Here is a 473,097-nt window from a genome sequence, read left to right on the forward strand (position 1 = left end):
GATGCACCTGTATTTTACGGTTCACCACTATATAAATTACTAAATTATTTAAACTTGATATACTAACCTTCTGGAACTATGAATGTCTGCTTTTCACTTTAAAATGTATCATTAATTACCATAGTAACTACAGAAGGGCACATGATGACATGAAGTTCATCAAGAGTGATAATATAACCTTCTAGGCACAATGAGGCAGGTTTATAAATTAAAGCAAGATCTGCTAGAATACGGTAAAAGAAGCACAATGCGTATTGAATGTCTTCACAAACAAAGATAGTCAGCCAAAAAGCGGTTTGCGTCATGCCACGTGACCAAGTGAATGCACCACATTTGCTGACATCACAGAGCACAGTAAACAAGATCACCTGAAAAATTGCTATTTTATTACAAAATAATTCTATTAGAACACATTGGATTCACTCCGAGCATCTCATTTAATATTTATGCTGGAATGCAACAGAGATACAAGCCTGCAGTATTTTAAAACTGGGCCCACCAACATAAACAGTAGTGATCCGTTTGAACATTAAAAATGAACAAGATATTGAAATGATGTCAATTAAACAGACTAATCAGAACAGCCAGAGAAATGTTTTCTCAAGAATGAATATCTTCATGCTGATTCAAATGAATGAGGAAGACTGGGAAATTTGAGGTTAGGTTTGTGCTGATCTGACCATTTAAAAAAAAAAAAAAATTGAACTAGAGGTAGACCGATATCTCAGTTTTACCAATTAATCGGTGCCGGTTATCGACAAAAATCTATGCTGATAGGTGCCGAAAGTTTTTTTTATTCCTCCGTGTTCCTCTGATAATGTTTTTTAAAGTGAAGCGAGGGCATGCAAAGAAAAATGCGACTATATGGAAACGTCCCTCGTCACCACATACATCCCGTCTCCAACTTCATATATTGTGAATAATAATAATAATGAATATATAGGCTATAAAAAGCTTTATTTGATAAATATTAAATATAAAGCATTGAAACAGAGCTAAATCTCAATCACTTCAAAATAAGAGTCCCTGGTGTGTTTCAGGCGTGTTTCGTGTTAAAATTTCCATGTTATGCACCTAATCTTCACTGTAAAAAATCCAACTTCAATTTTGTCAGATAAGCTCAATTTTAAAAGTTGATTGAACTATCGGAAAAAAGTGAGTTTACTTAAAACAATCAATAAAGTCAGCTTTTATGCCATTTAATTCAGAAAAACTTACATTTTTAAACACTGAGCACATACAATGTCAAGTTTGGTGGTATATATATATAAGTAAATTTTTCATCAGATATTGAACTGTATATTATTATATATTGACCTTACCATACTAATTGACTAAATGTTTTTTGCAAAATAACTGCATGATTGTCCATTTAGTGCATTTTCTGTGGAAATGGAAGTTTACATTTTAAGTCTTATAAAGCCAGGCTCTACCATGGAAAATCAGGAAATTGGGAATTTAAATCTTTGATATCTAAGGATGTTATTTATTTGTTAAAGTCCTGGAAAGGGCTTGAAAATGAATGGGTCAAAATCTGTGGGAGACTTGTAAGGCTGAGCACTGAACTTCACATTGTTGCATCTGCTACTGAGCATGTACACTGGAGAAGCATTGTGGCTGAAGACATTACCCACAATCCCCCGCACTTGAATTTATTTTAGTGTGTTTGGTCAAAGCGTGCCGACTTATAAGGACATGTAAATAATCTGTTTTGAATAAATAGATGTTTTAGCTCTTTATGTGTTTTTAATTTTGTTTTGCTGTAAAAAGTCGTGTTTTGTTTAGTCACCATCAGGGTGATTTGTGTTTGCTTTGAAGAAGTTTATATATTTATGAAGTTTACAAGTTTGAAGTACTTGCACCCTACACCATCTTTTAAGTTGAACCGACTATTTGGTCTGTTGATGTGGCTGATACATGATCTTATGTTGAAATATGGATCTGCTGGAAAAGAATGTTTTTATATAATTTTCAAGAATATTGAAATTATGGTCAAAATGGTTAAAAATGTAAGTTTATTAACCTTAATATAATCATTGATATTTCTGAGTTCGCTGAACTTATTGTATTAAACTCATGGAACTTACGATCCAACTTGAATTGTTAAGTTGGTCAAACTAATTTGCCTGAAGTTGAGTAAACTCAAAAATGCTTTCAGCTGGTTGCCTTATTTTTTATTTTTTACAGTGTTCCTTTTTTTCTGATTATTATTGGGATTGTATTTGTTTCGGACTCTGCCCTGTATGTCTGTACCGACTAAGAAAATGTTGTAACATATGAATCGATTTTAAAAATGATCATCCGATTAATCTGTTATCAGCTTTTTCCATCACCTTAGTTATAGTTATTGGCAAAATCCACTATCGGTGGACCTCTAGTTTGAACTAGTCTCCGATCATCTGAGATAATCAATAACTTTACAGAGTTCCTAGATCAATCCAGCATGGACAATTATAAAAACAGTCAGCAAGGCTGTTCTCTACGGTTTACTCAAGACTACTCATTTCCTTTCTATCAATTACCGTGATGATGTAACTAGTGATACCTGGTTCTCTGGATCCTGCAACAATGGGATGGCTCTGAACAGGAGCATCATTCAGCATCAGAGCTTTTAACCTTAAAAATATAATTTACAATACACTTATTAACACCATCCATCTCTACTTTAATTTTAAAACAAAATTAGAAATCATTCTCCCCTACAAACAACTTAGGCAAACAGATATGCAAAATGATGGAAAGCCTGGCCAAGTCTAGCTATTCTGAAAGTCGTCAATGGAATTTACCTAAAAAAAAATCAAAAATAACACACACACACATTTGTCATTCGTGGTCCACACACATTAATGTCCATCTAAAGGGCAGGAAATGGAAATGCAACAGGATTGAGGTTTATTCTGCTTCAATTCAGCCAATTTGCATGATGTAGTAGTTCTATTGAGCATCTGTGGCATAAAGTCGATTTCCACAGGTAATAATTTCAACTCGTACATCAGTTTGTAAAGAAAACAAAAAGTGCATGTCTGAAATGTGTTTGTCTTTTTCTGATGTCCAGTAGAGTTCATCTTTGTTTTTGACCTGGAATATTCCTTAAATGTATCAAATATTCTGGAACTGGACTATAAATGAAGTGCTTTCCCTGAACTGGCCGAAATAAAACTGAATAACTGACCCCTCACTGAGTTTTTGAATATCTGTCCGGTACGGTTCAGGAACGGAATAAGTTCAAATGGAATACATTCTTCATCCATTCTGAGATCTTTACCTCTTAAATACATTTTTAATACATTTCAAATACAATTCAAACAAGCATATATCAAATCACTTACTAATATCGCTCCTTAATCCTCCTGTGCTCAAAACATTAGCTTTGAGCTCAATTTGGAAAAATGTTTCCTGGGGTCAACCATGTAGGTCATTAAGTAAGGTCAGGACCTTCATAATAAAAGCAAACCCATAAATCTCTCGTTAATTTATGCGCATGTGTTTGTATGTGGAACACATTTAGTCCAACTTAAAAAAACAAACATCTGCTTTTCAGGGTTCAAGCCCCGGTTCTGCCAAAAATGACTCCGTAAGGCCGAGACAGACAGCAGGAAATGAGTGTGAGTGTGTTTATGTTTGTATTGCGAGTGAATGCGTGCATTATTTGTGTCGGCTAAAGGCTCTGTAGAGAGCGAAGCCCAGCATGGCTGCTATTGTGGCGCCCAGAGTCACACGCAGCCAGAAAGATGTGCTGCTCATGTCTGATCCATTCAAGTGCCTGCAGACAAAAATTGACAAAGAAACATTCAAATACATTCAATGACCTTCTGTGACCTTGATAACACACGTCCACCCATTTAAGAAGGCTTATTTTAGTCTGGCATCTGAAAATCTTTGAAGTCAACATGAAACGATGTTCGCAACCCATTTTACTTCCATAATCTGACGTATTTAACGATGAAAAAAATACATGAGGCGGCGCAAGATATTATATGTCGATGAACAATTAAGACAAACTTGTTGTTTTCTTTGGAATAATGAAATGTGCACTATAAGACCCCACCCCCGAATAATAAAAGACTCCAATTATTCATAAGTAATATTGTATAAGTTTACAATCTTTTGATGAATAGATTTTTTTAAATCTTTTTTGTTGTTGTCCTTCATTTGTAAGCATGTAATTCTGGTTCTGTTCACTATTTTTTTATTCCACTAGATAGCAGCAAGTACTAGATTTCTTTTCCTCTATGACCTTACATCACAAAATGCCGATCTAAATGTAGGTGGCGCTCTAACGCATTTAAGCCTTCAGTCTAATTTTCACCTCATGCACCACCCTCATTGTTCATTTTGAATATCTCGGCCTCTGAGTGGACTAGAAGCTCAATCTAGGTATCATTAGAAAGCTGAGATTCTCCCCCTTTGCGATGATGTATAACATTTTATCATCAACAGTCGATATCAGATGATTTGTTTAACATGCTTTTTCTGCTGGACCGCATATTTTGTTCTGGACATCTAAGATATAACATTGGATTATTCACACAAGCAAGCTCACAGACAAGCAAAAATGGGTAGTTTTTAGAAAACTACAAGCAGATATAAAGTTTTGCTATTTGTGGCTTACAGCAGCGCATAAGTGACGTTTGTATTTGATATCTTACAGAAATCATATTTTACTTTGAGATTCTTTTGAAAATCTTTCAAAGTGTGGTATTAGGGCAACAAAATAAAAAAAAAATTGTCTATTTAAATGCTATATGAAAAACCTTTATTTTCATATTAATATTTCTATCACATGACCACTAGGTGGCGCTGATATGTGATGCGAATGTTTTCAGGCCTTATTTTGTTATTTTAAGTAACATAAATGCAGAAGTGATGAAAAGTTCAGATTCTAAGCTTTCAAACGATACCCCATATGCCCGACTTATGTATTCGGAGACTTGAACATTTTAAGCGTAAACCTTTTTTGCGACATAGCGCCCCCTTTTGGAGTTGGAGGTTAAGAAAATAAATAAGTAATACATTTTGATGCTTAAACAGCAGTTAAACTAAACAGTTAAATTATTATTTTAATTATTAATCATTTGTCCATTGCAAAATGGAAATAAATTAAAAAGATAAGTCTTGGCACGATTTCATCAGAAACCAAAAACAATGCATTAGTTAACCTGCTTTCGTATGATTTAAATAGGAAGATGTGCATAATCTTAAAATAATTTATCCAATTTTTATTTACTTTGCATAGTTTATACAATTTGAAAGTTAAAATCACAAAATGTGGAATTCAGTAAACTACTGCTCTATATATTTTGTCACAGATTTTTGTCTCTATTCACTGTCAATAACAATCTATTAAATTTTCAAAACATTCTCCATAGTTATACTAAAACTATTCTGAAGGTACATTTTGGCATGTTTTCATAAGTATCGCAAATTTTGGATTCCACTAAAATACATGCTTTGGATAACCTGTTTTGTATGGTTTATACATACAAATTTATTTGTAAGCGTTTGAAAGATGTCAGGGTGTTTGTGTGTAATACTTACGGGTACATGGCGGCCCAGGTCAGCTTGCTGTAGATGTGTGTGTGAGTGTTTGTGAGCAGTGCGGAGAAATGGAGAGGGGAAGGCAGCCGGTGTTTGTAACAAAACTCAGATGGGCTCATACCATGATGCTGTTTAACTTCTATAAGATCAGCTTTAGAGCCCACCACTACACACGGGATCCCACTGTCCATATAGTGCTGCTACAGACGACAAAAACAAAAACAAAAAAAAGCAGACTGATTTAAATGATGAAGGGTTTCCGACAGTGGAACACGTGCCATGCATTTAATTATGTGTGTGTCAGAGTGTGTTTGTAAAGTATTACTACAGAGCTAAAGCATCTTGTGTATGTGCAGTCATTTATTACCTTATATATACTAGCACAGTAATTAAATGAGTCTGGATCGCTGACATCATACATGAGACATGCCACATCACACGCCGCATCTGCTGCTTTTAGAAACTCAGTTTCCACATCAACCTCTTCCAGCTACATGAAATAACACACATGTCAGTCAGGAAAAGACCAACTACAGTTTGTGTAAACACTTGGCTCAAAGACGTGATGTTATTTTTTTTATTTAATTATTCAAAAATACATTAAAAGTGCTTAAAGTAAAAAAATGTCTCAGTGGTGAAACCGCCCGGAGACAAAAATAAAAGAAATAAATTATACATTATTATAAAATAAACTAATTAAAACCTGAAATTTAGAAATAAATAAATGTTGGTAATTTGGAATAAACATTTAATATTATTTCTTAAGAGTAAGAAGCAGTAAAACAATTTTGTTTAAAATATTATCAATATTTGAAAAATGTTTGTCCACCAAATTAATGTCAGACGGTGTAACCAACATGTTTTGTCATGTGACAATAAACTCATAAAACAGAGAGGACCGCCTCATGACGGTGTGTTTTTACAAAAATAACAGATATCTTTTAATTTTTATTAAAAATTCACATTTTGTTCAGGTCAGACGGAGCAACCTTAAGAAAACGTGATAATCGTGACACAAAAATTCATATTTCGAACTAATATACCCCCCCCCCCAAATGTATGAAAACTAAATGTTTTTTTAAGCTGTGTACACTCAACGTGTATTCGAAGTGCAAGGAAAGTATTTTAATAGCTTTATTTGATGGGTTGCACCACTTGACATTTAAGTCATTTAAAAAAAATAGAACTATAGAAAATGCTATAAATGTTTTTCAAAATGTATGACACCAACATGGACACAAATATTACACTTCTACGAACTTGGTACATGTGTTTTAAACTAGATTTATACAAGATTTCACATTTTTATCATCTCGGACAACCTTGTATGTCAGTGACCAACTTACTATGAGATACTTCTCCTGATTGGCTACTGAGACACTGTTGATGGCGTATACGGCGGGGGTACCAAGGTTGCATCCGTTTTTCTAAAAACACACAAAATTCAGCGTCATCATCACCTCTGTAAATATTTGGTCGATTTTAAACACTACAACTAGCAGCAAATTAGATAAATACTTCCAAGACAGACAACAAAGTAAAACAACAGAAGTAGAACAAGAAAACAGTTTGAAACACAAATACTACTATCTGCTTGATGAATAAATAAATAAATAAATAAATAAATGAACAGAAAAAAATCCAATCTCTTTCATGTTAAACGGTGATGTACAACAAGGTAACTAGTACGTGTTCAACTAGTGTTGGTCACTTGGTTTCTATTTTTGTTGCATCACCCTGGAAATCTCATTAGTCCTCCACACAGCTGTATATTAAACATGGTCGCTTTCAGTCAGTTCAGTAAAATGAGCTCAAACTGAAGTTTTGCTTTCGAGATATTCTTTCACCTCAGCGCTCCGCTGCAGAAAAGCTCGAAGGAAGTCTGTCTTTCCCGTTCCGCGAGGGCCGATCACTTTACAGAGGAACACAGTTCGATGGGTCTGTCTCTTCTCCAAATCTAACGGCTTTTCCCTCGTTACTGAAACACACATGCAGAAAAAGACAGACATGCTCTTAAATCTCAGTCAGATCAAACAAACCGGTGTACCCGAGTTTAAAGCAGGACTGGGTGTGAATCAGATTACCTATGATGGCAGACGTCTGGGAGTCTTGCTCCATAAGAATCGGGTAGCCGAGGTAACCCAGATGCTCCAAACACCGGTGGACATCCAGATATGCAGACAACCTGAAGTCAGGTCAGTGAGATTACGTATTTGGTTTAAAAGCTGAGTTCACAAACTCTGGATTGTGAACTGATGCTACTGTCTATATTTGAAATCTACAGCTTCTGACATTCATTTTGGTGCCCAATCACTGGCCATTGATCTCTTATTTTCAAAAACTTTCAAACTCAGACTAAACTTTAAGTTTTTTTTATAAACTTATTCTCATATATTATATGGGTGTTTCTTCAACTTTGGCCAATAATCTTACTATCTAAAAAAAAAAAAAAAAAAATCATACTCTCACTAGATTATTTAAATTGTCTTCGCTCAATGTCCAACTACGGGTTTTTTTTTTTCAGGTGTCTTTAGGCCTGAGTCTATGTCAAAAATAAAAAGTCTCTCGAAAAAAAATGTTCTCTTGAAAAATATGTTTGTTTCCTCTCCAAACATTTTTGGAGGAAAAAAAAATTGAGAGAATAAAAAAAATTTATTTTTTGTAGGACATAGGCTCAGGAAGGCACTAAACACCTAAAAACAAAATATATATATTTCACCTACAAACATTTTTTTTCCACAGTTCGGTTCAGGGCTTCATAACTAAAAGTTTATGTATCCTAAATACAAACAATTAAATATTATTTTCGCTGTAATTTTGAAACATGCCACATTTGTGTATATCGTGTTCAAGGTGCGTTTACTTTTCCTTTCTTGTACTCACATCCACTGACAGAAGTAGCCGTGTTGTGAGATGTAGTTCTCTTCTGTTATGGGGACGTTACAGTACACTGACGAGCCCCAGGGCATGTAGGGTAAAACACTAAAGAGATTTCTCAACTCTGCAGGGGAGAGAGCCGAGTCCTTATCCTACAGGAGAGAGACAGACTATCATTACACCAATGAAACTCTACCCTGACAAGATTTACAAAGTTCGTTAGAAGGTGAAATCCATTAGTGTGATTGCTCACCTCATCATACTTATCAAAGAGCTTCTGCAGGAACTGCTGACCCACATGATTCAACTCTGTCGTACAACCGACAGGTACTCGCAATCTAAAAACACACGCATACACTCATTTAAAATCTGATTTCCTGAAGCAATCAAAAACAAGTATGTATTTGAAAGAAAGGATCAAAGAAACTAACATTCTACATAACATCTCCCTTTATGTTCCGCATAAGAGATAAAGTCATACGGGCTTGGAACAACATGAGGGTGAGTAAATGATGACATAAGTGTAATTTTTTGGAGAACTATCTCTTTAAATATGCAGACAGACAGACATACTGTGGGTAGAGGTAGTCGTCTGTCAGTTCCAGTGTGTCATCGTAGCCAAATTTGCGCAGGATGGTCCAGGTGGTCTCATGACGTCCTCTTTGGATAAAGAGTGTGTTTAAAAACAGGAACCCTACAGAACACACACACACACACACACACAAGGATGTGGAACAGAGTGTGACAATAATAAAAAATGACCAAGATAATAGCGCAAAAAATAAATAAAATTAAATTAAAATAAAAACCAAATATACAAAAAACTAAACTGAAAATAGATAAATGAAAAAATGAAACAAGCCTAATAACTGTGTGAAAAGTAACAAAAATGAAACCAATTTAAAATGGCAAAAATAAAACATTCAAAACTAAAATAACCTTACAGCATTCCTGAAGCGTCTTTTTATCTAACACTGTATAAACCTAAACCTGCTTGCGTAAGGAATTTTAATATTTGTTATACGAGTCACCTGTTTACTGTAGCAATGTCAGGAATATGTTAACAATGTGTTTGTGTGTTATTCACTCCCTCCAGGTAAATTCAGCCACTATCTGCATTATTTGCAGTAGCTTGCAATTTTGTATAATTTACGCAACTTTTTCACACAAACCGTGAATCTGAGGTAATCCGATCGCTTTTCTCCATGTTTGACAGTGGCAAAAAAAAAAGGCTCGAAAAGCTTGACACCCCCTTTGTGTCACTGCGTTTATGAACCCTCAATGACCAAGAACATTTGCCATTACACAAATATAAAAGTAAAAATGGAGTGCTTTGCATTCACATTCAAAATCCTTGTTTAACTTTCGTGGGACAGCGGACGACACGCATACTTCACAGCTAACATTTTATCTTCTGGAGCTGCTCTGAGTGTGGTCCGAGGTGCGGGTCGGTGACAGTCCGAGTTCATTTGGAGTGCTCACATAATGTACTGTAAAATGACAGACAAATCGCAGCATTTAAAATTGAAGTTTTCATTCTGGGCCGGAATTTCTGTTTATGTTTTGGCCTGTGTGATCCCGCCCACTGCCCACTCACCAATAGTATTTCGACACCATATTTCGTTGCCAGATTTGAACAAGTTTGCAGGCAAAAAACACTGAGTGCTGCAGCCATGGAAGCCAGCAAACGAACTGGATCAGAGATAACAGATTCCACCCGACCTAAAAAGCCTCGCCATCCATCTAAAACCACCATGACCAGAGGTGTAGTAAAACAAGGATAAATATTGGAGATGCCTTTGGAAGATGGAGACAGCTTAAAGCCCAGAAATCCTTTAAAACGGATGCTGAGTTGGCTAATTTGCGTCAACATTCTGGCAACTCGCATGAGCTTCGAGTCTGGGGCGGGGCAGACAACTCTCCAATATTTTGAATTTGGACTGCAGTACCCATTTCAAACGCTTGTTGTCAATCTTACACATAATCACGATAATCTCAAATGAATCGCAGTTAAAGAGACAAATAAGGGTCTTCCATTTCACGGGTTTGTATTGTATTGTAAATGTATTGTATTCCTGTGTGTATTTATAATTTTTTGCTTGATGCATATTCAGTTATTATGCACTAAAATATTAACAGATAATTGCACTTGTACATCAATGACACAAGTTACACAAGTATACTGTGATTATTTGTGAGTTTCAATTGCAAAACAACACAAAAACACTGCAAATGGGATACATTTTTTTGAGAAAAGCCACAGCGAATTCACTCATTTTGGGGCGCAATAATCAAGAAAAAGTACAGAGAAAACTTGGTGGGACTGGTTAATGTCGAATGATTGTGTGTGTGTGTGTTACCGTTGAGTGTGAGTCCGTTGTCCTGCACTCCATCACTGGTGTTCTTCCACACAACTGTTTTCACATCCTCTAAAGCTTGAGGAGCCAGTGGATTCCCAAAACATAATTTCTACACAGACAAATTCAGATCTCATCATGCCATACAAATCAATGGTAGATTCATATTTTATTTTAGTTAGTTAATTAAATTATTATTTAGCTAAGCTACAGCACATTTGTTAAAATGAACATGAAATCAAAATAGACCCTATTTACAGTACTATGAAAAAGTATTTGCCCCCTTCCTGATTTCTTCTATTTTTGTGTATTTTTCATACTTATTATTTTAGATCTTCAAACGAGATATAACATTAAAACAAAGGCAACCTGAGTAAACACAAAATTCAGTTTTCAAATATATATTTTTTATTGAAGCAAAAAAGTTATCCAACACCTATATCACCCATGTGAATAACTAACTGCCCCCTTAAACTTAATAGCTGGTTGTGCCACCTTTAACAGCAACAACTGCAACCAAACGCTTCTGATAACTGGAGATCAATCTTTCACAACACTGTGGTGGAATTTTGGCCCACTCTTCTTTGCAGAACTGCTTTAGTTCAACCACATTGGAGGGTTTAAGGTCCTGCCACAGCATCTCGACTGGTTTCAAGTTAGGACTTCGACTAGGCCACTCCAAAACTTTAATTTAGCTTCTTTTGAGCCATTCAGAGGTGGACTTACTCCTTTGCTTTGGATCATTGTCTTGCTGGATAATCCAGTTGCACTTGAGCTTCAACTCACGGACTGATGACCGGACGTTCTCTTTTAGGATTTTCTGGTAGAGAGCAGAATTCATGTTTCCCTCAATAAGTCGCTCTGAAGCAGCAAAGCATCCCCACACCATCACACTACCACCACCATGCTTGACCGTAGGTATGATGTTCTTTTTGTGGAATTCTGTGTTTGATTCACGCCAGATGTAACAGGACCCCTGTCTTCCAAACAGTTCCACTTTCGACTCATCAGTCCACAGAACATTCTCCCCAAAGGTTTGACGATCATCAAGGTGTGTTTTGGCAAAATTCAGACGAGCCTTAATGTTCTTCTGGGTTAGCGGTGGTTTTTGCCTTGCCACTCTTCCATGGATGCCATTTTTGACCAGTGTCTTTCTGATAGGGGAGTCATGAACCGTGACCTTTACTGATGCAAGAGAGGCCTGCAGTTCCTTGGATGTTGTCCTTGGCTTTTTTGTTGTCGCTGTGCTCTTGGAGGAATTTTGGAAGGTCGACCACTTCTGGGAAGGTTCACTACTGTGTCAAGCTTTCTCCATTTTGAGATAATGGCTCTCACTGTGGTTCTTTGGAGTCCCAGAGCCTTTGAAATAGCATTGCAACCCTTTACAAATCACCTTTTCCTCATCATTTCTGGAATTTCTTTCGACCTTGGCATAGTGTGCTGCTGGGTGAGACCTTTTAGCCAACTTCATGCTGCTGAAAAAGTTCTATTTAGGTGTTGATTTGATTTAACAGGGCTGGCAGTAATCAGGTCTGACTGTGTCTAGTCCAACTGAACCCCATTATGAATGCAGTTTCATAAATTTGGGGATTTAGTAACCAAGGGGGCAAATACTTTTTCCACATAGGCCCAGTTGGTATTGGATAACTTTTTTGCTTCAATAAATAACATTATCATTTAAAAACTGTATTTTGTGTTTGCATTTTTGAAACAATTTAGTATGAGATATACACAAAAACAGAAGAAATCAGGACTGTAATTCTTAAGTAAATGTTCCTGGTCTTATTAGGTATTTTCACACTGCGCTTAAACCTGGGTTATCCTCTTTAAAACCCAGCGTTTAACCCCAGGTTAAGCAACGTTTCAACACTTGTAAAGTAACTTTAAAGAGAGTTAGCAGCTCTTCTAACCCTGGGTTATAAAACCCCGCTCAACACATTTGTGGGGTTAACCAAAGGTATACAGTGTGAAACAATGTGGTGTTAGAATGTTTCAGAAAGCTGTTAAGCAACAGACAATCAATCATATAATGCTCGAGAGCTTACCTCATTTAATATTCACACACTTTGTTCAGTCGTAGAAATGTTCACGTAGGGTATTTTTTCGATTTTATAGATTATTTCAATGTACTTTTTGACAGGATTTGTTAATTGAAATCGAGGTTTCACATAAAAATATTAGCAAACGCTATAGTTAGATAGGTTTTCCATCCACCAAAGGCTGAATAGGGAAGAGAAAAAAAATGTCATAGCGCTTGTTTTGATGCCGCCACTGATCTGATCAGCTGCACATGTGTGCGCTCTCCAAATGAATGTAATATAGGTTAACAACATGGAGACTGATATAAATGACACTTATATTAGTAGCTTGACTTCGTCCATCGTGCATGTATACACCGGCTTAAAACCATAACTGGCCTTGGCGTTGTGCAAATATTGATGAATTGTCTCCTTTCTTTTCTTTAAATACCCATAATAAAGTGTTAGTTACATGACAGTCAAATCATATGGATTGCCTATAAATGAGAGAATCAAACATCCACCACCACTCCTTCTTTTACCATGATGATTCAGATATATTGCAAATTATTGCTTTGTTCTGTGACGTGTTTCAAGAATATTGCATCTACAGCCAACATTTGGGAAGTGATCATTTTGACAAACTTTGCAAGTTGAATTGTAATGATAATCATTTATCATTTCATAATGCTGCACTGCTCAGCTTGTACCGCACATGCCCGTTAGAGGGTGCCGCATGCTCACACAGCGCTGACTGCAGTGGTGAATGTAGACTGTCAGATTTTAAAACGCAGCTGTTTTACTTTTGGTAAATCCCGCAAGGCCATATTGCAATTTTAAATGTTAATTCAATCAATCGTGCAGCCTTAATGGATTCTATACCGATGTCTCCGAAGTCAAAGTCTGCTCTGTCTGCAGGATTTTATGATTATACTTGTAAATTGTTTGATATACAATGAGCACTTTCTAGATAAACTCAATGATTTCTACATATTGATTTCAAGTTAACTTCCTAGATGATTTTAAATAATTAGATTTTAATTGATTTTAAATTAACACTATGCTGACAACTTCCTGTGTGGTGCACTTTCATTTTGTTTTGTGCATTATTCTTGAAAACCCATGTTGTCTTTAATGAAAAAATACTTTGATTTCTCTAACCAGGTTGCTTTGCATTCTGATAAAGAACACGTTATCTGAATCATGTTCAAGTTACTTTTTAGTTGAGTACATTTAAAAGTTGAAAAATCGACGTGAATCGTCCGATTTAATTTTTTTGCCATATCACCCAGCCCTATTTTCGCATGCTTTTTACATTCTCCGTCTAAGGGTAAAATGTCGAACAGAGATGGCAAACGCGTTACCTGACTTTATTCCTTTAGCATGCATGTTCATAGTATGTTTCAGAAGCCAAAAGACAACAGAGCATATCTGCTTGGCAATGTTTCCACTGATACACAGTTTCATTGATAAGCATTTAATGGATAAGGATGGCCTTGAATTAACGTGTGAAAAGCCCTTTTGTGAATGATTCATCAATGCATGTTATTCTAATTAAAATAAACATTGTTTTCATAATCAATCATCAAAATGTAATAACTTTCTCCAGCTCATCAAGAACTTTTCTTTTCTGTTTACAACAACAAACCGCAGGGGCGGGTACAATTATAACTTACAAATAATATCATAGCCTAGCATCCATGATTCAGTAAAATCCCAAAGAATAAAATCAAGTCTCATTTTGCATCAGATAACTTACATGTGTTGCAGATGCTGCTTCTAATTATATTTCTATTGTAAAAGCGGATACTGGGGAAACCCACACTGCTGTTTGTGTGCTCACCTGAAAGCAGTTAAGTTCAGCATCACTAAGAATGTGATCGTTATCCTGATCAGAGATACTGAAGATACGACTCAGAGCACGCACACACTGCGGCTTGAGCTATACAAACACACAGAAGAAATACTGAGACAATCATAATGCTCCCAAACATGAGTGTATGTCTGTGAGAAGACATGCAGAAGAGTTTGCATGTACCTGTTTGTCTTCAGGGTCGTAGAGGGGAGCAGTCGGGTGTAAAACGGCTTTTTGAGCATAGTAGAAAAGCTCCGAAATATTCTTCAGATTCTTAGCAGAGCACTGCGGACACAGACACACACACCATCTTATAATCATCCCACACTAGAATTTTTTTGTGAGTTATTTGAATGTTTTTGGACTGGCCCCATTCACTTCTATTGTAAGTTCCTTGCTATTCCCTATGCTAAAAATTATATAGTTTAGAGTGTTGGAGTGGGATTTTGGTGTATTAGTGTTCTGGTCAGACCACACCAACACCAACATTCAAACTCCTGACTAACACACATATGATTTGCCTGTATATGTAGTACGTCCCTTAACAATGCTGAGACTATAAGGGAAAGTGGTGTTTGTGTAGTGGTTCTGACCTCCACACAGGTCTCAATCTCAGAAAACTGGTTCATGATAGGCAGGATGGTTTCCATGGAGCTGCCAGAGCGAAGATCAGACTTGTTGCCTACTAGGATAATAGGAATCCTAGTAAAAAAACAAGAGAATTATTTTACATTAGACATTTTTAAAATGCAGATATATTCACTAAGGATGCACTGACGTAGTAGCCGCCGATATTTATCGGCCAATTATTGACCAAATTAAAACCATCGGCAAATTGGTTTTAAGCATGAAAACGGCAAAATGAAAAAAACAAACAAACAAAAAAATGATAGTTTATTTACACTGCTTGGCCAAAAAAAGTTGCATACTCTAAAATGTTTAGTTGGACCACCTTTAGCTTTGATTACGCCACACATTCGTCTTGGAATTGTTTCAACAATATTATGAAACGTCACAACATTTATTTCCGTCCAGAGTTGCATTCATTTTTGGCCGAGATCTTGTATCGATGACGGGAGAGTCGAACCACTCCGTAAGTCTTCTCCAGCACATCCCAAAGACTTTCAATGGGGTTAAGGTCAGGACTCTGTGGTGATCAATTCATGTGTGAAAATGATTCCTCATGCTCCCTGCACCACTCTTTCACAACTTGAGCCCGATGAATCTTGGCATTGTCGTCCTGGAATATGCCCGTGCGTCAGGGAAGAAAAAATCCATTATCCCACAATAGAACTTAATAGGGCGTTTTGTTCCTTTGGTAACTTTAAATTTTTCCATGATGTGATTGACATTTCCGTGGAATTGCCCAACAAATATGTACATAATATGAATCTGTGATGTTCTATTATATACAGAACAAACATGTAAAATGTGAGTTTTGTTGTTTTCAACTGCAAAAACAGAAGTGAAAAAAATATGTTAGGAGTACAAAATAAACTTAGCAAAATAATCAATCATCATGCTTTGATATTTAGAAAAAAAAAATTTTTTATCTTCCATTGCGGCTCTCTTTAAAATGTATTGCCTGTCATGTGTTCAACAGATCCAATCAGTGGAAATTATTTATTTTTTAGAACAACAAAAAGCTTTTGTACCTATTTGTACATTTTTTAAAACATAATATCCGAGCAAAACAGTAATCTGATGACAAAATAAGGCAAGTGCCAAAATATCGATATTGGTATCAGCCAATAATCTTTTTGTTAAAATCGGTATCTGCCACTACCACATCTGGAGTCGTGAGTTCGAATCCAGGGTGTGCTGAGTGACTCCAGCCAGGTCTCCTAAGCAACCAAATTGGCCCGGTTGCCAGGGAGGTTAGAGTCACATGGGGTAACCTCCTCGTGGTCTCGATTAGTGGTTCTCGCTCTCAATGGGGCACGTGGTAAGTTGTGCGTGGATTGCGGAGAGTAGCATGAGCCTCCACATGCTGTGAGTTTCCGCAGTTTCATGCACAGCGAGCCACGTGATAAGATGCGCAGATTGACAGTCTCAGAAGCGGAAGCAACTACCACCTGGATTGAGGTGAGTAACCGCGCCACCATGAGGACTTACTAAGTAGTGGGAATTGGGCATTCCAAATTGGGAGAAAAGGGGATAATATATATATATATATATATATTAGTTAATTTCATATCGGTGCATCCCTAGAATCCAAACAGTCAGCAGAGAAGAATTCAAAAACATACTTGCTTCCTTTTTCAGCTCCTCCATTCACCAGCGGGATCCATTTAGTTCTGATCTGAGAGAAAGAAAAAAACAAGAAAAAAAACTAAAAAAGAATGAAAAGATCAGTTTAAAGAAAACAAGAGAAAATGTGAGGGAAAAATATAGAAATAAGAGTCAAGGACACACTGAGATGGTTTGGCACTGAGATTGATACCTTGTCAATGGTTTCCTCTTGTGTGACATCATAAACCACACACACCACATTGGCCTACAGAGAAGAAGACATAATCATATTCACAATGGGCTTATAGTAGAGGGAATTTGCTAAATAAAATTACGTTTGAATGAAAATGTATGATTTTTATTATGTAGTAACTGTTTTATAAAAGCAATAAGGCTGTGCTATATAGAGTGCAACTGCCCACTTTTATAGCCAGAAATATTTTTCCCATTCATTTTTTCCATTGGGATTTTATAAAATCATTCATAAGAGTTGTAAGCTATGAACCAAACCAACCATTACAAACTTTGATCTGAAGCAAAAAAGTAGACAAAATCGACATTATTGAAAGAAAAACGATGGGAATGTATAAAAATATTTTATAAGTACAAAAACTATTGAAAAAAATGTCAGATATATACGAAAAAATAAGTAATTTGAGAGTATAGGGAGACCAACTTAATTAAATAATTTGCAGTGTGTCACTGAAGTGGGCGGTCGCTGCAGAGCTCTTTTGGCGCACTTTGTTTGCCGTGATTCTCTGATTGGTGGATCTTTCTCTTCGGGATCATGGGTAGTGTAGTTCTTTACCAGGAATTCCACTTTTATAAACGATTTATAAAAAATAATGTTGAAATAACATGGACTGATGGCTTCAATAGAAGCATATAACATCGATTAACAACCTCAGAGCTCACGGTAGGTCTGTCTTACAAGTTTTATAAGTTATCATTAATAATAAATTCCCCTATGGAGAAAATAAATGGGATTTTGACTTCTGGAACCAGACAGTTGCTCTCTATTGTTAATATAGTCACGCCAGATAAGGTCTCAACAAACAACACCCTTTGGCTGTGACTATATATTTACAACATTAATTGACCTCTCTTAACTTATAGCGTATTCATGTAAAACTCAAAGACAATGTCTCACCTTTACGATTTCTTCTCTCAACACTTCCTCAGTTTGCTCATTTTCTGTAGTGAAACAAAGAGTATTAGTAAAATATTGCAAGGCAAATATTACAAGTTACTTATCGCACATGCACAGACACAAACCTGAATAGTCGACTATATGTGTGGGCACTTTCTCAGGTGTGACGTCTGCAGGTATTGTGATCTCCTCTGCTCGGAGAGGAACCTGACGGCAAAAACAAATCAACTTCCTCTAGCTGCATCAAGAACACACAGCTGCCATTCTGTATTAACGAAGAGTATTATAGAACAACCTGTCAAACTCACCTGCTCTGGAAACTCCTCTCCAACCAGAGACATGATGAGCGAGGTCTTCCCCACTTTGGCTGGAGGAAAAAAAGAATATAAGACATTCACTTCATATATAGATTTATGACCAACAGCTCATTTGACTTCATGATAATATCAAGGTCAAATTTGTGACATGATTAATGACTGCACAGCAATCACAAACTCTGTTGCCCTGATTTCTTGCAAATCTCTGAGGCGTGTACTACATGCTTTGAGTGGCAGTGGCTAAGAACTTAATTTGATTTATTTCCAGTTTTATGATAATATTTCCTCTCCTTCACCAGAGCTATTTATACATTATATAGTCAGGGTTGGGAGGGTTACTTTTGAAATGTATTCCACTACAGATTACAGAATACATGCTGTAAAATGTAATTTGTAACGTATTCCGTTAGATTACTCAAGGTCAGTAATGTATTCTAAATACTCTGGATTACTTCTTCAGCACTGGTAGATTTTTTCACTTGTTTTGACTATAAAAACTCTGCCAGTACAGTAAGACAAAATACACGTTAAAAATATATTCTCTGAAAAACCGAAATATCTTATGCAGTGTTGTTTCTAAAACAGGATAAATCAAAAGGATCTTAATAGAGAAAAAAGATTATGATCTAACGTGGATTTTCTTAAAAAAAAAAACAAAAAAAAAAAAAAAATTTATATATATATATCGGATCATTTATATGTATAAATGTTTTCCAACTCAAAAGACTAAATATTAAATGAAACAAATGACAAATATATATATATACATAAACACAGTTGTGCTCAAAAGTTTGCATACCCTGGCAGAAATTGTGAAATTTTGGCATTGATTTTGAAAATATGGCTGATCATGCAAAAAAACTGTCTTTTATTTAAGGATAGTGATCATATGAAGCCATTTATTATCACATAGTTGTTTGGCTCATTTTTAAATCATAATGATAACAGAAATCACCCAAATGGCCCTGATCAAAAGTTTACATACCCTTGAATGTTTGGCCTTGTTACAGACACACAAGGTGACACACACAGGTTTAAATGGCAATTAAAGGTTAATTTCCCACACCTGTGGCTTTTTAAATTGCAATTAGTGTCTGTGTATAAATAGTCAATGAGTTTGTTAGCTCTCACGTGGATGCACTGAGCAGGCTAGATACTGAGCCATGGGGAGCAGAAAAGAACTGTCAAAAGACCTGCGTAACAAGGTAATGGAACTTTATAAAGATGGAAAAGGATATAAAAAGATATCCAAAGCCTTGAAAATGCCAATCAGTACTGTTACAATCACTTATTAAGAAGTGGAAAATTCAGGGATCTCTTGATACCAAGCCAAGGTCAGGTAGACCAAGAAAGATTTCAGCCACAACTGCCAGAAGAATTGTTCGGGATACAAAGAAAAACCCACAGGTAACCTCAGGAGAAATACAGGCTGCTCTGGAAAAAGACGGTGTGGTTGTTTCAAGGAGCACAATACGACGATACTTGAACAAAAATGAGCTGCATGGTCGAGTTGCCAGAAAGAAGCCTTTACTGTGCAAATGCCACAAAAAAGCCCGGTTACTATATACCCGACAACACCTTGACACGCCTCACAGCTTCTGGCACACTGTAATTTGGAGTGACGAGACCAAAATAGAGCTTTATGGTCACAGCCATAAGTGCTATGTTTGGAGACGGGTCAACAAGTATTGTGCTCCTTGAAACAACCACACAGTCTTTTTCCAGAGCAGCCTGTATTTCTCCTGAGGTTACCTGTGGGTTTTTGTTTGTATCCCGAACAATTCTTCTGGCAGTTTTGGCTGAAATCTTTCCTGGTCTACCTGATCTTGGCTTGGTATCAAGAGATCCCCGAATTTTCCACTTCTTAGTAAGTGATTGAACAGTACTGACTGGCATTTTCAAGGCTTTGGATATCTTTTTATATCCTTTTCCATCTTTATAAAGGTCCATTACCTTGTTACGCAGGTCTTTTGACAGTTCTTTTCTGCTCCCTATGGCTCAGTATCTAGCCTGCTCAGTGCATCCACGTGAGAGCTAACAAACTCATTGACTATTTATACACAGACACTAATCGCAATTTAAAAAGCCACAGGTGTGGGAAATTAACCTTTAATTGCCATTTAAACCTGTGTGTGTCACCTTGTGTGTCTGTAACAAGGCCAAACATTCAAGGGTATGTAAACTTTTGATCAGGGCCATTTGGGTGATTTCTGTTATCATTATGATATAAAAAGGAGCCAAACAACTATGTGATAATAAATGGCTTCATATGATCACTATCCTTAAATAAAAGACAATTTTCTTTTGCATGATCAGTCATATTTTCAAAATCAATCGCCAAAATTTCACAATTTCTGCCAGGGTATGCAAACTTTTGAGTACAACTGTATATAATATATATAATACATAGGTCATTGACAAATAAGGTTGTCCGAGGTGATAAAAAATAGAAATATTTTAAAAATCTCATTTAAATCACGTCAAGTTAGTAGACATGTAATCGTAGAGTTCATGTTGTTTTTAGTATTTTCTACAAAAAATTATTTATTGACTTATAAAATGTCATGTGGTGTAACCATCAAGTAAAACATATTAAAATAATTTCCTGTTTCAAGATGAAAAATATATATATATATATATTTTTTTTACAAATATCGTGAATTTTTAAGTCAAGAAGTTCTCATGGTTACACCAAATGACCTGAACAGAATATGCCTTTTCATAAAAATGTCAACATATTGATAATGACATGACAAAAAAAATAAAAAAAATAAATAATAATAATTATTCTTTTTTTTTTTGGTTTTCTCTGTTTTATGAATTTTGTTACATGAGAACAAAATCGCTACCTTTGATTTTTGTGGACAAAAGTTGTTCAAATATTAATCATATTTTAAAATAAAATGGTTTCACTGCTTTTTTTTATTTATTTTTTTATATTTTTTTTAAGAAATAATACTAAAAAAGATTATTCAGCACAACTCATGCCAACTCATTTCTTTTTTTCTCAAGAATTTCAGCTTTTAATAATATTTTTTTTTTTACTGTCTCTGGATGGTTACACCACATGACATTTTTGACTTTAAGCCTCAGAAAAAATATAAAAATGACTTTTCAATGACTCAGCAATTGAAAATATTTTCATCATAGAAGAGGTGTAGTCAAGTAATTGTTTTGTGTGAATTGCATTTCTAATGTATTTTTTAATTAATTTATTAAACATGGACAAAAATAAATAAATCAGCGTCCGTCATTGACCCACATACTGTATATATGTGACATCTGTCAACTGTCTAAATTTGCTCTAATGAATAAGAAGTTAACAGGAAGTTAATAAGCAGCCCTTTATAATAATCACATGCGTTCTACTTGACAAACATGCACCTATAAACACAACACATGTGCTGGTGAACTTTCTACAGGAATACATGCATTATGTTTATGTCACATGTGCTGGTGTGATTTGTTTTCAACTCACGTTCATTTGATGTTTAACTAAGCACAAACCCCTCGCCCTAATGATAGTCACCATAGCAACACATTCATTATCAATTCACAACATTCAACACACACTTCAATTTGTTAATTCGAGTTTATATGAGGAGGTTTGAGAAATTAATGCGAAAATGAAGCTGTCTAATAAACTAACACAAATATATTCCTGTTACACGAATATACGATGAACCAAAATGACCGAAAAGGTGTTAACAATTAATATGTATGAGTATTTATCAAATCCAAATGCATATTCAATAAAAACATGTGTTAGTTAGCACTCTAAACCCATGCTAATTTTCATTTAACTGTCACATTTAGTTGCTTTGACATTTTAAGAGTATCTTACGTTCCCCCAGCAGCAGTATCCGGACATCGCGTTTCATTTCACTCCGCTCTCGGTGCAACTCTCCGACAGGTTGCGTTAATCTTGAGCTTAACTTCGAATCAATTCAAAACTCAGTGCTAGTTTCTTGCTAGCTCCATTCCAGTCAAAGAAACTGGCAGCTCTGCGGACTTCCGGTTAGAGCCAAAATGGAGCGCCCTCTGCTGATATAAGCGTTTCATTTTACCCTTATTGTTATTTTCTTTTCTTTTCTTTCTTGTCTATTTTAGTACCTGTAAGTATTTTATACGCTTTGGCAATATTGTAAATAATAATGCCAATACAGAATCTGGCTCTAGATGAATCAAATAATAGTTTTACTTTGTATAAATTATTCCATATTGGTACTTAAAGGAATATTTCGGATTCAATACAAGTTAAGCTCAATCAACAGCATTTGTGGCATAATATTGATTAACACAAAAATGTATTGCATCTCATCCCTCCTTTTCTTTAAAAAAAAGAGCAACAATGTGGGTTACTGTGAGGCACTTACAATGGAAGTGAATGGGGCCAATCAGTAAACGTTAAAATACTCACAGAGGCGTAAACAATATGTGCGTTAAGATTTTTGTGTGATAAAATCGCTTACTAACCTTTTCTGTGTATCCTTATAGCCTTTATCCTTATAAACTTTGTTGCCATGACGATGTAATGTCAACAAACCCTAAAATGACTGTAAAAATTATAATTTAAACAACTTTACAGCTCAAATAATACATACGTTTCAAAAGAAGAATTAATGCAAGTGTTTTATAAATTATAAGCTTCACATTTCTGCCTTTAAATCTTTCAAAATGTGGCCACATTCACTTCCATTGTAAGTGCCTCCATTTTTGCTCTTTTTAAAGAAAAGGAGGGACCGGTGGGGGGGGCCTGGGTAGCTCAGCGAGTATTGACACTGACTACCACCCCTGGAGTCACAAGTTCAAATCCCAGGGCATGGTGAATGACTCCAGTCAGGTCTCTTAAGCAACCAAATTGGCCTGGTTGCCAGGGAGGTGTGATGAGGAGGAGGAGGAGGAGGAGGGCGGGGCACATGGCTGACCCCCAATCGGACTAATCAGCTGAGGAGAGGGATAAGGCCGTGTTGGATACGGCAGTTCAGGAGAGAGAGAACCACACACAGCTGACGTGTGTATTTGTGTTAGTGTCTTTTTGTTTAAGTTCTTATTAAAATATTACTTTGACTGTTCAGCCAGTTCCCACCACCTCCTTTCACATGAAGCTAGTAACCTTGTTACAGGAGGGTAGAGACACATGGGGTAACCTCCTCATGGTCACTATAATGTGGTTCGGTCTCGGTGGGACGTGTGGTGAGTTGTGCGTGGATGCCGCAAAGAATAGCGTGAACCCTCCACACGCTATGTCTCCGCGGTAATGCGCTCAACAAGCCACATGATAAGATGCGCAGATTGACGGTCTCAGACGTGAAGGCAACTGAGATTCGTCCTCCACCTTGAGGCGATTCATTACAACACCACAAGGACTTAGAGCACACTTGGAATTGGGCATTCCAAATTGGGGAGAAAAAGGGGAGACGAGTCGAAATTAATTTTTGTGGTAATCAACTTTATGCCACAAATGCTGTCGATTGAGCTTAACTTGTATTGAACCCGGAAAATTCCTTTATGTAATTTAGATATGACAATGTATAATACATTTCATTATAAGCATAAACGCTTTTTAGTTTCACTTAAAAAATACGTCACATTACTGAAGTAAAATGGGTAACAAATGGCGTTTCACATTGACTTTAACATACTGTATTTTACCTTTTATATTGCTGTATAAACTGTAAAGATCAGTGCATGAAAATTTCAGAGTATTCTTACAAGCAAAATGACTTTGAACAATAAAAAGAATTTATAAAAAAACTCAAAGTGCCAACTTTTACAAATTTATTTAAAAAGTTATTAAAAACAAGATGAGAAAAACTCTAGTTGATTACTTAGAAGTTCAAGTCATGCACAGAGAACTGGAAGGCAACTCATGAACCTATTCTGCTACACTAGTGCAACATTTCTACTGTCAAACAGAAAAACATCTAACTGACTTCAGAATAACCTCAGAAACTTTAAACCTAGAGTGGTCAAACTATTCAACCTAAAAGTATGAACTTTTGGGATTCAGCAGTATTAATGTTCTTCTAACAGGTTTATGTGCTGTGTCAATGTTATAAGCCGTGTACAGTCCACAGTAAGAGCTCATTGTGAGCAGCAGTGAACAGCTGTGATCCAGACCAGCTGAAACTGCACACATCAACAGAGTCACTGTGAGATGAGAAATCCTGAAATTGGCCGCTGGAGGAGTGAATCAGCTTCAGGACTCGCACTGAAACACAACAACAGTTAGATGTCTAAATAACGCACAAATACAACATTTGAAGATAATGTTTCAGGGGCTGTATCATATATTTTGTATGGACAATGTGCTATGCGGTAGTGAAAGACTGATACATTGGCCAGGCCGATATTTTGCCATTTTGCACCCAATTGGCCAATAAACAAATGTGGTAATTCTGCCCAATACATTAGTATATTATCTGTTTTCAAATATTTCTAGCGAATGTTCAGTAAATACTGTGAAAGATTAGTGTTACTTTAAATTCAGCAATTTTGTGTGCATCTGAGGTACTATTAAATTGTATTAAGTGTTTTAGCTAAATAATATATATATATATATATATATATATATATATATATATACACACACACACACACACACTGGTGGCCAAAAGTTTGGAATAATGTACAGATTTTGCTCTTATGGAAAGAAATTGGTACTTTTATTCACCAAAGTGGCATTCAGCTGATCACAATGTTTAGTCAGGACATTAATAACATGAAAAATTACTATTACAATTTGAAAATTTTTTTTAAAAATGTTCAGAAGTTCTTAAACTACTTCAAAGAGTACTCATAAAAAAATCCTCCACGTGCAGCAATGACAGCTTTGCAGATCCTTGTTATTCTAGCTGTCAGTTTGTCCAGATATTCAGGTGACATTTCACCCCACACTTCCTGTAGCACTTGCCATAGATGTGACTGTCTTGTCGGGCACTTCTCACGCACCTTACAGTCTAGCTGATCCCACAAAAGCTCAATGGGGTTAAGATCCATAACACTCTTTTCCAATTATCTGTTGTCCAATGTCTGTGTTTCTTTGCCCACTCTAACCTTTTGTTTTTGATTTTCTGTTACAAAAGTGGCTTTTTCTTTGAGTCTTCTCTTTACTGTTGTACATGAAACTGGTGTTGAGCGGGTAGAATTCAATGAAGCTGTCAGCTGAGGACATGTGAGGCGTCTATTTCTCAAACTAGAGACTCTGATGTACGTATCCTCTTGTTTAGTTGTACATCTGGTCTTCCACATCTCTTTCTGTCCTTGTTAGAGCCAGTTGTCCTTTGAAGACTGTAGTGTACACCTTTGTATGAAATCTTCAGTTTTTTGGCAATTTCAAGCATTGTATAGCCTTCATTCCTCAAAACAATGATTGACTGACGAGTTTCTAGAGAAATCTGTTTCTTTTCTGCCATTTTTGACCTAATATTGACCTTAAGACATGCCAGTCTATTGCATACTGTGGCAACTCAAAAACAAACACAAAGACAATGTTAAGCTTCATTTAATGAACAAAATCGCTTTCAGCTGTGTTTGATATAATGGCAAGTGATTTTCTAGTACCAAATGATCAATTTAGCATGATTACTCAAGGATAAGGTGTTGTGAGTGATGGCTGCTGTCTAGATTTGATCAAAAATGACTTTTTTCAAATAGTGATGGTGCTGTTTTTTCACATCAGTAATGTCCTGACTATACATTGTGATCAGATCAAATTTTAATTGAATAATACCTCCCCCCCCCCCAAAAAAAACAACAATATATAATGATTAACAATTATATGTAAATAGTTTTAAATATGATGCATAAACATAATATTTGAGATCATTAAAATATTTTACATTATTGTGGCAGATGAGTAATGCATTGATTAGGCGAAACAAAAAGTGGACGGAAATATATTGTTTATTTCCATCTCATTGAACATAAGCCTATCAATGGCCTGCAATCCATTTTAAAATTAAATTAGTCAAACTGTCGAGGTAGACTTATTCTAAGGGCTTTTCTAAGGATGCGTCTAAAAGTGTGGTTTATTATCTGTTCAGCTGCGAGTTGCCTGGAAATCAACATTGTTACATTGGCCACTTTAGATATTAGTATTAGCATCAACATACTGGTTTACTATTTATGTTGACATATTATTTTGAAAATGGTCATGAAAAACTAAATTATAACTAGTTTTGGTGCAAGAAACTTTGATTAGCGGTATCTGTGGTACACTCACTATTTGATCCAACAGCAAGCAGTCTTCCTGTAGAGCAGAGACTGAGGCACAGTGCCCAGTCAGACAGAGAAACTGTCCTCACAACCTAAAAAACACACACATACACATTCATAATCTTTCCTTTCATGTTTATTATCTCACAGTTTCTCTGAATAGCATTAATTGCTCAATAAAATATTCTTGCGAGGAGATGAGACCCAAAAACTCAAGGTAATGTGTGTTTCATTTTCACATGGATTCCTCCATAAAAGTACAGTTGGGGTAAACAATGTGTATGTGTGAGTACCTGTTTTTTGTAAAGACTGTAAAAGATGATTTCTTTTTCCACAGCGTAGCCAGTGTAAACCACCACTCCTCTCTCACTCTGGCTGAACGCTGCCAGACTGGGTGGCAAAGTGACTGTATTCTGATTTAAAAAGACAGTGTGATGCCAAAAACGTTATTTGCTGGACTCAAGACAAAAGGCATATTGCAACCATATTGTTTTAGCTGCCTACAATAAAACATTCAAACAACCGGATGGAAAAAAGTAAGTAGTTGAAAATGAAACTTCAGTTTGTCATGTTAATACTTCAGTAACACTTTACTAAAAGGTTTGCTAATATTAGTTTATGCATTACTGGTATCATGAACTAACAAATGACAATCATTTTACAGTATTTATTCATCTTTGAATATTATAATATACAGTGTACAATTTACCAAGTAGTTTACTATATTAATATAAATATACAATTTATGTATTATAAATATATTTTTAGTCATTTGTAGTTCATAATGCATTAACTACTATATATAAATCTTAATGTTAAAAATCAATTAACAAGATGAAGAAGGTTAGTTAACATTCATTAATGCATTTTGTATCACAAAGGACAACAATTTGTTACAGCATTTATTAAACTTGTATCTATACTTGAGACCAAGTAGTTTACTATATTAATATAAAATATACATTTTATGTACTATAAATATACTATTGGTCATTTTTCGTTCATAATGCATTAACTTCTGTTTACATACCGTATATAAATCTTAATGTTAAAAATAAATAAGTAAGATTAATACGATTATTTAACATTAGTTAATGCATTAGGTATCATGAACAAACAAACAATAATTTTTACAGCATTTATTAGTCTTTGTAAATATACTATATTCCAAACAATATATTCCCTTAAATTAATATAATTTATGTACTATTGGTCATAACTCATGTTAACAGATAATTTGTAATGTTAAGGTTTAATAAGATTAATAAATCAGGATTAAATAAACACTGTCAAATTATAGTTCACTGTTAGTTCATTGCAGTTAATAATGTTAATGTAAACATCCTCACTGTAAAGTGTTACCAATACGTCATCTCATAATATGAATATTCAGTGCATTAATCACCTTTGGGGGGCTGGGGGCGGGGAATGTCAGCCAATCAAGCAGCTCACATTTATCCTTTGTCCAATCAGCAGCCCAGATGCTGACACGCCTGTCTGCACTCACGGCCAACCACAGCTCATTTCCTTCTAGACCAAACTCCTTATACTATAAGACATTTAAATGCGCACACACACACAAAATCACTCATTACGGTAATTGTATAGATGTGTATCGCCGTCAAATATGCATATATAAATGTGAAGAAAACTTTGCATTACAAAACAGAAAACCACTAAACAAGGACAACCTGTTTGCTGGTGCACTGCACTGTAGTTATGGGCGCCCCCTTGTGGTCACTGATGGTGCGTACAGTGACTCCATTAACAGGACTGCTGACTGTAATGAGACCATCACGACCACCAGACAACAGCACATGACCTACAAACACACACATGCATATAGTAAACATAAACATAAACACGAACAATCAGACACAGGACACTGGGTCACACACTCACCGTAGTTTGAGTACTGCAGGGCACACACAGCTACAAGATGAGGTTGAAGTTTTAGGTCCATCTCGGCTGACTCTAGACTGAAGATCCTCACTGTACCGTCACTGTAACCTCCCGCAACACACTCATACACACCCCTCGGAGGGCTCCAACACACACACTCACAGCTCTACAATACAGAGAGAGGAACAGATCACACATACTGTATAAAGAAATGAAAACTCAGTTTTCATTAGTCCATGCATATATTCAAACATAACATATTTTAAGACGCCAAATTTGAAAATGCATGAGTATGACTGAAATCTGATACCTATTGTGGAGAGGAAGATTATCAGTGTATAACGACTTTCAAATTTGAGTGAACCAAGCCACCGGATTGCTTAAAGGAATAGTTCGCTCAAAAATGAAGATTCTCTCATCATTTACTCACCCTCACGCCATCCCAGATGTGTATGACTTTGTTTATTAGAAGAATATCTCCGTTCTGTAGGTCCATACAATGCAAGTGAACTGTGACCAAAACTTTGAAGCTCCAAAAAGCACAAAGGCAGAATAAAAGTAATCCATACTACTCCAGTGGTTTAATCCATGTCTTCTGAAGAGATATGATAGGTTTGGGTAAGAAACCGATCAATATTTTAGTCCTTTTTTACTATAAATTCTCCTCCCTCCACCCAGTAGGTGGTAGTATGTGCAAAGAATGCGAATCACCAAAAACAAAAGAGCCCTTAGAAGAGAAGAACGTATAGGAGGGATGTTTGAAAGTGGAAATTTATAGTAAAAGTAGGGACTTAAATATTTATCTGTTTTTCACACCTACCATATCGCTTCTGAAGACATGGATTTAACCACTGGAGTCATATGGATTACTTTTATTCTGCCTTTATGTGCTTTTTGGAGCTTCAAAGTTTTGGACCTTGTTGACTTGCATTGTATGGACCTACAGAGCTGAGATATTCTTCTAAAAATCTTCATTTGTGTTCTGCAGAAGAACGAAAGTCATACACATCTGGAATGGAATGAGGGATTTTTCAGTTTTTGGGTGAACTATTCTTTTAAGAAGACTTGGAATACAGCACACCAGTTATATGGACTACTTTTATAATGCTTTTATGCTTCCTTTTGTCATTTTTGGAGCGTGACAGGCCCTGGTCACTATATGCTCGCACTGTATGGAAAAGATCAGCTTAAACATTCATCCTTTTTGGTCATCATTAGAAAGAAAGTCATATGGGTTTGGAAAAACATGAGGGTGAGAGTGTAACTCACCTGGTTGAGCACCTGAAACTGCACCAGCAGCTCGTGGCTTTGCAGCGAACAAACTCTCACACTACCGTCCTGCCCACAGGTTACAAAATGACGCTCATCTGGACTACAGACCACACCGTTCACCTACAACACAAAACATACATAAATGTACTGTATCACTTTAACTCTTTAAAAGGAAGTTTAAACTTTGTGTCACATGGTAGTATCTGTAACAATGTAACTTATGAGCAGGGCTAAACTTTGTCATTGCTTTTAAAGGGCTAGTTCACCCAAAAATGAAAATTCTGTCATTATTTACTCACCCTCATGTCGCTACAAACCTATATGGTTTTCTTTCATGTGTGGAACACAAAGGGAACAATTTGATAAATCTCGGTTTTTTCCTCACATAAAGTGATCGTACGGCTTCAAAAGTCTTCAGAAAAAATAGTTTACGAATTGTATAGACTACTTTTACTGCGGTTTCATGGTGGGTTTTTATTTTTTTGTCCTTTCTGGTCACTATTCACTTTCATTACAGATTACTGTATGACAAAAATCTGTGTGAAGATTCTTGAATTTTTTTTCTTTTGTTTTCCATGCAAGAAAGAAAATCATACGGGTTTGAGGGTAATCAAATAGCTATGTTTCCATCCAAGTTGCGAATTAAATTTATGCGGGTGGAAAAGACAAAAGAAAATTGCAAAAACAGTTTGTAAACAAAGAAAATTTGGATTTTGACGTTTAATTGAATCAAGGTGATTTTTTGAGTTGACAACTTAATTTTACAGCCAATTTAACATGCAAGTACTTAAGCTGCATAAACAAGCATATTTGTCATCTCAACTTGCTTGTCTACAAAGTTGTCTGAACAATCAAAGATTTGCCAGCTTCCAGCATGCATTGCAGCATGAAATAATAATGTTATAGGCAAATTTTTTTGTTGCTATATGCTGACTTTTTTTTTATTTATTTTTTTGCTGTTGTTTTTGTCATCACTGTTAGTTAATAGTTGTGTGGTGACGTTAAGAGCTTATCTTTTACTTGATGATGTTTGTTGAGTGTCACCATTACTGAGTTTTGTATGTCAATCAACCAACCAAACTATAGCAGGTGCAGCCCTGTCTCTCAAGAAGAGATCATCCTGCAATGCAAAGAATGCAGGGCTAACATGACATGAAAGTTAGCATTACTGAATAAAAACAATACAGTAAATACAGTAATACAGTTAAAGTTCAGTGAAAGTGAAGTTTTCATACCTACATCCAAATTAAGTTCAACTAAGTTCAATCAGTTCAGACTATGTTTTAATTTGTGAGAAAACTTTTCAAATTAAGTCAGTAAAACCCCAAAAAAAGGCACTTAATTTAATGAGTTGAATCAACAATTTTGTTTTTTACAGTGCATGTGTTCAAGAGAACAAAATCGTCACTTCTGGGGAAATTTGTGCAAAATGGAAACCAAAAATGGAAGATGAAGCCACAGTGGCTCTTTTATTAAATGAAAGAAATTATTTGTCGTTTTTAGCGTGCAGACAAAACGCCCTGACACACTTCGTGTTTGCTAGCCTTCAGCGGCAGATGCCTTATGTCTATGGAGTTATATATGTGCCAAAATTCTCCACACGCAAAATTGGATTTTGTTTACTCAAAATGAATTCATGCGTGTACAAAATACCTTTTAGTGTACTCAAAATATCATTGTGCGTGCGCAGAAAATGTTTGTGCGCTCAAAACAAAATCTTGCACGCTCAAAATACAATTTTGCGCACGCAGGATTGTGGCACATGTATAACTCCATATATGTCTGGGAGTAAAAGCGTGTCAGACGGTTCTGGGAGGTAATCGTAATGTGTTTCCATCATAGTTTATAGAGGTGGGTAAAAATATTGATCTTCCAATGCATCACGATCTTCATTTGAACGATCTTAATATCGATTCTTAAATCCCAAGATCGATCTTTTACTCTTTGTGCAACCCTCCACTACAATGAGAGGAAATCACTCGAGTTCACAAGCAAATTTTGCGTTTTGCGACTTAAATGCATATATTTGGCTGGTAAATGTTTAGTTTTTGCTCAACAGTAATTGTGTAGTATAGTGTAGGGCTGGGCGATATGTAAAAAATATTTTAGCGATAATTGCCTTAAAAAACATCGCAATATCCAATTACATCGTCAACCCACCTCCCGAGGGTCAGTTATTTTTTTTTTGCTTTATTGATTTTGCTTTAAAAATTTAATTAATTTATTGAAACACAAAAAACGTATTGATCAAAAAATCTTATTTAACCACCTCTCCAAATCCAAACATTTACCGTCTCCAACGGCCCCATTTGCCATCACACAAGCATCTGTCAACAACAACAGGTGGAAAATTACGAAGAGTCTACAGATGAAGAACTAAAGACAATTATAAATGTAAAGACAATGATAATCAAAATAAATAAGGCTAATAAATTCCCTCGTGTTCCCAAAATAATGCTGCCAAATGTGTGTTCTTATCAAATTTGTGTTTGTATTGCGTTTTGGTAATACAGTTAATGCTGCCTAAAGAAAATAAAACTCCACTTTAGGTTCAAGGTGAACATGTCTTGTATTACTCTGATTTATTCACTTTCGCCTTTGTTTCTTTAATACAAAGATATTTATTACTGAAACCTGCAGAGTTGCGTTCACAATGCATGCTAACTGTGTGGAAATAAAGTGAACTAAAGACACAGCACCTCCTGAGATGATCAGAGATCATTTGCAGCATTTTCACAGACGACAGTATTCTTTCAAACAATCAGATGAATGAAGCTCTTTACATGCGCTTGTTCCATGAGACCTGTTTCAGCTCGCGCTGCACGCCTCTGAACAAACAGTGAATCAGACACAAGCAGCAGCTGTGTTTCCATCCAAGTTGTGAATTTTATTTATGCGGAAAATCAGAATATCGCAAAAAAAATGTGCAGATAAAGCCGCGTTTCCATCCCTTGCGTTCAAAAGAACAAAACTGTCACTTCCAGGGAAATTGTAGCAACTGTGTGACTCTTTTATTAATAAAATACTTGCGGTTTAGGATGCACAGACAAAACACTTTAATAACTTGCTTCACGACTAGAAATGACAGCGCGTCACGCAGTTCTGGAGAATAGTGTGAGCCTCCACATGCGCTATGTCTCCGCGGTAACGCGCTCAACAAGGCACGTGATAAGATGCGTGGATTGACGGTCTCAGACGCGGAGGCAACTGAGATTCGTCCTCCGCCACCCGGATTGAGGCGAGTCACTACGTCACCACGAGGACTTAGAGCGCATGGGGAATTGGGCATTCCAAATTGGGGAGAATATATATAAATAAATACAATAAAAAAATAAAGTGTGTTTCTTCAAGCGCATGTCTTTGTGACTAACAGCACTTCTTGTCATGTGTCACTCCGAGATGTCTTGCAGCAGGTCGCCCACCTGGAGGAGCTTGTGAACTGAATTCAACCTCGTCGCATTTTGCGGGTGGCGGGTGCTAGTTTCCCACCCTGGCCACTGTTTAATATATTTGCCGACTTCCCAGATCCACAGTTTTGGCATTTCCTGATATTGTCGATCATGTCTGTTCGGAATCGGCATCGGGATCTTTGTAAGACATCGTCAATATCTGATTACATCGTCCTATCGCCCAGCCCTTTCACTGCGTGTTGAGAGTAAAAGTTGTTCCGTTTCATGCGTGTCCAAAGACGAGATCCACTCAACCCATTTGTCATTTAATAATGTCTCTTTGAACAGCCTTTCTGTTCTTTACAGTCAGTTGATGATCAAAAACAACAAAAACATATCATTCTAATCATGCATAGCACAGATGAGATAAAACCCATCAAGTCTCTCGTTAACATGCGCTCATTTACAGACGCTCTTTACAGAAAAGCTGGTTTTGTTAAAGAGACAGTATCAGTTTTTGGACGTGTTCAACAAATCAATTTAAATACTTGTAAATAGTACAAACTATGCAATTAAACAATAAACATTACGAAATATAATATCTTATTTATTGATTGAATACATGGATTTGTTCATTTTTAAAAAGCCAAAATGTGACCAAAATAGTGAAAAAAAATTAAAATAAATAAATAATAATAATACATGTATATATATATATATATATATATATATATATATATATATATATATATATATATATATATATATACATACACACACACACACACACACACAATATAATTTGTCAAATTAATATTTTTATAATGTACCTAGTAAGAATGCCCCTGTATAATTAACAGCATTAGCTGGGAAAGACTTAATTTAATGTGTAAGCAAAAGGGACACTGTAACCGAAATATACAAATATGAATCAATATTGAATTGAAATAAACTTTGGAATCAAATCGGGAAATCTGTATCAATACCCAGCCCTAGTAATTTATGCGCATGTCTTCTTACCAAATAAAAAACCTCAAGCGAGTGGATATGTTTTTTAATGTGCATTTTGGAAACTTGATTTGCATCTTGCCATTTCCATCCAGCATTTTTTTTATGCGATATCTGAAAATTTGCATATAAATTCATGAATAGAAACCCAGCTATTGACAGAATTTAAATTTTTCTGTGAACTATTCCATTAATATATATATATATATATATATATATATATATATATATATATATATATATATATATAAAATTATTATTATTATTATTTTTAATCAAGAGAATTTTTTAACTGAAAAGTATCTTCTATGGATGGACCCCACAGCTTTACACTGCTAATAAAATCTGTGAAAAACGTCAGATGAGGCATAAAAATATCAGTTTTTGCAGTGTACCTTGCTCTTGTGTCCACTGATCAGCCGTATACTGCTGTTGTCTGCCCAGTTGATGTACCACAGAGTTCCAGTTATCGTACCCACAATCCCCATGTCCATGACATCATCAAACGCTGCACTGACCACTGTACCGTCCAGCAGCAGTTCCTGTTCTAACTGCACCTGAGCATTTCTGCAGGATGCAACAGAGCATCTAACGCCTTGTTATTTGTTAATAAAGGGATAGTTCACCCAAAAATGTACTCTTCTTTATGTTGTTCCAAACTTCTATGACTTTTTCATTTTTTAACTTTCCCTTTAAGTTTAGGGAGACATAATGTGTGTGCTTGCATACCTGTCTTCGTGTGGACTTGTTCTCTTGTTGTTTGAGTTATTGAGATTCTGGACAGAAGCTACAGACCACAGTCTCAATTTTTTGGCATTACTGCCAGTGACCAGCTTATTTCCACGGCAGAGTAACACACCTACACACACATGTCTCTTAGTAACACCATTACAAGCAATACCATTATTTCCTAGAAACACAATTCCACCCAGTGACCCAATAACAAACATAAACACACACCTATCTCTCCCCCATCTGCTTCCCAAGTCACAAAGCAGCGATGTGAGTTACAGTCCCATGCACACACATGGCCGTTGTTTGTACCCGTGTAAAGGATACGGTGAGAGTTATAGCACAGTGATGTCACCTCTGCCTGCCCCACCTCAATAGGTAAACCCACCCTTTGTACCTGTGGGAGGAGAATGTTATGAAAAACAATCTGTCACAGTTACAGCATGGATTTTTTCATTTACAAAGTCGGTGGAGCATCTGTGTTACATGAAACATATATGACATGTATCATGTTTTGTATGAATGTGTATGTTCCATTTGGATACATGAATGTCAATAAACTAGGGCTGTCAATTGATTAAATATTTAATCGAACTAAATGATATGCCGACTAATTATCGTAACCGAATAATATTTATAATAATAACATAATATCAGATAATTTAAAGACATTACATTATTGTGTCAGATGTATTAATTAGACAATACAAAAAAATGGCTTAATAAGTCAATGTGTTGTTTGGTTTAAATAGACACCATATTTAATTCTTTCGAGAAAAAGTTTTCCTCGTCAAGTCTTACTTTCACAACACGTTTTTTTGGTCCACTGGCAGTGTTTGTGACATATTTTAAATGTTTCATCAACTGAATGACCAAAACCCAGGTAGAAAACTGTACGACATAATGGACAGACTGTATTTATGTCCTTCAGAGTCTTGTTTTCATTAGTGGCGATTAAACATGCCGTGTAACCTCAGAGAATTGACTCGATTGAAATACTGATATAATACTATTTTGTTGCGGAAAGTGGAGTTTTGGCTATTCAGGGCAAGACAGTCATACTTTAAGTCAGGGGATAAAGCAGGAATACTTTTGGCTAGATATATAAAGCAGAGTCTTTTTCTATCATTCCCTCAGTGAAATCTGCTGGTGGTAAAATCTTTACCTCAGCCACTGATATTAATAATGCTTATAAAGAATTCTATTTTGATCTTTACAGTTCCACGTCTTCGTCTACTGACTGAACAAAAAAACTCTGATTCTGAGATAACCCTGGAGGAGCTTGGCGAGGTTATTAAGGCCTTATCTACAGGCAAGGCTCCGGGGCCTGACGGCTTTGCTGCTGAGTTTTTCAAATCTTATGCTACAGAACTGGCTCCACTTTTGTTAGAAGTTTATACTGAATCATTAAAGAATGGAAAGCCGTCGCCATCCATGACACAAGCCCGGATCAGTCTGATTCTTAAAAAGGACAAAGATCCAAGCGAGTGTAAAAGTTACCGTCCAATTTCCCTGATCCAGTTAGATGTAAAAATGTTGTTAAAAATTCTGGCTAAGCGATTAAGTAAAGTTATGACATCTCTTACACATATAGATCAGGTGGGGTTTATTCAGGGCCATAGCTCTTCTGATAACATTAGGCGTCTCATCAATATCATATGGTCAGTAGCAAATGAACAATCTCCGGTCGCTGAAAAGGCATTTGATATGGTAGAATGGGAAATATACAGGTTCGGAAGTACGTTTATTGGATGGATTAAGTTACTTTATAGACACCCAGTAGCGGCGGTACAAACAAATGGATTAATTTCAGATTATTTTACTCTGGATAGGGGCACCCGGCAGGGTTGCCCTCTTTCCCCATTATTGTTCTGTCTTGCCCTAAAACCATTAGCAGCTGTGATAAGGAGGGAAGATGATTTTCCAGGGGTGATGGCGGGAGGTATGGCGCATAAACTCTTGCTTTATGCAGATGATATTTTATTATTTGTCTCTGACCCCACTAGATCTATGCCTTGTCTCCAGAGAATTATTAATTCCTTTTCTAAGTTTTCAGAATATAGAGTCAATTGGTGTAAATCCGATGCTTTGGCTCTGACAGCGTACTGTCCAGTAACGGCTTTCCAGCAGCCCAAACAGGGCATTAAGTATTTGGGTATTTTATTTCCAGCAAATTTGTGTGATTTAGTTAGAGTTAATTTTGACCCTTTAATAAAAAGGTTTGAGCGATGTGGGCAGGTGGGCTTCATTACATTTATCGATGATTGGGAAGGTTAATGTTATTAAAATGAATTGTATTCCAAAATTCAATTACTTACTGCAGTCTCTCCCTGTAGATGTACCCCTCTCTTATTTCAAGCAATTTGATAGCATAGCGAAGTCCTTCATTTGGAATGGTAAGCATCCCATATTACATTTCAATAAGTTACATAGAACGATTGACAAAGGTGGACTAGGCCTACCCAAGATTTTATTTTATTATTATGCATTCGGTCTCAGACATTTGGCTCATTGGTCACTTCCACCTGAGAGAGCCCCTCCCTGTTTCTGTATAGAACAGGAAGCTCTTGCCCCTATTTCGCCACTGCAGAGCCTTCCTATCAAATTAACCGGAGAAGTTAAGTTACATCCTGTTATCTCGCACTTGAACTCGGTATGGACTAAAGTGTCCAGACTGTTTAATTCTGACATTTTTTTAAATGTTGCCTCGAGCACATGGCTGAACCCCAAATTATGCATCAACAAGTCCCCTTTTTGCTGGTCAGAGTGGGTTGGGAGGGGGGTTACTACACTCGGTGACCTATATGAGAATGGATTGTTGAGATCCTTTCAAAATTTGGTTCAACTTTTTGGGATTCCTTGATCTCAGTTCTATAAGTATTTACGCTGCGCCACCTGCTCTGTACTGTTTTTGGGAGTAGTTTACACCCTCCTAAAGCAGCAGATACTCTGGGAGTGGTGATTACTGCTTTTGGAAAAGGTCATGAGGCATCAGTGTATTACTCCCTAATAATTCAGAGTCTGGGGGATGGAACTTCAACTTCTCTTAAGAGATTATGTGAGAAAGATCTAAATTTGGTATTGGAGGAGGGGAGAGTGGGCTGGGATTCTAAAAAACATCAAATCTGCATTGGGGCGCAAGGGTTTGCCTCATGCAATTTAAGATTTTACATAGAGTCTATTGGACCCCCTCCAGATTGTGTAGGCTTGGTCTTAAAGACACACCCACCTGCTGGCAATGTCAATCAGAAGATGGAGACACAACCCATATCTTTTGGGGATGTGTTAAGATGCAAGAATTTTGGATGAGGATTCAGAGTTTTATGTGCGAGGTTTTGGCCTCTCAAATTTTATTTTGCCCCAGACTCTGTATCTTAGGAGATGGGGCAGTCATTAATTTGGAGAATAAGCACATGAAAAACTGGGTCCTAACTAGTATTATGATTGCCAGACAGATCACTTGTTGGAAGTCGGCTGGAGCACCCCCGTCTCAGGAGTGGTGTTCAGAGATGGCCAGAGTGGCAGCTCTTGAGGAGGGGGTATCCAGAAGACTGGGGAGTCTAGACATGTTTTGTCGCAAAAAAAACATGCCGTGTAAGATCTATTGTCCATGTATAAAGGAATAGTTCACCCAAAATTAAATTCTCTAATTTACTCACCCTCATGCCATCCCAGATGTGTATGACATTCTTCTGCAGAACACAAAGATTTTTAGACGATTATTACAGCTCTGAAGGTCCATTCAATGAAAGTGAATGGTGACCAAAACTTTGAAGCTCAAAAAAGCAGCATAAAGTAATCCATACGACTCCTGTGGTTAAATCCATGTTTTCTTTTTTCTTTTTCTCCCCTTTCCTCCCAATTTGGAATACCCAATTCCCACTACCGGGCAGAGAGGAGAAATTATAGTAAAAAAATTACTTAAATACTGACATGCTTTTCACCCACATCTATCATATCACTTCTGAAGACATGGATTTTACCACTGGAGTCGTATGGATTACTTTTATGCTGCCTATATGTCGTTTTTGGAGCTTTTCTGGCCACCATTCATTTGCATTGTATGGACCAACAGAGCAGAGATATTCTTCTAAAAATCTTGGTTTGTGATCAGCAGAAGAACAAACGTCTGGGATTGCATGAGTGAGAATATGATAAGAGAATTGTCCTTTTTGGGCGAACTATTCGTTTAAGTACATTTGAATGTTGTTCTAGGTTGTATGTACCTGAAGTTCTGTGCCTTGATCAGTTGTTTGTATGAGAGTAAAGAAAACAGCATTGCTGCCGATGAATGCTAGTTCATTAGCAGTAAACGGACAGAAAGCAGCATCATGCACTGGGACCGACATCTGAACAGTACAAAGCATCTCAAATGACCGAGTACTCCACAGCGCCACCATTGGCTCAGAGAAATCACCTGCAGGCAAATACATCATGACATAAAATAAAACTGGGGAAAGTTCTCAAACATGCAATGTACAAAAGATACAATATTTATTATACTGCAGATATGCATTACTGTATGTTGCTCTTTAAGTGCTAATACTGACAGGTCACTAGATGAGATTTTCCACAGCAGGTGACTTTAACAGTACATTCATAAACACAATACCAATGTGGATGTCTTTGTACCATCATATAAGCAATTATGATAACCCAATTACACAAGACATTACTTCAAACACTGACCCACTGAGAGGAAGTACAAGTCATCCCTGGAAAAAGCCAGGCTCTGCACCGTCCCCTTGTGGTATGAGAGGCGTTGTCTACACGACCCATCTGAAACATTCCAGATGCAGATAACGCTTTTTTGTGAAGCTCCGCCCCCTGATGCCGACGCAACTGTCTGCCAAATAAATCAGACAAATGTTTTATTCTGAGGAATCACTTGATTTATGCTAACAATCAATTTGTGTTCCTTATATATTGTTCGATGTGAAGTATTTATTGGTAACAATGCTAATTGAGGGATAATGTGTGCTAAAGTGTATGGTTGATGTAGTTTATAGCTGTGTATAGAATAGAGTAAATCAGGTGTGTGTACTACTGTACCTGTGCATCATGGGTGACAGCGAGTGTTGAGATCTCCTCGGTGTGGCCGAACCAGTGTCTCTGTGATCCTGTGTGAAGATCCTCAACGACAACAACACACCCACAGGAGTACACAAACAAACCTACAAACACACATAAGATTACACTAAAATAGAGTCAAATGTTTGTACACACACAAGAGATCTATTTTTTGCCTTTTTTAATGAGGTGGAGAATTGACAGGAAATATTAGGGTATGAGGTTGGGATCGGGAAACAACATGAGAGGGATATTTTTTTGCTGAGTAGTTTGACTGACTACAAAAGAGCTCATAGTCTGCAGTATTTACCTGTGTCTGGATTCCAAACCATGTTGTTACGCCCATTTCCATTGTAGCCAATCACAGCCTTCAGAGTAAGCCCCGTCTGTCCTGAGGGCGGAGCTAATACAGTCTAAAATAATAATGGGGAAGAAAAGGAAAACTTATATACAAAAGGGATTGGGGTTTGCGCAACATTAAATTTACAATGGAACACGAAATGTCTTGATTTTCATTTATGCAAGCTATAATGGCATGTTGACTTTTGATAACCACTGTATGTCATAAATTATGGATAAAAAATGTACCTGGTCTAGTGTAGAAATCTTAAAACGTGGAGTGAAGTGTTTATAACAGTCAGGACGGATTGGCGATCGACCCTCCCTTATTGTCTCTGCCCTCGTCTGGTTGGCTGGGAGTGTGGGCGTGTCCTCGTCCCTCACCCATTCAGTGACTCTGAGGAAGGAGGCGTGTTTTGGAGGAGAGGAGTGGGCGTGGTCTGCCGTGGGACTCCGGTGCAATTCAGCAGTGTAATCTAGTGACATTTGGAAAATAACGTTTTTAAGAAATAATTCAAACACATGCAGAAACTCAAACACACTTAAACACACCTCCACTGTCCTTTCTCTCATCGAAGTGAATATTCATAACAGGTGGAGAGGAGGGAAAAGGTGATGTCTTTCGAGGCTGCTCATTGGACAGCATCACCTCGTTTAGCTCCACCCTACTGCGGGCTGAACAGAAAGAGCTCATTAAAAGTAATCAGAATGCATTATTAGTAAAAGGTAATGGGGTAAATCACGAAACCATGAAAATCACGCAAAAAAACACAATTTTTAACATGCAAAATATTATTTATTATTCTTCCTTTTGGTTTTGGGGTGAGATATGATCTGGACATTTATTTGTGCTATTCATCCAATTATTTATAATAATATTATAGTTATATTACTATAGTAATATTGTAGTAACTATGAAATTTAATTTAAGAAAAAATGCTTTTTGGCGGAAACCATGCTTTAATACAGTATACTGTATCCATATAGTAACCATGGTTTAATTATATGTTTACCATGGTAATTCATGTGGTTACTATGGTTTTACTACAAAATGTATAGTAAAACTATAATAACCACAACATTATGATTTTTATTACCATAATTTCATTTTCCTGTATTATTATGGTTTTACTAAGAATATCAAGGTTAAAATATAGTTACTATAGTAAAACATTGGTAAATGTATTGCAAGGGAATGCAAAACTATTGCGAGTGCACATAACCATTTCAGAAAAAAAAAAAAAAAAACAAAATCACGCCCTGTCCTCCAAGGGGCTCCGTAGAAATAAGTAGGAATAAGCTAGCTGACTATTATCTTAAAACAAAAATTGTAACTTAACTTTCAACATCTTTTCAAATTAGTTTAATAGTTTAATGTTTACTCAAACAAGGTCAACCCCAAAATATAATGAATGTCAACAATAAATGCTGCACTATCATTTAAGAACTTAATCAAACTTTGATTAACATAATTGACAAAATGAGTATAAGTATATCACACCTGATGTACCAGGTGAGACCTGAATGACTGGAGATCTGGGAGGAACAGAGAGAGACTGAGCAGCCTCCCGTGGATGAGCCAAGAAGTCCCAGAAGAAGAGGGCATCGCCCACAGTGACCACACCCATCTGATCAGGTGTGAACCTCACCTGTCTGATAGGTTCAGAGTGGCCGATGAAAACCTAAAGGATTAATCGGAGACATGCTTAACCATATTTAAAGCCTAAACAAAATCCAGCATTTAAGTCAAAACAAACATACCTGTGAATTGATTTCCAAGTGCATGTTATAGTCCCACACTTTCACCGAGTTCTGACCGGCCGTGAGCAAATACCGGCCATCTTCACTGACAGCCAGAGACAAACACTGATGCTTATGCACATCAGATACCTGTAATGATTTTAGAAATTATTCCAAAATCTGTTATAAATATGATTCATTGTGTCCCAACAAACAGAACATTATTTCACATTTATGGAGTGCAAGACCTCGGCCAAACAGTATAAATTCACCCTAAAAGCACACTCTCACTCGTTCACCTGTCTAAGCAGTTGTCCAGTGTGTGTGTTGATCCAAACGATCTTATTGGCTGATGTGGTGACGAGCAGGTGAGAGAGTGATGTTGGGGAGAAACACACATTCAGGGCGGAGTCCAGTGTTGTGCTCTCAACATCGAGAATACTGACATCAACCCGGAGTAACTACAAGACACAGAAACACAGACAATTAATTTGACACATACTGAATAGGGTTTTTAAGCCTACTGTTTGATGTAATATTTTGAAACAAGTGTCAAGAACAATGTCTATTTTTTACATTTATGTCCTAGGTCCAAAAGAGCTCTGTACAAAAATAATGATATCATAAAACAATTATTTTGATATACCTCGTTAAGTGAATGTGCCTCCATAATAGTGACGGTGTATTCGGTTGGTCCAACTAATGCTAGACAGTGACTGTCAGAACTAACAGCCAAAGCATCTGGCCCACAATTCACTCCCCGAGCAACCACATTACCTTAACAAAACACATCAACTGAGAGTGTTATTTACAATTCTTCAGGTAAACTTGGTTTATATAAAATATGCTGACTCAAACCTGTGATTTGTAAAGGGCAGGGGCTTTGTTAAATTAATAGTTCACACAAAAATGTAAATTCTCTGATCACTTACTCACCCTCATGTCATCCCAGTATGGCATACACAATTCGACAAATGTTTTTAATGATAATACAATAATTGATAATGGTAAATCACTGAATAATGATTATCAGTTAATCAAACATATAACCATTACTTCTGTTATTCATCAAATAATGATTATCAATTACACAAAGTATAACCATTACCCTCAAGTTTTTCCCTTTAGATAATCATTCACTCACACTGAACCATCAAGCTGTTGTCCCGTCTCTGTTATCATCACTTGGTGTACTATCACCTTGTGGTTATGCAAATTAGATGGGCGTACTTCAGTGTGGCACATTCAATTTCACTGGTTTGCTGGCTGTTGAATGCTACAACGTACATGCAGTAAACATGACTGTGAATGTGAACATGATGTGAGCAAACAATGAACGAACAACCGAGAAATCGAACGATACATTAATGCATTTCTACACACTTGGAGGAGTTCGTTCCAGTTCATTTGCTGCACTATTCTGTTGTTAGCCATGTCCTTTCTCCAAGCCCATTGAATTCAAATACTTGGGAGGGATTCGCGCTCTCACATGTTCAAGACTGACAAGACAAGGCAACAGCAACATCTGTTGTCTTTGCAAAATAATGAAATCTAATAGAGCATTTATATTATTCATGTAGCAACCAATGAAATGTAATGTGTCACACCGAAGAACGTCCAACTAATTTGCATAACCACAAGGTGATAATACAACGAGTGATAATTCAGAGGCTGATGATAATAGAGACGGGACAACGGCGGCCTCCTTGGCGTTCATGATATAAACTTGATCATATTTCCTACCGCCATCTAGCGTCAAGCACTGGAAAGTGTACTTGAGCTTGATATCGTGATTGTTCTGATTGTTCCTAGAGACTGAAATGGCAAGTTGTACAAAGAAAAATGAGTTAAATTTTAGTCTGTTCTCAGCCAAAAACGATTGGATTGCTTCAGAAGTCTGATGGATTACTTTTATGCTGCCTTTATGTGCTTTTTTGAGCTTCAAAGTTTTGTCAAATTCACTTGCATTGTACAGACCTAAAGAGCTGAGATATTCTTCTAAAAATCTTCGTTTGTGTTCGGCTGAAGAAAGAAAGTCATACACATCTGGGATGGCATGAGGGTGAATAAATGATATTGAGAATTTGTATTTTTGGGTGAACTATTTCTTTAAGGACTGTTTATTCACCCAGAACACGGACCACATGATGGTCCAGTTGAGAAGCTCGGTACAGGGCCAAGTATCCAAGAGAACCAGCGCTGAACAGACACTGACCATCAGGAGAATAGGTCACACATTCTACTGACCCACTGTGCTGCCTGCAATTACACACAAACATGAAATAATTCAACATTTAAATGGAATATGATTTAAGTGTGTGTGCTGTTATGCAGTTAAAGGATATTTGATTAAAATATACCATTTGGATCACAAAAGAGGCAAATATTAAAATCTGCATTGAGTGCTATGTTATAATGGAGTAAAACACAAAATGCGTTGGTTTACCAGGGTAAATGAGTGCATCTCTAAATACCTGTGCTGGGCAATTAAGCTTGACGTTTGGATATCAAACACTCTCACAGTTCCAGAGCTTGAACCACAGGCGAAGAGAGGCATGCTGGGATGGAACGCAACTGAACAGGGACTCTCATTATCATCCGACATAAAATCATAAAGCTACAAGACAAGACAGAAGATGAAATAAGCATAAAATCAAACAAACAAGCAGTCAGGACGGATCAACAGATTTGTCAATTTTGTGTCTTTTGAACCATGGGTTCCCTGGGTTTTTTCAAATGGCTTTTCAGAATACTGGTTTTCAACAATGTACTAATTAAATGTGAATTTTAAAGCCGGCAAGCCGCTGTGTTTTTTAAAAGTGTAGTTGCTGAAAAGAATGTGAGTTTAAGTGCCAGATGAATCAGTGCAGTCATTATGGAGTAACTTAAAAAAGAAAAAAACAGCGGCTTTCAAATTCCTGTTTGAGTTACAGTATGACTAACTGTGTATAATTTATGTCAAAGAACAAAACCTGAAAGTCACTGTACATAACGTTAAACACAGAACGTATTTTACTCATAAATCAAAACTGCTGTTCTAAAAACCCACTGGAATTTCCCAAGGAAACCCATGGCGAATTAGCCCTTTGGGTTGACCTTTCAAATTGACGTCATGACTGAACATCTCTATTCCTTCTATTATTAATACCAATATTTGTGTGTGTCGGGTCTCTATGAATGGCTATTAGGAGTGTAAAAGCATGCATTCTTCTAAATGTATGCTTTAATGACAAACATTTTCTGTAACCAACCTGCTGCAGTGTGTCCATGTCCCACACCCGTACTGTGCTGTCTTTGGACACTGTGGTCACACGCCGTCTAATTCCATCCACGCTGAAGCCCAGAACACTTGCTGTGTGTGACCTCATCAGTGTACGGTAACCACGGCTACCCACATCCAGATAGCCAAGATTCCCTGCGGACGTGGCGGCTAGAACTCTCGAGCCGTTGGAGGACACACACACCAAACTGACGGGACCCTCGTGCTCTACAGATACACACACAAACATTCGTTGATTCCTAGTGTTTATGTAAAGTGAGATGATTGGTTGGGAGAGTGATTGACAGGGCAGTACTGACCCGCCTCTAAGAAAACAGAAGAGAAATCGAGAGGCCAAAGACGCATGAATCCGTCCTCTGAGCCAGTCACACAGAACTCAGCACACAGACTGATGCTGTTCACTGCAATACCAGCACCTGAAAACACACACATACAGTATAATACATAAAAATGCACTGATTCTAGTGATGCACCAGTATAGAAACTTTGACCGATACTGACAATTATTTTTGTGCTACAGGGTCATTGACAAATAAGGTTGTCTGAGGTGACAGAAATTAGAAACACTTTAAAATTCTAGATTAAAACACATGTGTCAAGTTCGTAGACATGTAATCTTAGAGTTCATATTGTTTTTACTCATTTTTGAGTTTCTAAAAAAAATAAAAAATAAATGTATTTAATTACTTTAAATATGTCATGAGGTGTAGCCATCAAGTAAAAGGTATTAAAATAGTTTATTTGCATCTTGAATACATGAGTGTGTATGCAACTTAATCATTAATTTCAAAAAAGTTTTCAAACAAATATTTCAAGGTGAATAATTATATATTTACAAATGTCATGAATTTTTAAGTCAAGAATAGGTGTGCAGAGTGCCTCCAGCCAGTCTCCTAAGCAACCAAATTGGCCGGTTGCTAGGGAGGGTAGAGTCACATGGGGTAACCTCCTCATGGTCACGATTAGTGGTTCTCGCTCTCAATGGGGCACGTGGTAAGTTGTGCGTGGATCGCGGAGAGTAGCATGTGCCTCCGCATGCTGTGAGTCTCCGCAGTGTCATGCACAACGAGCCACGTGATAAGATGCATGAATTGACGGTCTCAGAAGCGGAGGCAACTGAGACTTGTCCTCCACCACCCGGATTGAGGTGAGTAACCACGCCACCACAAGGACTTCTGCACTGGGAATTGGGCATTCCAAATTGGGGAGAAAAGGGGAGGAGAATTTTTTTTTTTTTTTAATCACACATTCTCGTGGGTCTAAAGAGATCATCTCTGGTATGATTTTTGTCACATGATAACAAAATTGCTACCTACATGTTAGTTACACCACATGACTTTGATTTGATGGACAAAAGTTTTTAAAATATCAAATTGTTTCTCTACTTATTTTCTTAAGAAATAATAATAAAAGATTATTCAGCACAACTCATGCTAACATCTATTTGTTTTTTCAAGAATTTCAGAAAATGATTTGAGAAAATATTTAATTTTTAATCAAAATGACTTTGAACTCAGTAATTGTAAATATGTTAATAATAGAAGAGGCGTATTCAAGTAATTGTTTACTTGCATCCTTGACCCTATGGAAGATTACACAAATATTGTTTTGCCAGTTTTTTTAAACAGTATTATACTAGAATAAGCCACTGAAACTCTATAATAAAGAGTAAAAACATGGATAGCTCTTTATTATTTTTGTAGCCTGACATAGAAAAAAGGGTTTAATCTTTCAAATGGTGATATTGTCTGCTATAAAAACGTGGATACTGGCAGATATGCCTGAATACAACTCACAGCTCTTAATATGTGCCAATAACAGGATATGCTTTCCATTTAAACAATTTTCTCACCTGTGCTAAAAGTCTGTTTCTCTCTGTGGTGGGCGTGGCTTTCCTGAGCTGGGAGTAGCCTCCTAATATTTTTTATTCCCATGGCAACATAGTCGATTTCCAGGATGTGACCACTCCTACTGCTGACAAACCTGATCCAATCACATTTTGTTAAACATCAAAATAAAATGACATTAATTTGAGCAGGTGCTAATTTAAGCCAAATGCATTATAGATTCCTGTCCCTTGTCATGTGTCATTAATATGTGTGTACTCACAGTGTGCGGTCATCCACTGGCCGATCTTGTGTGTGTCCCTGCTCAAAGGCGAGGTCAGTAAACTCCAGACTGTGATACTGCCCCAGATTCACTGGACAAGAGCGCAGAGAACTGCCACGTACACGCCACAGACGTATGTTACCTAAACCACATGACACCATACTACACACACAAACAAACACATAGTCACATAACAATTTTATACACTTACATAAGCTACCTTTATGAAAAAAACTCACCACTATGGTATAGCTAGCAACTCTGTTAATTATATTAAGGTTTTTTTACATTTCACATTTTGTCCAGATGCAATTTCATTGGTGCAAAAATACTGCTCATCATCACCTGTAATTTAAACATCAAATATGTTCTGATAAACTATGATTTTGTAGGACACAATAGAATACAAGTGTGTGCACCGTGTATCATCAAAGAAGGCTATCTTCATCATCTGGATGTCCACATCCGTGTGCGCTTTAGCCAAGACAGGGACCACGCCTCCTTCTGACACACGCCGAGTGTTCCACAGCACCACCGTCTAAACAAACAAATAAACTAATTAACACAAATATGAACACACACTTAATGGTTCTTCACTGCTGAAATACTCACAGTTTTTTTGTGACTGTCTTTCCCGACTCCACACAGTGCTGACCCAGTATGAGAAACACTAAAACAACAATGCACAACGTAACACTGAAAAATCCAACTAAACATCATATATTTGATCGTGATAGAGCCATGTTGGAGAGCTTGTGTGTATATGTGTGTACTACCTCAGCCGATTAAGAGCGTGCATGTGTGTTGGAATAATAGTTTGACACACTCCTTTGCTGTAACTCCAAAGGCGAATGAGACTGTTTGTGCCCATCTGAGCTGATGCCAGCAGAGTAGAGCTGGCATTGAGTGCCAGAGCTGAGACCTGACAAACACACAGTTCAGTTTATAGTAATGTGTATAAAGTAATGTCCTGTATTGTAATTCTGTCTGCATGACACATTATTAGTAATAAATGTAACTATTTAACATCTCAACATTGGTGACTTTTATCAAATGCCATATTGTTCTTTTACTGCACTTTACGTTATGTTTAAGAACACCCCTTAACCATGGTGAAATCACTTTTATAATGCATTTCTAATGTGACATTAACATCTGAATGTCTATTGAAAGTGCGACCAACAAACAACAATCTACAAAATCTATCAATTGCTGTATAATATATTTCAAAGACATAAATTTAAGTGTGTCCGACTTTATCTGTGTGTCCGATGAAGAATCTCTGATGTCCCGAGGAAACTGTCATGCTGATAATAATAGCGTGACAGGGATACACAACTTCCTCTCCATCTGAGCTCCACACAGCCTTGAGAAAGATATAACATGTAAGAGTGTGAACAAAAGGGAATACATTTTAATTCATGTGTGCATTTCACTCACGCATCTCATTGTAGCTCCTCCGAAGCCAATAATTCTGTTCAGTTTCAGAATGGGGTCTGGATACAGCTTCTGAAAGATACACAAAATCAACTCCAAATCAGTGTTTCCCAATCTATTTTGCTGTAAGTACTTCTACAGCACCATCTCAGTAAGGCTCAAGTACCCCTTCATCGACACAAAACCAAATATGTGTATTATTAAGGCTAAATATCATCTAACGTTATCATTAATACCCCTGATGTACAAAATGAAAAGATGAAGTTGCCGGTTATGACGGTTATTCATCAACAACAAAAGCAAAAATGGGTAATATGAGCCGTGGAACTAGTGATAAGAACAGACTTTATACAGTTAATCATACAGGTGACCTTTTAACTCGCAACATTTCAAAATATTAATTTTACAAATTTTATTTTATAATTGGCTTTTCATCATTGTGGTAGACAGGACAGGACAGACAGATAGACAGACAGATAAGCAGATAGATAGACATACAGACAGATAGATAGACAGGCAGATAGATAGACAGACAGATTGTTAGTCCTACATGTTTATTGTTTACATGCATTATTTGTACTATTCACAAGTATTTACATCAATAACAAGTTCTAAAACGGTCCCGTCTCTTCTGGCAGTTCAGCGTTTTGTTTTGGTTGAGCACATAATGACTGGAGCCGCACGGTTTCATCATTAGAATTAAATGTTTATTTTTTGTTGCTTTTGATCAACATCTGACTGTAAAGAACAAAGTATATAACTTTAAAAGAGACATTTAATAATAAAAAAAATGGATTGCATGGATCTTGTCTTTGGACACACATTACACGGAACGAGCCAAACCATACTTTTCCTCTTACGATGCAGTGAAAGGGGGCCTGGGTAGCTCAGCGAGTACTGACGCTGACTACCACACCTGGAGTCACAAGTTTGAATCCAGGGCGTGCTGAGTGACTCCAGCCAGGTCTCCTAAGCAACCAAATTGGCCCGGTTGCTAGGGAGAGTAGAGTCACATGGGGTAAACACCTCGTGGTCGCTATAATGTGGTTCTCGCTCTCGGTGGGGCGTGTGGTGAGTTGTGCGTGGATGCCGCGGAGAATAGCGTGAAGCTTCCACACACGTTACGTCTCCGCGGTAACGCGCTCAACAAGCCACGTGATAAGATGCGCGGATTGACGGTCTCAGACGTGGAGGCAACTGAGATTCGTCCTCCGCCACCCGGATTGAGGCGAGTCACTACACCACCACAAGGATTTAGAGCATATTGGGAATTCCAAATTGGGGAGAAAAAAAAAAAGATGCAGTGAAAGGATCTTGGTGCTTAACATTGTATATTAAAAAGATCAATCTTGGGATGTAAAGAATTAATATCAAGCTAGTTCGAATGAACTTTGCGATTAATCAAAAAATTGATATTTTTACCCAGCCCTAATCCCTATTATTTTGTTTTATAGGTTAAAAAAATCAAATTCTTTTTGGGTAGTCACTGGAACTTGCTTATGTACCCCCTGGGGTATGCTTACCCCCAGTTGGAAATCACTGCCCCAAATGACCACAGTACACAGATTATATGCAAACACAGGCCTTATCAAGGTCCCTTTCAGGGCACGCTGGTCAAGATTACGATCAAAGAACATACTTAAAAACAGCAGTAAAATCTGACAACAATATCATAAATTGTGCTTCTTCAGCTCAGATCACACAAAAAAGGCTATTTTATCTAGGCTTGTTCAGTTAATGTGCATGTGCATTCTCGAGCTGACTGAGGGCGATGTCTGTGTCTAAAAGGTGTTTGGCTCTTTTACCTTTTCGACATCTGTAGACCGTTCCAATTTCTCCTATTCATTTTAATAGCAATGGCCCATCTCAGGCTAAATAGTATCTGACCTTATCATGTAAACCTTGCTTTAGCATGCATTTATGCTAAAAGTATATGTATTTATGTGTGATTAACCTGCGCTTGCTTTGCTGGTTTGACAGAAGGCAGAGAGACTGGTCGAGGAGACGCTGCATTAATGACCTGAAACAGAAAGTTAAAATACATTCAAATAATTATAAATTTGATAAAAGTTTCATTAATATCTTTTTTTATACAGTCCTGTTTACATGTTTATGAACTACCGATCAGTTAAGGGAATATTCAGGGTTAATTATTAGGTAAGCTCAATCGACAGCATTTGTGGCACAATATATTGTTTACCACAAAAAATATTTTCAACTCGTTCCTCTTTTCTTTTTTTTTTTTTATTTGAAAAATTGTGGTTACAGTGAGACACTTACAATGGAATTGAAAAGGGCAGCCCACAAACATTCAAATACACATTGTTTCTAAAGTATAAGGCCACAAGACGTAAACATTATATGTGTTTATATGACTCTAGTGTGGTAAAATCTCTGTTCTACATGTTTTTAGTGTGATAAAATTGCTTATAATATTTACCGGCTTTGTGTAATTATGGCAACAAAGTTGTAATATTGGATATAACTTTACTCTGATAAGGTAAGAAAGTGATTTATCACGCTAAAATCATGTTAACACATCTAATGCTTACATCTTGTGGCTTTTCTTTTTCCATTGTAATTTCCTCACTGTAACCTCAATTTTTGCTTCTTTTTTTTTTAAAAGAAAAGGATGAAGAAGTCGAAATAATTTTTTTTTATCATTAAAATTATTCTACAAATGCTGTCAACTGAGGTTCACGTGAAATTGCTCCTGATATTGTTACGATCTGAACCAAGAAAACTGACCTTCCAAGCGGCTCCATCTTTCTACTCAGATATAGTACAAATTAGTCTCTGATCTACTTACTGCAATTTCTTCCTCACTGTCTGTCACATGTGTGTAGACGTCATCCTCACAGCGAGCGTATACGTGTACACCATCATCATCGGCACACACTACTCTGAACTCTTCACCTGCCTGTGACATTTGACCTGGTGACTCCGGGCTCTCTGAGCCTCCAGATGGCGTATAAATCAACTCAGGCATACTGGTTGTCTGGATCGCTGATTGTTGTTTAGTGCTCTAGACAAAGAGAAAGAAACAATGAAAGAAATGGAAGGCGAGAGACGTCGTTTGGGACATTGGAATTAAGGTCAACTGAAGTTCACTGACACGCACACTCATTCTTACAGGTTTTGGTGTGGTTATCTGCTGGATGAGGGAGATGCGGTCTTGTACAGGTTTACTGACGCTTACAATGCGACTCTCTTCTCTTTGAGGACTCTTTTCAGCTGGCGTCTCCGCTGTAGAAACAGATGAGTGAGCTTTCAGTTTGATCTACGCTAAATGTACATTGTAATTGTGTGTGTTTAGATAAGGCTCACGATTAACTGCGCTGTTGGATCCTTTCTGTATGGAATCGAAGGGTAGCTTTGATCCATCTGAGGGAAACCTGTCAATCACACACAAGATGTGATATATTTATTATATTCATGCTGCAACAATGAAATAACATTGATATGTGAAGTCATAGTTGAAAATCAAAGTGAAATTGAGCAGGGTCAAGCAAAAATGTTTGATATTGACCGTGTTGTTTAAGGAATAGTTCAGACAAATATGACAATCCTGACCTAAGGCAATCACCCTCATGTCACTACAAACCTGTATTACAATTGTTGGTTTTCCGTGGAGCACAAAAGGATTTTTGAAGAAAGTTCAAAGTGCTCTTTTCCATACAATGAAAGTGGATGGTAAATGGTGTTGGGTAAGCTACTTTAAAAAAAGTAATCCACTACAAATTACTAACTACTTCTCTAAAAATTATAATCAGATTACTTTACTGATTACTTACTAGAATAAGTAATCATATTACTAGTGATGTCATCAAATATCGATATATACCAATTATTGATCAGCACATTATATTATCGATGTATTTTTGAGTCATCAATATATTAAAATTAGCCAACATTTAAATTAGAAGCCCAATTTGTATGCTTTTCCATTCACTCAGTTGGCCATCTGTTTAACAGTCTGGTGTAATAGCGTTGGGAGACCACAAGAGGGCAATATACCATTTACTGAAGCTGGTTGCGGTCACACACGCACACACACGCACACACACACACACACACACACGCACGCACGCACGCACGCACGCACGCACGCACACACACAGGACAAGGTGATGCGGCGTTTTTGTACTTCTTCAAGAATGAACAAAGTGACGTTGCTTTTGCAGGTTAGTGAAACTGGAGTAACTGCACAAACTGAATGATTAGAAATGGCGACGTTTATTATGCAGTTTCTCTGTATGTAGCATTGAATAGGTCTTTCATTCAAGCAGTCAAACCACAAAATGACGTACTTGTAACTGAAAACACATTGTGTAGGCTCTATGAAAGATACATGTTCACAATAGATCATCCAGTGATGGCTAGAATAAATAATTTTTGTCCTTTTGATAATGATTTGGGTCTAATTTAACAGAAAACTATGTGAGTTGAGCTCCATGGCGCTGCAGAATTTTGATGCTGAGCATTGCCAGTGTGTTTGTAACTTTGTAGAAATAAACAATTGTTTTGAATTTTAGAACACCCCATGTTGTCCGTCAGACGTGTCGGTGTGTGACCCCCTTTAATTTACCCTGCTGCTGACACTTTACCAAAGTTGTGTTGAGAAATATGTCTGAAGAGATAAAGACTATTGTGCAAGGAGCAGTCCTATTTATATCTGAAAAAATCCCGATGTGTATCGATAATCATCGGGAAAATCTTCAAATTATCAATGTGTAAAAAAGGCATCGATCCCAAGCCTACATATTACTAATTACTTGACTTAAGTAACTTTCTAAAACACTTGTCACAAACATTTTTTTTTTACGTTTGTTTTTCCGCTCAACAAATTCAAAATAATGTCAATTTTCTTCATGTTCATTGTCGCACACCCTTCAGCTGTCACAGAAACGCAAACAGACATACATATGAACATATGAATTCACATTTTAATTGTATTACACATGAATAATATTTTTGTTTTTATATTTGTAACCCAAGTAATGTACTTAAAAGTAAATAACTGTAAAAGTCAGTAACTGTAATCTTATTACAAGAATTTAAAAAAGTAATGTTACATAACATTTTGTGCCTAAAATTATTTAAATTACAGTAACTAATTACTTTGTAATCCAATTACACCCAACACTGATGGTGACTAAAGGGGGTTGCACACCGGACGCGTCTGGCGGACGAAAGGGTGCATTCCAAAATTCGAACAATTGTTTTCTATGAATGTACACACACCGCTGCCTCCACTCGGTGCCCACCTACAACTCCGGAGGCTGCTCAAATTTCTGCCATGCCACAGAGCGCAACTCAAATATTTTCCATTAAATTAAACCCAAATCAGTGGACATATATTATTTACTCTAGCCTTGTTCATTCTTTAAAAAGGGAAAAACCTGGCTAACTTTTGTGTGTACTGTCTGCCATGTGAACCGCATCGACGTGCCCAGTGTTTGATAACTGTGCCGTGTCCTAGCCGCGATGCGGCGCTTCTCGTCCGGTGTTCAACTGCCTTAAGTCTGCTAAGCTCCAAAAAGGTGGTCCAAACGACTCTTGTGCTATATTCCAAGAATATTCCAACCTTTCGATAACCTGTGTGTGAAGATCCGAACGAAAAACTGAAATTTAAGTTGTTATTCTCTGAAAACCTTAATGTGCATAGTATGAATATAAACAAATGCATGACTAGGCTTGTCGCAATTTTTAAATAATTGTCTGATGTCGGTTATTTTATCAAACCACGGTTATTTAAAATAATTGCGATTATTGTGCACTTATAATTCCAATCATATTCTACTGTCCAAATAAGAGAATTTTAAGTGAATATATAAATGCTATGAACGTTTGTGTGTCTCATTCAAATGAACTCCGACCATCTCACTGAGCGTGAAGATTAACCACTTCTGGCGCTGATGGTAAAGCACTCCGGTTTCACTTTAATATAACGATCATGTAACGGCAAATGTTCTTGGTTATTGTGGGTTCATACAGACAGTATTAATGACACAGTGACACAGGAGACATATGTTAACTCTATTTCTGTGGAGATGACAGAATAAAGAAACAGAATCTTAGCAGGTCTTCATGCGAAATAAGGTCTCGTGGGTTTAATCAGAGAACCTTAAAATAATGTGTGAGAGAAAAGAATTTAGGACAGAAATATTATGCTATTGCATATATATAATATAATCTAATAATAATACAGTTTTAATTAGTGCTGTTGGAATTAACGCATTTACCGTTAATACAGCATAAACACTTGTTGGGAGGGCGGAACCTTTGTAATGTGTCCACCTGGAGTCATTACAGTGACGGACACACCACAACAGCGCTTCACTGTCAGTGATAAAATGATGGAGAAAGGAGCTCTTAGCGCTATTATTTGATGTACAAAACAAGTCCAGTATTTTCAGCCTATGTAAGGAGCATTTTAATTACCACACAAGCACGTCAAGTCTTAACTATCACTTCACTTTTCGGACACCCGTGGAGTCCCAAGTGACACTTGGTGTTGCCGCCCTGACGCGAATCATGAGTGTAGCTTCACAGGAAAGTGGACAGCCACAGTCTACTGGCAGATTAATATTGTGGAGGATTTAAGAGATTTAATCCCCATTGCAATGAATAACAAACCTATGGGGACTAAAGCTATCTTTACACAGTAAAGGTGGCACATAAGCTGCATCTGAAGATGCAATTAGATGTATTCTCACAGAGCAGAAATAAATGCATTTACACAGCAGTTGCAAATGCATAAATAATGCTATAAGATGAATATTTTAAATTAGAGCTGTCAGAATTAATGCGTTAACACATGTGATTAATTTAAAACATTTAACGTGTTAATTTTTCTTAATCGCAATCAACGCATTTAACGTTAATACAGCATAAACACTGGTGTGAAGGGCGGAACCTTTGTAATGTGTCTGCCCGGAGTCATTACACTGATGCACACGCCACAGCCCTTCTACCGAGGGGAGCCTACAAGTTTAGCATACGTGGTGGTCCCATAGACATTCTATGGGCGGAACTGTCTAAACACGCTAAAACAGACCGTTATGCTCCCTCCTATGATAGAGCTGCGGAGGTTGTTATCTCGTAAATAAAATAATCTCTGACAGCGCTTTACTGTCAGTGATAAAATGATGGAGAAAGGAGCTCTTAGCGCTATGCAATGTACAAAACAAGCCAAGATGGGACTTGTGATAGTATTTTTCAGCCTATGTAAGGCGCATGGTGAGTTCAAAGAGGCGCTGGTGTTGACGCTCTGACGCGAATCATGAACGCAGCTTCATGATTGCTGTAACAAAGCGGATAGCCACAGTTTACCGGCAGATTACTATTGTGGTGGATGAGAGTTTAAGAGATTTAATGCATATTGCAATGAATATGCAACCTATGTGTGGACTAGTTCTTTCAATTTGTCAAACTCCCTCTCAGTAGACTTTGGGAAACGTTTGATGTTACTTGAATTGGTGCTATTTTAGTGCATTATGTTAATAAAGCATTATATTGCTAGAAATTTTGTTTTGTTTTCTTCTAAAATGAAAATAAATAAATTATGACAAGAAAATAAGTATATATAGTGTCAAATTTCAGCACATTCAAAATATGCGATTAACTACAAAAAAAAAACCTGCGATTAATCGCAATTAAAAAATGTAATCGCCTGACAGCACTACTTTAAATGTGCAATTATGAGATATATAGAGAAATATGAAATGAATGAAAATATGAATGAATACTCAACCTATGGGGACTAATTCTTTCAAGTCAACCTCCCAATTAGACTTTGGGAAAAGTTGAAATTTAGATGAATTGGTGCTATTTTAGTGCATTCCTTTCATTATACTGTGGAAGGCTTTGTTTGGAAAATATTCGTAAAGCATTTTATTGTTACATATTGGGCTTTTTTTTCTTTCCTAAGATGGAAATAAATGCATTTTGACAGGAAAATAATTATATATGGTCACAAATTTCAGCATTATCTAAATCTGCGATTAATTGCGATTAACTACAATTTTAACTACAATTAACTGTGATTAAAGATTTTAATCGACTGACAGCACTACTGTAATTATAAAATTAACCAAGACAAAAGTTGACCAAAAAAAAAAGAAAGACAGGTATTTTAAGTATTCTCCAATATTTTAATATTTAAAATATTATTTTTCATGTCATTCATACATTATTAAAGCCATTAAAGAAAATCATATATCCCAATTGTATATGTTTCCAAGTTAAATATGAATAAATGACTTGGTGTATGAAGCACACATACAGTACACCTTAAGAAGTTTAATTATTATTTGTATGACAATTAATCTTGAAAGCCCTAAAGCAGACAATGAATCGTAATTAATTGCAATTATTTGTTTAACAATTAATCGTCAGCCAAATTTCATAATCGTGACAGCCCTAGGCATGACTAAGATTTGAGAGCTACAAAGAAGGGCTTTTTTTTTTTCCTCAAAGAAATATATTGTATGTCTTCAGAAGACTTGGAATAAAGCACATGAGTTGTATAGACTACTTTTACAATGCTTTTTCTCCTTTTTGGAGTAAACATCCTCTGGTCACATCTACATTTGCTCTATGGATAAAATCAGCTTAGATATTATGCAAGTTATTATGTGTTCCATGCAAGAAATAAAGTCATTTGGGTTTGGAATGACATTAGGGTCAATAAATGATGACAGAATTTCCATTTTTAACTCTAGACAAGTGCATAGTTATCCTACATTCTCTGCAACAGGTGGCACTCACCTAATGTAATCATACAACTGGTGCCAGCTCTGGCCTTTCAGTACAGGGAAACACATTTCTCTGGGCATCGGGGCAGTGCCATCTGGCAATTTCAACCCAGCTTGCCTGAACTCAGTGTATGACAGACCTACAAAAAAAGACAACGATAAAGAGGGATTGTGAGAGCTTTGTGTGAGCATTTGTGTGTACCAATAAGCATCTGTACGATTGTGTGTACCGGGGTCAAACAGCAGGTCGCTAGTGATGATGTTTTTGACAGACATATTGGCACAAAGTTTAATGCTCTTCAGGTGACTGTGTGTTTTGTTCAGATAAACTGAGAGCAAGTAATGGAGATCCATCATAAGACACGTCCAACGCGTACATGGTGGCGCAGGACCCACAAAACCTGAAACACAAAAGTTACCCATTAGTATTGACAAATTCTTCCAATATGTACCACATTGAAAACATATTTGACAGTATAAGATGCTTGATGTTTGCTGAATGTTTACCTTGTTTTGCAGCACTGGCTGTATTCTCATACACTGAACCATGAGCAGCTCCACACAGAAAAGGGAACTGCAGCCACGTTGCTGTGGACTTGAACTCTTTGAACATGTTGGAAAAAGACACACGGATAACCTGGCCCTCCTGAAAGAAAAAACAACAGATCTGATTCAACAAAAACATAGACAGACCTAGAGACTGACAGACAGACAGGAAGAATACATTATTATATACAGTAATTATGCACACAAATTTACACTTCTCACCTCAGCAGCAATGTCCAGGTGCACAATGAAGTGTTTATTTGGGCTGGGTCTGAATAGCAGATAAAAGTACCAGCCGGTGAGACCTAGAGACTGGCTGCTGGTTTTGGGCAGTAGAATGAAGTTACTGGCCGGTATAGAGCCACGGATCCGGAACACAGAACACTTCAGGGTTTTATCCTGCCATCACATCACAATGGAAACAATACAGCATGATTATATACATTATATCATATAGTCTTATTCATTGGAGTGATTAGAAGTGAACTTAAACATTACAACCTTTTAATATCCAAAATCATTGGAAATAAAGAGTGATATCCCTTTACAGGCTAGACTAGACTAGACTAGACAGATAGGATCGACAGACAGATATGGGAACAAAAGACGTTTAAAAGGTCTGAATTTACAGACATGCTCTGGCACACATTTTTGCGAAGGACATGCTTAATGCATTCCTGGGAGGAATTTGAAAAAAAAAATGTTATAATAATAATAATTAATATATATATATACACACACACACATATACACATACACACACACACAGTACTGTGCAAAAGTTTTAGGCACTTGTGAAAAATGTTGCATAGTGAGGATGTCTTCAAAAATAATGACATAAATAGTTTTCATTTATCACTAATGTCACACAAAGTCCAGTAAACTTAAAAAAGCTAAATCAATATTCGATGTGACCACCTTTGCCTTTAAAACAGCACCAATTCTCCTAGTTACACATGCACACAGTTTTTCTTGGTTGTTGGCAGATAGGATGTTCCAAGCTTCTTGGAGAATTCGCCACAGTTCTTCTATCTGTTTAGTCTGTCTCAATTGCTTCTGTCTCTTTATGTAATCCCAGACTGACACGATGTTCAGTGGGGGGTTTTGTGGGGGACAAGACATCTGTTGCAGGGCTCCCTGTTATTCTGTTCTATTCTATTTGCTAAAGAAATGTTTGGGAGTCTAACATTTATATTTCCTATTGATACACTAAAGATGAAAATATAAATAACCATCTTAAGACAAATGTTTTTGTGAAACATCTTATGTGCCTAAAACTTTTGCACAGTACTGTATATATCCTTTTCATAATAAACATCCCTAAACATTATTCTTATGACAAGGGACTATTAAAGATATATAGGGTCAGTATAGGGATGGAATCCCAGACTTAAAATTGATAATATCAGAAAAAAGGGGTAAGGTTAAAATGAGCCAGATGCATTACCAAAATCATTCTAGAACTATATCCTATTAATATCTTTGGTTTAAACCTTTTGGTTGTATTGTTCTTAATTTTTTTATCCAGTACACCTCCTTATTCTTTCACTGTTGGGTTAACCACAGTCGATTACATTCTAGGCCTGAAATCTTAAGGTTTGCAACTGAATGTTCTCTAAAATGAGAGTATAATATTTTGTCTGGCTCCTGGCAACCCTCCTGATATATATGTTGTTTTAAACGAACTGCTTGGGTATGTTTTGTTTCACCTATATATCATTTCCCACACTTTGTACACGCTATAACATAAATCACACTGCAACTTTGAAATGTAAAAGCTTGTAAAATGGGACTACCCAAGTAGGAAAATTTGTTAAAAACTAAATTTCTGGATTTAAAATGAAGATGCCAAGATAGAAACTTAGGTTTATAAGCAGAATGTTGTATAAATCGAGCATGCACTAACATATCTTTCAAATTTTGATTTCTTCTAAATGCTGCTATAACCTTAAAGGGTCTCAAAACATTGTGTCTGTCCTGTGACAGCTGAAAATGAGTCTTTACAACAGAATTCAATTTCTCAGCCATTGGTGAAAATAAACTAATCAATAGAATCAAAGATGTTCCCTTATTCATATCCTTTGGGACAAAACTCCCTACAAACCTCCGCTTTAATACCCCACAGAAACCTCTAGGTGTGAGGGCTTTAAAAGGTACAAATGTTGCCTCTTCAACATCATCTTGTTGGGAACAAATTCTATAAAATAGGATCACTTGAGATTTAATAATCCCCTTCAACGTATGTTTAGGGTGAAAACTCTTTACGTGCAAAAATGCATGTGTGTCAGATAGACTTAAAAAACACCTTTGTACCCAAACCATACATTCTCCCAACTGGGATTATGTGTATTTAAAATATCTACAAATGTATAAAACTCCCCCTCTGAATGAGTCCAAAGCCCAAATATGTCATCCAAATATCTACAATACCTGACAGGAAAAACAGGGCATTTCTGAAAGACAGTTTGCTCCCAGTCTGCCATATAAATATTCGCATAAACTGGGGCAAATATCTATCCCATAGCTGTGCCATGTATTTGTAAATAGTGTTTAGAATTAAATAAAAAATAATTTCTAGTTAGACCCATTTCCAGCAGTGACAGAATGATCTCATCACATCTTCTTGGATCAGGATATCTCAAAAATATGTTCTTTACTGCCTTGAGTCCTAAGGCTGTATCAATATTTGTATAGAGGCAATCAATATCAATAGAAAACAAAAACGTATTTTCAGTTACTAGTATATTTCTAAGTCTCTGCACAAAATTATATGTGTCCTTTATGTAACTGGGATGCATCTTTGCATAGAGGATTTAAAAAATAATCAATTTATTCTGCCACTCGACATGATTCTGACAGTCCGATACTATGGGTTGGCTGGCAGATTGATAGATAGCTCATAGACAGAAAGACAGATAGATAGACAGACAGATAGACAGGATCAAATAAAATGTTCTAACTAGATAGATAGCTGTCAGACAGACAGACAGACAGATAGATAGATAGATATGCAGAATCAAATCAAATGTTCTACCTAGATAGATAGCTGACAGACAGACAGATAGACAGATAAACAGGATCAAATCAAATGTTCTACCTAGATAGATAGCTGACAGACAGACAGACAGGATCAAATAAAATGTTCTACCTAGATAGACAGCTGACAGACAGACAGACAGATAGATAGATAGATAGATAGATAGATAGATAGATAGATAGCTGACAGACAGACAGATAGACAGATATGCAGGATCAAATCAAATGTTCTACCATGTATGTGGTGACATCTCCCTCTTTGCTGACTTTCTTCCATTCCTCTATCTTCATGTGTTTGAAGATGTTGACATATGGCTGCTGCCACAAAGCTGATGGACAGAAACACAGTCAATTCATTTAATGCTTTAATGCATGTGTGTTTGTTTATTCGAATTGTACTGTAATGCATATTGTTGTATAGAATATACTGTGCTATCTTTTATTTAGCGTGTAAACTGTACTATGCTGTATATTCAATATTTTAATAAGTTCAGCGCAGAACTAACTTCATTAGTTATGCGTTTCGTTTTTTACGTTTTAAAAGTAATCTTACCTCTGGAAGGCATTGTTGAGTTCACAGATCTGATTCACCTGTTGACAGCTAACGGACTACAGTTCACAAACTATCAGAAATTAATTCACTTCCGTCTCCAACATGTCCACACTGACTTTTTACATGATGACAATGTGGGTCAATGTCGTACAGAGTTTTATGTTTCAATTTTAGTCGCTGTTTTGTGTGGTTGGCGGGTCTGTGTTTTGTTTCTGTTGATGAATCGCACCGCTCGCGCTGCAGAGACCGCCACGTTCGAACGGCATGACGTCAGAGCGACGTATTTGTCCCATAAGCGTAAACATGAGGAATTTTTCTAATAATTGTTATATTCTTCACAAAAGTATTCTCTTGAAAAAAAAAAAAAAAAAAAAAAAAAAATTATAAAATATCCTACTTTTGTGACCCATAAATAATATTAACGACGTTCGCACTTGTCTACTGGACTGCAGAATAGAGTGAACTACGGAAGCTCTGAACCGCAAGGTGGAAAAATAAAAAATAACGGTGAAAAAAAAAAAAAAAAAATAGTGTCTCAGTTCCTTCTTGAGCCTAAGTCTTAACATTTTTTCTCTCTTCAAAAAAAATTTTTTTTCTCTCTTCAAACATTTTTTTTTTTTCTCTTCAATAAATGTTTTTTTCTCTCTTCAAAAAATTTTTTTTCTCTCTTCCACCTTGCGGTTCAGAGCTTCCGTAGTGAACAGCCTCTCGGGCAAGTTAAGCCAGAGATTATTTAGCAGAGATGGGACACTTCTATTCAAATGAATGGGATAAAGTGGAACGCCCAACCAAGAAGCTCTTGCGCCTAACATTCAGCAGATAGAAAGAAAGTCCCGCCTTACAGGTAAAAGAGCCAATCACCTTTTAGATACAGACATCGCCTGTCAATCATGCGCATTAGTTTTACAAGCCGGGAAAATTGCTTGTTTTAGAGTAATATGAGATAAAGAAGCAAAATTTATGATACCAATATTATCAAATTTAATTGTTGATTTGAAGTATGTCCTTTGATCGTAATCTTAACCAGCCGTTTTTGAGATTACAGTGTTTCCCCATTCAAACTGAAAGGAGCTTCACTTTCATGACTGGAAATATCCTCCAGAGAGCGTTCCAAAGATGGCCGACAGTGGACTGACTTGCTAGAGACACTTTGGTCAAACTCAATCGACAGCATTTTTGGCATAATGATTACCACAAAAATGAATTTTGACGTACCCCTCCTTTTCTGTAAAAACAGCAAAATCTGGGTTACAGTGAGGCACTTACAGTTGAAGCGAATGGGGGCAAATTTTGAAACTTTAAAATACTAACTTTTTCAAAAGCATAGCGTGTTAACGTGGTTTTAGTGTGATAAAATCACTTACTAACCTTTTCTGTGTAAAGCTATAGCCAATTTTACAACTTCGTTCCCATGACGATGTTATGTCTACAAACCCTAAAACCTTAAAATAACGATTTAAACAACTTTACAGCTCAAATAACACATGAGTTCTAACAGAAGAATTAATGTAAGTGCTTTTATAAAATTATAAGCTTCAAATTCTGCTTTTAAACCCTCCAAAAATTGGCCCCATTCACTTCCATTGTAAGTAACTCGCAGTAACCTCGATTTTTGCTTTTTTTTTTTTTTTCTAAAAAGTATAAGTATAAAAAAATATTTTTTTGTGGTAATCAACATTATGCCACAATTGCTGTTGATTGAGCTTAAAGGTGCACTCAGTCATTTTTTCCTCATTAAAAAAGCTGAAATCCTAAAAACACAAGTTGTGATTTTGCAGTATATGTAGGAAATCATGACCACTCACATTAAAATGAAGACTCCAGTTATATCAGTAACCTTATAAAAGCTGTTTTATTCTACATGGAGAGGGTCCGCACATGTGGGCGGCCATGTTAGGATCACATGACCAGCCAAATACCACTCGCTTAATCTCAGTAACCGTCCTGTTATTTGAGACTTTTTTCACTCATTTATTAAAGTAATCATGGCTGTCTGTGAATAGTAAATTTCTACAATGGCATCTGAAAATGAAAATTATTGATTTTAAATGATGCTGCATCCAAGCCGCTAGGTGTCAGTGCATGTCCAAGATGACACAAAAACAAAAGTTACTGAGTACACCTTTAACTTGTATTGAACCCTGAATATTCCTTTAAGGATATTTTCTAATGTTCAGATTGACAAATTCAAAATCAACTGCTTTTCATTTATATCCATAATATATAGTAGTAATACTATATCCGTTTGCTGTCAAGATTCACTTACGGAGTATTAAAAATGCGTTTATGATTTTGTTTGTCCACTTCGCGCTCCCGTAGGTCCGTTTTGCTGCCATAGTGACGAAAACCGCAACAGAGGTTTGTGCAATTCCAGCGTGCTCATCTTCCATCTTATTTGATATGATTTATGAGTATCACGGTGAAATATTCATTTATCCGTGAAGTTGGCCTTGTAGATGCAGTATGATGATTTTCATTCATATTTATTAGGCTAGCTTAATGCTCCATTCTAATGTGCGTTGTTTTCATTGGTAATTTTACAATATTATAAATATTGATGTATATTTTGAAAATATACGGAGGCAGGTGTTAGACCAAGTAGTTTCCAATCTATATGTATTTTTAAGTATATTAACAAGCACATTTTATTGATTTAGTTAGATGTCTGATGCATTTTTGTCTTGTAGGTGACAGCAGCTACTGTTTACTGGATTAAAAGGAGGGCAGCAGTGATGTATTTTAGAGATCTGAGGAGTTAGTAAAGCAACATTTTAATTTTATACATCAGTAACTATTGTTTGTAAAGGCTAGTTACTTAAAATAAGATGTAGTCAAAGTGCTTTTAAAGGGATAGTTCACCCAAAAATGAAAATTAAGTCATTGTTTACTCACTCCTGTGTTGTTATAACTCTATATGACTTTCTTTTTCTTAACACAAAGGGAGAAATTGTGAAATAATGTTGTGCTCAGTGATGTCATACAATGGCAGTTTATGGTGACCACCTCTTCAAGCTTCAAAAGAACACAAAATACAATTCAGAAGTCTAATAAATTACTCCATGAGACTCATGATTATTATGAAAGCATACGATAAGGTTTAGTGAGAAACAAACTGGTAATGTATTATTTAGTGAAAATGTTCACTGGCCATTGATCTCCGGTGAGCGTTCATGATAGGGCACGAGAGCAACAGTTCACGCAACCCTCTCGCGACATTGGGGCATTCAAGCAAAACTTGTTTATCTAAAAACAGGTCCTCCACAGTGATAGTGACAACAGAACACAACACAGCTGCACACAAAACAGAAAACAGAACTTACTAAATATGTCTGAAGAGTTTGAAGTCAAAGAATTGATGCATTTCTATGCCCAGCCTTATTTTTTGAAACCGAGTACTCGAAAATCAAAGAGAAACATAGAGGAGGCTACAGGCAGCCACAGTCACACTGTGTCCTAACCTGATGGAAAACGACACACGATATAAGGTATAATCAGAGTTTATCAGAGTTTTTATCCTAACCAGCAGTGACGAGAGACGGTACATTCTATTGATCGCTTGTTTTCTATTTTCAACATTGTGTGGGTAACTCCATCCACTGTGAAATGGCACCGGTCCAAAAATGTTCAAAAAAATAAGGCTGGGCATAGAAATGTATAAATTCTTCGACTTCAAACTCTTCAGACATATTTTGTAAGTTCTGTTCTCTGTTTTGTTTGCTTTCGCTGTGGAGGACCTGTTTTTAGACAAACAAAACAGGTTTTCACTTGAACGCCCTAATGTCGCGGGGGCGCTGCGTGAACTGTTGCCCTTGTGCCCTATCATGAACACACACAGGAGATCAACGGTCAGTGAAAATTTTCACTAAATAATAGATTCGATTTCGGTTTGTTTCTCACCAAACCTTATCGTATGCTTTCATAACAATCATGAGTCTCATGGAATAATTTATTAAAACTTCTGAATTATACTTTTGTGTTCTTTTGAAGCTTGAAGAGGTGGTCACCATAAACTGCCATTGTATGACATCACTGAGCACACTATTATTTCATAATTTCTCCTTTTGTGTTAAAAAAGGAAGTCATATAGAGTTATAACAACACAGACAATGACTGAATTTTCATGGTGAACTATCCCTTTAATATTTCTACTGTTTCAATATGTGTTTAACTACCGTATTGACTGTATAAATGTGTCCGTATGTGCTTATAAAGCATCTTAGAACTGTTTTGTAATAATATGTTATGGTTTGGATCTGTAGATTTTACAGAGATGATGCGAGCGCTCGGCTACCCATGCCTCATTTCTATGGAGAACTTCAGATCTCCAAACTTCCCTTTAGTGGTAGAGATTCTCATCTGATTTGTCCAGAGGTGATAAATATTAGCCTTTTAAATTATGCTTTTAATTTATGCCCATAATAATTATGAAAACTACCATACATTTATTTAAAAATTATTATAATTTTTTGTATATTCCAATTTATATGAACCTCAGATGGAAATTCCTAGTGATTTGGACATGGAGTCAGACAGAGTGTTTTCATCAGATCATTAATATTTCATAATATATGTTCATTCAAATTTAGTCCTAACACAGCATCAGGGGAAAAACGGGTTTCATACAGTATTATTAGTAGCATTTTTCCAAACATAACATAGAAGTTATTGAGGCATTAGACATCAGAAGATATACCAAAATCCCTTATGTGATGCTAATAAAGTAATTTTCCATAATGTTATTACCAAATGAATGCTAATTATGTTCATGTGTTGTGTTTGTGCATCATGAATGTACTGTCTATTTATGTATGTTTCTCTAGGTGACAAAGGCTCATGTGCTATTGAATCTCAAGCGTTTATATCAGGCAGATGGTTATGCTGTGAAAGACATGCTGAAAATCACCAGCATCCTCTACAATGCCATGAAGACCAAAGAGAACACCACTGGTGACCTGAACCCTGATGAAAACAGCAAGTTCATGTTTGACCTGGGGTCAAAGGTAAAGGTCAAGTGTAGGATAGATTAGACTAATACCATGAAATGATGTCATGTTCCTTCTACAAGAGTTTTTCAGGATAAGTTAGTATCAACTTAAGCAATAATTTACATTGTTGATACTCAAGAGTATGTATACTTTTGGCTGTTTTTTCACATATCCGTCCAGATAGCAGATTTAAAAGTGGCAGGACAGCTGGGATCTGAGATAACAGCAAAGAGAGCAGCTCTGTATGACCTGCTTGGGCCTGAGAGAGAACAGGACGGCAGCGATTGCCTGACCACTGGAGATCACTGAGACAGAGAGAGCTCTCAGAGCAGCAGTGAAAGACGTTATGGTAAATCACAGATCCACATTCAATGACAACTGTAATGGTCATGTTTTTTTGCATTGAATACATTTGCATTGCAGTTTTTAGTGTCTATTATTAGTCTGTGTAGACAGGAAGCCTCATGAATCTTAGAGTATGTCTGCATTAAACAACATGACAAACTTTTTTATTTTTATTTCAAAATCTCCAGTTATTTATGATTGGATCACTTTAAGCATTATAGAACTACAGTATTAGAACCTTATAAGAACTGTTAGTACCTAGAAATATAAAGTGTACCACAAATGTTCTTTGTAAGTGCTATACAAGTCTCTAGAGGGCAGCGAGAACTCAAAATACCTTTCTGTGTCAGGTCAGTTCTTGAAAGGCATGATTTTAGTACAAACAGTGAACAGTGTACATTATTTATTTATTAAAAGAACATGCAGTTCTTTGGAGAATTTGGATCTAGTGGGCAAGTGATGTTATTTTGGAGTTGCAATGATATCTAACCTTGTGTACTAATACATTGTGCATGTTTTACTGTGTTCAGGAGAGCATCTAAATGACTAAGGATCTGCTCAAGGCCTGGAGGCCAAAATTGAGAAAAAGAAACAGGATCTGGAGAGAAACCAAAAACGTTTACAAACCCTACGGTGCATACGGTGAGCCGCAGGCACAGAAATTCAGTACTGTCTGACACTGTTTTGTTGTGTAGTCCAGCATTTATGGATGAATACGAGAAGATTGAAGAGGACTTGCAGAAGCAGTACCAGACGTATCTCGAGAAATGTCATAACCTGAGTTTCCTGGAGCAACAGCTGGATGACTATCACAGAGCAGAGCAGGAATGGTTTGAGGTACAATTACACACTCTTGTTTTACACCCCATTTCCACCTGGTATTAAGATGCGTTTCGGGTGATCCAATCACGTGTTCAGTGCTAAAAACAGGTCTAAACGGGGTCTAAACCATTTTTTTTGAGGGGATCGGATCACAGAACCACATACGAATGTGGTCAAAAACGCATGTGACCAGATCGCATTTGAGGTGTAAACGCTCATCCGTCCTGTATGCGTCCCGGCAGCAGTGAAACTCCAGCCATCACCTGTCAGTCAACCGCTGTGCTAAAACAAGGGTTTAAACTTTGCAGATTACGAGCGGCTTTAAAAGGAAATAACCATTCAATCAGAACATTTTAAAAAGCGGATACATACACAATCATTAGAGCTTCACACAGATCTTCTTTAGTGTGTCTGATATCAACACAGACGAGAAGCACAAACACCTGAAGCTCCTTTAATACAGGTAATCCACTAAAATAATGGATAATTCTGCTTGACATGTTGAGTTTGTTCTTAGATTAAATTTCAACCGCATCTGGGAGAAACAGCGCACCATTTTTTTTCTTCAGGCTTTCTTTGTCTTTTCTGACTATGTTGCGCTTTAATATCATGCAGTAACACACTGACATAGTGATTGATGCATGTCGTCATAAATCAGAGACCCTCCCCTCCAAATCCGAACACAAGTGGTCACAGGAGACGCATTTACAGGTATAAACAGCGATGTGTCTCACCTGACCACATGTGATCGGATCACCCGAGACGCATCGTATGAGGCCAGTACAGTTTTCATGAAGATTTAAGGATAATGAATTAATGGGAAATGTAATCACTATACTTTTTTTTTTTAGGAAGCTGAAATTACAATGAGAATGATACAAAACAAATTAAAAGAGGAAGAAAAGAGACTCATGAGGAGTAGAGGTAACACACACACGGATTTGCCAAGCTACTTCTGATGTTTTTAAATAAATCTAAATAGAATTATGACAAACAAACCCAAATAAACTTTTTTTAGAATGAAAATACACATTTTTACAATTAAAACAAAAAATACCTCTGAGTATGTACCCAAAAAGAGCTTTTGTCAGATTTAGCTCACCTATGGGGACAATTTTGTTATAGCCAAGTAAATCCACACACACACGCACACACACACACACACACATTTGAACATAAACAGTGTTGTGTGTAATCTGATAACAAGGTAATTAGTTACAATAATCGAATTACACTATATTGCCAAAAGTATTCGCTCATCTGCCTTTAGACACATATGAACTTGAGTGACATCCCATTCTTAATCCATAGGGTTTAATATGACGTCGGCCCACCCTTTGCAGCTATAACAGCTTCAACTCTTCTGGGAAGGCTTTCCACAAGGTTTAGGAGTGTGTTTATGGGAATTTTTGTCCATTCTTCCAGAAGCGCATTTGTGAGGTCAGACACTGATGTTGGACGAGAAGGCCTGGCTCGCAGTCTTCGCTCTAATTCATCCCAAAGGTGTTCTATCGGGTTGAGGTCAGGACTCTGTGCAGGCCAGTCAAGTTCTTCCACACCAGACTCGCTCATCCATGTCTTTATGGACCTTGCTTTGTGCACTGGTGCGCAGTCATGTTGGAACAGGAAGGGGCCATCCCCAAACTGTTCCCACAAAGTTGGGAGCATGGAGTTGTCCAAAATCTCTTGGTATGCTGAAGCATTCAGAGTTCCTTTCACTGGAACTAAGGGGCCAAGCCCAGCTCCTGAAATACAACCCCACACCATAATCCCCCCTCCACCAAACTTCACAGTTGGCACAATGCAGTCAGACAAGTACCGTTCTCCTGGCAACCGCCAAACCCAGACTCGTCCATCAGATTGCCAGATGGAGAAGCGTGATTCGTCACTCCAGAGAACGCGTCTCCACTGCTCTAGAGTCCAGTGGCGGCGTGCTTTACACCACTGCATCCGACACTTTGCATTGCACTTGATGATGTATGGCTTGGATGCAGCTGCTCGGCCATGGAAACCCATTCCATGAAGCTCTCTACGCACTGTTCTTGAGCTAATCTGAAGGCCACATGAACTTTGGAGGTCTGTAGCGATTGACTCTGCAGAAAGTTGGCGACCTCTGCGCACTATGCGCCTCAGCATCCGCTGAACCCGCTCTGTCGTTTTAGTTGCTGTCATTCCCAATCGCTTCCACTTTGTTATAATACCACTGACAGTTGACTGTGGAATATTTAGTAGCGAGGAAATTTCACGACTGGACTTGTTGCACAGATGGCATCCTATCACAGTACCACGCTGGAATTCACTGAGCTCCTGAGAGCGGCCCATTCTTTCGCAAATGTTTGTAGAAGCAGTCTGCCTAGGTGCTTCATTTTATACACCTGTGGCCATGGAAGTGATTGGAACACCTGAATTCAATTATTTGGATGGGTGAGCGAATACTTTTGGCAATATAGTGTATTTTTAGCCAAAAGTAGTGTAATTCCTTACATTTTAAATTCTTGTAATCAGATTACAGTTACTGACTTTCATCAGTAATAATTTTAACTACATTACTTAGGTTACACATATTTGTAAAATTATATTATTTATAGGGTTGTGATTTTTTTTTAAATACCGTAACCGTAGGATTTTCATGACTTTTGGTTCCATTAACGGTTCTGACGTGTGCAATTTTCTGCCGATGCGGACGGAACACAACTAAAATACTCTGACAGTGTTTTGTGCAGCGCATTTCCACAGCAACGCTGACCCCTACTGAATCTACAGCGTAAAACGCAGCACGCCCAGTGTTTTTAGAATCCCGAACAAATGTCTCTAATGAGCCGTTTCTTTTGAATTTACAGCGTGAAGCATCTGCCACTTCCAATGTAGTTAAAGATACACATGACTTTTGATGTTATTAGTGGAATTTTATAAAATAATAAATTAATGAATGAAATATGTTATCACATTTCTTCTTTGTTTAGTTTTTTAATGTAATATATAGTTAGGATCAATTATTGGATTGCATTTATGCTTCTAAAAAGTATGCAAACGTCGTTTTCAAGAATTGTATTAAAGAGGTCATGACATGCAGAATTTCCTTGATCTTTTGACATATAAAAACAGAGTTCATAAAAACATACTGTAAGTTTCAGAACTCAAAACTTCCTTCTCACTGCAAAAAGAGCATTTGTTGAAGCCAAGCTGCCAAAATGACTCGTTCTCTACTTGCTCTACATTGTGATGTCACATTGTAGGGAGGCACTGCAATTCTCTTGATTAGTGGATCCTTTCTATGTAGGATCATGGGTAGTGTAGTTCTTTACCAGGAATTCCACTATTAATCTTAACTTTGAAGTTTAAGTTGAAATAACAGACTCCAACAGAGGCATAAACCACCAATTAACAACCTTGGAGCTTACGGTAGGTCTGTCTTTAAAGGTTTATAAGTTATCATAAATAATAAATTCCCCTATGGAAAAAATTAATGGGATTTTTACTTCCAGATCCAGACTGTTGTGCTCTGTTGTTACTTATAGGCTTACCATAATGGTAAGGCAAGAACATGGTTTCGAACACTTTTTTGTTTATGTAATGCCTAAAAAAATTGCATTTTGTGGGGGGCCTGGGTAGCTCAGCGAGTATTGATGCTGACTACCACACCTGGAGTCGTGAGTTCGAATCCAGGGCGTGCTGAGTTACTCCAGCCAGGTCTCCTAAGCAACCAAATTGGCCCGATTGCTACGGAGGGTAGAGTCACATGGGGTAATGTGGTTCTCGCTCTCGGTGGGACGCGTGGTGTGTTGTGCGTGGATGCCACGGAGAATAGTTTGAAGCCTCCACACGCACTATGTCTCCGCGGTAACGCGCTCAACAAGCCACGTGATAAAATGTGCGGATTGACGGTCTCAGACGTGGAGGCAACTGAGATTCGTCCTCCATCAACCAGATTGAGGCGAGTCACTACACCACCACAAGGACTTAGAGCGCATTGGGAATTGGGCATTCCAAACTGGGGAGAAAATAAAAAAACAAAAAAAACTGTATTTTAATCATGCTATATAAGTGGTGATTAGTTTTTGTTTGCAGTCAAACAGTGAGATCGATGTTGACAAAGATGATGAAGATGAGGAGGATGAGGAAGAGGAGGAAAACGAGGATTTACATGATAATGGCTAATGACAGTCTCGAGGGCTCTTCTGTCAAACCCGGATGATCAAACCGATCATTGCACCCGCAAATCCTCAAGGAGAGCGATAATGATTTTTAACATACATGCAGACACAACTGACATGCATTAAATGATTATATAATGGCGTACATACATGAATCATATGCAACTACATGGAAAAATATGCTCAAAAGGCTTCATTCATGAAACATTTCATTAATCCATTCTTACATAAATTGTCGCATAGAATTGAATAGAATTAAATCGGTAAATCGGATAAAATAAATTTAATTGCAAGTCAAATTGTTGTAATTGTCTTTAAGGTAATATCTCTGTCAGTACTGTAAAATCAAATAAACTTATATTATTACATGGAATAAATATATACATTAATTTACATTATACAATGTTTGCTTTGTTGAGAGTATGTGTGCATGCTAGATATCCACCACACACTCTGGCGCACCAGCTTTGATGGCATCAGAGACGACCTTTGCCCCTGACTCACCGATGCCATTACCCTGAAGACTGAATGAGAAATAGAAAATTTAGACAGATGCAAATCACAGACAAACCACACACAAAAAATCAATTACACCGATTAGAGATCACATCAAAATATGAAAGATATTCTCTCAAAATAAATTATAACTTTTTGGAATCACACCCTGTATGTAAATGTAAGATATTTACCACATATTCCAGACAACAAATGTTGTAACACATTGTGGTTTAACATTTCACACATAGATGGTGGTTCACACATATACCAACATACATACACACACACTGACTTAATGTAAGTGAGTTGATGGTTTCCTCTCAACGCTGTGGCAATGAAGATCGCTCCATCCATCCCCAGAGAATTCTCCTGTAGACTACAAACATGCAAACGCACTCTTATAAGACTTTATACTTTAGATTGCTCATAGATCTGTTAGAGAGGTCTGGTGTCTATAGACTTACTTGAGACTTCTCAAATTCCTGTTAATCTTCAGAGCGCTGGAAAACGCTTTCGCTCCCTCCATCCCAATGGAGTTGCCACGGAGACTATGACAAAAATTATGGAAGATTATAGAGATTATATAAAGAGCTGATTGTCAACTGCGGCAAATTATTTATTTTGTTAGTCTCAATAAGCAGGGGGCAATAAGTGCAACTAGAGCTAAAGGCAAAATACAGCTGTACACAAGGGCGTAGATTCCCCCAATAATCAAAACAAGCAAGTACAACCCCGCAATATTTATACCATGATCAATAGAAACATGTAAATGCTTAACGCTGCAACCTCCCCAATGTTCAAGACAAATCTACCCATATAAATTATATTTATAATTATTTAATAATTATATATTTAATTATTTTTATTTGGGGGCCTTTTTTTCTACAAATATAAATGATAATTGCAATAAATTTGATTGATTAATTGGCATATGATGTTATTATTTCAATGACAAATTTAATCAATTGACAGCCCTTATTTCAACTTATTCATTTTTTAAATGAAAAGTTGTTAACATGTATGTTAACAACAGTTAATGCATTTTGACAAACTATGAACATGGACTAACAGTAAACAATTGTATTATCATATTTAACCACGTTAACCAAGATTAATAAAAGCTGTAATAAAATATTGTCCATTGTTAGTTCATGAAATAGAACCTTGTTGTAAAGTGTTTCCAAAATAACATTAATGTATCGTCTAGAAGGGTGCCCAAACTTTTGCACCTTTATTTTTTTCAGTTCCATTAAATTTAGCATTTAAAGGTGCACTCAGTAATTTTTTCCTCATTAAAAAAGTTGAACCCCTAAAGACACGAGCTGTGATTTTGCAATATATGTAGAGCACATTAAAATGAAGACTCAAGTCATATCAGTAACCTTATAAAAGCTGTTTTATTCTACATGGAGAGGGTCCGCACATGTGGGCGGCCATGTTAGAATCACATGACCAGCCAAATGCCACTCGCTTAATCTCAGTAACCGTCCTGATATTTGAGACTTTTTCACTCATTGATTAAAGTAATCATGGCTGTCTGTGAATAGTAAATTTCGACAATAGCATCTGAAACTGAAAACTATTGATTTTAAATTATGCTGCATCCAAGCTACTAGGTGTCAGTGTAAGTCCAAGATGACACAAAGACAAACGTTACTGAGTGCACCTTTAACTTGGTAACTGTGTAATTAAAATTGGTATTGACTGTGCATTTAAATAAAAATATAAATTCTATATAATGTGGGTTTGATTATTTTTTACTTCAAGAGCAGTTAATTTCATTGGAGTGTCAAAGCTTTGTCATTCATCTCTATTTATTATAGATAGAACATACAGTATATTAACTTACTCTAGTGTATGAAGGGTTTCATTGACCACCAGAGCTTCAGCCAGTGCCACAGCCCCTGCTTTACCTGCAGATACACCCTGAAGACTACAAACACACACACAGATCAGAGTGTCAGACATCAACAGCCTCATACTGTGAATGGACCAAATGGCCAAAACCTAAGCGAATAGAGTCAGACTTACTAGAGGACATTGAGAGAGGAGTTTGTCTTCAGTGCACTGGCCAGTGAAATGACACCATTATCACCCAGAGTGTTCTCCTGCAGACTGATGAGGGAAATATATGAGTGAAAATAAATAATTTTACAAATACATATGCAATGACACATTTGAGCCAATACATTACAATAAAGTTGAGACATACACTCTAAAAATAAAGTTTTATTCCAATAAGAACCAAAAAGGCCTGATCCATTAGGAGAGACATTTTATGTTCCACCAAGAACTTTTGATACTCTTGTTGTTTAGTTTGTGCTGATGCTTTAAGAATCCAGAATTGACAATGATCTGTCTGTATAATGATACTCAGGAACAGCTTGATAGGTTCATAAGTCATGATGTAAATGGTCTTACTCCAGCAGCTGAATGCAGGTGTTGCTCATGAGAGACTGTGAAAGGGCTTTAGCTGCTCCAGCCTTCATAAAGTTCCACTGGAGACTGAAACAAACACATATTCACTATATTACTGAACACAACTCATAGCAATGTTTTTTTCTACAGTGGTAATGGAATTTTCTATAGCCTAACACATAGAAAGTGATTTGACCTTCTTATGAGTATTTTATTTAGCTGAAAACGTCCTCACAACACTCAAAAAAATATTTTAGCCTATTTCTAAGATTTACGCATTTCAATTTATAACAAAATGCCATCAGATTGAACTGTGCAATGTTTAACAAACATTTAACGAACCTGAAATATTTTTTTATTTATTTTTTTTATTTTTTAATTAAAGATTACTCAAATAAATTTGATGGAATTTTGTTATGAAATTGAAGTGGGTAAATCTTTTTTAAAATTTTTTTATATATTATATTTACAATTATTTAATCATTATATTTTAAATAATTTTTATTTGTGGGCCTTTCTCTGCAAATACTGATTATATGCGATTAATTGTGATTAATTGCGATTAATTGCGATTAATTAATCTGCATATGCTGTCATTCATTTGATTTAACATTTTAATACATTGACAGCCCTAATTTCAACATACACATTTTTAAAAGAAAAGTTGTTTATGTTAACATTGTTAACATATTTTTTGAGTAAAGATGGTTATCAACACATTTCACTATTTTAGTGCGGACATTTTCAAAACACACACAAACAGCAGCATTTCTTCAGTCATTTACGCGAGAGATGGTCCTGGTATGAACAATAAGCATCATTTGTTCCATTGAGAAAGTGAATTATGAACATCTGCTCAATCAGTTTGATGGACAAGATTACATCCTGTCACAGCTACAAATTCTTTCAATCTTCAAAATCTGAAAGACCATTTCTGGACTAATTCTGGACTGGTTTGTTTGTTAACAAACTGAACCAGGACTAACTGAATTCATGAGGAAGACTTAATACCTTTAGTAACACCAAGAGAAAACTATAGAAAAATGGTTTTAGTATTTTGGTGTAAAGTGTGTGTTTTACTCACTGTAATGAAGTGATCGCTCTGTTGACCCTAATGGCTTCAGCAATAGCTGTCACCCCCTCATCATGAAGAAGATTAGCTGTCAGACTTACACACACACACACATCCAATGATTTAGAATAACGGTCAATTCATTTTAACAAGGTTTGTGAAACAGACACTGCAATTTTGTGTTGAGACCATTTGACAGCAAAAAGTGTGTGTGCACTCACTCAAGTTCTCTGAGACAGGTGTTGACTTTTAAGGCTTTGGCGATATCTTTGGCACCTGCAACTCCTATGGAATTCTCCCTTAGACTGCCACAAAAAATATACAAACAAATAAGCATTATTTATTTACCAGGAGATAGACCCCTATATAAATAAGGCATAATGCCAGAATGACCAGAATCAAGTATTCCAGAAAGCCGTTGGTTAGAATATATTATATATATATGCATTGTATTCAACATACAGTGGCAAGAAAAATTATGTGAACCCTTTGGAATTAGCTGGTTTTCTGACATTAATTGGTCATAAAATATGATCTCATCTTCATCAAAGTCACAAGTATAGACAAACACAATGTAATAAAATATCATGTCTTTATTGAACACATCCCATTAAACATTCACAGTGCTGTGGAAAAAGTAAGTGAACCCTTGGATTTATTAACTGGTTGATCCTCCTTTGGCAGCAATAACCTCAACCAAACGTTTCTGTTAGCTGCAGATCAGACCTGCACAACGTTCAGAAGGAATTTTGGACCATTCTTCCTTACAGAACTGCTTCAGCTCAGCCATATTCTTAGGATGTCTGGTGTGAACAGCTCTCTTGAGGTCATTCCACAGCATCTGGGCTGGGCTCTGACTGGGCCACTCCAAAAGATGGATTTTCTTTTTCTGAAGTCATTCTGTTGTGGATTTACTTCGATGTTTAGGGTCATTGTCCTGCTGCATCACCCAACTTCTACTGAGCTTCACCTGGCGCACAGCCACCCTGACATTATCACGTAGTCCTGATAAACTTGGGAATTCATTTTTCCCTCGATGATGGTAAGCAGTCCAGGCCCTGAAGCAGCAAAGCAGCCCCAAATCATGATGCTCCCTCCACCGTACTTCACTGTTGGGATGATGTTTTCATGTTGGTATGTGGTGCCCTCTTTACGTCAAACGTAGTGCTGCGTGTTCTTCCCAAACAATTCAACCTAAGTTTCATCAGTCCACAAAACATTTTCCCAGTAGCGTTGAGGAGTGTCAAGGTGGTATTTGGCAAACTTCAGGCAAGCAGCAATGTTTTTGTTGGAAAGCAGCGGTTTCCTTCGGCAGGACACCATGCCCGTTTCATGTTTTCTGTATAGTAGACTCATGAACAGAGATGTTAACAAGTTCCAATGATTCCTTCAAGTCTTTATATGTCACTCTTGGGTTCTTTTTCACCTCACTGAGTATTCAGCGGTGTGCCCTTTGAGTCATCTTGGCTGGACGGCCACTTCTAGTGAGAGTAGCTACAGTACTAAATTATCTCCATTTATAGACAATTTGTCTAACTGTGGACAGATGAATATCTAAGCTCTTTGAGATAACTTTGTAACCCTTTCCAGCTTTTATGCAAAGCAACCATTCTTGATCATAGATCTCTTTTTTGCGCCACGTCAGCAGATACTTCTTGTAAATAGAAAAACTCAAAATGTTTGAGTGCTTTTTATAAGTCAAAGTAGCTCTAACCCACACCTCCAATCTCGTTTCATTAATTGGATCCCAGGTCTGCCAACACCGGACTCCAATTAGCTTTTGTTGACGTCATTACCCTCGGGGATCACATACTTTTTCCAACCTACACTTTGAATGTTTGAATAAAGTATTCAATATGTAGAAGAATATTACAATAATGTGTGTGTTATTAGTTAAAACAGATTGTGTTTGTTCATTTTTGTAACTTAGATGAAGGTCAAACCAGATTTGAAGACAAATTTATAGAAATGCAGGTCATTTCAAAGGGTTCACATACTTTTTATTGCCACTGTAAATAACACAGCCCACATTTATTGACATACTTCAGAATGCTGAGTCCTCGGTTTGATTGAAGAGCGTGTGAGAGAGTTTTAATTCCTCTGTCGCTAACAGAGTTACTTTGAAGACTGAAATACAGACACAGAGCAGAAGATCACTAACATTCAAATTCTTACTCTGGAGTGGATTGCTTTAAATGAAACTGTTTTACCTGAGTGTGTGGACTGTGTGGTTGTCCATAAGAGCTTGAGCCAGAGCCACTGTCCCCAAATCACCTAAATGATTGCTGGAAACACTGTAAACACACACACAAATTCAAAGAACAACCATTATGGCACCACATTAAAGGTTGATGTTTAATAGAAAATTTGAAAGCCATACATTATTTGAAAAAAATAATTCTTAGCATTATTAGAAAATTTATTAGAAATGTATTAGGAAATAAATCTTACTCAATATTTTGTCTTTTTTTCTAACATCCTAAAAACAAGACATATTTACTTCTATATTAGAAGAAAAATGTTAAGATGTTAAAACTTACTTTCAGAGAAATCTAACAAAAACTTGTAGTGTTGTTTATGCTTAAAAACTAAAATAATAATAATAATAAAGCCTTACCCCATTTGCAATTAGTTTTTCTTTTTTTAAGCATACATCTTACAATTTTTTGCTAGATTTCTCTAAAAAAAAAAAAAAAAATGTTTTGATATCTTTTCTGGAAAACAAGACTAAAATTCTGACTATACATTGCTGTATATAGTCAGCATAAACCTTTCTATATGCACACAAACACACTGCTCTTACTTTAGGTCCTGTAGAGTCTGATTCTTCCTGAGCGCATCTGCGATTTTTTTCACTCCGTCTGGTCCAATGTTGTTCTTCTGAATGCTGAAATGCATGAAGATTCATGTTTATGATGGTTCAGTTAAAGTACTCTACCACACATTTAAACACAGACTCACTTCAATGTGGTGAGCTTTCGGTTTGACTGAAGAACCTCGGCCAGCGCACGGGCACCATCATCCTCAATTTGATTACTCTGCAGACTACACACAAACATATGCTGTACATATAATGTAACACACAAGCAGCACATACAATATAAACAGGACATAAAATAATGTATTGATTAAATGAAGACTTTTTTATTTTTTCACTTTTTTCTTTATAAATTATTTATCATTCATTTTCTAATTTTGATTACTAAAGTATTTTATATTAAAATATTTAATATTAATAATTTTTATTATTATTTTCACTTTTCTTTATCAATTATTTATCATCAGTTTAAATGGAAAATGATCTTTAATTCTATTTAAAAATATTTTTTATTAACATATCTATTATTATTATTATTATTATGCAACTATTTTTGCAATAAAACATTTATTTTATTAACTTTTTATAAATATTATATTTTTATATGTTTTATCTTCATTTTTATTTTTCATATATTTTTTGTTATTTTATATTTATTAATTAGCTTTGACATTCTGTAAATTACATCTTGTTTACTGGAACTCACTTGACTGAGACAAGGACCTGGTTCATTTTTAGGGCCTCGCACAATGTCTTTGCTCCCTTGGCACCGATGTTGTTACCACGGAGACTAACAGAAAAGATATACATTCTGTTAAAGACTCACAATTTTCCTTGAATACAAATTCCAAAAACTCGTACAAAGTTAATGGTAATAAAAAAAAAAAAAGTGACTGACTCGAGAGCTGTGAGGGTTCGGTTGACTAGAAGAGCTCGACTGAGTGGTTTGACGCCTTTACTGCTTATTGAGTTATCAGCTAGACTAGAAAGAGAGAGAGAGAAAGAATGTTAAATGTGCTTAAATGTAATTAAACAGGTGTGTGTGTGTATGTAAGTATGTGTGTGTGTGTGTGTGTACCTGAGGGTCTGAATATGACACTCCTTGGCACTCAGCAAACTTCCCAACAATTCCATTGCACCTTCCTTAAATTCATTGTTTTCCATTCTGCAAATCACACACACACAGTAAATGTATCATTTGTTGCACTAGCTTTTCTTAGTTTGTGTTTACTTTTTCAGAAACTGTGTGTATAACCTAATACAATGTTTTATTATATAAAAATTGTTGTATATTTTTAGGGATTTCTGTTAAAGAATGTGTTAGAATGTGTGTTTTACCTTAGCTTACTACAGTACAGGAGCTGTGGGAGAAGACTTTTCAAGGAGGAGGAGTCTAGGCAATTGGACAGTTGCACCTCATCAGTACATGCATCTGATACCTGCAACAAGTATGCTAGCACAGAACAAACTCCACCTTTTAACTTTCCCCGCAGGCTGCAGTTAATTAGATCCTCCTCCACTGACCTTAGCCACTCCCCCTGCTGCAACTCTGCCAGACACGTAACCATGGTGACACTGCGCATACTGACGGCGTCGCCTCCTGACCCGGTCACTGCATTCTGAAGCAAGCTTGTCGCCATGGTGCGCTGGGTCACCTGCTCCTCGCGTCCAACACCCAGCGGACCACCCATCAAAGCACTTGTTGTTGGCGACAACAGTCCTGACAGAAATCGCATGAAAAGGTCGAGGTTGCCTTGGGCGGAGACGTCTGACTGGTTGGTTTTCTGCAGCGCAGCACGGTAGTGGCTATTGAAACCAATACGTGGCCATGAGACGCCACTTTCCGAGAACAGATCGAACATTCCACGCCTCGAAGAAACGTAGTAAAACAGCGCTCCCAGGAATTCCTGCACGGAAGTGTGCATGAACTGCCACGCGACGTTATCAGACAACCAGCTTCGCTTACGCCGGAGAATTCGGTAGCCAAGAGTCCCTACCTGAGGTGGTGCATCAAACCCGTAAGTTCGCAATTCAGTCTCGCTGAACGTATGCCGTCGACGTAACACACTATAGAATGCCAAACGACCCAACGTGCTCAGTGGCTTTCTGATAATGCCACTGGATCCCGAATCAGGTCTGGAGAAGTGTGGCCAACAGAAGTGGGCGTAGACCTCTGTTAGGGTCCTAGGAAGGAAAGTTGCATCTGTTTCCCCCTTCTGAAGGCGAGACAGTGTTGTTACGATAATATGGCAGACAGCGGGCACGGTACACAAAATGAGCAATGGTTTCTGGGAATTCAGGTATGTCCACACCTGGGAGGAGACATCATCGGGTATGTAGGTGTGAGAATCGCTAAGACTTGATGTTCTTGACTTTGAGTTCTCTTCCGGTAAAGAGTACACATCCAGTGTGTTAGTAATACAATGATTAACGTAATCCTTTATTTGCGTTTGTGATAGAGGCGAGACTTCCGTTACACGATCAACCAGTCCTGCCGGCACTTTCGCCCCAATGCCAGGCCTTGACAAAAGCCAAAGCGTCGCCCCTGGCAAGAGGTTACCACGAACGATATTTGTAATGAGGTCCGAGATGGGAATTTCCCGCCGAGGGTCGCTAGTGGGCGGTGCATCTGCGAAATCAAGAGGCTGACGGAATTCTTCCAATCCGTCAAAGATGAGTAGCACTTTGCAGGCTTCGTTAAAAACAATTACATCCACGTTATCATACGGAATAAACAATCGCAGCAAACGCTCAACCGATAAGCGATCGAAACTGCTCAACTCCCAGCAAGCGATAGGGATTACGAGACTCAGGTCTGGATAGATCTGCCCGCCGCTCCAGATGCGGACAAAACGGCGGACCAATCGGCTCTTCCCGCTACCAGCCACGCCCACTGTCAATGTCACTCGTGGGGCGGTGCTAACCCTCGTCAAAGGTGCAATTAGTTTGTCCAATCCCAGCGCTCGACCGTGAAGAGGTCCCGCCCCTCTGTTTACAGACACTTGTACGAGGTCATGCTCTCGTTGTTGTAGGTCAGAAACACTCTCTATGAGTAGGAGCGTAGAGCTATATGAGTTACTAATGCCTTGGTACGAAGAATTTTCGTTTTCTTCTTTAAGTCGCTGAAGGAGCGCATCTTTATGCTGATGAACCACAGAGTCTGTGGGGAAAAATAGAGGGGGAATTACTATTGGAAATGACGAACACATTAACGCTGATATATAAACACTCACACACTCAAGGTGTGTTCACACGGACAGCGAATAAATCGCTTATGGTCGCCAAGTAGATGTACAACATACCTTTTAAATTCTAATTTAATTCTTGAGAAACAGAATGCAGAATTTTAATTTAGTTTTGAATTTAAGTCGAATTAGAAATAGAATGAGATTAAAAGAAATGTTGCAAATGAACAATAGTTTTAGTACCAATATAGAAAATACTTTTACACAATTAAAAGACTATTACGTTTTTCCGATACATAAAAAATGTACTATTAGTTAAATTGTGTGGTTACACGTCAATATATTATATCAAAATATTAAATAGTCAATTGATTCAAATTGTATATAATTTTTATAAAGTTATCAAAAATACGTATTTAGTAAATTCCTCTTCTTGTCATTCAAATTCCAATTCAACATCTTGTGGAGTCTGGACAAATAAATTTAAATCCAACTTATGAATTTAAAGCCAATTCTTAAAGCTAAGTGTGTACTTTCTGTGCCACTGGAGTCACAGAATTGAACAGCAAAAATAATCATCGTTTTCAAATAGCTTTCCGAAAATGCCCCAAAGTCCCGATCCCAACTTACGCCATTGGTTCAGTGTTGTTGTGCCAGGCTGGACGGGTCTCTCAAAACAAACATAGGAATTTTTACAGTGCCACAGAAGCCACTTTTCCACCATCAGAAAGGTTCTGAGAAGAGTACGGAAAGGTTATTGTAGCATTTCCACTTGAGCTCGGTTCGGCACGGCACGATTATAAACCGTTCTCGGCACGGATAGCTAACCATACTCAAACATTCTCAAACGTGCTGGTGGAATGGCTTTAGTACGTGGTGACTCACAACTGTCAGTGCTTTAATTGTTTTTAGCTTGCCAAGTTGGTTAATATTTGGCTGAAGTTAATAAAATTAATAAAAAATAGTGTATGTTTAGAGTATTGGCCCGGAACGGTACGGTTTTGCGATGAGAACTGTTTGGCCCGATGGTGGAAAAGCGGCTAGAGACTCAGTGTTTACAGTTTTCGAGAAAACTTACCTTAAAATGTCTTACTTATAGCTGTCTTTACATATATAGCTCAGAAAGGTGAAACTATTTCTGCACCAATAAAGTTACACACTTCAGTTTTAACTTCTGAACTTCGTTCAACCTTGTTATTCAACTATATCAAGAAGCGGAACACATGAGCTCCATGGTCTTCATGCTGATTGGTAGTTACTGCTCATTTGCATAAATCTGAACTTTGTGATTCTTTTGAAAATGTTTCAAACTGTGGTATAAGGCAACAAAATAAACTGCAAAGGCACATTCCTGAGAATGAAAGTTTATATTTGATACAGTATATGACTTGTTTATTTAAGTGCTATGTGAAATACTTTTATATTCATATATTTTTGTTTCTCCCCAATTTGGAATGCCCAATTCCCAATGCACTCTAAGTTCTCGTGGTGGCATAGTGACTCGCCTCAATCTGGGTGGTGGAGGACAAATCTCACTTGCCTCCATGTCTGAGACCATCAACCCATGCATCTTATCACGTGGCTTGTTGAGTGCGTTACCGCAGAGACATAGCACGTGTGGAGGCTTCACGCCATCAACTGCAGCATCCATGCACAACTCACCATGTGCCCCACTGAGAGCGAACATTATAACGACCACGAGGAGGTTACCCCATGTGACTCTACCCTCCCTAGCAACCGGGCCAATTTGGTTGCTTAGGAGAGCTGGCTGGAGTCACTCAACACACCCTGGATTCGAACTCGTGACTCCAGGGCTGATAGCCAGCATCTTTACTCACTGAGCTACCCAGGCCCCCTTTTATATTCATATTAATATCTCTACCACATTACCTCTAGGTAGCGCTTAGTTGCGATATAGATATTTTCTGGCTTTATTTTGTTATATAATGTAACATAGATGCAAAAGTTATGGTGTTCTATGAAAAGATGGTGTTCAGATTCTAAGCTTTCACAGGATACCACATACGCCTGGCTTATATAACTGGTGACTTTAACGTTTTAAGCGTAAACTTACTTCGCAATATAGTGCCCCTCCTCTGGACCCACCGGCGGGATCGTAGTGTTTAAGGGGTTTTAATTTAGTTGCACTGGCAACTGCCACTGTCACTTTTGTCACTCTCATTAAAAACAAATTACTTCCAGTCACTTTGCCAATGTGCTATTACATACCATGTACAGTTATGAGGTTATACTCGATAGGGTGAGAATTTTTAAGGTATGCCTGAAGGGTGGCGCCTTGTGGATCTGTGACAGACAGGAACTCGACCAATGAATGCACTTTATCCTTCAAAGAGCCCATTTCCTGGATAAGCCCTTCCTCTTGTGCGCTGAGTTTGTCTGTTTTTCTCATGTGATGGACCACATTCACTAAGATGGATGTAGACAAAAAACGTTGCAGCAACGTCTTGTGCTTGTATAACCAACTGGGATCTAGAAGTAAACATATGTACACAAACACACACATTTAAAATAAAGACTGCATAAACTTTTAGGAGTGCAAAATTATGCAAATGCAATGTGTTTGGTGGACGCTTATCGGTACCCTCCATCCTTTTGTTAGTCTCTTGTTTTTTTGCATTGGACTTCAGATCCAGGTAGCGGCACTCCTGCCATGGAATTTGAGAGTGTCTATCCATCCCAGAATGTGCTGGGAAAGTGTGTCCAGGTGTCCTCAGCGCAATTCAGTCACTGGATTCATTTTCCTGTAACAGGTCGGCATCAAAAGGATATCAAAAGTCAGATTAACCACATTTTGTGAATTAGGGTTTTCTAGGCAGACAGATAATACTGTCTTGTTTTATGTCAGCATTGTGTTTCGGTAACACTTTATAATGTACTTAAAAGTAATTCATTAAAAGTCAGTAACTAATCTGAGTACAAGAATTTAAAATAAAATGTGTTCCACTACTTTTTAACTTAAAAGTAATTAGATTACGTAATTTATTACTTTGTAATCGGATACACACTACACTGTTTATAATAATATATAAATATCTATTATAATATTAGATAAAGGTGCTGTATACAAAAAATTGTCTCCCTGAAAGATATTCATGAAATAAGTGTCCTGAGATATCTCACCGGTCTCTGTGACAACTCTAGACTCTGTAAACAGCAAACAAAAATCTGTCCGTGGTCTGCGTACAATGACGCTTTCTGTCTGTCAATCATTTTGCACAATTATTGGATAAGGGTATAGCTGCAGGCATAGCCCCAAAAGGGGCGTGAGCTCCAAATCGCTTTTAAAGATATAGGGAGCCCCTAACCTAACCCTTTCCCCAACGATTTTGGAGTTGGCACAACCACCTTTTGGAGTAACCCTGCCCCCTTTTGGACATACCCCGCCCTATTTTGGAGATTCCGCCCCCATTTGGAGGTCTATGGCCTGCAGCTATACCTACTTGAATTTTTTTGACAATTTTATGCCATGTTGCTCATAACCGTTGTCAGTTGAGGGCGCTATTTTACTATTGTTGTTTTTGACAACTGTTTCTGCTCCTATTGGTCTCAATAAAGCTCATCTGGTATCTCTGGAGTGCAGAGTTTGTAAAAAAAAAAAAAAAAAAAAAAAAAAAGCGTGGCTAATCCAATAGCTCAATTTGTGGAAATTCTAGAACGGCTAAAATCGCTTACAGCACCTTTAACATTAGTTAACTGCATTAGTAAACATGAACTAACAATGAACAATACTTTTACAGCATTTATTAATCTTGGTCAGTGTTAATTTCAAAATATACTAATACACATTTTAATTAAAAGTTGTATACATTAACATTTGCTAATATATTAACGTGAATTAATGTTAACTAACAATTAACAATTGTATTTTTATTAATTAACATCGATTAAGATTAATACATTCTGTAAATAATATTGTTTATTGTTAACTCATGATGTCCCATGCATTTCCCAATGCTAACAAATAAAACCTTATAGTAAAGTGTTACATGTGTTTCTTTAAAGTAGGAATTATGCTTTAAAAATCTTCATAGCATTGATTTTTAAAGTATAATTGACATTTTGCAGGGACCCCTAAATAAGACATTTATATAAAAATATTAATTTAATTAAAATTTAGAATTAATTTGTTATATTTTGCATTGTACTTCTATATATACAGTCATGTGAAAAAGAAAGTACACCCTCCTTGAATTCTATGGTTTTACGTATCAGGACATAACAAAAATCATCTGGTCTTTAGCAGGTCTTAAAATTAGGTAAATACAACCTCAGATGAACAACAACACATGACATATTACACCGTGTCATGATTTATTTAACATAAATAAAGCAAAATGGAGAATCCATGTGTGAAAAACTAAGTACACCCTTACTGCTTCCATAGGAATTAAGAGGCTAAGAAGTAGCCAGGTGCTGCTAATCAAATGCCCTTGATTAATTGATCATCAGCGAGTGTGACCACCTCTAAAAAAGCCAAAGTTTTAACAGTTTGCTGGTCTGGAGCATTTAGGTGTGTGTTAATACAATGCCAAGGAGGAAAGACATCAGCAATGATCTTAGAGAAGCAATTGTTGCTGCCCATCAATCTGGGAAGGTTTATAAGGCCATTTCCAAACAATTTAAAGTCCATCATTCTACAGTGAGAAAGATTATTCACAAGTGGAAAACATTCAAGACAGTTGCCAATCTTCCCAGGAGTGGACGTCCCAGCAAATTCACCCCAAGGTCAGACCGTACAATGCTCAGAGAAATTGCAAAAAACCCAAGAGTTGCATCTCAGACTCTACAGGCCTCAGTTAGCATGTTAAATATTAAAGTTCATGACCGTACAATTAGAAAAAGACTGAAGTATGGTTTGTTTGGAAAGGTTGCCAGGAGAAAGCCTCTTCTCTCTAAAAAGAACATGGCAGCACGGCTTAGGTTTGTGAAGTTGCATCTGAACAAACCACAAGACTTCTGGAACAATGTCTTTTGGACAGACGAGACCAAAGTGGAGATGTTTGGCCATAATGCACACAGCACCACGTTTGGTGAAAACCAAACACAGCATATCACCACAAACACCTTATACCAACTGTCAAGCACGGTGGTGGAGGGGTGATGATTTGGGCTTGTTTTGCAGCCACAGGACCTGGGCACCTTGCAGTCATTGAGTTGACCATGAACTCCTCTGTATACCAAAGTATTCTAGAGTCAAATGTAAGGCCATCTGTCTGACAGCTAAAGCGTGGCTGAAATTGGGTCACGCAACAGCACAATGATCCCAAGCACACCAGCAAATCTACAACAGAATGGCTGAAAAAGACAAGAATCAAGGTGTTGCAATGGCCCAGTCAAAGTCCAGACCTCAACCCGATTGAAATGCTGTGGCGGGACCTTAAGAGAGCTGTGCATAAACAAATGCCCGCAAACCTCAATGAACTGAAGCAACGTTGTAAAGAAGAGTGGGCCGAAATTCCTCCACAACGATGTGAGAGACTGATAAAGTCATACAGAAAACGATTATTTGAAGTTATTGCTGCTAAAGGTGTTTCTACAAGCTATTGAATCATAAGGTGTACTTAGTTTTTCACACATGGCTTTTCCGTTTTGGCTTTATTTTTGTTAAATAAATCATGACACGGTGTAATATGTCATATGCTGTTGTTCATCTGAGGTTGTGTTTACCTAATTTTAAGACCTGCTAAGGACTAGATGATTTTTATTATGTCTTGATCCGTAAAACCATAGAATTCAAAGAGGGTGTACTTTATTTTTCCCATGACTGTAATGTAATATTATTTAATTAATAATAAGACATAAGCCTGATATCCCAGCCTGACCAGCTGAAAAGTGTCCCAATTTTTTGGGCTAGTCTGGCTAGGCTGGGAGACTGGTTTAAGGCTGGTTTAAGCAGGTTTTTATCAGCGACGTAAATGAAAGCTTAAAAGAGTAAAAAGGGGAGAATAAATAAAAATAAAAATCCAATGTTTTTGCATAAAATATTTCAAGACAAGTCATTGATTTGTCTCTTATCACACATTTCCCTGTACACTTTGTATGCAGTTGGTTTTCGCTCTAATATGGAAGGATGCCAGCGCACATCAGTTCAGTGGAAACAGATTAGACCACACAGTCTGAGACTCACGACATCATTGAACCTCATAACCCACATACACCAACAAACACCGTGTTACCATGGCAGAAACATGACAGCTGTAACAAACAGCTGTACATAAATGTCTGATAACAAAAATATATAATTTCTATCCCTGACAAGTGCAGTCTCCATCCTATGATGGGCCTAAAACCTGACCGAAGCTCTTCGTAAATACAGTTTCTCTGCTAAATAAATAGCACATTTGGGAAGATACCGCTTTTTTAATATTTTTGGCATAAATGGGAGACATGAGATGGATTTTTAATTAACCAATTCACCATTTTGATAACTGCCAGCTTGGAAGTTCCTGGGACAATTCCTAAAGATTAAGGATGAGTTTGAAGAAGTTCCTACAGGAAACTACAGGAAACTCATTTTTCAGTAGTTTAGTGGATATAGGGTCTAACATACATGTTGTTTATTATGATGGTCTAACAATGAATAAAAAACCACTTGATTAAAGCACAACAGGGACGTACCAAAAACAGTACTACTTTGGTACAAGTATTATACTAAAAATTAAAATTCCCAATCAAATTTTATGTAGAAAACATATTTGAAATTACTTTTTAAAATACTTAAGTTAGAAAACAATTTGCACAGTACAAGCACATTCACTAGTGGTCTCAGACTTTTGGACCCCACTGTATATTATATACAATAAGACACATGTATATAGTTACTATTATTATTTGTGACGTTCAGACAGACAGCACAGGACAGCTGATAAGGAAACCAAACACACACAGAGATCACTTACAGTTGATTCTGTTCCTTTTAGCAGGGCTCGTTGGTCTTTAGAGTTGAATTGTCCAATCACAGGACCAGGACCATGCATGTATGAAGAGCAACTTCTCGACTGCAGGAAGTTATACTGCCGTTCAATCGCTTCAGCTACTCTGTACCCTCTTTCTCACAGACTCCATCCTCTGTTCTACACTTTCTCTGTTTGAGTGTCTCTGACACGCTCTGTCTTTCCCTCTCTTTCTATCCTTCCTGTTGCACCTCCGTCTCTTCCTGTGCAGCAGGCCACATATGCACTTTTGACATGTAGCATCGTCTCTGACATGCTGTCACTTAAGTGCACAAAACCACACACACATGCACGAACATACACATGTTTGCTTTACATAAAGCTTTGGACTGTGCAGATGTGTAGTCAAACACAAGTATGTACAGACAAAAGTGTTTACAGTTGTGTGGAATTAATAAAATGGACACACTAAAGGAAAGATATATTGCAATATATGCAAACCAGGTAAATAAGACGTCAAACTAGGACAATATGTGTGTGTCTATGTGTATCTTAAAAAGATGTGACTTATACAGACAGGACAGGAAGTCTTGATGAAAGAACAGGAAGTGACAGAGGAAGAGAATGAAAGAGTGTGCTTTTCTTAGAGCAGCTGTTAAACAAAGTAAAATTATACTTCTAACCAATATTTAAATTTGCACTAATCAAACATAAGACTTTCTTTCACTAGTGGTCTCAGACTTTTGGACCCCACTATATAGTATTATAGACAGGGAGGTCATCCACGGCAAATATTAACAAACAAGCCTTTATTTTAAATTGCATTATTTTACAAAATTGCATAAGAGTCATCATTAATAATCAATGAGAATAGACAATCAACGAAAAAAAAAAATCTACAAGACACCAGCCAAAAACCAAATACCACACGTCTTTAGATTCAAGACAAGATTGTAAAATGTAAAAAAAACAAAAAAACAATCACAGAATGGAGCATATTGCAATTGCACAGTATTCGTAACATTAAACCTGAAACCTCTATTTCCTGTATGTGTATTGTCTGTTCTACCTAGACCTCACGAAAGCAGAGCTGGCAGGAACATATAACTGCAGCTAGTCCTTTAAACCTTGTGCGACCTTCGGGACATTTTTGTCTTTTTCATTTTTGTTTCTTCGATCATTTTGGCTGTGTTAATGCCAACCGCATAAATTTTGCCAAAGGTGTGTATTTTGGGGGGAATTCTGATATTTCAACCTCAGTTCCTATAATACATTTTCTTAATAAGACTTTTAAAAAAGTATAGGCTAACAAAATATTCTCTATATTAAGACAGACAGCCCTATAAAAAAATGAAGCTTAAGTGTCAAAATGAAGACAAACTGATAATCCATAGGTGCAATTAAACTTAATGTGACATTTTTGGTTATTGATTCATTGTCATTATTTCATATTATTATTATTATTCCTATTGCATTATATTTAATACATTATATTATGGTATCTTAATATTGTATAAAGAATTATTATATTTATAAATTCCTTCCCTGCCTTTTCATTTAGTTGGATGATTGTATTAATAGTTAATTTTTCACTTGTTACTGCTTGAACTTTAATGAGGGGAACACGCGCTCTCTCATGAGGGCAAGAGATGAAAGGACAGCGGAGAAACAGCGCATGTTTCTGGACTCTATGGGTGCAACTATTGTTAATGCCGTTTAATCGGGCGATATGTGTGAATTACACCATATCTTGTAACTTGTGTTATTACTGAGATGCCTATGTCCGCCAGAGACCGAGAAGCTGCCGCCACGAACGATAATAAGGACCGAATTATTGCCATTATTCCATTATTTTGTTTTGTTCATTTCTGTTCGTCATTTCAAAGGTTTTCTCAGTTAGAAAACAGTTTTTCAAAGATTCTTCAACTTCAGCAGAATTTGAGGAACATTGTGCATTTTGTATCTTTGAGATCTTTGCATCCCATGGTGAAACCGTCACATATCACAACAAGCTAAAGTTTGTCGTCAAAGTTAGTAGTTATCGTAAACTAGACGCAGCACATTTGCCTACCGATGAGTACACACTTCCAATTAATGTTCAAATTGTACAAAAATATGATGTGTAATTTGTTTGATGTTAAAATTATATCTTGTTCTCCAGCTTAATATGTAGAGTCAACTAAAGGTAAACCATTTTTTAGGCTGATTTCACTGAAAAGTGTAGCGTTGTGAGTTTGTGGTGCAGTCAAAACATTCCTCTGTTTGTTTGAGTGACCCGTCCAGCACGGCACAGCAACACTGACTACCACTGGAAGATGAAGGGAGTTTTTTTGAAAACAGCGGTTATTTTTGCAATTGGTGACCCTGGTAGCGCAGAAATTACGCATTTGGATGGATATAATAAAATAAAGTTCTTTAGGACGTCGGTTTAAACATTCAACAAGTTAAACAACGTTAAACAAATGAAACAATCGTTGGAATGTTTCTATTGCAGGATCAGTAATATGGCTTTAAAACATGACAAAACTTGAAATCTTTGTGCCTACATTTCTAGCACAAATAAAAATACTTTTAAAAACACTGTACCTCATAAACATTCACAGACATGTATGATCCTGCAAGCATTCACCAACACAGAAACTCACACACACACCCATGCAAACACACTAAAGTTGAAGTGGCGTATCGGCCTGTTCATTCAGCTGCATTGAGAGGTAGTCAGCAGGCCGCCTGTGAACAGACAGTCACACAAAAACACATGAACTGGTGTTAAAGGAATATTCCGGGTTTAATACAAGTTAAGCTCAATCGACAGAATTTGTTGCATATGTTGGTTAGCAGAAAAAATATATATTTATATAAAAAGCAACAATTTAGGTTACAGTGAGGCACTTACAATGGAAGTGAATGGGGCCAGTCTATAAACACTTAAATACACACGGTTTCAGAAGTATAGCCACAAGACGTAAATATTTTATGTTCTAACATGATTTTAGTGTTTTAACATCAGGGATTTACCTGCGTTACAGCATTTTACCAGATTACAGCGTTTACCTATGTTTTATCGTCATGACAACGAAGCTGTAATGTAATATTGGAGATAACTTTACACAAATAAGTTTAGTTAGCAATTGAATCACACCAAAATCATGTTAAAAGTATGTTTATGTCTTGTATTGTAGTATTTTAATGTTTACGAACTGGAAACCATTCACTTCCATTTGTGCCTTTCTGTAACCACAATTTCTGCTTTTTTAAATAAATGAAGGTCAAGTCCAAAACATTTTTATTTTGGTGGTAATCCACACTATGCCACATTGAGCTTAACTGGGACATTTCTTTAAAGGGATAGTTCACCCAAAAATGAAAATACTCACCCTCATGCCATACCAGATGTGTATGACTTTCTTTCTTCTGCAGAACACAAATGCATATTTTTAGAAGAATATTTCAGCTCTGTTGGTCCATGCAATGCAAGTGAATGGTGGCCAGAACTTTGAAGATCCAAAAAGCACATAAAGGCAGCATAAAAGTAATCCGTAATACTCCAGTGGTTTAATTAAAGTGGTTAACTATGAAGTGTAATTGAGCTTGAAATCATGTTTGTGCCTAGAGACTGCAATGACATGATGTACAGTGAAAAAAGGAGTTATATTTTGGTCTGTTCTCACCCAAAACTGACAAGATCGCTTCAGAAGACATGGATTAAACCACTGGATTACTTTAATGCTGCCTTTATATGCTTTTTGGACCTTCAAAGTTCTGGCCACCATTCACTTGGATTGTATGGACCTACAAAGCTGAAATATTCTTCTAAAAATCTTCATTTGTGTTCTGCAGAAGAAAGAAAGTCATGCACATCTGGGATGGCAAGAATTTGAATTTTTGGGTGAACTATCCCTTTAAGTTGGAACATATTTTAAGTAACTTCAAAGACTGAAAAGCAGTTAAAATAGGCAGAGTCTAAACATAGTGCCTCGAGGATCAATAGCATTGTCTTTTTTTTAAGAGTTAAAGATGCATGGGATTTTTCCATGGCCTTTCCAGTTGTTTGCAAAAACTGAAAATGGATTTGTAAAAATAATTATGATTCAAACCAATCTGCTAATGAATCATTCACACCGATTTGTGAACCGGTTCAAATGATTAACTGAAAAGAATCAATTCAAAAGAACAGTTTTACTCTTTACGACATAGCCAGTTTAACACTTTAGAGCAAAAACTATAAGACGTAAATTCACTACAGAAATCTCAATGACTTTTAAGATGTTCATTATTTCCAAGCTTGGAAAGCTCACTTTTTAAAAAGGGTTTCCCATCATCCTAGGAACTCCTGAACCACCTTGAAGCATTTTGAAGCATCAATGCAAAACACACACACTCAAAACTCATCTGAACTCACCTTTTTTTGTACAGGTAAACAAACAAGGCAGCACCCAATCCAAACAACAGAACCGCTGTGAGCACAAGCCCCACCTGCAGGCCAACAGATGCCCCTTCTGGAGATACAGATGGACACTTTCTTATTTGACCAATCCAAGCCCACAAAAGCAAAGAGTTATGTGGCATTAACAGCTGTGTGTTTGTGTGCGTATGGCCCGTACCTCCATGAACCTGTTGTTCCTGTGGTGCTGAACACAGGAGTTTATTGTCGTCCAGTCCTGAAGTGAGACTCACCCTCTGCTGGTCAGACACAGTAAAGACAGACCCTACGGCATACACTCTACCCGGTACACAGGATACATTCACACCTATAACACATGAAGGTTAGTCTGTAGTTATTATAATTGTGTATCAATGTATACAGTATAAACACCAATAGAAGTGCATGGCATTTCCCTGTTTTGCCAAGTAAACGTGTGTGTGTGTGATGTCTTACCCTTAAGATGTACGCTTCTGATGCCGCAGTTACAAATTTGTTCTAATAAATCAGAAAATCCCTCCATGGCACAATCTATAAAAAATAGATTTATATGAATTTTAAGAGGAATAATTCTAACATTAACAGGTCTCAATATAATACAGGCTATGCCGAGGCTGTTATTGAAGGACACAAGCAAGCACTGTTGCTCATTTTACATGTGAAGAGGTAAGCCAATCGATGTAGAAGGGATTTTTACACACAAGTCTTAAAGGTACAGTACAGTTAAAGAGCCCGTCCACTTTTTCAGCCGTCTTATTTTTTTCCCATTCATTTTTTTTCATAGGGATTTCATAAAATCCTTCATAAAAGAGTTGTAAGCCATGAACCAAACCAGCTAGCTCCGAGGTGAATTACAACATCACAAACTTTGATTTGAAGCAAAAAAGTGTTTAAAAATTGGACAGTAAGACAAAACTACCTTTTTTTTTCTTTTTTTTTTAAATAGATAAAAAACTGTGTACTTTAACGTCTTTAATGAGGGGGGGGTTCTCCCCCTTTCTTCCCAATTTGGAATGCCCAATTCCCAATGCACTCTAGGTCCTCGTGGTGGCGTAGTGACTCACCTCAATCCGGGAGGTGGAGGACGAATCTCAGTTGCCTCCGCATCCGAGACCATCACTCTGCGCATCTTATCACGTGGCTTGTTGAGCGCGTTACCGCAGAGACATAGCACGTGTGGAGGCTTCACACTATTCTCCGCAGCATCCATGCACAACTCACCACATGCCTCACCGAGAGCGAGAACCACATTATAGCGACCACAAGGAGGTTACCCCAACGTGACTCTATCCTCCCTAGCAACCGGGCCAATTTGGTTGCTTAGGAAGCCTGACTGGAGTCACTCAGCACACCCTGGATTCAAACTTGCGACTCCAGGTGTGGTAGTCAGCGTCTTTACTTGTTTTTTTGGTTTGGGTAGTTGTATGAGCAGTTGTGACTCATGAAGAACATCCCATCATGTGAAAGAATGTGTATTAAAAAAACAACAATACATGCACAAACATGTCCAGAATTCACACCCAAGGAATTAAAGACATTATGGGAAAAGGATACAATAAATCATTGTGAACTTTTCATTTAAAGGTATAGTTCACCCAAAATTTAAATTCTGTGATTATTTGCTCACCTTCATGTTGTTCTAAATTTATATGATCATCTTTATTTTTCAGAACACAAAATTTGAAAAATGTCTTGCTCGCTGTTGACCTTACAATGGCAGTGGATAGTGTCCATCTTTTCAAGCTTTAAAAGGATGCAAAAGTAGTATATTATAAAAAAGTCTAATATCTAATTCAAAGCGACTCCTGTCATGTTCTGAAGGCATATGATAGGGATTGGTAAAAATAAATTTTTGCTGTCATTTACACACAAAACTTTCATTGTATTGATCTTTTTGGAGCTTGACAGATGTTGTCATAATGAATTTAAACTCTATGAACTATGAGTGTATGGAAAAGACCTGTGGGAAAACTTTTGTGTTCCATGTAAAACAAATAACACCATACAGGTTTGGAATGACATGAATGTGAGAAAATGATGAGAGTATTTGTATTTTTGCGTGAACTGTTCCTTTACAAAAATACTTCTGCATACTTCCTGATTTTCCCTGCCAATCATTATTTTCCGGCTGCAGGCACAGGTCCACCGAGACGGAATGGGCAGGACTTGGACAGAGGTTCTGTAGACGAGGAGTCGTCTGAGAAATAATCCACTTTATGGGCCCATCTGACGCGCAGCGAGATACAGAATTCATACTATAGACACAAAGACACAGGTATACACATGAACACAGCAGGTATGCTTACAAAACTGAATTGCAATAACCTTCTGAAACTGACAACAAAACTGATTTACAAACACACAGCACCCATACAAACCCGGGCGCTGGGACTCCAATGTCTGGGGGTCTGATGTCTGATGTGTTGTACTGGAGAATACTCTCCAACCACGAATTATTGGAACTGATGAACCGGTCCAAATAACTTGAGTTAGTCCCACAAACACCGGATCCTGATGGCTCAAAACACAAGACCACTGCACTGAAATCAGTCAGATCTGGCAAACCCTGATCTGCAGAGACAGAGATGAACAAACAAACAGATGAATGAAAAAGCAAATGAAACAACTGAAATTTTCTACTTAAGGTTTTTAGAATTCAAACACTGTTACGTGGTATTTTATTTATTATTGAAATATCAACTGGTGACCGAAGATGTAAATGAGTTTAAAGGAATAGCTCACTAAAAAAAATGATTTTTTTCTGTGGAACACAAAGAGAGAATTTATGAAGAATCTTCAAGCAGCTCTTTACCATACAACAACAGTTCATAGTGACCATGTCTGCAAAGCACCAAAAAGGACATAAACGCACCATAAAAGTGGTCCGACCAATCAAAATTTAAATCATAATTCACTGATAATCTTCAAATCCAGATATGGTCATTATAAACTATCTGGAACATTAGTTTTTTTAGTTTAGTTCATTTTATTGTCCAGCCATGGCTGAAAATTGTTTTTTGGTCTTGACAAAAAACACAAACAGTTACATTTACTACACACCACAACAATACATTTCTAAAAACGATACATACAGTACACACACACACACACACACACACACACACACACACACACACACAAAACAATCAATTAATATAATTAAGATTAAGCCAATAATGTGCCCTTGAAAACTCTTGCCTTCTACTTTGTTTTACTAAATAGCCCTATTACACATGAAACAAAGGATTTTTTATAAATTAACTTTGTCCTATAACGCTGTCCTGATGGAAGAAGCTGAAATTCATTATTAAGAGGATGAGTTATGTCATTTGTGATTGACAAGGCTTTTCTGTGTACCATCATATTGTATCGGTCATCTGCACCCACAGTTTTCCCAGCTATTTTAACAATCCTACCCAGTTTTGTTTTATGTGCCAAAGTTAGTTATCCGTACCATACTGTTATGTTGAACACTAGAATACTTTCAACTAGGCTGGTTGAAAGTATGCCGTTACTTTTTCCTTTTGTTTTCCAAGGAAAAAGTAACAGCATTCGGGGCGGAACCACATGAGGGTGAGTAAATGATGACAGAATTTATTTTTGGGGTGAACTATCCCTTTAAATTAATATTCCAGGTTCAATACAAGTTAAGGTCAATCGACAGCATTTGTGGCATAATAATGGTTACCACAAAAATGGATTTAGACTCGTCCCTCCTTTTATTTAAAAAAAGCAAAAATTTGGGTTAAAGTGAAACACTTACAATGAAAGTCAATGGGGCCAATCCGTAAACGTTAGAATACTCACTGCTTCAAAAGTATAGCCACATGACATAAACAATATATGTGTTAACATGATTTTAGTGTGATAAAATCACTTACTAACCTTTTCTGTGTAAAGTTACAGTATATGCAATTTTACAACTTCGTTGCCTTGACGACGTTATGCTGTAAACACTGCAGTCCAGCAAAAACAATAAAATGACCTTTTTTTTTAAACTACAGCTCAAATAATACACGAGTTTTAACAGAAGAATTAATGTTAGTGCTTTAATAAAATTATTAGCTTCATATTTCTGCCTTTAAACCCTCCACAAATTGGCCTCATTCACTTCCATTGTAAGTTCCTCACTGTAACCTCAATTTTTGCTTTTTCTTTTTAAAGAAAAGGAGGAACGAGTCAAAATTATATTTTATTTGTGGTAATCAACATTATGCCATAATTAATAATTAATAATGCTGTCAATTGAGCTTAACTTGTATTGAACCCGGAATATTCATTTAAGACAGATCAGCCTATTTATTGACAAAAATAAATAAATTTAAAAATAATAGCACTGCCTCTCAAAAAAGGCATTATATATATATATTTTTAAAACACACCCACCTGCACTAGAGCTGTTCTTGAGAAAATAGAACCCATCACTTCCTGTGCTGCCAGTTAGCGGGTAGTTTAGTTTTTTATCTTCATCAACAAAAAATACCAAAATAATTCCAAGCAATGAAGTCAATGGTGGACCAACCAGCTCCACAAAAGGATTCAGTGTGTCGTCCAGGCCGAACTCATTAAAAACGACACCCCCAGGGGGTGGGGCTATATTGGGTGTGGCTGGGCAGTCATTCATCTTCCTTGGTGTTGGAGAAGCGACCTGTAGACACAGTAAATGGTTGATATTAGACAATTCATAAAATATCGATATATCGTTTATTTATCAGCACGTTATTTTATCAATATATTTTGAGGCATCGATATATTAATATTAGCTGATATTTAAATTAGAAGCCTAATTTGCATGCTTTCCAATTCACTCAGTTGGGCTTCTGTTGAATGTCTGGCGTAATAGCGTTGGGAAACCACATGGGGGTGAAATACCATTTACTAAGGCAGGTTGCAAGGCATCACAACATAGGACGGGTATTTTAGAGCTCTTTGAACAGGATGCATACACACAAAAGTTACGAAGGTTTTTCTACTGCAAGAATGAAAGTGATGTTCATGAGTGTGCAGGTTAGTATATGAAACTGGTTTAATTGCGCAGACTGAATGATTAGAAATTATTATGCAATTTCTCTGTTTGTATCTGTGAAGAGGTTTCATTCAAGCTGTCAAACCACAAAAAGACATAATTGTAACTGAAAATACATTGTCTAGGCTCTATGAAAGATACTTATACACAATATATCATCCAGTGATCGCTAGAGTAAATAATCTTTGTCCTTTGATAATGATTGGGGTCGAATTTAGAGAGGCGGGCGAGACCGCACTGTGTAAGAACCTTCATAGAAAATAATTATTTCGAATTTTAGAACGCGCCATTTGGTCAGCCAGACACGTCCGGTGTGCAACCACCTTTAATTTACCCTGACGCTAACACTTTACCAAAGTTGTGTTGAGAAATACGTATGTTTGAAAACAAAGACAGTTGAGCAATGGGTAGCTCAATTTATATCTGAAAAAATCCCAATATATATCGATAATCATCGGGAAAATCTTCCGATTATCGATGCGCTCAATAAGCCTCGATTCCAAGCCTAGTTAATATGGCTTTTTCATGTCTAGTACGGTCTTAAAATAGACGGTTATATTCTTACAGTTACATCACATAAAATGAACACATGATCAGAAAAAGATCTCACCCTGTAAGAACTGAGGTTGATTCTTCCAGCTCCACATCGGGTGAGTGTCTCGTCGCCAGGTAATGCATTACTGTCCTCCAGCAGGGGGAGCTGTCCAGGTGTAAGTGCTTCTGTTAGCTCCAAAGACTTTTTGTCAGATCCACGAGTACGGTAAACCACTGCATCCAGCAAACCGTCCGTAGGAATACTCTGACTCCCCATAGAGGGCGGTGACTCGCTGCGATATAAAGCTATGGCATCTGGTCCATTCTGAATAGTGTTGACTGTGATGTTAACGTCTGCAGCGAGCTTAGCACTGCCAATCTGGGAAGAATGGATTCAAAAAGATGGTAATATTACAAAATGCACTTTATGCACAAGACAAAACACACAAAAAAATGACTTGCAAACATGATTCTTTATCCAGAATTCACTGGAAGCAGTTTTAGGGAAGCTACTTTGAAACTACAGCTCCCTAAGTTACATACAACTCAAAATTTTAGTAGTTAAGTAGTTAAACTAAAGGTAAATGTAACTTTGGAAAAACTAGTAAGCTACACACACAAACGCAAAAAGGAGGGCAAGATTATCAGTGAATAATTACTTAAATTTCAGTCTGTCGCTCACACGAAGTTTGTAATTTTAATGCAACTTTAAGTGTCCCGATCACCTGACACAGCACAACTGACTCGGGCGGGACTATCTATTTATTCGACCAATAACAAATGGTGAGAATTTGTGAAAGCTATTTGAAAACAATCTGTATTTTTGCAATTCCGTTTGGTGACGCTAGTGTCGCAGTACTCCTTTTTTTCATGCATTCAATTTTGTCCAGCTCACTGTTGCCTTTGTAGTGGCTCACCAGGAAGTATCCGTCATCGTCAGTGTAATGTCCACTGAGCTCCAGTTCAAAGTAAGGTTTGCCAGTCTGTCCATTGATCATCACCAACCAGATGAAATCAAGGGACATACGGTAGCCAGACGGATGCCACAACTCGATGAACTCCTCGTCTTCTGCTGCTCCAGGTGAATCAGAGTTGATCTCGTTAAGCAAAAAATCATAATTGCTATGAAAGGGGGGCTGGAGCCGTCCTGTCGGTGATGTGTAAGATGCTGAAATAACAGGGCAGATGTATATAAATATTCATACTTTTCTACTTTTTGGTTATCTGCTCCTATTCCTAAATCTTGTTCAATTGACTTATATCAATGGTAAAACTGATATTGTTTAAAAAAAATTTTTTAAATAAAATTCATTTATCCTAGTGAACAAAAAAGCCTCCATGTGCCCAAAAGCCTAATTTTACAATTAAATTAATTGTACATAAGAACTAATTACACATGCAAACACAACAATGACTAAAGGTTTGCATAGCATGCAGACATGATTTTATTAATGAGATTTCACAGAATGAGTCTCATTTGATTCAATGAGTCTGCATCAAGTTTGTGTTATTTACATGGCGCCATCTCCTGGTAGCCATATGTAACATCGTGCTTCATGTGGATTATCTCATGATCTATGGATTTGTTACCTTGTGTGTGGACTTGTTTGAAAGATAATCACCTCCTCTAAGTAATGGTATGTGATATTTTATGTTCCATTTATTTTTCGTGATGTTATAAGCGAAAACGCAACATATAAGCAACACCAACATAACTGTCAAATACATATACTTAGCTATTACTCGCTATATTTTTATCCACGAGTAAAACAAATAGGCTGGGTGAGAGCTTTCCAACAACATATGACGCATGGCTATTTGATCAGTTTGATGCTTTTACTGATTGCAATAATATGTACATTGCAATTTAAAAAAAAATAAAAAATTGTCAAGAGTAATTTTTTGGTCCACACTGAAAGCAAAAATACTGTGCCAGACAGCAATTTCACAACCGTTCGTAACATATACAGCTATGTTGAGTGTGATTTTGGACCAATGAGTTTTCATAATGGAATTATTTATGCATTTAATTAAATTAATGATATGATATTCTGATTAATTAATCGAATTAATCGCATATGTAAATATTTGCCGAGAAAGGCCCTGAAATAACAATATTTAAATATACAGTATAATGATTAAAGAATGAAATAGTTATATTTACATAATTATACATATAATATCTATTATAAATAACACTAGATAGTAAAGTTTGAAGACAAACTTTATGTTGGCTTGACAAAGCCTTGTCTGAAAGTTTAAAATAGTATGAAGAGTTGGAAGTTTGAAGGTCTTACACTCAGACAGACAGAAGGAACATCATACAGATAGACAGCCAGCTGCAAGAAGTCCTATGCAACCTTACCCCTTGCTTGTTTTTCTGAATGGCAAAATGGTTGCTAGGGTAACCCCATCTGGTTGCTAGGCAGTTACCAAGGTGATACTTACAATGCTCCTTGCTACCCTGAGTCAAATGAAAGAAACCCAAAGTCTCTATGATGATCTGGTTCAGAGATATGTGATTTGTTACTTGGTTGCTAGGGTAACCCATCTGGTTGCTAGGCAGTTACCAAGGTGATACTAACAATGCTCTTTGCTAGCCTGAGTCAAATGAACAAAACCAGAAGTCTCAGGAGATATCCATCTAAGACATTTTGAATGGCAGTCAATGGGTTTTGGTTGCTAGGTTGCACTAAATGGTTGCTAGAATGTGGCTAAGCATTGTCCAGCATGATATTTAAAGGCTCATTGCTGGTCTGAGTTAAATAAGCCAAAGTTGAAGTCTCTACAATGTTGTGGTGCAGAGATATGTTTTTTGCTATACAGTTGCTAGGGTAAGTCTATCTGGTTGCTAGGAAGTTGTCAGAGTGATCCTAAAAAGGCTGCTTGCTGGACTGTGTGTATTGAGTCAAACCTGAAGACTCTATGACATTCTGATCAGGAGATATCCATCTAAGCCATTTTGAATGGAAGTCAATGGATTTTGGTTGCTAGGGTGCACTAAATGGTTGCTAAGTTGTATGCAGTTGCTAGGATGTTAAAATGATGGAGTGAAAGAAAGAATAAAAAGAGTGGAGTGAAAGATAGAAAAGAGAGTGATGGAGTGATAGATAGAATGTATGAGTAGTGGAGTGATAGGAAGTATATTGAATCCTCTAAAGGAGTTATTACAGGGAAAGGTTTTCACACCTTGAATGGGAGTCAATTTAAAATCAGTCCTGTTCGGAAGTCCTATACGGGAATAACGGAAGTACGATCAGTTAGAAAAGAGACAGCAACCAGAGTCAGACCAGTCTGAAGGTCTGTGGCGAGTTTGGTGTTTGTAGCTTGAAAGCTCTAGGAGAAGATACTGTTTAAATTTTGGCTCAGAAGAAGAAGAAGAAGAAGAACTAGATAAAAAAAGTTAGTCAAGGCAAACTTTGATGTGGGCTTGAGAAAGCCTGAAAGTTTGAAGTAGTTGTAAAAGCTTGAAGGTTTTACGTTTGAAGTAGTTACAAGTTTAAGTAGTAGTTTTAAAAGTTCAAAGTTTAAAGATTATAAGTCCATTCAGTCTATCAGATAGATAGATAGATAGATAGATAGACAGATCGATCATCTGATTGATAGGCAGTTACCAATGTGATACTCAATAGGCTCCTTGCTACTCTGAGTCCAATGAACGAAACCAGAAATCTTTACGTTGTTCTGGTGCACAGATATCCGATTTGTTACTTGTTTGCTAGGGTAACCCCATCTGGTTGCTAGGCAGTTACAAAGGTGATACTCAAAAGGCTTCTTGCTACCCTGAGTCCAGTGAACGAACCTGGAAGTGTCTATGATGTTCTGGTACAGAAGTATGTGATTTGTTACTTGGTTGCAAGGGTAACCCCATCTGGTTGCTAAGCAGTTACCAAGGTGATACCCAAAAGGCTCCTTGCTACCCTGAGTCCATTGAACGAAACCGGAAGTGTCTACGATTTTCTGCTGCAGAGATATGTGATTTGTTACTTGGTTGCTAAGGTAACCCCATCTGGTTGCTAGGCAGTTACCAAGGTGATACTTATCAAGGCTCCTTGCCATCCTGAGTGAAATAAGTCAACCCGGAAATCTCTACGATGTTCTGGTGCAGAGATATGTGATTTGTTACTTGGTTGCTAGGGTAAGCCCATGTGGTTGCTAGGCAGTTGCCAGTGTGATACCAAGAAGGCTGCTTGCTGTTCGGAGTCATACAAGCCAACAATGAAGTCTCTATAACATTCTGATCCTGAGATACCCATCTAAGTGATTTTAAATGGAAGTCAATGGGATTTGGTTGCTAGGGTGTGCCTAAGTAGTTTCCATGATGATACTTGAAGACTGATTGCTCACCCAATTCAAACAAGCCAACTCTCATGTCTGTATGACATTCTGATCAGGTGATATCCATCTAAGCCATTTTGAATGGTAGTCAATGGGTTTTGGTTGCTAGGGTACACTAAATGGTTGCTAGGTTGTATGCAGTTGCTAGGGTGTTAAAGTGATGGAGTGAAAGAAAGAATAAAAAAGAGTGATGGAAAGATAGAAAAGAGAGTGATGGAGTGATCGATAGAAAGTATGAGTGGTGGAGTGATAGGAAGTAGATTGAATCCTCTAAAGGAGTTATTTCAGGGAAAAGTTTTCACACCTTGAATTCGGAAGTCCGATACGGGAATACCGGAAGTCCGATCAGTTAGAAAAGATAGAGCAACAAACTTCATAACAGTCCCAAGGTCTGTGGCGAGTTTGGTGGTTGTAGCTTTAAAGCTCTAGGAGGAGATACTGTTAGAAATTTGGCTCAGAAGAAGAAGAAGAAGCAGCAGCTTATATAGTAGATCAGTATGTTGGCTTTGTCAAGCCAACATAATAATTCAGATAATTAAAACGCATTACATTATCGTGGCAGATGCGTAAAGCATTCATGAGACAATAAAAAAAGTGGCTTTAGAATGCATTATATTGTTTATTTGCCTTATTGGCCTACGGTCCACAGCAATCATTTTGCAATTGAATTCGTCAATCTGTCCGAGATAGATTTACTATAAGGGCTTTTCTAAGGATGCATTAATGTACATATGCATCAGACGGATGCTTTTGGAGCATTTCACTTTGTTTGAGTTGCATCATAAACACAGCATTTTTACAACGCTGTGTCAAGTTAAACGTAATTTAAAACTTAAAACAGCACGTCTCAAGATCCCTGCATTTGGAATTGCGCTCTTTCCTGCTGTGTTCTCATTTTGTGTTGTTGCTGTTTTCCAGCAAGCCTGAGTGTGGTTTGTTGTCTGTACCACTGCGTGTTTCCTATACAGCTGGAGTTTCACTTACTGCCCCCTGCTGAGAACAGGTAGTACTTCAACTAGCTTGAACTCCTTATTACAGTCCAAGGACATGATTAATTGTGTTCATTTTTTAACCAGTTATTTTTTTAATAAAATTAATCGCACTGAATTAATGTCTTAAATTGACAGCCCTAATATTTATACATACACAAATCATGCAACTAACAAATTGTTGCTTGTAAATTGGTATCAGACACAAGTATCCAAATAAATGTTGTTCATATAAAAATGTTCTGTTCTGCTATATTCCATATAAGACAAGAACACAGGAGACCTACTGATGTTACGTGGGCAGGACTGAAACCAAACGCAGTCATTTGCTTTTCCGGGACTTCGCGGCCTCGTTACAAACAGTCCCGGATCTCTCGTCCATTCAGCAACACCGCAGCGACTGCCATAAAGACCTACTGTGTGAAAACTGGTGGGCAAACAAAAATAACATTTGCACTTGGCTAAACACATCCAAACACAAAATCCAGATAAAGGCATCATGCATTATTGTATATGCAGATTACCTTTCTGTGAGTATGAATGGTTTTCTCCCAGGTATGAGCGTCTCTGTGAGGTTATCGCTGGGCATGTGCATTGAATCACTATAAACAAAGGCATCGATTGGCTGCTGGTGGCTGAGGGGGCTGCCCTTGGGGAAGTCTGAAGCCGGGCCTTTATACACTGCCAAAGCCGCACTTTTTGACACTGAAATATCAAATATTGCATTAAAAGGGTTGGCTGACGTCTTAACTGTGGAAGTGTTAGTGTAAGAGTTTTCAAATTGTGTTTTATAATATTTTACCTCAAAATTAAAAAGGAAAAAAACTAAGAAATTTGTCAATATAATTAAATTATAAATAAATTCAAGCCTATTTTTATGAACGCTATTCATTGCATTGTGACATCACCATTTTTAAGATAATTAAGCACATTTAATGTAATGTGTGTGATGTTCTGGTACAGAAGTATGTGATTTGTTACTTGGTTGCAAGGGTAACCCCATCTGGTTGCTAAGCAGTTACCAAGGTGATACCCAAAAGGCTCCTTTTGGGTATCACCTGTGTGTGTGTGTGTGTGTGTGTGTGTGTGTGTGTGTGTGTGTGTGTGTGTGTGTGTGTGTGTGTGTGTGTGTGTGTGAGAGAGAGAGAGAGAGAGAGAGCACGCTTAATTATCATAAAAAATAATGGTGTGGCGTAGTGGGCTAAATCATGTAACTGGTAATCAGAAGGTTGCTGGTTTGATCCCCACAGCCACCACCATTTGTTTCCTTGAGCAAGGCCCTTAACTCCAGGTTGCTCTAGGAGCATTGTCCCTGTAATAAGTGCACTGTAAGTTGCTTTGGATAAAATGCATAAATGTAAAGAAAAAATCCTTAATGGTCCTAAAAATAGGCTTAATTTTCTTTATGTAAAATATTTTCAATTTTTTTTTTCCTTTTAATTTTGGGGTGAAATATAACCCATACATTGAATAAATATGAAAAAATAAACAACAAAAATGGTTTGAGCTAGTGTCCGTTAAATGAGTTTATCGGTGAGTCTGTACCCTGTACAAGCAAGATTACCTGACAAAATCCCAGTATCCAAATGTAGGGTAACGAATCCAGCACCTGTTGCACTGAACTCCACACTTGAGCTAATCAAATCCGTGGTGACATCATAAAGAACCACAGAAAACGATCCGGTTACCATGCCAACATTGAGCTCCACAAGGCCCTTTTGATCTGGCCCACCGAGATCCACTTCATTGATCCAAACATGGCCGGGGGTTGGCGGCGGGCAGTGATTGACCCATCCAGGAGTGGGCGGGCCTGTATGGAACGTCCAGAGGTTTTCAGACTGCCAGCAGCGTTGAATTGACTCATCCCCTAACAAAGCCAGCTCATCCTCAACGTATGGAACCGAGCCTGGCGTCAGAACCGATGCAAGCCCATCAGCACCTTCTGCAGATTTACGAGAAGTGTACACCACAGCGTCTATCAAACCAACTCTGGAAACATGTCCATTTACTAGAACCGGAGTCCAATTGGGCCCGTAGAGCGCAATGGCATCAGGTCCATTCTGAACGGAGTTGGGTGGGAGAATGATTGTGGGACGGGGAATCAGTTCAGAAGATCCAACTAAGAAGTAGCCTCGCTGGTCCGTCTGGTGTCCACTTAGATCAATGACACGGTACGCTTGGTCTCCATTGCCGTTGTAAAACACAAGCGTATAGCCATCCAGAGAAGCAGGATTCGAACCTTCATTGTACAACTCCACAAATTCCTGAGTGTCCAGTTTGGGATTGTCACAGTTTATCTCACTGATCATTAGACAGGGGGTCGCAACATCAAAAATACCCAAAAACACCACGCACACCAAGTTCAGCAAAAGTTCCACACGCATGGCTACTGACCTAAAAATTCTCAGCATACCATAATAAACAGGACTGGCAGATGGAGTGCTCGAATGACCTGTGGACAAAACAGAAAATTCTTTCCAGATGAAAGCTTTCATAACATCATATAGTGGCTCCAAAAAGTTTTGAAATGCTTAAAGGGATAGGTAACCCAAAAATAAAAAATTCTGTCATCATTTACTCACCGTTGTGTCATTTCAAACCAGTATCACTTTCTTCCGTGGACTACAAAGAGAGATGTTATGCAGACCGACAGCCTCGGTCACTAGTCACTTTCATTGAATGGAAAAAGATGCAATGAAAGTGAATGGTGACTGAGGCTGTCAGTCTGCATAACATCTACTGATGACAGATTTTTCATAATTAAGTGCACTATTTCTTTAAATGTTGTTTATTTATAGTAGTTGTAAAAGGAAGTGTGGTTCTGCAAATGTAAACCCAATAAACAAAAGTGATACTGATTGGTATTTTGATTTGAAGTTGATTGTTATCAGATGATTTAATCTAAGAGACAATCAGCTTGAAAAGCCTTTATCAATGAAACAAGTATGTTTCATAGTATGTCAAACAGTATGCAGCAAGTTGCATCCTACTCCTTTAAGAGTCTCTTAAGTATCATTTGTCCAAAATTGTGAGTCAAGAAAGAGAATGGTAAAAATTGTGGAAGGTATTGCTTTCGGTTCATTCATCACACTGGAAACAGAAAGTCCAGTGTATCGCATTGAACACTGGAAAACAGTATGCCAATGGAGTAGTATGTCCAAATCCTCAGTATTGAAAAAACAGTACGCGAGAAATACCCGGATGACCTAATATTTCAGGCAAGACACTTTACGATCCTATAATCGCTTGGGAGCTGAGGAGACGTCACGTTTGAAACGTTTGGTGCTTGTTTAACAAAACCAGAGTATTTTCGCTGTTGTTGTTATTACATCATAAATTCGGTTCACAGGTCAAAGGTCACATTCCCGGAATCTAAGCATATTACTTGCATGCATATCTAAATAACATACTGTTTTACTGGCCGAGAAGTGTGTCCTTCATCAAATACAGTACATAATCCAACAGTATGCCATTTCGGACGCAGGGATGCTGTGCATACTATATACTGCAGAAATAGTAGTATGGTCATTTGTTACCACATAGAATCCCACAATGCATGTTAGGGTTTAGTGTAACATAATATCGTCAAGGAATTCACAACTGAGTAACTTCTAAAAAGTAGCTAATATGTTTAATATCTCTCAGACATGGGGGCCTGGGTAGCTCAGCGAGTATTGATGCTGACTATCACACCTTGGAGTCACGAGTGCGAATCCAGGGCGTGCTGAGTGACTCCAGCCAGGTCTCCTAAGAAACCAAATTGACCCGGTTGCTATTGAGGGTAGAGTCACATGAGGTAACCTCCTCATGGTCGCGATTAGTGGTTCTCGCTCTCAATGGGGCGCGTGGTAATTTGTGCGTGGATCGTGGAGAGTAGCATGAGCCTCCACATGCTGTGAGTCTCCGCGGAGTCATGCACAACGAGCCACGTGATAAGATGCACGAATTGACGGTCTCAGAAGCGGAGGCAACTGAGACTTGTCCTCCGCCACCCGGACTGAGGTGAGTAACTGCGCCACCACGAGGACCTACTAAGTAGTGGGAATTGGGCATTCCAAACTGGGAAAAAAGGGGATACAAAAATTAATTAAAATATATATATATATATATATATATATATATATATATATATATATATATTTCAGACATGTTCAAATAATTGTAAGTAGTTTATAATTTTTTTTAAATATTTGAATATTTGGCTAAAGTTCGATCTGTTACAGTTTGATCCATGTTTTTGTCACTTTGCACATTATCATCAACTAAAAAATTCTATTTTTGTCGACTAAAATTATATGCCATTTTAGTACGTTAAATTGACTCAAATGAATAAAGGACTAAATTTAAAGTTTACTTTCGTTAAAAGACCAAAAAAATTTTTTTATCAGTAGTCAGTATGCAGTAGCCAATGTATCATGTGTCCAATCACAGCCACTATCATTGTGATGGCATACATGTAAAGTATCATTTCCAGTTGGATTCCTGAACATCACGTTGATGGATACAGTAACTTCTGTTGTTTTCTTACACACTTTAGCAGTAAACCAATTCAGATAATGAAAAACGAAGCCATTAGACATCATAAAGACAAAAGTGACCAATGAAGAGAACATCACAACTTTTACTATTATAGTAGGCTCCTATCTCACAGTATAAAAGGTGACTGTTTTTTGCTAACAAAAGCGATGCAATCAACGGGTTCCTACAAGAAACAGTCGGTTTCGTAACAGTGCACAGTAAAAAAACAAACCAAAAGTACAAGCGGACTCGGTTAACTCTATAGTGTCGATAAGAAAACGACAAAGAAGACAACAGCGAGAATCCGAGCCGCGACTACCGCATTTTGTCTGGTTTAATGAGGTAATATTGCTTACCGTAACGGCTCACGTCTGATAGAACTCGTTAAAAGTGTTTTCTAAACTCTCGGTGACTTTCGAGCTGCGATAGAACTGATTTTATCCTTTCGGTCTCTTCTGCAAGTACGCGTGTGCGGGCGAACGAACGGGCGGGGTGACGGGTGGGGGTGAATCTGGATGAGTTTACGCACATTCCCGGAGACACCCAGATGCCCCATTCCCTAGAAAAAAGTTATTGCTATACACATTGTTTCACTGTGAATGTACTCTTGCTTTATTATAATTGGCTGCCAAATCTGTTTTGGGATTTGGACATTTAAGCCACACTTAAAGTAGGAATGTTAGGATTAGATAACAAAATATCAAAACAAGTGGCATTTATTTTATAGAAAGATAACACAAGCACACTTTTAAACAAAAATACACATAGTGCTCAAACTGAAGCCAAACGGGTATATGGAAACTTTATGGTTGTCAAACGTTAGTGGAACATGTCCATGAATTTATGGCAAGCTGATTTGACTTTTAATGCTCCCAGCGTTACTGGTTGTATTTGCATTTTTACAATTACAGAGCTCTCTGTTTGGATTTTTACTAGTAAGAATGCAATTGCAGAGCTCTGCAGTTAAATAAATAAATAAATAAATAAATAAATCTTTAATGTGATTTTTTACTATTTAAAATTTTATTGTAGAGCTTTGTGATTGTAGTTCTTTCTAGTAAAAAAATAAATTAGAGAGGTCTTTAATTGGAATTCTTAATAGTATAAATTTAATTGTAGAGATCAGTAATTAAAAATGAATGGGAGTCAATGGAAACACAAGTAAATATTCAATTGTAGAGCTCTGTAATTGGGATTTTTACTAGTAAAATTTCAGTTAGAGAGCTCTCTAATTGAAATATTTGTAGTAAAAATATATTGTAGAGCTCAGTAATTAAAAATGAATGGGAGTCAATGGAAACATATTACAAGCAAATGTTCAATTGTAGATATCTGTAATTGGAATTTTAAAAGTAAAAATGCATTTATAGAGCTCTCTAATTGAAATTCCTACTAGTAAAAATTAAAATGTAGAGCTCAGTAATTAAAAATGAATGGGAGTCAGTGGAGACATATGACAAGTAAATATTTAATTGTAGAGCTCTGTAAAAAATGCAATTGAAATCACTAATTGGAATTCTCACTAGTAAAAATTAGCAAGCTCTCTAACTGAAATATTTATTAGTGAAAATTCAATTAGAGAGCTCTCTAACTGAAATATTTATTAGTAAGAATTCAATTGCAGTGCTTTCAAATTGGAATTCTTACTAGTAAAAATTAAATTGTAGAGTAAAAATGAATGGGAGTCAATGGAGACATATGACAAGTAAATATTTAGTTGTAGAGCTCTGAAATTGGACTTTTTAAAGGAAAAATGCATTGGTAGAGCTCTGCCATTTAATTTCTTACTAGTAAAAATTTAATTGTAGAGCTCTGTAAATGGAATTTTAACTAGTAGAAAATGCAATTGTAGAGCTCTCTAATTGGAATTCTTACTAGTTAAAATTCAGCAAGAAAGCTCTGTAATTATGATGAGTAACGCTGGGAACATTAAAAGATAAGTTGGCCTTCCATATGTACTTCACCTGCAGCTACTCTGCCAGGACACCTGTGTGAACGTGGAACTAACTTCATACATTTACTAAAAATCGCCATGAGACCTGCAGTGGGTTAAAATAAAATAAAAATAAATTTTAAAAAAAAAGGTAATTGCAAAAAAAATTTGTTCTGATAACAGCCAGTTAGTTTGATATTTTGTTATTTGTGCAATGACATTCATACATTTAAAGTGTGACTTAAGTGTGCAAATATTTTTGCAGGCCACTGTACAAGCCAGCAAAAACATAGCCATTTAAGGGATAGTGTACAGAAAGCTGGTTGTTCATGTATGGCAGTTTTTCAGTAATAAGAAAAGGGGGTGTATTACCTGTGCAGTGTACATAGAGTGCAGTTTTGGAACAGTAAATATTTCCTGATTTTTCAGGTCTGATCTGTCACTTGAAACTGTAAACTGTGTGATGCATGGTAGCTATAGTCTTTTAATCCATTCTGAAAATCCTCTCTTAAAGACATTGCTGTTTTGGCATTCACACATGGCAGAATATTCTTTTTTGATGTTGTTGTTGAAGAAATTGCTGATAAAAGAATCCATGCATAAAAAGAAGCAAATATTCTTTTTTTGTGAAATTCATAAATAATCAAACAAATGGGCAATTATGGGTGGTGCATATATGTGAGTGGTGCTTGTGATGCAAAAACTTGTTGCAAGGCTGTTGTGGGTGATTGCCAGGGCATTGCTATGCAGTTGCTAAATTATTCTGGCTGAGTGTTTGCAAACTGGACCAACTCTTAAGTCTTTAGATATGGCTTGGGTCTCTCAATGTAAGTCTATATATTTTCCCCATTGTTTTCACTATTTTTTCATCCATTTTATTGTCCACCTGGCAAAAATCTCAAGACTGATCACTTAAAAAAGTAATGCTGAAATTTTATATTTAAGGTTAGGGGTATGTTCAAATCCCTAAGCATGCATTATCAACAGTAAAACAGTGATGCTTGCTTCAGATATTGAAACCACCTATGGCTGTAAATTCTCACTTATAACACCAGAGGCCGCTGTCTAAACAATATTGTACGCTGTTTTAGTTAAAGGTTACACCTGTTTTCCAAATCCTCAATCCCCCACTGAACATTTATTAATCTAACATGCCCAGTTTGGAACATGGAGCACTTTGCTAATGAGCTGATGAGTTGTATCTGGTGTGTTAAATAAGGAAGACTGCCAAAATCCAGTGTTGGTGGACCTAAAGAGCAGGTTTGAGAAAGACTGGTTTAATAAAAAATCTGTCACATATCCTGTTCTGTCTCCATGCTCTCTGGGTACATTGGGTAGTCTTGTAGAACAGATGGTTTGACCGCATTACTTTCTTGTTCTATCTAAAATTGCTTCACCATGAATGTACCCTTGCCTATTTTCAATGTTCTACCGAACCTGCTAAAAGCTGTTTTTGACATACATATCACACCCAAACCAGCCCACACACAGCTACAAGTAAATATGGTCCATCGTTGTGGTGGCACAGTTTCTGTCCTGACACTAACTGAGTTTAAAGGTTTTTTTAAGGTCTTTGCTGGAAGGAACATGAGGGTTACCTGATGTGCCCTACTGGAGAAGATTAAAAACAGGAGATCTGTGATTATTAGTGTCCCAGACATATGTCATTGAGACTAAAAAGTAGTTAAATAATAGTAACTAATTACTTTGTAATTGGATTACACCCAACACTGTCCATAGCACACATTCTTACCTGGTTCATTACATGTATCGCGGCAGATCTGTGGTGAAATATCCACTGTGTGGTGATAAAAGTGACTGAAATTGTCTCCCAAACAAATCAAGTTTTGAAGGCTAATGCTCTATTCAGTTTAAAAGCAACAAGACTGACCTCCCTACCCTAAACCTTAACCTGAACATAACCGATAGTGTCCCAAAAAGCAAATGTGAAATGAAAGATTCAATTGCTGAAACAACCACTTTCGGCTCAAGTGTCAACTCGCATGCTCTTCAGGACTTGTAATCTGGTCCTTTGCATTGCAAGTGCAATGCTTTATCAGTTGGGCTACCATGCAATTTGATCACCCTCGAATAAGCTTGTAAATGTAGTTGGTTATGCAATGCAAACATTCAAATGTATTGCATTCGCATGTCATGCATGCACTATAGTTAAAGTGTTTAAATGTCATAAGACAGCATTGTGTGTTTATGAACTGATAATCTGCCGTTTTACTTTTGTGTGAAAGAGAATAAAATTAATTGTTGTTGTAGCTCCTCTAGTGTTCATTTCACCAGGAAACTGCCGCAATGTGCACGGCAAGAAGGTATAGTAATGTGATTCAATGAGACCAGGCTCCAGGTTGCCAGCATCCTATGTCCAAAACACATCATATGCTTGTCTTTTCAACATGGCTATCATCCTGGGTTTTGGATCATGTTTGCATGGACAGCATTGTAGCTGCATAGCTGTAACTCTTGTTTTTGTTTTATACCTGTCAGGGGGACACCTAAAGCTTTATTAGTTATAGAGCTGTTGATCCAGGTGATGTTTGAAGAATCTGACTGGAAGATCTCTTTCTCCCAATCCTCAACAGAATTTCTCCATATGGCATCTTGAGTCAATCTCAAGACACCTGGGGAGCGTTTGACAGGCTGATTAAAGGAAAGTGATGCAGTTGTCATGTAGAGTTGAAACAGTGTGAGTAAATCAGGTATTTCAGGATGTGTTTGGCTCATTCAAAAGCAGCGTGCGTATGCAAGCATCTGTTCACTTATTTGTCAATGAGTCAATGTTGACTCACTCTGGCAGACAGGAAGTCTGAATTACAGACTTGTAAGACTTGTAACACATAACAGACTGTTTTAGTAATACACACACACACACACACACACACACACACACACTCACTCACTCACTCACTCACACAAACACACACACAGTTTGTTGGTCTAATCACAAAATGTTCTGCAAATTAATCGGCTGTAGTATGTTCGCATATGCATGTGACATTATATATAAGGATTGTGCCTGTTTTCTTAAAAACAACAAACTGCAATCATTAAAACTATACTGAAAAATTATAGATATTTAATTATATATTTGCATATAACTTATTTAACAGATGTTTAATTACAGACATCTTCTGAAGATTCTATTGACCGGAAGTAATGCTGACAGCTATTTGTATAATATTAATAAATAAATTTTATTTGCATAGCACCTTTCATACATAAAATGACGCTCAAAGTGCTTGTGTAAAAAGGACAGTACAGAATATAAAAACACAAAAACCAAACATTAAGAAAAATTAAAGCATAAAAACTAATGATGTCGATAAATAAAAAGACAAAGCATAAAATTAATGCATTCACTACAATTAAAAAAGAATAGACAATGGACAAAAATGGAATGCAATTACTAAAGAGGCTTAGAATATTAATACAAATATGAAAAATATATTATAAAATTATATAAAAATATATATAATATAATTTTTTAAAATCTAATATAAAAAATATATAATTAAAAAAAAAATATATATATATATATATATATATATATATATATATATATATATATTAAAATATAATAAATAAAAAATACACTAAACCAAAGGTCTGAGGCCAATAGAGAAAATAAATCCATTTTAATTTTTATAATTTAATAAAATTTGCATCAGCATAATTTGAGTGAAGAGTTTTTTAGCGGATTTAGTATGCTCAATTTAACACAATTCCTAACGTTTGAACAGTGATCAAGAAATAGTGCAGAATCTTTTATATATATTTTTCATTGTACGTCACAACTTTTCTTTGACATGATTTTTTCAAAATCCTAAAACATTCTGTTTATTTCCAGGTTTATATGAAAATAAAAAAGACTGTATATGAATGTTATGCAATTGAACAGTTGATCTCTTTGTTGAAATACATGAAAGAGTGTTTTTGTGCCAGTATTGGCACATGTCTGGGCAGACAGCTAAATTTAATGTGTTTGTCACGTCTATTTTTAGTGAGAAGTAGGAAACAGTGTGAGACTGAAATGTGTGTGTATAAAACATGTGACAGTGTGTTGTGGGGGGTATGTTTGAATGCAGTCCTATTAGCAGATGGTCATAGGGTTTTCATACGGAACATATGTAGGTCAGGTGCATCATGGGTCATCAAACAAGTCATTTTCTTATATTTTATGACTCGAATAAATGTAAATGATTTCATTATATCCAGTGCAGTTGAAAATTCTGTCATCATTAATCACCTTTATGTCATTTCAAACCCACATGATTCTCTTTCTTTCTTGGAACACTTTTTAAAAAGTTTGATTTAAAAAAAAAAAAAAAAAAGAATATACTGGTTGCTCTTTTCCATGGAATTTAAATAAATGAGGACTGGAGCTTTCAAAAAGGATGTAAAAGCATCATAAAAATAGTTCATACTTATTGAAAAGATCCAACTGAAACAGACAAACAAACAAACAAAAAATGTGTTCATAAATCAGGCATCACTACTTCAAGTAGTAAAAATGTAAATATTTTAATTGAATAATGACCCCAAAGCTATTGATTGACTTAGGAAGACATGAAATTAAGAGTGAGTCATGTGGACCACTTTTTGTGTGATTAACATGTTTATTGATTCCACAGAAGACACAAAAAACAAAACATATATACATGGAATCAACATTTAACATTTAATCCCCACCACTATCCCTCCCAATCCCCAACCCCACCCCAACCCCCAGCAAACACTCCTGTGGTCACATGAACATATTCACACAGAAATAAATAAAATAAAAAATACAAAAATTATAAAGAAATAAAAAAAATATAATAATCACACACATCCACAGCTAATCCTCTCTCTCCGCTACCTCTCCCCGAGAACCCTCCAAGAACGTCAACCACTTGCCCCACTTCAAAACAAAAAAAATCCATATCCAAACAAATCCAAATGACCCAATCTACTAAATATCATCTCCTCATATGCTGCCACCCTTCCAATCTCCACGCTCCACTTCTGAAATGGGGGTGCTCCAGCTGACTTCCATCCCCTCAAAACAATCTGTCTGGCAACCATCACTCTTGTCAGGACCCAGTTCTTTATGTTTTTGTTCCCCATATCGATGACCTCCCCATCGCCCAACAGAGTCTGGGGCAAAACAAAATCCGAGTGCCCAACACGTCACCCACAACACTCTGAACCTTCATCCAAAACCCCTGGATCTCAACACACCACCAAAAAACTTGTGCCGTATCTCCATCCTCCGATTGGTATCACCAGCAGGTGGGTGTGTCTTTAAGACCAAGCCTATAAAATCTAGAGGGGGTATAACAGAATCGATGTAAAATCTTGAATCGCATAAGGCACACTCTTGCATCTCTAGATGCAGACTTGATGTTTTTAAGAATCCTAGCCCACACTCCCTCCTCCAATACCAAGCTTAAATATTTCTCCCATAATCTCTTGAGAAAAGTTAAAGCTCCATCCCCCAGACTCTGAATTAGCAGGGAGTAATACACTGATGCCTCATGACCTTTTCCAAAATCAGTAATCACCTCTCCCAGAGTATCTGCCACCTTGGGGGGTGGGGGGTGCTACTCCCAAAAATAGTACAGAGCAGTTGGCACAGCTGTAAATACCTAAAAAACTGAGATCTAGGAATCCCAAAATATTGAACCAAATCTTCAAAAGATCTCAACCATGTGGACCACTTTTTAATAATTTCATGGTGCTTTTGTGTCCTATTTTAAGATATAAAGCTCCATTCATTGTAAATGCATGGAAAAAAGCGACTAATACATTCTTCAGAATTTCTCCTTTTGAGTGAACTATTCCTTTAATACTGATTTAACAGGACACAGCCTAAGAACTACAAAACCTCTTCTCATCTTTACCTGTTCTCCTCTCGTACCCTTCGCTCCCATTTTCTTCTGGACATTCTACCATCTAAATTAAGCACACCTCACTGCTCTATCCATCATTCAGATACCAGCGCAGGTAATACATCTTCTGTCTGGCTCAGAAGGCTCATGGGAAGACTGTTCTATTTTCCTTCCAAGAGAGAACTAAATAAAAAATAGCAAAAGCAAAGGAATCTCTGGTGTGGGTAGAGTGCTAGTTATCCACTTCATCATTTCAATAACAATTCAAACAAAAACAGTTTTGATGAGCAAGTTAAATGATCATTATGATGTTTAGACGTACCTGCCAGGGGTGTAACAGTCATTTTAAAAGTGTGTGGGGGGGGACACACAGCTAATAGTAGGTGGCTCGTACAGACCCAACACTTATAGTCCAGTATTTATATATTACAGTATATATTAATATACAAGTATGAGTGTTATATTAATATATAAATATTATATACTTGTAGGATTCAAGTATTGTAAATTAAGAGCAAAATTTAGCCAACTTAGCTGCAAAAATAAAGGGCATCTTGTGGAGCACTTGCTTCTGTTTCACACATGACAATAAAAGACCATTTTATTTTTTTACTCTGTGCTTGTGCATTGTGGGATTTAAATCACCAAATTTCATTCAGATCCATTTAATGATTCGTTCAGTGATCATTTCTGGTGATGCCACCTGGTGATGTCTTGTGTGAAGTAAGTCAGTCAGTCACTGAATCAACAATCAAAAGAAAATTTTTATCTTTTAAAATCTATATGTCTTCAGACCTACATAGAGACTTTAGAAGAGGTTTTATGCATTATAAGAACAAAGCAAATCTATAATTTCCCTATGGTTTGTGAGCTATTGAGCATGACTTTTATCAAAAGACAACAATAATAGTCTTCTATTATTATGAGTTTCAATAACGTCTGTACGTTTTTATGTATATAAAAGCATATCTACATATCTATTGACTTCAGTAAAATGCATAAGTGTTCCAAGAACACAGCAGATCTATCTTATATCTTACAGTGTGTTGACTGCACACCAACATAGAGTTACAAAACAGGAGCTGATATTAAAAATAGCTTTACATATTTAACGCAGATCTAGTAAATTGCTTAAATTGGCAAAAAGAACCAATCAAACTATTACCTCACAAACATAATGTAAAAAAGCATAACTTAATGAAGACTCTGGCACTGATATAAACTCCACTTCCAATGAGTGCTTAAAAGAAGGATTGTCCTTTTGTTTTTGTTTTCTGAAGTGCATCTGCCGATAAATGACTCAAGTTTGTGTTCCTCATCTCTAGATTATTAATTTAGATCAGCATCAATGCATAGAATACTGTAGACAAATCCACCATTTGGGTTTAGCTTGGAAAAGTGTAGGGGACCGAATCACCTTTTTTAAAGAGTGCCTGGGACATCCCCCCACATCCCCCCCATGGCTGCTACGCCCTTGGTACCAGCCACAAATTATTTGCAAACAAACGCAAATTCACGCAAGTTGAATAGGTGTAAGTGAAATGTCACTCATGTAAGGCTGTATGTATTACATATTTGTGTTCTGTTTGATGAAATATTGCATATTTTATATCTAAATGTCATCTGCTCATGAAAAATGTGGTGTAGTGTGTCTATTTAAATGCACACAATCACTAAGATTTGAAAGCAATGATGGAGGGGAAGTTTTTCAGAGAATAAATATTTAAAGCTCTCGTATATGCAAACCTGGTCTCACAGAATCACATTTTTGCAATAGGATTTTTACATTGCTCATTGTCAAATTGCGGCAGATTCCTGGTGAAATTATTACAGGAGGTACTGAAAAAAACAATGACTTCGTGAAATGAAAGATTATCAGTTAATAAACACCTGTTTTCCTCACACAATGCTATCTTATGACATCTAAACACTTTTACTATAGCGCATGACTTGTAAGGTGATACATCTGAACATTTGTATTACATAACCAACTAAATTTCCAGCTTGTTTGAACACAATAAAAAGCACTGCACTTGTGGAGTATGAGTCCTGAAGAGCACGCGGTTCGACACGTGAGCCGAAAGTGTCATAGAAACACCACAAAATGACGTGGTTGCTTCAGCAATTGCGTTTTTCAACTCACATTTGATTTTTATGACACTGTCGGTTAGGTTTAGGTTTAGGGTTTAGGGTAAGGAGGTCGGTCATGTAATTTTCACGAGATCAGGCTCAACGTATGGCTTAACTAGCACCCAAGTCATGTGGACTTCTGTTATGATACTTTTTATGGAGTTTTATATTATTATAATTATAATTTTTTTTTGTTTGATTGTTTTTGTTTGACACCCACTCAGAATATTCCGGTTCAATACAAGTTAAGCACAATCAACAGCATTTGTGGCATAATTTTGATTACCACAAAAAAAATATTTGACTCATCCCTCCTTTTCTTTAAAAAAGCAAAAATCTGGGTACTTACAATGGAAGTATGGGACCAATTAGTAAACGTTAAAATACACTCTGTTTCAAAAGTATAGCCACAAGACGTAAACAATATACATGTTAACATGATTTCAGTGTGAAAAAATCACTTACTAACCTTTTCTGTGTTAAGTTATAGCCAATTTTACTTCCTTGCCATGACGATGTAACATCAACAACCCCTAAAACCATAAAATAACTGTAAAAATGATTTAAAGAACTTTACACTCAAATAATACGAGTTTTAACAAAATAATTAATGTAAGTGCTTTTATAAAATTATAAGCTTTACATTTCTGTCTTTAAACCCTCTAAAAGTTGGCCCCATTCACTCGCATTGGAAGTTCCTCACTGTAACCTCATTTTTTGCATTTTTTTTTTTTTTAAGAAAAGGAGGGACACGTAGAAATAAAATTTTGTGGTAATCAACATTATGCCAAAAAGGCTGTCGATTGAGCTTAACTTGTATTGAACCTGGAATATTCCTTTAAAGCCTATCACTTGTGTAATGCCAAGTTTAGACATGCATGAAGGCATTATCAACAAACAAGACTTAATGGTTGTTGTTTATTCAAAGAAATGACAAACAAATGTTACAGATGGCATATGGCACAATTTGCATTTTAACATCAGCGCTGACTTGAAATGGTGACGTCAACATCATCAGCATGCTTTTAGAAGAGGGACATACTGTTGGGTTGGGGAATCTAAAAACAGGCCAGATATCTGGGGTAACCCACTTTGGGAATAACTGCAAAAATTAGTTCTTATTAGAAATTAGTTTATCTGAATTCTTGTTTTGGCTAAAAGAAAATGGAAAGGGAGGCTTTGCCCACTTTAAATAACACTGTGACCCTCTTTTTATAGTTTCTTTTTAGGTAATAAAGCTATGAAACCATTTAAAATGTTTGAAATATCCTTTTCATGTCAAAGAGTTTCATAATGAAGTAAAAGGTCTTTATGACAATGACTGTGTGTGTGAGCAGGCAGAACAAATGTGCTCCCGTCCCAGACTCTCTCTCTCTCTCTCTCTCACTCTCTCTCTCTCTCTTCCTTCATCCCTTGGGGTCTCACTAACTATAGCCATGCCTTGGTTTCTTGAAGGATGCTAAATAACAATGGTAAGGCAAAGTGAGGCTGAGATAAGAGGAAATGGGAAAAGTAAAGCAAAACCACTTAGCTTACCGCTATGGAAGGGCTCCATCATACTTTATCACACAGACATTTTTCTGCCAGACATAACTAAACTTTCCGACATGATGCTAGAGCATTGTAAGTGGTTGCTGTGGTATTACTTTTTAGCTGCTAAGGTCTTCTACGTGTTTTTGAGCCCGCTTACTGGCCCGAGTCAAAAGATCCCACCCCCAAGTCTTTCTGAGATTCTGGACTTTAGATATGGCTTGGGTCCCACCTTCAATATAAATCTGTGGGATTTTTTTACCTTTGTAATCTCAATCTAATAATTATATTTGTAATCAATTGCATCTGCGTTTGTAAAGGTTTTGAACCAAATGGCCCATACTATAAGAACTGCAAAGAGATAGTTTTAAGAAAACCAATTGGCTGGTTTCTCCTATTTGCTCTTATTTTATATAGTGTGGCTCTCTACGTACTGTATAAATATTTTTGTGATATTGTTTTCATGTTTTAATATTGTTTGTGGCACATTTGTTAAAGGTGTTATGCACTACCACTTTCAACAAATTCTTTAAGTTAAGGCTGAAACATACTCTACGTACACAAACTCAGACAGTAAGTGCGTTCCAAAATGTTTCAAGCCAAAAACATACTTTACGTAAATACGCAGATGCAGATGTGAGTGCTTGGCCAACGCATTGGCCAACATGCGGTCCAGTTGAATTTGCTTATCGTGCGTTCTTGTGTAAGTGTGGCGGGTACCAACCTCAGTCCTCAAGGGGGCGATAGAGTTATCTTTAAAAGTTAGAGCCATAGGGGGCCTGGGTAGCTCAGCGAGTACTGACGCTGACTACCACCCCTGGAGTTGCGAGTTCGAATCCAGGGTGTACTGAGTGACTCCCGTCAGGTCTACTAAGCAACCAAATTGGCCCGGTTGCTAGGGAGGGTATAGTCACATGGGGTAACCTCCTCGTGGTCGCGATTAAGTGGTTCTCGTTTTCAGTGGGGCACATGGTAAGTTGTGCGTGGATCACGGAGAGTAGCATGAGCCTCCACGTGCTGCGGGTCTCCGTGGTTCTCGCTCACAGTGAGCCACGTAATAAGATGCACGGACTGACAGTCTCAGAAGCGGAGGCAACTGAGACTTGTCCTCCGCCACCCGGATTGAGGTGCGTAACATGTGCCACCACGAGGACCTAGTAAGTAGTGGGAATTGGACATTCCAAAATTGGGGAGAAAAGGGGATAATATATATATATATAAATAGATGGTTCAAGCCATAAAAATGGAGGTGTCATTATTATAGTAAATTGCTATGAATATATTGACTTTAACTTATTTAACTCTATCGCCCCCTTGAGTACTGAGGTTACCACCACAGCAATGCAAGAACGCATGTTAATCCTTAAATGCGTGGGAATTTTACCAAACATTCTTATATATTTGGGTCTTTAGAGACTCGGCACGTATAGCTATAAAAAATTTATCTACAAAATACCCATTTAGTGTCAAATTTTCTAAATATTTTTAAGACAATTAGAAAATAATAAAAGACATTTTTATATATTTTGATGTTTTATTTTTCATATATCAAAAAGAAAATGCAACAAATCAGGACAAAATAGTCCAGGATTCATTACTTTCACACTGAAATTTCATGAGACGCAACTGGATATCATATTGATCTACACATACCCTACACATGAGTATTTTCTCAGGCACTTATTGAGTTTAAATAGATGCACAACTTACTTAATGTCAGAGTACACCCAAATGATAATATTCATATCATACTGTTTATGTGTTACACTTGCTATAGTTTACTTCCATGTTGTTTCTTCATCAAATAACAATGTCAAATGTAAATCGTCAATCACTAAAACATCAACGCCACCTTGAGTAAAAAATAGCATGTATAATATGTACAGTATGTGTACATGCATATTGGATACTGATAATTCACCATTGTTGCACAGATAATCAACATAATATATAGTCAATTTAATGAATATAGTGCTAATTTCTCTTGTAATAAACATATAAATAGATATCATGTCATAGTAAACTTATACAGATATGAAATAATCATAAAAAATATAATTAATGGAAGTGCAAACATTTTTGGCAATTTTGGCATTTTGGCATTTTCGTGTTACACTATTTATAAGAGATAGATTGAGTAATACTAAAGAGGTGTGGGCAGGGCCGTTTGGGCCCCTAGAATTGTTACCATCTTGGGTGTGGGCACAACTACAAAAAATGGATGAGGTGCAGGGGGTGAAATGATCTCCCGGGTCTCTAAAGACCAGAGGTATGCATTTAAGGGTTAAGCATGTTCAACCAGACCGGATGTTGGCAATGCATTCAAGCACTCGCATCTGCGTACACGTACTTACATTAAAGTGTGGCCTAAGTCTAATAGTAATAGTGATTTTTGCATTTACAAGTACCACTAATTAAAAAAAAAGAGAGATTTTCAGTTGTGTGTGTGCATATCAGGTTGTATTGACCTGTGTTGTGCACAGGATAATCAGTGTTTACTCTGAAAATACGAGATTCTTCTCAGTCCACCGAGACAGCACAGCCGAGAATGAGAAATAAGAAGGAAACTGGAGAGTGAGATTATTATTTAATACATCTGTGAACCAAAACTGAAAGTTGCCTGCAGTGGTTGCCATGGAAATTAGACCTTTTAAGTATGTGTGGTCAGAGTCAGGCATGCCATGTGTGCTCATAATAAAAAAGTAAAAATATCAGACTCTATTGCATTATTGTGTGCCGTTCAACAATCCGGTGGTAGCATATATTTCAGTAATGGGATCAGACCATGGTACTTTGATATATACCATGGTACTGAAAAGTTACTTCAAAGAATACCATATACCATCATGGTAGTATCCAAAAAGCATGGCATTACTGTGGTACCATGTCCAAAAAGCTATGGTATTTCCATATCAAACTTTTTTGCAAGGAAGGAAAATGCCAAATAAGATGTCCTTAATATCTCAACTGTTTCTTCTAGACAGCAACGAGATTTTATGCAGACTTCTGCTTTTCAGATATTTCTCCTGAGAAGAAGACCCTAGTAATTACACTCTGACTCTTTTAGAATTTCTGAAAAGATCTCAACAATATCTTAAACTGTGATCTGAATTGCTAAGAGAGAATGCAATTAAAATGACTCAAACATTTCTTAAATTCTTTGAAGTCTTAATTACCTGAGCTAAACTATCCACATTACTTGTATGGCTCTACATCTCTTTTTATTTCGCCTTACGAATTCTAAGAGAAACATCTGACAAATTAAGTTTTAATGAGCTATGAAAGAGTAACCTCTGAGCCATAAAATTATTAGCACAAAAACACAACATTGTAGAATCAAAGTTGTGTTTGGTCAAGTCTAGATTGCTTGAGTATGACTCTGATTTTTAAAAGACCACAGCTCTTTGAATAGTATCCAAGGGCGTAGATTTAGCTTGAACATTGGGGGGGGTTACAGTGTAAAGAATTTACATGTTTCCATTGATAATGGTATAAATATTGGGGGTTGTACTTGCTTGACTTTATTAAATAAAATCTACACCCCTGGTAGTATCTACAGTGAGATGGAATATCAGATATTACAAAGAAGCAAAATTTAGATAAACAACTTTTCCATTAGCCGTGTGGTAATGTGTGACCGGTTGTGTGTGTCTGTTTTGGTCTCTGGTGAATGCAGCATAAGCAGAAAACATCAGCAGACTTTTAATTACTTTCATTAAACTGCATAATAAGTCTTTGTGTAATGAATGTCTGTGTTGAGTTGAAAAGTTAATTAACCACACAGATAGCTGTGAATGATGAACACTAAATATCTTTGAACAAAAATCTCGGAAAGGTCACAGAAAGGTTGTGTGTGTGATTGTTAATGTGTAAGACACAACAATCATTTGCACCCTTTGTCTTAATTTTTGCAATCAATCAATAGCAACAATGTTTTTTAAGAAAACCTGTTCAGAAATGATCGCATGGCATTTTTGCATTTCCCCAACCATTTATTTATATTTAATATTGTATTATTTTTGCATTAATGGGCGCATTTATTTGTATATTTATGCATTTATTTAATTATTTGTGCTGTAAATATTTACATTACTTCCCTGTGATGCTGTAAATATTAACATTACCTTACAGCGATACTTTAAATATTTAAATTACCTAATATAACTGCCATAATTGTTTATATAACTTCTCTGTGATTCTGTAAATATTTACATTACCTTATAGTGATGCTTTTATTATTTATATTACTTAACTGTGATACTGTAAATATTTACATTACTCTAGCGATGCTGTAAATATTTAAATGTTTACAGTGTTTTTACTTAAACATTTACAGTGTTTTACTGGAGAAAATGAGCTTCCTAATGTCACAATTTACTTCTGATTTTGTGGTAACATTTGACTGTTGCCATAAGAGTCGCCCTAGTTAATAAGCCAGTCAGATTTGCAGGCAAAGACTAGAAACTAGAGGGTGAAAAAAAGACATTCAGGATTAGAAAGGACATCTCCAGGACAAAATGGTTTAAGCTGACAGAAAGTACATGGTAAATTGTTCTGACTAGATATAGAATACCCCCCAAAGAGATGAAAAAATCCCTCCCTGCTGCTTCATTCCCCATTTGTATGCATTTCATTACTGTGGTGTATTTGAAGGATTTGAAACGGTCTACTTGCCTTATCTTCATTTTGTCCTCTTTTTGTTCGCTTCAATAATTTTCTTCGTTCTTTCATTCTTTTTTCTGTTGAACTCCCTTGTGACTGAATCAGAACATCCCTTATCACCGCAACTTAATGAGCTCCCGAGCATTAAACACACACACACACTTTAAACAACACTTTCTCACTTTGTCTAACTGGCTGCATCTACTTAGGTTTCTAGCTCCCCTCAAAACTCCCTGCAGTCTAATTGTCCATTTATTCATTTACTCTCTGAAACAACTCATTAGCGTTTTATATCAGAGAGAGAGACCCAGTTTTAATGACCTGCAGATAAACAGCAAAAGATGATGTACAGCAAAGTAGGATAAAAAGATGAATTAAGTAACGCGGAGAAAAGACCAGAGAAAGAGTGCAAGAGTGTGGGAGGCAGCTATCCATACATATCACATATTACATCTTTAATGATGTGTGACTCTAGTCAGATGATTACAAATACACTCAAATCACCTTATGAAGATCATCTCTAAGCCTGAAAGAATTCAATGCATTTTGGAGTAATAAAGACATACACACATATACATATTCAAGCAGGTGATAGATTGACACAAACAGGTTGAAATGTTATAATGTCATGTGGTGTCATTCTCTCCAAAAATAAATTATGCTATTGAAGCTTTTATGGATATTTGTGTCTACAGTACGCACGGAAAGATCACATCTTCATTAGTTTGGTTCTGAGCTTCTCATCCAGCTGGTAGACAATCAGTATCCTATAAACAGACATGGATCAGGGAATTCTGAATTGAGTGGAAGGGAACAAAGCCCCGTAATTACTGTAAATAAACTTTGTAAATGTACAAGCTAGAAATATTTATTTGATCTTCCTTTAATGCTGTAAATATTTTACATGATCTCCCTGTAATCCTGAAAATATTCACATTATATCAGTGTCGTACTGTAAAAATATACATTACCTCCCTGCAATTATGTAAATATTTACATTACCACACTGTAACACTGTAAATATTAGCATTACTGTAACACTGTAAATATTTACATTAAAGAAACACTGTAAATATTTGCATTAATGTAACACTGTAAATATTTAGCATTACTGTAACACTGTAAATATTTACATTAAATGAAACACTGTAAATATTTGCATTAATGTAACACTGTAAATATTTGCATTACTGTAACACTGTAAATAATTGTATTACTGTACTTCCTTGTAATGCTGTTTAATATTTTACATTAACTATAATCATGTACGTAAACATTTAACATTATCTCTCTTTAATCCTGTAAATATTTACATGAGATCAATGTCATGCTATAAATATTTACTTACATCTATGTGATGCTGTAAATATTTAAATAATCACTTACTTTAAAGCAATAAATATTTCTTTCACCTCCCTTTAATGGTTTAAATATTTATATTACTGCACTGTAACACTATAAATATTTAAAATTATCTCCCGATAATCCTGTAAATAGTTATATACATTAAATCAGTGTGTTGCTCTAAATATTTACAGTACCTCACTGTAACACTGTCAATATTTACATTATCTCCCGATAATCCTGTAAATAGCTATATACATTAAATCAGTGTGATTCTGTAAATATTTACAGTACCTCACTGTCAATATTTACATTATCTCCCGATAATCCTGTAAATAGCTATATACATTAAATCAGTGTGTTGCTCTAAATATTTACAGTACCTCACTGTAACACTGTCAATATTTACATTATCTCCCGATAATCCTGTAAATAGCTATATACATTAAATCAGTGTGATGCTGTAAATATTTATATTACCTCACTGTAACACTATAAATATTTAAAATTATCTCCCGATAATCCTGTAAATAGTTATATTCATTAAATCAGTGTGTTGCTGTAAATATTTACAGTACCTCACTGTAACACTGTCAATATTTACATTATCTCCCGATAATCCTGTAAATAGTTATATTCATTAAATCAGTGTGTTGCTGTAAATATTTACAGTACCTCACTGTAACACTGTCAATATTTACATTATCTCCCGATAATCCTGTAAATAGCTATATACATTAAATCAGTGTGATGCTGTAAATATTTATATTACCTCACTGTAACACTGTCAATATTTACATTATCTCCCGATAATCCTGTAAATAGCTATATACATTAAATCAGTGTGATGCTGTAAATATTTACAGTACCTCACTGTAACACTGTAAATATTTACATTATCTCCCGATAATCCTGTAAATAGCTATATACATTAAATCAGTGTGTTGCTCTAAATATTTACAGTACCTCACTGTAACACTGTCAATATTTACATTATCTCCCGATAATCCTGTAAATAGCTATATATATTAAATCAGTGTGTTGCTGTAAATATTTACAGTACCTCACTGTAACACTGTCAATATTTACATTATCTCCCGATAATCCTGTAAATAGCTATATACATTAAATCAGTGTGATGCTGTAAATATTTACAGTACCTCACTGTAACACTGTAAATATTTACATTATCTCCCGATAATCCTGTAAATAGCTATATACATTAAATCAGTGTGATGCTGTAAATATTTATATTACCTCATTGTAACACTGTAAATATTTACATTATCTCCAGATAATCCTGTAAATAGCTATATACATTAAATCAGTGATGCTGTAAATATTTACAGTACCTCACTGTAACACTGTCAATATTTACATTATCTCCCGATAATCCTGTAAATAGCTATATACATTAAATCAGTGTGATGCTGTAAATATTTACAGTACCTCACTGTAACACTGTCAATATTTACATTATCTCCCGATAATCCTGTAAATAGCTATATACATTAAATCAGTGTGATGCTGTAAATATTTACAGTACCTCACTGTAACACTGTCAATATTTACATTATCTCCCGATAATCCTGTAAATAGCTATATACATTAAATCAGTGTGATGCTGTAAATATTTACAGTACCTCACTGTAACACTGTCAATATTTACATTATCTCCCGATAATCCTGTAAATAGCTATATACATTAAATCAGTGTGTTGCTGTAAATATTTACAGTACCTCACTGTAACACTGTCAATATTTACATTATCTCCCGATAATCCTGTAAATAGCTATATACATTAAATCAGTGTGATGCTGTAAATATTTACAGTACCTCACTGTAACACTGTCAGTATTTACATTATCTCCCGATAATCCTGTAAATAGCTATATACATTACATCAGTGTGATTCTGTAAATATTTATATTACCTCATTGTAACACTGTAAATATTTACATTATCTCCAGATAATCCTGTAAATAGCTATATACATTACATCAGTGTGATTCTGTAAATATTTATATTACCTCATTGTAACACTGTAAATATTTACATTATCTCCCGATAATCCTGTAAATAGCTATATACATTACATCAGTGTGATTCTGTAAATATTTATAGTACCTCACTGTAACACTGTAAATATTTAACATTATCTCCCATTAATCCTGTATATAGCTAACATTTGCTGTAAATATTTAAATAGTCTCTCACTTTAAAGCAATAAATATTCACTTCACCTCCCTGTGAAGCTTTAAATATTTTAGATTACCTGTCTGTAATCCTGTAAATATTTACATTATCGTTGTAACGGCATGCACAAATAATGCACTATGCACTCATTATAACGCTTAGCACCATATAAGGGACAAAGTGCTTTAAAAGCAAGTCAGTTCACTTTATGGCAAAATTCATAATACCTACGGACAGCTACAGTATTTCAACTCATACAAATACAGCCCCTATCTACTTAAATGGAGAAAGTGGGTAAATCTTCAAGATTATGTTCAAATAACATATTTCAAATGAGGAATAAAATCTGACAATGGTCTCATAAAACTCACAAACACAAATCAGATCAAGCTAAATTAAAGTTTTTTTTTTTTAAAGGCAAATCTAGCTACTATACATTTGTATTCTAACAAACAGATGGTTGGCCTGTTTGAGTAGTTACATTCTGAAAGCATGTTATGGATAAATGGTTGGTGGTTAAAAAAACATTAGGTGATATGCTGACAAGTAGAGCTAACAGAGCTGGAACTTAACTACAATTTATTTTTATAAAGCCTAAATTTAGTAGTGGACATGTTTATAATTTGAACATAGTATTGATATATTTCATCATTTCTAACCCTTTTTAAAAGGACTGGTCAAATGGATAATAAAAAACAGGAAAGGCAATTTGCAGTGCATTTAAGATGTTTAATTAGCTGATTATCAGTCAGAACAATCTATGACAATTCCTACTCACAGCAGCTAAATAACATCCAGTTTTATGTATATTTATTAATTTTATATTTATAAACACCAGCTGTTTCTTTGAGTTGATATTCCAAGGTAATTTTCAACTATATTCTTTTTACAAAAGTCAGTGACTAACAAGAACAAAATCCATAACTATTAAACTATTGTATGATTGTTATTGTTTCATAACATCAACTAGTCGTTTGCATGTATGACAGAGCACCATATTGTTTGTAGCACTTCTTATAGTCTGTCCTATGAGCATGTTGTTAATGAGAAAATTACTTGTGCTACTTTGCAAAGTATCCTCAAATATGTTAAGACTTTAACAGTTCTCTACTGCCACAATCAATATCTAATATTCTTCTATATCTATATTTAAACATACACTTTAACTAAAGGAAGAGTACATAAAATAATTACAAATAACCCCTTATTATTTACTCACCCTCATGTTGTTCCAAAATAATCCAGATGTTTTTTTTTGTTTTGTTTTTTTTTTGGGGGGGGGTGAGACATTAGTTTAAGACTAAAAGTAATCTCTGTTTAAATTAAGTGATAGTTTATTCTTCCTTTCTCTACAAATTAGCACTATACCTGACAAAGCACTGTAACAATGTCCTAGAGAGCAGATGTTCTTTTGTTTTTGAGCAATCCCTTGAGGCTTTTCTCGCTTAATTGACCCATTATATAAAAACACAGAAAATTGGTTTCACTTGAGCTGTTAAGATCAGAACAGTTAAAAAAACTCCCACAAAAATTAACAGCTCCTGAAGGATTTCTTCAAAGATTTCATGGAAAGTTAGTGCTTGAATATACACATCAGCTACAAACACACATAATAAAATCCCTGTAATCTACAGAGACTGTGCTGTTATTCTTAAAAACTCTAAACGTACAGCAGAGGAAGCTTTAAAGAATGTCTTTCTGTGTATTTGTGTCTTTCAAAAGTTCATGAAATAGGCAGTAATGTCTCCAAGTCAACATGGCATCGAGTTCTGTTTTAATTTTTGTCTCTTAGTCCAGTATAAAATAAATCTTATTCTTCTATTGGTGCAGATGGATGATTCTGTCATAGGCTGGTTTAAAAGTCACATGATGATGAGCCTCCACAATGAAAAGATTGTGTGGGAAATATCTTCCCTTCTTCAGGGAACTTTTGGGTTTTTAATGCACTAAAAGTGAAGTAATGGAAGCCACATTACATTAAAGGGATAGTTCACCCAGAAATGAAAATTCTCTCATCATTTATTCACACTCATGCCATCCCGGATGTGTTTGACTTTCTTTCTTCTGCTGAACACAAACAAAGATTTTTAGAAGAATATTTAAGCAAATGAATGGTGGCCAGACCTCTCAAGCTCAAAATATCATATAAAGGCAGCATAAAAGTAATCTATAGGACTCCAGTGGTTTGAAGCGATGCAGTCACTTTGGGTCAGAAACACATCAATATTTCATATTATTTGATATATCTTTTTTTTTTTTTTTTTTTTTTACCATAAATCTCCACTTTCACTTTCATTTTCAGAGTTTGAAAGTGAAAGTGGAGATTTATAGTAAAAAAGGACATAAATATTGATCTGTTTCTCACCCGCACCTTTCATATTTCTTCTGAAGACATGGATTAAACCACTGGAGTTGTATGGATTACTTTTATGTTGCCATTATGTGCTTTTTGGAGCTTCAAAGTTTTGGCACCCATTCACTTGCATTGTGAGGACCTACAGAGCTGAAATATTCTTCTAAAAATCTTCATATGTGCTCTGCAGAAGAAAAAATATCATACACATCCGGAATGGCATGAGGGTAAGTAAATGATGAAACAATTTTCATTTTTGAATGAACTATCCCTTTAAAGGGTTAGTTCACTCAAAAATGAAAATTCTGCCATCTTTTCTCACTCTCATGTAATTTAGAAAATGTCATTGAAAAAGCTCCAAAAATGACAAAGAAAGCACCTTAAAACTAGTCTATACTATATAGTGCACTTTATTTCAAGTCTTTTGGAGCCATATAATAGCTTTGTGTGAAGTAAAGGCCCAGATTTGAATTTCAAAACCTCATTTAACTCAAGTGTTGTCAACAATTTGACATAGTTGATATTTAAATTGATGCAACATATCCTTATGTGAAGAAAAGATGAGATCATCATCGACTTTTTTTTGTATGTCTTTTTCTCCCACTAAACTATCATATGCCTTCAGAAAAATATAGCTCACAAGTTGTATGGACTACTTTAAAGATGCTTTTTTGTCACTTTTGGAGATTGTCGTCCCCTGTAACCAATATGGAAAAAACCGAGGGTGAGTACATGATGACAGACTTTTCGTTTTTGGGTGAACTCTTCCTTTAAAATTAAAGCGATTATGTTTAATTCAGTACTTAAGTGACAAATCTACAAAGATTGCTTGAATTTCCTATCATTTTTTAATCCTAAACCAGGAGAGTTTCAGAGTTACCAGGTTTAGAGTTTTTAGGACCAACATTTATGGTAGTGTGTGCTGTAGACTCCTATCATGAAATATGGAGTCTGCTGTCGTTCTTGCCTTCTAGTAAACATGGGAAGGACTATTTTTCCCAGTTAAAGTAATATTAATTGAAAAACTTCAGGTCGTCCAGTAAAAACCATACTTTGAGACCTGCGGTATTGGCTTCATACACAAATTTCAATTGGAGTGGTCATCATCATTTTACTCTTGTCTTGACGGTTCGGAGATGGACTTTTGGATGTATCCTCTCTAGAAGAATGTGGCTCGGACAGGATGCTACGTTTGAGGGGGGTGGGGCGTAGACAAGAAGTGCCAGAAGGAGGGGAAGGCTCTGCATGTCGGTGGGTGGAGCAACGTGTGGAACTTCTCTTTGACGCCCGACAGGAAGCTCTATGGCGATGATGATTCAGCAGGTCATATTTCAGGAAGTAAAACACTTCTTTAACACCGCAGCGCCGCTCTGGCTCCAGCGCCAACAACCGGCCAAACATGCGTAGCGCATCATCAGAAAAACGCCGCCACTGGGACGGTACGGCGCCAGGCGGACACGCCCCCCGCTGCCAGCGCTGAAACTCTGAAAAGAATGCATCGCTAGGCAATGCAACTTCCCAAGGAAAGTTTCCCGTAAGCATGCAGAACAGCAGAACTCCAAATGCCCAAACATCCTGGGTCGTTGCCACAACGATACCCTCTGATACCGAGGCCTGGCACACCTCGGCCGCTGTGTAGGGGATGGTACCGCTGATTCGTTTGATTCTGCTGCCCGCCCGACGAGTCATTCCTAAATCAGCCAATTTGACACGTCGACACTCGTGGTCGAAAAGGAGAACGTTTTCTGGCTTCACATCTCGATGAACGAAACTTTTACTGTGCATGAAGTCTAAAGCTAAACCCAGCTGCTGAACGCAACGTTTGACCATTTCCTCCGGCAAACCGGCCTGAGATGAGAAAGAGAAAAACAAACATAAGGACAAATTCACATATGATAATGGTGAGGGGATAGTGAGAGTATATAATATAATTACAAGTACACTCTTGGAAGAAAAGGTTCCATATAGAACCTAAAAGTGTTTTATCACTCGTTTCATATTTGGAACTTTTTAAGGGTTCTATCAAAAGAACCCTAAAGGGTTCTTTGAGCCATGTGGAAAGGTTCTATTTAGAACCTTTTAGGGGTTCCCAACATGGAATTTAAAAAAAGAAAATTTGTTTAGTTTTTAAATGTAGTTTTTGTTTCATTACCAGAAGAATGTTTAATGGAAATGTGAGTTAATTGGCTCATACAGTATATACTATATCACTAAAAATAACAATATAATTCACATTTAAAGGTGCTGTAAGTGATTTCAGCCATTCTACTTCCACGAGACTGAGCCGTTGAATTAGCTACGCCCCCTCTTTCCAAAACCACAAACTCCAAAGTTACTTAAATGAGCTTTATTGAGAGCAGCAAAGGTTGTTAAAAACAACAATAGTAAAATAGCGTCCTCAACTGACAACTGTTATAAGCAACATGGCATAAAAAATGCATTATGCCTCAATAATTCGCTGCAACTACAATACTATGAGAATGTGCAACCACAGACAGCAGACACATTTTTATTTGCTGTTTACAGAGTCTAGTGCTATCACATAGACAGGTGAGATATCTCAGGACACTTATTTCCTTAATATCTTTCATGGAATAGGTTTTCTTTCTTTTTTTTTTTTCTTTTTTTGCATAGCTTCCCATGAAAAAATCACTTACAGCTTGAGTATTATTTAGTAAAGCATTTTTAATAGTTTGTATTTCCAACAACACAAGCAATAAAGAACACAATTCATAATGCAATAGTTATAAGAATTGACTTAATATATCCACAGGTTTGTATTAATAAGCTAAAAGTCTAATTAGTAGTAATATTATTTATGTATTATCTATAAATCATAAACATTATGACCCTATTGGGCAGGGCGATATGTTAAATATTCAAGATATAATTGCGATTTTGTTGGCAATATTAATTAAACAATATCATGAATATCCTGATGATTTAATGCCCATTTTATTTGGCCACTACGTTTCCTAAAGAGCGCATTATTAGACTAGTTACACGACCCTTCAAGGTCCGTGTGTGCTTCAGAGTGAATGGGTGGCGCGCTGTTCTGTGTGCAAGTACAGGGCTCATGAAGCACTGTTTTCAGTGTTCCCAGTGCGGTATGCATGTGTTGTGAAAGCAACGTGCTGCAGGTTCACACATCCTTGCAATTCCAAACTGTTGCTTTCGTGCCCTATCATGAAGGCGCACAGGAGACCAACAGTCAGCACATTTTGAATGTACATCGCTACAATAACTGTTTAGTTGTTATGTTGGTTCATCTGATTTAAAAAAAAATTTTAAGCCATTTCTGAGCAAATACATAATTATACAGATATATATTAGAATATCATCAATAGGCTGAATAAATATCGAGAATTTTTTGTAGCCTTATCGCCCAGCCCTTAAAACAAGGTACTCAAGCTCATCTATAAGGGATTAACTAGCAGCTTGCTAACCTTGGTTGACCATAAAGTACCACACAGATGGATCTCACAAAAAATGTCCAGGTTATATTTCACCCCAAAATTAAAATAAGCAGTTATTGCATAAAGAAAAGGAAGCCTATTTTTATGAGCATTAATTGATCATGAAAATAATGGCACAGTGTGAAAGATCTTAAAGGGATAGTTTGCCCAAATATAAATGTAATTTACTAACAATCATGTCTTTCCAAACCTGTATGACTGACTTCTGTGGAACACAAAAGGAGAATGTTAGCCTCAGTAACCATTCACTTTCATTGCATCTTCTTTCCAGCGAATGAAAGTGAATGGTGACTGAGGCTATATACTGATACTTGAATAGGTCAAAAGTGTATATATGCTGTGAAGTCATGGTTATGACATCATACCTGAGGTGGGATAATGTCAAACAGGTCTCCCGCAGGTGCATACTCCTGACCAAACACATAGCTGTCCTCTGTCTCAAACAGAATGTTCAGAACTTTGATGATGAACGGACTGCAGCCCAGCGCGACAGTCAGGCTGTATTCACGCAAAAAACTACGCAACTTTGTCTTGTTCTTACTCACATACTTCAGAGCGAGTTTAGTGCCTGCAAAACACACACGCATATGCAAATGCATGAATCTAAATGATGAGTCACCTGAGGGTCCTTTAAATGAGTATGTTTTGATATTTCATTTATAATACAAATACAAAATTACATTTTCTTCATACAGCAGATTTATTAAATATTTTTTCTTAAACAAAGTGACTTACTAGCATTATTGGATATGTGTACTGTGCACTGAGTGCAAATCTGCAATTATGTGATCATTTACTAACCCTCTTGTCATCCTAAACCTATAAGACTATCTTTCTTACGTGCAAAAACGCAAAAAGGAGATGTTAGGCAGAATGCTAGGGTGTCACCATGCACCCCACAACCTTTCAGCCACCATTCCAGATCTTCATCCATTAAGCCACATAACACTTGTACATACTCACCCTGTGTCCGGTGCACCACCAGATCAACTTTTCCATAGGTGCCCTTCCCAAGAGGACCAATCAGCTCATACTGCTGTTCTACTTCAGAGTTGGAGAGAGAGGTGATTGACAGTGCCTGCATGTCCTCCACCGGGACTCCGCCCGTACTGCTGCCCCGCCCCGCTGGAAGTACCCCAACCTGGGCACTGGGACATGCAAACACACACACACACACATTATATTACACACAAATTTTTTGAACAGGAATAAATCTTGAAATTAAAGGAATATTCCGGGTTCAATACAAGTTGAGCTCAATCAACAACATTTGTGGCATAATGTTGATTACCACAAAAATTTATTTTGAATTAACCCTCCTTTCCTTTAAAAAAAAGCAAAAATCAATGTTACAGTGAGGCACTTACAATGGAAGTGAATGGGCCAATTTTTGAACGTTAAAAAACTCAAAAGTATTTTAAAAGTTTCAAAAGTATAGCCACAATACGTAAACAATATGCATGTAAACATGATGTTAGTGTGATAAAATTGCTTACTAATCTTTTCTGTGTAAAGTTATATCCAATTTTACAACCTTGTTGACATGACGATGTAATCCCCCAAACCCAAATACACTAAAAAGACTGTAAAAATGACGCTTTGAAGAATTAAAGTGCGTTTATAAAATTATAAGCTTCACCTTCCTGCCTTTAAACTCTCAAAAAATTGGTCCCATTGACTTCCATTGTAAGTGCCTCAATGTAACCTCCATTTTTGCTTTTTTAAAGAAAACGAGGAACGAGTCTAAATTATTTTTATGATAATCAACATTATGCCACAAACGCTGTCGATTGAGCTTAACTTGTATTGAACCCGGAATATTCCTTTAAATGCAGTTACAGGTATCAAAAACATACGTTTTTATATCAATAATTAACGTTTTACTATTGCAAATGTATTTACTGATATCAAGAATTAGCATTTTATTTAGTAAAACTGAATTGTAGATATGTATAATTTGTCAGAGTTCTGCCCTTAGCTTTGGGTTTTTTCTCCTTTGTGGCAGAGCCCTGACATGTACGTGTTCTATGTCTGTTTTATGTCTTGTGTCTGGATTCAGCCACTTCGGTTGGTTTGATTTATTTACTCTTGTGACTGAATCCAGGCACTCATTCCCTTGTGCATTCATGTCTGTCTTCAGTGATAACCCCGCCCTCTCATTTGCCTTGTTATCTGTCTGATTATTAGTTGATTGTTTTCACTTGCCCTCCTCGTTATCTCCTTGTTTTCTTCCCTATTTAACCCCATTGTGTTTTTTTTGTCTTGTGCCAATTCGTTGCGGATGTTTCCCGGTTAGGTGCCTCTCCTGTCCTCTCCTCTCCTGTCCTCTCCTGTCCTCTCCTGTCCTCTCCTGTCCTCTCCTGTCCTCTCCTGTCCTCTCCTGTCCTCTCCTGTCTGTCATCTGGTTTGTCACCCTGGGCTGTGTTTGTTTGTTATTTTATTTTTTTGTATTAAAAAATGCTCATGTCACTACTCTGTGTTTGAGTCCTGCCATTTTCTCCACAAAACCTGACATAATTCATATGATTAAATGTTGAGAGGGCTTGCGATACAAAGGTGTATCCTGGCAAATCTGAGCAGTTTGAGATGTTGTTGAGATCTCTTCAGAAACTCAAGGTTTATTTGGGTCCTTTTCTTAGGAGCAAATCACCAAAAAGTCTTGAGTTACTGTTCATTTGATATATTTGCTCTCTAAGAGTCAGTATGAAACATTGTCAAAAGGAGACACATGAGATTACTGAGAAAAACCAGCATTGAGACTTAAGTCTCTTTATTTGATCTCCATTCTATATATTTTCTGTCTGTAAGAAATAGATATGAAAGAGCTCTCATTTTTTTTCCTATGGGTCTGCATGTCTTTTTCTCTGTCAAACTCTATGTATTTTCAGTGTCCTCCTTTTCGATTCCTGTTGTTGTCAGAACTCTACACTTTACCCACACTCTACCCTGCTGTTCTGTCATATAACTGACTGCATGCTCACAGATTAAGCAGTCAAGCCTTCATAAATATTTCAGTAAACAACAAGAAAGGCCACCAACAAAATCACAGTTCTGAAGTCTAGAACAGCTCATGGGAATAAAACTGTGACCTAGAATGAGGACTCATGATATCAGCATCATGCATAGTGACAGCAAGCCGTGCTCAGGCTAAACAAGATCCTTTTCTAAACAACTGGACTATGTAAGCAACAACAAAAACAGCGGCTGTCTCGGATTAGGATGCCAGGGTTCCGATGACCTTAAGGTGACCTTCCAGAGGTTCTGGGTTCTGGACACAGGGGACCTCCTGTCCAGTTTAGCCTTGGACTGAGAAACTGATGAGAAATTGGTTTGGTAGTATTCCTATTTTCACTCCGCTATAGATATCTTTTTCCCTGTTTCCTCTCCAAGCTTTTTAATCACACAGCTGGAGAAAAATTGAGTGTAAATTTCATGCTGTGAATGAAAACGTCTGGGTAAATCTCACGAAAACAAGTCAGGGTCTTATTTTGCCGCAAAAAAAAAGAAATAAATATTATACTTGAAGAAAATTAAGAATTTTTGTATTGGTAATGTTATTTGTTTTTATAATGTTATTTTCATGACAAATTCTAATTATTCCTAACGATGTTTCTCAATATATTTTCATTACTGTTCTACAATAATTTGCATTGAGATTAACATACATTAAAGGCAGTAGTACAACAAATAATTCCATGATTGCAGTACAGTTTTGCGTTTTTGAACCCTTGTGTTGTTTTCTTTGTGCTAACACTTTTTTGTTCCCGGTCAAAAATGACCGGCCCACTAAGATTGTTAATAAATCTCTCATATTGCATATATTATCCCAAGATATTGCATTAGATCTTTCCATCAACTTCCTTTTTAGTAATTATGACAGGTTTTGTATTTCTTTTTTGAACATATTTGTAAAAAAGATTTTTTTTTTTATTGACAGAAGGATTCACTGAACTGAGCTCGTACAGGGCTAGTGGGGGGCACTCCCTGCAGAAAATAATATTAATAATTATTATTATTTAATAAATGAATAACCACTTGCTTGATCTAAACAAAACAGGTGTCATTTTAAAGCTTAGAATCTGGACTTTACAATGCATATAGTTGATCCTACCAGTTCTCACTGTAAAAAGTTTCCAGGATTTTACAAGATTTAACAGTAATTTCTTACATACTGTTTTCAATATTTTACTGTAAAATCAATGCAGGCTAGGTCATTTTCTGTCACAACACAACAAATTAGTGTTTTGTTTGAAATCACCATTATGGTGTTTAGTGTTCCCTTTGGATAGGACCTTATCTTTTTTATTTCTAATTACATTTCTCCCAGTTGGTGCAACTGTGTTTAAGAACACAATTTATAAGGAGCCTGGGTAGCTTAGTGGTAAAATACGTTGGCTATCACCCCTGGAGTTCGCTAATTCACTAGTTCAAATCCCAGGGCGTGCTGAGTGACTCTAGCCAGGTCTTCTAAGCAACCAAATTGGCCCAGTTGCTAGGGAGGGTAGAGTCACATGGGGTAACCTCTTCGTGATCGCTATAATGTGGTTCGTTCTTGGTGGGGCACATGGTGAGTTGAGCATGGTTGCTGCGGTGGATGGCATGATAGCCTCCACACACGCTATGTCTCTGTGGCGATGCGCTCAACAAGCCACATGATAAGATGCGTGGGTTGACGGTCTCAGACACAGAGGCAGCTGAGATTTGTCCTCTGCCACCCAGACTGAGGCGAATCACTATGCAACCATAAGGACTTAGAGCGCATTAGGAATTGAAAAAAAAAAAAAAGGACACAATTTATTTTTTATACTGTAATTTATGGAGAAAATAGTCAATTTAGTGGTTGACTTTATGTCGGCCCATGATGTATAAACTATACCATATGATGCATTTAAAACTAAAGAAATAGTATCTTTATAAATGAACAATGAGGAAGGGATGTTTGCAAAGCTCAGCTATAATATGGTTGGTTTTATCACTCATTAACTTTTTATCATGAGTTGTCAATCAGGCACGCAAGATATCAACACTCAGCATACAAATATGGTGACAATTAACAAACACTGTTTATTAAAAAATATATATATATATAGATGATCATGATGATTCTACAATACAGCATTGCTACATTACAGTAATATATTGGTCCTGTTCACTGTTAAGTATTTGTAATACATTGTAGAAATATTACTGTAAAATATACTGTGAAAGTCATGCAACTAGTAGCCAGGAATTTACTGAATACTCACACTAATTTGTTTTTACAGTGCTTAAATAATGGTTTTTAATTTTCTGACAAATTAGAACTGTTTTGTTCTCATAATTTACAAATGTGTTATCTCAACAATTGGTAAAAAAATAAAAAGGATGGCATAGGTGGAAAGGTCTCAATTTGTAGAATGCAATGAGCAAATTTGTTTCACTCAGGGGTCAAACTGCAGTGAGTATTAGTGTATGAAATTCCCACTGACACAAGTAAATATAATAAACAGGAGTGTCTTTTTGTCATGTTTTACCTTGTTACTTCCCGAAACATACATATAGACAATGACATATCGTAACTTACAGCAGACTGTCCCGATTCAAACAAGCCTAAACACAACATACTTTGATGAGTAGATCTTGAAATATTCCTCAAAGAGTGTACATGGAAAGACAAAGCGCAAAAGGGTGCTCAACACACATTGTGTGTGTGTTTGTGTGTATGTGTGTGTGTGTGTATGTGTGTACATGTTTATGCTACATTGTGGGGACCAAATGTCCCCACAAGGATAGTAAAACCTGAGATCACCTACTTTGTGGGGCCCAGCCAGTGGTCCCCAAGAGGGAAATGGCTTATTAAACATACTAAACGATATTTTTTTGAAAATGTAAAAATGCAAAAAGGTGTGCAAACACACATCCACATACAGTATGTGCTCATCAAAGGATTGGGATGCTCCTGAACACTTCATATTTCTGTATTTTGTAGTCTAATCCATTCATATCCAATGGCCGGTCATTTTTGACCGGGAACACAACAAGTGTAACAAAGTGAAATAAAACCAAGAAATGTAAAGGAAATGGTCCAAATGTTTTGTGTTTTCAGATACCATATGTGAACAAAGTCAAGGAATTTTATTCCAATTGGATTAAGTAAAATGATAATTTGTACAAAATAAAAAAAGTAATCTGGGTCAAAATTACCAGAACACAAAATAAGGGTTAAGATCACAATAATGACAATTAGACTTTTTATGCATTACAGTAATGGGAATGGATATAGTGCATTCAGAAAGTATTCCTTCACTTTTTTCACATTTTGTTGTGCCTTATGAGCCTAAAATTGTTTAAATTAAGCAAAATTTCAAGTGTCGTAGCAAAGGGTCTGAATACTTATATAAATGTGATATTTCAGTTTTTTACTATTTATATATTTGCACACAAAATAAATAAATCTAAAAATCCTGTTTTGCTTTATCATAATGGGGTACTAAGTGTAGACTAATGAGGGGGGAAAATTAATTACATTTTTTTTTTATTTAATTTTTTTGCCTAAGGCTGTGAAATGTGAAAAAGGTAAAGCATTCTGAATACTTTCTGAATGCACTGTATATGTAATAATATACAGTGTAAAGGCAATGTAATTCCCCTTCTAACACTCATAACAATGTTTTCTTTACTGACCCGAAATTCACCCTTGTTCAGGTCAAGCCCTGATGGTGACCTTTGACCTACCGTACTTCACTGGTCACATTACTTAATTTCACACATGATAAATAAAACGTTTTACACCCACTTGTTTGCATTGTACAACTCTTATATGGCTACATAGCTATAAGCATTGCACACATATTAGGCTAATTATATTTTTTTTATCAAAATAATCCCCATTTTAATTTTTATTCTTTTTATTGTATTTCTTATTTTATTCTTTAACATTATTTTCCCTACAGCCCATTTATTTTACTATAAGTACTGTGTATTGTAAATGTAATATGGTAAATGTTAAGAAACATGCCAGTACAGCTTTGCTGACTCTGAAAAAAATCAACATCATTTATAATTCATAAATAAATGATGTGGCACCAACAGTGCAAAACAAAACAGTTCAGTACAGCAAATTCCTTTCCTCCGTGCCAGGTCAAAATGAAGCATCTTCAAACAAAAGAAACCAATTCACTTGTCAGGATTCAATTTCACACTGCGATGAGCTGGATTAATGAGAAGCATCAAAGACTCTTGAACTCACCTGCTGGTGCCCCGCTGCGTGTCCTCATGTTCCTGCATCCAAACGCTGCGTCCAGATCTCTCCACTGAATCAGGATGTAGTAGCTACGAAATTATTCCTTGTCCATTGAGATTCCAAAAATGCATGCCTCCATTATAAGACAAAACAACAACTGTCATGAACACTCAGGATGGGTCAGGTCACTGTTGGAGATATGTAAATCAGTGCTCCTTTAAACAAAACACACTGTGCATTGTTCTACTTGCTCTATTTTCTTAGCTTTTAAACCTTTTAAATTCTGTGCTCATGTGTAAAAGGACAGTCCTGGTTTCCTTCTGCTGGTTTTGTGTTGTTGTCTGGTGTCCTTTGTGCTCCTGAAGGATGCTGCGGTCTAAGAGTGCTGTGAGCACGCTGTGAGATGGTGCTGTTGTGTGTATGTTCACTCATCAGTGATGTACAGTGAGTGAGTGTTTATGTGTGTGTGTGAAAGAGAGAGAGCTGGGTGCATGCGTAGGTATCTATGCGTGAATGACCTACTTCGTTGCATTTTTCCGCTTCTGGATGTTGGGAGAATGGCGGTGGTCCTCGTCGCGTCCCGTCTGTGTCTCGCAGCATCCAGGGTTCCTTTGGGGATGTCAGATGCGCTCATCCAATGGCCATTCTCTCATTTCTGTGCTCATGTCATCACAAAGACCCTCCAGAGCCAGGAGCATCCCATAGTTTAGGCAGGTGCGGGATTGGATGGGTTCAGATAAGGACGATGGGTGTGTGTGCACGCGCATGGAGCGGGCAGGAGTTTATATCGGGTGCTTTTTACGCGCACCAGACTTCAAATTGTATCCTAAAATTCTTTGCATTGTGACATCATTATAATTAACGGCTAAGCGGCTTTGATGCAGAATTTCATTTACGGGTCGCTGACAAATAAGGTTGTCCGAGGTGATCAAAATGAGAAATATTATTGTAGGCTATTCTTCGTTTCCACGTTGGTGTCATAAAATAAATAAATAAATAAATAAATAAATAAATAAATAATAATAAAAGCCACGAATATCAAAAAGTTTTCTTATACTCCATTTGACCTGAACAAAATGTTCCTTGTGTTTTATTAAAAATGTCAAAACAGTATTATTATTAACAGGCTATTATTATTATTATTTCTGAATAATGTCACACACAGTTATGAGGGTCTAACTTGTTTATTTGTTTGTTTGTTTTTTCACATGGCAACAAAATGTCTACCATGTCGGTTACACCACCTGACTGATTTAATCAACAAAGTTTTCTCAAATATTAATAATATTTTAAAACAAAATTGTTTCACTGCTTACTTTTTTTAAAGAAATAAAAATAAAATATTATTCTAAACTACTTATGGCAAAAAAAAAAAACAAAAAAAAATGTTTTTTGTGTTTTTTTAGAATTTCTGCTTTTTTTTTCCCAGTAAACACCACATAGATATTTTTTCTTTTAAAAGAATATTTCGGGATCAATACAAGATAAGCTCAATCGACAGCATTTGTAGCAGATAACTGATTACCACAAAAATTAATTTTAACTTGCCTCTTCCTTTTCTTTAAAAAAAAAAAAAGCAAAAATCTGGGCTCCAGTGAGGCACTTACAATGGAAGTCAATGGGGCCAATCCGTAAACATTAAAATCTCACTGCTTTAAAAGTGTAGCCACAAGACGAAAACAATATGCATGTTAACATGATTTTAGTGTGATAAAATTGCTTACTAACCTTTTCTGTGTAAAGTTATATCCAATTTTACAACTTCGTTCTCATGACGATGTAATGCCAACAAACCGTAAAACGACTGTAAAAATGAGGATTTAAACTTTACAGCTCAAATAATACATGAGTTTTTACAGAATAATGAATGTAAGTGCTTTTATAAAATTATAAGATGTATATTTCTGCCTTTAAACCCTCCAAAAAAATTGGCCCCATTCACTTCCATTGTGAGTGCCTCACTGTAACCTCCATTTTTGCTTTTTTTAAAGAAAAGTACGGACGAGGCGAAAGTATGTTTTGTGGAAATAAACATTATGCCACAAATGCTGTTGGTTGAGCTTAAGTTGTATTGAAACCGGAATATTCCTTTAAGCCCCAGAGAAAATATCAAAATGACTTTGGAAATTGACAAGTTAATCACAGTTGTGTATTCAAGTTATTGTTTTGTGTGAATTGCATTTTTTGGTGTATTTTTTAATAAATAGCCAGACAAAAAAAGCACTTGAATACTATTCTTTTGCTGCTCTCATTAAAAAATAATCTCATTTATCCTTTCTATTACACCTCTGTCTCCCCTTTCTTTTCATGTTTTCTCTGATCTTACTTGCACACATTTTGTCCTAGTTTAACTTGCTGTCTCCTCACTTTATTCAGGTCAGCGTATTTTTGCTCCGGTAACACCCTCTGTCGGCAAAACTTGCTGCAAATATCTGATCAGTATGACACAATTACTGCACAATAATAGTAATTCATTCACTGATTGATTACAACATGACATAACAAAGTGAGAAATAATGTACTGTACAATAATAGTTGTATTAATCGTATTAAAAATAAAATTCTGTGACAATACATACTGTGTGCAATTTACACTGAAAAAAAATGCCTTGAATTTACATGATTTAATCAAGTACATCTGTTCTACATGAATCAATTAAGGTACATCAACATATTTTTCCCTCTTGGGATATCTCATTAATTCTTTGTCAGAATTCTTTGTCTTTTTCACATAATTTCAACTCAGTGGAATAAATTTGTTTTTACAAGACCCAATTAAGTAGCCTCAAAGTGATTTTATATGTGTCCCTAACAATTTTTTCCATAATATTTCTGTTTCAAATGGCTGATTTTTGTTAGTTATGCTAGTACGCTAACTACTAGTTAGCAATAGCATAGATTAACTTGCTAAATGCTACGTAGTTTTTGCTATTTGAGTAAAGCAACATCCTCTGCTCAAATCTCCTTGCCCTTGTACTTGATTGGTTCACATTCACCCTACATAATGTAATCTAGTATAGTGCACAATTTAGGGAATTACATTAATCAAAAGCAAAGAAAACAAGTTTATAAGAGAAACACAATTTTGATGTGTAGATCACAAATAATATGATTTAGTAAATTGGACAACCTGCATTTTTTTCAGCTTTTTCAGTGGGCTAGGCTAGTGATAGTAAGATGTTGGTATGCTAATCCAAACATTGCAATTGTCAATTATGACACCGACACCTTTGTTGTATTTTTGATCCATCAGTGATTTTCTGAAATGAATATAAGACAACCTTGAACTTTAATCTTGTTATAATTACCGGATTCTCAGATTTCATGGTGAATGCCGCTGTCATGTTTGCTGTTTAGATTTAATTAGACGAAAAGCCTGATTACCCACCTGAGGTTTGAGTGACAGGCCCTGAAGTTCACCAAATACATCTGTCATGGCTGCCAGGTCCTTAACAAACACAGTACTGACCTTTCTGTGTTCTTCAAGCGTTTGTCATCTTCTGACATTTACCTCATTTTCTGAGTCAAATCAGGGAAATTGATTTAAACATTTTGCACAGTACTAAACAACTGCGAATATCAGCATATGGGATTGGAACGGCATGAGGGTGAGTAAATAATGACAGCCTTTTACATTTTTTGTAAACCAGGGAGGTCAAATGTGAGTCATCTGCAATTCTTAAGTGACTGTTGATCTGATGCATATGACTCTGATATAAATAGCTCAAACTGGTTGCACTGTGTGACTGATTCTAGTGCGTCATTGTGAGGCAGGAGTACTCCCTTGAGTTTTGAAATAAGGCCACTCTTTCTCTCCCAGTGATCACAAACGCCCTACAGCATGTGTAGTTTTGCATATCAGGTGGGACTTAAAATAGTTGTCATGCAGGTCGGCTTCCAATAGACTCTTCTTAAGAGCTTTTGATCTTGGGCCATTAAGCAACCACCTAGTAATGCCATAGGAACCACTTAGTACACCTTAGCACATAGCAATGCCCTGGCAACAACCCACTACACCTAAAACCACTCATATTTTCAGAAAACTAAAAAAATACATTTGCTCTCAGGTGGGCAATGCATGTCTCTATGTAATTGGATTTTCTTTCTCATAGTCTGGTCATTTTCAGCGGTGATCTCCCTCAAGATCTTCTCCTCTGCTCGTTGTGGCTTCTAACAAGCTGTTTGGGATCTCGGCAGACAGAACAACCCAAGTTATTACCTATTGTTTACAGCATAGGTGAATACTGCTCCCTTCAATGCTTCAAATTGCTTGAGGGTCTCGTCTATCTGCTCTAGTATTTCTGCTGGATGTTTCTGTGCTGAATGTGGCTTGTTTGTTCTGCTGTCTAGTTTTAGTTAAGGGGAAGATTGAAAAGGGGGGAATGAGAGAGTATTGGGAGGGTATTTTGTTGTTTTTATGGTATGTTTTAATGGCCAAGATACTTGATTTGTTTACACAAAGCAGACAGAGAGCACTCGAAATGAATGATGAAGTTTAGGATGCTGCCATCTAGTGGTTCAGAAAGATGATTTCAAATCGGTTCTCTGGATCATACCATTCGATTCATTTTGCGAATCGGTTCGTTCTGACTGTTCAAGAAAATAGTAAACCGATTCCTCAACGTACGTAGCATTTTTCGCAGAATTCTTTTTTTTTTTTTGCAAAATAAAATATATGAATATTAACATATTTAGATTATATGATGCTGCTGTTTATCATTTTGTTTTATATTAGCCTGTAGATTACATACATACACACACACACACATACACACACACACATATATATATATATATATATATATATATATATATATATATATATATATATATATATATATATATATATATATACCTTTAAATAATGTTAAATAATGGTTCTGACAGGTCACACCTCACGTCAGCAAATTTAAGTCCAAAAGTTATCCTGCGAAATTAATATTGGACGATAAATACAGCTAATTTAAAAAAATTAAGAGACCACTGCAAAATTATCAGTTTATCTGGTCATTTAGAGCATTTATTTGCAGAAAATGACAACTGGTCAAAATAATAAAAAATATAACACAATACTGTTCTAACTTAGGAAGAGTTCAGAAATCAATATTTGGTGGAATGACGCTGATTTTTAATCACAGCTTTCATGTGTCTTGGCATGCTCTCTAACAGTCTTTCACATTGCTGTTGAGTGACTTTATGCCACTCCTGATGCAAAAATTCAAGCATCTCGACTTTGTTTGATGGCTTGTGGCCATCCATCTTCCTCTTGATCACATTCCAGAGGTTTTCAATGGGGTTCAGGTCTGGAGATTGGGCTGGTCATGACAGGGTCTTGATCCGGTGGTCCTCCATCCACACCTTGATTGACCTGGCTGTGTGGCATGGAGCATTGTCCTGCTGGAAAAAACAATCCTCAGAGTTGGGGAACATTGTCAGGGCAGAAGGAAGCAAGTTTTCTTCCATGGTAACCTTGTACGTGGCTTGATTCGTGCGTCCTTCACAAAGACGATTCTGCCCGATTGCTGCCTTGCTGAAGCACCCCCAGATCATCACCGATCCTCCACCTGGTCATGTAATGGTTAGACGGAGACCTGAAGAGGCCTTCATGCCACAGAGTGTCGCACCCACTGTGAAATTTGATGGAGGATCGGTGATGATCATGGGGTGCTTCCAACTTTATGGCAACAGTTTGGGGAGAGCCCTTTTCTATTTCAGCATGAAAATGCCCCTGTGCACAAAGCAAAGTCCATAAAGAAATGGTTTACTGTGTCTGATGTGGAAGAAATTGACTGGCCTGCACAAATCCCAGACCTGAACCCCACTGAACACCTTTGGGGTGAATTGGAATGCCAACTGAAAGACAGGCCCCATCGCCCAACATCAGTGCCGGACCTCAGTGATGCACTTGTGTCTGAATGGGAACAAATCCCTGCAGCCTTCCCAGAAGAGTGGAAGTTGTTATTGCACCAAAGGGGGAAATTGATGCCTATGGTTTTGAAATTGAAGGTTCATAAGCACATATGGTGTCCACAAACTTTTGGCCATATAGTGTATTTTGGTATTGCGATGATTAGGATTGAAGGGTAAAATGTGCATAACAATCATGAAAATACTGCAAAAATGTAAAACATCTTAATGGCCCTAAAACTAGGCCTTATTGAAACCTCACAATGATGACTTAAAGACATTATAGCTTAATTTTCTGTTAAAGCATGATTTTCTGTAAAGCTGCTTTGAAACAATGTGTGTTGTGAGCAATGCTATAAAAATAAAAATGACTTGACTTGGCTTAATTTTTTTAATGCAAAATATAATTTTTTTGTTTGTTTCTTATAATTTTGGAGTAAAAATGCACCAGGACATTTTCATGAGAATCACCCACAAATTCTCTTTGACAGAGAGAATAATTGTTGTTATGTAACATATTGGGTACAAGCAAGGTGTTTACAAGCACGTTAATATAGCACTGATCCCTGAGACTGTTTGTTTACTTGTACAGACGCCATTTACTTTGTTACATTTAGGAACAGACCGATGACACAACATTTCAAGCAAACTGTCATGCCATAAATCCTTTATTTTTCACAATACAACTGAGACTGAATCAAGTCCGCTTAAAAACTATTAAATGCCTTATTTCACAGTAATTTATTTTCATGATTGTTCAGAATAGTTTTGACTGTTGTATATGTTGTCACATATTGTGATCCCTGGGAATAAGGTTTCTGGAATTCTGCGGGGCATCTTAGTTCAGATCAGCGATGAAGCCAGTGTCACCCCGGAGGTGCTGCTCTTGGAGGGGTGAAGGATCTGGATTTCCCTGATCCTGTGTCCTGTCTGAGAGAGGGAGAAACTTTTGAGTTAACTTGTTATTACTAGACTGAAGTTTTATTATAATAATATAGCTGGCAGAAATCTGATACAAGTAAAAACCCTGTATGAACACATTTCATATATCTGTTTTCCATATAATTGGCATATATCAGATTTCTGTATGGAGGGTATCAAAACGGGTTTCCCATTTTAATTTGATTAAGATTCACAAGCTCTCGATTCGATTCTGACACGATTTTATTCTGATTTATGTGGGTATATTTCAGTTATAATGTCAATTAACAACAAGACCAAAACTATTTTGTCTAATCATAAGCGCTGTTTTTAGCTTGCTTTGTCAAGTTAATATAGTACAGCTGGAGCGCTGACTGCCCCCTACTGCCACAAATTTGTAAAAACATTAGGTGATACCAGGGGCATTTCAATGGTTAGTGGATATTCAGGGCTTAGTCCAGACTAAGCTGTCTGCTTCTTCATCATTTTTCTCATCTGACGGATTATGTGGTGTGTTTTTTTTTATCACAAAACTGTCAGATATCCATTTCAGATCACCTTTTTTCTCTAATACACTCCGATTTCAGTATCTCACTCAAATACACGAGAGCGATGCGCATGGACAGTGTCCCTTTCCTGTTTGGAATAGCATACTACTCTACTATTTCATCAGTATCTATATATTAAGAAACAGTAAGAGTAATATGGTTGTATGCTAAGCCACTAAGGGCCCAAACATGCTTCAAGCAAGTACGCAAATGCAGACGTGAGTGCTTCACCAACACATGGCCAACGCATGGTCCCGTTGTACATACAGTACGTTGCTCTGGCGGTTAAAAACCTTGGACCACAAGGGGGCGAAAGTGTTTTTTAGGCCCCACAAAACCGGATGCGGTGGAGTCAACATGCTGACAGTTGAGTGCGCTTTTGTATTTGCTAAAAAGACAACAGAAAAATATGATTGTATAATCTAACTTGTTCGGCAAGACTCTTCTCATATTGCTGTGCCGCATGACAGTTGTTGATTGAAAAAAGAAAATCCACTGTAGCGCCCTGTAGGCAATGCTGAGAGTACAGCGTGTCCTTGCGTAAGGTTATGAATTGCGCTCTGACACATTTCACAACGCAACAACGTGTGAAATCGAGCTTGCGTAGCAAGATGCGTCTGCGTTCCCGTACTTACAGTACGTAGATTATTTTTGGGCCTTTCGTTGTGCGTATTAAAGCGGGGGAGGGGCGATGTCACAAAATATAGACGCCCAGTACGGCAATGAGGGAGAAAGTGTTTAGGGCTAGAGAAAAATTATTCTCACCCCCAGATCATCACCGATCCTCCACCTGGTCATCTAATGGTTAGTCGGAGACCTGGAGAGGCCTTCAAGCCACAGATTCTTGCACCCACTATGAAATTTGGAGGGTCGGTGATGATCTGGGGGTGCTTCAGCAAGGCTGGAATCGGGCAGATTTGTCTTTGTGAAAGATGCATGAATCAAGCCACGTACAAGGTTATCCTGGAAGAAAACATGCTTCCTTCTGCCCTGACAATTTTCCCCAACTCTGAGGAATGGTTTTCCCAGCAGGACAATGCTCCATGCCACACAGCCAGGTCAATCAAGGTGTAGATGGAGGACCACCGGATCAAGACTCTGTCATGGCCAGCCCAATCTCCAGACCTGAACCCCATTGAAAACCTCTGGAATGTGATCAAGAGGAAGATGGATGGCCACAAGCCATCAAACAAAGTCGAGCTGCTTGAATTTTTGCACCAGGAGTGGCATAAAGTCACCCAACAGCAATGTACCAAGCAAAGCCAAGACGCATGAAAGATGTGATTGAAAATTACGGTTATTCCACCAAGTATTGATTTCTGAACTCTTCCTAAGTTAAAACATTAGTATTGTGTTGTTTAAAAATGAATATGAACTTGTTTTCTTTGCATTATTCGAGGTCTGAAAACACTGCATCTTTTTTGTTATTTTGACCAGTCGTCATTTTCTGCAAATAAATGCTCTAAATGATAATATTTTTTTGGAATTTGGGAGAAATGTTGTCAGTACTTTATAGAATAAAACTGATAATTTTGCAGTGGTCTTTTAATTTTTTTCAGAGCTGTATGTCATGTTTCATATTATTAAACTGTAGATATAAATGGTCAAATTAAACATTTCTCTCAGGGTTCATACAGCTTTTTAAAAGTGAAATTCAAGCACTTTTCAAGCATTTTCAAGGTACCTTAATCATCTTTTTCAAGCACCTCGAAGCTTTAAATACATTATTATTCAATTCTAAATGTTAATTTACAAAAATGCAACGATAAAAAAGTATCTTCTGTGATTTCAAACATTGCCCAATCTATGCAAATTAAAGTTTCAAGAATTCCTTTAAACCCACAGACAGCTAAGACTGGAAACCTTAATATGATTACAACCAAATTCTTGCATTAACACACAGATACAGTCGGAAATACCAGTTATCTATAGGGTGTGAATTACCATGGGGGAAAACAAATCCTGGTTACTGTAGTTACTTACTCAATATCATGTGAAACATCATAGATTAGGCTATTTTTTAAAGAAAGTTTGTGTTTGTGTGTGTGTGTGTTTACTCTAAATAAAAGCAAAAGTTGTACAACTGAAATCTGGTCCCCAGCTATTTAAATAAAGGCTAAAAGAAGACTCTTTTGAAAAATACAAGCTATTCAGTGACAAGATATAAGATGCATGTGGAATCAGACCTCATCTGCAGCAGAAATACATTTAGTGTGATAGGATTGTTTTCCTCCACACCATAAGATGTGACTGCAAATATCAGACCGATTTGAAGAATAGTATGTTATTATTCATATTTTGAGTAATTTCAGCTGTTCTCACAGCTAAATTATGTAGGGATAATTGTACAGCCAGGCTGGAGCACACATTCAACAAGACCTTAGAACATGTAACACTGCTTATGCTGTTCATGGAAGAATAATATTCATCATAAATATACATTTGTGTTAATCATATTAAAATTGGTAAATGTACCAACATATCAATACATAGCTGATGAATAAACAACAATATATACCAACAAATGATACTAAATTATTTAACGTAAAGCATCATACATGGAAGTCAATTTCAAAAGCAAACTGTAATATTATATTACTGTAATGCAATATTGAATGATTATCATTTAATGTTAATTTCATTGTAGTACAACAGTAATATTTCTGTCGTTATTTCATTACATTCACACAGCATTTATCCTATTACACACTCAAGCCTTTCTTTACGGTAAACTGAAGACATTTGTATTTCTTGCATTGTTTTGCTTTTTTAAACATGCTCCTCATTTACAATGTGGTGAAATGCCACATCCTATTATGTGCCCCAGTGTCACATTATTACAAGAATGTTTTGAATTACGTGAAAATAAAGTGATTTCGTAGCACTTTGTGTTCTCAGTGCATATTATAAGAAAAAAAGCATTGCGCACCGATAGCAAACCAAACTCAGAACACGGATGGAGTTTGTTTGCGCTGTTTGCACAGTGTCTGTGCTTGGACCATCTTAATCCAGACTATAAGCAGGGAAGGAGCTAGGGGGTGGCCAGGGCCACCCCACTCGCAGTTGCCGTTTTGGTCATTTTTAGTAAAAGATTACTAGAGTGTTTTGGTTATTTTGGCTCTTATGCGCAGCCACTAGAAAAGAGTTATAGAGAGGGGAAGAGAATGTATGTGTGTGTCTCACCTGCTGTGGTGTCACAGGAGATGTTATGTTGTGTTAGGATTGACCGTAGTCGTTTGATCTCAGCTTTCTGCTTATCAAAGTCCTGTACAAATAAACACACAAGCAAACAGTACATCTAATGAAGAGCTAAAGCCGAGCACACACAGATTACAGTGCACATGTCTTGCAGGTGTTTATCAGACCTGTGTACACTGATCCAGACTGTGATGTGTGAGTGATGTTGTGCTCTGCTCTGATTTCTGCTGTTGAGATCTTCTCAGGAGACCAGCCTCTTCAAACAGCTCCTTCAGCAGCTTATTATAACCCTAAACACACACAAACACATATTATTTTTTGTTTAGATGCATTAGTGGGATTGTGATTCGGTGCATCTGTGTGTGTCACCTGATCAGTGATGAGCTCTTCATATCGAGCTTGCTCAATCTCATCCCACTCCTTCTGCAACTTTTCACTCAAAACTGGATACACTGCAAACACACATATACACCAAGGCTTATTACTGAGCCTGTCCTCATATTGCCACCAAAATATAGAACATGTATGTGATTTTATAGATGGTAAAGTGATCTTCAGTTTATGGAAAGGTGTTATATGAACATTATTATTATTATTATTATGTCTTGTAACTCACCCAAGAGGGAGTGCGAGTGGCAAACTAGTGGAGTCTCAAATGTAAGTGAGTAAACACACGTCTGTGGTTCTGAAACGCTCGATAGTTTACTGCTGCTCCCACAGACCAGGAGCACCTCAAATACAACAAGACATCAAATCTAAACACCTACATCACATTTCAGACTAGGAAGAAGTCATCATTCCACTGCCGGAAAATGGAAACTCTACAACCATAAACATACAAACAGATGTTACATTCCAGATACTCATGTTATGGAAAATGAACCCAATTACTGGAGTTACAATCTAACAAAAATATAAATACAAACATGTATGAATTAAACAGTACCTTGGTCTGTCTGTTCTTGTTTCCACATGAATCTCCCTCTCTCATCCACATGCCAGTGAATGTGTTATTCTGTATCTCCCATTCATGCCAAATACTACACAATCACACCACAATCAAACAACACATTTGTTTTGTTTTTTTAATGCAGTCTTTTGATCTATTTACCTCTTAAATGCATGGGTTTACTGCATGTACATCTATCACAAATGGATCTACAAAATAGTGTCAAATTTTAAAAAACATTAAGACAATTAGAAAATAATAGAAAAGAAAATATATTCTGATATACTTTGATGTTTCGTTTTTCATATATCAAAGTGATGATGCAACAAATATAGAACAAAAATTTCATGAGATGCAACTGGCTGTCAAACACACACTGAGCTACACATAACATCCAGTTGAAGTCAGATGTTTACATACACTTAGGTTGAAGTCATTAAAACACATTTTTTAACCACTCCACGGATTTAATATTAGCAATCTATAGTTCCGGCAAGTCGTTTAGGACATCTACTTTGTGCATGACACAAGTAATTTTTCCAACAACTGTTTACAGACAGATTGTTTCACTTTTAATTGACTATATCATAATTTCAGTTATTAATTATGTCAAGCCTTTAGACAATTAGCTTCTGATAGGAGATGTACTGAATTGGAGGTGTAACTGTGTATGTATTTTAAGGCCTACCTTCAAACTCAGTGCCTCTTTGCTTGACATCATGGGAAAATCAAAAGAAATCAGCCAAGACCTCAGAAAACAAATGGTGGACCTCCACAAGTCTGCTTCATCCTTGGGAGCAATTTACAAATCCCTGAATGTACCACATTCATCTGTACAAACAATAGAACGCAAGTAAAACCATGGGACCACGCAGCCACCATACCGTTCAGGAAAGAGACACATTCTGTCTCCTAGAGATGAACGTAGTTTTGGTGCGAAAAGTGCAAATCAATCCCAGAACGGCAGCAAAGGTCCGTGTGAAGATGCTGGAGGAAACAGGTAGACAAGTATCTATATCCACAGTAAAACGAGTCCTATATCGACATAACCTGAAAGGCTGCTCAGCAAGGAAGAAGCCACTACTCCAAAACCTCCATAAAAAAGCCAGACTACAGTTTGCAAGTGCACATGGGGACAAAGATCTTACTCTTTGGAGAAATGTCCTCTGGTCTAATGAAACAAAAACTGAACTGTTTGGCCATAATGACCACCGTTATGTTTGGAGGAAAAAGGGTGAGGCTTGCAAGCCGAAGAACACCATCCCAACCATGAAGCATGGGGGTGGCAGCATCATGTTGTGGGGGTGCTTTGCTGCAGGAGGGACTGGTGCACTTCACAAAATAGATGGCATCATGAGAAAGGATAATTATGTGGATATATTGAAGCAACTTCTCAAGACTTCAGCCATGAAGTTAAAGCTCGGTCGCAAATGGGTCTTCCAAATGGACAATGACCCCAAGCATACCTCCAAAGTTGTGGCAAAATGGATTAAGGACAACAAAGTCAAGGTATTGGAGTGGCCATCACAAAGCCCTGACCTCAATCTGATAGAAAATTTGTGGGAAGAACTGAAAAAGCATGTGCGAGCAAGGAGGACTACAAACCTGTCTCAGCTACACCAGTTCTGTCTGGAGGAATGGGCCAAAATTCCAGCAACTTATTGTGAGAAACTTGTGGAAGGCTACCCAAAACATTTGTCCTAAGTTAAACAATTTAAAGGCAATGCTACCAAATAATAACAAAGTGTATGTAAACTTCTGACCCACTGGGAATGTGATGAAAGAAATAAAAGCTGAAATAAATCATTCTCTCTACTATTATTCTGACATTTCACATTCTTAAAATAGTGATCCTAACTGACCTAAGATAGGGAATGTTTTCTACGGAAGTGCAAAAAATAGTGACACTATTACATATCTTGGGTCTTTAACCCTATAAAGCCTGACATATGAAAGAATTGTCAGAAAATTCAATTTTTTTGACAATAAACTGTTTTTAGTACCATTTGAAAAAATATAAAAAGAAATCCAAAAAAAAACAAAAACATTTAAATGTTTATTTTCTGCCACATTAGTTAATCAAATCTCTTTTTCCTGTCCTTTTGACTAAATTTATATATATATATATATATATATATATATATACAGGTGCATCTCAATAAATTAGAATGTCGTGGAAAAGTTCATTTATTTCAGTAATTCAACTCAAATTGTGAAACTCGTGTATTAAATAAATTCAATGCACACAGACTGAAGTAGTTTAAGTCTTTGGTTCTTTTAATTGTGATGATTTTGGCTCACATTTAACAAAAACCCACCAATTCACTATCTCAAAAAATTAGAATATTTTGACATGCCAATCTGCTAATCAACTCAAAACACCTGCAAAGGTTTCCTGAGCCTTCAAAATGGTCTCTCAGTTTGGTTCACTAGGCTACACAATCATGGGGAAGACTGCTGATCTGACAGTTGTCCAGAAGACAATCATTGACACCCTTCACAAGGAGGGTAAGCCACAAACATTCATTGCCAAAGAAGCTGGCTGTTCACAGAGTGCTGTATCCAAGCATGTTAACAGAGAGTTGAGTGGAAGGAAAAAGTGTGGAAGAAAAAGATGCAAAACCAACCGAGAGAACCGCAGCCTTATGAGGATTGTCAAGCAAAATTGATTCAAGAATTTGGGTGAACTTCACAAGGAATGGACTGAGGCTGGGGTCAAGGCATCAAGAGCCACCACACACAGACGTGTCAAGGAATTTGGCTACAGTTGTCGTATTCCTCTTGTTAAGCCACTCCTGAACCACAGACAACGTCAGAGGCGTCTTACTTGGGCTAAGGAGAAGAACTGGACTGTTGCTCAGTGGTCCAAAGTCCTCTTTTCAGATGAGAGCAAGTTTTGTATTTCATTTGGAAACCAAGGTCCTAGAGTCTGGAGGAAGGGTGGAGAAGCTCATAGCCCAAGTTGCTTGAAGTACAGTGTTAAGTTTCCACAGTCTGTGATGATTTGGGGTGCAATGTCATCTGCTGGTGTTGGTCCATTGTGTTTTTTGAAAACCAAAGTCACTGCACCCGTTTACCAAGAAATTTTGAAGCACTTCATGCTTCCTTCTGCTGACCAGCTTTTTAAAGATGCTGATTTCATTTTCCAGCAGGATTTGGCACCTGCCCACACTGCCAAAAGCACCAAAAGTTGGTTAAATGACCATGGTGTTGGTGTGCTTGACTGGCCAGCAAACTCACCAGACCTGAACCCCATAGAGAATCTATGGGGTATTGTCAAGAGGAAAATGAGAAACAAGAGACCAAAAAATGCAGATGAGCTGAAGGCCACTGTCAAAGAAACCTGGGCTTCCATACCACCTCAGCAGTGCCACAAACTGATCACCTCCATGCCACGCCGAATTGAGGCAGTAATTAAAGCAAAAGGAGCCCCTACCAAGTATTGAGTACATATACAGTAAATGAACATACTTTCCAGAAGGCCAACAATTCACTAAAAATGTTTTTTTTATTGGTCTTATGATGTATTCTAATTTTTTGAGATAGTGAATTGGTGGGTTTTTGTTAAATGTGAGTCAAAATCATCACAATTAAAAGAACCAAAGACTTAAACTACTTCAGTCTGTGTGCATTGAATTTATTTAATACACGAGTTTCACAATTTGAGTTGAATTACTGAAATAAATGAACTTTTCCACGACATTCTAATTTATTGAGATGCACCTTTATATATATATTGAAATCACGGCACCACGTTTTATTTCAGTAATCTTCCTTATAATATTTTGACTGTCCCGATTCTTTTTCTACATAGATTAAAGGATGTAGAGGCATGCTTGTCATATACATTCATATTTTATTTCATATCTATTATTTATATAATTTATTTGTCTATTACAGCATGTCATATTTCAAATTTGTCATATTTGAAATCTGAGATACCTTTTTGCCCTCTAAAAGCAAATATAATAATTTTCTTATAGATTTTAAAATTATAACAAAGTTTACTATTTAGTCTTTCGAGAGGAAACAACAACAATATTATAAATATAACACTTTGTGAAGTTTCTGTCAGATACATAACAGAGTGCTAATGGCCCATATAATTTCAATATAGTAATTTATTAACTTAAACTTGGTGCTTTGAAAAAACAATAGGCTAGTTTTATAAAGCAAACATTTATTGTCAAAAAACTGTCAATAACTTTAATTATAATGTTACCTTGAACTTTTAAAATAAGCTGTCAATTATTCCAACATTGCGCAAGTCCGCTGCCATTTTTTAACGTCTGTTTGACTCATCGGCTTGAAAAGAGAGTGAAACAGGAGGCATCAAACGTTGTGTATCATATTAGATACACACAGCGTTATAGGGTTAATTACCCTATACACCTTAGGTAATAAAGCAGTTATAAAAATATATATATATATTTTTCACAATTTTGCCTTTATTTTTTGTTACACTATTCAAAAGAGAAATGTTGAGAAATAGTAAAGCGGTGTGGACAAAACGTAAAAAAATAGGTATAGTGGGTGGAATAAAGTCCCGGTTCACTAAAGACCCGAGGTATGCATTAAAGGGTTAATCAAGAAAAAATAAAACACATAAGGGAAAAAAATTATTGGTTTTGATATTTTTAGTAATGCATAAAAAACAATTACCCCAATATACCACTGTAGGCATTCCATCTGAAAGTCTGCTCACGCTGGGTCACATTATGAAATGGACAGAACACGTATTTATATCTGAAAACAGACACAGAAAAAGGTTTATTGACACACACAAACAGTATATAGTATTACAGATAAAGAATGTTAAAGGGGTCAAGACATGCCTTTTTTCATTTTAATATGTTCCTTACGGTTCACTTAGAATATTAATATATAAATAAAGTTTTTTGTACAAAACAAAAACAAAAAAACAGTTGTATATTTGTAAACATGATAATTTTCGGACTCTCTGTCAGAAACACCTTCTTCTGGTGCCGCTTCTCCTTTAAGACAGTAAACGCCCACAGTTATGACCTGCTCTCTATTTGGCATCTCACTGCTCACCACTGGGGGCGGGCTCCGGAAGTGATTAAAGGTAAGGCGTTGATGCGTTGTTGTGGAAACGGTCAGATGCAAATGTCTACCAAAGTGTGACATCATAATGTGGAAGTAGAGAACAAGTCGTTTTGGCAGCTTGGTTTCAACAAATGCATTTTTTGCAATGAGAAGTTTTGAGTTCTGAAACTTACAGTATGTTTTTGTAGTGAACTCTTATATGTCCACATTTTTAAGGACATTTTGATTCCTTATGTCATGACATCTTTAAGCAAACACACTCTTGTGTATACAGATTTACTCTTAGCTTATAAACAACCCATTTGCTATTACTTTTCAACAGTTTTTGAGGATGAACAGATGTGTTACTTACGTGGCCTCAATGTAGTTGTAGCATTTCCCTGCCAGTCTGTGCAGATGTGGCGGTCCAGACACTGGAGATGGGCTGATTTTTGCCTGCAGTCGATCACTTTGAGCAGCAAACTGATTATTCAACCTTATAACAATAAGAGAGGAGTAGAAAGAGGACCATTTAGTATTTGCTGTGCATACATATAATCTTTGAAACTTCAGAGGGTTTGCTGGAGGTCTCACCCAAATGTATTTGGTTCCTCCACAATCTTCATCTTCCTTCCTGATGAGACCACAACTGAAACATTTCAAGAAGATATTTACATTACTGCTTTCATATTAACTAAATATCCTAAAGACAGCACAAAATCTAAATGTAAAGCCTGAAAGAGCTTTTTATTGTGCAAGAACAAATAAATCACTAAGTTCGACATACAAAACTGCACTACACACTGTACGACACAAATTATCTTTTCATTTAATAACACAAGACTCAATCTGTTGTAGAGGTCAACCGACAGTGGATTTTGTTGATGCCGATAACTAAGACGGTGAGAAAGGCCGATAACCGATTATTCGGCCGATAGTTTTTTAAATTGATTTGAATTGTCAAAAAATAAAAAAACAATTCTTGTTATTTCCTTACTATGACAGGCACAGACAAAAAGTCTTAAATTAATAATATCCCAGATGCAACAGTGGATTTTGCCGATACCGATAACTAAGATGGTGGGAAAGGCCAATAACCGATTATTCGGCCGATAGTTTTTAAAACTGATTTGAATTGTCAAAAAAAATATAATAAATAAATACAAAAAGTCTTGTTCTTTCCTTACTATGACAGGCACAGACAAAGAGTCTTAAATGAATAATATCCCAGATGCAATTTATTGTTCAACCAAAATCCCAAACATAACCAGAAAGTTTGGTGCATAACATGGGACTTTAAGTATAAACAAGCCTGAAAAACAATGAGGACTCTTATTTTGAAATGACGAAATTATGAAAAAAACTATCGGCAACTATCGCCATAGCTTTTTGCCAATAACAATAGTTGCAAAAAGCATCTATCGGCACCGATTAATCAGTAAACCTGATATATTGGTATACCTCAAATCTGTTGCACTTACCCAATGCGGTCAGACATAACAGGCACCATTTCAAATATTCACACTTCATAACTCTTCATATAGAGGATTTTCTAAAACTAAAAACTACATTTCTCTTTATCTCTCCATCTGTTCATGCGACAAAACAGGACACACAAATATGACAGGAAGCTCTCAGTTGATGGCGATTTTTTGTTTTGTGAAATGTAACGATTAACAAAACAAAAAGAGCAAAAAATCTAATATTTTAGAAATATGTACTGTTAGTTACATTAATTCGACATAAATTGTTCATGTTCACTGCATAATTTAATTACACAAAGCCGTAATATTCATATAACATGAAAACATTTTCGAAATGCGGCGATGACAGTAAACAAATAATGGATGTGTTCCATTTCCGGGGTCTATGTGTGCCAAAATAAAAGTCCTCTTCCGTTGTCGTAAATGTTATTATTCGGTGTTTGTTTTAAACAACCCGTTCACAAAATGGGTCTGCAAATATACTTGTGATATAATCTAAATATTAATAATCTTAATATCATTATTTCTATAGTATAAAAAATGCTTTTCGTCTTTTATTACCAGAAGCCATGTTGCATTACGTCACTATGTTTTGGCCTCACGTGTACTGGAGCGGCGTAGAACACAGACTTTAAACTGAAAAGCAAAGAAACATTAAAATGTATACCATGACCAGCCTAAAGTAGACAAACCATGAGTGCGTTTTAAGTCGTTACGTGGTCAGATAGTTTATATTACAAGCTTCCCCCCCCCCCAAAAAAAGTTTATACTTGGTTTGATTTTAAGTTTTTATTAATTACAACGTGAAAAAGGTGTATTTCAGACATGGGACGGAAAAAACAGGGTAAAAGTGACCGACCTGTTCACAAGGGCAAAGACACTCGACACAGGATGAAGGGGAAATCGTTAGAAACTTTCACAGAGGAGATGCACGAGGCTCTGCAAGGTCTGTTATGGTTTGACAGGTCTCTCCAGCTGCAAGTGTCATGTCAAATTTGAATAAATTGATCATAAAGAAGTCTATGTAATGATATCTGTTTGAAATATGTTGCCTTGGACTAAATTGCTCTCTCTAATTATTTCAAATCACATTATATAATTATATTGACACACTTGAGGTAATATACTGTATATGATGTCTGTGTGTGTTTTCAGCCAGTGAGGATGCAGATTCAGAGGCTGCAGGAGGTGTGAAGTTGCCCTGTCCATTGGCCATGTGGGATCTGGGTCACTGTGACCCTAAACGCTGTACAGGACGGAAGCTGGCCAGGAAGGGTTTTGTACGCTGCCTACGGCTCAACCAACGCTTCAATGGCCTGATACTCAGCCCAATGGGCACCAAATATGTCACACCTGCAGACAGGTGAGCTACGGGAAGTATTTCCTCAAAATCATTTATTCGCACATTACCGTAGAAAGATCATACATATCAATTTGTACATATCTCAGTCACAAGTAAGCCTGCATCTGTCTGATTTTTATAGAAATGTTCAATGGTGATGGGGGATCAATGATGTGACGATATATACAAAACGATATATATATATTATAGTCTGGATCTGTTATTAAAAAGTTATTCAAAAATACATTACAAATGCAATTCACACAAACCAATTACTTGAATACACCTCTACTATGAAGAACATGTTTTCAATTACTGTGGTCAAATAAATTGTAATATTTTTTTCTAGGGCCTAAAGTCATAAAAGTTTGTGTGCATTTAACATAACATTAGATCATATGAAACTAATGATGGCGAGCAAGAGGAGCACTGCAGCTCACGCCTGACTGAGAGGAAGAAAACACATGTCCAGATGCACTCTAAACTTTCCAAACAGCTTAAGTTGATGTACATCGCAAAGTATCAGGAAATTATACAAAAGTACAAAATAAGTAAATACAGAAGCACTCTCGTTGTGAAATAAAGCGGAGCTGGAGCTGCCGTTCCGCTTAAGCAAAACTTGCACTTTGAGCGTCTTTATAGGAAAAACCCTGGTGTTATATCTTTAATGCATCCTTTTTTAAAGTCCAAATAATAAGGAATCAGGTCATGTAATTAAGTAAAAACTCCAAAACTGACATTTCTGTGTGCTGTCAGCGCCTCTTCTATGAGTTGCGTGAATGTCCCAATCTAAGGGGGAGAGATTGAAACTGCACATCATGGGACGCTCATCCCTCGAGCGCGCACGCTTAATGCAGCTAGATTATAACGTGATGACTCATTACTTATTGTATCATAATATATATGTGTTGCAGTGTTTAGAAAATTAGCAATACGCAGCTTTATTAATAAGAGGGAGTTTGTTTTTTTGTGAGTTAAAGATGGATTGAAGTGAACAGAAAGGTGAGAGATGGTGGTCTTCACTCCATTATACACTGAAACAAAATACCTTTTTGATTTGTTTTTGTTTTGGCTTCTTTTCCAATATAAATATCTAAAACTCCTTTAAAACATCATACATTTTCTTTAGCAGCTATACTGCAGAAGAACAATTGTTACCTGAGAATGTTGAATATAATATTAAAAATACAAATATATTAAAATATCTAAAAATCCTCTAAAAAAGATGCATTCATCTGAGAAGCAGCATATGAGATATTTAGACTTGCTTTTAGAGAATAGATCTTGAATATAAGTGTATTTTGTCTTTACTGCACAAAATACACTTATATTTAAGATACATTCTCTTAAAGCAAGTCTAAATATCTCATATGTTGCTTCTCAAGTAAATGTATCTTGTTTTAAGGATTTTTAGACCATTTTAAATGGAAAACAAGACAAAAACACTTGATAACAATAGAATGTTTGCAGTGAATTTCTTTACTGAATTAAACTTAATAAAAAAGTATTTAATTCAGTGAATGTCATTAAAAGGTATTTTTTAAAGATAATTTTGTCCTCTTTATTGTTAGTAAGCACGTTTAATACAACATGCTTACTTTTAAGTCAGGGCACAAGCCGAATAATCGGTTAAGAGCAAATGATTAATTGTTGCAATAATCGCCGAATAATCGTTCAGATAATCGTTAGATTTGTTGATTATCGAAGTAATCGTTAGTTGCAGCCAGTGTTGGGTGTAGTGCATTATTAAGTAATTAATTACTGTAATTAAATTACTTTTTCATTGAAAAAGTAAAGTAAGGGATTACTCTTAATTTTTCAGTAATTTAATTACAGTTACTTCTGATGTAATTGCGTTAAATACTGTATAGACTATAGAACAATTCTATATAAAACAATAATGAATTTAAAATCGAGATTTAACATCTAATGTTAAAATATATGTTTTCTAATTTAACGCTGCCCCTTTAAATTCTTTTGCCAGTTCATTAATAATTTATTTGATTTTATATGATTTATTTGAAAGAATTAAAAGAACAGTTTCATGTCTATCCTTGTATTTTTCATCTGGTCGAGGTTGATGAGGGTTTTAGAAAGTAATTAGTAATAAGGTATGCAATTACTTTTCAGACAGTAATTAGTACTGTAGTCTAATTATACTGTAGAAGATGTAATTAGTAGTTAGTAATTAATTACTTTTTTACAGTAACTTACCCAACACTGTTTGCAGCCCTATTCCAAGGAAATATAAATCAAAAATAATGTTATTAATTTACACTAAATAATTTACAATTTGCAAATATAAAAACATTTGCTATATTTATGCTGCTAAATAAGGCGAAAACGCGTCATCGCAGTCTGGGAAAAGGGTCCATATTTGGAAAACTTTTGTCCACCAGATCAAAGTCAGACAGTGTAGCGAACATGTAGGTTGGCATTGTGGAAAAAATAGGACCCCTTTAAGTAAAAAAAAACAAAAAAATCTGATATTTTTATGAAAAGGCACATTTTGTTCAGGTCATATGATGTAGCCTTGAGAAAACAACTTCATATTCTTGACTCAAAAATTCATGATATTTGTAAAAAAAAAATACAAAAATAAAAGAATTACCTTTTAAATATGTTTGAAAACCTTTTTAAATTTGAAATTGAAAGTTGTGTACACTCATGTATTCAAGGTGGATTTTTATAGCCATTCAATATATATATATATATATATATATATATATTATTTATTATTTGTTTATTTTTTATTTATTTTTTTTGGTAGAAAATGCTTTAAATGTTTTCCAAAAATGTATAAAACCAACGTGGACACAGAAAGATTACCTTTCTACAAATTTGACGTGTGTGTTTTAAACTAGATTTTTTCCCCCTCATTTTTATCACCTCGGACAACCTTATTTGTTAATGTGCCTTTCAAAATTATTTTAGAAAATGAGAAATCACAAATAGTGTCTCAGATATTAATATTTAAGATTATTTTCAGGGAGATTGTGGCACATGGTGGGTTAGCCGTGATTGACTGTTCGTGGGCACGACTTGAAGACACGCCATTTAGCAAGATGATTGGCTCACATCCCAGGCTTTTACCGTACTTGGTCGCAGCCAATCCTGTAAACTACGGCAAACCGTGCAAGCTGTCCTGCGTCGAGGCGTATGCCGCCACCTTCTGTATTGTGGGTAAGCAGCTTTCAGAAATAGATACCTTTCTCTTAATGTATGTTTCAAGGGCTTTGTGTGCCTGTATGTACAAAAGCATGGACCTTTATGTGAATTTATGTGATCACACATCAGGATTTCGTGACCTCGCTGTGCTCCTGCTGAGGAAGTTTAAGTGGGGTTTGGGATTTTTGGAGTTGAATAAGACACTTCTAGAGCGTTACGCTTCCAGTCAATCAGAAGAGGAACTGCTGGCCGTGGAGAAAGATTTCCTGACCTCCACCCCTCAAGAAGAGGATATAGGTGTGTTGCAAACAGCTGGTGAAATGACTTGAAATGTAAAAAGTTAACAGTAAGTGTTATGAAAATATTAACTTTGGTGTGTGTGCATGTTTGGTTATTTATTTTTTCAGATCCTTTCGATGTGGACTCAGGCCGAGACTTTGTTAACCTCAACAGACCAGTCCAGTTAGAATAATCTTTTTTTTCTACCATGAATTTTTGTTTCATTCCTATAGAATATAACATTTTCTGTAAAAACTTATCACCTGAGAAGGTAATCTGGTGTTCATTTTTGGGTTAACTGTTTCTTTAAAGTAACCTGTATGTGTGTACACTCAGGGCTGAGGATGACAGTGACGAGACATCAGAGGATGAAGAAGATGAAGTGGAGGAAAAACAGAAGAGTAATGAGGAAGAAGATGATGATGATGAAAGTAAACAGGAAGCTTAACTTATGTAATCGAATGAAACATTTGAGGAAAGACTTGGGAAAGAAAGACTGTCATTGACTGATTTAGCAGGCAGTTAGACATTGCAAACTTAACATAAGCAAACTTCTGAATTTTTGCAAATGTTCAGATATGGAACTAGTGAGTAAACTAGGCCTGAGTAATTAGAGGCTGCAGGCTGCTACTTTACCTTAAAATGTAATACATAAAATGTAAAATACATTTTATTCCAAATGTATATAGAGATGTTTAGGTTGTAGTCAAAAAACCCAGAAGACTATTTGCATTTTAGAGCCATGGGTTCTCTCGAAAATTTCCAAATGGGTTTTTATAAGGGCAGTTTTAGATTTATGAGTAAAATAAAGCCTGTGGTTAAAATGACTTAGAGACTTTTACATTTTGTTCTAGAACATAAATTACACACAGTCATACTTGTGTACTTTTAAAATGCATGTTGCTATCACAATGCTAATTAAGAACTACAACTACCATCAGCATGTGAGCTATGTGCTTTACGAAATGGACAACTGTTGTAGTCCTTATTTACCAAAGTGCATTTTTAAAAGACACAACAGCTTCAAAATCCACGATTGAGGTATGACTGTGAAGTTTATGTTCTAGAACAAAACCTGAAAGTCTCTTCAAGTAATTTTCACAACAGATTCAATTTTACTCGTAACAACTAAACCCATAGGAAATTCCAGATGGAATCCATAACGAATTAGCCTTCTGGGTTTGACTACAAATTGACGTCATGGCTGTACAACTCTATAAGGAACTTCTCATACTGTTATTACATTTTGTCATAGCACAAATAAATATATGATGTTGACTTGTTCATACACAGGATGAAATGAATAAATATTGAAATGGTGTTTGTAACGTTTTTTGCGAGGTCTTTTCAAAGAAGTCATAAAGAATGCCTTTAAGTTTCACTTAAATCCAGTGTTAGCTAGTGAACACCTAATTGATTGTTTTCAACAAGAAAAATCACTTCTGTAATAATAAGTAATGTTCCGGGTTCAATACAGGTTAAGCTCAATTCACAGCATTTGTGGCATAATATTTATTGCCACAAAAATTCATTTCAACTCGTCCCTCATTTTCTTTAAAAAAAAAAAAAAAAAAAAAGAAGCAGCAAAAATCGAGGTTCCAGTGAGGCACTTACAATGGAAGTGAATGGGGGCCAATCTGTTAATGTTAAAATACTCACTGTTTCAAAAGTATAGCCACAAGACGTAAATTATATGCATGATAACGTGATTTTAGTGTGATAAAATCGCTTAATAATCTTTTCTGTGTAAAGTTATATCCAATTTTACAACTTTGTTGCTGTGATGACAAAACAACGTAAACTCTTAAACCGTTAAATGACAATTTAACAACTTTACAGCTCAAATAATACACAGGTTTTAACAGAGGAATTTATGTAAGTGCTTTTATAAAATTATAAGCTTCACATTTCTGCATTTAAACCCTCCAAAAATTGGCCCCATTCACTTCCATTGTAAGTGTCTCAATGTAACCTTGATTTTTCCTTTTTTTTTTTTTTTTAAAGAAAAGGAGGGACGAGTCTATTTTTCTTTTCTTTTTTTTTTGTGGTCATTCATCTAGCTATCATCTATCTATCTATCTATCTATCTATCTATCTATCAGTCATCTGTCTATCATCTATCTATTTATCTATCAGCCATCTGTCTATCTATCATTATCTATCTATCTAGCTATCATCTATCTATCAGTCATCTGTCTATCTATCATCTATCTATTTATCTATCAGTCATCTATCTATCTATCAGTCATCTGTCTATCATCTATCTATTTATCTATCAGTCATCTATCTATCTATCAGTCATCTGTCTATCTATCATCTATCTATTTATCTATCAGTCATCTGTCTATCTATCATCTATCTATTTATCTATCAGTCATCTATCTATCTATCAGTCATCTGTCTATCTATCATCTATCTATTTATCTATCAGTCATCTGTCTATCTATCATCTATCTATTTATCTATCAGTCATCTGTCTATCTATCTTTGAGCAGTATTCTATACTGATTGCATACATTGCATACTCCAAATTGAGCTTTTTTGAAAACACTGAAGACCTTTATTACCACAGCACTGAGTGATTACCATATTTAAATAACATGGTGCTTATCCGGTTTGTTTTTTATAGCAACACATAAATGAGTGTGGCATACATCTATAGAGGTGCAGTGATGTACAGTTGCACAACGCCCTCCATAACATTGATCCATGGCATGATTTTGGGGATTCGCCGTATGGGGGCGCGCGGTAGTGCTCGTGTTCCTCTCGACTGCAGTGATGTTGTTGTGGCGTGACGTCACACAGCCGCGAAATGAAGGCGCAGAGAGGGCGGCCATGACTCTAGTCTCCACAATTATTTAATCCCAAATAAATTACCCTCGGAAAACTTCCATGGCAAGAGCCACGAGTCAGATTGTGAGTATCGCCAGCGTCTCTGCAGCGCACGCTCGAAGCCGCCTCGTGCCGCGTCGCGCGCGCTGCTTGTTAACGCGTTTTTTCCCTGCTGCTGGTGGCGCGAGACCCGCTGTTAGCTTTAGCCGTTAGCTTAGCGGTTAGCATCGCTAGCATGCTAGTACACAAAACAAGCGCAAGTCAATTAACCAGGAAGTGTCAACTTTTGTTTCTTATCTTGTTTCGCACAGGAATTTCTGAATGAATGGTTAGGCTCGATGTTGATATTTTAAAGGAATATTGTTGATCAATGTTGATATTGTTATTTGTTAGCACCTTGAGCTCGTTTTGTCTACAAATGAAGTTGCTTGTTTTCTTAGCCATTAGCCTGGCCGCTAACTCACGACACTGGGTTTTGATACTTGCCATCTTCAACTTGTTTTCAGTGTACACTAATTATTTTTATTTTTAACCATTAATTCATGTAATTTAGACAACATTCAGGACATGTTCTCAAACATTTGACCATGACACTATTTTACCAAGTCGTCTAAGGTTGTTTTGCTTCAGTTGCATCTCTGTTTGCTTGTAGTTTATCATTTTAAAACCACAGTTAAGAGTAATTAAAGTATTTTTGACGATTTTTTTGTATATATAAACTTGTTGTTAACTTATCTGCATTGTAATCGATTTGTTTTGGTGTTAATTTTTCCCCTCAAATCAACTGACTCAGAGTTGAGGCCTACATGTATGAAGGTGGCTTGGGAGATTTTTATTTTTTTAGGTTTACCTTCCCAGGTGTTTCTTACAGGCAGTAGTTATCAGAATAGTCGTGCCCATTATGCCATTTAAATCATTATTCCAAGACTAAACCCTTAGAAAGCTAATTGGTGATTTATCAGTAGGGATGGGCGATACCACTTATTATTTTTTTTTTCGATCCGATACCAAGTACTTTTAGACCAATATCGCCGATATTAATACCTGTATTAAACTGAATTTTTATGAATCATTTGGATAAAATGAGTAACTGTTATTACTTAAATTGTTTATATATTTATGGGCATAAACAGAAAATTCTTAGACTGATTTACCCTTTAAAAATCAGTTAGTATAAGCCACATATACAACCACAAAATTAACCATAGATATTATATGGTTACTATTGTTAAAACCAAGTTACCATATGGATACTACAGTAATGCTGTAGTAAAACCATGGTTAATTGCAGTGTTGGGTGTAAGTAATTACTGTAATTTTAATTGAAAAGGTAAAGTAAGGGATTACTCTTAATTTTTCAGTAATTTAATGTTACTTCTGATGTAATTGTATTAAATACTTTAGACTGTAGAACATTTCTATATAAAACAATAGTGAATTTAAAATAGAAATTTAATGTCTAATGTTAAAATATATGTTTTCTAATTTAACGCTGCCCCCTTAAATTCTTTGGGCAGTTCATGAATAATTTATTTGATTTTATATGATTTATTTGAAAGAATTAAAAGAACAATTTCATGTCTATCCTTGTATTTTTCATCTGGTCGAGGTTGATGAGGGTTTTAGAAAGTAATTAGTAATAAGTAATGCAGTTAGTTTTCAGACAGAGTAATTAGTACAGTAATCTAATAACACTGTAGAAGATGTAATTAGTAGGTAGTAATTAGTTACCTTTTTTTTTTTATAGAGTAACTTACCCAACACTGGTTAATTGTATCAAAACCTTGGTTAAAACCATGGTTACTACAGTCATGGTTAATACAATATTACTACAGTAAATCCATGGTAAGTTTTCATAAGGGTATCATTTATTAACGCAGATTACAGATCATTATCAGTGTTTTAACAACTCTGAATTTAAATAAACCTGTAAAAATGGTCATACAAGCCCATTATAATACATGTCACATCTAGGTTTGTCATTACTTAGTGTGAATAACTCCAGATGCTGTTTTTCTGTCATTACCTCAGGAAAGCACTGCGCCCTCTTTGAACGAGCGCTATGACTGAAAGGGTGAGTGCTCTCTGTGACTGCTAGTGTATTTGAGCATTTAAGATGAGCGGAAGAAAAAATAGTTCTGGTGCCATGCAACAATTCGCTCATATAATTCTTTTTTCCACTTCGAAGCTTATGAGACGCATTCATATTTATGTAATCTAAATAATAAGATCACTTGTATAAAAATAAAAACCTTCAGAATCTATATTTTTATGAGAGGTTCGATCTGCCCATCCCTATTTATCAGGCTTATTTTTGACACCGAGTATGTAGTTGGGATAGTTTATAAAGAGATGTTATGATAGTCAGTTTGGCTTTGATCCAGCAAATGTAACTGGGGTTGTTTTGGTTCTTGTTGATTTCCTGTCATTTCTTCTGTCATTTCTTCTTCTGCATCTGCTTTCTATTTAGCCATTTTGAGTTGTATGAATTAACTTGTACAGTGTTACACAGTTTCTGGGCCTGTAGTTAACTGGGTTATAGGTGCAGATCTGTTTAAAGTTCTTGTTGACATGGCTAATGTGTAGTTTTTATAGTGTTGTTTTGAAGCTGAATATTGTGAGCTGTGCAGTTACAGTAAACTAGTGTTTATATTCTGCTGTGTGGGTGGATGTGGGAGTAAGAGAGTGGACAAACTAAATTGGTTGTATTATGATTTGTAGTGTAGTCATGGTTTCCTTTTGCAAGAGTTTCACAATGTTATATCTGTTACAACTTAAAGGGATAGGTCGCCCAAAAACAAATATTCTGACATCATTTACTAAGTCATGCTGTTCCAAACCCATATGACTTTCTTCCTTGGAAACACAAAATGATATGTTATGCAGAATGTTAGGGGACTGAAAGCCTCAGTCGCCATTTACTTACATTGCATTGGTTTTTTTTCCCCCATACCATTGAAAGTGAATGGTGACATTCTATTTCCTTTTGTGTTCCATGAAAAAAAGTAAGTCATACAGGTTTGGAATAACATGAAGGTAAGTAAATGACGACAACATTTTCATTTTTGGGGTAACTATCCCTTTAAACAGTTATTTGAATACAGTTATGTATTGTGATAATAGTGTTTGGATTCTGTTCTGTTTGTAAACTAATTTTTTTATTATTTCAGGATGACATCTAGTACCCATTATGTGTAAAAAATAAAAATAATTTGTCCTAGGCAGTTAATTATCAAGAACTAATTGTGTTCATATAAAAACCAGGTGCATGTGATCTTTTTTTAGTTGTTGTTTTGGGTTGGGTATTGATACAAATTTCCCGATTTGATTCCGGTTCATAAGATTCAATATCGATTCATATGGGTATATTTCAGTTATAATGTCCCTTTTGCTTTCTTTTGAAATAAATTCTCTCCCATTTAATTATACAGGGGACTTTCTAACTAGGAACAGTATGAAAATATTAATTTTACTACTTATATTTTATTAGTTTTATCATTTGTCACATTTTAGCTTTTTAAAAATAAGCTAAAAATCAATGCATTTAATCAGTGAATATAATATATTGCTTATATTGTATTTTCTAACATATTTATTGTTTAATTGCATAATTTGTACTATTTACAGGTATTTACATTGATTTGTTGAACATGTGCTAAAAACCGGTACTGTCTCTTTAAGAAAACCGGCATTTCTGTAAACAGTGGCTTAAAGGTAGACCGCTTTATCTAATCTGTGCTATGCCTGATGATAATTAAGTGTTCATTTTTTGTTTTGTTTTTTGATCAAAAACTGTGTAAGGGGTTCAGTGGAAAGGAGGAGGCGAGAACCGGCTTAATAATATAAATAATAATTTAATAAACAATTTAAACAAAACACACAACCAAAAACACACAGTACAGCTGCCTGCAATTCTCTCTCTCTCGAACTGTCGTCCCCGGCCGCCTTTATCCCTCACGCGCCCCATCAGGCTGATTGGGGACCGGGTGTGTCTCATTCCAGCCCGGCCCCGCCCTCCTCGGCTCTACACTCCTCCCGGCGTTGCCTCAGGCCGGGGAGCCCCCGGCATGACGTACACCACCCCCACCCTTCCTCTCCGGGGGGGGGCGTGCCTTATGCCCCGACTGCCGGCGGGTCCTCCCCGCCTTCCTCGACCTGGGAGGAGACAGGAGGGGAAAAAACAACAACAACACAAAATGGCGAGGGAAAGGCCAACACGGAGCGACAGAGAGAGAGAGAGAGGAGAGAGAGAAAAAAAAAAACTCACCGGTTCTCTGATGCGCCGTCGCGTGGTCCTCGATCACTACTCCACCCTCAGGCGGACTGCAGCTGCTCCTCCCCGGGCGGACCGGAGTCAGACCTCTGACCCCCAGCAGACAGAACGCCCCTCCGCGTTCCCGGCGTCCCGTGGGGACTCTCCTCCGCCCATGGCAGTGGCCCTACCACTCCAGGCGGTCGGGGAGTCGCTTCCCTCCTCCCCCCGCGGACGGCGGTCTTCTCTCGACCCCTCCGCGTTCCCGGGGGACGGCAGGGCACTCCTCCGCCCCCGGCAGCGGCTCCCTCGCTCCAGGCGGTCGGGGAGTCCCGTCCCCACTCGCCTCGCGGACGGCGGCCGTTCCCCTCGTCCGGGTGGTCGGGCTACTCCGTTCCCCGTCGGACAGCAGCGGCGCTCCCCTGGGTAGACGGCAGTGTCGAGGACCCTGCGACGGGAATCCCTCCTCCTTCCCTGGTTTTGGCACCAGTGTAAGGGGGTTCAGTGGAAAGGAGGCGGCAAGAACCGGCTTGACAACTTAAATAATAATTTGATAAACAACTTAAACACACAACCAAAAACCACACAGTACAGCTGCCTGCAATTCTCTCTCTCTCGAACTGTCGTCCCCGGCCGCCTTTATCCCTCGCGCGCCCCATCAGGCTGATTGGGGACCGGGTGTGTCTCATTCCAGCCTGGCCCCGCCCTCCTCGGCTCTACAAACTGACTATAAAGAACAGAAAGGGTATTAAAAGAGACATTATTTAATGACAAATCGGTTGCGTGGATCTCGTCTTTGGACGCACATTACACAGAATGAGTTAAACCAAACTTTTACTCTCATCATGCAGTGAAAGGATCTTGCTGCTGAATAATCCACCACTATACTGCACAATTACTGGTGAGTGAATGTAAACATTTACCAGCCATTTGCCAAATATATACATTTTTAGACGCATAGCGCTAAATTTGGTTGCAAATGCGAGTGATTTCCTCTCATTGTACTGGAGGATTGCACATAGAGTAAAAGATCCATCTTGAGATTTGAGAATCGATATCGAGATCGTTCAGATGAAGATTGCGATGCATCGGGAAATCAATATTTTTACCCACCCCTATTGTGGTTTTTTTAACTATGCTTTCAACTCTGAGTGATGTCATCACTTAACTTCTGTTGTCATCCGTTAATTGCTATGACATCATACATGCAGTCATTACATCATAGGCATATTTAAGGAATGAGCATTGATCTGGAAATGTGAGTTATTCTTAAGTACATCTCTTTCTCTTTCTCATCAGTATGATGTTGCATCCCTCCACTCCTCTGTTCTCATCTCCTGTCCACCCATGGTAAGAGGCCAGCAGGACACGCCCCGTCTCCACGGCAACAGCATGGAGGGACCGGCCCCGACCCCCCAGCCCACCCAGCCTCGCAAGAAGAGACCCGAGGATTTCCGATTCGGCAAAATATTGGGAGAAGGCTCCTTTTCGACTGTACGATTTGCACACATGCACTCTTAAAGTGGTCACATCATAAGGAATCAGATTTTCCTTCATCTTTTAAGAGAAAACACTTAATGTACAATGAAAAACATGCTGTAACTTTTTGAACTCAACAGTTTCATAAGGTCATACAAAATGTATGATATAACCTTTTTAAACACCATTCCATGTACTTCCTAACTCAACTATTAATAGTACTTTTCATTGGAAAAATTGAATTGATGCACTAACCTTTGCCATCTTTGGTACTTGCAGGTTGTCTTGGCAAAGGAACATTTAACGGGGAAGGAGTATGCAAGTAAGTCATGACATTATCAGCCTGTGCTTAATATTCATTCATGTTTTAGTTGCATTATATTCGACTTTATATATTGTATTGCCTGCAATGTATAGTGTCTATATGTGTGTCAATGTATTTAACCAGTTAAGATCCTGGAAAAGCGCCACATAATGAAGGAGAATAAAGCGCAATATGTCAAGAGAGAGAGAGACATCATGTCACACCTGGATCATCCGTTCTTTGTCAAGCTCTACTTCACCTTCCAGGACGAGGAGAAACTGTGTATCCTTCACGCGCACACAGACAAACTTATAACTAATGGTCAACTAAAGTGGGTTTCCAGTGACCAATGTTGATAACTAAAGAGCACAGCAGGGTGGCCAATGTAATGCCAGTATATTTGCTTCAATACATTTTATTCATAATGAATGAGATTTTCACAAAAATGCTGGCAAGTTAGATTTTCATTAATCATTTAGCAGATGCTTTTATCCAAAGCAGCTTACAAATGACAAATTTCTCATAGAAGAGCCAAAAATATCTGCAGTATCACACTGTGAAGATACAAAGAGATGCAGAAAAGTCAGTTCTTTTCAGTTAAAGGAATATTCTGTGTTCAAAGCAAGTTAAGCTCAGATGATAGAATTTGTGGCACAGTGTTGACTACTAGAAAAATTTATTTCAACCTCCCTCCTTTTCTTAAAAAAAAAAAAACAATTTGGGTTACATTGAGGCATTTACAATGGAAGTGAATGGGGCCAATTTTTGGAGGGTTTAAATGCAGAAATGTGAAGCTTATAATTTTATAAAAGCACTTACATTAGTTCTTCTGTTAAAACTTGTTTGTTAATTGAGCTGCAAAGTTGTTTAAATCGTTGTTTAAAGTTGTTTTAGGGATTACTGCATTATGTCGTCAATGGCAAAAGATGAGGGATTAGTCTTTTTTTTTTGGTTATCAACATTGTCAGAAATGCCTATCACCCCTGGAGTTCGCTAGTTCGAATCCCAGGGTGTGCTGAGTGACTCCAGCCAGGTCTCCTAAGCAACCAAATTGGCCCGGTTGCTAGGGAGGGTAGAGTCACATGGGGTAACATCCTCGTGGTCGCTATAATGTGGTTCGTTCTCGTGGGGCGCGTGGTGAGTTGAGCGTGGATGGCGTGAAGCCTCCACATGCGCTATGTCTCCGTGGCAATGCGCTCAACAAGCCACGTGATAAGATGCGCGGATTGACAGTCTCAGACGCAGAGGCAACAGAGATTCGTCCTCCGCCACCCGGATTGAGGCGAATCACTACGCCACTACGAGGACTTAAAAGCACATTGGGAATTGGGCATTCCAAATTGGGAGGAAAAAAAAAAAAAGCATTGTCAGAAATGCTGTCGATTGTATTGAACCTGGAATATAACTTTAAAGGTGTTTAAGCTATTTTTTTTTTTTTTTTTTTTTTTTTTTTTTTAAGGGAAGGTATGCAAAAGAATTTCCTACTCCCTGATAGTGCTGTAAGATATCTCACCGGTCTCTGTGACAACTCTAGACTTTGTAAACAGCAAACCAAAATGTGTCCGCAGACCGCGGACACTGACGCTTTAGACCTCAGATTTTCCATGTTCTTGTAGTATTGTATTTGAAGCTAATTATTGAGACTTACTGCTATCTTTAAGCCGTGTTGTTCATAACAGTTGTCAGTTGAGGGCGCTATTTTGCTGCTGTTGTTTTTAACAAGGTTTCTGCATGATGTCAGTCTCAATAAAGCTCATTTAGTATGTTTGGAGTGTGGGGTTTTGGAAAGAGGGGGCGTGGCTAATCTAACGTTTAGTCTCATGGAAGTAGAATGGCTAAAATAGCTTACAGCACCTTTAATTAGGCGAAATGGTTCACATGGTTCACACTCTGAATTAAAATAATTTGTAATAAACAGTTTCCGGAAATCACAAACAACCAGAAAATTGATGGAAATACATTGGTCAAAAAGGGTGGGAACCCTGTTCATTATTCTCATTTAATAATCCTCATATTATCATCTCATTATTTAAATATTCTTATGACTCCTTTGGACATGTTCGTCTGCACCATCCTGAGAAACATTTTAATATTACACTTCCTCTGAGAATGTTTACATATCAAATGTGAAACCATTCTAACGTTGACCCTGCATTCCAGCTAATGTTTTCTTGAGCGTACTGTCAGATTTTGGATTGAGCTACGCAAAAAATGGTGAACTGCTGAAATACATTCGGAAAATCGGCTCATTTGACGAGACCTGCACACGGTTCTACTCTGCGGAGATAGTTTGTGCTCTTGAGTACCTACACCAGAAAGGCATCATCCACAGGTCAGTACCTTTATTTTGAAAGGAATAGTTCACTCCTAAATGAAAATTCTGTCATTTACTCACCCTCATGTTGTTCCAAACTCATATGACTGACTTCTGCGGAGCACAAAAGGAGGAGTTTTTAAAAGATGTCCCATTTGTGGATTTCAATACAATGGCAGTTGATATTGGCTCCCTTTAAAGCATAAAATGGACCCAAAAGTGTCATATAAGTAGTAAATGCAATTTGTTTGGAATATTCCAAGTCTTCTGAAGGCATATGATTAGGTTTTGGTGAAAAAACAACCCCTGAAATGTAAAGTTACAGGTTGCAAGAGTGTAAGTATATGGGTTTGGGACAACATGAGGGTGAGTAAATGATGACATTTTTCATTTTTAGGTGAACTATTCCTTTAAACTTGTTTTACCTTACCAACAAAAATTGAACTGTGTTTAGTTTATAAATCTAGGTTATTTTATTCTTTGTCTAGAGAACATTTTTGGGAAATGTGTTGTTTTGTTGCCTGGCATTGAGTTAATGATGTTATTGTGGTTTTATTACAGAGATCTGAAGCCAGAGAATATTCTGCTCAGTGAAAAGATGCACATTCAAATAACAGACTTTGGCACGGCCAAACAACTGTCCTCTGACAGTAAACAGGGTAAAACACGCAGCCTGATAAATGTTACAAATGTAAACATTGAAATGCACAGTATTCTGTCATTATGGTGCGATTATTAAGTAATATTGTCATTTTGATGTTTCCCCTGCAGCTAGAGCAAACTCTTTTGTTGGTACCGCTCAGTACGTCTCTCCTGAATTACTGACTGAGAAATCTGCCTGCAAGAGGTAAACACAGCTGATAAATATTTCATGTGTGTTCTGGTTGTGCTTTCATAGGTAATGAAATGAGCCTAATTCAGTGAGGGTAAGGTGCCGTTTGTTTGTGATTCGTCTTCTCATTGCAGGGAAAATATCACCAAAAAGCATCTTTGATATTTTTAAAGAGCAAGAACTTGGTTTTATTTTAGGGTTTAGCTGCATCAGTGGTTCTTGATGTACTTTAAAGAGGTTCATGGCTGTGCAATGCCTATGTTAGTTTTTTGTGTTTGTGTTTGTTGTAACCGTCTTATTTCCTGCTGCAGTTCGGATCTCTGGGGATTAGGCTGCATCATCTACCAGCTTGTTGCTGGATTACCACCATTCAGAGCTGGGTAAGTTTACTTTGAAAAAGCATCTACCTTGTCTATGTAAGAGGGTATAATCTTCCAGTTACTAAACTAACAGTGTTTTCTTTTAATCCATCACAGGAATGAGTATCTAATATTCCAGAAGATTATTAAACTGGAGTATGAGTTTCCTGAGAAATTTTTCCCCAAAGCTAAGGATCTTGTGGAACAACTTCTGGTCAGCTTTATTTTATCATAAATGTTTTTTATTTTATCATAGATTTTTGAAAGGATCCAGGTTGCAAGAAACCCTTAAAGTTAAGAAAACTCTTTGTGACAATATGCTTTTATTTATAAATATAGCTGCAACCAGCAATTAGGGACCCAGCACACCAATGGCAAACATTTAGATTGAATATAGAATTCTGGTGTTGATTTTAAGAGTGATGTGTGGTTGATTTTACATAGTGTTATACAAATGCTTATACATTTTGACCAATAGGTGGCGCTGTCACCAAATTGATATGGTATTGTAAGGGCTAAGTCACAATGCCATATATGAAGTTTCATGTCAATACACCAAAAGCGTTCAAGAGATACAGCCTCAGATCCTTTTTGGCATCTTGCCATTAAATTCATTGATGCGTTACAAAAGAATGGTTTGGTTTATCAAAAAGATTTTCAAAACTTTTTGTCATAAAAGTCTCTAGATGATACACACAAAATTTTGTTGGAATCAGACTTACGGTCTAAGAGGAGTTTGAAAAGTAGGTTTTAATGAAATTAAAAATGGCGGACAGGAAGTATGGCCAACCATGTAAAATTTGGTATCAATATACTCTGCATGACCCAAGGAAGCTAATGACACAAGTCTTATGACAATAGGCTAAATAAAAAAATAAAGTTCTTAGCATTTCTTTGTATCTTTTGACCACTAGGCGGCGCTGTCCCCAAACTTTTTGAGTACCTTCAGGACATGGCCCCAATGACACGTACCAAATTTCGTATTGATACATCAATGCGTGTAATATACAGCAAATTAAGACAAAATTAAAAAAAGTCTGATGCACAATATGGCTGACATAGGAAAATTGGGTATAAATTGACTCATCAAGGAATTCCCCAAGGAATCTATAGAGACCAGTCTCATGATTTTAGGCCAAACTATTCTGAAGTTAAGCAAAAATAGCCATTTTTCATTTTCTTGACCACTAGGTGACACTGTGCCAAAACTGTGCAGATACCCTCAGGTCATGCTTGTGATGACCATTGCCAAGTTTCGTGTCAATACGCTAAAGTGTCCATTTTGGCGAGCTCGCCATTGAAATTGTTGATACGGTATACGAGAATGTTTTGGTTTATTTCCTTAACTTTTTGGCTTTCGGCAGTAGAAGAATCATAACACTAACCGATACAGTAGGGTTTTCGCAGCTTCTGTGCTTTGCCCCAGGCTAATGGCTTTCTTAAGTGGTTTCAACTGTGCCCTGCTGTGTATTAACTGGGGTACTGTTTTCACAGTCACTGGATCCGTGCAAGCGGATTGGCTGTGAGGAGATGGGTGGATACGGACCACTGAAGTCCCATCCTTTCTTTGAGTCAGTCGGCTGGGATGATGTTCATTTCCAGACACCACCCAAATTAACAGCGTATCTGCCAGCCATGTCCGAGGATGATGAGGATTGCTATGGAAACGTAAGTGAACACAGATTTTCTTGTGCAAACACAATGTGGTGGGCTCTTTTGACTAGCAGCCACCCAGAACACCTTAACAACTGCATGGCGCATGCTGGTAGAGGCGAGTTTTGCACAGGCAAGCACGGATCATATTTTCTTCCGAAAATCTAGTTTATGAATGATCTCTTTCTCTTTTTCAGTACGATGATCTGTTGAGCCAGTTCAGCTGTATGCAGGTGGCACAGCCTGCCCCCCCCCCTTTAGTTCCCTTTACAGGAGAGACGAGTCACCCTACATATAACCCCTCCCCTAGTGTGGATCAGTTTATACATATTCATGAGCTGGACAGTAATAGCATGGAGCTCGACCTGCAGTACAGCGAAGAGGAGAAACGAATTTTACTGGACAAGCAGAGTGCGGCCAACCCGTGGTATATATACTGTACTATTGGTATAGTTTTCTAATTCAGTGTTCTTTCCATGCATGCCTTCTGTAAATCTGTTCTGTCTGTTGTTTTTTAACAGGCACCAGTTTGTGGAGAATAACCTCATCCTAAAAATGGGCCCAGTGGACAAGCGCAAAGTCAGACACTTTTGATGTTTATGAGCAGTTGTAATATTTTCTTCAGAAAATGTAAGTCTAGTTTGTCGTTTAATACTGTGCGTGTTGTGGGTTCAGGGTCTGTTTGCACGGAGAAGGCAGTTGCTACTGACGGAGGGCCCTCATCTGTACTATGTTGACCCAGTCAATAAAGTCCTGAAAGGAGAGATCCCATGGTCACCTGAACTGCGGCCTGAAGCAAAGAACTTCAAAACCTTCTTTGTTCACACGGTAAACACTGTTTATAGTGTATATACTGTTTATAACACTGTTATAACCTGTTGATCAGTTCCTCCTGTCAGTTATCATCTTACACTTGACAGCATTAAAATATACATAAAAGTTAGGGGTGGCTGATTATCTTTATGGAAAAGTGAAAAAAAAATCCATTATTTGGAAAAATAGAACAAATGTCATAAGTAATAGATCTAGAAACTTTTATTTGAATAGTCATGTACATAGCAATTAAACAACTTTATCAGTAAAGAAGTTATTATTACAAGTAATATACATCTAATTCATCTTGACATGTTTTTCAATACAAGCCAAAAATTGGGCTGAACATTATAATCGTTTGCTTTGATTCTGAAGCAAATTAACACTTTCATCATGCATTTGTTTTAGATTTAGCTTTCAGTGTGTGTGTGTGTGTGTGTGTGTGTGTGTATGTGTGTGTATATATATATATACTGGAAATCTTTCTGGCTACTATATATAATGGCACTATTAATAAAGGGATTATATAATGATTCTATAGGAAATGTAATCAGTGCAATCACTTCTCTCTCCTTGGCGGCATGTAAGAAAGTTTGACGGCTTTACCAACAATAAGCCTGTTTACATGCACACCAATACGCTGATAACTCTCAAAAACATCTTATTTAAAAAATCTGATAACGTAAGCCAGTAAGAACGCAGGTAAAACTGTTAAAATGCAATGCAAAATCAGGGTAATGGGCAAAAATGTACCCGTGTCGATTGGTTTATTCTTAAGCTGTTTATGATTAGGGCTGGTTATTGATACAGATTTCCCAATTCGATTGCGATTCACAAGCTCTTGATTTGGTTCTATTTCGATTCAATATCGATTCATATTTGTATCTTTCAGTTATAATGTCCCTTTTGCTTGTGTATGAAAGAAATTCTCTCCCAGCTAATGCTGTTAATTATACAGGGGACGTTATAACTAGGTACATTATGAAAATATGAATTCGTTTTTCATTATTTTGGTCACATTTTGGCTTTTTAAAAATGAACAAATCCATGTATTCAATCAGTAAATAAGATATTATATTTGATATTATATGAACACGTGCTAAAACCAGAACTGTCTCTTTAACAAAACCAGAATTTCTGTACTAAATGAGCACATGTTGCACATGGACTCGAATGGTTTTATCTCATCTGTGCCATGCATGATTAGATTTACACTTGTATTTTTTGTTGTTTTTGATCAACAACTGACTGTAGAGAACAGAATGGGTATTAAAAGAGACATTATTCAATGACAAATGGGTCGAATGGATCTAATTTTTGGGCAGGCATTACACGGAACAATTTTTACTCTCAACACCAGTGAAAGGATCTTGCTGCTGAATACTTCACCACTATACTACACAATTACTGTTGAGTGAAATGTGAACCAGCCAGTTGCCAAATATATACATTTAGTCGGATAGCACAAAACTTGGTTGCGAATGTGTGATTTCCTCTCATTGTAGTGGAGGGTTGTGCATAGAGTGAAAGATCGATCTTGGGATTTAAGAATCGATATCGATCGTTTCAAATGAAGATTGCAATGCATCGGAAAATCGATATTTTTACCCACCCTTACTTGTGACCTTACACCATTAAAGGAATGCTGTTTATAGCATTTACATGGCTTATTAAGCATAATCGATGTAAGAACGTGCATGTAAACGTGCTGAATAACTGGGGAGCGGTATTTAGTGGAGTCAGTTCCACAACAGCTTTTTAGTAAAAAAAAATAATTCCAAATGCTGACCGTCATATTGACAGATTAAGAAAACTGAAAAGAGAACCATTTAGGAGGCATGAAGTAATCATATCAGTTTTCATTTAAACCATCTTTAAATGGTTTATCTCCCAAGTTTACATGCAAAACTAATGCTTAAAGTAAGAAAAATAGACCACGACTGAAATTATACAACTTTTATCCATCATTATTTGTAGTGCAACCTCTGATTGGAACGTGAATTCTGTACCTTGCAGAGCATTTTGCAGAACCACAATATAGACGATACTCAAATTTCTACCAGTTGACAAATTTCTACCATTATATCACCTACCCCTAACAGAAATAATAATTTCAATTTCAAGGTAGATGTTAAATAAGTTTTTTTTTTCCTGTAGCCAAACCGGACGTACTATCTAATGGACCCAAGTGGCAACGCTGATAAATGGTGCAAGAAAATCCAGGAAGTTTGGAGGAAGATCTACCACAAACATCAGAGCCCCAGCCTATAGGACTACAGCTCTCCCTTATGGCCACACCCCCACAGCCCTCCAACCAATCACAGGACAGGGACACGCCCCTGTTGAGACACATCTCCAGCTATATATTGTCTTTCTGTCTCTTCATATATCGTTCCCTGGCACTTTCTTAGTTCGGATTCAGTTGTTTCGCGCATTGAGGATGTAGCCTTTACAACCAAAAGCAGCAAGGTCTGCATGTTATGTTGGCAGGCAATGCATAGACAACCTAAATAAAACCTTACTCGCATAGATAGAGGACTACGCAAGTCTTTCCATCGATTTTTAAGCGATGCAGGTAACGAACTCTTTCGAGTCACACAATCTCCACTCATTTATAGCGAAACAAGTGCACACTTTTCTTTTATTGCGCAACGCAACGCAAACACACTTACACACTCAACCCCTTACCTTTAAATACCTAAACGCTTCTCTCCGGCAGAGTGTGTTGCTTTAGTCTGTGTTTAGAGTGAAGGCAGGTCCTTTTTACCATTATTGGCTACAGTAGCTGGTCTTGCTGAATTCTGATTGGAGGATGTGATGCCAGATGTCTCTGAGGTATCCCTTAGCATGTTTCATATTCTGATTAAATCTTAAAAAACAAAATCGGGAGACATCACCACCACACCACAACAATCACCATGGAAACCACATAGGTAATGTGGTTCAAGATGGTAATTCTTCACTTCCCACCTGCCCTGAGCTAAAAGCGCAACTGAGGTTCCTTTTTCGCTGTTTTTCTTTTTATAGGGTAAGTTCACCCACAGATGAAAATTACGTAATTTACTCACCCTTATGTTGTTCTAACTACGTATGGCTGACTGACTTCCGTGGAACACAAAAAGATATGTTAGGCAATTGTTAGCCTCAGTCACCATTCACTTTCATTGCATACTTTTTCTGTACAATACAAGTGAATGGTGACTGAGGCTAACATTCTGCTTAATTTCTCATTTTGCATTTTACTGAAGAAAAAAAGTCATATGGGTTTGGAACAGTGCGAGGGTCAGTAAATTTTTGGGTGAACTATCCCTTTAGTTGCTTGCAATGTGACTTGCTGACTGGAGGCTTATGACGGAGGGGCAGTCTGTGAGTTTGTGTGTGTGTGTTTGTGTTTGGCTCCTCTCATTTGGCCATTTTAAACAGGAAGTCCGTGGGCATGAGTGCGACCGACAGACTGAGTGAGAGAGTGTGTGTGCACGCGTGTGCGTGTGTCTTCCTGATTGGTAACAGATGACTGTGATGTACAGTTGATGTAATATTGAAAATGGGAGGTGAGTAAAGAGGTGACTCTAGGATCCAGGTTTTGTATTTTTATTCTTAAAAAAAGGTTATTTGGCCGCTCCGTTCTGCCCTGACTTCTCTGTGTTATTTAAATTCTAATATATGAAAGCATATTTGGATTGAAGTCATGTTCCAGGGCCTTGCTGTGTATGTATTGAATATGTAAAGCCTTTGAATGTGAAGAATTATTGTAAACTATGATATTTTACTGCTTTTGTTTTCTTACTATATCATATACATTTTCTATTTGCGCAGTGATTGGCTCATTTCTGATAATTTAATGCCTGTGTGCGCACGGCCCCGCTTGTCTGTGTGTGTTTGTGCGTGTGTGTGTCTATGTGTGAAACGGTGGATGCGTGTGTGGGGCCCTTGTGCGTGTAGGCAATGCGTGTATTCTTGTCGGCCTTTTGCGCTCGGCAAAACCTAGAACTGAAATAAAGCATGTAGGGTTTTAGGCCAACAAACACCATCTCCTTTCCTTTTTCTCCTTTTCAGTCAAATGTATTTTCACATCAAATGATTTGGTCAGTGGTGAGATCTCTGGGTAATCAAATAACCAATTTGTTTTGGAGTTGTTTTATAGATGGCACACTTTCAGTTATAAGACCTTTTTTGATTTCTGCAACTACATCAATCCTTTTTATTATAGTTATTTTTTGCAAAATATGTATCATTAGTAGAGGAGACTGGAGTTGGTTTGCTACAGGGGCTGGTTGGCACAGAATTGATATCTATATGCTCACATTTTCATAGATTGATTCTGTCAGGGCATCTTAATGGTAAAATCTTATTGTGAAGACAACTTTTCATTTTATCTCTGTCAAAACTTAAGCTAATCTGCTAAAGGTGTTATAAAAAAGAATACCAATATTAATTTTAGTTAGTGATGGGTATTAGTTCAGAGTTCTAAGCCTGTGATCACCTAGGCAACTGGCCAGTGATGTTCATTTATCAAAGAAGTGTGTGTTGGGTTGACTGGCACATTGGTTTTTGGGTCGGTTATCAGACTGGGTATAAAAAAAGAATTGATAATTATTCATAACCTTCATAAACACTATTTACAAACTTAATACCTCTACCTAATACCTACATATAAAAAAATGATGTATACTAAAATAATGAGTACTACTACTTATTATAATTATCATTATTAGTCCTATTAAACTTACACATGGTTCAAGCCAAGCCAATGATACAATTAGTTCATTTCATTTGTTATTAAAAGAGTTTTACATATATATAAAACAAGTTCAAGTAAAGATTTGTTTATACAAGTAAAAAAAAAAAAAATTCATATAAATTCCAAACTGTACATTTGTAAATATTAATCAATCATATTAATAACAGTCATTACTCATATCAATGATAGAAGACAAACATGTTGTTCTGTTGTCCTCATTTGAAATAAACTTGTTTTTCTGTGTTGCTTCTCTGTTAAAACTATAGTGTTTTAACACTGTGCCAACCAACAATACATCCCACCAGTGCCAATTAATATTCTAATAATGTTACACAGAGACGTTGCCCAAAAATGCTGTCTAGGTAGGCAGCTCACTTGATTTTAAACTGAGCCACGGCATAAATTCTCATGGGTTCATATCCGAAGGGCTATTCTTACTGAAATCTATTTAAAGAAATATATCGGGTTCAATACAGGTTAAGCTTAATCGACAGCATTTGTGGCATAATGTTGATTACCACAAAAATTAATTTAGACTCCCTCTACTTTTCTTGAAAAATCGAGTTTACATTGAGGCACTTACAATGGAAGTGAATGGGGCCAATTTTGTGAGGGTTTAAAGGTAAATATATGAAGCTTATAATTTTGTAAAATTATAAACTTCATATATTCTGTCAAACCTCTGTAAAGTTGTTGTTTAAGGGGTCATTTTTACAGTCCTTTTTAGGGTTTGTTGACGTCGTTGTTGACACCATCATGGCAATGAAGTTGAAAATTGCTATAACTTTACACAGAAAAGGTTAGTAAGCGATTTTATCACACTAAAATCATGTTAACACGCATATTGTTTATGTCTTGTGTCTATACTTTTGAAACTGAGTATTTTAACATTTACAGATTGGCCACTTTCAATTCTGCCTCGCTGTAACCCAGATTTTTTTTTTTTTTTTTTAAAGAACAGGAGGGGCAAGTCAAAATAAATGTTTGTTGTTATCAATATTATGCCATAAATACTGTCGAATGAGCTTAACTTGTACTGAACCCGGAATATTTCTTTAAAAGCTTTGAAAAGTCAGATTCATTCTAGAGAATCGGCTCGTTCGAACGGTTCGTTTCAATGAACCGGTTCACAAAATGGATTCATCTCCCAGTCATCACACAAAAGTCATTCCAGAAGTGCCCGCGTATAATTTACATTGTTGTAGCAGCGTAAATTCCTGTTAATCACTAGGTTACACAGACTGTCAAATGATCGTTTTGTTGTTTGATTCAAAAATTACAATAGCCTGATGGACATCATTTACAGTTGTAATCCCAATATAAATATTATTATTAATGTTAATTATAGCCAAAATTGTTCCCATCACTTAGTTGTACTTATAAACAATGTCTTTCCTTACAGTTCAGTGATTTGCGAATCGTTTATGGAACGTTTTGCGAATCGAATCTGCAGAATCATTCAAAAGAATCGGTTCAGACGAAAGAGTCGTTCGCGAATCTGATGCCAGTGGAAAGTCCACCGCAGGAATACGCTGTATAATGGATTTAGACATTTGAATAAACAACACAGCCCACGTCTGTGCATCGTCTTTGGGCTAAAACAGAAATTTGATGGGTGTTTCTCATGTGAAATTAACATAGTAGATCTCTCAGTGCGGCGCGCTCTGCGTGCGCTTTTGTTGTTTGTTGGAGAACCGCGCGGTCACATTTCAGCAGGGCACCGAGCGCAGGATGGCCGAGAGTCAAGGCGAAATCAGCGGCCACGACTGTCGGCGCCCGGCACAGACTTTTAACCACAGATCCTCCAAGTGGGTCCGTTTGAACGTCGGCGGCACGTATTTTCTGACCACCAGACAGACCCTCTGCAGGGACCCCAAATCATTCCTGTTCCGATTGTGTCAAGCGGACCCAGATCTGGATTCAGATAAGGTACAGTTACATTTCTTTGATTCAGAGACAATTTTGTGCATTTTTTCCACACAAGCCTCCAGTGTAAAGGCCTTGACAAAATAGTAGCTATACGAGACATATACAGATAATGAGTTGGGAGAGTAGAGTGAAAAAGTGTAAGAAGTATTTTTACATTCTGCTGTCGGATTCATAAGTGTAACATTTCTACCATTTTCAGTTTTAATAGTAGGTCTATTATAAAGCCATTGTATTTAACGTCATTTATAAAATGTATTTGTATTACTGTATTATTACTTTAATGTATTCGATATTTTTTTCTATAAATATAAAATAAAATAACCAAAGCCGAAAGCTGTACAGAACTGAGTTCATCTGTGATTCTGCTTTAGTGTTTAAATCTCTCCCTCTCTTTCTCTACTTCTTTCTCTCTCTCTCTTTCTCTCGCTCTTTGTCTCTCTCTCTTTCACTCTCTCTCTCCCTCTTTCTCTCCCTCTCTCTCTCTCCCTTTTTCTCTTTCTCTCTCTTTCTCACTCGCTCTCTCTCTCTCTCCCTCTCTCACTCTCTCTCTCCCTCTCTTTCACTCTCTCTCTCCCTCTTTTTTTCTCTCTCTCTCTCCCTCTCTTTCACTCTCTCTCTCTTTCTCTCTCTTCTCTCTCTCTCAGTTTTGAGGAGTTGCTCAAAAATGGGTCACAAGATTGAAGATCTGTTGTTGTTTAACTTTTCAGGTTCATTATCGTACATGTATTTGCATTGTCTCTGTTAATTGGGGTTTGTCCATATGGTTATTTTTGACCATGATTTTTTCCTGTTGGATGGATTTGAAATAACAGGCATACTTTTACTGCACGCCCTGCCCCCTCCACCCCTTAAAGCCCCCCTCCAGAACAAGGTCTGTACTGTTCTGTCTCCATGAATGTTCATAGCTGGGATAAAACCTCTCCCATCTGTGCTCTTATTTTAGTGGGAAAGCATGCAGGCAGATTGAGGCACCTCGTTTGTCTGCAGCACCCTGGGATGCCCATATCGATGACATCATCAGCGTGTTGCAGGCACATGTGACCCAGTTTTACCCTGTAATCTGGACACAGTCCCATTTATGACACCTGTGCTGTCAGAGATCAGGGTCAAAGGTTACTGTACTAGGTCAAGTCAGGCAATGATCAGTGTTAGACACAAGAAGAGATTGACAGACTAGTAATATGGGCATGTCTTTAAATAAATGTTCACGGGTTCAATTCAAGTTAAGATCAATCGACAGTATTTGTGGCATAATGTTGATTGCCACAAAAATTAATTTCAACTTGTCCCTCCTTCAACAAAAATCGAGGTTACAGCGAGGCGTTTGTGAGCGTTTCAAAAGTAGCCACAAGACGTAAGCATTATGTGTGTTAACATGATTTTAGTGAAAAAAAATCACTAACTAACCATTTCTGTGTAAAGTTATCCAATTTTACAACTTCGTTGCCTTGATGACGTAACACCATAAACCCTAAAACAATCATAAAAATGACGAAATGAACAACTTTACAGCTCAAATAATACATGTTTTAAAAGAAAGATTAATGATGAAGTGATTTTATACAGTTATAAGTTCACATTTCTGCCTTTAAACTCTCCAAAAGTTGGCCCCATTCACTTCCATTGTAAGTGCCTCACTGTAACCTCCACTTTTGGTTAGGGTTAGGGTTAGGCTAACCCTTTTTTAAAGAAAAGGAGGGACGAGTCGAAATTATTTTTTGTGGTAATCAACTTTATGCCACAAATGCTGTCGATTGAGCTTAACTTGTCTTGAATATTCCTTTATTATGCAGTGTTAAGAAAATTACTCAAAATAGTAATCCACTACTAATTGCTTCTCTAAAAATTGTAATCAGATTACTTTGATTACTTCATGGGAAAATCAATCACATTATAAATTACATTGCTTTTAAGTTACTTTCTCAAAATGTTCACAGAAAAGTTTTACTTTTCCACTCAATGAATTCAAGAAACGTGTGTGGTGGCCTGGGTAGCTCAGTGGTAAAATATGCTGGCTACCACCCCTGGAGTTCACTAGTTCGCTAGTTCGAATCCCAGGGCGTGCTGAGTGACTCCAGCCAGGTCTCCTAAGCAACAAAATTGGCCCGGTTGCTAGGGAGGGTAGAGTCACATGGAGTAACCTCCTCGTGATCGCTATAATATGGTTTGTTCTCGGTGGGGCACGTGGTGAGTTGAGCGCAGATGCTGCGGTGGATGGCGTGAAGCCTCCACACACGCTATGTCTCCATGGCAACTTGCTCAACAAGCCACGTGATAAGATGTGCGGGTTGGTGGTCTCAGACGCGGAGGCAACTGGGATTTGTCCTCCGCCACCCGGATTGAGGCGAATCACTACGCCACCATGAGGACTTAAAAAGCACATTGGGAATTGGGCATTCCAAATTAGGGAGAAAAAAAAAGAAATGTGTGTACCTCAAGTAATTTACTTAATAATTAACTTGATTAAAAGTCAGTAACTGTAATCTGATTACAAGAATGTAAATTGTAATGTGCTACACTACTGTTTTTACTAAAAGTAATACGTAAAATTGTAATCAAATTACACTGTTACATTTCTGATCTTATTCGAGTCGGTTTTATTTGTATAATTGCATAACTTTTTTTTCGTAAAAGTTAGCGGCGCACATTTAAAGTCTACATCAAACTGCGTTTGCAACTTATTATACTTTTATCGTTATGTAATGCATAATGCAGATGTTATAAGATGATGATATTATTTTCTACAGTTTAAATGTTTATGAAATCCTACTGTTTTACATGTAAATGTATCACTAAATTGTCACATAATCAGCTAAATTGCACATTTAAATGATCTCATTTCACGATGACATTCATCAATCCATTTTTTTGATGATTGAACAGAGTATGTCACATTCTCTCGTGCTCAGTCTCACCTCCTCTCATCTCTAAATCTCAGACAGTAATCTCAAAATAACCCTAATCCAGAATAATCCCGCTCTCTAGGGGTTTTAACCCTGTAAAGAGCAGAAGTCTTTGGGAAATCACTCACCAGCTTGCGTGTGTGTGTGTGTGTGTGTGTGTGTGGCCCAGATTTTCCTCTCCTTGAGATTTCACACACTCTCCCAGGTTCATTTTTGGAATCTGAAAGTTTCCTGAAGGTAGAACGGAATACTGGTTTGTCAAGTTGTGTGCGAAAGTGACTGTTTGTGTATGTGTCTACGTTTATATTTTATGAATGTGGCCTTAATTCCATTAAAGAAAGAGATGCCGAGTCGCAATCACACTTTCACATGCACAGATCATTAATGTTTAAACTCACTCTCCTTTAATGGCTTTCTCCTCTTCATGCAGCATTCACAGACTAACACGCATAGTCAAGTAAAAACACCCTCTATACGACCACATATGCGTGTCTATTTTTATCTCTGTTGGGGTTTAAAAAGCATAAGTAATAGTAAAGTTTGCCATGGCATGCACCTCTTATCCTTACACTTATAAGTAAGGGATATGTATATGTAGTCTATTTGTAACGTCTCTTTCTCTGTTTCTCATTTATAATGCAGGATGAATCTGGGGCGTATTTGATTGACAGGGATCCCATGTATTTTGGGCCTGTACTCAATTACCTGAGACATGGCAAACTGGTCCTTAACAAGAACCTGACAGAGGAGGGTATGACGAATATGTACAGTCAGACTTGCATGATTGAGTCTATGATTGTTGATTCTTCAAAATAAATCATATTACTCTTATTTATTTTGCATGTGTGCATTTTTAGGAGCTCTTGAAGAGGCGGAGTTCTACAATATTATATCATTAATTAAACTCATCAAAGACAAGATCAGTGAAAGAGATGCCAAGACTACACACGTAAGCTAACAAGCACACAAAATCCACTAATACACCGAGTGTGTTTACATGTACTACAAAATAAAACTTTAAAAAAAACATTTTACAGAAGTAAATCAAAATGTCCAACATCGTCTCATGACGAGGGTTGGGGAGTAACGGAATACATGTAACGGGATTACGTATTTAAAATACAAAATATAAGTAACTGTATTCCATTACAGTTACAATTTAAATCATTGGTAATTAGAATACAGTTACATTCAAAAAGTATTTTGATTACTGAAGAGATTACTTTGCATTTTATTGTCATTTGTTTCATTTAATGTTTGGACTATTCAGTTGGAAAATGTATAATTGATGCGATCCGAGAAGCGTTTGAACAGCGGTGAAACACTTTCTTATGATATCTTTCATTCATACAAGTTCATACTGTTGAGGAACTTTCCCTTGGGAGCTTAATAGAGCTACATAATGCTTCTACAGCTTAACAAAAACAGTTAGAAACTCTTTGACAGATGAAACATAAATCCAATAAATACACGACTACATGCTTTGTCAATGTTTTTTATGCGGTTTGGGTATTTTTACAAGAAATGCTAACCAATGTAGCCTTTAACATGGAATATAAAGCTACAATATATTATATTTTCTGCCACATTTTATGAACAGAATCCACATACGATCAGAAAAAGACGTCGTTGTTTTCACTCTGTGGGTTTTTGAAGTTTGGAGCAGCAGAAATAGTTAACCTCGTGTAAATTGTCGTGTGAACAGTTAGCTTTATGCTAAGCTAAAATGCTATTTCTTGCCTTTACATACATCTGTTAACAGGCGCGATTATATTTTATAATGAATTCTATGAAGAAAATTCACTTTAGAGCATAACTCTAGTTTCTCTAGTAAGACCTTTGATATTAAAGCAAAGATGTTCTGCAAAAATATTATTATTAATTAATATTTACTTTTTTTTCTGTAAAAATGCACAGAAGTTATTTTCCAATTAAAATCATGGTTACATTTAGGGTTTGGGTAATGGGTTGCACTTTAAAGTTAGGTTTATGTTTGGGTTAAGGGTTAAAAGTAGGAAAAATTGTAATAACTTTGTTAAATTGTTTATTTTTCTTAATGGGAGCAAAACGATTTCTTATGACTTTACCATCGCCTACTATTATTACTACCGGGTTGAACTTTCAGTGCTGTTCTTGCAGTTTCCTAAATCACGATTTTGAAAATATTGTTTGTTTTTTTGGCATAGTCAATACTATCAGGATTATAAATGCTTTTATTGAAATCTAATAACAATTACATTTAGTTATATTTAGATAAGCAGATGCTTTTATCCAACCAATTTCCTCCCCCGCACCCTGCCCATGTATGGAAACTAAGATAAAAATGGTTATCCTGATTGCATCATGTTTATGATGTCAGAACCATAGGACATTAACATAAACACATCCATAGCACATTTATAACCATTGTAATTCTAATGGTGGAAGATTATCCTATAAAACTTTTACTAAAATCATTAGTGGACTTAAGGTAAAATCCAGGATATGGCACATTTAATATCACAAAATATAAAAATAGTGAAATGTATTATAAAATTGGCAGTGTTAAAGGAATGTTCCGGGTTCAACACAAGTTAAGCTCGATCGACAGCATTTGTGGCATAATGTTGATTTACAACAAAAAATTATTTTGACACAACCCTCGTTTTGTTTTAAAAATAATCAAAAGTCAAGGTTACAGTGCAATGGAAGTGAATGGGGCCAATCCATAAATGTTAAAAATACTTACTGTTTCAGAAGTATAGCCATAAAACAATATATTGTTTACATGTTATTATCAAATATTAAAGCTTCATTGTCATGGCGACATAATCCCAGTAAGCGATTTTATTACACTTAAATCGTGTGTAATGTTTACATCTCATGGCTATACTTTTAAAAGTGTGGTGTATTTTAATGTTTCTGGATTGGCCTCATTAACTTCCATTGTAAGTGCCTCACTGTAACCCATATTTTTGTCTTTTTTAAATAAACAAGGGATGAGGAGGCATGGGTAGCTCAGCAAGTAAAGACGCTGACTACCACACCTGGAGTCACGGGTTTGAATCCAGGGCTTGCTGAGTGACTCCAGCCAGGTCTCCTAAGCAACAAATTGGCCCGGTTGCTAGGGAGGGTAGAGTCACATGGCATAACCTCCTCGTGGTCGCTATAATGTGGTTCTCGCTCTCAGTGGGGCGTGTGGTGAGTTGTGCGTGGATGCCGTGGAGAATAGCGTGAGCCTCCACATGCGCTAAGTCTCCACGGTAATGCACTCAACAAGCCACGTGATAAGATGCGCGGATTGACGTCTCAGACGTGGAGGCAACTGAGATTCGTCCTCCGCCACCCGGATTTAGGCGAGTCACTACGCCACCATGAGGACTTAGAGCACATTGGGGATTGGGCATTCCAAATTGGGGAGAAAAAAATAAATAAACAAGGGACAAGTCAAAATCATTTTTTGTGGTAATCAACAAAATGCCACAAATGCTATTAATTGAACTTAACTTGTATTGAACCCGGAACATTCTTTATTTGCTAAGAATTAAGGAGGACATTTAAAATCTAAACATAATTTATGTAATGTTTTCTTTCTCAAATTTACAAACTCATAGAAGCAAAATTTAGCATTAATGATCTGGTCACTTTCAAGCTGCCAGTATTCAGGTGATTTATGCAGTTGTACATTGAAGATAAACAGACTTGACATACAAATCAATGCATGCCCTCAAGCATATTTAATGGAAAGCACACAAGTTCATTTATATTTAAATTACATTTTCTTTATTTGCATATAACATTTAAATTATTACTAACATATTTGTACCTCCTTCCTCCCTCTCTTTAGACACCGGTCAAGCATGTTTACAGGGTGCTGCAGTGTCAAGAGGAGGAACTTACTCAGATGGTCTCAACCATGTCAGACGGATGGAAGTTTGAGCAGGTAACAAGCAGTTCACGGGTTCAGTCTGATCATTCCAGCTCCACAACAATCAGAATCACTGCCGCCAGGTCAGCTGACCTGCGGTGTGTGATACAGGCCCTGCCTTACGCTCTGATTGGTTGTTGCAGCTTGTCAGTGTAGGTTATGGGCGGTCCCAGAAGTCAGAGTTTTTCCTGATTGTCTCTCGAGAGGTGAAGGGGGAGGAGTCAAGCCAAACTCACCCCACCCACAGTGGAGAGGTGTGTCCAACAATCGCATTTCCTCCCACTAATCACTGCATGCACTGCACGTTGGTCAGCTGCAACATTGTGTTTCACTGCAGTGGTCACAGCTGTCCTCGATGCGACTTTGGATGTCTTAAACTTTGCTTGTGGATGGGCTTGTTGTCAGTGCACATGTGTTTTGCATGTCTAAAAATTTTAGCATGTTTGCATGTTTTTAACAAAAGGCAACTTGTTTGTTTTTATTCAAATATAGTGCATCAGATGTAATTAGTTCCATGACCAATTGCCATTGACGTCAAACCTGGCCGTATTTGAATATGAGCGAATTCAAATATTTAATAAGCTAAGGCAGAAAGGAACATTTTCAGTGAATAACAAAAAATGCATGAGGTTGAGTAAATTATGATTTTTTGCGCGTACTATTCCTTTCATGTTTTGTGATCACTTGACGAAAATAATAACATCTCTTTATTTCTGTCTTTCTCTTTCATGTTTTCTATTGTAGCTGGTCGGTATCGGCTCCTCATATAATTACGGTAATGAAGATCAGGCGGAGTTTCTGTGTGTTGTTTCTAAGGAGCTGCACAACCAATCATATTGCGCCAACAACCAACCCAGCGAGAAAGCTAAGGTAAGCATTTTGGCTATGCTTTCAATGCAATTCTAGTGTACTGCATACTGTGCCAACTACTTATTAATAATAGTATGTGGAATTCAGAACGTGTAGAAAATACACATGCAAAGTATTTATATTTACATTTAGTCATTTAGCAGATGCTTTTATCCAAAGCGACTTACAAATGAGGAACAAAGCAAGCAATTTGTCATATAAAGTTCAACAACATCTACAGTGTTGTAGTTTATACATACTAGACTGCATAAATAGCACTTATATAGTATATGGAGCATAAAAAGTTTATAGAGTAGTATGCTAATACGAAAATACAGTGGGAAGAAAAAGTATGTGAACCTTTGGAATTACCTGCATTTATGTATAAATTTGTCTTAAAATCTGGTTTGAACTTCAGCTAATTTACAAAAATGAACACAATATTTTTTAACTAAACACAAATTATTGTGCATACTTGTACACACTGAATACATCATTCAAACATTCACAGTGTAAGTTGGAAAAGTACGTGAACCCCTAGGCTAATGACATCAACAGAAACTAATTAGATTCAGGAGTTGGCAAACCTGGCATCCAATTTATGAAACTAGATTGGAGGTGTGGGTTAGAGCTACTTTGACTTATAAAAAGCACTCAAACATTTTGAGTTTGCTGTTCATAAGCATCTGCTGATGTGGACCATGCCTCGCAAAAAAGAGATCTCAGAAGATTTATGATCAAGAATGGTTGCTTTGCATAAAGCTGGAAAGGATTACACAGTTATCTCGAAGAGCTTAGATATTCATCTGTCCACAGTTAGACAAATTGTCTATAAATGGAGATTAATTAGTACTGTGGCTACTCTCCCTAGAAGTGGCCGTCCAGCCAAGATGACTCAAAGGGCACACCGCAGAATGCTCAGTGAGTTAAAAAAGAAACCTTGAGTAACAGCTAAAGACTTGAAGGAATCATTGGAACTGGTTAACATCTCTGTTCATGAGTCTACTATACGGAAAACATTAAACGGGCATGTGTCCATGGCAGGACACCACGAAGGAAGCCGCTGCTCTCCAACAAAAACATTGCTGCATGCCTGAAGTTTGCCAAACACCACCTTGACACTCCACAACGCTACTGGGAAAATGTCTTGTAGACTGATAAAATAAGGTTAAACTGTTTGGGAAGAACACGCAGTACTGCGTATGGTGTAAAAAGGGCACTGCATTTCAACATGAAAACATCATCCCTACGGTAAAGTACAGTGAAGGGAGTAACATGATTTTGGGCTGCTTTGCTGCTTCGGGGCCTGGACCGCTTGCCATCATCGAGGGAAAAATGAATTCCCATGTTTATCAAAATATCCCACAGGATAATGTCAGGGTGGCTGTGCGCCAGCTGAAGCTCAGTAGAAGTTGGTTGATTTAGCAGGACAATGACCCTAAACATCGAAGTAAATCCACGACAGAATGGCTTTGAAAAAAGAAAATCCACCTTATGGAGTGGCCCAGTCAGTGCTTAGACCATAACCCAATAGAGATGCTGTGGAATAACTTCATGAGAGCCATTCACACCAGACATCTTAAGAATATGGCTGAGCTGAAGCAGTTCTGTAAGGATCTAATTCCAAAGGGTTAATATACTTTTTATTGTCACAGTAGCTGTTGTGTTACAAGATATTCATAAAATAATAGTAATTTTTTTATTGTATTATGTAATCCTCCACTGTTTTTTCCCCTTCTAGATTCTACAGGAGCGTGGTTCTAGAATATGATCTAGAACACCAAAGTTTTAAGACATATCAGCTCTTTATAGAACATTCCATGAGCTTGTTCTCTTCACACCTTGAAAAGCACATACACTGACAAAACGGACATCTGAAGCATGCAAACAACACTTGAGGAGCATATCCACTGTAAATGTCTTTATGGTGCCTGTTAATTTGAATAAAAACAAGAATACTTTGTTTTGATCTTCACAGATTCAGAGACCATTGTAGACTGGTTCTGATTCTGTCTAGTCAGGATTTGGAGAACTGGACCAGTGTAAATCTCAGGGATCAAATGGAATTGCACACTTCATTCTGAATCACAAAATCAGTAGAATGGACATTTATAGTCTACTTGTAACAATTCTGTTATATCCTGATAGAAATGTCCAGGACTAGTTTTAGTCTTTTGGTTTGCATAAACAATGAAAAGATACAGTAACAATAGTTATTTGATAATCAGTAATAATGTTGGTGCAATATCAGCATGGTTTAGCACTCATTTTAATCTTTGAGTGTTTAATGCAAGGTTGTATGATAAAGATGTTCTAGATTTTCTCCTTCGAGACTTATTTAAAAATAAGTTTTACTGACTCATGAAACACCTGCTAAATGCTGTTCTACATGTTTGTTTGTTTGTTTTTTTACTCCTTTTTAATGTGTAAATTATTGCTTTTGTACTACTGCTATAATAATTATTATTATTATTACACTTGTGCACTTGATCTTAAAGGGATAGTGCCTTTTGTCTGTCAAACAAGAGAAAAAGCAAGGATGGGGGAAGCATTTAAAAATGAATGTGGTGGTTTTAGGGTTGTATGTAGAATGGACAATCATTCTGTCTTTAGTAAATAAATGTACTGCACTCAAAAATAAAAATAATGCATAGAAAATTTAATCACGCATGGTATTACCCACAAATGGCTTGCAGAACAAAATATGCTCATTTATATCCACAGAGAACAAATGCAACCAATCATTTCCTTCCTAAAGTAATTTGACCTATCCAGTTTCATTGCAGAAAATGGAACTTATTCTAACTTTTCCTTACTTTACCAAATAATGTCCCCAGCCAAACATTAACTCTATATAGAGAGTAATAAATTAACCCTGTATATATATTCATGACTCTACATATATATATATATACAGGGTTAATTTATTACTCTCTGTGGTGGTGGGGGCGTGGTTAAGCACTGGTTTGTGAATGGAGAGCGAGATCAGGAGATGAGAAAAGTAAGGATCATCACCTGGCAATGACTGTCTCTAACAGCTGTTTGTCATTGCAGTGAGAGTGGAGACTGCCTTTAAGAGCAAGCCAGACACCAGTCCTGAAAGAGAGAGAGCTGAGCTTACAGCATGTGTGAACCAGAAACCAGTTCTGCTGAAAAGCAAACATTGAGTGTGTTAAATACTGTTAAGTATAAAAATAAAAGTACCTTTTGAGTCAGATTTCACTGTCTCCTGCTTCCTCCTTGCCCCATCCTAAAAACTTGGTTACACTGGTGCTGAAACCCAGGAATTAAAGGAGGAAGAACGAGGATGTGGTCAAGACACTCGCCAGCATCCACCAGACCCAATATCAGACCCTCCTCGAGCTGCGCAATGAACAGAAGCAGTGATTCATTGCGCTCCTCCAGGCCCAAGTGGAGGACCGGCAGATGTTCCGGAGCTTGCTGCACCAGAAGGGTGCTGCCATTGCGACCCCGGACCCTGGAACAGCCCTGCTCCAGGTCCAGCTAGTCAAGATGGGCCCCCTAGACGATCCGGAGGCCTTCTTGGAGCTCTTCGAGTGGATGGCGGGGGCATGCGGATGGCCGAGCACCCAGTGGGCGGTCCGGTTAACTCCACTGCTGTCCGGGGAAGCCCAACTCGCGGTGCAGCAGTTACCAGTGGAGAACCTCCTGGTGTACACCATTCTACAACAGGTCGGCCGGACACTGAAAACGGGAGGAGCCCTTCCCATACCAGCTCCTTGACTCTGGGGATTGCACTACCTGCCGGTTTCCCCTGCCCCTGAAAGACACTGAGGCATCTAATGGACCGTTTCTATTGGCCGGGCATTCTCAGGGATGTTTGCAGATTGTGTGCGGCATATCGTGAATGTCAGCTGGTGAATCCGCCAGCCACCCCAAGAGTGCCTTTGCACCCGCTTCCTTTGATCGTTGTCCCCTCTGATAGAATTGGCATGGACCTCGTCTGGCCATTAGAGCGGACAGCACGCGGGCATCGCTTTGTGTTGGTTCTGGTGGACTACGCAGCGCGATATCTGGAAGCAGTGCCTTTGCGCAACATCTCAGCACGTAGTGTTGCGGAGGCACTCTTCAAAATTATCTCACGAGTGGGGATTCCGAAAGAAATCCTCACTGATTAAACCACAAATTTTATGTCACGTACACTACGCGAGCTGTACGAATTATTGGGCATTAAATGGATTCGGACAAGCGTGTACCACCCGCAAACAGACGGCTTGGTCAAACGGTTTAATAAAACCCTGAAAAACATGATTCATAAGTTTGTGCACAAAGATGCTCTGAATTGTGATAAGTGGCTTGAACCCCTGTTATTCGCAGTGCGAGAGGTCCCGCAAGCCTCCACGGGGTTCTCCCCATTTTAATTATTGTATGGGCTTAAGCCTCACGGTATCTTAGATGTTGTGAGGGAAAAATGGGTGGAGGGACCTTCAAACAGCAAAAACGAAATTCAATACATTCTTGACCTGAGAGCAAAACTCCACACATTGGGGTAACTATCACAGGAGGATTTGCTACAGGCTCAAGAACGCCAGACTTGGCTGTATAATGGGAGCTCGGCTACGGGAATTTACAGAGGGAGATAAAGTCCTTGTATTACTACCCACATCAAGCTCTAAATTGCTCACAAAGTGGCAAGGGTCACATGGCGAGTCAGGGAGGTCGATTATGAGGTTAAACGCATGGATAGGGGCAGAGCATGTCAGATTTACCACCTCAACCTCTTAAAAACCATGGAGGGAGGTGGTCCATGTGGCTTTGGCGCTGGTGGTACAGGAGAGGGAGGAGCTTGGGCTGGAGGTGAACTTAAAAGCCAATCGCAGCAACCCAGTCACTTGCAGAGACCACCTCTCACCGTTGCAGATCACAAACGTGGCACGGTTGCAAAGAGAATTCTCGGACGTGTTCTCGCCCCTTCCCAGTCATACAAACCTCATAAAACACCATATCGAAACAACCCCAGTGGTAGTGGTACGCAGTCATCCCTACCGATTACCCGAGCAAAAAAAATACTGGTCCGAGAAGAATTAAAGGCCATGCTAGATTGGGGGTAATAGAAAAATCCCACAGTGACTGGACCAGCCCGGTGAAGCAAGTTTCGAAGAGCAACGGCTCTGTGCGGTTCTGTGTGGATTATAGAAAGGTCAATGCGTTGTCTAAATTTGAGGAGTGTCTGGCCATCAAGTGGGCGGTCCTCACCCTTCTATACTACCTCCTGGGATGGGCTTTCACCATCTGTTCGTACCATGCCCCGCTCCATTGCATGAAGGATACAACGCACGGATCACCCGTTGGTATCTGGCTCTTCAGCCTTTTAAGTTCGTGGTGGTCCACAGACCGGGGGCGCAGATGGCTACTGCGGACTTTCTCTCCAGAAATGGGGGGGTACTGGGCAGGCCAGATGGCAGAGCGATGGGGGGTATGTGGTGGTGGCGGCGTGGTTAAGCGCCAGTTTGTAAACGGAAAGCGAGATCAGGAGAGGAGAATGGTAAGGATAATCACCTGGCAATGATTGTCTCTAACAGCTGTTTGTCATTGCAGTGAGAGTGGAGACGGGTTTTAAGAGCAAGTCAGATGCCAGCTCCCGAGAGAGAGCGAGAGCTGAGCTTACGTTTGTGAACCAGAAACCAGTTCTGCTGAAAAGCAAACACTGACTGTGTTAAATACTGAAAAGTATAAAAATAAAAGTACATTTTGAATCGGATTTCGCCGTCTCCCGTTTTCTCCTTGCCCCCATCCTAAGAACTTTGTTACACTCTCTATATAGAGTTAATGTTTGACTGGGGACACATAAACATTTGACACAATTGTACACAATTTAAAAATTACCCCAAACACCACACTATCGAAGCCACTGAATAAATAAAATATAAAAACTCTGACTTTATTTCTCCTAATTATGACTATAACTCTTGTAATTGTGTTTATATATTGCAGTTGTGACTTTATGTGATATATAATGTGCGAGATACAGCTGTGACTTTATATTTAGCAATTTCAACTTAATATCTCGCAATCGCAAGATATAAAGTACAAACTGAGAGAAATAAAGTCAAAATTGTGAGAGAGTTGCAATTGCAAGATATATTAAGTCGACATTGTGAGAAATTAACTCGCAATTGTGAGATACAAATTCAGATCAGAATTAAAGCTTAAGTATATAATTTCTGCAACACTAGCATCACCGAATGCCATTAATCAAACAAAGAGAACGTCCCGCCCCAAACTCACGCCATTGGTTGAATAACCATCTAAAGGGGTTGCTCAAAACAAGCACACATTTTTATAGCGCCACAGAAACACAGTGTTTACCATTTGAGAAAATTAACCTGTGAATGGCTTACTTATAGTTGTCTCTGCATATTATGCTAGGATAGAAGAAATAATTTTAAGATGGAAAAAATAACATCAGCTTAAACTCATTTTCCTCCATGTTGAGATCAAGGCACCATATGGTTCCACAAAAAACATAGATAGATAGAATTTTAAAATTGTTGTACGGTCCCTTTAAATATTAGTCTTCTAAAGGAATGCCTGCTCTAAATGTTTTCCACAAGAGAAAAGACCTCATATTACCAAACACATGGTGATTCCACTCCAAGGATACAGTATGTCAACCAATTGATCTGTTAAACAAATAGCGTCAGCATTATTTCAATAGTTCTGGAATTTCGTTCAGGCGATCGGCGTGTAGTGCCGCTGGTCCTGATCGGACTGCTTCAGAACCGAATGTGTTTTCGGGAGGGAAACTTCTCAGCTTCGGTTCCGAGTCAAACACGGTTCGAGTGAGCGGACCCATAAGACGTATAATACTGGGATTCACAAGGTAAGGCGGTTCTGTCCCAATGGGTGCGGGAATATTGGGGTTTGGTGTCCCGTAAACGGCCGCATCTGGTTTGTTTGGCATGATTGCTGTGAACGCGCGTTCGCGTCAAAGATAGTCGAGTTTCTTTGTCCTGCGCGCTCATGAACGGCGTGCAAGCGCCGGACTCGATCATGATGTCGTAATGTAACGTGATGTTTTCATAAACCTTGCTTTTGGTGTCTTAATGTATGGTTTAAACCCTTTATTATGAGCTCATTATATTAAAACCCTCCATTGTGATGTCATAATGTGGAGTCAAAACCCTTGCTTATGATGTCAAAATTTGGAGTTTAAAAACGTCAATTATGAAATCGTAAGGTGGAGTTACAAACCTTATGTTGTTTTGTTTAAACCCTTAATTATGTCATAATGTGGCGTCAAAGACCTCGATTGTGATGTCATGATGTGAGGTTCAAAACATCAGTTATGCTTTGATGTGGATTGTGGAGTTAAAAACCTTATGTCATCATAACAGTTGAAACCTAAATTATTGTCATAATATTGAAACCTTCATTTTGACGTCATGATGTGTAGTCAAAAATATGTTGATGTGACGTAAGTTATCAGGCAGCTGTCATTTTGACTAATTAATCTGATAATACATTTTCAGTGTTGTAACATTATTGGACATATTTCAGTCAGATCTAGTTGTACTATCATGGTAATACCAGGTTTTATGTACCATGTTAGCACCGTGACATTCTTTTGAAGAATCTTTTGAATAGCATAAAAAAATACCGTGGTACATGAATATGCTAATAATACAGTACCACAGTATATATCAAAGTACCATATTATTACCACCTGATACCATCACTTTACCACTGGGTTGTTAAGGCCGAGATAACACTTTACAATAAGGTTCCATTTGTTAACATTAGTAAATGCATTAGTTAACATGAATAAACAATTAACAATATGTTTGTTACAGCTTTTCTTAATCCGTAGTAATGTTAGTTCATAGTGCATTAACTAATGTTAACTAATACAACTTTTGATTTTTTTTAACGTGTTAGTATATGTTGAAATTAACATTAAGATGCTAATAAGTATTGTTCATTGTTAGTTCATGTTATGTTGTTAACAAATGGAACCTTATTGTAAAGTGTTACCCATACATCCTGATAGAAGTGTAATATAAATGGAATATATATTGTATTGTATATATGTAATATGGCAAGTCTATTATAATATATAATAGACAAATATAAAATATACTCATATATAAATGTATGCTTCTCCATAGGATCAGTGGTCATGTCTGGCATTGCTCTGAGTCGACTTGCACAAGAGCGCAAAGCATGGAGAAAAGACCATCCATTCGTAAGTAAAATTTATATTCTTTTACTAACAGAAGTTACAATCCACACAAACTATATTTACCCCTGAGGATCTACAGTGGCAAGAAATATTATGTGAGCCCTTTGGAATTACCTGCATTTATGTATAAATTTGTCTTAAAATCTGTTTTGATCTTCATCTAAGTTACAATAATGAACAAACACAATCTGTTTTAACTAATAACACACAAATTCTTGTATTGTTCTTGTACATATTGAATATATCATTCAAACATTCATAGTGAAGATTGGAAAAAGCATGTGAACCCGTAGGCCAATGACATCAACAAAAGCTAATTAGAGTCAGGAGTTGGCAAACATGGCATCCAATTTATGAAACGAGATTGGAGGTGTGGGTTAGAGCTACTTTGACTTATAAAAAGCACTCAAACATTTTTAGTTTGTTATTCACAAGAAGTGTCTGCTGATGTCGACCATGCTTTGCAAAAAGTGATCTCAGAAGACCTACGATCAAGAATTTTTGCTTTGTATAAAGCTGGAAAGGGTTACAAAGTTATTTTGAAGAGCTTAGATATTCATCTGTCCACAGTTAGACAAATTGTCTATAAATGGAGATGATTTAGTACTGTGGCTGCTCTCCCTAGAGGTGGCCGTCCAGCCAAGATGACTCAAAGGGCACACTGCAGAATGCTCAATGAGGTAAAAAAAAGACCCCTTGAGTGACAAAGACTTGAAGGAATCATTGGAACTGGTTAACATCTCTGTTCCTGAGTCTACTTTTCGGAAAACATTAAACAGGCATGGTGTACATGGCAGGACACGACAAAGAAAGCCACTGCTTCCCAACAAAAACATTGCTGCACGCTTGAAGTTTGCCAAATACCACCTTGACACTCCACAGCGCTACTGGGAAAATGTTTTGTGGACTGATGAAACTGATGCAGCAGGACAATGACCCTAAACATCGAAGTAAATCCACAACAGAATGGCTTCAGAAAAATAAATCCATCTTTTGGAGTGTCCCAGTCAGAGCCCAGACCTTAACCCAATAGAGATGCGGTGAAATGACCTCAAGAGAGCCGTTCACACCAGACGTCCTAAGAATGTGGCTGTGCTGAAGGAAAAATGGCTTAAAATTCCTTCTGAACGTTGTGCAGGTCTGATCCGCAGCTGCTGGAAACACTTGGTTGAGGTTATTGCTGCCGAAGGAGGATCGACCAGTTATTAAATCCAAGGGCTCACTTGTGAATGTTGATGGCATGTGTTTAATAAAGACATGAACGATTCTAATTGTTTGTGTGTTGTTAGCTTAAGCACATTGTGTTTGTCTATACTTGTGACTTTGATGAAGATGAGATCACATTTTATGACCAATTAATGCAGAAAACCAGCTAATTCCAAAGGGTTCATATACTTTTTCTTGCCACTGTATTTTATCCTGCACACGCAAGCATATACAAATAATTCTCCTTATGGTATAAAAATAAGTAAGCCGTTATTACATAATAAACCATTTCACACTAGTGCATTTTATCCTCTCATGTACACTGCACTTTTTTCCCAAACAAATGTCCATAGGGTTTTGTTGCTGTGCCGACGAAAAACCCAGATGGAACAATGAATCTTATGAACTGGGAATGTGCTATTCCGGGAAAGAAGGGGGTAAGACTTTTCACTTAAGTGTTAAATAGATAATACTGCTGTATTTATGTAGCATCATGTGATGTCTTTCCTTAGACTCCATGGGAAGGTGGACTGTTTAAGTTAAGGATGCTGTTTAAAGATGACTACCCCTCCTCACCTCCAAAGTGTGAGTTTTGCACAAACACACGGAGTCCCTGCTGCTTAAGTCACGCTTACAGCTGTGGCCGATCAGACATTATTAAAAATGCTCACCAATTTCTCTTTCTCATCCGTAGGCAAGTTTGAGCCTCCGCTGTTCCATCCGAATGTGTATCCATCAGGAACAGTGTGTCTTTCCATCCTGGAGGAGGATAAAGACTGGAGACCTGCCATCACCATTAAACAGGTCAAGAGAAATAAAATCAACCTGAACGGTGGAGTTGTACAGTCTTTGATTGTAGCAGTAAGACTTTTAAAGGGAAACATATTGACAAATGATATTATAGCCTAACAATCATGATAAAATCAGGTCCTGCCCTACATTCATTTCCTGCTGAATATAAAGTTAAATGCATTGTAAAAACAGTATCATGTTGCTTTTAAGAGGTGTTAATGATGGTGCAGACACTTTTGATGTGGTTTCCTGTAGTGAGCTCTATTTTAGAGTGTCACGTTTAGAAAATACTCCATTATCAATATTAATATGCTCTGTTTTTCCTTCTCTAGATCCTGTTAGGGATTCAGGAGCTTCTAAATGAACCGAACATACAGGATCCAGCTCAGGCAGAGGCTTACACCATTTACTGGTATGATAAACACAAACAGAGAGATACAGTACATACTGAAGTTTTAGGTTCTGTTTAAACCCTAGTAAGCTTTCTTGATGGTTAATGTCTTCTAACGCAGCATCCTAACCAAAATTGAATCTTATAAGTGGTTGATTTGAAATGCTCTACAAGGGCAAAAGCTCTGTAAATGCACAACAATACAACTCCTCATGTGTACTTTATTCTGTACATTTGATATTTCCCATCAGTCCACTATCTTGGATGAAACGTTTTACTGAGCCAGTTATTCACAAAGGATACATGCAATGCTGCCCAGGGATATTAAAAGTTTTGAATCTGAATTTTCTTCTTTTTTTTTTTTTGTTTAGTTTAGTTTTCTAGTTTTAGATTAGTTTTAGTTTTTTAAGGGCAACCAAAGTTAATCATATAAATACGTGACCTGCTTCATAATTTTTAGTCACATTGACCCAGAATCACATTTGAAGTTTTATGCACTAAATTTAAAATAAGGTCTCTAGCATATATTTAATAATTTAAATATAAATAACAGCAGAGACTTTTTTTTTTTTGTTGTTGACCAAATTTCACATTTTTCCAAAATTGGCCAATTGTGACTTCTGGTTTTAAATTTTACTGCAGTGTTTCTCCTATATGCATTATGAGCGGCACTACTGAAATTTCACATGGTTTATTAATATTCCTGATGCCAGCCCCAGTCAGCTGCGCGCAGTAGTGATGTTTCATTCGCGAAATCAGGTTTTTTTTTTTCCTTTTTTTTTTTATGAATCATCCTCGTTCACCTCCATACACTGTCTCACATTTCTCGTTCAGTGACATTCCTCCCTTTCGAAGCCAATGAGCTCTAGTTTGAAGCGCAAGACTGCTTTGGTGGCTTTTCATGCCTGTTAATACTGACTATGTTCAATTAAAATAGTGCAAGTATTGTTCTGCTTTGAGGCATTTCATTAATTGACAGTTATTACTACAGCTATCTGGGCTTCCAGTGCCCTTAGTGTGTCAAAAGCTCACCGTAAAAAATAAACACACACATGACAAGGTTAACATGAACATCTATAAGGATTTTAAGGTAGTTTTAGCTATTCCTCCATCGACTTGAGAAAATACGGGTCTGGTGTTGCAGGCAGATAGTCGAGCGTTCCAGCATTTCAATTCTGAGATGCCAAAAAATGTTTCTTAGGTAGGCAGTACAGTCAAAGGTTTATTGAAAGTGAGATTTCGTATATTTATTACTCTTTTATTTATTTTTTTACAGTCAGAATAGAGTGGAGTACGAGAAGAGAGTTCGTGCACAGGCCAAAAAATTCTCTCCATCGTAAGCAAGACGGAAAGATGGACGAATGGAATGAGGGAATATGTGAATACTCATGCTATCCTCTCAACGGGACTAAAAGGACTTAAAACATGACTTGTGTGCCATCAAATCCGCTACCCACAACCACCAAATTCACACTCTTACACACTCCTCGTCCTTTTTACTTTCATTTTCTCTCCGTTCTGTTCAAACTGATTTCACAAATTCAGTCTTTACAGGTCTCATTGCATTCCCAAACCAGCTTGTAAGAAATGAGAAAACATTCTTCAAACAACGCAGACTGTTTGGATTTTAGCTCTACGATCATTTGCTGTGTTTGTCTGTATGCGCTTGCAAGAATGTGACATTTTATTATGTATGCAAAGTGTCCCCTCTCAAAAGTGTGTGTGTGTCAGTCTGCGTGTATGTATGTGTGTGTGTGTGTGGATCTGGTTTTGGTTGGTTTAGTACATAATGTCATATGTATGTATGTGGGACAGTGCCTCAAGTTGAATTTCCCCTCAGAATGCTGAACTAGGACCAGTTTCTTCCCCATTGGACATGTTGTATTTGACCAGCCACGTGGTCTTAGATCTGTCAAGGATTGTCTGATGCTGTCGATTTAAAGTCCAGAACACTTGCTTCTGTGAACAGCAGAACCAGAGTCCAATTCTCTTAAACATGCTGTACTTTGTTTCTCATTTGTTTGATGGGAACATGTGTCCTGTGTTCACACACATTGTGTCTGTATGTTTAATAAAGCTCTTTCTACAAAATACAGCTGCACACTTTGTTTTATTGTGTGTGTCCATGCAGTATTGTGAATTATGTAGAGAAACTGAGTGATTTCACATGAACAACAAAGTTGGAAATTAATTATATTCCACAGGTGTCATTTTAGATATATAGATAGAGATATATATAGATATTTTCATTCTGCTTTAAGGCTAAATAAATGTATACTGAAATAAAAACTTTTTCTTCAGGTTTATACATCTAACATTAACAGTTTGTGGGGGGAAAAAAAAAGATATAAAGTTATATTATCCAGATTATTTTATAGATATTATAGTCATTTATTTTCATTTTCTTTATTACAATGAAAGGTAGCACTTTACAATAAGGTTCCATTTTAGTTAACATTGGTTAACTGAATTTGTTAACATGAATAGCAATGAACAATACTTTTACAGCATTTGTTAATCTTAATTACCATTAACCAAGATGGATAAATGCTGTTAAAAATATTGTTTATTGTTAGTTCATGATACCTAAAGCATTAACTAATGGTAACAAATGGAACTTTAAGATTCCAATGACAAAATAAAAGCAAGTTATTTAATTTTGCAAACAACATGTTGACTTTATAATGTCAAGCTTACTATTTTTCATACATGAACATATAAAGCTGCCTATACATTTGTGCTCAAAAGTTTGCATACCCTTGGAGAATTAGTAATGCATATACCATTTTTAAAGAAAACATGAGTGAGCAGGCAAAACACATTTCTTTTATTTCTTATGGGATTCATATTCAACTGTAGGTTATAACAGAATGGCACAATCATAAAACAAAACATGGCAACAAAGAAAAAAATGAAATGACCCCTGTTCAAAAGTCTGCATACCCTTAGTTCTTAATATTGTGTATTGCCCCCTTTAGCATCAATGACAGCGTGCAGTCTTTTGTAATAGTTGTCTATGAGGCCCCAAATTCTTGCAGGTGGTATAGCTACCCATTCATCTTGGCAAAATGCCTCCAGGTCATGCAAAGTCTTTGGTCGTCTTGCATGAACCTGCACGTTTGAGATCTCCCCAGAGTGGCTCGATGATATTAAAGTCAGGAGACTGATGGCCACTCCAGAACCTTCATCTTTTTCTGCTGTAACCACTGGAGGGTCAACTTAGCCTTGTGCTTAGGGTCATTGTCATGCTGGATAGTCCAAGACAAAGTGCAGAAGAATGCAAATTGTCTGCCAGTATTTTCTGATAACATGCTGCATTCATCTTGCCATCAATTTTCACAAGATTCCCCGTGCCTTTAGAGCTCTCACTCCTCCAAAACATCAGTGAGCCACCACCACATAGCGCTTATGGTTGTGACCATAAAGCTCTATTTTGGTCTCGTCACTCCAAATTACAGTGTGCCAGAAGCTGTGAGGCATGTCAAGGTGTTGTCGGGCATATTGTAACCGGGCTTTTTTGTGGCATTGGCGCAGTAAAGGCTTCTTTCTGGCAACTCGACCATGCAGCTCATTTTTGTTCAAGTATCGTCATATTGTGCTCCTTGAAACAACCACACCGTCTTTTTCCAGAGCAGCCTGTATTTCTCCTGAGGTTAGCTGTGGGTTTATCTTTGTATCCCGAACAATTCTTCTGGCAGTTGTGGCTGAAATCTTTCTTGGTCTACCTGATCTTGGCTTGGTATCAAGAGATCCCCGAATTTTCCATTTCTTAATAAGTGATTGAACAGTACTGACTGGCATTTACAAGGCTTTGGATATTTTTTTTATATCCTTTTCCATCATTATAAAGTTCCATTACCTTGTTACACAGGTCTTTTGACAGTTCTTTTCTGCTCCCCATGGCTCAGTATCTAGCCTGCTCAGTGCATCCACATGAGAGCTAACAAACTCATTGACCGTTTATACACAGACACTAACTGCAATTTAAAAAGCCACAGGTGTGGGAAATTAACCTTTAATTGCCATTTAAACCTGTGTGTGTCACCTTGTGTGTCTGTAACAAGGCCAAACATTCAAGGGTATGTAAACTTTTGATCAGGGCCATTTGGGTGATTTCTGTTATCATTATGATTTAAAAAGGAGCCAAACAACTATGTGATAATAAATGGCTTGATATGATCACTATCCTTAAATAAAAGACAGTTTGTTTTTTTTGCATGATCAGTCATATTTTCAAAATCAATGCCAAAATTTCACAATTTCTGCCAGGGTATGCAAACTTTTGAGCACAACTGTATATATTAGCAAGAGGGTCCCTCGCAAAGGGATCATCATATTTGGGGGTGCTTGGCATTAAAAAGTTTGTAAACCCCTTGTAGATCTAAAGACAGAAACATAATTGACAAACAAATACTGGATTTTATTTTTTTTAATTTAATTTTAATGCATATATTAAAACAACTCTAAAATGGAAAAGTAAATAAATATTTGTACAAGTTTGCAAACAAGTATTAATGCTGAATGATTTTTTTCTTTGTCTTGTTAAACCAGTCATTTTCTGTTATAAAATGTTTAATGATTATATGTGTTAAAGTAATTCACAGTAAAAAATAAATAAATAAATGAGTATGTGTATTAGAAAATATTTAGCTTTTATGATCGCATTTACGATAATTCAAACATTGATCATAATAAGATGACTAAAATTAGTAGCACTTATATTGTAGCTCTAAAGATAGAAACATAATTGGCAGACAACAAAATAATAAAAACATCTTAATATCCGGCCTCTTTTTGTGCATGAGCTTGAAAACGACATACCCAAAGTAAAACTCTTCCAGTTCTTGAACCCTTTGGTCTACAAACACAAACTTGGGCTCGTTTGAAAGTAGACACTTAGACATTTGTTATTCAAGAGTAAAAATGTATAATTTTTGTATAAAAAAAAATTAGTTAGAGCTATTCAAATATTTTGAATAGTGACTGCAAATATTATTTATAAAATACTTTTTTATTTTTAAATATGCAAGACTAGTGCCCCAGAAACACATCAGATACAAAGACACATGTCTGATGAAGGTCTGACACAATTTTGAAGTCGATATGATCAAAAATCTTTGTTCCTTAATGATTTATGCCAATAGACCACTTGTAGTAACTACGTAAACAAAATGTTGAAAGTGGTTCAAAACACACAATTTGTTTATATTTCAATGTAAAAAATTCCACACAAACCAAAGTATACATGAAGATATCATTTTTTTATTATTATTTGGGAATATATTATAATGCATTCCATATATATTTATGCATTTTATGAACAATGTGAAAAGAACATTACAGTTTGAAATGTTGCAATGGAAATAAACTTGTACTTACAATAAAGATGCTTCTGTTCATTTTTTAACCCATACAAATGTAAATTGACCTTTGCTCTGCTTTTGCTCTGCCACCCAGGGTCTTTAGCCACTGCCTCAAGCCAGGGAGCCTCACTCTCCCCGGCTTCGATCACCATCAGTGAAGCCTTGGAAGCACATATGCTCCAGGGTCTATCTCACGGTGAGTGAAGCCGTGTAGTGTGGCTCATCTCAGTATGAATGACATGTCCGAGCCCCCTGGATGTGCAGTTGAACAGGGGTTTTGATGAAAAAATGCAGTAGGGAGGAACGGTACCTCCAGGCCCATGGTGAAGGCGACTGAAGCCGAGGAGGGTGGTGCCTCTCGGCTTGAGGCAGAGGTTAAAGACCCTGGGTGAACGGCAAAGAAAAATCAGTGAAAAAATGACAATGCATTGGGAGCACGTGTGCTCCAGGGTCTAACTCACGGTGAGCGAAGCCGTGGAGGATGGCTCATCTCGGTTTGAATGTCATTTTGAACAGGGGGTTTGACGAAAAAATGCAGTCGGGAGTGTGTGTTCTCCAAACTCTTAGCGATGGTAACTGAAGCTGAGGAGGGTGGATCAGATCATGGGTCCAAATGCTGAGTTCTTTGTTGACAGTACGGCAGTAACGCGTTATAACTGCACACCATGCGTAAAAGCGCAAACACAAACAAACACAGTCCACGGTTTTCCACTCCGAACCATCACGAATCAGCATCAGGGATATAAACAACCCTTATATCATTGTTTTCATCTTTTCATTGGATACACGACCCATCAGTCAAAAATGATTTAGCTTTTCATTGGCCGACTTTATCCAGAGACAAACATGGATGATGCAAATCTTTACATCACTCGCGTCAACTGTCCTGTTTGGCTATTTTGAATGACTACCCAATCACATCTGCACAGAAAATTTTGAGGGAGTGCTGATTGTGTTCATAAGACCCTCCCAAATATCATGTTTGGGTGTTTTGCTACTGAAACACTACATCGAGTGCAAGATTTTGCAGAGAATGGACATGAATGATAACGTGTTGAAGAAGTAAAACCTGAACAAAGAAAGATTGATCAATATTTCTTCATATTTGTACATTTTTGGACTAAAATCTCTAATGGATTTTATTTACTGCACTCTTGCAATGAAAAGCATACCGAAGTTTGGAGGATAGTGCTCATCTGTGTTTGGCTGGAAGACAGTAAAGGTCAGAACTTCCGGTTTCATTTTCTGTGTTTTGATTTTCACTCTTGACACGTTTAATAAAATCTTATTTTTGTAACTTTGCGATCGTTAAAATCGCTTTAAAATATCGAATCTTGAGACACAGATCTTTCAAATGATATATTGGATGTCAATATTAGTTTACAATTTCACAGTTTAAACATGCATTAAACATAAATTAAATGTAAATAAATACGCTAGTGGGTCATTTTTGAACCACCTGTCGTTAAGAGGTTAAAGTTAGACATTTTAGTGCATATATTAAAATAAAACTATTCTTATATGAAAAAGTCAATTAAATAAATTGAAATGCATTTTTACAAGTTTAGAAACAAGAATGCTTAGTGATTTTTTTTTTCTTTGTCTTGTTTCAAACAGTTTTCATTTTCTGTTCTGCAATGTTTAATAACTAAATGCTTGATCTAATTTACAGTGGTTCAGCTTGTTTTTACATGCAGAGCAACACTAAACTAAACTTTGGATTATTCCGTCTTTTTAAAGCAACAGTAATTCACGTCAGCATAAACAATTTCACCATATTTACCTGATTCATGATAAAATGATCTTTATTGCTTTGTTTCCAAACATTTGACCATATATAATTTGACGTGTGTGTGTTAGATGCCATAAGTGTGTTGGGAGAGTGTACAGTAGTCCTCACTGCATGTGATGCTTCCTCTCTCTGTTGTCATGATGTCACGAATCCAACATCCCGAGTCGACATATGAGCCCACAAGAGAATGGGGCATGCTGGGAGACTGGGGCATAGGGTCAAACGGATCGGTCATTCCCATCGTCTCATTCATTAAAGTGGTTGGTTGAGGGGGCGTGTCTGGGCTCTCTGTCAGAATGTCAATCTGAAGAGACTCCTCCTGCATTACATCGCTCACCTTTCCTGATAGCATTGTACAGATCTGAAAATATACACACATACGGACACAAAATTACATTTACAGTGCCAAGAAAAAATATGCGAGCCCTTTGAAATTAGCTGGTTTTCTGCATGAACTGGTCATAAAATGTGATCTCATCTTCATCAAAGTCTCAAGTATAAATAAACACAATGTGCTTAAGCTGACAACACACAAACAATTATAATAATAAGTCTTTATTGAACAAACCTCGTTAAACATTCACAGTGCTGTGGAAAAAGTGAGTGAGGCTAATGACATCAACCTGACATCCAATTAATGAAGCGAGGTTGGAGGTGTGGGTTAGAGCTACTCAAGCACTCAAACATTTTGAGTTTGCTATTCATAAGAAGCATCTGCTGACGTGGACCACGCCTCACAAAAAAATTAGATCTCAGGAGACCTACAATCAAGAATTGTTCTTTTGCATAAAACTGGAAAGGGTTCAAAAGTTATCTCGAAGAACTTAGATATTCATCTGTCCACAGTTAGACAAACTGTCTATAAATGGAGACGATTTAGTACTGTGGCTACTCCCTAGAAGTGGCTGTCCAGCCGAGATGACTCAAAGGGCACACCACAGAATGCTCAATGAGGTAAAAAAAGAACCATAGAGTGACAGCTAATGACTTGAAGGAATCACTGGAACTGGTTAACATCTCTGTTCATGAGTCCACTCTACGAAAAACATTACACAGACATGGTGTGCATGGCAGGACACCACAAAGAAAGCCTCTGCTTTCCAACAAAAAATTGCTGCGTGCCTGAAGTTTGCCAAAGACCACCTTGACTCCACAGCGCTGCTGGGAAAAAGTTTTGTGGACTGATGAAACTAAATTTGAATTGTTTGGGAAGAACATGCAGCACTACATGTGGTGTAAAAAGGGCACCACATGGTGATGTACGGTGGAGGGAGCATCATGATTTGGGTCTACTTTGCTGTTTACCGCTTATCATCATTGAGGGAAAAAATTATTCCCAAGTTTATCAAGATATCCTACAGGATAATGTCAGGGTGGTTGTGTGCCATCTGAAGCTCAGTAAAAGTTGGGGGATGCAGCAGGACAATGACCCTAAACATTGAAGTAAATCCACAACAGAATGGCTTAAAACTCCTTTTGGAGTGGCCCAGTCAGATCCCAGACCTTAACCCAATAGAGATGCTTTGGAATGACCTCAAGAGAGCCGTTCACACCAGACATCCTAAGAATATGGCTGAGCTGAAGCAGTTCTGTATGGAAGAATGGTCCAAAATTCCTTCTGAACGTTGTGCAGATCTAATCCGCAGCTTCCGGAAACGCTTGGTTGAAGTTATTCCTCCCAAAGGAGGATCGACCATTTATTAAATAAAAGGGTTCACATACTTTTTACATAGCACTCTTAATGTTTATCGGGATGTGTTCAGTAAAGACATTAAAGATTATACGTGCTTGTGTGTTGTTATCTTAAAAACATTGTGTTTATCTATACTTGTGACTTTGATGAAGATGAGATCACATTTTATGACCAATTAATCCAGAAAACCAGCTAAATCCAAAGGGTTCACATACTTTTTCTTGCCCATGTAACTGTATCAAGAGATTTGTTTCCTCTCAAGACCAGAGCAACCACTGTTTTCCGCCAATGCAAATCTTCTAAATTCTGCCACTAAAAGCCATCATAAAAGTTTAGAGTTTTAAAGATTTTAGGCCATGTTTGTGCCATTTATATGATAGTGTGCTCCTAAAAAGTTGAATAAAATAAAACAAATAACTTCTAATTCAACACATTTAAAATGTACAGTCTTTCTCTTCTGGGAAAATGGACAAACCACACTGATGACTTAATTTGCACTACACAGATTTTTGTCCAATCAAATGCTCTCTAGAATGAAAATGTCCCTCCAGTTTATGCCTCCTACAGCCAATTAGCAAGTAGCAAATCCTGGTTAATGGCTGTGACGTAACTGAAGCATATTTGCTATAGAGCTGTTCATGTTGTAGTCCAAAAACCAGGAAGATAATTAGCATTTTCGAACCACTGGATCCCTCTGAATTTTCCTATGGGTTTTTATAATAGCAAAATATTTTATATTTTGGATTTATGAGTAAAATAATGTCTGTGGTAAACATTACTTGAAGATACTTGGAAGTTTTGTTCAACAGCATAAATTACACACAGTCATAAAAAAAAGTATGTTGCTAACAAGTTGCTAGATTAAAGACTACAAGGGTTTTTCATTTTGACAGGCATGTACATTCACATGCTTTTGGTAGTTGTTGTCCTTATTTAGCAACTTGTTAGTAACATACATTTTTTAAAACACAGCAGCTTCAAAGATCATGTTTGGGGTATGACTGTGTGTGCATTTTTTTTAAGAAATATTTTTCAGTTGCAACCGTTTCTCTGTCAAGCAGATACCAAGAGGTGGTTGATGAACGTCTTCACTAGCAGACTAGTCTGTACCCAAACAAGGCTACAAATTACTAGCACCATTTGACCAAAATCACAAGGAAACTTTAAATTTGCCTGTGTTAAGCTTACCATTATTCTAGAATTGTTTTGTGTTCAAATTCCCACATTTGCAGTCAGAAGCACATTTTAATATCTGATAACATTCCTCAAAACAAAACCCTATTTGTTATGAATCTGGTATCTGATTTGTAATAGCTCATTATCATCTTCTGAAACTGGCCGCTTTGGTATGCAAAGTGTCAAAACAAAGATTTCATTGGATGCATGTGTTACGCTCCAGTTCTACCCGCTCCGTACGGGACTCGAACCGGTGTCTCCGGCATGGGAGGCGGGTGCGCTAACAAAGAGGCTAAAGGCTACAGCCCCTTACCCACCTCTTGAGGTGAGGAGAGTGAGGTTTATACACATTGCATCAGCTGGCCACCATTACACACCCCCCCTAAACCTCACTCCCATCCGGGTCACGGAACCATTATAACCAGTCCTGTTCAACCTGCTCCAAACGGAATTTGAACCGGTGTCTCTGGCATGGGAGGCAGGCGTGTAACTTCAGTTGTTAGTGCACCTCTTGAGGTCAGGAGAGTGAGGTTTACACACTGCACAGCTGTCTACCAGCTGGCTCCCGTTACACTCACCCCCCTAAACCTCACTCCCATCTGGGTCACGGCACCATTGTGACACTCCTGTTCTACCCGCTCTGTAAGGGACTCGAGCTGGTGTCTCCGGCATGGGAGGCGGGTGCGCTAACAAGGAGGCTAAACCTCCCTCCCATCCGGGTCACGGCACCATCGTGACGCTCCTGTTCTACCCGCTCCATACGGAACTCGAGGCGGGTGCGCTAACAAAGAGGCTAAAGGCTACAGCCCCTTACCCACCTCTTGAGGTGAGGAGAGTGAGGTTTATACACATTGCATCAGCTGGCCACCATTACACCGCCCCCCTAATCCTCACTCCCGGCATGGGAGGCAGGTGCACTAACAAGGAGGCTAAAGGCTATAGCCTCTAACATCAGTTGTTAGTGCACCTCTTAAGGTCAGGAGAGTGAGGTTTACACACTGCAGAGCTGTCTACCAGCTGGCTCCCGTTACACATGTATCCATAATGGTGCCTTGATCCCGCCCAGAAGAAACAAATAAAGGTAAATCCAACTTTTTATCTAATAATTGCGACTTTATTTCTCATAATAGTCGCTTTATCGTAATTGCGACTATGTATCCCACAGTTGTGACTTTATATCTCACAATTTCAAGTGTATAATTAGCAGTTGCAACTTTACTTCAAAGGTACTGTAATTCGGACATTATAACCTGCAATTGCGACTTTATGTCTTACAATTTTGACTTTATATCTCACAAGTGCAACTTTATTTATCATAATTATGACTTTATATCTCGCAATTTCGAGGTTTGTGTCTTGCAATTGCAACTTTATTTATCTTAATTACAACACAATTTCATTGCACGTCACGTTCAAGTGCTTTGTTGTCAGAAACATGGAGGATGCCAGGTTCATTCATGCATTTTTGGGGGAACTCTTATTTTGGCACCGTAATACATACTAGTCAACTGGCTGAAGATAATGGAATATTTGTCAAATACAAGCTATTTTCTCTGTGTAAAATGTATAATAAGCATCATATAGTTACTGATGTACATAAATGTGTATGACTGAAAACACAAGCAATAATATGGTAGCTGCATTTAGAAAAATGAATAAAACTATCATTCACTTTTGAAACTGTACTCACCTCCACCATGTTTTTTTAAAGAAATCTTCTCCCCTTTTCTCCCAGATTGGAATGCCCAATTACCACTACTTAGTAGGTCCTCCTGATGTCTTATCATGCACATCTTATCACATGGCTTGTTGTGCATGACACTGTGGAGACTCACAGCTTGTGGAGGCTCATGCTGCTCTCTGCAATCCACGCACAACTTACCACACACCACATTGAGAGTGAGAACCCCTAATCACGACCACGAGGAGGTTACCCCATGTGACTCTACCCTCCCTAGCAACCGGGCCAATTTGGTTGCTTAGGAGACCTGGCTGGAATCATTCAGCATGCCCTGGATTCGAACTCGTGACTCCAGGGGTGGTAGTCAGAGTCAATACTTGCTGAGCTACCCAGGCCCTCACCTCCACCATGTTGAATATTTACATCCCATCCCAATTTGGAAACTTTGGTATCAAAATTATCTCAAAGTTTCCCACTTGTAATTACGATTCGAAGGGGCATTCATGTGCAACTTTCAAGTAGGAAGCTCGTATTTAGACAATTTATGACAGCACTTAAAAGCAGCATATCTCTCAAGGTTGTTTTACAGCAATCTGACTTTTGCAAACACCACTTATAGCATGCATTTTTTTTATATCACAATACAAAGCAATTTACATCACACTTCATATTACGAGTACTGTCTATGGGGATCAAGCCTTAATTAGGGGGGGTCAGATGATACTTCACACCCATATAACAGGTGATTCAAATACCCCTCCTGTTCTGTTATATAATGTTTTGGAGGAATTTACCTGAACATCTACATTCCAGTTTTTGAAATAAGGGGCTGGTGATGGGATATAATCACGCTTTCTCCATCTACAACACAAACATGTTCACAGTTTTAACTTGAAAACCGTACATAAGGATGGCACAGATAATGTTTTTAAGTAAATTGCATGTTTCAAACCTGGAGTATGGGATATATGTGAGTAGAAACAGTAGCAAAAGCAGAAGATACCAGGCAATGTGGAAAGATCTTTCAGGAATTTCTTCTTAAAAACACATACAGCAGAAATGGAAAAGAATCATAAACAAAAAGTAAGCTGTCATGTTTACAGTTGAAATGTATGTAATTTTTTTATCTTTAAAATTTTGTGTGATATGCAAATTCACTTACTGAGAATGTGGCCTGACCACCAGTTTAACGCAGGGGTCCACTGACTCCACATGCCTTTATAATGCTCTTGATTCGGCCGTGATCGTACACGCACTGTGTATCTTGTTTGAGGTTCAAATTTAGACTTGTCCACCGACATATTCTGGTCCATGACTTCTACCTCATAGAGCTGCAAATACACAAGCGTCAAATGTTAGTCAGAGCGCATATTTTTATCTGGTTGCAGAAGCATGCAAACAGATGTCACATTCACTGAGGAAATAATCAGAGCAAAAGTATACTGCTCTAGCACTTTCTAGTATGGAAATACATATTGTCATTACTTATACCTATATTTAAAATGTAAACATCACAAACAAACTTTTGTGTTTTGTACAAAAAGATAGTTGATGTTTAAGATATGCGAGATGAACCTTAATGTTGATTGCGCCCCCAAAAATTACCTATCCAATTGCCGCTTGACTGTTTTCTGGTTCCGTTCTCCATAAGCACCATAAGTAAAACTAGCAAAATGAGTGATCAAGACAGAAGGCAACAACCATTTTAAGTGTTAGTTTGAGTAAAAATTAGTTCAGGCTTAACTTCAGGCAGTTGTTGGCTGTCATAACAACTCAAAGTATGTAATTCCTGCGACACTAGCGCCACCGAATGGAATTACAAAAATAAACAATGTTTTAAAAGCAGCTTTCCAAATACGCCCCCTCGTCTACTGTTGTTCAAACAGTCAGATAGTCCCGCCCACCCTCCACAACCACCTCACGCCATTGGTTGAGTAACATTGTTGGGGGCGGGTCTAAGCGGGTCGCTCAAAACAAACACAGGAATTTTTATAGTGCCACAGAACACAGTGTTCACAGATTTCGAGAAAATTTACCTATGAATGGCTTACTTATAGTTGTCTCTGCATATTAAGCTGGGATTGGAGGAAGTATTTGAACACTGAAAAAGTTACATACTTCAGCTTTAATTATATCAACGGTAGCTGTCAGAAGACAGTCATCGCGACTTTGTAAAATACCGGCACTATGGAGACACCTGTTTTTTTATTTGCCAATTTTTACAAATTGAATATGCTAAACATAATGTTATCCACTACAAACATACGGTGATGCGAGTGAAAATACTAGAGACTGGAAAACAAAAGTAAATCTCCACTTTCACTTTCACATACTTCTTCTTTTGTTTTTGGCGATTTGCATTCTTTGTGCATATCGCCACCTACTGGGCAGGAAGGAGAATAAAAAAAGCACTTAAATATTGATCTGTTTCTCACCCACACCTATCATATCACTTCTGAAGACATAGATTTAACCACTGGAGTCAGATGGATTACTTTTATGCTGCCTTTATATGCTTTTTGGAGCTTCAAAGTTCTGGCCACCATTCACCTGCATTGTATGGACCAACAGAGCTAAAATATACTTCTAAAAATCTTTATTTGTGTTCTGCTGAAGAATGAAAGTCATACATATCTGGGATGTCATGAAGGTGAGTAAATGATGAGAGAATTTTCATTTTTGGGTGAACTATCCCTTAAATTGGCATGACTAGAAAACACATTTCTATCCACACACACCTGGTGTTCACTGTGCAGGCTGAGCTGGTACTGGAGGTATTTTATTAATAAGATGTCTGGATTATACCCACTTTCCCACTGGAAAACAACAACATCCTTCTCCCAGTGCAAAGAAAGGTTACACGGAGAGACTGGGCGAACTGCAACAAACATCAATGAAAGAGAGAGAGACCACGTTAAAAGTGCATAAATTAAAAGGACCAAAACTGTCACTGTATTTGTGGACATGTACCATGATCATTCCATTATATTCCAAGTACCTTGTAGTGCCATGTAAAATATCATGGTATATGAATTTCTAATAATTGAATACCATGGTATATTGGAGACTGGGGCAAGTTGTCACACTTTTTACTTCAGAGAATATTTCTCAGGGTAAGTTTATTATTGACAGTCAATATGTGTACAACCACAAACCTTCAAGTCTTGGCTACAAAAAAAGCTATTGAATATTTTCACCATTATTGCCCAGGGAAAAAAGATACAGTTCGTTAAACACACAAACACCCAATAGTGGGGCGTGTTGTCACAATGGAACCTGACATTAAACAGCCTATTATAGTCTTTTCAGTGAAAAGCAAACAGCTAAACAATTATAAAACACAAAACAATTATTGAAACAGCAAAAATGTAAAAGGCAACATACAGAAGATATCAAACAGTTGTTTTGGCCAAAAACTATGACTTTTTTTTTATTTTATTCTGTGGAACACAGAAAGGAGATGTTATGCATAATGTTAGCCTCAAGTCACCATTTATTTACATTGCATCTTTTTTCTAAACAATGAAAGTGAATGGTGACTGAGGATAACATTCAGCTAAACATCTCCTTTTGTGTTCCACAGAATAAAGAAAGTCATACTGTACATGGGAGGGTAAGTAAATTTTAGGGTGAATTATCCCTTTAATTAATAGGCTTCCAAACCCCTGCATGATGGTATGTGGCTCTGACATGCACATTCTTGTTCTTACTGTGTTCTTTAGGCATGTAGTCACCATCCAGTATGACAGACAGGTTGTTGCCATGGTAACTAGGATGGAGGGAGATTCTGTAGCTGTCTGTGTCTGTGAAACCAACATCAGGAGATAAATCCAACACGCACACCAATGACTGTTCTCCATCCTTCAATGTGCAATTAAAATATTCCCTTTGAAAGCAAAACAGAGTTTCTGTAATTACTGCAAGCAGGCAGGTGGGATGGGAATGACTTTGAAAATGTGATTGTAATTCAGTGTCAAAAAGATAACCAGCAACAGAATTCTCACTCATTTATGCTGAACTGAAGCCAATAGGACGATCTGTTGCTTGGGGATTCAGCCGAGATGTTTACATAGCAGGTGATAGTGGTGAGATAGTTATTGACACACTCCAAACCATATTGATCACCTAAAAACATTTATACAGATAATATCACAATGGCATCACGATAGACACTGTGCATTTTGGGGTCTAAATGTCATAATGTGCCTAGCATGATAATAGATTGATAGATGATGGATAGGTAGGTGGATGGATGGTTGGATGGATAAATGGATGGATGGACAGTTGGATAGACAGACAGACAGACAGATAGATAGATAGATAGATAAGAAGCATAAACATAGCAAAATCAGTGCGCTTTTTAGCGAAAACGTATTAATAGCCTAAAACAAATGGCACAAAATATTACTGAATTTTGTACCCGAAGCGACGATGAAGGTCCCCAGTAGATCAGAAAAGCAAACGAATGTGAGGAATAAGAGGGAGCAATGCATGTTCACTTTACCCTGTTAAAAACAAACAACAAAAAATAAAAAAATGCAAATAAATCGATGGTTATATACATTAACTGTCAAACCACTCAAGATTGCATAGTTTATGACAAAATATCTAATTTTAATTTGAGGGAACATCAAAGTTTTCTTCACAAGATTCATTTTAATCAGTGTTGGGTAAATTACTCAAAAAAGTAATTCACAACAAATTACTAATTACTTCTCTAAAATTTTAATTGGATTACTTTACATTTTACATTACTAACTATTTTACTTTTAAGTTACTTTCTAAAACAGTTTGCAGAAAAATGTTTTTATTTCCTCGTAACAGATTCAAAGAAATGTCGTAAACACTTTACAATAAGGTTAAATTTGTTAACATTAGTAAATGAATTAGGTATCATAAACATACAATGAATAGTATAATTTTACAGCATTTATTAATCTTTGTAAATGTTAAATTATAAAGAGACAATAGTTTATTGTTAGTTTGTAGTGCATTAACTAATGCTACAATACGCAACTTTTAATTTTAAAAATGTATTAGTACATGTTAAAATTAACATTAACCAAGATTATTAAGTGCTGAAAAGTATTACTCATTGTTAGTTCCTGTTTACTAACGTAATTAACTACTGTTAACGGATACAACCTTATTGTAATGTACAGTGTTGCCAGATCTACATATGAACATAATTAATGTCTTAAATGTATTCTACATAAATAATATTATTTAATAATATAATAATACCAATATATATATATATATATATATATATATATATATATATATATATATAGTTTTTTTTTCTCCCCAATTTGGAATGCCTAATTCCCAATGCGCTCTAAGTCCTCGTGGTAGCATAGTGACTTGCCTCAATTCAGGTGGCGGAGGACGAATCTCAGTTGCCTCCGTGTCTGAGGCCATCAATCCGCGCATCTTATCACGTGGCTTTTGAGCGTGTTACTTACCTCGGAGACGTAGCGTGTGGAGGCCAATGCTATTCTCCATGGCATCCACGCACAACTCACCACGCACCCCACCGAGAGACAGAACCACACATTATAGCGACCACGAGGAGGTTACCCCATGTGACTCTACCCTCCCTAGCAACCGGGCCAATTTGGTTACTTAGGAGACCTGGCTGGAGTCACTTAGCACGCCCTGGGTTTGAACTCACGACTCTAGGTGTGGTAGTTAGCATCAATACTCGCTGAGCTACCCAGGCCCCCCATACCAAAATAATTTTATAGAAATATGTGAAACCCAAGTAATGTACTTAAAAATGTAATTAACCTCAATGAAGGTCAGTAACTGTAATCTGATTACAAGAATTTTAAATGTAATGTGTTACACTACCTTTTGATTAAAAAGTAGTTAAGATATTGTAACTAATTACTTTATAATCAGATTACACACAACACTGATTGTAATGTTAAAAATTTGAAGTTTTCAGAAAGTTGTCCCACAATATTAAGTCATCATGGATGTAGTAAACCAAATCAACAAAGAAACGCATTTACCTGTAGCATAACTTACTGAAAGTATTCATTAACACTGAAGTTATTTTAGAAATCCCAAAACAAACAGTTCTCTTGATAATTTCCTGTTCGCTGCTATACTTGCTCTACAGTGCACTGAACCAAGGGTGTAGATTTGGCTTGAACATTGGAGGGTTTGCAACATGAAGATTTACATGTTTCCATTGATCATGGTGTAAATATTGGGAGGGTTTGTGTACTACGCCCACACAAAGTAAATTGTGCTCTTTGCCAAGAGCCTATTTAGCATGTAAATAAACTACCATACTATACGGACTGTAGGATTCCCGCAACAAAACTCGGCTCTAGTATTATATCATGTGCACTGTGCAGTATCATATGATGCTATCAACTGAAGAAAAATGGAGAATATAAAAGAATAAAACAAAATGAACAACAAGAGAACTGAGCCCAAAGTAAAAATAAGAATAAAAAACAGATCGTAAAGAAAACTAAAGTAAAAGTACTTGGCATAATTTCAAACTTGTTATTAAAATACAACAAAAACAAGAGTATTTGAACAACTCTACCTGCATTTGTGATCGCTGTTTCTCTCGAACACAAAAAGAGCATCACTCTCTCACTCTCTCTCCCTCACACTCACTCTGCCTATTTCAACCTTTTGATGAGACTGTCTATCACACATCTGATCTGTTATCAGATTTATCTTCTCCAACCTTTTCACACTTTGGTATTAAGATCAGCAACTTCTGTGGCACTTTTCAGATGTTAAACGCAATACAACATCACACTTCTGTTGGGTGCATTAAAAGTTCTTTGAAGTTACAATATGTACTGATACAGACAGACAGCGGTGACGAAATCATCACTTTTTGCATTTTTTGCCTGAAAAGGACATCTTAAAATGAGGTCATTTAAACATTTTTATTTCTTCGAGAAATGCAAAAGATGTTAAGCAGGATGCTTTCCATACCTAACAAACATAGAACCTATAACATGTTGCTTAGAAAGAAAGTCTTACGGGGTTGGAACCACATGAGAGTGAATAAATGACGATGGAATTTTCATTTCAGTGTAAATTTCCCTTAAATATCGAAACAGCTGATTCCGAACTAGTTATGCAGAGAGCCATTTTTAAATGCCAGTCAGTTTTAGATATGAGAATATGCATATGGTTTATATTATTATCATTCACGTAATAGAAACACTTGAGGTGAAATGTGAAACTGCACAATTTTTAACCTCATGTGTAGGTTGATCAGAATCAAACTGAGGCCTGTATTTATTCATGTGGCTTTAGAGAGCACGTACTTTTGGATGGTTTGAAGACATTCTTGCTCAGAGAATCGACCAAAAAAGCTATTAATAATCTGTTTGTCTCAAGTATTACATGCAGCCAAAAATGATAAAAGTGCATGTCAGATAAGCTGTAGTTTTGCAATATCTCTGATATCAATCCAATCTTTTTGAGGCCCTGAGGTGAGTTGCATCTGATTGGTTTGTCCTAAATAACACTGTTGGATGACACCACCTTATTCTGCCTCATGATAAGTGCCTCCCATAGCGTCCTACTTTCAAGCGTGCCCTACAAAGTAGCTTTCTTAGCCAAGTAGTCTTGAAAAGTGCATAAATATATGGCAAAATGGATGGTGCCAGCGTGTTCACTGTGAAAACACTTTGGAGAAGTTAATATCACATCATATGAAGTTTAGATATTATGTTGCTAAGCCAAATGCCTGTTGTCGATCTGCTCCTAAAACATAAGAAATGCCATATGACAAAATCATGAACAAATTATTGCAATTATATTTGTATTTATAATGAATAAAATTATACGTATTATAAATATAAATATTGTTGTGAGAAATATAATTTTCTATGTAAATAATATATACAGTATATATATATAATTTATAGTATATTTATAATTATATAATTATATTATTTTAGATTTGGGCTATATATAACCAGAATTGTGCTATTGCACAAAACAGCAGGTTAATGAATTGCAATATGCCAATTTGCAATAAAAAGTCATGCGATCAAGAAAGGTTGCATTTTATACATTTAAAATTGCATTGATTGCATTGTAATCATTCAGGAAAACCACACCACAGAAGTGGCTTCAATATCAAACTGTAGCAGAATAACAGAATTCTGAAATAGAATCACATTTGATTAATACAAATTTAAATTCAAATAGGTGCCACTAAAAACACAACTGCTTTAAATAATACAGAGAACACGGTGATGGGTTAATTATATATAGCCTAATCCAAACTTCTCCATTCCCTCTTGTTAACCTCACCCATCAGATATTTTTGTGACAATCCATCGCGGTGGTTAAAAGTACTTTTCGATGAAATGGAAGCGATGTCTGTCTGTCTTAAACATTTTCATGTGCACCTTTTTAGTCTATCAAGTATATTTTGCTGATTATATTTAAAGTGAATTGGCCTTTTAAGTAAAACTGTCTTTTAACTCTGCCACTCCTGGGACAAGTTTTATATATGAACAGTGATTTCTGACTTTAAATGTAGTCAGATACAGTCCTATTTGAAATATAGACTGTTTTTTACTGTTTGTTTTTTTTAATTTACTCATTGCAGCATGTTTTGCTACTTCCTGTCCTTATCTTCAACAAAGTTCCTGTAACTCAACGCAGCCAGAACCTCATCTTATAGCACACATGTTTAGAAACATATCAAACAAATCTGTTAAGACAACCATTATCAATTCACAAGATTAGAGATGTTGACATTGATCAGATTGGGCAACGTTTAACCAAAACTGACACGCAAGGCCTAAGAAGAATGAAGAAAGAACAGGGAGCACAGAATATGGAGTAATCTAATTTTATTCACATTTATGTTCAAAGAAATGATTATAACACATTGCACAAATCAAATTAATGGCAAATACCACCTGAGAACACATGATGCATACTTAACAAGGCCTTAAACGGCAAATAAAAAATAAATAAATAATGGCAGATGCAATGGCATATATATATAAAACATTGTGGGTTAGAATTGGTATTATTTTTTGAAAACACCTGGATGTGTTAATGTTTAAAGACTAATGATATTTAAAATAATGAGCATTTTAATCAGCATTAACCTGAAATGAAGTGTATGATCAAAAGGTGTAATTCAATAATGAGCCAGCAGGTAGCAGCAGTGAACTGATAGCGAGTAGTCAATACTTTGTGTTTTAAAGGAAAAATACCTTATATATATATATATATATATACTGTATACAGGGTTGGGGAGTAACAGAATACATGTAACGGGATTACGTATTTAAATTACAAAATATAAGTAACTGTATTCCACTACAGTAACAATTTAAATGGTTGGTAATCAGAATACAGTTACATTCAAAAAGTATTTTGATTACTTAATATATTATATTGCCATTTGTTTCATTTAATATTTTGTCTATTCAGTTGGAAAACATGTATTTGTATAAGTGATGCGATCCGAGGAACGTTTCAGCGGTGAAACACTAAATGTGTAACATTCATACCAGTGAAAAGTTGTCATGAGGTCATTGAGGAAAAAGATGTGGTTGTGTACACTCTGTGAGGTTTTGAAGCAAGTTTGGGGCAGCAGAAATAGTTAACCTTGTGTAAATTTTCATGTGAACATTTAGCTTTACGCTAAACTAAAATTAGGGTGACCATATTCTGGTTTTCCAAAAAGAGGACACCTTTTTTTTTTTTTTTTTTGCCGGGGGGATTGGGGTGGGGTGGACTAATAGGGTTCAAAACAGTGTTACTATGAATGCAAACTGTAATACAGTGAAAAAGACACTCTATTAGCATAACATAAATATATATAAATAAATAAAAATGTCCAACATTCTTTTGAATGTCCTTGCACTAAAATAAAATATTTGAAGCTATGAGTGTACCTTCATTTACTAATACTATTATTTTGAATGGCCATGGAAAATGAAGCAATGTGATAACAATTTTACCTGGTCGCAAAAAGTAGTCCCTTAATTTACCTGATGAACTTTCATCACTTGCACCTTTATTAGCAACTGACACATAAGTGCCAGCTTTACATGTCATACATTCTGCTTCCCACGGATCTCGACCTGGACAAAAGCATGGAAAGTTTTTGTGCAAATCTTCTGTAAATTTGCACTTTCATTTGGGCATTGTTTCCACTCAGCTGTCATTTGCTGCTACTGTCAAGCAACTGTTTGATGCTGAACACAACAGGCTTCACTCGTGCGCGGAGAGACTGACAGGCAGGTATTCGGCCAATAGTTGCTGCAAGCCTCTAATAATCGACCAACTGGTGTGCGAGAAGGCGGGACTTACAAAGAGGGGTTAAAGCAATGCAAATATGAGCACACACAATGAAGTATTAGACCAGATGCTCATCATAATGCAACTAAAGCCGAATCCCGGACATTTTCGCAAATTTAGAAATCCCGGCCGGACATTTTTTACGGTCCGAAAAAGAGGAAATGTCCGGGAAAAAGAGGGTGTATGGTCACCCTAACTAAAATGCTATTTCTAGCCCTTTTACATGCACATGTTACCAGCTATGATTAATTTATTAATTTATATATATATAAAAATTATTATTATTATTATTATTATTTTATTTTTATCAAGAAAATCCACGTTTGATCATACAAATATGTTTTTCTTTAGTAAGTCCTTTGATATTAGTGCAAAGATATACTGCAAAAATCTTATTCTTGATAATTTTCTGATTGTTTTCCTGGAAAAACAAGTTTTTTTTCACTTGTTATGAACTTGATTATAGTCAAAATCTGCCAGTGCTGAAGAAGTAGTCCAAAGTATTCAGATTACGTTACTGACCTTGAGTAATCTAATCTTCCAAAAGTTTGGAATAATGTTCAGATTTTGCTGTTTCGGAAGGAAATTGGTACTTTAATTCACCAAAGTGGCATTCAGCTGATCACAAAGTATAGTCAGGACATTACTGATGTAAAAAACAGCACCATCACTATTTGAAAAAAGTCATTTTTGATCAAATCTAGACAGCAGCCATCACTCCAACACCTTATCCTTGAGTAATCATGCTAAATTGCTCATTTGGTTCTAGAAAATCACTTGCCATTATATCAAACACAGCTGAAAGCTATTTGGTTCGTTAAATGAAGCTTAACATTGTCTTTGTGTTTGTTTTTGTGTTGCTACAGTATGCAATAAACTGACATGTCTTAAGGTCAATATTAGGTCAAAAATGGCAAAAAAGAAACAGCTTTCTCTAGAAACTCGTCAGTCAATCATTGTTTTGAGGAATGAATGCTATACAATGCTTGAAATTGCCAAAAAAACTGAAGATTTCATACAAAGGTGTACACTACAGTCTTCAAAGACAAAGGACAACTGGCTCTAACAAGGACAGAAAGAGATGTGGAAGGCCAGATGTACAACTAAACAAGAGGAAAGGTACATCAGAGTCTCTAGTTTGAGAAATAGACGCCTAACATGTCCTCAGCTGACAGCTTCATTGAATTCTACCCGCTCAACACCAGTTTCTTGTACAACAGTAAAGAGAAGACTCAGGGGTGCAGGCCTTATGGGAAGAATTGCAAAGAAAAAGCCACTTTTGAAACAGAAAATCAAAAAGAAAAGGTTAGAGTGGGCAAAGAAACACAGACATTGGACAACAGATAATTGGAAAAGAGTGTTATGGATCTTAACCCCATTGAGCTTTTGTGGGATCAGCTAGACTGTAAGGTGCGTGAGAAGTGCCCGACAAGACAGCCACATCTATGGCAAGTGCTACAGGAAGCGTGGGGTGAAATGTCACCTGAGTGGAGGATCGGTGATGATCTGGGTGTGCTTCAGCAAGGCTGGAATCAGGCAGATTCATCTTTGTGAAGGAAGCATGAATCAAGCCACGTATAAGGTTATACTGGATGAAAACTTGCTTCCTTCTGCTCTGACAATGTTCCCCAACTCTGAGGATTGGTTTTTCCAGCAGGACAATGCTCCATGCCACACAGCCAGATCAATCAATGTGTGGATGGAGGACCACCGGATCAAGACCCTGTCATGGCCAGCCCAATCTCCAGACCTGAACCCCATTGAAAACCTCTGGAATGTGATCAAGAGGAAGATGGATGGCCACAAGCCATCAAACAAAGCCAAGCTGCTTGAATTTTTGCGTCAGGAGTGGCATAAAGTCACCCAACAGCAATGTGAAAAACTGTTAGAGAGCATGCCAAGACACATAAAAGCTGTGATTAAAAATCAGCATCATTCCACCAAATATTGATTTCTGAACTCTTCCAGAGTGAAAACATTAGTATTGTGTTGTTTAAAAATGAATATGAACTTGTTTTTTTTTGCATTATTCAAGGTCTGAAAACACTGCATCTTTTACCAGTTGTAATTTTCTGCAAATTACAATATTTTTATTTGGAATTTAGGAGAAATGTTGTCAGTACTTTATATAATAAAACAAAAATTTTTTATTTTACTCAAACACATAAATACGTAAATAGTAAATCTAGAGAAACTGATAATTTTGCAGTGATTTTTTAATTTTTCCAGAGCTGTATATATATATATTACATTGTATATCAATTTATTACTAATATTAATTAATGTTAATATAGAAAACATTTTAAAGTGTTAAATGTTTTCAGTGAACCTTAATGAGTCTGTGGTGGCGTTTAGGTTTTTTTTGATGTGTGGAGCTAAAATATAATTTAAGTGTGTTTTTATTTTATTTTATTTTATTTTATTTTAATGTCCTTTATTTATTTTTTTACCCACCCGAGCAACATTAGATGCAACACAGCCACGTCACTCAAAATGAATGCTATTTTAATAACTTAATTAAAATGCACATATTCACGTACATTAACAGTAGTGATAGTTGTCTAATTTTGTTCTGTGTGTCCACACACAGTTGTTCCATCTTATTATGTTCTCTAATAAAGGCTCTTGTTCGATAAATCAGTCGGAAGCGGAACGTTTCTTCTTCGCGTTAGTTTGCCACCGGTACACATTAGGACGAGCGCAACCAGGAAGCTTCGTGCAAATATTGAAAACATTAAGCTCAGGAAGTGTTTATTAAAGTCATTTGATCAATTCAACGCTGGAGGAAGCGATCGCATTATTTGAACTGTATCTCGTGGTCATGATTATATCCTTCTCATGGGCTGTTTACTTTATGTTCGTGTCTAAGGCTGGTGTAGGAAAGAATTATGGAATAGACTGGTGAAGATCTGTAGAAGAGATTTCAGTGAGTTACTTATAAAAATAAAAGCCCCAGTTATTTCCAAAATATGTATGGACATGCTATTTTCTCTCTCTGTCTTTCTGCAGGTGGTCCTGTCTCTTTAAGATGGTGCATTTAGCTCTATATGGTTATTAAAGAGTGAAAATGGACTTCTCCAAGTTCCTGGCAGATGATTTTGATGTGAAGGAGTGGGTGAATGGAGCTTTTAAAGTGGTTCAGAAAGATGCACCTGGAAAAGCAGATGCGCACGCTTCTACTTTGGTCATGAAACTGCAGCTCTTTATTCAAGAGGTCAACAACTCTATAGAGGGTGAGTGATGTCATTATATATTCGTCTGTATCTCAGTAACTCTGTACAGTGTAAGTGATATTTACTTTGAACTTCAGAGAGCAGTAATCAGGCCCTGCAGAATATGCCGCGTGTACTGAGGGATATTGAGGCTCTGAAACAGGAGGCGTCATTCCTGAAGGACCAGATGATTCTGGTTAAAGAGGACATCAAGAAGTTTGAACAGGACACGGTGCAGACTATGCAGGTACCCATATGTAAATCCCTGTAAAATGTGTGTATGTGGGCTATTACGACGAATAAAGTGTTGTTGTTTTTTGTTCAAATGTTCAAGCAGCACCTTATGTGGGACAAATCTGTGCTTGTGAATCTGACAGGTGTTGGTGGAGATCGATCAGGTGAAGTCTCGCATGCAGTTAGCAGCAGAAGCTCTACAGGAAGCTGATAAATGGAGCACACTTAGTGCTGATATCGAGGAGACCTTTAAAACACAGGTGTAGTGTTTGAGCATAACATAAGAGCAAAACGATTTGCTTATTTAATACTTGGTATAAGTGTCCATGTTTAAACTGTGTGGAACAGTAATCATTATTAAATTGCCGGTGATGAAGTGGAAGGTATCTGAGTTTTGTGTGTGTTTGCTTGCAGGATGTAGCTGTGATCAGCAGTAAACTGGCCGCTATGCAGGGCAGTCTAGCGATGTTAGTGGACACCCCAGACTACAGTGAGAAGTGTGTTCAGCTTGAAGCTCTGAAGAACAGACTGGAAGCTCTCGCCAGCCCACAGATTGTCTCCACATTCAACTCACTGTCTATAGGTGAGACACACACAATTTGCATCCCGTTTATCGGAGAGAAGGACCTATATTTCGAAAGATTTAATCTATTTACATTCTTTTTCTACAGTTATGTTTGCGTATATGTCACTAAAGCAATAAGCTTCTCGAGGCGGGGCGTTACAGAGATTTTTGTTTGATTTAGGGGTGTTGTTAGGCTAGTGTTGTTATAGTATTTATTTTTTGATTTCGTTTTTATTTGTATATTATTTTCCATTTTTTTCCATTTACGATTAATCTGTCAATATATTCACCAGATAAAGAGTTTGTATATACAGTATATATATATTTCACCAGATTAGGTTAATTGATGAGGAATAAAAAAAATGTTTTTTTGGCAACTATCGGCAGAGATTTTTGCCAATAACCGATAGTTCCAAAAAGCAACTATCGGCACTGATTAATTGGTAAAACCGATATATCAGTCTACCTCTAGTCTGTATTATTATTAAATATAAATAGATATTAATGGGGAATAAAAAAAGCTATCGGCAAATATTGGCAGAGATTTTTGCAGATAACTGTTACTTCCAAAAAGCAACTATCGGCACAGATTAATCGGTAAAACCGATATATCAGTCTACCTCTAGTCTGTATTATTATTAAATATAAATAGATATGAATGGGGAGTAAAAAAAAAAAAACTATTGGCAGAGATTTTTGCCGATAACCGTTACTTCCAAAAAGCAACTATCGGCACGATTAGTTGGTATAACCGATATATCGGTCTAACTTTACTGCCAATTATGGAACAAAAATATCATGAAATAACATGGAAATTTGAAACAAACAGGGAGAAAAACAAAACAAAAATTACTTATAATGGTCCTTAATGGGGAGTAAAATTTGTACTTTTTGTACTTTTTTTAAATTTTATTTATTTTTATTTATTTTTAACTTCGGTGCCACAGAAAATATTGTGTGACACAGTGATGCATTTGCTTTTTCAGAGTCACTGTTTCATATTCAAAGTACTTCTACACAGCACTCGTTGGCTTTCTACCAACCACCATCACAGCAGTACACCCCGTTAAACACAGCTTGCATGTTTTGAAGACCCAGTGTAGGCATGGCTGCGAACACTTTCACCTTTTGTTGTGGTGCTGCTTCTGACCATTCAGAACTGCAGATGATTTCATATTGCTCTGTAAGATTTAAGTAATTTTGGACAGAAAAATTAAACTAAAAATCTAAAAATACGAAAACTCAATATTTTTTATGTGTATTTTAGTTAGTTGTCAAGGCAGAATTTTTCGTTTTAGTTTTTTTTTTAATCTAATTTTCGTATCTTATTTTACTTAACAAAAATGTTTTTTATTAGTTTTAGTTTTCGTTAATGATAATAACCCTGTGGTAGACATAAAGCAAAGCTTATTGCTTTTATAAAGTGTCGTGGCATTGTTATTATAGTTTTAGATTTTTCTATTTTTTTTTATTTAGTTTTTATTTCTATTTTATTTTCAATTTGTCATTCCAAATTAGTTTTAGTTTTCATTAGTTTTCACAGTTATTCTGTTACTTTTAGTTTAGTTTTCATTTTCTCAGTTTCAGTTTAGTTAGTTTTTATTTTAGTTTTAGTATTTTTTTATGGCTGCCTAAGCTGAACGTTTACTGGTATCATTTAAAAAGTCTAACATTAGATTTCTCAGGGCAGTCTTGTTACCTCTATCTAGTTGTTTTATCATGTTTAATTTGGATTGCAAATGTTATAATACAGGGTGAATATGGGTAAAGTGACAAAGGACATTTAAACTTGATCCTCATAGTATCAATATAAATTTCCTTGAATCATTATTAATCATTACTTTAGTAATCTTTGGGAAGTAAGCAATTAAAAGAATAATTCACCCCAAAATGAAAATTCTCTCATCATTTACTCTCTCATGCCGTCCCAGATGCGTATGTCTTTCTTCTGCAGAACACAAATGATTTTTAGAAGAATATTTCAGTTCTCTAGGTCCATACAATGCAAGTGAATGGTGGCCAGAAATTTGAAGCTCCAAAGTAATCCATACGACTCCAGTGGTTTAATCCATGTCTTCGGAAGCGATATGATAGGTGTGGGTGAGAAACAGACAAATATTTAAGTCAATTTTACTGTAAATCTTGACATCAGCAGTCTCCTTAGCGATCAAGAACTGTACTACGAAGTGTAATCGAGCATGAAATCATGATCGTTCCTGTAGACTGCAACTGCAAGATGTACAGTGAAAAAGGAGTTACATTTTGGTCTGTTCTCACCCAAAACTGATTAGATTACTTCAGAAGACATTCATTAAACCACATTAGTTTTTGGACTACTTTATGCTGCCTTTATGTGCTTTTTGAAGCTCCAAAGCTTTGGACCCTGTTGACTTGTGTTGTATGGACCTACAGAGCTGAAATATTCTTCTAATATCTTTGTTTGTGTTCACCAGAAAAAAGAAAGTCATACACACATGGAATGGCATGATGGTCAGTAAATGATGAGAGTATATACATTTTTTGGGTGAACTATCTCTATTTAACTTATTGAGGTTTTAAATTGATGATTTTACTTTGGGATGTGTGGCAGAGCTCATTTCATGACCACCAGTGGGAAAAGCAATGGTAAAGAAAATTACAACACATTTTGAGGTGTAATGCTTGTAAATGTTACACTATGATTTATGATGTAAAAGTGTATTAGAAAATATAAAAATTAATTCCAAATACTTTGTAAATTTTTTCTAGAGAATAATAATTCCTCTGTCTCACTTTACTGCTTAAACAATCTGGGATTTGGTAAAAAGGGTCTTCTAAGGCTCCACTTCCCAGTATTAAGCATTTCTTCATTTTTGCTTTTGACTAAAGTTGAAGAGATCCTAAGCTTTCTTCAAAGGTATGTTAGGTTATGTGTGTTTGGATCATAATTAAAAGTGTCAAGAAGTGGACAATTTCCAAAAGTGTCCCTCTTTGCCCATATTCACCCTAGTATATCAAAAACTAAAACTAAAATGAATTTTTATTTTAGTTAGTTTTGGAGTTATGAAAAAGTATTTTAGTTTAGTTTAAGTTTTTTCCAATAATTTCAGTTTTTATTTTTATTTTAGTTAATGAAAATGTTTTTATGTAGTTTCAGTTTTCGTTAACTATAATAACACTGAGTGGCAACAACAGCAATATTAAAATACGCCAGTGTTCCATAAATAATAATAATAACTAATAACTTTAGTGCTAAAACACAATAATTAAGAAGTATAGACAATATAGTCAGTATAGAAGTCCCTTTGCACTCTGTATTTTTTTTAACATGACATCGTCATTCTTTAATTTTGTATTTTGTTTAGATCAATCACAGCTGTTTGTTAGAGTTTTCAAAGAAATGGAGAGAATGCCACAGCTACTGGCTTATTACTACAAATGCCACAAGGTAGAACACAGACACACACACACACACATACATACATATACATATATGGGTATTTCTTTAATTTCTGTCACTTTCATGTCCAAGGGGTTAATTTGAACATTTCTTTTGTATAATGGTCACATTAAAACTGAAGGGGAAACTTTTTACCAGGCCTACATCATTTATTTTTGGTACTTTAAAAATCCATTTTATGTATACATTTTATTGTTTTAGCCTTGTCCCAGACCCATACTTTTAGTATTAAACTATGAAAGTCCATGATAAAAATATATTTTTTAAATGTTTAACTATGATCATCTAAACAAAGAGTGAAATAAACATAAACCATTTCAATATTGATTGTGTGAAAATTATGACTGTTCCACAGTTGTGGCATCATTTCCACCACACCAAACGATTTTGCCCCTAATAAACATTTTTCAAAAGTTAGTGTACTTGTTAAACAGGTGGACAAAAGTGTCAGTGAAGAGCAGTTTGAGATGAAATATGAGACAAGTGATGTTTGAAGAAAAACAATGAAATTAAATGTAAATCACTTGTGATCAGAGTATTTTTATTAGACGTTATTTCCAATCAAGCTGTAATTTTGCCAAATTATGCAAAAAGTGTGGAAATATTATGCAATTTTATTTTAAGTTTTTTTGTAATGATACATAAAATGTAAGCTATGAAATTGCCCTAAGCAAGACAAAGGAGTTGGACATTTTATTTAAAAAAATTAATTTCCAGCACATAATTCTATTAAGCACAATACAGAGTTTGAGAAAACTTGCAAAAAAAAAAAATCATAAATCTCCTGTGATGTATGTATACACACACACACACACAAAACAGCTAGTGAGAGTATAAAAAATATTTTAACGAGACTTGACTTTAGAAGTCCACAGTGTTGAAAGTGCCCAAAGTTGAAGAAGCACCTTTATATGTTTTCAACTGTTTTCAAACTGTAGTGCTAACATAACTGTATTTTATTGTATGCATACTGTATATGTGTATGATTCAGGCACAGTTATTGACTGTCTGGGAAAGCATCTGTCAGTCAGACGCTACTCTGAAGCAGCAGCTCTCTGAGTTTTATGACACACTTCTGTCAACATGGCACACACAACTTCAGTGGTGCAGTCAGGTACAAACACACTCAGCTTTACAGAAATATATTTGTAATGGCTGTTACTGTCACACACACACACCCTAAAATGTAAATATTTGTGTGTAGGTCTTTAAAAACCCATGTGAAGTGGTCACAGTGTTGATGATCCAGACGCTGGGGGCGATGGTGCCATCTATTCCAGAATGCATCACAGTGGCATTGAAGAGTTGCTCTGGCGACTGTCATCTGGACATTCTTCTGGACCTCCATCAGACGGCAGCTAACTTCAGTCGCAGTCTGGAGGCAGCGATGCAGCCGCAACTTGGTGTGTGTTTGCCTACATTAATGGGAGAATTTCACGAAACTGTCAAAAAATATCCAGTTTATATTTCACTCTAAAATCAAAAGAAAAAAATTAAGAAATTATATTTAGCATAAAGAACATGAAGCTAGTTTAGGAACATAACAATTGTTATTCAGCGGCTTTGGTTGTGGAATTCTTTTTTGCCATTCTTTTTCTTTATAGGGATTTAAAAACAATTCCTCATTATAGAATTAAAATTCTTCTTCATATTATTCTAATCCATCAACAAAACCAAGCTGCTCCGAGATGAATCGCAACATTACAAGCTTTACATTACAAGCAAAAAGTGGTTGAAATAGGTCTAAAAATGACAAAAGTATAATGAATATTTTATGAGGGAATAAACTATTCATTCCATTAAATATTGTGCATGATGTAATCAAATGAAAAATTATGGTATAACACTATTGTCTATAATCATTGATTATAAGAATAAAAGCAATATATTTTAAGTTAATTGCAAAATATTCTGACACACACACACACACACACACACACACACACACACACAGTATAAAGTGACTGAAGTTAAAGAAATACCCGTATATGTATATACAGTTGTGCTCAAAAGTTTGCATACCCTTGAATTGGTAATATATGTACCATTTTTAAAGAAAACATGAGTGAGCAGGCAAAACACATTTCTTTTATTTCTTATGGGATTCATATTCAACTGTAGGTTATAACAGAATGGCACAATCATAAAACAAAACATGACAACAAAGAAAAAAATGAAATGACCCCTGTTCAAAAGTCTGCATACCCTTAGTTCTTAATACTGGGTACTGCCCCCTTTAGCATCAATGAGAGCATGCAGTCTTTTGTAATAGTTGTCTATGAGGCCCCAAATTCTTGCAGGTGGTATAGCTGCCCATTCGTCTTAGCAAAATGCCTCCAGGTCATGCAAAGTCTTTGGTGTTGCATGACCTGCACGTTTGAGATCTCCCCAGAGTGGCTCGATGATATTAAGGTCAGGAGACTGTGATGGCCACTCCAGAACCTTCACCTTTTTCTGCTTTAACCACTGGAGGGTCAACTTGGCCTTGTGCTTAGCGTCATTGTCATGCTGGAAAGTCCAAGGAGCATCCCATGCGCAGCTTTCGTGCAGAAGAATGCAAATTGTCTGCCAGTATTTTTTGATAACATGCTGCATTCATCTTGCCATCAATTTTCACAAGATGGTCAAGGTGTTGTCGGGCATATTGTAACCGGGCTTTTTTGTGGCATTGGCGCAGTAAAGTGTTCTTTCTGGCAACTCGACCATGCAGCTCCTTTTTGTTCAAGTATCGTTGTATTGTGCTCCTTGAAACAACCACACCATCTTTTTCCAGAGCAGCCTGTATTTCTCCTGAGGTTACCTGTGGGTTTTTCTTTGTATCCCGAACAATTCTTCTGGCAGTTGGCTGAAATCTTTCTTGGTCTACCTGACCTTGGCTTGGTATCAAGAGATCCCCGAATTTTCCACTTCTTAATAAGTGATTGAACAGTACTGACTGGCATTTTCAAGGCTTTGGATATCTTTTTATATCCTTTTCCATCTTTATAAAGTTCCATTACCTTGTTACGCAGGTCTTTTGACAGTTCTTTTCTGCTCCCCATGGCTCAGTATCTAGCCTGCTCAGTGCATCCACGTGAGAGCTAACAAACTCATTGACTATTTAAACACAGACACTAATTGCAATTTAAAAAGCCACAGGTGTGGGAAATTAACCTTTAATTGCCATTTAAACATGTGTGTGTCACCTTGTGTGTCTGTAACAAGGCCAAACATTCAAGGGTATGTAAACTTTTGATCAGGGCCATTTGGGTGATTTCTGTTACCATTATGATTTAAAAAGGAGCCAAACAACTATGTGATAATAAATGGCTTCATATGATCACTATCCTTAAATAAAAGACCATGATTTTGCATGATCAGTCATATTTTCAAAATTAATGTCAAAATTTCACAATTTCTGCCAGGGTATGCAAACTTTTGAGCACAACGTGTGTGTGTGTGTGTGTGTGTGTGTGTGTGTGTGTGTGTGTTCTACCTTGTGGCATTTGTAGTATGTAGTACTTGGCATTGTCATCCTGGAATATGTCCGTGCTGTCAGGGAAGAAAAAATCCATTGATGGGATAACCTGGTCATTCAGTACATTCAGGTAGTCAGCTGACTTCATTTTATTGCCACATAATGTTGCTGAGCCTAGACCTGACCAATTGAAGCAACTCCAGATCATAACACTGGCTCCAGAGGCTTGTACAGTGGGCACTATGCATGACGGGTGCATTGCTTCATGTGCTTCCCCTTCTTACCCTGATGTGCCCATCGCTTTGGAATAGGGCAAATCTGGACTCATCAGACCACATGACCATTTTCCATTGCTCCACAGTCCAATCTTTATGCTCCCTAGCAAATTGAATTCATTTTTTGACACAATTATATAGCACAATTTGAAATAATACATACAATTTAATATATATATATATATATATATATATATATATAATGCATGTATTATTTCAAATGTGCTATATTATTTAAATTGTAAAGTACAATATACAAAATATAATAAAAAAAAAAGTAATTTATACAGATTTAAAAAACAAATTAAAATAATAATGATAATTGTGTACAGACAGAATAATTTTTATTACTGCATTATAGTAATGAGATTTTTTTTTTTTTTTTTTTTTTTTTAATCATTTTCTTGGCTTTGTGTCTGTGTTAGGTGAGTACAACCTCTTGAAGGTGGCAGAGCTGGTGTTGTGTGTGTATTCACCTTATAAGACCTATCAGATGGAGTACGGAGAACTAGAGGAGACAAACTTGCTCATCCAACTTAGTGCTGTTCCACTGGTGAGTACACAGAATTTTCAGTTTTTCTTTGGAGTCCCAGCCAGTACTAACGCCAAGAGTTCAGGCTACCAACATCTTAATTGAGTTCCCAAACTCTTCTTGTGTGTGTATTTTTATGTACTATACATGTACACAAACAAAAAGTCACTGTATTTTATTTATTGTGTGTTTGTGTGTCTTAGGAGCGTGGCGAGGTGCTGGACTGCGTGTTGGAGCTCACACACTCTGTGCAGAAGGTCTTTGGTTTGGCTGCCGCTGCTGTTGATCGCTGTGTTAAGTTCACTGATGGTCTCGGTGTGTGTGGACTCATCAAAGCTCTCCGAGCTCTCTTCAGCAAGTATGAATCACACACATTTACTCCACATGCACAGAGACTAGTCAGCCACATGCTCGTATTGACTGATCTCTCTCTTTCACTTTTGCTCCCTCTTAGGTATGTGTCAGATTTTTCAGTCACTCTTCAGTCAATCAGAAAGAAGTACAAGTTAGAGGACACGCCCACATCTGAGATATTCACAGAGGATTGGACGGCTTTCCAGAACTCTGTCAGGTGTGAAGGGTTTTATTTTCCCCATCAATGGTGAAATTTAGTATATTTAGTGATTTAAGTAATTTATTGGCTCCTCTGTTCTCTAGAATCATCGCAACTTGTGGCGAACTGCTCAGACAGTGTGGAGCATTTGAACAACAGCTTTCAAACAAGTGAGATATGATTTCATTTACTTTTCTAATTTACTCTCCACCAGGCAAGCATCACTTCAACATTTGCTCATTGCAACACCCTGGAGCCAGTTTTTGCACGAACTCACATATTTTCTATTAAAGAATTAAAACATTTGAAAATTGTTAAATCAGTACCTAAATGAATAAATTAAACCTTCAAAAGTCCCTTTATATTTATATTATGTATAATATAATGGAATAAAGACGGTTTCCTGCATATTTCCTAGTTGTGTCCTCATTGTCCACTGTTATTGGCAGGATCCTGGGAAGGGCGGGGCGTTTCCTGTGGGAAGGGTTTAACCCCAGAAGTCTGACTGGCTTACAAGAGGGCGTGGTTGAGAGGCGGAGCCAAAAGAATCCGTGGCAGGAATACAACTACCTACAGCAAACCAACACTGCGGAGTATAATAATCTACTGGAGACTCTGCATTCCCTTAAGGTTTTACTTTACATATATATGTACTGTTTTCAGATTTTATAAGCATATTGCATGGGAAAGTTTATTGTCTGTGAGGCTTTATGTGCGTGTTTATTTGTTTGCAGGAGAAAGGGACCGGAAACTCAAGCTTATTAGCTGAGACCCGCTCAGCTCTGACACGTCTGAATCAACAGGCCAATCAGCTTGCGTTTGATTCTGTGTTTCTGCAAATCAAATATCAGCTCTTCCTTCTCAACAAACCAGAGGTGTGTGCGCAGAAGTTTTAGATATGTTTAGGTCAGAATTAAGTCTTATGGCTAATTTATAAGAACTGGGTAAACAGGCTTATTTTAGTTCGCCTAACAGTTTAGACGAAATGAACTGAAGTTTTTGTTCTGCTAAAGAGTTTGCTTGTTCTCCTGTTCGTGCACATCCCTTAAATTCTTCAACTATGCGAGGAGCGTTGATGATTGGTTAAAACTAATCATGGGTGTTATAGAAAGTTAGGCCATTCTCACCAGCAAATGGTTTGAGCATGTTTTAGTGCCAGATAGTGACATTAAATTTTGACTTTATATGATTTTTGTATTAAAATTGTCTGGTTTATATACTATAGATAATTTTTGTTTCAAAGTCAAGTGATTTGCAATTCTATCAGGTGGGAGGGATGTTAGTGAAACTCCTCCCACTACAGACACTGAAGTCTTGAATTTCTAAACTCTTAATGGAACTGATGGAAAAATAGAGGCCTTTATTTTTGTTTTATATGTTTGAAGGGTCGTGGCACTGCTAATTTGGGTGAAACACTAACTGATGATCTACCAGCCTTCAGTTTGTCACCACAGGAGTACATCACTAATGTAAGAAAATATTAACATCATCCCAGTGCAAGTCAATGTCCTTATATGGTGTCAAACATAATGACAAATTACAACAAGACACTACACAGGTACAAGGACAAACACAAGCCACTCATGTTCACAGGACTAGACAAAGGTTAATGGCTGTAATTAGACGCTTAAATGGCACACAGTCTCTCAGCAGGGATTTAAAATACTTCTGTAATTAGAATTTAGAATAACAGTCTAATTTACATTGTGCACTTATCCGTGTTTGTCTATAGATTGGTCAGTATATCATGTCTTTGCCGCTGCATTTGGAGCCGTTTGTGACTCAAGAGGATCCAGCATTGGAACTTGCCTTACACACGGGCAAACTGCCTTACCCGCCAGAACAAGGTAGATAACCACATACACACACTACACACAAACTCACATGGCCAAACCACTGTACCCAGCAAATGTACACACGTGTGTACTTATGAAAATGCCCTGCAGTGTGACTTGGTATACATCATCTCAAACTAAATTCTTATTATATTTGCAGTTTTTATAATCTCGTATTAATTGAGAGGCTAAATATTTGTACTTTTAAATAATGATTTGTGAAACTGCAGGACTAATTCAAGTGAACTGCGATAAAGGTTATTAAGCAGGTGATTTAAATAGTAAAGTATTTAAAAAGAAATAGTAATCCGTTACAGCACCTAAAATATAGCCTTCATTTTCCCTTACACGTTCATATAAATGTATTGTTTTAAATAATGTATATGGAAAATATTATTTCAAAGAAATGGTGATCTGTTACAGCACTTAAAACAAACATTTTTCCTTATACGTTCATAGAAATGTACTTTTAATAAAATAAAATGACATTTATATGGATGACAATAATATATATATAAAAAAATGGTGGTCAGTTACAGCACCTAAAATATAAATTTTCCCTTACACATTCATATACTTTTTTTTTATTTTTTTTTATTTTTTAATAAAATATTAAAAAATTCATTTGGACAATATTATTTCAAAGAAATGGTGATCTGTTACAACACTTAAAACAAAATTTTTTCCTGATACATTAATATACATTTATTTGTAATAAAATAAAAGTGATTAAATTTATATGGATGACTATAATATTTAAAATAAATGGTGATCTGTTACAACACTTAAAACATAAAGTTTTCCTTATACATTAATTTCAGTTTATTTTTAATAAAGTTACAAATATTTTAAAATTCAATTACAATTCTTGATTAAATTAACTAATAATAATCGATCGATTACAACCCTAATTTTAACCTCAAATCTTGATTTGAAATAAAAATTTGTCCTCAAGTTTACTCGTGTACAGTACTCACATTTTTGATTGAGATGTCCATTTCTTTCTGTAGGTGATGATGTACCAGAGCTTGAGAACACAGCAGATTATTGGCTGGGCTCCATCGCCAGGGCAACCATGCAGACCTATTGTGATGTCATCCTTCAGATTTCTGAGCTGAGCCCACATGCAACCAAACAACTTGCAACTGATATCGGTGACATTATGATTACATCACAAAAACCAATATACTACAACACACTTGATACACAAGGAAACTGTTAAGATTTAAGACTGTGAATTACTGTTACACAGGCATGAAATATGTTTTGAATTGTTTGTTTCTTTTTATGATAACTGACAGATAATTTAGTTTCAAATTGAGGTGTTTGTTAGCATTATAGTTAACTGCTAACCTTTAAAACTTTTCTTGTGTGTAACAGATTATCTGAGTAACGTCATGGACGCGCTGGGGCTGCAGACCTCTAGAAATCTCCAGAATATTGTCACACTTCTTCGTGCCAAACCGGACGAATACCGACAGATGGCCAAGTCACTCCCACGCAGACTGTCGTCCTCCATCGCCACCATGAGGGGTCTGGAGTACTGATGCCGGGACGAGTGAAGAATAGATGGGTGTATGGATGTTTGTTGAAGAGCCTTCGCTGAATAAACTCCCAAATGTGAAAAAAAAAAAAAAAGATCTAATATTCCCAACAAAAATAGTAAATCTATAAATGTGGCTTATGTTCTGCATGTTTTTGTGATTTTCAAAATTTTGAATGTTCATTTTCTCTCTCTTTTTAAAACAAATGCTTGTTTTGATTGTTTTGTTGAAGTTAATGACAATGCTGGTAAGTGCAAAGAATAAAAAACTTTACTGGATTTCTTCTTGTTTCAAGGGATTTTACAATTTTAGTGGCACAAAGAAATGTTACAAATGTGTGGGGTCAGGTTTTGCATATTTATTTTGTTATTCAGCATGTTTACCGTTATTCTTGATGCAAATTGAACATGAAAGCGCTTGTGTTTCTGGTATAAAACACTATGTCCATGTTTTAGCTACATGGGAACTTCGTAATGCTTGTCATATCTGACTTTCTGACTTAATATATTCAGGAATGTTTTCATACATGTTCATTCCAAGAAAATAAATCATTTGTACAGAAAGTGCCTCATATATCTTTTGTGTTCAGCAGTGCATCATTATACAATATTAGGCTACTAGTTAAAACATTTTCATTGTTGTATAATAGTATAAATTCTCTTTAATTCCTCAATTTCTTTAAAAAATCATCCAACTATAAACTAATATATATATATATATATAATGTATGTTTAATTATTACATGCAAATCATATTCAAAAGATGAATTAACTTTTTTTTCATGTGCAGTAATGCTCATATTTTTTGTTTTTCTAAAATGCAAATTTCTAAAAAGATGCATCAAACGTGTGTTGTAATCTTAATTTATTTCATTATTTTAATTCTAATTATCCATCAGTATAGGTGAGCATGTGCATGCTTGGGTGGGTAAACCTTTAAAAACAAAACCAGGTGAATAATAAATATAGAGCATGATTCCTTGATCACAAAGCACATACAAAAAATTCAGGTTTAAAAAAAAAAACGCATGAAGGTTGTTAATCATTTTAATCATATTGGTTACTGATCATGTTGATTGATCGGGATGATTGGCAGTGGTTAGAGAGGTGGTGATTGCATATCTGTAATTCAAGTACATCAAATTAAACTTGATACACAAGAAACGGGTGATCAAACTGACAGGATACGAGAGCAGGCACAGTAAATCGAATGATAAGAAATAGATGCAGACAGATCTATCATTCCAAATCATTTTAAAAGGGCTGTATGTAAAAAACAGAATGAACTTGTACTTAAAATTAAATGGATATGTTCAGGAATGAAACAAAATTCCTTATGGGATGAAACACTGAGCTTTTGCCAGTGTGGATATGCATTGTTGTGTTTTTGCTGGAAGCATGCTTTAAAATATTTATTTTGTTTTACTTTGCGACCCTTGGACCAAAGTGGTCTTAATGCCTTCTAAAATAAAACCAGCTGGCTTTTTTTTTTTTTTTTAAATACGTGAACAACAAAGTGGTCATAAAAGTATGAACAATCTTTGAAATGGAACAAAGTGATGAACTCAGAACAAAAATTCTGTATAAAATATAAATCATTCGATAAATCGATAATTATAAACAAAACATTTATAAAACTATAAATATGCACAACTTTGAATAAACAAAGACCTATATGGGCTATAAGGTTTCATTGGGAACGGACCCAGTGACCCAGCATTGGAGACATCTCTTTTTCGCTTACTAAGGTTTTGAAAATATATGCTGTATCATATTGTATTTCTTCTAAAGGTCACATATCAGAAGCTGATGATATCAGCAGACCCGGAATAACACAAATCGTCCCTTTGACACCAGACCTCTGCCTGCTCCAACCTTCACAATCTCTCAGATTCGTCTTTTAAATTGTCCTTTCCTTATTTTCTGTTGACTTGTCAAATAGCAGATGACTTTCATCTAAAGGAACAATGCACTGAATGCAGGAATGCTTACCAAGGTACAACATAGGGGCAACCCATTACCCTTGAAGAAGGTACATGACCCCAAGTGTCCATGACCATCCATAATTCACTACGCCATGCCTTTAAAGCTAAAAATTGATATATGACCATGTCTGCAATGACTGTTATATGGCAACATGAACCTTGATGTATTTGGTTCAGATATGACATCCGCATTTCTGTGATTAAAGTAACAAAAATATGACTCATGTACATAACATACACTGATCAGCGACAATATTAAAACCACTGACAGGTGAAGTGAATAACATTGATTATATCGTTACATTGGCACCTGTCAAGGTGTGGGATATATTAGGTAGCAAGTGAACAGTCAGTTCTTGAATTTCATGTGTTGGAAGCAGGAAAAATGGGCAAGCGTAAGGATCTGAGTGACTTTGACAAGGGCCAAATTGTGATGGCTGGATGACTGGGTCAGAGCATCTCCAAAACGGCAGGTCTTGTGGGGTGTTCCCAGTATGCAGTGGTTAGTACCTTCCAAAAGTAGTCCAAGGAAGGACAACCGGTGAACCGACGACAGGGTCATGGTCGCCCAAGGCTCACGGATGCACGTGGGGAGCGAAGGCTAGCCCTTCTGGTCCAATCCCACAGAAGGGCTACTGTAGCACAAATTACTGAAAAACTTAATGCTGGCCATGACAGAAAGATGTCAGAACACACAGTGCATTGCAGCTTGCTGCGTATGGGGCTGTGTAGCCGCAGACCAGTCCAAGTGCCCATGCTGACCCCTGTCAACCACCGAAAGCTCTACAATGGGCACGTGAGCATCAGAACTGGACCATGGAGCAATGGAAGAAGGTGGCCTGGTCTGATGAATCATGTTTTCTTTTAGATCATGTGGACGGCCAGGTGCGTGTGCATCATTTACCTGGGGAAGAGATGGCAGCAGGACGCACTAGTGGGAAGAAGGCAGGCCGGCGGAGGCTGTGTGATGCTCTGGGCAATGTTCTGCTGGGAAACCTTGGGTCCTGGCATTCATGTGGATGTTACTTTGATACATACCACCTACCTAAAGATTGTTGCAGACCATGTCCACCCCTTCACAGTATTCCCTGATGGCAGTGGTCTCTTTCAGCAGGATAATGCACCCTGCCACACTTCAGAAATTGTTCAGGAATGGTTTGAGGAACATGACAAAGAGTTCAAGGTGTTGACTTGGCCTCCAAATTCCCCAGATCTAAATCCAATTGAGCATCTATGGGATGTGCTGGACCAACAAGTCAGATCAATGGAGGCCCCATCTCACAACTTACAGGACTTAAACGATCTGTTGCTAACGTCTTGGTGCCAGATACCACAGGATACCTTCAGAGGTCTTGTGGAGTCCATGCCTCGATGGATCAGAGCTGTTTTGGCGGCACGAGGGGGACCAACACGATATTAGGCAGGTGGTTTTAATGTTGTGGCTGATTGGTGTATGATACCCCTATCATATATATGGCTTACAATAACTTGCATAGGACTCGTGTATCTCGCTTATGATACTTGCAACATCCTGCCCTACTGGAAAATCCAGAGTTTTTAAACATGTTAGCCGAGTTTTAGCTGGTCCATGCTGCTGGTTTGTTACTATTCCAGCTAATTACCATCTTGGACCAGCTAGAAAGAAGCTAAAAACACAGCTACCAGATTAAACTGGATTTTCCAGTAGATAGGGATTTTTTTTCAATTGCCCTTATGCTAAATGCTAGCAAAGCTAAAGTAATTACTAATAGATCAGCCTGTTATGTTATTATGGAAGCTGCAGTGCTTTCAATGGTAAAGGTGCTACTAAACTGAGTGCTAGCTAAATGTGAAGCCAGAGACTATTTAGCAGAGACAGGCCACTTATATAATATTATATTATATTTATTTTTAAATGAATGGGAGAAAGTGGAACGCCCAACCAAGAAGCTGTAGCGCCCAACGGTCAACGGATGTAGAAAGGAAGTCCCGCCTTACAGGTAAAAGAGCTAATCACCTTTAAAATAAAGATTTCGCCAGTCAATCAACTCGCTAAAGCGCATGCACATTAGCTATACAAGACAGGAAAATTGCATATTTTTGCGTAATATGAGGTAAATAAGCACAATATATGATTCCAATATGATCAGATTTTATTGCTGATATGAAATATGTTCTTTCATCGTAATCTTGACCAACCGTTTTTGAAATTTAGGTCTTTCTCCATTCAAGTAGATAGGAGCTGCACTGTCATGACTGGAAAAAGCCTCCAGAGAGCATTCCAAAGATGACAGACAGTGGACTGACTTGCTAGAATGACTTTGGTGAAGCATAAATTCAATTTTACATTTTCTACTAGCCAAAAGTTAAATACTACAGGTTTAGCTTTAACCTGTGTCCCAAGACAAGCTATATGATAAACATCCAGCTAAAACTGGATTTTCCAGTATGAAGGGCTTATTTTTTAAAACCCTTATTCTAAATGCTAGCTAAGATAATAGATCTGCTGGTGGTGTTATCATGATACCTGCAGTGCTACAATGCTTGCTACTAAACTAAGTGCACCAAATCTTTCTAGCAAGTCAGTCCACTGTCTGTCATCTTTGGAACACTCTCGGGAGGCTATTTCCAGTCATGCCAGTGCAGCTCCTATCTACTTGAATGGGAAAAGACCAAAATCTCAAAAACGGTTGGTCAAGATTACGATCAAAGAACATACTTCAAATCAGTAGTAAAATCTGACAACACTGGAATCATAAATTATGGCTCTTTAAATCATATTACGCTAAAAAGACCCGCAATTTTCCCGGCTCGTATAGCTAATGCGCATGTGCGTTTTAGAGCTGATTGACAGGCAATGTCTGTATCTAAAAGGTGATCGGCTCTTTTAGCTGCAAGGTGGGACTTCCTTTCTACATCTGTTGACCGTTGGGCACTAGAGCATCTTGGTTGGGCGTTCCACTTTCTCCTATTCATTTAAATAGAAGTGGCCCATCTCTGCTAAATAATCTCTGGCTAAACTAAGGCCCATTTTTAAAACAAGTACAAGAACTTCAATGTTTTCTATTAGCCAAAAGTTAAACGCTAAAGGTGAAACTTTAGCTTGGTGTTCTACAATAAAAAACATTTGACACTGGTAAAACCGCACGTTCTGGGAAACCAAATGAGTAGGACTAAAGTTAGCATTTTTCGTACTCAGTATTTCAGTGACAGAGAGCACACATATCAACACTGAAATTAAAAATGAGCGTAAATGCAATCTGCAGACTTTTCTCTTTTTTTCACATTTTCCACATTGATTTTGGGGCGAAATCTGTGGAATTATGCGAAATGAATTTAAACATAGTAAAATGAGTTAAACAGAACGGAAAGCACTACACTCTAATGGTAGTCAACAGCATAATTAAGTTTAGCCAAAACATTTAAAGGTGAAATGAGCAATATTTTGAATGTTAAAAATCTTTCTTGCTTAATATGCAGAGTCAGCATTTTTCCTTATTTATGTATTTTACTTAGTCATTATTTTTGCAATTTACGCACGTGTTGAATTCTACTCGGCTTTTGTGGGCATATATTCTGTGTTGAGTGACCAGTGTATATCTTGAAACCACTACCACTAAAAGAGACAAGGTGAGAAATAGCAAAAGGAAGGCAGAGGTCTGGTGTCGAACTGAGCTTTAACTTGTTGACCTGAGATTAGAGACACAACGCCTCTACAAAAAAAAAAAAAAAAAAAAGTTTTCCATACTGTATAAGGAAGACACTGAGACAAATACGAGTCTTCTCTTTGCCTTGCTACAGTTTAACAGATCTCTGGGTTATCATTCATATTATTGCCAATGAGAGAAGGTGAACTCCGAGACAATGAAACGCTATCAGCCCCTATATATGCATGCTGGGAAAAGAGGCCATATCCCACTTACAGAGAGTTCTAACACAGTTGTTACCATCGCTACAGAGGAAACTAATGCTTTGTACAGACAAACAATAGTTGAACAAATCAGGTCTACAGTAAGTTAACGGTCCGGCTCTTCGGCATACCAAAATATACAAGTCAAACAGTCAATGAAAAAATAAAATAAAAAATGAAACGTAAAATTAACAAGAACGGTACATGGGGCAGTATATAGCAGAACATATTTTGGTGGCATTTAGACTTATTGTTTTTTAATCTTAAAGGGATAGTTCACCCCAAAATGCATCATGTTGTTCCAAACCTGCATGACTTTAATTTTACTTTCTTTCTTTGAAAAATGACACAATGAAAGAAAACGGTGACTGACACTTACATTCTGCCTGACATCTCCTTTTGTGTTCTATGGGAGAAAGAAAGTCACACGGGTTTGGAAGAACATGAGGATGAGTAAATGATGACAATTTTGGTTGAACTATCCTTTTCAACTAAAAAAAAAAAAAACAGTTCATTGTGTAGCTCGCAGCCAGAATTTATTCACATTTTCTTCCTATTTCAAAACAAAATATAGCTCTTTTAAATATCTTATTTTTCTTAAATATCCATTGCATATCATGTTTCTTTTATTTATTAACATTTGTTTCATTATTATTTTAGCCCTCCTCACTTTAACTAAGGGCTCGCAGAAAATACAGTCATGCAAAGTTTTCATGCTGGTAAACAAAGTTACAAAAATGCATCTTTTGTCTTTTTTTTCTCTACAAGTTGTTGTTTTTTTCCATTTGTTTTTCTTTTTTCATATTTTGACATCCATTTTCTGACAGTTCAGTCCAAGTGGAAACAATTGCAAATCTGTTTGCGCCCTCCCTCTGGGAAAGTGAGTATTTTTTTTGTTCCCTCCTTATTTTTCTTTTTTTGTTGTTCAAGTTAGTGCGTCAGTTTGTAGTGTGGTTGGAATTGCATTTGTTGCACTTGTACAGTCGCATTCAAACATACATCTGTGGCGTTGCATTCCTTGTGAACCATTGAGGTGTTTTTCTACTTATCAAAATATAAATTTGTTCTTTTGTTTTGTACATTTATTCTTCTTGATTTGCCTGGCGAAATCTAGAATCCTCCCTCTGATTGGTTAAGAAAGAGCAACCCTCAGAGACATTCAACCAATGGGAGAAAATGGAGGGAAACTCGGACTAAAATGGAGGGAAACTTTGAAAGCAGTTTTAGACAAGTCTTACGTAGACATTTTTTTTTTTTTTTTAAGAATGTCTCTGCATTTCCCTGACCTTTATACCCTCTTTCCAAAGATAAAGTAACAAACTTACATTTGTTATTGGTCCAAGCACGCTAATGTGTGCATGTATATAATCTATGGCAGCATAAGCTCTACTAAATTACAAAAAAATATATATAAAGATATATAAATCAAAAGCAAATCTCTATTATCAGGAACAAGATAGGCCTTAACAAAGGTTTGAATTGTTATAAACTCCTCAGTTTGATGTTTTGGGGCAATGCCCAGCAAAACAACAGGGTTCTTTTGAAATTAAAGCACCCCTGGCAGTATTGCCAATCTGTTCATATTTAAAGGGAAAATACAACCTCACTGGCTTGATGGGTAGAATTTTCCAGACAGTTAAGATCTGACAGGGATAATCTGAAGCTATTTTGAGCTATTTTAGCTTTTGTACATTATTTGGTCACAAAAATTGGCCTTTGGTCTGTTGGGACTGTTTATTATGATGCCTCCCCTGAACTTGAGGGAAAAATTGGAAGACTGTTTCGGAATATCAACATACATCTCTTAGCGAAGCAGAGTGCTGTGTTAAACTTTTTTTAGTGCGTTAGATTCATTCAAAAATAAAAGCTACTCTAAGACTCAGACTTTTCTCAGACAGGGAATGGAAGCTACCAAACGGCAATGCACAAACGACACATTTTGCTGCTAAAATGCTGTGTAGGAAAAAAATAAGAAAATAATTGTTCATGACTAAGCCATTTTTAGTCATTCTGTGCAAACTGTCAATGAATATCAGTCTCTAGAAAGTTTGTTGGAGAGTTCTCCCAGCCAAGAAATGCTACAAGGTCTTAGCAAAAATGCTACATAATTATTCTAACTTGGTCCTTCTTTCTTATATATAGATTAATATACAGAAACTCAGGGCCCAGATCAGTGGCAGTCAAAACGTCTGGTGTTTTGATCTTAAACATCAGACAAAACACATTGGAATGTTTTCCTTTCGTTCTTTAAAGAGTCATTTTTCTCTTTCTAGGTGTCAGTGCAATGTTCAGTTCAGTCAGTCTGTTGAAAGAGGAGTGATCTGGGATTTTCGGTGAGGTTGCTTTGGTTACCATGTGAAGATCCGGCCTCGGAAATGTTTTTTCGATTTTCCTTGTCCCCCCCCCACCCCCAGTCACACCCTCTTGCCACTGCGACATTCCTCACATGTCCCATGTGGATGGTACGGCCCCAAATGTTCAGGATTCAGTGACAAACTGTGTCTCCTTATATGAATTGCCAAATGCTAGAAACTTAACACTGTGGATAAAAACAGAAATATAATGGATTTGTTAGAAAAACCTGTAATATGCCATATTGAGTCAAAGAAAACATAAAATTTAGAATTTTTTTAAGAAAACCACACAAATAGAAAATGATTCACACAGAAACTGAACCAAAGAGACAAAACATGGTTAAAATTGTTCTACAGACACAATGCAATTCTCAAAATGAAGCTGCATGCACTGAACACCGTTGAGCAATGTATCTTCGCAAGGGTGAAAAAGTCCAGTCCCGGAGAAATCACACAGAGGTTAATTACAATGCATTATACTATATATATATATATATATATATATATATATATATATATATATATATATATATATATATATATATTGTATTACCTCCTATTGTAGAAAGTTGTAATCTACCCTTGACCAATTAACTAATAATAATAAGGTTCTAGATGCAAGGATTTTGAAAAGCAGGAATGGAATAGTCCACCCCAGATACATTAAAGATACATTTAAAATATACTATTATGTTATCGTTGATAAAGGAAACTTATCGATTAAACAGAAGAAAGCTTGGTAAGATTTACCTGTAGATGGCTGGTAAAAGTTAAGCAAATACTGTAAGAATACTGTTAACAGATTATTCATTCAACTATAATAACTGTAACTAAAAGGAATGTTCTTATAAGCTCAATCGACAGCATTTGTAGCATAATGTAAGCATAATTATAATTAGACTATAAAAATTATATAAAATGCCGTTACAAGAAGACACTTACAATGGAAGTGAATGGGGCCAGTTCATAAACACAAAAATGTATACCATTTCAAAAGTATAGCCATAAGGTGTAAATAAAATATTCTATGTGTTAACATGATTTTGATGTAACACGAATAATGTTTACATTGTTTAGCTATACCTTGTACTGGCCCCATTGTAAGTGCCTTAATGTAACCAGATTTTTTTTAATATATATATATATATATATATATATATATATATATATATATATATATATATATATATATATATATATAATAAATGAGGGACAACCTTTTTTGTAGTAATTACTATTATGCCACAAATGCCGTATATTGAGCTTGACTTGTATTGAACCCGGAACATTCCTTTAATCGCCTATTTTCAATCGCTGTTCAATTTATGATTTATAAACACAAAATGAAAAAGTTGATGCCGATAGCACTAAGACTCCAAGACCACAATAGCAATATCTTAAAAGTTAAAGCTTTCTTACATAATGATTTCTAATATTTCCAAGAAAAGCATGTGTATTTGAAAAGTATTGGTATTAGTCCAGATCCCAGGCAAGAAATCTATCGAAAATTCACCTTCATGTAATGTATTGTGTTTTGTTTACACATACATGTATATTCGAACATTACCAGGGTGAAAGAGCATTTAAATACATTTAACATATGAAAAATACAGCTCATTTGAAATACTCAAGAGTTCATGCAAAATCAAAAATGTAAAGCACACACAAACACTCACACACACACTCACTGATATTACACACAAAAAAATCTGTTCACATGTAAATAAATATCAGTCTAAAGAGAACATCAGAGATGAGTTTAATGAGAATTCATATATGTAGATACAGATATAAACATAAGTGTAAGATGTCAGACTAGAAGCTTTGTGTTTACAGGTGAAGCTAAATCTAGCTAGAAGTATGAGTCTCTACAACAACACTGTAGCCAAAAGTATCCTCATAGAGGGCTCTTGCTGTTTTAATATAAACATGTTCAATGTGTTTCAGTGACATGACAGTGTTGTAGGGTAAACTACATGAAATACACTTCACAGAATTGTTTTTTTTTTTTTTTTTTAAACATTGAAAGCATCTGCATACTACAGGAACAGCACAATATTAACACTAACATTGACTGAATGCTCACAAATGGAGGAAAGCGATTTATTTCCGAACTAGAGAATGAATCTTCTCAACTAACTAATCACTAGAGACTTATAACTACTGGAGACTAATATATTTAAGTGGAAAAACGTCTCTGATTTCACAGTGTGTAAGGAGCTGGCCTGGCGTCCCGTTATTCGCATGGTAAAAGACATTAAAGGAAAAGTTCACCCCAAAATTAAAATTCCATCATCATTTATTCACCCTCATGTCTTTCGAAACCTGCATGACTTTCTTTCTTCCATGGAACACAATGGAGTTTCATTTTTGGGTGAACTACCCCTTTAGTCTTGACAAGGATTGTTACATCGTGGGACCCAGGTTTGCATGATATAGGTGCCATGTTTAAAACAAAATGACTCCTTATTGATACATCCTGTATATTTACTGTCTTAGCAGTGGATTGTTCTCCATTGGGAAACTAAAGAACATTAAATGAAAACTAGATAACATACAGTTCCCCATAGACTACAACTCTGCAATTTGTGCAACATATTAAGTATTTTCTCAGAAATGGCTTATTTACTTAGTGTTATTTATTTTCTTTATGACTCTGGAAGCACTTGGTCGTAAAGGCCTGAATACATATATATTTTTGATTATTTCTATTTATCTAAAAGAATCACAGTAACACATACGTATATATCATATACAAATGAAACTGTCGAAAATGTTTTTGAAAATAAAAACAATCTGTCTTTAAAAAAACATTCAAAATACAATAAAAAAAACAACAACTGCTGGACATTATCATTGACAAGACACACAAAGAAATACTCTTAAAATCAACAAATCCACATTTTCATGATGAATCCTCTTCATCAGTCTTCTTCAATTCTTTAAACGTTTAATCTTTTTTTTCATTTGGATTAAACATATATACGTTTGCACATGTGCATATGAGCCATGACTGCAGCATTATGAGGGTGGAATATTGCACATGTTTTGCATATATATATATATATATATATATATATATGAAAATGACATAAATAAAAACATAATTCATTATACCATATTTCGCTTATTTGAGCTTCTATTGAATTTTTTGCTCCTCATATAGAGTTTTAGGATTGCACAGTTCTTTGCTTAGTGGAAGGATAAATTTAGCAACATGTTAATATGAGCTAAACACAATATGTAAACAAACAACAAATAAACAAACATGATTATTTAAAGAACCATGCACAAACATAAAAGAACACTGCACGCTTAAATAACAATAATGACCATATGAACAACATCCAAATAAGAATTTTGTCGGATATAGCTTTCATTCATTCAGGTTTGATTTTAAAATGTAGGTTAGTAATTAAACAAAAATATTTGCCAGGCAAAAGTAGTACAATAATAAACAAAACCAAACAAACAAATAAGCAATAAAACATATAGTAACTCTTTACAATAAGGAAGTATTTGTTATCATTATTTAATGCATTTGGTATCATGAAATAACATTGAATAATATCTTTTTTTTTTTTTTTTACATCATTTACTAATCTTTTATGGTTTATGCTAACTAATGAAAATACAATTCATTCAGTTAATTGTTATTGCATGTTAATTCATAATGCATTAATTAATTTAAAAAAATGTTTTTATTAGTATATGTTAAAATTAACATTAACCAAGATTAATAAGAGCTGTAAAAGTATTGTTCATTGTTGGTTCATGTTAACTAATGTTAACAAATACAAACTTATTGTCAAATGTTTACAAACAAAATAAATAAAACAAACACATAAACAAACAAACATATAAATAAATACATAAATAAAATGCATATAGCTATGTGCAACACACATATTTTTCCCCCTATGAAAATTTCTATTTGCAGAGTATTGATTGCATATGTACAGTTTTCTTGCATCAGAAATTCTGGTGAGTATTCTACAGTCCAGAATTAAATATATTCTCTGTAGTGTTCATCATGGATATTCAGTGTTTGAGGGAGTAGCACAAGATGAAAGGATTTCGAAAACAAAATTAAAATAGTGAGGGTACTGAAGATGAAAATACATGAATCTACGGTCTTGCTTTAGCATCAAAATGGCCCAGAAAGCACAGGAAAAAAATAAAATAAATAAAAATCAATCTAACCATTTATTCCGTTTGTAAACACACGTTCAGTTGCGACGAGCACTGACCTGGTAAACATGCCAAGTCCGATTGTCAAATGACCCACGAGCATTCGCAAACATCCTTATTCAGTCTTTAACCACACATTGTTTCTTGCTCATTAGTGATGCGTATTAACTGGCGCAGTCTGGTTTTGTTGTTATTGCTATGAATGCGAGTGTGAGGCTGTTATTCCTTTCCCTCCTCCTTTCCTCATCATTCTGTCACTCTTTCAACTTTTTCTGCTACAAAATGGAGGGAATGGGGGAGCAACAGCGTCGCAGGGGTCCCGGGGCCTCATAAGGGTCAAAGGGCATGCTGGTGATGGGGGTCAAACGCAGGGACGACCCCGCCATTCCTGATATGTTGTTAAGGCTGCGAGATTTCTCGTAGCCAGTGGCTGCCGGATATTTATTGATTATTTGGTTTGTAGATGAGATTGTTGGACCAGGTTGAAGGTTAAATGTTTCGATTCATGTTAATGACAGGTTAAAGAAATTTTAAAATGCATGTTTTTACATTAAACACCATGGAAAATGGAGTGGATCGTTATTGGATGTTACATGAGGTTACATTGCGGTTTGGTTATAATATTACGGTTTGAGTGACAATGCAGCAGACAGAATGTGAATTATGGGTAAAGGAGCAAAAGAAATTAAAACATGATTGTACAGTATTATCAAAGATATCAAATGAAAGTAGAACGAATGAGAAAGTTAAGGATAAGAGACATTTAAAAGACAAACAGACAGATACACAAGACAAGACAAAACAGGAAAATGAGAGTTATGAAATTCGTCATACATTGATTTCTAAAATTCCACAACATAAAAACACAAGCTGTGCCGAAAATATACAAAAGTCCACACTTTCCTACTGGTTGAAGAAAACACAGGGCGGATGTTTGCAAGGTATTCCAAAAAGTTCTGAGTTTGGAAGTTGGAACAGAAAAGGTCACGGTTAAGTGTTTTGGTTAACCAGTGAGAGTTAAGCAGGGCGGGGTGTTTTTGACTAGACAGAAGCTGAAAGTGCCTTCGGTAGACTATAGGAGATTGTTAAGGAAATCAAAGCGGCTGTTGTGAGACAATTTAGCAAATTCTAAGCATGAGTGAAAGTATAATAGTGTCAGTGACTACTGAAATTATGTTGAAGTAATTACTGGCCACATAAACACTGGAACATTTTGGGAGTGACAACAGCATTTATTTATGGTAGAGAATCCCGTAAGTTACCGTTCATATATGGAATAAAGGAGTTGTTGCTATCACAATGTTTACTTGACAGGTAAAGTTTATCAAGTCAAACTTTAATGTTGGCTTGAAAAGGTCTTAAAGTTTTAGACAGACAGACAGACAGATGATAGATAAAAAGAAGGAAAGATTGATACAAAGGAAGAGAAATAAAAAGAGAATAACAGATAAGAGAAAGATTTTTTTTTAGGTGTCTTAGTCCCTTCCTGAGCCTATGCTCTACCTTTTTTTCTCTCTCTGAATTAGTTTTATCTCTTAGAAAAAAAATTTCTCTGATTTTTTTTTTCCTCGCTGAAATTGTTTTTTTCTCTGAATTATTTATTTTTTTCTTCAAGAGGCCACACATGATAATTATTTTTTTCTTGAAAGCTAACAATTAGCATGTGGTATAAACCTCGGCCACCAGGTGGTACTATCAGTAAGAAAGAAATCTTTTGTTAACGTGACAATGTCTGTGGTACTTTCTCTTCTGATTTATAGATTTATAGCTATAGTATAATACAATAACAAAAATGTTTGCAAATCTAAATCAAGAAAACAAAACATAATGTTAGACAGCCTTCTAATACAACACTGATTCTTGAAATAAGGGACAAAACATGTTTAAAATCTGAGTTTTTATTTTTTAATACTAAATTAATTTGAAATGGATATATTATGTAGACAAAGGTCTCAGCTAACGAACGATGTAAGGGAACAGGTTTTTATACAAACACTTCATAACTTACATCTTACTGTCATTTGTGTCAACTCCGTCAGACACACACAAAGCATGCTATTTTAATTTGATTCATCCAACAAGTGTAAAGTCTTTAATTATCTACTAATATTGTTCAGTAAAGGAGTTAAGTGATAAAATACATTCAATATATATATATGTTTTTTTTTTTTCTGTTTTCATACTATTCTGAAAATTCTGACAGAGTTGACAAAATGTATTATTTTTCCATCTTAACCATGTGTTGTACACTGGAGCCATTCCCCCCCCCCCCCCCAGTTGAAGATGCCTCTATAAACTAAACTAAAATGCCAAAATTGTTCCCACAATTTTAACAGAAATTATAATAATGAGAATGACGGAGTTGACAAGTTGAAGCTGTGACTACAGAGACTTATACACTGTTTGTTTAAAATATGAAAAATATCAAATGTACCAGACCACGTGTCCTACTGTTGCATCCACCATGAGCAGGAAGTGGGAAAGGGGTACTCGGAGTTAAAGCTGATCAGGACATTTTCTGATTTATTCAGATTTTAAAAAATCTGACGGAGTTGACGCAAAGTGAGGACACAATTTTGATAGGCAGTTTTTTAAGGAAAATATCATTTAAAGTTTTCTTAATGTATTGTTTGATATCTTACAGATCCCTACCTTTCATTTGATATTTATATTTATGAATTTGTTGCATTTTTAAACACTTTGTTTAGTAGTTTAACATTGTGACCTCTTGCTGAGGACAGGTTAAGTTACATGTGCTTCCAAGTATAGAGCATGCATTTAAAAGAAATTATTTTACAATATAAGTAAAAAATGCCCTAAGTATACACATTTCCTTTAGATTTAACTTTTCCAGTATTTGTATTGTTATGAATTTCTCGACTTTTGTATGGAAGACATGTTTTGTCCCTTATCTCAAGAATCAGTAACATGAAATCCCACAATAAAATAAATATACCTCAGGTTATATAAGGATAGTGATCATATGAAGCCATTTATTACCACATAGTTGTTTGGCTCCTTTTTAAAATCATAATGATAACAGAAATCACCCAAATGGCCCTGATCAAAAGTTTACATACCCTTGAATGTTTGGCCTTGTTACAGACACACAAGGTGACACACACAGGTTTAAAATGGCAATTAAAGATTAATGTCCCACACCTGTGGCTTTTTAAATTGCAATTAGTGTCTGTGTATAAATAGTCAGTGAGTTTGTTAACTCTCACGTGGATGCACTGAGCAGGCTAGATACTGAGCCATAGGGAGCAGAAAATAACTGTCTAAAGACCTGCATAACAAGGTAATGGAACTATATAAAGATGGAAAAGGATATAAAAAGATATCCAAAGCCTTGAAAATGCCAGTCAGTACTATTCAATCATTTATTAAGAAGTGGAAAATTCGGGGATCTCTTGATACCAAGCCAAAGTCAGGTAGACCAAGAAAGATTTCAGCCACAACTGCCAGAAGAATTGTTTGGGATACAAAGAAAAACCCACAGGTAACCTCAGGAGAAATACAGGCTGCTCTGGAAAAAGATGGTGTGGTTGTTTCAAAAGGAGCACAATACGATGATACTTGAACAAAAAGGAGCTGCATGGTCGAGTTGCCAGAAAGAAGCCTTTACTGCGCCAATGCCACAAAAAAGCCCGGTTACAATATGCCCGACAACACCTTGACACGCCTCACAGCTTCTGGCACACTGTAATTTGGAGTGAAGAGACCAAAATTATGGTCACAACCATAAGTGCTATGTTTGGAGAGGGGTCAACAAGGCCTATAGTGAAAAGAATACCATCCCCACTGTGAAGCATGGTGGTGGCTCACTGATGTTTTGGGGGTGTGTGAGCTCTAAAGTCACGGGGAATCTTGTGAAAATTGATGGCAAGATGAATGCAGCATGTTATCAGAAAATACTGGTAGACAATTTGCATTCTTCTGCACGAAAGCTGCGCATGGGACGCTCTTGGACTTTCCAGCATGACAATGACCCTAAGCACAAGGCCAAGTTGACCCTCCAGTGGTTACATCAGAAAAAGATGAAGGTTCTGGAGTGGCCATCACAGTCTCCTGACTTTAATATCATCGAGCCACTCTGGGGAGATCTCAAACGTGCGGTTCATGGAAGATAACCAAAGACTTTGCATGACCTGGAGGCATTTTGCCAAGACGAATGGGCAGCTATACCACCTGCAAGAATTTGGGGCCTCATCGACAACTATTACAAAAGACTGCACGCTGTCATTGATGCTAAAGGGGGCAATACACAGTATTAAGAACTAAGGGTATGCAGACTTTTGAACAGGGGTCATTTCATTTTTTTCTTTGTTGCCATGTTTTGTTTTATGATTGTGTCATTCTGTTATAACCTACAGTTGAATATGAATCCCATAAGAAATAAAAGAAATGTGTTTTGCCTGCTCACTCATGTTTTCTTTAAAAATAGTACATATATTACCAATTCTCCAAGGGTATGCAAACATTTGAGCACAATTGTAGATAAAATAGAGGTACGAAAGAAAGAAAGAAACAGAAAGAGAGAGAATAATAGATAGATAGCATGTCAACACATGAGACAATATTGTCAAAGAAGCACCACAAAATAACGTAATTGCTTTAGTGATTGTGCTTTTTCCATCTCACAATTATTTTCGTGAATCTATCAGTTAGGTTTAGGGTAGGGAGGCCCATTTTGTAGATTTAAAACTCAATAGAGCATTAACCATAAAAGCCTCAACTGTTTGGAAGAACATTTACCTCGCTTTTAGCGCCACACAGTGGACATTTCACACATAGTATCATAGCAAAAAGGTTGCCACAGTCACGTAATTTTCATGAGATCAGGCTGGAAATTTTTGGGATTAAATTTGGTCGTAGACTGCATTTGTAAACAATTGAAGATATTTTATTAATGACTTTTTCCAAGCCTGGAAAAAACACAACCCGATCTCATGAAAAGTCGTACATAATTTACGAGGTGGCTATTTCGTTTGATGTCGCATGATTTTGTTCGCATAAACTCGTATGATTTAATCACGTGCAAATTCCCGGATGTCTAATGCGGAAGCACGAGTTTTGCGCACGAGGCATTAAGGACATACTTATTAATATTATGCCCTTACCCAAACCCCTTATCTAAACTTAACCATTCAGTAGGAAGCTGTTGTGTGTGACAGAAGCAAGTAATTGTCGCATATTAGATGGAAACGATGTCCAGCGACATCATTGGCTGTAGTGAAAGTCGTGGGAATTAAAACGAGTGCAGTCGCACATTATCATACGAATTAGCCAAATTTAGAAAAGTCGTTCGAATCCTGACAATTTTGCCGTGAGAGTGTGTTGAAAAAACATTATATATTTAAACATTAAGCTATAGTATACATAGCCAATAAGAGGACGTCATTACTGTAATTCTCAAATGTTTCTGTATTAAATATCACTCTATGAAGCACTCTACATTGCAAGAGAATAAACAGAGTGCTCATGCTCATGTGGACCGCTGGCTGGTTTCCTTGACAACCTCTTCAACATCCTGTTACATTTCACTTGACTGTGAGGTCATAAAGCCTAGCATAAGCTTTACCAAAAATGGTTAAACCACTTGTGTAAACATGTAATTAGAGGCGACTTGGCATTGTATCTTGTCAGACTGTAATAACAATTTCAATCAAACTTACATGAGTGCTACATCAAGATTTGGGAGTTTGTTAAACAGGCTTTTGGGACCAACAAATCAAGTGAAGTGTCATGACTAGCAGCAATCTTCTGCCCACATATCAGGTCTGTATTTTTCTCTCTCCCTTTATCTCCCTCCAGGTGTGTTTATTTGGGAGAGAGAGAGGTGAATGTGGGAAAAGTTTGCCACAAGTTGACCACAGAAAAATACTCTGGAAAGAAAACACATAAGGAAAAATAAAAGGAAAACGTTTTCTCTGAAAGTAGGACAATGGCTTACACACAAACACACACATTCAGACAGAGAAAGTGCTGAGTCAGGTCTGATATAATATGCACACACAAATACAAACACTCACACACACTAACAGTTCCAGTAATGACAGTAAATGCCCACACAATAAAACACAACCACGCTCAAATACACACAATAACCATACACACACAAACTCAACAATACACCACACACAATTATTGTGCTTGCTGTTCACATACACACACCCAACATTATGCTCTTTCTGTTACGTTCCTTCACACACTTTCAGTACTTGTAAAGGCCAAAGTATACATTGTTTTTCACAGTGCACGTGACAAGGGTTGCCAACTTTTAGCCACGCGAATACAAGACGCTTGAGCATTTTGTGTGTCAGAAATGTGTCAGAACGCAATTCAAATCGTAGCGCAAGTACACCTTCATTTTCAGCATTGCCGCAAGGTGTGCTATGGCGTACTTTAGCGTAACATTATTACACTATTTGTACTGTAACTATAGCAAACAATAGTTTAATTAACCACAAAAGAAGACCGTTTACACTGTCAACATGTTTATAGCTACTGTAGCTAGAATAATAAGAAATCAGATTTAATGGATCAGACATTTGAAGGGAACTCTATCGCCCCCTTGAGTACTGAGGTTTATTACCGCCACACTAATGCAAGAACGCTTGTTAAACTATAGTTCACCCTTAAATGAAAGCTCTGTCATCATTTACTCACCTTCATGTTGTTCCAAACCTATTTGACTTCATCCTCAATAACATACTTTAACATCCCCTCTGTTTACTTTGCGAGTCAACAATGTTACACGACAGAGACTATTTAGTCTGAGACAGAGCACTTGTATTAAAATGAATGGGAGAAATTGGAACACCCAATATGGCGGATGTAGAAAAGGACGTCCCACCTGTATCACCTTTTAGATACAGACATTGCGCATCAGTTAACTCAGAAACACGCATCACCCAGTTTGGACAGGTAAACATTCGCTGGGCGACAGAGAAACAAAAACAACTACTCTTGGATTCTTTTACCCATCTGCCTGGTCAGCAACGCCGTTCAGACAGCCACACCCCATTTTTATTAAGTTTGTCTAGTAAGAGCTTTTAAAATGACTCCTCTGGAGACAGAGCGCATTAGTGAGGGTGTATGAGACAGGAAGAGTGAATTTATTTAATGGGATTGATGGATACTTGATGGGTTAGTGCGGCTGATGAAACTGAAGTGTAATAATGTGAAGTTTGTGTGATAGTGCAGTGAGGAAATTTGCAAGGAAAACAAGTAACCAATCAAATGTACAAACACATGCAAATGTTAAAAAATTTCGAAAAAGTGTTGAAAAGCTACTATGAAAGCAAACACAACTAATTCCCTTTCTGATATTTAAAGACAAGATGAAATAAAAATTAAAACTATTAAAATTAAAACTGCCTTGATAAAGCATCTGCTTTTATTGAGCATGATTTATCAGTGCATGTTATTCTAAAGAAAAACAGTCAAAAAACATCAAAATGGAATAACTTTAAACCTAAAAAAATTATATATATATAATTTTATTTTTTCTTCTTTCTGCTGATGTAATCAAGGCTGCAGGGATGGAGACAATTAATTAACCAATCATATCAGAGCCTAATATATTGGTATAGAATGCTCACTTTTTTTTTTTTAATCTAATTCACTTCCAACAAAGTTAAATGTGTTAAAAATGCTGTTTCATTTTGTCTTTAAGTATAAATATATATGCAAAATATGCACGGAAAATATATATATATATTTTTAGTATTTTAAGGGCCATTAAGATTTTTACATTGTAAGAATATTTTAATTTTAATTTTATACCCTCAATTCTCATTACCGCAACATGAAAACCTTCTATATTATTTAAATTGTAAAGTATTAATATATATTTGTATATACTCCGTAGGTACTCCCTTTCCTTTTCGCTGGTTTTAATTAATAAATAAATAAAGGGAAAAAAGAAAAAAATCTAATAGTACAACACCATCTTTTATACTGTAATCCCAGCAGCCATATCACCCTGTAGCTCAAGACTGGTTGCCTTCTGAAGCTAAGCAGGGCAGAGCCTGGTCAGTACCTGGATGGGAAACCTTAGCAAAACTAAGGTTGCTGCTGGAAGAGGTATTAGGGAGTCCAGCAGGGGGTGCTCACCCTGCAGACTGTGTAGGTCCTAATGCCCCAGTATAGTGATGGGGACACTATACTGTAAAAAGGCACTGTCCTTCAGATGAGAGGCCTTTCATCCAAGGTCCTGACTCTCTGTAGTCATTAAAAATCCCAGGACACTTTTCGAAAAGAGTAGGACGTGTAACCTTGGTGTTGTGGCTAAATTCCCCCCATTGGCCCTTATCAATCATGGATCCCCATCCATTAATTGGCTCTATCACTCCACTCTCTCCTCTCCACTAATAGCTGGTGAGTGTACTGGTGCACTATGGCTGCTGTCGCATCATCCAGGTGGATGCTGCACACTGGTGGTGTTTGAAGAGAGTCCCCTGTTCACTGTGTAATGCGCTTTGAGTGCAGTGCAGTCAGAAAAGCGCTATATAAATGTAATGTTCATTCATACTGTAAAAAATGACTGTATTATGATAATGAGAATCATCAATGAAAACTATGGAAGCCCTGAACCGCAAGGTTAAAAAAAAAAATCACTATAGGTAAATTATTTGTTATTTTTTTAGGTGTCTTAGGGTGCTTTCACACTTGGTTTGATTGCTTGGACCGAACCCGAGTTCGTTTCCTCCCCCTCCCGCTGCACGTGCTGGTCTGTGTTCACATCATATTATTTGGGTCCGGACCACGGTCCGATTACATCATCAATGTGCGTACAAGTGGCAGCTGTTTACCACTGTAACTAGGTAACAATTCGAGAAGATGTCACTGTGTTAAGTGAAGTATTAAGTTTGTCTCTTTGGATTTACCACGAAAACTTACGAAAACATGTGTGTTTGTCTGCCGCAGATGCATGTGCAAGAGATGTGAAGAATGTGAGCTGCTCTCTGTAGGTGGTGTATTTGGACACAAGCAGGTATGAGAAATGCATTATACCATAATAATTGTGATTGTGAGTCTGCAAAGATGCGAATTATACATCATCACTAGCAGTTCACTTCCGCAACTTGATACGACTGTGTTCATATTAGCAGCGAACCGTACCAGAGTTCACATGAACCGTACCCCAGGACACCTTTTCAAGCAGACTTGGGTGCTGTTCCCGGGTGCGCACCCAAGTTCAGAAAACAGCGTTCACATTATACAGAACCGAACTTTGATGTCATTCGACCCCAGGTGCACACCAAAAGTGCTAGTGTGAAGGCAGCTTTAGTGCCTTCCTGAGTCTATGCACTACAAATAAGAAACTCTCCCCAAATGCTTTTTTTTTTTCTCATGAAATATATATTTTTTCAATCTCTGAATTTTTTTTTTTTACTCTCTGAAATTTAAAAACAATGAGAACACTAAAACTATAACATCCAAGTGCGTTATGGTAATTCGATTTTGGGGGGTATGATTTATGCAGCACCTTTTTACTTACTTACTATAGTACATCCTTATGCCTACATTACACTATAAGTGGTTATATACGAAACGTAATGCAAAATTTAAAAGTGGCTGACATCTTTACCAAGTAAAATGCCCACAATATAACCAGCTTTCATACCCCTGATGCTTCCGAGTATGATGACTAATTAGTAATATATGTAAAGCATATAGAATTGCATAATATTGAAGTGCATAGTATTGTGTATTATTACCATGTTCACTTTAGAAAGAGGTATTTTTTGATTGAACATGTAAAGAAGATAACAGTGATGTTTCAGTATACAATACCTACCCAGAGTCACGCATTAGAAATACTGGCGCTGCACTGACGGCCTGGAGATGCATGAAGGATGAAATGAGTGTTAGTCACACAGTGGAGAGAGTTAAAAACACAGTGAATGACATGGAAGGACAATAGGTTATGTGCAAATATCAAAACCACATTTAGAAACCCTGATTGGGCGGCTAGTGCTATTTATTTAATATACACCACAGTACATATGACCGCCATAACACAAGCATCAGTCATTGGATGCCATATGAAATCAGTCATAATGATGATGATAATAATAATAATAAAAATGCATTCTCAAAAACAGGAACCGTTTTTGTTTTTTTTTAAATCCCCCCAATAATCAAAACAAGCAAGTACAATCCCCATTATTATACCATGATCAATGGAAACATGTAAATGCCTCATGCTGCAGGGTTGTATTTTCACTCTAAACTGACATTTTTACTCCATTGACGATTAGGTTTAGGGTTTGGGTTAGGCATTCCTGTTGACTGTATTACTTTATTTACAAAAAAACAATAACTCGCTTTTAGTGCCACCTTGTGGATAATTCACCCGTAAAACTCAACACTTCCAGATACAGCCACGGGGGGAAGTGATTAGACCGATTTCTGCAACACAACTTTCAAGCTACTGTTGCGTCATATCAGTGTCATATACTGTATGTTGCTATGAAGGTCACATGTACACAGCATACATTGTGATGCTATTTCAGCCCAGCCTTTTACGACAGTATGTCGGTGTATTGACCACTGGGCTGTTGGAAATAGAGAGAGCTCACATTACCCACAATTAAGCTTTATTGATTGGCGTCTGACCAGAACGCAAAGCACCACATCCATGGCGGGCTGCTGACCATACTGGAATGTCCAGTGTTCTAACAAAAGATCCGATCTACTGCTCTAATACTGTTCTGTGTTCTCAAACTAGTCTTTTAACTTAAACAGTGCCTGTTGTGTCACTTGTTGACCTCAAAAACAATGTAGCACTGCCCACAATGCAAAGACGTTAAATAGGTGGCCTTCAAATACTGATATAACCACAATCCAAATCAGTTGATGCAATCGGTTTCTAAATGATGTTACGATATTTGCAAAGGGTGTGGACAGGAAATGCACATTTGCAGTAGAAACACACACATGCAACATCAATAGCATCACAAATAGACATGAGTGGAGTGTGTGTGTGATATGAGATGAGTTTTGGATAGTGACATACTTTGTAATAATTGATGATAGAAATTATGTTTCAATTGTAGAAATTCACCAAATCCAGATTCCTAATGTACTTTCAACATCATCATATTCGGTTGTCTCTCACATTTTTATTTTTGTCTTTTCAGCATACTATTGAAAATAATTATGAATAGCACCAAAATAATCAAATAGCATCAAACCAAATTGTGGCCACATTCAGATTTAATGATGCACTGCACCATTTAGTAAGAATTGCAATTGAATTAAGCCGTTAGGACATACATATTTACACCCCTGTAATGCATAACCTCTTCACTGTTTATAGACTAAATATAGACCTGATGGAGACCCTGTTGTAATAATAATAATAATAAATATACTGTGTTCATGCTATTACCATGTACACCACATGACCGAACTAGAGCACACCTGTTTTGTTTTGAAAAATATCTTTCTCATGGCGACTCTCATAAAAGCTTTCGTTTTTACCATGTTAAGCCAATTTAGGCTACAATTTGTATGAACAAAATGCAAATACCAATCAAATGAGAATTTAGAGTATGTGAGTATGGCCACACCAGCGCTTTACACTTTAAAAAAAATTATTACTGAAGAATGCAAACATATATCATTCACAAGGGGTTAAATCATACATTATTTTAATATTTAATGGGTTTTTTTATTGATTAACCGGGGTTCACCCATATTGTCAGTAATGTTTTTTGCACCCAAAACAGAAATAAGTAGTTTGGATTCCTGTTCATCATATTTTAACTGCCCAATCCTTCCAATATAACCTCTTGGCAAATCTGCATTACATCGTGATGGATTAATAAAACAATCTGCGCTGAAATGCGCACTCTTTCCTTGTGTTAGAATGATATGCAGAGCTGTATGTGCTACACCTTCAAGAACAGCACAAGGTTTGACATATTGTTACTGTCTAATTGTTAGTTCTTCTGGTGTTTAGGAATATCTTCGGTTTCCTCTGTGTTACTTCCAGCCTGATCTCATGAAAATTATGTGATTATGGCGACATTCTTGCAAAATATTACGTGGTTCATTACACGTATTGCAGCAGTTCCAAGGTGAGATGTCCACAGAGTAACCGATAGTGTCATAAAAAGCAAATGTGACAAGACAAACACAACTGTGTAAGCAACCATGTCATTTTGTGGTGCTTCTATGACACTTTCGGCCCATGTGTCGACTCTTCAGGACTCGTACTCAGGTCCTTTGCATCACAAGTGCTCTTTTAGTGGAACTACTGTACAATTTGTTTGCACCTGGATAAACTAGCAAATGTAGTTGGTTATGTAATGCAAATGTTATAATGTAACACTATCGTAAGGATGTCATAAGATAACATTTTGTGAGGAACAGGGTGAAAAGTACATGTTTATGAACTGATAATCTGCTGTTTTACTCATGATTTGTGTGAAAGTGAACAAAAGTCATTGTTGTAGCACCTCTGCTGTTCATTTCACCTTGAAACTGTCACAATATGTACAACGAGCCAAGTTGAAAGTGTCAACCAGAAAATGGGATACTGATGAACTGGACATGAAAATTGACAAGCCTGCACAGTCTGAAGAGCTTAAACATATAAGATGAAAAGGACAATGAAATATGATATGGAAGAAGACAAAAGAATTATAGAAGAGAGAGAGCAGAAAGAGGAGAGAGAGAGAGAACTCACAATGTTATATAGAGATCCTCACAGAGACTTCCAGAAGTCTGATACTGACTTTGACTCTGAGCAAATAGCCTCATGCAAACAGCATTAGAGCAGGGAGGGTCAGTCTGCGCGCGCACACACTCACACACACTCTCTCTCTCTCTCGCTCACACACTTTCCTCTAAAAACAGTGAATAGCATTTAGGGATTATATTGCACACTAAGAGATCACTGTAACGCCCAGAGCAACATGCGTGTGTATGTGTGTACAGGTTAGAGATTGCAAGTGAACAATCAGAGTATACTTAGATCTTAAATTGACTCCCATTAGCCAACTGGATGCACAGAGTATCTCACACACTACCTGAATCATCTCAAATTAGCAAATTGAAGTCCATTTAATTGAGACACTGTGGCTATGTTACAAAATCCAGTGAGCTGCTTTGCTGTGTATGCTCTACATTGGCAGCTAGTTTCGGAAGCAGCATGCAAACTGAAATGGGACCTCATAAGTGACTAATCTGAAATGCTTTCTGTGGGCATAAATGGTTAATGGTCACTTGCGCACCACACCAGGAAGTGCTGAAGTGCCCGGGAGAATCGAGCAATGCTAACAGTTAATTCCAGTAGAGCCAGACGTTAGCATGTTGCTAAGCTAACGACTTTGTATTCTCACCCAGTGTTTGTGTTTTGTGCTTGTTAAATAGTATTGTTTAATTAAATGGAACTATTTTCTGTAGATTTTCCTAATCAACATTTCTACTGATTCGAAAATTTTCACTGCAGTGCTTTGTACTTTGGTCAAAACGAGGTATCTTATAAGCAGCATTCTTTGTGTGTTAAAACAAGGATATTACGTTTATGACTTTATTGTGTAATCCTTGACTAAAGAGCTGTGATATACAGTATTTAGCCTTCATTCCAATAAACTGTAACTGAAATCACATTTAATATTGCTCATACTTAGCTTAGCATAGTTAGCATACTTTGTTCAAACCCCTGGTGGTAAACTTTGGTGCGTAACTCGTAACTGTTTGTGATATCTGAAATCGTGTGGCTTTTCTAAGTGATCTGATTTACGATTTTCACTTGCTAGATTAAAAACGGGCAAAAAATCTCTATAGATATGCATTAAAAGAGGGATTCATGCCAAATCTAGAGACCAGAATATTCATGATGGTACAGATTTAGGATTGGGCACTTTTGACCTGGGCCAGTAAGACACCAACTAGTAACCACCCAGAACACCCTAGAAACAGCACAGCAATGCCCTGGCAACCACTGACAACATCCTAGCATCATGGTTGTGGGATTTGCATTGGGCAAGCAAAACTCAGTTAATTTCAGAGGTGGGTATTACACGCTACATTTACTCCATTAAATTTACTTGAGTAACTTCTGGGAAAAAAATTACTTCTACAGTAGGTTTAAAAGTGGGTACTTTTTACTCTCTCTCAAGTAAATTTCTAATGAAAACAATTTACTTTTACTTTGTTACAATGGGTGTCGTTCCTTAATATTAGTTAATGTGTAATTTATTGAGAGATTACTGAATGGGACTTTTACGACAGCGGGAGTTCACAGTTGCGCGCGCTGTCACAGACTGTCACTCAAGCGGAGTCTATCACTGCTGCTGCATCATGCTCTTCAGACAAAGTGAAACACTTTCTTTGCTCCGCACAGTGAAAAAATTATTTTGTCATGCAATGCTTTCATTAACACCAAGACAAGCGGATATTTCAAGATTAAAACTGCAGCTTCATCTTAAAGGGGACATATTATGCAAAATCCACTTTTAAAATTTTTTGAACATAATTATGTGTCTCCAGTGTGTGTAGACAACCACAAAATATGGTAAAAGACCATCCCCTTGTTTCTTTCCTTTCCCCATCAATAAAAAAAACAGTGTCTCTGAACGAGCCGTTCAGGTTTGCAGCCCCTTAAGATGTCAAAATGGGAAAGGTACTGCCCAAGGCTAGCAAAGAGATCCGCCAGAAGCTTAGATCCGCCCTCATTAAAACCTGAGCGAGCAGTGCACAGTCCTCCAAATTTATCTCCTCGCTAGAGCCGCTTGAGCTATTTCAGACTGCTTCATCAATGATGGTCAGCACAAGGCTGGATTTGCTTCAAAGCTAAGGATCAAGGATGGATCGATACCAACTCTCTGTAACCCAACTTCAGACTTGCAAGTTGTAAGTTTCGCACTTTATACTTTTTTAATGTTTGCAATTTGGCTTTCTGAATTTTCTAGTTTGCACATTGCACGAAAAACGCTTGTTGTGAAAACATTGTGCTTTGTGTAACGTAGCAACTCGTCCCTAACTACCTTATTCCATAACATCTAAGCTATAGCTCTGTTTCGGTTACAATATAAACTGATTGGCGTCCTCCACAGTCCCACTTGAGTGGTCATGCAATGAAGATTTCAAAAATGATTATGAAACAATAGTGGTATTTTCGACAACTATAGCTGTTTTTCATATTTCATAACTCGACCTTTGTTATGCACAATACAGTAAGATGATTGACTTAGTGTGTTCTCAGTGTTATTTATAATTTTTTAATGGTTTAAGTTCTCCTGCATTGTTGTCGCCAGTTTATCCATAGCACCAGCAAGAAAGGGGTGTGGGGAGCAGCAGCTCCTTTGCATTTAAAGCTACAGACACTAGAACAGCCCATTTGGAACAGGGGTACAAAACAGGGGTATTAAGGCATGGTAGAATAAACGATCTGTGAGTTATTTTGAGCTGAAACTTGACAGACCCATTCTGGGGACATCTGAGACTTATATTACATAGTGTTAAAAGGGGCATAATATGTCCCCTTTAAGGCAGCACGTTGTTGAAGTAAGTTGTGGCTTTAATGATAACGTTGGCTTTTCTGTGACATGGTGATGGTCATTTTCAGGGTGATTCTGTAAATATGGGTTCTTATGACATACGTTTTTAAGTATACATTTTTAAATCAGTGGCGCTTTGTTCCGCATCCCGCATGTCATGAGCAGTATTTATGCATTTTCCCCACACCCTCGCGGGGGATCTGGAAACTATCACAGCTACTTCGGGCTTATTATCTGTATAAATTCATGCAAACATCCAAGTTAAGTGTAAATGCTTTGAGATATGCGGGTACAAGGTGATCGTATGGCGAAGAGAGTGTTCCACGACTGGGGTTGGTGCCCTACGCAGGCTGCGTACTCTGCATTTAGGGAACGGCGGTACTGTGTACAGAACTAATGATCTAAATTCTTTCGACACTTGAAACTGTAACTACACTGAACTAAGAATCCATACAGGACTTTAAAAGCTATGAAATAGCGAAAGTAGGCATTAATAAAACATGATCTTGCTTTGGTTTATATTTCAGCATTATATATAATGTCCCTGTGGAAACGTTGTTCACGTTTTCACCGTAATAATTACTAAAAAGGTTTCCAAACCTCTCTTATTGACAAATCCCTCCAGATCTGTCAGGAGCCCTTAAAGGGATAGTTCACCCAAAAATGAAAATTCTCTCATCATTTACTCACCCTCATGCCATCCCAGATGTGTATGACTTTCTTTTATCCACTGAACTCAAATGAAGATTTTTAGGAGAATTTCTCAGCTCTTTTGGTCCATACAATGCAAGTGTATGCAAGGTGGCAACATTTTAAAGTAAAAAAAAAAAGCACATAAGTCAGCATAAAAGCAGTCCATAAGACTCCAGTAGTTAAATCAATATCTTCAAAAGCAATGTGATAGGTGTGGATGAGAAACAGATCACATTCACATTCTTCTTCTTGAGTTTTCGGTGACTCACATTCTTCTCTGCATATCGCCTCCTGCTGGGCAGGGAGAAGAACTTCTAGCAACAAAAAGTACTTAAATTATAATAATTTTATAATTTTCTTTATTTATCACACATTATACATTTGCACATATACTGAAATGTGAAATTCTTCTTTTTCACATATCCCAGCTAGGCTGGGGTCAGAGTGCAGGGTCAGCCATGATACGGCGCCCCTGTATTCATCCGTTTCTCACACCTATCATATCACTTCGGAAGACATGGATTTAACCACTGGAGTCGTATGGATTACTTTTAGGCTGCCTTTATGTGCTTTTTAAAGCTTGCATTGTACTGACCTACAGAGCTGAAATATTCTTCTAAGAATCATAATTTGTGTTCTGCAGAAGGAAGTCAGTCATACATATCTGGGATGGCATGAGGGTGAGTAAATGATGAGAGAATTTTCATTTTTAGGTGAACTATCCCTTTAAAGTGATATAAAGCTCAGCCATAATTTAATATTCTGTCATCATTTCCCTACCCTCATGTTGTTCCAAACCCGTGTGACCTTCTGTATTCTGTGGAACAAAAAAAGATGTTAGACAGAATGTTAGAGACTGACTGTCTTGGTCACCATCCATTTTCAAAATATGGAGAAAAAAAATAACCACACATTCACTGAAAGTAAATAGTGACTCAGGCAAACATTCTGTCTAATATCTCCTTATTTTGTTGCAAGAAAGAAAGAAAGTCATACGGGTTTAGAACAACATCATGGTGAATGATGACATAATTTCCATCAATAATAATAAAAATAATAATAATAATTCTGTAATACATGTTAAATTTGTATTATGTAATGGAATACAGGGGGAGTGAAAGTAACGAGTTACTCACTACTTGAGTACTCTTTTAATTGGATACTTTCTTACTCTTACTCAAGTAATTATTTATGTTAGTACTTTTACTTCTACTTGAGTAATTGTTTTTTATTTATTTTTTTAAGTAATTGTACTTTTACTTGAGTACAAAATTTGGCTACACTACCCACCTCTGGTTAATTTTTGGAAAAGTCTTTGCATCTGTGATTGATAAGACTGCATTTATGATGCCAAAAAAGGTTGCTAGGTAGGCAGCTCACTAGGGTTTGGAACGAAGCCAGGATAGCAGTTTGGCGGAAGACATGCCTGTTTAGTTTACATTTCTGGTTTGGCTTGGAGTTGCTTTACCCAAAACAACAGAACCCAAACACACACACACACACACTTACACAGACATATCCTAAACAAAGACACTGGATGATCACCAAAAAGGACTTGTTAACAATCTTATAACATCATGTATATGTGTGTCTATGCTCTGGACATTATAGTGATACAGATACTGCTGTCCTGGAAGACAATGCTAAGCTCAAGGCCAGGATAAGTGCCGGGATGGATGTGGGCTTGGGAGAGTTACCACAGTATTACGGTTTGTTCTTACCTTCTCTACGTTAGTCTGTCTGTGAGTCTGTCCAAATATCCCATTTTCAGTCTGTCAACCAGTCAGTCAGACGTCAGAGTATTACACAGCACACACACACTTCAAAACAAGATCTAACACACACGCTAGGAACTGAAGCAGGGTGAGGTCCTATGAGGAGATTCTTAAAACTGTGCCACACAAAAACACTCTTCCTCTGGCACTGACAAAAATTATTTCAGCATAAGCATTTTTGCCTTTTTCCAGTCAAATATATATATATATATATATATATAAAGTTTAAAAAATATAAATTTTGTTAATACATTTACATTAAAAAAAAAACTTGTTTACAGAGAATATCCTGTATAGGTGTTTGTTCAACTTTGGGCACTTTCAGCACTGGATTTCAAGAAAGTAAAGTCTCATTAAAATTTTAACACTCTCACTAGTTTATTCAATTAGTCAATTAACAATGTCCAACAGAAAATTCCCACCAATTCTTTTCATGAAAATTCTCACCACAGTGTCATTTCCAGCCAATCTCAAATTCTGTGCGTAACTCTGTAAGTTTCTGTGCTGGAAATTACATTTTTAACGTTTCTGAAATAAAAAGGCAGACTCCTTTGTCTTGCTGAGGCTAATTACATATTTAACTTTTTATGTATCTTAAATAAAATAATATTTTCACACTTTTTGCATAATTTGGCAAAATTGCAGCTTGATTGGAAATGATGCCCAACTATATGCACGTATATTCTGCTTACAAGTGTTAGTTACTTTGATTATTCTGTGATTTCTTCAAACAACACATCTCATATTTCATCTCAAGCATGCTCTTCACTGACACTTTTGTCCACTTGGTTAACAAGTACACTAACTTTTGAGAAAACTTTGTTAGGGGCAAAATTCTTAGTGAGGTGGAAATGATGCCACAATTGTGGGACAGTTGTACTTTTTGAAAAATTGATAGAAAACATGTTCATGCAATTAATATCAAAATGGTTTATGTTTATTTCACTATTTGTTTAGATTATCATAGTTTTGAACATGCAATAATTTGGATATTGAAAGTCTGGGTCTGGGAAAAGTTTCAAACAATACATTTTATATATAAAAGTCATTTGAAAAGTACCAAAAACAAATCATAAAGGCCTGATAAAAAGTTCCCAATTCAGTTTTAATGAGACCTTTACATAACAAAAAGAAAACCCTGGGGACACTTTTTTTTACAGTGTCCTTGTTATACATATTTCATGTAATGACTATAGTAATGATAGTAAATTATGCATAATTACAAGTAACTAACTCTAAACCAAACCCTAACCCTAACCATCAACCTATAGTAAGTACATGCTGTTAATTAATATTAATCAGTACCTACATATGTAATTACACTGTAACAAGGTTACTGTAAAATATAGTGTAACCACACAAATCAACCCCTGGGAAATGAGAGTAATAATGGCATAATTTCATTTTTGCATTTTGAAACACTTGCTCATTCTTTATTATAATTGTTTTTCACATTTTAGAATAATAGTAAAGTCATCAAAACTATGGAATAACATAAATGGAACTATGGGAATTATGTTGTGACTAAACAAAATCCAAAATAAATCAAAACTGTGTAATATTTTAGCATCTTCAAAGGAGTCACCCTTTGCCTAGAATTTGCAGACATGAACTCTTGACATTTTCTCAACCAACTTCTTGAGGTATCACCCTGGGATGCTTTTTAAACAGTATTGAAGGAGTTCCCATCTATGTTGGGCACTTATTGGCTGCTTTTCTTTATTATTTGGTCCAAGTCATCAATTTAAAAAACTTTTGTTTTATTTTTTTTATTACATTTTAATTTTATAATGAAATAAATTAATATGGTGGCACAATTATATTTTTGTCTACAAAACTAATTTCAAACATTTAAGCATACGCCTTCAGATCAAAAGATTTTTAAGATCATGAGAAACATTTCAGTCAAGTGTTTCAAAACTTTTGACCGGTAGTGTATATTTACTGGAAAACAAGACAAATTACAGATTTTTTTTTTTTAATTTTATTTTTTTTATACAGTGCGTCAATGTTGTGTGTTTTCCCTCCGTCTCTTTCTGAAAGCTTCAAAATGTTGCGACCAGCAGTAACGTAAAAGGACCACAGTGTTTTGCTGGATGGCACAGACCCAAGAAATTCCACTCTTTAGAATTTACCTTGACCTCTATAGACTCCTGACCTTTAACCCTGGGGCAATTCGACACAGCACAGTCTCCTAAACAACAGCAACATGCAAATAAGTTCACTTTCCCATGTGTTTGTTTGTGTACGTGTTGCCTTGGTGAGCATGTGTGTGTGTCCTACATCACGCCAGGGTTAAAGGTCACCGGTAGAGTGAGGAAAACACATAGAAAACACACTAAGCAACATCACGTCACAACAAACACGACACACGCACACACAGCGAGGAGAGGGTAGACAGTAGAACAGTGAGAGAATATATGAAGAAGCAACATACAAACGCGGGATATGACACAACCTGGAGGAAAAGACAATACAGAGTGTGTGAGATCCCCCTGAACACAAACACACACTCACACTCACACTCACACACACACTCACTCATACAGTATGTAATTGCATTGGATCTCATGTGACATTGAAAACAGTGAATTATATTTGTTACACAACTCTACAATGTCCAACTTTATCCCATTTACAAGTCTTTCTCATTACAGAGTATTATGTTATACATCAGAGTTAATATTGTTGCTAACGCAACACCCTTGCTTTAAAAGAATATTCCAGGTTATTTTCAATGTACCGCATCTGTGGCATGCTGTCGATTACCACAGAAAATAAACTCGAATATACTCCCTCAGTGTGCATAGACCATAGCCGTAATTTATGGTGGGCCATAGCCGTAATTTATATTTTGCATACAGAAAATGAAGCTATTTTTGCTTTGTGACAATATTTTCAGGACACGTAAGCACATTTTATTCAGCATTTCTTATTACTGTAATGCGTGCAGGCATTAAAGTTTTACTATTCCCATTGTTTTCAATGATGATTCTCATTACAGTAACAAGACAGTTTTTTTATTTTTATTATTATTGAAATCAGTGAAAATGAAAGGTAGTACAAAGGGGTTACTATTATAATGAATAAATACAATTTAAATAAAAAATAAAAATTTCATGTTGCAGTAATGACAATATCATAATGACCATCTTTTTCGCATTGCGGAAATAAGAATTGTGGGGTAAAATGTGTGTAACTGTCATGAAAATAATGTCACAATGTAAAGAAATCTCAATGGCCCTATAAATACGCTATATGCAAAATATAATTGTCTATGCTTCTTTTGATTTTGGAGTAAAAAAAGGACCAGGACATTTTCTTGAAGGTTTGTGAGAATCACGCAGTTGCCTCAAATCCAGTGATATAAATTGTAAAAATTGTAATATCGTATAACAAAATGCAAACAAATGTGCCCTGACGTCCAGCTGTAATTACCACCAAAAGCAGCAGATGAGAGGATTACGCTATAAAAAAAAAAAATGTAACCAGTTTATCTGTGCCCTTATTAACTTATTATTATGTAGAAAAATCAATGTGCTTTTGAAATAGTTTTAAAATGTTTATTTTTAATCTGAATGTAATTAATAAATTGCTGACCTTTGGAATGAGCAAATGTTCATCTAAGGCCACACCCACACTAATCGGTTTTAGTTTCCTAACATTCTGTTTTCCAAAATATGCGGTAGTGGAGAGCGTTTTTGAAAGTCTCCGTTTTCAGTGTTAAAAACACCGTTCTAGTGTGGATGAGAGGTGTAAACATATAGTGAAATAAATATGTTTCAAACAAAAACGCATTAGTGTGAACGTGGCTATAGGTCATATCAGCACTACTTTTTTCAGTACAGTTTTCGGTTTCTTAATGTCGTCTTTTTTTATTAAATTATGTGGTATTGTAGAGCGTTTTCAAAAACATTTCGGTGGAGGAAAACAATGTTATGGTGTGGATGAGAGGTGTAAACGAAGCTAAATATATGCGTTTTCAAACTATAACGTATTAGTGTGGACATGGCCTAAAACAAAAAGTGTTCTGGTGTCTTTACTTTTTTAAAACAAAGTGATGTCCATTGCATAAACAAAAGGGAAATGCGTTTACAGTAGTACACTTACAATGGAAGCCTATTAGCCCTGAGAACAACTATTACAATGTTTCGAACATACTGTATAGCAAAGTGCAGCAGTATAGCAGTAGAGTTTTGCAAATGGAAAAAAACATTGAATTAAGTTCAATGTTCACTTGAAGAAAGAAAGTCATTTGGGTTTGGAACAACATGAGGGTAAATAAATGAGGAGCGAATGGTGTGAACTATCCCCTTTAAGTTGAAAATAACCCGGAATATTCCTTTAATATGTCTTACATATTTGACCCATTGTCTACTGTCCTTTGCACCAAATGGTGTCAGACAAATGCATTTTTGGGGTTTTGGAATTTTTTGCCATCTCAGTTTTGTTTTTGCTGAGTGCATGCAACAGTATATGTCTTGTTTAAAACTGGTGATACATTTCCCCCAATGGACACATGATTTGACTGTACAGAGTGGAACAGTCAGCAGTTTAATTCAACAGTTTGCAAAAACTTAAGGTTGCAAATTTATCTGTCACAGTGTCAACCTTCAACTCATATTCAGTGACATCATAAACATTAGATTCATTTTCCTTTAACAGATGCAACTAATGACAGTTTGTAAAGATAACAACACAACACTGACACAGCAATTTACACTCAACACCCATGTAAGATTTGTTTTTGTAAGTGTGTATGTAGTTGTGATGTTAAACATAGCTTATTCTGTTCATTTGTAATGAGAAATGAGAGTTAATGTGCATGTTTTTTTTTTTTATGTTTTATGGGTTTTGCATTCACTGATTTGGTCTTTACCTCTGACAGCTATGGTTTGATCCACGAGGAGGCAGAGTTTGCATTAAAGTCCTTTTGTAACACGGAGCCTTCCAGCTTATTCCATTCCTCTGAGAGGGGTGGATCGGGGGCCACCGCCAGGGCTCCTGACTCTAACGTGGCAAATGGAGTTGGGTTGTGGTGGGGGTGGGGTGGAAGAGTTTTTGTGGGCGGCAGTCAAGGACAAATTGGGTTTGGGGAATTAGGTGTGCATGGTTTGGATATCGGAGGGTGTAGTCGGTGTTTTTGTGGGTGCAGAGGGGATGAGGTGCAGGGAGGAGATTTGTGTGGTTGTTTGTGGGGTGTTGCGTGTGATAGAAGGTTTGTTGTGTTGATATCAGTGAAATAAAGGCAAACAGAATATAGGATTGCGGAAAATGCATAGAAAGAAAAATGAAAGCAATTGAGAGTATGGAAGAAGACAAAGGGTAAAAATAAAGAGGATAGTGCATTGAAGACAAATAAAGAGAGGCGGGATCAAAAAGACAGAGATAGCAAAGTGGCAGACAAAATAATTATTATTTGAGTATTTTTAAGAAAAATGATTGAAACAACAAAAGACATGCAAAAATCCACAAAATGAAGTAGAGAAAGAAAAGCTAGAGTCAGTGTTGGGTTAAAAAAAAAAAATTCCCCGTAGATTAGTGTGGTTATAAGGGTGTTTTAGCACTTGGGTCCTCTTGAAAAGAACCAATCAGACCCCTTTAAGTGGACCAAAAAGTGAAAGTGAAAAAGAACCCAGTTCACTTTACATTCACACTGTCCCTGGTCTTAAAAGTGGACTCAGATCTCATTTCAATTTCCCTTTTTAATTTGTACCTAGTCGCATGTTAAAAATGTTTTTCAAATAGTTTTACAAGTCTACTATACAAATCAAAATTATTTGACTTGATTTGACTTTTATGTTTTTACTACTTTAGCAACAAAATCTCAATGTTCTCTCTTTGCAATGTCAAACAAACAAGTAATAGCCAGTGCTGAGGCATTTTACTATTCAGAAATTAGCATAATTCTGATACAAGTAATGGCCAGCATCATCTAATCACTGCCAACCATGATAAAAATAAAATTCAACATTATAAATTCTGAATCTAAGTACTGATTACTATTGTCCCATGTCTGTCAAACATGTTGAGTGGTCCACACATCATTTGCAGCCTGAAACTGAACTTTTGATAGGAAGTTTGGATTGCACTAGGAAAGCTATAGGATGCTCCCTTGCTCCCTATTTAGTGAATGACTTGACCTCCAGTGTGCTGTCAGTCTGCACTAGTCTCAGAACAGTTCAAAATGCACCGTATTTTCATCATAACGCCATATAAAGCCTCTGAAAGCAAATTTATTTTCTCAGTGTCCAATTAAAACCTTGTGTTATTGTACACATTAGTGTACATTGTGTTGATCAGCGTGGCGTTTCGAGATAAATCGCTCACATTTTTAAAACGTCATATTGGACGAAACTAGAGACTCTAATCTTTTGACTCAAACAGGTTTCAATGTAAAAACTTAATTAGGTTACTTGCCAGATGTAGTTTTGTTGGCGTTTCTCCCAAAGACAAACTTTGCTGTGATCAGCGCCATGTTGTTCTGTCACATGACACCCTACATCGAAATTTGAACCCTTTACTGACAGCACAGAGTCTACTGAACTGAGATCAGTTGGTTTAAATAGTATTAAATTATGCGTTGCGTATAGACAAGCCAAAATACTAATAAAATGTATAAACAGGGTCGCACAAGATATTTTACTTATTTTACTTACTTTATTTTACTTTACTTACCTTTTTAATTTACTTACTTTGATTACTATATATATATATATATATATATATATATATAAAGAATAAACTAGTTATAAACTTTGACGCATTAAAAGGAAAATTATGTTAATGGAAATATAAAGTGAACCAGGTGTGCTTTATGTTCAAAATGCACAACACGACATAAGCTACATGCACTGCATACTAAAAAACGAAATGCTCAGGAGGTGGTCTTAGCTTGTTTCACATTAAAGGGGTCTTAATTGGGAGTTAATTTGGAACATTCACATATAAGCCAAACTACTCTCAGAACACAAACCAACCAAGTGTGAAAGCACCCTGAGAGTTTATGTTGTTATATAATCTGTATTTTTGGCTCCACTTGCCGGGACGCCACAGTGGAATCAAACAAGCTTTCAGAGAGTTGGGCTTGAGAGTGCTTTAAAGTTGCAATGTTTTTTTGGAGGTCACTACGTGATGTTGATGTGTTCAAATCAGCGTTGGGGTAATTAGACTGGATAATTATATTTATAAGTGTTGATCTGTATTTAGGTTTAGCGGGTTTATTTTGGTGACAAAACACGATTATGAGACAACTAGGCTGAGACCGTGGCGCTGTTGTTTGCCTTCACTGTGTGACTGTGTGAATGTGTGTCAGTGTGTGAAAGCAGTGTACAGAAGTGTAAACATACCTTTCCGCACATTTCCATCAGTGGGTCTGAACTCTCGTGTGTTGAGGAGGAAGCAGGCTCTGTCCTGCTGGTAGCGCTCTCGGGTCCGGCCCATCGGGCTTCGTTCATCTGGACTGAGAACCTGATCGATTGTTGGACAGTCCTCATTTGCTAGAGCAGCACTCGCTGCGTCACCATTCTGCTTTGAGTCTGATAAGAGAGATGAATGAAACAGAGAGAGAGAGAGAGAGAGAGAACTGAAGGGAGGAGGCAAAAGACAAAACAAGGAGCTAAACTGCAAAAAAAAAAATAAAATAAAATAAAAATTGTAATCAGCATTTTTTTTCCTTGATTTCCAGTAAAAAATTCTAAACATATAAAACTAGATACATTTACTTTTTTTTTTTTTTTTTTTTTTGGGGGGGATTTTTCCCCCTTTTTCTCCCAATTTGGAATGCCCAATTCCCAATGCGCTCTAAGTCCTCGTGGGCGCATAGTGATTCGCCTCAGTCCAGGTGGCGGAGGACGAATCCCAATCGCCTCCGCGTCTGAGACAGTTGTTGAGCACGTTGCCACGGAGACATAGCGCGTGTGGAGGCTTCACGCCATCCACCGCGGCAACCACGCTCAATTCACCATGCGCCCCACCGAGAACAAACCACATTATAGTGACTACGAGGAGGTTACTCCATGTGACTCTAACCTCCCTAGCAACCGGGCCAATTTGGTTGCTTAGGAGACCTGGCTGGAGTCACTCAGCACGCCCTGGGATTCGAACTAGCGAACTAGCGAACTCCAGGGGTGATAGAGGTACATTTACTTTTAAATAATTTTTTTTTTTTAAATAAAGTGAGTTCTCATCTGGAGAAACACACTCATGTACATCAAACACTCAATGCTGTTCCAACATTGTAAGAACATTACATTTATGGTTGCTGTTTTCTCCAATGGATTGATTGACACTGTCTGCTCACAGCCTCACAATAATATCAGTGCTGTAGTGTAATTCACCCTCCCACAAATCCCCACGTGGACCTATCCTGCCCCTTCCTCCCCCTCATTGGAGAAAAATCACGTTGTATCAACTGCCGCCGGTGTCCTCTCTTCTCTAGCTTCCCCAAGACTTTCTACCCTGTCACTATACAAGAACTGTAATACTGTGATATTCTACATATTTCATTTTATTCTGGAAAAGAGCCGTTCATTCAGGTATGAGGGAACCGTCTGAACACGTTTAACCACTGACTCAAACTTCACTTGTTTTTAAGGTAGGCAATGTTTTAACTGTCAAATATTAACACAATGTAGTTTGACATATTTGTGGGGATATCTTGTTGTTGCTACTACATGTCTAAAACAAACTTTTTAAATAGCTTAGAAAGATACAATGCCAATAGTGTCGAAAATTAATGGGGACTCGGGGCAAAAATGCCACCGAAATTGACAAAAATATCCCTGAATTCAAAATATGGGGACAAAAAATGCTCACGCAATGAGTTCCTGTGTTTCATTAATAATATCTGATATAGTTACAATTACAAACATTGCGATCTTCTTTTGACTTTTCACTGAACATTATTTTTTTTTCCTGCTGTCTGGTTCCTCGCACCATCGCATGCACAGACAGGGCTCTTCCTTCTATCATTCCGCATCAGTACGGTATTGTGCTCCTGCATTAAATTCCGTAACTGTTTGCCCCTCTTGTTCAAAATAAGCTGTCCTAGTGGATAACACTCTCGCTGTACTGTACTTCTCTGCCCTGTGCTGCTGTTTATCTGTCTGAAAAGCATACGGTAGAGGCCAAAAGTGCACAAGGGATGGATGTTATATAAAGAAGGCATGAGAAATCACAAAACATAATGTAACCAAATGCTACAATTTACTTAATAATAATATCCCAATATGTTAAATAACCATAATGTTAATTAAGACTTTATTATTACAACTGTAATACAATAATACATGTACAGAACAACCACTTTTACTGTTTGAATCAATCATATCTCTCACTAAACACTGCGTGAAAGGTTTATTTTTGCCTTATTTTATTCAGTTGGCATGTAGGAGTTGATAACAGTTTGCTTGATAATCTCATTCCATATCTGGATAATTGCTGCAATATCATAGAGGATACATTTCCTCTATGATATTGCATTATGATAGTTTTTTATAGTACGTTAACTTAATAGCCAAAATACTTGGCCATACGCGAATGAGAATAAACCTGTTTATTTGCGCAACTATCAGCAAGCAGGACTGCTTTACATTATTTACACATTTATGTTATATACACATTTATGTTATTTACATGTATTACTCCAGAAACATGGAGTAATGTGACAATACAGAGTGGGACGTGTCAGTAACAGGTCAAGATGAGGAAAAACCTGTTTTAAGGGAGTAATGCAAGGCATTTTGGTTTGTGTATAAGTTCCATAAAAAATAAAACAGTGTTTATTTAATGTTTATTTAGTCTATAAACCATTTTTTATGTCTAATTACCAGCAAAAATTACTATATTGTGACATAACATACCTTACCATAATATAAAATTACCATCCTTGATACAAGATATTCTATATAACTGTAATTCTTATAGCACTGTTATAACAAATATCTGACCATACTCTTTCTCAAGCTACTTCTGTATACTGCATCCTTCAAACAAATCATAGTTAACCAAACAGAATCTTTTGAAAAAGGTTTTAAAAAATCCAGTTTTAGTGGTACAGTAGAAAACATTGCAAGAATGAAGTTTCCTTGTGAGGCTGCGTAGATCTTTGTATTTTCTGTGTCTGTATACTGTATGTGCGGTACAGTATGAGTGCGTGTTAATCTCACCTCTGTTAATTTCTATAATTTCCTCCTGAGCTAGTGGGCAGTCTCCCGTCAGCCCGCTTGACCCCAGCACACTGCCCAGCACGTTACCCAGGATCCTCTGGGGTGAGGCTGTCGCCATGGCGAGGGCATCCGGCTTGCAGTAATTGGGCGAGCCGGGTTGCGGCGCTCGTGGGATGTGTTTATTTTTCTTTTTGGGCAGCTTCTGTTTGGCCATGGCAAGAGAGTAATACATGCCGAAGTTATTGACAATCACGGGCACTGGCATTGCAATAGTCAGCACGCCCGCCAGGGCACACAGCGCCCCCACCAGCATTCCCGACCAAGTCTCCGGGTACATATCTCCATAACCCAAGGTAGTCATGGTAACCACAGCCCACCAGAAACCAATGGGGATATTTTTAAATTTGGTGTGATTGCTTGCTGTAGGGTCGTCTGGACTCGCTCCTATCCTCTCAGCATAGTAGATCATAGTGGCGAAGATGAGAACTCCAAGCGCGAGGAAGATGATGAGGAGGAGGAACTCGTTGGTACTGGCACGAAGTGTGTGTCCAAGAACACGCAAGCCCACAAAGTGACGAGTCAGCTTGAAGATGCGTAGAATCCGAACGAACCGCACCACGCGTAGGAAGCCCAGGACGTCTTTCGCTGCTTTGGAGGAAAGCCCACTCAGTCCGACCTCTAGGTAGAAGGGCAAGATGGCAACAAAATCGATGATGTTTAACGAGCTCTTGAAGAACTCAACTTTGTCAGGACAGAAGACGACGCGTGTGAAAACCTCGATGGTAAACCAAATCACGCACACTCCCTCCACGTACATCAACCAACTGTCCGTGACCACTTCGTATACGATCTCCTCCTTTGTAACGTTCCCCTCTGTAATATTCTCGGTTTTGTTATAAATGGTGTTGAAAGCTTCATGTGTCTCCATGCAAAAAGTGGAAATGGAAATAAGGATGAATAGAAGGGATCCAAATGCCACATACTGAAGAATGAGAAACAGAGAACCAGAAAGACAGCGTTAGGATGAGGTAACAAACATCCATCATTCCAGTAAGTAGTCACTTAGCAGACGCATTTATCCAAAGCAACTTACAGTACACTTATTACTGGGACAATCCCCCTTAGAGTAATTTAAGATTAAGTGCCTTGCTCAAGGGCACAATGGTAATAGCTCGTGATTCACTTCTTACAGGGCTCGATCTAACATCCTGCTGGTTACAAGCCCTGAATTTTAGCCACTACGCCATGTGGGACATGAACCCACAACTTTTGAATAACCTAATTTTTGAAATCAGAACTCCAAAGTGCTATTCATTGCACCAAACCCACATGGTACTTTTTATATAACTATATAACAGAGATGGATCCATGTCTGTAATATAGACAGGATTCGAGACACACTTAAGTTGCAAATACATACACTTTAGGCTCGGAACAAATTTTGAGACTAGCCTTGGACTCCAAATTAGAACTCCAAAGATATTCTCATTCTGATGAGTGGATACCACCCACAAACTCATAGACCCTTTAACATGATATTATATTTATGAATTGCCTTTAGAAAAGATGGGACTATATGTTACTTCTCTATATTGGCTAATGCATACTGTAGTTTGTCCTTTAGATTACAGGATCTGTCAATGACATTATTTCCTCTAGACCTTGACCGTTTGTGTATGCCACATCAGTTTTCATAGCCATATTGACAATATATAGCTTCATGTATCTGTGACACCACATGAACCCCAATGACCTAACCCTAAGGACTGGTAAAACAATACCTTTCTATAAATTGAGACATTTACATACAAAGCATAGCGAAGGAATATCTAATGTAAAGAACTGCTTTTTTGGAGTCAAGACCAGACCCTCCAAGACCAAGAACTGTTTCTGTAGCTCAAATGGTAGAGCATGGTGCTAGTAATGCAAAGGTCATGGGTTCAATTCCCAGAAAAAAACACATACTGATAAAATGCCTTTGCTTTGAATAAAAGCATCTGCTAAATGTAAATGTTGACCCAAACCAAGACTAGACCCTCCAAGACTAATACTATGCAGGTCCAGACCCCTCAAGACCTAGACTAGGACCAGACTAGTTCTTTGCAGTCCCAGACCAAGACTAGACCTCTCAAAACCGACACAAGACCCAGACCAAACCACATTTAAGACCATAAGGTCAAGGCTCAAACTTTGTCCCCTACAGTTACACATGCATGACATCATGATGTCTTTGCTAACTAGCCATCTCGAGATGGCTATTTAGTAAATTTTTGTTGAAGAACCCATGTACATCTGTGTAGTTCTGATTGAAATGGGTGCACAAATGGCCCTAAGGACAGGCTGAACACCAGAGTTCGAACTTTAAGGAATTCTGGCTCTGTACTAAGATGACCAGAACTTGTTGGACTAAGAAGACCATCTTTCACTCATGTTTGACCTGACCACATGCATTGATCACTTCACATTTGTCTTCACTTTGTTATAAAGACTTGAGTTTTACTGATTTTTAAAAGTTCCCTCACACTGATTAAGACAAAATATACAGGTTTTAGCAATTTTTTTGGATCTTTTGACATATAAAAGGGCATAGTACTATAAAAGTGCAAACTGCAAGTTTCAGAACTCAAAACTGTCTCCTCACTGTAAAAAGACCATTTGTTGAAACCAAGCTGCTATAACGACTCTATACTTCCTCCACATTATGATGTCACACTGTGGTAGAAATTTGCATCTGACAGACTCAAAAACAACACAGCAATGTCTAATTTATGTTATCACTTCCGTATCCTGCCCAGTAGCAGTGAGATGGTAAGTAGAGAGGGCAGGTCAGTCAAGAGCAGTGAGCCAATCATAACAGTGGCCGTTTACGGTCTTAAAGGAGAAGCAGCACCAAAACCAAGTGTTTCTGGCAGAGGGTCAGAATGAGGGTGGAAAATGATAATGTTTACAAATATATTACTGTTTTTTTTTTTTTTGTGCAAAACACTTTACTAATATTATAAGTGAACCTCAAGTAACACATTAAATTATAAAAAGATATGTCATGACCCTTTTAAATTATGTAACTCAGACAAAATGGTCATATTTTGTGCATTTTGACACCCTGTTATTGAAAGGACAGTAGATGTGTCAGGAAACCACGGGAACGAGACGTGAAACAAGTCCAGGAATTGACCCTGCGCACCACAGTTTTTCATATCTGGGGCGCCTGTGCTAAACGCTAGATCGCAACTCTGATAAAATTGTTCTTTCTTAACATTTCATATTTTTACATCCTATTCCAAAAGAGTAAATTAGTTATTATTTAATTGAGACTTCACATTATGGATTTTCACAGTATCTGCACTAAAGCCATTAGAACTGCACTTTTAATAAACAACAGACGATAAAAAGTATTATTATAGCCTTGTTCATCATTACAAGAATCACTCCTTTGATTTCCAGACACTCTCTTTCCTCTATATTTGATCTACTCAACAGTGTGCCAGAACCTAAACTAGATCCTCACATTCACATAGAGTCAGGGGCGGACTGGGAAGAGAAATCGGGGGTGGTCTGTCCTTTTCTGCATATCGCTGCCCCCTTTGGCATATCGCGGCGATGGTTTGTGGCCCGTTCTGCATAACGCGGTGGCCCGGTTTCGTGGCCGGGCCTTCAGGAAAAGTCCCGGTTCTCCCGATGGCCAGTCTGCCACTGCATAGAGTAGACATAGACTGATATATCAGCATTACCGAATAATTGGTGCCAATAGTTGCATTTTGTAACTATCATTTATTTGCAAAAATCTATGCCGGTATTTCCAGATTGGTTTTTTGTCCTCCATGTTCCTCTGTGTTCCTTTTAACATTCTATAATTCGATTTTAAAAACTATCAGCCAATTAATCCGTTATGAGTCTTTTCTGCCATCTTAGTTATTGATATTTTCAAAATCCACTATCAGTCGACCTCTAACATAGGGACAAAAAAGAGAAAGAAAGTACTAAAAAACGAACGAACGAAAGAAAGAAAAGAGTAAATACAACATCAAACACATACCGAACAATGCATTCATATAAAGATCACACACACGTGGAGCCACTCATGTTTATAAGATGTTCTAGGCAGTAGGGACACACAGGGTTGAAAGCTTCTCCTCCACTCCACCCCTCTATCTGCTCACTCCATTTATCCCTTCACCCAAGACTGCTTTGTTTTACAGGCTGGCCAGGATTTGCACTGAACATACACATATATATATATATATATATATATATATATATCTATAGAAACATCTATCCCAACACACTTTCATACCACATTTCTGTATTTTTTTATTTATCTCACTGCAATACACATAATCATTCCAAACGAAGATAAATATTTGGAATTATGCAATCAGGAATAAAAACAAAAACAAAGACAGAGTAAAAAGGTATAGATGAAAAGGGATCCAAAACACACATGCCATTAAGACAAATGTGATGAGGACAGGTGCAGATCTCACGTGAACAACTGAAATACCTGTCTCGTCCCATAAGCCCCCCACTCTCTCTCTCTCTCAGTATTTGTCTTCAGTCTCAACCTGACCTAGTTACAGACTGCTGCAGTAACCATTTTCCACAGCCCAGGTCCCCCTCTCTTCCCATGCAGCTCTTAATATCTTATAGCATTGCTGTTCAAGGCTCAATATTGGCAGCTAAAACTAGAGCATGAGGTGGTCGATAACCCAGTTAGCATGTGTAAGTCATACACTCCATATAGGAGCAACATTTGTTTTTCAACAATTAGAACACATGGGCTACTGGTATGGAATTACCGTCATTACGAGATTCTGACTTCTAAAACCTGTTCACATCTTCATAAATCTCTTTATTACAAGTTGTAAACCCAGAATTCATGAATTAATGAATTAACCCTTTAAGCGCCGGCGGGTCCGCTGAGAAAAATATAATTATCATAATTAACATATTAATAACTACAGTCTTGACCAACTCAAAATAGGTATTGTTTTAAAGCTTAGAAGCTGAACTTTAAAATGCATGTAGGCATTTTTACATTAAATTTACAGACAAATCAGAAGTGTTCCATTTTGATAATTTATTAATCATTTTGCACTGCACATATTATTGCAATCGGAAAAAACATCAAACTGATCATATAGCCATGTGTCATTGGAAAGCTCTCAATGAGTAGAAAACAACCAGCCTATTTGTTTTACTCACAGACAAATATATATCGAGTAATATGTCTTAGACATACATGTTGTTGCTTATTTGCCGCGTTTTTGCTTATAACTTCATGAAAAATAAGCAGAACATAAAATATCACATACCATTACTTAGGAGAGGTGATTGTCTTTAAAATGAGCCTGCACACAATGTAATCGATAATCCACACAAAGCACAATGTGCACACTGGCTAAAAACACGTTCGCTTTGCTGGATCAGATGCCTTCCTCGGAAATTAAGTCGTATGTTGCCCCATGTCATGGAATGATAAACCAATTGTATTAGGTTTCAGATCACTGCAACCAGTGGTGGAAGTCATCCAAATATGGGCAGAGAGGATCGTTCACTCTAATTACATATGGCCACCAGGAGATTGTGCTAAGTACATGACACAGACTCAATGATGGCTCAAATGACACAGAATGGAACTGAATGAGATTTCATTACTCATGCATGCATATCTTTAGTCATTGCTATATTTGTGTGTAATTAGTTCTTATGTACATTTATTATGTTTTATTTGTTTGAAAGGCTTTTGAACACTAGGATAAATAATTTTTGTAATGCTGCAGCTTTTGATTGCTTTGTCGTATAAACACAAAATTTTACTCAATTACAGGTGACATGAACAAAACAAAATAAGTTTTTCCGAGCTACCTTATTAACACCCTCAGATATATAATGTCAAATCAGAAAAATAAGAAAAGCTCAGAGTATAATCTCAGAGCTGTCATCACCTAATTAAAGTAATTTCGAAACGACGTGATACGTATGGAATAGAATACTAGCATACTGCTTACTGCATAATGTATACAGTAGGCTATATACTGTATACAGCCTACTATATACACAGGTATGCTTCATAAATAAAGCGCAATGCATAAACAGAAATATTGTATATATACTACAATGTTGCATATAATTTCACAATGTTGCATATTTAATTCATCTAGTGGCATCAAGTTCTCTCTCAGAAATAAATACAATTACTTTGCATTTTTTGTCTAATTCTGTTTTAAAATGTTAAAACCAGATAATGAGTAAAAAATTAGATGTTAAAATCGTTGCGGTGTGAGATATGATGTCACTTCTTACCAGCTTAATACAAAAGCTTTGTTGATAGTTTGAAATAAATGTTCTAATGAATAACACACATTAATAAACACTTATTATATTTAGGACCATTAACTTTTACCTTCTGACGTAACGATAAATTTGATAAAAGAGACTTGATAAAAACACTTTGTTGATGGTTTGATATCCATGTTTTAATAAATAGAACAACCTCACATGAACTCTTATTTCTAACATACAACATTTTAACATTTTTAAAATTGCACTGATTAAATGGATAGTTCCCCAAAAACCCATAAGACTTTCCTTCTTTTATGGAAGACTTTTGTTGTCTCAGTCACCATTCACTTCGACTGCATCTTTTTTTCATACAATCAAAGTGAATGGTTACTGAGGCTGTCAGTATTTCTAACATCTCCTTTTGTCCTCCACAGAAGAAAGAAAGTCATACGGGTTTGGAACAACATGTGGGTGAGTAAATGATCACATACGTTTAATTTTGGGTGAACTATCCCTTTAAATGTTCTGTCAAGTATGAGTGTGTTAATTACACTGTTGTACTGTGACAATACCAGCGTATTACTGAATGATTACCATATTTATATATCATGGTATTTACATGGTATTCCAATGTACTTTAGAGAATACCATAGTATTACCATCAAAATAGTGTGCAAATAATCATATTGGTGCCATTTTTAAAAAACGTGGTAATACCATGGTACTCTTGTGTGATGTGTGCTGCAGGGGTCTGCACTGGAGCAATATTGGGTATCTCTCCTTCTTTGGTGCAGGAAGGGAAAGCTAGCACAGTGGTCGTCATGGAGACAGTGATGAAGCTGTGCTGCGGTAAACACAACGTCATTACAGTCATGTTAACACTCATGTGCACACATTCTCACACAGCTACATACATAGACAAAGAGGGCACACATGCCTTACGCTTTTAAATGAGTAATTGCTTGCAGCATGTGTAAAAGTCAGCATTCACTCAGAACACATCTCTGCGTTTCTCTGTTCTTTCTCGCTTCGTTTCTCTAGTATTTTCGAATCATGCTTTCTTTCTTTCTCTGCCCAGCTCTGTTAATATCTTCCACCGTGAAGAGGCACATGGATGTTAAAGGGATAGTTCACTCTAAACATATTTTTCCCACCATGGAACACAAAATTAGATATTTAGCACAATTTTCAGGCTACTCTTTTCCATAACACAAAAGTGGATGGTGACTATGGCTGTCAAACTCAGCCTTAACGCAGCTTAAATGTAACATAAACGTGGTCCATTTGACTTGTACACTGTATTCTGTAGTCTGACATCATTTACTCACCCTCATGTTGTTCCAAAACCGTTTTTCCGCAGTAGCAGTTTAAAATGTTATAGTTGTGAGATACGTTTTTTGGGCTACTTTTAAAATGTACTGCGGTTACCAAAATGTTTATTGGTAAACATTAAAATTTGGACACTTTAAATTTGACTTTGAGCTGAAAATGTTTCTGGACCTGGCAACACAGTGAATGACTTTCTTTCTGTTAGGCAGACTGTTAGGGACAGACAGCCTCAGTCACCATTCACTTTCATTATGGAAAAAAGGTGCAATGAAAGTGAATGGTGACTGAGTATAATTTTCTTTTCTTTTTTCTTTTTTTTGGTGAACTCTCCCTTTAAACATCTGCATCTCCTGAGTCGTGCATTGAGATTTTTTTGTATATACAAAATTTAAATGCATACAGGATTTATATATTCCTTAAGGTACATACAGAACAGACGCTGCAAAAGTACACACACACACACACACACACACACACACCTACTCTCTGACATACACACTCTTTGTCTATTTCATGTATCAGCAATGGAGGAAACACATCATGATGACTGTCACATGGGTACGACCTGTTACATCAGGAAAGATACCTGAGAGAAAGAAAGAGAGAGAGAGAGAGAGACAGAGAGAGAGAGTGATCGGTCATTTGATGTAACACAGGACACTGCGGGATACTGAAGGTCATGGGGGACAGTGTGTGTGTGTGTGTGTGTGTGTGTGTGTGTGTGTATTGTATGCTGGAGACATACCTATAATGACAGCCAGTGTTTTACAATACCACACACAGTACATTAGAAGGACATGAATGTTACTTTGTAATCATATGAACGTTACATGCTAGCGAGCACCTAAAACAGACTACGTTTAGTAGTAAAACTGTGAACCGAGTGTATTTTGATGCATTACATTTAATTAACGTTTACTGTGCGGACACATTCTGTATACAATGAATGAAACAGTGTTGCATTAGTGTGCTATTACATGAAAAAAACAAAGATTAAAGTGCTTAGTAATTTTCACATACTGTTGCATGTGTGTTCACAGGTGTTGCATGCACGTGTAGGACTTTCTGTGCTCGCACCATACAGCATTTAAGCATCCGGCCTGTTTGCTGTTCTCTCTAGAACACTGCAGTGTTGCCATGTACGTTTGTCCTTGCGACACACAGCCCACCCCCTTTTCACTGCCTCCCTCTAACTCTCTGTCTCATTCACTTTCACTCTCTCTCTCTCTATCTTTGTCCTTAATCTAACTGAAAGCTTTATGACAAAATAAATGCTTTGTTAGAGAAACGGCAAAGTCACTTGCACACACACGCGCAAAGACGCAAACACACACGAGAGCGCAGAACTTTTAAATTTGCAAGAATGTGCCTTGAAAACAGGCTATATATACTGTATGTACACATGTGTGGGTATGAGTGTGTCTGCACTGAGTAGAAAGTCAAAGTGATGCATTCATCATTGGTTACCCCTGGGTTCAATCGCAATAATCCTGAATGAGCAGAGGGCTTCGCTCGCTCGCTCGTGCGCGCGCAGACACACACACACAGTTGCTTTCTAAAGAGAGTTGCTAGTGATCACAGAATGCATTTGGTGTATGTTTACAAAATTGTCCCCTCAAGTGAGCTAAATCTGACAAACACTCCCTTCAGAGATGTCCTTAAAGATACAAATTATTTATAAAAGGTAATTTTTTTTTCTTTTAGGGTTAGTCTAGTAATTATAATTGGCTTTAATAAAAACAATAAAGTCCATGGTAAGATTAGGGTACATCCTCAATTAGATAGCTAGGTAAATGTGTGTGTGTGTCCTTGTCCTGTCTACAGGACACTTTGGGACAGTTCTGCTGAGTCAGCAATATATATATATATATATATATATATATATATATATATAAAATGGATAGAAGGACAATATATGCCTTACACTAGGGATATAAATCACTGAAATTGTGATTATCAAACAGGCTTTTATGAAACAAGAACCTATCAACCATTGAGACCCTAAAAACGTTTTTTTTTTTTTTTTTTTCGTTTTTTTCTGAAGGACAGGACAAAACCAAATAAAAAAGTACCAAGTTTTTGGGACATGTTTTTACCATGGTATTCTTTGACATTCCTTAAAGAACCATGTAAATACCATGGTACATGACTATGCTTATATCTCAGTATCGTTACCTTTGGAGATTCTTAATCGAGATCCCAAGATCAATCTTTTACCTTTACTTTCAAGTTTACTACAGTTTCAGTTGTGTTGATAATTAAATCTGCTCAAGTAAATAGCAATTGAACTGTGTAGTTTGGGCCCTGTTGTTATTTTTTTTTTTTTTATTAATATTTTTGTACTGTACCAGTTAGAAGTTAGAAGGTTTCCTATATAATTTACAGCATTAGTTGAAAGAGAATTTCTTATAATTATAATTTAAATACACCCAAATTCATCAGAATTGAATCCAATTGTATCAAATCGAGAGCTTGTGAATCGAGTCAAATTGGGAAATCTCTATTACATAGTTCACAGTGTTTCACTGAAGTGGGCGGCTGCTGCAGAGCTCTTTTGGTGGATCTTTCCTTTCAGAATTATGGGTAGTATAGTTCTTCATAAGGAATTACACAATTAAACGTGATTTTTAAAAATGAAGTTGAAATAACATGGACTGATGTCTTCAGCTGAAGCATATACCATCAATTAACAACCTCTGAGCTTATGGTAGGTCTGTCTTTAAAATTTAGTAAGTTATCATTAATAATCAATTCCCCTATGGAAAAAATGAATGGCATTTTTATTTCCGGAACCAGACTTTTGCGCTCTATAAGAAAGGCATTGAACATTAAACCATAGCCATTATTTGCAAGCTGAACTATGTCTGCAGTATGTTTATCGGAAACAAACATGCCAAGCACAAAACTCCTGGCACCCCAATCCACAAGGGCCTCGACTGAAAAAAGGGTAAAGCTCTTCCAATTAAACATTCCCAATATTCCACATCTCATTACAGTTGGAACACTATGATCCCAGAATCTAAAGATTAAGCATCTGTATGTGCGTATTGTTTCTGACAACAGGGTGTGATATTGCTGCTCTGATGCAGCTCAGCAGGATATGGTCTCATCACCACAGGAAGTTCCGATTATCACTCAGATGAAATTACCCAGCAGGCCAAAGCTCGGGTTCCCAGTGGAGCAGACATGAAACTAAAGCGATTGACTCGCCGCAACACACACACACACTTACACTCCTGTGTCAGGGAAAACTGAAATGCTTTGTGTAGGGTCTTCCAAAGTCCTGGCGCCAATCACTCACATTTGCAAGAGTGAGAGTCTAGTGCATGTAAGCATCTCTCCAATACATGTGATCGTTTGTAAGGTATACACGGAACTAGATAGGTAAAGTTTTTCAAGACAAACTTTGATGTTGGCTTGACAAAGCCTTGTCTGAAAGTTTAAACCAGTTTTAAAAGTTGGAAGTTTGGTGATTATGCAGACATTACAGTAAGACAAACAGCTGGCTAGCTAGCTGGCTAGCTAGCTGGCTAGCTAGATAGTCAGATGAACTATCACATAGATAAGTCAGATAAACCGTCAGATAGATAGAGATAGAGCAACTTAAAGCAGATTAAAGGCCTTTTGTGGGTTTGTTTACATTTAAAATATTGTACAGTTGGAGATTGAATTAACTAGCATTCTGTTGGCCTGTCTGAACATCCCGTCAATGTAAGTCTAAGAGATTTTTCTGATATTTGATTGTCCGCTGTGCGAAAACTGTAAGTCCAATCAGCTAGAAAAGACAGAGCACACTAAGTCAGAACAATCTGAAGGTCTGTACCAAGTTTGGTGGATGTAGCTTGAAAGCTCTTGGAGAGAATTTTGAAAAACCCTAAACCAAGTTCATAGAACAACAGTATATTGGCTTTGTCAAGCCAACATAATCACAGCGAAAACAGCAGAAGACAATGAAAATGATTCATGAGGCAGTTCACAGGTCCTCCTACAAAGCTGAGGTGAGGAACCTCCACACCAGCTTTTTCGTGGGACCTCGTTGCCATTACGATCATCGAGGTCCTCTTTGTGGACATCAGGATGAATGTGGTAAGACAGCTGTTTAAATCAGCCAAGAGACATGACAGCATACTTGTCTTTGTCAATTAAGCAACCAGGAGCCTGAAAGCCATGCTCCTGAGAAAAGCCAACTGAAGGCTGTTGCCTAAGAGCTGTTCGGTTCGTTCATCCTCTCAAGCCATGTCTAGATCACCAGTGAAATATTCATGGAGCAGGGCGGCAAAGTCTCTGAGCTCATGGTGGACTCCTGCGGGTCACTGAGGTGAGGCTCATCTGAACGTCAGTTTTACAACCATGAGATGGACGCAGAGACATTCACAATTCTCTGACACAAAGTCTAAGTCAAGTCTTAAGCCACCTTTTCACAAGCGCTGACATTTGCATTTGACCAGTGCACTTTGCCTTCTAGTGGCAGTCGTGATGAACTTTCAATTTGCTAGCAATGGATTACATTTGTTGAAAGCACAGGTGCTGATTTATGTTTCTGCCTGTGGGTGCAACAATGACCCCCCGATCGGATTTTGATGTGTTTTTTCATCATTCATTGTGCGTAACAAGTTGTTTCATCAGTTGTTGCGACGAGAAGACATATACTGCGTTCCAAACGTTCAAAACATAAATGATGACGTTTTTTTTTCTACCAAACCACACATTTACATTAATTTGTGTGATTATGTTGAGCAGATGAATTTGATTACATTTATGATTAGCATAACAATAACTCAATATTATTATTATTATTATTATTACGGTTTTATAGTTATTTCTATGATAATTAGTAATAACAACAACAATGATGATTCCGCTAATAGGTTGTACAAATGGATTTAGACTATATGACGTTACAATGGTTACAACTATATGATTTAGATATCATGGTTTTGGATGATGGACAAGTACACATTTATTCATACATTTATTACAAAAGCCTTTAGTGATTAATTTGCAATGTAAATGATCTTTTCTGACTTCTAACCATCCAATTTGCTGAAGTATGTGGAGTTGATATTGATACTATAGAAATTCTGTCGCAGAGTGATGACATCTCAGATCATTACCTCGTTCCTTGTATGCTGCGATCAGCTAATGTTACTCAATCTACACCACGCTATCGTTCATGTAGAACTATTCTTTCGACCACTAAAGATAGTTTCACTAATAAACTTCCAGATCTATCTCATATACTCCGTAAGCCAAAAAGTCTAGAAGAACTTGAAGTAATATCAGAAAATGCAAATACAGTCTTCTCTAGAACTCTTGATAGTGTCGCCCCTCTTCGATTAAAGAAAATGAAAGAAAAAAGCCTCGCACCATGGTACAACGATCACACTCATGCTCTCAAGAGATCAGCTTGGAAAATGGAGCGCAAGTGGAAGAATACAAAATTAGAGGTATTTTGCGGTGCATGGAAGGATGGTGTCTGTAGCTAGAGACAGGCACAAAAAGCTGCCAGGTCAGCATATTTTAGCAAACTCATAAAAAATAACCACAACAATCCTAGGTGTTTATTCAGTACTGTGGCTAAATTGGTTAGGAATAAAGCCTCGACTGAACCAGATATTCCATCACAGCACAACAGTAATGACTTCATGAATTTCTTTACTGATAAAATTGAAATAATCAGAAATAAAATTGGAATTATGTGGTCACAGTACCACAGAAAACAGTATCTCATAATTTTCCCCACGAGCAACTTCAATCCTTCGCTGTCATAGGTCATGAAGAGCTAACAAAACTTATTGAAAGATCATAAGCCACAACATGTACGTTAGATCCAATACCAACTAAGCTCTTAAAAGAGGTATTCCCTGTAATCTCAGAACCTCTTCTTAATATTATTAACTCCTCGCTATCCTTAGGAAATGTCCCAAGAAACTGGGGTGGCAGTTATCAAACCGTTTATTAAGAAGCCACAGCTTGATCCTGGAGAACTGGATAGTTACAGACCGATTTCAAATCTCCCATTTATGTCAAAAATACTAGAAAAGGTAGTGTTGTACCAACTATGTTCATTTCTACAGATAAATAGTATATATGAACAATTTCGTGGCTGCATTTCTCTTCTAGTGCTTTTAGATCTTAGTGCTGACCTGCTGGTTGAACTGCGATACACCTCACTGATCTCTGCCTGCATCACCTTGGTCTAATGATGGACTACATTCTTGAAATGAAATACAGTACATAGACTACAATTTAATTGCCAACAAAACCCTTCATTGGCCAATTAACAAAGGACAATGCATCTATGTGAACTTCTGCAGTTAATCCAGATTGAACTTCAAAGACATTACTCAATCTTACAGTTCATACAAAATCTTTGAATAAACACTGGACCTTAACACTTACTTAGTTTACTAATTTTAAACCATGACTTGCACTCTACACAAATAACTAATATTGGCATTATATTCATGCTGGTTAGCCAGAGGGGAACTGGCCCCCACAATGAGCATGGTGTCTCCCAAGGTTATTATTCTCCATTAACCAACATCTTATGGAGTTTTGTGTTCCTTGCCACAGTCACCTTCGGCTTGCTCACTGGGGATCTAAATAAAATTACTATTTATTTAATATTTATACAAAATTTACAATCATATTTAATCAAACTACACAATGATCACTCTAAGACTTTATAGATATTACAGTTTCATTTTCTGTTCATGCGTGATTTTCTGTAAAGCTGCTTTGAAAAGATGTGTGTTGTGAAAAGCGCTATACAAATAAAAATGATTTGACTTGACTTGACAAGTAGCAGGCATTTAGAATAAAGTAGGTTTTGGTACAAAAACTGTTGGTATTTCTCAGTCACTCTCATAGTTTTGAATGGAAAACATCAAATCCGGTCGGGCGGTCACACTAATACGTTTTCATTTGAAAACGCACCGATTTTGCTACATTAATGCCTCTCTCACACACTAGAACGGCGTTTTCCTCCACCGAAAATTTAGACTTTAGAAAACTTTCTCCATTACCGCATACTTTAGAAAACGATGACTTTAGGAAACTGAAAACTACGTTTTCAAACATACACAGATTAGTGTGGCCTTATTCCAAGTCTAAGTCAAGCCTTAAAGAAATATTCTGGGTTCAATAAAAGTTCAGCTCAATCGACAGCATTTGTGGCATAATGTTGATTACCACAAACATTAATTTGGACTTTTTCTTTAAAAAAAGCACAAATCTGGGTTACTGTGAGGCACTTAAAATGGAAGTCAGAGGGGCCAATCCGTAAACGTTAAAATAATGTTTCAAAAGTATAGCCAAAGACGTAAACCATATGTGTGTTAACATGATTTAAAATCTATTACTAACTTTTCTATGTACAGTTATAGCCAATTCTAAAACTTCGTTGCCATGATGACGTAATGTTGAACAGTAGTCCGCCTCAGGAACAATGATTTAAACATCTTTACACCTCAAATAATTCACAAATTTAACAGAAAAATTAATGTACAGGTATATTCTTTTATAAAATTAATCTTCACATTTCTACTTTTAAACACAACAATATTTTTTTAATTTTTCAAGAAAAGGAGGGACGAGCCAAAATATTTTTTCAACTTTATGCCACAAACACTGTCGATGGAGCTTAACTTGTTTTAAACCTGGAATAGTCCTTTAAATCTCTTATGGGAACACTCTTCTATATGTTGAAGGTTAGTTTTATAACCTGTTGCAGCACAATTAATTTAATATATTTTTAAAAATGTTTATATAATTATATATATATATATAAGTTTTATAAGGGGGGCAGTCAAAATCAAAAGTAACAGTCAGTATCTGGTGTGGCCACCAGCTGCATTAAGTACTGCAGTGCATCTTCTCCTCATGGACTGCACCAGATTTGTCAGTTCTTGCTGTGAGATGTTACCGCACTCTTCCACCAAGCCACTTGCAAGTTCCTGGACATTTCTGGGGGGAATGGTCCTAGCTCTCACCCTCTGATCCAACAGGTCCCAGATGTGCTCAATGGGATTGAGATCCGAGCTCTTCGCTGGCCATGGCAGAACACTGACATTCCTGTCTTGCAGGAAATCATGCACAGAACGAGCAGTATGGCTGGTGGCATCATCATGCTGGAGGGTCATGTCAGGATGAGCCTGCAGGAAGGATACCACATGAGGGAGGATGTCTTCCCTGTAACACACAGCGTTAGGATTGCCTGCAGTGACAACAAGCTCAGTCCGATGATGCTGTGACACACCGCCCCAGACCACGACGGACAGGCCTCAGTGTAACGCTCATTCCTTCGACGATAAACGCGAGTCCAACCATCACCCCTGGTGAGACAAAACCACAATTCATCAGTGAAGAGCACTTTTTGCCAGTCCTGTCTGGTCCAGCGAAGGTGGGTTTGTGCCCATAGGCGACGTTGTTGCCAGTGATGTCTGGTAAGGACCTGCCTTACAACAGGCCTACAAGCCCTCAGTCCAGCCTCTCTCAGCCTATTGCAGACAGTCTGAGCACTGATGGAGGGATTGTGCGTTCCTGGTGTAACTCGGGCAGTTGTTGTTGCCATCCTGTACCTGTCCCGCAGGTGTGATATTCGGAAGTACCGATCCTGTGCAGGTGTTGTTACACATGGTCTGCCACTGCGAGGACGATCAGCTGTCCTTCCTGACTCCCTGTAGCGCTGTCTTAGGCATCTCACAGTACAGACATTGCAATTTATTGCTCTGGCCACATCTGCAGTCCTTATGCATCCATGCAGCATGCCAAAGGCACGTTCATGCAGATGAGCAGGGACCCTGGGCATCTTTCTTTTGGTGTTTTTCAGAGTCAGTAGAAAGGTCTCTTTAGTGTCCTGAGTTTTTATAACTGTGTCCTTAATTGCCAACCATCTGTAAGCTGTTAGTAAACGACCGTTATATAGTTTTCTGGTTTTCTAGTTTTATGAGATAATTTTTTTTCTCTGAATATTGCAACACTGTTTAGCTATAGGGGACCCTCATGCAAAATATTCAATATATATATATATATATATATATATATATATATATATATATATATATATATATATATATACATACATATACACACACACACTGTATGTATATATATTCAGAGAAAAAAATGTAATCTCATGATGATATTCTGCTTTCCCTTGACTTTGGGAATGGTGCCATTTTAATCCTAATAGATGTTAGTGCAGCATTCAACAACATAGATCACAATATTCTCTTAATGTGGTTGGCATCCAGTGGCCAGTTTTAAAATGGTTTGCCTCTTATTCTAAAGAAAGAACTTTGTCTGTCAGCATTGCCAGTTTCTCTTCATCTTCAGCACCAATCACGTGGCGTTCTGCAGGGTTCCATCTTGGGTCCTCTACTATTTTCTCTATATATGCTTCCTCTGGACTCTATCTTTCAAAAATATAATATCTCATACTACTGTTATGTTGACAATTCAAAACTCTATCTCCCGATCAATTCAAAGGATAGCAGCTCCTTAGAGGGTTAGTTCACCCTAAAAATGAAAATTCTCTCATCATTTACTCACCCTTATGCCATCCCAGATGTATATGATTTCCTTTCTTCAGCAGAACACATTTGAAGAAAAATAGAAAAATATCTCTGCAAAGTAGGTCCTTATAATGGAAGTTTGATGCTCCAAAAAGCACAGACAATCAGCATTAATGTCGTACATACGACTCCAGTAGTTAAATGAATGTCTTATAAAGCGATACAATCACTTTTGGTGCAAAAAGGATCAATATTTAAGTACTTTTTAACTATAAATCATCGCGTCCGGTAAGCAGCAGTATGAGAGTTCACAAGAGGGCTAAGGTCATGCAGCTCCTTCAGTGATGGCATGGCAACATTCTATTCATTTCAGCAGACGCTCTCTACCTCTGTTGGCATTACCTGGTATTGCCTACATGTGCACCACCATGTCTCCTGAGCTCTCAGTCTCTCTGAGGCTTGTTGTTGTGCTGCTGTTGGTCCAGCCTCCTCCATCTCCAGGTCAGAGTACTCAGGTTCAAATAAATATGGCAGTGCAAAAACTTGTATCTGCTCTTCTCCTCTTAAATAAAAATGTTCTGACATCTTTGTTTAAATTTGCTTCAATTTGTTTATGGCGTTCGGTCTGTACAGCGTTCTTCCTACTCAGAACAGCGCTGTTCTTACAGGTGTGTCATGCATGTGTCACTTCTCATGTGAACATTCCAACACCAATACGTCACACAAGAGACAAATTCAGCGATCACCTCAGCCCTCTTGTAAACGTGCATACCGCTGCTTAACAGAAGCGATTATTTATAGTTAAAAAGTACTTAAATATTGATCTTTTTTGCACCAAAAGCAATTGTATCGCTTTATAAGACATTCATTTAACAACTGGAGTCATATGGTTGATGTTAATGCTGACTCTCTATGCTTTTTGGAGCATAAGAAATCGTGTTACCATCACTTCCATTATAAGGTCCTACTGAGCTAAATACTGAAGACTGCTGACTGCTGAAGAAAGGAAGTCATATACATCTGGGATGGCATGAGAGTGATTAAATGATGAGAGAACTTTCATTTTTGGGTGAACTATCCCTTTAAGCAATCTCTTTTCCTGACGTGAGGATATAAAATACTGGATGTCAAAAAATGTCCTCCAACTCAGTGAAGACAAAACTGAAGCAATTGTTTTTGACTCTTCAGCTTGCATATCTAGCCTTGGTAACCAGTTAGGTCTGTAATCTTTGACTCTGCAATGCTATTTGATAAGCAGGTTGATGCTGTTGTGAGGGGAAGCTTTTTCCATCTCAGCACGGTATGAAGAAAAGAGACCACATTTCCCCTGTGCTGGCATCTTTACACTGGTTACCAGTTAGTTTTAGAGTTAATTTTAAGACCTTTGCTTTTTGTTTTTAAGGCCTTTTTAAGATCCTTACTGTGCATCCAGATCACTCAGTTCTTGCAATCAATTACTTCTCTCCGTTTCTCGCTCTCGCTTAAAGTCCAAGGGTGATCAGGCTTTTTCAGTAGCTGCACCTAACTTGTGGAACAGTCTTCCGATTCATGCTAGGTCTTCGCCTACCTGTGCCATTTTTAAATCCAGTTTAAAGGCTCATTTGTACTCCTTATATTTTGAGGTTGTTTGAGGTATAAAATGGTTTTTGGTTTATGTTCTAATTGTTTTTCTTTGTTTAGTTTATTGTGTCTTTTATTCTGTTGTAATTTTTGTAAATTACCATAATCATTGCTGTTATTACTATTTATGGTTTATTATTATACTTGGATGTCTTACTATTGTACAGCACTTTACTTCAACCTCTGTTGTTTTTAAATGTGCTTTAGAAATAAACTTGACTTTCCTCATAAACATATAGACTTGTTGTTGATGAGTATCTAATTGGAAATCCAAGTCTCAAGTCAACTGAATACTGTATGGGTCCAAAGCCGGATGCACACTGCAAAATTTTTACAGTCCTTTACGACTGTTGCTTGTCAGAATGTACAATATAACCCCAGTGAGATCTTGGGAAAAAGCTGTGGTACACTGTGTGACATTTTGTAAAACAACAACAAACAAAAAATAGTCAAATAATTTGGGCATCATATTCCAAGTCTTCTGAAATCATACAAAATTTTGACGTCCATTGTGCGCTCATGAGTGCTATGAGAGAACTTTTTCAACGCAAGTTCTCACATGAACACGTTCACACTTAAGAGCACGCAACTGATGTCAAGATTTTCACTGCAAAATTACTTAAATTTCAGGTTGTTGAAATTTTATCAAATTGTATGCCTTCAGAAGACTTGGAATATCATGCAGGACTACTTTTATTATACTTTTGGTCTTTTTTAAGCTCAAGTCACTATCAAAAGCCATTGCATTGAAAAGACAGATGGAAATATTTATTAAAGCATCTCCTTTAGTGTCCTTTTCATGTTTGGAACAATGTCAGTGCATTCACTAAGCAAAACACAGTGTCCCTGACAAAATGACCAATGTCACAAAAAGCTGCCAAGAGCAGTTTGTTTAATATGACTGCTATTGAATGGGATTCAGACACCCCGTTGATAAGATCAGGCCCGATGGGAGGAGGTGTTCCAGGACTTTGAGGGCCGGTGTGTCTCAGAACTGTTGATGGAAGCAGACTCCATGCAAGCACTATGCACCCATCAGCATTTATACACTGTATGAGTCTGGGCTGTAAATTGGTATAGATTACAAGATACTCACACTTACAAACCTTACTGTTACACATGATCTTCATAGGCTGATGTGCTTACGTGGACAAACATGCAACTGCAGACATTACCAGAGTAAAATCACAATGTAATATCAGCTACTGGACATCAGAGTGTGTACAGGTTGAAACAAGAGCAATTTTCTTAAAAATATAATTTTTAACGTCAGCAAAAACAGCTTAAACACACACAATTACCAAATCTTCGACACAAACTAACTTTCCCTTTTAAAGCAATAATCCCAAAGAATGCTTCTGATGTTGTCATAATCAAGAAAAAGACAGGAATGATCTTTGGGACACTTATAATATCCAGTTGAAATGACATCACCAAAGGAATTTTAACTCTGTACTTTCCTTGACAGAGCTGTCAGCTGACGTTTGCATCAGCTGACGGAAGTGACGTTTCAAACGCATGTGATGTGTTGCTGCTAGCTTTAGTGCATTAACTTTAGTTACTTGTAACTCACACAGCATTGGGTGATGTTAAAGCATTCAACTCACATTTGAAATGTGCTGTCTTCACTGAAGCTTCACTAGTGAAGCATTTTCAGTGTAAACACACTACTCTACTACTTACACTATTTACACTACAAAATGACATAGAATAGTGCAGAAGTGTGCGGTTTGGGATGCACCTAGTGTCTTTTACACTTTACTTTCCCTTCTAAAAAAATTGTTGCCCGAACCATGGAAAAGTGATGGTAACAAATTGCAAAACCATGGTGTATATACTGTATAGGGGAGAGCGGGGCACAAACTAACTCTGGGCTGGTTGTAACACACATGGTTTAAAAGTTTCCATGCAAACTGGTAAGACGAAACGTCATTTGTTTACTTGATGCCATATCAACACTGTGCAGAGAAAAAATTGTGGCAAAAAAAAAAAATAATAATAATTGTGTCAAATTGAACTTTTGCTACTGTTAAATTAACTTTTGGTGATATCTTCCAAAAGTTCACTTTCATGTCTGTTTTTAGTGTTTATTTAAAACAAGGCAACCTTGGTATTATTTTAATCTCCAATCTGTAATCTAGCATCATGCATAGCATTTTAATTCTTAGCTAGCCAGCAGAAGTGACCAGCCAGGTTTAAATCCCAGATACCCTGACAGGGCATCTTGTAACACTGCGTTACAACGTCATGTGCCCCAATTAGAACAAACTATATGCGATTCCATGCAGTCAGATATGTAATTTACATAATTCTCCTATATGCGTTTGTGTGTGTGTGTGTGTGTGTGTGTGTTTGTTGTGCCATCAATCCATGCACTATTTCGGCCAATGCTGTGGCTTTGTTGTGTCTTCATTGTCAAGTGGAAAATTATTGCTATATTATACATGACAAAGCTAATAAGTGGCTTTTATTGACATAATAATTTTGGTTAATCTTCTAGGTATTTTAATTAGATCAGATACAATCGTTAGAAGGGGACTTTAGCTCTCATATAGTCATGTTACAATGTGTCCCTCACCTGTTTCAATGTGCCCCGCTTATGAGACACTTTATAACACTTCACTTTCCTTTTTTCCAGGTAGATGACAAAAAAAACAATATGCTGTATTCATGAAACATTACCACATGTATGTACCAGACATGTAAAAAAAAAACTGAAAAAAAGAAAAATACTTCGAACCCCAAATGCATTTACACAAACTTAAGACAACCAAAAAGTGTTAGTTTGTGCCCCGCTCTCAACTACCATGGTATTGAATAGGGATGGGAGCAGGGTTGCAAAATTCCGGGAATTTTCAAAGTTGGAAACTTTCCATGGGAATTAACGGGAATATATGGGAATTAACGGGAAAAAAAAACCAAAAAACATCTTGCAGCATAATCTTGGTTAAGACAACCAGATTTAATGCAAATTCAGTTGAATTTCTACCCTGCGCATTCCTTAATCACATGCACATAGCACACTACTTACTGTAGGCTACTTACTACAGCAGGACTATTGAAGCCACACTACTGCATTTGAGCCCAAGGACTACATCCAGTCAAGTAAGTTTTGATGATATTACTAGGGTAAATATATTTGATCTATGGTATTAAAGTTTAACTAGCAAATACTAAATCAAAATGTGTTTATACAGTAGCTAGCTAGCCAGTAAATCAGATATGCTAAATGTAAGCTAGCTAACACCATTTCATTGACAATTTAAGAGGCTAGCTATCATGGTGCTAGCTAGCTCAACTGTGATGCTGTTTCTTCTGCCTTCTGCTAGCCAGTTTTCTGTTATCATACAAGAACGTAGGTTATAGTTTGATTTAGCATGCTGATTGAGGAGTGTTCATCTATTCATCTAGCCTATTTCTATTCATTTGTCCAGCATCAATTGTAAAATAGTTTTACCATTGCAGAATATTCCAATTGTTTAGCTAACTATTTATATATATCTGTGCATGGCATTGCATTAGTGTTTTTTACAAGCTTTTTTCTAATCTTATTCTACAGAACAATGCCACATGCGCCATCTGATGTGTGGATACATTTCACTTCAGCCAATGTAGAAGGAAAGGCTGTGTACATTTGCAAATACTGTGCAAAGACCTATGTTAAGAATGCCACAAACATGCAGCAGCATATAGCCAAGTGCCCAAAGTTTTTTCCAATATTTCCAAAATTCCCCAGCTTAACTTCCCATGGAAAGTTTCTGGAAAGTTTCAGGAAATTTTCTGGCCCTTTGCAACCCTAGATGGGAGTCATAAGAAATTTACCGATTCTAGTTCTGATTCCTCTTAATGATTCAAGTTTCATTAACGATTGTTTTAGATTCTTCCAAATGGTGTGTTCACATATGTTTTAAATAAGATACTAAATTACTGTATAATATTATTTACTTCCTATATCCCTGAAGAAAACGTTCTATTTTTATGTTACTACGAAACATATATAGCCTACATAATACACACTGTATATAAATACTTTGAGTCTCATGTTTTATATTTCTGCATCAATGGACATCTTCCAGGTCTCTTCCAAGATTTAGACATAATTGTGTTAAGAGAAGTACATTTAGTAGTACACTTAGGGTTGTACACTTGCTCTGACAAGTTTCATGGAGGCTCTTACAGTATACAGCAGGGTATCAGGCTGTCAGCTACTCAACTTTGGAAAGCCAGGGGGCCAGAAAGCAGGATACCTTTAGCCTTGAGGGTCACACTCTTTTTTATTTTATTTATTAAAACATATTTCAATAACTTTTTTATATTAATGAGGCAAGCAGACTATGCTATATGCTATTTAATACATCATGGACACATGTAATTAACACAAGTAAAATAAAACATTATATAGAACAAACATATATACATATACATATATATGTATATATGTGTGTATATATATGTATGTATATGTATATATATATATATATATATATATATATATATATATATATATATATATATATATATATATATATGTGTGTGTGTGTGTGTGTGTGTGTGTGTGTGTGTATATATATATATATATATATATATATACACACACACACACACACACATATATACATATATATGTATATATGTGTGTGTATATATATGTATATGTATATATGTGTGTGTGTATATATATGCATATATGTGTGTGTGTGTGTGTATATATATATATATATATATATATATATATATATATATATATATATATGTATATATATATATATGTATATATGTGTATATATATGTATATATATGTATATGTATATATGTGTGTGTGTATATATATATATATATGTATATGTATATATGTGTGTGTGTGTGTATATATATATATATATATATATATATGTATATGTATATATGTGTGTGTGTGTGTATATATATATATATATATATATATATATATATATATATATATATAGCAAAGTTCTTGTAAAAGTGTGGTTCTTTAAAAGAATAAAAACTATTCTTCTAATGAGGCTAATGAGTTCTAAGGTAATGAGTCCATATCTAGGCCAATATGTTTTTTGTTTGTTTATTTTAAAAGATTCACAATTTTAAAATTTGGCCATATACTGCTTCAGAATGCACCACTCTAAAAAATGACAATGTACAGTTAAAATACACATTTTGAGAAATGTCACATTTTTTTTGTTTGTTTTTGTTTTTTGCCATATATAGAAAGATGATGACCTGTTTTGTTGTCAGTGTCAAAGACTGTCATGACACACTGGCCACCTAGTGAACACACACACACCAGAGATACAGTGCCCTCAAAACAAGACATTTATATCCAATAGCTCCAAAAGTGCTTCAATAAGACATCATCTATTACACTCTTTTCAAAGTTATTTTAAGGTAAGTAACGCAAATCACAAAAAATAAGAATTTGGGAGAAGATATCTCAACTCCATTGTAGGATTACCCTTTTTTCCCTGTTATTACTGTTCGTGACGAGCATATATAGACACCCGAGACTCAGTTGATTCGTGCTATGGCAGTAACGAGCAGGGTGTGGAAGAGAGACTCAGCGCGTGCATGTTTAAAGTGAATGAGAGCGTGTACAAACTGTTATCATTGCGTGCGTGCGTGCAGACTTACCCCGCACTCATGTTTTATAATGTGTCTTATAATCAGATTTATATTCACAGATTTGAAGTTTAATTCATTATTTTTATCCGTTTGCCGTTTCTTTTCCTCTATAACGGTTCAGCAGTTTATCAATACTGAGAATTACCGTAAATGCTCTAGAAAATTAACATTAAAAAAATCATACACACTTACAAATTTTATGTGATGACAACATCACATGGAACACAAAAAGATGGTTTGCGAGCCAGATGCGGCCCGTGGGCTGCCTGTTGAGTACCATGGGTATACAAGGTATATAGGCGACCTGAGTCTACGTGATCGAGTCTTTTCCTGGCCATTTACTGTCACCTCTCCATTGTTCCCCAAACCCCCCCCAAAAGGAATAAATGATTGTCACAAATTGTTGCAAGAAAACACTCACACATCTATCAATCAAAGTATTAGATATCATTGGATAAAAGGAGATGTTAGGTTGAACAAAATCCTCAGTCACCATTCACTTTCATTGCATGGAACTTTTTGCATAAATCAAACAAGTTTGGAACAACATAAGTGTGAGTAAATTATGACAGATTTTTCATTTCAAGGTGAACTATTCTTTTACCCTTCAAATGTAAATGTTTATGAGAGATTTATTGATCACCGTGTGACCGTTTATAATGGGTGTATTAGAAGATTCATTCTCAATAACCTTCAGGAGTGTCACGTGCCACTGAACAGTATTACTTGCAGTAAAGTCAGCTGTACAGTGCTTTGTGTGTGTGCATGTTGATCAAATGACTTCAGAGAGACATAGACTAAGAAATTGATAGATGATCAATCAGAAGTCAACAGAATGTGGGGGAGGAGGGCGGCCAGAGCCTTTAGTCATAATTGAAGATGTTATAATGAGTCCATAAACCATTTCTCTTTCCCGTCTATCTCTTTTTATTTCTCTCTCATGTCCTCTTATGTCTAGTCACTCCCCCTCTTAAAGGGCTAGTTCACCCAAACAAAGAAAATTCTGTCATCATTTACTCACCCTCATGTCGTTCCAAACCCATATGACTTTCTTTCTTGTATGGAACACGGAAGGTGATATTTAATAGCTTGGACATTCTGCTGAATATTTTCTTTTGTCTTCCGCACACCAAATCAAATGGATTTAAAATTAAAATGAGGGTGAGTAAATGATGACAGAATTTAAATTTTTGGGTGAACTATCCCTTTAAATATCCACTCTCCTTCAATCTCTCTCTGCTCTATCCCTCCATCAGTTTTTTCTCCCATATTCCTTCTGATATTCTGCATCTATCTCACCCTCTCTCGCTCACGTCTTGCTCTGCTGCACAGCTCTCATTGCGTAGAGAGTAGTATTGCGGCAATGTTGTGCATGTGTGTGTGTGTGTGTGTGTGTGTGTGTGTGTGTTAAGCAGCTTCACGTGTGTTGGTCTGAGAGAAGACTGTTGTTGGTATGAGTAACATACAGATTATCACTCGCCTCATAAATGTTTCACAGTTGACCTGTGCCGTGAACCTATAGCAACCAGCTTTAAATCACGCCAGTAATATCCTTTCATTCACCATCCTCTAGTTGTCCTTTCACTATAACTCTTTTCTGCCAGCATCTCTCACTCTCTTTTGTCCATGCCATAGGCCTAATGTTCTGTTGTAGAGGATTTAAAGGGAATAGTTCACCCAAAAATGTAATTTCTGTTATTATTTACTCTCATGTCAATCCAAACCCGTATGATTTTCTTCTTTTGGTGAAAAACAAAAGGAGACAGAATAGATAAGATATAGATAGAAGGCAGAATGTTAGAGCCTCATCTCATGAAAATGTTGTGACATTTTGCAAAATGATACTGTGTGGTTCATTACACGTTTCATGGCAGTTTCGAGGTGAAATGCCCACTGTATGGCGCTAAAAACGAGTTAAATGTTCTCCCAAACAGTTGAGGTTCAGGTTCATGTTCTATTTAGTTTGAAATCAACAAAACCTACTGTACCTGCCTACCTTAAACTTTAAACCCAACCGATAGTGTCATGAAAGCAAATGTGAGATGAAAAATGCCATTTCTGAAGCTCGTACTCAAGTACTTTGCATCACAAGTTCAGTGCTCGATCAGTTTTTGACCACGCAAGCGATCAAACAAGCTTGTAAATGTTGTTGGTTATGTAATGCAAACATTAAAATGTATCACCTCACAAGTCATGCGCTATAGTAAAAGTGTTTTGATGTGATAAGATAGCATTGTGTGAGGAACAGGTCAAAAAGTTAATGTTTATGTACTGATAATCTGCTGTTTTACTTGTGATTTGTGTGAAAGGCAATAAAAGTCATTAGCCACTTTTCCACTATCGGGCCAGTGCGAGCCAGGGCTATCAAATGGCCAGCCGGGGAAATAGCCTTGGACCTCCAGCCACGAGACCAAAATCAATCTGTGATCCCACCATTTAATACGCCGCCCTGGTGCCAACGTCACACACCCCGCCCATTTGACAAGCAATCTGAGGTATTATGTTATCTAGTTATCTATAATATCAAGTTTATATCGTTTGAAAACATTAACTAGTTGGCAAGATAAGTTAGCATTGAAAACTCAGCGACTGTAACTTTCATGGTGTCCCGAGTGTTCTCCTCACTAACAGCGGGACGATGTCCCAGCACAGCATCCATGATCTCAAACCATGGAAAGTTCTTTCTTTGGGCACCCTTTTGTCCACTGTGAGTTTTATTTTAGTTGTACTGTGCCCGCATTTTTATTTTTATTTTTTCTCGTTGTGGGCTGGAAACACAACCTGGCAAGTTCAGCGAAACTCCACCTTTGACACTGAACCCGCCTCAATCCCCAGTTTGCCTTGTTTGACCCAAGGGTAATCGGCAGGCCAAAGGCCATTGGCCCCAAGGAGGCACGATGAAGCCCCGGAAGTGACAGTGGGAATGCAACTGGCCCTGGCACGCACTAGCAAACCCTCATTTAGCTCTAATAGTGGAAACGGGCTATTATTGTTGTAGCGCCTATAATGTTGATTTCATCAGGAAACTGCCATGATACTGACAACGAGCCATGTAAAATGTATCTGCAAAAATGTAGTTATAGTTATGTGATTCTATAAGACCAGCTTGGAATGTTAGCCTAAGTCACCATTCACTTTTTTTGTCATTATTTTGTAGTATGTTAAGTGAGGTCCAAACTTCTGAAACCACACTGAAAATATAGGATTAAAATTTTTATTTAAACCTGCAAATAAAAATAAATGTTTTTTTTTCTTTTTCTTATTTTTATTTATTTATTTTTTTTGCAAAATATTTAAAGGAATAAGAAATACTTGAGATTCTGCACTATTTCTAGGTCACTAATCAAATGCAAGTAAACTTGTGACATTGACCATGTTAACTCCTTTAAAAAAAAAGATCAGATTTCCTTGCTTCCATTGAAACACACAAGATGCTGATTGGAACATTCTCAAATCATGATGGATAACATGATCATCATGTTTTTCACATGTCGAGTCCATGCCAGCTCAAGTGCATGCTGTCATTAAAGCAAAAGGGGGACATACCACATACTAAGAAATTCTTAAATTTATGTCAATTTTTCAATTCAACTTATCACTTAAATAGATATGCTGAAAATATATAATGTGAAAAAGTATTAAATTTGAAAATGCAAACTAGAAAATGGAATTAAATGTAAAATAGAAGCATTTTGGAATTGGCCATTAAAAAACCCATATTGGTTGACTACTAATTGGATGTGTTTGTGTATAGTACATGCGACTATGCATGTTCATGCTTTTCTGCACACAGCAATAGCTATACAGTAGCCATGGCTGACAAGCAAGGTGAATGAACTGTGGCAAATATTGACCTGTGAGTGACATTTAGACAATGGAGATGCATTGCCCAGGTATCCAGTGTTAAACAGTGAACTATAAACCGATTTTCAATGCACAAACACACAGACAGGTACTGTACTGTACTTCACTATCTATCTATCTATCTACAAACATGACACACAAAAAAGGGAAGCTACAACAAATAATCACCATATATGCTGATGAACCTGAAAATATGTGGTCTGCGCTCTATAATTGGGTCAATGTTGGCAAAAGAGCATAGATTTTCTATATAGACAAAGAAACTTTCCTGTAACAGAGCCTTAGGTCATTTCCTCAGTCAGTCACTTAAACACACACTCTCCCCCCATACACACACATACTGTATACTGCATGAACATGCCACCTCATGTGCACACACACAAAAAAAAATTGGGTTTTAAACATTTAACTAAGTCTCTAAGCTAAGATATCAATTATGATCAATTATAGGCTATTTCTTCATTTCAATCAAATCCTATAAAACCAATCCCACTGTATATCTTTAAAAGCAAACAGTTTCCTCAGTAAAACGCAGTTATAATCACGTAAGATGCAACGTGAGCTTGTGTTATTAGCTCTTAAAACATTAGCATGCATCCACATGAAAATTTCCAAGGACATGATTAAGAAACCAGTGTCTGTGTTTCCTGTGTTGGCCATTGGAAGCATAAAAGATTCATTAGAGCAGCGGTTTTATGGTCTATAAATGCAATAACTGTTATGTGGCCACTACTGTAAAGCACAACACTTTAAAACATCTGAAACAAAGTCTGGAAATGATGATGCTCAATCCAGTGCATGCAATTATGTCCAGACATATGTGAGGCTGATAGTGGTACAATGCATGATCCTGGAGACATATGCATTGGCAATAGTCTCGATTAGTCTGATTTTGTTTTGACGGGCTGATTTGTTTGGCCAACTGCTGCAATCATGCAACTTTTTCCATTCACTAAAACAGTCACATGACAAAGGTGGAACTACAAATGCATGTTACTGTAACAGTTAGTCCCTTAGCTAAAACTTTTATCCAAAGCCACTTACAGCCCACAGTACAATACACAAAAAGAAGTGTCTTACTCAAGGGCGCTATAATAGTTCATGGATCAAACCTTCAGGAGATTAAACCTACAAACTTTCAGTTACCAATCCAAATATTTAAACACAACGTCACCTTAAGGTAAACTACAAATTCAAGTGACTTAAATGGGTTAACATAGAGGTACACTAAAGAATTGTCCATTAGTCAAGGAGTGCTGAAAACTCAGTCATAGGGTTCTCAAAGAGTGCTTAGTAAGGTGAAGCCTACGGGCACAATCGTTATAGTTTATGAATCACCGAATCAGGGGTTCGAACCTACAACCTTTCAGTTTGCAGCCCAATACATACTTGTATATATTTGGAGGAACTGAGGCAATCAAAGCCTGCATAGACTTAGTTTTTGTCCAAAATTACTTACAGTACAACTTCTGGGGTTTGAACCTACAACCTTTCATTTCGTAGACCAATAGACAACCATATATATTTGGAGGAATTGAGGTCTTCAAAGTCTGCATAGACTTAGCTTTTGTCCAATGTGACTTACAGTACAACTTCTGGGATTCGTACCTACAACCTTTCAGTTTGTAGCCCAATACACACACATATACAGTATATTTGGAGGAATTGAGGTCTTCAAAGCCTGCATAGACTTAGCCTTTGTACAAAGTGACTTACAGTACAACTTTTGGGGTTCGAACCTACAACCTTTCAGTTTGTAGCCCAATACACACACATATACAGTATATTTGGAGGAATTGAGGTCTTCAAAGCCTGCATAGACTTAGCTTTTGTCCAAAGTGACTTACAGTACAACTTTTGGGATTCGAAACTTCAACCTTTCATTTTGTAGCCTAATAGGCAACATTACCTTAAGTTATACTATAAAAGCAAGTTGCTGCACACACATATTAGGAGGACTTCAAAGACAGCAGAGACTAATTAATGAGCTTTTCTCCAAAGTGATTTGGAAGATTTATTACAGGTTCGGTCCTCATGGGCACAATGATAGTTTACTGATCAAGCCTTCAGGGGTTCGAACCTAAAACCTTTCCGTTATCAACCCAGCAAGTTGGTTTAACAGAGCTGTCCATTCATTGGTAAAGGGAAGCTGAATAGGCGACTCACCCGTGCGTATTTGGAGGAATAAGGGTCTTCAAAGAGCGCCCAAATTCTGGGTTGCCAAACGCGCCACCAGCCCACTTTCCTCGCGTCCTCCTGCATGCAGAGGCGCTTTAAATCCCCGTCCCCCGCCAGCGCAGCCGGATCGTCCTCCGGAACCTCCGGCTCGGGGTTCTCGAAGCTGTCCAGAGCCTCCTCCGCGTCCCGGTGCTGTCGGTAGTTCATCCAGCAGCACGCCTCCACGTCCGTCTCGTCGATGCCCCAGAAGGCGAGCTCCTCCTCGAACAGCGGCCCGCACACGTCGTTGGGACAGTGCAACTTGCCCGTGCGGTAGTAGTTGAGGATGAACGAGAAGACGGACGGGTGTCGGTCGAAGAAGAACTCATCGGACTTCGGGTCGTAGTCGAAGTTGCTGAAGGCGTCGGGCTCAGTGAGCCACGACAGGCGCGTGCCGGGCAGTGTCTTCAGGGTGCTCCGGTACGTCTCGTGCCGCACGCCGCCGCAGTTGATCACGATTTTCTCGCTTTCCGACGGGCAAGTCATGTCGGCGCTGTAACATGCTTTGTTGGACGTCTTGTTGCCACCCTTGCGCCCTTTGAATGAGGAGACACACACCGAATTGAGCATAGGGAAGGGAGAGGTGGAGAGAAAAACGAAGAGGGGAGGAGAGAGGAGCGGTCTGTGGGGGGACATGAGGGAGTGGGGAGAGATAAAAAGAGAGATGTTTAGTACAGGTAAAGATGGAGGGTATCTTTAACATTTAACAATTATAGCTAAACTATATTGAAATGCCAAAAATACTACAGATGCAAAATTCCACTCTGTGACCTTGAGAGTTTTTGGTATGTATGAAATATGCATGTAAATAAATCATTGTGCATTGCCAAACAATTATCTCTAAGCAACTCAAAAGCATTTGCATGGTTAAAATGTTACATGCAATAAAGGGTTTTGAAGCTGTAGCCTATTTAACACAGGACAGGAGATAAACAGGAGAAGTTATGTGAACTGAGCACACATTTACATTTATTCATTTAGCAGACAGTTTTATCCAGGGTCAGCAATTTAGGAGGGCACCGGGCAAAAGTGCCACCAAAAATGCCCCCGAAGTTCAAAATGTGAGGCCAAAAAATGCCCTCTTAATAAATTGTTTTTATTTGTTATACCTGGCGTAAAATATTAACTCATGGATTTAATTCTTAGGGTAAGAGATAATAATTCTCAATCTTCAGAACTTGTATTAAATTGAAGTATTGGACATAAACAAGTGAGACACAGTTTATGTTTTAAATGGGTAGAAAAAATATGTCCTCATAAAGGTAAAAATGCTCCTGGGCGCAAATGTAAAAATGACCAACAAATGAGAATGTACAAGCAGAAGCGATTAATCTACACGCAGTGTCACCATACTACATTTCAATTGAGTAATAGAATAGAAAGCATCAGGTTTTGAGTATCAGATAATAACTGTCAATCAAAAAGTTCTGCATTATTTTGCATCCCTCTGTCTCACCCAAACGCTCAAACATTAATAGCATTAATTAAAATCATTCAATGCTTGAAAACATGGCATATTTATTTTGATGCATGTTACAGCAGCATCGATTGCTCCTTAAGCAATCTATCTGTCTGATTTGTAAAAAGGACATGCTTATTGCATTCAAATGTCCCCCAGCCCATAACTCACAAAGCTATGCACCGAGTGCACTGGAGATGCAAAAGGACGAGAGACTCTTGCGACTGATTAAGATTCTATCTGCCTCTCTCTTTTTCTCTGTCTCTCAGTCTCTTTAAATGAAGCAGCTAATAAGTCAAGAGCTTCACTGCAGCTTTATTGCATGGAGGAAAGAGAGAGCAAGAGAGAGAGAGAAAGGTACTCATTATGCACACACAGCAGTACAGCACAGCCCAAGCATCACCAAACAGGAGGGGATTGGGAACAAGTGAGCAGCCTCAGTTATGCTGCAGTAAAACCCTACTTTCTGAATCCCCCCTCTTCTTTCTGCAATTATATTGATGAGCCCTATTTGAAATGACTCCAATTTGGCTTGCTTTTAGAATAAAAAGCCACTTCAATTTTGCTCGCTGTAGTTTACTATCCCATCTCCGTAGCACCCCCCCCCCCCCTCCTCCCCCATCCCTTGCTCTACAATTCCGCATTAAGGAATCACAATTCACTGAGAACACTCTGGACCCTGTGCATCACTTACTTTTCTCTTTTCCACTACATCCATTTCCCTTCCTTTTTCTATTCATTCTTAGAGATTTTTATCTCATTCCAAAACACTTTGCTTTTATTTACCCTCTCTTTCTGCCTGTTTTTATCTTTCATCCTGGCATTTTAAGTCATTCTAATGCCATAACACTTTCAGATTTGGCCTGTGTGCTGCTAGAAACGTATCCGCTGAACACTCTTCCATCTTCCATCACTTTCCTAACACAATTCTTCTCTTGGCTCTCAGGTGAAAGTTAATAAACTTCAACAGAACTGCATTTAAACAACTGGAGTGAAAGCAAATTAAGAAAGTCAAGAGAGAAGATGAAACTATCCTAGGTAAGACTTTATTTACTAAATTTGATAGTGTTTGCATGCAATTGTGTTTGAGTAAGAAAAGACACTGCAAACTGTTTTCTCTCCAGTTGTGCATTTTAAAGTAGTTTAATGTGTTATTTTATAAACTAAGCTATTACACTTCCTATAAATATAGCAATGAGCATGCTATGTAGTGCAGAGTAACTTAAAACTTTAAAATAGCGGATGTGCTTTTAACAAAAAACAATAAAGTATTCCTCTGACTGGTTTAAAGTTTTCTAGAAAAGTAATTTACACTAATTTAAACTATTTAAAAAGGAAATTGAAAGTTAGAAAGTACATGCTCTGACAACTAAAAGTAGGTAACACCGCAAAGCTGCTAGAATGCTGCATATAACGCACTATATAAATAAATGGCAAGTCTTATAGTATGTTTCTAGAATATTATAAGCACACCGTGATTTCAAGGCTGTTCAAGTGAATAAATGTGACCTCAGAGTGCAAGTTAATGGAGTAATGTGACACTTAACTGCACCCAGAAGAGGGTTTATGGCAGAAAACAATTTAAGAAGTGAGCTTAGTGAAAGTACAGATAGAGAAAAAGTGAGAAAAGCTCATAGAGAGAGCGAGAAAGGCATGTGTTGAAGAAAATACACGCAGATTCTGGGAAGTTTGAATGGTGCTGATTTCAGCACCTTGGATAGCGCACCAGGAATAAACACTCAAGCACTGAAGAATTGCAAACAAAAAGAAAAGATGGTGTGGAATAAGTGAAAGTTAGACAAAACAAAATGATTGGGAATGGTTAACTATATCAAGTGATACACATCTTTGTTTTATAATAATGAATGTACATATAAAAAATTCACTGCATTTATGCAAACAGTTATGGGTCGGGAATATTATTAGGGAATAATATTGAGAATAATTAGGTAATTCTGATTGAATTGTGAAGGATATACAGAACTGTAGAACTGTTAAAAAAAATCTGACAATGTGCCAAAGTTTAACATAACAAAGGAATTGCTTTATAGAAGTGCTAAAAACTAAGAACTGAAAGGGTTAATGTTTTACTGTGCTGTGTGTGTGTGTGCGCGTGTGTGTGTTTGTAAAGCAAGCAGCAGAACTGTGCTCAGCAGCAGTGGTGATGTTTTATTTGATTTATTTATTTTGTTGTTGTTGTTGTTGTTGTTTGGAGTGGGTGGCACAACGAGAAGGTGAGAAAGGCAAACAGAAAAAGAGAAAAGAAAAAAGCAAAGCAGGAAACAAAACAGAGGGTTTAGAAATAATGTGAGTGCCAAGAGGATCCCTGAATCCCAGAGAGAGAGAAGATGTATAATTAACCAGCACATTCAACCTCCCCTGTGTGTCTCTCTGTGTTGGAATGTATGTGTAAAATAACACAACGGACCGAGATACAAAAATGCTGTTAGCACCGAACAGGAAATGGAAACTGAAGGAGAGAGTGAGGATAAAAGGAAGGAGAGAACGAGAGACGGGTGAGGACTGCAGTCCTGATGCTAATATGCATTAGCATTAACACAGCAGAAAGAGGGGGGAGGGAGAACAGAGGATGAGAGACCAGCACCGGCAGAGAGAAAGGGAGAAAGAGAGAGAGAGAGAGGGAGAGAGAAAGAGGAATTTAAAAGACCGAAGTGAGTGACTTATGTTCCTGTACTTGGCAAAAAAAATGGAAATTGAGAGAACAGGAGAGAGAGAGAGAGAGAGAGAGAGAGAGACCAGAAAAGAGAGATCAGAAGCAAATGAAAGGGATAATGCATGAGATTATGTGAAGATGACATGAAAGGAAGGGTAAAGACAAAAAGAGTGTGAGAAAATAGTGAAATAAAGAAATAAGCCCCTCGAGACCATGCATTACAGTGATTTTACCAAGGGTAAGAGGTGTTTTAGCCTAAAACCTAAAACTTTAAATAGATAATTCACCAACAAATTAAAATTGTGTCATCATTGACTTACCCTCATTAGGTTTCAAACTCGTATGACTTGCTTTCTTTAGTGAAACACAAGAGGAGATGTTAGGCAGAATGATAGCCTCAGTCACCATTCACTTTCATTGTATGGAGGAAAAAAAAATGCTATGAGAGTTAATGGTATACTGTCAAATATATCCTTTTGTATTCCACAGAAGAAAGAAATTTAAAGGGGTTTGAAATAATATGAGGATGAGTAAATGATGACAGAATTTAATTTTTTAAATTCCAAGTGTGTCCAAGTGTGTGTTTTTGCATGTTAAAATACTTCTATTTCAGCTTAATTTACAGAGATAATTACAAGTGAGCCATTCTTCAGTTGATTTGCCTGAAAAGTTTAAACACTGTGGTACTATCAAAACATTGTTCTGTTTGTTTGAGTTCCAAACCAGCCAGACACAGCAACATTTACTCTACCAATGGCATGAGTTTGTGGAGGGACTATCTGTTTTGCTCGACCAATGGAAGACACATGGGAGTGTTCAGGAAAACTGTTTGAAAACAGTCATTTTTGTAATTCTGTTGTTTGACAGTAGTGGCATAGAAATGGCACATTTCTGTTTTAAATTTATTAAAGGAATAATTCACCCAAAAATGGAAATTCATTCATCATTTACTCACCTTCATGCCATCCCAGATATGTATGACTTTTTCTTCTGCTGAACACAAATTAAGATTTTTAGAAAATATCTCAGCTTTGTAGGTTCATACAATGCAAGTGAAAGGTGACCGGAACTTTGAAGCTGCAAAAAGCAGATAAAGTCAGTACAGAAGTAATAAATACAACTCCAGTGGTTAAATCCATATCTTCAGGAGCGATCCAGTTGGTTTTGGGTGAGAACAGACCAAAAAGTAACTCCTTTTTCACTGTACATCTTATCAGCAGTCCCCTTGGCGATCATGGTTTCAAGCTCGATTACAGTTTCTAGAGCCATCTAGCGCTCTGTGCATGCGTCAAGCACTAAGAAGTGTAATCAAGCTTGAAATCATGTTTGTGCCTAGAGACTGCAATATCAAGATGTACAGTGAAAAAGGAGTTACATTTTGGTCTGTTCTCGCCCAAAATCAACTGGATCGCTTCTGAAGACATGGATTAAACCACTGGAGTCATATAGATACTTTTATGCTGCCTTTGTGCTTTTTAGAGCTTCAAAGGCCTGCCCACCATTCACTTGAACTATTCTTCTAAAAATCTTCATTTGTGTTCTGCAGAAGAAAGAAAGTCATACATATCTGGGATGGCATGAGGGTGAGTAAATGATGAGAGAATTTACATTTTTGAGTGAACTATTCCTTTAATTATATTAATACAAATAATTATTTTACAAGTGCCTAACTAGAGGATGTTTATGGTTGCCGTGTAAAGTAACAACTTGATGCATTAATATAGTATGTACAGTCACAGGTGTGCATATATTAGCATTTTACAGTGGCTTTGAATGTGGCTCATCCAATCAAGCCTGATCTCATCAAAATTATAGTATGTGGTTCATTACATGTGTCGTGGCAGTTCCGAGGTGAAACGTCCACTGCGTGGCGCTAAAAGCGAAAAGTTAAATGTTCTCCCAAAGGTTTATGCTCTATCGAGTTTTAAATAAAACGAAACCTTAAACCTAAACCTAACTGATAGTGTCATAAAAGCAAATGTGAGATGAAAAACTCAATTGGTGAAGCAACCACATCATTTTGTGGTGCTTCTATGACACTTTCGACTTATGTGCTCTTTAGGACTTGTACTCCTGTCCTTTGCATTGCAAGTGCAACGCTCTATCAGTGGAGCTACTGCGCAATTCCATCATGTTTGATCAAGCTTGTAAATGTAGTTGGTCATGTAATGCATGTTAAAATGTATTGCCTTGCAAGTCATGCACTATAGTTTGATAAAATAGCATTGTACAAGGAACAGGACAAAAAGCAAGTGTTTATGTACTGACATATTTTCATTTTACTTGCGATTTGTGTGAATAAAAGTCATTTTTGTTGTTGCGCCTCTAGTGTTTATTTCACTGGGAAACTGTCACGATACGTAGAATGAGCCATGTAAAAATCATTTTGCAAAAATCCAGGTATAGTAACATGATGCTATGAGACCAGACTGATCCAGTCAGAATCTACCCATTTAATAACAGATATTTTTTTAGGTATTGTTGTGAGGGACAGAACAATGACCTAAAAAATGAAAAGCAACTAGAGATCACAAAATGAAGAATGAAGAATTAAAAGGACATGTAACAAGCTGAAAACTGGTTTATCAGCTGATAAGTGCCCCAAATCCCTCTAAAACCAGCCAACAGACCGACCTGACCAGCTGTTGTTTTCAACAGGGTCATGATAAAGAAAGAAGGTGCAGCAAGTACACAAGATAAATATAAAGAGCAAAAGAGAGAAAACTGAGATTGCAGTAGGCATTAAAGATGACGCCAGCAGCAGTGTGTATGCATTCCACTTCTGCGGTTTAAAAAGCCTCCTCAGGGTGGTAGAGCCCACTGTCTGTAAGACCCTCACATCACTTTGTCCGACACAGTGAAGCGCCCAATAGGCTATGAAGGGAACTGCAGCATTGCAGAGTGCTGCAGTCACCTCCCCTTTGCAGTGACACCACACTCACTGTCCTGTACCTCTCATCTCGCCGTGCAATACACCACACATCCATTTCTGTCTTGATTTTACCTTTTCGCTAATAATTTCCAATTTTCAATTGAGACGTTTATCAAAAACACACTCCATCTCACATCGTCATACACTTCTCTCCCTCCTTCAAAGGTCAAAACATCAGATTCACTGGTGCAGAGAGAAATATAACATGAATGGGCTCAGAGAGAGAGAGAGAGAGAGAGAGAGAGATAAAAGGACAATCTTTTCCCCGCCAGCTAGCAGTCTAATCTCATGCAAGCATACTTTAAATAAAACCAAAACGAAACACATTTGTATTCGCATTAAAATCCCTCAACCTCTCTGATAGACATATAAATGTGATGCTCCGGCAAAGCATCAGTGGTGTGCCTGTTTCTACAGCTGTGAAGTACATCTCAAAAGCAGACTCTGTGATTGTGTCACATTTTCATTCAGCAGCGTGAAGAAGAGCAGACTTCATATTGTCAGCTTCAGCAGTTGTTTTGAGTTGTGTCCTTAAGGGCAAACTATCATTCGTAGCAACCTGTGAGCACAAACACCTGGCCCATTATCCTCCAAACAAAAGACTGAGCCACTGCGCCATTGACTACCATTACAAAACGCCTTCCTCTTTTTGGAAACGTGTGCTGCACACTAAACTGTTGCAACTGAGATTAAACAAAGATATTATAAATACCGGACTACAGGCATCATTGTTTAAATGCACTTAGTAATACTGTCTTAATTTAGAATGACTAAACACCAATAAATGAGGTAAAACATCTCAAATAATAATTCAAAATCTGTGAAATTCAAGGTTTAGAATTAACAACATCTGTACATTACAGATTCACATTTACCTACTAACAAATGAACAAACAAGCATTATCGGTTAGATATAAACTTCTCTCACCCATTAACTCACCCTCATGTTGTTATAAACCCGTATGACTTTCTTTTGTGGAATACAAAAGGAGATATTTCCACTTTCATTGCATAATTTTTCCATCTAATGGAGGTGAATAGTGACTCAGGCAAACATTCTATATAGCATCTCCTTTTGTGTTCTACAGAAGAAAGTAAGAAAGTCATATGGTTTGGAAATAATTACAGAATTAAAATTTTTGGGCGAACTATCACTTTAACAGAAAATTATGCTTCTAAAATGAGGGCTCGAAATTAGCGGCTATTTTATGCATCTTTACATGGTTAACTTTTAGTACTACAGTATGTTTAAAAAGATTTCAGTCATACAAAATGATAAATATTATGTGGCATTTAGGGAGGAAAATAGGACTTTTTCAGTTCAGATACAGTGATCAACAAGGACTCGTTATGCTCAGTATATAAATATACCCATTAAGATGTCGCAAAGAGATTCTTGTTGAATAGAGAGAGAAAAAAACACAAATGTTAGAGTGAATCCATTAGGAGTATTTCAAACCTTTGGACACCAGTGAACAAAACCACAGTCCCACTCTGCAGCCCTCTTGGGAACACTCCCAGGCAGCTATTTTCTATGGATACAAGCGACATAAAAGTACAGCTCCTAACTACTTAAATAGAAAAAGACCAAAATCTCCCAAAACTGAACATATTTAAAATCAGCAGTAAAATCTGACAACAATGGTATCATAAATTGTTCTTCTTTAGCTCAGATCAAGCAAAAAATAACTGTTTTTCAGGCCGGCCCAGCTAATGCACATGCACATTTTCTCGAGTTGACTTACAGGTGATGTCTGTATCTAAAAAGTGATTGGCTCTTTTACCTGTAAGGTAGGACTGCCTTTCCTACACCCGCTATATTGCATGTTCCAATTTCTCCCATTTATTTTAATACAAGTGCTCCATCTTAGCTAAACAGTCTCTGAACAAACATAGAAATGTAACCCTGCATAAGCAGACTGGGAAAGGATTACAGGAAACATTTATTGAGTAAGAGGTCAAAGTTGCTAAATGAGGAAAGCGTATCATCTTACAGTGAGTATAACCCTTAAACCTCTGCTTCTGAGAGCCCGGCTCTTTCTCAAGTTCAACAGCAATTACAGCAAGAAAGAGGGAGAGAAGAGGCAGAAACTATTAGCAGTATTGCAGTGATGGGGCACAGTGACATCATAATGTAATTGTTAACTATACCAATCAAAAAGAGATTCACTATGACCAATTCAGTTCTTTAACAATCTGTATAGTAGAGCACTATATTAATTAGATGTCTTAACTATTGCAACTAAAGTAGGGAAATTCAGCAATATAATTGATTACTGGTTAGGTTCTTCAAGTCCTTAAACATGCAAAATGTTGCATTGAACAAGGAAAGTTAGCAGCTAACCAATATATACGAACCAATATTGACATTCATTGCATCTAAAATAGTATCAAGCAAGTAAAGTAACCTTAATAAATAACAATATAGGCTCAAACTCACTGTAATCAAACTATATAAGAACTAATGCCATCTACAGTAGTACATAACTTTCAATCAGCCTTATAACACTATACAAAAATCAAAATAAAAGAGTATGTTTTACAGAGACAAACTATAGAGATAATACAGTACTTCAAGACGTCTACAGATCTGCTGCGCTGAAAGTAGTTCAGAAAATAACACTGAGAATAAATAACTACAGAAAATATGGCTGACACAGAGGAAGAAAAGGAAGCAGATTTTTAAGTTAACAATACAGTTTGAGACGTGAAAAGTGTGTGTGTGAGATATATCCATAAACGTTAAAATACTCACTGTTTCAGAGGTCACAAGACAAACAATATGTGTGTTAACATGATTTTTTGTAATAAAATCACTTACTACCCTTTTCTGTGTAAAGTTATAGTCAATTTTCCAACTTCCGTGCCATGATAACCAAATGCCGTAAACCCTTACACCCTAAAACGACCATAAAAATTACGGTTTAAACAACTTTACAGCTCAATTAATACACAGAAGAATTAATATAAGTGCTTTTATAAAATTATATGCTTCACATTTCCGCCTCCATTCACTTCTATTGTAAGTGCCTCACTGTAACCTCCATTTTTCACTTGCTTTTTCATTTGAAGTTGTACGATTTCTAGATATGAAAATACATGGATGTGTAATGCAGAAGTAAGCGAAAGTTCTGTGGCTGTGTCTAGAAGGTAACCCTCCTGCAGCCTTAGTCTGGCGAGAGTCTCATTCGCTGTCGCTACGGTTAGGTTTATGGTTCGATTTAGTGGTAGGGTTAAGGTTAGGTTTAGGTGTAGGGTTTCTTTACCACTCTAAATAAACACACGCACACACACACAAAAAACAGTGTGTGAACATTCAATGCGGCTCTCGCGACACTTTAGGTAACTGGGTGGTTACCTTCTAGACACGACCAAGTTCTGCGTATCAGACATTGTGAACATGCATATAAATTGTATGCCCTAACCCAAACCCCATATCTAAACCTAAATATAGAGTAGAGTGTGTAAGGATGATTTGAAGCGTAAATAGTAAGTTTTGTATTGTATTAATAGAGCGCAACAGTGCCCGCCCACTTTTTCAGCCGTCTGGTTTCCAGAAGTATTTTCCCCATCCATTTCTTCAATAAACATTTTATAAAATCCATAAAAGAGTTGTAAGCCATGAATCAAACCAACCAGCTCCGAGGAGATTCACAACATCACAAACTTTGTTTTGAGGTAAAAGATTATTTGAAAATCAGACATAAAGACAAATGTACAAGACTGTGTACTTACCGTCTTTCATGAGGGCACGGACTACAATCCTATGAAGCATTGCAAAGGATGTCATTGAAAAAAAAAAAAAAAAACGATGGGAATGTATAAAACTATTGATTTTCGATTGTCATTATATAAGTATAGATACAATATATTTACATTTTTTTGCAAAATATTCTGATATGTACAAATATATAAGTAGTTTAAGGGTGAAGCGTGACTGACTCGATTACCTCATTCACAGTGCGTCATGGGAGCGCGCGGTAGAAACGAGGCACGTTTCGTGGGTTTCGTTGTCTGCGGTTCTCTGATTGGTGGACTTTTTCTGCTATATCATGGGTAATGTAGTTGTTTACCATGAATTCCGCTATCAAACAAGATTTTTTTAACAATGAAGTTGAAATAACGCAGACATATGGCTTCAGCGGAAGCATATACCATCGATGAACAACCTCGTAGCTCACGGTAGCTCTGTCTTTAAAGTTTTATAAGTTAATGTTGAAAATCAATTTGTCTATGGGATAAATGAATGGGATTTTTACTTCTGGAGCCCGACTGTTGCGCTCTATTGTCGAGATTTAGGAGATGAGGGAGAGTCACCTGATTGGCTGTTGCAAAATAATTCGATTTCATACAATATAGCCAACTCGATATATCTACGATATAGATTTCCCCGTTTTTTAAAGGAAGGACGAGTCTAATTTTTTTTTTTTGTGGTAATCAACATTATGCCACAAATGCTGTTGATTGAGCTTAACTTGTATTGAACCCAAAATATTCCTTTAAGCTATTTATGGTATTTACGTTTTAACAGAAAATGAAAGCTACTCAGTTTATTTACACACAAATGAATATAAATGGAACAGTAATGGGAGGATTATTAATTATTTTATTTTTTCTCCCCTTTTCTCCCCAATTTGGAATGCCCAATTCCCAATGCGCTCTAAGTCCTCGTGGTGGCGTGACTTGCCTCAATCCGGGTGGTGGAGAACGAATCTCAGTAGCCTCCGCGTCTGACACCGTCAATCCACACATCTTATCACGTGGCTTGTTGAGCGTGTTACTGCGTAGACGTAGCGCGTGTGGAGGCCCATGCTATTCTCCGTGGCATCCACGCACAACTCACCACGAACCCCACCGAGAGACAGAACCACACATTATAGTGACCACAAGGAGGTTACCCCATGTGACTCTACCCTCCCTAGCAACCAGGCCAATTTGGTTGCTTAGGAGACCTGATTGGAGTCACTCAACACGCCCTGGATTCGAACTCACAACTCCAGGGGTGGTAGTCGGCGTCAATACTCGCTGAGCTACCCTCCACTTAAGCACTTAAGCAATAAACCCATCAGGGTCACATCTAGCCATGATTAACTTGATTCAATTAAATTCAAAAAAGTGTAATCTAACAGTCTATACTTTAATATAAGAACTGGATGTTTAAAAAAAAAAAAAAATCTAATATCTGTTCTTATTTGCTCAATGTGTGAAAGGCTGCTTATGTTTTACTTAGATATTTGGACAAGCATAAATTTGAATCCACAAAGCATGTGTCAGATCTGAAAAGCTACTATATTAGAACAGGTACAAATGGGACAAAATTAGGGCAATAAACCCAGCTCGGTCACATCTTGCAATGATTAAATTTCAATTTAATTAAGTTTAATCTAACCACCTAAAACAAATAATCATCCAAGCAGAGCAGTCTTAAGGACTGCTAAATACAAGAACCAGATGTTCGAAAACATTCTAATATTTGTTCTATTATGCTTAATGTGTGAAGGGTAATTTTATTAAATGCAAATATGGATATATTTGGACAAGTATGAATCGCATGGATCAGAATCGACAAAGCATGTGTTGTTGAAGGTATATCGGCTTCTCAGTTTGCACAGTCGTACCACACTATTCCTCGCTGAGTTCAGCATCCATGGACAGCTCTTAAATGATTAACCCTGTATAAAAAATATACAGTCTGACACCTCCCATTTCTGCCTTCTTCCATGCTTTTATTTCACGAGTTTCACACAAGCATTTCTGATGTCTGTAGTCTGCTACTCTCTCACTGATTACTCATCCCTGCAGGAAAAAACGATGATCCTACTATAGTTATCCACAGTGACTGCTTCCATTCGGGCCAACAGGTGAAAATACTCCCGAGCAAACAGTGTAAATCTTAAATCTTGCATTCAAAATAATTCTGGCTGCGTGTGAAGATACAGTATATCCTCAAATAGACAGTGCAAAATATGTGGACATGTATGTAGTGTGTTCTGTCCGTCATTTCAGACACCTGTTAGTGTGCCAGTATATTCAGGTCAATAAATTCTGCACACATGCTGGTGTGACTGGTTTATGCATCAGTGCATCTGTCACCATGAAAACACCAGCATTAGGGCAGACACAAAGCAGTACTTGTTGAATGTTGTGAAAGTAAGACTCAAAGACAATGCTCGCCTGATTATATATCTCATAGAACAAAACAGACTCTGAAAGCATCCCAAATTAGACCATTTATCAGTGAAAACATGGAACAGACAAACAGATACATGGATACTTTATTTAAGCACAGGATTGAAAATTGCATGCAACATAAACCAGACACAATCAACACATTACACAAAACTGGATATTGACATAAGTACACAATATACACAACTACACTGAGTAGTATACTCACTTGGCTCGGGTTGAGTTCAGATATGTTAATCCATAAGAATTAACCGATGCTTTTCATTGATCACGACATGTATGATCCAGCTGAGCAAAGAATCGGATTGGAATAAGACACTAGTAAATAAAACCATTAACACTAATTAAAATAATATGTGTAATAAGCCATCCTCGCCTTCACGGGTAGCGTGCACGGATAATTTCACCACCCTAATTGCATCGCGCTCCTCCCTGCGCGTGTGAACGGGGCTTTTTTTTTTTTTTTGGCGTGGATGAGAGGAATGATGATGAAGACGATGTTGTTGGTGGTGGTAATTCCCCCGTTTTGAATCAACGCAAGCATTTCATGTTTCAGACAGACGCAACACACACACTCATGCACGCACGCACGCACACACACTCGCGGGTCCCTGGCGGAACTGAACAGTGCTCATTTATTTATTTATTTATCACATTTTTCTCTTTCAGATGTCACGCGTGGGCGGTGGGTGATTGCGACTGCGCACGCGAACGGAACAGTGGCGCGCGCTGGTGGCAAAGAGGTGCAAAGGGGCCGTTCAGTTTTATTATCAGTATAACCGTGTAGGCTAATCTTTATTTATTTGTATTTAAAATTGTAGTTTTAGTCCATATTGTGCAGGGAGCAACTTTGCAAGCTTTCAAGTCATCTACAAATTTACTCTACATCCATATCTAAATGTCAATATTGTATCTCCTCTCTTGTTCATACTACTAAAAAAAATGTATGGAACCAAGTGAACTTAAATTAACCGAGTTGACTTTACTGCTTTACTCATTGAGCAATTGCTATGCTAATCAAAGCATAGTGTTTCCCATTAGCATCTCAAATATATATATATATATATACAGGGTTGAAGAGTAACAGAACACATGTAACAGGATTACGTATTTAAAATACAAAATATAAGTAACTGTATTCCATTACAGTTACAATTTAAATCATTGGTAATTAGAATAGTTACATTTAAAAAGTATTTTGATTACTGAAGAGATTACTTTGCATTTTATTGTCATTTGTTTCATTTAATATTTAGTCCTTTCAGATGGAAAACATTTATACATATAAATGATGTGATCCAAAGTGCATTTGAACAGCGGTGAAACACTTTCTTATGATGTGTTACATTCATACGAGCAGACAGAGAAGTAAGTTTGAAGTAAGTTTGGAGCAGAAGTTTAAAAGTGTTATTCTTTCCAGATAAGTTTGGTGAAATTAATTGTGGTGATGTTTTATCTGTTTCATTCTGTGATGCTCAATACATGAATTCTATACTGGAAGACCATAATTATGAGATGTGAAATTGGTAGTATGATGTTTTATGATGTTTAAAATGAATTTTAATTTGATTTCCCTTTGCATCCCATTTTTCCTTCCTTTGCAGGATGTCCATGTCTTCCCTTAAGGGAAGGAAAAAACGAATTGATTTGAAATAAAAATGTGGACATTGTTATTCAGTATAAATGAAATTGTGCTTTTAATAATACATTTTGTTCCAAAGTTGCTGTACAGATAATATTGATCTTTTGTGAACAGTGTTCATAATGTATGTCCAAATAAATATATTTATTTATATTATATGTGGTTCTTTCTACGCTAAATAAAACGCAATTTTCCCAACTTGTATCCACCTTTTTCCTGGGGGTCTTACTGGGGAAACAAATGTGGGTGGGACTTCCGCCAGAAGTTGTTCTACAGCATTCCCAAGCTCTGGCTGCAGTCATTTTAAGACCCTGTTTACAGCTGGTAATAAAACACATTTCGGATGATCCAATTACAAAGGTCAGCGCTAAATATAGTTGTAAACGGGGTGCAAAATGTTTTGTGATTGGATCACAAAAAACACATAAAGAGGTAGTCAAAAACCACATCGCATTTTAAGTTTAAAATGGCATCCTGATGCATCCCGGACAGCAGCAAAGTACCACCTCTCACCAGTCAATCACCCGACGAACAAAAGTTTAAAATTAAAAATTACATGCGGATTTAAAATGAAATAACTGTCCGATCGGAAAACTTGAAAAAGCGATTGCATACCCAAGTATGAGAACTTCACAGCTCTTCCTCAGTGTGCTGATTTGAGCATGCAGGGTGACAAGATGACAAGCACACACATCTGAAGCTGAACTAACTCATGTACTCCACTAAAACAACCAATAATTTAGCTAGAAATTTTGCGTTTGTGTTTAGATTAAATCTCAACTGCATCTGGGAGAATTTTTGTTCATGCTTTCTTTGTCTTTATGACTTTTTTTTTTGCAGTTTATTAACATTCAGTAAGTATGATATAATGATTGATGTACAGTTGTGCTCAAAAGTTTGCATACCCTGGCAGAAATTGTGAAATTTTGGCATTGATTTTGAAAATATGACTGATAATGCAAAAAAATAAAACACAGGTAACCTCAGGAGAAATACAGGCTGCTCTGGAAAAAGACGGTGTGGTTGTTTCAAGGACCACAATACGACGATACTTGAACAAAAATTAGCTGCATGGTCGAGTTGCCAGAAAGAAGCCTTTACTGCGCCAATGCCACAAAAAAGCCCGGTTACAATATGCCCGACAACACCTTGACACGCCTCACAGCTTCTGGCACACTGTAATTTGAAGTGACGAGACCAAAATAGAGCTTTATGGTCACAACCATAAGTGCTATGTTTGGAGACGGGTCAACAAGTATTGTGCTCCTTGAAACAACCACACCGTCTTTTTCCAGAGCAGCCTGTATTTCTCCTGAGGTTACCTGTGGGTTTTTCTTTGTATCCCGAACAATTCTTCTGGCAGTTGTGGCTGAAATCTTTCTTGGTCTACCTGACCTTGGCTTGGTATCAAGAGATCCCTGAATTTTCCACTTCTTAATGAGTGATTGAACAGTACTGACTGGCATTTTCAAGACTTTGGATATCTTTTTATATCCTTTTCCATCTTTATAAAGTTCCATTACCTTGTTACGCAGGTCTTTTGACAGTTCTTTTCTGCTCCCCATGGCTCAGTATCTAGCCTGCTCAGTGCATCCACGTGAGAGCTAACAAACTCATTGACTATTTATACACAGACACTAATTGCAATTTAAAAAGCCACAGGTGTGGGAAATTAACCTTTAATTGCCATTTAAACCTGTGTGTCACCTTGTGTGTCTGTAACAAGGCCAAACATTCAGGGGTATGTAAACTTTTGATCAGGGCCATTTGGGTGATTTCTGTTACCATTATGATTTAAAAAGGAGCCAAACAACTATGTGATAATAAATGGCTTCATATGATCACTATCCTTAAATAAAAGACAATTTTTGCATGATCAGTCATATTTTCAAAATCAATGCCAAAATTTCACAATTTCTGCCAGGGTATGCAAACTTTTGAGCACAACTGTATGTCCATATGAAATCATACACGCTCTCCTCAAAATCCCAACACCACAACAAAATAATGAATGGAAATACGCCGCAACAACAGCTGTGTTAACTTGACAGTGGAAGTAATGCCCATATTTCTCGCTAAGCATCATGGGACGTATGAAAAAGGTGGATAGCTAATACGCATATGTGTTCTCAAGTTGATTGTCAGGCGATGTTTGTATCTAAAAGGTGATTGGCTCTTTTACCTGTAAGGCGGGACTTCCTTTCTACATGCAATGACCGTTGGCTGCCGTTGGGCGTTCTCCCATTCATTTTAATAGAAGTGGCCCATCTCTGCGGCTGTGTCAAAGTCTTTCTAGCAAGTCAGTCCACTGTCGTCCATCTTTGGAATGCTCTCGGGAGGCTATTTCCAGTCACGACAGTGCAGCTCCAATCTACTTGAATGGGTGGACACCGAAAACTCAAAGAACATATTTTAAACCAGCAATAAAATCTGATAATATTGGAATCATAAATTGTGCTTCTTTACCTGATATTACGCTAAAACGCAATTTTCCCGGCTTGTATAGCTAATGTGCATGCACGTTAGCGAGTTGACTGACAGGCGATGTCTGTATCTAAAAGGTGATTGCCCCCGCAACCCCCCCCCCCCCGGTCTCTAAAATGTATATACATTTACATTTATATACAGTACATATGTAAAATGTGTAAGAAATATATTTTTTCCATAAAAAATATATATATATATTGGCTGTTGTAATAATAGTCCCACATGAACTTACAAAATGTATGTAGGGTTTCTTGCTGGCATGATGTAGAGTAAACTACTAAGAACCATCTTATGGTAACTTGATGTTGAAAATGTATTTAAATTAATAGGTCTCATTAATGTTGCTTTCATTAGGCTACAGTGAAAATTGTTAATACTTTATGATTCCAGTGTTGTCAGATTTTACTGCTGATTTAAAGTATGTTCTCTTTATTTTATTTGTTATTTTTCTCCCTTTTTCTCCCCAATTTGGAATGCCCAATTCCCAATGCGCTCTAGGTCCTCGTGGTGGTGTAGTGACTTGCCTCAATCTGGGTAGTGGAGGATGAATCTCAGTTGCCTCCGCATCTGTGACTGTCAACCGCATTACCGTGGAGACATAGCACGTGTGGAGGCTTCACGCTGTCCTCTGCAGCATCCACGCACAACTCACCACACGCCCCACCGAGAGCAAACCACGAGGAGGTTACCCCACGTGACTCTACCCTCCCTAGCAACCGGGCCAGTTTGGTTGCTTAGGAGACCTGGCTGGAGTCACTCAGCACACACTGGATTCAAACTCGCAACTCCAGGGGTGGTAGTCAGCGTCTTAACTCACTGAGCTACCCAGGCCCCTGAAGTATGTTCTATGATCGTAATCTTGTTTAGGAGATTTAGGTCTTTCGCCATCCAAGTAGATAGGAGCTGCACTGGCATGACTGGAAACAGCCTCCCGAAAGTGTTCCAAAGATGGTCGACAGTGGACTGACTTGCTAGAAAGAAATTGAGGATGCATCGAATGGTGACTTGTGGGCAAGAACTTGGTATTACGGTGGCAGACGAAGGACATTTATCGTTTTGTTTTTTCATCAAGAGTTTCCTGCTGTAAACTCGCTAAAATCTGAGGCCCTGTCCCAATACCCACACTTGCGGTCTTGGCCACTTGAGTGCACGTGACAGGAAGTAAGTGTTCAAGACTGTCCCATGTCTAAAACAGAAGCCTTAAGAAGAAGCAGCCTTTATTTTTGTCACACATTATACATTTTGAACATATAGAGTGAAAATATTTTTTTTTTTTTTGCATATCAAAACACAGGGTCAGAGCACAGAGTCAGCCATTATTTGGTACCCCTGGAGCAGATAGGGTCAAGGGCCTTGCTCAAGGGCCCAACAGTGGCATCTTAGCAGTGAGGGGGCTTGAACCCCCAACCTTCTGGTCAGTAACCCAGAGCCTTAACCACTGAGCCACCACTGCCCACACTAAATCCACACTAGTGCGAATACCACTACAGAGCAGTCTTTCAGACTAATTGTATCCCAGAGTTCATCATGATCAGGAGCCCACACCCCGCCTACCTGAGCGATCTGTGTATTTTCGCCATGATGACGTCAAGGGAAGCTTTTCAACATAGGTTATTTATTATAATCAGATAGTGAAACGTAAGTGAAGCATATATTTCTTTTAGTATAAATGAAAGTATTCAACATTATATAACGTGTTTGGGATGACTTAATATCAGCATCATAATTACAAAATATTATTTATGTGTATATTTATATACCTCTTGTTATCCTTCTCTCAAAGTGATCACCTTATTTTGTTTGTTCTTGCCTAATACTGCTGGTGATTTTGGTAATGTATCAGCCAGTGTGGCATACAACATATGGTCTAGTAAATGTTGTTTTAAAATTAAAAATGTATCAACTACTATCACAGGTTCTTTCTCATCTTTATGTATTTAAAATATATGATTTAATGCTTTTTATTTGTTGTATGAAACCACATACTGATAAGTTGTGTAAAGCAGTCTTTGGTCGTCTTATTTAAATGACAAGTCAAAGCATATAATTTAAATGGTTTGTATTGGTAGCTATTAAAGAATCACACAGGTTTATAGAATAAAGTTTTATAGACTTTATAAACACAGGTTTATAGAAACAAAGTAGAAAGAAATTGCTTATATTTCATATTTTACAGCAGTTATGGATGACGCAGTTTTACAGTTAATTTTTTTTTTTAATGTGCAAAGTATTGAAAATCAAAATGAGTAAAAAAAACTTTTACAATTATTTTCACACAATAAAAATATTATAAACATTTTTACTTATTTTCTACAGCACAATACACTTCCAACAACCAGTATGTATCAGTGTATTAATAAATGCAAAGATGGGTTAACATTTTCAGTTATTAATTATTTTTAGTAGGCTATAACCGTCACTGCAACCAAAAACAATCAGTCTTCAGCTGAGTGAAAATACAAAAACAGCTGTCGCAACCAGCACCAACATATTTAAGTCTTTGCGTGTCCCAATCCACACACTCGCAGTCTTCACGTGTACTTGTACACTAGTGCACTAGTGGCCAAACACCGGAAATACGTAAGACAAGTGGGTAAGTAGGCTAGAGCAAACCCGCACGTGGGAGTATTGGAACAGGGCATGAGAGTTGTTTCGCTGCGCTTCCTGTTGCTAGGCAACCGCTTCCAAACTTCAGCTCGTGTTTACACGGCACGGGAAGAGAAAGGTGAGTTTTACTTAAGATGTTTTCACTTAGCTACATATGTTATGCTACTGCTACACCGTATTTGTATATTTTATCAAATGATTATTTCCCTTTTCTGAGTGTTGCGTCACTGGTTAAATATTGAAACCTATCAATGATTAAAATATATAGATGAAATCTAGCAAATCAGCCACAACAATCCACTGGAATGGAATAGGGTATGATGTTTTTCATTAATACATTCAGGTATTATCCTGTCACATAATTTATTATTATACATGAAGAATGAACGCTGGTCGGACTGTTGAGGGTGCGGGATGTGTTACCTGGTGGGGTTTCGGACCAGCAAGAGACCTCCTGAACTCAGGTAAATCATCATATATCAGACTAATACTGTAAACCATCACATATTAGTCAAGATATAGTATAGTAGGCATAAATCACCACATTTCTGACTAAATAGCAGTATAATATAGTCAAGATTTATGTTATAGCCCCCCCCCCCCCACCCCTTCTGTTACTTTAATAATGATATATATATATATATATATATTTTTTTTTTACAATATACTTACAGACATACACACATTGAGGTCACATGGAGAGTTGAATATTTTGCTAGTGGGCAGTGGAGATCCCAGACACATCCTGAAGACCATCACTGGACTGAGAGACTCTGACACGCTACATGTGAGTGATTCTCTATAAAAGGATTAGTCACAAACTACAAGATTAAGAAATAGCCTTCATTACATATTACAATGTTCAAAATGTTTTGTGCATGCTAATGTGTTAATAATAAGATGTTTTGCATCTTGCAGGTTTGGGTTATTGAGAACAACATGGAAGTGGTTGCCAGACAGCTACTATTGATTTATCTGTCACTTCTTACCCCCGAGAACATGAGTCTACACAGTTCGTATTCTGTTTAAAAATAATATGTAGGGGAGACTGGGGCTAGTTATCATGTGGGGAAATTTTATTATTTTTTCATCAATCGAATTGTCGCATTTTTGGGGAGGGAAGCGGTCACATGTTTTAAATTATATAAATGCATATAATTTATCAATAACATTATTTATTGGCCAAATTATTTGTTGGTTTGATATTTTTGTAGGTTACATAACCTTTTATATTTTTGCTGTTTCATGAATTTTGTGTTTCATAGTTTATTTGTTTCAATTTGGCTGGAAAACCTATAATAGTCTGTTTAATGGCATGTTCGATTGTGACAACTCGCCCATATAGTTTGGCAACATGCAACGTGTTACCATTGGCCCATGTTGTCACAAAAGTTCAATGTGTGATCTTTTTTTCTTGACAATAACGATGGAATTGTAAAATATTAAAAACATTTGACAAGTAGCCCGGGACTCTCCTATTCCATTAATCCAAACTGAAAAAATTAAAATATTATAATGTAACCCCCTGTTAAAATTCAATATGAATTGCAATATTAGAACATTATGTATGCACCTTTAATTGAACTATATTTATTTAGAATAGCCAATTAACGTGATGTGCTGTGCACGCACCTAGAAAGTCTAATTACATTTTTTTCTGTTGATTAATACTGACTGTAAGGGTTTTGAGTGTCATTAGTCTGCAAAGTATATTGCAATGGAGATCCACTATGCGAAAACCTAGAAAAAACTATTCAGACACATTCTGTTGTTTCAAATAAACAGGGAAAGTATATCATTTTTTTGTAGACCTGTTTTTCTTGGTCAATCTAGCATTCAAAAATAATGCAATAAAATACATTCCAGTAAAAACAATAGACCTTCTGACTTCTGAGTTTTGCACAATGGAGATTTTGAATATTTCTTGTACTGACATTTGCATACTCTGACAATATGAGGAGTGCTCTTGTGTTTGCGTTAATGTGTGTTTTATCTTTCAGAGAAGACAGAAGTGTTTTTGGAGGTGTTTGGAAATTCTGAGATTCGCAGCATGACGGAAGAGACTCTAAAACACGCAGCAGCTCAACTCTCTCTGTCCATCACAAACACACTCTCTTCTGACTCACACACACATCCTTGCCTTGACACAAGCCTTCTGAAGGTCCAGTATATAATACATTCACACTTTTACTGCATGCCTACATCAAACTCAGTTCAGTGAAACTCAACCCTCTGATGATTTATTTTAGTTTAAGGAGAGAGATGAGCTGGTCCGGATCTTTAAACTGTGGGAACGCCCCCCATCTGTGCCAGCAAGCATGCATAAGGTCTGGGATGCCCGTGTTCGGCAGCACCTGGGTACTCGTTATGACTCAAGACAAGGGTGTTTTGACTGGGATCTCACCATGAAATTGCATCAGAGAGGCGTATGTTCAAACTATAATCTTGACAGCCAATCAGAGAAATGCAAAAAATCTCATTCTAATTATACAGATAGATAGATAGATAGATAGATAGATAGAATTCAACATTTAGTCCATGTATTCATAGAAATCACATTGTTTCCTACACAGTCCTGTGCTTTGCATTTTTGCTTGTTTTAGTGTGGCGTCATCAACAAATATCAGTATGTGAAATGGAGGGAATGTGGTGTTGCCTTTGAAATGAGGGAAGGGATTTACCAATCAGCCAATCAGAGTTTGCTGTCCACTCGAGTATTCAATCATGTGAGCTATTGCATCACATTTTACCAAAAAATCTGTAAAATACTTTTTTTTATTGTTATGTAGTCTATGATACTCTGTCATGCAACTGTGTGTGTGTTTGTACCAGAAAGGAGACAGGGTTGCAGTTAGAGGATACTGGGGTGACATTGTCTCCAGTCCATACCTGTCCTTCGGCATAGAGACAGAAAACAAAGACCTGCTGAAGAAACAGAACAATCAACATATAAAGGTAAAAGACAAGTTACTAAAAAACCTCATGAATAAATTTTAAGTGAACATCATTATATTAAAAGAGGCAGAAAGGTACCTGTCTTCTTAGAATTCTGTCCAAGAACATATTTATAACTTATAGAGTAAATTACACAGTATCTTTATTTTATTGCATATACAGTATATATACACTACCGTTCAAAAGTTTGGGGTCACTTGCCTGAAATGTTTCTCATGATCTTAAAAAGCTTTTGATCTGAAGATGTATGCTTAAATGTTTGAAATTAGTTTTGTAGAACTACATATTCATTTATTTAATTACAAAACTAAAATTTTATTTTAAAAAAAGTTTTCGAAAGTGATGACTTGGACCGAATAATAAAGAAAAGCAGCTAATAAGTGCCCAACATAGATGGGAACTCCTTCAATACTGTTTAAAAAGCATCCCAGGGTGATACCTCAAGAAGTTGGTTGAGAAAATGTCAAGAGTACATGTCTGCAAATTCTAGGCAAAGGGTGACTACTTTGAAGATGCTAAAATATTACACAGTTTTGATTTATTTTGGATTTTTTTAGTCACAACATAATTCCCATAGTTCCATTTGTTATTCCATAGTTTTGATGACTTTACTTTTATTCTAAAATGTGAAAAAAAAAATATAATAAAGAATGAGTAAGTGACCATAAACTTTTGAACGGTAGTGTATATATATATACTGACAGCCAAAAATATGTAAAAATATATAAATATTTTGAATACTGTACAGATTTTGCTGTTTTGGAAGGAAATTGGTACTTTAATTCACCAAAGTGGCATTCAGCTGATCACAAAGTATAGTCAGGACATTAATAACATGAAAAATTACTATTACAATTTGGAAAAGAGTCATTTTTGATCAAATCTAGACAGGCCCCATTTCCAGCTCCAACACCTTATCTTTGAGTAATCATGTTAAATTGCTAATTTGGTACAAGAAAATCACTTGCCATTATATCAAACACAGCTGAAAGCGATTTAGTTCATTAAATTAAGCTTAACATTGTCTTTGTGTTTGTTTTTGAGTTGCTACAGTATGCAATAGACTGGCATGTCTTAAGGTCAATATTAGGTCAGAAATGGCAAAAAAGAAACAGCTGTCTCTAGAAACTCGTCAGTCAATCATTGTTTTGAGAAATGAAGGCTATACAATGCTTGAAATTGCCAAAAAACTGAAGATTTCATACAAAGGTGTACACTACAGTCTTCAAAGACAAAGGACAACTGGCTCTAACAAGGACAGAAAGAGATGTGGAAGGCCAGATGTACAACTAAACAAGAGGATAAGTACATCAGAGTCTCTAGTTTGAGAAATAGACGCCTCACATGTCCTCAGCTGACAGCTTCATTGAATTCTACCCGCTCAACACCAGTTTCATGTACAACAGTAAAGAGAAGACTCAGGGGTGCAGGTCTTATGGGAAGAATTGCAAAGAAAAAGCCACTTTTGAAACAGAAACACAAAAAGAAAAGGTTAGAGTGGGCAAAGAAACACAGACATTGGACAACAGATAATTGGAAAAGAGTGTTTTGGATCTTAACCCCATTGAGCTTTTGTGGGATCAGCTAGACTGTAAGGCGCGTGAGAAGTGCCCGACAAGACAGCCACATCTATGGCAAGTGCTACAGGAAGTGTGGGGTGAAATGTCACCTGAATATCTGGACAAACTGACAGCTAGAATGCCAAGGATCTGCAAAGCTGTCATTGCTGCACATGGAGGATTTTTTGATGAGAACTCTTTGAAGTAGTTTAAGAAGTTCTGAACATTTTTTTCAAATTGTAATAGTAATTTTTCACGTTATTAATATCCTGACTATACATTGTGATCAGTTGAATGCCACTTTGGTGAATAAAAGTACCAATTTCTTTCCATAAGAGCATAATCTGTACATTATTATGTACAGATACACACACACACACACACACACATATATATATATATATATATATATATATATATATATATATATATATATATACAGTACTGTGCAAAAGTTTTAGGCACTTGTGAAAAACTTTCAAAGTGAGAATTTCTTAAAAAAAATAATGACATAAATCATTTTCATTAATCAAATAACGTCATACAAAGTCCAGTAAATAGAAAAAGAGCTAAATCAATACTTGCTGTGAATGCTTTTGCCTTTAAAACAGCCCCAATTCTCCTACTTACACCTGGACACAGTTTTTCTTGGTTGTTGGCAGATAGGATGTTCCAAGCTTCTTGGAGAATTCACCGCTGTTCTTTTATTTATTTATCTCAGTTGCTTCTGTCTCTTCATGCAATCCCAGACTGACCCGATGTTCAGTGGGGGGCTCTGTGGGGAACATGTCATCTGTTGCAGGGCTCCCTGTTATTCTTTTCTATTTGCAAAAGTAATGTTTGGGAGTATAACATTTATTTTTCCTATTGATACACTAAAGCTGAAAATATAAATAACCATCTTAAGACAAATGTTTTGTGAAACATCTTATGTGCATAAGACTTTTGCACAGTACTGTGTATATATATATATATATATATATATATATATATATATATATATATATATATATATATCTTGCGCGGAGATAACATTTATATCATGCTTTAACTTTCTCTGTCCACTTCTCTCAGACTGCTCGGGATATTTCTGAAGTGAACATCCAGGCATTGTTTGAAAATCTTGCAACTAGAGTAAGCTCTCCTCTGAGTGATAATGCACCCGATCCACCCGCAGACAGTCCCATAACAGCAGAGAAGAAAAAAACTACTCAACCTGCCTCTCAGACTCACACAGAATCCAAGCAACAGCCAACTCCACAACAGACAACACAGAGTAACATCCAATTATGCAGAAAAACAATTGAAGTTGTTGACAAATTACATTTGAATTGAACAAATGTTCACTCATCGTTTCCTCACCCTTATGCCGTCTCAAACTCATATGGCTTTCTTTTTTCAGTGGAACACAAATGAAGAAATTTTTAAGGGTATGTGATGTGTTTATGTCCATACAATGCAAGTCAATGGGGTCCAAATGTTCAAGCTCCAAAAAGGACATAAACGCAGTATAAAAGTAATCCATGTGACTCATGTGGTTTAATCAGCAATACAATTGGTTTTGGATGAGAAACAGACTAAAATGTCACTATAAATCTTGACATCTGCCGTCTCCATGGCGCGTTCATGAGAGAAGCTTGATTATACTTCCTTGCGCATGACGCATGCCCAGAGCATTGGTGTACATGCGTCAAGAGTTAGGAAGAGTAATTGAGCTTTTCTCATGAAAGTAGACTTGCATTGTATGGATATAAACACGTCACATATCCTTTAAAACATCTTTGTTTGTGTTCTGCATAAGAAAGAAAGTCATATGAGTTTGAGATGGCACAAGGGTGAGTAAATGATGAGAAAATAATCATATTCAGGTGAACTGTTCCTTTAATCTGCTTTTATTTACAGTGAAATTATGCAAGCAGATCAAATTGTGCTGCATAGTTTAAAAAGCCGAAAAATAGTTTATAACTGTAAGTTACAGTTCCTGTTACATTTGCTTCTGTTCCTGTGTTTTAACAGATTTGATGAATGTGAATGGAGTGAGAGTGTCGTTTCTGTCTTCAGATTCTCTCATCAAACTCCCTCTCAAAAGCAAATATAAGAACTTGTTCAACACAATCTACTGTTCAGCGAGGTAAAGCGTCAAACAGGTTTATCCATCAAAAAAGATATCCTTCAGAATCTATATAATAATATATAGATATTAATATAAAAAAATAATGTGTAAGAAAAGGGGTGAATTTCATGAAACCTGTCAAGAAATTTCCTCATATACTGTTCAGTGAGGTAAAGCATCAAACGGGTTTATCCATCAAAATAGATATCTATACAATATATAGATATTAATATATATATATATATATATATATATATATATATATATATATATATTTATTTATTTTTTTCTCCTCAATTTGGAATGCCCAATTCCCAATGCGCTCTAAGACCTCATAGTGGCGTAGTGACTCGCCTCAATCCGGGTGGCAGAGGGCGAATCTCAGTTGCCTCCACGTCTGAGACCGTCAATCCGTGCATCTTATCACGTGGCTTGTTGAGTACGTTACTGAGGAGACTTAGCGCGTGTGGAGGCTTCACGCTATTCTCTGCGGCATTGCACAACTCACCATGCGCCTCACCGAGAGCGAGAACCACATTATGGTGGCCACGAGGAGGTTACCCCATGTGACTCTACCCTCCCTAGCAACCGGGCCAATTTGGTTGCTTAGGAAGCCTAACTGGAGTCACTCAGCACGCCCTAGATTCAAACTCGTGACTCCAGGTGTGGTAGTCAGCGTATTTACTTGCTGAGCTACCCAGGCCCCCTATAGATATTAATAATAAAAATACTGTGTAAGTGAAGGGGTGAATTTCAAGAAACCTGTCGAGAAATTTACTGGTCACATTTCACCCCAAAGCCAAAAAATAAATAAATAATAGAGAAAAAAAAAATTTGCATAAAGAAAATGTAGTCTACTCTTAGAAATCTTAGAAATGTATGTATTGTGATATTATTTTCAGGATAATTAAGCATATTTAATCCCACAATTGTCATTACTGTAAAATACAGAGTATCATTCATCATTCATAACTGTAATGCATCTGGTATTGTCTATTTCATTATTGAATGATGATTCTCATTACTGTAATAGTCCTTTTTTGCAATATTTTTTCTAAACTAAAATCAATTAACTTTTAATTAAAGGTATAAAATGCTACAATGATGTATAGATCCTTCAAAATTTATATAAATTATTAATCTTACAATATGGATGCAAAATAAACTTGACTGTCCTGAAATTAATGTCACAATGCAAAACAAATCTTAAGCGTCCTAATAGTAGACTTTATTGTCTATATAATTAATTTTTTTTCCCTTTTTTACACAATGATGTGTTAAGGATTACAGTCTCTCTCTCTCTCTCAGTATGGTTCATCTGCTGGATTCCTCTCTAAGAGCGATTGCATCACCTGATGCTGCTCTTGTTATAGAGCTGGCAAAGTAAGTCTGTCATCACACATGCATTTTTGTCAGCCAATTGTGCTTATCAGTGAACAGCATTCTGTCTTTTTCTATGCTTATGTGTTCTGTTTGTCATTTTTAGTTACCTGTTAGACCTTTCCAAAGAGCAAGTGTCAGGTTTTGCTGAAAGAGTGAAAGAGATTGCAGAAGAATCAGGATTCACACCAGCACAAAACCAGAGCAGTGATGTATATGCAGTATTCACAGTGAAAAAGAACTGACCGTATAGTCTCATTTTAACACATACACTACAAATGTACTGTGAACTATATCAGCTATTTGCATTTTACAAATAAAAATTTTAGAAAGTTTGTCTAAACAGATTTATGCACCAATTTACTGTATAATGACACTTAATAATAACTCATTGTATCATTAACAAACGTCTTTGTCATATGAATCTGAAAATATATTAAAGGATTAGTTCACCCAAAAATGAAAATTCAGTCATTGTTTCCTCACTCCTGTGTTGTTATAACTCTATACGACTTTCTTTTTCTTAACACAAAGGCAGAAATTGTGAGAAAATGTTGTGCTCAGTGATGTTATACAATGGCAGTTTATGGTGACCACCTATTCAAGCTTCAAAAGAACACAAAAGTATAATTCAGAAGTTTTAATAAATTATTCCATGAGACTCATGATTGTTATGAAAGCATACGATAAGGTTTGGTGAGAAACAAACTGAAATCGAATGCATTATTTAGTGAAAATGTTTACTGACCATTGATCTTCTGTGTGCGTTCATGATAGGGCACGAGAGCAAAACTTCACACAGCCCTCTCGTGACATTGGGATGTTCAAGCATCTAAAAACAGGTCCGCCACAGCGATAGTGACAACAGGACACAACACTGAGTACTCCAAAATTCAACAGAAACATAGAGGAGGCTACAGGCAGCCACAGTCACACTGTGTCCTAACCTGATGGAAAAATGACACATGATATAAGGTATATTTTCTGTTAATCAGAATTTTTTCCTAACCAGCAGTGATGAGCGATGATACATTCCATCAGTCGATTTTCTATTTTCGACATTGCGCGGGTAACTCTGTCCACTGTGAACTGGCACCGGTCCAAAAAATAAGGCTGGGCATAGAAATGCATACATTCTGTGACTACAAACTCTTCAGACATGTTTAGTAAGTTCTGTTCTCTGTTTTTTTGTTTTTGTTTGTTTAGCTGTGTTGTGTTCTGTTGTGGCTATTGCTATGGCAGACCTGTTTTTAGATAAACGAGTTTTTGCTTGAACGCCCCTATGTCGCGAGAGGGCTGCGTGAACTGTTGCTCTCGTGGCCTATCATGAACGCACAGGAGATCAATGGCCAGTGAACATTTTCACTAAATAATACATTACCAGTTTATTTCTCACCAAACCTTATCGTATGCTTTCATAATAATCATGAGTCTCATGGAATAATTTATTAGACTTCTGAATTATACTTTTGCGTTTTTTTAAGCTTGAAGAGGTAGTCACCATAAACTCATTGTATGACATCCCTGAGCACAAAAGTTTTTCATAGTTCCTCTCTTTGTGTTAAGAAAAAGAAAGAAAGTCATAAAGGGTTATAACAACACTGGGGTGAGTAAACAATGACTGAATTTTCATTTTTGGGTGAACTATCCCTTTAATCAAGGTTTACTAATATTTGAATGTAAGTATATTATATAATGCGAAACAGACATGTCAATAAATGAAAAATAATGGGGAAAAAACAAAAAAAGGAGAATGGAGACAAGTCAAATGATTAAAAGTACTCTGAACTCATGAACAATGCTTCAATGTTTGATCATGCAGAAATCAAACATTATGTCCATTATAATAACACCACAAACACATGTGTGCTTGAACCATGTTTAATTTAAAAAAGTGACCTTTTGTTTTCCGTTTCACTCACATAGAAAATTTAAAGGAAGGACAGTTTGCCAGAGTACAAGAGAAAGTGTACAGCTCAGCTGTGCAAAGGAATATATCTGAAACCAATTATGAGAAAAAGGCAAGCAGATACAGAATACAGTACTGGCCCAGGAAAAGAGAAATCGCTGAATGAATAAACATTCATAAGACAGATGAGGTAAAACATTGTCTTTCCAGACTAATATCAGCACTACACAAACTCTTGCATTGCTACTGTTTTCAGTTTCAAGTTAATTATTAGAATATTGACAATAATATCATAAGTGAGGTTTGAACTCAAGTCAGATATACAGTGCTAGATGTATAAGCAATGTGAGGCAGTACAGAAAAAGATAACAGATTGTTTTGAAATATATATTAATATTTCCACAATTACCGTATATATAGGAGATGTGGAACCGAGAAGTCATGCACTCGAAAGGCAACATTATATTGTAACAACTGCTTGATAATGAGAGTGTAACAGAGACCACAGATACATTATAATAGTGCCCATGGGTACAGCTGCCACAGGACTGCAAAGTGGAAATCTAAATGGGAACTAAAGTCAAACAGCCCTTCCCTAGATGTTAACTTTGTTCATTCATTTCAAAGAATTTATTTTGTTCTTCTTTACATTATAACGGCAACACTGTAATGCTATTGGGCAGGGGTAACAGAGGGCTTACAGCAAGAACGGATGCATATGAAATGCTTTTAAAATGTAGATTGTAGATTGATTGTAGTGAGTTTGAGATGTATATAACGGACTGTGTGATTTTCCTTTAAAATCTCATTCCTTCTGAAAACAGTAACCACCTACATGTCCTTCTCAAAGTAATAAAGCTTGAGGTACGAAGGTACCCACACTGTTTATAGTCATACACTTATCATATGCCCTATTTCGCATGGCTACTTTTTACGTCCTTTATCAGATTAAAATCAATTAAAAAACATTTTCAATATAGAAATCACAAAATGCCCTACATATTAGTTTTTATTTTTTAAACTACCTAATTACAATTATTATTATTATTTTTTTTTTGATGCATACCGCTATTAAATACATACTGTATTAATCAAGAAAAAATTTAGCTCACCAATCAGAGAGAAAAATGTAAACTCTAGTTGCGGAATGGCTAATATGTTACGCAAAACTACTTTTTGCACGACCAAAACATCCATAGACGATTTTTAAAAGTGTGTGCAACTACTTCGCTTTGAGCTCTCTTAAAGGAATATTCCGGGTTCAATACAAGTTAAGCTCCATCGACATCACTCGTGGCATAATGTTGATTACCACAAAATATAATTTCGACTTGTCCCTCCTTTTCTTAAAAAAAAAAGCAAAAATGGAGGTTACAGTGAGATACTTACAATGGAAGTGAATGGGACCAATTTTTTGAGGGTTTAAAGGCAGAAATGTGAAGCTAATTATTAAAACTCATGTATTATTTGAACTGTAAAGTTTTTAAATCATTATTTCACAGTCGTTTTAAGGTTTGTTGACTTCAATATCATGGCAACGAAGTTGTAAAATGGCTATAACTTTAAACAAAGTAAAATGGCTATACTAATTTTAAAGGTTAGTTAGTGATTTTATCACACTGAAATCATGTTAACACACATATTGTTTACATCTTGTGGCTATACTTTTGAAACAGTGAGTATTTTAACATTTGCAAATTGGCCCCATTGACTTCCATTGTTAGTGCCTCACTGGAACCTAGAATTTAGCTTTTTTTTAAGAAAAGGAGATATAAGTCGAAATTAAAAATGTGTGGTAATCAATATTATGCCACAAATGTTGTCGATTGAGCTTAACTTATAATGAACCCAGAATATTCCTTTAAGGCCAATGCATATATCAGTTTTACTTGTGCCGGCACGTCTCGCGCACAATGTGCGTGACGCACATTTCATCATCAGCACATTACATGCGGACTGTCCGCGTGCAGCCCTGTTTTGCTAGACAGGCAAACAGTCAACAAATGTGCCACCAGTTGACTACACTAAAGAGTATCCAACAAAAGTTGAACACGTCCGTGCGGTCAGAAGTGAGCGAGACAGCACAACGGAAAAACCGGTATACCCTAGCCTTTAGGAGGTAAGAAGACTTCTCTTTGGATTTGAAGTATTCCGTATTCTTTTTCAACCAAAGTAAACAATGCAATTAACTGACCTTGCTTCAACAACGGAGCTCACTGCACATCTAGAAAATATTAATGGAAATGGGTTGTGGCGTAAATGTTTTCCTTTTGATCCCATTAGACATTCTCACATTGGTAAATACAACCAACTCCAATTACCTAAATACATTGCAAGTAAAAAGTTATTGTTTTAATTTGACCATGTCAAAAAAAAATAAAATACAAATAAAATTAAAACAGTAATTTAAATAATAAAACAAAATACACATTTAAAATTAATATGACTAAGTGAGATCAACATGTCACAAGCATCTTCAATTTATCAGGACATTCATTTTTAAAACTACAGTTAGATGTAGTATTCCAAGTCATTAGTCACAGAAAACTGAAAATATATGGTCGTTCCGCTCTGGAATTCAAGTAAAACTGCACTGGATTTAGTTATTCTCAGTCTTACACCATTACATAACCTGTTAAAATGGAGAATTTCCATTGAGATGTGATTTACAGTACTGTAAGAGCAGGGAACAACGTAACATGCGATTCAGTGCCTTCCTCAGACGATAAGTGGCGATTCAACATGTGATCTGATCCTAGACTAGCTGGTTAGATCATTAACCATGAGACTCCCATCACCCTGATGGTAATGTACACTAATAATTTAGATTCTTCATAAACTCTAAAAATTAAGACCAAATTTAATCTAAATCTTCCAAGAAACTGGCCCTAAAATTTTGCACTATCAAACTACATCACTATTTTGAATCCTCTGTCATAGTTTTATTTTTAAACTCATGGCATTCAACGAAGCAGCTTCCACCATTATTACATTATATTGTTCATGGCTTCATGGCATCGATACATATTTGTATGAGTGAACAAACGTGCATTCAAACGAACACACACACACACACACGCACACACACGACCTCCTGTGTTTTCATCGTCATGGTCTATCTGTTCTACCTCTACAGGTCTTTTTTGCTGTGGGGTTTCTGTGAGTGGTTCTGTTCAGGTTTAGACAGGTCTGTCTTGTCTGGTGACATCAACTGCAGGAGATCCATCATGGCCTGCCTGATCTGAGCTCCAAATTTATGAGAGTCCTACAAAAAATGAAGTAAGAAAGCAGAAAATTAGCATTTGATGTGGTTTCAAACTTAAAGATGTTAGATGTCTTTATCTTGCCACTTTTTTATTTATTTATTTATTTTTCCCTTTTTCACCCAATTTGCAATGCCCAATTCCCTATGCACTTTTAAGTCCTCGTGGTCGCGTAGTGATTTGCCTCAGTCCGGGTGGCTGAGGACAAATCCCAACTGCCTCCGTGTCTGAGACCGCCGACCCACACATCTGATCACGTGGCTTGTTGAGCGCGTTGCCACGGAGACATAGCGCATGTGGAGGATTCACGCCATCCACTGCGGCATCCACGCCCAACTCACCATGCGCCCCACTGAGAACGAACCACATTATAGCGACCACGAGGAGGTTACCCCATGTGACTCTACTCTCCCTAGCAACCGGCCAATTTGGTTGCTTGGGAGACCAGGCTGGAGTCACTCAGCACACCCTGGATTCGAACTAGTGAACTCCAGGGGTGGTAGCCAGCGTCTTTTACCACTGAGCCACCCAGGCCCCCTATCTTGCCACTTTTTAAACTTTTCCATGTCAATCTGAGTATTTGTCCTAACAGGGTGCGCAACAAGACATTTTGTCAGTTGCATAGTTTTTATCAGAGCGCAACAGTCTGGTTCTGGAAGTAAAAATCACATTCATTTTCTCCATAGGCTAACTGATTTTTAACGATAACTTATAAACCTTTAAGGACAGACCAACCATGAGCTCTGAGGTTGTTAATCGATGGTATATGCTTCTGCTGAAGCCATCAGTCTTGTGTTATTTAAAGGGGTCATGAAATGGAGAATCACATTTTCCTTGATATTTACACATATATGAGGTAACTACTATAAAAACATATTGTAAATTTAAGAAATCAAAACTTCCTCCCCAGTTTAAAAAGAGCATTTATAGTTACCACTCTGCTGAAATGTCTCATTTTGAAATCTCTGTTTGTGACATCATGAAAACATTACTCATTTGTATTTTCACATCCCACAACATGCATCATTGCACCCTTGGCCCACTGGCGTTCAGTTCGAGAGAGTAGGCCTTGTGTGGCGTAACTATTCCTGAACAGCAAAGGGGAACCATCTGGACTATTTTGAATTATTTTGTATTTAAACATGAACTACACAGACTCTTTGACTGCTGCCATGTATCTCACCACTTTTAAAAGACAAGAGTGTCAAGTTACAACTCTGGAAGGGAGAAAAAAAATTATTTCATTCAGCTGCTGCCTCTTATTGTCTTGAGCACAAATGCATCATGGACACGTTCTTTCGCACATCCGTGCTATTTTTAATTCTTGGTGTATGTAAACATGTACTAAGATGGATGTCTTTGACCATTTTGATGTGTTTCCAGTGATGTGCATCTCAGTGCAGGATGATACCTATGTGTAAGCATAGGTATGTGCAGTTTTACCGCTCTGAACTATGCGTGTTGAACCAGTCATAATATCAGAATCAGAATCAGCTTTATTGCCAAGTATGCTTACACATACAAGGAATTTGTCTTGGTGACAGGAGCTTCCAGTGTACAACAATACAAAAACAATACAAAAACAGCAGCAAGACAGAGATAATAATAAAATAAAATAAAATGAATTATACACATACGTACAGACACACACATATATACATACACACGTACACATGGGTAGTGCAAATCTAATACAAATCTGTTATGTACAGTGCAAATTTTTTTTTTTTTTTCAGAGGAATGAAATGGCAGAAGAGGTTGGATGTGTTGGATAAATATAAAAAAGACTAAACTGTGTATTGCACATAGTTATTGCTCAATGGAGCAGTTTAACTGTTCATGAGATGGATAGCCTGAGGGAAAAATCTGTTCCGGTTCTGGTGCTCAAGAGCTCTGAAGCGTCGGCCAGAAGGCAACAGTTCAAAAAGGTAGTGGGCTGGGTGAGTGGAGTTCAGAGTAATTTCTCCAGCCTTTTTCCTCAATCTGGAAGTGTATAGTTCTTGAAGGGAGGGCAGGTGGCAACCAATAATCCTGATTTCTGATTTCGTAGCTGAACCAAACCAGACAGTTATTGAAGTGCAGAGGACAGACTCAGTGACTGCTGAGTAGAACTGTATCAGCAGCACGTGTGGCAGGTTGAACTTCCTCAACTGGTGAAGGAAGTACAACCTCTGCTGGGCCTTTTTCACAGTCAGTGTAGGTCTCCTACTTCAGGTCCTGTGAGATGGTAGTGCCCAGGAACCTGAATGATTCCACTGCTGCCACAGTGCTGTTTAGAATGGTGAGGGGGGTCAGTTTTGGGGTGTTCTTCCTAAAGTCCACAATGATCTCCACCGTTTTGAGTGTGTTAAGCTCAAGGTTGTTTTGACTGCACCAGACAGCCAGCTGTTCAAACTCCCTTCTGTATGCAGACTCATCGTCATCTCGGATGAGGCCGATGACAGTGGTGTCATCTGCAAACTTCGGGAGCTTGACAGAGGGGTCCTTGGCGATGCAGTCATTGGTGTAGAGGGAGAAGAGTAGTGGGGAGAGCACACATCCCTGGGGGGCACCAGTGCTGATTGTACAGGTGCTAGAAGTGAGTTTCCCCTGTCTCACAAGCTGCTGCCTGTCCGTCAGAAAGCTGGTAATCCACTGACAGATAGACATGGGAACAGAGAGTGGTGTAATTTATTCTGGAGTATAGCTGGGATGATGGTGTTGAAAGCTGAACTGAAGTCCACAAAAAGGATCCTTGCATATGTCCCTTGTCTGTCCAGATGTTGCAGGATATGATGCAATCCTATGTTGACTGCATCATCCACAGACCTGTTTGCTCGATAAGCAAATTGAAGGGGATCTAGAAAGGGTCCAGTTATGTTCTTCAGGTGGGCCAACACCAGTCTCTCAAATGATTTCATGACCACAGACGTCAGGGCGACAGGTCTGTAGTCATAAAGTCCTGGGATTTTTGGTTTCTTTGGGACAGGAATAATGATTGAGCGTTTGAAGCAGCATGGGACTTCACACTGCTCCACTGATCTATTGAAGATCTGTGTGAAGATGGGGGCCAGCTGGTTAGCACAGGATCGAAGACACGCTGGTGAGACGCCATCTGGGCCAGAAGTTTCCTCGTCTTTTGTTTCCGAAAGATGCGGCTCACATCATCTTCACAGATCTTAAGTGCAGGTTGAGTAGCAGGAGGGGGGTTGCAGGAGGTGTTGGTGTTTGTGTGAAGTGAAGGTCAGAGTGGGTGTGGGGTGTGAGATCGGGCCTTTCAAATCTGCAGTAGAACACATTCAGGTCGTCAGCCAGTTGTTGGTTCCCCACAGGGTTGGGGATAGGAGTCCTGTAATTTGTGAGTTGTTTCACGCCACTCCACACTGATGCAGGGTCATTAGCTGAAAACTTGTTTTTCAGCTTCCTTGTTCAGTGTGTTCCTGGCCTGATTGTACAAGACATTATCCCCACCCCTGTAAGCATCCTCTTTGGCCTGACGAAGCTGCCTGTCATTGTTGAACTTTAAACAAGTCCTAGTAGGAATGCACATATCCTCACAGAAACTGATATATGATGTAACAGTATCTGTGAGCTCATCCAGGTCTGTAGCTGCAGCCTCAAAAACACTCCAATCCGTGCAATCGAAGCAGGCTTGTAGCTTCGTTGGTCCATCTCTTTACAGTCCTTACTACTGGCTTGGTTGATTTTAATTTCTGCCTCTAGGTTGGAAGAAGATGAACCAGACAGTGATCAGAGAGTCCCAAAGCTGCTCTAGGGACAGAGCGATATGCATCCTTTATTGTTGTGTAACAGTGATCCAGTATGTTCCTGTCTCTGGTGGGGCATGTGATGTGCTGTTTGTATTTGGGCAGTTCACGTGTGAGATTTGCTTTGTTAAAATCCCCAATAATAATAATAATAATAACTGAGTCCGGGTATTGTTGTTCCATGTCTGTGATTTGATCAGCCAGCTGTTGCAGCACTGTGTTCAAACATGCATTTGGTGCGATATACACACTCACCAGAATAAACGAGGAAAACTCCCGCGGCAAGTAGAAAGGCTTACAGTTAATAAAGAGCGCTTCCAAATTAGGACAGCACATCCTCTTTAACGTTGTTACATAATATGATTCAAGCTTTACAAAGGAACTGTTACTGAAGGATGGGGCCTGATCAAAAACATAAGTAAATCGTTTTATTCATGAATATTTCAAATGTCATGACTGTTTGATAGTTTATGGTGCTCAGTGTTAACAGTTTTGCTTGAGATGAACAGTTTAATATATTCGGATGCAATGTGTTGGGTGTACATTAAGTGTAAACCCTGGAATTTTGTTTTATAATGTTGAGGGGCTTGTTCATTCTCTTCCGATTGAGTTTGCTGAATTTGATGGGCTGCATGATGTTAGCCAATCATAACATTGGGCATTTACGTTGAAGTTTTAACGAGGCGGTTAGGCCAATACCGAGCGTTTCAGACAAAACAGGGTGGAAAATTATCATATATTACTAAATTGGGACTGTTTTGGTGCATAAAACTTTAATAACATTATCATTGGACATCAGGGAAGATACTAAAATTATATATAAAAAAAAAAAAAATAGCACTTCAATACTCCTTTAAACTTCATAACAAAAAAAACAAAAAAAAATTAATAGCAGAATTCCTGGTTAAGAACTGCATTACCTATATTTCTGAGGGGGAAAATTCACCAATCAGAGAACTGCAGTAGACAAAGCGCACCAAACCAGGTCACAGTGAGACACTTACAATGGAAGTAAATGGGCCCAATTTTTGGAGGGTTTAAAAGGCAGAAATGTGAAGCTTATAATTTTATAAAAGCACTTACAGAAATTTCTGTTAAAACTCATGTATTTCTTGAGCTGTAAAGTTGTTTAAATCGTTATTTTAGGGTTTGTTGATATTACGTCATCATGGCAATGAAGTTGTAAAATTGGCTATAACTTTACACAGAAAAGGTTAATAAGTGATTTGATCATACTAAAATCTTCGCTACAGCCATAGTCTTAGGCCTTTGCGTCGTGACTTGCGCTGTTTTTTGAGAGTCTTTTGCTAAGAGTGTTGTGTTTTTTAAGACAATGCGTTAAAATACTTCCACTTTTAAAAATGCATTCTATTCAATTTGTATTTGAACGCTGTGGCAAGGACGAGGGTGGGGCCAGGCCGTGAAGATGCACGCCCGGCCCCTAATCAGGCTAATCAAGCCGACAAGAGGGATAAAGGCCGCTGGATTTCGAGAGAGAGAGAGAGAGCTACAGGCAGCTGCCTGTATGTGTTTATGTTTGTGTGTTTGTTTAATTTCTCCTTAAACATTATTTTGATGGTTTGTCTGGTTCTCGCCTCCTCCTTTCCGTTTTACCCTGTTACAAATGCAAAAACATGTTTTTGTGTAAAGGCCCCCGAACATATGATCAGGGTCAGATGAATGCGAAAGCAGCCTAATTATACAAGGCTTCCTAAAGACTGATTAGTCGAACACAGACTGATTTTGATTTTGAAAATGTGTACTTTTGCACATCCCTAGTTTGGATACAGTGTAATGTCTTTAGTTTGAGGAAATTGGTGTCAACAGCATATTAGTGTACTAACAGTCTGAGGGCAGGAGTGTTTGCTGGAAATATGGAAGTTGATCATGCTTTCTCCGATGATGATGTAAGACACGCCATAACCATCATCTGCAACCTGTTGAGAGTACACAAATTAAAATGTATAACAAAGCACATACAATAAAATAACAAATTAAATTGTTGTTTTGATGGTTAAGAGTACACTTGTGACCAAGATGACTGATGAATATTGCTCACCGGCCCAAATCCTCCACCACAGGTAGTGTAGTCTGGGTGATTGACGAAATCGAACAGCTCCACCTGCTGGAGAGGAGTCTGACTGGTGGAGAGACGCCATGTTTCTGAAAGCACCTGATGAACACACACCAAAATCAAGACATAAAACAGCCTTGCAAAACAGAATGTTACATCTTAAAATTAAAAATATTTTATAAATAGATAGCTAGATGGGTGAATCTTATGAAAACATACCAGAGTCAAAATCAAAACATTGTTTTTTTGCAAAAGAAAATTAAGCCTATTTTAGGACCATTAAGATTAAAATCTTTTGAGTTTTTTAATTTTTCATTATTCTCAAATGTTAAATAGATTGTCTTTCTTAGTGCTCAGTCTGACTTCATTCATGTTCAACAAGTGTCATTATACTAAGCAAAAGAGAATGGAAAATTACTTCTTCACAACACTGTCCCATGACATAAGACCTTGAATGGAGACAATTTTTCTTATCTCTAGCTTGTTAAGACAATATAGCACACAACATAAGATTAAACAGTAGAATATAAAAGAGAAATTATTAGTAAAAATGTATATATTAATTAAAAATGGATATAAAAATGAATATATTGAAAGTAAAATAATATGAAAGAAAATAAAAGAAACAACATAAATTAAGTACAACACAGTTGCATGGTTGCTTTTTTAAAGTAACACACAAACAGGTTGTCTTTAAAAAACTCAAATTACAACATTAGCCCAAAAATAAAAGACAATGAAGCAGAGCCCAGAGACAGGTGTAGATCTGGGGACCAGGGTGGAGCCGGTGGCCAGGGAAGTGGTTCCAGGAATGGAGCAGGGTACGGCGGCTTCAGGAAGGAGGCTAAGCTGCAGGAAGTTCAGGGGGTGGTGCCGCAGGAGTCTCAAGAAGCAGAGCATAAGAAAGTTTAGGGGGCGGTGCCGCAGGAGGCTCAAGTGGCAGAGCAGCTGGAAGTTCAGGGGTCAGTGCTGCAGGAGGCAGAGCCACAGGAGGTGGAGTGGATGGAGCCATAGGATTGTCAGGAGGAGGAGTGGGCGGAGCCGCTGGAGTCTCAGGAGGAGGAGCGAATGGAGCTGTGGAAGGCTCGGAGGGTGGAGCCACAGGAGGAGTGGGCGGAGCCGCTGGAGGAGGAGCGGGAAGCTGAAGGGCCTCCATCGAGGCGGTCTCCGGAGCCACCGGAGCTAGGAGCCGTGGGGCCTCCGTCGAGGGGGTCTCCGGAACCACCGGAGCTAGGACCATCGTGATTGGGACCACCGAGGAAGGGACCATTGGTGTAGAGAGCAGAAGGCCAGCCCTTATTATGTTATCGATAAACTCCTGAAGAGACAGACGATCACAGTCTAAAGGGACCAACTTCCTCACAGGGCCATTAAGTCCCAACCAGAACATAGCTCTGAGGGATCTCTCATTCCAGTGCAATTGAGCAGCCAGATCCAAAATTTGGAGCAGTACTCAGCTGCAGGAGTGGACATACATACAGTATTATACATGCTACAGTTGAAGTCAGAAGTTTACATACACTTGGGTTGAAGTCATTAAAACTAATTTTTTAACCACTCCATAGATTTCATATTAGCAAACTATAGTTTTGGCAAATCGTTTAGGACATCTACTTTGTGCATGACACGAGTAATTTTTCCAACGATTATTTACAGACATTGTTTCACTTTTAATTGACTATATCACAATTCCAGTGGGTCAGAAGTTTACATACACTAAGTTAACTGTGCCTTTAAGCAGCTTGGAAAATTCCAGAAAATGATGGCAAGCCTTTAGGCAATTAGTCAATTAGCTTCTGATAGGCTAATTGGCTAATTGAAGTCAATTGGAGGTGTACCTGTGTATGTATTTTAAGGCCTATCTTCAAACTCAGTGCCTCTTTGCTTGACATCATGGGAAAATCAAAAGAAATCAGCCAAGACCTCAGAAGAAAAAAAAAAAAAACTTGGACCTCCAAAAGTCAGGATTATCCTTGGGAGCAATTTTCAAATGCCTGAAGGTACCACGTTCATCTGTACAAACAATAGTACGCAAGTATAAACACCATGGGAACACCATGAGATGCATTCTGTCTCCTAGAGGTGAATGTAGTTTGGTGAGAAAAGTGAAAATCAATCCCAGAACAGCAGCAAAGGTCCTTGTGAAGATGCTGGAGGAAACAGGTAGACAAGTATCTATATCCACAGTAAAACAAGTCCTATATCGACACAACCTGAAAGGCTGCTCAGCAAGGAAGAAGCCACTGCTCTAAAACTGCCATAAAAAAGCCAGACTACAGTTTGCATGTGCACATGGGGTCAAAGATCTTACTTTTTAGAGAAATGTCCTCTGGTTTGATGAAACAAAAATTGAACTGTTTGGCCATAATGACCATCATTATGTTTGGAGGAAAAAGTTAAAGCGCGGTCGCAAATGTGTCTTCCAAATGGACAATGACCCCAAGCATACCTCCATAGTTGTGGCAAAATGGCTTAAGGACAACAAAGTCAAGGTATTGGAGTGGCCATCACAAAGCCCTGACCTCAATCTGATAGAAAATTTGTGGGCAGAACTGAAAAAGCGTGTGCGAGCAAGGAGGTCTACAAACCTGACTCAGTTACACCAGTTCTGTCTGGAGGAATGGGCCAAAATTCCAGCAACTTATTGTGAGAAGCTTGTGGAAGGCTACCCAAAACATTTGACCCAAGTTAAACAATTTAAAGGCAATGCTACCAAATACTAACAAAGTGTATGTAAACTTCTGACCCACTGGGAATGTGATGAAAGAAATAAAAGCTGAAATAAATAATTCTCTCTACTATTATTCATTTTAGACATTTCACATTCTTAAAATAAAGTAGTGATCCTAACTGATCTAAGACAGGGAATGTTTTCTACGATTAAATGTCAGGACTTGTGAAAACTGAGTTTAAATGTATTTGGCTAAGGTGTATGTAAACTTCTGACATCAGCTGTATTCTGATATATATTTGATGTATTTGTATTCATATATCAAAGAGATGATTCAACAAATATAGAACAGAATTAATTACTTCCACACTGAAATTTCATGAAACTGGTTGTCAAACACATATTGAGCTACACATAACACAAACTACACATAAGCTACACATATGTATTTTCTCAGGCATTTATTGAGTCTAAATAGACACACAACCAAATGCCAATAGCCAAATCATGCTGTTCATGTGTGACACTTGCTATAGTTTACTTCCACATTGCTTCTTGTCAATCAGTCAATCGCTGAAACATCCGCGCCACCTTAAGAAATACAGTATATTCTTTTCTATTATTTTCTAATTGTCTTGAAAATGTTTAGAATATTTGACACTGAGCATTTCGTAGATCCATTTTTGATAGATATACAGTACGTGCCGGGCCGCTAAAGACCCGAATATGTAATAATGTTTGGCGAAACACCCATTCATTTAAGGGTTAATGTAATACAATGTTTTTTTTATTAAATCTGCATAAAGGCAGTACAACAAATAATTTTGTGATCTATAATTATAGTGTTAAAGACTTAAGTGTTAGTTAATTTTATTTATTGAGTTAACAAATGTAAAGAAATACAACCTTTTTGCTAAGCGTTACAATTTTCTTTAAGCAAACTATAATATCATGTTTTTTTTATTTGTGGTGACATAAGACCTGAACATGTTTTTGTGAGATTTGCCCACCTGCAAATGCATTTAAAACAACAACAACAACAAAAACAACAGTTCAACTTTCTTCTTTGGAAGATGTAACCTAACACACACACCTCTTTAAGGAAGGGCGACTCCTCTCCCAGGTATTTGGAGACAATGTAGAGGCAGAATAGGTGTCTGTCAATGCCTGCACCCGTCATTGCCATCCTGTACAGCTGCTGGTGTCTCTCAGACGCTGTACAGAACAGACGCCGACACACCTCCTTACTCTGCAGGAAAGAAAGAGAGAGGTTTTAGGGGTGTGTGATTTAGTGCTGAGACACACACAAAAAAAAGTGTGTTCAACAACACATCAAGAATTGTAAAATTTCACTGGCATCGGTCTCGGCTACTAAAATGTTGGTATTGTGACAATCCTACTGCAGTGAATGATAACACGTCACATGTAGTAGTATGGTAAACTGCATGCGTGTCCTGCAAGCACCCTTTATAAATAAGTCATTCACGTGTGTTTGTTACCTCTCCGCTCTCCAGTGCTCTGATGAAGGCACAGCTCTCGCTGGTGCAGGAACGCACGGTTTCAGTCCGCCCCTCACGAAACAAACGAGTCATAGATGCTTCATACGTCAAAGAGAATGTGCCTCGGTTCTGGATTGAGGGAGAAATTAGAAGAAAACATCCAAGTGGTCAGACTGTATTGTGTCATTGTTCCAACTCTAATTCGGACTGGATAAACCACGTTCAAAGAAGCAGTACACATACCTGCACATCAGATTTGTCTTACCCTATAATAAGCCAGCTGTAATGCAATCTGAATGAAGGCATCTGGACTGATTTTGCACTTTTTAATGGCACCCTTGCCAAAATCTTCTAAAGGGAACACGTGGAAGTCAATGTCGTCGGCCAGAGCCTGAGCCACAGCTAAAGACTGTTCCACACACTTCTGACACTAAATACACACATACACACACAGATAAATTATTCAGAGGCTTAATTAACTGTCACTATATACAGCATATGTCTGTAAACATGAGAAGGCATGACCATGTTGGTAAGTACCTGTGCAGGTATGTCCCAGGTTAATCTCTGAGGTTTAGGCAGTGAGGAGTCAACCTCACCTTTACAATGGCCCTCTTCATTATAACCAAGCTGGAAACAATCTGTAGTCATCACATACTGAGTGAGAGAGATTATTAGAAGAATTAGAAAAACACTAACATAATAATAATAACTAGATTTTTACATCTTCTTAAGAAAATGTGAGTGGTGGTCAAAACATTATGATCTGGTTGTTCAAGTTCTGTAGGTGGTTGCCAGGGTACTGCTAAGATGTTCTGATTGTTTTTTTCACATTGCAACAGTTGTGAGGGTGTTCTGAGTGTTTTTAGCATGCTGCTATGTGGTTGCTAGTGTGTTCTGGGTGTTTTCAGCATGCTGCTATGCGGTTGCTAGTGTGTTCTGAGTGTTTTCAGCATGCTGCTATGAGGTCGCTAGTGTGTTCTGAGTGTTTTTAGCATACTGCTATGAGGTCGCTAGTGTGTTCTGAGTGTTTTTAGCATACTGCTATGAGGTCGCTAGTGTGTTCTGAGCATTTTTAGCATGCTACTATGCGGTCGACAGTGTATTCTGAGTGTTTTTAGCATGCTACTATGCTGTCGCTAGTGTATTCTGAGTGTTTTTAGCATGCTGCAATGTGGCTGCTAGTGTGTTCTGAGTGTTTTCAGCATGCTACTATGCTGTTGCTAGTGTATTTTGAGTGTTTTTAGCATGCTAATCTGCGGTTGCTAGTGTATGCTGAGTGTTTTTAGCATGCTGCTATGTGGTCGGCAGTGTATGCTGAGTGTTTTCAGCATGCTGCTATGCGGTCGCTAGTGTATTCTGTGTGTTTTTAACATGCTAATATGCGGTCGCTAGTGTATGCTGAGTGTTTTTAGCATGCTGCTATGTGGTTGACGGTGTATGCTGAGTGTTTTTAGCATGATGCTATATGGTCACTAGTAAATTCTGAGTGTTTTTAGCATGATGCTATATGGTCACTAGTAAATTGTGAGTGTTTTTAGCATGATGCTATATGGTCACTAGTAAATTCTGAGTGTTTTTAGCATGCTGCTATGTGGTCGATAGTGTATTCTGAGTGTTTTCAGCATGTTGCTATGCGGTTACTAGTGTGTTCTGGGTGTTTTTAGCATGCTACTATGCAGTCGACAGTGTATTCTGAGTGTTTTTAGCATGCTACTATGCTGTCGCTAGTGTGTTCTGAGTGTTTTTAGCATGCTACTATGCTGTCGCTAGTGTGTTCTGAGTGTTTTTAGCATGCTGCTATGCAGTCGCTAGTGTGTTCTGACTGTTTTTAGCGTGCTACTATGCGGTCACTAGTGTATTCTAGGGGTGTAACGGTTCAAATTTCTCACGGTTCAGTTTGTTATAAACATTGTATTAAACATTGTATTTGTAATAAAATCATAGTAACCACAAAATTAACATGGTTACTGTCATGGTTACAATACTATAGTAAAATCAAGGTTACTATATGGAAAGTACAGTATTACTGTTGTAAAACAATGGTTAACTGTATCAAAACTATGATTTCTGCGGCCACTAGTGTGCTCTGAATGTTTTTAGCATGCTGATATGCAGTTAGTGTTGGGGCCACTTATTCGTTTCACTGACTTTCCCTTGTTCATTTTTTTCATTATGTAAATATTGTCTCTTTTTCATGCATTCATTCTCTCTCTCACCTCCCATAGGTGAGCCATAATAGGTGCGTCCGCCCAGGAGTGTTCAGCGTTGAGTCCATTCTTCCCGTTTTTATACACCACCACCGTGAACGACTTATCAAACCACCTTAGACACACACACACAGAACAAACACACTCTTGAACAAAAGTCAAAGACAAGAGAAATGTATTAAAATATGGATTCACTACTCACTATGCTAATGAATATGTTTCTATTCTGCATTTTCCTAATTTAATGCAGTTTCTTTTCATTACAATTTGTATTGTCAGCATAACAATTTGAGTGAAAAGTTGAATTGAAAAATGTAAACTTCATGTTCTCTGTATTATTTTGATGTAAATTTGAGGATAAGCGAAATTTGTAAAGTTGTAATTTGATGTGATCTAGTGCACAGTCTTTAGAAAAAAAATATTATTCATTTTACCTTGTTTCCATAAAATATTTCACAATTCTGAAAACTTTTGTTTATTTCCAGGTATAAATGATTTTCAATGTGGACTTTTAAACCCCACTGCATGATGAATATTTATGATGAGATGTTGGCTCAAACATTAGATAATGCTGAGGTTAATGTTTTACATATTTGTTTTGGACGGAATGACTGGGTCAACTCACCTGTCGTAGCACATGCCGTGCAGCAGGGACTTGGCATACCGATCCAAATTGCCAGCTGGGTCATCTCCCATCATACCTTGTTCATCATCGTCCAGGGAAACGAAGAATGCCGCTTTCTCGATGCAGTCCAAAGATCTCTTATTCACCCCAGAGCAGAAGAACTCCTTCCTGGCCTGAGCCCATGGGATTCTGGAAAAAATGTTTCAAAACATATCAACATAAACATTAAAACTTACCATTATGTTGGTTCTTCTGTGTTTAGACATTTAACTAATAATAATTAATATAACTGCATTATAATAGCTAGTTTCATAAGTATAATTTTAATATAATAGACCTGTTTATGATTAAGCGCTAATTAAAAAGGCTAAACAAATAATCGCTAGACCACATTAAACTTAACATCAAATATCTAGAACTAAATTCTGAGTCCAATAATGAAAACGTACATAAGTCATGTGAGACGTTCAGAAACTGGCCCTCTCAAAGTTTCCCAGTTAAACAGCGTACAGTCACTGAACCTTTGGGCTGCCTCCATAAAAACAGTGTGTGTTTTTATGCAAACAGCTTTGAGTACGTGTATTTGTTTTACTGTCTCAAATGACCCAGTTGAAGTATGTCAGTAGATCCTACCTGTCCCCTGCCGTCAGAGCTGCAAGTTTGGCCTCTCCGGGTGCTGGTGGTGATGGGTCATCAAGGATACACTGAATCTGGTGTTCAATCTCTCTGGGCGACAACATGCGGCCGGCGTGATATAGCCACAGGCGGAAATATCGTCCTCTGTGGAACACGGCGACATACTCACTGTCCTGCCAGTGGACCAGTGAATCTAAACACACAAATAAACAAACAAACAAACACACATTATAACTTTCAAATAATGTACACAAATTCTGTGTTGTGTAGATGCTTTGTGCTTAAATGTTTTCCTTTGAACATGCATTGCCACGAAATAAGTGTAGGGAGATATCTCAGTGACAGCTCTAGACTCTGTAAACACTAAACAAAAATGTGTCTGCAGGCCGCGGTCTCTGACGCTTTCTGCCTGTCAATCATTTTGTGCGTTCTCATATATTGAAGTTGCAGCGAATTATTGAGGATTAATGCCATTTTTATGCCATGTTGTTCATTACAGTTGTCAGCTGAGGGCGCTATTTTGCTGCTGTTGTTTTTGACAGCTGCTTCTGTTCGGTGTTGGTCTCAAAGCTCATTTGGGGTGCTTCTCATTTCCTAAATTGTGCATCCTCGTTTCCTCGCTCCACCGTCCTCGAGCCCGTGACCCGGAAACTGATCAAAGTCTGCCATCATGAAGGATGAATCAATTCTCTAAATGCACCGCAAGGAGGCGAGGACAGAGGAAGCTTCCTGAGGTCGCTTGAGTGAGGAAACACAGGAGCATCATAAACGTATTAATTCTCCTCCCCCTTCACATCTGACACAATAGTTTTAATTCATTTATCACCTTTGCAGTTTAAATAAACCATTTTGCTCATCTACCCACAACAGGTGGGTGACCTGTAAGACGTCTTGGAGTGACACATGACAAGAAATGCTGTTAGTCAAAAAGACGCGCTTGAAGAAACACACTTTATTATATTTTTAAGAACAGACAAAAGAAAAGCCGTCAATGCTCGTGTCTGATTCACTGTTTGTTCAGAGGCGTGCAACGGGCCCTGTCTCGTGGAGAAAGTGCCTGTAAAGTGTTATCACTCCTTTTTCTCTGTTTCATTCAACTGAAAACTGTTTGGGAGAATAATGTAATCTATGAGAATGCTGCAAATGATCTCGTGAGGTGCTGTGAGTTTAGTTTGCTTTATTTCCATGGAGTGGTTCGCTCTTACACATTGTGAACGCAACTCTGCAGCAGGTTCAGTAATATGTACAGGTATCTTTGTATTAAAGAAACAAAGACGAAAGTGATTAAATCATAAAATAATACAAGACACGTTCACCTTGAACCTAAAATTTTGTTCTATTTTCTTTAGGCAGCGTTAACTGTATTACCAAAACTCAATACAAACACATTCGATAAGAACACACATTTGGCAGCATTTTTGGGGGAATTTATTAAGCTTATTTATTATGATGATTATTATAATTATCTTTAAATTTATAATTGTCTTTAGTTCTTAATTTGTAGGCTATAAGTAATTTTTCACCTGTTGTGATACTTGCGTGATGGCAAATGGGGCCGTTGGAGACGGTAAATGTTTGGATGTGGGGAGGTGGTTATATGTAAGATTTTTTAATCACTTCGTTATTTTAATTGCTTTTCTCGTTGCATTTAAAGTGCAATTTGAATTTAGAAATGTCTTTCGTTTAAGTTTTTCGTGTTTCAATAAATTGATTTAATTTTTAAAGCAAAATCAATAAAGCAAAAATATTCACCGACCTTGGGGTTTGATCATATAATCATATATCGCGATATTTTAAATGTGATTATCGTTAAAATATTTTTTACATATCGCCTAGCCCAAAAGGGAAGTTACATTTTTCATGAACAATTGTAAAATGAATTTTATGGAGACCCGCACAAACGCGTGTACTCAATTCCATATTGCAACATGTTACTTATTCATTTTTGCATATTTCTTTGTTTTTGAGTAGTCTATGGGCAATATAAACATTTTATTTTATTGAAAAACGTTGTTTTTGAAAATAGTAAATTATTCGATTGTGGTAAGGCTCTTTCGAAAAAATGCATCAACCAAAAATATTAAAATTGGCTACCCCTGCTTTAAAGGGTTCGTTCAAGCAAAAAGTTTTCTCGAGTTCTAAGGCTAGGATTAGATTTACCATTTTTGCGGTATGTATGACCAGCTAGTGGCACTGTAAACAAATGTATGTGAACAAAATTGTCCTCAGAAATTGGGCAGTTTCAAAATTATTGTATTAAAACTTCTTGTAACAACAAAAGTGATAAAATGTACAGTTGTTTTAATCAATTTACCAACTAACATACATAACAAAATATGTATTTTTACATTTTTCTTTCCTGCGGCATAGCCAAGTAGAGTTTTAAACACTGTATGAATCAGTATAAATGTAGGAGGAGGCTGGCGGCATAAAGCCTCCTCTCATTAGTAAACTGACCAATCAAAATGGATTTTCATATTAGAGGTAAACCGATATATCAGTTTTACCGATTAATCGGTGCCGAAAGTTGGTTTTTGGAACTATCGGTTATCTGCAAAAATCTCTGCCGATAGTTGCAGATAGTTTTATTTTTTTTGTAATTCCTCATCTGATTAAATATCTGTCTATCTATCTATATATGTACATACACACATAAAACATACATAGGCTATAAAATGCTTCATTTGGTAAATACTTGCATATGCACTGTAACGGAGCCAAGTCCCCCGTGTATTTCGGGCTTGTTTAAAGTTAAAAGTCCTGCATTATGCACCAAATCATTTCTGGTGTTTATGTAAACGTATTATAAGAGGTAACCATTCACGGCAATTAGCTTTCAGTATCGCGTTAATGCGTCATCAAACCTGCCTGTGGTTAACGCGACAGGCCCTGTGTGATTTGTTCCATTGGTTTTCTGGTTGACAAAAGTTGGGTTGGTGATCAGGAAGATTATAACACATCTGTAGTACTACTTTAAAATGTCAGGGGAGGAGACCATCTGTGTACACACAACACAACATGATATTTATACCCACTGTAATCTTTTATTAGTTTGATCTTTCAATACCGATTTACATATTTGCTCACCGGAAAACTCCTTCATGGACTGCAACTGCCTTAGGGGGCATGCTCAAAGGCTAAATTAATTTAAAAAAATAGGGCTAGGGTTTGCTTTTGGGTTAGTATATAGTCAATTAGCTTTACATAAAAACATCCTCATTCCTCATTTAGATAGCTCACATGTATACGAGTGTGTGTTGCTGGTTTCTTTCAGAATACTTGCAAGCAGTTGTCAGTATGTTTGCATGTGCGTGTTAGCATGTTACCGGTCTCTTCTCCTGGAATGCGTGTGGTGTTGAAAATCCTCTCACACTGCGCTGCACACAGAGGAATATTTAAACCGGCAACACGACTCTGACAGAGAGAGAAAGAGAATGATGAGTCTGGAGGAAATAAGTGTTATATTATGACTTATAATAGGTGACGGTAGAGCAGATACCGATTGTGCTCTAACACACATTCACACACAATTACAATACAAGTTAAAGAGGCTACACTACCGGTCAAAAGTTTAGGGTCACTTACTCATTCTTTATTATTATTATTTTTCACATCAAGTTCAAATCAATAAATCAAAACTGTGTTATATCTTAGCACATTCAAAGCAGCCACCTTTTGCACGGAAGTTGCAGACATGTACTCTTGACATTTTCTCAACCAACTTCTTGAGGTATCACCCTGGGATGCTTTTTAAACAGTATTGAAGGAGTTCCCATCTATGTTGGGCACTTATTAGCACTTTTCTTTATTATTCGGTCCAGTTCAAAAACTTGTTTTTTTTTTAAATACAATTTTAGATTTGTAATGAAATAAATTAATATGTTGGCACAATTATATTTTTGTCTACAAAACTAATTTCAAACATTTAAGCATATGCCTTCAGATCAAAAAGTTTTTAAGATCATGGGAAACATTTCAGTCAAGTGAACTTTTGATTTTGCATTTTTGCAGCATTTCCCCCAAAACTGCTGTGTTTTAGTTTTTCTTGACCATTTTCTGCCCTCTCTCAGAAAATACAATTAAAAAAATGTTCCAGGATCAATACTAGTGAAGCTCAATCGACAGCATTTATGGTATAATGTTAATTACCACAGAAAACTAGTTCAATTCGTCCCTCATTTATTAAAATTAACAAGCAAAAATGGCAGCTGCAGTAAGGCACTTACTGTACAATGAAAGCGAATGGGGCCAGTCCATAAACATTAAAATACACACCGTTTCAAAAGTATAGCCACAAGATGTAAATACTATACACCGATGAGCCAAAACATTATGACCACCTGCCTAATATGCTGTTGGTCCTCCGCGTGCCACCAAAACAGCGTCGACCTGCTGAGGCATGGACTCTACAAGACCCCTAAAGGTGTCCTGTGGTATCTGACCAAGACATCAGCAACAGATCCTTCAAGTCCTGTAAGTTGCGAGGTGGAGCCGCCGTGGACCGGACTTGTTGGTCCAGCACATCCAACAGATGCATAATCGGATTGAATGGCCAGACCCAGGGTTTCCCAGCAGAACATTGCCCAGAGCATCACACTCCCTCAACCAGCTTGTTGTCTTCCCACAGTGCATCCTGGTGTCATCACTTCCCCAGGTAAACTGCGCACACGTACACGACCGTCCATGTGATGTAAAAGAAACGGGACTCATCAGACCAGGCGACCTTCTTCCACTGCTCCATGGTCCAGCTCTGACGCTCGCGTGCCCATTGTAGGCACTTTCGACGGTGGACAGGGGTCATCATGGGCACTCTGACCAGTCTGCGACTACGCAGCCCCATACGCAATAGGGTGCGATGCACTTTGTGTTGTGACACATTCCTCCTGTAACTATCATTACAATTTTCTGTGACATGTGCCACAGTAGACCTTCTGTCGGTTCAGACCAGATGGGAAAGCCTTTGTTGCCCTTGCGCATCGATGAGCCTTGGGTGACCAACACCCTGTTACCGGTTTGTCCCTCCTCGGACCACTGTCTGTAGGTACTCACCACTGCTGACTGGGAGCACCCCACAAGCCTTGCCGTTTCAGAGATGCTCTGATCCAGTCGTCTGGCCATAACAATCTGGTCCTTGTCAAAGTCACTCAGGTCTTTACTCCTGCCCATTTCTCCTGCATTCAACACGTTGACAACGAGAGTTGATTGTTCGCTTACCATCTAATCTACCCAGATCTTAACATGTGGCCTTGTTAGGAGATGATCATCGTTATTCGATTCACCTGTGAGTGGTCATAATGTTTTGGCTCATCGGTGTATGTGTCAACATGATTTTATTGGGATTAAACCTGCTGACGTAACATGTTGATGTAACATTGGTAATCCTTGTAATCCTGGTATTGAATTTACTGTAAGTTTACACAGATGTGGTTTGATTAAACAGTTTGATTTTAATCAGACTAAAACAATAATTTGTCTTTTTAAAATGTCATGTAAACACTTTAGTCTGATTTTTGGAACTTTCTGCAACTGCCTCAAAAACATACACACAGAACTGTAAGGTGCTGCTACTCTTTCCTTATTCAAACCCACACAACATCTATTACAATGTTTTCATTATTCATCCGTTGCTTAACATGGTTCGATGCACAGCTAAAAAAAGCTCTGCGATCAATCTCTGTCATTGCTTGGGGCGGCAGGAGCACGTTTTTACCCTTCACCCAATACCATCTCATCTGTGAGGAATGCAATGTGGACTCACAGGTTTGATTTCCTCTCTGTTGAGTTTCCTGCGGTACAAGAGACAAGCATGCAGCGTGTTTCCTGCTCTCGCCGCTTGAATCGGTGTTGGTGTCACGTACAGGAAGTCCTAAGAACAAGGAGAGGAGGGGTCAGAGGAGGCAGATATAAAGACACACACAAGAAGTTGTTATCTGTGAGGCGTACCATTCCGTAGTAGTTGCTGTTGACCATAATTGGGCCACGCCCCCTCAGGTAGATATACTCCTCCCACCAATCACTCACCTTAAAGAGATGGAGACAAGAAAAATGAGTTTTAAGCTTTAAAGTGAGTCACAATCATCTGCTATTGTATGGAAATCAGCAATCGTGAAATTCTTAAAAATATATCTCCTTTTGTGTTCTGCAGAAGAAAGAAAACATGAGGGTGAATAAGAGAAGACAAAAGGGGATTAATCCCTTTACAGATACTCTAGATAGCTTTGATTGGTATAGTTTGAAGTCTATGTGGATTGTTTGTGTTCTGGTTGCACTCACATAGTTGGAGGCCCACATAGCTTTGAGTTTGAGGTACCACTGCAGACGATTTCCAAGACTGCTTTCAAACTCTTTGGCTAGAGTCACCATCCGCTCATATTCAGAATTGCTCATTAATGGACGTGCAGATTCCAGGTACTAGAAAGAGACATAGTTTGGAATGTTAATTAATAATAATGATGCATTCAATTGTGGCATTAAACATTCATTTTACATATTGCACAGTAATGAAATTCATGATAATCTCACGCTCTTGACTGTGTCTTTGACTGCAGGAACGGGCAGGTTGGGCAGAGACCCTTGGTAGCTGTACAACAGAGGCTGCCTGCCTGAGAAGATCCGAACCATGGCCTGAAAACGAGAATGTTTAAATTATGATAACTGGCTGGCTAGCTGTAGTTTAGGTGTGTCTGATAGTATTACTGTACTAACCGCCCAGATTTTTGTGGTGTTGGACACTTTCCCGTGTTGTTCAAACATCCAGCCGTGATAAGACAGTAACTGCTTCAGACAGAGTCTCATGGTGAAGATCAGAGACAACCAGAGGACGGTGCTGAATAACACTGCAGAAACCACTGTCCGACACTGCATGCTCAAAGAATCACTGCAGAGATAGAGATTAATATTACGGGTTAAAGAGTTATTAAAAAGTATTATTATAATATTTTTATTACCATAAAATTACAATAATAAATATAAAATATCTTTATCATTATTGTTAAATGCCATAAAATAATAATAAAATACCTTTAAATTTAATACAAAAAATGTTTAGTATTATTTTTATTGCCATAAAATAATATTAAAATAAAAACACATTGAAAATGAATAACATATATTAAGTATACATTTTTAACATTAATAATTATTATAACTTTTAAAAATAACATAAAATGTGTTTATTTTTTATTACCATATATTAAAATAATCATAATTTATAATATGTTATTATTTATTGCCATAAAATAATAAAATAAAAATACATGTGTAATGAATATAAAATATTTTTAGTATTATTTTTATTACCATACAAATGTAATACATGTAAATGATTATTTTTTAGTTTCATAAATATCTTAAAATAAAATTTAAAAACAGAAAGTACATTTAAACATAAATATAAAATATGATTATTGTCATTTAATTACCATAAAATATTAAATAAAACAAAAATAAAAAATAATGTAAAAAATAATACATTTAAAATATGATGATTATTATTTAATTACCATAAAATATTAAATAAAACAAAAATAAATAAAAAATTTAAATACAAAATAAAGTTAACAATAAAAATAATTTAAAACATTTAAAATAAATGATGCATAACATTTTATTTTTTATTACAATTACCGGTACCTTATATTTTGTATTGGTAATTTGGCAAAATAGTTTGTAATTTATGTAATATTATATGTCATCAATCATGCCAATAAAGTCCTACTGAAATTGAAAAATTAAAAGAGAGAGAGAGAGAGAGAGAGAGAAGGGTTGCATAGCTGTCTTCAGCTTCTAAGAAATAATGAAATGATGACATGATTTTCATGTTTTGATTATGCTTTTGTCTGAATTAAGGTGTATGAAAGCACACACCTTTTCAGGCATGTTCATGCGTTCATGGGTGTGTACCTTGATCTTTTGAAAAGCTTGTAAAGTGAGTTAAACAAGAGGATGACCAATTTTTCAGTATATCTCAAGAATGTTTACACCTCTACAGCTATACTAACACAGCAGACATTTTAGATTGGTTTAGCAAATCCTGTCTTTAGAACGGAATATAGTCCATCACTTGTTTACCTGACCGGTAGGTGTTCCTGGATTTTAGCGATGAGGCCCATGGAAGGGTCTGAGCGGGTGTACATGGTGGCCAAAATCGCTATGACAACAAACAACCAGGAGGAGGGGCTAGCAGGATACACACCTGTGATTATGTTGTTCTGTAGGAGAGAAAGAATGTACGAACGCAGGAGAAAAATGAGCACAGACACCCAGAATAAACAAATGAAAAATAATAACTTTCAAATCAAGCTGGGTAAAGTGTGGTTACATTTTCAACTAAGGACAAGAAAAACAACAACATACAATACACAAACGTGTACAAAAATACATATAAATCGGTGTGTTTACAGATAGATTTATAATTCACAACATGAAATTAGAATTGACAATTTAAATATAAATGTTCTTATTGTGATCGTATTGTGTACATATAGTCAAGTCCGATCCATCGGGAATTGATTTGATTGCGAAAATTGGACTCTACAGCATAAGACAGGAGAAAGGTATTTCATTTTGTTTAAATATTACAACTATATATATATATATATGCACACACACACACTTTCATTTGGAATAACATGCACAGATAATTCACAATTTGAACAGAAATGTGTATTAAAAAAAGTAAATGGAAGTTTTTGTGGTAGTCTTTACCTTCAGCCGTACAACACGTTTCTTCCAGGACCGCAGGCCTGACAGATAGACCTGTCTCAGGGCCTGATGAGAGAGCTGCAGGTCGATCCCCTCTGGAGTGATAGTAAACTGAAACGCCACTGCCTGATGCGCTTCTGCCATTTCTAGATTGAGAGAGAGAGAGAGAGAGAGAGAGAGAGAGAGAGAGAGAGAGAGAGAGAGAGAGAGAGAGAGAGAGAGAGAGAGAGAGAGAGAGAGAGAGAGAGAGAGAGAGAGAGAGAGAGAGAGAGAGAGAGGAGCTTTTAAAACGGCAGTATCAAATTTTATTTAAGCAAAGTGGCATTAGGTAGTTTGAGCGTGAGTTTGAATGTTTGCTCTCAACATAAACACATCCAATTTCTATCTGTTCTATGTCCCACTAATGTGCATTCTCTAGTACATCATCGATTATAAATCCACATTGACATTTTGTTATATTATCCATTAAGGCAAAAGCATTGAACGCTGACACAGACATATCTGCTCAGGTGTATTTCATGTCTATAAAATTGTATCAACAAATATACAGTGGCAGCGAGTTTCCAACCTTTAGATAAGGGCAAACTTTTCTCAACACTGTGTTCACTATGAACTCTAGGACATTCTTAGTAATCTCTCATTCACTATCCACTTTTATCTAGCCTTGTCATGTTTTAAATTCTCTCTCCGATAGTCTAAGACACTCAAAGGTTAAATACAGAAAATATAAATATTTAAAATTACTCCCACATCTACATTCAGACAAGATGTATCTATGGCAACAGTGTTGTCATGGTAACCATCATCTCTGCCAGTCTGCTCGACCAAAACACTGTTACAGTATTATTCCAGATACAAACAGTGTGCAAGTACATTTTCATACATACTGTGAAAACAATTATACATACATGTAGGCATAGTAACAAACAACAGCTTTACATTGCAAAAGCACTATTTACATATACATTATGACCATTGTCCATTTTGCTATTTTTCTAATTTTATGACAGATAAATCATAATCATAAATCAGATATTAAATCTCAGACTTCTAGTGTGATTTCTCAGACTTTAGGGCACCTCTGCATACACTACATACATATTAAAAATTACAGGCATAATTAAGTAGCTATAAATCAAAGTATTAGTAAGAATGACCTAAATGTTCCAAACGGCTATTTGATTATGCAAATTAAATTCCAAGTCACCTCACATGGAATTGGTTACATGAAACTATGAGACCATGCAAATGAGCAACTGACCTTAAACTGCACTTTCAAAAGTGTCCAGAAGAGGGCAAACCAAACATAAATTCTGCATGAACTTTAACCCAATTAAAAATAAAGCTCATTTATGATGTACTAACACACTAGAGCAATCTAAAAAAATTATATATATATATATATATATATATATATATATATATATATATATATATATATATATATATATATTCAGACATCAGCTTGTCAATGCAATGACAGTCTATTCTATTCTAGTCTATTATGCCTTTTAATATTACAAACTAAAAACAGTACAGAGCAGCTAATTATTAAATAGTCATAGTAATCACAATATTTCTGGCGGGTAAAACGTACTCAGACCCCAAACCAACATACTCAGCCATGAATTATTGATATTCCATAAACCTAGTCAAAGGCTTGATTTATAGACGCAATACAGGCGATTCGTAAAAAATGACTAGCTATAAGATCTATAAGGTCCACTAGAAATGAGAGCAGGACAAATGTCAAATGTCAGTATGACCAAGGCCAACAATACCTCATGATGGTTTGCACGCACATCAGCTAAAATCCAGAACTGCAATCAGCACAAAAAACAAACATTTCCATCTATCCATCCATCGCTTCTAAATGGATGGATAGATGGATCATCATGCATTAGATCTGCATTAGGATAACAGGCAGGAAGCATCCTCCCTTACCTGCTGTTTACTGATGCAGTGATGATGGGAACAAAGTGAATGTCACGTCTTCTTTTCCTCCCTTCTGCTTTTGAGGTACATAAATATAAAATAAGTATAACAAATGAATAACACGCACGCGCGCGCGCGCACTATTTCCAATATACGATGCTGATGACGCGCTACAATGGAACAATACCATGGAACGCAACTGGATACAAAGTATCTTTGATACAAAGTGCGAAAGAATGTAACAGATAAAGCGAAGAGGGCGGGAAACGAGCGGCTCGGAAGTGAGCCCCGATTGGTCGAAAGATGATGACGTAAACCGACCTGACCAATGATCGTCTCCTGCGGAAGAGCGGAGTGAACTGGAAACCTGCTCTGATTGGGCGTCATCGCTGTCAATTAAAGATTATGGTCAGACAGCACTGTGTAAAACAACTTATTCTGCTTGATGAATAGCGTGTACTATTAATACGTGATCACTTTAGTTCATATAGAAATTAACAGATCTTCTAGAGTTTTGTTTTTTAATCCTGTTTAAGGATTCGTTTTCTTCGGCAGAAATTCGGTAAATACCCCTCCCGCCCCTAGTTTACATAAGATGTTCAAGTGACCTATTTTAGAGCAGGACTCACCTGTAGGAGAGCATGTAACAGATTTTACACCACACTTTTCTTAGAATCCGTCCCTTTTTACAGTTATTGAAGTCTGGTTGTTCTAATTAAGGCGGACTCTAGTGTGAACATAGACCCAGGTTTAATTCAATTTCATATGTTCTTATTGATGAAATAAACTGGGATGAGATTACATTATTGACATTAAGTCTCGGGCGCCCTCTATGGATTTTGCGACTAATAACAGCTGCATTGTTGTGAAGCTTTCCATGAAGAGCTTTTCTAGGTATGAAGGATTCCCTGCAGGACAGTTAACATTCAAAACACACACAGCTGTACTTCTAATAAACTGTAGGATAGATAGATAGATAGATAGATAGATAGATAGATAGATAGATAGATAGATAGACATAGATAGATAGATAGATAGATAGATAGATAGATAGATAGGAGTGGCAAGTAAAAGTAAGTTAACCCCTAGGGTAATGACGTCAACAAAAGCTAAATTAGAGTAAGGCATTGGCAAATCTGGCATCAAATTAATGAAACTAGATTGGAGGTGTGGTTTAGAGCTACTTTGACTTGTAAAAAACACTCAAACATTTTGAGTTTGCTGTTCACAAGAAGCATCTGCTGAAGTGGACCACGCCTCGCAAAAAAGAGATCTCAGAAGACCTACTATCAAGAATTGCTGCTTTGCATAAAGCTAGAAAGGGTTACAAAGCTATTTTGAAGAGCTTAGATATTAATCTGTCTGCAGTCAGACAAATTATCTATAAATGGAGATGATTTAGTACTGTGGCTACTCTCCCTAGAGGTGGCCATCCAGCCAAGATGACTCAAAGGGCACACATCGCAGAATGTGAACCCTAGAGTGACAGCTAAAGACTCGAAGGAGTCATTCGAGCAGGTTAACCTATCTGTTCATGAGTCTACTATACAGAAAACATTAAACGGGCATGTGTCCATGGCAGGACACCACGGAGGAAGCCACTGCTTTCCAACAAAAACATTGCTGCTTGCCTGAAGTTGCCTAAGACCACATTGACACTCCACAAATCTGCTGAGAAAATGTTTTGTGGACTGATGAAACTAAAGTTGATTGTTTTGGAAAAACATGCAGCACTACGTATATGGCGTAAAAAGGGCACTGCATACCAACATGAAAACATCATCCCTATGGTGAAGTACGGTGGAGAGAGCATCATGATTTGGGGCTGCTTTGCTGCCTTGGGGCTTGGACCGCTTTCCATCATTGAGGGAAAAATAAATTTCCAAGTTTATCAAGATATCATACAAGATAATTTCAGAGTGGCTGTGCGCCAGCTGAAGCTCAGTAGAAGTTGGGTGATGCAGCAGGACAGTGACCCTAAACATCAAAGTAAATCAAAAACACAATGGCTTCAAAAAAGAAAATCCACCTTTTGGAGTGTCCCAGTCAGAGCCCATACCTTAACCCAATAGAGATGCTGTGGAATGACCTCAAGAGAGCCGTTCACACCAGACATCCTAAGAATATGGCTGAGCTGAAGCAGTTCTGTAAGGAAGAATGGTCCAAAATTCCTTCTGAACGTTGTGCAGATCTAATCTGCAGCTACTGGAAATGCTTGGTTGAGGTTATTGCTGCCAAAGGAGGATCAACCAGTAATTAAATCCAAGGGTTCACTTACTTTTTCCACAGCACTGTGAATGTTTAATGGGATGTGTTTAATAAAGTCATGAACGATTATAATAGTTTGTGTGTTGTTATCTTAAGCACATTGTGTTTGTCTATACTTGTGACTTTGATGAAAATGAGATCACATTTTATGACCAATTAATGCAGAAAACCAGATAATTCCAATCTGTTCACATACTTTATCTTGCCACTATTAGATAGATAGATAGTGTTGGGTAGTAATGGTAATAATGTAGTAATTAATCAGATTAGAAAAATCAAGTACTTGTAATTAGATGACATTACATTTTTAAACATTAAATTAATAAATGAGTCTTACACAACACGTGTATTTAAATGTATTCTAATTTAAATTCTAAAGTAAAACAGTTTATGAAATAAATGCAAAGGGTTACATGATAGCATATCAAATCATTGTTTTGGCTTACAGAAACTAGAATTATTGAATTGTGCTGTTTTAAAATTACGTTTAAAAAACATGTGAACACCTGACATTTATGAATGATACACATACGCTGAGTTCTGTATTCTGAATTATAGTTTAACCTTTTGGTTTAAATCTAACTTCATAGTTGACCTTGCATGTATCCCAGTGTGGCTCAGTTGTGTTCACTGGTTTACCCAAACAACTACACAGCATATCCTAGAATTCCACAAAGTCCATCAAACAGCAACAAGGTTAACAGCAACTAGGATTTTGAAAACCAACATAAGCCTAGATAACCACAGCTAAAGCAAACAAGCATTTGTATAGCTTGAATTTTTGCTCAAAACCTTATAATCATTCTAATAAAGCCCTTGTGACAACTTACCCCTGTAATCAGCACAGCTGTAAAAAGCAAGACCAGTCGTGGATTAACAAAACCAAATACACAAAACTGATTTTTCCATGCAATGCCGGATTTGACCACACGGGGGCTATTTTTTCTCTTCCACTGACGATGAGCCGGTGATGAGAGCCAACAGGCAAGCGCAGCATCCCGCATCACATACAGAAGGATGCTGGCGACCATGTCTAAAACACAGACACACATACATATGGGTGACGAGGTGGAAAAAGAGATGTAGCTTTGAAGATGCCATCCTTTTTCGTCTCTCGTTTTTTCCTCTTTCTCTTTTTGTCAGATATTAAAGGGATAGCTGGTAAATCCCTTCCTGAAAGCGCAGCACTGGGTAAGTAAAGAATAAAGGACGCATAGCGGGTGTAGATGTGGGAGTGGTGAGCGATTTAATTTCTAAAGCATCGAACAAACGAGACAGATATTGATGCAAACAGAAAACCGAAAAAATGAAAAGTCAGCCCACATGACACATTTTGAAATGTAGATTTTAGATGCATTTCGATCGGTCCCAACCATAATTGTTTTGCATGGCTTTATAGATTGGACACAATAGGTACATTTCGAAATACAAAATTAATTCCTTGTTTGAAATTCTCAGCGTATTGCCTGCACACACACACAAAAAAGCAAATTCAACGCAGTGTCGTGTGCATTCTTAACAGCTTTTTGTGTGCCTGTCAATTATGCAAATCTGCGATATACCGATGCCCACTGAAAGCTCATTACAGGCGCCTTACGCGAAATAAGTGCGTTTATTTATTACTTTAGCTGTCTATATGATTGCATGCTATTGTTCTAGACTGAGCTACGAATAATGCATCATACACTGCTGAGTGAAAACCACCTTCTATTTTTGTTCTTATAAGGACCGTTCATGTGTCTAAGAGGCTTTTATAGAATGTAAAGGCTCCTTTTGGTCTATCATGTGCTCTGCTCATGCAAAGACTAATTATTTATACAGTTTTGTTCTTTATTGCATTCAAAAATGCCAAGAGGGCTGGGTCTAGCCCTAAAATGTACAATGGCTCAATTTTGTGACTATGACCGGATGGCTGTATTTTAAACCTTATACATATATCAAAGTACAATGGTATTATAATTTGACACCATCACTGTACACAATTTTGGGCAAGTTACTTTGAAACTGTAGCTTCCTATGCTAATATTAAAGTAGTTGGTTACACTACAAGCTAGTACCAAAAAGTATAAGTAGCTACATTGAAGCTATTTAAAGTAGTAAATGATTTTAGATACAGTATATAACAATTGGATGATATTATTTAATTCAATAATATCACCTGATAGTTACATATTTATTTAGGGTGACATTCCCTTAGCATTAAAGGTGCACTCAGTAACCTTTTTCTTTGTGTCATCTTGGACTTACACTGACACCTAGCTGCGTGGATGCAGCATCATTTAATAAATTGTTTTCAGTTTCAGATGCCATTGTAGAAATTAGTATTCACAGTCAGCCATGATTACTTTAATAAATGAGTGAAAGTGTCAAATAACAGGAAGGGTTACTGAGATTAGGAGTACTATTCGGCTGGTCATGTGATTCTAACATGGCAGCCCCCATATGCGGATCCTCTCCATGTTGGATAAAACAGCTTTTTTAAGGTTACTGATATGACTGGAGTCTTTATTTTAATGTGAGTGGTCATGATTTCCTACATATATTGCAAAATTACAATTCATGTCTTTAGGAGTTAAACGTATTTAATGAGGAAAAAATTACTGTGTGCACCTTTAACATTGTTTTACTACAGTAACCATAGTTAAACCATGTCATTTGTAGTAAAACCATAGTAACCACTAAATGAACCATGATTACTACAGTCATGGTTACTAGTACTACAATATGACTTTAATAGATGGTTACTATGTGGATATGGAAATTACTGTGGTAAAACTATGGATAATTTTATTAGAATGGCTCCCGCTGAAAACATGGTTATTATAGTCATGGTGACTACAATAGTAAAACCATAAATTAGTTTTTGTAAGGATTAAACAAACAGGGTGACAACATTAAATTGTACATACATTTATAATTATCATACACTAATAAACTAGAAAACACCCCATTTTATATAACTGAATCAAAATATAGTGATAACCAGCAGCAATTAACTAAATATTTTGCTTCAAAAAGGCTTGTGGGTTCGAATCCCCACCTCGACAAATCAAGCAGTTAAAATTTCTGTTGTTACGGAGATCTTTGCATTGTGTTTTTAAATGTTTGCTGGGCTTTTCTCCAATCAAATTTTGTTTTTCATTTTGTTGTAAAGTTACATGAATACGAAGTTGATTATGGTGACTACGATGATTGACTGTGATTGCTCTATGCTTGGTATGTACCTTTGGTGACTGTCAATTTTGTTGCTCTGTGGTCCAGTGGATTGTGCAGTGACCTATTAAATGGAAAGTCATAGGTTCAGATCCATCCTGAGGTGATGTGTAATGTTGTGTGTTTGTGCTTTATGTCATATGTGACCTTTAGGTTGTGGTTAATGCTGTGCAAAACTTGCCATTTCGGTGCTTGGCCCCGTAATTGCTGCTTGCAGCTATATTTATTATTATTCTTCCTCCCCAATGGGAGTCTATGGCAGCCCATAGAACTGTTTGTAGGACAAATGTTGCACACTGATAGGGGTGGTCATGAATAGTCCCCATAGCTAATTTGGGATCTCTTGGACAAACTACAGAGCACCACCACCATTTTTTTTTCTTTTGCATGTATCTTTTGAACCGTTTCTCCTAGAAACAAAATTCAAAATGAACCAAGAACAAATTCAAATGAACCCCCATACATTATAACTCCACCCATTATAGAAGCTGCCATCTTAGATGATGATGTTTACAGTTTAAAAGTTTCATGTCCTTAAAACTTTGTCCGATTTGTCCAAACAATGGCTCAAAATAATCTCTAGAACAAGCCACACAGAAATGATAGTAAAGAATTCAGATTTTCACCTTTGTTTAAAAGTTATGGCAGCGCAAAGTTAACAAGGTTGATGTAAAACTGGATTTGAGGCTGTCTCTCAGCAACAGTTTGTCCTATTGAAACGAAACTTGGTATGTTTCATCAGGACCATGATCTGAGGGTGCATTCAAAGTTTGGAGACAGTGCCACCTATGGGTCAATAGATATTTTTGCCTGTAACTTTTTAACCATATGTCCTAAAATGATGAGGTTGTTGTATTTGGACTCCTTGGGTCATGATGGTTTCAACAATAGGATTTTTCCCATATCAGCCATACTGTCCCTCCGCCATATTTACTTTTATTAAAAAGTGATATATCTTTTAAAAGCACTGACGGATTTTAAAAAATGTAAATGCATCATCTACATCATGTCCGGAGGATACCTGAGACAGCACCACCTATAGTTAAAAAAATAATCCACACTTTTGTGCTGACTCTAACCTTGTGATGTCTCTTTGCCACACATTGAGCATATCAGCTGAGTTGTTCAGTATGTTAATTCAGTGGACTGTAGTTCAAAAAGCCTGGATTCAAATCCCTATCTGAGTAAGTCATTTGAGTAGATTTCTGTTGTACTGGAGCTTTTTTTAGTTTGCTTACTGAATGATTTCAGAGCTTGTCCCTGAACATTTCTGCTTGCAGGGATTCTTTTTATTCTTATTCTTATTTTTAATTCTCTTCGATATATATGTTTTTTTTTTAAAAAAAAACTGATATCTATATCTTTTGAATGCATTGTTGAATGCAAAAGAAAATTGTTATGCATCTTCGACATTATGTCCTGAGGATACCAAGAATGTTTGGAGACAGTACCACCTATTGTTAAAAAAAATAAACCACACTTGTGTGCTGACTCTAAAATCAGCATGTCTCTTTGCCAGAGCTGAGTTATGTTGGCTGATTGGTACAGTGTATAAGGTTCTTGACTATAGTATTTAGAGCTGTGGGTTTGATCCACACCTCAACAAGTCATGCATTAGATATGTGTGTAGTTCTGGAGATTTTTGTATTTTGCTTACTGAATGAAGGCTGGGCTTTTCCCCAGTCAAATGTTGATTTGTGTATTTGTTGAAAAGTTACATGAATATAAAGTTAATCATGTTAACATCTGTGTTTGACTGTGATTCCTCTAAGCTTGATATGTCCCTCTGTTGAGGAAGAATCTTGTGACAGTGTAGTGTAGTGGATAGCACACTGAACTGTTAACCAGAAAGTTGTGAGTTCAAATCCATCCTAGAGTGATGTGATCTGTGCTTGTGCTATGAGATCTTTGGGGTGTGTTTGGCAGCTACTGTATATTTTGTCCATGGTTTTCAAGTTTAAGGGCATATATCAAGTGACATTATTTTTGTTGAACTAGTTAATTTTCATGAACCGTCCAAAAGAACAGATTCACTTAAATTATTTGTTTTCCCCAGTGCTACATATGAAAGAGATTTAGGTGAGCGTTTGATGACTCGCTCAGCTCCATTGCTGCTTTCACAATACAGTATGACAAATGCAGCTTTTTTTGATGCTACAGCACTGCTCATTGGAAAATGTAGCTTGTTTTTGGAAAAGCTACACTATAGTAGCTGAGCTACTGTCACACTACCAGGATGGGTTGAGCTCATGATTGGATTGGCCAAGCCCACCCTAAACCCCCTAGATCTGGGCTTGAAGGTGTCGAGAGGCACTGGAAACTGTGGCTGTCTTACTATCCATTTTTTAACTCTTTTGTTTCCTCTCTTGTCTGCTCTCAGAGGTGCAGGTGAGGGTGCAGGTGTTTGATGGTGGGGATCTGTCACCCCTGCCCAACGCTGCCATCACTGTCTACGGTAACCAGAGTGTGCTGGCACAAAGTAAAGCAGGCAGTGATGGCGTGCAGGTGGTCAGCTTTCTGTATCGCACGGGAACATGGGTAATCATTACAGCATCTCAGAGAGATTACCTGACCAGCTCAGTGCCATGGCATGCCAGCCGTGTACCCTGTGAGTAAGCACTGATACAAACAGTATTTTGTACACATGCCATATGGCCAACAGTATGTAGGCACACCCTTATATTAACGGTTTTGACTATGCCATTAATTCAACTCTCCAGATTGTTGCAACAGTTTTTGATGAAAAGTTTTGTTCCAAAAAATTTGGCGAGAAAGCATTAGGCATGCACCGGTTTGGACATTTTTGGCTGATACCGATTTTAACAAAAATCTATAGGCCGATACCGATCATTTTATTACTATGTTTTACTTTGGAATTATGCTTTAAAAATATACATATTTATACTTTTTTACTGTTCTAACAATAAATAATTTCCAATGAACATGGATTGGATCTGTTGAACACATGACAGGCCGTATTTTTAAAGAGAGCCACAATGAAATATAAATGCAATATAAAAAAATACAAAAAATAATATGATAACATTATGATTGATATATATATATATATAAAAAGGTTATTTTGTATTTCTAAAACATATTTGCACTTCTGTTTTTGCAGTTCAAAACAACAGAACTCTAATTTTACATATATGCACTGTATATGATAGAACATTACAAATTAATTCTATGCATATGTTGGGAAATTCCACGGAAATGTTAACGCTTAAGGTCATATTGTGATTTCAGTCTTAATTCAATCATTCAAGCAGCATTAATGAATATCAAACCAATGTCCGAAAAGTCAATGTCTGCTGGTTTTAAAATGTTTTGGATGGTTTTCTTCATCATGTAGCCTCTAGGTAAGTGCCGCTTTCACAACTGTCACGTCCGTTTATGGTGTTTTTTCCACATTAACGTGAGAACAAGAAAGATTAAAAATGAAATATGACATGACTATTATTATTTCTGGATTGTGCATTTGAATTGACAGAGTTTTACCAAGGCGTTACTAAATAATTATATATAAACCACTGGTTTTTCATATCGGTGTTTTCATGCTAATAACCGAGATACTGATGGTTTTAATTTGATCAATAATAGGCCAATAAATATCGGTAGCTGATACATTGGTGCATCCCTAGAAAATATGTAGCAATGAAAATATGTTTTTGACGTAATGCTTTTGAAGTAATATTATGATGATGTACTTGATAATGCTTGTTACATCTCTCTCTCGCTCTCTCTCTCTCTCTTTCTCTCTCTCTTACTCTCTCTCTCTCTCTCTGTCTTTCTCTGTCAGTGTATGCCTCTGTCAGTCTTTACCTTTTAGCACAGAAGCCTGGCACACTGATCCTTTATGATGATGTCATCCAGGTGTTTCATGGCTCTCCAAGTAAGTAATAATGATAATATTGACCAGTAAGGCATAATCATTAAGAAATTGGGATAACTGTGTAGCCTATTAGTAAAGCAGGTAAAACATTTTCCATAATGCCCATTTTATGCCATGTTGCTCAAAATAGTTGTCAGTTGAGGGCGCTATTTTGCTGCTGTTGTTTTTGACAACCGTTTCTGCTCGTGTCGGTCTCAATAAAGTTAATCTGGTATCTTTGGAGTGCTGCATTTTGGGAAAAGGGGGCGTGGCTAATTCAATGGCTAAAATCACTTGCAGCTCCTTTAACTCCATTTTCTTGTTTCCATTGAAGCACACAAAATGCTCTTTGGAACATATCATGCTGGATAACATGATCATCAGGTTATGTTGCTTAAGAAAAAATTCAATTATTATGCTGATGATACAATTTGTAATGAAATGCATTGTATTCAATTAGAAAACACAAAATAGAATCACTTTCACTAGTGGTCTGAGCCTTTTGGACCCCACTGTATATCCCTATCTTTATTCATATACTGTATTTTTCTTTTCCTCTCACCCCTTAATGCTTTCAGCTGTGTCAACATGACACTTCCATTTCATGCGGCTGTCACCATAGCAACAGCAGAAGTATTATATTGCCACAATATAATTTTTTGCCATCTAAAACTGCTAATTGCTCTAATTTCACAATAATGATAGGCCATTTATTGTGAAGTAAAGACAGCCTTTGTTGGGTTTGCAGTGACGGGCATTAGAGAGGCTTACATTTTACAAGTATTATAACAAACGGAAGTGAATTAGCAAAGTGGAGGGGCGACCTGCCTATGTAGCACCGTCCCTAAACATCATACATTGGAAAATGATCTTACTCTAACAACCCACTTATAATCACAATAGTTATTAGGTGCATTTGGGTTAACCTCTATAATATACTTGCTGATTTTATAATATGTTATAATATACTTGTATAATAATATACTTGAATAATATACTTGCTGCTACTAGAATCTCATTACTCTGTTTTTATGTTCAGGTGGGCGGAGTCAGCCATGGCTGCAAATTCCAAGGCGGAGCCTACAATTTAACTCCTCCTACACAGAACTGACTGCAGTTTTAACAACAGCCAGAGAGCAAAATGAAATTAACTCATTCCCTTACCCTCTCGCCCTGGAACCTAACAACACAGGTCAGGAAATGACTAAGAGACGTTGTATAAACAGTTATTTATGCTGCTCATGTTGAAGCATAATAAATGTGTAATTCATAAACTAATATTTGGGTGTTTCTTCAACTTCAGGCACTTTCATGTGGCTTTTCAGGGCTTCATTTTTATTAAAACAAACAGATTTCAACTTTGTTCATTTTTGTTATATGAAGATGACATTAAAACTGACTACATTTTTGTTTGAGATCAAACAGTACCAGTGCCAACAGACAGTTAAGGTATCTCTTGAAACACATATGTATAAAATAAATTCATAGAAAATATGTTTAAGATGGTGTAACTGTCTTAAGGAGGAGAGAATGGATGGACTGACCTCACAGTGGTAGCAGCGGTCAGCGCTCAGCTGTTTGATCATGAGGGTCGACCGTTACAGGTCAGAGAGCCCGTTCACATCTCCGTGCCTCTGCCCTCTGATTCCCACATGCGATCTGCCACCAGCATACCTGTTTGGATATATGACACCAAGACAGGTACAAGCACTCATGTCACAGACACCGTAATTAAAGACATGCTTCCAATTTGCCATCAGGTGATACATGTGCGTAACGGTGCAAGTCAAGAATAGCACCATATTCTTCTCAATGCCAAATCAAAGCTGATGTATGTAATATTTTTGATGTTAAAATTCTCTCATATCCCAACTTAAAATGCAGAGACAACTATAAGTAAGCTATTTGCAGGTTGATATCACCTAAAGTGTAATACTGTGTAATACACAGCAACATTGGCTCGACCAGTGGTGTGAGTTTGGGGTGGGACTATCAGTTTGCATAACCAATGGAAGTTTTCTGGAATCTGCTTAAAAACATTATTTATGCATTTCTGTTTGGTGATGCTAATAGCGCAGAAGTTACACACTTCAGCTTTAATGCAAACAAACAATCTGTGATTATGTAATTGCAAAAAAGTTCTGTTTAAGTCCAGTCAGTGATTGCAGGAAATCAGCCGGCAATTGCATATCAATGCCAATGTCTGATTTAAAAAATAAGGATTTGCCATTTGCTCTAGGATTATGGGTACGAAACGGGACAGGATTTATCAGACGAGAGGGATCACAGCTAACATGGGACTTCACTGCCTCACAGCTTGGCTACTGGGTGGCAGCCTTCCGTTCTTCAACAGGTAACATTAAAAGAGGTTACATTATATTTACATTTATTCTCAAATAGCAGACACTTTTATCCAAAGCGGCTAACAAATGAGAAGCATACAAGCAGAAGCAAAAAACACTCATCTGTATCTTCACTCAAAAACGTACACAATTGATGTTCATCCTTTGTTTTGAACACTAGGCTCAGGTTTATCTCATCCAGGCCTACGGGACATCACAGCTTACCACACATTCTTCCTACTGTCCATACTGGGATCTCTTGCGCTGCTTGTACTTGTCTTACTCTGTGTCCTTCTCTACTACTGCAGGTACGTAGTTGACATGAAATACTTTTGAGAAGTTGTTATGTTCTGCAGTGTGACAAACTCCATCTAAATCTATTCTAAAAACAGCATTTTGGTAACTATTTTATTAATATTGTTCATGCCGTTTCTATGACCTCATCAGTATTTCTGGGATCATGTTTATTACAAAAAATAAATAAATAAATAAAAAAATTGCAGTAACAGTGAGGTACTTACAATGGAAGTGAATGGGGGCAGACCATAGACATAACAATACAGACCGTTTCAACAGTACTGCCACAAGTCATAAACATTATGCATGTTAACATGATTTAAGTGTGAAAAAATTGCATTTGATTACCACAAAAAAATATTTAGATAAACGGCAAGGCACTTTCAACGGAAGTGAATGGGGCTAGTGCATAATTGCTAAAATACACACCGTTTCAAAAGTATAGCCACAAGATGTAAACATTATGTCTTAAAATTTTATTGTGATAAAATTGCTTACCATATTTTTGTAAAGTTATCCAATATTACAACTTCGTTATCATGACGACATTACACCAGTAAACCCTCTAATCCAGTATTAGATATAACTTTACACAGATATGGTAAGTAAGCAATTTTATCACAATAAAATCATGTTAAGACATATAATGTTTCCGTCTTCTGTCTATACTTTTGAAACTGTATGTATTTTCGCAATTATGCACTGGCCCCATTCATTTGAAAGTGCCTTGCCGTTTATTTAAATAATTTTTTTGTGGTAATCAACATTATGCCAGAAATACTGACAATTCAAATTAACTTGTATTGAACCAAGAACATTTCTTTAATTGAGAGACTACATGGAATATTTGTACTTTAAAAAATAACTTGTGAAGGCAAAATGGTCCTTAAAACATCGATCCATTCATCCATTCTCTAAAGCCACTTATCCCATGCAGGGTTGCGGGTAGCAGGTAGTGCTGGAGCATATCCCAGCTGTCTCGGGCCGAAGGCAGGGAAACACCCTGGACAGATGGCCAGCCATCACAGGGCTAACATACAAAGACAAACACATTCACACTCTCACTTATGGGTAATTTAGAGTTTCTAGTTCACTTGACCTGCATGTCACTGGACTATGGGGAAACTGGAGCACCCATAGGAAACCCAAGTGAACGTGGAGAACATGCAAACTTCTCACAGAAAGGCCCAGGTTGAGCCAAGACTCAAACCAGTGACCTTCTTGCTGTGAGGGGCCACCCCATCCTTAAAACATTAAAACTTAAAAGAAATGGTGACCGGTTACATCAACTAAAATATACACTTTCCATAAACATGCAATGCGTTAACAATCCAGGTGTGGCCTGATTTGACTGAATTATGTGTAATTCTAAGATAATATGTAGTGAACAATGTGCAGAAGATAACAGTAATGGACACAAAGTATTGAATGCTGAGGGCTTTTGCTGAATTTATATGTCTTTCTTCCAGGCGAAGGTGTCTGAAGCCACGGCGTCAACAGAAACATGTCCAAGCTCCATCTGCTTTGAATGGATCAAAGCGGGACCAAGGCACCTCCACTTCCCACTTGAACCTCATCTGTGGTAGCCATGTTGAATCAGCTGCCACCAATGACAATTTAGATGCCAACAAATCTGAGGGCTCACCATCCCATGCCTTCAAGAGTGCTCGGGATGAGTTTTCCAGGCACGTTCCTGCCCATAAACTCAGGCATACTTCTAAGACCAAGCAGTCCAAAGGTGCCCAATCCAAGCAATCAAAAGGTGAGAGCTTCCCAATGAAGGTACATCGATCAACAGAGACAAGCAGTCTGGACAGCAATCTTCTACATGATGACTATGGACGCAACTATAGCCCTGACGACAAAGATCACGATTATCACCGAAGGCACATTGTCAATGACAATCGTGGCTATACATCCGACCCGCCTTCTCCGCCAAACACAGACAAGCCACCGGAATATTCACAGGTTTTGCAGGGGCCAGATCACCTTGCTCGTCCAACGTCGCTAAACACACAACCAGGTCAGATTATATTCTGCAGTTCGTTGGATCAGATGAAGGAGAACATGTACCGTTCTATGGTACCAACTCTTGTGATCCCAGCCCACTACATGAGGATGTCATCTGAGTTTGGTGCCACAGATCAAGGTAAGGATGGGCAGAACCAGACAGAAAGGGACCGAGATGGACAGAGTTCACAGGGTACCAGCAATGGGGCTCAGAGCCAAAACCACCAGGGCCAGACCCCAGGCCATACAGATACCCAACAAGGGTCATCTCCAGCTGGCTCAGATGAAAGCGTTTGGCCCTCCGGTGGTACACCAGGACCAGTTCACATCCCTGTTTTGTTTAATGATTCCACCATCTCACAGATGAACGGGGAGCTACAAGCACTCACGGAGAAGAAGCTTCTAGAGTTGGGGGTGAAGCAGCACCCTCGTGCCTGGTTCATATCTCTTGACGGCCGTGCCAACGCTCACGTACGCCACTCGTACATCGATGTAGGTGCTGAGCTTAGCCATAGTGGAACACACAGTGGCAACCACAGCGCGCAGAGCACGCTTAGCGCCCCTGCTGGAAGTAGTAAAGACCGCGGTGTAGACAGTACTCTCCAAGACGCCCAACATGACCGTAAATCATCATCCGGTCGCAAGAGCAAAGAGGAACACCGTGGAAGTGGGCGCAAAAGCCATGGATGCACCTCCAGCAGTACTAGTGGTGGCAAACACTACATGAAACCAGCGTACCATGACCCTCTTGATCTGAGTGGAGGCATTAGCCGCATGGGCGCCAGTTCGCCACTGGAAAATCCTCTGACTCCTCTTTTGGATGATTGTCCCGAAGAGCCAAGGGGGTCTTCAATGCCACGCAGGGGTCGAAGCCGCGGTAACAGCTCACGGAGTAGCAACAGCGAAACGCAACGTGACTCGGTTACCAGCCCAGAGGATGACAATGACCTGGACGACAAAGACGAGAACAAGAAGAGTCCCTGGCAAAAGATTGAAGAGCGCCCCCTCATGGTGTTTCACCCCAAAAAGTAGAACAGAGGAAATGAACCCCAGCAGCTGCCTTGACCAATTATAGGCACACTAGAGATGTGTTCAAATTGATCAAATAATGATTCTGAAAGTTAACAAATATTTCGGGCTAATTCTCACAGACTGAATGGATGCATTTTTTTTTTTAATAATTTGATACGCGCCATGTCATTTGTTGAATATATATATTGGAAACTGTCACTATGACAACAGACAATGATCTATTTGAATGCATCTCAGGGGTCAATGAAGCTGAATTAGGTGGCAACACACCATCGTAGTGTTTATTATAGTAAGGAGAAGTCATAGGCATACGTTCAATTCAAGACCAGTCATAGCAGAGTAAGGGAACCAAGAAACCATACAAATCAAACTCTTACAAATGACTGCATCCAAAAACACCTGAATATCTTTTCACACACAGTGGCTTGGCGATACTTATAAACATTTGGAATGGGTGGATTTCTCAAATGCTTCAGTCTTCAATGTGTTTCTCTCTGCTGGATCAACAACTTTTGATGTTTTCCAGAACTTCATGTTAAACTTTTTGAGACTGTTTCCTTATGTTCTAATGCAGTATAATCCTATACTCTTTCCCAAAACTTTCTCTTTCTCTCTAACCTTCAATATTCATTATTTTGATGTCAGTTCCTTATTCAATCTTTCGTACTAATTTTATATACATTTTGTGCATTGCTAATCTGAATTATTTCAGATTTACAACATTCCAAATGGTTTACCGTTTGTCCTTAATTACAGTCTAACTACGTAAAAATGTAATTAACAAGGCTTTGTGTTCACATTAGATCAGTGTGTTTTTATAGCAATTACTGTTTTATAAAATCCTTGATTTTCATCCTTCAACACATTGTCCACTGTACTGCAGTTCTTGTGACTCTGTTCAATGAGATAGGCTTAAATATAGCACTTTTTGTGCTAAAGTTAGAATTTGTGTAGGAAAAGCTGATTCCAAATTAATCGCCTTATGTTTCTTCTATATGGGACCCTGTTCTTGTTTGTAATGAAAAAGCACTGACTGTGTCAAACAGTAGACATGATTGTACATTTCCCACAGTTAGTTTCAGTTCAGTATAATTAATTTGTATTGCTTCCAACATTTTCAATATTCAGATTGGGTACAGAGTGCTTTTCATTTGTTTAGAAGGAAATCATTTAATGTATATGTATGATAGCATTTATGTGCATGAGATAACTAGCATAGGGCAAGAGATTTTGTATACATAAAATAGAAACAGACACTATTTAGCATGAAGGTTGACACTAGGCGGAATGCATCTGATACTGATGCCAAACAGAGGAATTTGCCAAAATGTAAAATGCCATTTTAAAATGTTATTATATAGTTTACAGGCCAGTGTTTTGCCAACATTTGCCCATCAAAATTCTTCCAGCGTTGTTAGTATTCACACTGTCGGTAGTTTTAAAAAAGACTGACTTAAAGCCATTTTTAAATTAAATTTGAATAATTTTGTATACTTCTTCTTTTATTATTTTTTAAACAATTGTTTGATTTCTCCTTTGTTTACTATTATCAAAACAAGCACAAGACATGTTTCACATTTAAAGCACCATTTTATAAATTAATAAAACTGATTTACAGGGTACTCTATGCTGCATGAGGGCTGATGTCAAGAACTGTTTGATGACAATCAAACATGAGACAACAAGACATTTACTAAAATAGTTCTGCTCATGCTAATCAGATGCCAATCACATGTAAATCTTTTGCAATGCCGGTCAAATAACACCACTGCTGCAACATCCCTTAAATCTGTGTCACTTGTTTTGTAATAGTTTTTGAAAGCCAGAACTTCTGCTAACTAACATCTACAATGACGAACATAACTTTTATTGAAACTGAGATTAAGAACCAGTTAATACATCACAAAGATGGCGCTTGAAGAGACAGTTTACCCAAAAATGAAAATTCTGTTATCATTTAATCACCATATTGTTTCAAACTAGGTGCTCTAAAACCTCAAATAGACCTACATTTTTTATTTTAGATTTGCATATTCTTTTTAAGCATTTGGAAAATTCTTAGACTGTTTGAACTAGTAGTTCATTTATGGGGTTCACTCATTGTCCAACTTCAAGAAATGAAATCAAAGCCATTCCCTTTCTCTGTATCTTCATATTTTGCTCACAACCTGTGGATCATTTACACAGGAAATATCTATCTGCATTTGTCAATGTACATTAATCACGTGATTTGGTGCACTGAAAGAACATTTCCCTCTGTCTTGTGTAAATAGTTTTCTCTTTGGCTGATAATGAATATGACATTTATGTTATGGGTGTTGCTTCCATTGTGCACAACAGCTTTGTGTAACTGTTTTAAAATAACGTCAGATGGAACTTTTGCAATTTTATAATTTGTTCATATTCTAAATATGAAAAATCACATGTAAATGAGGAATTACAGCTGGAAATTCACTTCTGAGATGTCTGAAAGTCATGTGAAGTATAGTAAAAAAGTTGCATTTCTTGTGGGGTTTCTCTTTCATTTCTATTTTCATAAAAACACAACTGAAAGTAGAGAAATCGTGCATTTTTCACGTTTAATATCCCAAATCACATGAGTCTCCAGTAAACATTTTTTTTTTTACATCTTAAGAGTTTAGAACTGTCGACTTCCAATAAAGTGTAGTTCACTAATTTTCTGCGCAATTACACGTGCATGTTTCATGCCATCTGACATTACATTTGAGACTAGTGAAAGACTGATATATTGGCATTTTAAAAAAGTTTGACATTGACTGATATAACTCTGCCAGCTTCTCCAATTAACAGAAGAGGCACAGTAGTTCCCCTTTGTGTTAGTTCTAAAATCTAACAAAAGCCTTATCAACAGATAATGCACATTTTCATATTTTTTTTCAAAATACCTTTTGTGTAATATAAGTCCTAACATAGTTTAAGTAATTTTGTGTAAGCTACTTGTAATTTGCTATCAATACATAGTATTATATCCAGGTACACACTGAAGCTATTTAAGGGGATAGTGTCTTTATAAAGATATAAATATTATTGACTTTATAATCAGAGCACTATTTATCAGGCACAAAAACAATGAGGATCAAAATTAAGGTGACTGCATTAAATAGAACATTTATACTTAAAAACAAAACTATAGATGAAGTTACTTTTTACTTTTACTTTTAGTAGCCCAGAAAAGAACCGCTGTCTATGGGCGCTTTGCTCAAATTGCGGTGAAACTGCCCAAAAATTGGGGTTGAAACACACTGCATCAGGAAAAACTCAGGATTTTACATAAATGACGATATTTCACGGGTCACCGTCATTATTATCGCGTCTGCTCTCTTAGACACAATTGACCTGCAGCAGCTGTTGGTGGATCTGAACTTTTTTAACGGAAAAAATTGTGCAAACTCTGATCGCAAACAGCTGTTTTTAATTTCCACAATGCTGTCACTGTGACAGATATGAGGTCAAATATGATCTAAAGTGCTAATTTTAGTTACTCTGGTTACTCTCCAACAGTACCGTAATGGAAAATCCAGCTTAAGCTGGTAGCTGTGTTTTGGAACATGGTTGCTGGTTTCTAGCTGGTCCTAGCTGGACATTAGCTGGTCCAAGCTGGAAGACCAGCTTAGACCAGCTACCAGCATGTCATAACCAGCTCAAGGGGGTCAAGCTGGTTTTTGGAAGATGGTAGCTGTTCGACCAATTTAGGACCAGCTCATGACCAACTTGGAACAGCTACCATGTTCCAAAACACAGCTACCAGCTTAAATGGGATTTTCCAGCAGGGTAGGCACAAACCCTGATGAACATGTACAATTTATCAACACACAACTTGAGGTTACTCCAAGGGGATATGTCTCTTTAACCCTTGTGCGTCAATTTAAAAAAGTTACTCAGAGGTCCCTAGAGGGCAAAAATGTCCGCGACAAATAACTGCCATAATAATATTATATATTATTTTCCACTTCCACTGACTTAGATTTTTTAACCAACATCAGTCCTGATCATAGATACCAAATCTTCATTCATTTTCAGGATTTTAACCCTTTAAATGCCAGTCTGCTTACATAATGCCACTGTTGTTTTTACACACACACATACACACAAATTCTGACATCCATACCAACACACCCATACGATTTTAGCTGCATCATTTATTCAGTTGGCCTGCAGTGCTCTATAATACAGCAAACAGAGAATAGGAAAAAAGTATGTATTTGCTCCATAGGCTAAACATGAGAAAAATGGCGCCATCTGGTGGAAAATATTAAAAATTAAGATTTTGAAGCCAGGGCTCCGGAATGAAAGCATAATATCATAGAATTCATGATTTTATGCTTTAATGGCACTGGGATCAAATATTGCAGTTTTAATGGGTTTCAATGGGGACATTTTTGTCCTGAAGGTCCTGAGTGTAACTATTTTGTGTACACAGTGTATTATAGATGTATTTTAGGAACTGAGGTTGAAATTCCCCCCAAAATACACACCTTTGGCAAAATGTATGCCGTTGGCATTAACGCAGCCAAAATGATCGAAAAAACAAAAATGAAAAAGACAAAAATGTCCCTAAGGTCGCACAAGGGTTAATAAGCGTTTAATAAGCCTCTGTGAAGAAAACCAACATCAAATGACAAATGGTAAAACGTAGGTTACCTTAACTTCTTGAAATGTTAAATTAGGCACCTCACGCGGCCTTGTTGTTTCACTCAATTCCGCTTGGCGGCGCTGATGAGCTGTGTTGAATTCCTCTATCCACAGGAGGAAAATAAATATTGCATTGAAGCAAACAGGTCAAAGTTATGTACAATTATAATGATCTAACCTTATGACAGGCATTACAAATCCTTCACATATTACGGTCTTTATTTTCGTGTAAATCAATGCTGTACATCACATGAAGTAGGTCATTGCTGATGGGTAAATGGCTTGTCTTGTATATTTAATATCGTTTATATTTTCCAGCAGTGTTTTAATGTCGATAATAGTGTTAATAATGTGTACAAAGAGATTGAGCTGCTCACCTAAATAAACTGAGCGTGTAGAAATCTAGGTTTTACCATTTAATGTTAAGATTTGAACGAGGCAACAATCATGATGTTGGTTTTTATTTGCTGTGTACGCTAGAAATACTGTTTAAAACTCAATAGTTGTGTTTTTTTCTGTACTGGATGTTGTAGGTAATGTCATATACTTTGCAGTGAGTACAAATGATCACTAAAGTTCCGGTCTCGGCCGCTAGAGGTCGCAATTGACCAATATTCCTCATCCTCATTCTTAATAATTATATGACACTGGACAATTAACCATGTGTTCTTTCTTCTGTTTCAGCATGTTCCTCGTGGGGTTAACTGGAGGTATCGCCTTGGGGAAGAGCACAGTGTCTTCTCAGCTGAAAGATCTGGGCTGTCAAGTCATCGATGCAGTTGTGGTTGCCAGGAAAGGTTATACATTTGAGTGCCCCGCATTTTGATACACCGTTATTAATTATAAGGGCTTTTTAAACAACATTATGTGTTATTATCTTAAGATGGACTAAACAACATATGATACTTAAGTTCATTATTTGACATAATCTCCAAATGCACCACACAATATTACCTTTACATGCTGTATTGTTGCATTGTGCATATATCTGGGTCAATGATGTGATGCTAATTTTTTTGTCCATGTCTAATAAATTATTCAAAAATACATTACAAATGCATACGCCTCTTCTGTGATGAACATGTTTTCAATTACTGAGTTTAAGCTCATTTTGATATTTTTTCTGGGGCTTAAAGTCAAAACTGTCATGTGGTGCAACCGTCCGAAAATCAAAGTCTCATTAAAAGCTGAAATTCTTGAAAAAATAAATGTTGGCATGAGTGGTGCTGAGTAATCTCCTATTATTATTTCTTAAAAAAGAAATAAGCAATGAAACACTGTTATTTAAAAAATATCATTCAAATTTTAAAAACTTTTGTCCACCAAATCAAAGTCATGTGGTCATTTAACTTGTAGGTAGCAATTTTGACAAAAATCGTAAAATAGAGAAGACCTCTTTTGACCCACAAGTCTTTGTGTGAAGTTTTAAAAACAAATCATTATTTTTAAAGAAAAATTTCATATAATTAAATATCAATATTTGGACATTTTTATGACATTTGGTTCAGTTCATTTGGTGTAACCATCAGAAAACTTCTTGATATTCTTGATTTGTATCAAGAATATATTCTCCTATTGTATTCGGGTCATTTCTGACCCAGGAGAGGTAAATAATAATTTTAAAATACCCAGTAGTTTTTAATACGGGAACCAAGCTTTGTGACTTTGTCAAGACTTTCAAAATACACATAATATATATATGTGTGTGTATTTATTTATTTTTATTTTTTTTTTTTATTTTTCCAGATTTTTTAATACAATTGTTTAAGAGATATAACCATTTTTAAAAAGATTTGACATTTTTTGAGTTTGCCGGTCAATTTTGACACGGCATCAATTGTGGCTTTACACATAATATTATGTCGATTTTTTTTTTGTACATCTGTGAATTCGATTTTTAATTATAAAGACTTCACTTACATTTAGCCTCTTTCCCATACACTCTCACACACTTTTTTGTCTCTCACTTTGACTGCATCTTGTTTACAAACATGCACACACACACACACACACACACACACACACACACACACACACACACACACACACACACACACACACACACACACACACACACACACACACTGTAGCCCTTCTGACTCAAGGCAAAATCTGAGTTCACTAAAACCTTTCCTTTGCTTTCTACATTGACCAAAACATGACAGAAAATCTTCTAAAACATTAAAACTGACCTTGATGGAAAGGGATCTTAAATGCACTTTCTGTGTTCATACAGGATATCCTGATTTGTGAATATTTAAACTGAAATCCATTGGAGTGGGTTACAATCGAACAGCTCGAGGAATTGGATCCCAGTGGCACTCAGTGTTTTCCTGTTATGTAATTACTTGCATATGCTGCCAGATAAATATGCACTTTCTCTTTCCATTAAAACAGAGACTGACATTATTGCATTGTTTAACATGCATCTGAACTTCAAGGTGTGTGTGTGTGTGTGTGTGTGTGCAGCTATACTTTTGGTACACCCACCTAAATTAGAAAAATAATTATTTAATATAAACTCATGTTTTTTTTTACTTTTTTATTCTACAAATGCCAGGATTTGTCTGTAGGAAGTATCCTCATTCAGACTTGTAAACGTGTGTTTGTGTGTGTCAGTCTTGTATAATGAAACTGTTTGTAAGTTTGAACTGAAAAACGAAGGGAAAACATCCCCAATCTGTCAACTTTGCTTATCTTTCAAAAGTGTTCATCTCAACCTCAACTTGTTTTATTCCATGCACGACTACAATATAGCAACCTTTCTTTATAAACACTGTAAACTGTCCCACAAACCCACATAAACAAAAGACATAATTGCTTTGGATTTAAGGATACTGCAAACAAGTTATTCAAAGTACTGTTACAATGTAGTCAGATAATTTAGTTTTAAAAGTAATTATCTTTAGATTTAATGTCATTAGTGTCAAAATGTAGGTCTTGAGGATTATTACTGTAAACTGTGGGAACTGTGCAGAACAAGCAGCTATTTATAGACCTCTCTTGCCCCTTTAAAACTTAATTTTGTTGGTATAACATTACATAATAATACAATATATTTCTTTATTTTTTTTGTAATTTTGACTTAAAATCAGCTAATTTAGATGTTACAACATAACATCCATTTTTAAGATTACAAAACATGTTCTATAAACCAAAGTACAGGTGTGTTAGCATTAAAATACGTACCTGTCTGTTTTTCAGTAAGTCCGCCAGTTTGTACACACACATACATTCCTGTACAAAACACACATGACAGATGTAACAAACATAACAAATAAACTAAATCAAAGGTACTACTGTCCAAAGGGGGTGTGGCCAGATTTTGTTCATGCACACATTATTCTAAATAGGGCTCGAAAGAGGAAATTGTCCACATTTGACTCTGCAGCCATCTGATGCCGAACCAGCTTACAGCATACTCACGTATCATGCAAGTTTTGCTTAAAAACATAGTAAAGAAATATTAATGTTGTATACTTGAGTTGTACAGTAGTTTTGATGAAGTTTAGTTGAAAAAGAATAAGTTGGTTTCATAAATTTTGACATTGAGCAGTTATAAATAATAGGAAATTCAATCATATTACTTGTAATTCTCACATAAGATGTTGTTAATATAAATAGCATATTATGTTATATTTAGATAAAAGTTCACAAAAACGTTGATAAAAAAAGATGTATTCACACGTATCACACTGGTTTTCAACATTTTATTATATGTAACAAAAGGCATATTAATTAATAACTTATATTTGTCTGTTCTCATGCCAAAAATATCAGTCTTTTTACAAGTATGAACAGTTGAGAACTTATTAATGACATACAATATAGTTTTAGATGAAAAATATGAATGATTTATAAGCTTGAATTTCACCGGGTCAAAATTGACCTGCAAATGCAAAAGGTGTATGCAGATTCTGAATGCAAGAGGACAGTTAAATATTAATGATATTAGTAAAAATATATTTTTCACCTTGAAACTTTTTTGAAATTAATTAATTAATATATTAATATACTCTCATGTATTCAAGATGCAAGGAAATTTCTTTAATACCTTTTACTTGATGGTTACACTACATTAAATTTTTTAAGTCATTAAATATATATATATATATATATATATATATATATATATATATAATTTATTATTATTATTATTATTATTATTATTATTATTATTATTTTATTGTACATGTCTACCAACTTCAAATGTTCAAAACATGTTTTTAACTAGATTTTAAAAAATATACATTTTTATCACCTCAGACAACCTTATTTGTCATTGATCCATATACTTAGTCATTTTTTTCTGTCCAACAGTGGTGGAGCCCCAGAGCCCAACATACAGACTTATCATGAAGCATTTTGGATGAGAAGTTTTGTTAGACAATGGATAAATTGACAGACAGAAACTGGAGCAGATATGCACTCCCTGCATAATAATAATAATAATAATAATAATAATAATAATAATAATAATTACATAAAAAAATAATAACCACTTTCTTGATCGGAACAACATAAAATTTGGACTTTACAATGCATATAGCTGATCCTACCAATTATTAAATAATGATTTTTAATTTGCTAACAATTTAGAACTGTTTCGTTCTCATCATTGGCAAATTTGTAATCACAACAATTATATTCTGAGTTGGTAAAACCATAAAAAGATGAGATAGCCACGTGTTACATATTGTAGGAAAGGTCTCAATTAGTAAAATGCAATGAGCAAATTTGTTTCACTCAGAAGCCAAACTGCAGTGAGTATTAGTGTATGAAATTCCCACTGACACACATAAATATAATAAACAGGAGTGCCTTTTTGTCACATTTTTCCTTATTACTTCCTGAAACATACACATAGACAATAACGTATCGTAACTTACAGCAGACTATCCCGATTCAAACGAGCCCAACTACAACAAAAGTTGATGAGGAGATCTTGAAATATTCCTCAAAGAGTGTACATGGAAAGACAAAGTGCAAAAGGGCACTCAACACACATTGTGTGTGTGTGATTGTGTGTGAATGTGTGTGCACATGTCCAAGGATATTTATATGTTCATCAAAGGATTGGGTTTGCTCCTGAACACTTAATATTTCTGGATTTTGTAGTCTAATCCATCCATTTCCAATGGCAGGTCATTTTTGATCGGGAACACAGGAAGTGTAACAAAGTGAAATAAAAACAAACAAATGTAAAGAAAATGGTCCAAATAGTTTTCAGATACTATACGTGAACAAAGTCAAGGAATTTTATTCCAATTGGATTAAGTAAAATAAACAAAACAAACTGTAAAAAAGTTGTCTGGTTCCAAATGACCAGAACAAAACATAAGGGTTAATCTAGTTTCATAAAGCAGATAGTTTCGTTTCTAAAATCTGATTGGCTGAACTTTATTTGAAGTCAATGTAAAATAGCTGAATTATGCATACCTATGACCGCACATAAGTTTAATTCTATATTAATGACCAGAGTTGCTACATTGCTTGGCAACTGTAAAGCCTATATTTAGGCTAAAGAATTATATTACCTGGAATAATAATTGTTTATTGTGATTATCACTCTTAATAAATGGAATGTATTTTCATAATACAGTATGTGCAAATGACATTGATAACTACAGTTAGAAACATGTGGTTTACTATATTCCCAGTGATCCGGCTACGCAGCTGTCCTGTCTGATGCACAGAGACGGTTTGAATCAGGAAGAGGCCAAACAGAGAATTGCAGCTCAGATGCCTCTCAAAGAGAAGCGTGGACTAGCCAGCCATGTGATCGAGAACTCTGTTTCGCGAGGACACTCACAGACATGTCTTTGCCTGCACACCTAACTGGAAGACTCCATGGAGTTTTTGGTTGAAATGAGGTGAGGCTGATTTTATACATACAATAATGAAATATATGTTCTAATGTATATATTGGAAGTCTTAAAAATGTAACATTCAAGCAGTGGCGGCTGGAGCTGTTCAAAAGCGGGGAAGCACAGACTATTGTTTTAGTGTGGCAAATCAATGAACAAAAATATATTGATTGAAAGACTAATGTCCAGTAGGCAGGACCCAAAATGACATTTGGAGACTCTGTCCAATAAAATATTGCAATTCATGAAGAGTAATATGTGATGTATATAGATTATTTGTAAAAATATTAAACTAATATTTTTAGAAGAATATCTCAGCTCTGTAGGTCCATACAATGCAAGTCAACAGGGTCTAAAACTTTGAAGCTCAAAAAAACACATTCGGGGGCGCTATAGAATCGCAGAAATGACATACATCAGCCTTAAATATTGATCTGTTTCTCAACCACACTTATCATATCACTTCAGAAGACATGGATTAAACCACTGGAGTCATATGGATTACTTTTATACTGCCTTTATGTGCTTTTTGCGCTTCAAAGTTTTGGACCCTGTTGACTTGCATTGTGTGGACCAACAGAGCTGAGACCAACAAAATCTTAATTTGTGTTCAGGAGAAGAAAGAAAGTCATTCAAATTTGGGATGGCATGAAGGTAAATGAGAGCATTTTCATTTTTGAGTAAACTATCCCTTTATGCAATCACAACTACATTTAAAAAATACAGAAACTTCTAGCCTGGTCTAGAAACCTCCATTATCTAAAATTTTCTCACATTATATATTTCTCACCATCTTGTGACAGGAGTTTTTTGTCTTTCTCTGTGACTCTGAAAACTCTTGCAAATCTTTTAAGGAATCTTATAAACAGGTTTGGTTTATTACAGTGTTGGGGAGTAGTTAGAGTAAAAATAGCGACACTACTAACTTGTTTACATTTTTATCGTGACAGTAACTCAGCTATTTTTACAACACTATAACTTTTTCAGTAACGCACTGCATTTTCAAGTGTGTAGCGCTGTAGCATAACAAAACACTACATTTGTATTGCGAACGTGGCATTGGAGCCAAGAGACACTCACCGTTCTCTCTCTCTGTTATGTAGCTCTGGGAAATCCAAATCATTTCAATGAATTGGTTCTTTCGGACCATTCATTTAAATGAACCGGTGAAATTAAAAAATTCCCCTATCTTTAACTTTGGGAACTCTGAATCAATTTAGTGAGTCAGTTCTTTTGGAATGTTCCTTTAAATGAACTAGTTCACATAAATGATTCACTGATTCACTTGAGCATGCACAGCCTTATTAAGAGGACTTTGCCTTCTTTTTTTTAAGCGAAATATTAAGTTTAATGCTGTTTATTACTGTATAGTATATTAAGCAAAAATGTATTCAAGTAAGATTTTTTTTTGTGCGGAAAGTACAGTTCTACCATTGTAATAGGCCTATTGTAGGAACCATGACTGTAGTAGGCCTAACCATGGTTAATTTGTGGTAAATTTGATTTTACAACAAATATCATGGTTAAACTATAGTTATTGTAGTAAAATGATGGTCACTTTTCATAAGGCAATGTCACCCTAATTAAATATATAACGATCAGGTAATATAACTAAATTATGCAAATCACAGTGTCAGGGTGTGTATGTAAACATTCATATTATATATACAACAGACTGACACATAGACAGCTATGACAGTGAGTTTTCTCTCTCTCTGTCTTCTTCACTTCGTTGCTCTATCTCCAGGGCTGGCCTGTGGTGATGTTCTCTGTCTTTAATAAGCTGTTCTTATGCTAACACAGAGTGACGCGGGCCAGCGGCCCTGCAGAGTAACTTTGTGTGTGAGTGAGTGTGTGTGTGTGTGTGTGTGAGTGAGTGAGTGTGTGTGTGTGTGACATGGTCAAGGTTTTAAGATTGTGCATCTGTCTTATGAGACAAATGAAGACAGTAATGAACTTCTCTTTTACTTCCTTTTAATACATATTTCCTTTCAAAACTTTTACTTTAAGAAATGTTTTAGCATGAGCTTCAACAGGTTAACCTTTAAGCTCGGATTGGCAGTGTGCCCACCGAGAAAAAAATTATTATCAAAATATTAATTACTATAGTCTTGACCCATAGGTATCATTTTAAAGCTTAGAAGCTCTACTTTACAATGCATGTAGGCATTATGTCCAAAGCTGAACAAGTGCTTTGAAATATGCAGACAAATCAGAAGTGTTACGTTTTGATAATTTATAAATCATTTTGTACTGTACATATTATTGTAATCGGTAAAAACATCAAACTGATCAAATATCCATGTATCATTGGAAAGCTCTCAAAGAGTAGAAAACAACCAGCCTATTTTTTTACTCACAGACAAGAATATAGAGAGTAATAGCTGTCTTTGACATACATGTTACATGTAAACAGGTGTTGCTTATAAGCTGTGTTTTCGCTTATAACTTCACAAAAAATAGAGCATAAAATATCACATACCATTACTTAGAGGAGGGGGTTCCTGTTAAAATGAGCCCACACAAAAAGTAATCAAATGCATAGGTCATTAGATAATCCACACAAAGCACATTGTTTACACAGCAAATAATGAGCTATCTGGCTAAAAACACGTTAGCTTTCCTAGATCAGATTACTTAATTGGAAATGATGTAGTAGGTTGTCCAGCGTCATGGAATGCTAAACCAATCGTATTAGGATTCAGATCGCTGCAACCAGAGGTGGAAGTCATCCAAATATGGGCAGAGAGGATCGTTCACTCTAATTACATATGGCCACAAAGAGATGGTGCTAAGTACATGACACAGAATGATGGCTCAAATGACACAGAATGAAACTGAATGAGGTCTCATTACTTTAGATTACCTTTAGTCATTGGTTGTATTTGCATGTGTATTTAGTGCTTATGTACAATAATTTTTTATTTGTTTTATTTGTTTGGAGAGGATTTTGGACACTTGGAGACGTTTATGGACACTAGGATAAATTATTTTTGTAACACTATAACTTTAGATTGATTTGTCGTATCAATACAAAATTTCATTCGGTTACAGGTGACATGATTGGGAACAAAACAAAAGCAGCATGTCAAATCAGAATTTGTAAGTTCATAATGCATTAAATAATGTAAGTTTTCATGTAAAAAAAAATGTATTAGTATGTAGAATATGTTAACATGTTAGCATATTTTAACATTAAAAAAGACTAATGAATGCTATAAAAGTACTGATCACTGTTAGTTCATGTAAACTAATAGAGTTAACTAATGTTAACAAATACAGCCTTATTGTAAAGAGTTACCAAAACTTTAAGAAAATGTTTGGTAACACTTTACATTTAGGTTGTATTTGTGAACATTAGTATATGCATTATGTATCATAAACTAACAGTGAACAACATTATTAACAGCATTTTTAAATCTTGGTTAACTAATATTTGCGAATACAACCTAATTGTAAAGTGTTAGCCTTTTTTTTATTATTTATATCAGCATAAATTAAAAGCAGTACAACAAATAATACCATGATGTATAAATACTTCACAATTTAAACAATATATTGTTTTTTTTCACTTTAAAATAATTAGATTTTTTGTTTGTTTATTTTTACATTATGGTAATGGTATTTGGGGGCAAGGATTAATGTAAAGGCCATATTGCAAAAAAACTTAAATTCCTAAAATAGGCTCCATTTCCTTTAAAATTATTTTGTTATTTCTTGTCATTGATTATAGGGCCCCCAAAAAAAAAAAAAAAAAAAGACCTGTGCCTGTTCTTGACAGGTTTCATGAGATTCATCTTTTACACTGCTTGTAGATCTGTCATATTGCACAGTTTTTTGAATGAATGATTTGTATTAGATATTAATAACAATACTGAAGCAACTGAATCCATTTCCTGGAAATAACGATGTATGTGTCCTGTAGATATTTTCCCTAGAAAAATGTCTTTTGCCTGCAAACTGCATCCACATCATAACACTGTCGCTGGTCGAGTCACCCAGCCCTATCACACCAACTCAGCTGGAAAACACCCTCCAAATGAGAAGTGACAGCTGCTTTGTGCATGTTTATGTGTGTGTTTGTGTTTGTGTGCAAGTTTTAATTTCGGGCTGTGAGCGGTCACTTATTTGATATAGTGAATGTGCCCCATGTATGAGATATAAATGCACAAAAGTGCATAAAATGAGTGAATAAGTGCGTTACACTTTATAATAATCTTCATTAATAGGACTGGGTGATTCTCACGAAACCTATCAAGAAAATGTCCTGGTCATATTTTACCCCAAATCAATACAATGCTTAAAAAAATTAAGCCCAAATTTAAGACAACTTAGATTTTTGCCTTGCAACATTATTTTCAGGACACTTAAGCACATTTTAACCCCCAATTCTCATTATTGTAACACATCCAAACGTTTTACTTTTACAATTCCCATATTGTTTTTTAATAATGATGGTTCTGAGTACCATAACACGTGTATTACAGTAAAAAAAATATGCTGTTGTACAATTATTTTTCAATAGAATCAGCGTAAATGAAAGGCAGTTCCAAAGGAAGTACTACTATGACGTGTAAATACTTTACAATTGAAATAATACATTAGTCTTTTTTACACATAGTGGTAATAAGAATATCATAATGGCCATCGTATTTTGCATTGTGGTAATGAGAATTGTGAGGTAAAATGTGTTTAACTCTCTGAAAATAAAAAAAATCTGAATATCTCTGAAAAGAGGCTTAATTTTCTTTATGCAAAATATAATTATATAATGACTCTTTTGTATTTTGGAGTAAAATTGGACCATGACATTTTTTGATAGGTTTTGTGAATCACCCAGCTAACAAATATTATATAATAATAATTAAAAGATTAGTAATTTCTCTGCAATTAAATATGAAGATACAGAAGCCTCAAAAAGTATTTGGACACTTAAATCACACTAAAAAATGTCTGAATGTCACTGCGTTAAATAACAAAATATCAAACCAAGTGGCATTTATTTTAAAGAAAGATTGCACTATTGCACTTCATTTTTAAAGTATAAAATAATAGATAGGCTATCACTGGTTATTAAACATTAGTGGAATATGTCCATGGTTAATCTGACAAACCTCACCTGTGTGAACCTAAAGGGGAACTGACTAAATACATCCACTAAAATAACCAGTCACAATCAGTCATTTGTTTGCAGATGACACTTTATTTGATTATTTTGATATTTTGTTTTCTAACGCAATGACATTTATTCGTAAGTGTGGCTTAAGTGTCTAAATACTTTTTGGGGCCATTGTATATCATACTCACAAATGTGCTGTAATGGCCGTATATCAGCACGGATGTGATTACATGTGTCACACGGCCGCATCACAGCTCTGCTGATATACGGACAAAGCAGCACGAGTGTGAGTGCAATGTTGCTTTTATACAACAGTTCCACGAACATGTAAATAAAAAACTAAATAAAAAAAAAACTAAGGACTGTCTCAAAAAACACACTTGTGTATGGAACTACTTTCCTACGCCATGGATTCAGGATCTGCCGTTGCTAGTGCAAAAGATGTGCCCAACCCTCCGTTACTAATTGAAACACGTCACTTTAGAACTAGTAACCATGGCTTAAGCAGGTTCTAACAAGTTACTGGAGTCAATAGGATGTGTGTGTGTGTGAGAGAGAGAGAGAGAGAGACTGAGCATGTGATTCCCTGCATCTGTCGTGACTCTCAGCTGTAATCGGCAATAATGCTGAAGCTGTTAGCTTAACTCTATTTCTCATTTATAGTGTAGTAGTAACCAGGGATGTAAAAAGTACTTAGAAATTATACTTAAGTAAAAGTATGGATACTGATTAAAAATTTTACTCAATTAAAAGTCCAAGTATCTAGCCAAAAACATACTTGAATGAAAGTAAAAAGTATTCACATTAAATTGTACTTAATATTAAAGTATTAATAAGTAAATATTAATAAATATGTTTTTTTCCTAGCTAGAATGAAATCAAGAGAGGAGATTGTGTGAGAGAGGACATTGTTAAATTTGATTGGTTTGTTAAGTCCCCTTTTTACTGTCTCTGACGACTGTGGCATTCGCAAACCTGGTCATAGAATCATGTTACAATAATGACATTTTTTTCAAAATGATTTTTATGTGGCCTGTTGTACATAAACAGCAATTTCCTGGTGGAATGAACACTAGAGGTGCTAAAACAACAATGACTTTTATTCACTTTCACACCATACACGAGTAAAACGGCAGATTATCAGTTCATAAACACTTTCTTTTCGCTCTGTTCCTCACACAGTGCTATCTTATGATATATAAACACTTTTACTATAGTGCATGACTCATTTTAACGTTTGCATTACATAACCAACTACATTTATAACCTTGTTTAAGTGTGATAAAATTGCACGCTAACTTAACTGACATAGTGTTGCATATGCGATACAAAGGATCAGGGTATGAGTCCTGAAGAGCACGCATGTTGACACGTGAGCTGAAAGTGTCATAGAAGCACCACAAAATTACGTGGTTGCTTCAGAATTAGTTTTTCATATCACATTTGCTTTTTATGACACTATCGATTAGGTTTAGGTTTAGGGTAGGTAGCTAGGTTTTGCTGATTTAAATCTTGATAGAACATTAATCTTCAAAATGTTTGGGATAACATTTCACTCGCTTTTAGCGCCACACACTGGACATTTCACTTCGGAACTGCCCTGAGACGTGTAATGAACCACATCATTTTATTTTGCAAAAATGTTGCCACAGTCACGCAATGTTCATCGTATGGGAGAAGTCACTCACTAATTGTGATGTCAGAGCACCCAGCCCCTGGTGACATAACAATGTATAGTCAGGACATTAATAATGTGAAAAATTACTATTACAATTTGAAAAAAATGTTCAGAACTCTAAAAAAAACATAAACTACTTCAAAGAGTTCTCATCAAAAAATCCTCCACGTGCAGCAATGACAGCTTTGCAGATCAAACAAGAGGATAAGTACATCAGAGTCTCTAGATTGAGAAATAGACACCTCACATGTCCTCAGCTGACAGCTTCATTGAATTCTACCCGCTCAACACCAGTTTCATGTACAACTGTAAAGAGAAGACTCAGGGGTGCAGGCCTTATGGGAAGAACTGCAAAGAAAAAGCCACTTTTGAAACAGAAAAACAAAAAGAAAAGGTTAGAGTGGGCAAAGAAACACAGACATTGGACAACAGATTGGAAAGGAGTGTTTTGGATCTTAACCACATTGAGCTTTTGTGGGATCAGATAGACTGTAAGGTGCATGAAAAGTGCCCAACAAGACTATGGCAAGTGCTACAGGAAGTGTGGGGTGAAATGTCACAGAGTATCTGGACAAACTGACAGCTAGAATGCCAAGGATCTGCAAAGCTGTCATTGCTGCACGTGGAGGATTTTTTGATAATTTCCTCTCTTTTCAGACAACTTTCAGATAATATGGTCACGTTCACTGACATTCAAAGAGTAGTGACCTCAGAATCAAACACAAGGACTGAAAACACGTGACTTGGACTTGAGTCAGACTCAAGTCACAAAAATGACAAAAGCTGTTTAGCAAAAGAGTGTATTTTAAACTCAGCTTTCTTCGACATGACTTGAACTTGAGCAGATAAGTTTAGTCATTTCTTTACGAATTGAGATTCAACATGGTTTTCTTTGCTCTGGGCTCAATGTGCAGAAGTTTGTTTGTGTTTGCGTCAAATACCATAAGCATATTTTTAATGGAACACAAAAGGAGTTGTTAGGCAGCAGCATGTTAGTCTCAGTCACCATTCACTTTCATTGCATCTTTTTTGCTATACAATGAAATTTAAACCTTTTGTGTTCCATGGTAAAAAGAAGGTCATACAGGTTTGGAACAACATGAACGTAAGTAAATGATGAGAGTATTTTTATTTTAGGGTGAACTATTCCTAAAAGGCAAAAAAGCCCACCCTCAAGTTTTTTGTCGAGTTTGATAATAATATTAAAAACCCCAATTATAATGCACATTCATATGTTAGTCCTCAAAGTGTTGTGTCGCTTAATCAGAATATATCAAGTAAATCAAAATAACTGCCACAATTGAGTACCTGAATTGGGATTGGTCACAGCACTGTTAACATTTTAGGGTTTAGTGCAACAAAGCTAGTTTGTCATTTACAGCTTGTATGCTGACACAGCAGACAAACCATCAGCTGGCACTTACATGATCCTCATGCCAGCCCACCTGCCATTCTGAGCACAATGGGCATGGATTTTGCTCAGAGCTAAAGGTAAGATCTGTTCTGTGTCACCTGTTACAGACCTCAAGTGAACTCACGTCAAACTGAGACAGCTGCTGGTGCTTCAGTTGGTGATGGGAAAATGGCCAAACAAATCACTTTACCAGCTTTTTACCATCCTACTTGAAACATTCATTGACAATGTAAACACATTTGTAAATGAGCTTGAGTTCCAGCAAATGTCTGGGAGGAGATTATTAAAATAATTCTACCAATCACAGCAGCAAAGACATATAAACAGCTGCCAGGGTCCCGCCTCTTCACTGCGGAGAGCAAACAACACCCATTTTCCTTTTACATACCCCCATACCAGCATGTCAACTTGTGAATTCACAATTGTAACTGTAATTCAGATATTCCAAAACTTGGAATATAGAGTGTTTTTAGGAAGCCACTGATTAAAAAAAAACAAAAAAAACACAAAACCTTTTTTTCCCCTATAATGATTCATTTCAACGCATATTTTGTTCTGGGTTAAATTTTGTGTGATTTAGGCTTTAGAAACTGCGACATTGAATATGCTATAATTTCTCAGCAAAACTACTGTTGTGGTACAGTTCAGAGTGTCGGCTACTGTTATGTGTAGTACTTTTTTTTGTTTGTTTTTGTTCTGATCTCAGCTCTGTAGGTCCATACAATGCAAGTGAATGGGGTCCAAAACTTTGAAGCTCAAAAAAGCAAATAAAGGAAGCATAAAAGTAATCCATATATTTTGACATCTGCGGTCTCCTCTGCGATCGTGATTTCAAGCACGAATACACTTTCTATAGCGCCATCTAGCGCTCTGCTCATGTGTCAAGCACTAGGAAGTGTAATCATGGTTGAAATCATTCTCAAAACTGCAATGGCAAGATGTACAGTGAAAAAGGAGTTGCATTTTGGTGTGTTCTTTTATGCTGCATTTATGTGCTTTTTGGAACTTCAAAGTTTTGTTCGCCTTTCACTTGCATTTTTTGGACCTACAGAGCTGTAAATATTGCAATTCTGCTGCAGTGGTCTCTGAGGACTAAAAGGACAAGAAATAAAATGTTCCTTGATTTGTTAAAGTAAAAAAGACAAGTACTATGAATACATGTAACGCAAAAAGAGAATTTATTGAATTCTCAAACCAGAAACATTAACATATGCCTACATTTATATGTCAACGACTCCTATTCAGTGTTCAGAAACTTGGCCTGCCTAGTCACGGTGAGGTAACGAGGAAGTACAATACGTTCTATTATTTATAAACAACAGAAGAACTTACGAGAGTAAAATTTGTAGAAAGTTCTATTCCTGGCAGTGTGCATCGCCTGCCGCTCTGCAGATCCTTCTGAAGAATCCCAACATTATAAACAAACAATTGAGGGTTATTTTTAACAAGGTTCCTGATTATTTCAGTCTGATCTTATTAATGCATCACATTTTATTCATCACAATAAAGGTTTGCACAGAGACTGTTAATGACGCAACAGAAAATCTGCATTCTGTGTGCAACACAGCACTGATGCTCATTTCACATGTGAAGGGGGCATTTGCATTAAAGGCAAGTCTTAAAGGCACAGCTTCAAAAATTGCCCAGTTAAATTTTAGGGGGTCAGCAACAGACTAGAAAATGGTCATGAAAATTAAATGATAACATTATAAGTGGAAATCAGGGGGAAAATTTATAATCTGACCTTTTTACAATAACCAATATAATTTAACAAGCATACTTTGCATTTTTTGTTTTGTCAAGCTTTGAACAGGCACAGGTAGATAGTGAATAGGTAGTGATAAAATCATTAAATAATGTTACTGAAGATCTTGCACACCCTGTAATAAGAGCGCTGGTAATGTAAGCTGGCATCCTGCTGTAGTTTCAAGTCTGTGTGGGTGAGATAAGAAAACCGGACTTATCAAAGTGCTCTGGAAATGCCATCACAATCTCATTATGCACAAAAATCACCTTCATCTCTGTCTGTCTGAACACAACACCACATTCTCTTGCTACGGTAATTTACAGCGCTTATTACTAACTGGAGTGGCTTTGATCTTAACTGTTTAAACCATACAAATACAAGATTTTACTTTATTTTCAGAGATGTTAGCATAAATATGTCAGTTCTCCAAATACTTACAGTTGTAATTTTCTTGTCTATTTGATATTTCTCAGCATTCTGTATTTCAAACTTTGACATTTTGATTGATGTTATAATTGTCAAAGGAAAATGTTATCACCACAGGAAGCTTGTTATTGGCAAATCTCAGTCTATCAGTCGGTGTGCACATGTCCTGAACTGTTTGTGTATGAATCACTGACAGTTACTGTACCTTTTCTCACCTGTCAGTCATCAGCTGTTTGTTTTTGTTCCTCCGTGTCTTGACGTGTGGGACAGCGTGCGTCTTTGTGTCTGAGATGACATCCTGATTGTGATGACTCTAATTTGAGAATACACATAGACACCCCCAGAGGAGAGGAGCAGAGACTTATGGGTAGACTGACCTCTCCTTCATGTCTGGTTATTGGCGATTTAGCAGATGCTTTTCATCCACTGCGACTTACTTAGTGCACTAACTATGGCAGTCCTGGGGTTAAATGCCCTGCTCAAGGCCACAGTGGTCACAGGGAAACAGAGCAACTTTCCAGGTCATTGATTGCCACTTCCGTGATTTGGGTTAGGGTAACCCAGGGGTGCCCACTTAATGTTTAACTTTTTTTTCCTCCAATGTTTTCATTGTTCCCTTGGCTACAGTGGTTAGGATGAATTCAAAATTATGATTTAAAATCCCTTTTATGTCATTTGAGCAAATAAACAGTTATCAAGATGTATATTGAATATCCTCAGCAGGCTGGAAAATATTGACACACACAGACACGCTGATGGCGAAAGCAGCCCTTCTAAGAATTCTTCTTCTTTTGTTTTTTACGATTTGCATTCTTCATTTATATCGCCACCTACTGGGCAGGGAGGAGAATTTATTTAAAAAAAGGATTTAAATATTGATCTGTTTCTCACCCACACCTATCATATAACTTTTGAAGATATTGATTGAACCACTGGAGTCGTATGGATTACTTTTATGTGATTTTTGAGCTTCAAAGTTCTGGACCCTGTTGACTTGCATTGTATGGACCAACAGAGCTGAGATATCCTTCTAAAAATCTTTGTTTGTGTTCAGCAGAAGAAAGAAAGTCATACACATCTGGGATAGCATGAGGGTTGAACTACACCTTTAAGGTAACAGTTACAGGTTACCACATTTTACAATGTTTTAAATGAAAATTCCAGGTTCAGTGCAAGTTAAGCTCAGTCGACATTATTTATGGCATAATGTTGATTACAACAAAAATTAATTTCGACTCATCCCTCCTTTTCTTCAAGGTTACAGTGAGGCACTTACACTAATTATTCTGTTAAAACCTGTGTATTATTTGAGCTGTAAAGTTGTTTAAATCATCATTTACTGGGATTACAGGGTTTATGGCGTTATGTCAACGGTTAGCAAGTGATTTTGTCACACCAAAATCATGTTAAAATGCATACTGTTTACATCTTATCACTTTACATTTGAAACCGTATTTGACTGTTTACAGGTTGGCCCCATTCACTTCCATTGTAAGTGCATCACTGTAACCCAGATATTTGCTTTTTGTTTTTTTTTAAAGAAAAGTAGGGACGAGACAAAATACATTTTTGTGGTAATCAACATTATGCCACAAATGCTGTTGACTGAGATTAACTTGTTTTGAAACTGGAATATTCCTTTAATTATGCCAGTAGCATGTAACATGGACACATATGGCATCGTTTTCTGAGAATGACCCTATTACTTTACAGGAGAGTGTACTCAGTCAGAAATTTTGTTTAAATAGCACAATTAATGAACTTGAGACCTGCTGTTAGTATTACAAAGACTTGAGCTACATCTGTTAGTTTCTTTATTGCTATCTCCATTGAGCGTCTTGAAGACTGCCGAAAGCTATTATACTTTGACATTAGGAGTTAATTATATCATTTAACAGAGAGAGTTTGCCATTAATGAAAGGACAGATATGGTTGGCGAGTCTCAAAAATCTAATTAAAAAACCCTAAAGGGTAGTGATGAACCTCTTGATATCTTCTCAAATCTGTGAGATCCTTAATCTGTCCTCAGTTACTGTAAATTAACCGTAACGTGTCTCAGCAGTAGACCATGTCATTTAAACTTCACATCTAAATATCTTGTTTACATAACTGCCCTCCCTTCATCTTCTGCCCCTTCTATCATCTCTTCCCTCCCGGCGTTCATTGCAGCTTGGAGACTGAGGCATTCTCTCTTTCTCTCTCTTGTTTTGAAACACTGATCGTCTCTGATTTAGAGGAAGTTTCCCCCTCCAGACATGTGGCATTTCACACTCATAATACCTAGCTGTGATCTCGACTCCTTTTTCTTTATCGGTATAATCTGTTTTTTCCTCTTCTTTGTATCCTTTCTCTCTTTCTCTCCATAATATAAGTTTGCATGCTTTTCTTTGTCAAGTTCACAATTAATATCTTTGAGTTTCTGTATAGCAACTCCAAGCATCACCTATAGGAAAGAAATATCACAGATGAGATCTATTTAATATCTCAGTTGTTCCTCTAAAACAGCAATGAGATTAAAAGGAGCGCATATGGAGACTTTTGCTGTTTTAAGACTACAGTAATATCTCACGTGTCTTCGCTAGAGTTTCAGAAGAGATCTCAACAATTTCTCCAAATGTGCTCAGATTTGCTAAGATACCAAAGTCTGCAATAAAAAAAAAAATCTGAGATTTTAATATGAACTCTTTTCTCATAAAGTTCTTCTGAGACCAAATTATCTCTTTACGTCTATCCTTCTGATATCAGATCGTGACTGCTGTGCAGTGTTGTAGTCAAGACCACCTAAACCGAGACCAAGTCAAGAACAAGACCAGAGTGTATCAAGACTGAGACAAGACCAAGACTTTGAGGGATTGAGACCAAGTCAAGACCAAGATCTAGGCAGGGCGAGACTGAGTCAAGATCAAGACCAGACCAGTGCGAGTCCCACACTGCATGACTCACTTACTATAAAATGTGGAAACCATAGGCACTCCTCAAAATGATCTGAAAGATCCACATTCCCATAAAATCACCCACAGAGAACAAATGAAGTTTCCTCTTCATTCACCTCTTTTATTGCCATATATATGTGTGTGTGTGTGGGGGGGGGGCAGGTTTAAGTGGTTTACAAGGATTTATTTTAGGTTACAAAATGGTAATTACAAGGGTATTATGCTATAAATGTGGTTTATGAGGATATTTCTAGTATCCCCATAATTCAAATCGCTTAAAAAACATACTAAATGATGTAAAATGTAGATGTAAATGAAAATGTAAAAATGCAGAAAGTTTTTTGTGAGGGTTAGGTTTAGGGGTAGGGTTAGGGGATAGAATCTATAGTTCGTACAGTATAAAAATCATTATGTCTATGGAGAGTCCTCATAATGATAGCTGCACCAACATGTGTTTGTGTATGTGTGTTTGTGTGTGTGTGTATATATCAGTGTACCATGAGAAATGTCTTGATAAAATAAAGGCATTGCAGAGGTGAATTTTATGTGTGTGAATTTTCCTTTGTTTTCTATGAGCAAACAAACACTAAGGAGCTGAAATCAACTTAACCATCTTTATTCAACACTCCTTTTCCAAGTTTTACCATCCACCTAAAACAATAAAATTTTGAGCAAGTATTGCATCCGGTTTTCTGGATGACTCTTCCTCTAGAAACCATCAAGTACAGAATATATCAAACAATTATTCAGTACTTAAGTCTTAAGTACTTAAGTACTTAATTTTTTGTTGCTTTTGAACCAACAATAAGCCTTGCATAAATGTGTGCAATTTGCTAACCACATAGCTAAATCTAGAAAATAGAACAAAGAATGCTAAACGTAAGCAAAGCAGTCTATTTAAAATGTTATTTTTTCATATAAGTGGAGGCGCATTACTCGGTCTCCACTCTCTGCTGTCACATCTCTAGCTCTCTCACCCAAGTGAAGGAGCGTTACTGCGGCGTGTAGCGTTTATGTCGGAGCTGACATTAGCTAACGTTGATGTAGCGTAACTTTATATACATTAGCTACATAGCTTTATGTGGCCTAACTCGTCATTGTTTATCACAAGCAAAAACTTAACTTGGGAACAACAAGTTGTCACTACATGCCCTGTCCCCTCAATCTCTCACAAAGTTAACACTGCATTAGCTACATCCCTCAATATATGTTAACTAAATTAGGTAGCTTGCGCACCTAGCTAGGTGGCAAATAGCTTGCAAGCAACTGAAACTAGTGCCCTAAAAACAGTAAATGCATAGGTAGCTAATATGTATAGCTAATACTCGCTAAATCTTTTTGGGTGAGGGGTGAAGATGAGTTTAGTTACAGATGCTGCGTTCTATTCTACTTGATATCTCCAATCTCCGACTAAAGGCATTCCAATGCCAGATGCTCGGAAGATGACGTCTAAGGAAATAAAACTGCAACGCTCCCATAAGCTGGTCTTTGACTGTCACCAGACACGTCTCCTAACATCCCAATTCATAAACAATCTGCAACACTAGCACTTGTGTTACAGGTGTACGATTATCAAAAGAGAGTATAATTTACTATGTTTTGAACACCTGCTACTCTGCTAACGTTTGTTAAACAAACTTTAATATCATGTAATGTAGGAACTTTGACTAATTTATCGATTTTATTTAATAAAAGTGAATGTTGATCACTTATTTTGTACTGTGTGCTGACAAGATTGTGTGACTTCACGCACCAGCATCTCGGCGAAATCGGAGTTAAGCAGTTCCGCATGACTTTCCAAGCTGTAATTAAGACTTCAAGTGGCGTTCCATTGCACTTTTCCAGTAGGAAGTTGGATGGAATGCAGCAAGAAGCAGATTGCTAACATTAGCTAGCTAGCTTTTCTAGCATCACTTATACTTAGCTTATCTTTCTTTATGCTTCCTTTCTAAGTGCTGATAAAAGTTTGACATGGTCTTAGCCATCTCGGTAGGCATTGCATTGCAGAATTTACATACTGCTGTGTGTTTTCTTTTGGACACTTTTTTTGCAGATTAACTCTTTGTGGTTTAGGTCAGTGTTTTCCAACCTTTTTTCAGCCACGGTGTTTTTGGACTTGATTAAAACAAGTTTAAGACAAATCTACGCCCTTGAGTAAGCCACATCTGTTCATAACGTCTTTAACTCTATGCTGTGCACAAATAAACAGCTTTTAGTCTTTGAGTAAAACAATACACCTGTTGTATTCTATTCATTCATTTGGTTCACTGACTGAATGTTTTTACTTCAAGTGTGGTGATGAAGCATCATTTTATGGGCATGTGAGGGGTTGTGTTTGACAGTGGACTAGAGTTTGTTAGAACAATAATATTATGATGGACAAAATATTTAAACTGGTTGCATAAAATACTTTGTAATGGAAAATATACTGAATTGGCAACTTTAAAATTCTTCTACCGTCTCTATGCCTTCACTAAAATACCGAAAAAACAGTATTTATTTATTTTGAGGAATTTTATTATTTTCCATGGCACACCTGACAATCTTTCACGGCACACTAGTGGGCACAGTGGTTGGGAAACACTGGTTTAGGTAGCCAAATTGTATTACAGAAGATTTGGCTGACATCTCTCAGACAGCCACAGTTTCTTCTCCTGTCTCCCACGTTCACTTTCTTGGAGTGTGTGTGAAGGGGGGTGGGGAGGGGTGACAGCCGTTAACCATAACAAAAATGTCAAGATATTGCTTGCATTTGAAGCAGGACGTTTTACATACAATCACAGTAATGATGTTAACAAATAAATCAGACAATGCACAGGCAATTTAGTGATATCCCCGCAGTTGTGGTCTTGACTGGTCTTGAAATAAAATCCCGAGTCCTCTTTGTCTGAGACCGAGACAAGACCGAGTAAAAATGCGCTCGAATCCGAGACGACCGAGACCTTCTTGAGACCAAGACCGATCTCGAGTACTACAACACTGCTGCTGTGTGCATTTTCCATTTCCCTTTTTGATTTGTAACTAGTAGCACCTAATAAACATGCAAAAAACAAAAATCAAACAAACAAACAAAAAATTCTAGAGCAAATGGTTTCCCTAAACAATAATGTTTTATCAAATTGTTTATGTTTCCAGGAGTGTTGGTTATTCATGTTTTTGAGACGTTACAGACGTTACATCAGAAATTAGCATAATTAATTCTGATTAAATGTAATGGCCAGCATCATTCAATCACTGCCAACCATGTTAAAATAAAATTATACATTATAAATTCTGAATCTATGTACTGATTATCATTGTTCCATGTCTGCAAAACATGTTGAGTAATCCAAACATCATCTGCAGCCTGAAACTGAACTTTTGGTCAGACTTTAGGAGTGAATGCACAATAGGATGCTCCCTAGCTCACTATTTAGTGAATGACTTAACCTCCAGTGTGGTGTCTGCACTGGTCTCAGTACAGTTCGAAATGCACCTTATTTTCATCCTTACTCCATATAAAGCCCCTGAAAGTGAAATTTTTCAGCTTTTGGATGAACCCATTGATTGTTAATGTAATAATGCACAGTGAATATAGGATTTCTAGGATTATTTATTTATTTATTTTTGCTAATTACACAACAGTGTACATTGTGTTTAGCAGCATGGTGTATATGTGGCATATCGGATGAAACTAGAGACTAGAGAATCTTTTGACACAAACAGGTATCAATGAAAAACGTAATTAGGTTTCTTACCAGATGTAGTTTTGTTGGCGTTTCTCCCAAAGACAAACTCCACTATGATCAGCGCCATGTTGTTTTGTTACATGACTCTGTATGTCGAAAGTTTAACCCTTAACTGACAACACAGAGTTCTGAACTGAGATCAGTCAGTTTAATAATATTAAATTATGCGTTGCGTATGGACAAGCCAAAATACAACGTCCACGCATGTGTACATGGAGTCGCACGAGGTTAAAGAAGGAATTTTAGAAGAAACATAAAAAAGTTTACACTTCTTTGGTACTTGATCATTTGATACTTAAATAAAAATAAGTTGTACCATTCAGTCTCCTGGTACATTTAAGAGCAATACTGTTTTACATTGGGCCCTTTTCAATAAGTCGAGTTACTCAAAGTATTACAAAAATCCCATTTATTAGCAAAAGCAAATATTTGTGAGCCGTTACATTGAGAACATAAAATACATTTCATATACCTGTATACATAGTGTAATCTTGTTAATAAAAATAAAGATGACTAATTTTTAAAACTGTTACAGTTACCATGAAGATTTTTGTCTATTCTTGTGAAATGGTAACTCTTACATGACAAGTTTTTTTACTGTTAGATTAGCTCAGAAAGCAATTTACTTCATAATTATTTGTTTAAAACAACATACGTAGAAGGACGTTAGCATCACCAAAAGTTAAATGAATGTTAAGCTTTAGTTGTGCTATTATTTCCACATCCATACATCAGTCACATATGATAACTATGATTTATGATAGACACAGATACAGGGTATAATTTACAGCAGTCAAAACCAGGTGCATACACTCATCTTATAAAATCTTTAGGGCATAATTTAAGGTAATTTACTTCACATTGCATTAAAGAGACATTGATTAACATCAATGTAGATTCACAGATTGACCATCAGGTACAATGACAACACTACAATTAAATATCAACACATACACAATTGGGCTTTCATTCAATGATGTCTGATGTGATTCTGAATTCCTGCGGCCCTGCTCTCTGATTTTGAGTGCTTCCACTTGTAGAAAAGTTAATTCTATGCTAAATCTAAATCCTGGTCCCTGGAGGTGAGTGTAACAGGCTATAAAACCACAAAACTGTGATGTGCTAGAGGCAAAAAGGTAATGCCTACTAAAACAAACTTGGCCCATGATCTTTACGGTGCAAAATGAATCATTTTACCCCTGAAACAAATCATTTTATGACTCATGTGTGTTTACATAAGTAGAACTTCGTCCAGCTGTTGAATTTCATATGTGAAAGCACCCTGTAGCGCAAAGAGAACTATGGGGGTAAAGTAGAGATGATAAAACAAAAACTAAAGGATTTGTCACAATCTAAACATGCCAACCCTACTGGAAAATCCAACTTAAGCTGGTAACTGTGTTTTGGAACATGGCAGCTGGATTCGAACTGGTGGACCATCTTGAACCAGCAACAAACCTGTTACCAGCTGGTCACACCAGCTTAAGGTGGCCAAGTGGATTTTTAGTACATGGTGGCTGGACAACCAGTTAATTTCCATCATGGACTATCTAGTAACTAGCTTGGAGCAGCAAATAGCTAATGCCCAGCTTGGATCATCTAATGCCCATCTTGGACCAGGAAATAACCAGCTTGGACAAGCAAATAACCAACTTGGACCATCTAATGACCAGCTTGGACAAGCAAATAACCATCTTGGATTAGCTAAAAACCAGCTAGGATGAGCAAAAATCCAGCTTAGACCATCTAATGACCAGCTTGGACCATCTAATGTCTAGCTTGGACCAGCTAAAGACCATCTAATGACCAGCTTGGACCAGCTAAAAATCAGCTTGGACCAGCTAAAAACCACCTTGGATCAGCTAAAAACAGCTTAGAACATCTAATCACCAGCTTGGGCCATCAAATGACCAGCTTGGATCAACTAAAAACCAGCTTGGACCATCTAATGACCAGCTTGGGCCATCAAATGACCAGTCTGGACCAGATAATAAACAGCTTGGACAATAACCAACTTTGATCAGCTAAAAATCAGCTTGGACCAACCAATGACCAGCTTGGTCCAGCTAAAGACCAGCTTGGACCAGCTAAAGACCTGCTTGGACCATCTATTGACCAGCTTGGACCATCAAATCACCAGCTTGGACCAGCACCAGCTAATGACCAGCTTGGGCAGGCTAATAACCAGCTTGGTCCATCTAATAACCAGCATGGACCATCTAATGACCAGCTTGGACCAGCTAAAAACCAGCTTGGACCAGCTACAAATCAGCTAATAACCAGCTTGGACAAGCTAAATCCAGCTTGGATCACCTAATAACAAGCTACCATGTTTCAAAACACAGCTACCAGTTTAAACTGAATTTTACAGAAGGGAAGGGCTTACTAAAAATGACAAAATATCAGAGATTTACAACTGTGCCTGGCATTGTAAAATCAACAAAGACATCTTTGTCTCTCTTACCTATGGTCAACCAAAGGCTGAACTCAAGGAAAAAATGTCCTCTGGACTCTAGTCACTGTACAGAATGAAGCCAGCGAAAGTGCTGTACTTGTTGCTGTTTCCACCATGTGCTTTTCCACCGTCTAGCTTGATGAAGATCTCGTCTCCAGGGTCCAGGTGTAGGATGACTGTGTTTGAGGCGTAGTCATAACTCTGGTCTTGATCCTGTGCGATAGCACTGGCTCTCACCTGTAGAGAGAAAGAGTGAAAGAGATAGATGGAGGATGGTGAGACATTCTGCCTAACATCTCCTCCCCTTGTTCCACAGAAGAAAGAATGCCAAACATTTTTGGAACAACATGAGGGTGAGTAAACCTTTTCCTTTTAAATATCAGTTACAATACAAAATAATAACATACATTGCTATTGCCTTTATTATAAAATAGGAATATTTATAATATTTGTAATTAGTCTGATACTTTTGAGCACTTTCCAAAAAACAAGAACAAATCATTCTGTTATGTGTAGTATCTTATCTTTAGTGTACTAATTCATGCATTTCCACCTCATCTTTCTATGTGTTTGTGAAAGCCACACTCTCTCACTGGATTTATATGTGTGTGTTTTGAGTGGCCGTGGGTGTTTGAGAAGGGCCTTGATTCAGAATGACACACAGAGGGATGCCAGAAGACATGTAGAGTACACACACACACACACACACTGTAGCCCTTCTGACTCAAGGCAAAATCTGAGTTCACTAAAACCTTTCCTTTGCTTTCTACATTGACCAAAACATGATAGAAAATCTTTTAAAACATTAAAACTGACCTTGATGGAAAGGGATCTTAAATGCACTTTCTGTGTTCATACAGGATATCCTGATTTGTGAATATTTAAACTGAAATCCATTGGAGTGGGTTACAATCGAACAGCTCGAGGAATTGGATCCCAGTGGCACTCAGTGTTTTCCTGTTATGTAATTACTTGCATATGCTGCCAGATAAATATGCACTTTCTCTTTCCATTAAAACAGAGACTGACATTATTGCATTGTTTAACATGCATCTGAACTTCAAGGTGTGTGTGTGTGTGTGTGTGTGTGTGTGCAGCTATACTTTTGGTACACCCACCTAAATTAGAATAATAATTATTTAATATAAACTCATGTTTTTGTTTTAACTTTTTTATTCTACAAATGCCAGGATTTGTCTGTAGGAAGTATCCTCATTCAGACTTGTAAACGTGTGTTTGTGTGTGTCAGTCTTGTATAATGAAACTGTTTGTAAGTTTGAACTGAAAAACGAAGGGAAAACATCCCCAATCTGTCAACTTTGCTTATCTTTCAAAAGTGTTCATCTCAACCTCAACTTATTTTATTCCATGCACGACTACAATATAGCAACCTTTCTTTATAAACACTGTAAACTGTCCCACAAACCCACATAAACAAAAGATATAATTGCTTTGGATTTAAGGATACTGCAAACAAGTTATTCAAAGTACTGTTACAATGTAGTCAGATAATTTAGTTTTAAAAGTAATTATCTTTAGATTTAAGACTATTAAGTTCTTAGTGTCAAAATGTAGGTCTTGAGGATTATTACTGTAAACTGTGGAAATTGTGCAGAACAAGCAGCTATTTATAGACTCTTTTGCCCCTTTAAAACTTAATTTTGTTGGTATAACATTACATAATAATACAATATATTATTTTCTTTTTTTGTAATTCTGACTTAAATAAAATCAACATGTTTAGATGTTACAACATAACATCCATTTTTAAGATTACAAAACATGTTCTATAAACCAAAGTACAGGTGTGTTAGCATTAAATTACGTACCTGTCCATTTTTCAGTAGGTCCGCCCACATGCTGGTTCCATCTCCTCCCCTCATGAGGACATTGTATGTGAAAAAGTACGTCCCGGGAACTTTGCACACAAATTTCCCAGTTGATCCATCATAGTAATTCCCAATGTTCGTAACTACATCGTCAAACCTCAGAATCTCATAACCCTCCTGCGGGTTTCGCAGACCTGCATAAAATGCTACACGAGGACCCATTGTAAAAACAGCAGTACCAATTCCGGTAGCGGTTCTTCCACCCAAAGCAAAGAGCTCCGGTCTTTCTGTGTGGTTTTTATTTCCCGGTGGCCCCATTGGTCCTGGGGGACCTGGCTCTCCGGGTGGTCCCGGGGGTCCAGGTGGTCCTGGTAGCCCTGGCTTCCCTTGGCGGCCAGGTTTGCCCTGCGGTCCATGGGCATAGTTTGGCAATGGAGGTCCCATGCTGTGATCAGTCAGTGCCTCTGCCTCCAGCTGTGTATTAGTGATAGCTGTACCTGTACCAATACCTGAAGTAGAGCTAGTCTTTTCCAAGAATGGATCGCAGACCATACGACAAGTGCCCAGCATCTCATATTGACCGCCGTTTTCACTGCTTCCCACCAAATGGACCAGAACGGGGATGAGGACAACCAGTACCAAGAGGAGCATGACGGCCACGCCAGCCCCCAGCAGGGTCTTCCGTCCCAGGCTGAAGCGCGAAAGGGGCTGAGCCGCCAGCGCGGAGCTCTCACTGCACACCGGAATATTGACCACTGGAAGTGAGAGGGATCTGACTCCCTCAGCCTCAGGCGAAGATAAGAACGGGACTGCCAAGGATCTCAAGTGAGTGTGTGGAAATTTTTCTTGCTTGAAAGAGAGAGATCTTTGCCTGCACTGATTCTGCAGGTGAGTGAGCAGGAGTGTATGGGTGCTGAAGAAGTAGGATCGAGGGAGAGCGAGTGAGAGAGAATGCCCTTCTTTTCTCATTCTTTATATGACTCAAGAAAGGACAAGTGGGAGGAGGCTTTTTGCAAATGAAGAAACAGTGGGAGAGAGAAAGAGTATCATGCAGTCGTGCATCTGTCACAGCTAAATTTATATTTGAACTGCACACCCTCAGAAACCAACCACCGCTCTGATATCCATACAAATGTATTCGTTGTCAGTACAACAGAGTAGTATCAATGTCCATTAAGATCTTGAAAGTGTATTCTATTCTATTTTTTATTATTAATTTATCAACACTTTATTTTAGATTTTAGAAGGAAAGAAAAAAGTAAAAAGGTGAGGAAGGAAGGAATGGAAAGAAAGAAGGAAGCAAGCAAGGAAATAAGCAAGGAAGGAGAAAAATGAGGATAGAAAGAAATTAAAGAAGAAAGAAAGTTAGAGGATAGATAGATAGATAGATAGATAGATAGACTGAAAAAAGAAAGAATGTTAGTAAATAAAATGAGGAAGGGATAAATAAATAAATAAAAAGAGGAGAAAAAGGAGGAAAGAAAGAAAAAGAAAGACAAAAAGTTAGGAAGAAAGGAAGGAATGAAGCAAGGAATGAAAGAAAGAAAGAGAGAGAGAGAGAGTGTGTGTGTGTGTGAAAGAAAGAATAAAGAAAAGAAAAGGATGCAAGAAAGAAAATAAGCAAGGAAGCAAGGAGGGAAGAAAAGAGGAAAGAAAAAAGAGACAAAGAAAAAATAAAGACAGAAAGTGAGGAAATGAGGAAGAAAGGAAAGAATGAACGGAAGAATGAAGGAAGAAGGATGAAAGGAAGGAATGAAGCAAGGAAGAAGCAAGGAGAGAGAGAGAGAGAGAGAGAGAGAGTGAAGGAAACAAAAGGATGTGAGGAAGGAAATGAGGAAGAAAGGAAAGAAAGAAAGAAAAAGAAGAAAAAAGAAGGAAGCAAGAAAGGAAATAAGCAAGGGAGGAAAGAAAGTGAGAAAGAAAAAAGAAAGTCAAAGTGAGGAAGACAATGAGGAAGAAAGGAAAGAATGAAGGGAGGAAGAAAGGAAGGAATGAAGCAAGGAAAGAAAGAAAGAATGTGAGAAAGGAAGTGAGGAAGAAAGGAGAGAAAGAAAAAGGAAGGAAGCAGGGAGGAGAAGAGAATGAAATGTGAAAACCCAATGCCACATTAATCTTTTAAGTCTGCTTTATTGTGCAGTCTTTTGAAATATGATTTGATTTTCCACTTGTTGAACTGAAAGACTTGATGGCAGGGTTTGTAGATGGTGGTTGGATAAACCACGAATAGAACGAATATAAACAAGAGAGATAGAGTCTGTTTGCTGTGTCTGCGTGATGGATGGTGAAGTAAATCTGTCAGGACGCATTCTAAGCTTCAGTTAATCGAGAGGGACACCTGCTGAGTACGAGCAATGGGATTTTTCTGCTTCTCTCTTTCTCTGTCTCTTAAAACCGCCCTCGACCCCTCTTCTTGGCATCGTTATATAATTATGTCATTGTTTATTTATATACAGTAAACACATAGTAATTCTTTCATAGCTCGCTCATATTATGGGAACATGCTACAGGCATGCTTGTAATGATCTTATTTCATTGAATAAATGCTCAAACATGAGTCGATGATCCATTTGTTTCGATGATCCATTTGTTTGCTACAGTGTGATCCAAATGTTTTCCAGGAATGAAATTGCACTGTAATGAATATGACTGTCTGAAATGCATATTTATATATATTTAATACTCTAACAGATTATGTTATCCAAAGCGCCTACTACAACGTAGTACCATTAAAAAAAATTACAGAACAATATTTCTTTTATTATATTAGTATATATTTTCTTGCGCATACTAAGTGTTATGTTCGTTTTGTATATTTAGTTTTTCTGCGTGCAATCTCGTGCATGGTCGAGCGCTCAGCATTTGAAAGTATACTCTTTTGACCACAAGCCCATGTGGATTCATTCGACGCATGCGCACTACGACACATGCACTTATATGCAGTAGCCTACTCGGATGTGCCGATGACGCGAAAAGACTCCGTGCCTTTTCGTGTCAGTACGCACATACTGTGATGATGATGAAATATGTATCACGCACACTGTTAACGAGACGTACCGGCACGCCAAAAAATTTAAGGACGTGTTGGCCCATAAGTGCCATTCTGTCGCATGCACAGTCAAGTGCTCTAGACTTGTGTTTTTCTTTTGAACGTGATCGCATAGGGACGCATTTAGCGCATGTGACTGCTTTGTGATACTCTTTAAGACAAATTGCAGGCGTATGCGCTGACACACAGTCATGGACTGTTTGTGTAACGAGAAAAATTGGCCTGTATGCAGACGGGACGCACAGACTGTGTGCATAACGAAATTTACGCAGCAAGCAGACAATCAAAGTATACTTTGGCCTAAAGTGTTAAACTTTGATGCATAACTTATTGTGCTACAGACATGAATGAGACCTCAGATTGTGCAACTTTTCTTAGCGATCAAACTTACAATTTACAAAAAGAATCCATAGACTTGCATTGAAGGGGGAACCTGAGCTATTTTGAGGGATTGGAAGTTTTGTTATGAGTTTTATTTTGGACACTAACCCAGCCTAACACTGAGGTCACCTTTCATTTGTCCCTCATACACAAAAGTCTAAAACCAAAGGTCTGTTTTCACATAAACATTGTTTCATTCTCTTGTGGTTTGTGATGCAGTCATGGGACACGATGAAGTCGTATGGCGAGGGGAGGGCTTGCTGACTATTGCTGTGAGTCACTGAAACAGAGAATGTTTATCAGTCGCTGCGGGGAACGAAGACCGTGCGGAGCTCCGAGCACTGTGACTCAAACCGTGGCCACGGTGCCCTTGACTGTGGCCGCAGTAATGCGACAAAAAGAGAGACTTTTCCAGTCTGTCATTTAATTCCTTCAAAGCTTCTCTCTTCCCTGTGCCACCGCCAGCTGAGAACAACAAGCCCCCTGAGTCAGTAACAAGCCCTTAGAGAGACGCACACGTCCTGCACATCCTTGTGCAAGGGGGAATCTCTGGCTCCTCGTTCGATTTTACTTGAAAGCGAACATAATGTAGAGATAACACCCCAAGCTGAGCCAGAGAGAACCAGAGACCATGGTGTAAGTTAGAATTATCTTAAGAACTGTATTTGCATGCATGTGTTCTGTCTATTTTCCTGGAGCGGTCACTATGTCTGGAAGCACACAGAGGATACAGAATAGCTGGTAACATTAAAAGCATAGAAAAGCTTTAAAAACTGCTGTCCATTCATTTCAACATCACAAAGCCTTTAAGTCACAAAACACAAATTCACAGAACAAGAATCCAACAGACAGATTAAAACCATCGGCATATTGGAAATAAGCATGAAAACACCAATATGAAAAAAAATGATGGTTGATTTATAATTAATTAGTAACACATTTTGTAAAAAATACTGTGAATTCAAGTGCACAATCCAGAAATAATAATAGCCACAATATGTTGTAGGGTTGGCACTTCTTAAGAACATGTAATGTAAAAATTGTATTCTGCCTTGTTTTCATGTTAATGTGGAAAAAAACACCATAAACAAACGTGACAGTTGTGAAAGCGGCACTAACCTATAGGCTACATGATGAAGAAAACCATCCAAATGCTTTGAAACCAGCAGACTTCTGAGACATCAGTATAATATCCATTAATGCTGCATGATTGATTGAATTAAGATTGAAATTGCAACATTGCCTTGTGCGATTACTAAACCTTATAAGGCTTCGTTTTAAACTGCAAAAACAGAAGTGCACAAATGTTTTAGAAGTACAAAATAACCTTTTTTCATAGCAATCATCATGTTATCATATTTAGTAATTTTTTGTATCTTTTTTATCTTGTTTGTATCTTTCATTGTGTCTCCTTTAAAATTTTGGCCTGTCAAGTTTTCAACAGATCCAATCCATGTTAATTGGAAATTATTTAATGTTAGAACAGTAAAGAAAAGCTTTTGAACATATTTGTACATTTTTTAAGTATTCTGAAATAAAACAAAATAAGGAAAGTTGCAAAATATCAGTATCATTATTGGGCTATAGATTTTTGTTCAAATCGGTATTGGCCAAAAAAAAATTCATTTCAGTGCATCCCTACTTTCAAGTAACAAATACTGTAAAATACTTTATTGCGTGAAGCGCTAATGTGAAAAGAGCAATGCGCACCAGGTAAAAAAATCTTCCTACATTTATTTTCTGATGAGTGTAACAACACAAACACATATTTCTTCAATGTCACTCAGATTGTTTTTCGCAGACTCCAGGTGCCTTTTATGAATTTATGAAAAAGCATTTAGTGTAAGCATCAGCCACTATGGGTATTTGACCCTTTTTATTATTGCCGTAAGTAGTCAAGAAGGCAGGGGTTGAATTGGGGCAGAACGGTCCTCCAATTCCAAAATAAAAAAATAATTTGTCCAAACTGCGACGCATCAGAACCTGTTCCACTATATTGGCCAAGAGCGGCACTGTTTTAAGCGCACGCGCGCTCCGCTGGCCGCTTCAAGCAGTTCAATCAGTGCGAAGAAATGTGTGACACCCACCCCAACCCATCTTATGGTTCCGCTAACAGCACCGCCAGCCACAACCCTCTCCCCCCCCACCACCCGTTCTTACGGTTACCTCACTATGAAAATCTATTGCTGTCAGTCAATTCAGATTTTCAGATTTTTAATCGCAATTAATCACAAAGTGATGAAATTTGACTCTATACCTGAATATCTGAATATGTACTGTATACTTGTTTTCCTGTCAAAATGCATTTATTTTCTTCTCAGGAAAAAAAAACAATATGTAACACTATAAAACTTTATTAACATTTTTCAAACGAAGCCATCCAAAGAATAATGATAGAAATGCACTAAAATAGAACCAATTCAAGCAACATGAAACGTTTCCCAAAACTCTATTTGGGGGTTTGACTAATTGAAAGAACAAGTCCCCGATAGGTTGCATATTCATTGCAATAGGCATTAAATCTCTTAAACTCTCATCATCCACAATATTAATCAACTGGCAGACTGTGGCTATCCACTTTGTTACAGTAACCGTGAAGCCGTGTTCATGTTTCGCTTCAGGGCAGCAAAGTCAGCATCAACTCCACATGAAAAGCGCTTGCAGATAATAACTTCCTTATTCTGCATTTTGGTGATAGTCTTGACGTGGTTCTATGGTAATTAAAATACGCCTCACTTAGGATGAAAAATACTTGCTTCAAGAGCTCCTTTCTCCATCATTTGATCACTGACATGGAAGCGCTGTTGTTTGTGTTTGAGGTATGTGCGTCAGTGTAATGACTCTGGGCAGACACATCGCAAAGTTTCCCCCCTATTTCGACCAGTGTTTATGCTGGTTTATGCAGTATTAACTGTAAATGTGTGCTTGCAGCCCAGTTTTTCTAGACTGCCGTTGACTGTACTAAAGAGTATCACAAAGCAGTCGTACTGCTCATGCGTCGAATGGTTCGTATGGGCTCGTGTTCAGAAGAGTATACTTTGAAAGGCTGAGCACTTAGTGCACCGATAAAAGATGAAATGGCACTCGGAAAAAAACGTAAACAGTATACACTACCCGTAAGGTGAAGGCGAGAGCTTAGTGGCTTACAGTTAGCATGAAGAGTTGATACTGTGAATTGTGAGTCATTTAAGGAGTTGCTGCACTGATACTGTGAATTGCTGTGAATGCTGTAAATTCAGATGTTATGCTTTTAGTTGAGGTTTTTTTTTTCTTCTTGTTTATTAAAAATTTACGATAAGTGCAAATAGCCCATCTTGTTGTCAGAGGCTATTTACACTAACTCCACCCACCACTGCTCACACCAAACTCGAGACAGCCACGACAGATTTATTTGGAGTCTTGTTCTGCTGATCAAATTAAGGTGGGCTTATTAGAACTTTTCACAATGGGACAGAGACATTAAACTGGTTAATGGGTTAGACATTTAGTGGATTAAGAGATTGGATAACTAAGTGACTATTTGCGCTCCAATAGTCTGGTGGAAACAGAGGATTTTATGACAGACTGCACCCCCCATGCAGCTGTAGTAGCTCTGGGTGTAACGACAATATATGTTGTCATGTTGGAGATCTGGGTTTGAATCCCACCCCTTGACATGCTTTTTCCCATGTCTGTACTCTTAATATTTCCTAAAATACTACTTATAGTAATAAATAAAAGAGATTCCTCGTAGTGATTTGGTCACAGTGAAGGTTGGGGAGTTGAGAGGATTTGATCCGGATAAAATTAACCATGGTGTTAATACAGTAACATGTTGTAAATAGTAGTTAATAGTAACCATGTTTAATTTTGTGGTTATTATGATTTTACAAGAAAAATACCATGGTGCTCCTATGGTTACTGTAGTAAAACCATGATTAATTTTTGTAAGGTAGGTTTAGGGGTAGGGGTTGTCTGTGGGACTCCAATTAAACACAATAATAATGCTGTAGTGAAGTCACTATACTGTATGTTATTATTTAAACAGGTGTGTAAGAGTATCTTCCACTGTTTGCACAGGAGTGCAAAGAAGATGCTTTTTGATGCTTTTTACACTTAGTGTAAAAACACTTACAAGTACACTTACACTTAGTGTAAATAGCATCGATAGAGAGAGAGAGAGAGAGAGAGAGAGAGAGAGAGAGAGAGAGAGAGAGATGCGCCCCTAGTGGCCAAAATGGACAAATAAGCAAACAATAATTCAGTGTGTTTATGTGTTGTTACAGCAGAAATAAAAAAACAAATAAATTAGTAAATAGAATATGAAACATTAATTACTGTGTTTGAGGATGCTATTGAATTTTGAATGTGGTTGTCTTTGTTTACACGCACACACACACACACACACACACACACACACACGTTGGTTTTGCTATACTTGTGAGGACTCTCCATAGACATGATGATTTTTATACTGTACAAACTATAGAGTCTATCCCCCACCCCTAAACCTAACCCTCACAGAAACCTTTCTGCATTTTACATTTTCAATAAAACATCGTTTTGTATGCTTTTTAAGCAATTTGAATTACGGGGACACTAGAAATGTCCTCATAAATCACATTTATAGCATAATACCCTTGTAATTACCAGTTTGTAACCTAAAAAAAGTCCTCGTAAACCACTTAAACCTGCCCACACACACACACACACACACACACATACACACACACAAACAATCACAACATGAAAATCTTACTTTTTTATGGCAGAATGGTACCTGCCCACAGATCTGTGCATTTCTCTGTGTTTTCCGCCCACCATACAGAAAGACATGCCAGTTTGAGTTGCGGGCTGTTTCTAGATGCACACACATTATTCACACTCTGTGCTTGGGATTTATATGACATGTTACTGTTTGAATTAAATCTGTTGATATTCTCATGTCTCTTCTCTCTGAGACACACACACACACACACACACACACACACATAAGATGAACAAATATGGATTGATAGACAAACATTAGGATAGATATTTAATGTTTAATTTGTGCAGTTGTTTATGTAACCAGCCATTACATGTTGTACACCATGCATACACAAAACGTAGTCTTGGACTGCAACAATGCATGGTGAATAATTTAAGAGAAATTAATACATTTATATTAAATTAATTTAATCATGCCTTAATAATAATAAAAGTTTATATTTTATGATTTAGGGGAGATCGGTGTTGGTTTTTATTCTTTGTTAAATGTCTCTGGTGAAATAAGCATTACGATACAGGAGGTGAAATTAAGTTTTTGGCTACAAAAAAAGAACAGGCACACTCAATGTTATAACATATCTCCTAGAAAGATTTTGTTAGTTGGGGTTTTTGGTACAGTGTTAAAAGGCTATATTTTAAAGAGGTTTCAAGCAACAAACAGAAAACATGTTTATTTTAAACCAAACTAACACCACTCAAAAAACATTTGTACGATATGAATATTTGACTATTAATATGATTTTGGGACAGCATACTCCTTTTCTGACTCAGAAATTAAACATGTATCAACCAACCCTTTTCCTCCTGATGTTAATGTACATAAAACCTCAAACAAATTATTAATGAATTAATTTAAACATCGACTTTAAACATCAACATTGTTAATTTTTCCTCCAAGCTCAGGCACCACGTTTATGTATAAATGCTTCCACCTTGTGGCTTTAAGGAATATTCTAGATTCAATACAAGTTAAGCTCAATCAACAGCATTTGTGGCATAATATTGATTACCACAAAAATTATTTTGACTCATCCCCCCTTTTCTTTAAAAAAAAAGTTACAGTGAGGCACTTACAATGGAAGTCAATGGGGCCAATTTTTGTAGGGTTTAAAGGCAGAAATGTGAAGCTAATAATTGTATAAAAGCACTTACATTATTTCTTCTGTTAAAACTCATTTGTTATTTGAGCTGTAAAATTTTGTCAGAGTTTTAGGGTTTGTTGACATTACATCGTCATGGGAAGGAAGTTGTAAAATTGGATATAACTTTACACAGAAAAGGTTATTATGTGATTTTATCACACGAAAATCATGTTAACATTAATATTTTCTTTCTTTTTTTCTCTCTCCCCTTTTCTCCCCAATTTGGAATTCCCAATGCACTCATGGTGGCATAGTGAGTCGCCTCAATCCGGGTGGTGGTGGACGAGTCTCAGTTGCCTCCCTGTCTGAGACCGTCAATCCGCGCATCTTATCACGTGGCTTGTTGAGCATGTTACCGCAGGGACGTAGCGCGTATGGAGGCTTCATACTATTCTCTGCGGCATCCACGCACAACTCACCACGCGCCCCACCGAGAGCAAGAACCACATTATAGAGACCACGAGGAGGTTACCCCATGTGATTGTACCCTCCCTAGCAACCGGGCCAATTTGGTTGCTTTGGAGACCTGGCTGGAATCACTCAGCACACCCTGGATTCGAACTCGGGACTCCAGGTGTGGTAGTCAGCGTCAATACTCACTGAGCTACCCAGACCCCAACATGCATATTGTTTATGTCTTGTGGCCATACTTTTGAAACAGTGAGTAATATAACATTCAAAAATTGGCCCCCATTCACTTCCATTGTGAGTGTCTCACTGGAACCTCGATTTTTGCTTTTTTTAAAGAAAAGGAGGGTCAAGTCAAAATCAGTGTTTGTGGTAATCATTATTATGCCACAAGTGCTGTCGATTGAGCTTAACTTGTATTGAACCCGGATTATTCCTTTAATTAGGTCTGTGCTACAACTAAATGTATGCAGCTGAAGCAAGTTTCCTGAGCTTGAGCTGAATATGTTTTGTTTTGTTTTTTTGAGGTTTTGAACTTGAAAAATAAGAAAGCTGTGAAATATGTCAAAGTATGAAGCATCTTTAATGCCTTTTACTTAATATATCCCCTAGCTGTTTCCTGTTGTGTTATTAATAATTAATTAGTTTTTTGTCTGTTAATATGATTTATTTCTGTCATGTTGTTATTGGTTATACAGCAATAATACATAAATAAATAAATAAAAAATAAACGGTTAAGTCTAACATATTTTTGATCATGATTATTAAATAGGACTAATCTGCAAATCATCATACTCCTATTTGTTAATGGTTTATTAGCAACAATTAACATGATCAATAATTTAACAACTTCTAATTTAGGGTGCCTGCTAAAAACAACAACAACAAACAAACAAACAAACAAAAACAAAACACCTTAAACCAGCTAAACTAAACAGGTTTTTTGCTGGTTTTAGATGGATTCAAAAAATATTCTAGGTTCAATGCAAGTTTAGATCAATCGACAGCATTTGCGATATGATTCTGATTACCACAAACATTTATTTCAACTCTTAACTCAAACTCTTAAATAAAATAAAATAACAAATCTGGGTTAGCAGTGAGGCACTTACAATGGAAGTGAATGGGGCCAAAGCATAAATATTAAAATAATCACTATTTCAAAATTATAGTCACTAAACGTAAACAATATGCGTGTTAACATGATTTTTAGAGTGATAAAACCCCTTACTTTACATCTGTGTAAAGTTATAGACAATTTTACAACTTTGTCGCAATTACAATGTACTGCTGTAAACCCTGTAATCCTGCAAAAATTACAATTTAAACAACTTTACAGCTCAAATAAAACACAAGTTTTAACAGAAGAATTAATCTAAGTGCTTTTATAAAATCATATAAGCGTCATATTTCTCCCTTTAAACCCTCCAAAAATTGGCCCCATTCACTTCCATTGTAAGTGCCTCACTGTAACCTCCATTATGATTCTTAATTTGTATTTTATTTTTTTCACTTAGAAAAGGAGGTACGAGTCTAAATACATTTGTGTGGTAATCAACATTATGCCATAAATGCTGTCGATTGAGCTTAACTTGTATTGAACCCGAAAAATTCCTTTTGGCAATGCTAGCCTGGCCAAGCTGAAAGGGGCCCAAATTCCCTCTAAAATCAGCCAACCCGACCATGTAGAAAGATCAGCAAACCAGCTTACAGTAGGCTGGTTTTAGCTGTTTTTTCAGCATGGTTATACCAACACATGGTTACATCAACACTTGTGCTGCAGCATGCTCACCATGGTATAATCATGTACAGCCACTTTTTTCTTATCTCTTCAGAGTTTAATGACATTTAAACTAGTTGTACTGGAGGTATTTGACCCTGTCCTTGTAACCATCAGCCTTGAATTGCCAGAAGAGTCAAAAAGAGAAAATGCAATGTAGTAATTAACTAGGAAACAATTACTTCATTTGCTTTGATCTCTCTCTCTCACTCTCTCTTTACCTGTTGACTTATCTTCCTCCCTTTCTCTCAAATACACATGCAAAATGACATTTTTGGTGGTTTTGTTTAAAATGGCAGTAAAAATGTTTAAAAATGTGTGCTTTTCCTTGTTTTAAGAATTGGAGGAAGCAGTGGGTGAGGGTTTTGTGAATTGCACACTCTTTCTGCACAGGGAGAGAGAGAGAGAGAGAGAGAGAGAGAGAGAGAGAGAGAGAGAGAGAGAGAGAGAGAGAGATCTTTGTTAACAATGGCCATTTTCCTGGGATTACCTCGTCTGAGTTATGCAATAGTTGTGCGATCTGAACTATGGACCGCACTGAACAAACTCAGTTTTCCGCAAAGAGAGGCTACAGAACTAGGTAAAAGGGTTTCTCTGTTTTCTTTGTCAGATTACCACATCCTGTTAATTGTTTTCTGTTTCTAAATGCAAAGAAATGACTTTTTAACTAATTATTACGCTTTTCCCAGGAGTACAATTATCTGTACTTTCCTGTCTTATTCGACTGTTTCAGCAATGCTCAAAGGTAGTTTGAACATTAAGAATGACTAGTTTCATTCGTCTCATTGCCCACTATAGGGTCTTGACTATTTGAGCTGTTGACTATTTGAGCTGTTGACTATTTGAAGTCAGTGTTTCTGCAAAACCTCACTGGTTAGAGGTCACATCTATTTAATGTAACATATTTCCTGTGTAGGGTTTCAGAAACTCTTTGTGTGTCCATACATGTACTTAAGTGAAATATTTTCAGGCATTTGAGGGATGTGTTGGATTGTGCAGGAACAAAACTAAACTGATGTTTTTCTTTTAAAGAGGGATTTATGGTTTTACAATTAAATGAACAATGCAACATAGTCTTACGGCAACTCGTAATAATTCATACGAGATAGCAAAATCGTAAGATATCTAGCTCATATGAAAAGGCACGACTTGTGTTCACATGCAGACCAACCAATATAACATAATTTCAAATCGATAGAATGCACGCATAATTTTTTATTTTTTTTTGCCAGCCTCCTGTCTAACACTTTATTTTAAGACAGGAAACATCTATGAACAAATTTGGTCACTCATTCTATATTTATGCGATACAAATGACTGTTGAATGGATCATTTACAAATAAGGTTGTCCGATGTGATTACAAAAAGTCTTTTAAAAATCTAGTTTAAAACACAAAGGTCGTTTTCATAGAAATGTAATCTTTGTGTCCAATTTGGTTTCATAAAGTTTTGAAAGACATTTATATCATTTTCTACAAAATAATTGATTGAATTACTTGTCAAGTGGTGTAACCATCAATAAAAAGATATTAAAGTACTTTCTTTGCATCTTGAATACATACAACTTAATGACACAACTTAATCATTCATTTCTAAAAATCTAAAAACAATTTCACAGGGTTACTCCATATGACCAGATTTTTAGGTCTAAAAGGGTCTAAAGGGTCTAAAAGGGTCCTCTCCCTATGGTTTTCATCAACATAAACAACAAAATGGTTACCTAAATGTTGGTAACACCACATGACTTTGACTTGGTCGACAAAAGTTATAATTTTAAAACTTTAAAAAGTGTTCTCTGCTTATTTAAAAAAAAAAAAAAAAAAAAAAAATATATATATATATATATTAATAAAAGATTATTCTTCATTACCCAAGAATTTCAGCTTTAAATTAGATTTTTTTACTGTCTTTGGGCTGCACCACATGACATTTTTTACTTTAAGCCCCAGGAAAAATATAAAAATGACTTTGAACTCAGAAACTGAAAACATGTTCATTATAGTAGATGTGTATTCAAGAAATTGCATTTTTGGCCTTAGTCTCAGTCACTATTCACATTCATTGCATCTTTTTTCATACAATGAAAGTGAGTAGTGACTGAGGCTGTCATTCTGCCGAACATCTTTTGTTTTCCACAGAAGACAGAAAGTCATACAGGTTTTAAACAACTTGAGGGCGAGAAAACAATGACCAAAGTTTAATTTGGGATTGACTATCCCTTTAACTTTGCTTTATATGTGTTTCTCTGCACTAGAAAACAATGGATTTTCTCAGAGGTTTACGCTGCCTTTTTTTGCTCTCCATCCTCCTCACAACTGGCGCTTTCTTTGCTCTGGCTGGCAAAGTCCTCGTCTTTCCAGTGGATGGCAGCCACTGGGTTAACATGAAACTGCTAATTGAGGATTTGCATTCTGCGGGTCATGAGGTCACCGTGGTGCGGACCGCCAGCAGTTGGTACATCAAGGAGGATTCACCGCACTACAAGGCCATCACGGTCCCCCTACCAGAGCACATTAACATTGAGGACCAAGAATTCATGGTAAGGTTCTTAAGTGAAATGCTTGAGATACAGAGACAGGGAGGTTCCCTGGTTGCAACCATGCAGTTTTATTGGCAGATGCTGACAACGCTCTCCAAAATGCATCACCAAGCAAGTCAACTAGTGGTGGAGATGTTCGAAAACCCGGTACTAATGAAACAGCTCCATGATGCACATTACAACGTGGCCCTTATTGACCCGGGTCTACCTGTGGGCGTTCTAGTGGCCCATAAACTCGGTTTACCCACAGTGTTCAATGTGAGATGGATCATGAGTGGAGAAGGACACTTTGTTATCGCACCCTCTCCAGTTTCCTACGTCCCTGCACCGGGAAGCGGTGTGCCAAACCACATGTCATTTGCTGAGCGGGTCAAGAACATATTCCATTATGTGCTGAACATGGGCATAGACCAATTCATCATAAACCCAGTTTATGACAGATTAGTAGCACGTTACTTTGGACATGAAACCAATTTCTACCATTTGCTACAGGGTACAGATATGTGGCTTATGAGATCAGATTTCATCTTTGAGTTCCCACGTCCAACAATGCCCAACGTCGTCTACATCGGAGGCTTCCAGTGCAAACCTTCCAAGCGCTTACCACCAGAGCTGGAGGAGTTTGTGGAAGGGTCGGGAGAACATGGGGTTATTGTGATGTCACTAGGGACACTTGTGAAAGGTCTACCCAATGAGATCACATCTGAAATCGCGGCTGGTTTTGCTCAGCTACCCCAAAGAGTGATCTGGAGGCACCTGGGTGAGCGACCTCATAATCTTGGCAACAACACTCTTTTGGTCGACTGGTTGCCTCAGAACGACCTACTAGGTCATCCTAAAACAAGGGCATTTGTTGCGCACGGTGGGACCAATGGAATATATGAATCTATATATCATGGCGTTCCTGTGGTTGGGCTTCCGCTGCTGTTTGACCAGTTTGAGAATATGTTGCGTCTTGAGGTACGGGGGGTGGCTAAAGTTCTTGAAGCTACTAAACTGGACAGCCAGAGCTTTTTAACAGCAGTGCGGGAAGTCTTACATCAGCCATTGTACAAAGAGAACATGCAGCGGCTATCTAGGCTACACCGCGATAAGCCTACGCATCCTCGAGACAGCGCCCTCTATTGGATAGAGTTCGTAATGCGGCACAAAGGGGCAGCACATTTACGAACAGAGTCTTATAGGATGCCGTGGTACTCATACCAATCGGTTGATGTAGTGACATTTTTGTTAGCTGTTGTACTAACAATAGGGGGAGCTGTGATTCTCACATTACGCTTTTTGTGTCTCAGATTGTGCCGAAGACAGAAATCAAAACTTGAGTGATGCATGAATGAGCATTAAACACTATATTAAATATATAAATAAATTGCTGAACAATGTTTGGAGAAGAATGTATTGGTTTTACGTCACCTAATTCCACAGTACTCGCATATGGACGTCAAAGCAATTGGCTATTTTCACAGCGAAAAACTAAAATACAATAAGAAAGTATAGTCATTAAAAACCTTCATACAGTTTAAAATATATATTTTTGGATTAAATCTGATTGAATTTATGGGTAAGAGGTAATAAATTCCCTAATTATTCATACTGAGAATGAATGTTAATTGGTTGAATTTAATTAATTGACATAAAAGGATGGCACAGTATACAGTATGCATATTTGGACTTACTTTATATCAGGTGTCTTTAACTACTATGTACTAAAGCATTTGATACAATGTACTTATTATGTGCATACACTATGTGTTGTGGCATTGTACTTGTACCTGTATTTAATTACATTCGCACTTACACTGTTAACCTTACCCCTAACCATAATCCTAACCCTACCTTAACCATACCTCAACCTCAGTTGCAAATGTGAATCTTGTAAGAACTTTGTAGAACAAAATGTAGTTACACAAAAATAAATAGTATTGTATGTATTTTAATGTTAGTACATAGTAGTTAAAGACACCTAATATAAAGTGGGACCATCTATTTTATTTGGTTAGAAAATTTGCCCTTTGAAGGTATAAAATGCTGCTAAAAAACAAAACCAGATGGCAAATATCTCCTCTTAATGGAAAAGTTCATTTCTGACTCTGGTCGAGCACCACTTAGTCTCCACGTCCTATCCGACAATGCTGACACGAGTCATGTTGAAACACCTGTGGCCTTGTGTGTGGTGTCTATGATTAGTGGATTTTCTGTACAATAATGGTAACAGTAAATATGTTATTTAACCAAATAAAAAGTTCTGTAAAGATATTTACAGTTGTAGGCCTGTCACCAAATTGGTGTGTATTTTTAAAGCTCAGTCAGCAGGTGGTAGCAGTGAATTTTACTCTGTTATAAACTCCAAAATCATGCTTTGGTTTGCAATGGGGCACCGAGTTGTTCCTGACAGGCTCCTTAGCCTACATGCTCTGTATAATTAGGATTAGGGATGGGAGTGGGGTTTGGACTTCTGCTGCCTTCCAGGAACAATTCCGGGCACCTTTGAACAATGGGCCGATTGGTTGATCAAATAATGTGGTGTCTTGCCAGACAGAGCAACGTTTTGCAAGTGGCAAAGTGTCACAGTTAAAACTTTTCAGGGAAATGAGCTTTTGATTTAGGGTTCTTCAAACCCTTCAAAACCTTCTTTTACTGATGGATACAATTTTGGCCTGGTTTGTGATGTCTGTCCAATGTCTTAAAGTTGTTTAATTTTGTAATGATTTTAATTTGATTTCATTCATGTCAAAGTGAGTTTATGAGTTTGAGGCCTAAAAAGAAAAACAATAAAACAGACTATTTTCATTCAAAACACAGGGGCATGAAATAAACAAGACTGTATCAAAAATAAAATATCACACTTTATTAATAACTGTAAACTGATTTAAAAAAAAAACACACACATTTTAAAACATTGTGGAAATTTTGTATTTAAGTCATAGTTTAGATTCAGAATCACAACTGGGAGGGTGGTATGACCAAAATCATATATTACATTATGAGTAATATTATATTAATAATATAACCAATATAAAAATTCCTGCTGGAAATTCAAAGAAAAATGGTTTATGCATTGAAAAAAGGTTTTATATATATATAAAAAAATGGTATATATATTAAATAACCATGTGATAAGGCCTATTTTAGTATATACTTTACAAATGAAAGTATTTCATTTTACTTGTTTAATTTCTCTTTTTATTTGGACCTTGATGGAAGCAAACCAAACAATAAGAATATTCATAGTAAATGATTGATAAGTCTGGCATTGGCTAGAAATGTTATAAAGCAGATAAATCAGACTTTAAATTCTGAATGGCTAAGCCCCATTTGAAGCAGTTGTAAAATCCTGCCTGATAGTCACACTAATATATCTACCAGGATATGTACAGTACAGCAAAATGTTTACTATCACACAGTATATAGTAGATCCTCATACCGCCCAGCTGAGTCACAATATATATTTATATGTTCATCATAAATCATACCTGTTAAGTCATTAGTGTGTGGGAAATCCCACAGCTACTGTGTGTGTGTGTGTGTGTGTGTGTGTGTGTGTATTCATAACACATTACTTACATCACTGTGAAGCAGCTGCACTTTATACACTCAGAGCTGGCCTTAACCTCTCATTTAAGCTGCACACACAGTCAGGAGGTGTTGGAGGTTAATGCAAAAGCAATCAGTCCCTTAAACTACTCTTCCACACTACAATATACACTATGAAGGGTATTAGGAGGATGGGCAGTAGAGTGGCTGCGAGCACGACTTCTGCCGGGGCATCTGGTAAATCCTCTTCATCGCTACAGAAGCGGAAGTAATGCTGGTGAATTCTCACGAATAACTGCTCCACCACCACATTAGGATAGTAACACATAAAGCTCTTAGATGTCAACTCCAGACACTCAGTTAACATGTTGTAACTTCTGGAAACAGGAAAGAGACACAAAGTAATTAAAAATGAATTGTGCCTGTTGATGCCATGGGAACCGACAACCGGTTCTCATTCAGAACTGGTTTCATAAAAAAAAAAAACACCATAATAAAACATTCTGTCAATGTTTCCTGCATTGCTTTATAGTATAGCGGCGCCGCAACGGCATCTACATGCAAAACATACAGTGCAAAATGTGTACCCTGATTCCTGTACGAATGACTCATATGAGCCGGTTCTTTTGAATCTACAATGATAAATATACAACGCTACCTCCCGAATAACTCTTTTCAGCCAGTTCATTTTAGTGAATCAAAAACTTATTGAACTTCCAGACGTTCATTTCTCAATGTCCAGCTTTTGAGACTTAAATCACAGAAATAGAGCTGTTCAGGTTGTAGTCCAAAAACCCGGAAGACAATTGGCATTTTAGATTATATTTTACAACATGAATTACATACAGTTATACTTCAAACATTAATTCTGAATCGAATGTGTTTGTTGAAAATGCATGTTGCTATATCGATGGTAATTAAAGACTACAACTACCATGAGCATGCGAGCCACGTGCTTTATGAAATAGATGACTGCTGTAGTCCTTATTTAGCGACAGGTTAGCAACATGCATTTTTAAAGATGCAACAGCTTTAAAATCCACAGTTGAGGTATGACTGTGTGTAATTTAGGTTCTAGAATGTAAAATGTGAGTCTCTTCAAGTAATTTTCACCACAGATCTTATTTTGAATATCTCTATTCTAAAAAACACAATGTAAATTCCCGAGGAAATATTTAAATAAAGATATTTTATTCATTAATTAATTTTTTTAAATATCAATAATTAAAACAAAACTCATAATGTGTATTTAACTACACATTATTATATGAACAAAATATCTTAATTTAAAAGTCTGTGTAAACACACCTGCAAGATTCTGTTCTATTAAAATATGAAATTATCATCTTTTGGTAACAGTAACAGACTGCTAAAGGCAGGAAGCCCTAAAAACAAACAGAATTGCATTTCTTAATTATAAATACTAAAACAATCGTGAATGGAATCGTTAAGGAACCAGAATCGTTAAGAGGAATAGGAACTGGAACTGGAATCATTGCATTCCTGTTCCTAAGTGCTAATACTAAGAGCTATATCAAATTAAACTCATTTGTTGACTTCAGATGATTGTTATTTTATTTTTTTTACTAGTTTTTGACTATGTTACCATTACGTCAACATACAACATCCACTTTATTTGAGCCAAATGTATATGTTTGCTTAGATTTTTATATACAATCGTTTTGCATGTTTTTTTTTGTTTTTGTTTTTTTTAAGTAACTCACTGTAGGTCAGCTAAATAGATTTTACAGTGATTTATTTCATTTAAATGTGATATACCTGTAGTATTTGTTTTTCAATTTTAGTTTAGGAAACCTGAAACTTCACCCTTATATACCCTCTAATACCCTCATGTAATAAATTAGCATACTGTTTGGCATCTTATGGTTAATTGTTAAAACATTATTACCTGACAGTTCAAATAAATTCAAATTTTTTTTTTATCTTGCCCTCAATGTCAGTACATTATTGTTACCCATTTTACTCCACACATACAAACACACAATCGATCTGGCTACAATACTGCTGCCATGATCACTAGAAAACCTACACCCACAGCCCTATTTTTTCCTTTTGTAAAAAAGCTGTCATAATTTCACGTGTAATAATGAACATTAAGTAAAACACGTATAGCATAAAATATGATGCAATGTATTAAAAACAATATAAAATGTGATTAGCACCAGTTGATTAGCACCACCAACACACCAGAGGTGGGGTCTTGATCATGTGGTCTTGGTCTCAAGACGTCTCGAGACCATATAAACGTGGTCTTGGTCTGGGTCTGGGTTTCTTTACTCAGTGTCTTGGTCTGGGTCTTGGTCTCAACATTTAAAGTCTTAGTCTGGATCTCGGTCTCGGCCTATTGATGGTCAAGACCGCTGTGTATTTACCAGTGCACTAAATGCGATTATTATTTCAGCCACTAGATGCATCTTTACCATTACTGAGAATTTGCAAGCACAGTACTTCTGCCTCAGTCATACCGCATGTGTCGGCAAACGCCATCTCTCATCACATGAATGTTAAGTGCAAGAACTATTAACAACACAAAGCAAACATTAATGATTTAAGATTACATCTGCCATGTAGAAGCCGTGACTTCACTCAGGGTAATCGCGCGACCCAATAAGCTTGTTACGTTGCGAGGTGTTCTTTATTGGGAGTACGGCTAAATGATTATGACTAAAATCATAATTAAAGATTTTTTCCCCTGATATTGTAATCGCTATTAATAAGATATATTACTATAATTTTTATTGCATGCCATATTTTTATTGCATGCCATATTTATGCAGCTACACATCCCAAACCAGCTGAGAACTGTGTAATTTACATCGTTTTTACTGCTTGCTTGAGAGTGCGGCATAAGCACGTACAGAACTCAGTCTGTGAGCAACTGCTGAGCTGGTGACGTAAACTCCTCTGATTGGTCGTTGCATTTATGCGCTCAGCTGACATGTCTGTGATTTAAAAAAATAAAAAAAATAATCAGTATTATTTTGTTAGAATAATAATGCATATGAAACACATTTCTCAATTAACCATGCATGCTTTTGGGAAGTCAGACTAATTTAAATTCACTAAATGTGATTTTCAATTATTGCGAATATTTCACAACAGCATATTTCTTGCTTTGTTTCTTCACTATAATTTTCAGTGCATAACTTTATGCATAGTTGTTTGAATAGTTTAATAGTATACATAATTATTAATAGTGTACATGCAATGAAAATCAGACTTATACCATGCAGACTTCAACTGTTGTGCACTAGCCAATTCAAGTCACTTCACTTTAGTTGTATTATTTTATATATATTTGGATTACGAAGGCATCTTGTAAAACTGGACTGTTTTCTCTATATAGCAGTCTGGAAAATGTCAGAGCCTACAGTGGTAAAATTTGCATTTGAAAATTTTGAAGATTCTGAAAATAAGAAATGGAAAGCAACCTGCAAAATATGTCACACATTAATAAGTGAAGCACATGGTACAACATCATCATTCAGTAGGTAAGTTAGTCACATTGTCTTTGACATATTTTATATATATATATATATATATATGGCAATTTAGGCCAGCCATGTTTTCAATGAAAATGACAATTCGTATTATCATATTATAATATTTTGATTTGTTAATGAACAGGGGTATTTTCCAGAGGTGGGGTCTTGATCTTGTGGTCTTGGTCTCAAGACGTGTTGAGACCATATAAACGTGGTCTTGGTCTGGGTCTGGGTCTTGGATGGTCTAGTCTTGGTCTTGTCTTGGTCTCAAGGGGTCTAGTCTTGGTCTAGGTCTGGGTCTTGGAGGGTCTGGTCTTGACTACACCTCTGCAACACACTGGATTGTGCAGCAGCAGCGACTCTGAAAAAAATGACAGTCCAAAGAAAAAAACAAATTGGACTGCTGTCCGTAAAAAAAAAAAAAAACATTGAATTGTCATCGGAAGATTTGTCGGACCCATTGTGAATAGCACCATAGGAATCCATTGTTCCTATAAGCTCGTTCGGAATGAACATTTGCACCAAAATATCAGGCTTGGTGTGAATAGTCCTTTAGTTCTGGTTTTGCGCTTAAATAATGCATCAGCCAGCCGGTACGTGATAGCTGTGCAGTATGTAAACCTCACTCCCCTGGCCTCAAGAGGCGCACTAGCAACTGATGCTAGAGGCTGTAGCCTTTAGCCTCCTTGTTAGCACGCCCACCTCCTGTGCCAGCCAACGCCGTTTCGAATGCCGCTCGGAGCGTGTCGAGCAGGCCTGGTTACACACCCATAATTTCTTATCAACTCTTATGTAGAACAGGGAAATGGCTCTCATTGTTTAATGGACCAGTAGATCTCTCTTGGCCCTTTCCCTCACATCCTTCCATTGTATTCTCCAAACATTTCCTTTCTTTGTGTGTTTTCCAGTATCTAAGCAGCCTGATCTCATTTCTCAAAAGTCCGATACAAAAATTAGTGCACAGAAATTCATGAGTATAGAAATGAAATGTTACTTTTATTGTAAGGCGTGCATGCAGTCAAGAGCAATGCACCCAACCTAAACTCCAACCCTAAAATTAAAATTTTTCCAAATGCACAGAAATGTTCAAAATAGATAGCTCTTTTGCTTGTTAGTTTGATTTTAAGAAAGAATGAAGATGCTAGATTAATGCTAGAGGGTTTACGATATAAATTTGCTTCTGCAAAATGGCCCAACAGCTGTTAAAAAATTATACTGCTTCATTTTAAGTAAAGCTACATGTAATTAAGTTTGTGCTTACCTTACAACCATTTCCATATTACACCAATTCTCCTCTCCGACTATACTCATGCTCGTATTGAAGTTAGCCCAGCACAATATTTCACCATAAATCTTCAAACTCTCCTCATCACAGTGACTGTATTTGTAGAAAGATTCTTGATTCTGAAAATCCTCTGAGAGAGCAACAGTGGTTTATTGCTTATGAAGACAAACAAGTGATCTAGTGAAGTCTAAAAGCTTACACCCTCCATAAAGTGTCACATAGGTGAACTCTCTTTCTCTCACCTTGGTCCTCATATGTGCCGTTACTCTTCTCTGAAAGAGTGAAAAGTCTGGTTATGATTGTAAACACTGTCTATGAGATCAGATAAGAGTGCAGGTGTAAAGAATGCATACTTTACCTGTGTCAAAAGATTTGTTTAATGCATGCTTTGCATTCTCGATTTTGACTCTTAGACTCTCATCTAGAGTAAATGAAAAAGCATTTTGTCTTTGATTTATCATTGATGCATTTCTATATATTAAAAAGTCAAATTTAGAGGAGTAATTCGACAAGAGGGATTGAACTTCAGTTCAATCTGTTATTTGCATTCGAGAAGTAAAGAAAAGCTTTTTAGAAAAGCAATATTGTTGAGGCAGAGATGTACATCTTAGTGTCAGCTGTCAATTTTAATTATTTCCTATAAGCCAAATTCATGTGGTAACATTCAAATGAACTGCTTTGACTGAAGTCAAATAATATTTAACATGTCTGAATCAACCTGACAAAGGTTACACCAACAATGTATCATAATGTATCATACACTATCCAGTAGTATGAAGGATACAGTAAAGTGCAAAATTAACACCCACCACCAGCAAAATACAGGCACATTTGCACATTGGCTGGAAATGTAGCTTTTTTGTTTATTTCTGGCATGCAACCCGAAAATCATCTCGGATTAACATTTGACAAGTTATGCAGCTGCTTTGTATATTTGGAATGGAAAAATACAAAGTTTTTTCAAAAATATAATTGGGCATTCACGAGCCATGGTGCCAGGTTGGCAAAAAAGTTGTTTGTCCCTTACCTTCAAATGCTGTTCTGTTATCTTGCGTCGTTTGACCTGAGAATAGACGTAAACATTTAAATGATGATCAACAGTACGATTCCTTATAAATAAAGGGATAGTTCACCCAAAAATGAACATTTACTCACCCTTATGCTGTTCCAAACCCATTTGACTTTCTTTCTTCTGCGGAGCGCTAAAGGAGATGTTAGGCAAAAATATAGGGACTGACAGCCTCAGTCACCATTCACTTTCATTGTTTGGGAAAGAACAGCACCGTTAACATTCTACAAAATTTCTCCTCTTATTCCACAGTAGAAAGAATATCAAACAGGTTTGAAATGACATGAGGGTGATTAAATGATGACATAATTTTTAGTTATGGGTGTACTATGCCTTAAAGCTATTCAACCACAAACAGGTTGGCAGTTTAGTGAAAAACTTGTAAAGCTGAGTTAGTAAGTCAATATTAATATATTACAATAGTAATAATATTAATATATTACACGTTTTGCCTAAATCCTCAAAGTCCACAAACAAGAGTGGCTGCATCGCTGTCAGAGATGTTCATGTAACAAAACTCATTGATTGAAATCTTAGAAGATCTCCTACCATAGATCATAGATGGATCCAGAAAAAGCAAAAGTAGTCCAGAGAGAATACAAAACATTGTCCAAGACAGATCAAGAAAGACAGAACGAGAGAAAAGGGCCAGAGATAGTGCGTGTTAGGGAGCTGTTAGTAAGTGAATAAATGGAAGTGAGTTAGCTGTGACTTCAGCATTTAAAGGAAAAAACAAAGGGAGGGGAGGAACGCAAGGAGAGGTGCTGGGACATTTCGTATGTTTGTGTGTGTCAAAATTAAATACCCCACCCATTCCCTTCCTCTGAGAGTTAATGGATAGTTTAGAATGAGACATTTCTTTGGAGCTCCAGTTAATGTAGTCTGCGTGCATACTGGGGCCAAAAGTACAGACTTCCTGTCCAGATAAGTCTGACAAAGGGAGTTTTCGCTGTGGACAGTGGGAATTATACCATTTAATTATAGAAAAACAAGATTCATACCGCTTAACCCTGGGAGGACTTTCAAATGGTTTATCAACGTAACGTTCACAATGTTAGTACACTTTAGAAGCGTTAGTAATGTTCAAAGTAAGTGCGAGACATGTTTTCATTATTATCTCATAAGAAATTTTACTTCATATGGGATGCACTTGGGTATCCAATTTCAAAGTCTAGAAGTATTTAATTTTGCTTTCTGCTTGCAAAACTTGACTAAATATACTTCTGCTTCAGGTGGGCGTTTCCTCAACTTCGGGCACTTTCATGTTGATTTTTATTAAAACGAACAGATATCAAATTTTTTCACATTACAACTGACATGGAGACTTCATTTATTTTTGGTACATTTCAAATGCCTTTTATGTACAGATTTTAGTATTTTCGCCTTGTCGCAGACCCAGACTTTCAGTATTAAACTATGGAAATCTATTATACAAATACAAATTATTACATGTTTAAGCTATGAAATAAACATAAACCATTTCAATATTTATTGTGTGAAAAGTATTTCTATCAGTTTTTCAAACATTACGACTGTCCCACACAATTTTGCCCCTAATAAAGTTTTTCAGAATCAGCATGCTTGTTAAAGGAATATTGCGGGTTCAATATAAGTTACGTTAATCGACAGCACTTGTGGTATAATCTTATTTACAACAAAAATGAATTTTGGCCTGTCTCTCATTTTCTGTAAAAAAAAAAAAAAAAAGAAAAAAAAAGAAATGAACTGTACATTAATATCATCTTTGTTAGTAAATCACATTTTATAAATTTCATTCTTTTTGTAGCACTTTTATCTGTGAAACACTTCCTAGATGGTATTGAAAGAGAAATAAATATGTCTTTGAGACCACCTTTTCTTTGTAGCCTCTCTGTGAGTCATAGTTCAGACATTGATTTCACGAGAATTTGATTTTACCACAATCTCATGGTAAGCTGTCTCATAACATGTGGTTTGGAGGCATGACTTGCACTTTAGAGCTTTGCTGTTTTATGTAATATATTGAATACATTTTCCTTTCTAATGGACACATTTCCCAGGTCCTATCTCAAGCTGTTCTGTACACCAGTATTTTAGCTCACCAGTTGAATGGCGTTCTCTTGCAGTACATATACACCGATCAGCCACAACATTAAAACCGCCTGCCTAATATTGTGTAAGTCCCTCTCATAAAATCTGCAATAAATCATGCAGATATGGGTCAGGAGCTTCAGTTAATGTTCGCATCAACCATCAGAATGGGGAAAAAATGTGATATCAGTGATTTGGACTGTGGCATGATAGTTGGTGCCAGACGGGCTGGTTTGAGTATTTCTGTAACTGCTGATCTCCTGGGATTTTCACACACAACAGTCTCTAGAATTGACACAGAATGGTGCCAGAAACAAAAAACATCCAGTGAGGGGCAGTTCTGAGGATGGAAACGCCTTGTTGATGAGAGAGGTCAACAGAGAATGGCCAGACTGGTTCAAACTGACAAAGTCTACGGTAACTCAGATATCCGCTCTGTACAATTGTGGTGTGAAGAGTATCATCTCAGAATGCTATTCTGAGATGCAGGTTGGTGCTGTTTTGTCGGCATGAGGGGGGCATGCACAATATTAGGCAGGTGGTTTTAATGTTGTGGCTGATCGGTGTATAATAAGCTATGTAACGTTTAACCCTATTCTACTTAGTAGAAAAATTACAGACGAATGATCTGGTGCATACTTAGTTTTACCTGATAACCAGAACTCATGCAAACTTTCCATGTCTGTAAAATTATTAAACATTAACATCATTATCATGACAAAAATAATCATTTCCGTTTAGTTGCTGTTTGTCTCAGTTATAATTTAAATACAAAATCCTGTCTCAGGTTTGCATTTCATTAAACTGAAGTAGTCTATTGTAAAATGTTTTTATACATTGGAACAACTGAAAGATGTGTTGTTCTCACTGTGAAACACTTGAAACTGAAAAAATTGGAATGCATTAAAGGGGAAAATGTATTTAAAATTGTTTACTTGTAATACCTGACTCAGGCTTGTCCACAGACTATAATCAAGAATGCAAGACTCTAATATTTTCTTAATATGAAAAAGTAGTCACTTAGTAGTCACAGGTTTGCCTCTGAAGAAATGCAAAATATTGCAAAAGAAAGCTGTCTCAAATGTAGATATTATTAGGAAATAATATATAAAAGCTGAGACTCCATTGTCACCACGACAAACAGAATAGTTTTATATTTGTTTTATTTTTGCAAATTTAACATCAATTGCAAGAGGTTTTCCTGATAATTTGTAGCTAAAACAGGAAAAAGCTCATGTCATGCATGATTTAATGCCAGAAACTATAAAGTCAACACAAGGAAAGCATATTCAGTTTAATTACATAGAATTTATTTTTTTACCTGCAAAGACGTTCTCTTTTGTTCTATTTTTTTTGTTGTTGTTTTTTACATTGTGTTTCAGCATCCGCTACATATGTGCCATTAGGGGATCTCCAGACCCAGGTACCTATATATAAACATACGACATGTGGCTGATTTGCGTGAGGTTACAGGCTGTTTGCGGAAAATTTTTACTGTGAACACACGAGAGCTAGACAAGCAAAAAGGTTTGACAGCTAGTGTGAAATCAGCAGAAGTGACAATTGTATTTTTTTTAAAATATACTTCTTTATATATAAAAAAAGTTCATATAAAAGCAAATCTATATATAAAAAAAAAAACTACTGTGAGGATAGCAAGAGTCTATTTAGAGTAATTAAGACATGACTTCTGACTTTGTAATTTTCAAAGTCTAAATAGAATGCATCAAAACAAGTAGAGTGGGGTCCAAAAAGTCTGAGATCACATTGAAAATTTGGGATATTTTTGTTTTGTTTTCATTTCAATCTTGAAATAATAAGTAAGGCTGTCAATGGATTAAAACATCTGATCAAATTAATGACATGGTATGCCGATTAATCAATCGAATTAATTGCATACATAAATATTTGCTGAGAAAGCACCTCAAAAAAGAATAATTAAACATATAATGATTATCTTATATAATAATAAATTGTTATATTTAAATAATTATAAATAAAATATATATAATATATAAAAATAATAAAGATAATTCAAATGCATTACATAATTGTGGCACACAAGTAATGCATTAAAAAAGACACTACAAAAACTGGCTTAACAATGCAATATATTTATTATTCCATATTATTGAACATAAGACTATCTTTGGCCAAGAGTTCACTTTAATCCATTTTGCAGTTGAATCAGTCAATCACTTCAAGGTTTATTATAAGGTCTTGTCTAAGGATGTGTCAATGTACACCTGCGTCAGACGGACGCTTTTGGAGCGTCTCGGTTGCGTCGCATCATGAACATACTGTTTTTAGGTTGTGGTGTCAAGTTAAACTAAGTTTGAAACTTAGAAAAACATGTCTTGAGATTCCTGCCTTCGGATTTGTGCTCCATCAAGCTGTGTCTAAATGCAAGTACACGTTCTCATCTGGTGTTGTCTGCTTTCTGTGGTTTGTTCTCTGTCTCTATAAACTGTGCATTGCCTTTTAGAGCGAGTTTCGCTTACTGCCCCCTGGGGAAAACAGGTGGTATTCCAAGCTTGAATTGCTCATATGAAAGGAATATTCCTTATTATGGGGACATGATTAATTGCTTTCGTTTTTTTAACACATTATTTTTTTATATAATTAATCACACTGAATTAACGCATTAAATAGACAGCACTAATAATTAGATTTTCAAGAAAGGTTATGATGCAAAAATTCAGAAGAAATGTAAAAGATTCTGCTCTATTTCTATGTCACTAATCAAATAAGCACATTTGTGACACGTTAATTCCTTTGTACAAAAGGTCAAACTTCTTTACTTCCACTGAAGCACACAAGATGCTCTTCAGAAAATGTTCAAATCATGCTGGATAATATGATCAGGTTTTGTGCAAACCTGTGGAATCCATGACAGCTTGAGTGCATGCTTCCATTAAAGCAAAAGGGAAACATTACAAATATGAATAAATTCTGAAATTCATGAAAAATTTTCAATTAAACTTTTCACAAGTTGTTATGGGATCATATAATTTGTAGTTAAACATTTTTTTTTAAATTACAAAGTACCAGTAGATACATTTCACAAGTGGTCTCAGACTGTTGAACCCCACTGTTTGTACAAGTATACATCAGTTTCCTTATGAGAGTGTGTTGCTACCGTATATTTATAACAACTCCACTGAAATAATCAAATTTCAAACAGGAAAAACTAATATGAAGGCACAAATAATTTCAAATAAAACAATTTAATGCACACCATCAACAAACCTTAAATAAAAACCTTGATTGAGAATAAGCATTAAAATAGTTTAATCAATGACTAAATGCAACGTCTATATTCATTTCAATTGTTTCTCAGACCTTTGAATGGTTTGGCAGGAAACAAAACTGTGTATACATCCGTATCTAACTATGCTGTAAAATTTAATTCATTACATAAATCATAACCAAATTATACAGGACTATATACTGTAAATAACAGGAAATAGTTTGGTATTGCCAAGTCTGTTGCTGCTACATGCTACCAGCAATACATGTCACATCCTGTTACACATATTATGCCAAAGCTGCCCTAATGATCAATATCTTAAAGAGATCTGGTGAGAATTCAAAAGTATGCCCAGTACTCAACTCTCACAGTATAAGATTATCTGAAGAACTGTCTATCTGTGTTAAAAAAAAAATAATAATTTTTTTAATGCATATGTATGTGTGAATTCAGCATTCGATATTTGTGAGAAACACACTGTTTCTTGACAACTACATACAAAAAAGCAAAACACAGCATGGGAAATTGCTGATCTGAAAGTGTTATGATAGCATGCAGTCTGCATGTTGCAACAGCCGGGTGCAAATTAACACACACCACCAGCCAAATGCATGCACAGTGGTGGGTAATTTAGCTGATTTTGCTTATCTGCAGTGACCTGCAAGACGCCTTTGATTGTGATTTGACAAGAAACTTAAAAATGGCTGTTAACAAATCTAAGTGTATGGTAAAATTTGGCATTCACTGGCCACTGTAGCTGTACATTTTCCCACTCTGAACTGTACGGGCTACACAGTATATACCACAACACATTTTCTGCATTCAATTCAATTATTCAGATTGGAACTTGTCCAGTTGCACCAAATGAGTATGCGTCCTGAGAGACTGCGCAACCTATCTCGCATTCAGACAAAATTAGTTGCACAAAATATCTACCAGCTCATGAGTCCAGGGTTTTAAATCTCTTTCATCTGTACCTGTTCAATTCTTATAATGACTTCAATTGACAACTTTCTTTAAATCATACTAATCATTATATTGTTGCATAATGCAGCAAATATAAAAAATTCAATTTTGAAATCATATTTTGTCCTCCACGGATTATACATTTCAGCATATGATTACTTCATAAAGGTCTTTAATTGCCATGTGTATATTCAATTTAATAATTCAATGCTTTAACCTCATGTTCGCACTTTGCACTCTCAATAAAACCTAATACTTCGCCCGCAGAAATCCCTTGGCCAGTTATTGCTTTCCACAAGCAAGAGAAAAAGAAAAAAAAAGGTTAAGGTGACAGGTCAAATGTGGTTTCTGTGTGTGTGTGTTTTCCTGAATGGTGTATAGCATGCTTCAGTAAACCTTGTACCCATCAACACCCTGCCAACCTCAAACTACTCAGAACAAAACAGAGAAATGGGTGGGAAACAGTGAGTAAGAGAAAGGGTGGAGGGCATTGTATGAGAAAAAGAGAGGGAAGAAGTGCCCTCTAAATTATTTAGATTTCATTCATCTCTACCTAGATATCACTTTATTTTTAAACAAACACTATCTGAAACTGACAAAAAAGCAGTAAAGGGAAGAATGGGCAGAGATTGCATGGTAAACACACACATAAAAAAATAAAAAAAAAGAGTATTATGGATAGATGAATCCAAGTTTGGGGTGTTGATCTGATGTGGGAAAAGTTAGATTGAAAAGTCTGATTGAAGTTTCCAACAAGTCAGTCACACCTATGGGAAATGCTACAAAACGCATGACACTTCAGCTGAAATCTTAACAAATGGATGCTATGCCTAAGGTCTGCAAAGCTGTTATTGCTGCAAGTGAATTATTCTTCAATGACCAGAAAGTTTGACGAATACAGCATTGTTTAAATAGAAATACTCATTATAAATGTTAGTACAGTATATCCACTCACTGAGCACTTTATTAGGAACACAATAATGGTCCTAATAAAGTTCCCAACCTGGTCTTCTGCAGTTGTAGCCCATCTGCCTCAAGGTTCGACGTGTTGTGCATTCTGGGATGCTATTCTGTTCACTACAATTGTACAGAGGGGTTATCTGAGTTACCGTAGCCTTTCTGTCAGCTCGAACCAGTCTGACCACTCTCTGTTGACTTCTCTCATCAACAAGGTGTTTCCGTCCACAGAACTGCCCCTCACTGGATGTTTTTAGTTTTTGGCACCATTCTGAGTAAATTCTATAGACTGTTGTGCGTGAAAATCCCAGGAGATCAGCAGTTATAGAAAACATGCCATAGTCCAAATCACTGAGATCACATTTTACCCCCATTGTGATGGTTGATGTGAAAATGAACTGAAGCTCATGACCCATATCTGTATGATTTTATACATTACACTGCTGTCACACTATTGGCTGACCTAATAAAATTCTCAGTGTGTGTACAAATATAGAGGAGACCAGGGCTAGTTTTCAGACTTTGTTGCTTCAGTGAATATTTCTCAGGGCACTGAAGAATTATTTTGAAAGTCAATTTCTGCATTGCCTCACACATTAAGGTATTGGCTACGATAAACGCTATTGCCTAGGAAAACATATAGAGTTCATTGAACACACGCTGACTTCTTGTAACAACATGCACCGAAAATTGGGTAAGCAGTCACAATGGAAACTGCCATTAAACTAGTGTCGTAAGTATCATGTGAACATTGAGGAGACATATTGTGTGTTAGGGTTGGGTGATCTTCTCTATAGTCAGATCGTCCTATCGTCAGCCTGTGAGATTGCCAATACCCGATATTGAATTCAAATGAAACTTGAAAAAATTAAGTGCAATTAAAATGTGTGTTGTTCAACTTTTTGAAAGATGGCTTTACAACAGTTGTGAAGGGCAACATCTCTTTGGAAACTAACCTACTTCATCTACTGGTGGGGAATTTCCTTGTCCGGGAAAATACATCATGTGTGTGAATAAATTCGTTTTGTTCCCTCATATATATATATATATATATATCGTAATATCCAATTATATCAGAAACTCCCAGCCTGAGGGATTGATGAATATTCTTGCTTAAGTGATTGCATTGAAAATGACATTAATTTATTTTAAAAACGAAAAACTTAAATCAAATACATTTCTTAATTCAAACTGCACTCCAAACAAAACGAAAAAGCAATTAAAATAACGAAGTGATCATCAAAATAATATATATATATATATATCAATATATATATATATATATATATATATATATATATACGCACACTACCGGTCAAAAGTTTTGAAACACTTGGCTGAAATGTTTTTCATGATCTTAAAAATCTTTTGATCTGAAGGCGTATGCTTAAATGTTTGAAATTAGTTTTGTAGACAAAAATATAATTGTGCCACCATATTAATTTATTTCATTATAAAACTAAAATTTAATAATAATTTTTTTTTTTTTTTTTTTTTTTAATTTATGACTTAGCCCAAATAATAAAGAAAAGCAGCCAATAAGTGCCCAACATAGATGGGAACTCCTTCAATACTGTTTAAAAAGAATCCCAGGGTGATACCTCAAGAAGTTGGTTGAGAAAATGTCAAGAGTTCATGTCTGCAAATTCTAGGCAAAGGGTGACTCCTTTGAAGATGCTAAAATATAACACAGTTTTGATTTATTTTGGATTTTGTTTAGTCACAACATAATTCCCATAGTTCCATTTATGTTATTCCATAGTTTTGATGACTTTACTATTATTCTAAAATGTGAAAAAAAATTATAATAAAGAATGAGTAAGTGTTTCAAAACTTTTGACCAGTAGTGTATATATACATAAGTAACCACCTTTCCATTTGCCGTCAGGCAAGTCTCCGTCTAAACATGCAGGCGGAAAATTACTTACACAAATGAAGACATAAAAACAATTATAAATGTAAAAATAATAACAATAATGATGATAATAATCATTGAAATATTAATCATAATTCGAGGTGAATGTGTTTTTGTATTATTTTAAGTTTTAATCACAGGTGTATAGGCTGCGGAGTTGTGGTCACAATGAACTGCTCTGTGGAAATAAAGTGAAAACTCAAAGCATCTCCTGAGCTGAGATGTCTGAGGTCAGTTGCAGCACTCATAGACAATACTGTTCTTGCATAATAAAAAATCAGAAGACAGAAACAAAGAAAGAGTGAGAACCTTTTACATGCACGTGTTCCACGAGACTGCATGCCTCCGAACAAACAGCGTGTCATACATGCGCATAGACGGCTTTTCTGTCATCTGTTCTTAATAATATAATAAAGTGTGTTTCTTCAAGCGCGTGTTTGTCTACAGGCAAATTATTTGTGATATTAATTTGATAATAATAATAGCCTAATAATAATAATAATAATAATAATAATAATTTAATACATTAATGGGAAAACGAGCCAAATATCGTCTTGACATCATCAAAGACATCAGCTATTGGCGATCACTCTGTCCATCATCGATCCCCGAGATCATCGTCTGTTGGCACAACCCTAATGTAAGTGATTTTATAAATTGTAAGCTTCACATTTCCGCCTTTAAAACTTCCAAAAATTGTCCCCATTCACATCTACTGTAAGTGTCTCACTGTAACGCAGATTTAGCTTTTTTTTTTTTTTAAGAAAAGGAGGGACGAGTCAAAATAAATGTTTGTGGTAATTCTTTAAGAGGGTGTGTTAAACCAGCATACACAGCCTCTGCCAGAGAAAATGCACATTTGTGAGATATAGCCCTTGTGTATAGTATATATAAAAGACAGAAAATTCACCACTAATTTTTACACTATGATGCACACTAAAAGAAAGCCAAGACACAGATATAGAATGAACATTTTTAAAGAATTGTATCCTGTAGAATGGGACATGACATATTTGCTTTACCTTACAATGTTCTGTAACAAAATAATTTTGTCATTTCCACCCTAGTTTAAAAGGTTGGGGTGTTTTTGTGCCATACTCATACACCCCTGTACAGAGTCAACCTCAGATTCCACTGATTACATTAAAACCACAATAACCTGCATGGTCTCTACACCCAGAGAAACCAGTATGACATCCTGCTGAACTCAAGACCAACCCAGGGATCCAGACCAGTTACACAAACATCTGTAGCATACTAGACTTTGTCATGCCACTCACAATGTCAAACTGCTGCCAAACACCATAAATTACATTTAAATGTATGCCATCATTTATATTGAATCCACTGACAAAAAACAAATTGGCCCTTATATCATAATAATAAATCCCAAAAGGATACTTACATTTATTGTAGAGCAAAAGTACCCTGAAGTAAAGTAAAATTATGAGTTTTTAAACATTATCATCATATTTAGATGCCTTGTGTGCTTGTTTTACTTTTGGTTCTGTTTTTGATCAAATATAGCCAAAATAAAAATGTATACCAACATAAAAGTTACGAAACAACAGATAATTGTTTAATGCGTCTTAGAATGATCATTTAAAATAAGATTAAGATATTGGCAAAGAGAAACAATAACAAAACTTCCTGCATTCAAGTCATCTTAAAGTGATGCAACGTGCAACTTGCAATATGTGATGGCAAAGAGATGGCACAAGAACATGCATTTATGAAAATTGGTATCACAATAGTTGTTTTTGATGCAACACCCCAAGATGGTGTGAAGACAACCACACTTAAAACACGCCTTCTTCTGAAGTGTTTGTTGGTTTTGGTGCTCTGAATGTTTTGGTGGGAAATATGGGGCAAAACAAAGAAGTGAAAAATACAAATAGGGTGACAGGCACAGCATCATTTTTTCAGAAAGACTCTGGCCCCCAAAGAGCAGAGAGCTTCAGACACAATCCACTGAGGTCTGAATTACAGTGAAGACTCAGAACAACTTATACTGAAAGTTTTGGAATGGCACTTACAGGTGAGTCAAAGATAGGTTTGTGCTACACTCATATTATTCAGTTCAAAATATTGCAGGTTTACAGATGCACGCATACACTACATGCACAAAAATAGATAATAATTATTGTTATTAAAAAAAGTCCAATTATAAGGTCATAAAGGCAGTAGGCTACTAGTTGTATTTTTGTATTATATAGGCGTGAAAAAGCTAATTGTCATGTATGTATATGTTTACTAAGTGTGGGTGTTTCCACTGTTCCATTGTGACAACTCATACCCCATACTGTGATAACATACCCCGCTATTAGGTATGTTGTCACAAAAGGTCAACTCATGTTCAATATCTTTTTTTTCTAGGCAATAACAGTGGAAATGTTCAATAGCTTGCAACCAGTTGGCTACCTTATTGTATGTGTCTATGCAGAAATAGACTTATCTACTCTGAGCAATATTCACTGGAATATAAAAAAGTGTGACAACTAGCCCCGGTCTGCCCTATCTAGAGATTCTACAACCATAACAATCCGCTGACGCCTCTCACTGCTTAATATTAAAAGATGTATTAAAGAGCATGCAATTCTGAAACGAAAAACATCAGCTTAAGACAAATAATAATAAATAAAAAACCTACATTTTTTTATTTTATATATATATATATATATATATAGATGATAAACTGATAAATTGTGCCGGATGAAGAGAAAAATGTAAAACTGTTTATGTATTAAACAGCCTAATTGTTCTGTCTCGTTCTTTATTTATTGTTGCAACTAATAAAATGTGATTTAGTTATATATTAAATCTGTTTTAATTTCACATTCTCGAGGCAAAAACATCAGATCTTTGCCACTGTCAAAAGTGAACTCAAATCCGACATATCATGAAGTTAATACTTTAAGAACTATTCAAACCACTGTTTATTAAATACATTTTTCATTTATTGTATATAGCTTTAATTAAATAAATATTTGATAGCTTACTGTTATTTCTGAAGCTGTCATTGCCTTAAATATGAGATGCGTTGAGTATAATTTCGCACAGGTCCATAGCATCATCATTACGCCTCTCTTCCCAACCACAGAGTCCCTCCACAGGTGCATTGCAAACTGTTTCTCCACAGGTGCATTACAAACAGCTATCTCGACGCAGTCTGCTCTTCTCACCCATTCCTGCCGAAATAAAGGTACCAGCTCCGCACGAAAGCGTTTTAAAGCGCGTTGGCACGCAATGATGACTGATAGCACGAGCGTGATGTCAGACTCATACCAACGACAGGCAGACAGTGGCACGCGATTAGTCGCGGAATGAGTACAATTTCATCCGAAAACGTTATTTAAAGAGTCTGTTGAGGGATCTTTCGTGCTCTTGTTAGCCGCAAAACACACCCGACACTAAAAGTAACATTTTATCAGTGACACCTTTGTCACTAATGTGGCATTTGTTAGGCTACTATAGTAACTGAATGTTATTGTGAACTTTTTCTTTCTTTCGTACCATAAGCAGGGTCATGTTACTATGAAACAGTTATAAAGACTAGTTTAAACTTTAAATAGCCTAGAATGAAGGCTACTCATGCACCAGCAATGTAATTTAATGTATTTGCTTGTATGACTTTAAACAGGTGCATGCATCACAGAAGAAATAATAATAGTTTTTCATTTATACAGCGCTTTGCCAACGCTCACCTTCACAGCTTAATAACCACAACGCTATACGATATCAAAAACTGCACGTGCTTGAATTTATGATTGACATATATTGCTTATGTCGAAACACTTTTATTTTTGTTTACTAGATTTGATGGATTTAATGGAGCCTATGTGGAATCCTTGATCATGTTTTTGGAAGCCACTAATTAAAATCTGGATTTTTTAAGAATATTTTGTTTTGGGGGGTGAATTTTGTGTGACTTCGGAAATCAGTGTCAGTCTATAAGGAAAATCTTGATTTTTTTATGCACATTTTGCTTTGAGGTGACTATTGTGTGACCTTGCCATGCTTTGACATTCAATATGCAATTTTTGTTGTTGTGATACAGTTGTTATTTTTATGTTTTGCTGTTGTGATGCAGTTTTTTTATTATTGTAATTTGATCACTATTCTATTTCTAAATAGAATTGTTTTCTATTTTTTAAAAATATATTTACATTTTATAATGTTTTGCATTTATTTTGATTTTAAGTTTTTTTTTTTAAATAATAAAATCAATGTGACCTTTCATATAACTCTTTAGTCTTTAGTACTTTTAATATTATTTAATAATAGCACCCATTATAGTCAATAATAGGCAATAAACTAATTACATAAAGGTAAAATAAACTTGAAACATGTTTCTGATATAGTGCCCTGCAAGGATTAAAATGAAACCCACTTTGATGATAAACTGTATGGTCCGAGGGTTTGTATGCATGACATGTAATAATAAACATTATTATTATTATTATTATTATTATTTATTTATTTATTTATTTATTTATTTTTGGTTCCTGGGTAGCCAGTGTTATTTACTAATTGCTTATGCCTCAAAAGTATAGAAAATGGCTATTATTCCCCACAAACTTTGCTTTTGTGACCAGGACTGTGATATTTTGAAATGTACCTATTTTCCAGAACATTCCAGATAGATTCAGTGCTGAGTAAACTTGGGAGTAACTTCTAGAACTTTCCAGTAATATAAACAGTAGTATAAATACAGGGGCCTTAAGACCACCAGTTCAGTTTAGTTCCAGCTGCCTAAGTGGATACATATCGAGACCTTGCTGGACGCCTTGAAGTATGATGAGTACGGCTGGGAGGTCATAGGAGACTTCACAATGGTGGCATTCCTGATGGGTCTCCAAGGCGGTTTTACCAAGTTTCCCTGCTATCTTTGCCTTTGGGACAGCAGGGACATAAAGGCACACTACCACAGCAGACCGAGTTCTCTGTGGGGAGGAACAACGTCATGTGGGAGCCACTGGTGGACCCCTGGAAGGTGCTGATGCCACCACTGCACATCAAATTGGGCCTTATGAAACAATTTGTCAGAGCTCTAGATAAGGAGTCGGCAGCCTTCAAGTACCTTCAAGACTTCTTCCCTAAGCTGTCTGAGGCAAAGGTCAAAGCCGGTGTCTTCATCGGACCACAGATAAAGAAGATCCTGGAGTGCAATGAATTCCCCAAGAAGCTCACTAGTAAGGAGAAATCAGCTTGGAACAGCTTTGTCGCAGTGGTTCAGGGCTTCCTGGGCAATCACAAGGCCGAAAACTATGTGGAGCTGGTTGAGACTCTGGTGAAGAACTACGGCACAACGGGCTGCAGGGTGTCCCTCAGAGTTCATATCCTTGATGCTCATCTTGATTAATTCAAGGAGAACATGGAAGCGTACTCGGAGGAGCAAGGTGAGCGCTTCCATCAGGATATACTGGACTATTGAATGCCGCTACCAAGGACAGTATAACGAGAACATGATGGGAGACTACATTTGGGGGCTGATTCGTGAAAGTGATTTACATTATAATTGTAAATCTCGAAAAACTACTCACTTCTAAATCTTTTGTAGTCATTTTTGTATTACTTTAGTATAAATACATGTTAATTTGGATTCATATGCTGTTTTTTTCTGACTTTATTTGAACGCAAAGACACAAATTCGCCTGCTTTCTCATTGGAAACATTTCAAAATATCACTGTCCTGGTCATGTAAACCAGTTTTGTGGGGAATAATAGCCATTTTCTATACTTCTGAGGCATAAGCAATTAGGAAATAACACTTACTACCCAGGAACAAAAATTGTGTTACATTGTGTAATCATCACACACACACACACACACACACACACACACACACACACACACACACACACACACACAAATAGTCAGACTCCTGCCTTTTGTTAATCCCACACTTGTGAGGATTTGAAAACCTGTTGTGTTTCATGAATAATTTTGTGCACTAAAGTCACTGCAAGTTAAACCAAGAGAGACTCATTTAATGGGCTATTGTAAGAGTAAAAATTCTAATTTCATTACTAAAAAAATATATTAATAATAATAATAATAATAATAATAATAAATAAAATCCTCAGCTGAGAATCTTTCTTGCACTGTTTTTTGTACTTTTACTGTCACTTAGCAAATACTCTACATCAGTTTGCATGTCCTGGTTTGACAGTTCCCAAGAGTGCCTCTAGTGGTGGATGCCTGAAACAACAGTTGTAAAGGCCATTAAATCCAAGTAGGTATAGCTGGAGGCTGGAGACCTCCAAATGGGGGTGGAATCTCCAAGAGGGCGGAGTTACTCCAGAAGGGGGTGGGGTTACTCCAAAAGCGGGTTGCACCAACTCCAAAAGGGGGCGTCCCTTCCACTCATGGTTAGGGTTAGGGAAAGGGTTAGGTTAGAGGCTCCCTATATCTTTGCTGGCAGTTTGGAGCTCCAGCCCCTTTTTGGAGCTCTGCCTGCAGCTATATCCTTCTCATTAAATCCAAAACCTAGTCTAAATGTTAATTAATGATACCACAGAAAATTGTTTTATCTTCTTGTCTGAATAATTGAATGACACCTCTGCAAAAGGGGACATCTTAAATCTACCCAATGAGTAGCATATTTGTGTGTCTATTCTTGGAACTAATAAGCCCTATGTCTGTTTCTCTGCCATGCTCCACAGGTCCTACAACAGAAAGTTCTGAAAACAAATCTACATATGATTATGATTTTAGCAACTACACCACCAGTGGAAACTCCAGTGATGATTATGAGGAGCTATGCAAAGCCAGCAGAGGACAGGAGCTCACTATTACAGTCATCCGGACGTTAGTCTTCCTCGTTGTCTTCTTTTTAGGCATAGTTGGAAACGGGCTGGTCATCGGCACTTTTGCAATGTACCGCCGCCTTCGTCTTCGATGCATGACTGATGTCTTCCTTTTCTACCTGGCTCTGTCTGATATGCTGCTCCTGCTGACGTTGCCGTTACAGACGGGTGAGATGTTGATCGGCAGCTGGGTGTTCGGTGAGGCACTGTGCAAGCTAAATCGTGGTATGTATGCCATCAACACCTACAGTGGTCTGCTGTTGTTGGCATGCATTAGTGTTGATCGCTATTTGGTGGTGGTTCGCACCAGGGCCGCACGGAGGCTGAATTCTAGCACGCTGTGCTACAGTACACTGTCTGCGGTCGCTGTCGCAGTGACCTCTGTTTTCCTAAGCCTGCCAGACCTGCGCTTCTCCTCTGTAAATGAAGACATGGGTTCAACAGACCTCTTGTGTGACATGAATGTGTGGGCCAGCGAAGGGAGTAAATGGAAGCTGTGGGCCCAGGTGGCAAAGATCGCAGGGTTCTGTATTCCTTGCTTGGCGATGGTGGTTTGTTATGGTGCGATAGGCCGCGTGTTAGTCCGTGCCGGTGGAAAAGGTTGGCGTAGACAGAGAACACTGCGTCTGATGGCACTACTGGTGGTTCTATTCCTGCTGTTCCAGCTACCTTATACGGTTGTACTGTTGCTCAGAATATTCACACCGATACCAGAATCCTGTGACGAATGGACCAGGGTCCATTTAGAAGAAAACGTGACACGCAACATAGCGTATGTGCGATGCTGCCTCAACCCTCTGCTCTACGCACTGGTTGGCGTAAGATTCCGAAATGACATCATAAGATTGTTGACGGACGCCGGGTGTGCGTGTGCATGTGTGTCACACCTAACGCCACACAATGACAATGGAAGCTCCGTTACACCCTCCTCCCCTGCTCCAACCATGCTTTCAGCCCAGCCCTCGGCTTACCTGCCCGCAAAGAACACACCTGCTTTGGCCACACCCACTGTGACAGAAAACACATCCCAAACCTTCTTGTTTCCAGTACCTATATCTGCTAATATGCCTTCTGTCATTGGCTGGTGTCATCAGTGATTTTGCTGAACATCATATGGCTCTGAAATCAAATCACTTCAGTTTAAAGGGATAGTTCACCCAAAAATGCAATTTATTTTCATGATTTACTCACCTTCATGCCATCCCAGATGTGTATGACTTTCTTTCTTTTGCTGAACACAAACAAAGAAGTAGATACTTTTAGAAGTATCTTTGGTGGTCTATTCAATGCAACTGAATGGCTGCCAGAACTTTGAAGCTCAAAAAAGCGAATGAAGGCAGCAAAAAGTAATCCATAAGTCTCCAGTGGTTAATGCTGCCTTCATGTGCTATCGGAATGATTGTAAATACAAGTTTCCCACTTGGAAGTTGCACACGAATGACCCCTCAAGTCGTAATTAACACTGGGAAACTCAGAGAATTAACAGGTTTTATTCATGTGTCTAAATACAGTTAATTGTCAGCACTTACCGTTTTGGTCATATTCATTTATGTATATCAGCAACTATTTGATGCATGTTGTACATTTTTACACCGTAATAATAGCTTGTATTTGACCAAAATTCCATTATCGTCAGCAAGCTGAGTAATATTTTTTATGGTGTCAAAATAAAAGTTCCTTATGAAATATATGTGAATAAAAGTTGTTTTCCGACAACAAAGCACTTGAACGTGACATACTCGTAATTACAACATCAGAAAAGGGAAGTAGGATAATTCCGATAGCACATGAAGGCAGCATTAATCTATGTCTTCAGAAGCAATATGATAGGTGTGGGTGAGAAACAGATCCATATTTAAGTCCTTTTTATAATATATAAATGTCCACTTTCACTTTCACTTCCACATTCTTCTTTTGTTTTTGGCGATTCGCATTCTTCGTGCATATCGCCACCTACTTGGCAGGGAGGTGATTTAGAGTAAAAAAAAAAAAAAAAAAGGACTTAAAGGGATAGTTCACCCAAAAATGAAAATTCTCTCATCATTTACTCACCCTCATGCCATCCCACATATGTATGACTTTCATTCTTCTGCTGAACACAAATGAAGATTTTTAGAAGAATATTTAAGCTCTGTAGGTCCATACAATGCAAGTAGGGGTGGGTAAATGCATTGATGCGTCGCGGTGCATTGATCTATCAAATACCATTTTGATGCATCAATTATCATTGTATATTAATACCCAATGTGTCCATCTCATATTACATGAACTGTCTTGCAACCGACACAGAGTGGAGCACGCCCTAGTGGAAAAACCAGCTTAAGCTGGTAGCTGTGTTTTGGAACGTGGTAGCTGGCTTAAACTGGTCATAAGCTGGTTGAAGCTGGTTATTAGCTGGTCATGAGCTGGTCCAAGCTGGTCATATGCTGGTCGACCAGCTACCATCTTCCAAAAACCAGCTTGACCAGGTATGACCAGCTCATGACCAGCTTCGACCAGTTTATGACCAGCTACCAGCTTAAGCTGGTTTTTCCACCAGGGCACGAGATTAAAGGGAAAGACAGTGCACTTTGAAATAAAGAAAATATATGCAGCCGAGCTGAGTTCACCCTGCAAACCTACATAAGATAAAATGAATGGATTGATGGATGGATGGATGGATGGATAGATAGACAGACAATCAGACACTGCCAAGTTCAGCTTTCTGTGTCATTATTCAAAACTGTTTGCATCCATCTGACCAACTTAAGTTCACTGTTGTTGCCTTCATCCCTGATTATGATATATATTATGTTAATATTGCTTTTATATCTTCATAAAATGTGTCATTTCTCCATAAAACAGTTTAACCATGAACAGAAATGGGCTTAAATGTGATTGGCGGGCAGACATTGGCTGTGAATGAAAACACTCACTCGTTAATTCATTCTTTTTATATTGAATGTCACAGAATAGGGGGCGATTTCAAACTGTTCTGATTGGAAAGTAACCAGTTGATTACAGTCACCTGTAATTGGTCAATGACACGCGTCAGCCATGAAAAGATAAAAAAAATATATATTTTTCACAGTGTGTGCAGCAAACAGTCCTGCATAAAAATGCGTTTGAATTCCCATGATTGATCTTGACAAGCGGAGATGACTCCGTGTAGCCGCCTGGTGCCTCTTTCCCTATCCCAAAATGAACAGGGGACTCAAGGTTACCACATCTCGTGTTATCGCCTTTACATGTTACTAATAGACAGTTTTTCATTCTATAACCCTGCTGAGCCTGCTCAATTAAAACCTAAATCTTGTCTGCCTGCAAATTGCATTTCATCTGTAATTACTGGTTTCAGATTTCACAGTTGTTATGTAGAGAGTCGTAATCGAATCGAATTGAATCGTCAGAACGAATCGTTCCACCCCTAAATGCAAGTGAATTGTGATCAGGCCTTTGAAGCTCCAAAAATGAGATAAAGTCAGCATTAACATAATCCATAAGGCTCCAATGGTTTAATCCATGTCTTCCAAAGTGAACCAGTTGGTTTTAGGTGAGAACAGGCCAAAATATAACTCATTTTTCTCTGCACATCTTGCCATTGTAGTTTCGAGCACGATCATGATTTCAAGCTCGATTACACTTCCTAGCGCTTGAGGCAAAGGCAGAGTGCTAGATGACACTATAGGAAATGTAATCGAGCTTGAAATCACGATCACCAAGGAGACATTCAGAGCCAATGTAAGGAGATACATTTTGGTCTGTTCTCACCCAAAACCAACTGGATCTCTACAGACGACATGGATTAAACCACTGGAGTCTTTTGGATTATGTTTATGATGCCTTTATCTGATTTTTGGAGCTTCAAAGGCCTGATCACCATTAACTTGCATTATATGGACCTACAGAGCTGAGATATTCTTCTAAAAATCTTCATTTGTGTTCTGCAGAAGAAAGTCATGCACACATTTTAGATGGCATGAGGGTGAGTAAAGGATGAGAGAATTTTACTTTTTGTGTGAACTAACCCTTTAAATATTGATTCTCATATTTCACCCACACTTAATCAAAACTGTGCCACAAATGCTGTTGATTTAGCTTAACTTGTGTTGAACACAGAATATTTCAAGCCTAGCTTTTTTTTAAGTTTGATATGCTTAAGTGAAGGCAAATATTGCCGCTGTAAATAAATTGTGCACAAATTATTACCATTAAAAGAAATCCTGTTGATGTATATGTGTTTCTCCCTGGTATTTTAACACATGTATCTTTTTTGTTTTTTAAATAGAATTAGCCATTTCCCCCCACTTTCATAATGTTGAATATATAAAATTAAACTTCTGTCAGCACTTAATTTGTCTTATCAGTAGGCTATACTATTCTGTAACATACAAAGGATACACTATTAAGAAAAATGTCAAGACTACAATGCGGAAGCCTTCTTCTTTTTCAGTGTGTTTGTGCCACCTTCTGGTAAAAGGTGGAGACATTTTTTAAAAATCTTACCCTAGCCCAAAAATGCTAACAGCAATCATAACAAAGACAAATAGCAATATAATAATATCAATCTATTATTTTAATACGTTTGTAAAAAGCACACTGGTGAAGTAAACTCAGCTCAAAAGGTTAAGCTTTATCAGTTGGATATGAATTATTTAGGACCTGGGACAGAAAGCTACAGGCTTGTATTATTGTACACTTTTACATATACATCATTTTTCTATATAGCCTTTATGCCCGCCCACACACACACTCAGTACTTTATTAGGAACACTATGGTCCTAATAAAGTGCCAGATGTGGTCTTCTGCTGTTGTAGCCCATTCGCCTCATGGTTTGACATGAGCTTTTTGAGATGCTATTCTACTCTGTAATTGTACAGAGTGGTTATCTGAGTTACCTTAGACTTTCTGTTAGCTCGAACCACTCTGGCCATTCTCTGATGACCTCTCTCATCAACAAGGTGTTTCTGTCCACAGAACTGCCACTCTCTGGATGTTTTTTGTTTTTGGCACCATTCTGAGTAAACTCTAGAGAGTGTTGTGTGTGAAAATCCCAGGAGATCAGCAGTTACAGAAATACTCTGTAACTTATGACACAATGTGAACTCAGGCGTCAGTGAAACAATGTTCAGGATGAAGGAGCGACTCTGAAGAGTCACTTTGCAACTATAAGCTTTTGCTGTGTTGTATAAGATTTTGCTGATATCCGCAAACGGTGACTACTGTCGGAACACGCTAGTTGACCGTGGCTTCTCTGGAGCAGAGCAGCGTATGCAAAATTTGAAAGAAAACAGCGAGAAATGCGTGCACACACAAACCGACTCCAGTATAGTGCAAAATATTTGTATTTCATTTATTCATTTGTTTTTGGACATTTTACAGAGGCAAATTCTGGCGTTTGGTTTGGGTCATACATTTAAACAAAAAATGGACTCAATATATCGTGCCTACACCTAGAGGTTGACCGATATATCGGTTTTGCCGATTAATTCGGCACGATAACAGATTTCTGGAACTATCGGTTAACGGCAAAAATCCATACCAATAGTTTTTCCCTGTTGTGTCCAGTGCTGGAGCAGCTGGGAAGGGTCTGATGTCGTTATACAGTATGAGAGCAGCCTCTAGAGGCGAAATAAAAACTATCACTTCACTAATGCTTTGTGGTGTTTGTTTGGGGAATGGGGAAAAAATGTGATCTCAGTGATTTCGACTGTGGTCTTTACACTCTAGAGACTGTTGTGCATGAAAATCCCAGGAGATCAGCAGTTACAGAAATACTCAAACCAGCCCGTCTGGCACCAACAATCATGCCACGGTCCAAATCACTGAGATCACATTTTATCCCCATTCTGATGGTTGATGTGAACATTAACTGAAGCTCCTGACCCATATCTGCATGATTTTATACATTACACTGCTGCCACACGATTGGCTGATTAGATAATCGCATAAATATGTAGATGTACAGGTGTTCCTAATAAAGTGGCTGATGAGTGTATATTATTCTTTTTGCACTCTATTCTTTCAGGTTACTCTTCATATACTCTATTTTTTTCATGAGCACTTGACCATACACTCAAAAAAATAAAAACAATAAATAAATAAATAAATAAATAATATATATATATATATATGTCCTTAAGATGAATCGCTTATGTTGTATTATTCCTCTTTTGTAAGAGGTTTTGGATAAAAGTGTCTGCCAAATCAATAAATGAAAAATGTAAATGTAAATATATCAAAATTATCCCTGCACAAGTAAACATAAATAACTATCCTCCCAGGACCCACACTGTAAAAAATAATCCTGTAAAAAAACAGTAAACTACTGGCAGCTGTGGTTGCCAGCAATATACTGTAAAAATACGGTGTGTTACCGCTCTTGAAATTAACAGCAAGATACTGTTTTTGACAGCTACAGTATACAACTGCAATTTAGCAGCATATTGCAATTTACCAATGCATAGTGGTGCCATGTAAAGGGGGGCACCAGCAGCTCACTAAAGGTGGTGCAATCGGCCTCCTTGACCCATCCAACATCAACCTCCCAATTTCACCATTATAACCCACAATGCAGTGCTATACTGTTATTTTACTGTACAGGTTGTTGTTGTTTTTTGTTTTTTCATCAAAAATACACTGTTCAATCCTGGCAAAATTGTACATGTAATATGTACACTGCTTCAAAGGGGGGGGCTAAAAATATACATTTCAAAATGTCACTATAACTTTCACCAAGATGATATCATGATTTTCATTTTCCCTTAATGCCTTGCATAGAACAGCTATTTACAGTAAAACTAGTCACTTCACAGTGAGCCTGCTCTTGATCTCCCAGAATGCAACATTTTTAACAGCAAACTACTGTATTTAAGAATCACAGTAGATTGCTGTAGGAATTTGGCCGTAAATTTACAGTAATTTTTTACAGTGTAGGGTCATAAGGCCTTTACTGGAACACAGGGCTGTTCCATCTGTAGCAGAGCAGAAGGATAAACAATGAGAAAAGATGGTAAAAGATAAATATTAATAATAATAATAATAATAATAATAAACCCCCACAAAACTCCTCAGATCTAAATTATAGCACATTATTCCTTTGTATTCCTTTGTTTTATTCGTTCTTAAAGTACCCCCTGATATTTTAAGCAACGTTAATGAATGTGATTAATTTTACAACGTTACTTTTTGAAAATAATAAAAACAATGTATTTAATAATTTTGATGTTTAAAGTGTCCACACTGTTTGCTTGGCATTTTGGTGTTTGCAGCAAACTACAGATGGACGACAAGCCATTTTTAGTGAATTAATTTTTGGGTGACATTACTGAAAATTTCAACAAAGTATATCTTTACTAATACAACTTTAATAAAAGCACAAACATGCACTCTTAAAAAAATTAAATTTGCAAATAAAATAAATAACTAAAAAACACTACACGTAAAATTCAATGGATAATGCAAATTATGTACAAAAGATACATGCAAGTATACAGAAAAAAAATATACAGAGTCTAAAGTATAAATGCAACAGGGTGCAAATTTCTCACCCATTTTAGGAAATGCTTCCACTGGAACACTAACAAAATATTGAATCTGGAAAAATGTTTAGCAAATTTTTGTTTACTGTCAGTGATCCTAAGGTAACACCCAGATTTCTGGCTGATATGTTGTTGAATTGCTGCCAAATTTTTGTTTACGACAGATGAGAACTTGTGCATGTAAGCTTCTTAATGCAGTTTGATTTACAGTTTGATTGATATCAGATCAAATCACAATCAAAACTGCAACACAGTGAATGTTTTGATTATATATTTAGATTAGTAGCCTACATTTACATATGCATACAGTATAAAGCAGTAAATATGTGTTTGTACTCGCTGTGTTTTGTATTAATAGTATTATACAGAGGCCCCAAAAAGTAGACACTTAAGCCACACATAAAACATCTGAATGTCATTTCATTAGCTAAAAAAATATAGGAAACCAAGTTGCATTTGTAAACAAACGATACTAGAGCTTATCTCAGAAGAACCTTTTATTGAGCCATTTTTCAATGACTTATAACCTACTGTACCTAGCAGAGTAACCAAAGGTGTCTTCATTTTGAGAAGTTCTTGCTTTGTCATTTAAAACCTAACACATTTTGTGAAATGCTTTGCTTGAAAAGTGTGCTTGTGTTAACTTTCTTTAAAATACAGTAAATGCCACCTGCTTTGATATTTTGTTAATAATATGACATTCATACATTTTTAAGTGTGGCTGAAGTGTCCAAATACTTTTTCTTTTTCTTTTTTTTTTTTGTTTTTTTTTGTTTTGCCACTGTAGCTATTTTATTCTAATACTTTACTGTCACATTGATAATGAACTTTATCAAAATGTTTGATAAAGAAAACTGTCTGAAGTTAGTCTTAATCTGTAAATGAATTGTGTAACACTGATGTTTTTCCTCCAGTTTTAGACTCCAAGGAGGGCATATGAGATGAGATACACACAACATGCATACCAACTTCTACTGTACTGTACTGTATCACATTGTATAGCTCATAATAATTCAATATGTTTCGGTGATACCTGCGTTTCTGTTTAGCAGTTCTAGACAGAGGCCTTGGAAGACGATGGGACTGTATTAACACTTCATTTTCCTCTTCCTGGGCATTGAACACTTTGCCTTGGCCAGGGAGTAGAACCTGATGAAGTTGTTGACAATTATGGACACAGGCAGGACAATAAGCATAACCCCAACCGCAGCACATAGAATCGCTACCCACTGGCCTTGAACTGTAAGGGGTATGATGTCTCCATAACCCACTGTGGTCAGTGTCACCACTGCCCACCAGAAACTGGACGGGATGTCTTTAAAGTGCGTGTAAGGATTACTGTTAAGTAGTTCTGCGTAATATGCCATTGTGCTGAAGATGAGCGTGAAACTGAAGAGTATCACTGGAACTGTGCAGAAGGCAGGTGCGCTGACGCGAAGCGTGTAGTTGAATACTCTCACACCCAACATGTGTAGCATCAGCTTGAATACACGAAGAACACGAATGCATTGCGTTACACGTAGGAAACCCAAAACCCCTTCACAGTGCTTCCATGAACACCACTGGAAAAACCACAGGAACAGGGCCAGAAGATCAACAATGTTGAGAACATTCATGAAGAAATTTCGTTTGCTTGGGCAACTGACTGCGTGCAACAGGAACTCAATGATGAACCATATTAAACACACTAACTCCACTATATCCAGAACTCTAATCAGTCTAAAAAAATCCTCCCATGTGCTCATGTTGGCTTGTGACCCAATTTCATGGTATGTTTGGTACAGAAAAGTATTAATATCTCTGTGTGTTTCCAGAGCAAATGCAGTAATAGAGAGCAGGATGAAAAGCAGAGATATAACCGCAATGACCTGGCAGAAACAGAAACAATGAAAATGAGTACGAAACCTCTGCCTTGGAAACTTATTGAGAATTGAGTGGCAAAATCTAAAACTCATATAGGCCTAAAACACATTACATTGAAAATAGATTTGTAGATTTTCAGACCAAGATTATTAAATGCTGTTAAATATTGTTCATTGTTAGTTCATGTTAACTAATGTTGTTAACCCTTTAAGCTCGGATTGACTGCAGAGAAAAAAATATCATCAACTATAGTCTTGACCAACACAAAATAAAAAGCTTAGAAGCTGTACTTTACAATGCATGCAGGCATAATGACCAAAACTGAACAAGTGCTTTGAAATCTGCAGACAAATCAGAAGTGTTCTGTTTTGATAATTTATTAAAACATTTTGCACTGTACATATTATTGTAATCAGTAAAAACATAAAACTGATCAAATAGCCATGTCTCATATGTCGTTGGAAAGCTCTCAAAGAGTAGAATACAACTGGTCAATTTGTTTTACTAACAGAAAAAAACATATAAAGAGTACTAGCTAAGTGTATGTCTTTGACATACATGTTACATGTAAACAGGTGTTGCTTATAAGCCTCATTTTTGCTTATAACTGCACGAAAAATAAACGGAACATACAATATCACTTAGCGGAGGGGATTCCCGTTAAAACGAGCTCACACGCATTGTAATCTGATCATTAGATAATCCACACGAAGCACTATGTGCACTCAGCAAATAATGTGCTATCTAGCTAAAAACACGTTAGCTTTCCTGGATCAGATGACTTTATCTGAAATTATGTAGTAGGTTGTCCAGCGTCATAAAATGCTAAACCAATCATATTAGGATTCAGATCACTGCAATGAGAGGTGGAAGTCATCCAAATATGGGCAGAGAGGATTGTTCACCCTAATTACATATGGCCACAAGGAGACGGCACCAAGTACATGACACAGACTCAATGATGGCTCAAATGACACAGAATGGAACTTGCATGCTTTGGAAAGTGAGATTACCTTTAGTCATGGTTGTATTTGCATGTGTAATTAGTTGTTAATTATTTTATTTGTTTGGAGAGGCTTTTGGGCATTTGGAGATGTTTTCAGACACTAGGAAACATTATTTTTTTAATGCTATAACTTTTGATTGGTTTGTCGTATCAACACAAAATTTGGTGACATGACTGGGAACAAAAACATTTTTTTTTTTTTTTTTTCACCCTGACATAAATAATGTCAAATTTGAAAAATACGAAAAAAATTATAATATTTGGCAAAAGTTATTTTTTTTTTTTTCAGCAGTTAGCAGTTCTTAGGCTGAGAGTCTCATAATTTATCATAAGTTTTATCATTAAAAATTTTGAAAAGTTGTTTTTAAATAATACCAAACAACTGACCCTCTTTGGTTTTTATGTAGAGTTATAAGCCTTTAATTTTGGGCATGGCACTGAAACAGGAAATCTTTCAAAACACCTTTCAGAGCTTAAAGGGTTAAATAATGTTAACAAATGAAACCTTGTTGTAAAGTGTTAGCGAAAATGTGAATAGTGCAAAACTCCTCAGTGATAACTATGCAGTTGATAAGGTGTTCTGAATGATTTTTAGAATGTTGCAATTAATTGTTACCTCAATTATCTATTTCTATAGATAAACAAACCCATAGAAATTACCATCGTTGGTGTAAACTAATTTGTAAGGGAAATTTAGTCCGAATAAATAAAAAATTTGAATCATATAAAACCAGTTAATTTAGATGTTACCACATGAAGCAAATTTTTTTGGTTACCAGTCAAAATAGTTTTTTCAGTGTCCTATGCAATTTGTACTTGCTGGCCCAAGTCAAAAGAGCCCCCTCAATGATATTCAGGACCTTAGATATGACTCAGACCCTCTTCAATGGTGCATAGAATTTTTTTCACCCTAATAGCACACCTCTCCTCAACAAGCTACAAGTTATGATTGTTGTACTGTATCATTCATGTAACACAAACGGTGAGGGATACACTAAAATTTAAAACTTGGGTCTAAGTATTATAAGCAATAGCATTAGTAAACACATTTACAATACCTTAGCTGTGATGGATGAATATGGGTCATCAAATAAAGCCCAAATCTTTGACTGCCAAGCTCTAGAGTTGTTGGATTGATCTCTCTTGCATGGAGGGTCAATCTTAGACAAAGCCTCTACATAATCGCTGTGCTGTCGAAATGCAGCCCAACAGCAGGGCTCCACATCCATGTCACTAATACCCCAGAAAGCAAACTCCTCTTCTAACAATACACCGCACAAGTTGGTTGGGCAGTGCAACTTTCCACTTCTGTAGTATTGCATCACATGGGTGAATACTTCAGGCTGGCGGTCAAAAAAGAGTTCTTTTGGAGGTGACTCGGTGTCCACCAGCTTGGCAAGACGTGACACTGGAATGGTCATCAAGGTGCTCTTGCACGTCTCGTGTTTTACCCCACTGACATTTATCACAATTCTATCACTACTTCTCTCGGATGTTTCCAATGAGAAAACACCTTCAGAACTCATAGTAGCAGAGTCTTGGTGTTCTGCAGATGACTGGTAGGTGATTTGTATCTACAGTTAAATAAAATAATGACCATTAAGGTATTATCAATGACAAAAGACTAAGATAAAATATTCACATATGAAAATACTTATGAAACCAACTTTTATGTCCTTTATGTTTGCATTTGATCAAGGGTGTAACAAAAGTTCAAGATTGGAGGGATAAAATAAAACATTCTTTAACATTCTGCCATTGAAAACCCACGCTGAAAAAAATTACTTGTAAGGTTTACTTACATTTTACTTTTTCCACACAGTTTTTCAAAATACGTTTAATGGAATAAAATGAAGTAAAATCTACTTCACTTCATGACATAATATTGATTGAAATGAGTAAATGTAACTTTTCAGTTAAAACTGTTACTTTTACTTACAGATCTGATGTACATTGTACTTCAAAAAAACGTAGTAAAATTTAAATTAACATTTTATTAGAATAATTCAAATGTTGAACTTTCCTTATAAACACACGAGTAATCATTTACCACACAACATACAGAGCCTTCCACCAGGAAGCTTAATGCGTGTTATGCAGTCATTAAACAACATCCCCTTGCATTGCTGGAATAAGAAACAAAATACAGAGCTGCAGAACTCAACACTTGGTGCACAAAACACAATGTCGGTAACAATCAACAGATAAATATTTTGATCATTAGCAGGTCATTTTGACTAGAAAATGAACTTCAGACTTCACAAAACAAGAAGTTACCAAACATAACAACAAAATCAACAATAAAAACAATGTAAATAAACTTGCAAACAGTCAAACCATGCAAGCTCATAAATTATTTAAGCCCGGTGCATGCTGGCAACACCAGCTTTAAAAAGTTAAGTAAAATGTACTTATTTTATTCACCGTGAAATTTACTACAATTAGCAAATAAACATGAAAAGGTTTTCTACTTTAGGATTTTAATATAAATAGCATTTTCTTATAAGCTAGAGCATTAATTTGTACATTTTTGAATTGAATACAAATGTAGAATTTACATAAAATTTTCAAGTTCACGCTTTAACTTATTCAATGTAGAAAGTACTTAATCTTTTCTGCTATATTTAACCACAAAATAATTTTTTCTGTGCATTTGGATTGAGCACTAATCTGGGGCAGGGTTCTGGCCCTGCATTTGATGGTCAGCGCAATATATTAGAAACAATAAAATAACAGCCTTTTATGCACACACACACAAATCGAACTTGCCTTTTCCTTGGACACAGTTTGATTTCTGTTGAGAGAGATATAGTATCTCTCTATCACAACTGTTTTATATAAAGTTTTAAGATGTTTGGCTCTGGTCAGATTGTTTCTTGAAGTTGTGAGATGCCAGCTGTCCTACATATTCTGGGTTCCATTCCCATCAGCCCACTACTCAACATTTGTATCTTTGTTTGGATCAACACTTTTAGACACACACATTCAGTAGACAGATGAGCAAAGTCAGAACTCACAAAAAGGATTTATTTGATGGTCTTTTTGTTTAAAAGAAGAAGAAGAAAAAAAAAAAAACAGAAGGAGCCATTGATTGCGCTAATGTTGCTATGTCGGGCTGGCAGAAGGCTGAAACAAACAGGGCGCTCTTTTCATAGTGCAACAGAGCCACAATGTTTAGAGGTTTTGGGAAAATTACTCAGTATTAAGCTGAGATAGAAAAAGGTATTTTTATATTTAAATAATACTCACATAATGTAGAAGATAAGACATTCCATACATTATCCTAATGCACACCAAATACGCAGAAACTATAAATGCAATGTATGCAATGCAGAGGGGCACCACACAAAAGGGGGCGCCAACAGGGCCATTTTTGAAGGAGCTAAAACATTCATGGCACCAGCGCCGAAATAAGTTTTGAAGTGGGGGGCTTCAAGATTGTCACAATCACGGTGACTGACTAGTTATTTATCTACTTAAATATTCTTTAAATATACACAGTTTAAATGTTGACGTAATCTATCTAAAGGCTTCCGCGCCAGCACAGAGAGAGACTGGCTATACACTTGCATTATATTCACAGTTCACACATACTTTTGATGAGGCAGCTGTCTTCGGTTTCGGATACTACTGGACAGTGTTAGGTGTAACACATTACAAAGTACTGTAATCTGATTACATTTTGCGGTAATGCAGTAATGTAACGTGATACTTAACAAAATTAAGTAATCTGATTACAGTTACAGACATGAATAAAATTGATTTTCATGCGCTCACAATCAATCTCAGAGAACTCTGTGTCAGCGTGCTCCCAGTCCTGGAAGAGGCATGCAAGGCTGGGCCGGCGACAAATCCTCCTTAAATATCCACGCTCTGCCCCATCCTCTCGCGTCTCCCTCAGTTGTCCCTCTGCAGCTGTCGTGGGAGGAGAGGGGATCGTGTATATATGGAAAACAGTGCTCGTTCCCATCTGACAGAGGTATATATCGCTCACAAGGTGGGAACATTTGCAGAACGGCGTCTTGAAAAAGACGTCGCTAAGCAAATGGCTTTTTATGTTCTTTATGTACTGTACACAGTAAAACACAAATACAATTCAATAGCGTTACAGATACACAAGTGATAAAGGATACTCCATTCATACGAGCACAAGCAGGGAGATAATCCACTCGCTGTATAGTTGTGTAAACACACACATGCTGCACATGTACACACACAACAGACATACATGTACACAGACATGCATGATGCAACACATAAGCAAACCTGTATAAGCACACCGAAAAGAAACAACAAGCATTCAAATACACAATGGTTGTACTATCAAAGCTTGTAACAATGACGGTTGAACAGGCGGGAACCGGCTGAACAGTAAACATAAAATTTAATGGTAAACTTAGGACCAACATAAACAAACGTGCTCCATCACGGCCCGGCCACGCCCTCCTCCTCGTCACAAAGCTGTCTGCAAATGGGTTTTCAGAAATGTTTTCAGTTCATTAGTATTCTTTTTCAGCCATATGACACCAACACAAACACAGGTAAACAAGCTTACCGTACACATACATGCCAGCTAAGAAGATTGTAGATAACGGACACACACACACACACACACACATACCTGAAGATACTATTTCAGCATATTTGAGATAAGAAAGTTAAATTGCATTTTTAGAAATGCATTGATCTCTTTAGCCAAGTTGCTGTCTTTGTCATATTGCTGTAATTTGGTTAATATTTCAGTCAATATTAAAGTAATAAACGAGCTATTAGTGTCACATTTGTTTTTTTCTTAGAAAGTAACTTCAAAGTAAAGTAATTAGTAATCTAATTACTTTTCAGATGAAGTAATTAGTAATCTAATTACACCCCCCAAGTAATTAGTAATCAGTAGTGGATTACTTTTTTGAAAGTAACTTACCCAACACTGCTTCTGGAACACTGTATTGGTTCAACTGCGTGTTCTTGTGTGTGGGTCCCTCTGTTTTATGTGTCTATTTAATTGTTTGACAGTCTTTTATTGTTCATCTGCTCATCAAGCACAATATGCCCTGTATTTTATACCTTTTTAAAGCAGCATATTGCATTTGACATTATGTGACTTGAAGAGGTAAGGGTTAAAGTTATATCCTCATCCCCAATAATAGGATACAAAGCAACATTTGTTCATTATTCTACTTTATCTAATTCTGCTGACTTTACAACTGATCTTCGATATCAATGTTGTCTTACTGTGAATATATTCAATTTTCCCTCTTAAAAGAAGAATAACATGAAACCCACGTTGTTTTTAAAACACAATTATTTTACTTGATAAGCTTGATAATATTGTTCAAACAGTATATTGTCATTCTACGACTATCATATAAGTCATATAATTTAAGTTATAACTACTAAAATAAACATCTGGACTTGTGTATACCGGAACATATCCTTATGGTTCAACGCGTCTACAAACAACACAGAATGGCAGTGACAGCAGCACGCCCTCATCCACTTTCATTCATTTCTGGCTTTTTTTAAGTCAGGTTCAGGGTCTTTTGTAGATCAGTGATGGACCGATCAGACATCTGCATATTTCCACTTTTCTTAGGGAAAAGGCCAAAATGGCACGTTTACCTATTAAAATGAATATCAGATGCTAAAACTACATCGAATTATAGTCCTTACCAGGAATATATTTTAACATTTGTTGTTGTTTATGCTTGAAGACTTGCTATTGGCTGTTGTCATTGTACAATTAATGAGGTACGTCTAAGCAGGCTTTGGGGACTGTTTGGGGGTGTTATTAATTCATATTTAAAAGTTATTGGGGGTTATAGTTATGTTTTAAGTTCCATTTAATGTTAACTATGTTGTTTTATGTAATGACATGGGTTTATTTTTTAGTTACTTTAGGTGAGATTAGTGTTCCTTTCAGTTAGGAGCAATACTGTTTAATTTAGTTAAAGTGTGACCTATTGATTACTTGAGCAAGTTAGCATTTTGATCATTATTGTCTATTAAGAGCAGGAAAGCAATCACTTAATACAACTAGTTGTTTTTATTCTGTCAGTTCTCACTATATATTACTTTCAATATGTGCACCAGAAGTGTGCATATTTTCATGTCAGTCAAAGTTCAGTTGAGGTGTCGGTTTGAAGAGGGGCTGCGACCCCCCCAGTTCTAGCAGTTCCAGCACCCTTAGATGATGGCCAATCAATTCTGTCTATATGTTGTCCCTGACTACACAGGAAGTTTTACTTTTTTCCCCTCATGTGCAAGTAGGTATAGCTGCAGTCCCGAGATCTCCAACTGGGGGCAGAATCTCCAAAATAGGACAAGTTACT

At 36.9% G+C, this 473,097-nt stretch overlaps 22 protein-coding genes across 35 annotated transcripts; 10 read left to right on the forward strand and 12 right to left on the reverse strand.

Moving 5' to 3' along the window:
- Nucleotides 1–364: 364 nt before the first annotated feature.
- On the reverse strand, nt 365–22,334 carry rhot2 (ras homolog family member T2). The gene is made up of 19 exons (XM_051682024.1): nt 22,189–22,334; nt 18,336–18,394; nt 18,153–18,234; nt 18,028–18,071; nt 17,089–17,142; nt 16,895–16,947; nt 15,239–15,347; nt 14,829–14,930; nt 14,634–14,732; nt 10,776–10,884; nt 8,989–9,109; nt 8,669–8,753; nt 8,422–8,567; nt 7,623–7,723; nt 7,386–7,516; nt 6,885–6,965; nt 5,906–6,028; nt 5,539–5,738; nt 365–3,763 (listed from the first exon to the last, which is right to left on the reverse strand). Exons 1-19 carry the CDS (start codon nt 22,223–22,225, stop codon nt 3,646–3,648), a joined length of 1,854 nt encoding a protein of 617 aa, XP_051537984.1. The 5' UTR covers nt 22,226–22,334; the 3' UTR covers nt 365–3,645.
- A 1,467-nt stretch (nt 22,335–23,801) lies between these two features.
- Nucleotides 23,802–61,986, reverse strand: wdr90 (WD repeat domain 90). 2 transcript variants are annotated; one of them, XM_051681979.1, is made up of 41 exons: nt 61,737–61,986; nt 61,418–61,512; nt 58,370–58,546; nt 58,109–58,247; nt 57,832–58,002; nt 57,615–57,741; nt 52,170–52,237; nt 51,976–52,088; nt 51,652–51,867; nt 50,797–50,862; nt 48,846–48,914; nt 48,661–48,771; nt 48,182–48,327; nt 48,018–48,075; nt 47,825–47,943; nt 47,406–47,567; nt 47,149–47,279; nt 45,596–45,712; nt 45,268–45,503; nt 44,491–44,633; nt 44,145–44,275; nt 42,663–42,793; nt 42,316–42,477; nt 42,038–42,166; nt 41,778–41,958; nt 40,829–40,951; nt 40,526–40,752; nt 40,248–40,350; nt 39,920–40,041; nt 39,557–39,713; nt 39,094–39,284; nt 35,096–35,264; nt 34,865–34,994; nt 34,531–34,702; nt 29,736–29,858; nt 28,467–28,632; nt 28,256–28,386; nt 27,970–28,113; nt 26,858–26,977; nt 26,572–26,656; nt 23,802–24,558 (listed from the first exon to the last, which is right to left on the reverse strand). In XM_051681979.1, exons 1-41 carry the CDS (start codon nt 61,747–61,749, stop codon nt 24,401–24,403), a joined length of 5,532 nt encoding a protein of 1,843 aa, XP_051537939.1. In that variant the 5' UTR covers nt 61,750–61,986; the 3' UTR covers nt 23,802–24,400. The 2 variants fall into 2 exon arrangements, with proteins under 2 accessions (XP_051537939.1, XP_051537940.1); XM_051681980.1 differs by lacking the exons at nt 23,802–24,558; nt 26,572–26,656; nt 26,858–26,977; ... (2 more) ...; nt 28,467–28,632; nt 29,736–29,858 and adding an exon at nt 29,867–30,858.
- A 2,290-nt stretch (nt 61,987–64,276) lies between these two features.
- cluap1 (clusterin associated protein 1) lies at nt 64,277–69,335 on the forward strand. Its single transcript, XM_051682071.1, is given in 9 exon segments — nt 64,277–64,490; nt 65,996–66,107; nt 66,557–66,736; nt 66,902–66,978; nt 66,980–67,070; nt 67,597–67,624; nt 67,627–67,903; nt 68,740–68,812; nt 69,200–69,335. Coding segments are annotated over 6 exon segments (540 nt in total). The 5' UTR covers nt 64,277–64,490; nt 65,996–66,029; the 3' UTR covers nt 67,713–67,903; nt 68,740–68,812; nt 69,200–69,335.
- A 1,526-nt stretch (nt 69,336–70,861) lies between these two features.
- Nucleotides 70,862–89,187, reverse strand: nlrc3 (NLR family, CARD domain containing 3). 3 transcript variants are annotated; one of them, XM_051681988.1, is made up of 19 exons: nt 88,954–89,187; nt 84,636–84,795; nt 84,263–84,523; nt 80,187–82,008; nt 79,927–80,013; nt 79,747–79,830; nt 79,555–79,638; nt 78,992–79,075; nt 78,834–78,917; nt 78,241–78,324; nt 78,074–78,157; nt 76,252–76,335; nt 76,043–76,126; nt 74,962–75,045; nt 74,572–74,655; nt 74,390–74,473; nt 73,005–73,088; nt 72,833–72,916; nt 70,864–72,566 (listed from the first exon to the last, which is right to left on the reverse strand). In XM_051681988.1, exons 2-19 carry the CDS (start codon nt 84,727–84,729, stop codon nt 72,476–72,478), a joined length of 3,447 nt encoding a protein of 1,148 aa, XP_051537948.1. In that variant the 5' UTR covers nt 84,730–84,795; nt 88,954–89,187; the 3' UTR covers nt 70,864–72,475. The 3 variants fall into 3 exon arrangements, with proteins under 3 accessions (XP_051537950.1, XP_051537949.1, XP_051537948.1); XM_051681990.1 differs by lacking the exon at nt 88,954–89,187 and having other exon boundaries at nt 70,862–72,566; nt 84,636–84,774; XM_051681989.1 differs by lacking the exons at nt 84,636–84,795; nt 88,954–89,187 and having other exon boundaries at nt 70,863–72,566; nt 82,664–84,401.
- A 550-nt stretch (nt 89,188–89,737) lies between these two features.
- si:ch211-183d21.1 (uncharacterized) lies at nt 89,738–109,260 on the reverse strand. The gene is made up of 13 exons (XM_051681998.1): nt 109,132–109,260; nt 105,822–106,709; nt 104,782–104,962; nt 104,545–104,684; nt 99,848–100,098; nt 99,007–99,309; nt 97,757–98,018; nt 95,749–95,941; nt 95,465–95,625; nt 93,827–93,901; nt 93,552–93,698; nt 93,350–93,446; nt 89,738–91,677 (listed from the first exon to the last, which is right to left on the reverse strand). The coding sequence occupies exons 2-13, from the start codon at nt 106,666–106,668 to the stop codon at nt 91,614–91,616; spliced, it is 2,721 nt and encodes a 906-aa protein (XP_051537958.1). The 5' UTR covers nt 106,669–106,709; nt 109,132–109,260; the 3' UTR covers nt 89,738–91,613.
- A 19,908-nt stretch (nt 109,261–129,168) lies between these two features.
- On the reverse strand, nt 129,169–142,240 carry sbk1 (SH3 domain binding kinase 1). Of its 2 annotated transcripts, XM_051682045.1 has the most exons (5): nt 142,027–142,240; nt 141,511–141,637; nt 135,246–135,430; nt 134,648–134,850; nt 129,169–132,654 (listed from the first exon to the last, which is right to left on the reverse strand). In XM_051682045.1, the coding sequence occupies exons 2-5, from the start codon at nt 141,546–141,548 to the stop codon at nt 131,881–131,883; spliced, it is 1,200 nt and encodes a 399-aa protein (XP_051538005.1). In that variant the 5' UTR covers nt 141,549–141,637; nt 142,027–142,240; the 3' UTR covers nt 129,169–131,880. The 2 variants fall into 2 exon arrangements, with proteins under 2 accessions (XP_051538005.1, XP_051538004.1); XM_051682044.1 differs by having other exon boundaries at nt 141,511–142,240.
- Nucleotides 142,241–147,788: 5,548 nt separating this feature from the next.
- On the reverse strand, nt 147,789–159,898 carry LOC127431582 (N-acetylglucosamine-1-phosphotransferase subunit gamma-like). The gene is made up of 10 exons (XM_051682056.1): nt 159,555–159,898; nt 158,668–158,722; nt 158,447–158,569; nt 157,690–157,773; nt 153,025–153,118; nt 152,695–152,809; nt 152,448–152,530; nt 152,246–152,368; nt 152,064–152,145; nt 147,789–148,341 (listed from the first exon to the last, which is right to left on the reverse strand). The coding sequence occupies exons 1-10, from the start codon at nt 159,601–159,603 to the stop codon at nt 148,250–148,252; spliced, it is 900 nt and encodes a 299-aa protein (XP_051538016.1). The 5' UTR covers nt 159,604–159,898; the 3' UTR covers nt 147,789–148,249.
- A 119-nt stretch (nt 159,899–160,017) lies between these two features.
- On the forward strand, nt 160,018–165,661 carry tsr3 (TSR3 ribosome maturation factor). The gene is made up of 6 exons (XM_051682059.1): nt 160,018–160,503; nt 160,713–160,920; nt 163,889–164,082; nt 164,197–164,364; nt 164,475–164,529; nt 164,683–165,661. Exons 1-6 carry the CDS (start codon nt 160,383–160,385, stop codon nt 164,792–164,794), a joined length of 858 nt encoding a protein of 285 aa, XP_051538019.1. The 5' UTR covers nt 160,018–160,382; the 3' UTR covers nt 164,795–165,661.
- Nucleotides 165,662–167,107: 1,446 nt separating this feature from the next.
- On the forward strand, nt 167,108–183,230 carry pdpk1b (3-phosphoinositide dependent protein kinase 1b). Of its 2 annotated transcripts, XM_051682031.1 has the most exons (15): nt 167,137–167,262; nt 169,210–169,252; nt 172,730–172,924; nt 173,189–173,231; nt 173,358–173,495; nt 175,401–175,545; nt 176,089–176,186; nt 176,299–176,374; nt 176,671–176,739; nt 176,836–176,932; nt 178,213–178,386; nt 178,569–178,798; nt 178,893–178,950; nt 179,047–179,199; nt 181,342–183,230. In XM_051682031.1, the coding sequence occupies exons 2-15, from the start codon at nt 169,241–169,243 to the stop codon at nt 181,453–181,455; spliced, it is 1,602 nt and encodes a 533-aa protein (XP_051537991.1). In that variant the 5' UTR covers nt 167,137–167,262; nt 169,210–169,240; the 3' UTR covers nt 181,456–183,230. The 2 variants fall into 2 exon arrangements, with proteins under 2 accessions (XP_051537990.1, XP_051537991.1); XM_051682030.1 differs by lacking the exon at nt 169,210–169,252 and having other exon boundaries at nt 167,108–167,262.
- Nucleotides 183,231–185,390: 2,160 nt separating this feature from the next.
- kctd5b (potassium channel tetramerization domain containing 5b) lies at nt 185,391–196,395 on the forward strand. Of its 2 annotated transcripts, XM_051682060.1 has the most exons (7): nt 185,391–185,854; nt 189,400–189,508; nt 189,615–189,706; nt 192,584–192,679; nt 192,808–192,918; nt 193,409–193,534; nt 195,255–196,395. In XM_051682060.1, the coding sequence occupies exons 1-7, from the start codon at nt 185,657–185,659 to the stop codon at nt 195,282–195,284; spliced, it is 762 nt and encodes a 253-aa protein (XP_051538020.1). In that variant the 5' UTR covers nt 185,391–185,656; the 3' UTR covers nt 195,285–196,395. The 2 variants fall into 2 exon arrangements, with proteins under 2 accessions (XP_051538020.1, XP_051538021.1); XM_051682061.1 differs by lacking the exon at nt 192,808–192,918 and having other exon boundaries at nt 185,405–185,854.
- Nucleotides 196,396–200,199: 3,804 nt separating this feature from the next.
- ube2ib (ubiquitin-conjugating enzyme E2Ib) lies at nt 200,200–206,200 on the forward strand. 2 transcript variants are annotated; one of them, XM_051682073.1, is made up of 7 exons: nt 200,200–200,357; nt 201,643–201,719; nt 203,276–203,359; nt 203,435–203,507; nt 203,617–203,726; nt 204,047–204,126; nt 205,382–206,200. In XM_051682073.1, exons 2-7 carry the CDS (start codon nt 201,654–201,656, stop codon nt 205,443–205,445), a joined length of 477 nt encoding a protein of 158 aa, XP_051538033.1. In that variant the 5' UTR covers nt 200,200–200,357; nt 201,643–201,653; the 3' UTR covers nt 205,446–206,200. The 2 variants fall into 2 exon arrangements, with proteins under 2 accessions (XP_051538033.1, XP_051538034.1); XM_051682074.1 differs by lacking the exon at nt 200,200–200,357 and adding an exon at nt 200,479–200,540.
- A 3,183-nt stretch (nt 206,201–209,383) lies between these two features.
- Nucleotides 209,384–222,443, reverse strand: LOC127431575 (interleukin-4 receptor subunit alpha). Of its 2 annotated transcripts, none has more exons than XM_051682047.1 (9): nt 222,376–222,443; nt 220,231–220,315; nt 219,815–219,935; nt 219,521–219,696; nt 218,549–218,688; nt 216,973–217,141; nt 216,763–216,844; nt 216,605–216,671; nt 209,384–211,621 (listed from the first exon to the last, which is right to left on the reverse strand). In XM_051682047.1, the coding sequence occupies exons 1-9, from the start codon at nt 222,379–222,381 to the stop codon at nt 211,325–211,327; spliced, it is 1,143 nt and encodes a 380-aa protein (XP_051538007.1). In that variant the 5' UTR covers nt 222,382–222,443; the 3' UTR covers nt 209,384–211,324. The 2 variants fall into 2 exon arrangements, with proteins under 2 accessions (XP_051538007.1, XP_051538006.1); XM_051682046.1 differs by having other exon boundaries at nt 216,763–216,847.
- Nucleotides 222,444–228,818: 6,375 nt separating this feature from the next.
- On the forward strand, nt 228,819–242,051 carry LOC127431548 (conserved oligomeric Golgi complex subunit 7-like). Its single transcript, XM_051682007.1, has 18 exons — nt 228,819–229,053; nt 229,137–229,360; nt 229,438–229,586; nt 229,717–229,833; nt 229,988–230,156; nt 233,483–233,565; nt 234,569–234,691; nt 234,782–234,980; nt 237,735–237,862; nt 238,045–238,199; nt 238,296–238,412; nt 238,499–238,564; nt 238,844–239,024; nt 239,129–239,269; nt 239,780–239,863; nt 240,127–240,241; nt 241,240–241,383; nt 241,610–242,051. The coding sequence occupies exons 2-18, from the start codon at nt 229,195–229,197 to the stop codon at nt 241,774–241,776; spliced, it is 2,304 nt and encodes a 767-aa protein (XP_051537967.1). The 5' UTR covers nt 228,819–229,053; nt 229,137–229,194; the 3' UTR covers nt 241,777–242,051.
- Nucleotides 242,052–246,719: 4,668 nt separating this feature from the next.
- On the reverse strand, nt 246,720–326,875 carry LOC127431556 (potassium voltage-gated channel subfamily C member 1-like). Of its 4 annotated transcripts, none has more exons than XM_051682020.1 (6): nt 326,282–326,875; nt 312,769–313,441; nt 282,353–283,334; nt 279,533–279,721; nt 274,621–274,641; nt 246,720–250,185 (listed from the first exon to the last, which is right to left on the reverse strand). In XM_051682020.1, the coding sequence occupies exons 2-6, from the start codon at nt 313,387–313,389 to the stop codon at nt 250,172–250,174; spliced, it is 1,827 nt and encodes a 608-aa protein (XP_051537980.1). In that variant the 5' UTR covers nt 313,390–313,441; nt 326,282–326,875; the 3' UTR covers nt 246,720–250,171. The 4 variants fall into 4 exon arrangements, with proteins under 4 accessions (XP_051537980.1, XP_051537981.1, XP_051537978.1 ...); XM_051682018.1 differs by lacking the exon at nt 246,720–250,185 and adding an exon at nt 253,886–254,621 and having other exon boundaries at nt 326,282–326,772; XM_051682021.1 differs by lacking the exon at nt 274,621–274,641 and having other exon boundaries at nt 246,721–250,185; nt 326,282–326,738.
- Nucleotides 326,876–332,832: 5,957 nt separating this feature from the next.
- LOC127431569 (dynein axonemal assembly factor 3-like) lies at nt 332,833–341,265 on the forward strand. The gene is made up of 12 exons (XM_051682038.1): nt 332,833–332,927; nt 333,153–333,273; nt 333,484–333,596; nt 333,728–333,821; nt 334,810–334,970; nt 335,059–335,235; nt 335,413–335,535; nt 335,642–335,764; nt 338,398–338,599; nt 339,340–339,454; nt 340,745–340,819; nt 340,923–341,265. The coding sequence occupies exons 2-12, from the start codon at nt 333,192–333,194 to the stop codon at nt 341,059–341,061; spliced, it is 1,404 nt and encodes a 467-aa protein (XP_051537998.1). The 5' UTR covers nt 332,833–332,927; nt 333,153–333,191; the 3' UTR covers nt 341,062–341,265.
- A 1,416-nt stretch (nt 341,266–342,681) lies between these two features.
- On the reverse strand, nt 342,682–370,339 carry LOC127431546 (carnitine O-palmitoyltransferase 1, liver isoform-like). 2 transcript variants are annotated; one of them, XM_051682001.1, is made up of 19 exons: nt 370,097–370,339; nt 368,156–368,298; nt 367,520–367,659; nt 366,155–366,326; nt 365,972–366,073; nt 365,723–365,860; nt 365,393–365,470; nt 365,208–365,315; nt 362,776–362,863; nt 359,447–359,642; nt 358,814–359,002; nt 358,198–358,303; nt 356,519–356,635; nt 356,244–356,408; nt 355,979–356,107; nt 355,573–355,728; nt 351,794–351,907; nt 351,579–351,671; nt 342,682–345,990 (listed from the first exon to the last, which is right to left on the reverse strand). In XM_051682001.1, the coding sequence occupies exons 2-19, from the start codon at nt 368,294–368,296 to the stop codon at nt 345,856–345,858; spliced, it is 2,367 nt and encodes a 788-aa protein (XP_051537961.1). In that variant the 5' UTR covers nt 368,297–368,298; nt 370,097–370,339; the 3' UTR covers nt 342,682–345,855. The 2 variants fall into 2 exon arrangements, with proteins under 2 accessions (XP_051537961.1, XP_051537962.1); XM_051682002.1 differs by lacking the exons at nt 342,682–345,990; nt 351,579–351,671; nt 351,794–351,907 and adding an exon at nt 353,136–353,265.
- Nucleotides 370,340–373,344: 3,005 nt separating this feature from the next.
- On the forward strand, nt 373,345–387,629 carry LOC127431543 (protein FAM171A2-like). Its single transcript, XM_051681999.1, has 8 exons — nt 373,345–373,546; nt 377,949–378,176; nt 379,371–379,463; nt 380,482–380,634; nt 380,964–381,143; nt 381,682–381,795; nt 381,966–382,092; nt 383,551–387,629. Exons 1-8 carry the CDS (start codon nt 373,450–373,452, stop codon nt 385,121–385,123), a joined length of 2,565 nt encoding a protein of 854 aa, XP_051537959.1. The 5' UTR covers nt 373,345–373,449; the 3' UTR covers nt 385,124–387,629.
- Nucleotides 387,630–413,101: 25,472 nt separating this feature from the next.
- On the reverse strand, nt 413,102–417,898 carry LOC127431597 (C1q-related factor-like). Its single transcript, XM_051682072.1, has 2 exons — nt 416,973–417,898; nt 413,102–415,380 (listed from the first exon to the last, which is right to left on the reverse strand). Exons 1-2 carry the CDS (start codon nt 417,621–417,623, stop codon nt 415,201–415,203), a joined length of 831 nt encoding a protein of 276 aa, XP_051538032.1. The 5' UTR covers nt 417,624–417,898; the 3' UTR covers nt 413,102–415,200.
- An 11,035-nt stretch (nt 417,899–428,933) lies between these two features.
- LOC127431565 (UDP-glucuronosyltransferase 2C1-like) lies at nt 428,934–433,273 on the forward strand. Its single transcript, XM_051682032.1, has 2 exons — nt 428,934–429,058; nt 430,733–433,273. Exon 2 carries the CDS (start codon nt 430,739–430,741, stop codon nt 432,341–432,343), a length of 1,605 nt encoding a protein of 534 aa, XP_051537992.1. The 5' UTR covers nt 428,934–429,058; nt 430,733–430,738; the 3' UTR covers nt 432,344–433,273.
- A 572-nt stretch (nt 433,274–433,845) lies between these two features.
- On the reverse strand, nt 433,846–441,112 carry LOC127431593 (receptor activity-modifying protein 2-like). Of its 2 annotated transcripts, none has more exons than XM_051682068.1 (6): nt 440,961–441,112; nt 440,370–440,405; nt 439,701–439,763; nt 439,585–439,614; nt 439,319–439,472; nt 433,846–434,928 (listed from the first exon to the last, which is right to left on the reverse strand). In XM_051682068.1, exons 1-6 carry the CDS (start codon nt 441,016–441,018, stop codon nt 434,685–434,687), a joined length of 585 nt encoding a protein of 194 aa, XP_051538028.1. In that variant the 5' UTR covers nt 441,019–441,112; the 3' UTR covers nt 433,846–434,684. The 2 variants fall into 2 exon arrangements, with proteins under 2 accessions (XP_051538028.1, XP_051538029.1); XM_051682069.1 differs by having other exon boundaries at nt 440,498–441,105.
- Nucleotides 441,113–451,510: 10,398 nt separating this feature from the next.
- Nucleotides 451,511–459,837, forward strand: LOC127431571 (C-C chemokine receptor type 7-like). The gene is made up of 2 exons (XM_051682039.1): nt 451,511–451,607; nt 456,235–459,837. Exons 1-2 carry the CDS (start codon nt 451,595–451,597, stop codon nt 457,473–457,475), a joined length of 1,254 nt encoding a protein of 417 aa, XP_051537999.1. The 5' UTR covers nt 451,511–451,594; the 3' UTR covers nt 457,476–459,837.
- A 4,965-nt stretch (nt 459,838–464,802) lies between these two features.
- On the reverse strand, nt 464,803–468,294 carry LOC127431572 (potassium voltage-gated channel subfamily C member 1-like). The gene is made up of 2 exons (XM_051682040.1): nt 467,827–468,294; nt 464,803–465,767 (listed from the first exon to the last, which is right to left on the reverse strand). Exons 1-2 carry the CDS (start codon nt 468,292–468,294, stop codon nt 464,988–464,990), a joined length of 1,248 nt encoding a protein of 415 aa, XP_051538000.1. The 3' UTR covers nt 464,803–464,987.
- Between the last annotated feature and the right edge of the window lie 4,803 nt (nt 468,295–473,097).

This window comes from Myxocyprinus asiaticus, chromosome 41 (genome assembly GCF_019703515.2).
Source record: "Myxocyprinus asiaticus isolate MX2 ecotype Aquarium Trade chromosome 41, UBuf_Myxa_2, whole genome shotgun sequence".
NCBI lineage: Eukaryota > Metazoa > Chordata > Actinopteri > Cypriniformes > Catostomidae > Myxocyprinus > Myxocyprinus asiaticus.

Excerpts from the sequence above, each read along its gene's own strand:
- rhot2 (XM_051682024.1), bottom strand. The coding sequence starts at position 22,225 with ATGAAACGCGATGTCCGGATACTGCTGCTGGGGGAAC. Across the intron at positions 10,885-14,633 it reads CTGAACTTAACTGCTTTCAG|AAATTATGTTTTGGGAATCC; the intron begins GTGAGCACACAA and ends TTGTCTGTGTAG. Across the intron at positions 8,754-8,988 it reads GACGACTACCTCTACCCACA|ATTGCGAGTACCTGTCGGTT; the intron begins GTATGTCTGTCT and ends GTGTGTTTTTAG.
- wdr90 (XM_051681979.1), bottom strand. Across the intron at positions 47,280-47,405 it reads CCAGTGGATGACCGCACACT|GTTTGTCAGCAGTAGGAGTG; the intron begins GTGAGTACACAC and ends TGATTGGATCAG. Across the intron at positions 24,559-26,571 it reads GCTTGCTGTTGGATCAAATA|TGCGAGTCCTGAAGCTGATT; the intron begins GTGAGTGTACCA and ends GTTGTGTTTCAG.
- nlrc3 (XM_051681990.1), bottom strand. The coding sequence starts at position 84,729 with ATGGATAGACACTCTCAAATTCCATGGCAGGAGTGCCGCTACCTGGAT. Across the intron at positions 84,524-84,635 it reads GACTAACAAAAGGATGGAGG|ATCCCAGTTGGTTATACAAG; the intron begins GTACCGATAAGC and ends GTTTACTTCTAG. Across the intron at positions 80,014-80,186 it reads CTGTACTGTAGTAAGCTAAG|AATGGAAAACAATGAATTTA; the intron begins GTAAAACACACA and ends TGTGATTTGCAG.
- si:ch211-183d21.1 (XM_051681998.1), bottom strand. The coding sequence starts at position 106,668 with ATGCTGAGAATTTTTAGGTCAGTAGCCATGCGTGTGGAACTTTTGCTG. Across the intron at positions 104,685-104,781 it reads CCATTCATACTCACAGAAAG|TTTTCACACAGTAGGTCTTT; the intron begins GTAATCTGCATA and ends TTTGCCCACCAG. Across the intron at positions 95,942-97,756 it reads CAAGAACAGCTCTAGTGCAG|ATCAGGGTTTGCCAGATCTG; the intron begins GTGGGTGTGTTT and ends CTGTCTCTGCAG.
- sbk1 (XM_051682045.1), bottom strand. The coding sequence starts at position 141,548 with ATGCAGGAACATGAGGACACGCAGCGGGGCACCAGCAG. Across the intron at positions 134,851-135,245 it reads GGTGGTGCACCGGACACAGG|GCACTAAACTCGCTCTGAAG; the intron begins GTGAGTATGTAC and ends TGTGTTTTGCAG. Across the intron at positions 132,655-134,647 it reads TTGACATTATCCCACCTCAG|GCCGGTTTGCCGGAGGAAAT; the intron begins GTATGATGTCAT and ends TTCTCATCTCAG.
- LOC127431582 (XM_051682056.1), bottom strand. The coding sequence starts at position 159,603 with ATGAAGTGTGAATATTTGAAATGGTGCCTGTTATGTCTGACCGCATTG. Across the intron at positions 157,774-158,446 it reads TACAACTACATTGAGGCCAC|ATATAAATACGTGTTCTGTC; the intron begins GTAAGTAACACA and ends GTCTGTTTTCAG. Across the intron at positions 153,119-157,689 it reads GCCTACAGTGGTATATTGGG|TATTTGGCATGAATGGGAGA; the intron begins GTAATTGTTTTT and ends GTGATTGTGTAG.
- tsr3 (XM_051682059.1), top strand. The coding sequence starts at position 160,383 with ATGGGACGGAAAAAACAGGGTAAAAGTGACCGACCTGTTCACAAGGGC. Across the intron at positions 164,083-164,196 it reads CGCCACCTTCTGTATTGTGG|GATTTCGTGACCTCGCTGTG; the intron begins GTAAGCAGCTTT and ends ATCACACATCAG. Across the intron at positions 164,365-164,474 it reads CCCTCAAGAAGAGGATATAG|ATCCTTTCGATGTGGACTCA; the intron begins GTGTGTTGCAAA and ends TTATTTTTTCAG.
- pdpk1b (XM_051682030.1), top strand. The coding sequence starts at position 167,239 with ATGGCAAGAGCCACGAGTCAGATT. Across the intron at positions 173,496-175,400 it reads CCAGGACGAGGAGAAACTGT|ATTTTGGATTGAGCTACGCA; the intron begins GTATCCTTCACG and ends GCGTACTGTCAG. Across the intron at positions 176,740-176,835 it reads TTACCACCATTCAGAGCTGG|GAATGAGTATCTAATATTCC; the intron begins GTAAGTTTACTT and ends AATCCATCACAG.
- kctd5b (XM_051682060.1), top strand. The coding sequence starts at position 185,657 with ATGGCCGAGAGTCAAGGCGAAATCAGCGGCCACGACTGTCGGCGCCCG. Across the intron at positions 189,707-192,583 it reads GAGATGCCAAGACTACACAC|ACACCGGTCAAGCATGTTTA; the intron begins GTAAGCTAACAA and ends CCCTCTCTTTAG. Across the intron at positions 192,680-192,807 it reads ACGGATGGAAGTTTGAGCAG|CTTGTCAGTGTAGGTTATGG; the intron begins GTAACAAGCAGT and ends TGGTTGTTGCAG.
- ube2ib (XM_051682073.1), top strand. The coding sequence starts at position 201,654 with ATGTCTGGCATTGCTCTGAGTCGACTTGCACAAGAGCGCAAAGCATGG. Across the intron at positions 203,360-203,434 it reads CTATTCCGGGAAAGAAGGGG|ACTCCATGGGAAGGTGGACT; the intron begins GTAAGACTTTTC and ends GTCTTTCCTTAG. Across the intron at positions 203,727-204,046 it reads CTGCCATCACCATTAAACAG|ATCCTGTTAGGGATTCAGGA; the intron begins GTCAAGAGAAAT and ends TTCCTTCTCTAG.
- LOC127431575 (XM_051682046.1), bottom strand. Across the intron at positions 219,936-220,230 it reads GACCTTCATCGTCGCTTCGG|GTGATCAATATGGTTTGGAG; the intron begins GTACAAAATTCA and ends AAATGTTTTTAG. Across the intron at positions 216,672-216,762 it reads ACATATATCCCATACTCCAG|ATGGAGAAAGCGTGATTATA; the intron begins GTTTGAAACATG and ends TTTGTGTTGTAG.
- LOC127431548 (XM_051682007.1), top strand. The coding sequence starts at position 229,195 with ATGGACTTCTCCAAGTTCCTGGCAGATGATTTTGATGTGAAGGAGTGG. Across the intron at positions 230,157-233,482 it reads ATTCAACTCACTGTCTATAG|ATCAATCACAGCTGTTTGTT; the intron begins GTGAGACACACA and ends TATTTTGTTTAG. Across the intron at positions 238,413-238,498 it reads GCTTTCCAGAACTCTGTCAG|AATCATCGCAACTTGTGGCG; the intron begins GTGTGAAGGGTT and ends TCTGTTCTCTAG.
- LOC127431556 (XM_051682018.1), bottom strand. The coding sequence starts at position 313,389 with ATGCTCAATTCGGTGTGTGTCTCCTCATTCAAAGGGCGCAAGGGTGGC. Across the intron at positions 279,722-282,352 it reads AATTATAGAAATTAACAGAG|ACTCAAAGCAGAATGGTGAC; the intron begins GTGAGATTAACA and ends CTCTCTTATCAG. Across the intron at positions 274,642-279,532 it reads TGATGGAAATGTGCGGAAAG|GTTGTGTCATATCCCGCGTT; the intron begins GTATGTTTACAC and ends CTTTTCCTCCAG.
- LOC127431569 (XM_051682038.1), top strand. The coding sequence starts at position 333,192 with ATGAACGCTGGTCGGACTGTTGAGGGTGCGGGATGTGTTACCTGGTGG. Across the intron at positions 333,274-333,483 it reads AAGAGACCTCCTGAACTCAG|ACATACACACATTGAGGTCA; the intron begins GTAAATCATCAT and ends ATATACTTACAG. Across the intron at positions 333,597-333,727 it reads GAGACTCTGACACGCTACAT|GTTTGGGTTATTGAGAACAA; the intron begins GTGAGTGATTCT and ends TGCATCTTGCAG.
- LOC127431546 (XM_051682001.1), bottom strand. The coding sequence starts at position 368,296 with ATGGCAGAAGCGCATCAGGCAGTGGCGTTTCAGTTTACTATCACTCCA. Across the intron at positions 365,471-365,722 it reads CTATGTGGGCCTCCAACTAT|GTGAGTGATTGGTGGGAGGA; the intron begins GTGAGTGCAACC and ends CATCTCTTTAAG. Across the intron at positions 356,108-356,243 it reads TACAGCTGGCTTATTATAGG|AACCGAGGCACATTCTCTTT; the intron begins GTAAGACAAATC and ends CCCTCAATCCAG.
- LOC127431543 (XM_051681999.1), top strand. The coding sequence starts at position 373,450 with ATGCCATCCTTTTTCGTCTCTCGTTTTTTCCTCTTTCTCTTTTTGTCA. Across the intron at positions 373,547-377,948 it reads TCCTGAAAGCGCAGCACTGG|AGGTGCAGGTGAGGGTGCAG; the intron begins GTAAGTAAAGAA and ends GTCTGCTCTCAG. Across the intron at positions 382,093-383,550 it reads GTCCTTCTCTACTACTGCAG|GCGAAGGTGTCTGAAGCCAC; the intron begins GTACGTAGTTGA and ends TCTTTCTTCCAG.
- LOC127431597 (XM_051682072.1), bottom strand. The coding sequence starts at position 417,623 with ATGCTCCTCTTGGTACTGGTTGTCCTCATCCCCGTTCTGGTCCATTTG. Across the intron at positions 415,381-416,972 it reads ACCTACTGAAAAATGGACAG|GTGAGAGCCAGTGCTATCGC; the intron begins GTACGTAATTTA and ends TTCTCTCTACAG.
- LOC127431565 (XM_051682032.1), top strand. The coding sequence starts at position 430,739 with ATGGATTTTCTCAGAGGTTTACGCTGCCTTTTTTTGCTCTCCATCCTC.
- LOC127431593 (XM_051682068.1), bottom strand. The coding sequence starts at position 441,018 with ATGTTTTGTATTCTCTCTGGACTACTTTTGCTTTTTCTGGATCCATCT. Across the intron at positions 439,764-440,369 it reads TAACAGAACAGCATTTGAAG|ATGAGAGTCTAAGAGTCAAA; the intron begins GTAAGGGACAAA and ends CATTTACTCTAG. Across the intron at positions 439,473-439,584 it reads CGGCACATATGAGGACCAAG|AGGATTTTCAGAATCAAGAA; the intron begins GTGAGAGAAAGA and ends TTGCTCTCTCAG.
- LOC127431572 (XM_051682040.1), bottom strand. The coding sequence starts at position 468,294 with ATGAGTTCTGAAGGTGTTTTCTCATTGGAAACATCCGAGAGAAGTAGT. Across the intron at positions 465,768-467,826 it reads ATTCATCCATCACAGCTAAG|GTCATTGCGGTTATATCTCT; the intron begins GTATTGTAAATG and ends TGTTTCTGCCAG.